Genomic DNA, 501,610 nt, shown 5'->3' with positions numbered 1-501,610 from the left:
AGGTTGAAATGTAATAATTTATTTTGGGATACTTGAGCATAATCTCAAGTGGAAATAGTTTATTAAAAATATAAACTTTAATTTTTGTCTAGGGTAATAGTTTGGCAAATGCTAGGATAACTTCTGGAAGCATTAATAGATTTCAGAATTTTAATGCCCTGTTTTCATGTCCAGAAAGGAAAAAATACCAATATGCTGTTGATAATACCTTGTCCCAGAAAAACAGTTTATGTATACATATACTGATATAGCAACTCTTTACAACTAGGATTTGAATTGACACTATATATATTGTGTTACACTGTAACTCACATAAAATCTATTCTCTTTAAACAAAAAAGTATTTTCCAGTTAAATTATGTATCACTGTTCTGCTTGCAGCTAAGTTTAGATACTTGAAGTCAACCAAGCTGGGTGACAGTCAAGTAAAATTTTTAATGAGGTTATATTAAATGCTATGTTTTTCCTCCATTTGACAGCAATCCCAGCGGTGGGGAGTGGGGATGTATGGGATGCTCTTATATTTTTTAATGTAACGTTTTGTATGATATACGTATCTTTTAAAAAATAAAAAATCTATTATATAAATCCCTTTGCATAACCATGACACTTTAAAATCTTTGTTCAATGGAAACATAATCTGCAGGGGTTTTTGTTCCCTGTATTTTAGTAAGTGCATTTCTATAGATAATGATAATATGTGTTATATGTAGCACTTTAAATATATATCATAAACTATTGGGGTTGAATTATGAAGTTTAAACTTCAGGATAACAAAGAACTGTTTTTTTTTTTTAAGCTGCCAAAAGAAAAACCCCAAGAAATTACAGATATGTCTAAATGCATCTACATGGCCTAAAATAAGTTCAGTTTCAAGAGCTGTATCAGTAATTCCCATGATGCTAACTATAGTTTTCTACTGTCCTTATATTTCTTATTAGGGCTAGCCTGAACATTAATTTGCGACTGGACTCAATAGTAATTTTTATTCAGTTCATATTTTGAGTCTCCTTTCGAAAGTACTAATTAGTGTCTACTTTGTGCCAGATACTATAGACATTATTCTAGGCATTAAAGATGCACCAAGAATTTAAAAATCCCTGCCTTCATAGAGTTCACACATACTAGAAAGTGTTAAAGGTAAGGAGGGAAAAGTAGGATAAAGGTGATCAAGAGTGCTGGGACTGCAGTTGTAATTAGGATAGTCAGGAAAGCTTCACTTAGGTTAAGCAGTACTTGAGGTGAAGGAGCAAGACTTGCAGATACCTGGGGCCCGGAGTGAGAGGAGGCAATTGGGGAAAGATACCCAGCTAAAGGATCCCTGAGGCAGGAGCCTGGTTCTTGAATCACTGTGGTCTAGAGGGGCAAAGAGAAAGACAGGAGTCTTAGGGAGGTGTGGGGGTATGGCAAGACATCCTGTGGACCCTGTCAGCCACATCTTTGGAGTGCAAATGCCTATTTATAATGCAGAGGGTTGAACTGCTATGAGGAAAGGGATGTGACAGAACCATGGTTGGACTCGGGCTCTGCCACTTACTGGCCAGGCAACCTTGAACAAGTTATCTAACCTTTCTACACGTCTCTCTTCCTCATTTGTAAAGTGGGAATGATAATACCTCATAGGTTTGTTAAGATCACAGAAAACAACTGCAACATACTATAAAGGTGGGGAACACGGAATATTTCCCAGCGTGAGCAATGCTGAATGCAACACTTCGAAAATTGGCACCAATACATTGACAGAATCATTTCTCAAAACCCCATAAAAAGAAAAAAGAAAAAAATTTCAATGGGAATTCTCTAATTTAACCATAAACATTTCTCAGACTATCTGCCTCATCTGTGAACTAGTCTGGGGCACACTACCTCAAAATTGCATAATAGTAGCCTTTTCCCAATTCTAAGGAAAATTAAATGTTCAAATCTTACTTATTCCCTATATTTAAAATGCTAATTCTAACTGTTGGCTTGTCTACCTCAAAGTGATAGCAGACAACCAAACAAGTGGCCTAGCAACAAATAAATATTAACTGAGAATCAGCTGTTCCATGTGTTGTTCAATAACTTTGTGTGTGTGGACATAGGTGTGGTGGTTTTTTGTATTCAAAAGCATTCCCTTTGCTTAGAGATAAATTTATTAAATGGATAAAATGAGCCCAAGGTAACAGGGTGAAAGTACTTGTCTTTTTAGCTCCCTACCAAATTGCAGACATAAAAACGAAATGCACAATTTGATGTTCAAAACTTTTCTTATCCTGGACAATTTCACACCAGATAGAGCAAAGATTAACAGGATGTTCTACATTTATGAGCTCCAAGCTGCTTTCTCACATTCTTTTTAGAATTAAAGAGGATATAAACAAACCAATCGCCCAAACTGGCTTAATGCCTTGCCAGCATCTCCCAGGTGTGTCTGCCGGTTCTGTCTCCTTTTAGTGTTCTTTGTCCATTTAACCAGCTTACCAAAGCAATAAGCCCTTTGCTTCAGAACCTCATCTTACCTCTGACTTGCCCCTTTTTTCCCCCATGCTAGCCCTCTTTGGAAATATTTTTTCCAGTTAGTATATTTATTGAGCACCCATTATGTGCCAAGTTCAGGCACAAGGGATGACATCCCTTTTTTCCACACTAACCCTGTGTCCTTCCATGCCTTCTTTGGCTAGATTTCTGGAGCACCGTAAGATTCCCTTGCCCCATTCCTAGGGACTGGGCTGACCAGCCCTTTCAGAGAGACTTGAGTGTGTTAAGACGGCATCTATAGGGTGGGGCCCAGGCTCATATGATGTTAGACTACATTAAGATGAACAGGTTTCAAGTCAGCATCAAAGAGCCAAGAAATCATATTTGGGAGCTAAGACCAGAAAGAAATTAAATTTGAGCATTTGTCTCCAACACCAATTTGTTGCTTTTTATTTGTTTTTGTTTTTGTTTTTTGAAGTGCCAGGGCCAGGGACTGAACCCCAGGCCTCATATGTGTAAAGCCAGCACTCAACCACTGAGCCGTATCAGCTCCCCTGAGTTGGTTTTTTCATCTATTTACTTGTTTGTATTTTTGGTTTTAGGAGGCACCAGGAACTGAACCCAGGACCTCCCATGTGGGAAGCAGGAGCTCCATCACTTGAGCTACATCCATTCTCCCCAATTTCTCTTTGAATCATGCCTTTCTGGGTGGTTGGTTTGGTTCACATGGTATAATTTATTATTATCCTGCTACAATATGTGGGTTTAATAAACATTTTATGTATAGTAGTAGTATTGAGATATGGATGCCATAATAAAATTATATTTTCTGCTGGTAAAATCGCTCCTAGTTTATATAATTTTATGCTGGAGTTAAATATGTCAGTAATTCATAGTGCCTGTAAAGGGCACCCTAGCTCCCAAGTGTTCAGTCCCCTTTACAAGTTTGAAAAGCACTGCTGAGGAAAATAGGGCAAAGGCGAAGAATAAGCTAACTGTAGAAAGATTCAAACTCAGCTCAGAAACATTATTAGTGGACACAACTTTAACTATTTTATGTCTTTGTGACTTTCTTTATAGTAGCTTAATCTTTGTCATTTTCTTATATGTATAAATGGAATGTATATTTTTGGTGACATTTCATATGTATTTTTAATTATAGTTTGTAAGTCAGAACTAAATTTGTAATTCACTCTGGTTTTATAATGTAGTTACTTTCTTTAATTATGTGAACAGAAAGATAACATTGTTAGAAACTTAAGCCCTATTCTGATGTTAATATATAAGCTTATTTAACTTTATTTTAATTCTCACTTTTATGAAATAAATCATGGCTAGAACAAGGTTTTGGAGTTTATGGAAAGAACTTACTTTCTTCACTTTTTTGTTGTTGTTTGTTCTGTTCTTCAAAATATTGTGGATGTCACTTTGTATTTAGCATCCCTGTATGTATATCCACCAATTCCAGAAGTAACTAAAAGTACTTTCATTTTTTTTTCCAATTCTAAGTGTAGATGTTGACAAGAAAGAGAGGGAATGCAAACCTAGAGAATATTTTTAATTGATTATTTCACAGAAATATTATTCTGCATTTTTGGGAAAAGTGTTACCTAGTTTAAAAATATTTTAAAGCATTTCTTTTAAACATTATCTTATTTGAATCCATGATCTTGACATATTCTCTAAAGATTTAGTACTATAAAAAAAGAGGTGATAACACCAGAGAATATATTCAAATAATTTTTCTTCAGGTTAACACATGTTTTTCTAGTAGAAATATTGATCAGATTTTATGATTTAAGTATTTATGTCTCTTACTAAGAAAAATATAAGATGCCATTTAACTCTGTTGTTGTTCAGAATACTCCCAAAATAAATTAACTCTCCTTTAATTTTCGTTTAGCTGAGCTGTATAACAAGGCATCATATGCATGCAGTTTGTGGTACCAAGAGACATTGACTATTTCCCAAGAATCTATATAATAACCAATCAAAAATTAGACATAGACATCAAACTAAGTTTTCCTATTCCAAGTTCAGTTCATTCACCTTAAACAAAAGAATATAAAAAGAATTATGGGACACTGCCTTCTGGCCTTCTGTGGCCAACTGGCTTTCCTTCCACCTCCCCAACAGTTGTGGGGGAATCAGTTAAGACTGATTCAAAAATTAATGTGAAAGTTGTATAAGAGCAAATTATGATGCCTTGAGCAGCTGTAATTGGTGAATCAGAGAAGGGATTAACTATTACACGAGATTTGTTACATCAAGTAAATTTATATTCAGTGATTTTTAAAGCCTATTACTATATTTATTGAATCAGACATGATCGACTATAAAGTACACTATTTTATATACCACTAAAAAAAACTTGTCAATTACACTACTCCATAATGCTTAAGTAGCACTTAGAAATTTTATTTTTCACTATTAGACTTTTTTTAAACATTTCTCTCTTGTACATACATTAAAAATATAAGTATTTTCTGCACATTCAGTGACTAACTTTTCTGAATCAATCATGTTTTTGCCCAAGAGTTGTGGTTTTAAAAATATGTCCATAAATTCTTTGATACTTCTCCCTTCAAGAGGTGATGGCATTTCCCCTTCCCTTGAGTGTGGACTGGCCTCAGGGGCTTGCTTCTGATGGCTAGAACAAAATATGCATGGCAGTGTCTGACTTCTGAGACCAGGTCCTGAAATGCTCTGTGCCTTCCTCTTGGTTGCTCTCTTTAGAATTATTTGCTTCATGGGAAGCTGCTACCGTGTCACAAGGAACGCTAAGGAGAGACCCATGTGGTTAGGAGCTAAGGTCTCTGGACAACAGCCACCTAGGTGAGTTTGGAAGTGGGTCTTTCAGCCAAGTGAAGTCTTCCCATGACTGCAGCCCCAGACATTTTGACTGCAACCTCAAGAGAGGCCCTGAGCCAGAAACACTCAGCTAATCCACACCCAGATTCCTGATGAACAGACACTGTATGAGATCATAAATGTTGTTGAAGCTGCTGTTTGAGGGCTAATTTGTTATACAGCAATAGATAACTAATACACCAGGAGTCACTGGTTGTCAATATCATCTGTGCCTGTTAAGAGTGTCAATGATGCAGCGTTTCTTTAAAGGATGCGCCACTATTATCTCCAGAAATTTACTCTATGCTGATGATAACCATTCTGCAAGTCGTGCTGCAGATGTAGGGGTGGGGGGAGCCTACAACAGACCTGCCTCGTGGCAGACCACCAATGTTAAGACACACCCCAATTTCAGAGATGCTAAATTATGAAAAATAAGCACCATAGAATTGATGAGATACATTTTTAAAATAATGTGTCAAAGTATATCATTCATATATGATCCATACATAAACAATAAGTATATAGTAAATGTTGTGAACTTACAAAACAAACATGTATAGCATCATGATTAGATACATTTTAAGCCATGTTTATTTCCTTTCTGCTTCCATCAACCTTCTTTCTTCTGTAAGACCTTAATCCTACCAAATGCTGGATTGTTGGCCATTTCAGGACTAACCTGCCAAGGATAACAGAAGACAACTGGATTTTACATCCTCTGCTCAACTTGGAGAGTGAGGAGCTTGAGTGGCAGTAGAAAAAGAACTGTTGTGGACTGAAAGAATACTCTGTTAACACTAACATTTCCCTGCCCAAACTGTCCTTATTCTGAGGATCACAAATGGGAGCATCCTCCTTGGAAAGGCCTCAAATTGCTGGTGGGCTTATTGGTGATGGTAGAATTTGGGCATTAAAGACACATGTTGATCCTTGAATACAGAGAGATTTGGGAATATTCTAGTTATAGGTGACATTCTATCCTGAAACAATATGAAACAATGTATTAAGAATATATATATTTAGAGAGAAAAGCAAGAATGCAAACCATGCTTAAAAAGTAGGTTTGTTTTGGGAAGTGAATGTGGTTTAAATGGTTGATCTCCTGCCTCCAACATGGGAGGTCCTAGGGTCGGGTCCCAGTGCCTCCTAAAAACAAAACAAAAAAACAACAAGCAAACAAACAAAAAAACAAATCAGGGATGCCAATGCGGCCAAATGGTTGAGCATTGGCTTGCAATGTACGAGGTCCCAGGTTCAATTTCTGGCCGCAGTACTTAAAAAAAAGGGGGGAGGGGGTGTTTAGAAACTTTAGCAGGTCACAATTGGTACACAGTTTATATAAATAGAAAAGAAAAAGGGAAATTTATTTGGCCTAACCACACTGCTCTTCTTCCCAAATCTCTCTCCACTAAATAAGATACAAAATATAAAAGGTTTTTGTACATTGTTGAGCATGAGACAAACGTAAGGTTTAATTACATCTGTGTGCTACCTCCGTGCAGGGAGTGATCACTAATCCTCAGTTAATTCCCACCCATACCTGGCTTTAAAAACTTTTCTTGGGTTTTCTCCTCATCTCTGATTTCATAGGGAGACATAACAAGAAACAGAGATAATGATGTTTTAATATGATTTAGGAGATATTTTGAAATAGTTGTGCTTATGTCCCCTACAATTAACTCCCTCTCATTTTCTTTTGATGAATTTATTTAATCTCTAAAGCTTCTTCCTCCCCTGGAACTAGAGCTCCTAAAATAAAGCTTCTTTCCTGTTCTAATCACCTCACCTGCCATTTAATCTCTTTTTACAGATTTACTTTTCCCTGTCTCCCTTATTTTTCATTGACTAGAACTCCTTGAGTCACAAAAGTCATTCTCTAGCTAGCATCTTTTTAGTGCTTGTTTTAATTCAACAAATATTTGAACAATAGTATTGCTGGAGGGCTAATGCTAGTGCTACAGGGGATTTTTTAAAATGACTTAGTTTCTAATAAGGAAAAATAGGAATACTACATAAAAATGACTGTAATGCAAAGTGGAATGGAGCTGGTATAGGAAAAGATTAGACCAAGTTCTAGGTGAGGATTTCCTTTTCTCCAGTCCAGTGGTGATCGTTGCTTGCTTTTTGTCAGTTTCCAGTTCAATTCAGTTTTCTTTCTCTAAATATTACAAAATTATTTTTTCCTGAAAATTCGTTACTTTTCTACTGCACTTCCCCTTTAACTATTAATCTCATGCTTACACTCTACAAAGAGGTTTCATTTACTTTTTATCATTATTATTCTATTGAACCTGCAGTGATAAGAAAATATAGGAACCGTTGCTTTATTTCTGCTTTGAATTACCTCATGCATGGATACTTCTGCCTGTATTCCGCATGTGTCTTCACTTGGCAGCTAACCCTTCTTGCCCCCACCCTTGTCCTCTTTACCTATCTGATGGTAGTTTCCTGTTCTATTTGTCCTTCACCCACTTGTTTCTATGTTTTGATATCTCTGGACTGGATATTAAAATACCTCAAATCACGTAGTTTTCTAGGTTTTGCTCTGCTTTTCTTTTTCTCCTTCCAGAATCTTAAGTTGACCCCAATCAAGGACTTCCCCAAGAATAAAGTTCCTTTCATGTTTAGCCCCATTAAAAAACTAATAGAGTCTTTGTAATTCATGGGAAGTATGATGAGTAAAGTTTATGTCCAATGATGTTATATGTATTAGAAGCACCTAAGATAAAAACACCACCATACCACTCTTGGTTGACTACAAATAGACATTTTTTGCCCCTCTTCCCCACTAATAGAATCCAGATTTCGTTCAGGCTCTCCTAGTGGCCATGTCTTTGACAGGAGGCTGGAGATAAATTTTGATTTGTTAGGCTAACCCAGAGTCTCCTTTCCCTTGATAAATGCAAAGTTTGGGCACGGGTATGAGATGTGATTCTGGCAAATTAGATGTGAAGGAAGCCTTGAAAGGCTTTGGGAATTTTTCTCACTCAAAAGTGGAAATGTTCACTATGTTGTCACCTCATGGGATCCTGGGAACCATGGTTGCCGATCGGCATCCATGTAGAAGAATCACTGATCCATTGTGGACTCCAGAAAAGAGTCTCAGCCTCAACTGTGAGTCACTGGATTATCCATTTCCATACACACTCAGTTCTCTTGTACCTATCTCTCTCCATCAAACTATCCTGGCAAAATCCAACCAATCATGGTTAAATCTAGCCTATGCAGCTCCAACAATGATGCAGTTGAATATGGCTGGAGAAAAACACCAAAATTCATTACAGTGAAACTCAAATGGGCCCTTACTGCTGCTCTACAAATGCACTACATTTTCTTAATTCATTCACTTTTCCTCTGTCCTGAATCACTGTTTCACACCTTCTTCTCTGATCTCAGACTTTCAATACCCCCTCCCTCGTGGTGAAAGAGAAGCAGAAGACAACCTTCAAACTCCTATCCCACATTTATCAAGCCATCAAGCTTCATGTATCTTACTCTGCTTTTCCTCATTTTATTAGGAATGAAATCTTTATGCTCATATTTTAAAATTATCTTTCTTAAAAGATACATAACACAAAATGTTACAATAAAAAATGTAAGAGGTTCCCATATACCCCACTCCCCACATCCCCCACTGCTCCTACATCAACAACTTCTTTCATTCGTGTGGTACATTCATTGCATTTGATGAGTACATTTTGAAGCATTGCTATACCATCTGGAGTATAGTTCATGCTGTAGTTTGCACTCTCTCCTAGTCCATTCAGTGGGTTATGGCAGGATATATAATGTCCTGCATCTGTCCCTGCAATATCATTCAGGACAACTCCAAGTCCCAAAAATGCCCTTATATCACATCTCTTCTTCCCTCTCCCTGCCCTCAGCAACTTCCATGGCCACTGTCTCCACATCAATGATAGAATTTCTTCCATTGCTAGAGTCACAATAATTCTGTAGTAGAATACCAGTAAGTTCACTCTAATCCACATTTTATTCCTCCACCCTGAGGACCCTGGGATGGCGATGTCCACTCCACCTCTAAATCAAGAGGGGGCTTAGACCCCACATGGCTGATGGATAGAATTCTCCTGCTTGCAGCTGTAGGCACTCTTGGTTCCCTGGTGTGGTGGTTGACTATCATCACCTCGCTGTTAGCTGACCTGAGTAAGCCCAATTAACTAGAGAGTAAGTGTTGCAATTCTGCTGAGGCTTACAGCCCAGCTGGCACATAGTCCAGAGATTCAAGTTTCCTGAGCATACTCCAACCCCAGAACCAATGACAGGTTCAGTGAAAGTGACAGAAGAGGCATGCATCGAGAGATCACTTCTGAGTCCAACTCCATCACACTCAGGAGCACAGATTCCAAAGTAGGGCCCACTGGCAAGGCATCGAACTCCAGAGCCATCTGTCATGACCATGGGCCTAGGTGTCTCCGTAGCCATCAGGAACACCACTACCTGGGTTTATATCTATTTTGGCTGTCTCTGAGATCCTGCTGAGACATGCTTTAAGCACAACCCCTCAATAACCTCCCGACTCATTTTAAAGTCTCTTAGACATGTAAACTCATTTGTCTTTACCATTTCCCCCTTTTATTCAAGGTCTTTTTCTAGTTGTGTCACCAGCTGATGTTTGGCAATAATTCCTTGGTGCCAGGGAGGCTCATCCCCAGGAGTCATGTCCCACAATGCGGGGAAGGTAATGCATTTACATACTGAATTTGACTTAGAGAGATGCCACATTTGAGCAACATGGAGGTTCTCAGGGGGTAACTCTTAGGCCCTCTGCAGCCCTAGTCTGAGTTGAAATTTCAAGCACACAGACTCAGAAGCATAGTCTTTATGCTTATATTTAAGGCTAATCCCTACTTAGGCTAGATTACATCTTCTTCTCACTACTCAAAGACAACTATTTCTTCCATCTTTCTCCTGTATCATTAACTCTTCCTTCTCTATTGAATAATTCTCATCAGAAAAAAATACACAATGATATAATTTAAAAAAAACAACAATATAACAAGCAAGAAAACAACCAAGAAAAAGAAAATTCTTTTTTTCCTGATACCTACTTCCTACTGCATTTCTCTGCACCACCTGAAAAGGTTTTTCCATACTCACTATGTTCAACTTTTCTTCTTTCATTCTCTCTTAAACTCAATCTAACCAGACTTTTGCACTTACCACTCTGTTGGCAAACCTCTTCTCAAGGTCATTATTGACCTCCTTCATATGATTAAGTCCTCTCAGAATCATTTAGCACAATTCTCCACTCTCTTTTTTCTTGGATTGAGGTACTCTCCTTTCTCTGGGTTTTCCTCTTAATCATTGGCATTGCCTGCTTAGTCTCCTCTGCTAGTTTCTCCTCAGTCTCAGAGTTTTGTCCCCAGGTGATCTTAGGTGATCTCAGTCAGTCTTACAACTTCAAAATCATCTCTATGCTAATAACTCTGAAGTTTATTTTTCTAGCTCAGCCCTCTTCCCCAAACTATAGACTATATATTGAATTGCCATTTCAATATTTCCACTTGAACATTTAGTAGACATCTTGCATTTAATATGTCCAAAGTCAATCTTCTGGTTACCTTCCTCAAATCTGTTCTTTCTATAGAGACTCTCTTATCTCAGCCCATTTCAAATCCATTCTCTACCTTGCCAGGAATGAAAACATAATTAATCCATAATTATTCCTTTTTATACATCCCATATTAAGCCACCAATAAATTCTGTTGGCTTCACCTTTAAAATCTATTCAGAATCTAACTATCGCATAACTTCTCATAAGTTCCAGTTCTAAACCTTATCTGATCTACCATCATTCCTCACCTGGATTATTGCTATAATCCTTGCTTTGCTACTATCTAGTCACAGCAAACAGAATCATCCACTGTAAAAGCTACGAGAGATTGTGTCATTCTTTTGCTTAAAACCCCCAAGTGGTTCTCATCTGTATTAAAGTACTGACTGGTTAAGAATATAGTCAAACAATATAACAGTTTTTTTCTTTCCTACACGGTAGTTCAAAGGTATGTGGGAAGTACAGGGAGGATGACTACCTCTGCTTCTTGAGTTTGTCTAGGAACCATGTTCCCTCTATCTTGTTGATCTACCATTTTCTTTTAGCACAGGTCCAGCTAAAAGTGAATTCTCTCAGCTTTTATTTCTACTTCATTTTAGAAAGATATTTTTGCCACAGTGTAATATTTAGGGTAAAGAGTCTGGGGGGAGCCAACAAACATAAAGAACAATATAGCAAGAATCTGATGTTCTTGTCATGATTTTTACACAGCTAAAGCCATCAGAATGTTGAAGGATTTTTAAATGAAATAGAACAATTTATATGAGACTCCATGAGCTCTCCCCCTAACCCCCAGGCCACCACTTGGATAAGGCATAATGACCGTGACAGGCCAGCTGTGTTCACTAAGAACAGCCCCACAGATGTTCACTCCTGCCCCAGAGCTTCCCTTGCAGCTCTGGGCTGCCGTGCATGGCTTCGCCTTCCTCCCACGGGAGCTTTGTGAGAGGAAGGGCATCTATTTCAGGTAGCATTTCACTTCTTGAGAGATCTGATGTAAACTTTTTGTATACCTATTATCGTATTTGAAGCACCAGATTTTTCTTTCATTTAATAAAAATGTGTTTCTGGTAAGTTCTGTCTTCTGGTGCTTTGCAGCATGACAGACCTTTTTCTCTGGGTCCCCGTGGGCTGAGTCTTCTAGGATGGGGTGAGCTGCCACAGCAAGTGATTTGTGCCCTCAGCAGGGGCACCACATTCCCCTCATAGAGCTTTAAGAACAGAAAGCAGGTGCATCTGTGAGAGACTTGTCCCAACTTACCAGGGCCTTAGACGTTTAAACAAAAGATGGATGTTTGGATTTATTCTCTTAAGTCATTCCATGATATGCACTCTTTCCATTTATGTGGAAGGAAATTTTCAAAATCTTGCACCAGAGCATTAAGAGTACAAAGGAGCCTCATTTTTATTAACTAGATATATGAAAACTGGATCTAAGAGACCTAAGAAAACAGAACGCAGCTCTGATCCTAGAAATATATTATTTAAAAGTTCAAGAACAGAATTCACCATAGATTGAGCATCAAGACATGAACTGTCAGGTGGACAGCAGGATCCTGCAGCTGTCTCTGTCTCTGTCCCTGGCCTGGCACCCAGCAGCTCTGCTCCTCTGCTCTTCAGATCAGCAGTTGCCTTCTAGTTAGTAGGTGTGCTGAAAGCATTTCTGTGCCTCTTTAAAGGTCATCCTTAAACATTTTTAAAAGTTGAAATTTTAAGCACACAGGCTCGTAAGTATAGTCATCAATATCAAGGGCCCATCATTGGACCACCCTTCTTCACTGGTCTTTGCCCTTGTACTTGGGGGATTGTTGCTGTTCCACTGGGGAATGTGACAGAGCTCCCCAGGATGGGAATTCATCACTCCCTCAGTTGTCGTGTGAATCTCTACCCACTATGTCAATACCCAATGAACATCCAAACATATCTATAAACCCAATACGCATGCCCTAGAAAACTCCCTCTCACCCATGCATCCCCCATCAATGACACCCCACACCAGTGTTCCTCTTCTGCCATAGTTGAACCCCTCTGTCATCCAAAACTTCTTAAAAAATGAAGCCTAATATATTGCCAAATTCAATTAAAAGGAAAATGAAATAGTAATGATAGGTTTAAAGATTAGAAATAAAATACACAATAATTTAGAAAAACTCAAATAGAGTAAAAAATAAATTGGGGTATTAAAAAAATGAAAAATATCATGAAAAAATTTTTGACATTTTGCCTTTCCTCACTGTAAGAGGTGTTCCCTTGTATGTACAGTGGCAAGGCAATCTCTTCCATTTCTTCCTCAATGTCTTACATCTTTTTATTATTATTATTATGCCTTCAAAAATGTTTTAGGTCACAGTAAAGTCATGTGTAGAATACAGGGGGCTCCCACATACCCAAAATCCTCCCCCTCCTCCTCCCTCCCCAGCAATGATCTTTTGACATGTGGTTGTTATATTTGCTACAATTAATGTCAAATATTGAAACATAGCTACCAACCATGGTTACATTATGGTTTACATTTTAGACTGTACACTTTTACATATTTTTGTTTATATTATGGTTTACATTATGCTTTACATTTTAGACCACACACCTCTACAAATTTTTGGTGATATTTAACATGGCCTGTATCCACGGGATCACGCAGAACACCTCTATTGTCCACTAGTTACCCGCTCTTTCATCTATTCTATTCCTCTCCCCACACCCCGGGGCTCACAGTAACAACCAAACTTCAATGCCTGAAGGACAAGATCCATAGATACCTGGAACAATGCTGAGGGCTTGACACACTAGTCTGTCCTCCTCCATTGGGAGTCACCCATGCTCTCGAGAGACACCCTCTGTTTGAGAACATCAGTCCGCCCCAGGATGGGGTTACAACACCTTCCTACTCATTGTATGGGTCTCAACCCACAGATACAATACACTATGACAGGATGAGCACTCACACACTCCCTAGAAGTCTGCCCCAGGTGCACCCTGTACCAGATGCCCCCTGTCAAACACCTTAAACCAATAACCCTTCCTTATTGAATTTTCTAAAGCGTTTCTCTACATTATAGTTTCAATCATGTACCTGATAGTTTCCCATGTTCACCTGCCCCCTTAAGCCTTCCCCAATTCCATGGATCATCTGACCCATCCTCCCAACCCCAGTCCCACTCAAGCCTGCAAAGCCCAACCTAATATTATCCCTATACCCCCGTCTTATCCCTTCACTGCACAACTACTTACCACCACTTTTTTATAGATTTCACTTATGTGAGCGTTAGCTCACAAACTTCCTCTCCCCCCTATTTCCTGTAAGCCTATCTTTCAGTCTCTAGCTCTCTGAGACAGCTTGATTTGCTTAACTCATATCAGAGAGGTCATATAGTATTTGTCCTTTAATGCCCGGCTTGCTTCACTCAACATAAGGGCCTCAACATTCACCCATGTTATCCCATATGTTAGTACTGTATTCCTTCTTACAGCTGAGTAGTATTCCATTGTATGTATATACCACATGTTGTAATCCATTCCTCTGTTGATGGGCATTTGGGTTGTTTCCAACTTTCGACAATAGTGAGTAATGCCACTATGAACTTTGGTGTACATATATTGGCTCGTGTCCTTGTTTTCAGTTCTTCTGGATATATACCCAGCAGTGGAATTGCTGGCTCATATGGCAAATCTATAGCTAGTTTTTTGAGGAATGGCCAAACTGTCCTCCACAATGGCTGGATCCTTCTACATTCCCACCAGCAGTGGATGAGGGCTCCCATTCCTCCACATCCTCTTCAACATTTGTAGTCATCTGATTTTTTATTACCTGCCAGTCTAATGGGTGTAAGATGATATCTCACTGTACTTTTGATTTGCATTTCCCTAATCAGCTAGTGATGGTGGGCATCTTTTAATGTGCTTTTTAGTCATTTGAATTTCTTCTTTGGAGAAGCATCTGTTCAAATTTCTTGCCCATTTTTTCAATAGGTTGTTTGTCTATTTATTTTTGAGATATAGGATTTCTTGATATATGCTGGATATTAGGCTCCTATCAGATATACGGCAACCAAATATTTTCTCTCATTGGGTTGACTGTCTTTTCAATTTATTTTTTTAATGATTATTTATTTATTTCTCTCCCCTTCCCCCCCACCCCACCCCAGTTGTCTGTTCTCTGTGTCTATTTGCTGCGTTTTCTTTGTCTGCTTCTATTGTCAGCGGCACGGGAATCTGTGTTTCTTTTTGTTGCATCATCTTGTTGTGTCAGCTCTCCGTGTGTGCGGCGCCATTCCTGGGCAGGCTGCACTTTCTTTTGTGCTTGGTGGCTCCCCTTACAGGGGTAGAAGCACACTCCTTGCACATGGGGCTCTCCTACATGGGGGATACCTCTGCGTGGTGGGGCACTCCTTGCGCACATCAGCACTGAGCATGGGCCAGCTCCACATGGGTCAAGGAGACCTGGGGTTTGAACCGCGGACCTCCCATGTGGTAGACGGACACCCTAACCACTGGGCCAAGTCTGCTGCCTCTTTTCACTTTTTTTCATAAACTCCTTTGAGATACAAAAGGTTTTAATTTTGAGGAAGTCCCATTTATCTATTTTTTTTTTCTTTCACTGGTCATGCTTTGGGTGTGAAGTTAATGAAGCCATTTCCTATTACAAGATCCTGTAGATGCTTCCCTACATCATCTTCCAAGGTCTTTATGGTCTTGGTTCTTATATTTAGGTCTTTGATCCATCTTGAGTTGATTTTTGTATAAGGTGTGAGACGGTATTTCTCTCTTATTCTTTTGCATATGGATATCCAGTTCTCCAAGCACCATTTGTTGAAGAGGCCATTCTCTCCCAGTTGTGTGGGCTTGGTGGCCTTGTTGAATATCAGATGACTGTATATGTGAGGATCTATATCAGACCTCTCATTTCAATCCATTGGTCAGTATGTCTATCCTAATGCCAATACCATGCCATTTTGACCACTATAGCCTTGTACTATGGTATAAAGTAAGGTAATGTGATTACTCCAATTTCATTTTTCTTTTTCAATATGTCTTTGACTATTCAGGGCCTCTTTTCCTTCCAAATAAATTTCATAGTTTTTCCAGTTCATTAAAAATGTTGTGTTGATTTTTATTGGGATGGCATTAAATCTGTAGATAAGTTTGGGTAGGATAGACATCTTAATGATATTTAGTCTTCCAATCTATAATCAGGGAATATTCCTCTATACCGTGTTATGTAGTTTTCTGTGTTTAAGTCTTTTACATCTTTAAATTTATTCCTAGGTATTTGATTTTTTGATTTACTATTGTAAATGGTACTTTTTTCTTGATTTCCTCCTCAGATTGCTCATTATTGGTGTACAGAAATGCTACTGATTTTTGCGCATTGATCTTATAACCTGTGACTTTACTGAACTCATTTATAAGTTATAGAAGCGTTGTTGTAGACTTCTCAGGGCATTCTATGTGTAGGATCATGTTTGAAAATAGGGAAATATTGACTTCTTCCTTTCCAATTTTGTTGCCTCTTATATCTGTTTCTTGCCTCTGTGCTCAAGCAAGTGCTTCTAATACAATGTTAAATAGGAGGGGTGATAGGGGGGCATCCTTGTCTTGTTCCTGATCCTAGAGGGAAAGACTTTAGGATTTCACCATTGTATATGATGTTAACTGTGGGTTTTCATAATATACCCTTTATCATGTTCAGAAAGTTTCCTTCTATTCCTATTGTTTACAGTGTTTTTATCAGGAAAGTGTGCTGTATTTTGTCTAATGCTTTTTCTGCATCTATAGATACGATCATGTGATTCTTTTCTATCTGTTTATATGGTGTATTATATTGATTGATTTTCTTATGTCAAACTATCCTTGCATACCAGGGATAAAACCCACTTGATCATGGTGTATAATTCATTTGATGTGTTGTTGAATATAATTAGCAAATATTTTGTTGAGGATTTTAGCATCTAGGTTCATTAACGAGATTGGTCTGTAATTTTCCTTTCTTGTATTTCTTTGTTTGGCTTTGGTATTTGGGTAATTTTGGCATCATAGAATGAGTTAGGCAATGTTCTCCTATTTCAATTTATTTGGAAGAGTTCATGCAAGATTGGTGTTAGTTCTTTTCAGAATGTTTGGTAGAATTCACCTGTGAAGCCATCTGGCCCTGGGCTCTTCTTAGTTGGGAGGTTTTTAATGACTGATGATAGAATCTATCTCTTTACTTGTGATTGGTTTGTTGAGATCATCAATTTTTTCTTTTCTCTAAATTGTCCTTCTTGTTGGCACATAGTTTTTCAAAGTATCCTCTTATGATACTCTATTTCTGTGGGGTCAGTGGTGATATCCCATTTTTCATTTCTTATTTTGTGTATTGCATCTTCTCTCTTTTTTCTTTGTTAGACTAGCTAAGTGTTTGTCGATTTTATTGATCTTCTCAAAGAGCCAGTTCTTTTATTTTTTCTATGCTTTCTTATTTTCTATTTCATTTAGTTCTGCTCTAATTTTAAGTTCTTTCTTTCTTTCTTTCTTTCTTTCTTTCTTTCTTTCTTTCTTTCTTTCTTTCTTCTTTCTTTGGGGTTAGTTTGTTGGTTTTCTTTATAATTCCTCCAAGTGTGCAGTTAGGTCTTCAATTTTAGCTCTTTCTTCTTTTTTGATGTATGAATTTATAGCTATGAATTTCCCTCTCAGTACAGCTTTTGCTGCATCCCATAAGTTTTGATATGTTGCGTTGTCATTTTCATTAGTTTCAAGGTAGTTGCTGATTTCTTTTGAGATACCCTCCTTGACCCACTGTTTGTCTAAGAGAGTGTTGCTTAACTTCCATATCTTTGTGCCTAATCTACTTCTCTGGCCCTTGAAGATTTTCAACTTCATTCCATTGAGGCCAGAGAATTTATTTAGTATGCTTTCAATCTTTCTGAATTCACTGGAACTTTCTCTGTGGCCAATCATGGGGCCTATCTTGGAGAATGATCCATGTGCACTTGAGAAGAATGTATATCCTGCTTATTTGGGTTTAGTGTTCTATATATATCTATTAGGTCCAGATCTTACATTATTCAAAGTCTGTTTTTTTATTGATTCTCTGTCAAGATGTTCTGTCTAATTGTAGTAATGGTGTATTAAAGTCTCTCTTTATAATTGTAGAGGCATCCATTTCTCCACTTAGTTTTTCCAGTGTTTGCCTCATGTATTTTGAGGTGCCCTGGTTAGGTGCATAAATGTTTATGATTGTTCTTCTTGAAAGATTACCCCTTTTACTAATATATAGTGTCCATCTTTGTCTCGCACAATAGTTTTGCATTTAAAGTCTATTTTGTTTGATATTAGTATAGCTACTCCTGCCCTTTTTTGGTTATTGTTTGCTTGTGATATTGTTTTCCAACCATTCACTTTCAACCTCCTTGAATCCCTGGGTCTAAGGTGGGTTTCTTGTAGACAGCATATAGATGGGTCATATTTCCTTATCCATTCTGTCAATCTGTGTCTCTTGACTGGTGAGTTTAATCCATTAACATTCAGTGTTATTAGTCTCAAGGAATTACTTACATTAGCCATATTTTCTTTGGATTTGTGTGTGTCATATGTTGTTTTCTTTTTGTCTTTTTAGTTGTGTTTAGATTCTCCTCTAACTCTGTCTCTTCTGATTTTTTCTTTCAACCTGCAGAATTCTCTTTAGTATTTCTTGAAGGGAAGCTTTCTTATTGACATACTCTCTTAGTTTCTGTTTCTCTGTAAATATTTTGAACTCTCCATCATTTTTGAATGCCAGCTTTGCTGGATAGAGTATTCTTGGATGGAAATTTTTTTCTTTTAGTACCTTAACTATGTCATACCACTGCCTTCTTGCCTCCATGGTTTCAGATGAGAATTCAGCACTTAATCTTATTGAGCTTCCCTTGTATGTGATGGTTCTCTTTTCTCTTCCTGCCTTCAGTATTTTCTCTTTGTCTTGAGCATTGTATAATTTGACAAGAATATGTCTTGGAGTAGACCCATTGGGATTTATACTTTTTGGGGTGCACTGTGCTTCCTGGAGATGGATGTACATGTCATGTCATATACATCCATCTCCTGTAAGAGGTTTGGGAAGTTTTCAGACATTATTTCCTCCACCACCCCTCCTGTTCCCTTTCCCTTCTCTTCTCCTTCTGGGATGCCTATAATATGTATGTTTGTGTCTTTTGTGTTGTCATTCAAATTCCTAAGTCCCTGTTGGATTTCTTCTGTCTTTTTTCTATCAATTCTGCTATCTGTTTTATTTCAGATGTACTGTCTTCCACATCAGTAATTATTTTCTCTGCTGTTTAAATCTGCTGTTATTTGCTGAGAGCATAATTTTGATTTTTTGGATTGTGCCATTCATTACCCTCTGTTATCTTTTTGTGTATGTTTGCAATTTCTTCTGTATGCTCTCCAAGTGTTTTCTTAATATCCTTAATCTCCTCCTTCATTTCATTAAGGTGGTCCATGATATTTGTTTGGACAACTTTGATTAGTTGTTCAATGTTCTGTTCTTCTCCTGCTTTTTAGTTCATTCATTGGACTGAGCCACGTTTTCCTGATGATTGGTATGGTTTTTAATTTTTGGTTGCTGTCTGGTCATCATTTTATCTTGATGGGTTTGTTCAGTTGACTAGCTTCTCCCTCTAGTCTCATGTTTTATTTAGTTACTGATTTTGTGTGTGTGTTAAGTTATCTCTTTGACACTTTTTAAAAAATCATTTAGAAAAAAATTTATTTTAACATGTGGAAGGAAAATTTAGAAGCCTCCGTAAAACAAAGCAGTCCCCTTCCTACGCAGCTGAGCAGTCCTGCAGACTCCCTGACCAGGGCCAAGGGTGGCCTGGAACCACACGCATTAGCTTAGAGCTCCAGGCGCTGCCCGAGCCGCCTGTGTCACTGTAGGCACATAGCACGCTCCTGAGAATGAGGCCAGACAAGTGGACTCTCAGAGCCCACTTCTCATGCCAGGGTCACTCCTGCCATGGGCTCCAATGCTGTGTCTCTAGAGTGGCATGTGCGAGGGCCAGGCTCATGGAACTGGCCATGGCAAAGCGTCCATGTCCCTCCACGGAGGGATGCATGTGTCCCCTGTCCTCCAGCCCATCTGGGGCATAAGGCTGTGGCCAGGCAGGAGGCGCCTGGACCGTGACGACTCAGCACCTCTGCCCCAGGACGGCTGTGCAGGTGGGTGGGCTGCAGCAGCTTCCTGCCACGGGCGGCCCTGCCAGGCCTGGCCTAGTGGATGGGCCTGAATGGAAACGTCAACCCCAAGAAGAAGGTGTGCCCAGAAGGTGTGTTCTTATTCTATTTCTTTGCTGTTGTCTAAGTTCCCTTGAAGGAAAAAGATTAGGGCCAGGTAAAGCAAAAGAGGTAAGAAAAGAAAAAACATAATAGTAATATCGACAGTAAAATTTAGCAGAAGAACTGTATAAGGCCTAGGAGAATGAATATTAAACTCATGTAAGCAGTGTAGAGTTATAGGAATAAAAAAGTGAGGAGTACCTACAATGAAATGGAAAACTGAATATGGAGAAGAATATAGTATGAATTAAAAGGCCAGTGTGATGAGGAGAAAGGGAAAGACAAAAGAAAGGAAAAGAAAGAGTTAATAAAAATAAAAGACAATATAAGTGTTAGAAATAAAAAGTCAGAAAATTCGGGGGCTAAACAAAGAGAGGTGGAATATAAGAGCAACAACAGAAGGCAGAAGATAGAATGATGTAGGAGGGAAAAGAAATAGCATTGGTAGCCAAAATCAATACACACAGAAAAGAGGAAATCAAGGAAGAGGAAACACAGCAAATAAGAAACAAAGTTGCAGCTCCTAATTAAAAAAGGGCAGGGGGGAATAAAGAGGAAGGAAAGACAAGAAAACAAAACAAAAACAGAGAAACCCACAACTAAGGTGTACTTCCCTCTTAAGCCCCTGTGGCGTTTGTCAGGCTGCCGATATTTATCAATTACCCTGCAGCTTTCTCACTGCAGATTTTGAAGTGGGTTTTAGTGAGTAAACTAAGTTAAGTTATATAACAAAAATAACGTGCTTTTTTTGTTTGTTTGTTTGTTTTAGGAAAAATAAGAGACCCAAGGGAAGCTAATACACGGATAATGTCTGTTTTTCCTGTCCTAAAGTATCAGCTAGATGTTTAATATCCCAGTGGGTCACTAGTCTAAGAGGAGCTGGGAATCGAACTACAGATCTTGTTTTCAAGGCTCAAACTCCTCCACTGAGTCAAACCTCTCCACTGGGTTGATCAGCTCTTCAATCCCGGGGTATGATTGACTCTTTGCAATTGGATAAAATGCTAATTAGGAATCTGTCCTCCTCCCACCCCCCGCCTTTTTTTTTTTTTCTAACTGCTTTCTCTCCCAGGGCAGCAGGGAGAGAAATAACCTGTGTGAGAGTTCTCTTTTGAAATTCAAATGGGACCCTGTTGACTTAATTCACCACAGAAAAAATGACTCTCATTCTCTTTAAGAGAGAGCACCCACACCTTGCCAGGAACCCTAAATATGCTCTTAGAAGCTTATTAAACACTTCCTACTGTCCCCCACCTTTAGGCGAGTTGCACAGGATTAGTTAATTGCCTAACTTCACCTTCTCCCAGGCCAGCTTTCTCTATCCTAGGGAGGTTAGGTAAATCAGGCAGTCTAAGCAGATTTTCCATTCCCCTCTTCCTGGTTTCTCCTCAAGCCAGCTGGTATGCTCCTCAATGCTCAAAAAGGGGCGTCTAGATAATAGAACCTACACCCAGGGGATCTCTCTCCACCCTTCACCAGAACCCTCCCAGTCTTGGACTTTGTCTCTTCCAGCTGACTGACCAGCAAGGGTTATGGAATGCTACGGCTTCCTGCCCTGAGGCCGTCATCCTACAGCTTCAGCTTCAAGTGCCAAACTCCCAGTTTTACCTTGAGCAATCACTCTTTTTGTTGTGCTCTCTCCAGATTGATGCTCTGAAGCCTCTGGCCTTGTGGGTTCCCCAAAGAGCTACTCAGGCAGGATTTTGCCCCACTCATCCATTTTTTGAAGGAGAGATGATGTGGGGGCATTTCCTCTGATGCCATCCTGCCCCTCCTCTGTGGGTCTGTGATTTGTTGCTGCCATGATTACCTTCAGGGAACCACAAACCTCAAATTTCTCTAGCATTATTTTGTGTTTAGCGTGGGGATGGTTTGCCAGAGAGAATTTTTCAAAGTCTGCCTCATCCTTATCTTTAGGTCTTTCCATTGTGCTGGGCCTACAAGAGTGTTTCTTCTGTGCCCTTGTCTCTCTTCCAGAAACAGATTGCTGTTACTTGATGCTTGTTAACCTGGAGTGGTCTGTTCTAATTAAGCCTCAGTCTTTGGTAGGCACTGTGTCCCTGGGTTGGGGTTAAGGGTAGAAGCTTTGCAGTAGTCCTTCTCCTGCCCCAGCTGTAGTTCTGGGCAACATATGCTGTTGTCTTTTCTCCAGCAGATTAAGGCTTGTATTCCATAGGAGGCAGCACCTTCAACATTCTGCCTGGAAATCTTAACTGAAATCCCCCCATCATTAGGTACAGTTTCCACTTTCCACATTAGTAAAGTGACAGCACTGCCAAACAATTTGCTGCTACATAGCAAGGATCTCCCTTCTTTCATTTGCCAAGGAGATTTTCCTCAGTTTTCTTTAAGTCCTTACCCACACCCACATCAAAAGTCACCGTACTTCTATAGTTTGGACAAGGCTCTTCCAGATTTTACTATCACTTTCCTAAAGTCTCTGCAGCTTCTATCTGCTCCCTCATTTTATTTTATTTTTTATGGCAGCACTCCACTTTCAGGAACCAAAATCTTCATTAGTTATCTATTGCTTCATAACAACTTACTCTAAAACCCAATAGTTTAAAACAACAAACATTTATTATCTCACAATTTCTATGGGTCAGTAATTTTGGAGCAGCATGTTTGGTAGTTCCAACTCAGGCTCATTGAGGTGGCTAGTTAAGATGTTGGCAGAGGCTGCAGTCACCTGAAGGTTTGACAGAAGCTACAGGAATCACTTCCAACATGTATTGCTTTTGGAAGGAGGACCTTTCCGTAGATTGCTTGAGTGTCCTTGCAATATGGCTGTTACATTTTCTGACAGCAAGTAATCCAAGAAAGAAAAGTAGGAAGGTATCATCTCCTTTATGACCAAGACACTGATTGTCACTTCTGTTGTATTCTACTCTAAAAAAATCACTGATTCCAGCCTATACTCAAAGAGAGGGGGATTTGGCTCTGTATTTTTTTTGTGGAAGGAAGGGGTAGGGTAGAACTGTTGCTGAATTTATGGAGGTATTTTAAAACTACCACAGGAGGGGTAGGCAAGAAGGTTCAAAGTAAGAGCCTTGTTCCCCTCCCCAGGCCTGAACAATAAGGGAGGCTTTTTCAGGATTTTTGTGAGAACCATATGATGTTTGTGAAGAAGAATCTGTGAACGGATGCAAATTCCCCTTGTATCTGAAGTCTGAAGGATCTCTATACTCTCTTGATAAACCACACTATTTATAGCCATTTGTTTAAAAAAAATTAACTGAATTTATCTAACCAGTGTCTAGTGGTGTTTACCTCAACTAATCGCATACCCATATCCTATCTCTTTGGTGGCTTCAGAATATTTTATTACCCATTGTCCTGCCACCTCAGCTTTCTGATAAATTCAAGTAAAGTTGTGAATTTGCAGATTGCCCAGCATTTTGTTGTTGTTGTAAGGGTGGGAGTGAAGTTCTTCTCAGCTTTCTATATCATAAACATAAGCTAGAAGCATAAGATTCCCTTACACATTCACAGACTGACAGTATAGGAAGTGTTCCAATCGATTGCAGTTATTTTTCTTATTTAATGTAGTAAAAGCCTCTGTAAGTTGACTGCTGAATTCTTTTTTTTTTCCCTAGTTTTCACTTTTTTCTCCTGAATTCTTTTGACACAGTGTCAGCAGTATCTGACAGCTTCTCTGCTTTCTGGTGATACAAAATATTCTAGGATAAACTTGTACTTTCTCTGCCACAGAGTTGGAAAATCAGCCTTTTCTCAAAGGGTCCTTGTTTATCTTGGTGGGAAATGGTGTTTAGAGACCAAACTCTAAGCAGTAGGGTTGTTCATTGCCATCAGGTTGCCTTTTGTTTCAAGCCCTTTTCAGTGAGTAAAGCTTAGCAATGCATATATTTTTTTTAAGATAAAAATAGGTTATGAGTTTATATTAAAACTTTAATTTCAAAATCAGGTCTAAAGATTTTTGCTTAACCTTATCTATCTTATGTCTGGTTCTCCTTTCTCCCTTGTGGAAATTCCTGGTTACTAATAATACAGTCATTTGCTTTTGTGGTAGATGCTGTCCAGAACTTACCTTTCAGGTCCGGGGTACTATTTTCCCACAACTGTTGGAAATGCTGTCTGCTGATGGCTCACAGCTGAGTCCTTCCCTAGGAAGTACCTTTACCCAAAAGGTGCTGTATTGCCCAAGGCAATGCCTACTCCCCAGGTGCAGTTCACATCCAAAGACAGGCTAATGTAAGTCTACAAAGACTTAGTTCCTTTAGCTCAATTAGAACATCCCTAAAGGGCTAAAGTTTCAGAACTTTCCATGATGAACCAAGTCTTCTGTCGCAGCTGCCTTACAATTCAACTTCTCCCTCTGCCCATTAGTCCCTAACAGGTATTTTTTCCTTCTAGTAATATAGCCTGTCCATGAATTCAAGCTTATTTAATTCTGTATCCAAGTGTGCCTAGTTTCTAGAAAGCCAATTAAGTGATATAGGCCCTAAAGGCTTTGAATACTCAGAAAGGATGTAGACTGAATGTGTATGCAAAGTTACAACCAGACAGAATGTGGGCATGTAGGCGATATGTTAATTCAAGTTTACCTGGATGTAGACTTTTAATCTCCTTTAGCTTAACTGAAAAGAGAAATGTCTCTTCTCATTCCTGTCCTCTACCATAGGAACTGGGATTGAGAATTTATACCTAACCCCATTGTCTATTGCAGTTTTTCTCTGAAGTTAACTAACAGTATAAAACAATTAAAAAATATACTGTTTCCCACCAACTTTAGGACAATGCAGCCTTTGCAGGCAACTGACCTTTTCTGCTTTTGTGGTCCAGTGTCCTCTTAGTGGGACCATATATTCTCAAAATTCTAATTAAGTTTATTTCTTCCAGAATCTGCATCTTATTAGCCATGTGAAAACTTCATCCAGCTTCACCCAGGATGCCAGATCTGTCTTCCCCCAACCAAGATAAAACAGAGTTTCACACCTTGTCAGGTAGGGCTGACTGCCCCTGACCAGCAGGAAGTAGCTACAGAAAAAAGATCGTCTCCCTTCAGCACCCCCTTTAAGATTAAAGGTGTAGATTAAAGGTGAAGATGGTCAACCACCACACCAGGGAATCAAGAGTGCCTACAACTGCAAGCAGAGGAATTGCATCCATCATCCATGTGGAATCTAAGCCCCTCTTGATCTAGAGGTGGAGAGGACATCACCATCCCAGGGCCCACAGAATGGAGGAATAAAATATGGACTAGAGTGGACTTACAGATATGCTACTGTAAAACTATTGTGATGAGGAATAGAAGAAATTTTAGCATTGAGGTGGAGAAAGGGGCCACAGTATTTGCTGAGGGCAGGGAGCGGGTAGAAGAGATGTGATGTGTGGGAATTTTTGGGATTTTGAGTTGCCTTAATGATATTGCAGGGTCAGATGCTGGATCTTATATATCCTGCCATAACCCACTGAATGTATTGGGGGAGAGTGCGAACTACAGGGTAAATGATTATCTGTGTAGTGCAGCAGTGCCCCAAAATGTGTTCACTGAGTGCAATGAGTGTGCCACAATGATCAGGGAGGTTGTTGGTGTGGGAGGAGTGGGGTGGGGGGTATACAGGAACCTCTTATATTTTTTAGTGTAACATTTTTTTGTGTGATGTATATATCTTCAAAAAAAAATACAACTTATAAAAATAATGTGGTGGGGTGGGGAGAGGGTTATATGGGGACCTCTTATGTTTCTTGTTTTTTATGTTTTTTAATGTAGCATTCCTTGTGATCTATTAACTTTAATAAAAATTTTTTTAAAAAAGATTAAAGGTGTAAGCCCTCTAAAGGTAAAATAGGACAGGCTAGTAAGATAGGAAATTGGTAGACAGATCTGGAACCTAGCAAAAATTCTCCCCAAGATTCCACCACTCAGTAAAAGACTTCCTTCAAAAGCCAAGAGCAGCCCTGGATGTTCCCAGAGACTTTATCGTTAAGCCCTCCTGAAAAAATTAATAGTTAAAATGAGCAGTCAAGATGGTGAACAGCTGAAGCTCCTCCCATGCGCTCATCATACTTCCCTGCTTCCTCCCCCAATAATAACTAGAGTATGCACTTTAATAAATAATGCAGTAAGAACACAGACATCGACCCACCCATAACTCCGAAAATAGTGATGCCAAAGCTTAGCAAACTTCAGCAAGGCATCAAAGGGGGAATATAATACAGCCTGTGCATGAATTCAAACTTATCTAATTCTGTACCCAAGTGTGCCTAGTCTTTAGAAAGCCAATTAAGTGATATAGGCCCTATAGGCTTTGAGTATTCAGAAAGGATGTGGACTGACTGTGTATTCAAAGTTACATCCAGATAGAATGTGGGCATGTGGGTGATATGTTAATTCAAGCTTACCTGGAATGTGGGCAATATATTAATTCAAGCTTACCTGGAATGTGGGTGATATGTTAATTCAAGCTTACGTGGAATGTGGGCAATACACTAATTCAAGCTTAGCTGGTATTCAAACAATTCCCTAAACCCTAAAAAAAAAAAAACTAACAAAGAAAGTCTTTTTGACCTCTAAACTCTCCTGGCTCCACCACATGTTTCTCTTGTATAAAAATAACCTGAAGCCTCTACTCTGGGCTCGGCTTTTTGGACAGGTGTCTGCCAGGCCCAGCTGGTCATAAGAAATCTTCCTTCTCAGAGAATCCTGAGTCCTAGCCTTCAGTATGCAATCACTGAATCCTCTCTGCTTTCACCACATTTCCTGGGGGCTCGCCTGGAAATGCAATGAAGGCCAGAGACAGCAGCATTTCGTTGCCCCTTTTGGATGCCTCTGAGCAAGCCAGGAGGGCCCAGGCAAATCCCCAGCCCAGGGCGCCCTTGGACCCCTTTTAATCCAGAAAGAAGTGGGTTCTAACGGAGCCCTCCCGGGGAAAAAAACAGAAGCATCAAAGGGTCTGAAAGAAATCCTGAGAATGAAAGGAAGCTCCGTATGCCAGACAGGTAAGACCCCTGGGGGCATAGTGTAAGAAAAGCCTAAGTGTGAATGTTAGAAGGGGGGCCTGATCAGCTCCCAAGAGGATCCTAGTACCCCCAAAAGCTTGGGGAGAAGCCATCTTCCCCAGGTCTGAAAAGGGAAAAAAATATAATAGCCTTATGTTTGGTTTCAGCTGACTGCAGTTGGCATCTGGTTTGCCTTCACTAAAATAGTGAATGTTTGGTTACAGTGGGAGAGACATTGATGGGTTTTTAAGTCCTACACCCTATCTCCCTTTAAGAAAGAGCCCTCCTGCCTCTTGTGCCTTTATTTTGGCTGCTCTCTCTCTCTCTTTTCGCCACCATAGGAAATGTGGCATCAGTATCCCAGAGCTTTCCACTGGGATGCATCCCGAAGAATTGGTCTAAATTTAGAAGATCTTAGTTACAGAAAAATGAATTGGTTTTTGTGATAAAGCTTATTCTGAATATGAATTGAGCAATGAAGAAGTTTAGCCAGAAATGTCTTTTAATTTTAATGCTGGATTGCAATTGAGGCTTGTTTTGTAAACAGCAAGGGCAGGCAAAGAGCCCTGTTAGAAGTTCCCTCGCTAAGGTTGCAATAATTAACTAGCTGTAACTCAGTTCCCCATGATATGCATGGAAGAAAGATAAACCCCCTCCCCCCATAGCCTATGACAGCACTTCCCAAAAGTTAAATGAAGAAACCTCCTAAAAATAAAAGTAAAAAGTAGAAAACTTGAAAACAGCCATACCGGAAAAACAAAAATTATGAGTCAAATTGATGGGCTTTGTGTTTCTGTCTGTGTCCCATGGCCCTTTAGTGTTTGTCCATTTATTCAATGCCAGTGTGTGTTTTCATGCCTCCAAATGGTGGTATTGAATTTTGTGAAATGGTGAACTTTGGTTAGGCTGGAACTCGGGGATGCCAGGTTAGTTGATTAAAAAGGTGTCCCTTCATTCTTCCTAGAATAATATGCATGGTTTGTGGCATACCTGCAGGCTCCCCATGGGAGTCTCTTCTCAAGGATGAGGACGTTCTGCCTGTGCTGGTCCACATGGCCACAGAGCAGCCTCTGTGCGAAAATCCTGAACTCCAGTTAAACCAGCATAATAAAAAAGGGGGTGGGGTGGGGAGGAGGAGATAGATCTGAGACCTAGAAACCTCATATTGTGTCTCCTGAAAAAAATGAGGAAATAAACCTCAAACTTCTCAGTTTAAACTCAGTCATGCAGTCAAGCCCTCAACATTGTTGCAAGTATCTCTGAACATGGCCCTTCAAGCAATGAAGAGTGATTGTCGCCCTGAGGGGAGGGGGAAAGAGGTATTGAATAAGTGGAATAAGTGTAACTGTGGGGCAATGGAAGTGTTCCACAAGATTATGCAAGGATGGATATAGGACATGTTAAATTACACCAAAAATGTACAGGGGCCTATAGGCTAAAATGTAAATCATAATGTAAAGCATAAGATAACTAAAAATCTAGAAAATTGTATAGTCTAAAATATAAACCACAATGTAAACCCAAGTGTAACCTTGTTTGAAAGCTATTGTCTCAATATCTGTACATCAGTTGCAGTAAATAAAGTATGAACATGTAAGAAGATTATTGCTGAGGAAGAGACAGTATCTGATGTTGAATAAGTGGGAGTATTGTATATTGTATATATGAATTACTGTGGTCTAGAACTTTTGTGAAAACAAGCTTAATAATTAGAAAAAAAAAAAAAGAAAGGACGTAAACACTTAGGAAGAAATGGACGAAGTTGCCTTGCCAATGTGCATACAGGGCAACACTTATTGCAGTGATGGAAGGCAAAACATCAAAAACAAAGCTTTTTCATTTTTAAATTTTTTGATACCCCAATTTATTTTTACTTTGATTTTTCTAAATTAGTATGTATTCTATATCTAACCTCTAAATACATCACTATATTCCATTTTACTACTAATGGAACCTGGCAATATATTGGGCTTCATTTTCAGAGAGGTTTTGGATCACAGAGGGGTTCTATAGTGGTGGGGGAGTAATACTGGTGTGGGGTGTTATTGGTGGGGGGCCCATGGTTGGGAGGGAGTTCTCCAGGGCATATGTGTGGGGTGCATAAAAATGTTTGGATATTTTCATAGTGGTTACAGTTGGGAACAAGGGCTGGAGTAGTGCTGAGTTCCTGGCCGGGAGGGCTCTGTCGCATTCCCTAATGGAACAGCAACAATCCTCCAAGTGCAATGGCTAAGACCAATAAGGAAGGATGGTCCAACAATGAGCCATTGATGCTAATGACTATGCTTGTGGGCCTGAAATAAGAACTAGGTCTAGAGCTGCAGGGTACCTAAGAGTTACCTCCTGAGAGTCTCCATGTTGCTCAAATGTGGCCAGTCTCGAAGCCAAACTCAGCATGTAAATGCATTGCCTTCCCCCCAGTGTGGGACATGACTCCTGGGGATGAGCTTCCTTGGCACTGAGGGATTACAACCAAATACCAGCTGGTGATGTGGCTGGAGAACGACCTTGAATAAAAGGGTCAACTCAGACCAGAAGAATATCTCAGCCTACATGTAATATCAGGAGTTAAAAATGCTTTTTGACCTTGAATAAAAGGGGGGAAATGGAAAGGACAAATGAGTTTATATGGCTATGAGTCTCCAAAAAAGAGTTGGGAGGTCATCATAGAGGTTGCCCTTATGCACACCTCAGCAGAGTCCCAGAGACAGTTAAAGTAGAGACAACTCCAGGTATTGGTTCTTCTGAGGGCTACAGAGACCCACAGTTTCTATGGTCATGGCAGATGGACTTCAGTGCCATGTCAGTTGGCCTTACTTTGGAGTTTGTGTTCCTGAGTGTGATGGAGTTGGACTCAGGTGTGATCTTTGTTCACAAGTCTCTCCTGTCACTTTTACCGGACCTGTGATTGGCACTGGGGTTTACAGTGTATACTCAGGAGACCTGAATCTCTGGACTGTCCATGTGATAGCCAGGCCCTGAGCCTCAAAAGACTTGCAACTCCTACCCTCTGGTTTATTGGACTTACCCCAGCCAGCGAACAGGGAGGTGAAGAAGGTCAACCACCATACCAGGGAGCCAAGAGTGCCTCCAATTGCAAACAGGAGAATTGCATCCATCATCCAAGTGGAATCTAAGTACCCTCTCGATACAGAGATAGAGTGGACATAACCATCCCAGGGTCCACAGGATGAAGGAATAGAGTATGGATTAGAGTGGACTTACTGATACTCTGTTCTGGAACTAATGTGATTAGCAATGGAAGTAAATGTAGCATTGACATGGAGAAAGTGGCCATGGTAGCTGCTGAGAGTGGGGAGTGGGAAGAAGAGATGTGATGTGGGGGCATTTTCAGGACTTGGAATTGTCCTGGGTGGTACTGCAGGGACAGTTACTGCACACTGTATGTCCTCCCATGGCCCACTGGGTGGACTGGGAGAGAGTGTAAACTATAATGTGGACCATGTGGTGCAGCAATGCTCAGAGATGTATTCACCAAGTGCAATGAATGTCCCATGATGATGGAGGAGGTTGTTGTTATGGGAGGAGTGGGGTGAGAGGGGTGGGGGGGTATATGGGGACCTCATATTTTTTTAATGTTACATTAAAAAAGAAAGAAAGAAAAAAAAATCAGATGTCATGTTTTCCCAATTTAGTGAGTGTTTATATATATACTTTCATTCATTTCTATGTCTTTAATTGATTATTTTCTTTTGTGATTGCTTAATTGTTATAGTTGTTTGATATAATCTGAAATGCATTTAATTGAATAAAACTGCTTTCATACAGCAAAATAAATAAATAAACTCAGTCATGCCTATAAAAGTGTGAATAGCGATCACAATAAAGAAACCTCATATGCCATCAATTAAGGTAAAAAAGTTCCTAGAAATGCTAAAGGTATTAAATTCTTTTATTTTAATCTGTACATAATCTTGTGTTCAACTTTGAAATCTGTGTTTAACTTTGTCAGCTTGCTTGTGCCTAGGAAATCAGATTTGGGGGTCACCTGTTACAAGTTGGATAACAGTGAAAGATAACCTAAAAGTTAATCTTTAAATGCCAATACTAGGAAGCGGAGTTGGCCCAATGGATAGGATATCTGCCTACCACATGGGAGGTCCAAGGCTAAAATCCAGGGCCTCCTGACCCATGTGGAGCTGGCCCATGTGCAGTGCTGTGGCGTGCAAGGAGTGCCGGGGCACGCAGGGGTGTCCCCCGCATAGGGGAACCCCACACGCAAGAAGTGTGCCCTGGATGGAGAGCCGCCCAGTGCGAAAAAAGTGCAGCTTGCCCAGGAGTGGCGCCGCACACATGGAGAGCTGATGCAGCAAGATGATGCAACAAAATGCGACACAGATTCTGGGTGCCACTGACAAGAAACATTTTGGAAACATTTTGGTTATAAGCAATTAATTAAGAAAGCCACAAAGAGGGGAAACTGGGAACCCCTAGTCTGGAGAAACCCACAAAGAAAAGCATTCAGGGGGCTCTTTCAAGTGTTTTACAGTTGAACTTGTTTTGTGAAAAAAGGAAAGTTTTAAGTAACTAAGTTGTGTTTCTGTGTCAAACTATCCATATCTGCCTATTTGCTCAGTGTATATTTTCATATATCAGGATAATAATATCAAATTAACAAATAATTCTTTTAAAAAACTCTATTCAAATTGTTAAAAATTAAATATGTGGTTATATATGCAATAAATATTCCTAGAACCAAATTAGCCTAAGCAGTATGAAAAGGTCATATAGAAATCTGAATATAGAAACTATTAGGAAAGGGAAGCTCTTTGACCTGCCCAGCCCCCAGGGCCTTCTCTTTGCAAGAGCTCTGAGGGAAGGCCCAGGTTTGGCAGATTTAAACTCTGTCTTCTAGGCTGGGGAATGAAGTCGGTTTTTCTTGTAGGTCCCCATTTTAAACCTTTTAACAGCCTTAAATAAGGTCAATACTAATCCTATTACCAAATTTCAGTAAGTAAAGGAAAAGTCCTTGAAAGCTATGAAAAGAGCCTTACTAAATTATAATTAAAGCAAATTAAATAATTATAATATAATCCAGAGTCTAGAAGTCAATATGCTTTTAAGATTTATTTTTTATTTATATCTCTCCCCTTCCCCCACCTCCCTGCCCCAGTTGTCTGTTCTCTGTGTCCATTTGCTGGGAGTTCTTCTTTGTCCACTTCTGTTGTTGTCAGCGGCACCGGAAATCTGTGTTTCTTTTGTTGTTGTTGCGTCATCTTGCTGTGTCAGCTCTCTGTGTGTGCGGTGTCATTCCTGGGCAGGCTGCACTTTCTTTCACACTGGGCGGCTCCCCTTACGGGGCACACTCCTTGCGTGTGGGGCTTCCCTACATGGGGGGCACCCCTGTGTGGCAGGGCACTCCTTGCGCGCATCAGCACTGCACATGGACCAGCTCCACACGGGTCAAGGAGGCCTGGGGTTTGATCCGCGGACCTCCCATGTGGTAGGCGGACGCCCTAACCACTGGGCCAAGTCTACTTCCTCAATATGCTTTTAAGATTATTCACAGTTTTAGAATTTTATCAAAGACAAGAGGTTTTATCCCCCTGTAAAGAAATGAAAAACAAAAACAAAAACGTTCTTTGTATAAACTATAACAGTTTCAATTTTTTTAGCTTGGGTGTTATCTCTTTGGTTTATAAAATACCAAGTTAATAAATTAACATTATATGTATTAAGTCTTTAATATGATAAAATTCTAAGTTCATATCTCATGAAATTGAGTTGAAGAAATTTAGATCTGCCCTCTCCTAAATGCATAAAGTAAAATCCATCAGTGCTAATTGTAATGTGAAGTAAATTAATCAGTCTATGTAGTTGTGTTTAATTATAAAAAATTTGTAAGAGCATCTTCCAAATTGAAGCATTTGAATGGTTAGTTCTAAAAAGCCGTTATTAATTAAAAACCTAAGTTAATATTAATGGCAAAAAGTAATTTCATAGCACTAAAACCTGTCTGGAAGTCACCTCAATGTGCATATTCAAGTGGTGGTAATGAAAAGTTACCTTGATTCCATTGGGAATCTTCAATTTTCATTTCTTTTTTTTTTGATCTTGCAAATATCTCTAGGGTTTTTTTTTTTAATTCATTTTTTAAAAAATATTACATTCAAAAAATATGAGGTCCCCATTCACCCCCACTGCCCCCACCCCACCACTCCCCCCATAGTAACACTCTCCCCCATCATCATGACACATCCATTGCATCTGGTGAGTACATCTCTGGGCATCGCTGCATCCCATGGCCTGTGGTCCACACCATAGCCCACACTCTCCCATGTTCCATCCAGTGGGCCATGGGAGGACAGACAATGTCCAGCAATTGTCCCTGCAGCACCACTCAGGACAACTCCAAGTCCCAAAAATGCCTCCACATCTCATCTCTTCCTCCCATACCCTGCACCCAGCAGCCACCATGGCCACTTTTTCCACACCAATGCCACGTTTTCTCGATTATTAACCACAATAGTTCATGAATAGAATATCATTAAGTCCACTCTAATCCTTACTGTATTCCTCCTGCCTGTGGACCTTGGCTTGGTTGTGTCCATTCCACATCTATGTCAAGAGGGGGCTTAGATTCCATGTGGATACTGGATGCTATCCTCCTGCTTTCAGTTGTAGGCACTCTAGGCTCCATGGTGTGGTGGTTGACATTCTTCAACTCCATGTTAGCTGAGTGGGGTAAGTCCAATAAATCAGAGTGTAGGAGCTGAAGTCTGTTGAGGCTCAGGGCCTGGCTATCATATTGTCAGTCCAGAGATTCAAATCCCCTAGATATATCTTAAACCCCAGCACCAATTACAATTCCAGTAAAGTAGCATGAAAGGCTTGTGAAAAGAGATCACATCTGAGTCCAGCTCCATCACGCAGAAACACCAGCTCCAAAGAAGGGCCAACTGACATGGCAGTGAACTCCATCTGCCATGACCATAGAACCTGTGGGTCTCTTTAGCCCTCAAAAGAACCAATACCCTAGGGTTGTATCTGCTTTATCTGTCTCTGAGACTCTGCTCAGGTGTGCATAGGGCAATCCTTCTGACAACCTCCAGACTCTTTTTTAGAGACTCATAGCCATATAAATTCATTTGTCCTTTCCATTTCCCCCTTACTTTAGGTCAAACAGCATTTTTAACTCCTTTTATTATATGTAGACAGGGATATTCTGCTGGTCCGCATTCAATTTTCATTTCAAAAGTAGAAAAAGTAGTTTTTCCTCCACTGCTAAAATAAAATACCTGTGTAATTAATGTCTTCATGGTAAAAGTGTAAAAGTAAAAAGCAAAGTACTAAAAGTTCATTTAATACATGACACATTGCAATAAAAATGTTTAAAAAGATCTATGAAAATCAAGAGGTAGACTTCAGCATTGTCAAACTCTCTCATGCATTCAAACCAGTCATCCAATACACCGCAGGGTACTTCTTATGTTATTGGCTAGGTTGGTCACTGACCCCTAAAACAATAAAAAATATCTACTACATCTCTGGTCATGCTCCTAAAGAAGATGGGAACTACTTTGCAGTTTCAAACTCCTGCAGCAGCCAATAATGGCTTGGTATAGCCAAATGTACAATGGATATTGTCTTCAGACAGGCACTGTTTCATAGTACCAAAGAGCACTATGCAACAGGCTGATAAAATACTGGAATCTACTTTCCTAGGTTCTCTCTAGGGTCAACGGTGCTGCAGCTCCTGTGAAGAACATATGAAGTGGAGCAATGAATACCAGAATACTGTAAGTAGAACCTAAACACAATTGGTGCTATAGCTTGCTCCCATGGAGAGATAACCTGTATGGTACTGCAACCCTGAAACTTAAAGCTATTAATTGCAGCTCAAGGAGAAACTTAAGCATTGAGTAGTACATCAAATAGTATTTTAAATACTGTACCTATATCCTATTCTAAATATATGTCTGATGATTATGATAATACTTCTAGTAAATCATGCAGAAGGGCACTGAACATGTTAAAAGTCCTGGTCAACTTCATTTTCTAAATAATTAATAAACATGTCTGTGAAATAAAAATTTTAAAAAGCCACTTTGCCCGAAAACAGTGGGGCCAACAGCGCTTTTAATTAAAAAAAACACCAAATCAACTTGGGGGCAATCTCTCACAATCTTTGCTCCACACCAGGTGAAAGATGTGTGTAAGCCCAGAGCCTCAGTAGCTTACAGGTAGCCAGTTAATTAATACCAGGCTCAATTACCAGAAATCCCTGAAGTGCAGACAATCCAGCCACCCTACTACTGGTAGAGAGCCCAAAGTCAGATCCTGAAGAACCCTTCTCCACTCCTGCCTTGAGACTCTTTACCAAAACTACCCAAGCAGGCCAGATCTAAAGGATGAGCCTCTTGTGAACCAAAACATTAAATGGTTCACAGATGAAAGTAGTTTTATTAAGAGAGGAATTAAAAAGGCAGGCTATGCAGTTTCTCAGTTTAAAATCATAGAGGCCAGAGCTCTTACACTGAAACTTCAGCTCTGAAAGAAGAGCTAATTGCTCTTACCCGAAGTTTAAAGCCAGCAGCTGGGAAACGGGCTAATATTTACACAGACTCTAAGTATGCTTTCCTTGTCCTTCACACTCGCTCTGCTGTGTAACAAGAACAAGCTTTGCTTACTAACAGTGGGTCAACTATTAAACACAGGCAAAAATCTTAGATTTACTTAGAAGCCGTACTGTTACCTCAGGAAATAGCAGTTATGCATTATCCAGGGCATCAGAAAACAAACACTGCTATAACAAAAAGAAATGCTCAAGCTAATGCAGCTGCTAAAGCAGCAGCACAAACCCAGGTTTCCCTCCTACCCCTTATTCCAGCACCTGGACCAGTACTTGAAGTTCCACAGGGTACCCAGGGTAAACAAACCAGGGCAGCTAGCTCGGGGTTCTGATAGGTGGTTTGTTAAAAATCCTCAAGTCTATCTGCCAGCAGTGCAGTGGAAAGTCCCTCATGAATTCACCAAGGCACTCATCTGGGGAGGGATGCCCTAACCAGCTTAGCTAATCAGCTAATCAGGTTTTCAAAAGCCTGATGAAAACAGTCAAATAAATTACGAGGAGTTGTTTAATTACAGCCAAACTATAAAAACTTTACTCTGTAGTTCTGATCATTCCCACAGCTATTAAAGCTAAAGGAATGTCCGGCTTGGTGCACTAGTCCTGCGTAAAGTCGGATGCCCAAGAATGCCAGCTGAACCTGATGGAACACACGAGCGCCAGTCAGTGGTCAGCCTGAAATACCTCTTCAAAAGACAACGCTAAGTAGTGTCTATGTCAAAATCAACTGTTTCCTTTAACTCTAGCCCAAATGCCTATTGCTAGAAAAACGGCAAACCAGACTTCCCTTTAAAAACCTTACCTCTTTTAATCTCGTTTAGCTTAACTGAAAAGAGAAATGCCTCTTCTCATTCCTCTCCTCTGCCATAGGAACTGGGATTGAGAATTTATACCTAACCCCGTTGTCTATTGCAGTTTTACTCTGAAATTAACCAACAGTATAAAATAACTAAAAAAAAATATACTGTTTCCCACCAACTTTAGGACAATGCAGCCTTTGCAGGCACCTGACCTTTTCTACTTTTGTGGTCCAGTGCCCTCTTAGTGGGACCATATATTCTCAAAATTCTAATTAAGTTTATTTCTTCCAGAATCAGCATCTTGTTAGCCATGTGAAAACTTCATCCAGCTTCACCCAGGATGCCAGATCTGTCTTCCCCCAACCAAGGTAAAATAGAGTTTCACACCTTGTCAGGTAGGGCCGACTGCCCCTGACCAGCAGGAAGTAGCTACAGAAAAAAGATCATCTCCCTTCAGCACCCCCTTTAAGATTAAAGGTGTAGATTAAAGGTGAAGATGGTCAACCACCACACCAGGGAATCAAGAGTGCCTACAACTGCAAGCAGAGGAATTGCATCCATCATCCATGTGGAATCTAAGCCCCTCTTGATCTAGAGGTGGAGAGGACATCACCATCCCAGGGCCCACAGAATGGAGGAATAAAATATGAACTAGAGTGGACTTACTGATATTCTACTATAAAATTATTGTGACAAGGAATAGAAGAAATTTTAGCATTGAGGTGGAGAAAGTGGCCACAGTAGTTGCTGAGGGCAGGGAGAGGGTAGAAGAGATGTGATGTGTGGGAATTTTTGGGATTTTGAGTTGCCTGAATGATATTGCAGGGTCAGATGCTGGATCTTATATATCCTGCCATAACCCATTGAATGTATTGGGGAAGAGTGCGAACTACAGGGTAAATGATTATCTGTGTAGTGCAGCAGTGCCCCAAAATGTGTTCACCAAGTGCAATGAGTGTGCCATAATGATGAGGGAGGTTGCTGGTGTGGGAGGAGTAGGGTGGGAGGTGGGGGGTATACAGGAACCTCTTATATTTTTTAGTGTAACATTTTTTTGTGTGATGTATATATCTTCAAAAAATACAATTTACAAAAATAATGTGGTGGGGGTGGGGAGTGGGTTATATGGGAACCTCTTATGTTTCTTGTTTTTTATGGTTTTTTTTTTAAGATTTTTATTTATTTATTTATTTCTCTCCCCTCCCCCCCACCCCAGTTGTCTGTTCTCTGTGTCTATTTGCTGCATCTTCTTTGTCCACTTCTGTTGTCAGCGGCACAGAAATCTGTGTTTCTTTTTGTGGCGTCATCTTGTGTCAGCTCTCCGTGTGTGCAGCACCATTCCTGGGCAGGCTGCACTTTCTTTCACGCTGGGCAGCTCTCCTTACAGGGTGCACTCCTTGCGTGTGGGGCTCCCTTACGTGGGGGACACCCTGCGTGTCACGGCACTCCTTGCGGGCATCAGCACTGCACATGGGCCAGTTCCACAAATGTAACATTCCTTGTGATCTATTAACTTTAACAAAAAGAACTTTAAAAAAAAGACTAAAGGTGTAAACCCTCTAAAGGTAAAATAGGACAGGCTAGTAAGATAGGAAATTGGTAGACAGATCTGGAACCTAGCAAAAAGTCTCCCCAAGATTCCACCACTCAGTAAAAGACTTCCTTCAAAAGCCAAGAGCAGCCCTGGATGTTCCCAGAGACTTTATCGTTAAGCCCTCCTGAAAAAATTAATAGTTAAAATGAGCAGTCAAGATGGTGAACAGCTGAAGCTCCTCCCATGCGCTCATCATACTTCCCTGCTTCCTCCCCCAATAATAACTAGAGTATGCACTTTAATAAATAATGCAGTAAGAACACAGACATCGACCCACCCATAACTCCGAAAATAGTGATGCCAAAGCTTAGCAAACTTCAGCAAGGCATCAAAGGGGGAATATAATACAGCCTGTGCATGAATTCAAACTTATCTAATTCTGTACCCAAGTGTGCCTAGTCTTTAGAAAGCCAATTAAGTGATATAGGCCCTATAGGCTTTGAGTATTCAGAAAGGATGTGGACTGACTGTGTATTCAAAGTTACATCCAGACAGAATGTGGGCATGTGGGTGATATGTTAATTCAAGCTTACCTGGAATGTGGGCATTTATATTAATTCAAGCTTACCTGGAATGTGGGTGATATGTTAATTCAAGCTTACGTGGAATGTGGGCAATATGCTAATTCAAGTTTAGCTGGTATTCAAACAATTCCCTAAACCCTAAAAAAAAAAAAACTAACAAAGAAATTCTTCTTGGCCCCTAAACCTCTCCTGGCTCCACCACGTGTTTCTCTTGTATAAAAATAACCTAAAGCTACTACTCTGGGCTTGGCTTTTTGGATAGGAGTCTGCCGGGCCTAGCCAGTCATAATATATCTTCCTTCTCAGAGATTCCTGAGTCCTAGCCTTCAATACGCTATCACTGAATCCTCTCTGCTTCTACTACACTAGCACTCCCTAACAAGTGACCTGCATGCAAGAATCTCAGAGTCTTTTTAGCAGGAAATCCAAGCTATGACAGCTTTATTCTGACATACACAGGTAGTCTTAGAATACTACCAACACTATTTCTAACAATATGAGAGTGATTGAAAGGTGAAACATTTTCTTGCCTGTTTTTTGTTTATTATTATTATTATTATTATGGAACTAATGAAAGTGCTCTAATAATGATTGAGGTAATAAATGTTCAACTATGTGATTATACCAAATACCATTGATTGTACACTTTGGGTTAATTGTATGCTTTATTAATAATGTATCTATAAAATTGATTTGCTAAAAAATCAATTTTTAATTATTTGTTTATATTATTTTTATTTGTTGTACCATTCTTTTTGCTCTTAGGTTGTATCAGATTAGGGAGGTACTGTCTAATTACTGTTTTAAAATCCCTTGAAATAGATTCTCTCTGTAAGGTTATGCTACTAAATATGAGGTAAGTTCATTTATTTTATTTAACTTTAAAAAATTTTTAAAGTTTAAATTGGTCTTTTAATTATGCAAAATATTTATATGATAACAAAGTCAAACACAGAAAATGAGGTTTATTTTGAGAATTCTACCTTCAATCCTTTTTCCTCATGGGTGACTATTTTTCATTTTTAAAGTTTTTGGTTTACTCTTCCATTGTGTTTTTAATACAAGCAAATATGTATATAGACTGGATGTAGGTGTGCTTGTAGACGGAGGTATAGGTGGAGGTAGAGATGTAGAGGTAGATACAGTATACCCCCCTGATGGTCTGAAACTGTGTGTATGCCAGAAAATCATGTTCATAAAATCCATTCCTGTGCATGTAAACCTATTGTAAGCAGGATTAGGTTTCTTCAGTTAAGGTGTGGCCCAGGATAGGTCTTTTATTTTGTTTTGTTTTTAAATATTTATTTTTCCAACATTCCCCTCCCACATTGTTTGGGTTCACTTTCTGCTCTCTGTGTCTGTTTGTTATGTGCTCATTCTCTTTTTAGGAGGTACCAGGAACCAAAACCTGGGACCTCCCATGTGGGAGGGAAGTGTCCAATGACTTGAACCACATCTACTCACCGAGGGTGGGTCTTAATCCTCTTACAAGAGTCCTTTATAAGAGAATGAAATTCAGGGGAAAAAAGGAGAAAGTCACAGACAGCATAAGCTGAAAGCAATGAAACCTGGAAGAGAAGGGAGAGACCAGGGGACATCACATGTGCCTTGTCATGTGACAGACGAGTCCAGGCTCACCAGCAGGTTTTTAGGGAGAAAGCACTGTCTGATGATGTCTTGATTTGGATATTTTCATGGCCTCAGAACTTGTAAGCTAGTAAATCCCCATTGTAAAAAGCCAGCCCATTTCTGGTATATTGCTTTCAGCAGCCTAGCTGACAAAAACACCCCCTTGTTTTCCTAGATGAATGGTAGCATAATAGACAAATTTTCCTTTTTCTTTCATTTTTCATTTTAAAAGTAGGAAATCATTCCACTAAGGTATACAGAGAAATTCATCATTCTTTCTTTTTCTTTTTTAGCTGCATAGTACTTCATTGTTTGGATGTTACACAGTTTATTCAATCATCATCCTGTTGCTAGGTATTTGGATTGTTTCCAATCTCTTATTCATGCAGTTAGTGCTACTATGACCGGCCATGTATGTAGATTTAAAAGAGGGATTGCTGTGTCAAAGCTGTGTATATTTTTTCTAGAAACTGACAAATTCTATAGGGTTGTATAATTTTGAATTCCCACCAGAGATATATGAGACAGCCTTTTTCCCCAGCCATGCCAAGAATATGATGTCAAACTTAAAGCTAATCAGTAAAAAAAAAAGCATTATACTCTAGTTTGATTTTGCTTTTTTCTCTTATGAGAGAGGTCTTTTCCTATGTTTAAGTTTCAATTGTATGATTGGATCTGACCTGAGCACCATGTTCCTATTCTAGCCAGCAAGATGGAAAGAAGAGAATTATTTTTAAGACTATGACACACAAGTCCCATACTTAATTTACTTTCATTTTCCATTAGTTTCAAGAGAAGCTAGGAAATGAAATTTCCAGTTGGATGATCATGAGTCCCATTAAAACTTTGAACAGGCTTGAGTATTCTATTACCAAGAGGAATGGATACTCAGTGACAGCAGTTTCTCCACACCATCTAATTTTAAGAAAATACCCTGCCATTAACATGACCCAACGAGGCCCTACATGATATGGCTCCATGTTACTTCTCTGTCCTCATCTTCTTTTCCCCCGTCCCCTTTACTAGCCTCCTTTCTGTTTCTACAAAATCAAAGCATCTTCTCTTAACAGTTTATTTGCTCCTTTCTGGGCTTGGAGCATTCTTTTCCTAGAATCCACAGCTCTCTCATTTACTCAGGTTTCTGCTCAAAAGTGAGGCCTTCCTTGAACACGAAAGCTAATTAACAGTCCCTCACTTCCCGCTTTACTGTTTCCTTTTTCCTCAGAACCTATCATAATGTGACATATGACTGTTCAGTTTCTCATATTCCCTCCCCCAACTAATAATGAATCCTTTATAATCCTTATAATGTGCCAGGCACCAATCTAAGTCTTTGTACTTTTATGTATTTAAACATAAACTATTGCAGTATAGCATCAACAATTGCCATGGTATTGCTGCATAACAAACCTCACTGAAACTATATAGTTTAAAATAATAATAATTTCTCTTTTTCATGCATCCTTCAGTTAACTCAGGATAGCCTGGTCTGGACTATATTTAGCTGGATTTGCCTTTCAGCTGCATGTTGATCTCAGGGCTGTCATTATGAAGGCTTTCTAGGAGTCTGTGTTAATTCAAAATACTGATCATGTAATTAGAAATGCTTGCCAGAGACAAAAAGAAAACTTGTTGAAACCCTGAATCTTTCTGGAAACATCCCTTTATTAATAATTACATGGATTGTTGAGGGTGACACTCTTTAAGTAACTACTAGAGGAATGGTGGAGGTTGAAGTCTTTTTATTTTGAAATGAACAATCAACAAATACTTTAAAAAGGTCCCACCTCCCCCCTCAAAATCCTGGCTACTTCAGTAGTCAAAATTTCCTTAATAGACTCAACAAAGGCCATTAATGGATCATACTTAAATAACGTTTCAGAATCACGAAGACAGTTTGTAATCTGAGCCTTTTCTCCCGTGACCAATACTCTTGGATTGAAAGATAATTAGCCCTATTTTCAGAGCACTCTGGAGTTCGTAAAGAGCGTTACGCATTCTCTTACTGGGTGTACTGACAGTCCAGCAAGTGGCAGGGTGAGGACCGGAATCTGGGTTTCGGATTCCTAGATCTCTCCTCAGCTAGCAAAGTTGCAGGGTTTGCTCTTTTCTGGTAGTCTTCGGACCACATTCAGCAAGATGGACAACAGCTCAGCTTGGGGCCGGTATGCCGGTCCCACCACCTCATCATTACTTAGCCACTGTGGACTTCGTGCCCTTGCTCATAAAATGAAGACTGACTGAAGGCAGCCCGGCCTTCCTAGGGATGGCGTGGCCTGATCCAGGTGGAGGACTTAGCTCAGAGGTCGGCACTGCCTACACCAATACGGGCTGCTAGTCTCCCCCCGCGGGAGCCTCACGAAGGCGTCCAGCCCGCGAAGGAGCCGGCAGCGAGCCCGCCGAGTGGCTCAGACTGGCCGAGGGCACCTCTTCCCGGGTCGCGACTTAGTTCGCAGAGCCCAAGGCCGCTCGGCTTCGCGGCGGTCTCGGGGCAGGTGGGCGGCGGCCGCCGGGCGCGCTCCGCCCCCAGCGGGCCCGGGGCGGGGACGCCGTCCCCCGGGAAACGGGACGCGCCGCTGGTCCCGGACCTGACCGCGGCCCTCGGGCTCGTCCTTGGCGCCAGACGCGCGGCCCCAGCAAGCAGCAGGTGGGGGCGAGGGCCCGCGCACGCCGCTTTCGCGGGGAGGAGTGTGGGGCCTCCCCGGGCCCGCGTGCAAACGCGCGTCCTCGCCCACCCCGAGCGGGCCAGGGGCGCGCGCGAGCAGCCGGCCGGGCCCGCGTCCCCTCGGGCGTGCCCGATGGCAGCCCGGGAAGCGGCCGCCGAGCCGCGGGGCCTCCGGGAAGCCGCGATCCTTCGTCTGACCTCGGGCGCCGGCCGGGAGGCGGCGGGCGCCCGGGAGCTCGAGGAAGAGGAGGAGGAGGAGGAGGAAGAGGAGGCGGCCAGGAAAGCGCGGAGTTTCGCCCAAGACCCGCGGGTACTCTTCCTCGGCGACCGCCTGGCGCAGATGCTGGCGCTCCCGGCGCAGACCTGGAGCCGGTATCTGGAGAGCGAAGGCAACAGGCAGATCCTCGGGGAGTTTCTGGAGAGCGCCAGCCCCGCCTGCCTCCTGTTCCGCGTCGCCGCCGCGGGGCGACTGGTGGCCACCCGGGAGGTAAGACGCGGCCGCGCAGCCCGCCCGGCACGGCGGACGCCCGGGCGCGGAGAGACCAGTCGCCTCCTGCGGGTCCCGCGGGGCGCTCCCCGGGCGCTTCACGAAACTTCGCCTGAAGTCCCTGCCCCGGGGTCCGCCCAGCCACACGCACGCTCCCCCCGTGCTCTGCGGTGAGCAGCGGTGGGCTAGGTTTCCAGAAGATGAACCTTTGTTATGCGGCCGAAAATCTTCCGCCCAGTCGACTAGACCCACGTAACACAAGAAAAGCAGCGCTTACTCACTTTCCTGGGCTTTAGGCTTAAGGTGTTTTCTCTATCATTACTCCCGTTCCAGTTGTTTTGGGGTTTGTACTTAAGGGATCTCCTTTTCAGTTGGACCACTTTAGAGCCAAATCTTTAAACATGTGGTGTCTGGCAGAGTCCCATGAACTTGTCAAGTATTCAGTCTGACTGCCTGGCGACCACACTTCATCGCAGGGAATCACAGGATGCTTAAAAAAGGAATACCCAGGCAGCCTGCAAACTCATGGTATTTGCCAACGCTTTGGGGGAGCTATGGTTTCCTTCCTTTCTTCTTTGCTCCTTTTCTTTCTTTCTTTTCCTTATGTTTTTTGGAATTTAACTCGCCAGCCCCCTCGAAGGTTAAAATATCAACTACAAGTACAATATTTGTATTTTGCTTTAAAAAAAAGTTTTAGAGAGGAATTTACAATCTTTAGGTAGTAAAGTGCCTCAGTGGAGAAAAGTGATATCATTATCACTAGAGGTGGTTATTATGATAGCTGGGAAATGGGATTCTAGAGAAGAAAGACTGTAAGAGGAGTTGGACACTTCAAGTTGGGGAGTTGTTTGTTGTTGTTTTTTAGTATAGGACTTAAGGGTTTGTGAAGTTTAGAATTGTTTGTTTTGCTACTCACTAATTGTAACTTATTTTAAAAGTTTGTTATCAGAGCAGATAAAGTGATAGAATGCCTAACTCTAGTATTACCTAAGATAAATGGTCGCTATCTCTAAAGAAATGTCTCAGTAATTGTAGAAATGTTCGAATATTTTGGTTAAGCATTTCTACCCTTTGGCTTCAGGATTGAAATACAAATCATTATCTTGTGCCTTGTATTTACCTTAATGTGGCTTATTTTCAAACAAGAAAAGCAAGGAAAAAATATTAAAAAAAAGAATAACCTTTACTAAGATTGTAACTTTATACATGTTCCTTATATTTGCTTTTAAGGCTGAGATTTTATGGTGTATAATGATCTGGTGTAATTGAAATGCCTTTTAAAGGTGGCATTTTCACACCAATAATGCTGTGAAATTAGCATTATAAAAGAACAAAGAAAACCTTATTTGTCAAGGTAGGAAGGATGCCAGGTTTTGTGGTTTGTTTCCCCCCCCACCCCCCATCTAACAGTCCATCTGCTAGTTGGATACAGAATATCATGTTTTTTAACATGGAAACTATAGTGAATTTGAAGAAGTAATTATCTTGCTCTTGTTGCAGATTGCAGGAGATGCAGAACATAAACTTGTTTATATTGCCAAGAAGATAACGGAAAGCACTGGAGTGAATGAATCCTCTCAAACTGTTTTGTTTGGAGAGTTACCTACATCATCTCTTGTCTATGTCACTACTTTCCTGGATGAGGTACTAGTCTGTCTTTAATGTTTGAATCTTTCTTTTCTCTCCATGGAGCTTGGAATTATTGGGGAACAACTTTGGCTAGTGAAAATAAGATAATATAGAAGCCAGTTATCTCTTTAGCCAGGTGGATGGGGAGTGATAGCATTTAGACTGTTTTCCTGAACTGAGCTGCTACTTCCTGACATTAGTATATTCAATAGGTAGGTAGTAGTTAGGAGGATAGTCTTTCTATTAAAATAACGGAAGTAAAATAACAAACCGAATGAATTCAGTAGGCACTTGTAGTTAGCTGTAGGTTTTAAACTTCAGGTTCAGAGAAGATTACACTTTGGAAAGGGGCATTATCAGTTTTTCAGATTCCTGTTAGTTTCTGAGTATCACTCATGTGTCAAATAGGGAAAGGTGATGGAAAGGAGGTGATAGAAATGGTTGTCATTAAATTCCTTTTTCTCCCCTTAAATCAGAGAAGTGCTCTTTAAGCCATTGTTACTTGTACTTTAATGTGTTTTATCACCCTGGGGGGGTTTTGGTAAAGCCAGACTGATTAGGTAGGTCTGTGGTGGGGTCTTCGATTCTGCTTTTCTAACAAGCTCCCTGATGCTGCTGCTGCTTGTTCCTGGACCAGCTTTGAGGAACAATGTACTAAATGACCAAGTTCCTTAGAACTAGAGTAGAGGTTCTCAAACTTTGCTGAATGTTGGAATCACCTGGGATGAACTTTCTTCCATACCAATGCCCTGGTCACAGCTTACACGGATTCAGTCAGAATGTCTGGGCGCCAGGCATCGGCAGCTTTTAAATTGCCCCAGGTGATTCCAGTAAAGTTTGGGAACCGCAGGCCTAGATCATCTTTCTATGAGGTTAATTCATAAGATTCCATTTCTAAGTTAAACCTTGGTAATCAATGCAGTCCTGCCAAGGATAGTATTTAAAGCAGAGATAATCACAGACATTCATTACTAATGATTTATTAATCCCCTTTCCCCACACTTGGTTTGTTTTTTTTTTAAACTTCTTGAGTCTCTTGCTGTCTGGCTTTTTTATTTCTCCCCTCCGCCTTGTTGTTTGTGCTCACTGTCTTCCCTTTGTGTCCATTTGCTATGTGCTCTTCTGTGTCTGCTTGTCTTCTCTTTAGGCAACATTGGGAACCGATCCTGGGACCTTCCGGAGTGGGAGAGAGGCGATCATTCTCTCAAGCCACCTCAGCTCCCTGGTCTGCTGTGTCCCTTATTGTCTCTCTTCTGTGTCTCTTTTTGTTGCATCACCTTGCTGCACTAGCTCTCCATGTGGGCCAGCACTATGTATGAGCCTGTACTCCTGCACAGGCCTGCATTCCACGTGGGTCAAGATTCCATGTGGGCCAGCTCCCCACTTAGGGCAGCTTGCTGTGAGGGCCAGCTTGCCTCTACCAGGAGGCTCTGGGATTTGAACCCTGGACCTCCCATATGGTAGATGGGAACCCAGTCACTTGAGCCACATTTGCTTCCCTTTTGCTGGCTTCTTAAAAGCAAGTATTTTCTTGCTTTCTTTGGGCTAGTCAGAGTCTCACACCTCCAACTTCAGTAACCTACCTGGGTTTCTCTCCCCTCCCATTGAATTTACTTGTGTTCAGTTGATTTCAGTGAGACCCCAGAGTTTCATATCTTTAGCAATTGGAATCATTTTTGGTATGAAGCAGGTGCTCAAGAAATTTCTACTGAATTGAATCTGATGAAAGATTTCACATAAAATGTGAATGACTTAAAGTCATTATTTATCTAGACTGCCATTACATGGAACATGGAAGGGCAAAGCTACAAAACATTTTTAATGTCTTCTGATCTTTCTGTAAGTTTATCTCAATACCAGGATCTGCATCTCACTTGGAAAAAGGTTTAAATGAAGGAGTGTAAACTGTTAATGAGTATATCTACAGAAGGTATAAGACCTCTAGACACTGGAGAGTGGAAGTGATTTGGAAGATTCTTGTTTAACTATGTCTGAAGAACTTTGGCCAGTGAAAACTGTTATAGGTCATATCACTTGGGTGTACTCATGGACATGAATGAGGTTCTAAACACCCTGTAGAATTTTTTAACAAATCAATTTTATTGACATATTGATAAAGCATAAATCAATCCAAAGTGTACAATCAATGGCACATGGCACAATCACATAGTTATACATTCATCACCCCATCACCATTAGAGCATTTTCATTTTTCCAATAATAATAAAATATAGACAAACCCTATTACCTCTCCATCTCTCTCTGCTTCCCTTGCCATACATAGCTGCTATTTTTTTTTGTCTCTCTAGTTTATTTGTATTTATACTTTGTAAAAATAGTCTTACATGCAGTATTACCCATATTCATATTTCATATGAGGTTTCACTGTTATACAATCCCATATTACATTTTTAGCTTTCCTTCTAGTAATATACATATCCTTAGACTTTCCCTTTCAAAAAACTGTCATACCCACATAATAGCTCTACTCATTACAAACACTATGATGTGCTTTCACCATTTCTGTTCATTTCTAAAGATTTACAAACAACTTTTTTTTTTTTTTTTTTTTTTTTTTACCAATCCTGTACATATTAATCCTCAGTATTCCATTCTCTACCTTCCTTCTATTTTCTGGTGATTTATATTCTAGTTATTAACTCCATGAATTTACACAATATATTCAGTTCATAATAGCGCAATCACACAGTATTTTTCCTTTGTGTCTTGCTTGCTTCACTCAACATTGTGTCCTCCAGGTTCATCCATGTTGTCATGCTTCACAACTTCATTACTTACCACTTCATGATTTTCCATTGCGTATATACACCACAATTTGTTTATCCTTTCATCAGTTGATGGACACCTGGGTTGTTTCCATCTTTTGGCAGTTGTGAATAACGCTGCTATAAGCGTCAGTGTGCAGATGTCTGTTCATGTCACTGCTTTCAGTTCTTCTAGGTATATACCTAGTAGTGGTATTGCTGGGTCACATGACAAGTCTGTATTTAACTTCCTTAGGAACTGCCAAACAGTCCTCCACAGTGGCTGTACCATTCTGCATTCTCACCAACAGTAAAGGAATGTTTCTGTCTCTCCACATCCTTTCCAACACCTGTAGTTTTCCAACTTTTTAATAGTGGGCATTCTAATAGGTGTGAAATGATATCTCATTGTGGTTTTGATTTACATTTTCCTAATTGGTAGTGATGCTGAACTTTTTTTTGTGTGTGTTTCACCATTTGTATTTCCTCTTTGAATAAATGTCTATCTAAGTATTTTGCCCATTTTTAAATTGGATACTTTGTCTTTTTATTGTTGAGTTGTAGGATCTCTCTTTTATAGCATGGATATTAAACCCTTATCAGACATGTGATTTCTTTTTTTTTTTTTTTTTTAATTTTTTTATTTTTTATTGACTTTGTAATAATATTACATTAAAAATATATATGTGAGGTCCCATTCAACCCCACCCCCCCTCTCCCCCCCCCCAATAACACTCGTTCCCATCATCATGACACATCCATTGGATTTGGTAAGTACATCTTTGGGCACCTCTGCACCTCATATACATTGGTTCACATCATGGCCCATACTCTCCTCTATTCCATCATGTAGGCCCTGTGAGGATTTACAATGTCCGGTGATTACCTCTGAAGCACCATCCAGGGCAGCTCCATGTCCCGAAGACGCCTCCACCTCTCATCTCTTCCTGCCTTTCCCCATACCCTTTGTCCATTATGTCCACTTTTCCCAATCCAATGCCACCTCTTCTATGTGGACACTGGATTGGTTGTGTCCATTGCACCTTTATGTCAAGAGGAGGCTCAGATTCCACCTGGATGCTGGATGCAATCCTCCCATTTTCAGTTGTAATCACTCTAGGCTCCATGGTGTGGTGGTTGTCCTTCTTCACCTCCATCTTAGCTGAGTGTGGTAAGTCCAATAAATCAGATTGTAGGTGCTGGAGTCTGTTGAGGCTCAGGATCTGGCTATCACATTGTCAGTCCAGAGATTCAAATCCCCTAAATATATCTTAAACCCCAACATTAACTGCACCTCCAGCACATTAGCATGAAAGTCTTATGAAGGGAGATCCCATCTGAGTCCAGATTCATCACACATAAACACCATTTCCAAAGAGGGGCCATCTGCCCTGGTAGTTAACCCCATCGGCCATGACCATAACTCCCATGGGTCTCTTTAGCCCTCAAAGGAACTAATATCTGGGGGTTGTATCTGCTTTATCTGTCTCTCTGACTCTGCTCAGTTGTGCATGAGGGCAAACCTTCTGCCAGCCTCCAGACTCTTTTTTAGAAACTCGTAGCCATATAAACTCATTTCTCCTTTCCATTTCCCCCTTACTTTAGGTCAAACAGCATTTTAAAGTCATGGTATTTTATGTAGACATGGATATTCTGCTGATCCGCATTGAACCTTCCGTATAAGGTCATTTTCCAGTTGCATCATCAGTTGGTAGTTGATAGTGGTCCCTCGTTGCCAGGGAGGCTCATCCCCGGGTGTCATGTCCCACGCTGGGGGGAAGGCATTGCATTTACATGCTGAGTTTGGCTTCGAGACTGGCCACATTTGAGTAACATGAAGGCTGACAGAAGGAAATTCCCAGGCACAAAGTTGCTCTAGGCCTTGTTATTATTTTGGGTTTATCAGCTCACAAGCATAGTCATTAGTATCAGGGGCTCACTGTTGAACCCTCACTCCCTCCCGGTCCCCACCACTGTACCTGGGAGACTGTCGCTGCTCCCCTAGGGACCACGACAGAGCACCACTGGCCAGGAACCCAGTACCCCCCCTACTGTGGTTTTTAATTGTTGCCACTATGAGTATATCCAAACATTACCATGCACCCTGGACATATGTTCTGTACAGCTCCCTGTCAGTCATATATCACCTGTCATTGGTATCCCATACCAGTATCCCTCCATTGCCATTGTTGAAACACTCTGTGATCCAGAACTCCCCGAAATTTGAAGCCCAATATAAAGACATGTGATTTCAAATATTTTCTCCCATTGAGTTGCCTGCCTTTTGAAACCTTTGGCAAAGTCCCTTGAAGTGCAGAAGTGTTTAATTTTGAGGAGGTCCTATTTTTTTTTTCCTCGTTTGTTGCTAATGCTTTGGGTGTAAGGCTTAAGAAACTATCACCTACCACAAGATCTTGAAGATGTTTTCCTACATTTTCTTCTAGGAATTTTATGGTTACCTCTTCTATATTTAAACTGGTAAGAACAGACAGTACACTTGATCTTAGTCAAAAGGCTGAGAAGCAATACCTCTTTTATGTTTAAGACCTTGATCCATTTTGAGTTAATTTTTGTATAAGGTGTGAGATAAGGGTCCTCTTTCTTTCTTTTGGATATGGTTATCCAATTCTCCCAGCATCATTTGTTGAATAGACTGTTCTGGCCCAACTGGGTAGGCTTGATAGCCTTGTCTTGACTGTAGATGTGAAGGTCTTTACCTAACTTCTTGACTTGGTTCTCTTGGTCAATCTGTCTTTGTGCCAGAACCATGCTGTTTTTACCACTGTGGCTAAGTAATATGCTTTAATATCAGGAAGTGAGAATCCTCCAACTTTGTTCTTTTATAAGGCGTTTTTTGCTCTTTATGGCCCCTTACCCTTCCAAATAAATTTGATAATTGGTTTTTCCATTTCTGCAAAATAGGCTGTTGGGATTTGTATTGGAATTGAGTTGAATATGTAAATCAGTTTGGGTAGAATGAACATCTTAATGATATTTACTCTTCCAGTCCATGAACATGGAATGTCCTTTGGTTTCTTTTAGTAATATTTTGTAGTTTTCTGAATACAGGTCCTTTATGTCCTTGGTTAAGTATATTACTAAAATTTTATTCTTTTACTCACTATTATAAATGGATTTTTTTCCCTGATTTCCTCAGATTGCTTTTCAGTAGTTATAGGAACACTATTGATTTTTGTGTAGTGACCTCATATCCCACCACTTTGTTGAACTCGTCTATTCTAGTAACTTTCTTGTGGCTTTTTCAGGATCTTCTAGATATAGGATCATATTATCAGAGAACAGTGCAAGTTTTACTTCTTCCATCTTATTTACATGCCTTTTATTTCTTTAACTAGCCTAATTGCTTTAGCTAAAACTTCTAGGGCAATATTGAACAACAGTGGTGACAGGGTGCATCCTTTTCTCGTTCCTGATCTCAGTGGGAAAGCTTTCAGTCTTTTACTGTTGAGTATAATGCTAGCTGTATGTTTTTCATATATGCACTTTATTATGTTGAGAAAGCTTCCTTTTATTCATATCTTTTGGAATGTTTTTTGTTAAGTATCTGTATTTTGTCAAACGCCTTTTCTGCATCAATCGTGAGGATCGTGTCATTTTTCTTCTTCAATTATTAATGTGGTTTATTACACTAATTGCTTTTCTTGTGTTGAACCACCCATGCATACCTGGAATAAAACCCTCTTGATGATGGGTTATAAATCTTTTAATGTGCTTTTGGATTCAGTTTGCCTGTATTTTGTTGAGATTTTTTCCATCTATATTCATTAGAGATATTTACCTTCATTGGCAAACCTTTCCATGGAGGTGTTTCTTTCATCCTCTGCTTTCCTGTATTTCTGGTATAGTCTGGGCTGAGATTCAAAGTGGGCTGTGCTGGCTGAATTCACTGAAGAGAAACCATCCAATACCCCCTACTTCTTCCCTTGTAACAGCTGACAGGAAGATATCTGTTCCCCTCTGTCAGCTGCAGTGAGCCAGGGGTTTGGCCCCAACTTAATGTCTTGAGAGTGGGGGAGGAGCACCCTTCCTGGCTGCTGTGGGGGTTTTGTAACTCAACGTGTATTGTTTCAGACTTTTTGTCTATCTGTAACTCAACGTGTATCGTTTCAGACTTTTTGTCTATCTGCCCCTCACCCTCCTGGTAGTTGCACAGCCCTGTCCTGGTCTGCTAACCCCCAAAGCAGTTCTGTTGCACACCTTTGGCCTTTTTTCCACTGTTTTTGTGAGAGAGTTGAGACCTGCCTGCCTACTCCAATGCTGTCTTCCTGGAACTCCCACGGGCAGTAGAGTTTTAGGTTAAAACTTTCCAAAGCTTGTCTTTGCTCAGTATACACCAAAGTTAGCATGATTGGCTGATTAACAGTGGTTTACAATTATGTTCTAAAGCACTCCCAAGCTTCTCTCTTCAGCCTGGATCTCTCCGAAACTCCAGGTAACAGGCATGAGCTTCTGATTTGCTTCCACAACCTGTGTTACCTGTGGTGTGCCCATGATGTGAATTCCAGTCTTCAAGTTGCTCAAGCCAGAAACCCTCAGATTCATCCTCGACTCCTTTTCTTGCACGTCTCGTTTTGTCAAGAAATCATACAAGTGTTAGGAATCAGTTACCCTCTCACCTCCACTGCTTCCACCCTGGTCTAAATTACTATTCTCTCTCACCTGGGTTAAGGGCAGTCACCTCTTTTTAGGTCCCCCTGTTTCTGTCATGGCTCCCATCTTGTGAAACACAGTACCTAGAGTGATTGTCATTGAAACTTAAGTCAGAACCTGTCTCTTCTCTGCTCAGTGCATTGCCTTCCCTGATACTCAGAAAATAAGGGTCAGAATGCTTACAGTGGTCTCTACTTTGCTGTGTGGCTCACTGTGGATCAGCATCATTGACATGATCTGGGAAATGCTAGAACCACAGAAGTTCAAGCAGAGCTGTTGAATCAGACGCCCCAGGTGTTCTTTTGCTTGCTAAAGGCTGAGAAGCACTAGACTAAAATCTCTGTGACCTGACTTCTCTAAACTTATTTCTTACTACTTTCTCACTTAGCTTCCTTTTCCTTAACCACCTCAGACACACTCTAGCCCCAGGGCTTTTGCCCCTGCCCCTTGGCTGTTCTTGTCAATTCCCCTACCTGGAACACTCTTCCCTAAATATCCACTCATCAAACCCCTTCATGTCCTGCTCGTCTTTTCCTCATATACCTCTTCTTTTGTTAAGCCTTCTTCCACAAGGGTAGAGATCTTTGCAGGATCAAAGATTAGGGCGAGCAAGTGAGTGACTCAGCTGGGAAGTAAAGAAAAGATCATGTTACTGGGATCGCAACTGGACTGAAAAGTGTTGAGGAGTTCCCATATGGTACTCATATAGGATAAAGAGTGGAAGGAATGAACCAAGTGTTTGAACCAAAAGTTGAAAATGTCGTTGTAGACTTCATATTTATTTTTTTTATTATTTGAATGACCTATCTGACTTCTTCATTTATATTTAATCTTGTAAAATCTTTGGAGTTTGACTAAGATATACAGTGATGAGCAGTGGTTCACAATGATGTGCTTTGGGTTCCCAAACTTCTCTTTCCAGCTTATACCTTTCTCCTGAACACCAAACTTGGACATCTACATGCCTTCCTGATGTCTCTACTTGGTGTATAATATACATCTTAAACCTGACATACTCAAAATTGAACACTCGGTCTGCCCTTCAACATTAGTGTCCCCATATATTATTATTTGTAACTATATTTTATTATGTAATCATTCTTAATGAAGTCTAGAATGAAGTCTTAATGAAGTCTAGAATTCTTAATGAAGAATAGAATGAAAGGTGATTATTTCTATAATTATGTATTATAATAAAGAAAGAATTGTGAAAGTGTTCCAAGCCAAAATGGAAGTATTATTTTGGGCCCCATCCATAAATATTCCAATGTAAGAAACCCTGTATTTTTAAAATGTTTCCCAGTAATAGCCATGTATACCCTTTGATTTTTGTAAAGAGAAAAAGTTCATTTTTTGTAAAAGGATAAGAGAATGAAGGTAAGTAAAGGATCCACAGCAAATGCATTAGGGCTCTTTTATCTGTAGTTGTATATCACCTAAGTAAACAAGTCTAAATTGTTTTGGTTTACAGAGAAAGTTTGGATTTTTCAAACCACAGAAATGAAATGAACAAAAAATATGCCCAACTAAGCAAACAAACCCCTGTTTATTAAATTACTTTGTAGGTAATTTGTTGATGAAAAATTTGTTATAATTAACAAGTACATTCCAGGTCTATTTGTTATAAATTGTGTTTATAGAGATATGCTAGTTCTTTGTCTGGATAATTGCTTTTCCAAAGCAGGTGGCTCAGAATTTCACAATAGCTTTATCTGCAATTTGTAATACAGACATTTAATTTAAAAAGGATGTTGACCTTACCACAGAATAGTAAATAAAGTCTGAAAAGTGCCCAGTAAATTCTGAGTAACCAGAATTTCCCTTGCTTCTGACTTTTTGGTAAAGCTATTATATCAGGGATTTACTATAGAAAGCCGTTTGCCAGCGGGTCAGTGCATGTTTAGCCCAGCAAGTCTGAACTCCCTCCCCTTCCTCTTCCCTTCCACTTCCTCCCACTTTTAATTTTTTTACAGATACTTAGATTACATAAATGTTACATAAAAAATATAGGGGATTCCTTTATGCCCACTCCCTCCCCCTCCCACACTTTCCCACATTAACAATGTCCTTCATCATTAGTGTGGTATATTTGTTACAATTGATGAGCACATTTGGAGCACTGCCACTGAGTGTGGATTATAGTTTACATTGTAGTTTAAACTCTTTCCTGCACAATTTTGTAAGTTATTACAAGATAAATAATGGTTTGTATCTGTCATGGCAGCATCATTCAGGACAATCCCAATGACCCCAAAATGCCCCCACACTACACCTATTTTGCCCTGCCTTTTCTTCTTAAAGATTCAAAGCAAGTAGGGCCTATTTTGATGCATCATCCCTGACACCACTCCCTGCCAGAAGCAGGTGTTTCTTCCTGTGTTTGCATGTTCTTTCCTGAACATACCTCTATGTCAGGCAAGTCTTACAAGTCTTATGTTGAGGAGGGTAATTTCTTGGTCCTATATCACTAAGCTCTTTGAGGGCAGGGACTATTTCTTATTAATATCTTTATTCTTAGCTTGACACGGAGTTGGTGCTTAGTAGCACGATGTAATGATACAGTTTGGAGAGAGCTTTTATTTTTAATTTTTTTTTTATTTTTCAAAGATTTATTTTTTATTTCTCTCCCTTCCCCCCCCCCAGTTGTCTGCTCTTTGTGTCCATTCACTGTGTGTTCTTCTGTGACTGCTTCCATCCTTATCAGCGGCACCAGGAATCTGCATTTCTTTTTGTTGCATCATCTTGCTGTGTCAGCTTTCAGTGTGCGCAGCACTATTCCTGGGCAGGCCGCACTTTGTTTCGTGCTGGGCGGCTCTCCTTACAGGGCACACTCCTTGTGCGTGGGGCTCCCCTACGCGGGGGACACCCCTGCATGGTAGGGCACTCCTTGCGTGCCATCAGCACTGCGCATGGGCCAGCTCCACACGGGTCAAGGAGGCCCGGGGTTTGAACCGCGGACCTCCCATGTGGTAGGCGAACGCTCTATCCACTGGGTCAAGTCCACTTTCGGAGAGATTTCTTTTAACTCCATTAGAAAACAAAAAAGAACTTCAGATTTGTTTAGTTAACTAGACAATTGTATTATCAAAACATTTTTAAAAAGGTGGGATAGCTAATATCTGAGCATTTTAGCTAATCAAAATTTTATAGTATAATGCATATAACCTGGACAGTTTATATCAGAAAAATGAAAAAATCTTTAAAATTACTACCTGTTGGAAAGGGTTGGGAAAGCCAGAAGAGACCAACTTTGTTAATTCAGCAAACTCTTCCTAATTGCCTAACACAGGCTCTGGGAATGCAAAGAGTAATACTTTCTGAGGTGGTTCAGTATGTAGTTTTACTGATGTCCCCCATTTGATGTTTGAGGGAGTTCTGAAAAAGATCCAGGTGGTTGAATAAACATCTGACTGTCCAAACTTTAATCCATTGGGAAGCCACCCAGGGCTTGTGAAGATTAATTCACTCCTAGTCTCCATGTGACTCAAAAGGATTATTTCATTAATATACCTCCCAATGTGCTCAGTTTGTATTAGAAAAACAGTTTACTTGATGTGATTTTGCTTATTTCATGTAGTGTTGGGTCATAAGGACCTTCTGCAAATGCTGGATAAATGAGTAAATGAGTAACAAGCAGTATAGTATTCCTACTTCAAGAGAATTACTGTCAAAGTGATTACATCTAAATGGGTCACTGACTCTGTCCTCTTTGTGGATTTGGTGTTGTAGGCAGATATTTATTAAATTAAGTGTTTTTGTTGCCGATTTAGCATGACAAGAAAATCTTTGAAGGAGCACATCATCTATAAATTAATTTAACTGCTTGTTGAAATGCTTCTCTTTCTCTAGATTTTAGTGCCAATTCTGTCTAATAGGAACAACCATAAATCCTGGTCCTGTTTTATTTCACAAGATATGGAACGTCACATAGAAGTTATGAAAAATAAAATGCATATTTTTAGGGGCAAAATGTCAGGAAGAACTCTTCTACCAATTCCTACTATTGCAGGAAAGATTGACCTGGATCAGAATTATTCAGAGAACAAGTAAGTTATGATATGGTATGTATAGGATATTAGAATGGAGAAGCCAGTAAACCCAATTAATATCACACATTTAGCAAACTATCAGCAGAAGATAGAGTTTAACTACATTGTGTTTTATTTTAAAATAAAACATGCAGAAACACATGTGTATTATTTCTTTTCAAAGCATACTTTTTAGAAGCAAACTGTACAAAAAGAAAATGGTAACAATTGCTATGATAGCAACAATATTCCTTTAGTAAAACGGTTTTAAGAATATCCATCTTAATGGGTTTTTTTGGTTTGTTTGTTTTTGTGGCACCTGGGGCCAGGGATTGAACCCAGGACCTCCTATGTGGGAAGCCAGGGCTCAACCACTGGGCCACACCAGCTTCCCTGAGTTGCTTTTATTGTTTGTTTTTTTTTCCTGTTTATTTTTTCCGGACATACCAGGAACCAAACCAGGACCTCCAGTGGGGGAGGCGGGCGTTCAACTGCTTGAGCCACATCCGCTCTCCAACAATGATTTTTTTAATGTTCGAGACATGCCAGTGAAAGAATAATATAAAATTGAGGCTATAATAATAATAATGGATAACTGATTTTAAAATATTTATATTTAAAAAATGAGTTTGTGGGTACACAAAATGCTTATTAGAATTCAAGTCCTAGCTTCATTTAGATGAAATGATTCACCTTTCAATTATTTTATTTCAATGTTTATAGGCTAGATTCAAATCAAAGGATAATACTTCATGCAGTTGAATCTGTGGTTATTAAATGGTCACATCAAATCCAAGAAATTGTAGAAAAAAATTCATTGCAGCCTGTGCTGAATGGTCTTCACCCAAATCCTCAAACTGAACTAGATTTCTGGAAGATGAGGAAAGAGAATCTATTATGCATGTATGATCAAGTAAGTAGATCTAAAAATTGCTTGTAAATTAAATTATTGAAGTTGTAGAATTCTTTCTCTAGAGTAGTGATTTTCAGTAATTTAAAGCATTTAACACGCTTTCTTTGTATGACTTAATAGTTCATTTTCTTTTCTTACTCTAAAATGGTATGCACTTTTAAAATTAATGGGGATTGAGGGTAGTTTTGCCTTTTTGAGAACATCTTTATAGCATTTGAGATAATTGGAAATACTTTGTAGCATTGGAAAAAGAGTGGTTCTCCAGGGAAACATTGAAGACTAAGATTTAATTAATCTAGTCAATTTAATGATTTGGGAAGAAGTAGGGTCTTGCTTTGTGGAGAGATGCAGCTTTAGAAGAGCTCACTTTGATTATTCTGCTGCGGGTTTGCTTACATGTTACTTAATGTTCTAAAATCGAAGATGTTCATTTGTGCATCTCTTGGAGATTTTCTGAAACAGTAAGACATTTTATATGGAAAAGTTAGTATTTTACATATATATATATAACATATATAGTAATATGTGAGCCAACTGATTTTTTTTTTAAAGAAAATTTATAATGTGAAATAAGATACAAGGTTAAGGGGAAAATACCTTTTTAAAAAAAATTTTCAACTCGAAACAAGATACACATTTGAGTGCCACATACACTATGTATTGTGCATGAGTGGAATCTAATTTAAATATTTTATTACAGGAATAATTTATTTAGTAATTGATATAGCTTATACTTATGAAAGTTATTATTTTTTAAAAAATTTAGCTCCAGGCTCCTGTTGTCCTCAAAATGGTTAAGATCCTGAAAACTAAACAAAGCATCTATTACCCAGCTTTGAAGGACATTTTCACGGCTGTGGAACACGGTAAGCCTCTTGGCTCCCTGGCCTGCCGTCACTGCCCTCCTGATCTGGCCCCTGCCTGCCTGCTCAGCCTCCTCACCTACTCTGCCACCATCAGCTGTTCATGAAGTGGTTGCTCTTGGCTCTTCTAGGGATACATTCATCTCACCCTTTGTGCTCTGGTTCTCCAGCTACACTAAACTATTCTTAATTTGTCTGGTATATAATAGGTACCTATCAAAAGTTTGGTTCCAAATTAAAGTTTTAATGAGACTATATATGTGGAGCGGTAGGCCTTTAGTGTTTAGCAACCTGGGTAGAGGCTTCCTGATCAACAATTGGGCTATGATTATATCAAAATAGTCCAGTTTTTCACCAGGAGAATCTCTGACTGTCCTTGACATCTGTCGCTCATTTAGCTTATAAGCACTCACAGCCGACATTGAAGACTTTGGTGAAAATTAAAGGTACAAAATGGAAGGTTTGTATAATTTTGAGTAGGTAATACATGTGCATTGCTGAAGAACACAAATTATAACGATGTATCCAGTGAAAAGTCTCCTTCCTTTCCTTGATCTCCAAATGCCTAGTTTCACCCACCCCTGTTTAGCCACTATCCCTAGTTTTTGATTTCTGTTCAAGATTCTTAAGCATATTTGAGCAAATAGGATATATACAATACTGATGTTTTAAATGATAAAATGGTACTGGGCAATATGAACCAACAGCTTTTTACTCTCATTTCTAGCATTGGAAAATAACTTTTTAATTATTTTTTTCCTATGTGGCATTTGGAAGGTTGGGGAATACTTAAAATCTACCTTGGAAATGCTTTGCTAGCTCTTTACACTTTTCTGCTTGAAAAGATGGCATAGATAAGGGGGACTATTTGAACGTGGGGTTCTGTTAGACCAGGATTCCTGTCCTAGTTCCACTTAACATTTTCAATTTGCTGAGCCTCTGCTTTTTCATCAGTCACATTGGCATATCAGCGCCTTCCTTGCAGAACTGTTGCAAGGATTAGAGCAGCATTTCCCAACCTTGTCATGATCGACATTTTGGGCCAGGTAGTTCTTCGTTGGGGTTGGGGAGCAGGGTTGTTCGCTACATCATTGGCTGTTTGGCAGCATCCCTGTCCTGTACCCACTAGATGCCAGTAGTGCCCTCTGAATTGTGACCCCCAAAAATGTCTCCAGACATTGCCAAATGTCCCCTGGAAGCAAATATTGCCTCTGGTTGAGATCCCCTGGATTAGAGATGTCATCTACAATTAAAAAATACTGGGCACACTGTGCCCTCAGTAAATAGAAACTGTTTGCATTTTTCTTTTAGTAAAAGATGAAATTTTCTGCAGATAAAGTTTCTACAGGACTGAATCTCAGGGGTCAGAAAAAACTCTTTCAGTAGAACAGGTGGCCCCAATCCATTGTCAGAGATAGAACCCCCATTTCAAACACATATGAGACCCTGTGAAGTCACAAGATATGTTTATCCCATTTTAGGGGGAGCTTAACTATTGGAGGCAGTTATTTGATTTTGAAATTAACATGGGTGAAAATGCACTAATTTCAAAACATGAGGACATGTTGGAGACAAAAAACCTTCTCTTTCTTCCCAGGTCTTTATTGTTAGGTAAATAGACTAATAGGTTACATGTCAAAAGGAGGAACAGGGATAGGTACCCCCTGAGTCCTGGTAAACAAACAGCCAGAAAGTTAATCAGGTTGTTTTTAAGTATATCTTAGCTAGAGCTTTGAGGTGGGGTTTGATGGATACCCATTTAGGGTACATTAAAAGGACCAGTTTTTTTTTTTTTTTTTTTTTTTTTTTTTTTTAATTTTACTGTGCTTAACACATATACATAATAAAATTTTCCATTTTAAGTTTACAATTTAGTGATACTGGTTACACTCACAGTATTATATGACCATCACTATCATTAATTACCAAAACGTTTTTATCACCCCAAACAGAAACTCTGTTCCCATTAAGCAGTAACTCCCTATGGTGGCATTGGAGTGTTATGTACCCCAGAAAACATGTTCAATCCATTTCTGTGGGTATGGACCCACTGTAAATAGACCTGTTCAAGATATTGCTTCAGTTAAGGTGTAACCCAAATGAGTCAGATTGGGCTTTAATCTGGATTATGAGAGTCCTTTATAAGCAGAGTGAAAGCCAGAGGGAGCAGCCAGAAATTGAAAACAACTGAACCTGGAAGAAAGGGGAGAAGCCAGAGAGGTCGCCATGTGTCTTGCCATGTGACAGAAGAGCTAAGGACCAAGGATCCCCAGTAGCCCCAGAATGCTCCAGTCTTCTGGGAGAAAGCATTATCTTGATGATGCTTTGATTTTGGACTTCCTCTAGCCTCAAAACCATCAGCCAATAAGTTCCCGTTGTTTAAGCCAACCCATTGCATGGCATTTGCTTCAGCAGCCAGGAAACTGAAACAGTGGGGTGCTGCCATTGTTAATACCAAAAAACAATATGTAGAAATTGCTTTGGAATTGGGGAATGGGTAGAGACTGAAAGAATTGTGAGGTGCTTGATAGATGCACTGTTGGTAAAAAGATGAATGCTAAAGGTACTTCTAATGAGGGCTTTGAAGGTAATGATGTATGTGTTATTGGAAACTGGAGGAAAGGCAATTCTTGTTTTAAAGTGGCAGAGAACTTGGTGAAGTTGAGTTCTGATATTGGAAGGAAGGCAGAACTTGAAGTGATGAACGTCGATTTTAGCTGAGATTTCCAACTAAGTGTGGAAGGTGCAGCCTGGTTTCTGCTTGCAGCTTATAGTGAAGTGTGAGAGGGTAGAGATAAGCTGAGAACTGAACTCTTAAACACAAAGAAACCAAAAATTGGTGGTTTGGAAGATTCTAAACCTATCCAGATGGTGTGCTCTGAGATAAGGGCCAGAAGCAGCTCTATTATGGATGGCTCTGAGCTTTTGGGAAGTCAGTACCCAGCAGACAGGGCTTCATGTGAGGGTTTAACTGTACAACCCTTTGCTAAAGAGAGTGTGGTTGAATATGGATCCAGTCTGCCATTTCAGTGGAAGTTAGTATTGGAGGTGCAGTTATCCAGGAAGGACCTGTGGAAAGTCCTTCTGTAGGATGATTTGGACCCCTGTGAACTGCACACAAAGCTGACAAGTTTTTTTGTAAAATGTATGCAAGTGGGAACTCTGCCAGCCTGGACTGAAAGGGACAGAGAAGGAAGAATTTCTATCTATTTCAGCCAGCCAGCTTCTCCTAGGGAATTCATTGTAAGCCTTCATCATAGTTCCCAGCTTGCGGTCTGCCATATAGAGTTTGGACTTGCCCATTCCCACAGTCACACGAGTCAATTCCTAAAGTAAATCTCATAATATTTACACTATATATGTATCTCCTGTCAGTTCTGTTTCCCTGGAGAACCCTAACTAATACACTCTTCATTCTTCCCCAGCCCATAGTAACTTCTAATCTACTTTCTGTCTCTGTGAACATGACTATTCTAGGTATTTTATGTAAATAGAATCATACAATATTTGTCCTTTTGTGTCTGGCTTATTTCTCTTAGCATACGATTCTCAAGTTTCATCCATGTCGTAGCATGTATCAGTACTTCATTCCCTTTTTATGGCTGAATAATATCACTGTATGTTTATAACACATTTTGTTTATCCATTCCTCTGTGGATGGACACTTGGGTTGTTTTAAAGAACCAGTTTTTTACATTTTTTATCAATTTTATTGAAACATTCATAAACCATACAATCCATCTAAAGTGTACAATCAGTGGGTTTTGGTATAATCACAGTTGTGTATTCATCACTGTAATCAGTATTAGAGCATTATCATTACTCCAAAAAGAAAAGCCACCTACCCCTTAGTAGTTACCTTCTAGTCCTTCTATCCTTCTCCCCATAAAAACTCTTAATCTATTTCTGTCTATAAATTTATTTATATTTACATTTTGTATAGATGGAGTCTAACAATATGTAGTAGTTTGCATCTAGCTTCTTTCACTTAGCATACATCCTTTATTTTTTTAACCATTGATAGAAGAATATTAATATATTGCTCTCCCGTACAGTCCAAGTTTGGACTGTGGGGCTGACTCTACATTGTGGCTATAGCAGACCAAGAGAGGGGAACTTCTGTGGTCATTCTTTTGGGACTGTCTGGTGGAGGTTGGATTAATCAAACTCCTGCCTAGGGCTGAGGGGAAATGTTTCCCTAAAGAACATCATCTGCTGGCAGGCCAGGAAAGTACGCACCAGGAATTCTAAAGGAAACAAAAAGAGGATTTTTGTTGTTTTACTGTCCTCCTCTCATGACCCTTGGAAACTGGTCTGCACCCCAAAACATGGTCCTGTTTTGATCAGTTAAATGTGAGCAATTTTAAATATCTAGGATAAGTTGAACCAAGAATCAAAGTAGAGCTGTAACACAAAACCAGTCAACAATAAAACCCTAGGCAATAGAGAGAAACTGACCATCACAGTAAACTTAACATCATAATCAGATTTTTGACATGACCAAAAAATCACAAGTCATACTAAGGAACAAGAAAATGTGGCCCAGTCAAAGAAATAAATTAAAATGCCAGATGAGACACAGGATTTGAAACAAGTGTTCAGTGATGTTCAGTGATGTTCAAACAAATCTCCTAAATCAGTTCACGGAATTGAAAGAAAATATGACTAGAGAGATTAAGGATACTAAGAAGACACTGGATGAGCATAAAGAAGAATTTAAAAGCTTGAACAGAAATATAACAGCTTATGGGAATGAAAGACATGATGGATGAGATAAAAAATACATTAGAGGTATAAAACTGCATTTTAACTGGAAGAAGAAACAATCAGCAAGCTAGAGGACAAGACACCTGAAATAGGAAATTCAGAAGAATAAAGAATGGAAAAAATTGAACAGGGGCTCAGGGAATTGAATGAGAGTACAAATCACACTAACATACAATCACAAGAGTTCCAGAAAGATAAGAGAAGGGAAAAGGGCAGAAAAAATATTTGAGGAATGGCTGAAAGTTTCCCAACTCTGACTAAAGACATAAAAATGCATGCCCAAGAAAAGCAACCTACTCCAAACAGAATAAATCTGAACAGCAGCCTACTCTAAGACACATACTTATCAGAAAGTCAAATTCCAAAGATAAAGAGAGAATTCTGAAAGCAGCAAGAGAAAAGCAGTCAGTCCCAGGGGATGTCCAGATACAGGGGATGTCCAGTAAAACTTAGTGCAGATTTCTCATCAGAAACCATGGAAGTGAGAAGGCAAAGGTATAATATATTTAAAACACTGAAAAAGAAAAACTGCCAGCCAAGCATTCTTTATCTGTTAGAATTGTCCTTCAAAAATGAGGGTGAGTTGAAAATATTCACAGATAAAAAAGTAATAACTATTAATAGAGTTTGTTAACAAGAGGTGAGCCCTACAAAAATACTAAGGGAAGTTCTACAGTTTGAAAGGAAAGGAGAGGAGACAGAGGCTTGCAGGAGAGAGTAGAAATGAAGATTATCAGAAAGGGTAACCAAAGGGTAAAAGGACAAAAATAAGATACGACATATGAAAGCCAAAGGACAAAATGGTTGAAATGCCTTTACAGTAATAACATTGAATATTAATGGGTTAAACTCTCCAATCAAAAGATATAGACTGGCAGAATGGATTAAAAAATATGAGCCATTTATATGCTGTCTACACAAGACTTGCCTTAGATCCAAGGACAGAAATAGGTTGAAAGTTTGGAAAATGATATTCCACACCAAAGTGAAAAAAAGAAGGTGGCTATACTAATATCAGACAAAACGACTTTAAATGCAAAACTTTATAAGAGATAAAGAAGGACGATCCACCAGGAAGAAATAATCATATATTTGTGTACCTAATCAGGTTGCCGAAAATCACATGAGGCAAACACAGGCAAAGCTGATGGGAGAAATAATTGTCTCTGCAAAAGTAGTTGGAGACTTCAGTCTGCCACTCACATCAATAGATAGAACAAGTAAAGGATCAACAAGGAAACAGAGAACTTGAATGATATGATAAACTATTATATTAACTAGCCCTAATAGCCATAATTAGAACATTGCTTTCCAGATCAGCAGCATATACATTTTTTTCAAGTGCTCATGGGTCTTTCTCCACGATTGACCATATGTTGGGTAACCAGTCAGGTCTCAATAATTTTAAAGTGATTGAGATTATACAAAGTACATTTTCTGATCATAATGGAATGAAGCTGGAAATCAATAATAGGCAGAGTGGGAAAATTCACCAATATATGGAGGCTAAACACACTCTTTTTTAAAAAAAATATTTTAAAGAAACTTTAGATTATGTAAAAGTTACATAAAAAATATAGAGAATTCCCACATGTCCCCCTCCCTCCCCCTCCCACACGTTCCCATATTAACGACATCCTCCAGTAGTGTGGTACATTTGTTACAATTGACGAACACATATTAAAGCATTGCCACTAACTGTGAATTATAGTTTACATTATAGTTAACACTCTGTCCCACACAATTTTGTAAGTTATGACAAAATATATAATGACCTGTATCTGTCATTGCAAAGTCATGCAAGACAATTCCAATGTCCCAAAAATGCCCCTATATTAAACCCGCTTTTCCCTCTCCCTCCCCTCAGAACCTTTGGTGACCATTGCCTCCATATCCATGATAAAAGTTTTTCCATTGCTAGAATAACAATAAAGTCTATAGTAGAATAATGGTAAGTGTACTATAGTCCATTGTTCATTCCCCAAGCTTGAGGATTTGGGGATGATGATGCCCACTCCACCACTGATTGAGAGGGCACTTAGATCCCATTAGGCAGATGGATGGAACTATCTTGCTTGCAGTTGGAGACACTCTCTGTTCCTTAGGGTAGGTGTTATCCATCATCATCACCTTGTTAGCTGTTCTGGGTGAGAGTAAGTGTAACACTGCTGAGATTCGGGGCTCAACTGGCACATGGATGGACCAAAGATTTAAGGCTCTTGAACATACACCTATCAAGTATAATAATGACTATAGGTTCAAATAGAAGGAGCAGAAGAGCCATGTGTAGGGAAACGACAAATGAGTCCAACTCTGTCACTTTGGGGAGCATAAATTCCAAGGTAAGGCCTACTGGCAGGGCACCAAACTCCTGAGTTGTCTCCCCTGCCTATAGTGTCTGGATGTTTCTACAGGCCTCAGGAGCCCTGCTATCTGAGGCAGTATTTACTGTGGCAGTCAGTGAGATCCTAAACAACACACCCTTAATCAGTGGGTCAAAGAAGAAATTTCAAGAAAGATCATTAAATATCTTGAGACAAGTGACAATGAGAACACAACATATTAAAACCTATGGAATGCAGGGAAGTGGACTTGGCCCAGTGGATAGGGCGTCTGCCTATCACATGGGAGGTCTGTGGTTCAAACCCGGGCCTCCTTGACCTGTATGCAGCTGGCCCACACAAGTGCTGATGTGTGCAAGGAGTGCCCTGCCACGCAGGGGTGTCCCCCGCGTAGGGGAGCCCCACGCGCAAGGAGTGCACCCCGTAAGGAGAGCCGCCCAGCATGGAAGAAAGTCCAGCCTGCCCAAGAATGATGCCACACACACAGCTGACACAACGAGATGACGCAACAAAAAGAAACAGATTCCCATGCCGCTGACAACAACAGAAGTGGACTAGAAGATGCAGCAAATAGACGCAGAGAACAGACAACCGGGACGGGGTGGGGGAGGGGAGAGAAATTTAAAAAAAAACATATGGGATGCAGTGATGGCTATGCTAAGAGTGAAATTGTAGCCCTAAATACCTGAATTAAAGCAAGAAAAGAGCTAAAATCAAAGACCTAACTGAACACCTTTGGAGGAACTAGAAAAAGAACAGCAAACAAATCCTAAATAAGGCAGAAGGAAAGAAATAACAAAGATCATGGCAGAAATAAATTGAGAACAACAAAAAAGCCACAATAGAATCAAGAAAACCAAAAGCTGCTTCTTTGAGAAGATCAGTGAAATTGGCAAACCCTTAGCTGGGCTAACAAAGAAGAAGGTGCAAATAAAATCAGAAATGGGGAAATTACTACTGAACACACAGAAATAAAGATCATAAGAGGATATCATGAAAACTGTATACCATCAAATTAGACAACCTAGATGAAATACACAAATTCTTAGAAACACATAACCAACCAACACTGATGAAGGAAGAAATACAAGACCTCAGCAAAAGGGTGGGCACAGCTGATCACTGACCATGGATTTTGATTAGGGAATCTGGAATGCTGGGGGTCAGGCTCTGAGTGCAGCTGTTGTTTCAACCCCATCTCAGAAAAAGGCAGTGGCAACCATTGTTCCAGTCCTCTTTGAACAGGGCAGAGGCTGTGGAGATTTAAAGACATGATGCTTCCTCAGGGATGTGGGGGACATTTACCTGAGGAGTTGCACATGCTGTGTAGGCCATTAGTATAAGAGTTTGATAAGGATTAAATAGCTATGTTATATAAAGAGAGCCTATACCTCAACAATTAAGGGAGAAACAGCCCAATAAGAAATGGGCAAAAGACTTAAATAGACATTGTTCCAAAGAAGAAATACAAATGACAAGAAAATACATGGAAAGATGTTCTACATCACTAGCTATTAGGGAAATGCAGATCAAAACTACAATGAGATATCATTTTATATCCAGTAGCATGGCCACTGTTAACAAAACAGAAAACTACAGGTGTTGGAAAGGATGTGGGGAAATAGGAATGCTTATTCTCTGTTGGTAGGGATGTAGAATGGAGCAGCCACTGTGGAAGATTGGCAGTTTCTAAAGATGTTAAATATATTAATAGATTTTCCCTGTCACCTGGCAATACCACTAGTAGGTATAAACTCAGAAGAACAAAGTAGGGATATGAACAAACATCTGGACACCGATGTTCATAGCAAAATTATTCACAGTTGCCAAAAGATGAAAACAACCAAAGTGCCCATCAATTGATGAGTAACAAACTGGGATATATACACACAATGGAATAATATTCAGCTATAATAAGAAATGAACTTGTGATGCATATATAACAACACGGGTGAACCTTGAGGGCATTATACTGAATGAAGGAAGCCAGACATAAAAGGACAAATATTGTACGATCTTAGTTTTATGAACTAAGTATAATGAGCGAAGTCATGGAGTTGATAGCTGGAATAAAGATCACCAGAAGATAGAATGAGGTTAGAGAATGGGGAAGTGAGACTAAATTTGTATAGAATTTTTAATAAGGTTACTTGTAATTGTTCAGAAATGGGTAGGGGTGATAGTAACACATTGTAGTGAATAATTAGCTGTGCTGATATGTGGTTGAAATTGAAAATTTAGGGTATTTAAATTTAAAGGATTTAAAGGAAGTAAATTTAAATTTAAAGGAAGTAAATTTAAAGGATGAAACATGAGACCATGTAGCATAGTGAATCCTCTTGTGGATAATGAGTGGTTAATAATAAAAATATAAGAATACTTTCCATGAATCAGAACTAATGTATGTTAATATTATAAGATGTTAGTAATAGGGTGGTACTAGGCAAAAATATACCTAAAGCAAAGTGTGAACTATAGGAAATAGTAGTAAATTAATATAGTTCCATCAATTGTAAAAAAAAAAAAAAAATTAAGTGGAAGAAATGAGACACAAAGTACTACATATTTTGGAAGATTAAGGAAGATTAAGGGTCTCCAGGACTTGTCCTTCCACCAAAACAGCTATTAAATGGGCAGGAACTGTCTGAAACAACTATTTTGAAATTCTGGAGGCCAGAAGAACACTGTACAGCATCCAGGGAAGAATGGGAGGAAGAGGCTGATAAATTATGGAAAATATATTAAATTGCCCTCTCTACATGGTGCCAACAGCACCCATCTCCACTCTTGTGGCAGGCCAGTGTGGGATCCAATCCCTGCCTGGCTTGCTGGTGAAAGAAAAGGACATAAAAATCCTTCTCCCCTAGAACAAAGGTGGGCACAGCTGATCACTGACCATGGATTTTGATTAGGGAATCTGGAATGCTGGGGGTCAGGCTCTGAGTGCAGCTGTTGTTTCAACCCCATCTCAGAAAAAGGCAGTGGCAACCATTGTTCCAGTCCTCTTTGAACAGGGCAGAGGCAGTGGAGATTTAAAGACATGATGCTTCCTCAGGGATGTGCGGGACATTTACCTGAGGAGTTGCACATGCTGTCTAGGCCAGGAAAGCTCAGCTTTGGGGAGCCATTGGAGAAGCTCTTGGTGTCTTTCCTGATCCCTAACCTATGGTACTTTGGACCCCTGGCCCTGTTTTTACCAGGAAATATTGACTTAGGAAAGTCCTCCCCAAAGTGCACCTCCTCCCAGAATTTGCTCTCCACACAAAGGCATCTTGATACAGTGAAAGGATTGTAAAAAACTATGTAGAGGTGGATGGTCTGGGACATAGACTTGCTGGCTTCAGACAACTGGGAGAGGGAGGTCTGTCTGCTGTAAAAAGCAGGGATAATCATACTTCTGTAAAGAAGGGGAATCCAAAACAAATAACAAGCAAAAGCCCAAGACAAGACAGAGGCCCAGAAATATAGGGAAAACCCTGCACATGCTTTTGCCTTGGGCATACCTTCCTGGCAGAAGCTCAATAAAATCTCTGTTTTATCACCATCTGGTTACAAAACCAAGAAGTGGACATCTCAGGGAATATGTCCTAGAGTTAACATTCTAAAATATAAAAATGTATAGTGTGCAAAAAAAGAGTACAAGACAAAGAAACAGGAAATGATGGCCCATCCAATGGAAGTGGATAAAAATATAAAAAACACCAGCAAAGAAGATAACAATGTGGATTTAGCAAACAAAGTCTTTTAAAAATGATCTTAAAATTCTTAAGGAAATCAATAAAAATGCAGAGAAAGAACTAAAGGATACAGGGAAACAATGAGCAATATGAGAATCTTAGTAAAGAAATAGAAATTTTACAAAGGAGCCAAACAGAACTGCAGTTGAAGACCACAATAAGTGAAATGAAAAATGCCCAGGAGGGTTTCAAGATTGGAGCTGGCAGGAGAAGAAGTCAGTGGACTTTAAGACAAGCCGAGGAGCAGGAAGGAAAAAGAAATATTAAAAACAATAGTAGCCTAAGATACCTCTAAGACACCATCAAGTGTACCAATATATGCATTATGTGAGTCCCAAGACGAGAAGAAAGGAAGGACAGAAGTAATATTCAAAGAAGTAATGACAGGGAACTTCCCAAACTTCACAAAAGACATGAATATGCACATGCAAGAAGTCCAGAGAAAACCAAACAGGATAAACATGAAGAAAATTACACCCTGTCTTATATTGATCACATTATCAAATGCAAATGAGAAGGCGAGAATTATAAAAGCTGCAAGAAAAAATCAACGTGTTAATACAGGGGAGTTCCAATTAGATTGAATGCTGATTTCTCATCAGAAACTATGGAGGCAAGAAGGCAGTGGGTTGGAATACTTAAAGTGCTGAAAGAAAACAACTTCCAGCCAAGGGGACAATTCAACAGAAAGATGTAACAATTATAAATATCTATGCATCTAACAGCAGAACCCCAAAATATATGAAACAAGTACTGACAAATTTGAAGGGAGAAATTGAAGGTTCTACTTAGTAGAAGAATACTTTAAAACACCACTCCCAAAAATGGATAGAACATCTCAACAAGGAAATAGAGGACATGAATGATACCCTAACCAACTACACTTAACAGATGTAGGTAGAACACCCTACCAAGCAGAGTATACATTTTTTCTAAAAAACAAACAACAACATGGAAAATCATTCTCCAGGATACACCTTATATTGGGTCATAAAACGTATCTCAATAAATTTAAAAAATATTGAAATAATATGATGTATATCCTCCAACCACAGCATAATGAAGCTAGAAATCAATAACAGAGGGAGAAAGGGAAAATTCACAAATATTTGGAAATTAAACAACATACTGTTAAATAACCAATTGGTCAAAGAGGAAATGAAGCAAAATTAGGAAATACCATGAAACTAATGAAAATGAAAATATAATATACCAAAACTTATGGGAGGCAGCAAAGGCAGTGCTAAGAGGGAAATTTATAGTTCTAAATGTTTATATTCAAAAAGAGAAGACTTCAAATCAGAGAACTAGCTTCCAAACTGGAAGAACTAGAAAAAGAATGATATACTAAAACCAAAGCGAGCAGAAAGAAGCAAATAAAAATTAGAGATAAATGAAATAGGCAACAAAAGAGAAACAATAGAATTAACAAAACCAAAAGTTGGTTTTTTGAAAAGATCAGTACTATTGAGAAGCCTTTAGCTAAAATCTTTAACAAAATATGAGTAAACCCAATCCAACAACATAATAAATGAATTATACACCTTGATCAAATGGGAATAATGCAGGTGTGGTTCAGCATTAAAAAAATAATACATTAACAGAATTAAGGGGATAAAACCACATGGTCATCTCAGTTGATGCAGAAAAGGAATTTGATAAAATCCAGCAGCCCTTCATGATAAAAACACTTGAAACACTCAGAATAGAAGGAATCTTCCTCAACATGATAAAGGGCATATATGAAAAGTCCACAGCTAGCATCCTATTTAATGGTGAAAGATTGAAAGCTTCCCCTCTCTAAGATCAGGAACAAGACAAGGATGCTCATTGTTATCACTGTTAGTCAAAATTGTAGTGAAAATTCTTGCCAGAGCAATTAGGCAAGAAACAGAAATAAAAGGCATCCAAATTGGAAAGGAAGAAGTAAAACTTACCCCATTTGCATATGATATGATCATGTATACAAAAAATCTGGAAAATTCCAAGATAGTGCTCCTAGAGCTAATAAATGAATCGAGCTAAGGGGTGTGAGATCAACACTCAGAAACCAGTAGTGTTGTTATACATAAGCAATGAACAATCAGAAGAAGAAATCAAGAAAAAATTTCCTCTCAAAACAGCATCTAAAAGAATCTGATATATGAATAAATCTATCCAAGGATATAAAAGACTTGTGTGCAGAAAACTATAAAACATTGCTAAAAGAGTTAGAGAAGACCTAAATGAATGAAAGGACATTCAGTGTTTATGGATTGAAACACTAAATGTCATTAAGATGCCAGTACTACCCAAAGCAATTAATCCCAATAAAAATTTCAACGGCCTATTTTGCAGAAATGGAAAAGTTAATCAACAACTTTATTTGAAAGGCAAGGGGCTCCAAACAGCAAAAGCCATCTTTAAAAAGAAGAATGAAGTTGGAGGACTCACGCTTCTTGAACTTAAAACTTATTACAAAGCCACAGTAATCAAAACAGCATGGCACTGGCAGAAGGACAGAAATATAGCAATGGCATAGAATTGAAAGCTCAGAAATTACCTGTCACAAGTACAGCCAACGGATTATTGACAAAGAGGCAAAGACTACTGAATTGGGAAAGAATTGTCTCTTCAACGAATAGTGCTGGGGAAACGTGCTCTCCATTTGCAGAGAAAAAGAAGCACATGGACAGTTCCTCAGAAAATTAAGCGTAGAGCTACCAAATGACCCTGCAATCCTACTGCTAGGTATATGCCCCAAAGAACTGAAAATCAGGGATTCAAATAAATATTTCCATACTGATGGTCATAGCAAGATGATTAATAATTGCCAAAAGATGGAAGCAACCCAATTGTCCATCAACCAATGAACGGATAAATAAAATGTGGTCTATCAAAAAGTAGAGTATTATTCAGCTGTTAAAAGGAATGAAGTGTTGATGCATGTGACAACATGGATGAGCCTTGAAGACATCATGCCAGACATAAGAGGAAAAATATTGCATCATCTCACAAATGAGAAAAAATTAGAATAAGCAAACTCATGGAGTCAGAATCTAGTATATAGGTTACCAGGGACCTCCCGTTCCAGGGGTGGGAATATGGAATGAGAAGTTTGCAGGTTTCTTATTTGTATTTGATGGAAATGTTTTGTTAATGAATGGTTGTGATGGAGCACAACACTGCAAATGCAATTAACAGCACTGAAACATACACCTGAATATGATTTAAAGGAGAAATGTTAGGTTGTATATATGGTAACAGAATAGAAAATAAATTAAAAAAAATACATGGAACTACACTACACAAGCAGTGAACCCTAAGTTAAAACATGGACTTTAAAATTAACAGTACAATTATAAAAATGTGTTTTCATCAATTGTTAACAAATATTCCACACCAGTACAAGGTGTGGGTTGTGGGTGGTGTATGGGAATCCTGTATTTTATGCATGTTTATTCTGTAAATGTACAATTTCTCTATTAAAGAAGAAAGTTCAGAAAAAAATATGCTTCTATCTGTCTGAGAGCAATAGATGAAGCAAATTGGGCAAACTATTAATAGGTAAATCTGGGTAAAGAATATATGGGTATCCATTTTACTATTCATACAACTTTTCTGTACCTATGAAATATTTCAAAATAAAAAGTAAAAACCATGATAACCTTTAAGTAAAGCTATATTGTTTTATATTATTCTCTTGAATTTGGAAAGTGAATTTGGAAAGTCATAACTGCATTGTATTAACTGTAGTTATCTTTTTTTCCAGCTCTGCTCGAAGCCCAAGATGTAGACCTCTATCTGAGTCCACTGAGGAGACATATTCAGCGTCTCCAGGAGACAGAATTTCCACAGACTCACATATTAATTGCCCCATTATTTCATACCATCTGTCTGATCTGGAGTCATTCCACATTTTATAATACCCCTGCTCGGGTTATAGTTTTATTACAAGAGTTTTGTAATCTCTTCATTGATCAGGTATGTAGCACAAAAATTAGGAGCCGTAAGAACCATCACTATGCAGTAGGTTCTGTTAGAGCAGCAAAGAATAAGTAATTGTGGTCCCTAGTCAGAATAGTTTTTTTTTTTTTTCTGAAAGGAAGTTTATGATAACAAAGGTGAAATGTCTTCTTTTTTCCTAAATGGAGAGAGAGCTGTAGAAATAAGTGAGACATGGTCAGAGGACAGGTTCCTGCTGGATCTTGGTTTTTTTTTTTTTTTTTTTTTAATTTTTTTATTTTTTATTGACTTTGTAATAATATTACATTAAAAATATATATGTGAGGTCCCATTCAACCCCACCCCCCCACCCCCCCTCTCCCCCCCCCAACAACACTCGTTCCCATTATCATGACACATCCATTGGATTTGGTAAGTACATCTTTGGGCACCTCTGCACCTCATATACATTGGTTCACATCATGGCCCATACTCTCCTCTATTCCATCAAGTGGGCCCTGTGAGGATTTACAATGTCCGGTGATTACCTCTGAAGCACCATCCAGGGCAGCTCCATGTCCCAAAGACGCCTCCACCTCTCATCTCTTCCTGCCTTTCCCCATACCCTTTGTCCATTATGTCCACTTTTCCCAATCCAATGCCACCTCTTCTATGTGGACATTGGATTGGTTGTGTCCATTGCACCTCTATGTCAAGAGGAGGGTCAGATTCCACCTGGATGCTGGATGCAATCCTCCCGTTTTCAGTTGTAATCACTCTAGGCTCCATGGTGTGGTGGTTGTCCTTCTTCAACTCCATCTTAGCTGAGTGTGGTAAGTCCAATAAATCAGATTGTAGGTGCTGGAGTCTGTTGAGGCTCAGGATCTGGCTATCACATTGTCAGTCCAGAGATTCAAATCCCCTAAATATATCTTAAACCCCAACATTAACTGCACCTCCAGCACATTAGCATGAAAGTCTTATGAAGGGAGATCCCATCTGAGTCCAGATTCATCACACATAAACACCATTTCCAAAGAGGGGCCATCTGCCCTGGTAGTTAACCCCATCGGCCATGACCATAACTCCCATGGGTCTCTTTAGCCCTCAAAGGAACCAATATCTGGGGGTTGTATCTGCTTTATCTGTCTCTCTGACTCTGCTCAGTTGTGCATGAGGGCTGGATCTTGGTTTTTAATAGCCTACCTTTCTTCAAGAGATTTTAAGGTGGGTTGGAGTAAAAGTCATGAATGTATCGTACCTACTTTGTAGCATTCCTTTTGGTTTCTAAAAGGAACTTGGGCTGATGGAAAACTCTAAGAAAGTAGAATTAAGAGTATTTGGTAAATATATTTATCCTAAGAAACACAAGTGGAATTGTATCAAAAGATCATCTTGAAAGAATTTTGATTCACTGTTAATCCTTACAAATGTCTCTTTTTTGGTAGTTTCTCTAGTCCATCACCTGACTTTAACTTCCAAAATGTTTAAGAGAGAGAGAGAGAGAGAGAAAGAGAAATACTGCTTATTTTGACTTTCTCTTCCTTTTTATGTGAACACCCACTCTTCTTGTATCCATAATAGAGAATATTACGTATTTTCAGAGCTAAAAGATACTTGGAGATCACATAATCTGCTGTTTGGGAGTGTGTGTCTAAACCACCCAGGGAATTTTTGTAAAACAAATGCCAGGGCCCAACTCAGACCCTCTGAATCAGCAGCTGTGTGTATGGCTTAGCCTGTATTGGTAAGAAGCTTCCCAAGGGCTGGATCTTCTTTGACTGCAACAGGTAAACCAAAATCAAACTAGGTTAACAAGCCTCCTATGCTCCTCAACAAAAGCATGTATAAATTTATGTGAACTAGAAAGTCTAAACTGCAGTGACTTGAGGAGTATGTTTTCCCAGCAGGACTCAGATCATAAATTCAAAAGCCTCCCACCTCCTCCATTCTGCTTTTTTATGGTTAGCTTCATTCTTCACGTTCTCTTCACATGTTGGGTAAGTAGGCTTTTGGTCGCCTTAGATGTACATCCTTCTAGTACAGAAACTTCACTGGAAAGAGGCTATCTTCCTTATTAATTCTGCATTAATAAACATAAACAGTGGATTACATTGCCATTCCTGAAATAGTCATTGTGACCAGGGGATGAGGGGAATTTGGACAAGCCAGAATCACTTGCTCAGAGGAGGGTGGCCAACTGTGATTGACCTAAATTACTGATCTAGTCTAAAGCTTCCCAGTGGTTTTCACATCATGACTCAACTAGAATATTAAAATAACAACAACAGCAGCAAACTGCAAAAGGGAAGTAAATTGGAGGGGATTTGTAGCCTTCAAAATCTTCTCACAGTCAAAGCTTGATCTGCCCAAGCCAAAAAGAGAATTCTGTGGGATAGACAGTTTGGGGAACTCTGCCCCAATCCAATATCTGATATTTTTTAGATGAATTAACTGAGAGTTGACAGATGGCATCTTTTACTCAATTTCCCTGAGAAGTTTGGGGGAAAGCTAGACTAGAGAACAGGTCTCGTGATTAACAATGTAGACTTTAAGAATGAGATTGGGTTGTTAGTATGTTTATTTTCTCTAGCTTCTAAAGAGGTGGAGGAGTGGTGTTTGGGAATGGTCTTCTCAGACCAACCTGGATTCTAATCTAATTGAACCACTTAGGGGAAGTTAAATTACTTCTCTGAACCGTAGTTTCCACATCTATAAGAGGGGATAATGCCTAGTCCAGGGGCTGATGTGAAGCTTAAAATAAAAACCCAAGTGAAATGCCTAGGACAGTGCCTGGCATTTAAGAGAAGTTCAGGAAAAATTAGTTTTTTATGGTTCTCTTGTCCAAGCTGTTGACTTACAGGCCTGTTGGGGATATTGCTAGGGGCTAACAATAGGTCAATTCCTTGCTATATTTTATCACCTCCTTTGGTATTATTCGCCTCCTCACTCTACCTTTCTTTCTCTGTTGTGCAAACTCAGTTTTGTTCTATTGTTGATCAAGGGCACTTTAATGGCTTGGGTCTCCACTTGAAAGACCACAGTCCCCGCCTCAGGGCTAAGGACAATAACCACCTTTCCCCCAAGCCCACTTTTAGATAACATGATCTCATTTCACTGCATAGTCCTGTAGTCATGTGTAAACCCCAGAAGTGGCCATTCTTTGGTGCCTTGTAAGTGGCTTGTAAGGAGTCCTGGTTACTTATAAGCCTGTAAGCATAGGATCCCCAGTTCCTTACTCAGTACCATGGCCAGTTTTCCAAGTTCCTGAGGAAATAATGTAGCTTTTCCTGTTACTTAGTTACTATTCTTGGCTTCTGTCCAACGGCTTCATTGACCTGACTTCCTTCATTCTCCAAGTGACAGGTCCCGGACTTCATAGTAAGTCTGCTCCAACATGTTAGGAATTGAAGGATGAATACCGAGTCAGCTTTTGAGACCTTGGTTCCTTGGAGAACTAGAGTAGGAAGGCTCCTCCCAGCCCTGCTATTGTTTGCTATTTTTTTTTCTTTGTGCCAAAAGAAAGACCTAAAAAGTCTGTTTAGGTTGGTAGGTTCAAAATTATTTATTTCCTGGAAATGTAATAGGTATTTGAAAAAAGAATACATATAATTTAAAGAGAAAACACCACAAATTACTAACGGCAAGTGTGTACCTGTCGGGTACTACACAGCTTCTCTAGCCTGGGATCAGAGTGGACGTGGCCACCTTCATTTCCTGTTCCGCACTGAGTTTTGCTGCAATACTGCCATTGCTTATCTTTCTTAAACTTTTTATTTTGAAATATTTCAAATTTACTAGATAGCTGCAAAAATAATGCAAAACCCATAGAGAACTCCAAAATATCCTCCTACTCAGACACCCAGAGCCACCAATTTTAACATTTTGCCACATTTGCTGTCTCTCTTTCTCCATCCATCCATCCATCCATCCATCCATCGATCCATCCATCCATTTTCTAAACATTTAGGAGTAGGTTCTTGTTTTAGTTTCCTAGGCTGCTTAAAGTAAATACTATAAAATGGGTCCAGTTAAACAATAGAAATTTATTCTCTCACGGTTTGGAGGCCAGGAAAATGTCTAAATCAAGGCCTTGTCAAGGCAATGTTTTCTTCCTGAAGACTGGCCATCTGCGATCCTTGGCTCCTATGTCGTAAAGACCATGGCAGAGTATGCTGGTCTCTCCCTTCTCTTCTGGGTTTCATTTGATTTAGCTTCTTGCTTCCTTGACTCTATTCTTTTATAAAGACTCCAATAGTAGGATTGAGACCCATCCTGAATGAGGTGGGTCACACCTTAACTAAAGTAGTCTCATCAAAAGGTCCTGCTTACAATGGGTTTACACCCACAGGAATGGATTAAATTTAAAAACATGTTTTTATCTGGGACACAAACAGCTTTGCACCACCACAGTTGTGTGCATCATGTTCTTTGAACCCATAGTATTTCCATGTGCATTTCCTAAGAACAAAGGCATTCACTTACGTAACCACCTTAAGTATAGTCATCCAGTTCAAGAAATTTAGCATCGATGTAAAACTTAGAATATATTTTCCAATTCAAATTTTATATGTCCCAGTAATGTCCTTTGAGCCTTTTCTCCTATATTATTAGATCCAGTCCAGGATCATGTATTATATTTAACTGTTATTGTCTCCTTAGTTGCTCTTTTTTTTTAATTGTGGGAAAATTATACAACGTACTATCCCAACTTGACCACTCGCAAGCATACCTTTCAGGGGATTAACCACATTCATAATGTACTACCTTCACCACCATTCATTACCAGAACTTCCCCATTTCCCCAACAGAAAATCTATACCCATTATGCTTTGACTCCCCATTCCCCCTCCCACCTGACCCTGATAACCTATACTCTATTTTCAATTTCTATGCATTTGCATATTCTAGAAATTTCATTTAAATGGAATCATACAATATCTGTCCCATTGTGACTGACTTATTTCCCTGAACATGATGTCTTCAGGGTTCATCCATGTTGTAGCATATATCACAACTTCATTTTTTATGACTGAGTAGTATTAATATATACATATCACTTTTTGTTTATCCATTCATCTGCTGATGGACATTTGGGCTCCTGTGAATAATGCTACTATGAACACAACCTAAATATAAGGAGTAAAGCTATAAAACTCTTAGAGGAAAACAGGGAAATATCTGCATGATCTTGTGTATATTAGGCAATGGGTTCTTACACCGATAACATGAACAACAAAATAAAAAATATGTAAGTGAAAAGACAACCAACGAATTGGGAGAAAATATTTGGATCTGTGTGTGTCGCTTCTTTCATTTCTTTTGGATATACCTGAAAGTGGGATTGCCAGGTCATATGGCCATTCTGTGTTTAATTTTTTGAGGAACTGTCAAACTGCTTCCCACAGTAGCTGCACCATTTTACAATTCCACAATGTATGAGTGTTCCTATTTCTCTGCATTTTTGCCAGCACTTATTATTTCTGTTTTTTTAAAATAGCCATTCTTGTGGGTATGAGGTGGTGTCTCAATTCTCTCATGGCTATTGATGTTGAACATCTTTTTGTGTGCTTATGGGTCATTTGTGTATCTTGTTTGGAGAAATGTCTGTTTAAGCCCTTTGCCCATTTTTAAATTGGGTTGTTTTTTGTTATTGAGTTGTATATATTCTGGATATAAAACTCTTTCAGCCATATGGTTTCCAAATATTTATCTCGTTCTGTTGGTTGTCCTTTCACTTTCTTGATAATGTTCTTAGGCATAAAAGTTTTTAATTTTGATGAAGTCCAGATTATGTATTTTTTCTTTTTATCCTTCTCACCCTTCACCTTTCTCTATTCAAAACTAGTTCATGTGACTTACCTCAGCTAGATTTTATATCTGTAATTCTGCTTAAGTCCTCAGAAAAGAAGTTTGCTAACCTGAAAGGATCTTCAATGATGTATTGACTTATACCAGCTCTTTCTCACCATTGCTTGTGACACTATCCTGTCTAATAAAGAGACCATATTTTAAAAAGCCAGAGTCTGGTAAAACCCCCTACTCGCCCCCCACCTCCAGTTAGTGTATTTCTTTCTATGAAAAAAAAGACAACTGTGCAGAATATATCCTGGAAATCATATCCATGCAAATTTGGATTGCAAAATTGCCATACCTATGGTGTTGAGCAAGAAATTAGCCACTGCTCGAATGCATAAATTCAGAAATATTAGGGCTTCCTGCAGATCATTAATAATTTTTTAAGTAGAGAAATTGTGGGTTTATAGAAAAATCATGCATAACATGCAAAGTCCCTATATATATCCCCTTGCTTTAGTGGTATAGATTTGTTACAATTGATAAAAGCACATTTTTATAATTGTACTATTCACTGTAGTCCATGGTTTAATTTGGGTTCACTGTGTTGTAGAGTTCCATAGAGTTTTAAAAGTATTTTATTCTAATAACATATATACAACCTAAAATTTCCCTGTTTAACTGCATTCAAATATATAATTCAGTGCTGTTAATTGTGTTCACACTGTTGTGTTACCATTACCACCATCCATTATCAAAACTTATCCATCATCCCAAATAGAAATTCTACATTTTAAGCATAAATTCTCTATTCCCAACCCCATGCCATCTCCTAGTAACCTATTTTCTAGATTCTGACTCTCTCAGTTTGTTTATTCTGATTATTTTATATCAGTGAGATCTTACAATATTTGTCCTCCCATATCTGGTTTACTTCACACTACATGATGTCTTCAAGGTTCATCCATATTGTCACACGTATCAGAACTTCATTTCTTTTACACTTGAATTATATTCCATTGTATGTATATACCACATTTTGTTTAGCCATTTTTTTACTTGGTGGACACTTGAGTTGCTTCCATTTTTTGGTAATTGTGAATGATACTGCTATGAACATTAGGTGCAAATATCTATTTGACACCTGGCTTTCAGTTCTTCTGGGCATATACCTACAAGTAGGACTTCCGGGTCATATTGTAATTCTAAAAACTTGCTGATGAACTGCAACTGGTTTCCATAGCAACTACACTATTTACCATTCCCATCAACAATAAATGAGTGTTCCTGTTTCTCCATATTCTTGTCAACACTTGCAAACACTTCTGTTTTTAAATAGTAGCCATTCTAGTAGGTGTGAAATGGAATAATATTCTGATATTGATTTGCATTTCCCTAATGGCTAATGATCTTGAACATCTTTTCACGTGCTTTCTGACTTTTTTTATATCTTTCTAGGAGAGATGTCTAGCCAAGTCTTCTGCCCATTTTTAAATTGGGTTGTTTATCTTTTTGTTGTTGAAGGGTTTCTTTATATATTCGGATTTTAAACCTTTATTGGATATTTTCAAATATTTTCTCTAGCTGTGTAGGTTGTCATTTTACTTTGATGATAAAGTCATTAGAGTCACAAAAGTTTGTACCATTTATATAATTTTTTGTTTGTTGCTTGTGCTCTGGATGTGAAGTCTATGAAATCATTGCTAACACAAGGTACTGAAGATGCTTCCCTACATTTACTACTAGGACTGTGATGATTTTAACTCTTTTTTTTTTCCTCCCTCCCCCTCCCCTGCCGTGTTGTTTTTGCTGTCTGTGTCCATCGCTGTGTGATCCTTTCTATTTCTTTTCGCCTTCTCTTCTTTCTCCTCTAGAAATCACTGGGATTTTATCCTAGGGACCTCTGATGTGGAGGGAGGTTCCCTGTCAATTGTGCCATCTCAGTTCCTGGTCTCTGCTATGCTTCACCTTGACTCCCCCCTTTGTCTCTCTTGTTGCATCATTATCTTGCTGTGTGACTCACTTGTGTGGGTGCTCGGCTCGCCACACGGGCGCTTGGCTCACCGCATGGGCACCTGCATGTGTAGTCGGCTCACCGCATGGGCACTCAGCTCACCACACAGGCACGCTTTCTCTTCTTTTTCACCAGGAGGCTCCGGGGATCGATCCTGGGTCCTCCCATGTGGTAGGTGGAGACCCTATCTCTTGAGTCACATCCACTTCCCTATTCTAAATCTTATTTAAATGTCTTTGAGTTGATTTTTGTATATGGTGTGCGGTAGGGGTCCTCTGTTTTTTTCCCAAATGGAGTACCAGTTTCCCACCACCGTTTTTTTTTAACTTTTATTCCTCTCCCCTCCACCCCCAAGGTGGCTCCCTCATCTGTCTGTTTGTTGTCTGCTTGTCTTTTTTAGGATGCACCAGGAACTGAACCCAGGACTCCCATGTGGAAGTCAAGAGCTCAACCAGTTGACTTCCACTCCCTGCTGGTTGTGTCATCTGCTGGTGGCTGCATCTGCTAGTTGTGGCATTGCTGGTTGTGGTGGTTGTGGCATCTGCTGGTTGTGGCAGTTACAGCCTCTGCTCATTGTGGTTGCTGGTTATGGCAGTTGTGGCATCTGCTGGCTGCAGCATCTGCTCATTGTGATGTCTGCTCGTTGTGGCAGTTGCTGATTGCAGCATTTGCTTGTTAGTGCTATTGTGGCATCCGCTGGCTGCAGTGTTTGCTTGTTGCTGCAGTTGTGGCATCTGCTGGTTGCCATGTCTACTTACTGCTCCTTTTCTTCAGGAGGCACTGGGAACTGATCCCAGGACCTCCCATGTGGGAGGCAGGTCCAATTGTCTGAGTCACATCTGCTCCCCCCACTACCATTTTTTGCAGAGACTATTCTTTCCCTATTTAGTGATTTTGGACACTTTGTCAAAAATGAGTTGGCCGTAACTGGGAGGGTTGATATCTGAGCCCTCATTTCTATTCCATTGGTCTATATGTCAGTCCTGTGCCAGTATCATGCATTTTGATTACTATGGCTTTGTAATGAGTTTTAAGACAGGAAGATAGGAAGGTGTGAGTCTTCCCAATTCATTCTTCTTTTTTCAAAATGGCTTGCAATATTCAGGGCCTGTTACCCTTCCATATAAATCTGATGATTGACTTTTCCATTTCTGCAAAGAAGGTTATTAGAATTTTAATTGGGATGCATTGAATCTATAAATTGCTTTGGGTAGTATTGACATCTTAATGATGTTTAGTCTTCTGACCCATGAACACAGATTGTCCTCCCATTTATTTAGAAACTTATTTAATTTCTTTTAATTACGCTTTGTAGTTTTCTCTGTATATGTCTTTTATATACTTGGATAGATTTATTCCTGAAATATTTGATTCCTTTAGATGCTATTGTGAATGGACTTTTTTCTCTATTTCTTCTTTTGATTGTTCATTGCTTATGTATAGCAACTCTACTGATTTTGGGGTGTTATCTTTTACTCTGCCTCCTTGCTGAATTAATTCCAATAAATAAATAATTCCAATAAATTCATTTATTAGCTGTAGGAACTTAGATATGGATTTTTCAGGATTTTCTGTATATAGGATTATATCATCTACAAATAGGGAAAGTTTTACTTCTTCCTTTCCAATTTGGATGCCTTTTATTTCTCTCTCTCTCTCTTTTTTTTTTGACTTATTCCACTGGCTAGAACTTCTGTTACTGTGTTGAATAACAGCATTGACAGTAGGCATTCTTGCCTTGTTCCTTAGTATAGAGGGAAAGCTTTCAATCTTTCATCTTAAAGTGGGATATTAGCTGTGGACTTTTCATATATACCCTTTATCATGTTGAAGACATTTCCTTCTCTTTCTAGTGTTCTAAGTATTTTTCATCATGAAGGGGTACTGAATTTTATCAAATGCCTTTTCTGCATCAATTGTGATGCTCATGTGTTTTTCCCCTTCATTTTGTTAATGCAGTGTATTGCATTAATCGATTTTCTTATGTTAAGCCACATTTGCATACCAGGGGATAAATCCCAATTGATCAAGATGTGTAATTCTTTTAATATGCTGTTGGATTCAGTTTTCTATGATTTTTTTGAGGATTTTTGCATCTATATTCATAAGAGATAGTGATCTGTAGTTTTCCTTTATTTTGGTAATTTTATTTGGCTTTGCTATGAGAATGATGTTGACCTCATAAAATGTATTAGGGAGTGTTTCCTCCTCTTCAATTTTTGGGAAGAGTTTGAACAGTGCTGGAGTTGTCTTTCTGGAATGTTTGGTTGAATTCTCCTGTGAATCCATCTGTTCCTGGGTTTTCTATGTTGGAAGGTTTTAACTATAGATTTAATCTCTCTTCTTCTTGTAATTGGTTTGTTAAGATCTTCTATTTCTTCTTGAGTCAATGTAGGTAGTTCATGTTTCCTAAGAGTGTGTCTGTTTCATCTAGGCTATCTAATTTATTGGCATACAATTGTTCATAGTATCCACTTATAGTCCTTTTTATTTCAGCAGAGTTGGTAGTAATGTTACCCTTTTCATTTATGATTTTAATGATTTATATTCTCTCCTGTAATTTAGCTAAAAGCTTATCAATTTTATTGATCTTTTGAAAAAACCAGCTTTTGGTTTTGTTGATTCTCTCAACTTTTTTTTTTTCCTGTATCATTTATCCTCACTCTAATCTTTGTTATATCCTTCCATCTGTTTGCTTTAGGTTTAGTTTGCTCTTCTTTTTTCTTGTTCTTCCAATTTTGAGGTTGGGTCTCTGATTTCAGGTCTTTTCTTTTTGAAGTATTTAGAGGTATAAATTTCCCTCTCAGCACTGCCTTTGTTGCTCCCCATAAGTTTTGGTATGTTATATTTTCATTTTCATTTGCCTCGTGATATTTCCTAATTTTGCTTCTGATTTCCTCTTTAACCCATTGGTTATTTAATAGTATGTTGTTTAATTTCCACATATTTGTGAATTTTCCCTTTCTTTCTCTTATTGATTTCTAACTTCATTCCATTGAGGTCAGAGAATATACATTGTATTATTTCAATATTTTTTAATTTTTTGAGACTTGCTTTGTAACCCAGAATAAGGTCTATCCTAGAGAATGATCGATATACACTTGAGAAGAAGGTATATTCTGTTTTTGTAGGGTGCAGTGTTCTATATATGTCTGCTAGGTCTAGTTGCTTTAGAGTATTTTTCAAGTCCTGTACTTCCTTATTGATTTTCTGACTAGATGTTCCATCCATTATTGAGAGTGGTATGTTAAAGTTGTCTACTAGTAATGTAGAACTTTTAGTGTCTCCCTTAAAATCTATCAGTATTTGCTTCATATATTTTAGGACTCTATTTTAGGTGCAGATATTTTTATAATTGTTGCATCTTCATGTTGAATTGTCCTCTTTATCAGTATTTAATGACCATATTTGTTCCTCATAACTGTTTTTGACTTAAAGTCTATTTCTCCTGATATTACTATAGCACCTCAGGTCCCTTTTGGTTACTACTTGCATTGTATATATTTTCCCATCGTTTCATTGTCAATCTACTTGTATCTTCAAATTTAAGTTAAGTCTCTTCCAGAGAGCAGATAGTTGGGTCATGCTTTTTAAAATTGATTCTGCCAATCTCTGTCTTTTGACTGGAGAGTTAAAGCATTTTCACTTAAAGTCACTACTGATGATTTTGCTATTTAGCCTTCATAAGTCTGTTTTTTGAGTTTTTGTCCAGCTAATGATATGATAGAGGTTATCTTGAATGTCAGGAACTCAAGCAAGTAAATAACCAAGCAAATCTAAGTGAAAAACACCTTTCACCATCTTTGCAAATTGGTTTTACATTGGCTGGTGCTCTCCTGCAGAGTTCAGCCCTCTTAGCTGATATGTCAGCCCAAGACCTGTGGAAAGTGCACAGACACCCTGTCCTTTCTGGGCCTGTATCTTGTCCTGGGTTTGTGCTTACTAGTGGCCTTAGGAGTTTCCCTGTTTATAGGAATTTGAATGCCTTTTCTACTTATCAGGTAACAGGCTTTCTACCTCCCCTAGGTGTTCCTATATAGGACTTAAAGCAGCTCAGCCTTGCCCCAGAAAGTCTGCTGCTATTATTTTTTACACTGCTTTCCTTGTCTCAAGCTGCTTTGCCTGCAGGGCAAATTATATGAGTGGGAGCATGCTGCAGAAGAGTTTCCCAAGTCAGTCCTTCCCATCCAGAAATAAGGTCAGGGCCCACAAGGGAGCACCAGCAGCTTCAAACTGCCCTGTGAAGAGGATGAGGGAGCATCTAGGAATGGTGCCAGGAGATTCTTCTAGGTCTCTTCAAAACAGCTTTTTCTTGACATCTGCTCTTCAACTGTCCTTTACAGCTCTGAGGGAGCACATTGTCTTGAAGCCTCCTCCTCTGCCTTTGTCTGGGGTGGTTTGGAAGGATGGCTGCTCTCAGAGCTGGGCCCTAAATGAAGTGAAGTAGCTAATAGAAACAGTGGTCATCTATCAGACTATCAGACACACCCACCATGGATGTTGGGGAGCTTGGTTTTTATGTCCCTTTCTGCCATCAGCAAGTTGCTGCATGGGTCAGATCCCACTGCTGTCTTGAGAGTTTTGGGGGTAGGTGACTCTAACCATTGTGTGGAGAGAGCAGCTCACTAGTATTTGCCACAGTTCACCCGCCTCTTCCTCCTGTCCTTCCCTGGATGCTGCACAGTTTTCTACTGGACTAGAGTTTCTAAATAGTTGATTCAGACGGTTCCTACCTGTTTAGTAGTTGCCTGGTGGAAGAACTGATTCCTGGAGCTTCCTACACCTCTGGCTTCCCACAGTTCCTTGATCATTCAGATTATTCTGTATGACATTAAAACTCAACTGTCTGAATTTCTAGAATTTTTGCTTCCTGTCTCACAATATTGCTGTCCCAATTCTAGATCATGTCATTTTAAATTAATTCATTGAAATAGTTGGTTATAGTAAAAGCTTTTAAATATGTATTTTTTATTGTTGTTTCATATCATTAAATTCTAGGCAATCGTTTACCTTTCACCTGACTACCTTTTGAAGAGAGAAATTGAAGACTCATTGGAAAAGGTGCAAGTTGCTGTTAACATCTTAAAGACTTTCAAAAATTCTTTTTTCAACTATAGAAAGAGATTGGCAAGCTATTTCATGGAAAATAAGGAGCTGAAATCATGGGATTTCCAGTCTCACTTGGTATTTTGTAGATTTGACAAGTTTCTCGACCGTTTGATCAAAATAGAGGTATTCATTTATTAATTTGTAATTTATTCATATTGTATGTGGAGTCAGACTTCCTGTAGTTTTTCACATGATTCAATGAACACTATTTTCCATTTGTTGAGAAGGCTCTGTTCTTAGTGATTCTAATACGTGATTCTAATGAGAAACCCACTAAGCCTGTATGGATAGGTTTTTTGTGTGTTTTTTTTTAATGTACCGGGATGGGGATTGAACCCAGGACCTCGTATGTGGAAAGCTGCACTCAACCACTGAGCCACATCAGCTCGCCTGAACTGGTTTTTTCATTTGTTCTGGCTTATTGTTGTTGTTATTGTTGTTTTTTAGGAGGCACCAGAAGCTGAACCCGGGACCTCCCATGTAGGGAGTAGGTGCTCAACTGCTTGAGCCACATCTGCTCCTCCATAAGGATAATTTTAAAAGCTTTAATTTTGACTTCTTTTTAAATTTAATTTTGATTCTCTTGTTATACTGAGTGTAAGTGGATCTCTAGGTTCCAGTGGCCCTTGACTGACATAAAACTTACTGAGCTCCTGAAAGACATTTGTAAATTAGGTACCTATAAACTAATCTTTCTTCCCTTATATGTTTAATGTTTGAAATTGGAATTCTTTACCTAAAAACCTATTTGATAAATATAAGATATCATACTTTCTTTTGGTTAATTTATTACCTCAATTCATGAAAATAAACTAATATGTTCTGTGTATAAATATTCCTAAAATACTTAAAAACTGGCATTGAATGAATATATACACACAATACCCACAAATTCACATGGATGTGTCCTTGGAGTTGATGGGCTGTTTTTTTCTTTTTAATTCAGACTGTTGACATTGCCTTATTTTCTTTGTAAAGGTCTTTTTTTTTTTTTTTAAGCAATCTTAGGCTTTTTCATTGATATAAGATTTGTTGAATTGCATTCAAATTAGAACTTTGTGTTTTGAAATTTTTCATTACTACTTAATGAACCTGAGTGCCTCTTAAAGTCTCTGAATTCCAAATGCTCATGAAGGGCAACTTGTATCACACTTTCATAACAATCTTTTGAGCTCCCTTTCAATAATGGAACTGATGCTATATAAAGTATAGGCAGCTAAAAAGATGAGATCTGACTTATGATTAGAAGGCTATAACATGAGGGGGTCGTGTGTCTAGATATGGTAAAGTTAGGGGTTAACTGCACTGTGATTTAATATTCAATAAATATGAAAATGGGAATATAATTTTAAAAATTTTCTGTTATTTTGTTCAAGCCATTAATATTTATTTTCTGTAATACAAATGTCCATTGACTCACAGGTTTTAGAAGTTTGAAAATGTTCTCTCTGAAACTTTGAAATATTCTTTTACTGTTCAAGTTAGTGTTACTGTCTTTCCTGTACTATGTTTTTACAAAGGATATATTTGTCACCATATTGGAATTTGAAAAGCTGGAAAGACTTGAATTTGGCGGGACCAAGGGAATGATTTTAAATGCACAAATCTATGAGATGAGTGAAGAATTTATAGAACTCTGTAAAGTTTTTAAACAGAGCACATATGACCCATCTGATTACAATAACAAGGTAAAATTGTATCTTTGTATTTTTATTTCACAGTTTTAAAGCTGGAAATGACTCTAAGTCACAGTGATGTGTAGTGCTATTCAGTCCAACCTATTTAGGACCTAAAGAATTTAAATGACTTGCTTGAAGTCTCTTATTGGCTTAGTGGTAGATGAGGGACCAGGATTTAGACCTCTGCTTTTTCAGGTTAGAACTGTTTTTAATCTAAGAGTGGGCCTCATTCTGGATTTGTTTTTGTTTATGTACATTGAAAAGAATCTTTCCATAATAACTCATTTTGATCTGATTATCTGATATACATGTAACTTGTGTGTTTGGTCTATTTGAACATTTAATTTCACCTCATTCATAACTTGTATTATTAAAGTGTATTTCGTGACTCATTTTTTAAAATTCTTAAGAGCTATTTATAATTTCATGTCTTCAACCACAGGAAGTAGGGGGAAACCTTCATATTTAAGCTGCTTCTCTGTCACTTCCAACATATTAGTAGCCAGGGAGTTTTGTGAGTACCCTTGTAGCTCTGGGATAAAAATAGCTTCATTTTAGTGATTTGCCAAGAATCATGAAACCAGGGTACAAAAAATGAAGATTTTGCTCTTGTCCTCATTATTTTATAGGAAATGTGAATTTATTTGCTATTATATTTATCTTTGGCCAAATAATCTATTCTTTCCCTCTCCCCCATCTTTAAAATATATAAGTGCAATATATTAACTTTATAAGGACATGGTTAGCAAGTGTAATACCTCTGAGTTGTAGTCAACTCCTGGGAACTGGAGTTAATGGTAAAAGGATGCTGTCAGTGCTAGTGACACCCTACTATTACAATGTCCTAAAATTTGTGGAAAAGTAAGAGGAAATTAGGACAATGGTGATGAACAGTCTGAGCTCATCTTCAGAGCTTCATAGAAGCTCTGGCATTTGACAGGAATTCAACAGATATGTGCTGACTACAATTCTTGGGGGTTCCTTAGCTCTCCTGAGTGACCTAGTGGAGGAGCAGTGTGGGACTGTCAAGACCCTCAGGTGCATTCAAGGAGCAGGAAAGTCTTCGTTTCTTCACATTCACAAAAGCTGACAGTTTTCCAGAAGCATCAGGGTTGGAGAACTTGGGCAGCTTTAGCTGGTGTTACTACATTAGCAGTGCCAAAAATCCTCATTTTTGCCTGTGTCTATTCAAAGCCTGCAAAATAGCAAACATCTAGGAATAGAAAATCTATTTACTTTTGCCATATATTTCTGCTTGGTATTTGTTTAGTGACATTTTGGATACATATTTTATTTGCAAACATGGTGGGCAAGGCTTGCCCCTGATTTCCAGGTTTGGGTTGGAGGTACCAATACCCTGCCCTTGAAGATCCCTTCATCCTATATGATTATCTTGCCTTAGTGGTATCAGAGAAGGCTAAGTAGGAACCATGACTTTCATCTCTGCTGGTCAGTAATGAGACCCCTCTGTAGGTATTCGTGGAGATCTATACTTCCACCCCCACCTATCATTAATGAGGTGCCCCCCTCTCTTGGGAGGTGCCAGAGGATGCTTAGTGGAGAGTCAGGACTTATACCATCACCAAGTAGTAGCAATGCCATCCTCTTGTGTTAGTGGAGATGATGTAGGGGACAGTAACTCACACTCTTGCCAGGCATTGATGAGGACCACCCCCATTGCTTTGGATGTCAACAGAAGCTGGACTTCTACAACCACCTTCCAATAATGTAGGAATTACTCTCTCTCTTCATGGTGGAGCAATATCAGATAAAGTCAGCTAAAACATAAGGTTTAAATAAAATCCAAATTCTCATGACATCTTACAAGACTTTCCAGATTTCAGGAGAAAATTACTTCAAGAACCAGAAAGATCTCAAACAGAATGAAAAAGTACAATAAATACATACCAACATTGAGATGACGAGATGTTAGAATTATCTGGCAAAGATTTTAATGCAGCCAGGATAAAAATGTTCATTGAGCAATTATCAACATGTTTGAAAAATCTGAAAGAAAGTTTCAGCAAAGAAATAAAAGATACAGAGATGAATCAAATGGAAGTTTTAGAACTGAAAAGTACAGTAGCCTAAATAAAAAGCAAGTGGTTGGACTCAAACTCAGAATGGAAGGACAGAGGAGAGAACCAGTGAACTGGAAGACAGAACAATAGAAACTACCCTCTGAGCAACAGAGAAAAAATAATCTGAGAAAGAAGTGGAATAGTGGGATTATAACAAAAGATCTAACATTCTTGACTTCTGAGTCCCAAAAGAAGAGGAGAACGATAGGGTGAAAATGTCTGAAAACTCCCCAAAATTTGACAAGAGACAAAACCCCACAGATTAAAGTATCTGACAGGACCAGCCCAAACTACAAACAGGATCAAGCTAAGGAAATATATGCTAGGAGACATCATAATTAAACTTCTGAAGACTGAAGATAAAGAAAAAATCTTTGAAAGCAGTGGGAGAGAAGTGATTCCTTACATATTTATGAACAATTTGAATGACATGAAATTTCTCATAAAAAACCATGGTGGTCAGAAAGAAGTGGCACAAACTTTTTCCAATGCTGAAAGAAAATAAATGTTAACAAAGAATTCTATATCCAATGAAAATAGTCTCCAAGAATGAAGGAGAAATCAAGACATAGGTGAATCAGACTAAGAGAATTTGTTGCCAGCAGGCTTACCCTGAAAGAATTTTTAAAGAGAGTCTTTAAACAGAAAGGAAATGATAAAAGAAGGTTTCAGTTATCACAAAGGAAGAAAGGACATGGTAGGCAAAAATATGTGTGAATAACAAAGATTTTCCTTTTTTCTTTACATTTCCAGATTATATTTAGTCAAAGAAAAATTTATATCATACTGTCTGATGTGGCTTTAAGTATATATAAAGGAAATAATTATATATTATAAACAGGAGATGGTAAAGGGAGGTAAGATTTTTATACTTCAAATTGGTGAAATACTGGCACATAAGATTTTGATAATTTGTGCATATATAATGTAATCCCTAAAACAACTTATTAAAGTTATACAAAGAGATACACTCAAAATCACATCAAAACAGATTTCTAAAAATTGTTCAAGGAGCCCACAGGAAGGCAGGAAAAAATTGAGAAAAAGGACAAACAGGAAACAAAAAATAAACTGGCAGATTTATGCCCTAACATATTAATAATTACATTAAATGTTAAGTGCTATAAATACAATTAATAGAGATTGGCAGAGTGGGTTAAAAAGTATAATTCAACTATATGCTGTCTATATGTAAGTCACTTCAAATGTAACCATATTGGCAGGTTGAAAGTAAAAGATGGAAAAAGACATCATGCAAACATTGATCAGAGGAAAGCAGGAGTGACTATATTAATATCAGATAAAGTTGACTTCAGAGCAAAGAAAATTACTAGAGACATGGACATTATATAATGGCATAAGAGTCAATTCACAAAGAAGACATAACAATTCTAAATGTATATGTATCAAACAGCATAGCTACAAAATATTTCAAGGAAAAGCTGATATACCTGAAAGGTGAAACAGATAAATCCACAATTAAATATGGAGACTTCATTATCCCTCTCTTAATTGATAGAACATCTAGATAGGAAATCAACAGGTATTTAGAAGGTCTCAACACCAACATCAACCAATAGGATCTCGTTGACATTTATAGACCACTCCATGGAACACCAGCTGAATACATATTCTTTTTAAGTTCCCATGGAACATAAACCATTATAGACCTTCCTTGAGCCAAAAAGCAAACTTCAATGAATTTAAAAGTATTAAAGTTATACAGAGTGTGTTTTCTGATGACAGTGGAATCAAATTAGAAATTAATAACAAAGATAAAATCTCTAAATATTGGGAAACTAAGCAAACCATTTCTAAGTAATCTGTCATCAAAGAGGAAATCTCAAGGGAAATTTAAAAAATATATGAAATGTAATGAAAGTGAAAATATATCAAAATTTATGGGGTGTAGCTAAAGCAGTGATAAAAGGATAATTTAGAACACTAAATGCATTTATTATAAAATAGGAAAATCTCAAATCAATAATCTAAGCTCCTATTCCAAGAACCTAGAAGAAGGAAGCAAAATAAACACAATGAAAGCAGGAAGAACAAAATAAAGAATAGAAATCATTGAAACTGAAAAAAGAAAAACTATAGAGAAAATCAATGAAATGAAGAGCTGGTGTTTTGAAAAAACAAAGCTCTAGCAAGATTAACAGAGAAAAAGAAGACTCAAATTTACCAATATCAGGAATAAAATTAGAGGGATAATCATTACAGACTTGACAGATATTAAAAGGGTAATATGGGAATATAATGAACCACTTTACGTATATAAATTTGACAACTTAGAGAAAATGGACCAATTTTTCAAAAAACTCAAACTACTGCAACTCATCCAATCTAAAAGAGGAAATTGAATAACCCATAACTATTAAGGAAAGTGAATTTATAATTTAATAATCTCTCAGAATAGGAATCCAGACCCAGATTTTTCACTGGAAAATTCTACCAAAATTTAAAGAAGAATATAAATACCAATCCTATACAATCTCTTCCAGAGAGCAGAAGAGGGAACACTTCCCACTTCATTTTATGAAGCTATTATTACCCTAATGCCAAAACTAGACAATGAGTACAAAAAATGCAAATGAAGACCAGTACCCCTTAAAAATTAAGCTGTAAAAATCCTTAACAAATTCTTAGCAAGTAGACTTCAACAACCTATAAGAAGAGTTATATACTATGACCACGTAGGGTTTATTTGCAGGGTTCAATATTTGAAAATCAGTGTTATCCACAACTTTAACAAATTAAAGAAAAAAAAAAACCCCATGATCCTGTCAATCATTACATAAATAAGATTGACCAAATTCAAAACTCATGTTAAAAACACTCAGGAGGAGAGAGAAGCTTCCTCATCTTGTTAAAGAACATCTATAAAAAAGTCTAGCACTAACATACTTAATGGTGAAAGACTTTCCTAAATCCTAAGTACATGGTGTATATTCAACTGCCTACATGAGTGTTATGGTGTCCACCAAAAAGATATGTTGAAGACCTAATCTCTGATGCCTGTAAATGTGACCTTATTTGGAAATAGGATCTTTGGAGATTTAATTAGAATGAGGTCATACTGTATTAGGGTGGACCCAAAATTCAATATGACCAGTATTCTCATAAGAAGACACAGGGAGATTCCTGTGTGCTGACAGAGGCAGAGAGATTGGAGCCATACATCACAAGCCAAGGAATGCTGGCAACCACTAGAAGGTAGGAGAGGGACATGGAATAGATTCTCCTTCAGAAACTCTGGAACAGGTTCTTAACCAAGGGCCCATGGACCCCCAAGGCTCTGTGGAGAGATTTCAGGGAGTCTGTGAGCTTGAATTGAAAAAAAATCAACTTATCTTTTTTTTCTCTGACCTCTGATGTTGAGTGTTATAAAACTATCTGCTGCTACATTCTGAGAAGGGGTCCATGGTTTTCACCTGAGTGGCAGAAGGGTCCATGGAGCAAAAAGGTTAAGAACCCCTGCTCTAGAAGGAACCAACCTTGCCAACAACTTGACTTTGGACTTCTAGCCTCCAGAACTCTGAGACAATAAACTTTGTCAATTTAAGCCAGCCAGTTTATTATGCTTAGTTATGGCCCTCCACTCAGAAGTATTACTTGTTTACTAAGCATTCAAATAATATTTGAGCATCGTAAGCTGTATGTTCTCTGTTACTGTACCAAGAGGAGAGATAAATTGGGCTTGTTAAAAGGTGTTTGGGAGTCGTGTTTAATTTTAAAAGTCAATGATCCCTGAATGAAGTGGCTATTTGGCTATAATTTAGGAGAAATGGAGCCTTCTTCTTGATACTGAATATAGCATTGTAGTATATGACACATGCTCTGGAACTTTGCTCTTGGTGTGTGTGTTAAATTCAGTATAAGATGGGTTCCTTCTTAGAAACAGCTTGTGGTTAGGAACATGAACTCTGGAGCCAAGTCGCTTGGCTTTAAGTTCTTACCTTCCATTTACAATGATGTAACCAGGGGTACCTTGCTTAATTTCTCTGGGTTTGTTTTTCCACCAAAAAAAAAGGAAAAAAACCCATTACCTACATGATAGTTGTGAGAAAGGTGTTGCATTTTGAACAGTAGTAAACAAATGTTAGCTCTTTTCTTAGTTTACTGGCTGCTAAAAACAAATACCGTACAGTAAGTTAGCTTAAACAATGGGAATTTAATGGCACACAGTTTTGAGGCTAGGCGAAGTCCAAAACGGAGGCATCAGCAAGGTGGTGCTTTCTTCCCGAAGACTGTGGTGGTCTGGAACCAACTGCCAGTGATTCCTTGTCCTTGACTTTTCCATGATATGACAGTGTGCATGGCAGTGTCATCTTTCTCCTCTGGGTTCCATTGACTTCCAGCTTCTAGCTGCTCCTGCAGCTTCTCCTTCTGTGTCCAGTATCCTTTGCTTATAAGGACTTCAGCTGTATTGGATTAAGGCTCCTCCCCACCCCTCCCCCCATTCAGTTTGAACACACCTTTAATATCTTCAAAGACCCTCTTTACACATGAGTTCACACACACAGGACCAGGGTTTGGTACCTTTTATGGGAGACATGATTCAAACCTTGTCAGCTGTCATTATTATTCTTACTACTTTTATTATCACTATTATTAATAGATGGAGGCATAGTTTTTGATGGTAGCATAGGACTTCATTATGTTAAATCTGTGGCATGCACTCCACTGGTGGCTTGACTGTAAAGCACCAAGATGCTTCAGAATTTCTGGGACTTCTTCACTGAAGACTGAATTGCATTGTTACAAAGATGGTAGTTATTCTTTCACTGTTTCATTCTTTCTAATTATGGGAGTGGGTGGTTATGTATTAGGAGGAAACTGGGGGTTGGTAACTGCATATTAATAAGAAACTGGGAAAATGAAAGAGTATTCTGTTTCCTGTGTTTCACTAATGATGGTATTTTAGACCGGTGGGATTTAGTTCTTATCTGAAGGCAGTGTTTCCACGTAGATTTTCTGCTCCATGGAAAACAAAGCAAAAGCCTCCCTATTTAAACTTATAGATGCATTAACATTATAATGAAGCTAGTTTTTTTTTCCTGAATTAATTTATTTTTTCATTTTTAATCAAAATGGATTGAGAGGAGGAGGGCAGACTCCTTATATGTGAATATATGAGCTGAAGCACTGATATTATGTATGGGATCTGAGCCAGCATTCAGGCTTCTGAGAATGTGAGCTGCTACTGCTAGACATTCACTGCTCCTATAAGGAGCTGCCATGTGAACAGTCAGTCCAGTATAGCTCTTTCTTGCCTCTTCCTGGGAACCTGCTGTGAAACATAAATCCATTGGGTATGGCAGGGGAGAGGGAGAGAAGTGAGAGAGAGAGAGAGAAGAAAGAAAGTTACTTCATGCAAATGTGATGGCTCTTTTCACTGTTGGATTTTCTTCCCCATAAACTACTATGTTATTTTGCATTTTACAGGAATTTGAAAGTGATTATGATGTGTTTAAGTCTAAAACTTTGGATTTTGACAGAAGGCTTGGGACCATTCTTTGTGAAGCTTTCTTTAACTGCAGTGGTTTGGAAGCTGTGTTTAAGGTTAGTTCTGAAAAAGCTATCATAATTAGGTTTACTCATGAATGCAAGGGGTGACTACATTCCTTTCTGATACAGGTGGAGTATTAAACTAGTCACATTCCCTTCAAATTCAGCTCACTGAATAATAAACTAATGAATACTGAAGTCTACTTTGGACAAGGTCATTTTTAGAACATTTGACTATTGATCCTTTCTTGCATTCACAATGTTTAGCTCTCATTACCTTTACAGCACATTTGGCCTGGCCTATGAAATATTTGTTCAATATTAAGCCATAGTATAAAGTGAAAAGTATCTGTTAATTACGAATTTATTTTCTTTACCATTGTTTACGTATGTCAGGTTCACCTGTCCTCTTTATTGAAAGAAATAGCCATTTATTTTCATCTGTATTTCATTGATTTTATACATATCATTGATTTTCATACACACTATTATTTTTGTGTATCAATAAAGATATATGTTGCCAAATAATTATGACATCAGTCGTATAACTCATTCCAATTTTAGAGATGTTAGAACATGAAGGTATGTTTTAGAGGTGATGAAATACAGTATATGTTTATTAAGAGGTATATGAAAGAAAAACACCTTGTAAGGCTCCCCAAATGGGGTAGCTTATGATGTGGGAAACAGGGACACATGAAATTTGTGTTTCAAAGGAAAGAATTGCAGATTAAGTAGTTTGTAATTTAGTGATGTCCCAAAAGAGGAACTGAAGCTTCATTTACTAAAGACACATGGCTAGATAAGCATGAGCACAATCTGTTGAAAATGGCAATACAAAACAATTTAGCAGACCCCAAATTTATAGGCGATATTTGCATGATTTTGACTTCAAATTAGAGTGGAGTGGTTGGATGCTGGGGAATGCGCTGGTGGCTCCAGCCCCAGGCAAGCCTTTTACCATGGGGAAATCACAAGGATCAAATAATTCTTTGTTTTTAAGAACTCTTTGATGAAACTTGGATTCTGTCATCCAAAATACACCGCCTATTATAAAATAAAATGATTTGTAAATCAATCTCTCAGATTACTATTAGCATTTCATGCTTTCAGTCATTTTCTTTGAGTAGATATATTCACATATTTCTCTTTGAAGTGACATCACATTGTGACCCTCTTTTGTAGTTTTTTACACTTAGCAGTGAATCATAAATACTTTTCCTGCCTTTATATCAGAATTCAACAATATTATTATTATTTTTTAAGGAGATACCAGGGATTGAACCCAGGGCATTGTACATGGGAAGCATGTACTCAACCACTGAGCTACATCCATTCCCCTCAACAATATTATTTTTAATGGCTTCATATTATTCTATCATATTCTCTTATTACTGGAACTAGTTTTCTTTCACACTTTTCTAAATATCTGGAAGAAAGAATATAGAGTGAAATCTCAAGTACAGAGCTGCTGCCTATTTAAAATTCAAGTCTGTTCTTCCATAAAGCCTTCTTTTTTTTTTTTTTTTAAAGATTTAGTTACTTATTTAATTCCCCCCCCCCTCCCCTGGTTGTCTGCTCTTGGTGTCTGTTTGCTGCGTCTTGTTTCTTTGTCCGCTTCTGATGTCGTCGGCACGGGAAGTGTGGGCGGCGCCATTCCTGGGCAGGCTGCACTTTCTTTTCACGCTGGGCGGCTTTCCTCACGGGCGCACTCCTTGCGCGTGGGGCTCCCCCACGCGGGGGACACCCTTGCGTGGCACGGCACTCCTTGCGCGCATCAGCACTGCGCATGGCCAGCTCCACACGGGTGAAGGAGGTCCGGGGTTTGAACCGCGGACCTCCCATATGGTAGACGGACGCCCTAACCACTGGGCCAAAGTCCGTTTCCCCCATAAAGCCTTCTTAAATGACCCTAAATAGCCATTAATATGCCCTCAATTATAGTACATCAGTTAATTATTTCCGAACGATTTTTACTCTTTCCTAATTGTCACATATTTGCCTTTAACTTTCCACTTATTTGTACCTTGTCTTCTGAAAAATATGAGGTCCTGTCCTCATAGCTCAGCAAGAGCAGGATATGATCCTATAGTTTCTGGTATGTTTAGATTGCCTGGCACAAAGCCTTGTGTAAAGCAGGCACTTTAAAACTACCTAAAACTACTGTTAGTGTGGGGATTGACATGACACCTTGATGAAGGTAATCCTTGGAAGAGTAGTGGCAGAGGAAATAGGATTGAGAATTTGGGGAGAACGTGATTTCAACCAGAGGCAAAGAATGAGGAACACTGACCACTTACTGTGTCCCAGGAAAGAATTATTTGTGGATCATTCTCTGAAGACCACAAAAATTCAGTGCCTACTTTTGGCAAAGACATGACCAGGAAGGAAACCATTCATAGAACCAAGTATTACCCTGCTTTCAAAACTGTAATCCTTCATAATCTAGAGTTCTGATACTCATTAAAACAAATAAAATCAAAACAAAAAGTGATGGATGGATTTCCAAACTTGGCAGTCTTTCTCCATGAAAGTAGACTGAAGTGTGTAAGGAAAAGTGTCTGGAAACATTGACAGACAATATAATTTAAAACTGTAAAATTGTGCAATGTGGTGGTTAAGGTGGCAACAGATTAAAAGATCGTCTTTGAAATGGTAAAACTTAGGAAAAATATAAGTATGTATTGTTTTAAACTGTGGCAACCCAGGTAGAAAAGCCGTATTTCATACTGAAATGGAGAAATAGAAGAAAATTCAGGTAAACCTGACAGATCTCAAATGGAATATTTAGGGAAAGAAGTCTATGGTGGGAATCAGCTTTAGCCTTTTGAGGTTGGTCTGAGGGATGGTGTCTTTACTCTTCAAAAATAGCTCTTATTGCCAATGAGGAAACAGGAGGTTCAAATGACCTTCATTCTCATCCTAGAGGGTAATTTTTATGTATCTGTGGTATTTATTGTAATGATAATGTTTACCAACTAAAAGGTTAGGCTTTCCTTACTATTATTCTTTCGGCTTTGCAGTCACTCAAAGAATGTTTTCTATATGCCTTTCCCCTTTTACACTTTGGGATTTAAGTACCACTAAGCCTAAGTGGTAGGCAAGATGAGATGTAGCCAGGAAGCTTCTGGTATTCTGTTTCAGTTGTGGTCAATGTAATAAGTTTGAAAAGTAATGTTGTGAAATAAATGTATTTCCCTACTGTTGTTGGGGTACACTTCTTTGTTCAACCTAGGAGGCAGTGTTTACTTTTGGATTTTAACATAAAGCCTAAACTCAACAAAACAGTGCTTGTGAGAAGAAAGTTAATGATTTACATTTTGCTAGGTAGCGGCTTAACCAAGTGGATTAAAAATATTTAGCAGTTTCTCCAGACGTTAGGATTGAAGTTACTACAACAAAACACATTTGTCTAAAGTGGCTGCTAAGGTATAGTTAGGCTTACATTTTAGTTTGTATAATTTTTTCATTATGTTGTTTTTTTTCCCCCAATAACTGTAGTTTATGAGAATGTCTACAAATGTTTATGAGCAAGCTGTTCTTTTAAGAAAACAAATGTTTAGGGACACCTGTTATTTCTGAAAGAGAAAGAAAAAGTGATCTCCTTGGCCACATTACGAACAAGATATAAGCCTTGTCTGTGGTTTTCTGCCACCTTGAATGTATTTAGTTATTTTAGGAGAATCTTTTACTTTACAGAAAATATCTATAGAACTGGGTACAGGTATAATATCTAAAGAATTACAAGCCTACATGGATTAAACAAAAAACAAAATTAGCATAACTTTAAATGACACTTTGGCCTTTGACTGATGAGAGTAAAGCACAGATTTGGGCCAGGTTGCCTGTTTTCAAATCCCCATTCTGCCCCTGACTGTTTGATTGTGGACAGTTTACTTCCTCCCCAGAACTCAGTTTCTTCATGTATTAGGGTTCTCTAGGGAAACAAAACCGACAGGAGATATATATTGTATATTATCTATTATATAATGAGATTTTTATATAGGCATTGACCCACATGACTGTGGAATGGGCAAGTCTGAATTCCTTAGGACAGGCCACAGCTGGGAACGCCAATGAAAGGTTTTTGCTGACCTCTCCAGGAGAAGCTGGCTGGCTGAAGTAGAGATGGAAATTTTCCCATCTGACTCCTGGAATCATCATTTCTCCTTTTAAGACCTTCAACTGATTGGATGAGCCTTCTTTCCTTGTTGAAGGCAGTGTCCTCAGTTGATTGTAGGTGTAATCAGCCATAGATGCAATCAACTTACAGATGACTTAAATCCAGGAAATACCCTCATGGTAAGAGTCAGGCCAGTGCTTGTTGATTAAAACAACTGGGCACCTTAACCTGACCAACTTGACATATGATCTTAACCTCACACCTCATATTTGAGAGCCCTTAAAATATAGTGCCTGGCACATGGTCAGCAGTATATAAGCATTTGTTATGTGAAAATAGTTTAGTTATGTTACTTACCTTGCAAGAAAAGGAAGCTATTAATATCTCAAGTTAGCACATAAAATAATCCACATGGGGCAATAAGCAAGATGGGGAGCTCTTGGGACTCCGAAGTTGGCTCCATAATAGCTAAACATCCTGGTGAAGATGAATTTAAGATCTGGAGGACTCCATGGATGGTGCAAGAGGAGTTTGTGGACTTTTATTCTGCTCTGCTGATAATGCGATGCTGTTTCAGTCCATGCATTTGTTTTGTTCTGTCCTGTTGTAGTTGGTTTTCTCTGCTTGTTAGTATTTTCTGCTCACTCAGTTTTGCTGGCATGGATTTAGCCTACCATGCCCTGACTTTGTTCATGAGAAAGAATCTGATTAGCTCAAGACATTTGCTTGAGCCAGGACCTTCAAGTCAAAGGAACTGTCTGTGTGCGTGGTAATTGTCCTTGGAATAGGTGACCGCTGCTGCTCAATCCACTGTGTTTGGGGGTGGCTGTCTGGTGTGGTATAGAATGTGGATGGGGGAGGGGTGAGGGCCATAGGCAGAGAAGTCACTGTGACTAGAACATCTAGTGGAATTATTGATGGTGCTACCTGGAGGTCCTGGGTATGGCAGCGACAGCCTTATATCTAAAGAATAGGTATGTGGGAAGGGGGAACAAATAATGAATGTATGTATCTTACACCCATGAAGCATTTTCTAATTTCCTGGCACCCAACTGGATGTGGTTATATTAGGTCTGGGCAGGGATTACTGACAAACAGTGACTCATTTCTAACCTCTTTCCCCTTGTGCTGAGGAAGGGAAATTACATTACATCTAGAATTTGGTTTATTACATGTGTACTAGAATGATGCAAAACTATGCTGTAACATTTGAGGCATTGCAGGATACTTTTGGGGTTCTAAACTTTTGCTCTATTTCTAAAGGGGGGAAACAATGAACTGAGTATGTGTATTTAAAAGAGGAGCTGAGTATGTGTATTAAAAAACCCATAGTTCTTAACCTTACTTTAACTTTGATTTTTATAGCTTTTGACCATATTTGGGAATTTTCTAGAGAAACCAGTTGTCATGGAAATTTTCAGCCCACATTACAGCACACTAGTGTACATGTTTAATGCAGAGTTGGATATGTGTAAGCGCTTGTATAATGAACACATGAAAGAGGTAAGTGGTGGATGAGGTTGAACACTTTCATGATGTTTTTGTGGGTAATGGCTGTCAATCAGAACTATAGTTAATGATATCTAAAGATTAGATAGAGACACAACTTTTATGGTTTTGTTTCATTGAATTCCTTATGGAGATGAAGAACCTGGCTTAGGAACTCTTCTGATGATCAAATTACATAGCACATATGTTTTATATATTCTGTGAGAAAACAATTGCTTATGACGATGGAAGGCTCTCTGAGTAAATGTTCTCTGTCTTCCTCTTCACCTACACATCAACTTGCAGATTGAACATGGAAAGGTAGTTCTTAACAAGAATATGCCATTTACCTCAGGAAATATTAAGTGGGCCAAGGAGGTCCTTGAACGACTTCAAGCATTTTGGTCAAACTTTGCATCTCTCCATTATCTGTAAGTAGTTAAGCTTATTTCTTGGAAAAATTATCTTCATGATGCAAGCAATTTTTATTTAAGGCAGTGAGCTGTTCATATTAGCACTTAAGGAATCATTAGTTTATTTAACTCCTTTAGTTGTTTGGGTTTATTCAAAATAATTCATCTTTATAGTTTTGGAATGTTTTTAATGTGACCCTTAGAACTTCATATGTTTCTTTTTTCATGTTCTTATTTATTTATTTTTTCTTTTCATTTTCCCTTTTCACCCACAATATGTAGGGTTTTTTGGTGGTGGTGGTGGTTGTTTTTCTTTTCTCCAGTAAATAACATTCTTTTTGCAGACCTTTGTACCCTACCCTTCTTGTAGGAATTGGTAACTTGTTGCTTTGAGCGTTTAATAAAATCTTTAGAGTTCTATTTGTTTCATAAATTCTTTTAAAACAAAGACATTTATAAGCATTTTTTGCCCTTTACTGTTACTCTTCCTGATTGTTTATGTTATATTATCATATATTTTATATGCGGTATTATTGTAATATAATTAAGCTGAAATCTATATGTAGAAAAGTAGAAACATTATATTCCTGCAGATTCTCAGAAAGTCTTGATGATGCCTTTGTATATCAGAAGTATATTGAAATGACAAATTTACTAGACCAATTTGAAAATCATGTGTATAATGAATGGAAAAGTAACGTGGATAAAATTTGTGAATTCAGTTTGAATCAACCATTGATTAAATCCAGTGTCATAAATGGACTTCTCAATGTCAACTTTGACCCAAAGGTAGGCATTTGATTTTTGAAACAGGTCTTAAATAGATGTCATTTTTATTAGTAGTATATTTCTGGTACTCGCTGTAATTTATATTCTCTTTTGATTTAATATAATTTCTATGAGGAGTTTAACTGTAAATAACTCCTAATAGGACTTTGTTTTCTAAATTCTGTTTTAATTACCCTTTATTTGTTGATCATTTTGCCTCACATTTATTTATACTCTCTTGCCTCATTAGATAATGAGCTACTTGAGGATAGGGTCCTTGTTGCTTCATCTTTGTATCTGTATTTCTGCATAGTGTCTAGTCCTTGGTAACATTTAATAAACATTAACTGAACTAAATGAATCATTAGTCTTTTTCCAGATGTTTTCTGGCTTGAGTTATTTTCACATATACCAATTTCTAGTTAATTGAAATTTCATCATGTAAGTTAAGATTTAGGGAATGAGTAGATAATATGGAATGAGAGACCTTCAGTCATGCTTTTGAATGGACATGGTAAATTTTGATATGTCATAATTTTTTTCAAGGGAAAACAAGTATATTGAATATATCGGTTAAATAGATGATAATTTTTATAGAACTGTTTTCATAAAAAACATAAAACATGGTGTTAATACTAAAAATAATATGAACAGTTAAATAACATTCAGAATGAAGAACATCTTTATTGAACAGCTTTTTTGTTATCCTATGATAAACCATGTAACAAAGGCAAATCTCATGTATTTTTTAATGTGTTTTCTCATCATTTCATTCTTACACAATAATGAAAAAATACAGAAACTTTATTAGCAATTATATATGTATGTATCGTTACATTTGCATATGTAACATAATGTGTGTACATAATAAATATGTATATGTATAATATTTTAAACTTACCTCCAAGTCTGGTAGCTTGCTGGTTAAAAGACACAAAGTAAGATTTCTTTTCTATTTTACTAATATAAGTATTTTCAAGAATTTAAGTATCTGTTTCTCAGTTTTAGGTAGATTCAACCTCTGACTGAATTTTTAAAGAGTGAAAAAATTATTGAGACTCTCTTGAGCAGTACAAATGAATACTGAGGAGGCAAGAAAGTTGGCCTCAATGAGTTTGATAGTCACAATTGGCACCTTAATTCTGATCTGTTTCCCTAAAATATGTATAATGAACAGCACTATTTTATTTGGTTTATAAAGCTCAGCACACATTCATATGACTTAGGTAATTGAGGAGTCTCTCTATCTTCTGGTTTCATAAAACCAATTAATAGAAACTAAATTTCTGAGCTGTTTTAGGGATAATTCATAGGATTCATTTAGGGATAATTCAAGACTATCAGCATGCACAATACTGTGTTCTAGTTCGCCTATGGAGCCATAACAGAAGTGAACTGTCTTACCTTTTTTTATTAAAGATTTATGTATTTTTATTTTTCTCCCTTCCCCTCCACCTGCCCTACTGTTTTGTTTTGTTTTTTTAAGATTTATTTATTTCTCCTCTCCCCTTCCCCCCCCCCCCCACCCCAGTTGTCTGCTCTCTGTGTCTATTTGCTGCGTCATCTTCTTTGTCCGTTTCTGTTTCAGTGGCACGGGAATCTGTGTGTTTTTTTGTTGCATCATCTTGTGTCAGCTCTCCGTGTGCAGCACCATTCCTGGGCAGGCTGCGCTTTCTTTCGCTCTGGCAGCTCTCCTTACGGGGCTCACTCCTTGCGCGTGGGGCTCCCTACATGGGGAACACCCCTGCGTGGCACAGCACTCCTGCGCGCATCAGCACCGCGTGTGGGCCAGCTCCATATGGGTCAAGGAGGCCCAAGGTTTGAACTGCGGACCTCCCATGTGGTAGACGGACGCCCTAACCACTGGGCCAAGTCTGCCTCCCATGCCCTACTGTTTTTGCTGTGTTGTCTTCTTTTTTTTTTTTTTTTTTAATATTTATTTATTATTATTATTATTTTTTAATTACATTAAAAAAATTATATGAGGTCCCATTCAACCCCACCGCCCCCGCCCCCCACTCCCCCCACAGCAACACTCTCTCCCATCATCGTGATACATCCATTGCACCTGGTAAGTTCATCTCTGAACATCACTGCACCCCATAGTCAATGGTCCACATCATAGCCCAGACTCTCTCACGTTCCATCCAGTGGGCCCTGGGGGGATCTACAGTGTCCCGTAATTGTCCGTGAAGCACTATCCAGGACAACTCCACGTCCCGAAAACGCCTCCACATCTCATCTCTTCCTTCCGTTCCCCACACCCAGCAGCCCCCATGGCTACCGTTCCCACACCCATTCCACATTTTCTCTGTGGACATTGGATTGGTTGTGTCCATTGCACACCTATGTCAAGTGAGGGCTTAGATTCCACATGGGTACTGGATGCACTCTTCCCGCTTCTAGTTGTAGACACTCTAGGCTCCATGTTGTGGTGGTTGACCTTCTTCAACTCCATGTTAGCTGAGTGGAGTAAGTCCAATAAGTCAGAGTGTAGGAGCTGAAGTCTGTTGAGGCTCTGGGCCTGGGTGTCATATTATCAGTCCAGAGATTCAAATCCCCTACATATATCTTAAACCCAGCACCAACTACAATTCCAATAAAGTAGCATGCAAGTCTTGTGAAAAGAGATCCCCTCTGAGTCCATTTCCATCACGCAGAAACACCAGCTCCAAAGAAGGGCCATCTGTCATGGCAGTGAACCCCTTCTGCCATGACCATAGAACCCGTGGGTCTCTTTATCCCTCAAAAGAACCAATACCTGGGGTTGTATCTACCTTATCTGTCTCTTAGACTCTGTTCAGTTGTACATAGGGGTATTCCTTCTGACAACCTCCAGACTCTTTTTTAGAGACTCACAGCCTTATAATCTCATTTCTCTTTTCCATTTCCCCCTTACATTAGGTCAAACCACTTCCCGAAGTCATGTTATTATATGTAGATAGGTATATTCTGCTGTTCCGCATTGAATCTTTAATTCAAGGTCATTTTCTAGTTGCTTCTTCAGCTGGTATGTGGTAGTGATCCCTCGGTGCCAGGGAGGCTCATCCCCGGGTGTCGTGTCCCACGCTGGGGGGAATGCATCACATCTACACGCTGAGTTTGGCTGTGAGAGTGGCCACAGTTGAGTAACATGAAGGCTGTCAGGAGGAAACCCCCAGGCACAATGCTACTCTAGGCCTTGTTCTTATTGCAGGTGCATAGGCTCAAAAGTGTAGCCATTAGTATCAAGAGCCCACTGTTGGGCCCTCCTTCCTTCCTGGTTCTTGCCGTTGCACCTGGAGGATTGCCGCTGCTCTCCCAGGGCCCACAACAGTGACCCCCCGGCCAGGAGCCCAGTACCCCCCCAGCTGTTGTTTTTAATTGTTTCCACTATGAGTATATATAGATATTACCATATACCCTGGGCATATGCCCTGTATAACTCCCTGTCAACCATATATATCCTGTCAATAACATCCCATATCAGTATTCCTCCGCTGCCATTGTTGAACCACTCTGTGATACAAAACTTCCCGTAAAGTGAATCCCAACATAATGTCAGCTTCAGAAGAGTCTTAGATCACCAAAATTCATATATACAATATACAGTATTTCCCCAGATCCACCATAAAACCTTTTCCCTTCCACAGCAATAATCTTTTAACTTATTCATATCATATTTCCTGAAACTGATGTACAGATTCCGAAACTATAGTTTTCAAACAAGGTAACATTTGTGCTTACTATGTGGTCCATACTTTAGGTTGTACAGTTTTCTAAATTTTTTAGTTATCCTATGTTTTGTCTTATGGTTTTCATTATTAGTCTGTCATCCCCTATATGTTTTTGGTGTAATATTAGCTGTTTTATATTCATCCTCGTGTACTCTCACATAACTCCTCTTTTGCCCCCTTATTTACCTTTGTTCCATCCATTGCACGTCCATTTTCCCCTCCCCTTAGGGCCCACAACGCCTGCCAATCTAATGCCCTGGGAGCCGTCCTTTCTCACGAGAGATACAGTTCTCTCTATTCGACGGCATTAGTCTTCCCCAGGATATGGGTCCACCCCACCCAATGGTAGAACCCACCTTGGCAAAATGAGCCTTCAGCTATTCCCTCCGGAGTCCTCCCGCATCAGACCATACCCCCTGAGCGTCCTAACCAGGTAACCCTCCTACTTATACTTTGATACATTTTACTCAACATTTAGTTCAATGAACTTCTGGCACTCTCCCATGTTTGTATGTTGCCCCTCCCTCCCACCTATTTCTTGGACCATATTACCCCTCTTCCCATCCCCAGCCCCCCTCAAACCCAGAAAACCCCACCCGAAGGTAACCCCTTGCCCCCATTTTGTCCCTTCTTTGTGCTCATACTTACCCCCAGCTCATCACAGATTCCACCCCTACAGACATTAACTCACATCCTTCCTCCACCCCCCGATTTCCAGTAAGCCACTTTTCCAGACTCTAGCTCTCTGAGGCAGTTAACTTATTTCATATCATTGAGGTCATATAGTATTTGTCCTTCAATGCCTGGGTTGCTTCACTCAACATAAGATTCTCAAGGTTCATCCATGTTATCACGTGCGATTGTAGTGTATTGGTTCTTACAGCTGAGTAGTATTCCATTGTGTGTATATACCACATTTTATTGATCCACTCATCTGTTGATGGACTTTTGGATTGATTCCAACTTTTGGCGATGGTGAACAATGCTGCTATGAACATTGGTGTACATATATCGGTTTGTGTCCTTGTTTTCAGATCTGATGGGTATATACCCAGCAGTGGTATTGCTGGGTCATATGGCAAATCTATGGATAATTTTTTGAGAAACTGCCAAACTGTCCTCCAGAATGGTTGGATCCTTCTGCATTCCCACCAGCAATGGATGAGTGTTCCCCTTTCTTCACATCCTCTCCAGCATTTGTATTCTACTGTTTTTTTCATGGCTGCCAATCTTATGGGAGTAAGATGGTATCTCATTGTAGTTTTGATTTGCATTTCCCTGATAGCTAGGGATTTGGAGCATTTTTTCATGTGCTTTTTAGCCATTTGTATTTCTTCTTTGGAGAAGTGTCTGTTTAAATCTTTTTCCCATTTTTTAAATGGGTTGTTTATCTTTTTGTTTTCGAGATCTATGAGTTCTTTATATATGCAAGTTATAAGTCTCTTATCAGATATATGGTTGCCAAATATTTTCTCCCATTGTGTGGGTTCCCTTTTTACTTTCTTGACAAACTCCTTTGAGGTGCAGAAGGCTTTAATTTTGAGGTAGTCCCATTTATCTATTTGTTCTTTTGCTGCTCGTGCTTTTGGTGTGATATTCATGAAGCCATTTCCTATTACAAGGTCCTGTAGATGTTTCCCTACACAGCTTTCCAAGGTCTTTATGGTCTTGGCTCTTATATTTAGGTCTTTGATCCATCTTGAGTTGATCTTGTATAAGGTGTGAGATGGTAATCCTCTTTCATTCTTCTACATATAGCTATCCAGTTCTCCAGGCACCATTTGTTGAATAGGCCATTCTCTCCCAGTTGAGAGGGTTTGGTGGCTTTATCGAATATTATATGGCTATATACATGAGGTTCTATATCTGAACTTTCAATTCGATTCCATTGGTCTGTGTGTCTCTCCTTATGCCAGTACCATGCTGTTTTCACTACTGTAGCTTTGTAGTATGTTTTGAAGTCAGGAAGTGTGATTCCTCCTATTTCGTTTTTCTTTTTCAATATGTCTTTGGCTATTCGGGGCCTCTTTTTATTCCAAATAAATTTCATAGTTAGTTTTTCTAGTTCCTTAAAGAAGGCTGTGTTGATTTTTATTGGGATTGCATTGAATGTGTAGATCAGTTTTGGTAGGATAGACATCTTAATAATATTCAGTCTTCCTATCCATGAACAGGGAATATTCTTCCATTTATTTAGGTCTTCTTTGATTTCCTTGAACAATCTTGTATAGTTCTCGATGTATAAGTTTTTTACATCTTTAGTTAAATTTATTCCTAAGTATTTGATTTTTTTATTTACTATTGTGAATGGTATTTGTTTCTTGATTTCCTCCTGATCTTGCTCATTATTGGTGTATAGAAATGCTACTGATTTTTGCGCATTGATCTTATAACCTGCGACTTTGCTAAACTCATTTATGAGTTCTAGGAGCTTTGTTGTAGATCTCTCAGGGTTTTCTATATATAGGATCATGTCATCTGCAAATAATGAAATTTTGACTTCTTCCCTTCCAATTTGAATGCCTTTTATATCTGGTTCTTGTCTCAGTGCTCGAGCCAGTACTTCCAAGACAATGTTAAATAGGAGCGGAGACAATGGGCATCCTTGTCTTGTTCCTGATTTTAGAGGGAAGGATTTCAGGATTTCGCCATTGTAAACAATGTTGGCTTTAGGTTTTTCATATATACTCTTTATCATGTTCAAAAAGTTTCCTTGTATTCCGATCTTTTGGAGTGTTTTTATCAGGAAGGGGTGCTGTATTTTGTCAAATGCCTTTTCTGCATCTATAGATATAATCATGTGGTTTTTTTCTCTCAATCTGTTTATATGGTGTATCACATTGATTGATTTTCTTATGTTGAACCATCCTTGCATACCTGGAATAAATCCCACTTGGTCATGGTGTATAATTCGTTTAATGTGTTGTTGAATACGATTAGCAAGTATTTTGTTAAGTATTTTTGCGTCTAGTTTCATTAGAGAAATTGGTCTGTAATTTTCCTTTCTTGTGGTGTCTTTGTTTGGCTTTGGTACTAGGGTAATGTTGGCATCATAGAAGGAATTAGGCAGTGTTCCTTCTGTTTCGATTTTTTGGAATAGTTTCAACAGGATTGGTGTTAGTTCTTTCCGGAATGTTTTGTAGAATTCACCTGTGAAGCCGTCTGGCCCTGGGCTCTTCTTAGTTGGGAGATTTTTAATGACTGATTCTATCTCTTTGCTTGTGATTGGTTTGTTAAGATCATCAATTTCTTCTTTTGTCAGTATGGGCTGCTTATGTATTTCTAGGAATTTGTCCATTTCCTCTAAATTGTCATTTTTGTTGGAATATAGTTTTTCAAAGTATCCTCTTATGATAGTCTTTATTTCTGTGGGGTCAGTGGTGATTTCACCTTTCTCATTTCTTATTTTGTGTATTTGCATCTTTTCTCTTTTTTTCTTTGTTAGTCTCGCTAAAGGTTTGTCAATTTTGTTGATCTTCTCAAAAAACCAGCTCTTGGTCTTGTTTATTTTTTCAAGTGCTTTCTTATTTTCTATTTCATTTAGTTCTGCTCTTATCTTTGTTATTTCCTTCCTTCTTCTTCCTGTTGGGTTACTTTGTTGTTGTTTTTCTAATTCCTTCAAATGTGCAGTTAATTCTTCAATTTCTGCTCTTTCTTCTTTTTTGATATATGAATTTATGGCTATAAATTTCCCTCTCAGTACCGCTTTTGCTGCATCCCATAAATTTTGGTATGTTGTGTTATCATTATCATTTGTTTCAAGGTAGTCATTGATTTCTTTTGAGATTTCCTCTTTGACCCACTGTTTTTCTAAGAGTGTGCTGTTTAATTTCCAAATTGTCGTGTGAAGTCTGGGTCTCTGTCCCTTGCAAATTTCCAGCTTGACTCCACTGTGGTCAGAGATATTGTTTTGTATGATTTCGATCTTTCTGAATTCATTAAGCCTTTCTTTGTGGCCTAGCATATGGTCAATCTTGGAGAATGTTCCATGTGCGCTTGAGAAAAATGTATATCCTGCTGTGTTTGGGTGTAATGATCTATATATGTCTATTAGATCCAGCTCTTCTAATATACTGTTCAAATGTTTTGTTTCTTTAGTGATTCTCTTTTGAGATGTTCTGTCCAGAGTTGATAGTGGTGTATTAAAATCCCCCACTATAATTGTAGATGCATCTATTCTTTCACTTAGTTTTTCCAGCGTTTGCCTCACATATTTAGAGGCGCCCTTGTTAGGAGCATAAATATTTATGATTGTTCGATCTTCTTGACAAATTGTCCCTTTCACTAAAATATAGTATCCTTCTTTGTCTCTCACAATTGTTTCGCATTTAAAGTCTATTTTGTCTGATATTAATATAGCTACTCCTGCCTTTTTTTGGTTGTTGTTTGCTTGTATGATTGTTTTCCAGCCATTCACTTTCAACCTCCATGAGTCTCTGGGTCTAAGATGTGTCTCTTGTAGGCAGCATATAGATGGGTCGTATTTCCTTATCCAGTGTCCCAGTCTGAATCTTTTGATAGGTGAGTTTAATCCATTGACATTCAGTGTTATTACGTTTAGAGAGTTATTTATGGTAGCCATATTTTGGTTGGATTTGTGTTTGTTATATTTTGTTTGTATTATTTTATTTTCCCCTTCTATTTTTGTCTTTCTTGTTGCTTTTACACTCTCCTCCATCTCTGACTGTCCTGTTTTTTCCTTTCTTCCTGCAGAATTCCCTTAAGAATTTCTTGAAGGGGAGGTTTCTTGTTGATATACTCTTTCAGTTTCTGTTTATCTGTGAATATTTTGAACTCTCCATCATTTTTGAATGCTAGTTTAGCTGGATAGAGTATTCTTGGTTGGAAATTTTTTTCCTTTAGTACCTTGACTATATCATACCACTGCCTTCTTGCCTCCATCGTTTCAGATGAGAAATCAGCACTTAATCTTATGGAGTTTCCCTTGTATGTGATGGTTTTCTTTTCTCTTGCTGCTTTTAGAATTTTTTCTTTGTCTTGAGCATTGGATAATTTGACAAGTATATGTCTTGGGGTGGGCCTGTTGGGGTTTATGACCAGTGGAGTGCGCTGTGCTTCTTGGATATGTACATCTGTCTATTTCAGTAGATTTGGGAAGTTTTCATTCATTATTTCCTGCAACACTCCTTCTGACCCCTTTCCCTTCTCTTCTCCTTCTGGAATGCCTATAATACGTATGTTTGAGCTTTTTGCGTTATCATTCAGGTCCCTAAGTCCTATCTGGATTTTTTCTACCTTTTTATTGACCACTTCTACTATCTGTTTGATTTCCAATGCACTGTCTTCCACATCACTGATTCTCTGCTCTGCCTCTTCTAGTCTGCTGATATTTGCTGCAAGTGTATTTTTGATTTCTTGAATTGTGGTGTTCATTTCCATCATATCTGTTATTTTTTTGCGCATGTCTGCAATTTCCCCTCCGAGTGTTGTCTTCACGCTGTTAACCTCTTTCATTACTTCATCAAATTTGTCGGTGATAAATGTTCTGAGATCTTTCATTGCTTGTGCGAAGTCCTGCCCCCCTTCCTGATTTTCAGTTTGTTGATTGGATTCAGCCATGTTTTCCTGATTACTGGTTTGGTTTGTAGATTTTTGTTCCTGTCTTGTCAACATTTTTTCTTGACGGGTTTAATCAGTTCCTTAGCTTCTTTGTCTAGTCTTGGAGATTAATTAGCTGTTGTTTTTGCGTAAGTGTTATATCTTCTCTTTGTCACTTTGTTCTTCTTATTCCAATTTCTTATTGCTAGTTAAGCTCACTTTAAAGGAAAGTATTAGTGCTGGGGAAAAGTACACCTCACCGTCCCAAGCCGGAAGTGCCTGTGACCAGGTCCTATCCCAGAATTCCACCAGCAAAGCCCTTCGGAACGGAAGTATCTGCGACTACAAGAAGCCTTGATCACCCAGAATCCACCCTGTGTTGTCTTCTGTTCTCATTTTATCTCCTCTAGAATTTCTGGGATTCAATCCTGGAGACTCCTGATGGGGAGAGAGAGGTTCTCTGTCAGTTGCGCCACCTCAGTTCCTGGTCTCTGCTGCGCTTCACCTTGACTCTCCCCTTGTCTCTCTTTTGTTGTATCATCTTGCTCCATGACTCACTTGTGTGGGCACTGGCTCACTGTGCCGGCCCTTGCGTTCACCATGCGAGTACTTGCGCTCACGGCTCATCATGTGAGCACTGGCTCGCCATGTGGGCACACTTTCTTACTTCTTTTTACTGGAAGCCCCAGGTATTGAACCCAGGTCCCCCCACATGGTAGGCGAAGCTCTATGACTTGAGCCACATCCGCTTCCCTGGCTTACCTTCTTGAGGATGTTGGGTGGTGTTTCTTTCAAAACCTGTGAGTTAGGTATACAGTCAGTTCTGTTACAGTCTGACATGTGCTTCACTAAAAATCACTGCAGTATGAAAGATTGCATAATAAAAAGCACAAGACTTGTGCAAAAAGTGGGGCTGGGGCGCAGCACTAAAAAGCTTTGTCAGTGACAACATTAAAAACAATAGGAATCTAATAAAAGCAGTAGCATTTTCTAAATGGTTTAGAAATACATGACTATTACAGTAAATATGGTGCTTTGCTTTGATGAAGACCTGAAGTTTGCTTGTGGAAGTGGGTGTTGGAAGAGTTGCAGCTTTTGAGTTATTGTGGAATGGTGGGAGGAAGGTGACCTGAAATCAGACAGAAAGTGGTCACAGCAGGTAGAGATGGGGAGGCTCATAACACACCTAACACACCAGTGAACTGAAGAATGTGGCGGTTTGAGGTGTATGAGTACATGCATTTGTATATTCCAAAGCCTTTTGATTCAGTTGGGTGCAGTTTTTGGCATTCCCCTACTGTTTCTTGCTGATGGAAAGGCAGATAAGCAAAGGTGAAATTTGCAGGATGCTCACATTTTTTTCCCAATGTATTAATCACGTTGCTAGAAATTTGTGTTTTCTAAACAAGCTTTGTAACAGAAATGACAATACTGGTCAAAGATCTATCATGGCATTCCATTCTAGGTCTTGGTGGGCGTATTGTTGCTGTCTTTTGCTCAAATTCTCTCTGACAGTGGGCCATAGTCATTGACTTATACCTTTATTATTTATGCATTGACCGCATTGTGGAATGTATGATTTTCACTTTAAAAGAACATATAAGACAAAATTATCTTTACATTGACAGTTTCAAAATAGAGTAATCATTAGGTGAAGTTTTAAGTGTTAAATTAAACTTGTGTTAAGATAGAGTAATCTTAAAATATGTAATGATCTCTAATTTTCTTTTGATAGCTAGTAGCTGTGTTGAGAGAAGTGAAATATCTTTTGATGTTGAAGAAATCAGATATACCGGATTCAGCCTTAGCCATCTTCAAAAAAAGAAACACTATTTTAAAGGTTCGTGGTTTTAGGTATCAGGGGATATTTTGAATATAAATATTTTAAATTTTGATTATTAACATATAGACGTGTGGTATTTCTGTCTCTGAGATAGGAGAAAATATCATTAATGTATCTTGTGCTTTTTTGTTGGGGATTTTCTTTGCCTCTTTCAGTACATCGGAAATCTTGAGCTTCTTGTGCAAGAGTATAATAAGCTAAAACAAACTGTTCTGGAAGTTGAATACCCGCTGGTAGAAGACGAACTGAAGGCTCTTGATGATCAACTAAAAGAAGCTGCAACTTCGGTCACGTGGCAGGACGACTGCTGGGAATATATCCAGAGGATGAAAATGGCCACTTCTGAGCTGGAGCGCAGAGTTCAGCAGACACAGTGCAATATTAAAGCAATCCAGCAAATGATGAGAACTTGGGCAGAGTGTACGCTCCTTCCTAGGAGAGATCACAGAAAGGAGACTTGCTTTACTTTGGAGGACAAAGGGGATTTGTTTACTAAAAAGTACAGATTAATCCAAGCAGATGGCTGCAAGATACACAACTTGGTAGAGGTAATGTCTTTTATGATTTCAAGTTTTATAGAAAGTCTTTTCATTTAGTTTAGAGAAGAGAAAAAAAAGGTTACCTAACTATGTAGGGCTCCTTTATCAGTTCTGGAAGGGCATCACAGGTAGTTTTGTTAACTATTTAAAATGGAGGAATTTGCCTTACTTTCCCCTAATTGCTATAGTCCTCACTACTCTCCTTTCTGATACAAGAGATGTTTTGATTAAGGGTTAGAAGTGGGCGCCTTGCCTCTGTGGTAGTTACACCCTCTTTTGGATGCTATTAATAGTTACCACTGCTTGTTGAATGGCCATTATCTGCTGGACACCTTGTTTACATCATCTTATGTAACCCTCTCAACAATCTCCTAAGCAACAATAGTTACTCTCCTTTTAACAAATATCTGAGTTCTTAAAACAGAAACAGTTGTTTAAAGAGAAAACAAAACAAAACAAAACAAAAAAACCCAGAAAGCAGGAAAGAAAACATTGAGGCTACGTTCTAGTTGAAAATAAAAAGAGAAAAATAACAAAAATATAATGTCAGTTTGTAATAAAAGCAATGGCAGAAAATAAAGCAGAGTAGGTGGGATAGGGAGTGGGGGGTTTGGTATTTTATAGGGGGTGGTCAGGAAGGCTTTTTACGAAGGCGACACCTGTGCAGACCTGAAAGAGAAAGGGAATGAGTCATGTGGCTCTCAGAAGGGTGTTCTAGGTGAGCCACATTAAAAGGCTTTGGGGTAAAAGCACACCTTACCTGTCCAAGGACCAGCTGGAGAGTCAGGGTAGCTGAAGCACAGAGATCAAGGGGAAGAATTGAAGGGGACGAAGTTGGCAAAGGACCACGGGCATATCCCTTGGGATTGGTAGGCCATTTTAAGGGCTTTGACTTTTGTGCTGGAGACTCTGTTCAAAGGTTTTCCCTGCTGAATATAAACTTCAGGGGAGCAAGGAGGTAGACAGGAAGATGATTAGGAGTTCTTTTAATAATCCAGGTGAACATGATGGCTTGGGTCAGAGTGGTAGGGATAAAAGCAGTCATTTTCTAGCTGTGTCTTGAAGATAGAGCCAGCAAAATTTACTGTAGAGAGTCTGAGAAGAGAGAAGTCAACAATAACACCAAGGTTTTTGTCTGAGCAACTGAAAGAGTAAAGTTTCCCATCACTGATATGCAGAAGACTATTTTAGAGCAGGTTTTTCAGGGAAAACCAGGACTGGTTTTGGCCATGTTAGAGTTGCCCAAGGGGAGATTTTGAGTTAAGCGGGCTGATGTGAATGTGAGTCTAGAGTTCAGGGGAGAAGTCCTGGTGAATGACATAGAATTTCGAGTTGTGAGCGTACATATGATATTGATAGCTATGGAGTTAGATGGGATATGTAGGGATTTTTTTGCAGATAGAGAATAGATCCAAGACTAGCCCTGAAGTCCTTCCTGAAGTCAGAGAGAAGAGGAAGACAGAATACAGGATACTGAAAAAGAGACTGAGCAGAGAGATTCCCTAGAACCCAAGTAAAGAAGACACTTTTGAGAAGGAGGGAGAGTTCAGCTCTGTCACATGCTGACCTGGGACCTGAAGATGAGGACTGAGATTGACAATCAGGTTTGGCAACATGGAAGTCATTGGAGGAATGGAAGCTTGATTGGCGCTAATAAGAGAATGGGAGAAACAGGCAGCCAGTAAGCTGTGGGGAGGGGGACTAAAATGGTCAGTAGCTGGATATGAATATTGGAGTTAGGGACGGCTTTATTTTTAATATTGTTTCCTATTTCATGATGTTTGAGTGTTGACTGTAATGAACTAGTAGGGAGGGAAAAAAAATTTTTTTGTAGTTTTTTTTTTCTTTTCTTTTTCTTCATTTTCTTTTAAATGTTACATTAAAAAAATATGAGTTCCCCATATACCCCCCCACCCCACCCTTCCCACATCAACAAACTCTTCCATCATTGTGTCACATCCTCTGCACCTGGCGAATACATTCTGGAGAACCACTGCAGCACATGGACAGTGGTCCACACTGTTGTCCACACTCTTCCCCAGTCCACCCAGTGGGCCACAACAGGGCACACAACGCCCAGCATCCATCCCTGCAGCACCACCTACGACAACTCCAAATCCTGAAAATGCCCCCACACCATGTCTCTTCTTCCCTCTCCCGACCATCAGCAGCCACCATGGCCACCCTTCAAGAGGGAAAAATTGTTGGAGGAAAGTCATTGAGGGAATGGAACGTAGAAAATACAAGTCGAACTGGACTTTAGCTAGGAGCATGCAGAGTCCACCTGTAGTAATGGAACGGAAGGCAGAGGATGTGAACACAGTGCTGTATGCGGGCAGTGTTGAGGTGAACATGGGAAAGTTGATTTCTCATTGTTACTGTTTTCTTCAGGAAAAAGAGAGCAATGTCAGTGACTGAAAGTGAGAATGTGGAAGGAGGTGTTAGAATTTTAAAGAGAGTCTAGAAGAGTGGAGACACGAATGGCCTAGGAGAATGAGGTAGGATTCCAGGACGGTTCTGAGGTCCCACCCCACTTGAGGTTGATGATCATGCATTTAAGGTGAGGCCAATCAGCGTGACTGCCTGCTTTACAGTGACTGAACTGAAGCTCAGTGAGGCTTAGTAAATGTTGTACATCATAAAGCTAGAGGCGTGTTGTAGGACTGGATTTGTCTCCATAGCTGTTGTTTTTTCCTATCCTGCTTTGCAGCTTTCCCCATGCCAATATTAAGCTTGATTTAGGTTTATTCAGTAAATGAGTAATATTTGGTCAAAATTTACTTTTTCAGTTGCATTTGACTCGTGTCATTTGTTTAATGCAAGTGTGTATTCACAATGCCCAAATGAGCACATTGAATGGTTCCAGCCTAGGTCCTAGGTCAATTTAAGTTTATGAGACTCTGGGGAGAGGAAGAAGAACCAGCAAAATTGCAAAGAAGGAGCAACCAACAAAGTAGGAGGAGAACAAGGGAGGCTGATATCCTGGAACCTAAGAGAAGAAAAGATTTGAAGGGTTACAAACTTCCCTCACCAAAAAGTAAAGTATGGTGTACTTGATATTATGTGGGAAGAAAAGAGAGAGAAAGAAGGAAAAGAATCAAGCAGAAAAGTAATATTGATAAGTTTCTCTGACCTCTAAGGTTGTCTGAAATTCCAAGAAAGTGTTATTTTTGCCTTAAATAGGGATTTGCTAGAACAGGACTTTGTTCTCAGCCTTCTTTGATTATTGCTTAAGTGGGTGGGTACACCAGCTTTCTAAGCTTAGGTTTTTCCCTGAAATCAGAACCACAGATGTAGTTCTGGCTAAGGGTAGCCCTGAAAGAATCTCAGGGCTGTTCTGACATGTGAAAAAGTATAAACCTGGAAATTAATTTGTTTTTCAGAAGTATCTTAACACTCATGTCATTCACTATTACTGTTTGTTTACTGGGATGCTGTGAATTATTCTGTGACTTTAGGATAACTTGAGAGCTGTTAATACATTAGAATCTGTCTCATTAAGAACAGATGATGGATGTACAATTTTTTTCTGTTACATTTGCTTGATGATAAAAAAAAAGTGTACTTCCCAAACTCTAATCTGGGTATTTAGACCAGTAAGATTTATGAATATAGATTAAAATGCATTGAAAATATTACAAATATAATACATGACTAGAAATTATTACAAAATAAGGTTTTACAGTGTTATACCAGAAAATAAGGTCAGACTAGGTTCTACTAATAAACTGTAGTCATATAGATTACACAGAGGTGAATGGTTCAACCCTGGAGGTGGGCAACACAGCATCCCTGAAAGGAGCAGTGCTTACATTTGTTAAAGGACAAGAAGCCTCTAGAACTCTCTCACCTCTGCCCTGTCTTATCAGGAACCAGACTTGAAAAAGATTTGAAATCACCATTCCTTTTTTTTTTCAATTGAATTATATCATTCACACATGAATATACCTAAACAATAAGTGTATAATAAAAGCTGTGAACTTACAAAACAAACATGCATATCATCATTCAGGACTCCCATACAGCACCCCACCACCAACACCTTACATTGTTGTGAAACATTTCTTTCAAACTATGAAAGAGCATTGTCGATCTGTTACTACTAACTATAGCTCTTTTCTTACATTTACTGTATTTTCCCCCAACCTACCTGATTATTAATATGCTGTATTAATATATATTTGTTATAGTTCATGAGGGAGCATTCTCATAGTTGTCCTGTTAGACCACAGGCCATCTTCTACCATTGATTCCCTGTTTTGTACAATATATTCAAAATATATACTCAGTGGTTCTCATTTTATCACAGAGTGGTGTTATTATTACTCCCAAAGGAAAAATCCCATTTCCCCTTTTATTCCTTTACTGTCCTTTAGAATTGATGTATCTTCATTGCCATTGCTGCAAAACTATTACGATATTACTGTTAGTTATCTTCCATAAGCTACATTAGTTGTAGTTTTCCCATGTATCACCCTATCTTTAACAGTTTGTGAAAGAACATTCTTATATTTATACTATTAACCAAAAGCTTCATCCGCAACTGAAATCACTATGTTATACAGTCCCTAGATTATTCTCTTTCAATTGAAAGCTTTCTTTCAATTGACATTTATGTCTACACATTACCCCTTTCAAGCACAATCACACTTATAAATCAGCAATGTTAGTTATACTTACTATAATGTGTTACCATCAATTCTATTCCTTACTATACTTTTACAAGAGACCTTATTAAAAGTTCTGCACACATTAAGCATCAGTTCCCATTCTCAACCCACATTCTGTATCCTAGTATTCTGTACTCTAGAGGTTACCTCCATAAGTTTACTCATATTTAGTTCATATTAGGAGACTATACAGTATGTATCCGCTGGTGTCTGGTTTATTTCACTCACCATAATAGGTTCATCCATGTTGTAATATGCATCCCAATTTCATTTCTTCTTACAGCTGAATAATATTCTATTGTATGTAAATACAACATTTTTAATCCATTCATCAGTTGATGGACGCTTGGGCTGGTTCCATATTTTAGCAATTGTGAATAACACTGCTGTGAATATCAGTGTGAAAATGTCAGTGCATGTCCTTGCTTTCAGTTCTTCTGAATATATTCCTAGTAACAGGATTGCTGGATCATACGGCAGTTCTACATTCAGCTTCTTGAGGTACTGCCAAACTGTCTTCCACAGAGGCTACACTAGTCTACATTTCCACCAACAGTGAAAGAGTATTCCTATTTCTCCACATCCTCTCCAGCACTTATAGCTTTCTGTTTTTTTTTTTGGATAATGGCAATTCTAATAGTGTGAAATGATATCTCATTGTAGTTTTGATCTGTATTTCCCTAATAGCTAGTGATGTTGAACAATTTTTTATGTGCTTTTGGGTCATTTGTATGAAATCACCATTCTTTTTTTTTTAAAAAAAGATTTATTTTTATTTATTTCTCTCCCCTTCCCCCCCCACCCCCCCCCCGCCCCAGTTGTCTGTTCTCTGTGTTCATTTGCTGTGTGTTCTTCTGTGTCGGCTTGTATTCTTGTCAGCGGCACCGGGAATCTGTGTTTCTTTTTGATGAGTCATCTTGCTGCGTCAGCTCTCTGTGTGTACGGCGCACTCCTGGGCAGGCTGCACTTTCTTTTGGGCTGGGCAGCTCTCCTTACGGGGCGTACTCCTTGCGTGTGGGGCTCCCCTACACGGGGGACACCCCTGCATGGCACGGCACTCCTTGCACGCATCAGTGCTGCACGGGGGCCAGCTCCACATGGGTCAAGGAGGCCCTGGGTTTGAATCATGGATCTCCCATGTGGTAGGCGGACGCTCTAATAGTTGAGCCAAGTCAGCTTCCCGAAATCACCATTCTTTATATGAGAAATGAGAAGAGTTTCAGACTTCAAAATAGAAATTAAATTATTTATGTTTTTATAGGTTATATCTTTTAAGTGATATTTCCTTGTGGGTTATAAGCATATGATTCTGAACCAGCTTCTCAGGTCTCCAGTGAGGAATGTGGTTTGGGGAAAAGCCATAGAAATACGGAAATTCATCCTGAATTCCTTGTGACTTATGGCATCTCAGTTTGTAGTCTGGAGTCAGACTCTAAAATGGAGAGAGAAGAGAGAGTGGGAGAATTATGGAAGATTGGGTCTAGAAATTTCCTGAGAAATCGTTTAATGTCGTAAAACTCTTTTCCCTTATTTGTTGAAAATACATCTCTTAAAAACACCACTGCAGTGGATAAATTGGATCTGTTGGTATGAGAAAGTGTAAACAGTGAGGCAATCACAGATACATCCCTGTAATGTATTGGAGATTTACTCTCAGGAGTCAGAAGGGTCATTTCTAGTCCTGACATAGCTGCTAACTTCCTACTAGTGTGGTACTAAAAGTCTCTTAAGTCTTTGTTTTCATAGATGTAAAATGAGAAGACAGGACAAGATGGTCTTTAAGGATTTTTCCAGCTTTAAGATCTATACTTCTCCTCCCTTAAGGAGCCAGGACTGCTGTGTACATTGCCCCGGATGTGCATTACACAACTCCAGGGGAGCAGGTCACATAAACTACAGATATGAATGGTTTAACCCTAGAGGTAGATAACACAGCATCCCTGAGAGGAGCAGTTCTTAAATTTGTTTGAGGCCAAGAAACCCCTAGAACTCTCTCACCTCTGACCTGCTCCAAGAGGACCTAGATTCATCTATGTAGTTCTGATGCTTGCACAAAGGATACACCATTGAGTCTTGAATCATATATCCACAAAAGGGAGTAATCAAAGAAATACAGAGAAGATAGTCTACCTTAGAACTAGCTCTCATTCCACTTTTCTATGTGTTACAGTTTCTGCCTGTGGTATCTGCTTTCAGGCCTGTATAGACCATGAACGCTTTGTCACCCAGACTCTCTCTGGAATCAACCTTGCTGCCCACCTGTAGGCCAACCTATCACATTCCCTAAACCCCATCCTGTTCCATTGACCTGCCTGGTGCTTTACCCTTGCCCTTAGGAGATGCTGTGTTAGAACCCTATATTGGTGTCTCACAAAGAGAGTCCAGTGTTTCCAGGAAGAGTTATTATTCCACAGGTTGTTCAAAGGTGGTATGCCAAAAAATATATATTCTGTGTGTTTGAATAAGGTTTGGAAACAATTAAGTTCATCTAAGTTAAGTGAACTTTAGTTTAGTGGGTGTTCTGTGATCTGGAGAATGGCATAGAGTACATAGCACTTCCCTGACTTAGGGCTCTTCAGATATCCCAAGGCATTATTCTGTGAAGAACCAGTTTGGGAAACCACTTCATTTACAGTTAAGGCCCTGGAAAGCAAAGTCTAAGATCACATACAGTTAGGGGCAGAGCAAGAACTGGAGCCCAGTTCCAATATTTCTGGAATTTGTTGGGAACGAGTGTATTTCCTGTCTGTTTTTGAAGACAGCAATCTTTTTTTAAAATATATTTTTATTTATGTTTGAAAGATACATAGATTACATAAAATGTTACATAAAAAAATTTGTAGGGCATTCTCATATGCCCCACTCCCTACACCTCCCACTTTTCCCACATTAACAACTTCTTTGATTATTGTGGTACATTCATTACAATTGATGAACACATTTTGGAGCATTTCCACACAGCATGGATTATAGTTTACGTTGTAGTTTACACTCTTTCTCACTCTATTCTGTAGGTTATAGCAGGTGTATAATGTCCTGCATCTGTCTTTGCAGTGTCAATTCAGGACAATTCCATATCCCAAAAGTGCCCCCATATTATACCTCTTTTTCCCTCTCCCTGTCTTCAGCAACTCTAGAGGCCATGAAAACAGCAATCTTCATATTGTTTTTTCCTTTATATAGTGACTTTTTAATTTATTACATAAAAAACTTAATGTTATAAAATCCTACTTAGCCTTCTAGCTTAAGGTTCTACAATATAACGCTTGAATGCTCCTGTGCTGTGCACAGAAAATACAAAAAGTCCCTTCTTTAACAAACCATTTAAATGGAAAGCTTTCATTTTTACCCTCAATTTTGTTTATATGCCTGTATTAATTCATGTCTGTTTCTAGGAAAATAGGAAGCTCTTCAAAGCCCACCCTTCGCTGGATACCTGGAAGATTTACGTAGAATTCGTTGATGACATCGTGGTAGAAGGCTTTTTTCAAGCTATAATGCATGACTTAGATTTCTTTCTGATAAATACAGAGAAACAATTGAAGCCTGCACCATTTTTTCAAGCACAAATGATCCTACTTCCCCCTGAGATTGTGTTTAAGCCTTCTTTGGAAAGAGATGCTAGTGATGGATTCTACGATTTGATAGAAGAAATGCTGTCCAACAGTTTTAGAATGTCTGCCCAGATGAAGCGAGTAGCATCACATCTGGAAATAGCAAATTATCAGGTATTTTCTGTGTAAATGGGTATTGGGCTTTTGTACTAACTATTCAAAAATAAATTGGGGGTAAGAGGGAGAACAAGGAAATAAGTTGGAGACGACAACATAATTGTTGATTTTGTTAGATGACCCTTTGATTAATTGCCTGGGGTGAGGATAACTGATAGGACAAGATTGGTTTATTAAGTGCTTGTTTTCCTCTCGTTAGAATGATATGGATAACATGTTAGGCCTGGTGGAGGCCAGGCAGGAGATAATGAACAGAGTGGTGGATGTGATCAACAAAGTCTTGGACTTCAGAAGCACTCTGGAGACCTATGCTTACCTCTGGGTGGATGACCGAGCTGAGTTTATGAAGCATTTTCTCCTGTATGGCTATACTGTATCCTCTGAGGAAATGGATGCTCATGCAAATGAAGAAATCCCTAAACAGCCACCAACTATCGAACAATTCAAAGAACAGGCAAGGAAAACCTTCATATTTGATGTAGTCATTGGCTTTAATTGAGTTTTTATAGTTATTGGAATTTTCTTTTCCAATTATAGATTGACATTTATGAGGCTTTGTATATTCAGATGAGCAGATTTGATGACTTCAGAGTATTTGATAGTTGGTTCAAGGTGGACATGAAGCCTTTCAAAGTGAGCCTGCTAAACATTATAAAGAAATGGAGCTGGGTGTTTCAGGAGCATCTTTTGAGATTTGTCATTAACAGGTAGCCCTTTGTATTCTGGTATTTGGACTTAAAACCTCTAATCTCTTATTGGCTCTCATATATTGGTATATTTTATTTTATTTTTTTTAAGATTTATTTATTTATTTAATCCCCCCCCCCCCCGGTTGTCTGTTTTCTGTGTCTATTTGCTGCGTCTTGTTTCTTTGTCCGCTTCTGTTGTCGTCAGCGGCATGGGAAGTGTGGGCGGCGCCATTCCTGGGCAGGCTGCTCTTTCTTTTCACGCTGGGCGGCTTTCCTCACGGGCCCACTCCTTGCGCGCATCAGCACTGCGCATGGGCCAGCTCCACACGGGTCAAGGAGGCCCGGGGTTTGAACCGCGGACCTCCCATATGGTAGACGGACGCCCTAACCACTGGGCCAAAGTCCGTTTCCCATATTGGTATATTTTAAAAGCTTAAATTAACCTGCCAATTTATAATAGAGATAACGAATACTGTTTAATTAGGTACATAATGAAAATAATTTCCCATCAGAAGTCTTACACTACTAAAATTTTAATTATTTTAATTTGTGTCTGTGTTTGTATACATCTGTAAAATATATATATATTTAACAGTCTGAATGAGCTACAAGAATTTATAAAGGAGACAGACGCTGGCCTTCAGAAAGAATTAAGTGAAGGTGATCACGATGGTCTGGTTGACGTCATGGGGCATCTTCTGGCTGTGAGAGGCCGTCAGAGAGCTACTGATGAACTCTTTGAACCACTAAAAGAAACCATTATGCTTTTGGAAAGCTATGGCCAGAAGATGCCCGAGCAAGTCTATATTCAGCTGGAGGTAAGTGTAGAGGTAAAGTGATAATAATTGCCATATATTGAGGATCTCCTTAAGCCATTTACTTTACCTGTACTCTCTTGTTAATTTCCGTATAATAACCTATAGAATAGACATCAATATTTTTATTCTACAAGTTAGGAATCTGAAGTTTAAAGAAATTGAATAACTTTCTCAAGATTACACAAGTAATAAAGCCAGTCAGCACTGTAATCTAGGTGTGTTTCCTGGCCAGCTACTCTTAACGCCTGTGCTCCTCTGCTTTCTTATTAGAAGGTGTTTAGATAACAGAGAGCCTCTGCATTGTTTTTCACTCCTGAAATTTATCAAAGCTCTTTTTCATTCCAAACTGTCTGCCAGTTGAGAAGTATCCTAGTCTTTGGAAACATATCATGGGCATGTGTATTAGCCAGTCAAAGGGGTGCTGATGCAAAATAGCAGAAATTGGTTGGTTTTTATAAAGGGTATTTATTTGGGGTAGGAGTTTTCAGATACCAGGCCATCAAGCATAAGTTACTTCCCTCTCCAAAGTCTATTTTCACGTGTTGGAGCAAGATGGCTGCCGACGTCTGCGAGGGTTCAGGCTTCCTGGGTTTTTCTCTCTTTCCAGGGCTCCATTTCTCTCCGGGCTCAACTGCTATGCTCGTTCCACAAGGCCGGCTGTAGGCTATTAGGCAAACGGTACTGTCTCTCTCCCTGGGGCTTCTGCCAAATCTAAGAAGCCACCTCTATTCCTGTGTTCTTCTCCTATCTGTTCACTCCGGGACTCTAGCTCAAAACTCCCAACTCTGTCCTTTGCTGTGTCTTTTCTCTGTGAGTCCCCACACACCAAAAGGCGGGGACTCAGCACCCTACTGGTGTGGCCCAATCTAAATCCTAATCGTAATTTAATCTATTAAAAGTGAGATCTCCAACAGACCAGTTTACAAACATAATCCAATAACTATTTTTAGAATTCATGAACAATGCCAAACTGCTACAGCATATTACTAGAAAAAAGCTTGAGTTGGGGGAGAAATCTCTGTGTTTCCTAAACAGGATTTCATGCCAACATCCTATTTTCATGTTCTGGAGAGATCTGGTGGCTATTATGTGCCAAATGATCAACAAAAGCTTTTCAACTATAACTGAAAAACCTGATCAAAGACCTCACCCTTAAGGCTCTTTTCCCATGCCCATACCGAGGTTCTTTAGATAGTTTTTATATCTATACACACACACACACTTTATCTGCCAGCTTCCAAGCTGTGCTTCCTCCGACCTTCCAGAAGTCATCAGTGGGCATATTAACCAGAAAATATTTATTCAATTCCAGCTCAGTGATCAGAGATGAGACTAAGACTTAGATTTGTTTTTAAATACTATATGAATCCGCTATATCCAGTTTGCCTTGGCAAGTTACTTTAACCTCTCAGAGCCGCCGCTTCCTGTTTGGTAAAATATCCTTCAACAACCCCCATCTTATTTTGTGAGAATTAAACACAACAGTGTATTTACAGGTGTTCTCTGACTCTGAGGAATGTGAGTCATTACTCACATTCTTGAAATATGAAATACTAAATTCTATATAAGTGTAAAGCTCTCCTTAGATCTGAAAATTTTGTGGACAGATAGATACATAGCAAGACCAAGAGATGAAGTAGCTACAGTAGACCCACTATCAGTACTTTTTGTTTCTAGAAAGATTTGGGTATTCTTTGAGTTGGATCTTGGATTCTACAGTAAGTCATTTAGAGACACAAATAATAACACACATAATCAAGAGGGATCTTAGCCGTGGCCTGCAGAATATGCCTTATAAAAGTTTGACTCTCTATGTCAGGGTATGATAGTATTGAAAATATTTGACCAAACTTTAGCTGTTTGTGTGTTGCTATGTTGGTGATTCAGGCTGATCAGGAAATGACATAACAGAAGCACAGAAACAAAGGTGAAGGCGAAAGCAGGAGGAAAAGTTGCTTTCACAGGCAGTGCAAGTTGCTTAGGGAAGGTGACAGTGCCTCACTTTTATTTTAATTGAAGCCACTTGAGATAATTACGATCAGTTCGCCTTCATTTGTATTAACATTTGTAATATTTTCCAAATACATGTCAGTGCTTGGTTCTATGATTAAAAAAAATACTTAGATGTGGCTGTGCCTGCTAAGAGGTTAAGTGTTATTTCCTTAACTCCATACGAATTACCACCAGCAAAATGGTCTCTTGGTGCTGTGCTTCTGCAGTCTAGCCTACTTTCCACTCCCATTTTACCCATTTTAATTCAGTTCTTGCTGCTTTTTAGCTCATCTCATTCATCTTCATACCCCTTCTGCTGTATCCTCTGAAGCTAGGTTAAATTTTCTAATCTACAGGTCTTTTCAAGTCTCTTTCCTGCTCAGAAACCTGGCCTTATCCTCCTGCATTCTGTCCAACTTCTGTATGTGTCTCATCCTTCCTGCTTGGTTGCTTTACTTACAGGAAGGATCTCACGGGACCTCTGATGGCTGCCTGTTGAAATCCAGTCATTCCTGTGAGTCTCTGGTCCGATATTACCTACTCCTAATATGAGTGGATGGATCTTACTAGTTAGACAGATTTTGGAGATAATTTGACCTTTAGGTTTTCAGTGAACACTCTTTTTTTCTCAAGTGCAAACTTATTTAGAATCTCAAACCATAAAGCAGACAACAGGAAACCTGCTGGGGTTGAAAAGGGTTAAGGGCTCTGAGCCACGATGTGACCTCTCCTTAGCTTCTCAGCCGTGCTTTGTGAACTCCATGGAATAATTAGGTTCCATGGGATGGAACTGGAAGCCCAAGGTGAGGTTCTCTGCAGGTGAGGACACAGGCTTAAAGAGATGAAGGGAAGGACAAGTGGGTTTAGGGTGTAGTTCTCTTGGTTCCTTGGCTTGGTTTGGTTTCCTGACATGACACCATGTTGTCTCCCGTGTGTTTTTTAGTCTCTAACTCATGACTTCCTTATGGAGGTTAACAAGTTCTGATATATAGACTCTCTGCCAGATAATAAACCAATTTAAGTCAAAGAATGTGTTTTACCCTGTCGCATCCCCCTTCACCATAGAGGCAATTTGTCCTTAGCATACTGTACTCTTCGTAATTGGCTGTTACTGAGTCATTCATCAAATATTTGTGGACTGTTACAAAATGGTCTTTGTAACTTTGATTTTTGCACTTCAGCTAAACAGATAGCTTCCCATCACCATGGGTGGTTTTGTATGACAAAGCAATTTCTGTGTCCCAGGAGATGATCCATAGAAACAATGCTTTGTTAGTCTGGATACAAGGAATGCTTTTTAACAGTAATTAAGCACAACTATTCTTCAAAGAAAATAGCTTTGTCCCATTTGCATTGTAGGCAGGGAGAGCAGAGTTCAGTTGCTACCTGAATTGCTTATTGCCTCTTTTATCCTATATCAAGTAGGAATAAACTTTTACTTCCCTTTGTCCCTTCTTACTTCAAAAATTCTAGTTGTCGAAAATAAAACTAACCTAACTGTTCAAACTGTCCACCCAGAAAGAGGGCACACAGAGATTTGGGTGCTACAGGAAAAACAGGAGGGTGAGATGGATTCACAGTTCAATCCCTGCCCCACCAGATTCAAAGCATTTTTTTTTTTCATTTGCTAAATTACTTTACTTAGCACACTTCCATTTCAAGTTGTTAAAGAACAGCAAAGTGTTTTCTAGAGTGCTTTAATTTTATTCTGTCAGCAGCAAACCAATTTGGGAATTTGTGATGTTTATTTTGAAAATATTTTCATCTACTCTGAGATGAGAACAACTCTGGTATTGCTTGGAAGATAGGAATCCAGAGGTACTGGTAGGTCAACCCATACTTCAGCCCTGACTGTAAGCCTTTTGATCACTTTAATCTTTTCTGAATAAACAGCTTAATTTACAGGAGAATGAAAGGACACTGTGAGTTAATGTACAGAAATTAGAATTCTTTAATCCTATGGAGTTGATTTGTTTTAGGAGTTATAGTAATTTACCACTTTGTACCTTTGTTTTTGCAGAAATTACCTGAAAGATGGGAAACTACCAAAAAAATTGCAGCAACTGTCAGACATGACGTTTCACCTCTCCATAATGCAGAAGTTGCTCTTATAAGGAAAAAATGTATTTTGTTTGATGTAAGCTAGTTACCAAGTTTTTATTTTTAAAGAAATTTTCATAAGGATAATTGAAGCTATTTATTGAGATTCACTTTCTATTTCTTTCTGCTCTGATCAGGAAAAGCAGGCAGAGTTCAGAGAGACATTCAGGCACTATGCTCCTTTTAGCTTTCATGCAGAAAATCCGTACACAGTGCTCGATAAGGTAATGTGGACCTGAAATACCTTGTGTGCTTTATAATAGCTGTTTTTAAAAATGAGCTTAGACACTGAGATATTGCTATATTTTACCTTAGTTTTGCTGTTAGTTTTAGAAATTGAGAATTAACAATTTAAAGCCCAATGATAAAAGTGCTTCCCAAGTAAATGATACTGTAGATTAAATCATATCTTCCAAAACCACCACCATCATCAAAGTAATCATACTAGTGAAAATAGCAACTACTATTACTACTAAATTTTTGAGAAACTTACCATATGTCAAGAACTTTGTTAATCATATTATGTACATGATTTCTGTGAATTCTTACCATGACCCTACAATATAACTACCACTGTTCTTCCTATTTGAGATAAACAAGCTTGTATAGGTAAGTACCTTGTTGGAGATTACATAGTAAGTGAAGAACTAGGATTCAGCTAGGAGTCAAATGTCTGAATTTTTTGTTTAATCAAGAACTTTAACCATCGTACTGCTTTCCATGTGATACTAGGCTAGTAATTTTTTTTTTTTAAGATTTATTTATTTATTTCTCCCCCCCCCGCCCCCGGTTGTCTGTTCTCTGTGTCTATTTGCTGCATCTTCTTTGTCCGCTTCTGTCGTCAGTGGCACGGGAATCTGTGTTTCTCTTTGTTGTGTCAGCTCTCCGTGTGTGCAGCACCATTCCTGGGCAGGCTGCACTTTCTTTCACGCTGGGCGGCTCTCCTTACGGGGCACGCTCCTTGAGCATGGGGCTCCCCTACACGGGGGACACCCCTGCATGGCAGGGCACTCCTTGTGTGCATCAGCACTGCGCATGGGCCAGCTCCACACAGGTCAAGGAGGCCCGGGGTTTGAACCTTGGACCTCCCAGGTGGTAGATGGACACCCTAACCACTGGGCCAAGTCCGCCGCCTAGGCTAGTAATTTTTAATCATAATAAGAGAAGTTCATATTTATCCTTAACCCTGGACATATATATTATCAAGCCTATCCTGGTCTATAATGAATAGCCTTATCATCATTAACTTTAAGAATGAATGTATTAATAGTAGGCAAATAATTCAAAACGCCAGATAATTAAAACGTTCATATGAGGCTCAAGATGTTTTAAATTTTTATTAGAAAATAGAGTCTTTGGTTCTTTTGGAATTCTTAACCTAGCAACAAAACTGAGACAATTACTTTGTGAAGGATGCATTCTGGGGCTGGGAATCTGATTTCTTCATCTAGGCCATCATGAACTTCTTCCTGCCTTTACTTCATGGTGGAAATAGTCTTTAATGGCGTAAAACATGCAAGCTGACACAACTCTTACTTCTCTAAACTTTGGCTTGAATTTAGATTTGTTGCTTTAAACCTGTATTTTAAAAAAACACAAAAATTTGTAGCATATGGTCTTCTATTTCACTTGGCTGAAGAAAATTTGTTAGTATAACTCCATAATATGTTCATTGAAAGGGAGTAGTTTAGAATATGCTAATAGAGTTTTCTTTTTTAAAAGATTATATCTAAATTGCAGGTGGTCTGAACAGATTGTGGGTGGGGAGACAGTCTTATTTGACTAAGCAATGTGCTGTGTGTAAACATTTCCTACAGCTATTTATTGAATTTTCCCCTTTTTCCCATTTTATTATAACATTTTAATTGCCTATTTAAAAGTCAGAGATGCTTATCCTTGCACCTACAGAATGTGTGGAGGGGTCTTTTGAGTATGGTAGGGATGGGCTAACTTTTTCTTGGACTCATTTTTCTGGTGTGTTTGTTCAGCAGGCATATCTGATGTTTGATTAGTTAGACTCATCCCAAGGCATGAGCCTGATTGTTCTGTCCTGGTGTGGTCAGCCTGATCCTCAGGGCACCTCATTCTAAAGACAGAAACCATCGACCTTCCAGGAACAAGGGTGGTGAATCTCTCCTTTCATTCTGAGATACCTGGAATTTACGTTATGTGCTGCTGTTTCTTCAAAGCCACAGATACAGTAACCAATTGACTAAACATAACTGGGTATAATATATTCCTAGAAATACTCGAATTAGTATGAAAAGTGATTGAATGTACATTGAAAAGATGACTGACTGTACATAAAAGGGATGTTGGCTTTAGGAGGACGGCGGACTAGATATTTTGAAAACCCTCCTTTATGAAATAGAAGTTGAATACTTGCTCACAAATATGCAATTTTATGCATTGCTGAGTTCCCAAGAAAATAAAAAAGAACTCTCTTAAGCCCAGAAAAAAAAAGAGAGAGCAACAGTAGCTGAAACCAGGAAGGATAGCAGAGGCAAACACAGATGTCTGTGTTGCTCTAGAGGCAAATGAAAATACCAGAAGTCTAGGTCTTTGTGATTAATTCTTCTGCCAAGAAATAGGAGATGCAATCTGCAGAGGGAACCTGGGAGATTGTCATTCCTTGCTAAGGCTCAGAGCAGGGAGGATAAAAGGGAAAAAAGATCCTCTGGGAATTTCTAAACATAGGTCTGTTCTCACAGGACTCTCTGTTTCAATTTTATACTACCTTGATGGTCAGGGAATCTTCAGGCCAGTAAATTAAGGTGATTACAGGTAGCTCTTCTTAGAACTAGGTAGAGGCAAATCCAGATCTTCTCTGGAAGAAAGTGCTCTCAGTCTAGTCACCTCAGGATTCCAACAGATTAAATTCAGTCTAACATGAGTCTGCAATAAAAAAGCCAGTGAACATGCAATCATGAATAAGAGTCATCAGGAAGAACAAACCGGGTATAGACCCATATAAAACCTCAGATATTAGAAGACATTAATTTAAGGGCATAAAGGTGATATTAAAAAATGAACATGTTCTCAGTTCTGAGAACGTCAAAAATGGTCAGCTGAATTTGAAAAGGGGCCTGATACTTAGAGAAATGAAAAATATAATTGTTTAAAAAAAAACACAGCAGATTGATTTGAGAGCTAGTTAAAGTTGAAGAGAGAATTAGTGAGCTTCAAAGGACATTCAAAGAAATCATTTAGAATGCAACAGATCGGTACAAGGAGACAGAAAACCTGAAAGAGTTTAAGAGATATGGAAGAAGTAGTTAGAATGACATCTAACTCTCTTCAATTCAGACTTCCTAGAAGAGAGAACAAACAGAACATTAATCAAAGAGATAATAGCTGAGATTTTTCTAGGACTGGTCAAAGCATGAAATCAGATTCTGGGAGTTCACTGAATACCAAATAGGTTAAATACGAAGAACTCAATACCTAGACATATAATAACACAGATATTAGTAAGAACTTTAAACCAACTAGATAGAAAACATAGCTTACTCCTTAGAAATGGTGATTAGATTAATTGCAGACTTCTTATCAGCAATAACGGAAGCCAGATGGTAGCAGATGATATCTTCAAAATTCTGCTAAAATTATATTTCAATAACCATAGTGAAATAAATACTAAATTTGAAAGGTGTATGTCCAAGAGACTTAAATCTTTGAGCTGTCCATGTACCAGCTGGACTTTGAAGCTCAACAGATTTGCAACACCTACTCTCCAGTTCATTGGACTCACCCAGGACAGCTAACAAAGAGATGATGATTGACAAAATCTATCTCAGGGAACAGAGAGAGTCTGCAACTGCAGGCAAGACAGTCCCATCCAGCTGCCCCATGGGTTCTAAGCCCCTTAGAGGCGGGGTGGGCATCACCATCCCAGAATCCTTAGGATTGAAGAATGAACAATGGACTAGAATAGACTTACCATTATTCTACTATAGACTTATCGTGATCCTAGCAATGGAAGAACCCTTATCATTGATGTGGAGACAGCGGCCACTGGAGGTTCTGAGGGGAGGGAGAAGGAAAAATAGGTATAATTTGGGGGCATTTTCCGGACTTGGGAATTGTCCTTAATGACATTGCAATGACAGATACAGGCCATTTTATATCTTGTAACAACTTACAAAAATGTGTGGGAGAGAATGTAAACTACAGTGTAACCTATATTCCAGACTTAGTGACAGTGCTCCAAGATGTGTTCATTAATTGTGGCAAATGTACTACACTAATGAAGGATGTTGTTGATGGGGAAAGATGTGGGAGGGCTAGGGAGAAGGACAAATGGGAATCCATTTGTTACATCTATTTTTTATGTAACATTTATGTAATCTAAACTTCTTTTTAAATTTAAAAAGTATATTTTTAAAAAAGAGGGAAATTAAGATACACTCATTGTTTTTGTTTATCTGAAGTACCACGAACAAATCATCACTAAAATAACTTTTAACAGAAGTAATTTAAGAATAGAGAGATGAACAAAGCCAAATTTGGTTCTCACAAAATACTGATTATATTGACAAATCTCTGATGGAATGACCAAGGAGGAAAAAAAGAAAAAACAAAATTAACAGACTTAGGAATAAAATAGGGAATGATAGTAGAGATAGAAGAGAAAAATTCAAAAGATAATAGGGCACAATTAACTAGAAATTTGAAAACTTAAATAAAATGAATAAATAAAAATATATGCAATTTACCAAAACTGTCTTAAGAAATAGTAAACCTGAATAGTCCTATAACCATTAAAAAGTTAAGCAGTAAAGAAAGAAAAAAAGAAAAAAATACCTCAGGACTTAAAAAAAAATTCCAACATAGAAAATATCAGGCCCTAATGGTTTCACTGGTGAGCTCTAAGAAGCTTTCAAATAATAGATCTCGTTCAAGCATTCCATAGTCAGAAGAAGAATGACACTCAAAAATTATCCTACTAAGCTTGTCTAACTTTGATTAAAGGACAGTATGAGAGAGGAAACTTACAGGAAACTTTCTTTCATATACATACAGATATATAAACATGCTAAACCAAACAATCAAATTATACTAATTTGTGGACAAGTTGGGTTCATTCCACAAAAACAAGTTTGACTTAACATTAAAATTTCAGGTAACATACTTCATTTTATCAACAAATTAAAAGAGCATATCATACCATCTCAAAAGATGCAGGGAAACTATTAGATACTCAACATTCATAATCATTATATATCATTTAGTATGCATTCGCTATAAAAACTTTTAGTATACTAGTAACAGAAGACAACATTTTTAACCCAGTAAAATAGAACAGAAACCCCACATAAAGCAATATGCATCTGTGGATATGAAAATTCACAGTATTGCCATTGCTGATGGTGAAATACTGGAAAAACCTAAATGACCATCAGAAGTAGAATAAATTAACTAGTGTATTCATAGTTATTATGAATTCATATGATGTGTATTCATATGTAGTGTATTCATATGATGTAGTACTATACAGTGGTGGAAGTGAATGAACCTCACATATATCATTATAAATATATGATGCACCTCAAAAATAATAATTGAAAAGTCACATAATATATATATGTACCATAATATTCATTAAATTAAAAAAATCTAACAATCTAGCATTTAGCAATATGCACATATGTAGTAAAAATATAATAAATACCAAAGGAATATTAAATAAAAATTTAGCTTTGGTGGTTAAATTTGTCATGGGAAGGAAAGAGATAAAATTGAGAAGGGCACTAAAAGTTATTGGTAAAATTGTATTTCCTAAGCTTGACAGTGGACACTCACATATGCATGTGTGTGTGCACACACTCATCCTTTTATGTATATGAATTCTTCATAAGAAAACAGGTAAAACTAAGTCAAATAATTGAATTTCTTGTTTATAAGATATAGTTTGTAAAAATTAAAGCAGGGTCCTAATATTCTAATTTATAAAATAGGGAATTAAGAGTGGAAAGTTGATGGGGCACGAAAGGGTTAAAAATAGATAAAGTTAAAAAATCAAAGGAACTGAAATAATTGGTAGGTATTGGAAAAGGGAGGGAAGAAAACATAAAGTGGATAAAGCTAAATCCTTCTTTTACAAAGCAGGTCCTCTATATCTAATGTGTAAACTTGATAAATCAAGACAGAATAGCCTGGGCACAGAGCTGAGAAGTAGGGCCCAGCTCCCAGAAATGCTGGAGAGTGAGGGTGGGCTTACAAGCCCTTCTATATTCCTTAAATTTTTACCGTGTAAATGCACTACTTTGTTATAAAAACTGAAATTAAGAATTGGTAAATCAAAAAAGAAAGAAGTCAGCTTATATTTGTTGTAAAATGGAGGGGACGGTTAGGTGATCCTTAGCAAAAGTTAATTCTGTGAAATATCTTAAACTGTGCTATGCTTTTAGTCCCAGTGTTTTACTTCTAATTGATTGAGTAGCATAGGTAATATCTAGAATATTTTTTAAAATCTGAATTATTTTCTTTTTAATAGGTGCTTATCAAAAAGGTTAAGTAGGATATAGATAGATGATTTAGATAGATAGATCCGCATCTTTTTCTCCCTAGCAAAGTCCCCAGTTATACAAAAATCAAGAAAATAGAATTCATAAAAATCTGCTGATATATGTGCAGATGGAGGGTATTGATAATATTTTTGCATTTACTAATAGTCTGTTAGTTTTCAAGTGGTTGTAAGTTTGTTAATATTAAGACTTCTACCTTCTACCAATAGCTGTACTGCAGATTTATTTATTTATTTATTTTTTAAAGATTTATTTATTTATTTTATTTCTCTCCCTTCCCCCCCTCCCACCCCAGTTGTTTGTTCTCTGTGTCTATTCACTGCGTGTTTTTCTTTGTCCACTTCTGTTGTTGTCAGCGGCACGGGAATCTGTGTTTCTTTTTGTTGCGTCATCTTGTTGTGTCAGCTCTCCATGTGGGCGGCGCCATTCCTGGGCAGGCTGCACTTTCTTTCGCCCTGGGCGACTCTCCTTACGGGGCGCACTCCTTGCATGTGGGGCTCCCCTATGTGGGGGACACCCATGTGTGGCAGGGCACTCCTTGTGTGCATCAGCACTGCACATGGGCCAGCTCCCCACATGTCAAGGAGGCCCGGAGTTTGAACCGCAGACCTCCCATGTGGTAGACAGACACCCTATCCATTGGGCCAAGTCTGCTTCCAAGATTTATTTTTATTTTCCTTCTAAATTATTTCTAAGTGCAGAAATATCAGAACTACATAGCTGAATCGCTTTTGTAGGTACTTTCCGTCTATGACAATTCATTCACTGTTCAGGGTGTTTGTGTTTATTCTCCTTAGGCAAATCAAGAGCTTGAGGCATTAGAAGAAGAAATGTTGCAGATGCAAGAATCTACTCGTCTTTTTGAAGTAGCTCTTCCGGAGTACAAACCAATGAAACAGTGTCGCAAAGAAGTAAAGTTGCTCAAAGGACTCTGGGATGTCATTATTTATGTTAGAGTAAGATGGGTGCTTTATGAAAGCATGCTTTCATTTTTCTTGTTGTGGTTTTTTGTATAAATATACAATTTTTCTTTGTAGGTCATTCTACTTGGATTCTGTCATCTCTTGAAATATATGAACATTAGTATTTTCCCTCAGAATTTGAGTCCATATATCTCTTTTAGTAGAAGATGCTTCTTTAAATATCAGTTATTTTTGTTTTTAGTTCAAGGCAAGGCTTTGTATAATGAGTCAACTGCCTCAAATCCTTTTTGGAGATTATACAGAATATAAGTAAAAATTAATATATAAACATATATAAATACACATGGTCACCTGCACACTCAAACAAATGTGGACAACAACGCTTATATTTGTGTGTGGTAGCATATATAAATGGGCCCTTATAAAAATAAGGCTATTTTATATGTGGGTAATTAAGTTGAAAACGTAAGTATAATACTAAGTTTTAGGAAAAAGGCATATTGCCACAAGTATTCATAATTTTTAAAAAAGATTTATTTATTTATTTATTTCTCTCTGGTCCCACCCCCCCTGCCGCCCCACCCCGGTTGTCTGTTCTGTGTCTATTTGCTGCGTCTTCTTTGTCCGCTTCTGTTGTTGTCAGTGGCATGGGAATCTGTGTTTCTTTTTGTTGCGTCATCTTGTGTTAGCTCTCCGTGTGGGTGGCACCATTCATGGGCAGGCTGCACTTTCTTTCACGCTGGGCGGCTCTCCTTATGGGGTGTACTCCTTGTGCGTGGGGCTCCCCTACGCGGGGGGACACCCCTGTGTGTCATGACACTCCTTGCACGCATCAGCACTGTGCATGGGCCAGCTCCACACGGGTCAAGTAGGCCCGGGGTTTGAACCACAGACCTCCCATGTGGTAGACGGATGCACTAACCACTGGGCAAAGTCTGTCGCCCATAATTATTTTTGAGATTAGTTGGAAGTTATATAGAAATATATTAAGATATAGACTATGGTTAAGAAATAGAGAACTTTGTTTAAAATGGATGGTAATTGTCTGTGAAGACTTATTTTATTTACATAGAACATTGTACAAATCTTATTTAATAGCAGTATACTTATCAATTTATCCAAACTAAGCAGTATTAAATGATGATGACATGAGTATGGAGTTTGACATTGCTACTAGAAATTAATATGTCATTATGTGTTTTGCCTTAAGATTGACACTTTCTGATAATGGCTTTATTTTGGTGATAGGGAAGCTTTGACAAGTGCAATTAATATTTAAATAATTGACTTCCCACTGGATGATGGAATCACTGTGTATCATCAGTTTATATATTTTGCTGTGGAGACTTGCTTTCACCAAATGTTGTTGACACTTTTATCTGCTTGTGCGGTTTCAGAGAAGCATTGATAATTGGACTAAAACCCAGTGGAGACAGATTAATGTGGAACAGATGGGTGTAGAACTCAGAAGGTTTGCCAAGGCAAGTTCCATAACTGTCTATTACAACAATTTATCTTTCTCGGCACCACCTCCTTCCATCTTCCCAGCCTCATATCTGGTGTGTTGGGTGCTTGTCCTTATTTACTCAATACAGAATGATGTGAGACAGTATTTTTTTTCACTCTCAGCCAGTTGCATTTCTAATCAAGCCTGTCTTTCTGTGATTGAGTTGATAAAAGCACATTAGGAATAATGAATTTGTGAGTAGCAGCTATAATCATGAGCTTCCCATAGCTGCCTCTAGCAACCATAAGTGTTTTGTATCTGAAAATGTACCTTTTGGTTTTGGAACTTGGGGCAACTAATAGGTGTATGACACTTCTAGAAATATATGGAATATTTTGATCTTTATGTTATTATTGATTATTCCAGTATCCCAAGAGGACTCAATATCTGCAGAACTAAGCTTTTTGAATTTAGTGCTTTGATATCTAGTCCCCATAGCCTTATAGATCGTAAAGGATCTTGAAGAACTTTTTTAAACAAAGTCAAAACATAGCAGAGAAAGGCAGTGAAAAAGTGAAAAGGCTTTTGCTTTCTTTCTAGCCCTGTATATCCTTGCCATGACCCGTTCTTCAGTTCTGTGCTCAGTTCCTATCAACTTTTGCCAGTTCTTCCTGCCTCATTTCCTAAAGACCCTAACTCAAAGGCTCCCCTCTTTTCTGGACATTATGGGGTCACTTTATACTTTCTTTCTTTGTTCATTTCTCACATATCTCCTGTACCATTCACTTATCTCACTTCACAGTAACAGCTCCTGCTCTCAGCTGAAGCTTTTTTATTTTTTAAACAACAGTTGTCATTGGCCTTTATTTGTGTTAAGACCCAACTGCTTTATTATGGGTTTTCTTATGCACAATTGCTAATCCTGTTCTATGGGCCAAGAGGCCAGCTAAGTCAAGGATCCTATTCAACAGTCTTAAAATCATGAAATATTTGAGTCCAAGGAACTAAATCCTCAAAGGGTTTAGGTATTTGAATCAGGTATGTGGAGGGGGGTCTTAATAATTCAGATAACAATCTCAATTTTTCTTTTGCTTATATTTCGACGGGAAACACTCTTCATTGCACAGGTCCTGTGAATTTTACTTCCCTACCGATGATGTCCTGTGGGTTTCCTCCTGGGACATCCAGTTAGACACATGAATAAGAAACCTGTGCATCCACCTGGCTTCCGTAGTAGACTTGCGTTACTGCATGAGTGTATGCCTTTGCAGTGCTCTGGTTGTAGTCCTTAGCTAGGGGCTTAAATGCTTTTAATCTCTTTCCTAATCCAGAAATGGAGAAATGTATATTTATTCTTTAAAATGAGGCAAAATATAAAATATATTACTGTATGTGGGGAGCTTTGATTTTCTTCTCACTTTTTTTAGGAAATCTTGTCACTAGATAAGGAAGTCCGTGTGTGGGATGCGTACACAGGCCTGGACGGTGTGGTGAAGGACATGGCAACCTCCCTAAGAGCTGTGACAGAGCTACAGAGCCCCGCCCTCAGGGACAGACATTGGTACCAGCTGATGCAGGCCATTGGGGTCAGTATTCTGGATCTCATTAATTGAATATTGTTGCGACTGTGAAATGTTATTTCTTTGTTTAGGCCATCTGGGATGTAGTGCGTTTCGTGAAAAGGTCTTTTTGGCCAAATAAGAGACATGAGAGCTCTTCGAGATAAGAACAATGGACTGGACATCTGAAGGCCCTAGTTCTGGGACCCTTTTGATCTCTTACTGGCCATGTGACCTCCAGCAAATCACTTAATCTCTCTGTTCTGATGTTTGTTTTTTACTGAATCAGCAAAATGAGAGGGATGTCATCTGTTTTTTTTTGTATATCAGAGGAATCATGTAAGGATCCAGTGAAGTAATATGCAAACATTTTACAGAGCACCAAATGACTGCAAAGAATTTTATTTATTGTGGAGAGGATCAGAGTTATAGAGGTGAATTGAGGAGAAGAGGAAATTCTGAAATTCTGATCTCTACCCCCAATTCGTGTAATAATGGTATCTCTTTTTGATGGCTTTACCTATTTATTTGATGGCCTTATATCTTATTGCAAAACCAAAAATGATTTCCCTTTGTTGTAAGGAAAGACTTTTATGATTTGAAGAAAGTGTTTGCAGAGCAGGGCAACAGGGGAAGGGGACAGTTTAGGGAGTGGGGATGGTCTTGGCTTTCTGAGTCCTACCCTAATACTTATAACTTGGATCTTGGGCATTCCTCAGTTGGCCCTTCTGTGAAATAAAAATAATGCTCCCCCTTCAGAAATGGTGAACAAGTTAGAGAAGACATATATGTTTATTTATATATATATACACACACACAGACATACCCCTATCTATATGTGTATATATATAAATATATAATATAATATTTATATAAATATAAATGGTAGACATGGCATGTAGTAAGTGCTCAAGTTATTAATATTTCTAATAGGGATCTTTTAGACTTTGGATGTTTAGACTTTGCAGTTGATTCATTTATTCATTCAGAAAATCTTTATTGTCTCCTGGTTTGTACTAGACTGTGTTTTCCACCACCATTCTCTCCCCATATTTCCTCCAAAGAGTCTCTTCTTCACCAGGGTCTCTGCTTGCCTGGTGAAACCTTTCTGTACTTTAGAAAGTGGCACCTTCTCTGGCAGACAATGCAGAAGCAGACACCTTCCTGCAGGCTGCTGCAGTCCTGAGCCCTGGGGACAGAAGAGCAGAGCTGGATTCAGCCTTCTCTTATCACCTGAGTCAAATGTCCATGTCCAGGGCACAAATTGCACAACTAATCAGGGTGGGCCTATTATGCATCACTGCCCACTCTTTCTCTAAGACAGGTCTGGGTCCTTGGCTCCTGTCAGCTCTAGAGTGAGGTCAAAAGTGATAGAGACAAGGTGACCAACTTGTCTGGTGTGCCCAGGACTTTTTTGGTTTGTGCACTAGAAGTCCCACATCTCATGTGTTTTAGTTTGCTAAAGGCTGCCATGGCAATAGGCCACAAATGGGGTGGCTTTTACAATGGGAATTTATTAGCTTGAAGGCTTCCAGTTCTGGGGTTTCATCAGGCCATGCTTTGCCACTGAAAATAGGCACATGACATCATCTGTTTCTCCTCTGGGTTTCGTTGCTTCAGCTTCTGGCTTTCTCTCTCCTGGATTCCATTGATTTCAGCTTCTGGCTCTTGTGCCTTTCTCTCTCAGCTTCTGTGGGTTCCTCTCTGAGCTCCTGGGTCTTTTCTCTCTGTTTGTCTCCCTGAACCCATCCTGTTTATAAAGGACTCCAGCAAGACCACCAAAACCCACCCTGGGTCGTGCCCCACCCAAAGCCATTCAATCAAAGGCCCTTCACTAAAGCGATCCAATCACAAGGAATGGATCAATTCAAAAACATAATTTTCTAAGGTCCATAAAAGACTCAAACTATCACACAGTCCTGGGCAAATCAGCATGTTTGGTTCCCTATGCAGAGATGGCTGGTGGTGAGGAATGTAGCAAGGTGGAGAGAGCCAGAGGAGGCTTTGACTTTTAAGAAGCAGGGATTGAATATTCTTAGTGGGAACAGAAAAGGAAATGACTTACTTGCAATAAACTGGCTGGGTCAGCTCTTCATTTGCAAGGGTCTCGGTGAGTTTGGGTACTTCGGAAGAACTGAGAAAAAGTCAATGAAATGATAAGAAAATGATTGTGAATTAATTTTTTTACATGGTAAATATGAATAATGACACTTGGGGTAAGAGTAATTTTTGAAGAGAAACTAAGATTAAATTAGTGATAAAACTAGGTTAAATCAAGGAAACAACTGAGAATTGTGTTAAGTGAATTGGGTACTTTTTAAGAAGAAAAGACAAATGAACTACTACTTGATTTCTGGGATTTCAACCAAATTATAATAAATGAACATTGTGATTCTCTTTAAAAATGGGTTTTGTGAGCTAAGAAGATAAGAAATGAGCTGACAAGGGAAGGATATGGAACAAAAGAAAGTAGGGCTTAAATCTTGCCCTTGGCTTCGTACAGATGATACCTCTGTAATTGTGAGTTAAATTGGAATATCTTTGATTGTCCATACCTTTCAGACCTGAAGTGTATTCAGAAACTCACTTGAAAAAAAAAAAAAAAAAGAAACTCACTCGAGTATGTTTTACTTATAAATCATTCCTCTGGCCATTGGGTAAAAGTAACCATTAGTATATGTGGAATTGAAATTCTACCCTTTTTTTCCCTAATCAGGTGGAGTTTTCAGTAAATGAAGCTATAGTTCTGGCTGATTTGTTAGCACTGCAGTTGCACAAAGTGGAAGATGATGTCCAAAGCATTGTGGACAAAGCGGAGAAAGAACTGGGGATTGAAAAGGTGGTGGTGCCTTGGGGCTAATTCTTTTTATATGGGGCTAATTTTGTGCGTTGACATCTAAGCAGACTTGAAAGAAAGTTCTGATGCCATGGCAGTATGGAGACATGAGTCCTGGTTTGTTCTCTGCTGCTAGCTAGGTGTGACCTAGGCAGGAAACCTCATCATTCTGAGCCACAAGAAATGTGTGGAACAAGCAGGTCGGTCCAGTTATTGGTGGTTTATGATAACAGAAAACACTTACGTGGCCTTTACTTTGCAGCAAGCATTGCTCTAAATGCTTTATTTGTTAATATAAACTCATTTAATCTCATAGGCAGGTTGTATTATTATCCCTCTTGTGTACATGAAGAAAATGAGGTACCAAGAGGCAATAAATGCATCCAGTTCACACAGGGGAGCAACTAGGTTTCACATTCAGGCACTGTGAGCACTACTATCCCATGCTGCCAAATTTATAAATAATATCTGTAAAGCCTTTAGATAGCCTTTTCAATTCCTGCCTGCCATAGTGTTCTGTTTCTGTGGCTGTAAAATTCAGGTCCAACAGATGTTCCACGTTTGTTTGATGCTTGTTGTTTGATTGTGATGGGAGTCATTTCTCTAAACCTCATTACTGTGAATTGAGAAAAAAATGAGGCATATAGTATTGTTATTCTACTTTTTTCAAAGTAGAAGAATTAATTTTAGGTACTTCCCTAGATATCCTTAATTAAACTTTGGTACATATAACTTAACTTATTCTGTTTATTACTAGGTTATTACTGAAATCAGTCGTACCTGGGCGACCATGGAGTTTTCTTATGAAGTTCACTACCGGACAGGCATTCCGTTACTAAAGTCTGATGAGCAACTTTTTGAAACTCTAGAGCACAACCAGGTAAAACTGATATTTTTATTACAGATTTTAAATTTTAAATTATGATTTTAGACTTTTCTATAAGTTCCCTTACTCAATATTACATTATTCATTCACTGAGCATCTACTTTGTACAGACTCCAGGCATGGCACTGTCAGGGTTCTAAAGGTACGAGCTCTTGTGCTGAAGGAATTTGCACTCAATTAGGGAGACAGATAGGAGGGCTCCAAGGGGTCTAAGAAAGGATAGAGAGGCTCTCTGACAGAGAGGCCGAAAGACTCAGTGGCCTTATGAGGTGATGGTGCTCCTGCTGAGCCTAGAAGGATGAGCTGGAATTCAACAAAATATGATGGGCAGAAAAGGGTGTTATAGTCAGTGGGGACAAATGTTAGCAGCATCTTGGAATGCTGAGGGCACTGCCATTCAATTGGAATAGGAGTTAACTTTCTTTGGAATATTGGTTTCCTTTATTTTCTCTGAAGGCTGGAGACACAGGCCAGAGCACAGCATGCGTGGTTTTGAATTTTGTGGTTCTGGGGCTAGCAGCTCTCCGGGTACGAGAGCTAAACAAGGTAGACGAGATAAGTTACTCAGAGGAAAAAGTAACAGTAGTGTTGTCATTGTTAGGAATGAGGCATTTCGGAAAAGAAACTGGTTTGGAGAGATGGCGTTCTATAATTTTTGATATGTGTAGAATAAGGGACATTATGTAAAAGTGGAAAGACAGAACAAGAGCCCAGCACTGAGGTTTGGTTGGAAAAGTAGATTGGGAGATCATCATCATAGGGCGGTTACTGATATCCTGAGAATTGATGAGCTCGATAATGAATGGTAAAGATGAAAAGCCGCTGAGACCAGAGCCTCGGAAAAGGCTGTCCTGGGGGAACAGGTGGAGGGAGATGCTCAGGAGGGAGAGAACTGTTAGCAACAGGGCACTGTGGGATCCTAGAAACAAGGGATGGGCTCCCCCTAACCCCCAAAAAGGGAGAGTCCAAAGTATTAAATACTTAGAGATGGAGGAGAAAGAGCAGAAAAGACCATTCTACTCTTTCTGAGGTTTCAGTGTCAAAGAATTACACAACATGCCAGCCAGTTGGCATTGGAATGAAAGGAAACCTTGGTGATAAGAGAGCCTTGAGCCTTGGTGGTAAAGAAAGGGGAGGAAAATGGAAGCTTGAAGACTTTCCTGGAGGGATATTTGTTGTTGTTGTTGTTGTTGTTTTTCAAGATAAAAAACACACTTTGGAATGATTAATAGGCAGAGCGACAAGGGGGAGAGTGAAAAAGGATGAAAGAGTAAAGCTTAATTCCTAAAGCTGCACCTAGTGCCCAAATTTTTTTCCTGGCTACAACAGAGATACATGGTCTTCTTGTAGAAGACATATTAAATGCAGTTACTTATATTTATCCTTTCTTCTTTTGTGAAAAATGTTGCTATGAATTCTTAATTCCATTAATTCATTCACTCCTTTAGCAAACACTTTTTGAATGCTTTCATAGGTATTGCATCCTGGGTCCTGGGAAACAGCAATAAACCCAATCGATACAGTCCCTGCCTCCTGAGGCTTGAGGTCTACCAAATAGCTGTTTAAATTTCTTTGCCTTTGTTTTAGGTTCAGTTGCAGACTCTTCTTCAAAGCAAATATGTGGAATATTTCATTGAGCAAGTCTTAGGCTGGCAAAATAAATTAAACATAGCAGACTCTGTCATCTTTACTTGGATGGAAGTCCAGCGAACTTGGTCTCACCTGGAAAGCATCTTCGTTTGTTCAGAAGATATTCGAATCCTGCTTGTGAAAGATGCTAGAAGATTCGATGGAATAGATGCTGAATTTAAGGTTCATAGAAGATGGGTTATATTCTATCTTAGCAGAGTTTTGAAAGGAACATGAAAGTTTTATAAAGAAATGTGATTCAGGGCATTGTATTTATAAAAACAAATGTGTGGTTTTTTTTTTTTAAGATTTATTTATTTATTTCTCTCCCCTTCTCCCCCCGCCCCAGTTGTCTGTTCTCTGTGTCTATTTGCTGCGTCTTCTTTGTCCGCTTCTGTTGTTGTTAGCGGCATGGGAACCCGTGTTTCTTTTTGTTGCGTCATCTTGCTGTGTCAGCTCTCCATGTGGGCTGCGCCATTCCTGGGCAGGCTGCACTTTCCTTCATGCTGGGCGGCTCTCCTTACGGGGAACACTCCTTGCGTGTGGGGCTCCCCTACGTGGGGACACTCCTGCAAAGCACGGCACTCCTTGCCTGCATCAGCACTGCGCGTGGGCCAGCTCCACACGGGTCAAGGAGGCTTGGAGTTTGAACCGTGGACCTCCCATGTGGTAGACGGACGCCCTAACCACTGGGCCAAGTCCGCTTCCCGTCATATGTGTTTTTGTATTTCAGTAACCAGGGGCTGGGAAAGTTTTTTGTAAAGGGCTGGATAGCAAATGTTTTTAGGCTTTATAGGTTATATGATCTCTGTCACAACCATTTAACCTGCCATTATAACACAAAAAAAGCCATAGACAATAAGTGAATAAATGGGTGTGGCTGTGCTCCAATAAAGTTTTATAGACACTGAACTTGAATTTCATATTTTCGTGTGTCAGAAAATATTGCCTTTATTTGATTTTTTTCCCAGTCATTTAAAATTATAAAAACCATTCTTAGCCTCTGGGTCATACAAAACCAGGTCACAGGCCAGATTTGTTTCAAAGGCTGTAGATTTTTTTAATGCTTTGCACTAAGGCTGGGTAGATAGATTCATTTTCATAAGGTAAGAAAGTAAGACGATCAATTGTCCCCCCCACCCCAAGATCCACGGAGAACACATGTAATTGTTCACAGAATAATGATAAATGATTTGAGAGACTTTCAGCAAAGAATATTGGCTATACCTTTTTTTTTTTTAATAGAAATGGGGATTAGGTGTTTCTTCTTTCAGGCTAAGGTAGCAGAACTTCCAGAGGAATTCTTATTTGTGTAACTTTTGAGGAAGAAAGAATAGGTTGTTTAGCACTTGTCTTATCTTCATAAATGAATGTTTGCTGGGATTTTGTGCTTCTCTCTCTCTCTCTTTTTTTGGGGGGTTGTAAAAGAAATTCTGTGTGGACCTAGGAATGGCGGTAATGCCCATCAGATGTATCTTGAGGGGGAGCAGATATGGCTGAAGCGGTTGAGTGCCTGTTTCTCACAGAAGGTCTCAGGTTTGGTTCCTGGTGCCTCCTAAAAACAAAAAACAAACAGCAAAAGCAAACAATTGAAAAAACCAACTTAAGGGAGCCATTGTGGCTCAGTGGTTGAGCACCAACTTCCCACATACAAGGTCCTGATTTCAATCCATGGCCCTGAAACCTAAAACAAACCAAACCAAAAAAAAAAAAACAAAAATAATTTATCTTAATAGATTTGTGTAATTATACTTTTTTATCTTCCTCCGACATTTTAAAAGCAAAAGTGAAAAGATTTGGTGTTAGAGATTTTTAGAAGTCTCCTTAACATTGTTTCTTCATAGTTCTTCATTTATAATCCCCCAAATAGATGGAAAATTTAGAAAATTAATTTATAATATTAAGGACTCCGTGTTGTATTTTTATACAGGAGTTAATGTTCAACACAGCTAAAATAAAAAATGTTTTAGAAGCAACGTGCAGACCTAATCTCTATGAAAAACTTAGAGATTTACAGTACAGGTAAGAATAAAGTTATAAAATGATCAATCTATTGAAATCTTAGGAAAATCCTTTCAAGGGTCTAGTAGTATTTAACACCATGTTATTGTAGGTGTAACCTCTACTAAATTATTTTACAATTTTGCTTATTATTGTCTAGTTGCCTTGCATGTATTAGGTGGTACATCTATGTTGTGAATAAATATCAACAAATACAATTTTTTTTTTCTTAAAAGGCTCTATAATAGTAAATCTAAAATATCTTATTAATAAGAGAATTAACATGATTGATTAATCACTTCATTTATCAATCCTACAAATATTTATCAAGCTTCTCTACTCCATGAATTGGAGTTGCATTCAGTTATTTTTAGCCCTTGAATTTGTATGTAGTATCATTTTATTAGAAATTGTACTTAGCATATTAACACTTTTGAAATCCTTGTTCTGATGGCCATTTGTAAAATAATATTCATATATAATTCCATAACAGCTAGTGGTCAAGAGAATATTCTGGCTTTTGATTAGAAATGGGTAGATTAGCTGCTAAAAGGAGAGGTTTGTGTAAAACTGTGATAATTCTTTATTGCAAAGTAGGACAAACATCTCTCTCTCTACATATATATATACAAGCAAAATTATAATTTTGTAAAGGTTTTCAGAGTTCAAGTTGGTCATAATTTTTAAAGGGTGAATTTCTACAGAAGTTAATTTTTTCTGTTTAGCCAGAGTTCTTTGAGAGTTTGGGGGTTCTGCCTCTGGGCCATCTCTGCTGGGCTAATAATGTTTAAGTGGAAATGATTCTGGATCTCATGACTCCTCTGAATATGAGAGCGTTGAAGTCCCTTGTACTTTACAGACATTCTGTGGGAAAAGAAAGACCTTAAGCCAGTTACACTTTAGCACTGCATGCTGTGCTTAGGTTGAGTCATGCCAAACCCCAGTCATCTCCACTGCTGATTTAGAGTGTTGTTAAAAAAAGTAGTGAGTGACGTAAGCCTAACTTTGATCTATGTTTAGCCTCAGCTGTTGGTGTATGTGTGTCTTCCTACTTGGCATTATTTGTACATTAATCATAAACAAGGTGTTGGTGTCAAAGAGAAAGGGGTAGGTGACCTGTTAAACAGTGAGCTTATAGTAATGAATGGAAAGATGAGAAGGAGGTGGGTGTTTTATTTGTTTGTTTTTGCAGTTTTGTGAAAATTGACAATGAGCAAGATATGCTTAACAAGATTTTTCATTCATATAGGCTCTCTCTTTGTGAAAAAGCTCTTACTGAATACCTGGAGACAAAGCGTGTAGCTTTTCCTCGCTTCTATTTCATCTCTTCTGCTGACTTACTTGACATTCTCTCAAAGGGAGCTCAGCCTAAACAGGTAATATATTTTTGAAAGTCTCGTACAATACCATGTTAGCTAAGGAATGTCATGTATTCTCTTTTATTGTCAAATGCCACCACCATCTCACATGTAGCAGGAACTAGAACATCTGCAGTTAAAGATTCTTAATGTAGCAATGGAGTTTATTGCTGTGCGTTAAGAATCTTTAATAATGATGTCAGAGGCTGTGCTAAATGCAATAGGAAGATTTAGCTTTCTCATCCTCAGTAAAGGGAAAGGGTATTAAATGTACGAGGCTCCTGAAAGAAGTTAGTGGGAGGAAACATTGACTCCGCAATCCCCCAGAATTCAGCACGAGGACTGCACATCCCTGGCTTAGTTAGCAGCGTATTAGGGGAGGAGGACTCACCTGTTGGAATAATGTCATGTCTGGTACCTTCTTACTACAGCCTCATATCCAGAATAACCTTCATGATTATTAAATTGAACTAGGCTTCAGTGCTGTCAGAGCTGAATTTGTACAGTTTCAGGCTCTGTGATGGTTAGGCTATTGTGTCAGCTCGGCCAGGTAATTGTGCCCAGTTGTTTGGTCGAGCAAGCACTGACCTAACTGTAATACAAGGGCATTTATGGACTTTAGTCACCATTGACTTTACTGCAGTGGTAAATCATAGATAGCTGGTTATAATTACATCAGTCAGGGAGATTGCCATCAGCAATGAGTGATGCTTAACCCAATCAGTTGAATCCCTTAAAAGGGGAAGTGATTTCAGCCCTGAGAGAGAATTTCCCAGCTAGACTTTGGATAGCCAACATCTCCCAGAACTCATCAAGAATTGTCACTGGACTTTCATCGAAGCCCCTAGTTGCAGCCTGCCTTTGGAACCTGGACTTGTGCATCCCCATGGCTGCGTGAGAGACTCTGATAAATCTTACTATTGATAGATATCCCTTGTTGATTCTGTTTCCCTAGAGAACCCTGACTAATACAGGTTCCTTCTCTGCAAAATTAATATACTACTCATTTGCCAGGCCCCATGTCAATATCTAAAATGAATGAAAGCAGCTATTGTCTTTTGTGGTCTGAGAGCACAGATCAGAGACACACTGTACCAACCCCAAAGGATCCCTTCCCACAAAGATTTTGAGGATACTGCCTTTTTCTTATACCCATTCAATTGTTCCACATTGATTTAGATCAGGGGTTCCTAACCTTTTTGGTTCCATGAACCCCTTTGCCAGTCAGGTGAAAACCACGGACCCCTTCTCAGAATGTAGCAACAGACAGTTTTATGACACTCAACATTGGCATGTCTTTAAATTAAATTTTAGGATTATTCAAAATTACGTTTTACAACTTTCCCATGATTTCAATACCTGATAACCTAACACGGTTCAACATCCGTTCAAAGGGTCATTTTCAGCAAACATTTAGAAATTCGAGTTTTCCCATGGCATCATAAAACCATCTCCCCGTCCTTACCATCCTTTTTGCAGGCAGTTACTCACTGCACTCAGAACATGGTACATCAAAATAAAAATCATACTAGGTCCACACTATACTGTATATTACTTAATATTATTTAATATCGCACCTGCACCAACACATTCCCACAAGAATAATGGTTTTTTGAATTTTCAGTTCAAGCTCACAGACCCCCTGAAATCTTAACCCCTGGTTAAGAACCCCTGATTTAGATCTTAGAGTTGTTACCATTGATTTAGGTGGTTACTCCTAGAGTTGACCATGTATAGCAGATTATTTTAAGCTAAATCGTTGATCATTATGGAGTTATCTCCATTCTTTTTTTCTAGGGAAAAATTTTTTTTCATTAGATATTTTTAGGCCATTTTCTTTGGAATATGTGTCTCTTCACACCATAGGTCCCTGAATTCTGCTGCTTTTTGGACACAATATTTATCTTGATAATTTATCTCTCATTAATCAGTTCATTTTAGACAAATTCAATTGGATGGCTCATTTTCATGTTTATCATACAAGTGTAGGCTTGTTATTGATAACAGAGTTATTGGTCAACCTTGGCAATGCTTCCAGGGTTGCCACACAGGTACTTTAAATCCCAGGTGGCTTTGTAAATAAAATCCCTCTGGTTCAATTGACTAGAAACCAGCGTATCTCTCTCACAGCTTATGTCAGTAGCACACTATTAGATGCTTTTTAAAAAACTAGTTTTAGACATAGCAGTTAGAACGATACTTGGCTTCAGGAATCCACTGAAGGTGTCCTTGGCCCAGCAGTTGCACACTTTGCCGGGCATGATTGGTTGCAGGAGGTATAGGGGGCCTTCTTTTATTCCAGGATCTTGTTCCTGAAGATCTCGCAAAGCTAATATGCCTAAAATTAAGTCCTAATTTTCAAAATGTAAATTAGAGCAGAGATGCATTAATCTGTAACTATGATAGCATTTTCTTTCTATTATGTTCTTTAAACACAATAAACACTCATGTGACTGGTTTATTGAACAGCATTAATTCCATGACTCTGTAATCCTTATCTCAAATGCGGTCTCTGGAATATCTTTCCAGTGAGTAGCAGACTCCTTTATAACATCTTGGGCAGGTATTGAAACTTCCTAGTCCCATTTTCTTATCTAAAAAATTAAAAACAAAAACCACGAAAGTAACTCAGCCCTGTCTAGTTCAAAATTCCAATCTCACATCCATGTCCAGGCCAGGTTTTCACATAATGAACTTGGAGTTGAGAGGGCGACTGATTCTTTTTTTCCTCTTCCCTACCCATTTATCATGGAGGGAGGGTAGGGGTGTGGTCTGTCGGTTTTGCACTTTCTTAATGATTGTTGCTGCATTTGTTTCTGGTCAGCAGGGACTGTCAGCCCTTACCCTCACCCTCACCAGTGGGCATCTATGCGGGTTCTCGTGTGGAACTCACGTGTGAATCCTCAGGAGATGAGGAGAATCCTGCAGGGAGATACGTGGCAGAGTCAACTCCACCTCAGCTCTTCCAGTCTTGCTCTTGGCAGTGAAACCCAGCTCCCTCCACCTCTTCCTCCTTGGGGCTTTTCTCAGCTTCTCTCACTTGACCTTAGGGTGAAGTTGGGAGAAGCACAGCCTTCACCTAACCCCACAGGGAGTCAGGGAATAGCCCTGACCTCCCCCTCTGGGCTGATCACTCATGGATATGTGGATGGCCTCTGCCTTCTCCCTTCCTCCTTCTAGTACTTTCCGTAGGACTGGGTGTATGGAAGTAGACAGGAAGCAGGGAGTTGAGAAGTGTCTTATTAAGCCCTGGAGGGAGTTTGTGTTCCTCACTGTTTCTGCTCACTTCAGAACATGCAGCTACTCAGTGCCTCCTTGTCCTGAACTTAAGTCTAAGTTGAGGTTACAACATACTCTTATCACCAGCTCTCTTCAAGTCCTTTCAAATCACGAAAAAAAAATGCCTCATGCCTTAGTCTAGCCAAACAACATGTTGGCTCACAGTTATATGCATCCTTGATATCAACTCTTTTATTCCATTATCCTTGCTTAGTTACATGATGGTTTTTTTTTGCAAACTTGAAAGTATACCCTTTCAATTTTTTTTTTTTATTTTTGCAGCATTATTTCTAGTATTTTACAGAGTGCTGTCTCCTGTATTATCAGTGTAGCATATTGTGGCCTCCTGCCATCTGCCTCATTCATGGCATTTTAATCATGAGTTCTAAATTCCTGGATTTTGGGTACACTGCTTATAGGTAGTGGTCCTACCACTAAATAATGTAGGGCATGAAAAAGATTTTAAATTATTAATGCAGATGGAGGTTAAAATAACAATATGATGATCTTGGAATCCACTCAGACGTTCTGACGAATGCCAGCAGCAGGACTATGTTCTTCATACTGAAAGAAGAGGGTGGGTATTTTTCCTTTTTTTTTTATTTTAAAAACAATTTATTGAAGTCTATCATTCAGACATAAATATACATAAATAATAAGTGTATATAGTAAAAGCTGTGAACTTACAAAACAAACATGCATAACATCATACAGGGCTCCCACGCGTCACCCCACCACCAACACCTTGCTTTCTTGTGAAATGTTTGTAACATATTTTAAAAGAACATTATCAAAAACACGAACTATAGCCACTTTCTTACATTTGGTGTATTTTTCCCCTGACCCACACTACTATTTTTTTGTTCATAAATCATATAATTTATCTAAAGTGTCCAATCAAATGGCATTTGTTATAATCACCGGGTTGTGCATTCATCACTTCAAACACTATTAGAGCATTTTCATTACTCAAAAAAGAAAAACCCTGTCATACCCACATGCTAGTGCTAGTAATTACAAATCCTATGATGATGTGCTTTTACCATTGCTATTGATTTGCAAACATTTACAAACAACTTTTTACCAGTTCTGCTCAGATTAAATCTCAGTTTTCTAATCTCTAACCGCTATCTATTTTCTGGTGATTTATATTCTAGCTATTAACTCCATTAGTTTGCTCATTATTTTTAGTTCGTAATAGTGAAATCATACAATATTTGTTCTTTTGTGCCTGGCTTGCTTCACTCAACATAATGTCCTCCAGGTTCATCCATGTTGTCATATAGTATATGACTTAATTTCTTCTTACAGCTTAATAATATTCCATTGGGTATATATACCACAGTTTGTTTATCCATTCATCAGTTAATGGACACATGGGTTATTTCCATCTTTTGGCAATTGTGAATAATTTTGCCATGAACATGGGGTGCAGATGTCTGTTCGTGTCACTGCTCTCAGTTCTTCTGGGTGTATACCTACTAAAAGTATTGCCTGGGCACATGGTAGAGCTATATCTAATTTCCTTTGGAACCATGAAACAGACTTCCACAGTGGTTGTCATTCTGCATTCCCACCAACAGTGAAAAAAGCATTCCTATCTCTCCACATCCTCTCTGTTTTGTTAATAGTGGCCATTCTAGTAGGTGTGAAATGAATCTTGTTGTAAATTTAATTTGCATTTCTCTAATAGCCAGTGATGTTGAACATTTTTTCGGTTGATTTTTCACCATTTGTATTTCTTCTTTAGAAAAATGTCTATTCCGGTTTTTTGCCCATTGTTAAATTAGGTTATTTGTTTTTTCTTGTTGAGTTGTAGGATCTTTTTATATATCATGGATATGAGACTGGTGTCAGATGTATGATTTCCAAATATTTTCTCCCATTGAGTAGGCTGCCTTTTTACCCTGGTCACAAAGTCCTTCGAGGTGCAGAAGTGTTTAATTTTGAGGAGGTGCATTTATCTACTTTTTCTTTTGTTGCTTGTGATTTGGGTTTAAGATTTAAGAGACTGCCACCTACTATAAAGTCTTGTAGATGTTTCCCTACATTATCTTCTAGGAGTTTTATCACTCTGGCTTTTATGTTTATGTCTTTGATCCACTTTGAGTTGATTCTTGTATAGGGAATGAAATAGGAGTCCTCTTTCATTCTTTTGGCTATGGATATACAGTTCTTCCAGCACCATTTGTTGAAGAGGCTGTTCTGTCCCAGCAAAGTGGACTTGGTTGGTTTATCAAAAATTAGTTGACCATAGAGGTGAGGGACTGTTTCTGAATTCTCAATTCTATTCCATTGATCAATGTGTATTTCTTTCTGCCAGTACCATGCTGTTTTGACTACTGTAGCTTTATAATACACTCCAAGGTCAGGAAGCATGAGAGGGTAGGTCTTTCTGCTTAGCAGCAAAAGTGGTCTGGTCATATGGCAAGAGTGTAAATGCAGCTCACCGTTTTTCTAGCCCTCCAACTTTGAAATGCTTAGATTTTTGATACATTTTGAAATTTTAAGAAGATTCATATTATTTATTATTTCAAAGAGTGCTTAAAATGTGCTTTTTAAACTGGATTTTATTTAGGTTCTTGACTTATGCTGCAGAAATGAATTTCAAGAGCACATCGGGTGAGTTAGGCCAGTAATTTATTCAGGTAGGGAGGGAAGAGAAATGGGAGAAAATAACGGAACAGGGGTCCCAGGCAGAGAGGAAGGGGTTGAAAAGTGATAAAGAAGTCTGATTTACAGGCTGCAATTCCCATTATAGGTTATAAATCCCCAGGTTTACTTGCGTGGCCACACGGCAGAGGAAAAATGGTGAGAGTACAGCACAGAGGGCAGAATGGATCGACAGGTGAGAAAGCGCATGAAAGAGAGCAAGCTCAGGCCTGGGGCCTGCCTTTAGAACTGTTGATTAGCCCACCCCTTTGCTAATGGCAGGGGAGGAGTTCCAGCTGTTTGCTGTTTCGATTGCTTATTTTTCCTGTCAGTCTCCCAGGAGGGCCCAATATAAAGTCCTTAGGGAATTTTGGGGCTTCTTCTGGCTTCTGGAGGAAGTCTTCTTCTGACTGGCAGAATCTCGGGGAGGGTCTTCCAGCAGCCGTCTTGGGGTTATTCATGTCCACGTGGACTTCTTGCCAGGTTCCAGATCCATCTATTAATTCCCTATCTTACTAGCCTGCTTCACTTTCATTAAGATATTTTTGTTACACCAGTTAAACTTTGAACATTTCAAAGCCACATAAAATGGTATCCCATAAAATACTAAAAAAATAAAGTTCCAATATATTTTAAAAATGCTTGGCCGCCTTTGTGGCACAAATAGGCACGTGGGAGCTCTGGGCAATTTGAGTCATCTAGAGCCACAAGCAGCTTCTTTTCCTGATGGTTCTACAGAGTCAGCACACACCCTCAAGTGTTAGTCACTTACGATGGAAGAGTTAATGCTTTGGGCAGTTATGCCAACTAGCCTGGCCTTGCTACTCTCTCCCTTACCCTGTTTTCAACATCAGAGTCTGTTTCAGACCCCCAGACACAGCTCTCCCTTTTGTGCTCACATTCCTGAATGTGTTCCCTGTAGGGTGACCAGATAACATGACAACCACAGCTTGTGGAATAACAATGCAATTTCGCCATAAAAGGCATCCTTTGTGGGCTGATAACTCTTGTTGACATTTTGTGAATGACTCGAATTCTTCAGGCCACCCCCCCTTCCACCCACCCACACTTTTAAGAGTGAGAGCTTCTGCAGTTAATTGTGGAATTTTATCAGCCTAAGAGGTGTGATATCATTACAGCTTCCATTCTGTAAAAGAGATTTCTGATATAAGATACTGAGTTGGAATGTCAGAATGATGAGATTTTTGTGTTTTGAATGCCTTCATTGATTACTATTGGTAAGCTTGATTAAGGTCAAGTTTTAAAAAGGCTTTCTGCTCCCAAAATTCATTCTGACCTCACAATGGCAAGAATTTAGCAGGCATGGATTATCTAAAGATTGTGGATATGGGTGTTGTTTAACCTTAATGGTCAAAAGTCTCTGGTAGTTGCTATGGAAATAGAAACTTAAAAGGGTATCTGCAAGATTCATTGGCAAGGTGCAGTAGTTACGTGCAATGGGTTTGAAGTTGTTATATGATTCTGTACTTAGGTTCTTTGAATTTTTTCCCCTCTGAGGCTGCAGAGCATTTGTATTTTTCATGTGAACTAGGAATGATATGACAATTTATTGCTTTGTGTACTTCCACGTTGTTACAAAATAGCTGATAGCCAAGATACTGCAAGACATTGAGTCCTAATTACCGGAAAGGTCTTTTTCTCCTAGAAGATTTGCCACATTTTTCTCTTCCCTTATCCTCTATGTGATGATTAGTGGAAGTTTCTCCAGGATGTACTAAAGAAGTACAACCTGTGTGATTAGCTATATCTGTGCTGTCTAATAGGGTAGTCATGAGCCACATGTGGCTACTGATCACTTGAAATGTGGCAACCAAGGAACTGAATTTTGAATTTTAATTAATTTATTAATTAAAATAATTGATTAATAAAATTTAATTGATTTAAATTAAAAGTGATATTTGATTCCATTTTTGGAAAACTGGTGTTTAGTATAAGGTGAGTTTGTGTGCTTTATGAGATCTAAACCTAGATCAAGTATTTTAAATGCAAAAATCCAAATTGAAATGTGCTGTAAATATAGAATATATACCAGGTTTCAAAGACTTAGTACAAAGAAAATGATGTAAGGAGATTTCATTAATAATTTTTATATTAATTACATATTGAAATGGTAATCTCTTGGATGTATTAGGTTAAATACAATGTTAAATTAATTTAACCTGTTTCTTTTTACTTGTTGTAACATTCCTACTAAGAAAGTCTCTACTATGGAAATTGAGACCACAGTGAATTTCCCAAATTACAAGATCAGGAATATATATACTTAAGAATGTTTAATTTGCTTGCATCAAGAAATGTCCTACAAGGGCATGAGCACAAATTCTACTAAGAGAAAATTTGCCAACTTGTGTTTTGAGAAATCTTCTAAATTGCAATGATGAGACAGATGGTACTAAACATATTCCTTTAATGGACATAAGACATTCAGATAGGTACTTGTGAGAAGTGGTCTTAATATTAGGTGATAAAAAGTATTGCTAGGGAAGCAAACTTGGCCCAGTGGATAGGGCGTCCATCTGCCACATGGGAGGTCCGCAGTTCAAACCCCAGGCCTCCTTACCCGTGTGGAGCTGGCCCATGCGTGGTGCTGATCACGCAAGGAGTACTGTGCCACACAGAGGTGCCCCCCGCGTAGGGGAGCCCCACTCACAAGGACTGTGCCCCGTAAGGAGAGCCGCCCAGTGCAAAAGAAATTACAGCCTGCCCAGGAATGGCGCCGCACACATGGAGAGCTGATGCAACAACAACAAAAAAGAAACACAGATTCCCGTGCTGCTGACAACAACAGAAGTGAACAAAAAGAAGAACACGCAGCAAATGGACAAGAGAACAGACAACTGGGGTGGGGGGAGGGAAGGGGAGAGAAAGAAATAAAATAAATCTTAAAAAATAAAAAAAGTATTGCTAAATCTTAAAGGGGCAAATATCCAGACCCCACATTCCCAGAAGGACAGTATGTTAATGTATAGTGCTTCCATTTAGTTAGCTTCATCATAGAGTAAAAGTGTCTCAGGAATCAGGAATTTCAGGACTCAAGCTGGTGGAACCAATAATCACGTATAGTGAACCACTCATAACCACCTTCACTGGCAAGGGGATAGTCCTCCTTAGGAGGAAAAAGGCTCCACATGCAAGTGTTTAGTTGAGGACATGCAAGAATGAATGAGTTTTCGTTTAGCTAACATCAATCAATCTCAATTTTTCTAGAGGAAGTGGAAAGCTGGACGGCTATTATATACCTAAAATTGAGGAAAGGAACCCCTGAGTTTAGGATGAGACTGGAAAAGGAATGTGAAAAAAGAAGAAAAAAGAAATACAGACAAAGAACATGGTCATGACTTTGGCCATTTTGCTATTGACTCTATTTACCTTCAACTGAGCAGGGAGGAATAGAGGCTGCTCATGGAAGAGGAGTTTGTCACAGAAACTGCCCAGTGAGAGCAGCTTTGCTTGGCATACTTTATGAGTAGTTCATATTTTAAATGATTGCCTTTCTATAAAGCAGCCTGATACCTAATGGACACACACACTCAGATGTGGACACGGAAATAATAAATCGAATTTTGTAATAAATATGGTATTTACTATATATTTATGGAGATTATTCTTTCAAAATGGTTAATATATCGTTAACCACAAATAGTATTATTGTATAAATTTTTTTTTTGCATTTTGCATTTAGAATTCTATTGTAGCTCTTTAGTTTTAATTCTTTCTGTAGCCAATTTATAAATTACATAGCATAATCAGCATTATTACAATGTGGGGTTAAAGTAAAATATCCCTGCATTGTTATAAGTGAGATACAAAAATTAAGTCATGTAAAATGTGGGTTCCTGCCAGCAGGGAGTTCTAGACCTTACTATGGGATCTAAGACTGTCACGCTCCTGGCCTTGGCTTAATGTCACCTGATAAAGGTTGTTCCACACCAGTTTAACTTCAATGGGTAGGGCTTCCAGCTATGGCCGATCAGGTTTTATCAGGATACTGTTCCTTCTGGAAACACTAGAAAACTGGATAAAATATTTAAATGCACTGGAGAACTACTAAAGAAGTCAAGACATTGGGGCCAAGAGGTTGAGCAGAAGGAAAGCACAGTTTCTCTGGCTCTGCTTTTTCCTTTGAGGTATTTGAGGAATGGGAGCTGAAGAGAATTTCTGCCAATCTCATGAAACTTCAAAGAAGGAGACAAAGAAAAGAAAAAATAAAAACTGAAGCTCAGGTTGTGCTACAGAGGGATCTCATCCAGAGATTCAAATTATCCCTTCATCTTCTCATTAAAAAAATGTCTAGCATTGAGTAAAAAATTATCAGGTATGTAAGGAGGCAAGTATTTGAGTGAAGACCAGTATTTGAGTGAAGAAAGAGGCAATAGAAACTGATCCACAGGTGCTCCAGATATTAGAGCTTTTACACGTGACTATAATGTAGTTTTGATTAATATAGTCAAAACAAGAAAGGACAAATGGAGAATTTTAGCCAGATACTTGAATGTATAAAATAATCAAATAGCAATTTTAGAACTAAAAATAAAACAGTCAAAGTAAAGAATTTAAATTAAGTTTAAAAGCAGACTAAATACAGCTGAAGGGAAGATTGAGGAATAGAATGTATAGACAAGAATAAACAAAAATAAGGATAGAAAACACAAAAAGGAAAATAAGCCTTGGTGACAATTTGAATATGTTGATGAAGACTAACATACAAGCAATGGAATCCCGAAAATAGAAAGGGGGCAGAAGAAAAATTTGAAGAGACCCTAACTTAGAATTTTCAAACTTAGTGAAGGACATCTGTCTACAGATTCAAGAAAAACTATGAGTTCCAAGAAGAGTAACTATTAAGAAAAATAAACCTAGTCAAACTAATAAAAATGCTGAAAAGTAAAAAACTGAATCTTAAAAGCAGAAGAAAGAACAGAAAGATAATTACTTTCAAAGGAGCCAAGAGTAAGACTGACAGCTTTTCACAAGCTAAAATACAATGAAGTGACATCTTCAAAATACTGAAAGAATTTGTATATATATAGTTATGTTTGTATATATATATATATGTATTATGTATCTATAGATATGTATGTGTGTGTGTATATATATGTAAATCTAAATGAATGTGGACTATAAAAACAATAAATGATTCTAAGGTCAACTGGATATAAAGTTGGGTTAAAAACAATGGGAGAGGAATCTATCACCTACCATATCTAAAAATCAATTGCAGGTAGATGTGGATCTAATAGTGAAAGGTAAAACAATGAAACTGTACATTGTATGAGAGAGAATATCTTCTTGATGTTGTGATAAGCAAAAATTTCTTAAATTGGACATAGAGTAGTATTAAGTGTCAGGGAAAGGTGGATGGAATTGACTACATTAAAATTAAAATCTGGCTTATCAAAAGATACAATTAAGAAACTAACAATGCAAGCCACAAAGTAGGGAAAGATGTTTGTAATACATTAAACAAACAGGAGACTCATATACAGATTGTGTAAAGAACTCCTCCAACCAAAAACAAAATAAAACAATCTAGTATAAAAGTGGGCAGAGAATACTGAAGTAGGCAGTTCACAAAACAAGATATGCTAGTACGAAGTAAACATGTGAGAAGTTGCTCAACGTCATAAGGCAACAGAAATGCAAATTGAAACCATAGTGAGAAATACACTTCTGCTTCTAGCCATGATGGAGTAATAGGGACAGGATTTATTCTCTTGCCTGAAACAACCAAAACACTTGACAAAAGCTATGAAACATGCTTTCCAGACGCTGGACATCAGGCAGCGGAGGGCAGCTTTTCTCGACAGGCCAGGAACACAAGATGCGAGCCCTAGGACTGCTGCTGCGTAAACCTTGGGAGAGTTTCCAGGCTGTGGCACAGGCGGGGGGCCAGGTGCGGGGGTGGGGGTGGGGGAGTCTCGGAATTGAGGACTCAGAGCTGAGAGTCCAGAGAGAGCCCAAGGTGTCTAGAAGGGATGGGACAGAATCCTGGAGAGGAAAGAGCTGCAGAGAGTGAGCCTCTAGGGAGGTCCAGACAGGCCCCTCAGTGCAGGTATACAAAGAAACTACCAGAGCCTGGAGGTTCTTTTTCTTTTTTCCCAAGTATACAGACTTTTATTTATTTTCTGTTTTAACTGTATGAAGATGAGTCCTGCAACCTAAATATATTTACTTATTAAAACTATATTAATACTTTAATAAGCTATACACAAAAGATGAGACAAGCATGTGCATTCATAGACCTGTATGCCAGTCTCATGCCAGGGCCCTGCAGAGGAACAGTGTCTAATGCACACCCGGCGCCAGGACGAGTGTGTGTTTCCTTCCCTTACAACCTTATTACCTATGGGGCGTTGGTAGAGTACTTAGAGGGTCTTGCCTCAGTGGTGGGGAATAATTGGCCCTAGAGTAGGCACTGCCCTAGTCCTACCAAACTCTACAAGCAATCATAGTCTTCCCCGTGGGCATTAAGGTTTTTGGCATGATTTCAGCTTGCACGGGCTTTCTTTTTGGATGCTACACTACTATGCAGGGCAAGGGCAGCCTGCATATCAGCTCACTAGAGGGACGCACCTAATTTACTATCAACAGGGGAGACAGCATTTCAATTTTTGTTGCTAGCATTTGGAAATCTACTTAAAATCTGATGATGCTATCAGCTCTCTTTTTTATGATTTGAAGTGTTCAAATCCTTTCTATTCCTTCAGTGAAATATAAAGAGGGGCCCATGAGGTGTTAGTTATTTTTTTACAGAAAAATATGTGGTTTAGCTGTAAAATAAGACATATTTCCAAATGGCTAACTGGAAGGGGGGATTTTTATTTTGTGTTAATGACTACAGAGAGACCTCATTAGAAATGCAGAAATCTGAGGGCAACAGGGTCCACCTCAGTTAAAAAACAGGTATCTTCCCTCAGAACATAACTGGAGTGAAGCCACCTTAGCTTCATGGTCTGCTGCATCTCTTACTGTCTGTCTTCTGTGTCTCTTTTTGTTGCATCTTGCTGCACCAGCTCTCCGAGTGGGTCAGCATTGCATGGGCCAGCTCGCCTCCATTAGAAGGCCCTGGGAATTGAGCCCTGGACCTCCTCTATGGTAGACAGGAGCCCAATTTCTTGAACCACCTCCACTTCCCAATCTTGTCAATTTTTTTTTTGGTGATAATAAACTTTAGTTTTAGAGAAGTTTTAGAGTACAGAAAAGTAACATTGAAAGTATAGGGGATTCCCATATAACCCAACCCCTCCCCCACCCACATTTTCCCCTATTAATAACATCTTACGTTAGTGTGGTACATTAGTTACAACTGATGAACCAACATTGAAGCATTGCTACTAACCAAAGTCTTTAGTTTATGTTGTGATTTACACTTTGCACTGCACAGTTTTATATGTTTTGACAAAATGTATAATGGCCTGTGTCCACCATTGCAGTATCATGTGGAACAATTCCAATGCCCTGAAAATGCTGTGTTCCTCCTCTTCATCCCTTCCCCTCCCCTCAGAACCTCTAGTAACCACTGTTTTCTTACAAGTTCTTCTGTTACCACACGCTAATAATTACAATAAGAATACATCTGCTTTGGTCCCTGGTTACACTCTCCTCTTATGTTTGTTCATTCCACAGTCTTGAGGAATTTGGGATGATATCTGCCCTGCTTCAGATTGAGAGGGGTCTTAGATCGTACAGGGTAGATGGAAGGAGCTGTTTTGTTTACTGTTGTACATACTCTTTTTGGGGATGGAACTTGTCCATCATCATCCTCATTAGTTGTCCTGGGTGAGTCCGAAGAACTGGAGAGTAGGTGTGGCTCCAACTGTGCTGGGATTCAGGGCTCAACCAGCATATGGACAAACTGAAGATTGAAGTCTCTGGGACATATATTTGATGGGTATAGTTCTAATCATAGGTTCAAATAAAAGGGGTAAAAGAATCAGGAGTAAGGAAATTATAAATGAATCTAGCTCTTATATTTGGGAAATAGATTATCATATATTCCAAAATAAGGCCCAGTTCTTGTCTAACTTTTAAAGTAACAAAGGGTCATCATAACTCACCTGTTTTAAACTCAGAATACTTCTTCCTGTGACTTTCTTTAATACTAAAACTGCAGAATAGGCTAAAATCTTCAAATATGATATCACTCTTAAGGGGTTTCTTACCAATATCAGTATTGGTCTCATCATGCAGGAAATAGAGGCAGGTTGCCATTGTTTCTGCTGGCAGTTTACTTCCTGTAGAAATGAACTGCCCTCTAGAAGCTGCTGCCCTCTAGTTATCAAGTCCAGTTACATTGCATTTAGAAACAAATGATATTGCAGGGACGGATGCTGGACATTATATATCCTGTCATAACCCACTGAATGGACTGGGGAGAGTGTAAACTACAATGTAAACTATAATCCATGTGATGCAGCAGTGCTTCAAAATGTATTCACCAAATACAATGAATGTGCCACAATGATGAAAGAGGCTGCTGATGTGGGAGGAGTGGGGGAGTGGAGTGAGGGATATGTAGGGACCTCTTATATTTTTAAATGTAACATTTTTTGTGATCCATGTATCTTTAAAAAAAAGACAATTTAATAAAAATTTAAAAATAAAATCTTTCATTAAAAACAAAAAGCACGCAAAAACTCATTACAGAGATGAAGCCTGTATGCTGGGGAATGCTGTACATCTTCAAACCACTTTCTGGTTATCAGCAGCTGTTATTTTCAGCAGTTGTAAGGAGAGAATATTTCTTCCTCTGGCCTGCTCTCTGCCCCTTTGCTCAGCCAACCCCAAGGAAGGTAGAAACCCTTACCTCATTGAGAAGGTCCGTCCTCCTCCCTCTTCTTGGGCATGAGCCTACCTACAAAAAGCACATCTTTTCCTTTATGTCCAGCAGTCTGCACTGACATGCCCAGGTGATATGTGTTGCTAATTCCGGGGTTCTGTTTGGAGACCAGTTATGCTTCATTCTCCAAACTGGCCCCTTGCAGATCAAATGCTGATATTTTGTCTTTCAATTTGTGGTTTTGTTTTATTTTTCAAATTGTCTGGAACCAAGGTAGACTTCAGTGTGTTATTTTGGGGGGTTCCTTTGGAGAAACTAACACTTTGGATATAAGTGGTTATGATACCGGAAGAATTTAAACTTTGTAGATGTGGCTTGGAATTAAAGGTTCTAAATTTAATTGCAATGCCAACTTGGAGATGTCACCTAATATTTTAGCCCCGATTTCCTTATCTTTTGTAACAGAGTTGCTGTGGCACTCCAGTAAGCTCCAGAGCAAATGTCCTGTAATATCAGACCCAAATGAAGGTTATATCTAATTTACATTTTTGTTTCAGATAGTTTAATATAGCTTTTTATAGTGTAGATTAATAATATTAGTCTGAACTTTTAAAACTTGATCACAAAATTCCCAACAGGATGAGAGTTTGCAAGAATATCTAGTGCAGAGAGAGGTTAGTGTGCCTCCCATCTTCAAGCAGAAAATTGGTCACTTTACATGGTATGTGTCCATAACCCAACTGGTAATGGTGGAACCACAGTGCATGGCCACTTCTCCATCAAGTTCATTTCAAACTCTGGAATTTTAAGAGTGATTTATTCTGAAGAAAACATTTTGAGACAACTCTGTAACTCCATAAAGGATGTTTTTACAAATTTATATAGCATCATCCCGAGATTACCAAAATGTAGCCAAGCCCTTATCTCTTCTTCTTTTGTTTTAGGTAACACATCACCTTGCCAAACTCTTTGACAGCATTGCAGATCTGCAGTTTGAGGACAATGAGCATGTTTCTGCACACACAGCAGTGGGAATGTACAGCAAGGAAAAGGAATATGTTTCATTCCAAGCCGAATGTGAATGCTTAGGCCATGTAAGATTTGATTTTTAAGGTTTTTATACTAGGGGAATATTTGCAGGATATTTTTTAAAAGGTTAACTTGAACAAGAACACATCCACTGAGGCCAAATCAGGCTCTGGGGAGTTTTGTGCTCAGAGATATGACAGAGAGCTACTCTACCCTGCCTCCCAGTTTCAGTTCATTTAGCTTCAGCACCCAGTCAGATCTCAGAGGTGCTAGGAGTTGAACTAGAGAGAAAGGACTATCACAAATTGAGCGGATCCAAGAATTAGTAACGAATGCAACCCAGTGACTGAGTACTACAAAACATATACTGTCTTCACCACTACTCTGAGAACACAGGGAAGGGTTATAGTGAAGGAGCACCTTGGAATAAAGCATGTTTTAAAGATGCTTTGTGGTTCAATGTTATGAAGCGATTGCTGTAAGCAGCTGCTCATAAATAAAGATGACTGACTCCACCAAGCCAATGTCACATGCACAGTTAAGTCAGCACAGTCTCTTCTCTCACAGCCACATACCTCAAAAATATTCTGAACGTTTATCCAAAGAAAGCTTCACTATAATTGATGAGGGAGCTTTTGGTGTGTGCTGATGATAGAGACATTGAATCATTTTATGATGCTGCTCATTTAGCTTGAGTTAATCCACGGAGTAACTAAGGTAGTAGCCTTTATCAGAGAACCCTTTGGGTGGGGACAGAGGGTTGCTTAAGTGTGCCTTGCAGGAATGTGATTGCAATCTCTTACTGGAGTTTTCTCTACTCCTCTCTGTTGGTTTTTAATATTGTTCCAGAAAAATCCTGCCAAATGAAGGGGAAGCAGATGGTGGAATACTTTGATTAAAATATATTTTTGATCTCCTGGGCTTTTTAGGATATTATTACAATGATTAGAAAAAGTCATCATAAACTATCTTGACAAAAGTATGTTGCTGTCTGCTCCCTCCCCAGCAGACTGCTGGCCGACTGGAACGGTGCCCAGAAGGAAGATATGCCATTTGACAGATGTGGTTGTCACTAGCAGGGGCCTTTGATATTGGAAGTTTTTATACTGCTCTAATTTATTCTATATAAACAACTTATGCTAGAGACTTTTAAGCATATACCACATTCACCCTTGACTTTCCTTTGTTTTGCAAAAAGATGATTTTGGTTTAGGTCCTTTTTTTAAATTTTTTGACACTTTTATGATTGGTTCCTTCTAATTTAGACCATCTGTATTTTCTTCAGTCATTGTTTATTGAATACCTACTGTGTACCAGATGCTGAGTTAGGATTTAGGGGGTCCAGAAATGAAGAAGACAGAGTGTATGTCCTTGAGGAGCTCTTAGGCTAGTTGAAGAGATGGATATAAATATAATTAGTGATAATGGAAGGTAGTAATGGCTATCATAGAGGGTTAGCTAGAAGGTTATGAAATACCATGAAGGCAGGAATGAAACACTCATCAGAGTTTAGTTCTCAGATCATAGTGCATTAAGGTGCAGTTGTTGACATACTTACGTGGAAGGGACCTGATACATCAACATACAAGCAAGTTTGATCTTCCCAAATGGAATGGAAAATCCTTGAGGACAATGGCCATGTTGAGGATGTGGATCCCATGGTATCTGGGAGATGTGCAAAAGACGACTGACTTACTGAGGGACCTCATTGCCTGGTGACAGTGAGCGTGGTACTAGGTCGCTAAAACAGAGATGCAGGATCCTATTATTAGAGACCCTGAACTCATGATTTTAAGCAAAGCACAGCTATGAACTCAGAGGCAAAGGCTCTTTTTAAAAGATATTGGAGCCATTCCCAGCATAGTGCTTCCTTTTTCTTTCAGGAGAAAAGGATGTCAGCTCACTAACGATATAGTACTCCTTCCCAGTTCTCAAGAGGAAAGGTTCTAGGAATGCTGCTGCCATCTCCATAGGAACAAGGGAAAAACTGGTCTTCAGCATCTTATGTGATCCTTGGATTGTTTATTGCAGTCATTGTTCTTTGTGGCTATGGTCAATAATTTACATATAGTATAGGCATCCTTTTATTATTATCTCATAGAAACAAATACATGGATAAACAAAACAAAGTGTATTTGAATAGGATGGAAAACTGGCTGAAATGTACTTGTGGGAGCCAAAAAAAAAAAAAAAAACCAAAAACTGGAAATGAATTTTTGATAAAGGACTAATTTTCACAAGTCAGCAGTTGTCCTATCTCTTATACTCTCCTACTGTCTAATTTCTGACAAGTGAGAAGATGAGAATCAGTAGGGAATATAATGAAGATGACTTGCTGAAGACACTGTCTTAAGACTAAGAAGTATAAAGATTTTAGGGAATACATTTTAGTAGGTTTAAAATTTATCAAAAGATATATTTAAAATAATTTCCCATTGTCCCCACAGCTTTAAAATATTTTACTTCTATAGGTGGCTGTCACGTTTGGTTTCTCAGAACACTGTTAACAGAGGGGAGATCATGATCTAGAACCCTCTTTGTCTTCAAATCCAAAAAAGAAAAAGAGTCCATACCTTCCCTGTTTACGGTGTGGAAAGTTATTAGCCACCTGCTGGTAGGTGAGATAAGATGGGCAGTGTCTCTGATAGAAGACAGGTTCATGTAGGAAAAAGACTTTATCATTCAATTGTTCAAGTTCTACCTTTGAGTTATCCCTGTTCTGATTTTCTACATGGGTTCAGAATAAATCCACCTGTGGCTTTTGTCTATATGACTTCAGAGCGGTGGGAGGATGGAATTATCCTTCTTCCATAGGTAAGCCCATGCTATAACATTTCATTTCCTTCATAAGGTGGAAACGTGGCTTCTGCAACTCGAACAGACCATGCAAGAAACAGTGCGACACTGTATCACAGAAGCTCTTATTGCCTATGAGGAAAAACCCAGGGAACTGTGGATTTTTGATTTCCCAGCTCAAATTGCATTAACTGGCTCACAAATATGGTGGACCACGGATGTGGGCATAGCCTTCAGTAGACTGGAGGAAGGCTATGAAACAGCTTTAAAGGATTTCCATAAAAAACAGGTATTATAGATTAATGATTTTGAGACTTGAAGGGACTTGAAGAGGTAAGCCAGCTTCATTCATTCATTCATTCACCCATTCATTCTTTATTTATGGAATATTTTCTGTGTGCAAGGTACTATGCTAGGAAGATTTTAACCATCAGTTGTCTAACTTTTAATATTCTACCTTTATATTAACCCTCTTCTAGTTTTCTGCATGGGTTTTAAACAATCCATCATATCCCTTATCCCCAAGAATCTAGAATATCATTCACATGTATGTGTTGTGCTTATTTTTGTGTTGTATTGTCTTCTATGTAAGACTGTCCAGGCTGATTATGTGTTTGGGAGAAAATATGTGTACATTTTCTACATTTGTATTAAGAAAGATGGAGAACTCTTCAACAAAGACAAATATTTTCATAGTGTTTTAGTTTTCTATTAATTATAAATGAGAGACGAGCAATTCTGGAAAATAAAGACTCTGTTTTGAATTCTACTTAATTCATCCCAGTTATGCTATGTCCTCCCCTTAAGCCACCATTTTAAGGTATGCTCTTAGCTGCGGAACAAGTCTCTCAGCTTATAGACTCAGAGAATATTAGGTTTGGAAAGGAGATTAAATATTTGCTTGTTTTCCCTTCTTGTTTTCTGTGGATAAAATCTGAATCCAGAGATATTAATTGACTTTCCCCATGTTGCACAATATGAAAGTGAACTGACAGGGCCAGCACCCTCTCCTAGCAATACTTTTAACTCAGTGCCTCAAAAATCAAATCAATTCAGATGATGAAGGATACTTGTAATGATAATGTATTCAAGAATTTTAAGTTTTAAAGTGTGTTAAAATATTCCTTTAAAATTTGCTCTTTTAATCTTGGAGAAGAGCCATAATTCTATTTGTGTTAGCCAAAGAAGTTTTATTACCATTTACTTTTGGAGAAAAATATATTCGCCTTGATTTTATATCCCATGGAAGAGGAGGTAATGGCTTGTATTTAAAAGGCTTGCCAGGGATAGGATTAAAGAGGTGGCTGGTTTCCCCCTAAGGGCTCTGTCTCTGCAATTCTAGTCACTGACACTTAGAGGAAGAGAATAGTTTAATTTTTTCCATGGGCATAATTAAACAAGATAATTAGTTTAATTGCAATTAATTGTATTATGCTTTTTAATAAAAATAGCATTTTAGTTAATTTACTTGTGCTTTTATTATAAAAGCTGTTTGTGCTTTTATTATAACTATTTGCATTTTACATTTAAGTAAGGATATTTTAAAATACTTAACTCTAATAAAATAACATTCTCTCAAATTTCAGGTGTTATCAATCACTGCTCAGACACTACTCTTATCAGCAAACTTATTGCACTCTAATTATTTTTCTTTCTTCAACTCTCTCTTGCCTGCCACTCATCACTTTTGATATTATATTATGTTGCTTATAACAACACGACATTCTTTTAAAAGATTTCTTTCTTTCTTTCTTTCTCTCCCCTTCCCCCCTCAACCTTGCCCACCCCCCCTCCCCGGCCCCAGTTGTTTGTTCTCTGTGTCTATTTGCTGTGTCTTCTTCTTTGCCCGCTTCTGTTGTTGTCAGCGGCATGGGAATCTGTGTTTCTTTTTGTTGCGTCATTTTTGTTGTGTCAGCTCTCCGTGTGGGTGGCACCATTCTTGGGCAGGCTGCACTTTTCTTTCGCGCTGGGCAGCTCTCATGGGGCGTACTCCTTGCGCGTGGGGCTCCCGTACGTGGGGGACACCCCTGCGTGGCACGGGCGCTCCTTGTGTGCATCAGCACTGCGCATGGGCCAGCTCCACATGCGTCAAGGAGGCTGGGGTTTGAACCGTGGACTTCCCATGTGGTAGATGGACGACATAACCACTGGGCCAAGTCCGCTTCCCAACACATGACATTTTATGGATATTTCTTATATATATAAATTTTATAAATTTAAAATTAATTTTAAAATTATATGTTTATTATTAAAAGTGAAGAGTTGAAGAAAATACAGAGTGGGGCAGATAAAAGCAAGGAAAATAATTTTTAAACAACACCCATGGATTCACACTTTCCAGTAGAGGGGCAATCTTTTGCCGTATAAACAAAAATTTTCCCACTATCTACTTTCTCCCTATCTATGTGCTTTTAGGCATCTATATTTATATATGTAAATGTGCAGCTATATGTAGCTATTTCATGTAAGTATAGCTGTTTATTTATGTAGATACATATCTATACATATAGACCTAAGTAGAAAAACATCAATTTCTTTTACTTTCCATACATTTTATTTTGTTACCTCCTATTTCTACTCAATAGATCATCTGAATCTTTCCTTCTCATAAGCATCACATCTGCACTAAAAATGACCAAATAGTATTCTTGTCAATGGATATACCAGAATTTATTTCCTTCCTTCTGCCTTCTTCATTCTATGTTCTGATGTTGTTCTAACTTATCAGGCATGGGTCTAGGTTCTATGGTTCTGGTGGTGAAATTCCTGCTCTGGCAAACTGTTGGTGTGTTATCTCCTTCTCCTCAAGGACCTTAGATTGATTTATTCTGAGCGCCGCCTCCCATTTCACATGCATGGTTTAACTTGATTTTTTAAAATCCCTCATTAGTAGTAGTAGTAGTTGTCATCGGTAAGTTTAAATCTTACATAGATTTACTAACATATTTAGGAATGACTTTGTTCAATAATTTTTTCACCGTGTTTCTTATTTTTAGATTAATTTCTCTTCTTCCTATCATGTGTCTTTTAGCAGCTTTTGTAGTGATGGAGTGTATGTGGTTCACTTTCTGGTTCTTTTTCCTTATTTTGGCTTCTTTCTTGATAGCTTACCTAAAGAATTCAAAATTGATTTATTTTCTTTCAGAATTTTAAAGAGATTTTTTGCAACATCTTGTGGCCTTTATTGTTGTTTTGTGAAAGCTTAGGTGAATCCAGTTGTCCTTCATGCGTAATGTTTTTTGGTTTTGTCTGCTTTTAAGATTTTTTTCTCTTTCTTTTTGAGTTTCTGATGTACTTTTTCTAGGTGTGTAATATCACATACTCAGTGAAATCTTTCAATCTTCAGTAACATGTCATTTTTCAATTTGGGAAAATTTTCATATGGTTTTTCTTTGAATAATAACTTCCCATTTGTGCTGTTTTCTTCATCTAGAATTTTATTAGCTGTATGTTAAAACTTCTCATTGAGTCCTCTTTACCTTTTAACCTCTATTTCATATTTTCCATCTTTTTGTGCCAGATTACTTAATTTTAAACCGTATCTTTACCATTTCTTTATTAGCTGTGTGACCTTGGGCAAGTTAATTGCTGTGTCTCAATTTCATAATCTATAAAATAGAGATCGTGTAATCTGTATAATAGTATTGTTAGACGAATTAAACTAGTTAATATATGTAAAATATCATTTAAAAGTGTGTGGAAAAATTTAAGTACTATGTGTTAGCTCTTGCTGTTAAATGTGATAATGATGACAATGACAATGACAGTGGTATCTAATGTGATGTATAATTCACTCAATGAGTTTCTTTTGGACATTTTATCATAACATTTTTTCAAACACAGAAAAATTGAGGAATTTTATAGTGATATGACTATCTACCACCTAGATTCTACAATTAACATTTTGCTTTATTTTCTTTATCACATATTTATCCTTTATCTAGCCCTCCATCCATCCATCAGTCCCTCAATTCATTTCAAAAGAAGTCGCAGACATTAGTAATCTTTATGCCTAAATACTTCAGTGTGTATATATCTACTCCATAAGTTTAATTTTTGTTTTTATGTCTCAATTTCCCAAAGTTTCTTTTGGTACTTTTAAAAATCAGCCGTATATGATGATCTATTTTTTCACTATGGTTTCTACTCTTCTTTCTATTTAATTATTCAGAGAGTTTTTGATAATATTCTTTAGATTGTTCTATTAACTCTAGCTCTTTTGAAGTCAGTTTTCTCAAATTGAGTTTATTTTTTGTATGTTCAATTTTTTTTAAGCTTACCTTTATCTAAATTTGCTTTTTTCTCTAGGAATTCTGTCTGCCTTGGGTAGAGCAAATGTCCCTGTAAGATTTTCTTAACTTGTTTCTTCTAGATCACCACAGGTTTCGTTAGTTCTAGATTAATTTTATGGTTAATTTTTCAGTTTAAGAGTCCCAGATCTCACTAGAAGGGTCAATTTTGATGCCATAGCTTCCCATTGCTTAGGCGTGAGATTTTTATTTCTTTTAAGGGTTATTTTCCTATCCAACATCCCAAGACACTTCAACCCTTCCTGTTGCCTTTCAGAGCTTGTGAGTAGGGTTTCTCTAGAACCCTTTATCAGACTGTGTAATACTTTAAGGATATCAACTTGGAACAACTCACTTACAACTCTCTGCCTTCCTCAAAGTGTTCAAGGCAGGTAACAGAAATATTCTATTCCCATGTGGTCATTTAAACCTTAGTCCCCAAATGTTTGGTTGTCTACCCAAATTCTGCATTAGCCTATGAGTCTTGTTCTTCTGCTCTAACTTTGGGATATATTCCTGGTACAAATGAAGATCTTTCTCTCCCTCTAGTTTGTTTATATACTTTGCATGTGGGTATGCTTTATTTTATTTAGAATTCTCTAGAGGAATTGTCCTGGTCAGTTTAATCTAATATATTGTAAGAATATCTGTTATTATTATTTAATAGTGACTGCTTCGCTGTTTTTCGGTTGTTGTTGTTTTTTCTATCATCAACAATACTGCAGTAAATAGCCTTGTATATACCTGCATGTCACATATATTTTTATTCTTCAGGATAAGTTCCCAAATTCCCAGATGCTCAATTGCTAGATCAAAAAGTATACCTTTCTTAGGCCATTGGAAGATAGTGCCAAATTTACCTTCCAAATGAAAACTGTCCACTCCCTCCCCTGTCATCAACACTGGGTTATATTTTTCCTTCTTACTCTTATGGCTAAAGTTTCCATGTCCAAGAGCTTTAGCTTACTTTAGCTAATTATGGGAACTTGCCTTTGTACCAGACCAACAGATGCCTTCAATACAGTATTTCAGTTTTGTGACTGGTGCTATGCTTATGAGAGAAGCTAATATTTGCATACCGGTAAAGCTGTGGTTTGGTTCATGGGAAGTGTGTGCATGTAAATTGAAACTCCTTTAATTTTTACTCTTTAAAAATACATGTAACCGTCTACTGGAGAATTTTTTTTTTTTTAAATTACTCTTGCTAATACTGTGAACAGTTTTTAAATGACCTTTAATCTTTGTAAAATAGCATAATTTAAACAAAATGAGATCAAGAGTTAGCTATAATTATTGATCTACTTAAAAAATGAGTATCTCTCCTTAGTTTTTGTTTCCAAATTATAGTGAGATAAATAAACCAAAATACTTATTTTAAACTCCATTTTTCCCCTAGACCTAATGTTACTGCATATTAGATGGTGATGGGATTAAAGAAAAAAGTCTGTGTTTTGGATATATATATATATTTGTTGTGTCAGAATCTTTGAACATCTAACAAATTTAATAAATTTTGTTTCTCCAACTTGAAGCCTCCTTGGCAAAATTATTTTATTTTTGAGGAGTGGGACCAAGTAAGAAACTGTTTGTACTCCTCCTTTGTTATTGAGCCGTGTGAAAATCATCAAGAGTCATGCAATTATTTTGGAGTTTAAAAAAATGATAACTGTTTCCTGGGACATTACCCAGAGCACTTTTGGTAAGTCTCAAGATAAGTTACGTAAAACCTTTCTCATCTGGCCACCCATCACCCCTACCACAGGATCAGAAATACTGTACATTCCGGAAGAGGTCCTCTTTTTACTGTTTAGAGCCAATTTTTGGCCTCACTTTGACTCACTGACTGAGACATTTTTTGGTAAATGAATTGGATAGAGTGTTGATAGTGTTATCTTGTCGCCTCCCTGTTACCTGCTCAGAGAGGCCTGAGTTACCCATTGTATATATAATACACAGTTTATTATGAAGGAACACCCTTCCTCTATTTTAGAAAAATTAAATGTAGTTATTTTTATAGAAAATTGGTTATTTTGAAGAAACATTTTTCATTTTCTCTACTACCCTAATGTGAACACATGTATACCCCACAGTCCTATATAATCTGTGCCTGATATTGTAAGTGGATTTTTTTTTTCTGTCCTTATAAAATATAAAAGGGGTCTGAAAACCTCATGCTTCCCAATCTAGCAGGAGCCCACAACACAAAATCCATGAGTGGAGTGCACACCCTCTCCCCCTCCTCAAATCAACAGTTAGAGAGAGATGACAAATCATATTCCTGGAAATACTGGACTAGGCATTTTGCGGAATACTTGGGATTAGAAATAAAATGAAATTGAATTGATGGGTAAATAAGAGCAGAGGCAATCACAACCCCAAAATAAAATAAAGAGGAGGCTACTGCAATTGTAAAACAGTAAAACATTTGTCCCAATGAAATTACAGAGAAATTGCAAACTCAGATTCAAAAAAAAAAGAAGGTCCCTAAGTAGTGATGAGGATAAAGTGTAGAACAGCTAGACATTTGGAACCCATTTCTTCCCCTGTACATCCTAACAGGGGTGTTTATCTTCAGGATAAAGTCCTGAGAAATGCGTAATGAACAAAACAAGCCATTTGTGGAAGGCTTCAGCCATCACCATTATGTCTTGATGCTCAGCAGAGAGATTGGACACCTTTTTTTATAAAGGATCTTATAGGAAATATGTTAGTCTTTGTGGGCCATATGGTCTCTGACGTCACAATTGCTCAGCTCTGCTGTTGTAAAGGGAAAGCAGCTATAAGCAATATGTAAATGAATGAACCTGGCTGGATTCCAATACAATTTTGCTTATAAAATCAGGTGGCAGGTTGGATTTGGATCATGGGCTGCAGTTTGTCAACCCTTGATCTAGAGAAATAAGCAGAACAGATCCTGAAATAACTCAAGAGCCCCACAGTGACAGAAGAAGGAAGTAGAAAAACGGATTTGCTGCCCATATATATATATATACCACAGGAGTCCAATCCAATCTATTAACCCAAAAATTGGTTCTTTAAACAGACTGATGACTCTGACAAATATTTGAAGTTCAGACCTAGAAAGAGGAAAAAGCAAAAGTAAAATCAAGGGGGAGGGAAACAAATTCTTACAAGATTTAAAAATGACTAGATAACACTATGTATGATTTTATGCTACTAATTAAATTGAACATCAAATTTAAATGGATATTTTCTCAGAATACTTTTTCTTAAAATCATTCAAAATGAAGTGGAAAACTTAAATAGACTAGTAACCACAGAAACAATTGAGTAGAGAATGCTTTTCTCCGTCATTGTATAATGTTCTAAGAAGAATGATGCAAAAACTAGACAGCAATAAAGATTCTGTTGGTATTTAAGCATATACTGCTTTTGCTTTCTTTCTTTCTTTCTTAATATTGTTGGGAGACAATCCTTCACCCGTGTCACATTTCTTTACATCTTACAAGTAGAGGTACTTACTGCCTTTGATCTATACTATCATTTCAAGGATGTTTATATAGTGAGCACCCTTAGAAATTAAAGGTAGTGTCTCTCCAGAGCAAAGGGCAGGCTGGTTTACTGGCCAGTGTAATAAAGACAACAGCTTCCTCTAGACAAAAGTCAGGTATGCTTTCTGTCTATTATAAGAGAATCAGATTCCTTAAACTCGGGGTTTCCCTCCAAACATAATTTACTACGTGTTCAATCATCACCTGGTCCTTTTCAGGTTATCCTTTGAAAATTGGGTTCCAGAAAACTGGTGCAAATGCAGGTACTTATGTTACTCCATGCTATTGCTGTAGCTAATGATCTATCCTTTACATGTGACCTAGGAACCTTGGTGTCTTACGTCAACATCAGTGAAACTGTGTCAGGCTAAGCTTTCAGCATGTACGTAGCATACAATCTCAGACACTTCACAGTTCTTGGCACACATATTTTTGAGACACATCTTTTTATGTATTAGTAGTTCATTCGTTTTGTTTTTTATTTGTATTCTATTGTATAAATGTACTATTAATACAATTTATATATTCATCCTGTTAATTAACACATGGTTACCAGTTTCTGGCATTATTCCTAAGGCCGCTATAGACATTCTTATACTTGTCTTTTTTTTTTTTAAAGATTTATTTAGTGATTTCTCTCCCCCCCACCCCCCACCCCGGTTGTCTGTTCTCTGTGTCTATTTGCTGCGTCTTCTTTGTCCTCCTCTGTTGTTGTCAACGGCATGGGAATCTGTGTTTCTTTTTGTTGCGTCATCTTGTTGTGTCAGCTCTCCGTGTGTGTGGTGCCATTCCTGGGCAGGCTGCACTTTCTTTCGCGCTGGGTGGCTCTCCTTACGGGGTACACTCCTTGTGTGTGGGGCTCCCCTACACAGGGGACACCCTTGTGTGTTACGGCACTCCTTGCATGCATCAGCACTGTGCGTGGGCCAGCTCCACATAGGTCAAGGAGGCCCAGGGTTTGAACTGCGGACCTCCCATGTGGTAGACGGACGCCCTAACCACTGGGCCAAGTCCGCTGCCCCTTGTACATGTCTTTTTGTAGACAAATATTTTCATTTCTCCTGGGTAAATACTAAAAATGAAATTGCTGGATCATAGGGATGATGTAAGTTTAAATATTTAAGAAATCATCAAACAGCTCTATATTGTTACATTCCTTTCAACTATATAGCAATATTTCATTTATTTCATGTACTTGCCAACATTTGATGTTGTCAGTTTTTTAAGTGTAGCTACTCTAGTCTGTATGAAATAGTATCTCATTTTTTTTTTTAATAGATTTATTTCTCTCCCCTTCCTCTGCATTGTCTGCTCTCTGTGTCCAATCACTGTGTGTTCTTCTGCATCCACTTGCATTATCAGGTGGCACTGGGAAACTGCATCTCTTTTTGTTGTGTCATCTTGCTGCATCAGTTCTCCATGTGTGGCCATGCTAGTCCTTTTTTTTTTTTCACGTAGGATGGCTTCCCCTGAGGGGTGCACTCCTTGCATGTGGGGCTCCCCTGCGTGGCACAGCACTCCTTGTGCGCAGCAGCACTGCATGTGGGCCACACAGGTCAGGAGGCCCTGGGTATCGAACCCTGGACCCGCCATGTGGAAGGTGGACGCTCTATCTGTTGAGCCACATCTGCTTCCCTCATTTTGGTTTTAATTTGCATTTCTTTAATGACATTAACCCACTTTTCAACAGTATATTGGCCATTCATTTATCTTCTTCTATGAAGTGTCCAAGTGTTTTTGCCAAGTTTTTAAACAGTAGTTTGATGTTTATTTGTTGATTGTAGGATTTATTTGTTTTGGGTACAAACCCTTTGTCAGTACAGAAATAGACCGTCTTATTTTCTTAAGGGTATATTTTATGAGCATAAAGTTTTAAAGTGGATGTAGTATAATTCATCAATTTTTTTTCTGACTAGTGTTTTTGTGTCATGTACAAGAAATCCTTGCCTATTCCAATGTTTTGGAGACGTTCTTCTGTTTCTTTCTAGGCTCTTTCTAGGTTTTATAGTTCTAGGTTATACATTAGATTTACAGTCCATACATCTTTCCTTTCTCCATTGAATTAATTTGGCACCATAGTCAGAAGTCAACTGGGTCTATTTCTTTACTCAACTGTTCCATTGTGCCATTTTTCTTTCTTTATGACAAAGTCACAATGTCTTTTTTTATTTTTAAAGATTTATTTATTTATTTTATTTCTCTCCCCTTCCCCCACCCCAGTTGTCTGTTCTCTGTGTCTATTTGCTGCGTGTTCTTTGTCCGCTTCTGTCGTCAGCGGCACGGGAATCTGTGTTTCTTTTTTTGTTGTGTCATCTTGCTGCATCAACTCTCCGTGTGGGTGGCACCATTCTTGGGTAGGCTGAACTTTCTTTCGCGCTGGGCGGCTCTCCTTACGGGGCGCATTCCTTGCACGTGGGGCTCCCCTACGCAGGGGACACCCCTGAGTGGCATGGCATTGCACATGGGCCAGCTCCACACAGGTCAAGGAGGCCCAGTGTTTGAACCGCAGACCTCCCATGTGGTAGATGGATGCCCTAACCACTGGGCCGAGTCCACTTCCCCACAATGTCTTCATTATTGTAGCAGCTTTATAATAAGCCTTGAAAACATGTTATACATGTCCTCCAAATTTTTTTTCAAAATTATTTTGTTGATTCTAGGTTATTTGAATTTCTGTATAAATCTTAGAATCACCTTATTTATTTATATATTTATTTAATATATTTTTATAAGAGAAGTTGTAAACTTACAAAACAATCATGCACATGTGTGGAGTTCACTCCACCCACACACTACATTGTTGTGGAACATTTGTTACAAATTATGAGATAATATCATCAGACTTTTACCACCAACTACAATCTATAGAGTACATTTGGTATATTTTTTCCATATCCTCCTATTATTAGCACAGTACATCTTTGCCATTGATGCAAGAATATTGCAGTATTGCTGTTGACTATAGTCCATAGGTTACATGAATTGTCTTTTCCCCATGGTTCTCCATATTCTTACCACCTGGCAATAGTGATGTACTTTTGTTTTAGTTCATAGAAGGACATTCTTTTATTTGTACTATTTACCACAATTTGCATCCACCTCTGTGTTCACCGTTACTCAGTTCCTAGACTATTCTGTGGCTTTCTTTCAATTGACATTTGGACTGCTCTTTTTAGCCACAATCCCATTTATAAAGCAGGTGCATTAGTTCTACTTACTATAATGTGTTACCATCAATTCTATCCATTTCTACACTATTACAATCAAATTAAATAAAACTTCTACATACATTAAATATCAGTACCCCTTCTCAACCCTTCTCTTATCTCCTAATAACCTATACTCTAGGTTTTAACTCCATGCATTTACTCTTCATATTTAGTTCATATTAATCAGACCATGCAATATTTGTCCTTTTGTGTCTGGCTTATTCTGGCTTATTTCACTCAGCATAATGTCTTCAAGGTTCACCCATGTTATCATATGTGTGCCAATTTCATTCTTACAACAGCATGGTATTCCTTCATATATATATGCCGCTTTTTGTTTATACATTCATCATTTGATGGACACTTGAGTTGTTTCCATCTTTTGGCAATTGTGATTATTACCACTATGAACATTGGTGTGTAAATATCTGTTCACAACACAGTTTTCAGTTCTTCTGGGTATGTTCCCAGATAGAGGAATTGCAGGATCATATGGTAGTTCTTATACTTAGCTTCCTGAGGAACTGCCAAACTGCCGTCCACAGAGGCTACAGCATTTTACATTCCCACCAATGGTGAAGTAGTGTTCCTGTTTTTCCACATCATCTCTAGCACTTACTGTTTTCTGATTTTTAAAAATAATGGCCATTCTATGTGGTGTGAAATGCAATCTCATTGTCGTTTTGATTGCATTTCCCTGATAGCTAGTGATATTGGACATATTTTCATGTGCTTTTTGGCCATTTGTATTTCCTCTTTGAAGAAATGTCTGTTTAAGTCGTTTGCCCATTTTTAAATTGGATTGCTTGTTCTTTTAATGTTGGGTTTTAGGAACTTTTTATATAGAATGGAAATCAATCCCTTATCAGATATGTGATTTCCAAATATTGTCTCCCATTGAGTGGGCTGCCTTTTTACCTTCTTGATGAAGTCCTTTGAATCGCAAAAGCATTTAACTTTCAGGAGGTCCCCATTTGCCTTTTTTTTTGTAAGATTAATTTTATTTATTTCTCTCCCCTTCCTCCCTCTCTAGTTGTCTGTTCTCTGTGTCCATTCACTATGTATTCTTCTATATCTGCTTCTATTTTTGTCAGCAGCACTGGGAATCTGTGTCTCTTTTTGTTGCATCATCTTGCTGCGTCAGCTCTCTGTGTGTGCGGCACCACTCCTGGGCAGGCTGAACTTTCTTTTGCACTGGGTGGCTATCCTTATGGGGCACACTCCTTGCGCATGGGGCTCCCCTACGTGGGGGACACCTCTGCATGGCATGGTACTCCTTGCGTGCATCAGCACTACATGTGGGTCAGCTCCACACGGATCAAGGAGGCCCTGAGTTTGAACCATGGACCTCCCATGTGGTAGGCGGACACTATCAGTTGAGCCAAGTCTGCTTCCCCACGTTTTTTTTTCATTGCTCATGTTTTCAGTGTAAGATTTAAGAGTCCACCACTACCACCAGGTCTTGAAGATGTTTCCCTCCATTTTCTTCTAGGAGTTCTGCGGTTCTATCTTTTGTATTCAGGTATGTGGCCCATTTTAAGTTAATTTTTTGTGTAGCGTTTGAGATAGGGGCCCTCTTTCTTTCTTTTGGCTATGGATATCCAGTTCTCCCTGCACAATTTATTGAATGATGTTCTGGCCCAGCTGGGTGGGTTTGACAGGCTTGTGAAAAATCACTTGACCATAGATGTAGGGTCTGTTTCTGAACCATCAGTTTGGTTCCATTGGTCTATGTGTCTTTCTTTATGTCAGTATCATGCTGTTTTTAACCACAGTAGCCAGGTAGTGTGATTTAAAGTCCAGAAGTGAGATTCTTCCAACTTTGCTCTTCCTTTTTAAGATGTTTCTGGCTATTTTGGGCCCTTTACCCTTCCAAATAGATTTGATAACTGTTTTTTCCATTTCTTTAAAAATGCTGGTAGAATTTTTATCGGGACTGCATTGACTCTGTGTGTCAATTTAAGATGAATCTGTGTATCAATCTTAATGATATTTAGTCTTCCAATCCATGAGCACAGAATGTTCTTCCATTTATTTAGGTCCTTTTGAAATTTCTTTTAGCAATGCATTGTAGTTTTCTAAATACAAGTGATTCGTGTCTTTGGTTAGGTTTATTTTTAAATAGTTGATTCTTTTAGTTGCCATTATAAATGGAATTTTTTTTCTGACTTCCTCATCAGATTGCATATTCTTAGTGTATAGAAACACTACTGATTTTTCATATTAATCTTGTATCTTGTTTATTTTAAAAAGCCTCATGCATTTTTTAGTCTTATTAATTTTTTGACTGGAATTGCACTGAATTGAAATATAAATTTAGGCAGAGTGGAGATCTCAACAATGATGGTCCTTACTAAGAACATGTTCTTTAATTTCTTTCAGTATTTTGTTTTGTTTTGTAGTTTTCAATGGAGAGGTTTTCTTGTTTCTTATTAGGTTTAATTTTAGATGATTTTGATGCTATTCAATATGGAATTAATGTTTTAATCTTAATGTTTGTGGTTGGTATATAGGAATTTTTAAAAATTCACTTTTTATATTGGGACACTGATAAATTTAGATACTAATTTTAGTAGTTTTAAAAATATATTCCATACGATTTTCTGCATAAATACATCATCTATAAATAATGACAGTTTTAATTCTCCTCTTCTAGTCTTTTTGTCCTTTATTTCCTTTTCTTACACTATTAAATTGGCTAACACCTCCAGTACAAAGTTAAATAGAGGTAGAACAGAACCCTTCCCTTATTCTTAATCTTAGGGAAGAATAACATTTCAACATTAAGAATGATGTTAGCTATAGCTTTTTTTGTAGACGCCCTTTTTCAGATAAAGGAAAATCCCTTCTATTGCTAAATACGGAGACATTTTTATCTTGAAGGATCAATTAATGCTTTCAAATCAATTGGGGTGATTGTGTGGCTTATCTCCTTTGCTGTGTTTATGTGGTAAATTATTGAATGTCAAGCCAACTTTTTATTCCTGAAATAGATTCTTCTTGGTTATGATGTATGTAGCTATTGCATTCTATTTTCTAATATTTTGTCAAAGAATAATTTGCATTTATATTCATTGGGGACATTTCTCTGTAATTTTTTCTTATAATATCTTTGCCAGGTTTTGCATTCAAATTATGCTCCTTATGTGGTGTTTGAAAGTATTCCATTCTCTTTTGTTTTCTGAAAGAGTTGATGAAGTAATGGTATTACTTAAATATTTGATAGACATCACTGAATTGATTTAATGCAATTCGTTGAATTGTTTTAGCTTCTCTGTTTTGTTTTTTCTTATTTCAGTTTTGCTAATTTGAGTTTTTCAAGGCATTCATTCATTTCAGGGGTTGGCAAATTATGGCCCACTGGCCAAATCTGCTCCAGTGCCTATTCTTATTGCTGCTTACACTCTGATGTCAAAGTTGAGTAATTGTGCATAGACTGTATGACCTGCAAAGCCTAAAATATTTTCTGTCTGGACCTTTACTGGACCAGTATCCCCAGTCAGATCTAAGGTTTCAAATTAATTGACTTAGGTTGGTCATGGTATCACAGCATTATCCTTTTAACATCTGGAGGATCTGGAGTGACGTAGACCTTTTTACTCCTGGCATTGGTAATTTGTGTTTTTCTCTAGTTCTTTATCTCTCTATCTCTAGGTATATACCAATTTAATTTATATTTTCAAACAGCTGATCTTTGACTTTGTTGATTTTCTTTATATTTTGTCTGTTTCATATTTCACTGATTCTGCTTTAATTTGATTATTTCCTTTTACTTGAGTTTAATTTGCTTTTCTTTTTTAAGTTTCTTTAAGTGAGAGCTTAGATTATTGATTTTACACCGTCTTTTCTAATATAAGCATTTGAAGGAAACTTTATAACTAGATGAATAATATCTACCAAGAAACCTGCAGAGAAAATCATGCTTAATGGAAAAACATTAGAATAATTTCCCTTAGTGTCAAGATTGAGGTAATCATGTATAAGATCCCTGACGTTCATTGTTCAACATTGTGCTGGTGGTTTTAGCAATATGATTAAAAAAGAAGTGGGAAATAAATATGGAAAGGAAAGCAATAAGTGGATTCTACAATACCATGCCACTTTCCTCTGCCCTTGCTAGTGAAAATGAAAATCTATTGTTTCTGATATTGCTGAAGTTGAAACAGTGGTTGGGTTTCAAGACTAGACGTCCTCATTGCTATTATTATGAAATAAGAGGTACATTACTTCTGTGAGTCCTGTATAGTTGGAAATGGGTCAAGGGTTGTGGTAGATGACTCCGTAAGTGCTATTGGAATTATATTGTAATGTTCACCTCAATTTGCTGAGTGGGGGACCTAGAAGCTCCAGATCTTCTTCACATTTCTACCAGGGCACCCTTTCTAGTCATTTTTGCCACCATTGCCTGGGTGACTCCAGATTGGGAAATCAGCTATGCCTGATGCTGGTCGAATTGCAGCAAGGAATTTTGTTGCAAGGAAAATGTTCTTTCTATATTGTTTTACTTGAACCTATAATACTTAGGTATACAGCTCTTTAAGTTTGCATACATGACCTCCTTAAACCATGTTGCCAAAGGAGGTAAGTCAGGACAAAATTGAGGCTCATACATAACCAAGTATCAAGATCCGCCACTTTTCTTGGACCTTGAGTTTCTTTCTTTCTATGCCTGACGCCTTCCTACATAGTGAGACCTCTGTCATCCCACTAAGCAAGTTGGCCCTGTTTGGGAACACTATAGTCTTTACTCATGTGTATCAATCATATAAAGCTTAGTGGCAGTCAAGATGCATGTCTTTTTCTTAGGCAGTTGTCCATGTTTATATAAATAAGCAGATACACATGTAGGGGATACCAAGTCACCTACCTCCACTCGCCAAAATCCTCAGATCTCAGCTCTTGCGTGGCCGAAAGACCCTGTTAATGACTATGTTATCCACAAGGGAAGATTTGGCTTCTGTCAAATATGCAGTGAAATATTTGAATCATGTACCAAATTCTGGTTCTACCATTTATAACTGTGTGATCTTGGGCAAATTACCTCCTAATCTCATATATAGAGTTGGAAGAATAATAGTACTTTCCTCATAGGGTTGTTGTGAAGATTAAATAAGATTATGTATATAAAATAGTATTTATATATTAAATATTTAATCATAAAACAATTTCTGTCCAATAGTAAATGCTAAGTGTAAGTATTGGCTGTTATCTGCTGATAATGTTGATTGTCAACAAGTGGACTGATCTGCTTGTCCATGCCCCATCCTCATGGTAGGATGGGGTGGCCGTTTTCTACCTGTGCCTGCCTCTCAGGGACTGCACTCAACTACCTCTTCTACTCTGTCTTCAGTTTCTTACTTCTGGCGCTTTCCCATCAGCAATTAAACATGCCCAAATCTCTCTCATCACTTAAAGCTAAAACAATATCCAAAACTCATTCCTTGATCCCACACCTCTTTCAATTTCCTGCCCTATCTCTGTAACTGTAATTATAATAAAGCTTTTTGAACTAAATGCCTATACCAACTCTTTCCCTTTTCTTACCTTCCATTTTCTCTACCACCTCTTTCCACCATTGACTGAGTCTGTTTCTGTTTGGTTTTTTTTTTTTTATGTTAGGAAACACCCACTCCTTCCAGTACTCTCTTCCCTTACAGTCACGTTTATTTGAATTCTGGTTTTCCACTTACTTCTTGGGCTACTCTTCAGTTTTCTTGTCTGTCCTTCCTCTTTTTGTCCCTTAACTGTTGCTATTTCCTGTGACTCTAAGAACCCTTTTCTTCTCACTACATGCAAATCCCTTACTAATCTCATTCGCTTTTATCATTGCTCAATTTCTTTTGTAATAAGCTGATGACTTTGAACTCTAGCTCAGACATCTTTCCTGAAGCACAACTAGTAGCATACTGGGCATCTCATTGGGAAGTCTCACAGGCACATCCACCCTCAAACAAACAAAATATATTCACTCTCCTTCTCAAACCTGTTTTTCCTCCAGTGTTCTCAAAAATATATATGTACCCCAACATTCTTCACCAGTTGCTCACTAGAATCCAATTTGACTCTTCTTTCACCTGCTATCTAGACAGCCACCAGATCTCTTCAGTCACCTACACGTCTCTGTGCTGTTTCTGTCCATCTGCTTTGTTAACATCCTAGTCCAGGCCTCTTTCTTCTTTCACCTAGACCTTGCTTCCTCCAGTCTTGTTTGCCTCCAGTTCATTCTCTATACTATAGCCAGAGAAATCTAAGAACACAGATCTGGTCAACCCACCTTCCAAGGCCCTTTAGCAACATTTCCTTGCCCTTAGGTAGAAGTCCAGACTCTTCATTATGCTGGCCAGGCCCTGCTGTTGGGCTCTTGTTTCCTTCTCTGGCATTGTTATACCCCTTTCCTTCCCTTCATCCCTTCTAGACTTCTCTCAGTTTCCTCACAGGGCCCCTGCTCCATTCTGGGCATCCACACAGGCTGCTTCCTGTGGCTTCAGCTCTGCCTCACCTGGGTGCCAACCCCATTCACTCTTTAGGTTTTAGTTTAAATAAACCCTTTTATCCCAAATGCCTTCTCATTCCCTAGATTAGAGAAGGCTCTACTTCTGAATGCTGTTACAGTACTCTGTGCTTTCCCTAGCAGAACAATTATTATAATTATTTTTCTGCATTTCTCACTGGGTTCTAAGCTCTAGAAATAGTAACCACATATGTCTTGTGTGAATGAGTGAATGAGAGGATAGAATGTTGTTCTGGTGTATATTGCTGCCCTCGAGCGCTTGTTCATTTGTTCCTTCATTTGTTCACGCCATCAGTATATGCAGAGCTCATGGTTTATGCTGGCCAGTAGGTGAGGTATGAGAAACTAGCTCTGAATAAGACATATAAATGCCTTAGTCCAAACTTTAGAGCTTATAATTAAGTAAGAGAGACAATAAACAAGGAAATAAATAAGTGATCAGATACTAGTAGAAAATAAAAAAGGAACATGTAGAAAATTGGGTAGAGGGTAAGAGTAAATAGGATGGCCAGGGAAGGTCAGTCTAAAGAGGGGAATTTGAACTAAGACTTGAATGAGGAGAAGAAGCCAGCCTTGCAAAAGCAGGTGAAATGTTGCTGTGACCTTGAAGCAGGCATCCAAGAAGCTAAGGGAAGGCCAGTGTGCCTGAAGGGAAGGGAGATAGAGAGCAGCAGAGACATGGAGGGCCTGTGGCCCTTGGATGGAAGAGTTCGGATTTTACTCTGTTAGTCTTTCTAGTTAAAGATGCATACTGTAATTGTGCTCTGACTAAGACCAAAGCATAACCATTGATCCACCGAAAGTGAAAGTGCTCAAGGAAAGCCGGAACTTGAGTTTCAGAGGTTGTAGAAAGCTGACATTAGGCAGAATCCTCAGTTCAGTAGAGGATAAGGTAGCACAGCTATGACCAGGTGCAAGAATAAGTGCTGGTTCCATGGCAGGGAGGGTATAATAAAAAAAGAAAAACTGCTAAGGAATGTTTTATATGTTATGGACCATAAACTTGTATATAGTTACAGTTTGACGATGTAGTAAGTATGGCTCCATCACAATATCTAAACAATAGTCATTTAATAGCTCCTGCTTATTTTTTGTGGGTACAGTTTTTTACTTACAGAAGAGCATCATCAGGGAAGGTTTAATCCTGAGAGACAGTCTAAGAGCCCAAACTATGATGCTTTACAGATAATGTTGATGAGATGTATTTTTATTCCTCTTTCATTTGACTGAACTTCGTGAAAAATGAATCATTAATGTAGCAATCACAGGTTGTGGGGTGCTCAGCAAGACAATGCATGTGAAAGTACTTGATTATTTTAAATGTTCTTACGAGGTATAAGATATTAATACTATTGCTGCAACCAGGTCATTTTAACCAAAACTATTAGCAGGGCAAGTTTTGAGACTACAAAAACTGGCTATCTTGAACTAGAAGAGAAAATATCCAACATCAAAATACCGTTTTAAAATAAACGTGTATTAATTTTCTTTAGCAACTTACATATGTACAGACTATTATTGTATGTTCATTCATGCATTCAGTGAATGCTCACTGAGTGCCTTCTATTTGACAGTTGGTTTGTCAGTGGCTCTGGGGACAAAGCACTGAATAAAAAAGCTGCAGACCTTGCTTTTGTGGACCCTAAAATCTAGGGGATGATGGACATGGGACATGCCGTACGTGAAATAATGATCACATCTGCTTTTGTGAAAATGTAATTATATTTTTGAGATGTAAGATATTAAAAAGAGATTAAATGGGGAAGTGGCTGTGGCTCAATCAGTTGGGCTCCCGTCTACCGTATGGGAGGCCCTGGGTTCGCGTCCGGGGCCTCCTTGTGAAGGCAGGCTCGCCCACATGCTGCCGAGAGCCACCTGACCTGCAGACACCACGGAGTGCTGCCCGGCCTGCAAGCACCGCAGAGAGCCGACTCAGCAAGGTGACACGACAAAAAAGGGAGACAAAAACACAGAGGAGCACACAGTGAATGGACACAGAGAGCAGACAGCAAGCAAGCTGCAAGGGGGGAGGGGAAATAAAATAAAAAAAAGATTAAATGCTTATATGTCGGTTGTATATTCTGAATATCTGAAGTAAATATATTTTTATTCCTTTGGGCCAACTTTCCATTGTGTCTGATTTTTAAGAGTCTCTCAAATGCCACGTCTTCAAATACTTGAAGGTGGTAGGTAGGTCTGATGGAGGTTGGTACCAGGAATCTATGTGGTGTGATGGGTAGGAGTTCAGGCTCTGAATTCACACTGCCTGGGGTCAAATTCCCACTCCCCTGATCAGCAAATGCTATTAAAATGTCTGTGACTCAATTCCCTCATATGCAAAATCAGTATAATAAAAAATTGTTGTTGAAGAGTGAATGAGATGATGCAGGTAATGTGTTTGTTAGGGTCTGGCACATAGTACATTCTCAAATAATGTAAATTGTGTATGCTATGGTTATTTTCCTGTCTTCCTTCTCCACTCTTACTACAATTTTGTAACTTTCTCCAATCTCCAGTCCTCAGCTGCCCAGCAATCTCAGGGAAGCCTGCAGCATTTCTTGTTTTCTGGGATGTGATAATAGTACTGTAGGGAACCTGTTTTTGACAATAGGTTGCAAAGGTTTGAAAGTGTCTGGTGATCTGTCACATTCACTTATTACCAACTCTCTTAGGCACTAACAGTTTATAATTGACCATCCTTTGAGGAGCTAAAGAGGGAAGGGGCAGTATTATTTCACAGTGTACTACCCTTTAGTAGGGCAGACATTATTATTATTATTTCTTAAGATTTATTTATTTAGTCCCCCCCACCCCCCAGGTGTCTGTTCTCTGTGTCTATTTGCTGTGTGTTCTTCTTTGTCCACTTCTGTTGTCAGCGGCACAGAAATCTGTGTTTCTTTTTGTTGTGTCATCTTGTTGTGTCAGCTCTCCATGTTTGCGGCGCCATTCCTGGACAGGCTGCACTTTCTTTCGCGCTGGGTGACTCTCCTTACGGGGCGCACTCCTTGCACGTGGGACTCCCCTACGCGAGGACACCCCTGTGTGTCAGGGCACTCCTTGTGCGCATCAGCACTGCGTGTGGGCCAGCTGCATACGGGTCAAGGAGGCCCGGGGTTTGAACCGCGGACCTCCCATGTGGTAAACGGACGCCTAACCACTGAGCCGAGTCCGCTTCCCTGGGGCAGACATTATTTTGCAAACAAATCTTGAAGTATATCAGGAATATTTTTTGGGTAAAGAAACATGTTAATAAAATAACCATCTAAGTCAATATCTTTCATACCTTTCTGACTGCAATTCAGAATAAGAAATTTTTCATATCAGATCAAGTTCATACAAGTAAGTGTGCAGTCAAAAGCCTAAAACTGAAATTAGATTGCACAAAACAATAGGTACAAGTACTACCTGTATTTCAGGCAACACTTTTCATTCCATTCTATCCTTTGTCATTCCATTCCATTTCATGCCTTTTCATTCCATTAGAAAAGATCAGCAATTTGAAAAAAAATTGACCCAAGAGATAGATGTACTTAAACAAATGGTATGAATTTGAGTAAGAAGAATGAAGCAGGATATTCTTTAGCTCTGCATTTTCAAGATTTTTGCAGTAATCATCTCCTACCAAAATAAAATCATGCTTCTTTTAGGTGAGTCCCCTCATAAAGAAAAAATACATATTACTTGGTATTTGCCTTTTACTGCATTTTAAAAGAAGTTAGCCCAATTTGAGCTTTTAGGATTTGTTGTTGTTTCGTTCTAGCTGAGTTGTGGACTAGGTCATCATTAGGGGAAAGTCAGATTAATGAGCCTGGAAACCTTCCCCTGCCCTGGTTCTTCTATCACTAGAAGGTTCACCTGCCTTCCCAGCTCCTTTATCTGTGTGAGGGGTAAGAATATTTGTCCCCTCTTCCTCCTCTCTCCCCCCACTGTTGTTTGAAGACCAGTTGAGATAACATAATTGACATTGGTTTGTAAACTTAAAAGGCTCTTCACAAATATGAAGACCATTTGTCTGTTAAGAGTCTGTATTTGTAACCATCTTGCTCTGAAAAAAATCTTTCTAGATTTCTCAGCTGAATACACTGATAGCACTTTTGCTGGGAGAACTTCCACCTGGAGAAAGGCAGAAGATTATGACCATTTGTACCATAGATGTCCATGCCAGAGATGTGGTGGCAAAACTTATTTCTCAGAAGGCAAGTCTGTTGCGTATTTTTGTGTATTCACTGTTATTTTCCTAAAATTTGGGCTCATTGTCAAAGTATTCCAAGAAATTCATTGTTTTATTTTTTAAGTTTGGTATTTTTTAATGTGGTAAAATACACATGACATAAAATTTCCCATTTTTACCACTTTCAAGCATACAATTCAGTGATATTAATTAGATACACAACATTGTGCTAACATCACCAAATATTTCTTCATCCATTACCAAACTTTTCTTCATCCATGAAGCATTGATGCCCCATTTCCCCTTGCTCTACCCCAAGTTACCTTTAATCTACTTTGTCTCTGTGAATTTGCTTATGATAGTTGTTTCATATAAGTAAATCAGACAGTATTTGTGTTTTGTGTCTGGCTTGTATCTTCAAAGTTTTTCCATGCTATCACATGTGTCAAAACTTCATACCTTTTTTACAGCTGAATAATTTTCCATTGTATTTATATATCATATTTTGTTTATCCACTCATCTGCTGATGGACACTTGGGGTGCTTCCACCTTTTGCCTTGTGAATAATGATGCTATAGCCATTGTTGTGCAAATACCTGAGTCCCTGCTTTCAGTTCTTTTGAGTATATACCTGGAAGTGGGATTACAACATCTATGTGGTAATTGTATACTTAAATTTCTGAGGTAACACCAAAACGTTTTCCATAGCAGTTGCACCATTTGCCGTTCCCACCAACAGTGTATAAAGATTCCCATTTTTCTGTGTTATCACCAGCACTTAGTTTTTCCATTTTTAAAAATAATAACCTTTCTAGTGGGCGAGAAGTGGTATTTCATTGTGATTTGAATTTCCCTAATGGATAATGATGTTGCTCATCTTTTCATGTGTTTTTTTTTTTTGCCATTTGTTATCTTCTTTGGAAAGTTATCTATTTAACTCCTTTGCCAAATTTTTAATTGGGTTGTTTTTGTGTTGAGTTTTAGGACATCTTTATATATTTTGGATATTAAACTCTTATCAGATATATGATTTGCAAATAGTCTTTCCCATTCTGTAAGTTGTGTTTTCACTTTTTAAAAAAAGATTTATTTATTTATTTATTTATTTTTCCCCCTTCATCTCCTCACACCCTGCTGTTTTTGCTGTCTGTGTCCATTCGCTGTGTGATCTTCTGTATCTATCTCTCTTTTTGTCTTCTCATGTTTTCCTCTTCCAAGATTAACTGGGATTCGATCCTAGGGGCCCCTGATGTGGAGAGAAGTTCCCTATCAATTGCGCCACCTCCGTTCCCAGTCTCTGCTATACTTCACCTTGATTCTCCCCTTTGTCTCTCTTTTAATGCGTCATCATCTTGCTGTGTGACTCACTTGTGTGGGCACTGGCTCAAGGCGTGGACACTTGGCTTGCTGCGCAGGCACTGGCTCACCAAGCAGGCACTTGCGTGTGCGCTCGGTTTGCCATGTGGGCATGTTTTCTCTTCTTCTTTTTCACCAGGAGACCCCCAGGATCGAACCTGGGTCCTCCCATATGGTAGGCAGAAGCCCTATTACTTGAGCCACATCTGCTTCCCTTCACTTTCTTGATAATGCCCTTTGCAGAAAAGTTTTTAATTTTGATGAATTACAGTTATCTATTTTTTCTTTTGCTGGTCTTGCTTTTGGTATTGTCTAAGAATTCATTGCCTAAACTAGTTTCTAAGGATATTCCTCTAAATTTTCTCTGAGTTTTATGCTTTTTGTTCTTATATTTAGGTCATTGATCCAATTTTAGTAAATTTTTTAATGATATGAGGTAGTGTTCCAAATGCATTCTTTTACATGTGGGTATCCAGTTTTCCCAGTACCATTTGTTGAAGAGACTGTTCTTTTTCCATTGAGTGGACTTGGCACCCTTATAAAATATCAATTGGCCATAGATGTGTGGGTTTATTTCTGAACGCTGAGTTCTAATCCAGTGGTCTATCTTTTGGTCCTTATGCCAGTACCACACTGTTTTGATTACTGTAGTTTTGTAATAAGTTTTGAAATTGGGAAATTGGTTATTTTTCAAGAAGATTTGGCTATTCAGGGCTCCCTGCCCTTCTATATGAATGTGATTGGATTTTCCATTTCTAAAAAAGGGCTTTTGAAATTTTGCTTAGGATTGAATTGAATCTCTAAATTGCTTTCGATAGAATTTAACATCTTAATGATATTGCATCTTCCAATATTTTTACATTTTTTAGATTTTCTTTAATTTCTTTCAGTGTTTTGTAGTTTTCTGAGTACAACTCCTTTATAAAATTTTTTAATTTTAAACTAAACTCCTTTTTAAAATTTATTCTTATATACCTTATTCTTTTCATTGTTATTTAGCTGTTATTTAAAATACCTTATTATTTTAGTTGTTATTATTGTTCATTGTTTTCTTTTTCTTCTTAAAGATTTATTTATTTATTTCTCTCCCCTTCCCCACCCACCCTGGTTGTCTGTTCTCTGTGTCTATTTGCTGCGTTGTCTTCTTTGCCAGCTTCTGTTGTTGTCAGCAGCATGGGAATCTGTGTCTCTTTTTGTTGTGTCATCTTGTGTCAGCTCTCCGTGTGGGTGGCACCATTCTTAGGCAGGTTGCACTTTCTTTCGCGCTGGGCAGCTCTCCTTACAGGGCTCACTCCTTGCGTGTGGAGCTCCCCTATAGAGGGGACAACCCTGCGTGGCAGGGCACTCCTTGTGCGCATGAGCACTGCACATGGGCCAACTCCACACGGGTCAAGGAGGCCCAGGGTTTGAACCACGGACCTCCCATGTGGTAGACGGATGCCCTAACCACTGGGCCAAGTCTGCTTCCCTGTTTTCTTGATTTCTTTTTGAATTGTTGTTTGCTGGTGTATAGAAACACCACTGATTTTTTTTCATACATACACTTTTTTATTAGAGAATTTGTGAGCTTACAAAATAATCATTCATAACATACAGGATTCCCAAACATCACCTCACCACCAACACCTTACATTGTTGTGGAACATTTGTTACAAATACTGAAAGTAACCTTGCTGAATTCATTTATTTTCTCTAGTGTTCTTTTAGATTCTTTGGGATTATCTATGTATAGAATCATGTCATCTGCAAGTAGGGAAAGCTTTACTTCTTCCTTTCCAATTTGGATACATTTTCTTTCTTTTTCTTGCCTAATTGTTTTGGCTAGCACTTTTAGTACAATATTGAATATCAAGGGTGACTGTGGACATCCTTGTCTTGTTTTTTATCCTAGGGGTAATACTTTTAATCTTTCACCTTTGAGTATAATATTAGTTGTTTTGTTTTTTCATATATACCCTTTATTATGTTGATGAAGTTCCCTTCTTTTCATTTTCTGGGTGTTTATTCAAGGATTGTTGGATTTTGTCAAATACTTTTTCTGTATCAATTGAGATGATTATATAGTTTTTGTTCATTCTATTAATGTGGTTTATAACATCAATTGATTTTCTTATGTAGCCACCCTTGCACATCTGGTATGAATCCTACTTTATTATTTTTTGTAGGGCCAGTCTAAAAGTTGGCATATTTTAATTAGCCATGAGAAGTTGTACTTATTTTGTGTAGCTTTGATTTAGGTTAGCCATTATACTATCCTGATGTGAGTTATCCCAGACAATATCCCAAAGTGTTTTGCCTAGTTAGAAACTTCACATCATCCCAAAATTATCCCAGGGTGGAAAAGCCATGGGAAGTCACAAGTTTATCAATTTGTCTTCTGGCTTCTTTACATGTATTTGTCTTGGTCCATTAGTTAATGTTTCTGACCTCTGTGGTGTACACAACCAATAGCAGTAAGTTTGCTACTGTCACTTAAACAATCTCTGCATGTTTTCAGTCCATTTACTCCTGAAGAAAGAAATGTTGGCCATAATTCTAGGTCACTTCTTAGGTCATCCCTTGTCTTTCTTTTCATGCCCAAATAATTCACTTTCCTTTAAGAAGTTATTTTTTAATCCTTTCAATGTATTAATAACTTTATTTCCATATATCTCTATAAAGCCCATGTATCTCTTAGATGCTGATGGTGCTTAACGTGAAAGGAGAATAATTTTCTAATCTTTTTAAAAAATATATTCCTACTTTTGAATGTCAAGTATACTTGTCTACCAAACAAGATTGATATATTGGGGCATATTATCCACTTCTTCCATATTCCTTTTGTTTTCTGGGGATGGTGGTTCTGAAGCTGTATAATTCTTTGTGCAATTTAAATATATTATACTATGTGAGCTATATTCTGTTTTTCTAGTTCTTTCTCAAATTATTATAATCAAGGTGAATTTTAATTCTCTCTGCACAGTATAGGCAAATGCTTCTTTGCATATGCCATTAACTTAAATATATATTCTTTAGGACTACTAGTAAACAGGGCTCACTTGCAAGACACCAGTTTCCTTGTATTCTCATTTCATTAATGAAACACTGATAGCTAATCTTTGAATATGTTCTTGTATCTTCTTATATAGTCTATTTATAATTTATTAGCCTGATGATTTACTTTCAGTAGGACAGTTTATGATAGAAATCTGTCCCTTGATGTTTTCTAAAGGAGATGATGACTTTATCTAATTCCTGTCCATTTTATATATGGGGTTGGTACTGTATAGACATCAGACAAATTAGTAGTAATAATTTAGTTAACTTCAAACAATTCCCAAGAAACCCTAGGACTACTTGTACCTTCAAAGAGATTAGGAATATTTTTTCAAACTGAAAGAGAAATGGTTAGAATTAAGTAAGATAGAAAAGAATATTAATGAAAAAAATACTAGTATTTGATTTAATGAAAAATGAAGCAGAAAATCTCTATACTAAAAACAGACTTGTTTTAGAATGAACTTTGCTGAAAGTGTAGTTTATATTGCTGGCATGCATGAATTTTGGAGTAGGTATTATTTTAATACAGAATGCACATTTTTCATCTAATTTCAGTGATATGCAATAAAGTTATTAAAATTATCTAATCCCCTGTGGTGGTTCATAAAAGAGAAAAAACATTGAACAATTGATATTGTCGTACGGTAAAAACTCTATTCATGACTTTTATTACACATGTATCTCTGATTCACTATTCGCATCTATATGCAGTTAGTTTGAAATACCATAGAAGGGATTTCCTATCTGAGAAATTTAGCAATAAAATGTGAACTGATAGAGTTGAATATATTAATGTATTATGTTTGTTGGCTCAAAAATTTCAGTATCCTATATGTCATATATGGTTGTGCCATGGTTTTAGGTTGTTAATTCTCAAGCTTTTGCTTGGCTGTCTCAACTGCGTCACCAGTGGGATGACACAAAGAAACACTGCTTTGTTAATATTTGTGATGCCCAGTTCCAGTACTTCTATGAATACTTGGGAAACAGTCCTCGACTTGTGATCACTCCACTAACTGACAGGTAATATTATAAGTTGAGTCAGGTAGGAAACTAAGCCAAAACATTCTCCAGCATGGACATGAGATTAGCAGAAAAGGAATGGAGAGAAAATGATGAACTAACTGGGAAACTCTATGAGAGCAGTAAATAACTAATTAAGGAAAATCCTGAACATTGATTTTTAGTTAGAGACAAATTAAAGATACCCAAACTAGGGAAAAATGATTATAGAAACTGTACAATAAACACATGATGAAATCAGGGGTCAATTAATATGGCTCAAGGCAGCATCTCTGATAACTGAGTCCATTCTCCCCAGTTAGCTGCTATTAGGATTCCCTGTCTTCCTGTACCCAGCTCCCCAATTCTTGCATCCTTTAATTGGAAGCAGATCACCAGGATAGTCTATGATCTAATTCATCTTTTGAAGGATTACATATAGTGAAAGGAGACGAGGAACAGCATAATAAGATTCATTAGATGATTCAACAAATAATAAGAAGCCCTGTATTAAGTGCTATTCTATGTACCTGAGTAAAAGTATTGATTTGAACCAACTGGGTTCCTGCTCTTACAGAGCTTATTTTCTAGTTGGGTGTGACAGGGAATTGGGTGGGAATGAAGAGGAACAAGAAACCAGTCAATTATTTTTTTGCTTTTTTTCCCTTTTTTTAAAAAGGAGCTTTAGATTACATAAATGTTACACTGAAAATGTAAAAGATTCCCAAATACCCCACCTCTGTCCCCCTCCCACACTTCCCCACATTAACAACATCTTTCATTAGCGTGGTAGATTTGTTACAACTGATGAACATGTATTGAAGCATTGCTACTAAGCATGGTCTATAGTTTACATTATATTTTACATTTTACACCTCACAATTTTATAGATTTTGACAAGATGAATAATGACTTGTATCCATCATTATGATATCATGCAGAACAATTCCAATGTCTCAAAAATACCCCAAGTTTCACCCATTCTTCCTGCTCCTTCCTCTCAACCTCTGGTGACCACTGTCTTTATATTAATGTTAAAAGTTCTTCCATTACTAGAATAATAATAAGTTTATTTTAGTCCATAGTTGCATCCCCCACTTATGTTTGTTCATTCCTCTATCTTGAGGATCTTGGGATAGTAATGCCTACTCTGCTTCTGATTGAGAGGGGCTTAGGTCCCAGGGGGCAGATGGATGGAACTGTCTTGTTTGAAGTTGTAAATACTCTGTGCTTCTTAGGATGGTCATTGTCCGTCATCATCCTTTTATTAGTTGTCCTGAGTGGGTCTGATGAACTGGAGAGTAGGTGTTGGCTGCATCTCTGCTGAAATTCAGGGTTCAACCAGCATATGAACAGCAGAAGATTAAAGTCTCTGGGACATACATTTAATGGGTATAGTGCTAATTATAGGTTCAAATAAAAGGGGTGGAAGAATCATGTGTAGGAAAATTATAAATGAGTCTAATTTATACACTACATTGGGGAAATAGGTTTTCATATATTCCAAGGTAAGGCCCACTGATGGGGTGCTGATTTCCTGGGGTCTGCCCTGCCTATAGTGTCAAGATGTCTCTAGAACCCCCCCAGTAGCACTCCTACTTGAGGTACTGTTCACTATAACAAATAGTGAGATTCTCCTGCATATATGAAACCTCTAGAATGCCCTCCTGACTCAATTTGAAATCTCTTAACCATAAAATCTCACTTGCATTCAATATTTTCCTCTTTTGGTCTAGGTCTTTCTCCAAATGCATCATTAGTTGGATTTTGGTATTAATCCCTCAGTGCCAGGGAGGCTTATCCCAGGGAGTCATGTCCCATGTTGGGGAGAAGGCAGAGAATTTATATGCTGAGGTTGGTTTAGAGAGAGGCCACATTTGAGCAACAAGGTGGCCCTCAGGAGGTAACTCTTAGGCAATATATATTACTAGGCCAAGTGTCAATTTCATAAGAACAAGGTACATAAGTACAAGCATCAATATCAAGGGCCTGGTGCATTGTCCCACCCTCCTTTGCTAGACACTGCCCTTGCACTCCTGAGATTCTTGCCACTCTATGAGAAAATGTGGCAGGACTTGCCATGCTAATGAAAGATGTTAATGTGGGAAAGTGTGGGAGGGGGAGAGGGGTGGGGTATTTGGGAATCTTTTATATTTTCAGTGTAACATTTATGTAATCTAATTATTCTGTGGGTCTCCACCTACTGAGATAACACCCCATGACCCATGAACACACACTCCATCCAGGCATGCCCTAAGTGCACCCTATACACTCATGTACATCCCACCACCACTGACTCCCTGGACCAGTGATCCTCCCCTGCCACAGCTGTAACCCCTCAGCAATCCAAATCTAAAAATAAAAAAAATACTTTTTAAAGTATTTTAGGTGGTAATACGTGCTCTGACAAAAATAAAACAGTGATATGTTAAAAAGATTGCCTTGAGAGGGGTGTCTATTATTGACTGAGCAAGAAGACATTTGAGCTGAGACCTAAATGATACCAGGGAGCCAGCTATGCAGAGATCTGGGGGCAGAATTATGGGCAAAGGCATGTCCAAAGTTCCAGAGGTAGAAATGAGCTCAGCCAATTCCTGGGATGAAAAGAAAGGCAGTGCAGCTCAGGTGTTTCCAGGGGACAAGAGCTTGCTATTTTTAAAAGTTCATTGCCAACTGACTCCAAGTAAATATATTTGTAAAAAAAATTTTTTTTTTACAATGGTCAGAAAGTTGTAGGGATAAGGCTCTGTCACATTGACATCAACTTAATTTAGTATTCCAACCTCTGCTGGCTTAGTTGATGGGAGGAAGCATGTTTAATCCCTGACACTCATGAGTTAGAAATGGTATATTCATGAAAGAACTTAGAAATGCCCACGATTTTACAGGATCTCCATGGCATAAAAATTTATCTGGGGATAAAAGTGTAGACAGCTTCAACTAGAAGTCTCTATAACTAAGTTGTGATGGTGGCCTTGAGAGTTGGTAGAATTCGCTCAGTAGTTTTGTGATTGTTCTTCCACATCTACCTTGGTGTGAAGGATTACAATTTGTACTTGGCAAAATCACTTGAGAATATTCAAAACTACAAACACCTAGTCTACTATATGTATACCATGGTAGGAAAGGGGGGCACAGGGGTTTGGAGAGGAAGGGGAAGAGGCCTTTTGAAGTTTACCAATAAGTGAGAACTGGTAGGTCATTAACTTTTTAATTAAAAAGTCACTGTGTGGGAAGATTAGTGACTTCTGGCCTATGAATGCTGCTCCAGTCATGAGGGCAGTGGGTGTTAAGTGGTCTGCAGCATTCACAGGTAGTTGTGATGAGTTTACCCCTCAATCCCAAACCTTTCCTGAATGGACTAACAGGAAAACCTGAGATGCTGAAACTTAAGTGGGAAATGGAATACAAGGGCTACCTGGTATCTGTAGATGACAATATGAACATGCGGCTTGCAAATATGTAAGAACACATAGATAAGGCATTTTATCCTGACAACTGGCTGAAGTAAGGTGTAATAATGACCTTTATATCAGAGGAGTTGAAGAAGGAGAAGCCGGAAATAAGAGAATAGCATCTTGCTTGGGATATATATAGAGAGAGAGAGAGAAAGAGAAAGAGAGATTGAAGTTTTGATCTTCAACTTGGCTTGTGAATTATTTATATTTATATATTTATATGGAAAGCTGAAATGTTGAAACAATTGAAAGATTACTCACAGAACTAGTGCTTTAAAAGCCATCCAGCTTCATTCCAGTTGGTTTTTTTTAATAAGACAAATATTCTCTTTTTTTCTATAGGGAAAATAATTTATATGCTTTAGAAAATTTTATGAAGGCGAATTTCAGCCCTTGTAAATATATGTTATCTGAGACCTTTCAAAAACAGCTGTTTTTTTCATGGTGTATTCACTTTTGACATGTATAAAGCTAAACCTTTTCTTGATTTATATGTACTACAATATTTTATTTCATAGCCAATAAACTATTTGTTACTTATATCAGTATAAGCTAAGTAATGCACATGTTATAACTAAAATTGAAATGGACACAAAAGACACTGTAAACTGCCACTTAAGTTTAAGGCAAATGATTTGTTCTTTTAAGAGAATTAAGTTTTCGGAATAGAACTCCTTAATATGAAATAAAAACCGGTCTCATAGTTATGCTTTAAGACCATAAACTATCAATTTTCACTTAAGTTTAAACCCTCCAAAACCCTTCAGATATTTCAAAGTTGTACATTGTTACTCTACAGTGATGCAATCTATACTATCAACTTCCCTACAGACTGGTTCAGAAAAATGAGAAGATCATTTAAGATTTCATCTTAGAAAATGGCTGTTACTACACTCTAATGATCATTCACAATATAGTTATATCAATCTATTCCCAGTCCTATAACCTTTAGAATAAGGGCCTGTTTTCCTCAAATTGCTTAGGACATATATGGTACAGGATATTGCCATTACTGAAACCAAAATCTACAAAATGTGCCTCAGACATTCTGGTAATAAAATGTCTCACTACTTCTATTCAAGTAAAATAAAAGTCACTATGTGGTTTATTTTGAAGTTACAGAGGAAGATGAATATACATTTGATAGTGGAATAGTGCTGGATAAGAACCATCTATCCATTGTGTATATTTTCTTCCTCCTCCTTTACATTAATTTACTAATTGTTTACATTAACTTAATGATGACTTTCAAATATGGTCATCACGTCTTATTTGATGGTACCCTTTGCTTTGTGAGGCAGACAGGGCAGATGGTGCCACCTTTTTCCATAGATGGGCAGGTTCAGAGACTTAAGCCAGCTTGTGACTGATGGACGTGGGCTGGAGCACAGGCATATTGGTGAGGGGGATGCAAGCAAAACCACTGTTACAGAGAGACCCCACAATCCAGTGACTGAAGTAACACAGAAGCTAATGTCTTCTGGCAGTTGTGTAGCAATTCAGAGGTGCATGGTTCAGCAGGACAGACTAAGGTGACCAACATCTTAAATGTGGCTTCTACATTCATTTCAGTCCAGGTCAAACATCTAAAAGAAGGTGTCCCAGGGTTTGCATATATCATTTCTGCAATATCCTGTTGTTGAGAGCTTGGTCACTTCACTGGTTGGAAGGAAGGTGGGAACTGTAGTCTGTGGTTGGGCCCAGGACAAACTTGGAAACTGTCTCCTCCACAGATAGTGCTCGATTCTGAGTCTAGGGGCCTTCTACTCCATATCCATGGTAGGATGGGCTTAAACATGTGATGGATATAAGGTCTCAAACACTTTCCAATTTCATGAGTAATGGCTTCTGTTTGCACAGTACTTTAAATTTCCAGGGCATTTCCTTTGGCTTTCATAGTAGATCCCCATGATAAGCCTTATTTTATGGAAGAGTAAACTGAGACATACTGATGTCAAATATCTTATTTAAGATTAACAGCTGATGATGAGCAAAGGATGCACTAGTCCCGAGGTCTTCTGTTGTCCATGTTTTTCTATCCATATCCACTAGGACAAACACAATTTATAAACCTGCAGAAATCCCAACTATAGAACACCAGTCCATGTGAGGTCCTTGCTGTTTGTTTGTCTTTTCTTTTTTTGCAAGTATTAAGTTCTGTTTTGCATGATTTTCCTCAATCTAAGAACCTGGGTCCTACAAAAATACGTATCATGGTAATCTAAATGAATGTGGTAATATATTCAAAATGAATTCCTGAAACACATTAAATATAATAAAATTTTTATAGTTGCTTTATAGAATAAAATAAGTGTATGTTATTTTTTAAACTATGTATTTACATATATGGGCCATCTAGTCATATATTCCTTAAGGGTTTAAGGAAGTCAATGCTTAATTCATTTATTATTCAAGATTGCTATTCTTCTATACACAATAGTCCAAGATGTTGGCTGCCATATTAATCATATCTTTCCCAGAAATATCAGAAATTCACTAGCACTGCAAATCAAGTGTTATTATTGCAACAAAAAATGTATAGACCAATACACAGCTCTGATTAAATGATACAAATAAAGAAATTCATTCTTCTCTATTATTTTGAAACTGTCATCCTAAAAAATAAATTTGATGTAACTATTATGCTAACTCTTACTACTTGCCATGGATGAATTAGAAGTATATCAATATTTCATGCTACTACCACAAAATCCCAGATCTTGACTTATTAAGCTTAAAAGAAACATGCTTGATTGCCCCTTGTATTTTATAGAAATCTCTTATAAGATGTATTTATTTGTGTTTTCTGTTGCTTAAGGTGTTATATTACCTTAACTCAGTCACTTCATCTGACCATGAGTGGGGCTCCAGCTGGACCTGCTGGTACAGGGAAAACAGAAACCACCAAAGATCTTGGACGTGCCCTTGGCATGATGGTTTATGTATTTAACTGTTCAGAGCAAATGGACTACAAAGTAAGTTATAAATTGCTGTTTTCTATAACTATTCCTAATTTGGAATGATTAAAAATAGTAGCTTAAAGCCCCCTTCTGTTAAACTCTTAATTAACATTAAAAATCATTTAGTCCATAGGGAATGTCTATAAGGGATTGGTGCAGACAGGAGCTTGGGGCTGCTTTGATGAGTTCAATCGAATTGCTGTGGAGGTTCTGTCGGTGGTTGCAGTACAAGTGAAAATGATACATGATGCCATCAGAAACAAGAAAAAGAGGTGAGTGGTTTGGGGTTTTTTTTCTATTGTTAAAATAGAGTAATATGGAATAATGCGCTAAACCTCAGCTTTATAGTCTATTGCTACCTGTCCTTGTGTCATGAAATGGTTTAAAAGAATTATTTTGAATAACCTCCCATTTTTATTAGTGGTTTTAAATGTGAATACAATAAAGCTGTATTATCTTACTTTAATCACTTAAAAAATAGGACACACTTTTGGTGCTTGATTCCATGGTGAGTTCTCATCTGGCACCATTTGACACAGTTCCTCCCTGCTTGACAGTCATTTTTCATGTGGGTTCCAGGACACCACACTCTCCTGGTTTTCCTCCTACGTCAGACCTGCTCCTTTACTGGTTTCCTCTCACCTATAAAATGGGGACAATAGTGTAGAGTATTGTGGTAATTAAATAGGTTTAAAAAAATACTATGTGCCCAAGTGCTTGGCACATAGTAGGCATCATGTAAGTATTAGCTGTTGTTTTTTATTGTTGTTATTTTCCGATCTTAGATATCACAGGGCTCAGACTGTGGACCTCTTCTTTCCTCTGTCTACATATGCTCTCTTGGCCATTTCATCCGATCATATGGCATTAAATGCCATCAGTATTTTGTAGACTCCCAAATTCCCAGACATCTTTCCCCCTGAAAGCTAGACTTCTGTAAACAACTGCCTGCTGGGGTATCTCAAGAGTCTACTTGGAATATTATAGGCCTCTCGTAGGTAGCATATCCAAAGTTAAAATCCTGCTCTTTCCACCAAGATCTTCTTTTCTTGTTATCCCCATCCTAGCAGATTGCACCTTCACATTCTTCCAGTGACCTAGGCCAAAATCTTTCAAAATATATCCAGACCTAGCCACTTATCAATGTGGCCAAACACACTGGCACTTAGGGTTTGATGGCCTAATTTGAGGATCTAGTATTATGGTCCTCAGTACAATTTTAGATCTCTTTGTAACACTTTTGTATACAGTGCAACCTGAAAACTGACCTACTCATCCCCCCATTTTTTAGGTATTTTGCTCAGCCGTCTTTCTTGTCCACAGGAAGATATTCAGTCTCTCCATCAGGGAAAGAGAGTCTAACCCCTTGGAGCTGTAAACCTCTTGTGAAGGTTTCCAGTTGATCAGTAGTAGATGCATCTGTTTGTTTCCACCTCTTAGAAAATCTTCAGTCCTTATACTCTCTGGGTCTGGTATACCAGTTTTCCTATGACTAGGTAGATTTCTGTTGCCTTACCTGTCTCTAGTCTAATGCCATCTTAGAAAAGTTATGTTCTTCCTTCTTTGAGCACCAGTCGTATTTTATTTAGCTTCTAATCAAAATAATATTATTTATGTAATACAGATGTCACTTGTGCCATCCTTTCTTATGGAGATTAAGGTAACTGATCTTTGCAAGTTCATGAATTCTGAAAATTCCCAGCCATACTTCTTTTCTTTCTCTAAACTATGATTATACTCAGGTTATAATCAGGTTATAAGCAGGTCATTGCAGGCCTAAAATTTGCAAACACTCAAGCACTCTGCACTAGCGCCCTGTCTTTCTTTGAACAGTCCTGCCAAGGCTTTCTGCGTAGCCTAGCCTGACATGCTGGGGGATGAAGGTTTCTCCATCCTTACTTTGACTGTACAAAATCTACCCTCCTTTCCACTCTCTTTATTTTTTCTTTTCCTGCTCTGTGATTTAGGCCCAGCTCCTTAAATAGTTTTAATCTTAGAAGATTCTTATCCCTTACTTCAGGCCTCCTCTTTCTCAAGAAGAGATCAGCCCTATACTTTGTCTCATTTACCCCCATATGAATTTTTCCTTCTACTTGTCCTTCAGGCTTCTCCCCATGCATTCTAATGATTAATTATAGTTATAGTCACAGCTAACATCTGTCGAGTATTTACCTTGTTCCAGGCATTGTACTCTTAGCCATATAGTCACATAATCTTTTTTAATCCTCCTATTACCCAAAAAAGATGGGTAATAGATCTCTATTTTTATTAGATGATGGAATTGAAGCATAGCGCAGGAATTAACATGCCTAAAGTGATAGCACTGGTCTCTGAACCCTCACTTTCTGACTCCAAAGCCACTACACTCTACTCCCTCTCAGTAGTGCTCAATAGATAATTGTTGAATGGCTGTGTGGAAGGAAGGAGGGAGAGATGGCGAATAGACTTATTAAAATAAAGACTTAACAGGGCGATGCTTTCTTCTTTTAGCATGGACATTCTCCATTTATGCAGTATCCCATTCAAGGAATTCAGCCCACATTGGAAGGCAAAAATGCCTTCACCTATCATTAAATGTTAGAGTAACCAAAACTTCATTTTAATATTCTAGCATACTATGCCTATGCTAAATGTAAAAGAATACTTCCTGTATTCATAATTCCTTTGGGAGAAGGGAGGGTATTTTTAATAAACATGCTGTAAAACATATTCAAAATATGTATGCTTATGAATTTTAAATAAAATCGCTCAGAATAAACAGCTTCCTAATAATAATTTGCATTTTGCAGTGGTTTGCATTTGTCAGTGTGCATTCATATTCAATGAACACATTTAATTGCATCAACATTCTTTTTATGGTAGATTTGTATTTCTTGGGGAAGCTATCACATTGAAGCCATCAGTTGGAATATTTATTACGATGAACCCAGGATATGCTGGTCGAACAGAATTACCAGAAAATCTCAAAGCTCTTTTCAGGCAAGTATTATGCTTGTGGCTTAGCATCTGGAGCACTCATGCCACCTAACGTTGCTGGTTTGCACTGTTAACTGATTTGTTTTTACTCTATGGAAAAACCTTTATTTCTTTGGAATCCCTTTATAGAGATCACTTTCACCATTGTAAATTAACCTTTTTAAATTATGAGATCCAGACTTGAAATCATTATTTAAAAGTTACAGGATACATTTGAATATTTAATAATAGCTCTTATAATGATTTTTCTGTAATAAATGTAATTTTCACAAATTAGAGAATGTTTAGAAAATATAGAATAGGATGAAGAAAAAGTACATCACCACCACTCAGTGTTTTTTATGAAACAATTTATGGGGTTTAGATGTTATTGTATATATGATTTTATTTAGTTCTCTTCATTTAATATGATTACATAAGCATTTTATCATATTGAAATTTCTTTGTCAGAATCTTTAATGATCAATTTTATTTCTTTAATTGATACAGGGTTATTCATATTTTCTGTTTCTTCTTGAATTAGTTTTATAATGTGCATATTTCAAGGAATTTATCTGTTGTCTAGATTGTTGAATTTTTTGACATAAATGTTTTCATATTTTTCCTTTATTATCTGTAGTGAAGTCCTCTACTTCATGGCTAAGATGGGTAACTTGTGTCATTTCTTTTTTCCTTGAAAAGCTAGAGGCTTATCAGTTCTAATGAACTCTGTTCAAAGAACAGCTTTTGGTATCATTGAATTTTCTCTATTGTGTTTTTGTTTTCTATTTCATTCATATTCTGTTCTTTATTATTTTCTTCTTTCTGCTACTTTGAGTTTAATTTGCTTTTCTCTTTCTAGTTTTTGTTTATTTTGTTTTATAATAACCTTTATTTTTAGAACAGTTTTAGATTTACAGAAACATCGAGAATATATTAAATAGTACAGAGTTCCCATATACCTTACACCCAGTTTTCTTGTTTATTAATATCTGTTATATTTGTATTGCACATTTGTTAAAATGAATGAACCAATATAAATACATGATTATTAACATTTCACTTTCTTGATAATGTCCTTTGCACAAAGTTTTTAATTCTGATGAAAACTAATTTACCTATTTTTTCATTTGTTTCTCCTGTATTTGGTGATATGTCTAAGAATCCATTGCCTGATACAAGGTCCTGAAGATGTTCCCTTGTATTTTCTTCTAGGAGTTTTGAGGTTTTAGTTCTTATATTTGGTCTTTGATCCATTTTGAGTTAATTTTTATATATGGTAAGAGTAAGAGTGCACTTTCACTCTTTCGTATGTTGATGCCCAGTTTTTCAGATACCATATGTTGAAGAGACTATTCTTTCCCCGTTGTGTGGACTTGGCTCCATTATCAAAATCAATTGGTCATAGATGTGAGGGTTTACTTCTGAATTCTCAATTCTATTCCATTGGGCTATATGTCTTTCCATATGCTAGTACCATTTTGATTTGATTGCTATAGTTTGGTAATAAGCTTTGAAATCAGGAAGTGTGAGTCTTTCCAGATATCTTCTCTTTCAAGGTGGTTTTAGCTATTTGGGGCCCCTTAATCTTACATATAAGTTTGATGATTAGCTTTTCCGTTTATGCAGAAACGTTTGAATTTTGTCTGGGATTTCATTGAATCTGTAAATTGCTTTAGGTAGAGTTAAATCTTAATATTAAGGCTTCCAATTCATGAACACAGAATGCCTTTTCATTTGTTTAGGTCATCTCTAATTTCTTTCAGCAGTGTTTTGTAGTTTTCTGCATAACCTTTACATCCTTGGTTAACTTTATTCCTAGATATTTTATTCTCGTAGTTGTTATTGAACATGGAATTATTTACTTGATTTCCTCCTCAGATTGATCATTAATCAGGTATAGAAACACCAGCAATTTTAGGATCCTGATCTTGTACCATGCCACTTTATAGAATTCATTAATTGGCTCTAGTAACTTTGTGTAGGCTTTTTGGGATCATGTCAACTGCAAATAAGGAAAGCTTTACTTCTTCCTTTCCAATTTGGATGCCTTTTGTTTCTTTTGCTTACCTAATTGCTCTGGCTAGAACTTCCAGTACAGTGTTAAATATCTGTGGTGAAAGTGGACATTCGTGTCTTGTTCCTGGTCTTAGAGGAAAACTTTCAGGCTTTGACTGCTGAATATGATATTAGCTGTGGATTTTACATATATGACATTTATCATGATGAGGAAGCTTCTTTCTATTCTTAGATTTTTGAGTGTTTTCATCGAGAAGTGGTGCTAGATTTGGTCAAATGCCTCTTCTGCATCAATTGAAATGATCATGTGCTTTTTGTTCCTCATACTATTAATGTGGACTATTACATTGATTTTCTTATGTTGAACTATCCTTGCATTCTTGGGATGAATCTCATTTGATCAGAGCACTAATGCTTTTATTGAGCTTTTGAATTCAGTTTACTATTATTTTGGGATGAACTTTTGCATCTATATTCACAAGGATATTGGCTTGCAATTTTCTTGTAATATTTTTATCTCACATTGGTATTCCAGTGATGATTGCCTCATTGAATGAGTTTGGTAGTACTCCCTCAGAAGAGTTTGAGCAGGATTGGTGTTAACTCTTCTTGGAATGTTTAGTAAAATTCACCAGTGAAGCCATCTGCTCCAGGGAGATGACTGATATCTTTTTTAGGAGATTTTTGATAACTGATTGAATCTGTTTTTGGTCTGTTAAGATCTTCTGTTTCTTCTGGTGTATGTTTAAGAATTTGTCCATTTCATCTAACCTTCTAATTTGTTGGTATACAGTTGTTCATAGTATCCTCTTATAATCCTTTTTATTTCTGTGGAGTCAGTAGTAATGCTCCTCCTGTCATTTCTGGGTTTTGATATTTGTGTCCTCTTTCTTCCTTTGTCAGAATAGCTAAAAGTTTGCCAATTGTATTGATCTTTTCAAAGAACCAAGTTCTGGTTTTGTTGCTGCTTTTTGTTATTTTTTAAAATTTCTCTATTCATTTATCTCTGCCCTAAACTTTGTTTCCTTCCTTCTTCTCACTTTGGCCTTTTTATATTATTCAGTTGTGATGGTAGGTCTATGATTTGGTATCTTCCTTTAAGGATTTAGAACTATAAATTTCTCTCTTAGCACTCTCTTTTCTGCCTCCCATTAAGTTTTGGTATGTTGTTTTACTTTTTCATTCACCTCAAGGTATTTCCTAACTTTCTTTGTGATTTTTTTTCTTTAACCCATTGGTGGTTTAGGAGTGTATTGTTTAATTTCCATGTATTTGTGAATTTTCCAGTTCTCCCTCTGTTATTGATTTCTAGATCCATTCCATTTTGATCATAGAAGGTACATTGTATAATTTCATTATTTTTGAATTTATTGAGATGAGTTTTGTGACGTAACATGTGGCTTATCCTGGAAAATTATCCGTGTACACTAGAGAAGAATGTGTGTTCTTTTTACTGTTGGTGAAGTGTTCTAAATATGTGTCTTTGGTCTAGTTTGTTTGAAGTATTGTTCAGGTCTTTATTTCTTTATTGATCTTTTGTCTAGATGTACTATCCATTATTAAAAGTGACAGATTGAGGGAAACGGACTTTGGCCCAGTGGTTAGGGCGTCCGTCTACCATATGGGAGGTCCGCGGTTCAAACCCCGGGCCTCCTTGACCCGTGTGGAGCTGGCTAGGCGCAGTGCTGATGCTCACAAGGAGTGCCGTGCCACGCAAGGGTGTCCCCCGCGTGGGGGAGCCCCACGCGCAAGGAGTGCGCCCGTGAGGAGCCGCCCAGCGTGAAAAGAAAGAGCAGCCTGCCCAGGAATGGCGCCGCCCACACTTCCCGAGCCGCTGATGACAACAGAAGCGGACAAAGAAACAAGACGCAGCAAACAGACACCAAGAACAGACAACCAGGGGAGGGGGGGAAATTAAATAAAATAAATAAATCTTAAAAAAAAAAAAAAAAAAAAAAAAAAAAAAAAAAAAAGTGACAGATTGAATTGTCCTACTACTAATGCAGAACCATCTATTTCTTCCCTTAAATCTGTAAATATTTGCTTCATATACTTTGGAGCTCTGCTTTTAAGTGCATTTATATTCATACTTGCTTTATGTTCTTGTTGAATTGACAATTTTATTAGTATATAGTGTCCTTCTTTGTACCTTGTATCAGTTTTTTTTAAAACTTAAAGTGATATCTAATATTAGTATATCTATCCCAGCTCTATTTTAACTATTTTTGCATGGAAAATTTTTTCCATCCTTACCATTTCATCATACTTGTGTCTGAATTTTGGGTGAGCCTCTCAAAAACAATAAATAGTTTAGTCATGCATTTTTACCCATTTTGCCAATATATGCCATTTTCCTGGAGAATTAAATACATTTACATTTAAAGTAACTACTGATAATGCAGAACTTTCTTCTGACATTTGTTATTTGGTCTTTGTAAGTTTTTTCAATTTTTCTGTTAATGCCTACTTTCATTTCTATTTGATTTTTTGTAGCGTACCACACTAAATCCCTTCTCATTTCTCTCTATCTTTCTCATATATTTTCTTTGTGCTTATGATAGGGCTCAAATTTAACATCCTAAATCTGTAAAAATCATGTTTATTTGATACTAACTTAACTTCGGTAGCATACACAAATACTGTTAACTATACTCCTCTGTCAAGTCACCCACTTTTTTGTTGTACCTATTACAGATTATATCTTTACATGACATAGGTCCAAAACCATACATTACACATTGCTTTTCTCCTGTAGCTTTCAGAACTTTCTCTTTGTACTTGGCATTTGACAGGTTGACAACTCTGTGTCTGGGCATAATTCTCTTTGAGTTTACTGTTAGGGGCTCATTAGGATTCTAGCATGTATATCTTCATGTCTTCTATTAAATTTGGGGAGCTTTCTGCCATTATTTCTTTGATTATTCCTTCTGCCCGTTTCTTCTGTCTTCTCTTTCTGGTACTCCCATAAGGCATGTATTGGTATAATTGATGGTATTCCACAAGTCTCTTGGGCTCTTAGGTTTGCTTTATTCCATTCTTTTTTTCTTTCTGTTTCTCAGCCTGAATCATTTCAATTGTCCTATCTTTAAGTTCACTGATTCTTTCTTCTGCCAGTTCTAATCTGCTGTTGAAACCACCTAGGGAATTTTAAAATTTTGGTTATTGTGGTCTTCAACTCTGGTCCTTTGGTTTGATTTCTTTTTAAATTTTTATCTCTTTATTGATATTCTCATATTGTTATTTTATCATTTTCATTTTTTCCTTTAATTCTTTCTCTGTTTTCCTTTATTTCTGAGCATATTGAAGATGATTTTTTAAAAGTTTTTTGTCTGATATGTCCAAAGTTTGTTCTTCTGCTTGATGGTTTATGGATTTTCACCTTTTTCCTTTGGATGGGTTATCATGTCCTGTTTCTTTGTCTTGTAATCTTTTATTCACACTGTACCCTAATATTTTAAAGTGTTAACTCTGGGGATTAGTCCCTGAGCTGCCTGTTTCTTAAGTTTGTATCTAACTAGTGATTTGACTGGGATTTTCTTGAGTTCCAAGAGCTGACAAAAACAAGCAAGCAATAAGAGGATGGCTGGGAAGGCATATTGATATTTAATGTATATAGAAATTTTAATTAACCTGACTGTAAAAGTGTGGAAATTGATAGAATTGATGGTAACACATTATAGTGAGTAGCAATTGCTTTACAAATGGGATTGTGGCTGAAAATGGTAGTCTAGGGATTTAAATGTTAAATGAAAGAAAGCTAGAGAATACTCTAGGAACTGAATAACACAGTGAACCCAGGAGGTGGATTAAAATTGTGGTTAATAGTGCTAAGGCAAGAATGTCATTATGTGAACTAGAATGGATATACATCACTATTGCAGGGTGTGGGAATGTGGAGAATCATGGAAAAAATATAATTAATGTAACCTATGGACTGTAGTTAACAGAAATACTGTCATGTTCTTGCATCAATGCCAAAGATGTACTGTGTTAATAATAGAGGGTTATGGAAAAAATATATCAAGTGTACATTATAGACCATGGTTAATAGTAATACTCTGATGATACTATCTCATAATCTGTAACAAATGTTCCACAGTGGTGTGATGTGTGTTGGTGAAGGAGTGTTGTATAGGAATTTCACACATGTGCGTGGTCATTTTGTAAGCTCACAACTTCTGTAATAAAAATATATTAAAAAAACCAATAAGCAAACCTGTAAAACACCTTTCACAGTCTTTGCAAATTGGCTCTCTCCTGGCTGGTGCTCTTCCTCAGAGTTTAACCCTCCTATCTAGAAGATCAGCCTGGGGAGAAAGTGCAAGGTCCTCTCCATTTTTCTCTGAGGCTGCATCTTGTCCTGGGCTGAGGCTTGTGACCTTGGGAATTCCCCCATTTACAGGAATTCATATGCCTTATGAAACTATGAAATCAACTCTTCCTGCCTAATCCCCCACCCCCACCACAGTTGTCTTTTATATCTCTTAAATCAGGTAATCCTTTCTCCCTGGTTGCTTTGATTTAATTGTTTCTTATAGTGGTTTGGCTCTCAGCAAGCTACTTCTGCCTGCAAGGCAAGTCTGGGGCTGGTGAGCCAGAGAAGCATGTCCAGGTTTGGTCTTTCAGTTTTCTACCTGATAAATTGGCACTGATGTACAAGCACACCAGTATGCACATAGGGGTTATTCTGCTCCTTCCAGAATAGGGTCAGGAACCCAGAATGGGAGCATAGGCTGGCCCCACACCTTGCCATGGAAGGGTGGGAGAGGGGCCAGCAAGGTGACATGAGCTTCTCCTACCATTTTCAGAGCTGTGTTTTCTTGATTTGGTGCTTGTCTAGTTACTGCAACCCTTTGATTGTTTTCTAGAGTTTTGATTAAGATGATTCTGCCAGTTTTCTAGTTCAAGGATTCTGTGGGAGAACACAACCCTGGAGCATCTTATGTTGTCATCATGTTTGTCTAGAAGTTTCCTAAACCAACTTTTTTAAATGAAAAATACTCTTTTATATTTATCCCCATATTTACCATTTCTGGTACTCTTCTTTCAACTGCAGCACTTCTTTCATCCTATGAATTTCCTTTCTTTCTTCTTTTTTTTAGTTTTTTAATTTAATTTAATTTATTTTTTATTTATTTCTCTCCCCTTCCCTGCCCCACCCCCATTTGTCTGCTCTCTGTGTCCATTTGCTGTGTGTTCTTCTTGTGTTCGCTTGTGTTCTTGTAAGTGACACCTGGAATCTGTGTTTCTTTTTGTTGCATCATCTTGCTGTATGAGCTCTCCATGTGTGCAGCACCATTCCTGGGCAGGCTGCACTGTTTTCATGCTGGGCAGTTCTCCTTATGGGGCACACTCCTTGTGTGTGGGGCTTCCCTACGCAGGGAACACCACTGCGTAGCACGACACTCATCACATGGGTCAGGAGGCCCTGGGTTTGAACCTTGGTCCTCCCATGTGGTCAGACAACCTATCCATTGGGCCAAATCCACTTCCCCCTAATGAACTTCCTTAAACATTTCTTATGTGGTAATGAAGATTCTGAAGCTTCATTTTTCTGAAATGGTCCTCATTTCACATTGACATTTGGAGGACATATCCTGGATATAGAATGCAAGATGGACAGCATTTTCTTTTTCTTTCTGCATTTAAGAGATGTCATTGTATTGTTTTCTGGCTTATGTTGTTTCTCAAGAAGTTTGAAGTCATGCTTTCCTTTGTTCCTGTTTGAATAATATGTTATTTTATTTTTGGTTGCTTGAAAAATTTTCTCTTTATGACTAGTTTTCCGCATTTTGGTTGTGATATGCCTTCATATGGTTTTCTTTTTGTTTACTTTACATGGGATTTGTTGGGATTCTTATATCTGTATTTGTTTTTCAAAAAATTCAGAAAAATTCATCTTTTTTTCTATCAATATGCTTCTGCCATCAATTACTCTCGGGAAATTTAATTACATGTATATTAAAAACAGCTTGATTTTGACCCGCAGATCACTGAGGAGCTCTTTGTCTTTTCTCTTTTTGTTTCAGTTTTTTTCCTTCTGTGTGTCTAATCTGCTATTTAGCACATTGAGTTAAATTTTTTAAAAATCAGATATTGTATTTGTTAGCTGAAAAAGATTCCATTTGGGTCTTTTTAATATCTCTTACTTTTCGTATTATGTTCATGCTTTCCTGCAAATACTTACACATATATAAATAGTGGTTTTAAAGTCCTTGTCACTACTTCTATCATCTCACTTATTTCTGTGCCTGTTTCTATTGACTCATTTTCCTTCTGGTTTGGAGCCACTTTTTCCTGATTTTTACCATGCCAGTAATTTTTCACTGGATGCTGTACATTAAGGATTTATGTTGTTGAGTGTCTGATTTCCTTGTTTTTCTTTTAACATATTGGGCTTTGTTTCAACGAGTATTTATTGCTTGTAAATTAGCTTGATCTTTCAAGGCTTGTCTTTAAGGTTTATTTGGGCTGCTCTAATTCACCCTTTATTCTAGGGCTGATTTAGTTCAACTACTAAGGTGTGACCTTTCTGGATCTCCCCTGAATGCCCATGAATGCCTCTTCTTTCTTGTTGCCTCTTGAATGTCTGCAAGCTCTGTGTATTTTTCAGTTTATAACTCCTTGGTACTTCTCTTCCTGGCCTCTTGGGGTTTCATCTATACATATAAGTCTTAGAACTTAGCAAAGACTTAATGGTATCCTTATGCACATTTCTGGAGTTCTTCCTCTTCTCTACAACTTCAAGTCACCTCAACTGCTTCCACCTCTGATCGCTGTCTCCTCAACTCAGCAAGATTGCTGTGGTTTGCTTGCATTCATCCCACCCCATGCTGTGGTCTAGGAAAATGCCCCTAGGAAGAACCCTGAATTGATCACAAAACTCACCTTATTTCTTTCCTTTCCATAAGGAAGGATCTCTCACAATCCTTTTGCTGTTATCCAAGTATAAAAATAATGGTTTCATATGTTTTGTCTGGTTTTCTAACTGTATATGCCAGCAGTTAGATACTGTTCATATCTTTAAGGATTTCTAGCATACATGGCATGGCAGATTTCTTTGTACTCTTCTTAACCAAAGTCTTCCAAACATTGGTTTTTTTCTCTCTTCATTATTTAATCAGATCAATAGTAGGTGTGCTGTGGTGGAGCCCTGTTGGAGGAAGGGGGGACAGTAGTGGCAGTCGTGGAGGTAGAGGTGGTGGTAACAGATGTGGTAGAACTGAAGTCACCTGCAATGGGATTCTGCTGCTCTTGCAGCATCACAGTTTTGGCAACCTGAGCTCTGAAAGTGGCAAGTTTATTTTCAAGAGTATTGTAGTCCTCAGTTGAGGCTCTTCTTGAGAAGGGTTTAGTAAAAGAATCTGCCTGCTTGGGGGCTTGTCAAAGAAAGGATGGTCCTCCCAAAAGAGTTGCCTTGACGTGACCTCTGTTCTTAATCTTGTTGAACACTCTCATCTTCCTTTGGCCACCCATCTAAAATTGGCAACAACAAGAGGATGCAACTGCATCCTCTCCATTCTATTGTCTGGCTAGTAAGCTGGAGCAGAACATTTGGACACAGAATCAGAGATAAATTAGTACCAATTTTCCTTGTGATACTTCAAAATTAACCATATGGCTTCCCAGACCAAAGTATTGATTGCATACTTAATCCAACTTGTTGAAGAGCCAACCTAAATGATGCTTAATCTAGCCAGGTATTTAGATGGCAAAGTCTCCCCAAATTTGCATTTTAGTACTTCAGGTGTACATAGCAGCACATGTTCCAAAAACCACACTGGGCCTATGGCAGCTGGCAACTACTTCAGCTCCTTATTTATGATTTTGGATGTAGTAGATTTTTACTACTCATATAGTGATACGTATTGTTCTAATGTGATTTATTTCAATTCTTTTAAGCTTAAAATTTCCTTGTTCATCTAGATATTTAACAAACATTTTCACTTTTATTTATAATATTACTGTAATTCATCTATTGCAGTTATTTTGGTAGGCAATATGAAATGAATATTTAGACAGAATTATTTTCTCTTAATAGTTCATCAAATTTCCTAGCATCTTTTATTGAATAAGTCTTTCTTTACTCATAAAAACAGCTTTCTCTGGCATAGCAATTTTATAAAGAGGTCTAATTTTCTTGAAAAAAAAATGTAGTGAATAACTGTCCTAAAAATAAATGTAATGAATACAGAATGTTTTTGTTTGAAAATTAAATACCTTTCCAGTAATTTTTAATGTGTATTTTAGTTTACTAGCTGCTAAAACAAATATCATACAAAAGGTTGGCCTAAACAATGGGAATTCACTGGCTTATGTTTTTGAGACGAGGAGAAATCCAAAATCAAAGTGTCAGCAAGATGATGTATTCTTCCCCAAAGACTGTGGCATTCTGGGATTGAGTGCTGGGGTTTCTTGGTCCTTGGCTTTTCTCTCACATGGCAATGCACATGACAGCATCTTCTTTCTCTTCTGGTCCAATTGACTTTCAGCTTTTAGTTGCTTCCTCTACCTTCTCTCTCCATCTTACTTTCACTCTGCTTATAAATCAGTAATCTGGATTAAAGCCCAACCTGATTCATCTGGGGCCACACTGCAATAACATCTTGAAGACATCTTACTTACAATGGGACCAATGCAGACCAAGACCAAGACCAAGAACGTGTCCAAGCTAGGGCACACAATTCAGTCTATCACAATGAACAACCTAATTTCATTTTACCCATGTTTCATTTGGCCAGTGAAATTTGCAAGTGTTTTGAGAGTTTCATAAATTTTGCTTAACTAATTAAGTGCAATATCACCTATGTTGGAGTAATAATACATGTGTCAGCAACAAGTGAAGCAAAATTTGGATGAAGAGAGAATTATTCATGAGGCTAGGCAGTATGCTAGGACCATGAGAGTATCCTGATTCGCCACTTTCTAATCACGTAGCCTAGGGTGTGCCGCTTCAGCTTCTCTGAGCCTTGGTCTGTACCTTTATAAAACAGAGATAAAAAGAGTAGCTACCTCAGAGTTGTGAGGATTAAATGAACAGAGTACAGGAAACGCTTTTGGCACCCAGTATGGCATGAAATAACTGCTTAGTAAATAGTCTTTTTTTTTTTAAGATTTATTATTATTATTTTTTATTTCTCTCCCCTCCCTCCCCTTTCCTCCATTGCCTGCTCTCTGTGTCCATTCGCTGTGTGTTCTTCTGTGTCTGCTTGCATTCTTGTCAGTGGCACCGGAAATCTGTGTCTCTTTTTGTTGTCATCTTGCTGCATTAGCTATGTGTGTGTGCGGTGCCACTTCCACTCCTGGGCAGGTGGCACTTTTTTTGCACAGGGTGGCTCTCCATGAGGCGAGCACTCCTTGCACTTGGAGCTCCCCTATGCTGGGGACACCCCTATGCTGGGGACACCCCTGCATGGCACGGCACTCCTTGCGCACATCAGCACTGCACTTGGGCCATCTCACCACACGGGTCAGGAGGCCCTGGGTTTGAACCCTGGACCTCCTATGTGGTAGGCGGATGCTCTATCAGTTGAGCCAAATCCACTTCCCTAGTAAATAGTCGTCATTAATGTAAGTTTAAAATAAGTAAATTTTCTAGTCTTTTCTCTACCCTGTTTATTCTTCATCTTTACTTCTTTTCTCATATAATGAAGGGTGGGGCCAGCTCACCTGGAAGAGCTATCACTTAGAGCCAAAGAAATTCTGGAAAGTGTTTAGGATGAAAAATAAGATGTGCACGAAGTAGATGGCAATTATATTTACAAAAGCTGGTGAGCAAATGTTATTGGGATATTTGGTCTGAAGAAGTTTGAACTAACAGGCTTATTTATTTACTTACGCTTGCTCCTTCTTTACACTGTATTTCAATTGGAGTTTTTTTGAGCACTGCTGTTAATAGCACTTTGAGGGATAATGTTTTGGAGATGGAGCAGAAATATCGTATTTGACAGCTGTGTTTTCTGAATTCTCATCCCAGAAGTCTGTTGACCCCAGGCAGTTAAGTGCTAGAAATGGCTCATAATAGCTTGTGAGAGCAAATGGTTAAATTTTTGTGAATTTTGTGAGGCAGTTGTTTTACCCACCTATTAAAAATTTAATTACAAAAGCTTTCAATTCAATAAATTATACTAAAACAAAGCTAATAAATACTCAGAACATATCACTTCCTAGTTAATTTACTATGTTTCACTATTAATTATGCTTTTGAGGTTCTGTTATGTCCTTGTATGATGGTATATTTCTGTGCGTGTTTTCACAGTTCCTCAGTCAGTGATGTCACATGGTAGTTTCAAATCAGACATGGTCGGAGTATTTACTTTTTGTAAATCAGTGAACACTATTTTCTCGAGAGCTGACAGTTAAACATTTACTAGCATACCACTGGCCTCTATCCCAAAACTCATTGTTCATTTTTCTGCAGTGACAATGGATACACTAGAAGTTTATAGACTATACCCACAGATTTTCTTTAAGCTTCCACACTAGTGCCATTTTCACACTTCCCAACTTTTCATTGTATCCAGTGACTGATTGGGCATTTCTTAGCTGAAGAGTCTTGTTAGCCGTGATTGGCAGAAGTTAATTGTGACCTGCTTGGAAATGGTTAGAATGTTGGTGCAAGCTGATCACTTCATTTCAGCAATTAGTGCTTATTAACTTATCATACTATAAAACTATATTTGCTTTTTAGACCCTGCGCCATGGTGGCCCCTGATATTGAGTTAATCTGTGAAATCATGTTAGTTGCCGAAGGTTTTGTGGACGCACGTTCATTAGCCCGAAAGTTCATTACGTTGTACACTCTCTGCAGGGAGCTCCTCTCCAAGCAGGTGAGGGGGAGTTGTGAGTTTTTCTTGCTTTTTAACATCCTGTTAAACAGCTTTTGAAATATGGATCCATGAAATTTATCTTTCAAATTACAGACATTAGTTTTATATTTTCCATAAGAATTTGAAAATCTTTTACAATTAATTTTTCTGAATTTGAGACATTTTAATTCTAATGTTTCATTTTAAATAGTACACTTTTTAAAATCATTGGGCTCTATGTGATTTTTTAAAAGCTTTATCAATGCTACAACCATAAATGGAATTATATAAAGGCTCATTTTCTGGTGAGACTCTTGCTTTCTACCCTGAGAGGGTTATGTTTGTATGAGTTAGAGGAAACGAATTTGATTTTCTGAAGAACATGTCAAGCAATGTTAATTTTTTTCTGCATTTGTTGGTAATCCTTTATTTGCAGATAGGGCTAGCATTTTTTCTTTTTCTTAGTTTTGCTCTGAAAGGGATCAAACTTGTATGCTTCCACTACCCTCTAGTCAAGTTTCTTGCAAATTCAGTGAAGTTGCTGATATGCCACGAAAATAACTATTTTTATATTCAGCTTTTTGATCACCTTTGACTTTTGACTTCTTGACCCTTCATTAATTCCTGGTGACATTATTCTGCAGCTGTTCTAGAATAAAAATATTAAAAGTTCCACAGTTCCAACAATGCAAGTTACCTGTACTGCCAGGTATGCTCACTTTAACTTGCCCATTGTTAAGGTGAGATTTAGAACCTGAGGAACAAATTCATGCTGTCATTTTAATAACTGGAAATTTACATTTTGGGGAAAACATTTATGACGGTGTAATGTGCAGAAAGCCTTATACCAAATTGTAGATGTGATCTATAATTTGCATATGTTTTATACTATATTTTATATTGTGTGCTTTATGTACATATGAGATGAGTGGAAAATATTTTGTGATTTTAAACAATTGTCTCTGGGTAGTAAGATTATGAGTATTTTTATTTTCCTCTTTATTCTTGCTTGTATTCTTTTTTTAAAAAAAACAATGAGTGCATTTAAATTTTAAAGTCAGAAGAAAAATGTCATTGAACCCCAAGAACATGAAATTGCCACCATATCAATTCCAATGGTGATATTTAAGCATATATTGAGCATCTACTTTGTCCAGGTAATGTGTTTATTGCCGACAACGAGGAAAGGGTAAAAACTGCCAGATTTTTTACTTCAAAGAACTTAAGGTATTCTGTTTCCATGAAATAAAAATGGGAAAAAAATGGAGGATGAAAAGATTACTGGGGTTGCAAGAAAGAAAGCTACTCACAGGAAGAGAAACCAGGTGTCACCATTTTAGATCTTCACAAGTCTGTGAGTTTGGTCTCATTCACCCTATTTTACAGAACAGGAAATGACGTGGAGTAACCTGCTGTGTGTCCTCGGCTAGCAAGCGGTGGAGGCAAGATTTGGATTGAGGTTTTCCAGGTCTTTTCTAGGACACCTGTAGACAATTACAAGAGGAAGGAGCTGGGAGAAGAGGGACAACAGGGAACAACGTTTTTCATCAATTCTGAGAAATGTCAAGAATGAGATAAGGGAAAGAGGCATGGCCAGGACTGATATCCGAGTTAGGAACAGGTGGCTGATACTAAACTGCAGGGATGGAGTTGAGAGAAGCAGCACTGGATATTTTGACCAAAGGATTGACATCAAGAAAATGGAGGAGATTATTTTAGCAGTAGTTTACAGTGTTTAAATGTTTGGGAAAGTCGTCAAGGTGTCTAGAATCTACGTCCAGAATTTTGCGTCCTCTCTTTTTACATCGCTGCTGCCGTGACATACCCGCCTGCCCGTCCCTGCCCTTCAGACCCTGGTTCTGCCTCCTCTCCTTCCCCACTCAAGCCCCAAACTACTTGTATATTTTAACCATGGCCTACAGGAAAAATTATATTTTCGAGATTTGGTAAACACATTCACCCACCCAAATGTACGCACAACTGAAACAAAAATTTCTTACCAAATAGTATACCATGGTATTTTTTTCATTCTATTCTGTTCTATTCCCCTTACCCCCAAAAAAGATGGTTGAGCCCCTACTAAATTGATTTCATTGTCCATTAATGGATTAAATGGCATATTTGTACGCATATGTATTATTTCACTGCCCACAATGCATTGGTACTCATAAATTCATTTTAGTCCTATAACAACCTTGTAAAATAAGTAGATACTTTTATCTACCTTTTTATAGATGATGGTACTGAGGCTTGGGGGGTTAAGTGAACTTCCCACCGGGACAGTTGAGGGAGATTTCAAAGAGCGGTTGGTACTATGTGGATTGTGGATGGAGGGGAAAGGAGAGGAGGCCAGTCACACACAATCTAATATTCTGTCAGCACCTTTCCCGAGCAGCACAGCCTCCTGTGCCATGCCCTGTGCTAGGACCTGGAAGAGAACCCTATTGAGGCGTGGACCCTGTCTCCAGCAGCTCAGAACTAGCGGGAGAAATCCTCATAAGGGATTAGGGAAAGTCTCAGAGGCACTGGGTTATAGGTGAATTTTATTAATATGGTTCTGCTCTTTAAGGACTAGCATCTGGGCAAGGACGTCTAGGTAATTAAAGGCAGAGTAATTAAAGATCTAGGGCTGGAAAATGTACAACATCAGGGTCACTGGTGGGCAAATGGGGAAATGTGCACTTGGCTGGAGATGAAACACCAAAGGAGTTGGGTTCCGAGTTAGCAGGATTATTGAGAGAGCATAGAGCCAGGGAGGAGGATGGAGCCTCGGGCGAATGCTGCAATTAAATGCTATGAAAAGAAAAGGTTTGCCTACAGAGGCAGAGAAAAGGAGAAATAAGCAGCAGGACATGGAGGGACATGGTTTTCAGAATTCCAGAGAGGGGATGGAAACAATATATTAAATTGTTAAAGTGCATCTTTATCTGAATTCCTTTCTTTTAACTCTTGCCTCTTACTTCTAGAATAAGAACCCTATTCTCTCATAAAATTTTTGAGAAAACATCTTTATGTTTTGATTTTAGGATCATTATGATTGGGGACTTCGTGCTATTAAATCTGTCTTGGTTGTAGCTGGCTCCCTGAAACGAGGAGATAAAAATAGACCGGAAGATCAGGTACTGCAATGCTAATATGATTTTGTTGAATGAGCAGTTAAATGGTTTCATACAAATGAAAATATGTACTTGGGTGGTACATCATGCATAGCACGACTTTTTTAAAAATGTAACATCTATTTTTACTGTGGGATATTTTGAGGACTGGCATTTCTTATGTCAGAACAGGTCACAAGTGCTCCTAAAAATGAGGATATGAATATAGGAAGGAAAATGTGATTTTATAAGTGCTTTTGAAAAATCAGCCCCAAAAAGTACCTTGAAGGTTTTAATCAAAATATTCAGTAATTGATGTTTGATTTCCAATGAGAAACATTTCGAAAATGTGATTGACTGAATTGGGATAATAATCCTGAAAAAGTCAGTGATGATATAATGTAATGGGGAAAAAAGTATGTACGTTTCATGGGATTTTTGTACTTTTTAAATTCAGAGCTACTAGGGGAATGTTCTATTCCTTTGGGGAAGGAATAACAGCTACATTAAGCATTTTCCTCTGTTAATACATAGAACAGGGAAACGGACTTGGCCCAGTGGTTAGGGTGTCCGTCTACCACATGGGAGGTCCGTGGTTCAAACCCCGGGCCTCCTTGACCCGTGTGGAGCTGGCCATGCGCAGTGCTGATGCGCACAAGGAGTGCCGTGCCACCCAAGGGTGTCCCCCGCGTGGGGAAGCCCCACGCGCAAGGAGTGCGCCCGTGAGGAAAGCCGCCCAGCGTGAAAAGAAAGAGCAGCCTGCCCAGGAATGGCGCCGCCCACACTTCCCGTGCCTCTGACGACAACAGAAGCGGACAAAGAAACAAGACGCAGCAAATAGACACAGAGAACAGACAACTGAGGGGAGGGGGGGAATTGAATAAATAAATCTTTAAAAAAAAAATACATAGAACACTGGATATACATCTCTATGTACATGCACTATTGCTTGAGAATTAGAAAAAAATACATCTATTCATGTGTGTTTTCTTTTTTTATTTTAAGGGATTATTATTATGTGATTTTTCTGCTTTTCCAATACTGCCCTCTCTTCCTCTTAATCACAACTTGTCATTGCCTCAAAATTGTCTCTTTATTTGTTCTCCTTTTGTATTGTTATTGTTGTTGGAATGTTCCCTCATACTCTAGAAGTCATCATGATTTTTGAGTTACTGCTTTCGAAATCTAAAGCCTTTTTTGGTTTTCAGCCAATACAGAACAAAAACGCAAACTCAACGTCAGTTCTGAGGTTCTCAAAGTACTTTGAGCAAAATGATCTAATGGGACTGGTTAGTTTATGTCCTAAAGTATTAAGTCTTACAGGATTTAAGGAGACAGTTACTGGACATTTTATGTCCTCCCATGGCCCACTGGGTGGACTGTGGGAGAATGTGGGCTATGATGTGGACCATTGACCATGAGGTGCAGTGGTGCTCAGAGATGTATTCACCAAGTGCAGTGAATGTCTCATGATGATGGAGGAGGTTGTTGTTATGGGGGGAGGAGTGGGGGGAGGGGGGTGGGGAGTATATAGGGACCTCATATTTTTTTTAATGTAACATTAAAAAACACACACGCACACACACACACTGAAAACAAAAACAAATCATTGGCAGGGCAGGGCAGGGCCCCCTTGCTGGTCCTATTCTGAAGTTGGTCTGTTGCATCAGCAGTGCCTCCTTATTGGTTAGTGTGGTAACCTTGTAAGCCCTTAGCCTCCCTGTGATAGAGTGCCATCCTAGCAGAAAACAGCATCAGTACTTCTTGCTCTAGAGAGGAGGATTCAAAGTAAAATCTTGCTGTTATGGTGTTTGTCAGACATTGTGTTATTTTTTTCACAAAGTGTTTTCTGTTCTCTTTTCTAGGTACTTATGAGGGCATTAAGGGACTTCAATATGCCTAAAATAGAGACCGATGACATCCCAGTGTTCCTGGGCTTGATCGGCGACCTGTTTCCCTCCCTGGAGGTGCCCCGGAGGCGGGCGCCACACTTTGAACAGATGGTCAGGCAGGCCACCCTGGAGCTCTGCCTGCAGCCTGAGGAGAGCTTCATCCTCAAAGTAAGAGGAACATTAGCTTCTCATGGCAGCCCTTGAGGTGTTCGGTGAAAATAACTGTCATTGAGTGATACTACATGAAAACATTACTTCCGTTATGCTGAACTTAATGCTATCTTAATATATATTTTATTTTTTTGTTTTTTTAATATATATTTTAGACATGCTACTCTGGCAGTCTTTACCACAGTAAATGTAAGCAGTTCTTTTAGTTATCTGTTCTGTGAGAAGGTGAAAACACAGATATGATTAAGTCCTGGTTTTAAATGTAAAAGTGCCTTTAATTAGTTTATGAAACTTACTGGTTCTTCTTGGTTCACTCTTCACTCCATTTCAGAGAAAATTGGGAGTGAAACCATTAGCGTTTGCTTTTAGTGGGGAGAAGTGTCAAAATATATCGGAATAACTTATGAGGATGTTTTTGGACAAATCAAAGACTTGTGCTCATGCCTGCATCAACTGGAGTTCAATGAATTCATGGACATTAAAACTATTTTAGGGCTATAAATCATTACTTAGTGGTGGATGGTATTTCCTATTTCATATGAGATTTTTGTTCAAAACTTCGTGAGGTGTCATCAACTATGTCAGTAACCCCTTCTATGAGCTCATGAAAACTATGAGCAGTACTTTACTTCACCTGCTTCAGTAATTTCTCTCCTGTGTTCTTTGTGGGGCACCCAGAAGAAACTTTACTTTCCTCCTGTCTATTTTATTTTGAAATAATGACAGATGCATAAAAAGTTGCAAATAAATATGCAGGGAAGTCCCTGCACTCTTCACCCAGCCTTCCCTAATGCACTTGTGCTCTACAGTCACTTCCTCTGAACATGAGGTTGGCTTGTAAAGGAGTAAGAACTGGACAGAATGTCTTTTTATTACCCACTGTCTGATCTGCAGGTCGTCCAGCTTGAGGAACTGTTGGCCATACGGCACTCTGTCTTCGTGGTTGGAAATGCAGGCACAGGAAAGAGTAAGGTACAGTAATGGCCTGTTTGCTCTCAGCCGTGGAAGGAACAGCTTTTTGTTGTTGTTTGGCCAATTTTCAGTGCTATAAAAGAGTTCCCCTCAGTGAAGCCTATTAGAGTTTTGGGGGAGAAGCCGAGACACTAATGTTTCTCTTGGATTGGTTGGCACTGTTTTCCCTTTGGGGGTGGAGGAGAGCAGATTGAAGAGGCTACTGCAGTCACACAGGACAATTAAACCAAGATGGGACTTGAGATATTTGACTTCCTACTTCATGCCTCTCAGTCATTTAATTGTAACTGAATTCTTTCATCCAAGGCAAACACCCCAAGAGACTGAGGAATAAGATATTATCTGACTTACAGGAGTTGACTGGCTCTACACATACCTAAGCAAAACTCTCTTTCCCAATCCATCCTAGATTCTCCTCCCCATATCATTAAGTAAAACAAACTTGAATATTTTCCTTAAATATTCCCTCAGAAATAAAGCCCTCTATGGAACCAAAAGAAAACTTGAGGGAAAAAAAAGGGAGGCAGTAGAAACCACCTTTTGGAGGCACCTACCATATGCTATGCTAGGTGTATTATGAGTGGATACTATGCTCTGGGTATTATTATCCCCATTTTTAGGTCACCTCTTGATTTTTTTGGATCTTACTGACAGTCCTGGCCACATACTTATTTTCCTGGTTGGCAGAAGGTATAAGATGAACTACATGGTTTTAGTTCAGGGTGCTTGGTTGTAAACATATTTAGTAGTCAACGACTAAAAATAATGGAGAGGGCATGAGACTTTAGAACATGGGTTTATATAGAACTTGCCAGTTTTTAGATCAGAATCCAAGCTGAAACAATTGTAAAGGGAAGCTCTATATAGGAACTTTTCTAGTGAAAATGTAATAATTGAAATATTAAAGTAGATAACTGATAGATCTATAATTATTATGTTAAAGTTAGTTTCAGATGTGGGCCATGGTTCAAGGAAGGATAATTTCTATAATTTCCAGGAGATTAATGGTTTCTAAAAATACGTTTAATATTCCTAAGGCATCCCATTTCTTTCATCCGATCGTCGCCAATTCCTTTCCATTCAACATTTACTTAAACTGATAAAGCAAAACCCTGAAGTTCAGGGCCATGTTATTTACCACCGTATTATTCCAAAGTATTTGACAATTGTTTATCAGTCCTTCAAAACCCCTGTGAGTAGGTCAGGATGATAAATTTCTAAAACAAAAGCCTTTTGGAGAAAGCTTTTCAGGAGAAAGCAAATGGGATACTTAGGGCAGATATTTGGGTTAAGGCATCAGGTAACTAAATGGACATATTTTGAATCCCTTCCATGTGAGTTCTAGCCTCATGGTTTCTTCTCCTCAGTTACCTGGATCAGGGTTTCTCAGCCATGGCCCTACTGATGTTATGGGTGAGACATATCTTTGTTGGGGGTGGGGAGGGCAGCGTCCTGTGCCTTCTTGGCTGTTTAGTGGCTTCTGGCCTTTACCCATCCCCAGTCATGACTGTCTCCATTTGAATCACTGCTGGCCAACACTGGGTCTCTAAGCCTGCACGACCAACATCTTTGGTAGCTCCTGGGAACATGTTAGAAATGCAGTTGATCAGCCCCTTTGCAGATCTACTGAGTCAGAAAATCGTGGGATGGACCCAGCAAGCTGCAGAGCAGACACAGGACTGCCTTCAAAATACCAGTTCTCTTAATGAGCCCCCCAGGTGATCCTGATGTATGCTAAATTTTGAGGAACAACTGATCTAAATACGGGCAGGTATAAACATGAGTGCAAATGCTTATTCTATAGTGTTCACTTTGAATACATGGCTAAGATCTCAGATGGTAAAGCAGCTTATTATAAGACTAAATGGTTCAAAGTTCCCAAGGGAGTGTGGGATTAAATTTTTCAAGATAGCAATGGAAATACACAGATGTAGATTCTCCCCATTTTCAATCTCAGTTCCCACGCAGAAAATCTAGGAACATACAGTAAATAAGGAAAGTCCTTCAGGGGTCTTACTTTCCCTTTGGCTTGAATTATTATTCATTTTCATAGCTTTTTCCCTTCTTTCTTTTAGATTTTGAGAACACTGAACCGAACATATGTTAACATGAAACAGAAACCTGTTTGGAATGACTTAAACCCTAAAGCTGTGACAACAGATGAACTCTTTGGTTTCATACATCATGCTACTCGGGAATGGAAAGATGGCAAGTAATATCTGCCCCTGTTGAAGTGCTAAAAATTTCTCTTTTTTTCTACCCAGAAAGCAGTTTTTCAGTGCGAGTCCATTTTAGTCATAGTCACAGATTTGCTGTTTATGTGTTGGAATCATTAGAAACTGAGCAGATCACAATAGCATTTATAACCTATAAATTAAAAATAGATTTGAGTAAGTGGTTGATTTGTATTCAGCAGATTTGTACCCAGAGCTGGGTATTTTATCCTATGCAGATTACATCAGGGCTACCTGTAAATCAGCAGAGAGGTCAACATGAATTCCTCAGGAGATATTGATAAAATCTCTAGTATCAAGTGGCAGCCCTGGTCAGGCAGGCACTATTATAGGTGTTGGGGTACAAAGGTCAATGGGGTATGTTTCCAGTCCTGAAAATATTTGCAGCCAAGCAAATTCCTTTGTTAAAATCTGTTTTTCACTTCCCATTTCAGTAAATACACGAACCTTGCCATCATCCTTGATGCTTTTCTCCTTTTCACACCCTATCTCCAACATTACAGCAAATTCTATAGGTTTACCTTTAAAATATGCATTGAATTCCAGTACCTCTCACCTTTTCCATGCTGCCACGTTAGTCTAAGCCACCATCACCTCTAGCCTATACTATACCAGTAGTCCCCTCATTGATCACCCTGCAGTATATTTCCTGCAGAGCAGATACAGGACTGCCTTCAAAATACCAATTCTCTGCTTTCAATTTTCGGTCAGTCCCCATCACTCTTAGAATCCAAACTTTTTCTGTGTCCTACAAGCTCTATGTGATTAGACTGCCTCTCTCCATCTCTCTTCTCATTTCCTGCCCTCTGCCCTTCGCTTACTATAATACATTTACTTTGGTCTTCTTGCCATGCCAAGCATCTTCCTACCGCAGGGCCTTGGCACTTGATGTTGCCTCCATCTGTAACACTCCTCCGGCCGATATCTGCATGATTTGCTCCCTTATGTTAAGCATCTGGTCAGATGTCACATCAGAGACTTCCTTGGTGACCCTGTCCAAGGTAGCACAACTCATCACTCTTCATCCTCTTACCTTGTCAACACTGTTCCCTTTATTTTTGAGACAATCAATATTAACTTTCGTAGCCTTGCTTATTATAGAAGACCATGAAGGGGGAGGAATGGTATCTGTTATGCTAAAAATCTTTAAAAGCAACTCAAATCAGTGGTCATAAAAAGTTTGCTGGCTTCCCTGTGAATCATGGTGACAGGTTCTACTATGTACTGTCACTTATTTTTGCACAGAATACTTCACAGAGGAAATGCGACCTTCCACATGCACTGAAACTGTTTTTGCTCACCATGCTACTTTACACTTTAAAAATTGGTAACTCTTCAATACACCACTGAGCACACACAATGCTTAGATATGCAGCAATGGCAAAAAGGACCTTAGAGTTAAGATATTTTTATCTATACATCTTGTTAAGTAATGGTAACTTAATATAATGACCAAGTTTCTCAAAGAGATGTATAGTGCTGCTGAATGCTTTAATTCTAGAATTATGTCCCTTGAATATTGTTATAGAAAAATGGACACTGGGGAAGATAAGCTAAATGTGGCCTAAAATAGATGCCGAACAAATGTACCTCAAAAGGTGTTTTACATACTCATACGAAAGAGGCAGCAAAATGGCTTTCATTTATGTAGTAAAAGAACTTCCAGGAGAAATAATACAAATTTATTTTAGACATAAACAGCTCTCAACTGCATGATAGAGTAGGATTGTTTATCCTAATTCATAGGTCTCTTCTCATCCATTCTGAGAGAACAAGCTAATCTTATGCACGATGGACCAAAATGGATAGTCCTGGATGGGGATATTGACCCCATGTGGATTGAATCACTAAATACTGTCATGGATGATAATAAGGTAACATTTGAATGCGAAATCTTAAATATAACTTTGTGAGTGTATTAATAGTTCCATCCACTTGTTCGTATTAATCCTAGTTTTCAATCATTAACCTGGTGTTCTTTATGTAACCACTATTTTGATAAGAGGTACTTTTCTGATAATTCCCTGAATTTCAGTGGTAAACAGTTGAAGGGAATACATTCTTCCTGTCTATAAATTTAACAACCTTTACTGAGAGTTAGATTTGTATCTAAGACTTTAGTTCATACCGATCTCACCATTTTCTGTGAGCAAGGCATACATTTTTACCTCTTACATTATCTTTGATTAAGAACGGAATATGTGGACAATAAAAGGATGGGTTTGTGCAGCGTGTTAATTGGGGGAGGTGGTTAGCTCTTGAAATAAGTAGTTCCTGTAGCTACAGATTGAGGGTGGATGCTTTCCCAAGGGTTTTTCTGTGGTTAATCCAACATTCCCTGCAAAAACAAAAGGTACAGTCCTGTGAAACTCCTGCTTAAACAAAGCATGGTCTTTTGTAGGGGTCAGGAGATGATGATAAATCAATAATGATCATCAATACAGAGAAGAATTATAACCACCTTGAATGAACAGTTTCTGAACTAAAACACTGTTTATCACAAGATACAGATTTTGGAACTTTATGCTTGTATGAGTTTCTATAGGACAGCTGATAATTGTGTTGCTTCAGATTCTAAAGGAAGTTCATTTCCTGTAGTAGTAGGGCCTTTATTGTGTAATCAACTTTTAGATTAAACGTCTCATATTTGGCTTAGTCATAATCACCACAGTTATTTAAAGATCAGCATTCATGAGTCTGTTTTGGCAAGTTTGTTCCTCAAGGGTCAGGCAGCTCCCTCAGGAAAGAATTTAAATCTTAACTCGCCCTGCATGTCTAAGTCAGGGTGGTGAACACATAGCTTTTGGCTGCCTCACCCCGGGGTTGTGTACTTCTTTGCATGATGGTGAGTGGGCAGCACGGCCCGGGCAGCCAGGTGCAGCGTGCCCCTGCTTGCTGTGTGCCTGTGCAGGTGCTGACGCTGGCTAGCAACGAGCGCGTGGCCCTCACCGCCTCCATGCGGCTTCTCTTTGAGATCCATCACTTACGGACGGCAACCCCGGCTACTGTCTCCAGAGCTGGCATTTTGTATGTGAACCCGCAAGATTTGGGCTGGAACCCGTGAGTATTTGTAAAAATGGTAAAATGTCTGGTCCTTTGAACAAGGTATTAGCAATACAATTTAAAACTTATTAATGAGGGCTAATTTAGAGGTCATCATATCAGCACCTGTATACCTTTGACATTTTCCCCTGGTCGTTACCCCTGTTCACTCACCTTGTCCACATTAGGAACTTGTTAAAGAAGTGGGTAAATGATAATACACGCTCTATAGAGCACTTAGGCGTGAACACATTATGCAGTGGGCATCTGTATGCTTGTTTGTCTATGTAATATGCAGGCAGGAAATGTGGTGATGCTTGATTTAGAGCTGGTTCATTGGGCCTACTGCTTGCTCATCAAATGCTTACCCTCTCTACACATTCTCTCCTCCAGCGTTCCCCTCCTGAACTGTCTGTACACCAGAGCTCTGCAGGTGAACCTGTGCTTGTGCTTGGCGTGCTTCCTAGGTCAGATGTCTTCTATTAGCCTCTCCAGTCTTCTCTCCACCTTCTCAGCCTGCTCTGTGCAGGAGTAGACTGTCCTGCATGCACCACATCCATGGGTCATCCCTCTGGCTTCTGGGTGGGTTTGGCCAATGACAAGCCCCGGAGGGAGATTAGAGAGCGAGAGGGCAGTGAGGTCAGGTTGCTTATTTCCCAGGTTCCCCCCAGAGTCACAGCCAATGTCTGTGTTCTCAACTGCAGGTTACAGCCCCTATAAAAGTCTCTCCCTAGGGTTCTTCCCCTCCAGGTCCCCACAGTCCTTCATTCTCTTGTCCCCGCAGGGCTCTGCTATCACCCCACGGAGGGAAGGCCCTCGTCCTTGCAGCTTTCCTAACCTTGTTATTGACCCTTCCCGTTCTCCTAATTGGAATGTGATATCTTGCTCCTGCCCAACTCCTGACTGATGCACATCTCCAACTCATTCGTTCTCTGTATACCAATTTGCTCCCTAAAAGTCCCATCCCTCAACTCTACAACAAAGAAAAGCCATTCCCAGGCCTTTGTGTGTAAGAAGGATTTATTAGATTTGGCTGGAGAAAGGAGCGATTTGTAAAAAAGTCTAAAACAGAGAATTCTTCTTGGGCTTAATGGCTCCTTTCTCCAACTGGGATTATGACTGTCTCCTGGAAAGTTTGTTTTTTGGGATCAAGCTGACAGCGCATCTCTGAGCCTCCTCATTCTTGTTCTTAGCCCTCCACTATGGTTCTTTCTCTCCATTGCAAGGAGCAGCTTTCGTTGCCTTTAGGGGACCCTCACCCCCTCACCAGGTTTGGTCTCATATCAATAGTCAACCTCACGGTTCCCAAAGCCCGTGTAATTCAACCTCAGGAACATCCTGCGGAGAGACACCAAGTGCAGTCCTAAATCCCTATTTGAAGAAATACTTTTATCCAGTAAGCCCAAGGCCATAAGTTGGTTAAAGAGACACAGATTCACTTTCCTAAGAGAATTTAACTCTGTGTTCACCATTAGATTTTATTTTTATGGAGTTTTTTTGTTTTATCTGCCATCACTGGGTAGGTTTTTAATTTTCATGTGTGTAACCAAAGGGTCCACCCAGGTTATTTCCCCAAATAATGGTAATCTGCTCTGTTTTTATCTTTTCACATCCCACTGCCAGAAACTTTCAGTAAACTTCAAATGGCTATTTCAGGTTAGGAGGTTTTGGTTTTTTTTTTCCCAATCCATATCTATTGGAACCTTTACTATGTTACTTATATTGTCATGATAATAATATGAGAGCTTTACATGTGTTGGGCTTATTTAATCCTTAATCACCTTCCAAGATCAATGAAATTATTAACCTCATTTTACAAACCAAAATCTTAAGTTTAGGTTTCCCTGATTTTTTAATATTTTAAAGTGTTTGTGTTTAAAGCTATAGAAAACCTGGAAAGGTAGTGTAATCTACAACCTTATACCTTTTTCCACATATTACCAATTGCTACCATTTTGCTTCAGTCACTCTCTCCTTTTCTACACACACACACACACACACACCCATGCACACATGTGCACTGACTTGTTTCTTTTCTTTTTGCTGAATCATTTGAAAATAAGTTGCAAACATTAAGAGACTTTGTCCCTAACTACTTCAGCATTTATCCCCTAAAAGACGGAATATTCTCCTATATGAACACAAGAAATTTATCCTTGATTCTATAATTATGCAATAAGCATCATTGTTCAAATTTACTGTTATCCCAATAATGTCCTCCTTAACTTTCCTTTTAAATACAACGTCAAAACAAGATTTATGCATTGCGTTTGCTTGTCATGTCTCTATTATCTCCTTTAATCTAGAACATCCCCCCCTGCCTTTTCTTTCATGACATTTACATTTTTGAAGAGAACAAGCTAAGTGTTTCCCAGAAGGACCCATTTGTGGTGGCAAAATGGTGTTTTCCTAATTCAATCATCTCTCTTAATTCATTAGCTGATATTTTTTTGTAATGAAAAACATTCTCTCCCTCCTTTCCTTTCCTCTTTCTTTCTTTCCTTCCTTTCTCTCTCCTTTCCTTTCCTTTCCTCTTCCCTTCCCCTCCTTCCTTCCTTCCTACTTATCTTCTTTCCTTCCTTTATCACATTCTGCTCATGGACTCAATGGATTATCATCCATTACCAGGATTTTTCTTGGGGATCCTCAAATTAACAATAATCTTGCCAATGGGAGTCCCTTCAAGCCAGCTCCTCCTATATTCTTTTTTATCTGTCCTAAATTTTTGAGCATGTTGCTCTCTGGCTTTCTAAAGAAGATGCTTCTGACTCATCTCAGACTTTCCTTACTCTAAACCTGAATAAACCATTCTCCAAGGAGTCTGGGTTCCTGTCGGTATAGGGTATGGTGCTTAGAAACTAAAATAGAGATGCCAGATGTGCTCAAAGGCATGGCAGGTGCTACTGGTATGTCATTACTTTTAGGTCTTTTCAATGAACAGAACTAGGAAATACATATATTTTTTATTTATACTGGGGGAATTGATAAGATATTGTAGGTAGAAGAGATTATTAAATACTATGCTCATAGTATCTGTGGGGTACTATTTAAGAACTAAAGATAGTGCCATTACCACTTATTCTCAAAGTATTTTTGTTAAAATTCACAGAGCTATTTTTTAAACAAATTTTATGCACACACTTTACAGGTATGGACTACGTAGGGCTAGACAACATCCTTAAAATCACATCAGCATATGATTAATTGTAGAAATCAAAAACTATTTTATTTTAATCCTGCATTCTAGGTAAGTATTTTTCACAGTAGTAGAAAACTCCTAGAGCATCTGAGTCTGTCAAGGTCTTTAGAAATAGAGAAAGAAAGAGATATTAAAATAAAATTTCTGAAGATTAAGATCATTGCTGATATTTTCTAATAAAAATGGAAATATACAGAATGCATAAAACACATAGGCAATGAATAATTTAAAAGGGGAAAAGTGAGAATAACACTGAAAATTGGATCCATCAAATTGTGTATCACTTGCCTTGACCTTGTGAATAAACGACAAGAAAAGGTGAACTATCTCTAGAATTTTATCTGATTCCCAAAGAGGTCACTGGTAGGTAACTTTGGGAGACATAGCCTTTGATTACACACTTGCCTCTAACTGCTTGAGTTTAAATTGTTCTTTTGACTGTTTAGCACTAATTCTCCCCCCTGCATTGGACAGTCTTGTTGTCTTCTATCCTTATAATCCAGGGACCACAACTGTCCCCTCATCCTTCTTTCATTTTTGGATGCTGTAGGTATTAGTTTCCTGTGGCTGCTGAAACAAGTGACCACAAACAGGGTAGCTGAAAACTAAAAGAAATTAATTCTCTCACAGTTCTGGAGACCTGAGGTCAACCCAGTACCACTGAGCCAAAGTCCAGGCGTTGGTCGTGTTAGGTTCCCTCCAGGCAATCTAGAAGAATCCATCCCTTGCCTCTTCCAGCTTCTGGAGGCTGCCAGCACTCCTTCCACTCCAGTATTTGCCCCAGCCTTCACCTCACCATCTCCTTTTCTCTCTGTGTGTGTAATTTCCCTCTACTTCCCTCTTGGAAGGATTTGATTGGATTTAGAGCCCACCCAGATAATCCAGGATAATGTCCCCATCTCAAGTTCCTTAACTCAATCACATTGCAAAGATGCTTTTCCTTATAAGATAACCTTTACAGGTTCCAAGGTTAGGACCAGATTGCTTGTAAACCTACAGATTCAGAAGTAGTCAACCTACCGTACTGATCACCATGTCCATACCTTCTGCCATTTCTTGAGGCTTCTGTGGCCAACAGAGAACCTAAAGCTTGCTGTGAGGGGTGATTGGTCAAGAAGTCTGAATTCCTGCTGGCCTATAACAGGATTCCAACCCCAGACTATCGAGCAGAGAGACTTGAAAACTTTGGCTACCCACCTGCTTTCACAAACCACACGGGTTTAGACCTTATTCAATGAATCTGTATCTCTTCTCGGGGTAAGGTGGGGGGAGGAGGACAGCATAGCTGATTATTTGGAAATAAGTTGCAAAAGCTAAAGAGCCAAAGAATCTCTGTTGGTGACCAAGATATTCACATTAAGACTTAGCCATCCTGATGAAGCTATCTCTTGAGGCAGGGAAATGATGTCGGTGACCTCCTCTGCAGGCTGGGAAGGGACCATTTTCACATGCCATCCTCAATTGTATGTCATGTGATAGCTGCATTTGGTCATGTCCAAATTAGAGCATGTTTTGAGAATGTTACTTTTTTATGAAGTGAGGTGCAAAGAACTGCAGACAAATGCAGAGCTATATCTTCAGTTTTTGCTGTTGCTGAATAGTAGCTCCTACATTTGCTGTCTTTTAGAGTTTCTTTTTATGCTGTATGGTGTGGTTGAGCCCTAGGGGCGCTCATTTGTATTTTTGGTGGGATCAGGCCTTATAGGTCCCTTGATTTGCTTGAGCTCATTTCCTGCTGGAGAAGCTCTTGCTTGTGGAGGTAATTTATGCATTCACACCGTTTGGTAGTTTTCCCCTTTGGCACTGGCTGTTGCTGATGTGGCTCAATGGCCCCCAGAGTGCAAAGCCCATGCCCTCCTGTGCACTGTGTTTAAGGCTGCTGCTCCTGGTTGTCCCTGCAAGGCCTTCTCCTCAGCAGACAGCAGGGAGACACCTTACAGGCCACTGGGGATTGAATTTGCTGTGACCTCAGAGCCCTGGCCACCAACCCTTGTCCCCAGAATCATTGCCTTTAGGAAATACCTAGAGTGGCACAGGCAGGATCTGAACCCAATTCTCCCAATTCCAACTCAGTACTAACAAGTAACATTTACTGAGAATTTATTATGTGTCAGATATTAATCTAAGCATTTAATACATGTAAGCTCATTTAATTGTCACAGCCTTGGAAAGTACTATTACCATCATCTCCATTTAAAGATAAGAAAATTGAGGCACAGAGTGGTTAAGCAACTTGCTGAAGATTACACAGTTAAAAAAATATGGTGGAACTGTGGTGCAAATCTAGGCTGTCTGACTCTGGATTTGCTCTCCCTATGTAATCTGCCCCCCCGCCCCATCTCTCTGTGTCTCTCTGTCTCTGTCTCTCTGTCTCTTTCTCTTCCACAATAAGCTGTGCATACTAAGATTTCACTTCTGGCAGCTGATGTGCATAAAATAAAGCTCTGAGAGCAAGGATGTGTCTGCACACCTTTGTGAGTGGTTACTAACACCTGCTTTCCTCCGCTGCGTGGGGCTCTGTCAGCTGCACCCAGGGACACTCTCGAGGAGCCATCGTGCAACAGGACTTGAACTGAAAACCGTTCCTCCTGGACCCGAACATGTGTTGAGAGTAGACACTTTATAAATCTAACCATAGTGCAGACATAGTTGACTATTTAGTAAAACTCTCTTGGAGCCTTTTGTTTAAAGATTTATTTCTCTTCCCCTCCCCGCCCCCCCGGTTGTCTGCTCTTGTGTCCATTCACTGTGTGTTCTTCAGTGTCTGCTTGCATTCTTGGAGGCACCAGGAAATCTGTGTCTCTCTTTGTTGCATCATTTTGCTGTGTCAACTTCCGTGTGTGCAGTGCCACTCCTGGGCAGACTGCACTTTTTTCACACTGGGCGGCTCTCCTTATGGGGCGCACTCCTTGTGTGTGGGGCTCCCCTGCACGGCAGCACCCCTGCGTGACATGGCACTCCTTGTGCGTGGCAGCACTGTGCATAGACCAAGAGGCCCTGGGTTCGAACTCTCACCTCCTATATGGTAGGTGGACTCTATCAGTTGAGCCACATCTACTTCCCTCTTGAAACCTTTTGTAAGAAAATCATCTTCCCTCCATTTCTTCCGAGATACTCAAAATATGAAACTTAATTTGCATAAAGCCAGAAATGGCCATATTGGTCTGTGGAGGCACTGCCACTTTAATGTCACTAACTTCTTACCACTGCTTCTATCTTACTGGGAATGTTTTGGACAATTATTTTTTCATCTAACATTATACAAGTTCAGCCCCGAGATTGCTGTGGATGCTACTAAATCATGCTTTTTTAATTGATAAATATTATTTTATTAATATGTTAGAAATACTTAATATACTAAAATTGATAATATTTCATATGCCTCAGATTATATATAGGTATCTAAAGAAGAGCCACTTATTTAAAACACATTACCAGCTATCCGGTTAGAATTATATAAACCCAGTGGAAAAGGAGAGACTTTGAAATAGTCCCTACAGAATTTTCACTTTTTTGTTTGTAACTGATTTCGCATTACAAAATAATTGATGTCAAGATTAATCAAGAAAAATCCCAAGCTCTTTTCATAAATAAGACCTTCTGTATGAAAATAGTTTCTGTCCTTTAGGAAATGACACACTATACTTCCTTGTAAATACTTGGTAATGGCCTCCTTATTCTCTATTATGTTTGGCTTCTAAGTGCTATCAGGAGTTTCTTCTACATTCTTTTCATTAAGGTAAAAATGACCATAAAACAAGTTTTTAAAGGGCCACTTAAAAATATTTGCGGTTTGAGAACCAGAATGAGCTCACTCAACAAGTCCCTGAAGTGTTGCATCAAGCTGTGTTGAAGGGGAAAGCTTTTGACTTGGTGAAATTCTGCTTTTCAAACCTAGCGTTCATTAAAAGCTTTTCTATGTTCTTTTTCAGGTATGTGGCCAGTTGGATAGACAGAAGGCAGCATCAATCAGAAAAGGCCAATTTAACTATTCTCTTTGATAAATATGTTCCTGCATGCTTGGAGAAGCTAAGAACAAGCTTTAGAACTATCACGTCCATTCCAGAGAATAGCCTAGTGCAGGTTTGTCTTTGGTTATGCTGTTGACATTCTAGTCTCAATGTGGCAGTATGGCTAGATGAAGATGCCAGAAAGGTTTTGCTTGCTCAAGAGGACAGGAGGATTTCTGTCACTGGTAGGTCGTCCCAAGCGGCTACCCCACCCTCCTCCACCATGTTCCCTTGTGCTTTTTACAAACCTCTTTCGCACTTCTCACACTCTGTTGTCATTCTGGGTTTGCAGTCTGTGTCTTCTTCACGATTGTGAACTAGAGGACAGAGCCATGTTTTATGTGTTTTTGTATCTCCAGAGGCTCAGAGAGTTCCTAACACATAGTAGGTGCTGAGTATGTGTTCATTGAATCATTGTGCTCCTCTCAAAAAAAGTGTTTGAACATAATTAGAAAAACAAAATTCCAACAGTCTTATTTCTTTTCTGTTTCCTAAGTAGCTTGCCCAGAGAAGGTGCTCAGTATGTCTTTTGATTTAAATAAATCAATGCAAATAAAAATGTCAGTCAGCGAATAAGAGCAACCTTCTGCATTCTACCACTTATGGTGGGAACCACCAGCCACAGACCTCCCACTCTGCTCTCCTTTTCTCTCCATTCCCCCCGCCCCAAATATATTCCTCAGGGCATGCCAATCTAGATAAAGCGAGAAAAAAATTTCCCGGGAGAAATTTTTCCTGATCCTCATTGTGAGACATATATATGTATATATGATACGTTGTCATGGAAGCAAAAGAAAATTCACAGCACACAGAAATGTAGGTTGTGATCTTTATCTCAGCAGGAAGAAAAAGTATCCCCAGCCTTTTTGAGTATAAAACTTCACAAAAGGTTTACAATTAGAAACCCTTTTTTCCCCCTATAGAAACAAAATTGGTTTCTAAGTACTTTGTTACCATTAAGTTACTGTGTTACCAAATTTGTTTGAAGCTAAATTAGACATAGTCACAAGCATAATAAGAAGAGAAAGTTCAGGTTTTTGGATAATTCACACACCAATTAAGTAAACGATAGTCTTCAACAGTAATTATCTGAGGTATAATTTATTTCTGAAAGCAGGTCTGAATTTATTCATAATGAATTAATTATGTGGTTAGCCTAATTAGACTTCCTCTGGTGTAATGCTTGCAAAAAGCATGATAGTGTTCTTTCTCAAGTTGATTTGTGTATTTGTGTGATTCTCTGTGGTGCTAACTTTTTCATTCAAGAGTAGTGTGAAATAGGTCAGTAGGAATTAATATGACTTTTGCTCTCACTTCCTCCTTTCATAGTATTTAGAAATGGTGTTTTATCTTGAGCTCCTTTGCAGTTGTTGTTTTATACAGTGGTCTTTTCTGTGGTGGCAAAAATGGGTGCCAAAGACAATAGCTTAAAATGGTCCCCTTAAGAAATTAATGCACCATATTTTCTAATAAATGAAACTTCTTTACTTTTAGTTGGGTAAGGTCGATTACATGTTAAAGTATGTTTTTATTAATTGCTGGCACAAGGAACAAAATGTTTTTCAAGTACTGTGTTTGGGAGAAAATATAATAGAAGTATCATTTGAGTCATGAGAATTTTTTACCTCAATGGAGAGCGTTGCATGGATCCCCTCAGTCTTGTTGGTTTTGATCTTAGCAGTTCCTTAGAGAGCAGGGCTTCTACTCGGAAAGAGCAGAGCCCCAGCGTTTAATGTTCTTTTTCTCAATATCAAATTGGTGAGTTAGTTTTACTAAAAATTTAATTTTAAATTGGCAAACATAGTACAAGACACAATAATAGAAGTTAAGAGAGAAGATTTAAAAATTTATCATCGAAAAATATAAAAAATATAAACAACTCTGTGAAAATTAAAAGTGTTTCAAGATTATTTCCAAGATGCGTTTTCCACATTTACCATGGGTTTTTCCTGTCTTTCACGGTTAAGAAGGAAAGGCACACACACAGTCCTGACTTGCTTTATTAGAGCTTGCGTTACTCTATGTATGAGAGAAAGAAAAGAAAATACATCTATTGTTGCATCAAAAGATTGGAGGAAGGGCACCTCGAACTTGTAGGATATAATGGCAATGCTAATTATAGTGACATGTTTTTGTGCTTTAAAGAATTAGCCAAAAAATGTGCTTATACTGGTTATTATGTGGTATGGCAAAGGCCTTTCCCGCAGACCCCGTTCCCCTCGTGGCTGGCCTGATCGCCCTGAACACTGAGGGAGTTTGTGACTAACAGAGCACTTGGCCATTCCACCCCGAGTGTAGGAAGAACAAGTTCCTGAACAGCATTTCTTCCCTGGTTAAATTTAGTTTGGAGTAGAAAATATACCACCGCAGGCTAAGGCTGCCAGTCTGACTTTCTAAATTTATGATAACAGGTGGGAAGAGTTGTAGCCAAAGCACTAATGGAAAGTGGGTTATGTAAATGAGCAACAGAAGAGAAATGGCAAAACACCTGTCCATCTGGTGAAATCTTACACATTCATTCCCAGTGAGATGGTAGAGCAACATGTATCGATACAGAAAGTATATTTTTGGATTGGAAAGTGGGTGATTGAATACTATGTATAGTTTGATTATTTATTTAAAAGTGAGAATAGCTACATAGTATTTCTGGTTTTGTTTTGTTTTTTTTTACAATGGTTATTAATTGGGAAATAAAAAACTTAGTTAATTGTTTATTTTCACCAAGAAGATCAATTTGTTAAAAGTGACAAAGGTTTTCCACTATTTACTTAGAAACTGATGGCAGTGTTGTTTTTCTCTTTGCCAATATAGCAGATCACAGAGCTGGGGAAAATTATATAATTAAAGCTAAAGTGGATTTGTGGAAAAGACCAATGAACTTATTCCACTATTTGAAACAAGTTGCCCTAAATGAATAACCATTTCTTGTTCTTTAGACTATTTGTGTTCTTTTGGAATGCTTGCTGACTCCTGAAAATGTACCTTCTGACAGCCCAAAAGACGTTTATGAAGTCTATTTTGTCTTTGCTTGTATCTGGGCGTTTGGAGGCACTCTGCTACAAGACCAGGTATGTGGAGGACAAGTTTATAGGGCGAGTTTCTTTTGGGGGTGGGGATGGGTATTACCATGTTAGACCCCATGTCTTTTTGTTTTATTCTTTTTTTTTAAAGATTTATTTATTTATTTAATTCCCCCACCCCACCCCACCCCACCCCACCCGGGTTGTCTGTTCTCTGTGTCTATTTGCTGCGTCTTGTTTCTTTGTCCGCTTCTGTTGTCGTCAGCGGCATGGGAAGTGTGGGCGGCGCCATTCCTGGGCAGGTTGCACTTTCTTTCGCGCTGGGCGGCTCCCCTTACGGGGCGCACTCCTTGCGCATGGGGCTCCCCTACGCGGGGGACACCCCTGCGTGGCAGGGCACTCCTTGCGCGCATCAGCACTGCGCATGGGCCAGCTCCACACGGGTCAAGGAGGCCCGGGGTTTGAACCGCGGACCTCCCATGTGGTAGACGGACGCCCTAACCACTGGGCCAGGTCCGTTTCCCTGTTTTATTCTTATCAATCTCTTCTATCCTTCCTATTCTCTGGTAAACCTGTAACTTTTCTAGGCCTCCTCCAGGCTGACGGATCCATCCTCGACCGACAATTGCAAACCCGGCGGCAGCAGCCTGGTCTGTCTGTCTGTCTTCTGAGCGCAGGGGTGTCTATTTCCTGCTCCCTCTGAAACATCGCCAGCAGGCCTGGCAGCAAGTCACACCCGCGCCTGAGACAGAACTGCCCCCTCGGATTTGCTCCTCCTTGTCGTTCTTTCCTGTCTTCACTGATACTCACATTCCTCTGAGTTTCTCTAGTTAAAGCCTGGGAGAGATTGCCCTACCTTAGTTCTACATGTGATCATCTTCAGATGTTTTCAGCTTCACCTCAAAAATAACCATCAAGATGGCCCCTCTTCTCCCTCCCTACGGCCTTAATTCTGAAGTGTATCACTTTCAGATAGGCCTGGACTCTCCCAGGAACCTTCAAATGGACCTCCTTGACTCCAGCCCCTCAGTCTCATCCACTGTTTTAGTTTCCTAGGCTGCCAAAGCAAATACCATGCAATCAGCCAGCTTAAATGATAGGAACTTATCAGCTCATGGTTTTGGGATTAAGAGAAACCCACATCAAGCGGTCATCAAGGTGACGCTCTCTCCCCTAAGACAGCAGCCGCACTCGATCCTTATCTCCTCTGACACACTGCAGTCCACATGGGGTCCTCTCCTGGGCTCTCCCTTCTCCTCCGTGTCAGGTGGATGTTCAGTTTCTGGCTGCTCCCCCTGTGCATTTCTCTCTCTGTGTCTGAATTTCATTTTGGTTATAAAGGACTCCAATAATAGGATTAAGAGCCGTCACGACTGAGGTGGGCCACACTTTAACCAAAGTAACCTTATCAAGGAGGTCCTAACAATGGGCTCCCAACCACAGGAATGGATTACATTTAAGAACATGTGTTGCAAGGGAACATACAGCTCCAAATCACCACACCCACTCTACCCTGGGTAAGTCACTCGCCAGTCATGGTCAAGCTCAGGCCAGTTCCCCTCCATCGGCCTCGACTTCAGCTTGAAGTCAAGCTGTCAGGCCTCCACATCGTTCCTGGCATAGCCCAGTCGTGGCCTCTGATTTATTGTGGCAAACACTGAGGCAAGGGCATGCAAACATGCACGCACGCACACATGCATGCACACACACACACCACATACACAAACTGTTACACCTGCCAAAATGCAAAGTGGGAGTGTTTCCACTTTAGAAATAGGCAGACCTAGTCTCCACCACTTAGCTCATGGCATCTTTACAATAATTCTTCCAGCTCTCATTATGCAGGCAAAGTAAATCTCAGAGAGGCAAGATAACTGACACAAGGTCGCACCGATAGCAAATGACAATGTGAGAATTTTCACCCATGGTTTTTCCCAAGGCCACACCTGCCAACGTACCTCTGTACCTCTCATGGCCCTACAGGTTCTATGGGTCTCCCTGAATTTTTGCATTAAAAGTAGATGGCATTCATATTTTTCCAGGTTTCCTGGAATGTTTCTGGATATAAACAGGGAATTTACAATGTAAGACACCACAGCTAATAGTGACCATATTTCTGTTGGTTTACTCCTGATAGATCTTAAAATAAAAGGCTGATATAATCGGTGTCCTGGTTCCACTCCTTGTCATTAGGTACCCATAGCACATATCTATAAATAAATTTGATACTCACTTGGCCTCCTAGCTTTTATTTCTATCCTTTTCAGAAGCCAAATTTCCTTCTATAATCCCCGAGTACCTTCCAAAGAATAGCAGCCTATGTTGCTTTGAGTGAGAGTCAGGTATATTGCTAGATACCTTCAAATCTATATAAAACAAATTATCAACTTTTTAAATTAGAGAATTTGTGAACCTAAAAAACAATCATGCGTAATTTTCAGAATTCCCATACATCACCCCTCCACCTACACCTTGCATTGCTGTGGAACATGTTACAGACTATGAAACATGATCAGACTATTACCACTGACTACGGTCCATAGCGTTCACTTGGTGTACTTTTTCCATACACCCCCTATTAGTAACACCACGTACTAGCATTGTCCATTGGCAGGTGTAACAGTTCATGAGAGAACACTCTCACGTTTGTACTGTTAACCACAGTCCATTTTCTACCACATCAAGGCACAACTGAAGACATGTGCATTTCTCATTCTTGAAGGCCACCTGTAGAATCCCCCACCCCACCCTTCCTCCTGTTCTCCTCGAGGTCCCTCCTCTTTCAGGACTGTACAATCAGGTAAAATTCCGCAAGAAGGATGTTGACAGCGAGCGCTTTCTGTTCCTGACTCTCCTCTCCACCTATCCTCTGGCACCTGCCCCTTGTCCAGACATGGCTCCATCCACTTCTTCAAGCCAGAAGCTGTGACATCACACTGCTCACCTTCTTCTCCTGGACCCCCTCTCCCAATTAACAGTCAATGTCCCCACCATCACCATCTTTAAACTTTTGAAAAGTTTCTAGCTGGGAAATTTTTTAAAGAGGCTATGAGATTGGAAACATGAGAAGCAGGTTCGGGAAGCATTCTTAGGAATGCCATTCATTGGTTCAACACATTTGAATACCTACTATGTCTCAGAGAGACAGAGGCTTTTCAGAGGCTGTCTCAATCTTCAGAATATATGGATAGGATAGCTATGATCATTCCTCTTTTACAAATAAGGAACTGAATTTTAGGGAGGGAAGTTAACCTGCTTAAAATTATACAACTGATGACTGAGCCAGGTTCAAGTGCATCAGACTGACATTAGGACCCATGTTCTTAACCAGGGCCATTGCCAAAATGGGCAATAAATGTGCTCCCTCTGAGCTCTGGTAATCCGCCTTCAGTTATCACTCACCTGGCTTCCGGAGTAGTCTCCTCACTGGTCTTTCTGCATCTACACTTGCTGCCATAATCCATTATCCAGTCAGCAACTTTTAAAAAAATGTGGGTTGGATCATTTGCCATACTCCAGAGTTTAGAACATGTTAATGAATTCTAATTGGAATTTATAGGATAAAATTTTAAAGTTTTAATGCAATTTAAAAAGCCCGTGGATCTGGCTCTGTTTATCTCTCTCTTCTTCCTTTGCCACTATTCCCCCAACCCCCAATTTCCAGTTTATAACTTTCCAGCTGTACTGACCAGTTTATTAAATAAACCAAGTTCACTCATACCGCAGGACCTTTGAATATGCTGGCCTCTTCCAAAACAAGTCTTCCCTAACTGGGCTTGTTCTCAAGGATGGCCGCCCTGAAGATCCAATTAAAATAGGTCACCCCTGTTACTCTTGCTTATAAAAAACTTTTCTCTTTAACTTTATTATTATTTCTGTATTTATTGGCTTAACCTTTGTCTCTACCATGTATCTTCAAGTGTCCGCCTTTGTCTTCCCTAGAAGCACTATAATGACAGAGACTGCTTTCTTCCCCACCATGGAACAATTTCATTTTATTTTATTTATTTTACTTTTTTAAAAGATTTATTTATTTCTCTCCCCTTCCCCCTTACCCCCACCCCAGTTGTCTGCTCTCTCTGTCTGTTTGCTGCGTGTTCTTTTTGTCTGCTTCTATTGTCAGTGGCATGGGAATCTGTGTCTCTTTTTGTTGCGTCATCTTGCTGCGTCAACTCTCCATGTGTGCGGCACCATTCCTGAGCAGGCTTCACTTTCTTTCGTGCTGGGCAGCTCTCCTTATGGGGCGCACTCCTTGCACATGGGGCTCCCCTATGCAGCGGACACCCCTGTGTGGCAGGGCACTCCTTGTGCGCATCAGCACTGCTCATGGGCCAGCTCTACATGGGTCAAGGAGGCCCGGGGTTTGAACCGCGGACCTCCCATGTGGTAGATAGATGCCCTAACCACTGTGCCAAGTCCGCTTCCCTGAACAAATTCATTTTAGTTGAATGAATTAATGAATGGAAATTTGTCACCAACATCATTTTGCTGATGTACTGGTTAGGTAGAGAAACTTTTTATGCAAAGTATAAGTCTACGTGTATTCTGCCTCCAGAGAATGGTGCCCCATAAATAATGTCCTCTGAAACAACTTGGTTGAAGACTAACTTTTATAAGGTTAAGAAAATGTCCTATACCACAGATCTGAAAATAATTTAAATGAGCCTAAACTCATTAACATACAATGTATGGTGTGTTGGAACATGAGCTCAACTGGTGTGGAAGTTGGTGGGGCGAGCTTTCCCCTGCAAAGCCCCCCTGTCTCTCTTTACTCAGGTGTGCAGCCCAGTCCAGTATATAGTGTGGACCATAGTCCAGAGAAGTAAGGACATCAGAGTGAAAGCAAATTTATATTCTCTGGGGGAAAATGGGAGGTAATATTTTGAATAAGTTTGAGATGGTCAAATGCAGTGGACATACATGTGATTTTTAGGGTTCACCAAAGGTCACTGGGCCAGGTCATCCTGATGATGTAGAGGGTTTTGTTAGTTGCTGTATATACTTGCCAATTATACTCCTCTTGTGCAAGCCATAAACTAGCAGCAAAGATAAGCACCTTTTTTTTTTAAGAAGGTACCGGGGGGAATACATGGGAAGCAGGCACTCAACCACTTGAGCTACATCCACTCCCGCAGCTTTAACTATTATTTAAAAAAAGCACCTTCTAGTGAACAGTCTGTTCCCTGCCACTGTATCCTCCCTGGTGGACAAGGAGTGGGGTGTTTTGGGTTAGACCACTCAGTTGTGCCCTGCTAGAAACCAAGTCCATGACTTCCCTCCCCCCTCTATTGCTCGTGGCAGTGGTTCCCAGATTGAGAATTTCAAAGATCAACAATCTTAAAAATAATTTGAGAGAATGATATAGGATTGCCAGCCACTTACTCTTCTAAGTAAGAGCACTTATAAAAATTATCCTTTACTATCAACATAATTTTATGAAAGAAAGGATATTTTAATGCCAAAAGGTAAGGCTATAAGCTTAGAGTAAAGGACTATACTTAAAGTTACCAATTTTTTAAAGCATTTCATTGTTGTTGTTTTTTTTAAGATTTGTTTATTTTTCCCCCTTCCCCTCCTCCTGTCCTGCTGTTTTTCCTCTCTGTGTTGTCTTCTCTTCTCATTTTCTCTCCTCTAGGATTCACCAGGATTTGATCCTAGGGACCTCTGATGTGGAGAGAGGTTCCCTGTCAATTGCACCATCTCAGTTCCTGGTTTCTGCTGTGCTTCATCTTGACTCTCCCCTTGTCTCTCTTTTGACATGTCATCATTTTGCACTTGTGTAGGCACTGGCTCACCACATGGGCACTGGCTCGGGCACTGGCTCACCGCACAGACACACTTTCTCTTCTTCTTTTTCACCAGAGGCCCCAGAGATTGAACCCAGGTCCTCCCATATGGTAGGCGGAAGCTCTATCACTTGAGCCACGTCCGCTTCCCTCATTGTTCTTAATTTCCTCAATTTACTACCGATTGGTAAATTGGTAGCCATCCACACCTTGTCTGATAACCATGAGCTCTGGTACCTAGAATGGTATTTTACATGATAGCTCACTGGGACTTGAATAACCAAAGGGTAATTTAAGATTCTTCTAATCCTCTCTTTCTTAATTTAATAGTCATTTAAAAGAATGCATTACCTGATGGATGTGTGGCAATTATCATTTTTATCTCTATAATAGTATCACTCATTATAGCTTAATTCTCTTTATTTTTCCCCTTGGGTTAGTTACACAATCCCATGCCACAGGTTGCATCTGTTATCATGACTCTGTACCCTAAAAACCCTAAAAACACTGTGTTAAGCAGAATTTGTATGTTTTCAAAATTACCTTCAAGTCTGCTGTAAGGCTTTCTCTTACTCTCCTTAGCTTTCTGATTATCAAATGGAGTTCAGTCGGTGGTGGCATAAAGAAATGAAAGCAGTGAAGTTTCCATCCCAGGGAACGATATTCGATTACTATTTGGACCACAAAACTAAGAAATTCTTGTCTTGGGCTGATAAAATCCCCAAGTTTACCATGAATCCAGATGTACCTCTGCAGGTAGGTATGGGGAGCCTGGCAATTTTCAAGGCATGCCTGCTGGTTCAAGTCCTTTCTTTTTAGTAGACTTACTTTTTTTTTTTTTGCTTGACAGATAAATTGTTTTGATATGCTCAGCATATAACAAATTACTGGGGGAGAAGAATTTCAGCCATAGGACCACTTAGTGAGATGGCTCTTATATTTCTGCATCTTGTTTTTTCAAAATTTAATATTAATTTTTTGGGAAATCGCTTTCTTGATATTTTCCTAGAAACTCCTTGAGTTTTGTGAGAACTGAAGTTGTATTTCTGTTATTTTACTGATTTGTACTTCTCTCCTTATTGTAAATTTCTTAATACTTTCAGATATAACTTCCTTCCTCTACCCCAGAATCTTAAAATGAATGTTCAATCGCCTTCACTCATGTTTTGAACTTATGTGACACCTGGCAAACCCAAATAAATCATTCTCTGCTTTCATAGGTTCTCTTCATAAATTATTCTTCGTTTCTCCTATGTCTGTTCTTTGACCGTTTTCTTAATTGGCCTTCATTTCTTCCTGTTCGTTCCATGGCATTCTGATTCATTTTGGAGCTGCTTCTTTGTTTCCAGAAGTGTTATGTAAGTGGTTCCTGTTGTACCAATTTGGACTTAGATAGTGTCAGATAACAGAAAGCACGCTCAACAGTAAGTACGTTTATCATTTCACAAACAAGGCCTTCTCCTGTAGGGGATTAGTTGTGTGAGCTGGTGATGTCAAGGGCCAGGCCTTCCCGTCTTTCTGCTCTGTTTAACACTAGCTTCAGGATGGCTCCAGTGGCCCAGGAGTCGCTTCAGAGGGAAAACGGGACTCTTTCCTATGTTTTTATCAAGAGTAAGGAAACCTTTCTCAGAGATCCAAAGGAGGCCTTCTTCATCGAACTGCCCAGACCCAGATGACCACCCACCTATAACCCTGCCCAGGCCAGGGGAGTGGGCTTGGCCTACTTGACTGACCATCACCGCGCTGCCGGAGCTGGGCTGAGCGTCCCCGAAGCACGTGACTGTGTGGAGAAGGGGTGGAAAGTCGAGCAAAGAGGGGCTGACAGGGAGGGGAAAGTGGAGAGATGGGTGTGGGGGGAGGCAATACAATGTCCACTACACCTACGTTATGTGTTTTAAAATCTGTATGTTTTTGTTCCATCTACTAGACTTCATATACCTACAATATTGTCTAGCTGCTTGAAAGTTGAGAACTAGCAATTAACCAAAAAAATGCTGAAGGCTAAACACTGGTATCACAAGGTTGACACACCTTGTTAATGATAACATTTATGTGGCAGGGAACCACTGAGGAGTTTGGGGTCTTCAAATGTGGTTATTTGTTTAACAACCTCTTAGCATATTGGCAGGGGACCGTAGCGAGCTAGTAATAAGAGCAAGTACTGAATATTACATTACAAAATGTCAGACCCTTTTCTAAGTGTTTTATATAGGTTGACTTTAATCCTTACCACAGCCTTCTAGGGCATGTATTGTTACTAGACCTTTTTTAACATAGGGAAAACTAAGGCAAGAAGAGATTGAGTACTTACATCAGCACTAAGTATACGATGACCAACTGCCCCACTTGCCCAGCACTGAGGGAGCTTCCAGGATGCTTGACTGTAAATTGCAAAGCCAGGAGTATCCTGGATAAATCAGGGTGAGTCCATCACCTTGTCTACTAGCAGAGCTAGGTTTGAAACCCAGGCAGCCTGGTCCAAAGATCACACTGTGAATTAGTGTTCTGTGTGGTAGGTAAGTTGGAGCGCAGGCTCTGGGCAGACTTGGTATGTATCGAAGCACCACCGCTTACTAGCTGGCTGTGTGATCTTGGGCAAGTCCTCCGTGCTCCCTAAGCCTTTCATGTCTGATACGAAAACCCTAGCAACATTTTCCTTTCCGTTTGTTCTGAGTATTGTATGACATAATGCATGCAAAGTGCTTGGCTCAGTACTGGCCATACGCTCAGCTGGAAGTCTGATATATTGTTCATTATTGATATAAACATGCGGAGAGGGGCTTATAACCAGATCAGAAGCAAATGATGGCAATTGACAGCAAGAAAGGAAAAAAATTGTGAACTGCAGCTCTAAATAAAAAATGGAAAGTCTAGGGCTGCTTCGTATAGCCCAGAACAGTCTCTGCCTTTCAGTAGGCACTAAGAGTATCACTGAGTTAAACTAGGCTCTAGAGTAGATGTTCATGATCATGAAGGTGATCCTGAGCAATCTAAAAAATATTCCATGTGTTCAGTATATGCTACCCAAGTAGTGAAGAGCTCGATCCTTTATAGAATTTATGCTTTTTAAAAAAGATGTGAACAATATGAATCCTTGCAAGTGTTTTTCTAATTTCCTCACCAGGAAATGCAGCCAAATTGTCAACTCTCTTTTAATCACTGTACAGGATTTTTAAAAATAATTAATTAAAAAAAATTTTTGAATAGCTTTAGATGACATAAATGTTACATTAAAAATATAAGGGATTCCCATATACCCCACTCCCTCTGCTTCCTACATAAACACCTCTCATTAGTGTGGTACATTTGTTATAATTGAGGAACACATATTGAAGCATTGCTACTAACCACGTATTACAGTTTATGTTATAATTTATACTCTGTCCTGCACAATTTTGTAGGTTATGACGAAATACACAATGGCCTGTATCTGTTACTGCAAGGTGATACAGGACAACTCAAATGTCCCAAAAATACCTCCATATTACACCTGTTCTTCCCTGTCCCATCCCTGAGACTCTAATGGCCACAAGTTTTGTTGTTGTTGCTATTTTTTGTTTGTTTGTTTGTTTTTAGGCACTGGGGCTGGGGATTGAACCTGGGACCTTGTAAGTGGGAAACCGGTGCTCAACCACTAAGCCACATTGGCTCCCCTGAGTGGGATCACTTGTTTGTTTGTTTTTGTTTTAAGGAGACGCCAGGAACTAAACCCAGGACCTCCCATGTGGGAAGCAGGTGCCCAACTGCTTGAGGCACATCCTCTCCCCAACTGTGCAGGATTTTATGGCCTGCATGCCTCCCTCTTGTTCTGTTATTTTATATATATATAATATATATGTATTATATAATATATATTATATAATATATATTATATATATTATATATATAATATATAATAATATGTTCTGTTATTATATATATATATATCCCCCCCCCCATTCTGGTTGTGTCATTGTCTTTTTTTTCATGCACCACTGTGCTACACAGGGGCCTGTGCCTCTCCATGCAGGTCTGGGGAGCTTTTTTCATTTTTCATCAGGAATCCCAGGGATCAAACCAGGTCCTCCATATGATAAAAGGGAGCTCAATTACTTGAGCCACAGCCACTTCCCCTGATAATATATTTTAATCTATGTTCTCCAGGTCTGATTTTTATTTGTCATCTTCATTTTTATTGCATTTCCCATAGCTAACTCAAATTCTTTGGAAACTGCTGAGGCTCAGGGCCCAGCTGGCACATAGACAGTTCAGAGATTCAAGTCTCTGAGCATACAACAACCCCAGCTTACCCAGTCAGCTAACAGGGAAGTGAGGATGGTCAACCACCACACCAGGGAACCAAGAGAGTCTACAGCTGCAAGCAGGAGAATTCCATTCATCAGCCATGTGGGATCTAAGCCCCCTCTCGATTTAGAGGTGGAGTGGACATCGCCATCCCAGGGTCCTCAGGATGGAGGAATAAAATATGGATTAGAGTGGACTTATGATTTTCTACTGTAGAGTTATTGTGACTCTACCAATGGAAGAAATTATATAATTGATGTGGAGGCAGTGGTCACAGGAGTTAGTGAAGGCAGGGAGAGGGAAAAAGAGGTGTAATATTGGGGCATTTTCAGGACTTGGAGTTGTCCTGAATGCTATTGCAGGGACAGATGCAGGACATTATATATCCTGCCATAACCCACTGAATGGACTGGGAGAGAGTGTAAACTACAATGTAAACTATAATCCATGCCGTGTAGCAGTGCTCCAAAGTGTACTCATCAAATGCAATGAATGTACCACACTAATGAAAGAAGCTGTCGATATGGAAGTAGTGGGGTTTGGGGTATATGGGGAAGCTCCTATATATTTTAATGTAACATTTTGTGTGATCTATTTATCTTTTAAAAAAAATAGTTAAAAAAAATCTTTGGAAAACAATGTGCTCTGTAAATAAATAGTCAATTTTCAAAACAGGAAACAACTTATAAAAACATTAATAAAACAATATGTGATACGTTTCAAATGTGATTTGTAGTTGTGAATACCCTGCTAAATAGCCACTGTTTCTGCCCTAAGTTGGCCTCTCTTGGTACTGAACCCCATGCATTATGCCTAATCCTTTGTTACTTTATTTTACTAAGCCAAGGAATTGCTACCGGTGTTCATTCGTGTGTGGCTTGTCTTTCCAAATGTATTGTCAGCTCTTGAAGTGTGGTGGGCAGTTTCTTAACCCTATTCCCTTCCATGTCTATTACAAGTTTGGGCAAAGACTAGGTGTTCCATGGAGTACTAGAACTGAATTGGGAATTATAAATCAGTTGCTTATGCTATGGCACTTTGACATTACCCAGTTTTTCTCCTTAAGCTATGTTGTCTGAACTCTGGCAATTCAAAATGAAAATTAATGGGTTCTCTCCTATGGGGTATTAAAGTAAGAATTCTTTCGGTCTCAATTCTTTGGTGACTGCGTTGGTTCAGATATAAAATTCTGAAATGCCTGTTTGACCGTGTCTTGCAATTTTTTTTTTCCAGACAGTTCTTGTTCACACATCAGAGACAACTCGTCTCAGATATTTCATAGATTTGTTGCTTGAAAAAGGAAAACCGCTAATGCTAATCGGAAATGCTGGGGTGGGAAAAACAGTCTTTGTAGGTGACACACTCGCAAGTCTCTCTGAGGATTACATAGTATCTCGTGTGCCTTTCAACTACTATACAACATCCGCGGCTCTGCAAAGTAAGTTTTTCTCCTGTTCGTATTCCAGAAACAAGAAATGAGAAACTGTCAAGGCTGGCACATGCAGCCCAAAGAGATTATTCCATTCTCTTAGGCTTTAGACATTCTGCTTTGGCCTCAGATGAGCCTTTACTTACCACCCTGGGTAAATATAATTTGTTTAAATATTCTTGTGGTTTTACCTTTCTGTGTCACTCATGGCTTGATTTGGGTTATTACCCTTTTGAACCATAAGAATTTACATCAGCAATGTCAATTCCTTTGCCTCTCAACTGTTTGGTTACTTTTAATTAATTAATAAAGCTCTAACAATCTAAGAGTCCACTCAAAGAGGGGTGTTCTGGTTATTTTTTCAAGTAAACAAGCATAAAAGAATAGACTGAGGAGAAATTCATTAAAACTGTATTGACAGGGAAGCGGCTGTGGCTCAATCAGTTGGGTTCCCATCTACTATGTGGGAGGCCCTGGGTTCATGTCTCGGGGCCTCCTTGTGAAGGCAGGCTCGCCCGCACGCCGCAGAGTGCTGCCAGTGCCGCAGAAAGCCGACTCAGCAAGGTGACACAACAAAAAAAGGGCAGAAGAGCATGCAGCGAATGGACACAGAGAGCAGACAGCAAAACAAGCCACAAGGGGGGAAAATAAATAAAAAATAAATACAGACAAAGAAGAACACACAGTGAATGGATACAGAGAGCAGAGAGCACACAAAAGCTGCAAGGAGAGGGGATAATAAAAATTAATTAATTTTAAAAAATGTATTGACAAAATTACAAGGCATGGGCCATCAGTAAATCTAAGCAACATGGTGAGAGTAATTTTAAATATCCAGCAAGCATTTGGAAATGTGGGTCTGCCACGTGGAAGAGGTGTTTGTTTGTTTATTGTACACTCATTTGTTTATTCCTCTATTCTCTTGTTTGTTTAATAAATACTTATTTCTAGTAGTAGTCGTCAGGGATACAGCAATGAATATGACATCATTCCTTGTTTTCAGGATACTTACTGTCTGGAGAGGCAAGTAATTAGATACTACAGCTCAGACACACACTGTTCAGGACTTTGTACACCTGATGTGCCCTCAAACATTTCAAGTCAGAGTCACCTAGGCAGATGAAGAGCTGTACTTTATTTATACAATATTATGTCCACAGTACACTGTCCTTCCGTGCTCTCCACTCTGGTGGCCCAAGAAGAGCAGTGTGGAGACTCTCCAAGCTCTTTCTAGACTCCCCCACAAGGGTGACGGGGCAGGACTAAGGAGCCCAGGCCCTGGCCGGCCTGGCCATGGGCCCTGGATTGGTGCACGTGTAGGGCAGGAAAGTGGGCAGAGCAGCAATGGAGTTGTCCCAGCTTTGATGGGGACGCGGCCAGCGTGATGTATGCCGTGTGCACTGAGGTCCAGAAAAGGAGGTGCAGTGAGACCTCCAGCAACAGGAGGTTGGTTAACAGGAGAGCAAAATGTAGAAGGAGATGGCCAGAGACACGATTCTGGTATTAACCTGCAGAGTGATGACACCTGAAACCGTGGAGAGGCTGAAGTGTACAGAAGATGGCTAAAAATAGGAAAAACGGGCTGAGGACAGAAGGTTTGCATTCTACCAGTGCTTGGTGGACAGAATTATCTGTTTGTTTTAGGAATTCTCGAGAAACCTCTGGAGAAAAAAGCTGGTCGTAACTATGGGCCAATAGGAAATAAAAAAATGGTGTATTTTATTGACGACATGAACATGCCTGAAGTGGACTTGTATGGCACTGTTCAGCCCCACACGCTCATTCGCCAGCATCTTGATTACGGGCACTGGTGAGCAGTTTTCTGTATTTTGTTCTCTACCAAAGTCTACTCATCATTCTGGACAGATGTTTTAAAATAGACTTAGCACCAGCTTCTTACTCTCCTGGGGAGCTATTTTTGTAATAACCTTGTGGGTTTACTTTTCATCATATTAAATGGGATGGCTTCCCTTTGTGTTGTTGGAAAAAGTGGATTGAAAGGCATCCTGAAAACATCCAGAAGTCATGTCCTCTTTAAGCATTAGCTCCCACGTGCTCATTTAAGCTTGCCTTATTCTGTGGGGTGTAAGGATCTGGTAACGCGTGGGCTTGGCCATCTGCCGCTCCTGGGCTGTTAATTACAGGAGCGCCCCAGACTACCCACGGAGCCCCCCAAGGGTACATGATCGTTTCTGATCAGACACCGAGTCACATGAGAATCAATAAGCAATGAAAGATTGCCTTGCTTCAGCTCCAGATCTCGATTCTGGCATCAAAGAAGCCGAGTGACTTTCTGTTTTCCAAGCTTCAGGTATTGCGTCTTTCAGATAAGGCCAACAAGGTCAGCCTCACAGGGTGATTGTAAAGATCACAGGAGACACATTATGGGGAAGCCCTTTATGTACTTGTGGACTTTATAATGTTTCACCTCAAGTTGTTGGGTTTAAGGTACGATTGTCTTTCAGGTACGATAGACAGAAGGCGATGCTGAAAGAAATCCGCAACTGCCAGTATGTGACTTGCATGAACCCCACCGTGGGCAGTTTCACGATCAATCCAAGGCTACAGGTAAGGTGTTAAGTTCTGCTCTCCCCCAAATATCCCCTAAATATAATACTCAGAAACTGGAGAGTTTGATTTGTGGAGCTCTTGAGTTTAAATTAGGGCTCCTACTGGATGTTTGGTTAAGCATGAGAGTTTTTAGTAATATCAGTGACAGAACAACAGCTGCCACCACCACTACCCCCTCTCCAGCATACAGCAGTGAGTGCCGCGTACTCTCCCAGCAGCAGTCAGCTGGGGGTCAGCTAGGCGACTGCCGGTCTTGGCTGGGCTCGTTCACATGTCTTGGTATTGTCTGTCTGTCAGCTTATCTGGGCAGGCTTTGGCTGGAGCAACTGGGACAACATGGTTTCATGAGTCTCTCACCCTTCAGCAGTCTTGCAGAATTCACGGCACAGGCATAGGCTCAAGATGCTTAAAAGACAAATGAAAATACACAAGCCTCTGACAGTGACCGGCACACTGTTGTTTCATCTCATTCTGTGGTTCAAGCAAGTCACATGTCCGAGCCCAGAGTCAGAGTGGAAGGCATTTACAAACTTAACATGGCAAAGGCGGGCGTGTGAAACTTTGGGGCCATTTTTTGCAATCTTCTGGGACCCTTTTAATCCCTATTTTATAGAACACTTATTTTGTCTTTCTTTTCAGAGACATTTCACAGTGTTTGCATTCAACTTCCCATCCTTGGAAGCCCTAAACACTATCTGTAGCCAAATCCTTGGTTTCCACTTCCAGCAACAAGCATTTGATCCATCGGTTCTCAGGAGTGGCCCCACTTTGATCCAGGCAATAATCGCATTCCATCAGATCATGACGCATCACTTTTTGCCCACTGCTATTAAATTCCACTACATCTTCAACCTGAGAGACCTGTCAAACATTTTTCAGGTACCTTGAATACTCTGTGTTATGCCTTTTGGTTAGATGAATAATTATAGTAACATTAATAGTGTTCATTTACAGAATTTAGGGTTAAATTACACTAAGAACTTAAGTTTTTTCATTTGAAAATAAAAGTCTCTAAGAGGTAAATAGAGCAGGTATATTATTTCCATTTTATCAAGTGGTTCCCCTCGGACTGTATCGTGACTTAGCAATAAGAGCCAGGGTAGAAACCTGGATTCCCTGTTTCATTTCTTCCTTAAAAAGTTTGAATGCTTTTTAATGCCAAGACAGAGGGAACTCTAGTCATGGTTTTACATAAAACATCTTTGGGTGATATGATTTTTAAAGGTCTGTCAAGAGAAATTATAATCTGTCCAATTGCTGGATCGTTTTGGTTTGATATTGATAGTTAATTTGCTTGCCTGGCGAAAGGACATTGTTGATGTGTTTGCTTTAGAAAGGAAATCCCAGAGGGAAGTTAACAATTTTTTAAATCCAACAAATGTGTTCTGCCCTATATAGTAATCTAACTGGAAGGTTAATTGTAGCTCAAAGCTTTCTTCTAAGAGATTGTGAATAGGTTAAATATGAAAACCTCGTAGGATTTATTTGTGCTTGATGTTTTTCCCCCTTTCCATTTTATGACCCTCTTTTCTAAAGGCCTCCACAATTGGCCCCAAACCATAACACAGCATCAGACACTGGCCTCTTAAGAACTAGGACCTTAGCTTTTCATCTCTGTTTTTCTAGCACCTGACATAAAGACCATGCTCCATAAAGTGTCATTAACAAGGCATTGTTTAAGTCTTAGAAGACCAGGGCAGGGAGGCTGTAGATGAATGGAATGGGAGGCCTGCCTGTGCCCACTTCCAGCCCAGTCTGGAGCATTTTGCAGCTTACTTCTCCACCACCCTCTTGGGTTCTGCTCTGAGTTCAGAGAAGCCGACTCTCTCGGCGAGGAGTGGGTCCTTGTGATTCCAGGTTATTGAAGGGTGGTGCTGGCTGGGGTTGGGAGTTCCAAGTTTTCTCCTACACCCAGATCTACCTGCAAGTATGACTTTGGACCTTTTACTTTTGGTCTCATCGTCTTCTATGAAATGAAGGAGTTAGACCAGGTGATATCAAAGGTTTGTAGAATGACAAAAAAAAATTATATGATCATGTGACTTTCATGCTAGCTGTTTGAACTTTGGTTTTGTAAACTCAATCTATTAGATGTACTAGGCACAAGTACCCAGATATGTTATTTAGTTTTGAGGTTGGCTCTTGAAAGACAGTCTTAGTAGCACTCCTAAAAATGGGCTTAATAATATTAAATTTTAAAAAATTTGCTTATCAAAGGGTAAAACTACTAATACATATGTACTACTATTTTAATTTTTATTTTAACTTAACAAAGTGCATAATTCACTTAAATAAAATGTTGAAGAAAAATTGTATCATCTTGGTATGTCATCAGCTTCTGAACTAAAAGTATTTTTCCCATTCTTGCCTTATAGGGGATTTTATTTGCTTCGCCTGAATGTTTAAAGAATCCAAATGATTTAATACGCTTGTGGCTTCATGAGTCTTCCCGTGTTTATGGAGACAAACTGATAAGTACAAAGGATTGTGATTTGTTCCAGAAAAAAATGCTGGAAACTGCTTATAAATTTTTTGAAGTAAGTATATGGATGTCAGAGGTAATTGTTTCGTCTGGCACTGATTGATATTGGGGCAGAAGTTAGATAAAGATGTGAGTGAATTGTGTGTTTGCTTTTCTAAAACAACTGTGATTCTAAAATATACTTGGTCTGTACTTAGAAACATTCCACCCACTTAATCATGGCTTGATCTGCAAGTTTTTCCCTTGATAGATCTCTCTGTCCCCAAATGAATCATTCTGGATGGTTGACTTAACCATTTTTTTCTTTTCCTCTTTCTACAGGGTGTGGACAATCAAGTGCTGCTTCAACAGCCCCTCATTTATTGCCACTTTGCTAATGGGGGGAAAGATCCACGCTATATGCCAGTGAAGGACTGGGAGGCACTGAAGATGCTTCTTACAGAAATGTTAGACAACTACAACGAGCTAAATGCTGCTATGCACCTAGTTTTATTTGAAGATGCCATGCAACATGTGTGAGTTGATGAGTTATGATGCCTTTGTCACTCTTTCTATATGGATATGTGTATGTACATATGTGTGTGTGTGTGTACACTTGCAATTTCTATATAGATATGTGTATGTACATATGTGTGTATGTGTGTGTGTGTGTGTACACACACATGCAATTTCTTGGTTTTCTGGGTCTTCTCAATTACTTTGGTAACTGTTGTTGGAATAGCTCATACTAAGCACTGTGAACTGTCACCTGTCCTGGTGTAGAGCTTCTCTGACAAGGCTCTCTCGCCTCCTGGATAGGACACCTCTGTGCAGTGCGCACAGTAGGTAACCATCCACAGCATCCTTGCCCTCAGGTGGTGTTCTAGGTGCTGGGGACCCAGCAGCCAACAAAACAGACCAGTCTCTTCTGTAATTGAGCTTCCATTTTAGTGCTGGCCAACTATAAGGAAATGAACAAATAAATGAGCAAGAAAAATATCTTAAAGTGATGTGTTATGCTGAGAAATAAAATCGTCTGAGTATTGATTTTGGGGGTCCGAATAAATTTTAGCTAGCAGATCACTTTGCAAATATGGAAACCATGAGTAATGAGGGCTGACTTATGTACATTCCCAGGAAGTGACTGCATTTCTGCCTGAAGAAGTGACACTTAAGGTGAGAGCTAAATGCGAAGCAGGAGCCAGGCAGGCAAAGATCTGGAGAAAGAACCTTCTAGCCAGAGGGCAGATTTCAGGCCCACAGGCAGAAACGAGCTTGGAAGTTTGAGGAATGGAAAGTGGCCAGAGTGGCTACAGGGTAAAGAAAAAGTGGGGCGAGCGGCATATGAGAAGGGAGAGGTAGAAACGAGCCTTACTTACAAAGGGCATTTCCTTGTAACCAGGTGAGAAGTTTGGGTTTTATTCTAAGTGTACTGAAAAGCTATGGTTGGATTTTAGGATGGGAATGACATGATCTGAGGTATAGTTTAAGCAGCTCAGCGTTGCTGCTTTCTGTCCACTACAACTGTCCTAATACCAAGTCACCATCCTCTCTCACTGGCTTTTATAATAACTGAAATTTGAACAAAGACTAAAAAGCATGAAGTCATCATTCGAAGCAAGGTAAGAAATGGACCAGTAGCCACATCTGCTGCTTTTATTTGGATGTATCTCTAAAAAAGAGTTAAAACTTAACAGGCAGAGATTTGGACAGTCATTAGCAGTCCAAGGAGCCCCTGCAGGAGCAGGGCACGGGGTTCTAAGACCCGTTGGGGCAGTGCGTCCTCCAGAGCAGATCGCCTTTGTCAACAAGCTTCCTTGGCTGCTTCATCCTTCCTGCACCTAAAGATGGCTTTTTCCTACTTTTTGTGCTCCTTAGCTTAAAAAAAAAACACCCAAATATGGAACTTTTGCTTTTAAGTAAGTACTGAATGTATTTTCTACAAAATAAGGATGGAGCAACTTTTCTGTCTTGTCAGTAAAACAAAAACAAGGGGAGGAAAAAGGAAAGAAGAATGGAAGGAAAAAAATGTAGAAATTCAATTTTAGAAGATTTAACTTTCCTAAGTGGTAAAATGTTTAGGCCAAGGGCCTAAGAGAAATTTAGGAGTCCTCTCTCTTGTCACCTGTTGTGAGCATGCTAAATATTGATTGTTTTGGGGAAGCAGACTTGGCCCAATGGATAGGGCGTCCACCTACCACATGGCAGGTCCAGGGTTCAAACCTAGGGTCTCCTGCCCCATGTGATGAGCTGGCCCATGCACAGTGCTGATACGCACAAGGAGTGCCGTGCCATGCAGGGGTGTCCCCCACGTAGGGGAGCCCCATGCGCAAGGAGTGTGCCCCCCAAGGAGATCTGACCTGTGTGAAAAAAGCGCAGCCTGCCCAGGAAGTGGTGCCATACACACGGAGAGACGACGCAGCAAGTTGATACAACAGAAAGAGAAACAGATTCCGGGTGCCACTGACAAGAATACAAGCAGACACAGAAAAACACACAGCAAATGGAAAAAGAGAGCAGACAACTGAGGGGCAGGGGCGGGGAAGGGGAGAGAAATAAATTTTTTAAAAATCTTAAAAAATATATATATATATTGATTGTTTTATTGATCCTTTTGCAGTTGTAATCTGGTCATGAAGACAGAGGAAGTTTTAAATAGAACTTTTTTTAAATTTATTTCTGTCCCCATATCCCCCTCCATTGTCTGCTCTCTGTGTCCATTTGCTGTGTGTTCTTCTGTGTCTGCTTGTATTCTTGTCAGTAGTACCAGGAATCTGTGTCTCTTTCTGTTGTGACACCCTTGCATGGCACAGCACTCCTTGCACGCATCAGCACTGTGCATGGGCCAGCTCACCATACGAGCCAGGAGGCCCTGGGTTTGAACCCTGGACCTCCCATGTGGTAAGTGGATGCTCTAGCCATTGAGCCAAATCTGCTTCCCTTAAATAGAACTTAAGACTGCAGCAGTAAATGAGTAATTAGCACCGTTTCTGATTGGACTAGTGTGTACTGATTGCATATACCCGGTATCAGGGCTCGAGTGAAACAAATTTCCCATTGACACTGAGGGAAAAGATCTTCCTGTGTGATCCTTCAGCATGGGATTCTCAGTAGCCTAAGAGGGAAGTTGTTTCTTTGATCAGGAATTATGAGCTAGAAGCTTATTGACCCAGTGTTAGAAATGATTTAAGAGCGTGTCCTTGAATATGATACAAAGGGATTTTGCCACTTAGAGAATTCTGGTGAGGTAAAAACCTCATAGCATATGTTAAAATGAAATGAAAACCTTGCTTTGCAGCTTGGGATATCACTCCTGTCAGAGTAATTTTATGTCTTTTCCAAGGTTGTTTTGTTGTGTGGTCATGTAAAATCCAGTGGGATTACTGAGCTTGTAAAAATGGCCTGACTTTTCAGTTATTGGAATTTTCAGGAAATGCCCACACATGCTAGTCCTAGGATAAGTGATCCCACTTCATTTGTTCAAAAAGCACTATTATGTCCTCCCATGGCCCCCTGGGTGGACTGTGGGAGAGTGTGGGCTATGGGGTGGACCATTGACCATGAGGTGCAGCGGTGCTCAGAGATGTATTCACCAAGTGCAATGAATGTCTCATGATGATGGAGGAGGTTGCTGTTATGGGGAGAGGAGTGGGGTGAGGGGGTGGGGGGCATATGGGAACCCCTTATTTTTAAAATATAACATTAAAAAAATAAAGAGAAAAAAAAAACAAAAAACCTCTACTTACATTAAAAGAAAAAAATGCATCTAATGGGCATTAAGGGCATAGAGTTTTAAGTTCATTTCAGAAAAGCAATCTAGAGCAAATAAGGTGGACATCCAGAGTCTTGCATTTGGATATCTGTATCCTTATATTCTATTTTCTGTTTATATTAGTATTTATAATATAATTATGACATATTGCTTCAACAGAGCTCATGTTTTGATCCTGTTATTAACACGGGAAAGTTTGTCAAGAAAATGCGTTGAGGGCAGAGTCTGAATGAAGACTAATCTAAAATCTAAATAAATCTAACTAAAATATAAATAATCCAAAGGGGCAGGGGGCATGATCCTAGGTCATTCTGGAATTCATGCTATAGTGCATGTTCCTTCTTTCACCAGGTGTCGCATCAGTCGAATCTTGAGAGCCCCCCAGGGCTATGCCCTCCTGATTGGCGTGGGGGGCAGTGGCAAGCAGAGCCTGTCTCGGCTGGCCGCTTACATTTGCAACCTTGAGGTGTTTCAGATCACTTTGATGGAAGGCTATGGAATCCAGGAACTTCGTGTGAGTAGAAATGATAGGCAATGCTTTTCACCTTTCTGTTCGGTGTAAAAAGTATAAGCTGAAAATAGGCATGTCTGCCATGACTTCTGGAATTGGCCAAGGCTTCCTGGGCCATGGGAGGAGGGAAAGCTCTTCAGAGTATTTTAAGGTTTACCTTCAGCTGTTTTGCCTTCATGCTCAAACTAGCAATCATAAATTCTGATACTTTGGCTCATAAAATATTTTACTTGTTTACACAAATGTGTTTTCACCCTGCATTAACCAAACCTAATAATCCTATATGATAGAGAGGAAAAAAAATACTTCCTTTCCAAATGCAAGTAGATTTCTTCCACTTTGCATAAAAATATAAAAATAAAATGCCTGGAAATAGCTCACTCAAGAAACTCTAATGGGTTTTTAAGTTTTTGCTTTTTAATCACAATAGTCCTTATAGTTTGTGAAAAGTGCTATTTTAAACCAAAAAACCAAACCACATGCTTTTAATATTATTAACCAAAAGAGAAATAGACAAACAAGAACTGTTTTCAATGAAACAGACAATTACTGAAATGAGCAGATGACTTCCTTTTACTGCGTTGCTTGACAAAGTCATCACTGAATTTATTTTTGCACTGTTGGAAGGGAGTTGTCATTAGCCAACAGCCTCTTTTCATTCCGGTGCTGTATTAAGCCACAAACTTGGAGCTCCTCATTATATGCCGGAAATGGAGGTGATGTACTGCTGCTCTTCTGTCCTGTAACATGGTAACTAAAAGGAAAGAATAAGTAAACAGAGAGGGAAGGCAGAACGCTGCTCTCATGGTGTCCTTACTCAGTTCTTCCCAGCAACCGCCCCACTTCCCTAACCTCACATCAGCATTTTAACAAAGCATGAATGATTGCTTCCTCTGCTTACAGGTAGATCTTGCCAATTTGTACATCAGAACTGGAGCCAAGAACATGCCCACTGTGTTCCTGCTGACAGATGCCCAGGTTCTAGATGAGAGCTTTCTGGTGCTGATTAATGACTTGCTGGCATCAGGTGATTAAAGCAACACATTTCGTGAAAGATCTTCCCCAATGACAAATTATCTGTAGTTTCAGTGAACTTTAAAGAGAGATAATTTGTCTTTGAGATGTTGGCTGGGGCAGTCTTTGGGGAGAAACCTATAAACCTAACTAACTTGAGGTGTGTTGCTTTTAGGCTGCTTATGGATGTGAAGTGCCTTAAAGCGGCCTTTACTGAAATCAGTGTTATTTCTACATGTGTGGGTTTACCGGGTGTGGTCATCGTAGCATGTCCTTGATCTGTTGTGTGTTTTGTAAATCTGGAAAGAAAAATGGCCATCCTGATTCCAGACTCCTGTTTTATCACTTAAGCTGAACTTAGTAATTAACATTTCGTGTGTTAAGAAGTCATTGTTCTTTAACTTCTATGTTTGTCAGTTTTCTAATTCGTAGAATGGTGATGAGAATTACGACTAATTCTTAGAGTTGTTCTGAATATTAAATGGACTAATATTTATAAAGCACTTGAAACAGTGTCTAGGATAAATAAATAACATTTATTGAAGACTTAAAAAAAAAGTCATAGCCAAAATTTAAATTTTGCTGGTCTTTCAGTAATTCTCATTCTTTTGGGAGCAGGAGAAATCCCAGATCTGTTCAGTACTGAAGACATGGATAGGATAAATTCTGGAATGCATAATGAAGTCCGCAGTCTGGGTATGGCTGACTCCAGAGAAAATTGTTGGAAGTTCTTTTTGGCCAGGGTACGACTACAGCTCAAAGTAAGAAACACTTGCTTTATGGAAGAAATGCTATTTAAAACCTGTGTTGGAACTATGATATGGTTCTATTTCTGCATTCGTATTATTGGTGTGGATTTCAGTCATTTATTTTGTAAGGCTAGTCATTCATTCATTTCAAAAGGACATTGACATTTGTACATGCCTTGGTCTGGAATGTGCCTTCCTGAAGTTTCCCATGGTGCTGGATTCCTGCAAAGCATTGTGCTGAGCAGTGAGAGGGAGACTCAGTTGAACTGGACTTTGTCCTTGTAGTGTTGACACTGTTGTAGGGGACAGGAGACAACCACAGATCATGACACAAGGCAAATGTAAATAGTGCCATGGGAATGGCATAAATGAAACATCAAGGGATTGCAGAGGTGTGTGACATCCTTCCTACCTGGAGTCGGTCCTCCTGCAGGGGCTAGTGGGTCTTGTGGCATGTGGCATGTGTGGGTTGGGATTCATGGGGAAGTGACAGAGTGGGGAGGAACTTTCTGCCAGAGGACATGGTGTTTCCATTAGGGTCGGGGTAAACCACACAGTACATGTTTGGAGAAACCGAGATAGCACTAAATGACTGGAACTTGGGGTGGGAAGATGAGGTCAGTAAAGCTGGGGAAGTATTGGGATGAGGCAAGGAGTTTATAAATCATTAAGTGAGCAGTGGAGCAAGTTCTGAATTAAGGAACTGTTCATTATGTCAGTACTTCAAGAAAATCAACTGGGTAGTATTGGGAATGTCTCTGATGGCAATAAGACAACATACATAGAACACAAGGTATAAGATGATAAACACTGAATTATGCCAGCAGAATTGATAAAATATAGGTAGTACTGACAGATTTGAAGATCTGGCTTGCAAGAGTATGAGGCTGAAAGCTTTTAGATTAAACTTTCAGAATGCTACTTTCTGTTTTAAAAACAAATTGGAATATGACTAAAATGAAAATTAAGCACATGAAAATTCATTGTTAATGCTTATTCTCTATTCCTTTCTTTTTGTTACCTTTTGAGAACTCCATGAATTATTTTTCTATCTAAAGAGGTTTAAAACTCATTCTTCAATTTTTTTCACCTTTGCTTACAAATCATTGTGTCTGATGATACTGTGAGTTTGAATTCATTTAAAAACATCACACAGCTGTTGGAAACATTCATCCAAAAATAATTTGAATACCTATATTCCCTTACTATTAATTTAGTGAATATTTATTGAGGAAAGAGTGTGTATCCAGTACTTATATAACATTTACTTGTATATACATTTAAATAAGATAATATGTGGGAGATTGTTATAGGCATGTTACAAGCACACATATATAAAATACATATGCAATATGCTGAAAACAATTTCCCACAAACTATCTCACTTAAATTTTACAAGAATATTATAGAAACTGAGACCTAACAATTGAAGCAACTTGCCCGAAGTCATGTAGTTGATAAGAAACCACATCAGGACTTGAACCCAGGTCTTTGGATTTTAAAGGCTTGGCAATTTCTTCTGTGATTTAAAAAAAAAAATTAATATGGTGAGGAAATCACTGATAAAAACCAAAGTTTAGTGCATTGAAATATGATTTATGTATAATTTCTAGATATTCAAATAAAGAATTTTAAATGTTTAAGATATACTATCTCTAGCTACCAGAATTTAGATTAAAGGTGACATCTTGGTTAAAGTGACTTTAATAGATCCCAGAAATGTTGCGTTACTACAACCACAATGGAAAATTCACTATGCTATAATGAAGAGGAAAAAAAAAAAAAAGAAACTTGGAGCTGGACAACATGACAACATGGGCCCAAACTCCAACTTTCCTACATGCTAGTGGGATGACACCTGCCAATCATTCCTCTGGGCACCCCTGCCAGTGCATGGTCTCTGTACCTCACAGTGTGGTTGCATGAAGAAAACTGTCTTGTGTTCAAGGGACTGTGCATCACAGTACACGTAGGAGGTATAGTTTTGATCATCATTGTTATCCTGAAAAGGATCACATGCTCTAGTAGGTTGAATGGTGCTCCCCAAAATGCATCCCCACCTGGAACCTCAGAATGTGACCTTATTTGTAAAGATATTGAGATAAAATCATCCTGGGTTTTGGGTGGACCCAAAATCCAATGACCAGTGTCCTTCAAAGAAGAGGAAAGGACATACACACACACACAGAAGGCTGTGTGCAGGGGAAGGCAGAGACTGGAGTTATGCCCTGGAGCAGGAGCACATGTGGCCAGCAGAGGCTAGAAGAGGCAGGGCAGGCTTCTTCCTGGGGTCCTCAGGAGTAGGTGTGTGGCCCTGCTGGCACCTTGTTTTCAGACTTACTGTTTCCAGAACTGTGAGAAAATAGATTTCTGTTGTTTTAAGCCACCCAGTTGTGGCACTTTGTTATGGCAGCCTGAGGGAATTAAGATGCCCCGATGACCCAACCTTAGAAATATCTTAACTGCAGTGTTATCAGGTGAGCTATAGCAAAAGCCCTTGAACAAACTGCATCAAGGAAAATTTAACAAAGACCATGTCAGATGTTTCCTTGAAATGAACTTGAGCAAGGGAGTCAAGATATCATTACTATCTCTCTTCACAACATTCAGAAAAAAAGATATGCATACATACACATACATGCATACATATATATACATGTATATACGTGTGTATGTGTATTTATCTATTATGTTATTTGTGCCACAAGTCAAGTCAATAGTATTATACTGTGAGTGGTGCAAAAAAGTTAAAATCCTTGATCTAAATAGCTTACTATCTCGTTTGGAAATACATATGAATAAATAAGTGTGAAACAATGAAAGAACTACAAATGTGGGACTATATGATCATGAACCAGGAAGAAATGGGTGTGAGCAAAAGAAGAGCTCAGTTGTGAGGTGATGGGAGAAGGCTCTGTGACTGAGGTGGGTCTTGAGGTATGTGCTAAGGGTGGTAACGTTTTGAGGTAGAAGGGAATGAGTGTGTCTGTCAGGGGCAGGACATGATCAAAAGCCTATTATGGGAAAAGTGGGGGAGGGGGCAAGATGGCGGCTGAGTGAACATCCCTGTTAGAGTCTTCTGCAGGGAATCGGCTGGGTGGCGTTGGAGACTCTTTGGGACCGGATTGTTTCGGGATTTTTGCTGGTCCGGAGGTGTCTGGACATCGATTTGGAGGGAAGGTAACAGAGAGGATTCGTCTGTGAAATATACACGGAGATCCCAGCTACCTGCAGAGGATTCCCTTCTTGGGTAGGCGGAGACGAGGCATCTAGCCCCGCTCGGTGGGGCTGAGCCAGGCCGGGCCGGGCCGCGGTAGCGTTTGGAGCCGGGCGGGGCCGGTGCAGGCCCCGGCTGCGGGCCGCGGTAGCGCTTGGAGCCGGGCGGGGCCGGTGCAGGCCCCGGCGGCGGGCCGCGGTAGCGCTTGGAGCCGGGCGGGGCCGGTGCAGGCCCCGGCGGCGGGCCGCGGTAGCGCTTGGAGCCGGGCGGGGCCGGTGCAGGCCCCGGCGGCGGGCCGCGGTAGCGCTTGGAGCCGGGCGGGGCCGGTGCAGGCCCCGGCTGCGGGCCGCGGTAGCGTTTGGAGCCGGGCGGGCCTGGGTCAGGCCGCGGCGGGTACGGAGCCGGGCAGGGCCGGTCCAGGCCGCAGTGGCGGGAGGTGGATGCCGGAGCCGGCTGGGCCGCTGTAGCGAGCGGAGCTGGGCGGAGCCAGGCCAGGCCAAGGCGGCGTGAGGAGCCGGGCAGAGCCGGTCCAAGCCTCCGCGGCGGGCGGAGCCGGGCCTGCGGAGGGGTTTCTGTTTTTTTTTGTTTTTTTTTTTGTTTGTTTGTTTTTTTAATTTTACTTAAATTTTTTTTTTTTTTTTTTTTTTTTTTTTTTGAGCATCTGCAGTACTGGGGAGTTCGTGGGCCCTGGGCGGCCTATTGGGGGTTTGTGGGAAGGGAGGTGCTTGCAGACCCATTTGGGCAGACAGACGGGGGGGTTTTAGGGCAAAGCGGGGGGAAGTTGTTGTTTTAGATAGTGTTGCAATTGTGACACGTGTGTACCTGTATCTCTCTTCTCCCTATCCGTTCCCCACCGTTTGCCCATCCTCTTTTTCTTTCTTCATTTCTTCTTGCCTTTCTTTTTTCTCTATTATAATTAGTTTGTTTTTTTTTTTTGTTTGTTTTTTTTCGGTTTTCTCTTTCCCTCTTGTCCCTCATCTTCCACTTATTTTTACTTTAATTCAAGTATACAATAGGTGCTACAGGGAACACCTCACATTTGCTGGGTTTTCCCATCCTCCACTGCCTCATTTCTGTGTGAACTGATTTAGGCTACCTACACTATCCCCCTTCCCCTGCATCTTGATATCCACTATCATCTACTGTCTCTCCTATATTCCACCCCCCACCTCCCGTTCTTTGATCCACAAAGTGTCTAACTCTTAATTTCTAATACCTTTGTTCTGTTTTCTGTCTATTATCCACTCTTGAAACTATTACCTTTCTTTTCTTTTTCCCTCTCTCATGAAAACAATAGCTGTGTAGTTCATACCATATTCCTCCCAAATTCAGTCATCAACTTCATAAAAGGTACTCTACCTACAGCTATAACTCTATACAATCTACATGAATCTAACCTCCATCCTTCCAGATCTCATATTCCTGCTTTATTAACATACATCACCAATACAACTTTACACTTTTCCCTTGCTTACACAATTGCCTTTCCCCAACACTAATACTTTCCTCTAAAGTGAACTTAACCAACAACAAGTAACTAGAATAAGAAGATAAAAGTGACAAAGAGAAGATATAACACCTGTGCAAAAATAACAACTAATTAACCTCCAAGAGCAGACAAAGAAGCTAAGGAACTGATTAAATTCGTCAAAATAAAGAGATGACCAGAAAGCAACAAAAATCTACGAACCAAACCAATAATCAGGAAAACATGGCTGAATCCAATCAACAAACCAATAATCACGAAGGGGAGCAAAACTTGGCACAAGCAATGAAAGATCTCAGAACATTTATCACCGACAAAATTGATGCAGTAATGAAAGAGGTTAACAACATGAAGACATCACTTGGAGGGGAAATTGCAGACATACGCAAAAACATAACAGATATGATGGGAATGAACACCACAGTTCAAGAAATCAAAAATACACTTGCAGCAAATATCAGCAGACTAGAAGAGACAGAGCAGAGAATTAGTGATGTGGAAGACAGTACATCAGAAATCAAACAGATAGTAGAAGGGGTCAATAAGAAGATAGAAAAAATCCAATTAGGATTTAGGGACCTGAATGACAATGCAAAACGCTCAAACATACGTATTATAGGCATTCCAGAAGGTGAAGAGAAGGGAAAGGGGTCAGAAAGAGTGTTGCAGGAAATAATGACTGAAAACTTCCCAAATCTACTGAAAGAGACAGATGTACATATCCAAGAAGCACAGCGCACTCCACAAGTCATAAACCCCAACAGGCCCACCCCAAGACATATACTTGTCAAATTATCCAATGCTCAAGACAAAGAGAAGATCCTAAAAGCAGCAAGAGAAAAGAAAACCATCACATACAAGGGAAGCTCAATTAGATTAAGTGCTGATTTTTCTTCTGAAACCATGGAGGCAAGAAGACAGTGGTATGATATAGTCAAGGTACTAAAGGAAAAAAATTTCCAACCAAGAATACTCTATCCAGCTAAACTAGCATTCAAACATGATGGAGAGTTCAAAATATTCGCAGACAAACAGAAACTGAAAGAGTATACCAACAAGAAACCTCCCCTTCAAGAAATTCTAAAGGGAGTTCTGCAGGAAGAAAGGAAAAAACAGGAAAGGCAAAGTTGGAGGAGAGTATAAGACCAACAACAACAACAAAAAAGACAAAAAAAAATATACAAACAAAATATGACAAACACAAATCCAATCAAAATATGGCTAACACAAATAATTCCTTGATAGTAATAACACTGAATGTCAATGGATTAAACTCACCTATCAAAAGATTCAGACTGGGACACTGGATAAGGAAATATGACCCATCCATATGCTGTCTACAAGAGACACATCTTAGACCCAGAGACGCATGGAGATTGAAAGTGAAAGGCTGGAAAACAATCATACAAGCTAACAATAACCAAAAAAAGGCAGGAGTAGCTATATTAATATCAGACAAAATAGACTTTAAATGTGAAACAATTGTGAGAGACAAAGAAGGATACTACATTTTAGTCAAAGGGAAAATCTGTCAAGAAGATCGAACAATCATAAATATCTATGCCCCTAACAAGGGTGCCTCTAAATACGTCAGGCAAACGCTGGAAAAACTAAGTGAAAGAATAGATACATCTACAATTATAGTGGGGGATTTTAATACACCACTATCAATTCTGGACAGAACATCTCAAAAGAGAATCACCAAAGACACAAAACATCTGAATAGTATATTAGAGGAGCTCGATCTAATAGACATATATAGATCGCTACACCCAAACACAGCAGGATATACATTTTTCTCAAGCGCACATGGATCATTCTCCAAGATAGATCATATGCTAGGCCACAAAGAAAGGCTGAACGAATTCAGAAAGATTGAAATCATACAAAACATTATCTCTGACCACAGTGGAGTCAAGCTGGAGATTTGCAAGGGAAAGAAGCCCAGATTTCACACCACGATTTGGAAATTAAACAACACACTCTTAGAAAAACAGTGGGTCAAAGAGGAAATCTCAAAAGAAATCAATGACTACCTTGAAACAAATGATAATGATAACACAACATACCAAAATTTATGGGATGCAGCAAAAGCAGTACTGAGAGGGAAGTTTATAGCCATAAATTCATATATCAAAAAAGAAGAAAGAGCAAAAATTGAAGAACTAACTGCACATTTGAAGGAATTAGAAAAACAACAACAAAGTAACCCAACAGGAAGAAGAAGGAAGGAAATAACAAAGATAAGAGCAGAACTAAATGAAATAGAAAATAAGAAAGCACTTGAACAGATAAACAAGACCAAGAGCTGGTTTTTTGAGAAGATTAACAAAATTGACAAACCTTTAGCAACACTAACAAAGAAAAAAAGAGAGAAGATGCAAATTCACAAAATAAGAAATGAGAAAGGCGATATCACCACTGACCCCACAGAAATAAAGACTATCATAAGAGGATATTTTGAAAAACTATATTCCAACAAAAATGACAATCTAGAGGAAATGGACAAATTCCTAGAAACACATAAACAGCCCATATTGACAAAAGAAGAAATTGATGATCTTAACAAACCAATCACAAGCAGAGAGATAGAATCAGTTATTAAAAATCTCCCAACTAAGAAGAGCCCAGGGCCAGATGGCTTCACAGGTGAATTCTATAAAACATTCCGGAAAGAACTGACACCAATCCTGCTGAAACTATTCCAAACCATCGAAACAGAAAGAACATTACCCAACTCCTTCTATGATGCCAACATTACCCTAGTACCAAAGCCAAACAAAGACATCACAAGAAAGGAAAATTACAGACCAATTTCTCTAATGAACCTAGACGCAAAAATACTTAACAAAATACTTGCTAATCGTATTCAACAACACATTAAACGAATTATACACCACGACCAAGTGGGATTCATCCCAGGTATGCAAGGATGGTTCAACATAAGAAAATCAATCAACGTAATACACCATATAAACAGATTGAAGGAAAAAAATCACATGATTATATCTATTGATGCAGAAAAAGCATTTGACAAAATACAGCACCCTTTCTTGATAAAAACACTCCAAATGATTGGAATACAAGGAAATTTTTTGAACATGATAAAGAGTATATATGAAAAACCTAAAGCCAATATTGTTTACAATGGAGAAATCCTAGACTCCTTCCCTCTAAACTCAGGAACAAGACAAGGATGCCCACTGTCGCCGCTCCTATTTAACATTGTCTTAGAAGTACTTGCTCGAGCACTGAGGCAAGAACCAGAAATAAAAGGCATTCAAATTGGAAAGGAAGAAGTCAAAATTTCATTATTTGCAGATGACATGATCCTATACATAGAAAACCCTGAGAGATCTACAACGAAGATTCTAGAACTCATAAATGAGTTTAGTAAAGTCGCAGGTTATAAGATCAATGCGCAAAAATCAGTAGCATTTCTGTACACCAATAATGAGCAAGATCAGGAGGAAATCAAGAAACAAATACCATTCACAATAGTAAATAAAAAAATCAAATACTTAGGAATAAATTTAACTAAAGAGGTAAAGAACTTATACACTGAGAACTATACAAGATTGTTCAAGGAAATCAAAGAAGACCTAAATAAATGGAAGACTATTCCTTGTTCATGGATAGGAAGACTGAACATTATTAAGATGTCTATCCTACCAAAATTGATCTACACATTCAATGCAATCCCAATAAAAATCAATGCAGCCTTCTTTAAGGAACTAGAAAAACTAACTATGAAATTTATTTGGAAAGGAAAGAGACCCCGAATAGCCAAAGACATACTGAAAAAGAAAAACGAAATTGGAGGAATCACACTACCTGACTTCAAAACATACTATAAAGCTACGGTGGTGAAAACAGCATGGTATTGGCATAAGGAGAGACATATAGACCAATGGAATCGAATTGAAAGCTCTGATATAGAACCTCACATATACAACCACATAATATTCGATAAAGCCACCAAACCCTCTCAACTGGGAGAGAGTGGCCTATTCAACAAATGGTGTCTGGAGAACTGGATAGCCATATGTAGAAGAATGAAAGAGGATTACCATCTCACACCTTATACAAAGATCAACTCAAGATGGATCAAAGACCTAAATATAAGAGCCAAGACCATAAAAACCTTAGAAAGCAGTGTAGGGAAACATCTACAGGACCTTGTAATAGGTAATGGATTTATGAATATCTCACCAAAAGCACGAGCAGCAAAAGAACTAATAGATAAATGGGACTTCCTCAAAATTAAAGCCTTCTGCACCTCAAAGGAGTTTGTCAAGAAAGTAAAAAGGGAGCCCACACAGTGGGAGAAAATATTTGGCAATCATATATCTGATAAGAAACTTATAACTTGCATATATAAAGAACTCCTACATCTTGAAAATAAAAAGATAAACAATCCATTTAAAAAATGGGAAAAAGACTTAAACAGACACTTCTCCGAAGAAGAAATACAAATGGCAAGAAAGCACATGAAAAAATGCTCCAAATCTCTAGCTATCAGGGAAATGCAAATCAAAACCACAATGAGATACCATCTTACACCCATAAGATTGGCAGCTATGAAAAAAACAGAAGAATACAAGTGCTGGAGAGGATGTGAAGGAAGGGGAACACTCATCCACTGCTGGTGGGAATGCAGAAGGATCCAACCATTCTGGAGAACAGTATGGCGGTTTCTCAAACAACTAGCCATAGATTTGCCATATGACCCAGCAATACCACTGCTGGGAATATACCCAGCAGAACTGAAAACAAGAACACAAACCAATATATGTACACCAATGTTCATAGCAGCATTGTTCACTATTGCCAAAAGTTGGAATCAACCCAAATGCCCATCAACAGACGAGTGGATCAATAAAATGTGGTATATACACACAATGGAATACTACTCGGCTGTAAGAACAAACACACTACAAACACATGTGATAACATGGATGAATCTTGAGAACCTTATGTTGAGTGAAGCAACCCAGACATTGAAGGACAAATACTACATGACCTCAATGATATGAAATAAACAAGCTGCCCTAGATAGCAAGAGACTGAACGATAGGCTTGCAGGAAATCGGAGGGTGGAGGAAGGATATGAGCCGATGTCTGCAGGGGTGGAATTTAAGACGAGATGGTGGTAAGTATGAACACAAAGAAGAGATAAAAGGGGGGCAAGGGGTTGCCTTTGCTTGGGGCTTTGCGGGTTTGAGGGTGGCTGGGGAGGGACGGGTGGGTAACGTTGCCCAAAAGTGGGGGGAGGGAGGGGTAGCATACGAACCAGGAGAGGGTCAGGTGTTGGTGGAGAGTAAAATGCCGAGAAAATCATATCAAAATATAATAAAGAGGGTTACCTGTTTAGAATGCTCGGAGGGGAGGGTCTGATGCAGGACGGGCTCCTGGGGAATGTCTAAATGCTCATTCTGCCAGAGTGGGTGACACCATGGGGTAGAAACCCAAGTAGTGAGAGTGGGGGTGGACCCACATCCTGGGGAGGACTAATGCCATCCAATAGAGGGAACTGTATCCCTCGAGAGAAAGGGTGGCTCCCAGGGCATTGGGGCAGTTGAGCAAGTTAGGCCCTGAACACTATTCCATCTATCTCTGGAAGTGGCTCCTCAGGAAACGGAGGTTGGCTATCACTGAGGGCACTAAGGTGGAAGGGAAAATGGACGTTAAATGTGTGGAACCAAAGTAAATGGGGGGTAAGAGAGGAGTTTCTTGAGAGTACACAAGGATGGATATAAAACATGTAATATTACACCATAACATATAGGAGATGACAGACTGATAATGTAAACCATAATGTAAAACATAGGATAACTAAAAATGTAAAGAACTGTGTATCCTAAAGTATGCACCATAATGTAAATACAGATGTCACCTTGTTAGAAAGCTAATGTCTCAGACTCTGTACATCACTTTAAGTAAATATGATATGAATAGGGCGTAAGAGTATCACTGTGGAAGGGAAAAGGTTTTCTGGTGGATGTGTGGGAGTGCTGTATATTATATATATACATTGCTGTGGTCTAGGACTCCTGTGAAGAAAAGCTGAATAATTAGGGGGGGGGGGGAAAAAAAAAAATAGGATGTGGAATTTTTTCAAGTCAACATTCTTTATCTAAGTTCTTTATCTAACTTTATCCAAGTTCTTTATCTATCCTTTAAACTCATCGCTATATGCCATTCCCTAGTAAGGGACCATGACATTATATTGGGCTTCAAATTTCGGGGAGTTCTGGATCACAGAGTGTTTCAACAATGGCAATGGAGGGATACTGGTATGGGATACCAATGACAGATGATATATGACTGACAGGGAGCTGTACAGAACATATGTCCAGGGTGCATGGTAATGTTTGGATATACTCATAGTGGCAACAATTAAAAACCACAGTAGGGGGGGTACTGGGTTCCCGGCCAGTGGTGCTCTGTCGTGGTCCCTAGGGGAGCAGCGACAGTCTCCCAGGTACAGTGGTGGGGACCGGGAGGGAGTGAGGGTTCAACAGTGAGCCCCTGATACTAATGACTATGCTTGTGAGCTGATAAACCCAAAATAATAACAAGGCCTAGAGCAACTTTGTGCCTGGGAATTCCCTTCTGTCAGCCTTCATGTTACTCAAATGTGGCCAGTCTCGAAGCCAAACTCAGCATGTAAATGCAATGCCTTCCCCCCAGCGTGGGACATGACACCCGGGGATGAGCCTCCCTGGCAACGAGGGACCACTATCAACTACCAACTGATGATGCAACTGGAAAATGACCTTATATGGAAGGTTCAATGCGGATCAGCAGAATATCCATGTCTACATAAAATACCATGACTTTAAAATGCTGTTTGACCTAAAGTAAGGGGGAAATGGAAAGGAGAAATGAGTTTATATGGCTACGAGTTTCTAAAAAAGAGTCTGGAGGCTGGCAGAAGGTTTGCCCTCATGCACAACTGAGCAGAGTCAGAGAGACAGATAAAGCAGATACAACCCCCAGATATTGGTTCCTTTGAGGGCTAAAGAGACCCATGGGAGTTATGGTCATGGCCGATGGGGTTAACTACCAGGGCAGATGGCCCCTCTTTGGAAATGGTGTTTATGTGTGATGAATCTGGACTCAGATGGGATCTCCCTTCATAAGACTTTCATGCTAATGTGCTGGAGGTGCAGTTAATGTTGGGGTTTAAGATATATTTAGGGGATTTGAATCTCTGGACTGACAATGTGATAGCCAGATCCTGAGCCTCAACAGACTCCAGCACCTACAATCTGATTTATTGGACTTACCACACTCAGCTAAGATGGAGGTGAAGAAGGACAACCACCACACCATGGAGCCTAGAGTGATTACAACTGAAAATGGGAGGATTGCATCCAGCATCCAGGTGGAATCTGAGCCTCCTCTTGACATAAAGGTGCAATGGACACAACCAATCCAGTGTCCACATAGAAGAGGTGGCATTGGATTGGGAAAAGTGGACATAATGGACAAAGGGTATGGGGAAAGGCAGGAAGAGATGAGAGGTGGAGGCGTCTTAGGGACATGGAGCTGCCCTGGATGGTGCTTCAGAGGTAATCACCGGACATTGTAAATCCTCACAGGGCCTACATGATGGAATAGAGGAGAGTATGGGCCATGATGTGAACCAATGTATATGAGGTGCAGAGGTGCCCAAAGATGTACTTACCAAATCCAATGGATGTGTCATGATGATGGGAACGAGTGTTGTTGGGGGGGGGGGAGAGGGGGGGTGGGGGGGTGGGGTTGAATGGGACCTCACATATATATTTTTAATGTAATATTATTACAAATTCAATAAAAAATAAAAAAAAATAAAAAAGCCTATTATGGTCATTCCTAGGTGATTTGGAAAAACTGTGGGGCAGACTGTTGGGAAGGATCTTGAGAGAAGGCAATAGGGGTATATTGAAAGATTTTGAGAAAGGGAGTAACAGGAGGAAGCCCCTCTAGTAAAAATATTGATGTAGCACTGGATCAGAGATGCTGTAAACTGTCGCCGTAATCCAGGCCTTTGAGTCAAGGGGTGGCGCGGGACTGAAGAGGAGTGGACAAATTCAAGAGAGATTTCAAAAGAACAAAAGTGAGATTTGGTGACAGATCAGATTTGGGAATGGAAGCACACTGGCAGTTGACTTTCTCAGAAGAGCTCCTTCATGAACTAAGAAGTGCTCCTGCATGAACTAAGCTCCTCCATGCTCTGAGCAAAGGGAACTGAATTACTCGTTAAACACTGTGGCCAAGTCGCCAAGCCAGTGGGCAGAGCTAAGGGGGTCTTCAACCTCTGTTATCTGACAGCAGCAGATAATTGAAAAAATACGCAGGTATGTAGTTATACGCTATGGGTCAGAGAAGAGAGAACTTGAATCCCTTGCCTTTGTAAAGTGACTAAATTTTCCAAGTATGCTATTTTTTTTTAAACTCTAGCCAGAATCCAATGAAGTAAAATTTTAGAGATAAAGAAGCTGAGGCATTTAGTTGTCCTGTGGCAGGACCATGACTGACACTCGTGTTCTGAAGCTTGCTTGTACAGCTGAAGCTAAGGGTCTTCCCCGTAGAGGGTTCTCTGTGTTAGTGTCATATATTGGGGTTTAATAGAAACAAACAACATCATTAAGTAAAGGTGAAGTATTATATGAAAACAAAAAAGCAAAGCCTTCAAAATCCTGGCAGGAAGCCAATTTAAGAATGCCGTTATTTAAAAATTTGGCTTTCCTAGTATAAAAATTGTTAGTAACCTAGAAGAATGATTACTTTACTCCTAATAATCCGTACCTGCCAAGTTAGTCACCAGCTCCGTACTTGATATAGTCGAAGGACGGAATGGTAGCGGGGACTACATTGGCCATGCACATGCTCTTGCTTCCAGGCTGAAGTCCATAAGGTTTTCCGATGGCATATTGTTCATATCTAGGATAGCTACTTATTTTTTTAAAAAAACCTTTTGACAATTTCAAACTTACAATAAAGTTACAAAAAAATATGGAATTAAAACTGAAAACTTAAAAATATCCCCTCAGATAACCAGATGTACAAACTTTTAATATTTTGCCACAATTGAGGCCGAAATCTTTCTGTCCGTCTTGACTGGCTGGCTGGGTGGCTTCCTTCTTTGCTAGCTTCCTTCCTCCTTCCCTTCCTCCCTTCCCACCTTCCCACCTACCCTCTTATCTTCTAAACATGTGAGAACAGGTTGCACACATCATGTTCTTTCCATATATATTTCCTAAGAACAAGGATATTCACTATGTAACCATATTAAATACAATTATCAAATTAAAGAAACAACATTGTTTTCAGGTGTACAGTTTATATGCCAATTTTTCAGTTGTCCCAATAATGTCCTTTTGGGCATTTTCTCCTCCATTATTAGATCCACTCCAGAGTCATGTGTTGCATTGAATTGTCATTGTCTCTTTAGCCCCTCTCTCTTTTTTTAAAAAAATTGTGATAACTTACATACAATCAGTAATTTCCTATCTTAACCACCCCAAACATAAAATTTAGTGAGATTTATCACATCCACAATGTTGTGATACTCTCACCACCATCCATTACCAAAATTTTGCATCACTCCAAACAGAAACCCTGTACCCAACATACATTAACTCACCATTCCCTGTTACCTGCCCCTGGTAAGCTGTACTCTACTTTCTTTCTCTATGAATTTGCATATTCTAGTTATGTCCTGTAAATTGAATCAAGCAATATCTTTGTGTCTGGTTTATTTCTATCAATGTGATATCCTCAAGATTCATCCACATTATAGCATATATCTGAACTTCAGAACTTCATTCCTTTTATGTTTGAGTAATATTCCAATGTATGTATACACCACATTTATCCATTCATCTGTTGATGGACACTTGAGTTGCTCCCACCTTTTGGTTCTTGTGATAATGCTAACATTGGTTTACAAAAATCTGTTTGAGTGCCTGCTTCAATTACTTTGGGTATATACTTAAAAGTGGGATTGCTGAATCATATGGTAGTTCTATGTTTAGCGTTCTGAGGGCTGCCAGATTTTTTATCAAAGCAGCTGCACCTTTTTATATTCCCACCAACAAGGTACAAGATTTTCTATTGCTCTACATTCTCCTCAGTATTGTTATTTTTTTTTTCAAATAATAGCTGTTCTACTGGGTGTGAGGTGGTATCACATTGTAGTTTTGATTTACATTTCCCAAATGGCTAATGATGTTGAATATTTTTTCATGTACTAATTAGCCATTTATATATCTTCTTTGGAAAGATTTCTCTTCAAGTCCTTTGTCCGTGTTTAAATTGGGTTCTTTGTCCTTTTGTTGTTGCATTGCAATTCTTCATATATTTTGGATATTAAACCCTTGTCAGATACATGTTTGCAAATATCCTTTCCTGTTCTATAGGTAGTTTTTGCACTTTCTTGATAATGTCCTTTGATGCAGAAAAGTTATTTGTTTTGGTGAATTCCAGTTTATTTTTTTTCTTTTGTTGCTCATGCTTTTGGTGTAAAGTTTGTGCATCTTTTTTGAGGTGGTTTTGATGATTCATGGTCCCTTCTCCATCCATATGTGTTTGATGATTAGCTTGTCCATTTCTACAAAGAATGTTATTGGAATTTTGATTGGATTTGAGATGAATATGGAAATTGCTTTGGGTAGTCTTGACATCTTAATGATATTAAGGGTTCCTATTCAAGAACACAAGATACTTTTGCATTTATTTAACTCTTAATTTTTTTTAGCAATGTTTTTTAGTTTTACATACAATTATATCCTTGATTAAACTTAATCCTAGATATTTTATTCTTTTAGTTACTTTTATAAATGGATTGTTTTCTTGATTTCCTTTTTGACTTGTTTGTCATTGGTGTATAGAAACACTACAGATTTTTGCATATTGATATTGGACCCCACCACTTTGCTGTTCATTTATTTGCTCTGGTAACTTTGTTGTAGATTCTCCAATCTTTTCTAAATAGAGGATCACAGCATCTGTAGTAAGAAACAGTTTTACTTCTTCCCTCCTAATTCATATGCCTTTTATTTCTTTTTCTTGCCTAATTGCTCTGGCATTGAACTTTCAGTACAATGTTGAATAGTGATGGTGAAAGTAGATGTCTTTGTCTTCTTCCTGATTTATGGGGAAAGCATTCCATCTTTTACTGTTCAATAGGCTGTTAGCTGTGGGATTTTCATATATGTCCTTTATCATGTGGAGGAAGTTTCTTCATATTTTTAGTTCTCTGAGTGTTTTGTTGTTTTTTTTCCCCCCAAGGATTTTGTCAAATGCCTATTCTGTGTCAATTGAGATGATGTGATTTTTTTTTCCCCCTTCATTCTATTAATGTAGTATATTACATTGATTTCTGTATGTTGAATCACCCTTGCATTCCTGGCCTAAATCCTACTTGGTCATGGTGTATAATCCTTTTAGTATGTTGTTGGATTTGATATGTTGGTATTTGGTTGAAGATTTTTGTATCTATATTCATGATGGATAGTGATCTGTAATTTTCTTTTCTTGTGATATTCTTTATTTGACTTTGGGTTTAGGGTGATCCTGGCTCCATAGAATGAGTTAGTACGTATTCACTCTTCTTCAATTAATTGGAAGAATTTGAGCAATATTTTTTTTATGTTTTTGGTTTGTTTGTTTTTGTTTGTTTTATGAAGGTACTGGGGACTGAACCCAGGACTTCATACATGGGAAGCAGGCACTCAACCACTGAGCTACACCCACTCCCCAGTATTGGTGTTTTATTCTTTGAAAGTTTGGTAAAATTTTCCAATGAAGCCTTCTGGTGTGGAACTTTTCTTTGTTGGGAGGATTTTGATTACTATTTCAATCACTTTACTTGTTATTGATCTGTTAAGATCTTCTATTTCTTTTTAAGTTAGTTTAGGTAATTTGTGTGTTTCTAGTAATTTGTCCATCATTTCATCTAGCTTTTCTAATTTGTTGGCATATAATCGTTCATAATATCATTTTATAATCGACTTTTTTTCTGTAGGTTCAGCTGTAATGTACCCACTTTTGTTCCTGATTTTGTTGGCCTTCAATTTTTCATAGAAATCTCATAATAATTTTATTTCTATAAGGTCAGAGTGATAACATTCCCCTTTGAGTTCTCATTTTTTTATATCTTCATTTTTCTCTGTCAATCTAGGTAAAGATTTGTCAATTGATTTTTTTCCAAAGAACCAAATTTGGTTTTGGTTTTGTTGATTCCCTCTATTGTTTTTTTTAGTTTATGCTTCATTTTTTTTCACTCTAAAATTTATTATTTCCTTCTTTCTGCTCACATTAGGTTTTTACTCTTATTTTGATAGATCTTTCAGGCATGAGGTTAAGTTACTGATTTGAGATCTTTTTTCCTTTTTTAATGTAAGCATTTACAGATGTAAATTTCCCTCTGAAAATTGCCTTTACTGTATCCCTTAAGTTCTGGTATATTGTGTTTTCATTTTCATCACCTCAGGATATTTTCTAACTTCCCTTATGATTACTTTTTTGACCTACTGTTACTTTGAGACTATATTTTTTAATTGCCCCTATTTGTGAGTTTTATTGTTCTTCATATGTCTTGATTTCTAGCTTCATTTCTTTGTGATCAGGGAAGATTCTTTGTATGATTTCAACCTTTTTACATTTATTGAGTCTTATTTTGTGACTTAATATATGGGCTATACTAGAGAATGACTCATGTAAACATCAGAAGAATGTGTATTCTATTGTTTGTTGAATGGCTATATATATATCTACTAGGTATCGTTGGTTTATAATTTCGCATAAATTCTCTATTTCCTTGTTGATTTTCTATGTAGATTATTGAAAGTGGTGTACTGATGTCTCCTAATATTACTGAAGAACTATATATTTCTCCTTTCCTGTCTGTCAGTTTGCTTCATATATTTTGAAATTTTGTTGATAGGTACTGTAGCAGTTTGATATTACTGATGAATTCCAAAAAGAAATATTGGATCATGTTTGTAAACTGGTCTTTTCCTCTGGGCATATGAGATTATATTGGATTCAGAGATTTACTTGATTACTTTTGTGTTAGTAGGACGTTGAGTCCCCGCCTCTTGGTGGGTGGTGACTCGCAGATAAAAGGCATGGTAAAAGGCAGAATTGGAGGGTTTTTGTCGTTGGAATTTTGATACTGGAGTTTGATAGTGAAGCCTTAAGCTGGAGCCCCAGGAAGTAAGCTCAGAGAGGAAACAGAAGCAAGCTCCAGGAAGAAAGGCACTCAGGAAGCCTAAACCCTGGCAGATGTCAGCAGCTATCTTGCTCCAACATGTGAAAATAGACTTTGATGAGGAAGTAACTTATGCTTGATGGCCTGGTATCTGTAAGCTCCTATCCCAAATAAATACCCTTTATAAAAACCAAGCAATTTCTGGTATTTTGCATTAGCACCCCTTTAACTGACTAATACAGGTACATATATATTTATAATTTTTATGTCTTTGGTGAATTGACCATTTTATAAACTTATCATGTCCTTCTTTGTGCTTTTCAACAGTTTTTGACTTAATATCTACTTTGCCTGATGTTAGTATAAAATAGGCACTCTGGTGCTCTTTTGGTTACTGTTTGCAAGGAATATTTTTTCATCCTTTCACTTTCAACCTATGTCTGTCTTTGGATTTAAGGGGACACTCTCGTAGCAGCAAATACTTGAATTCTACTTTTTCATCCATTCTGTCAAACTCTACCTTGTTGCTGGAGTGTTTAACTCATTTACATTTAAAATAACTACTCATATTGCAGGACTTCCTTCTGTCATTTTGCTGTTTGGTTTTTGTAAGTCTTAAACCTTTTTTGGTCCCTTAGTTCTTCCATTACTCTCTCCATTTGTAGTTAGTTCATCTTTTGTGGTGAACCTGTTTTAGTTTGCAAAAGCTGCCAGGATGCAATATATTAGAAATGGGTTGGATTTTACAGTGGGGATTTATTTACTTAAAAGTTTACAATCCAGAGGCCATGAAAATATCCAAGTCAAGGCTTCATCAGGCAATGCTTTTCTCCCTGAAGACTGGCTGTCGGGAATCCTGGGCTCCTTCCTCGCAAGGTACATGGTAGCATCTTTTGGGCTCTCCCTCCTCCTCTGGGCTTCTTTGCCTTCAGCTTCCTACTTGGTGTCTTTCTCTCTGCTTCTGTGTTCTATTGATTTCAACTTCTGGCTTCTGGGCCTTTCTATCTCAGCTTCTGAAGGTTTCTTTCTCTGTATTCATCCCATTTATAACATACTCCAGTATGAGGATTAAGACCCACCCTGAGCTGTGCTTCACCAAAGTAATCTAATCAAAATGCCCTTAACTGAATCTAATCAAAAGTCCCTACCTCTAATAGGTTAGCACACATAGGAATGGATAAATTTAAAAACATAATTTTCTGGGGTCCATAAAAGCCTCAAACTAGCACAGATCCTTTAGAATACCTTCTCATATTTTTCTATGCATATTTTTCCAAAATTTTCTTTGTGGTGTCCTACATTTAGAATCCTAAATCTATAACAATCTTATCTGATAGGATACATTAACTTCAATAACATATACAAACTATATTCATATACTCTTACATCCCCCCACTTTTTGTTTTATCTTGTCATAAATTATTGTATCTTTATATATTGTATGTCCAAAACCATTGTTTTATCATGGCTTTTTATGCATTTACATTTTAGATCCTGTAAGAAGTAAAAAGTAGAGTTACAATTCAAAAATACCTTAGTAGTGGTGTTTATATTCATGCATGTATTTACCTTTACTGGAGATCTTCATTTCTTAATGTGCATTTGATCTACTCTGTAGTGTCCTTTCTTTTTAACCTGAAGGACTCCCATTATCATTTCTTGTAAATCTGGTCTCATAGTGACAAATTCCCTTAGCTTTTGCTTATCTGGAAATGTCTTAATATGCCCCTAATTTTTGAAAGACAGTTTTACTGGATATAAGATTCTTGGTTGTCAACTTTTTTCCCCCCAGAACTTTAAATATGACATCCCTCTGCCTTCTAGCTTACATGGTTTCTGATGAGAAGTCAGCATTTAATCTTATTAAATACCCCTTGTACATGATGCATTGTTTCTCTCTTACATGTTTCAACATTCTCTCTTTATCTTTGGCATTTGTCAGTTTGATTATGGTGTGTCTCCATTCTGTTCTCTTTGAGTCCAATCTGCTGTTGAAGCTCTCTAGGGAATATTTTATATTTCAGTTACTGTTGTCTTCATCTCCAATATTTCCATTTGGTGACTTTTCAAGATTCCTAATTTTTATTGAAATTCTCTTCTATTCATTTATCATTTTTATTGATTTCTTAGTTTTTTGTCCATGCTTTCATTTAGCTCTTTGAGACCATTTTTTAAAAAGTCTTTGTCTAGTGTGTTCAAAGTACTGTATTTCACATTGGTGGTTTTGAATGTTTTACCTTGCTGCATTGCACGGACCATTGATTCCTGTTTCTTTGGCTGTCTTTTAATCTTTTCTGTATACTGGACATTTTAATACTTTACTATGTTATCTCTGGAATTTAGTCACTCTTGTGTTTGTTTCTGAGCTTGTTCCCAACTAGTGTTATGACTGAGATTTCCTTGAATGCTAAGAGATAACAGGAAAAAGAAAAAAGAAGACAAACTTTCCCATACTTTACAAATTGGCGTACCTGAGTGCTTACTTTCAGAGCTTACCAGCCATAATAATGGTTCTAAAGAAAAGCCCAAGTCAAGTGCGTAAGTTTCTCCCAGTATTTTCTGTGTATGTGTCATGTCCTGGGCATGGGTGCATGGCATTAGCGATTCTCCTGTTTATACAGATCTGAATATCCTTTTCTCCTAGGAAGCAGACTTTCTTGTCTTGGGTGCTATATTGTATGCCTTAAGACTAGTAATCCTTTGTACTAAGCAGGTGCAATTTGACTGTTTTCTTACAGTGTATTAGCTTCCTTTGAGTGTCTTCTATGTGCTAGGTACTTTTTGGTTGGTGAGCCTGCAACAAGTTTCCTAGTTTGGTACTCCAGGCTTCTAATAGACAGATATATATCCACCCTCGTGTGAATAAGGATTACTCTTGTCCCTCCAGATATGGGACCAGGAACCCACACTGGAGTATGAGCCATGAAGGGATGAGGGAAGGGCTTACAATGACATCACACGATTTTCCTACCATTTTAAAGTTGCCATTTAAAAAATTTGTCACTCACCCAGTTACTGTAACCCTTTAACTATTTTTTGGAGCTCTTAGAAAGATGGTTCTGTATGCTTTTGCTTGTTTTAAAACTGATGTTGGGTTAGAATCCTGGAGTATCTCTCTCCACCATATTGGTGACTGTTTTATCTTGCTAGGTTGCTGAAAGCAGATACCATAAAATGGTTGGCTTTAACAATGGGAATTCATTAGCATACACGCTTGCAGTTTTGAGGCTGTGAGAATGTCCATATCAAGGCATCATCAAAGTGATACTTTCTTCTCAAAGACTGGTTGCCAGCAATCCTTGCGTCCTCTGCCACATGGCAAGGCACTGGAGGTGTCTGCTTGTCTCTCCTTTCTCTTCCAGGTTTCCTGGCTTTCTTCTTCTTGCTTCCATGGCTTTCTCTCTCTCTGTCTAAATTTCATTCTTTTATGAAGGACTCCAGTAAGAGGAATAAGAGCCATGCCAACAAAAGTAACCTCATGAAAACCTTCTTACAGTAGGCTTACACTCACAGGAATGGATTAGCTTTAAAAATGTGATTTTCTGGGGTACATACAGTTTCAGATAACCACAGTGACCTCATTCCCACAGTTGATTTTTGAATATTAATTTTATAACCAACTACCATACTGCCTTGCTAATGGTTTCTAATAGTTTTTAAATATCATAATGCCTGTAGTAATGATAATTTTTGTCTTTTATAATATTATATTTATGTGTTCTTATCCTTCATTGCATTGGTAAATGCTACAGAACAAAGTTAAACAATAATGGTGGGATTTGGGAAGTGGAGTTGGTGCAATGGATAGGGCAACCGCCTACCACATGGGAGGTCCGCGGTTCAAACCCTGGGCCTCCTTGACCCGTGTGGAGCTGGCCCATGCGCAAGTGCTGATGCGCACAAGGAGTGCCCTGCCACGCAGGGGTGTCCCCTGCATAGGGGAGCCCCACACACAAGGAGTGCGCCCCGTAAGGAGATCCGCCCAGCATGAAAGAAAGTGCAGCCTGCCCAAGAATGGTGCTGCACACTCAGAGACCTGACACAAGATGAGGCAACAAAAAGAAACACAGATTTCCAGTACCACTGATAAGGATAGAAGTGGTCACAGAAGAACACAAAGTGAATGGACACAGAAAGCAGACAACTGGGGGCGGGGGAGGGGAGAGAAATAAATCTTTAAAAAAAAAAAAGAATGGTGGGATTTGGAATTTTGTTTTGATTTTTACTTTAATGAGATGCTTCCAATGTTTCACTATTATGTCTTCTGTTAACTTTTGATTCAGGAGATAAATCTTGTCAGAGAAATATATATCTATTTAATATCTTTTCTGTATCTATTGAGATAATTATATGGCTTTTCTCCTCAGACTTATTAATATTCACTTTGGACAGTCTGATGTACAGAAGTTTAATATGTTTATATTGTTAAATTTATCAGTCTTTTCCTTTATGCTATTCCTTTGAATTTATGCTTTGTCAGACCTTATTGAAACTGAGATTCAGTTCATATTCTCCTCTTTTGTTCTCTAATCCTTTTAGAGTCCTGTATTTTAGTATTTAATTCTGTATATACTGGAATTTATTTTGCATTTGGATATCGATTATTTTCCCCCATTGTCTCAGGGCTATTAACTGAATAATCTAATTCCCTTACTAAAATGAATAAGAGTTTTCTTTGAAGTACTAAGGAGGAATAAGATTTCTCCTCCAAACACTCTGATCCCTCTTGGTTTTGTCACCTAATTAGTTTAATGCATCATGAGAAGAATTAGTGGTCAGCACCATGATCCTGCTACCCTAAGAGTAAATTAATATGGCATAAAATGGGTCACCTTTTAGCTAGGAAATGACAGCTTCTTTCCCTTCAACACATATGTATTACCCCCATATTCTTGAATTTTAAAAAAAGAATTCCAATTGCTCTATATGAATTTCAAATATTTCATGTTATTTACAAGTGTGTATTACCAAGTCAGAGTTTCTGGTGAACTGATAGCTCTTTTGCATATCTTCTGAGCTGGGGAACTTGGGAAGCTTAATTGTGTTATAGGGAATGGTGAGCACACTAGACAGATCAAGCTCAATGATGTGAAGTTGCCACCCCATTACCCATGCTCAGCACCAAAGCCTGTTCCCATTTAGAATGCAAGGGCAGAGAGAACCTGTTGGCATGTACAATGTGACCTCTGAATCCCACAAGACATTTCCTGATAAGGATGATCAGATATATGACCAGCATTGCCTCAGATTAGCCAATGAATAAGTACCAAATGCCTTCACTGTTAAATGTTTGTAATGTACTGCTTCTCCGATGTGATTCCAAGAGTACAGTACTTTCATCTTCTTTCTTGCTGAACTTAATTAAGCCAGTTACCTTTCTTGTCTTCTTTCATGGCCATCTGATGCCATAGGACAAAAGAAACTGATTCTTTTCCAAGATTTTAGGTATTTATCTGTTTGTCTCTTTACCTCTCTGTCTCTTTATATATCTATATTTCCATTTCTGATAATATAAGAAATATATATATATCTTATAGTGAATTTGAAAATATAGAAACATATGAAGAAAATAGAAACTATTCTTTATCTTATTGCTCAGTGATAATCATTGATAACATTCTGGTATACTTCCTTCCAGTTTTCTTTGTGTATATAAGCACATTCAAATATATGTTCAGAACTACTTTTTTTTGGTTAAAATTTTCACTATTTTCCTTAATTACTTCCCACTTTGATCTTTGGGTTAGAAGGCTTAACAGAAAACACTCAAGTGAGAATTTGGTGGAGTGAAATATGTAACTTAAATGAGCTTTATTCTAAACAATTTGTATAAAATATTCTTTATACATTTATATCATTTGCCAAATTTCCTATTGGCTTGTCATAAATTTCTTCATATATATGAAAAGTATTCATATGTACATAATGTCCTTGTCTGTTTTACATGTTGCCCGTTTTCCTCAGTTTGTTATAATTCTTTTAACTTTGTTTATGATGATTTCTCTTTTACATTTACATGTACTAAAAGTATGTGAAATTTTTTCTTTATGGCTTTTGTGTGTTAAGACTTTGGGAAGAATTTCCTCAATCCATGATTTTAAAAGTATTATTCTGAATTTTCTTTAATTTATAATATTACAATGGTTAGCCTTGGACTTATAGTGGAAAGTACAGGGTGTAAGGTGGCATTCCTACTTTGTTCTTTTTTCCAAACTTTCCCAGCACTGTTTATTTACCACTGACTTGAAGTGTCACTTGTCTTATATTTTAAATGCTTAAACTTGTGCAATTCTATTTTTGAACTTTTGATTATGGTCCATCAATCTGTCTTTTCCTACATGAACTTCACACTGCTTTATTTACATTCTAGAATCTAATAGAGCAGGATCCCCTTCCCTTTCTGCATTCACTTAGCTGTTTGCCCCTTTATTTCCCCAAATGAACAATGAAATCAACTTGACATTTAAAAAACAAATCCTATGAGAATGTATAGACTAATTTTGGGATGGTGGATATATTTACAGTATTGAACGTTTCCATTCATTTACCTAGATTATTTTATTTATTTTAACTTAACTTTCATTCCCTGATAGGGTGATTTTTCCCCTCCATATTCTTCTTTTTCAACATGGCCTTTGCTCTTCTTACCTGTTTTTATTCTATGTAAACTTTAAAATCATTTTGTCAAGTTCCTCTAATCCTGTTGTGAAATATTAGAATTGCCTAAAATTTGTTAATGAATGTGGGAACAATTAGCATCTTCATAATAATCTCCAGGACTATGGCACATCTCTTCATTTGGTCAAAATATCTTTAGTGGCCTTCAGTAAAGCAAGTAGCCATCTTCATTTCTCATTAATTTCTTACACATTTCTCATTAATTAGTTTCTCAATATTTTACATTATTTTTTGCTATTGCCAGATTTCTAGCTGATAATTCCAGATATTTTAGAAAGTCATTGGATGAAGGTAAATCTAAATATATTTAAATATAAGTATATAGTAATTTATTTACCAGGCATTTCATTGAAAGTTCATTAATTCCGGTAGGTTCTGTGTTTTTTTCTTTAGGGTTTGCTGGGTATATTTGAATTTTCACTGCTCCTTTCTAATAATCACCTCTTTACTGTGTTTGTCTCATGATCACAAACTTTCTAAACAACATTTAAAAGTCACAATAGGGACCATTTTTGTCTTGTTTTTTCATTTTAATGAGAATGACTTTAGTTTTTCATCATTGAGTATTGGATGAAATGTGGCCTGGGGTATTTATGTAAATATTTTTCATAGGAGGAGGTGTTGCATTTCTATTGCTTCTGTTCTTATGTAAGCCCCCTTCTCACTTTAATGTTCTGCCATCATCTTTCCATCTAGCCTCTTGAGAGTACCAAGCAGGTTTTTCCCCTTTTCTTCAGATTGTTATATTAAATTAACTTCAGAGGAATGGTCTTCCTTTCATTCTTCAGGATGGTTTTTTATCTTTCCTGGTTTTGCAATACTAACACAAGAAGTTGTCTTGATATATTTTATTTTACTTTATATTATTAAATGCTCATATTTATTCATCTTTCATTTATTTTTTTTGTAAACCATAGGTTTTCTACAAATATAAAGTTAGGCACCTTCAAAGCTATCACTTCAATGAAGACACTGAATTAAACACAACATCTTTTAAACATTTTTAACAATGTATAAATATATTCACAAAATAATCTGTTGATCAAAAGATTTGAACAAAATTTGCAGTACCTACAACAGAATTTACAGATCGCTACCATAGCTTATAGATTGGTTTGGTTTACATATATTGCTTTGTTTTAAGAAATACCATTAATATAAATGCCCGATTTACAATATCCCCATAATAGAAAGAGATTCACAAAATAAAATATCTTTCAGGCATTAATTATGCCAAGTATTTAAATTATTCTCACTATGACATAAGAATAATACTCTCTTAGTGGTAAAAGGAAGATCTCATTAGGCCAAGGACTGCTGGGAAGCAACCAGGAAGTTCCAAAGAAAACTCTGGCTATCCTTTCCACATAATAAATAGAACAGCAGCTATCTCTAGGTATCGCTTAATATAAACTATGAAGATTCTGCTTACATTAATTGGGACTTAAGTACATGACCTTTTACAAATAAAAATAAAATAATTAGGTTTTTACTTGCTTGTGTGCATCTAGGATAAGATGGTTCATCATGGAGTGTGAATTGTAAAATTAATGATTATTTCTTACTCTTACTATGGAAAGAAAACTTTCTTCCAAAAATAATCCACAGAAATAATATGTAAACACACAGAGCTTTGAGATAGAGTAAGAACATCTACAAAATTTAGAGCTCGTATGCGAAGTTCTCCATTACCCATGTGTATGAACGCAAATGCTTTCATTAATTTGGGATGTATGGAGATTAAGAGACTGCGTAGAGACATATATGGAAATTACAAGACTATTTCATGATAAATATATTGTGAAATAAATTATGTCAATATTTCTAGTAACACCGTCCCTTCAAGCCTTAAGTGCTAGGAAGAAAAAACAAACTTGATGTGAAAACTATTTTTCCTTTTTTTTTTAAGTAAACTTTTTCATGGAGAAACAAACTCAACCCTTCTCTTTGCAAGATGCACTAAATTCTAAATGTTTCAGCATCAAGAATCTCTTCAGGGTGGTGGACTTGGCCCAGTGGTTAGGGCATTCATCTACCACATGGGAGGTCCGTGGTTCAAACCCCGGGCCTCCTTGACACGTGTGGAGCTGGCCCATGCGTAGTGCTGATGCATGCAAGGAGTGCTGTGCCACGCAGGGGTGTCCCCGTGTAGGGGAGCCCCACGCACAAGGAGTGCACCCTGTAAGGAGAGCCGCCCAGCGCGAAAGTAAGTGCAGCCTGCCCAGGAATGGCACCACACACACGGAGAGCTGACACAACAAGATGACTCAACAAAAAGAAACACAGATTCCTGTGCTGCTGACAACAACAGAAGCAGACAAAGAAGACACAGCAAATAGACACAGAGAACAGACAACTGGGGTGGGGGGGAAGGGGAGAGAAATAAATAAATAAATCTTTAAAAAAAAAAACTCTTCAGTTGTTCCCCAATTTAACAGAACACGTAAGTTTTGTCTCTTCAGGAAGTCTGCTCATTTTCCAGGTTTTGTCTTAAAAGCTGCTTTCCAAGATAAGAGGCCACCAAGATAAGAGGCCTGGTGAGGTACTTCCTGCTGTGCACTTCACCCCTGATGGAGCCTTACAGGTTGGCCCCTTGGAGTACCACACCCGTGACAACACTGCCAACCGCTTCACTTATACTAGTACATATGATTCCATGAACTTCACATTACCTGAACAGTGCATGTCCACTTTCACTTTTGACGCTGGATCTGATGTTTTTCTCTTTTTTCAATTCAGCATTTGTGGTGTCGTCCTTCAGTCTCCACCATTCTTGACAATTCTAGAATCTCCCCTTATGTTCACTGAATATCTCAGGAGATTTTTTTTGGTCATGCTATATTTTAGATCCTGAATAAAAAGCTCAAATACTGACTTGTTTGGTAGAAAATCAGATACAGTCAACTCTCATTACTCCCAGTAGTTCTGTTCTTTAAAGTTGCCATGAGTGATGAATTAGTGAATAACAAACTGTTGCCCTTAGGGGAAATACAGGGTTAGGTCCCTGCAGGATTCTGGTTACAACCTGTTGATTTTCATTGACTGATCAATACATTACCTTGTTTTATATGTTTTCCTGTTTAAAGACACCTTATTTAATATTTAGTGTTGATTCATTAGGATTGAGTTAATGGCCAACAGTATGGTAACTCATGTCTGAAGGAAGCGTATCTAACACACATTTTCTCCATAAGCTTTCTTGAGCTCAGGACTACCAGACAGCACTTCAACACTGTGCTTGGGGCTGTTTTAAACCGTAAAATCACCAACAAAAAGCACAAAAATGTTAAAAGCATGGTGCTAAATGTACTGTGAAAATGACACTTGTTTATAGTATGAGAGCTGAAACAAGAAGACAGAACATCACCTTGTTCGACCTCAGCTGGGAACATGCACTTCAGGCAATTTGAAATTTTCTCTGCTTTGCACATGTCTGCAAGTGACCAGGAAAGTGCCATGAGCATTGATTTTGGGGTTATAAATAAATTTTAGCATGTCGGCAAATTCACAAATATGGAATTCATGAATAATGAGGATCAGCTGTATATAGTAACTTCCCAGTTGCGTGATTGTGAAGTCAAGTCTCTGCCAACCTACGTCTGGTTGATGGGCAGAACATCTGGCTTCTTCTCATGTATGTGGATGTCTGCTTTGGATGGGCTTATCAGGGAGCGGTGTGGGGACACACTCTCTCTCTCCTGCCCTTCATTCTGACATTGTACACTGATGGAGACCATGACATACTCATAATTGCCTACCTGCCAGTCTCTACCCCACCAACTGTGTTCTGTTTGTCAAGACAACAGCTCTCTGATCACAGGTGCCCTAGCTCCTGCCTTTCATTTTCTGAAAATCTTTGACATAATTCGAATGAAAAGAACTACAGAGGGAGGCTATGGTTGTGACCTTTATGCTCTTTATCTGACATTCAGAATATTTGAAATCAAAATGGCAAAACCTCAAAAAAATTATTTCATTTTGCCCAGAAGAATATCTTTTTCAACTTCCATCCACTTACTTATTTGTTTATCTACTCAAGCGCTCATCAAGTACTTACTGGGTGCCTGTGATGTTCTCGCCCTGAGGACATGATGGCAAGAGCTGATACAGCCCCTGCCCACCTCGATCCTTCCCCCTTGTGGGAGGACAAACATCACCCGAGTAACACACAAACAAATATAAAGTTACAAGTGTGTATATGAAAGATGTGGGGAGCATAAGCTAACAAAAGACAGGATAATGAAAGTTTTGTTGAGGAAGTAATGATGAGTTAGGAAGAGTTCCTGAGAGAAGGTAAATGTGATCTCAATACTTTATTAAAGAAAATGTTAGTGCCAGAAATGAAGGATTTCACCCTAGAACCAAGGACACCTCTTGAAATTAAATAAACCTTACATTTTGAAGAGCATGTCATGCTTTTCTCATTTTGCTAACATTCAGACCTGGGGTTTGCCAGCAGAGGACGAGGCTTGCTCTGGTGCTGCCCACTGCCTGTGCATGTGGGGCCATCACGTGGTCTCAGCAGATGCGCCAACAACACCACTAGCAGAGGAGCACAGGCTGCAAATCAGAAACTTCCGCATGACATGGCTCGAGCACTGAACCTGTCCAGTGGAAAAGTAGGCATCTTATTTTCTGCAAGAAACCATTTTATGTGGTTATGGGGCTGCAGACCAGCCTCGAAAGCAGAAGGCAGGCAGTGCAGGCTCTGGCCGCAATAGGGCAGCGGAGACCAGCGCTCCTCTTATGGACTTTACTCCTCAGGAGTAGGTTTGCTTTTGGCTCTACACTGGTATCCCACGTATGATTTCCCCCATATACAGAAGAGTTTTCCTGTATTAAAAAAAAAATTCTCCAACGTAAAATATCTCTTCTTGTGAAAATTGGTAAGGACCAATATTCGCAAGCTAGAGGTCATGGCGATATTTTATTACATATTATCCAAAAAGGAATTAAGATTAAAAATGTATTGAATGACTATATATTGAAGAGGCTGTTGGATCTTGTAAAAAGAATGGGGAAGATGATACAGGAATATATGAGGATGATGATTAAGTAAGATTAAAATATGCAACGTGGGGAATATTTTTCTGCACTAAATGTCCATACCTATAAGTATTCTCTTAATAAGATTCAGATCATGTTATTCTTAAAAAATAATGTGACTTTTGGGAAAAAATGCAAATATAAGTTATGGATAAAAGCTTATGAATTAAATATGTGAGAGAGTTACTGCTGTATGAGAATTACTTCTATATGAGAATTTTAAAAAGTTAACAAATATATATAGAACCACTGTAGCAATTCAAATTTCCATTACAAGATGGAATCAACTGAGTCTTCTTAGTGATATACAAATGAATATGTGCTTTCAATGGGATCTTAACTGAAAGAAATGAAAATGTATTACAACAGGTTATGGCAAATAAGTCTTAATACCTGTGTGGGGAGAAAAGGCAAATAAATAACATAGAAAATTCCATCATATGGGTTCCGAAAGCAAGTTCTTGACATCCAGATGTTAAAGCTGCAGGAAAAATGGTGATTTCAAGGTTTGCTTTTTACTTCCGAGAATTTGCTTTCAGAAAAGAACACAGGCACTGGAGGCATTTTTACCTTAATTTTCTTAGCTAACTTTTCATCCTTCCTCACTGTTGGGAACTAACTAAAGCCAGTTTGGACATTAGCAGTTGTCAGGCATGTTTTTGGAGGACACAGAAGTTTCAGCATTTAGAGGTAGAAGGTGGGGGTGGTCAGGGGAGCGTCTCCTCCAAAATCCCCCCATTTGGAGATAGTATCAAGGAGAGGAGGTCTCCAGCTGAACTCTCTCACACACAGGATTTATGTATTAACAAGGAGGCACATATCCAAGTTTTACAATGTTTTACAATGTTCTGTAAGCGTGATGCATTCCCAGCTTTCTGCCCTTTTCAGAAATCTGACTAGCCCCTTCCTTGGATGGGTAGGTGTGGCAATATTCTCATGGAAGGGTTCAGCTGACCTTTTAATTGGAAACCCATCAACAAGCAGAATCTTTCCATAAGCTCTTTTACCACAGGAGAGGTCAAAATTCAAAGTTTAAAGAGCCACTACCAAGAATAGAGTTACTGGGATACTTTGATACCTAGATTTTCCTATTTTGTGTGTGCAATGGAGGAGGGTCATATACAGTACGTTTTCCTCAGATGTCTTGAACACTACCCATTTCATTAATGAAAAATCATGACTAACACCACGAATGCTAGCTAGCAAACCGTTTATGTTGATGAGAGAAAAAAGGTAGCGAAGAACTTTTGGTAGCTGACTCTGGAGCAGGTGTTTCCTTCAAAGTCTGTGAAATACTGGGTAACCATCCCAGGCTGTGTAGCCCCTATCAGTGGACTTCAGATGTTTTTTTTTTTGTTTTTTTTGTTTTTAAGATTTATTTATTTATTTCTCTACCCTTCCCCCCTGTCCCGGTTGTCTGTTCTCTGTGTCTATTTGCTGCATTGTCTTCTTTGTCCGCTTCTGTTGTTGTCATTGGCATGGGAATCTGTGTTTCTTTTTGTTGGGTCATCTTGCTGTGTCAGCTCTCCATGTGTGCGGCACCATTCCTGGGCAGGCTGCACTTGCTTTCGCGCTGGGCGGCTCTCTTTACAGGGCTCACTGCTTGCATGGGGCTCCCCTATGTGGGGGACAACCCTGCGTGGCAGGGCACTCCTTGCACGCATCAGTACTGCGCATGGGCCCGCTGCACACGGTTCAAGGAGGCCCGGGGTTTGAACCGTGTACCTCCCATGTGGTAGATGGACGCCCTAACCACTGGGCCAAGTCCGCTTCCCCGGACTTCAGATGTTAACTCCTGGTCCCTGAGGTTATAAAATAAAATGCATATCCACATGCTTGTTATTCTAGGCTGAAATATTTTGAAAGTAAATTATATGCTTTACACCTAACCTTTTATCAACCACCATTTGTGTTTTTATTTCTTATACATCCTTTGCTATGATAATTTCTCATGAAATTAAGGGAAATAAAGTAGAAAAATCATCTAGGATTATTCCCCACCCCACCCCCCAATGATATTCCTTGTGGCACCAGCTGAAGTTTACTGCAGGGTATCTGTAAAGTTGTGGAGACTAACAAAAGAACAGAGCATGTGGCCATCTCCAGCCTGGGCACCAGGAAGTATCTCACATGACTACTACTAAGGAAAGGTGGATGGCAGAATTCTGTGCTGTATTTCTCTCAGGAATAGAAATGACTGAGCAGTGAATTGTGTCCATGATTATACTCTACAAGGCTAATAAAATTCTGTCCTTTCCTTTCTTGGGAAGTGCTAATGAACAACTGTATTTCTATACTCGTGTCCCCAGATCTAGTTCAAATGATAGAATTTAAATGATTTACGCTGATTTGATTTATTTAAGATTCCCTAAATTTTCCATTTGCCTCTGTATATGGAGAGAGACTTAGATTCTGTAAATATTTCACCAACTGCTAAAATATTGAGCAAACAAATGCTTCATCTAAGTGTTCCCATAGAAAATTTAAAACTGTTGGGCAGGAGCAGCCGGCCCTGGTATTACCTGGAGACGGTGCTGCGCAGATTGCAGGCTTCGCCCCCAGCTTCTCATTCCCTTTGTCTGAAGTGGGTCCGAAAATTTGTATTTTAACCAATTCTCAGGCAGTGCTTTGAGAACCTCTGGTCTTTCTTCACCCTCTGGTATGACATTTTCGATGGCATTTTGTTCCTTATTTAAGCAATATTAAATAATGTAGAAAATGTCTCCTACTGTAAAATTTTGGAAAACAAAAAATTCTTCAGATGACCATTTCTAAATAGTCTTTCAATAAATAAGAAAGGCGTGTCTTTGAATCGGCTCAGGGCATTTTCTCACGACAGTAAACAGACATGGGTCAGATACGTTTGTTTTCTAATGTGTTTTTAACACCTGATGTTATGTCAATCACAAGTGCAGAAATATAAGTGCAGAAGTGATGAAAATATTCAGTCTCCCAAATAAAGTATGCTTTTTTCTCCCCTGCCTTTGCTGCAATTTGTGTAAAATAAGTTTTTTAAATTGTCACGAATGAGCGATAATATGGTGAGGAAACCAGCTTCTCAAACTGAAAGGGGAAATACCCAAGAGTGGGGAGAAAAGAAGGCTGGTGGAGAAACCTAAGAACTGAGATATAAGTGACAATTATGCTTTGTAACTGAGGCTAGTTAACTTAGCACATGCACTGTTCCAGCAATTATTCCATTTGTAACTTGTATCTTAAATGTAATGAATGTTTTAAACATGGTTAAAAACGTTTTAGATCTTAGGAACCATCTTTGAGTTGTTGGAGTTGCATATAGGATGAATGCAATAAACCACTGTTAAATGAGTTATTATGGGGATTTGTATATGCTGGAGAATTTTATAGCATGAATTTATAAAATATTCCAGGTTGAAAAAAAAATCATATCCCCTGAAAAAAAAGTCTGTGCTAATTGCTGGATCCCAAAGCATTAGAGATTTAGAGAGAGCTGTATAGTTTTGTTTTCTGTTATGGAGTCAGGGCCCATTTCTGGAGAAGAGGGAACCAACGCTTTTCTCTCACACCTTCCCTGTGTGAGAAGGCCAAACTGACTTGGGAAATAAAGCAGGGCAGGAAAAGGACATGCCCTGAACCCGTCCTTGGTGCTAGCACTTTATTTACACAGGGTGACTCGTCAGATGCGATGAGGCCTCTGAAGTACAGAGGGTCTCAGAAAGGACACTTGGTAAGGGACAGAAACGGGGTCCAAGCAGACCTGCTGATTCCTGAGGTCTGCTCCCATCGCTGGGTTTCTGTAGCGCCCTGTCAAATGCAAACCCTACTGACAAATTCTTGTGGCCTCTGAGAAAAATGTGAAAACCCATTCAGTCTTTAGATTTAAATCAGAAACTCTCATGGAAGTTTAAACTGAAGTTTTTATCCCTTAAAAATTTGAATTGAAAATTCAAGTGAAGGTATTTCATTTTAGGCGGAAACAGAAAGAAATAGTCCATATGATAAAACATTGCCGTTTTTTTTTTTTAAACAGTCTTACTCAACTTTATTGAGCCTGATGAATCACAGAACGGACGGAAACTCAGAAAGTAAAAGTAATCATTGGTATTGTTATAAAAATGTTATTTGTGTAATGAAAAAGAAGTAAATTTTCCACTAATGATAATCAAAAATGTTTAAAAGAAGTAGGACAAATTTTAAGAAAGACACACAGCAGTGTTTTACTATGTTCTATGGAACAGCCATCGTGGGCAGGTTTATGCATTTATTAGCAAGTTGGTTAATGTTGATTTCATTCTGTAATGCTTTAGAATAGTTTCATGTCTTGGTTGGCTGCTTTCCTTTCTTTCATTGTCTAAGATTGCAATGTAATTCTCTGCTCACTCATCGCCCTCCTGTTTCTGCCCTGCCCCCATGTCTCCACAGATTATTTTGTGTTTCTCTCCAGTTGGTCCCACGCTGAGAGTTAGAGCTCGGAAGTTCCCAGCCGTCGTTAACTGCACGGCTATTGACTGGTTCCATGCGTGGCCGCGGGAGGCTCTGGTCTCAGTCAGCAGGAGGTTCATTGAAGAAACCGAGGGGATTGAGGTAGGCTATGTCAGCCTCCAAATCGTGCACACACACACTCACGTACATGCGCACATGCATTAAAAGTCCACAGTAGGTGAGTAATTTCCAAAATATACTTCCTAGCAGAAAGTTGCCCTTATTTGTTTAAGGTGATTAAATCATCTTTGTGAGCTTACTATCTATGGAGCATAATGGCTGACCTTTTTTCACTAGGTGGAGATGCACACACACACACACACATACACAAACACACACACACGGGTACACGGAGCACATGAACATGTTCTCACTGACTGCACTGACCCACCAGAAGGCCAGGATCATTGCTTCCTTGAATCCTAATGAGGCTTGCTGAATATAAATTCTTTAAGTCCACAACTGAAACCCCAAACAAAAAAGCGGCCATCCATAGCCACGCAATGGTTGGGCTTAACAGAGGAAGGCAATTAATTGGGATTATTCTCACTGTAGTATTGATAGGTGAAAAATCAGTGTCCATGCATTCAGCAATCACTAAGTCAAGAAATGTATTTATTTTCTTCCATACGTTTATGGGCTATGTTTGCCATTTTTTCATGATGAAATGTGCACCTCTTATTGCATGTTAAAATAGTTGTGTGAAATGGAAGGAAAAAACCCAACTTCAAGCACTCAGGTTCAAAGAGCAAAAAAGAATTTAAATATGAAGTTATGGTTTAAACTTCCTAGAAATAAAGTTTTTGTATGTGTCTAGTACCTTTCTGACTGGCTGGTTAGGAAAGGTATTGATTATGAAAAGCATTTCCTTAGGAAGCTTGTCTCTGATTCCACTGTGTGATAAAGTAAAAAGGTACCTAGAATAGGTCAGACATGGAAAGCAAGTCTCAGAGCCAAAAGCAGAATTGGGGATCTGTAAGGAATGATATCTGATCTCAGGTGAAAGTTTATCAAGTAACAGGACAACCCCCGAAGCCTCCTTTACCCCAAAAAGCATAACTGCTGCCTTTTCACAGTAATCCTTTAACATTTTGTTGAGTATTTTATCTTTTGATGACAATAGATATCTGGGCATATTTATATATTTACTTAATTTGTATATGCAGCTAGCTTTTTTGTTCATTATGTCAGTTTTCCTTTGATTTAACTAATATACACATACACATACACACACACAAACTAGATAAGCCCACAGGCAAATATTGACTTGTGCCTAAGAATTTTTTCAGAGGGAAACCTTAAATCTTGTCTACAGATGTCTATTAATCTAATTAGTTGGTCCTGGATCTTGAGGGAAATACTGCAAGCTACACTAACTTGGAAGATAGATATATGATAGAGATTTTAAGATCTTCAAATATCTCCTTTCCTCTTTCCTCCCTCACATTTAAAATGTTTCTTAAAAAAAAGAAGGATCTCTTCTAATTCACTATTTTTTAAAAGATTTATTTTATTTTATTTCTCTCCCCTTACTCCCCCTTCCCTAACCACCCTCCCCCCCCCCCCCCCCCCCCCCCGTTTTCTGCTTTCTGTGTCCATTTGCTGTGTGTTCTTCTATGACCGCTTCTATCCTTATCAGCGGCACCGGGAATCTGTGTTTTGTTTTGTTGCGTCATCTTATTGTGTCAGCTCTCCGTGTGTGTGGCAACATTCCTGGGTAGGCTGCACTTTCTTTCGTGCTGGGCGGCTCTCCTTATGGGGTGCACTCCTTGCGTGTGGGGCTCCCTTATGCAGGGACACCCCTGCGTGGCACGGCACTCCTTGCATGCATCAGCGCTACACGTGGGCCAACTCCACATGGGTCAAGGAGGCCCAGGGTTTGAACCTGGACCTCCCATGTGGTAGGCAGGTGCCCTACCCACTGGGCCAAGTCCGCGTCCCTAATCACTATTTAATCCAGTATTCAGAAAGTTTTTTTCTCTTGCCTGTCTCTACCTGGGACTTAAAAAAAAAACAACAGAAACTGATTTTCTGGGCAGAGATTGAATAGTCTTACTGATTGGTTCTATTTTTTTTTTTTAGGGAATTTTTCACTTTTTCCTACTGATTAGGTGCAATGCACAGCAATTTTTATATCTAGGGAAATATATGTAATTTTCCTCTGTGAACAGAAGAGTAGAGTAGGAGACACAAAACTAATTTCTGAAATACTGCTTTCACCATTGCTTGTCTTCTGAAGGGTCATTCAAAGGAAGTCGATTTAATGGAGACCAGCACTATCCTTAGGTAAAGCCTGCCAGAGAAGATTTTATATTTTGAAATCTAGAAAACCATTAAATTTAACAAACAATTGTCATAATTAATACAAATTTCTTAAGCAGTTATGAGGTTCATTGCTTTACCAGAATTATGTAGTATATTATTTTGTCTTCCAGTAATTACAGGAATTTTCAAAATACTGCGAGAAAGCATCTGTGTGTATTTTTTGATAGCAAAAGTCAGTTTTATCCCATTCATTTTATCAGGCAGGTGTGGTGAGGAAGAGCCAAGGAGGAGTGTGCTTTGTTTTTTAATGTTACTTTCTTACACGCGAGGAAGCAGTGAGCTATGGCGTTGTTGATGTTAGTGTGTCGCATCAAACTTCTTTAAGTTCCTTCCTTTGCTGCTCTGGAGCAGCTTTCTCCTGGGAGGCAGGAGACACTGTGAAAAGTTACTGCTGAAGGAGCTATGCTCTTCCAGTGACCATTGACATCTACTGGATGAGGTGGGACTTGCAGCACTCGAAGTCCAGAGAGCTCCGAGGTGCTAGGCTCTGTCTGGTGGTATCAGGACGCCTCCTAAAGGACGCTGAGTGCCAAAGAGGAATTTAAAAAGCACTTTACCATTTCTATCAAGCTGACTTAGGCCTCGAAACAAATTAGCCAGATGATTTCATTTCAGTGCAAGGTGCTTATTTAACTTTCCCACCTTCCTAATTTGTTGCTCAGGAGCAATAATTATAATTCAGAGCACAGTGTGTCCATGTTCTAAACATGTGTGTTGCCTTTTCTGCAGAGGTCAAAAACAGGTTTTAAATTTTTTGAATGAGCCCTAATTTAATTGCTTTCTTAGTTTTAATTTCCACCATTAAGATGGAAAGGTATCAGCATAATTTAGGTACTTCTTAATTATTGACCTCATTTGCTGAATATAGGGTACTTAAGCAAGGTGACCCCCTTCAGCCACAGAGAAAGAAGCCATTAAAGGCAAGCGGTTTTGTGTATGTTGACATATAATTTCAGTCAGTACATTCTCGGCACCCAAGAGTGTAGGCTGGTTGCATTGAAATAAATGTTTGGGCTCTTTTTCTGTTACCTGATATTGAACTAAATGGCAGCTGACAAAAGGACCTAAACAGTTTGACACTTAAGTATCACTGGGTATTTATCTGATGACCTTGTGTCAACACATGCTTCTCCTCACAAGAGGGTTGGAAATGGAGTTGGGCGGATGCAGTGTAAGGGGCAAGAGAAGGAAAGGCCCTCTGGGTGTCCTGGAAATAGGGTTGGAGATACTCGGGATGCACAGGGGGTCCGTTACTGGGGGGAGACCTTACTGAGAGGTTCATGGTTCTAGTAAGAAACATTCAAGAAAAAAGCAGAAGAAATTGGGGTATTGACAGGCAAGCAATGTTTTTACTTTCCAAAGCAAAATGAGTAATAGATATACTTGAAAGCAGGGTGTGATAAAAGGCAAAATTACTGAATGGAATTGAAAAGATGAGGGATCTGGCCAAGGTGTAAGATTTGCAGTGGAAGGAATAGAATACAGATCTGAACAAGATGAAGGAGACTATCCTTTTAAGGCATCTTAGCCAATGCATCTATTCCCCACCCCACCAACCTTTTTAATCCATAACTGGTCACAAAATTTGGTAGCATACAAAGGGCATATTTTACTACCAGTTTCCAAACTGAAAATGAGAAGTGTCACTCAAAGAAGAAAGAAAGGTGTTCTACTTCTGCATTTAAAGATTTATTTCTTCTCTTGTCTCTAGGTTCTTTTTTAATGTAATGCCAAGCATGAAGGCTATTAAAACAATAAATGTCAGTGATAGCTACATTAGCAGAGCTTCTTTTATATTCATTATTTTAGCATGGTTCTTTCTTTGAAATACAAATAGGATTTTTGGGAAGCAGATTTGGCTCAACTGATAGAGCATGTGCCTACCACACAGGAGGTCCAGGGTTCAAACCCAGGGCCTCATGACCCGTGTGGTAAGCTGGCCCACGCAGTACTGATAATGCGCAAGGAGTGCCGTGCCACGCAGGGGTGTCCCCCACATAGGGGAGCCCCACACGCAAGGAGTGCGCCCTGCAAGCAGAGTGGCCCAGCGCAAAAGAAAGTGCAGCCTGCCTAAAAATGGTGCCACATACATGGACAGCTGTTTCAGCAAGATGACACAACAAAAAGATGCACAGATTCCCGGTGCCACTGACAAAAATGTGAGTGGACAAAGAAGAACACACAGAGAATGGACAGAGAGAGCAGACAATGGGGGGAGGAGGGGAAGGAGAGAGAAATAAATAAAAATAAATCTTGTAAAAAAAAAATCATCAAAATAGGATTTTTCAGTATGAAGCAAAAGAGCAGAAAGAAAACCTCTGTGCAATAGAAATTTTTTGAATTTGAGAGAACTATGTCTTTCATGGGAATACTGAAGTCCTTTAAAAGGTCAAGGCAAAAACAAATGCAAACAAATTTGTCTTAAATCTTTCTAAATCTCATCATGGCTTAAGTCTAGATTCAAATGAGTAAGGAAAGACCCAGGTCTTAGTCTCCTTTACACGTGCATACAAGCGCATTGTCCATCATACATTTCTTGCTCTATGTATCTTAATCAGAGTTGGAATGGAATTGCTAAAAGCCATAGGATGCATCTTTGCCGTTTTTGCAGATTTGTACACTTTGGGAATTAGCTGTGCCTCGAAAGTAGGATCCAATTTTTTACAGCTTCCCAGGAGTCTGGACACACTGTTAAGCCGAAAGGTCAACTGAATCAAATGTAGCTGTCATTCCCCTCTTGTAGTTGAATGTCCTTTCTGTAGGTACCGGCCTTACCAGAACCAGCTCCTACCATGTCCTGTCTTGTGGGCGCCCTATGAGAGGGCCACCTGGATTCCATTTACCTCTCACGCCCTCAGTCCTCCATTGCTGCTTTGTTTGCTGTTCTGCCAGAGGGCCATTGGAGCCATTTTGTTCAGTAATTAGGAACTCATCTGGAAGACTTTTGCCTTACACTATATTTGATCTTGCCTTTTGCCAGTACATGATCTCTAAAATTAAAGACAAAGACTTAAAAGTACAAGCAAGCTAATGACAAAATGCACCCAGCAGACAAAGAAAGAAAAATAAAAATAAAATACCTGTTGTTTGGTGCAACTTTGAACACTTGTTGCTGCCCTGCCAAGACCCTCAAAATCTTGCTGGTGATGCTGCGGCCACCAGCAGCAGCAGCAGAACAGCAACCCTGAATCTGCACTGATTTCCACCTCTAATCCTCCCCCACCCCGGTAAAGAGCGGAGCGCTTAGCATAGCGAGACGCTTAGGAGAAATGCTGAAATGGAATACTGCTCATTTTAGGCATTATTAAGTCTCCTTCATTTAATAAACCAACCTTACAACCACAAGTAACCAGTTAATATATTCTTTACTTTTTCCAGGCCCAAAGGGGCTACAAGTACAAATAGTAGATTTCATAGCTCAGCAGTTTAACATTCTTAAAAATTAACATAGGAATAATTTCTGAAGAAAACATTTCAAGGCACACTGTTGGTGACAAAATTGTCCAGAGATAAACTTTAAAAAGAAAATTGTAGGTTTTTTCCTCTGCGCCCTTCCCTTTTGCTTTTCCCTCCTCCCTGCCTGTAATGCACTTGAAAGTCCACATTTAAAATTATGACCAGTATCTTTGGTGGTTTGGGGAAAGTATAAAATTCCTGAATGACACTTAAGGTATTTGCTGTAGTGCTGGCCTCCAGGTGCTGATGTTCTTTTGACTCTTTGCTGTCTGGAACGCTCAACAAAGATCTCAACTTACTGGGCACTTGCTTTGTCTCTGGTGGTGGGGAGAGGGTGGCAGGAGTACTTGGTGTGGCAGCGACTGCCACTGCCTGAGAACTGTCACGCCAAGTAGCAGAGATTTGTTTGTTTTTGTGTTTGCGAGTGAGTCGACCAAGAGAGTAGAAATTAAACACTTTTTGTAATATGAGGTAAAAACCATTTCCTTTGCATGTGATTATGGACTGGATACAGCATTGTTTTCAGAAGCATCTTAGAGGGGAAACCATGAATGTATAACCATTTGATTCTGTCATTTTGCTTATTTTTATTTTTGCCTTTACCATGAGTGGTTGCTAAATGACTACAAAATGGTATCAACTGGTTTTCATGAAGGGGCCAAATGTAGCAGGAATGAAGCTCTTCTCCTGAGTCTCTAAAAGACCTCCTAGTGAAAAATACAACATTGCCTTGCAGCAGCCACCCAACCCGAACCTCCCCCCCTCCCAAAGAAAACTGGAGATAAATGAATGGCAGAATAAATAATTTATGCTAATGAAATTACTGCAATTAGTAGTTCTACAATGACCCTTTTAAAAGCCACAGCTGTTAATGTCAGGAAGTGCTGTCACTACTGACCTTATCATAAGAGAAAGTGACAAATTGAGAATGCTGGGAAGACCAGTCATCAAAGAGGTCTGTTCTGGAACGATTAGAGTTTTCTGAAAAACAGTGTGAATTACAACCAGCTGCTCCCTGGCTCCGCAAGTCTCCCATGCTGTGCCATTTTGTTAAGCCCGATAACAATAGTTATTTTGCCCCATTGAGACAAGTTGTCTCGGGCCACTTCCAGCTCTACCGGAAACCACTTCTTCCATCACTGATTTACAAATGAAACTGTTGTTAAAGAGAGCTTTTCAGGGCAGCCGAGGAGCCTCCTCATAAGGATCATGATTGGGTAGAGGCCAGTTTTTTTATTTTTTTTTTCCTCCCTGTAAGGAAGTTGCACTGGGTTGAAGTAAGTATCTATATTGTAGAAAGGTATATGCACACATTTAATTCACTTTAAATCAAGATGGGGCAAGAATGAATTTCTGCCCCTGTTCATATTGAAGGCAGGCTCTGTAAGTAAAATCCCCAAGAGGATAAGATTATATGGAGTTCATATAACTTCTTTATAAATTTTTATTTTTCAGTAAAATATTTATGTCTTGGATCTACTAGAGACAAAGAACATTTAGGAATTGGATTTTTAACTTTTGCTTCAAAATATATTTTTATATATTAGTGAGATGGGTCTTTAATATGTACTCATACATACATACATACTTTAAACCCACACAGGAATTTTTCATAATGTTGGAAAGCTACATGTTAAATATGTTGCTCAAGAGCAGTTGTTTTCCACGAACCAGCACCGGCCTGTCTCTCCTCGCACCCCTGGCTGTAATATTAATGATGCCGCTTTGAAACATTTAACTGCATCGCCAGCCACTTGTGAGCAATTTTCCCAAAGATGTCTGGGCATTATTGACAACACTTGGGTAAATTATGTGTGACTTTCCTAAGAGTTGGTGTAGCTCATTTAATTCATATTAATTGATTTTTAGGCTCCCCTTGATTAATTGAACCTGGTTCATCTTGTACAGAATGCAATAAATAATCATTAAAATGAGGGAGATGTGACTCCACAAATTAAAAAGTTAAGTACTTCAGAAGTCATAGAGGACAAAATGGAAAGAAGAATGTATTGTGGGGGTTTCTCCAGTAATCTTCAAAGGAGAATCATTCATTTGTTTTTCTTCAAGTAAGAACAGAAATGATCAAGATATTTTTATCCCAGAAGCAGTGACTCCTATACCTTACCCATCCAGTTTGTTTTTACATAAGTTCTCATAAAACTTTATTTCTCAGTTAAGACTTTTTTCGTGGCTTGCTAGGTAGTGTTTGTCTTTAGCTAAAACTTAGTTTTAAAACAATACCAAAAAATACCTGTCAGAGTGCTGTGTCTCAATTTCTCCATTTTCTCTTTCATATTCTTGGTAGAGTAAAAAAATCAATTTGTGAAAAAACCATGCTAGTATCACAAGATGACTTTTGGGTTTATATATGGGGGGGGGGGGGGTGAAAATTCTTTGTCCTATCTAGCAAGAAGATAGTAAAACTGAGTGCTTTTTGTAACCTTTCTAATCCTGTGTCTGTCTCTTCAAAACTAAGTTGTCCTAAATTCCACTATTTTTTCTGGCTCTAGAAAAAAATATTGTACTTTCTGCTGGTTTTGCTTCTTGTTTTTTATTTGTGTTTTGTTGTAACCATGAGAGCATTTCATGTGACTTGCAATGTCTTATGGTTTTAGCCACCAGACAAAGATTCCATTAGCCTTTTCATGGCCCACGTTCATACCAGTGTAAAGGAAATGAGTACCAGGTATTACCAGAACGAGAGAAGACACAACTATACCACCCCAAAGAGCTTTTTAGAACAAATATCACTGTTTAAGAACCTGTTGAAGAAGAAACAAAAAGAGGTATCCCAGAAGAAAGAGCACCTGGTGAATGGCATCCAGAAGCTAAAGACTACAGCTTCTCAGGTAGGACGGGGATGTCTTATTAGGGAATAAAATAAATCTGTGCTCTTTACATAGGAAAATATTTTTTATTTGGAAGCAGCACTTCATCTACTTCCATTAAGATGCCTAGTGCTAAAATTTGCCATTCGATGACATGGAGAACAACTGTTACTGCTTTCCTAGGTCTAGATTCAGGGCAAAGAAAATGTGGAGGTGTTGAAGGAACAGGCACAGCCGCCTCCCCTCCCTTAACTCTGATGTCTTGGTGTTCTGTCCTTACTGTCATTAATTTTTGTTATTTTCAGATTTTCATGCACTCCCCACCCCCGCCCCCAGCAAGAGCGTCATTTTGTGGCCGAGGTTTTCTCTGACCTTGGCAGTCTGGTCTGCTCCTTTTAGCCACCATCTCTTTTAGATAAAATTATCTACTGTTGCCTTTGTCCTCTGGCATAAGGCCTCTGTTACCTTGTACTTATATCTTTAACCTGCAGGAGTAAACCAGTAGAAAATTAGCATAGGATGAGACTATCAATATAGATAGGTCTGTGCACATTTCATCTAAGTTCATTGCTAAAAACAGAACAACTTTTAGAAGTGGGTTTTACCACTGCAATTTTGAATGTGAGGCATAAAGAGTTTAAGGCTAGAGAGCTGGTGCTTGGGGTTCAAACTCAGATCTATATTACTCTAAAGCCCATGCACGGTACCATGCTGCCTCTCTCTGGCAGGCCCATCCCAAGGAACAGAGAACATCTGCACCTGCAAGCAAGACAGTTCCATCCCTCTGGCCCATGGAATTTAAGCTCCCTCTCAATTAGAAGCAGAGTGGGCATCACCATCCCCAAATCGTCAAGATTGGGGAATGACCAATGGACTGAAGTAGACGTTATTAGTATATTATCGATTTATTATTATTCTAGCAATGGAAGAACTTGTATCATTGATATAAAGGCAGCGGCCACCAGAGGTTCTGAGGGGAGGGAGAGGGAAGAATAAGAGTAACATAGGGCATTTTAGGGACATTGAAATTGTCCTGTGTGACATTGCAGTGATGGATACAAACCATTATACATTCAAAACCTATAAAATCATGCAGGGCAGACTGTAAACTATAACATAAACTGTGGTCTACGGTAAGGAGCAATGCTTCACTTCAGTATGGGTTCATCAGTTGTAAAAAATGCATGACACGAATGAAGGATGTTGTTAATGTGGGAAAGTGTGGGAGGGGGAGAGGGTGAACATATGGAAATCCCCTATATTTTTGATGTAATATTTATGTCATCTAAAGCTTCTTTAAAATTAAAAAAAAAGATGAGAATGAGTGAATATGGGGTCTTTGGAGGGTAGAACAGCCTTTGCCTGAGCCAGCTGTTTCCTACAGCTGGAATAAAAAACAAAAATCGTACCTCAAGTTCAGAGAAGCCAATGGGCTTCTCAAAGTATAGTCATTAGGTCATAGTATCACATTGTTTTCGAGGATTTGGCCAGTTTTTTCCCCCAAGAGGGCTGGGTGGTATTCTGTGCCAAGAGTGGGAATGAGTCAAGACCTGGCAGGGGAACGTGAGTTGGCACCTTTCCATTCTGAAGGGTCCTCTGGCTGCATCCCTCATGCATCACTTTGCCTGTTTCCCCCTTAGTTTCATAAACCAAGAATGGTTCACTGGTGAACCACTGCGTCCCATGAGGAGCAGTGAGGTAGGTGGACCACAATTGGGAAAGAGAAGCCAGGGCTTTCCAGGACAGCTGGGATTGAGGGAAGTAAGGAAGAGTTGTTGGGAAATTCTCAAGGAGTGTATCTATATTCGTGCACCTTTTCCTTCCCTTTTAAAGAATGCCTTTCTTTACTCTTCCTTTTTATATGCCTCTTCTCTTGATCTTTTTTTCTCTTTGCTTTCTTCTATTTCCATTTTCTTCCCTCTGCCTCTTTATTGCATCTCACTTAAATCAACACCTTCTTCCTGAGTAATGATTTTTCTCGGAGTCCTGTTGTGCTAAATGAAGATAAGTGAAGGAGATCAGTTTCATAGAGCATTTATGTCCCTTTGTTAACTTCGCCCCAGGAAATGATAGTGTTGGCACCCAAACTGAGCAGTCAATACTTTTGTGGCCGCCCCTAGCCAAGAAAAAATCACCCCTGCCACACATGACAGAGCTAAATGCATGTGGATTGGCATCCCAGTTTGTTGCTGGGAGGGGCAGCATCTCAGTGCTAAGGAATAAGAAGTGGAAAGAGCCTCTGATTTCCTAATAATAATCGCAGTCATGTATTGATGAGCCAGAGGGCCAGGGGAGAGGGAGAAGGAGAGAGAGCGCCAATTCACGGTGTCTGCCAAGTGCAGGGCTGCTTGGGGTCTCCATATTCCCTGCTGGCTGGACACAAAAGGCAGAAAATCTGTGAAGAAGATATACAAGATTGAAAGACTATAGGTGATTTCTTTTCATTAGGTATCTGTACATGCATTGCCTCTGATGATATTAGAAGGGTGGTTGGAATATTTAGTAGCTACTTGAGAGTTTTAAAAGTTGATTTATTATGGAAAGAAAGCAAGACTTCCTTTGTGGGGAACTGGAAAGCCTGTAGTGTATGGTCAGGTTGTCTGGGGAGCAAATTGCCTTCATAATGGAGCTTGTGTCCTCTCAGGGTCTACCTTAAGGAATTCCAGAGTTGGATATCCATGCCTTTTGAAGATATATATCAATACCTTACTGACCTTCTTTCATTGCAGTAAAGCTGTAAACGCCTTTTATAGCTATATAAACCCTCTCCAGACATCAGGTTAGCTCATCACAGAGAGCCTTAGTGACTGACCTTCATAGATAGGTCTCATATCCTAGGTTTGAGTCGCTTTGAATATTTCAGAGCTAACAGCTTCCATAGGGCCTGAAATTAGGGATTGAAATAATATAGTTTCTTCCTAGTCCCTTGGATGACCCTTTTGATTATAGCTAAGCATATTACTGGTTTCACATGGCTAAAAAGAATTGAAGCAAATGTCACTGTCCAGGGTTACCCTGAGTTCAAAGAGAGGCTAAAAATCAGTCTTAGCTGAAACAATAATAGTCCAAGTTACAATTGTAGTAGTAATTGTGCCTGTAGGAATAGTGAAAATAAACTGTGTTGGGATAGGGTTACAAGGTTACTTGAATATAGTAGTGGGATGTTGCTCCCCAAAATGATCCACTCAAGTGCCTTGAGAAGTTGAATCAAAGCAATTGGTTGTCATTGTTTGCTGCCTTGATTTTTTAAAGAAATAATGATATTTATACTTATGGAAAGTAAAGGGACTGCCAGTTAAGTAGCATGATGTATATAAATTTGCTTTCATGTATTTTTGAGAGCTGGGCCATGTTTTTCTCTCTAGCACTTTGCTTCAGCTTTTATTTACATGATACTCAAACTTAGGAACCTAGTGGAGCCTAATAAAATCCCAACTAAGAAGTGGGCAGAGTCCTTCTTTTTAACGGATGAATGTGGTGATGCCTTAGCAAGGTTGAGTGCCCCAAGACCTGGGTGAAAGTAGTTAGTGGCAGGCTGGGCTTTTGGCCACACCGCAGCAACAGCCCACAAGTCACACGTGGCTTGCTTTTCCTGGTAGGTATTAGTTAAGTCGAACGTTTGGTTGTCTACACATCATAAGTTAAATATTGTGTGAAGTGAAAATTCAGAGCTGAAAAAAATCAAAGAGGGCCATTTCATGTTTTGTGGGAAGAGGTAGGACCTGTCTTTGGACATTTTGATCCAAATAAGAAACTGATTCATCTGCACACAGGCAAGGAGTATTTATGACACCTCCTGCTTGCCTAAAATGTCTGACAGTTTTCTGGTGGAGGGCATGAAGCTGGTTCTTCCAGCTTGTCAACAAGGAAGCCTTTACAGCTTGAGCGCTGGAGGACCAGAAAAGTGGTGGGTGGGCCTGGAGAGCCGGGGGGTCTGGTGGAGACCTTCCTGGCATTTCCCTGCCTGGACAGAATTGAGCAGAGAAGATAAACCTCTAGTTGATACTGACATGAATTAATGACATTTCCCAGAAATTCTGGCAAACATTTTTCTGTTCACTCACATGTGGGAAAAAATGGGGGTTGTACTTTTGCAAATTAAAATTTGAAGTTAAATCAGGGCAGAAACTGACGCAATATACAAATTAGTAGGGATCCCTGAATTCATTTAAGAAACAAAAGCTTTATCTGATATTTATTGTTTCCAAAGCAGGTGACTTCAAAATAGTGATTTTCCTTTAGGTGGGAGACCTAAAAGCCAGACTCGCCTCTCAAGAAGCCGAGTTACAACTGAGAAATCATGATGCTGAAGCACTGATCACCAAGGTCGGGCTTCAGACGGAGAAAGTGAGCCGGGAAAAGGCCATCGCCGACGCCGAGGAGCAGAAGGTCAGGCTAATTCCACCATTTAGAGTTGCTGAGCTATATTTAGCACAAAATAAACCTTTGTAGGTGAACAATTTTGAACAACTTGCTCTCCAGGGAGCATAAAATCTAAAGAATTATTATAGTTACACATGTAACAGCATTTCACACCATGATCACCACTTGACCTTTCTTTACATTATGCATTTTCCCAACCTTTTAGCTCTTTTAATGATATGAAAGAACAATAAATACTGAGCTCATTCAAGCATATAATGGATGTGGATCTTGAACATCAGGCCTATTTGTAATACAGTAAAGGTCATGAAGTCACCTCTGAGGCTTCTAAAGGTTTTCAGTTTTTAGGCAAATTGAACAACTCAATTGTTAACAAAGCCCATTCCGTCACTTTGCAAGATGGTTTTCAAATTTTGCATTTTAATAATACAAGTGGAGAAATTTATTATTAAATCCTAAACTAATTTCTTTTTCCAACTGATACACTGACATTCTACATTGTGTTTTATTGTTGGAAACAGCTGCCTAAGAGTATATAGATTCGGCTTTCTTTGTACTTAGTCTTTTAGCAATTTTGAAATAAATACAGCTTCCTTTGCCTTCTTCCCTTAGTAAAACTTCAACTACAAATGGAAGGTATTCTTTTGTGTTTCATCTTATTTCCCAAATCAAATAACACAGTAAACAGAGAAAATTAATTATATTTGTTAAAAGTTGAATGAATCTTTACATGTGCTAAAATTTCTTATTTTAGACAAAAGATTATATTCAGGATCTAGTTAACAAAAAATTTTTAAATTGCTGGCACTCTCATAGCCATGGAATCAGTAGCTATTATTTTTGCCCTTACGATACCCAGAGTTTTCCACTGTTTTCTTTCCATTGTTCATACATAATTGAATTTTGGTTTGTTCCTAATGTATATTGAACGTATTTGCCTTCACTTGTACAACTAAATATTTTAAAAATATATTGAAAGTCAAAACACTAAATATACAATTGAAAAAAATATGTATCTGGCAGAAGACATATTTGAAATAGAAGATAAGGCACATTTGACAAGGGCATATAATTCCTAATTCTGATAATAAATGTTTCCATTGCATTTCGGGTAAGTGGAGAATGCTCTCACATCTGTATTATTATTTTAAGCAATTAAGTATCACACATGGTGTGATAATCATAAGCTAATTCTACTCAGGAGATATTTTTCAGGCATTACGCTAATGTGTGATGTTCTGGTAATTATTATTGCATAACCCATTTCCACAGATAGCTTTTAGAGATCTTTAAAAATGTAACATGTCCTCTAGCAATACTTTTGCCTTTCTGTATGTGAATTTCTAAGGTAAACCTGTCTTCACAGAGAGAAAAAAAGGATTAGCAATTTAGAACCCATCTGCCACGTTGATTCATGTGTTCTTTAAACATGAAAACTACACTATTTTTTATGTCTAATACTGTTGTAGTTTCCTCATTCCTTAAGCAGATACCATGCAATGGGTTCGCTTAAACAACAGGAATTTATTGGCTCACGATTTTGAGGTGAGGAGAAATCCCAGTCAAGGCATCATCAAATGATGTTCTCTTCCCAAAGACTGTGGCGTCCTGGGGCTGGCTGCTGGTGACCGTTGGTCCTTGGCTTTTCTGGCCCCTGGCGATGCACTTGGCAGCCTCTCCCTTCTCTGCTGGGTTCCCTTGACTTTCACCTTCTGGATGCTCTCTCTGGCTTGTGTTTGACCTTCACTCTGCTTAAAGCCCCATCTGATTCACTTGGGCTACACCTTAACTGAAGTAACATCTTGAAGAGATTTTATTTACAGTGGGTCCACATCCACAGGAATGGATTAAATTTAAGAACTTATTTTTCTGGGGAACATAGCTCCAAGTCACCACAAATATATACCCAGAAATAAAACTAAAACAACAATTTCATGTTGTCCACAGGGCATAATTTAATTATAAATAATGGTGTGTTTTTTTCAAGATTTATTTCCTCCCCCTCCTCCCACCCTGCTGTTTTTTTGCTGTGTCCATTCACTGTGTGCTCTTCTGTGTCTATTTCTCTTTTGGTCTTCTCATTTTTTCTCCTCTAGGGTTCACCTGGATTTAATCCTGGGGACCTCTGATGTAGAAAGAGGTTCCCTGTCATTTGCGCCACCTCAGTTCCTGGTTTCTGCTGTGCTTCACCTTGACTCTCTCCTTCGTCTCTCTTTTGTTGTGTCATCATCTTGCTGTGTGACTGACTTGCGCGGGCACTGGCTTGCCATACTGGTACTCAGCTCGCCACGTGGTCACTCACATGGGCATTTGGCTTGTTGCGTGGGCACTCGGCTTGCCGCATGGGCACACAGCTCTCCACGTGGGCACTTGCATGGGCCCTCGGCTCTCCACGCAGGCAATGGCTCACCATGCAGGCACACATTCTCTTCTTTTTCACCAGGAGACCCCAGGTTCGATTTCTGGGGTGGAAGCCCTATCACTTGAGCCACATTCGCTTCCCATAAATAATGATTTTTAACAGAGCACTTACCTACCTTTTTGTCAGACTCTTGGGAATGACTCTTGTAGTTTGCATTATAACAGAAAAGACAGGCAACACAGAACAAGATCCTGTGAGTTAATGATTAGTGCTCTGAAGAAAATAAAGCAAGGAGATGTGATAATGGAAGGGACTTTTAAAGTGGTGACCATGGAAGACCTATTTGTAATTAAACTACATAGAATCAGGCAATTATTCAACATCTGAGTACATGCTATAGACTTAGGTTTACCAATGTTCAGCAATGTGCTTTAGATACCCTGGGGTTGCCAAAAGGATGTGTCTGGCGTCTTTCTGCTCCTATGTAATTGGGGTCTCAGGCTTAATGCATGCTAAACAATGAGAAAAATAATGCTTCATAGCTCACAAGGTACCTTGCCATATTTCATATGCATAACCAAACAGGTTTGGAGATTGCCTTGAAATACATGTAGAGACACAGGTTGAAACTGTTGCTTCAAATTTATAAAATAATCAAAGACCCATTCAAAGTACCAGCATTGCCATCAGTGACTCCAAACAATGCAAGCAGCATTCTACCTGTGAAAATTAGCTCTTTAATCTTTGTTTGGCTTATCAACTTCAAATTCTAAAATCTTAAGGACTATACAGTAGCTTCCAAACTGCTTTCTCCATTGAGTAGAGTATAATCCTTGTGAGTGGAAGGATATAATCTCTTCAAAACTTGGACATCTCCTTAATTTTGAACAGCCTTCAGTTTTGTTTGTTTCTTTTCTAAATGTGAGTAGGGCTGGGTTTTGGATGATTATCAGCCTTGGGACTTCTTATAGTCTGAAAGCATGTAAGAGTAGCTGTTGGGACTTTATTCTCTCCCAAGATTCCCAGTGAGTTTCATGACATCTTCAAGGATCTGTTGACTCATCCTTCAAGGATCTTGTTGACTCATAGAAGGCAGAAAAGTTCTGGGTATAAACAAGAAAGGGACTTTCTCCAATTCTCTGCTCTACCACAGAGGGCCAGAGAGAAAGCACACACTCTAAGCATGCTGTGTAGCTCTTCCTTCCCTGGGTGGAGCCTTGCTGACCGTCATCTGGCGCAGGAAAAAGCACACCGTGGTTTACCAGGTGCTGAAATAGACAGTATCTTCACCACTCTAGTATTGTTGCACCTTAGAATGAGCAGTATTGGAAATGCAAAATAAGTTGACTAACCTAGAGTATGTTCTTTTCATCTGCATTTGCGGAGTCTTATTTACTATTAAAGATAGTTGTGTTTATAAAAATTACCCCCAAAATAATAATCCATTAACAGTAAATGAATCAAAGAAGAGTAGCAACTCCCAGGCTCATAGAAGTATCACTTAAAAGAAATGCTTGTTAAGATCTCTTAAAGTTCTAAAAATCTGTGAACCCAAGTCCAGTTTAAAATGATTTTTAAAACGATGCTGTTGTAAGTTGTAACTCACAGCATGTTCAGATTCCTTATATCCTTACAGAAAATAAACCTGAAGCAATAGTACATTCATACGTTCATATTCTTGTTCTCCCTCATCTGTGACAGCATCCTGTAGCACCGAAATGTAGAATGCTTAGAATTTTCATGGTCCATTCCTGGTGGTGTCGAGGGTTGCAGTTTTGGAGTAGTTCTCAGGAAGCATGCAGTTTCCTTATTTACATTAACAGTAGCTGTGTGTGTATTGGCAGGAGACCACATGTCTACTCTGAACTAATTATGTTCATAAAAAGTGCAGTATACAGCAAAATAATGGTTAATCAGGAGAAGGGTAATTACTGCTAATAAAGCTGTAGTAGACAACATAATTTGTTGTGAGCGGTGTTTAATTTTATGGTATAGTTAAACCTGTTCATTCTAAACACATTGGAAGAAATGCACTTTTGTTCACATTTTATATTCCACAATCACCATCCCCACGGGGACCATCTCCCATGGTGACTACATCCCTGGTGCCCAGGGCCAAAGCTTTTAAACTCAAATTTCTGCTTAGGACTAAAGATTTCCTCTTCCTGACCACTCCTATTCTGTGGGAATCCAAAGAGGAGGAAGATAAAGCTTCCAAGCCTCTCATTTCGGTTTGGTTCACATTGCCCATGTATGTGTCAGGAAGCAGATGTGTCTCCCTCTTTGGCATGTGAAGATGGAGCCAGAGAACCCCCAACAAGAGTGGATAGTGGTGTCAACCCATTGCTGAAGACGGACCTGGGCTGTTGCAGCTTTAGCTTCTTACCAGGTCCTTAGAGTAACCAGTAATTAATACTTATAAATTTTTGTTTTTGGTTAACCATGCAATCCATGACCACGGAATAGAGTGGTCTATTCTAACCAGCTAACCAAAGAGCTTCTGTTTCTAAAGAACAGCTAACATAGCTTCCAGGAAAATGTTAAGGAAAAAAAAAATTTGTTTAAGATTTATTTATTTCTCTCCCCTTTCCCCCCACCCTGGTTGTCTGTTCTCTGTGTCTATTTGCTGCGTCTTCTTTGTCCGCTTCTGTTGTTGTTAGTGGCACGGGAATCTGTGTTTCTTTTTGTTGTGTCATCTTGTTGTGTCAGCTCTCCTGTGTGTAGCACCATTCCTGGGCAGGCTGCACTTTATTTCGTGCTGGGCGGCTCTCCTTATGGGGCGCGCTTCTTGCACGTGGGGCTCCCCTACGTGGGGGACACCCCTGCGTGGCAGGACACTGCTTGCGTGCATCAGCACTGCGCATGGGCCAGCTCCACACAGGTCAAGGAGGCCCGGGGTTCAACCGCGGACCTCCCATGTGGTAGGCGGACGCCCTAACCACTGGGCCAAATCCACCGCCTGTTAGGAAAAATTAGACACAGAATTCTAGCAAGAATATTTTATAGGCTAGATTACTGAGCCAGCCTGAATTTTCACTCGTGCAGGACTCTCTGAAAAACGAAATTGAAGAGTCAAGGAAACGCTTAATCTTGCCCTTATTAATTGTGGCACCTCGTAATTAAGTTAGTCAAAGCCCTTCTTGGATCATTTTCATATTTGCATCAGTTTCGGGGGTTTGTCATTGTGGATTTGGTGCATATCCAGACCTTTGTATGTATACTAGGCCTGAAGTGAAATTAGCCTTTACTACAGATTCCTCACCTGCTGGAAATATATGCAAATGAGTTATTTGAGGTTGCATCGGAGTCTGCCGCATTTTTCAATTGAGACATCTAAAATAATTTGTGCATGTGGGTTTGTGTGCTTCCCCCGCTGTTAGGTAGCGGCCATTCAGACTGAAGTGTCCCAGAAGCAGAGAGAGTGCGAGGCCGACTTAGCCAAGGCTGAACCTGCGCTGGTGGCTGCTACGGCTGCACTCGACACACTCAACAGGGTAAGGACGATGACCTGGCTTGTAGGTTTCCTCAAAGTACTATTCCAAGGGCACTAGGGTTTGAATAACAGATTAATTTACAGATTAATTAATTAACAGATTAATAACAGAGTACAGCCCCTGCAGCCAAGAGCCTTTATAAGGGAAAGAAAGACCCATAGAATATTAAAGTTGAAACCTTTGCGACCATCATTGTAGTTCAGCTTCCTTTCCCATCTGGAGTTGGCTCTACCACACCCCAGCAAGCTGCCTCATTTTGAATATTTCCAGCTATCGGTTCCATTCTTGTGAAAGGCAGTTAATTCTGTTTTGGGAAGCTGGATTTGATGTAAATCCAAGTTTTTTGAATCATGTGTTGCTTTAAGAACTAGGTGGTAAATTCTTTATTTCCTCCAGAATGTAAAAAGTACTATTAACAAGAGACCCATATGAAAAAAAAAAAGGGTTGGGAGCAAAAATACCTAGATTTTGACCCACACTATTTCTTTTAGCTTCCCATTAGTAAAACTTCATTGAGTATTGGAATCTCCTTATGAAAAAATAATCTATGTCCTTCAAAAAGGTATCGTAGGGAAAAATGAAATCATGGGCAATATTGTCAGTTACCTAAGAGCTGAGTCTTGTCCAGGGGCTGTCCCAAGCCCCTGTGGAGAATCTCTGGAATTGGCAGCCTGAGGTTCTTAAGATTCAGCTTCAAATATAAAGGGTCCAAACTCTGACTTCTCTTTAAGAGAAATGCTCAATTCCTTTTCTAAGTTTTTTTTTTTTTTTGAAGAAAATAATTTTGACACTGAACATCTACGTGGATGTTTCTTATAGAATTACTGTAAATGCAAACATTTTTAAAACATGAATATACATGACAGAAGTTTGAGTATTATGCATTTGAATGCTGGAGATTCTGTTGCGATTAAAATAATATTGTTGGATACTACTTAGCAATATGGGGAAATGTTTGTGATACATTAAGTGAGTAGAACAGATTATAAAATATGTGATATTATATGACCCTTTTTTTGGTAAGAACATGCATGTGCATAAAATAAAGATTGGAAAAAAGTAGACAGTATTACCTGTTTATTTCCAAATAATGGATTTTTATTTTCCTCTTTGTGCTTTCCTTCTGAGTAGTGGAATGCTTTTTTCTTGTGTTTCTCTAAATTTGCAAACTTTCCTCTGAATATATTATATTTAACTCAGGTAAAAATCAATTTGTCTAACTTTAAATATAAAGCCTAGTATGTTTATAAGTGATGGTGATATTTATAATTGATGAAAGCATCTTGGTTAGTGAACTCTCAATTATCATTAGCATATTTTAAGTCTTTGCTTTTGCTTCTAACTAAAACTCTTACTTTTACACTCTTTCAATTCTTTGCAATCATTTCCCAAATAAATAGGCAGTTTATGGTAATGGGGCACAACCAGGTTCACCATTTGATAAAGTTTTATAAGCAAGAGAATATTTTGTAGCACATGAAATATCACAAGAAATACCTGTGGTTTTATTTTGTTCATGTACCATAAACCTACATGCACTTTTTATAGGCACTAATTCCTGCCCAAAGAATGTGCCTTTATACTTCTATTTATCCCATTAAAAACAATTTATTGAGCTAAATCAAGATTCTGACTCTATGCAGGTTCCCTCCATTTTAGTGTTAACTGTAGTACAATGGAAGATGCTTCCCACTTGTGCATGTAAAACAGAGAAACAAAGCTAACGGATGCTGCATTAGAAATTACGTTTCTGGAAATTCCTGGTTAAAAGGTAAATATATTATGGAGGTGATATGAAATCCATAAGCCACTTAAAACCTATATGTTTATAAAATTTCCTGTCCTTGGTGAGCAGGACTCTAAAGGACTTGAGTACCAGAGGGGTCATTTTTCCTGGAAGCAAAAAACTAGTGCCTCAAAGGATCAGAAATGTGCCCAACAAGCACTGAGCCTCCTCGGGTCCCACAGTGGGGGCCCTCGGTGGCAAAGAACCTGCAAGCCAAGACTGATGAAAGGGTGGCCACGGAAGACCAGCTTGACGAGCTGACAGCCTTTGTCGGCACCACCCCTGATCCTGAGTCTGTGTGTGTGTGTGTGTGCACTTTTCTTCAGGTCAATCTCACCGAGCTGAAAGCCTTTCCCAACCCCCCGAATGCCGTTACTAATGTCACCGCAGCTGTGATGGTCCTCCTGGCTCCCCGGGGCAGAGTGCCGAAAGACCGAAGCTGGAAAGCCGCTAAAGTCTTCATGGGAAAGGTATCAGATGTGCTGGAAAGATGAAAATCCTAACAATCTCAGTGCTGTTCTCAGAATTGAGGTTACGCTTGATAGCAAAAGATGTTCAGCTCAACAGAAGGCATATTCACACCTGCTGAGGATAATCCACTGTATGTTCTCTAGACTTAAAAGATTTTGTTTGCTGAGCTGGAGGCGACTTTGGGGCTACAGGCATACCTAAGTCAACACCAGCAGCAGTTAGAAGGTTGCTAATTATTTGCAAAATTATGAAAGCTGTTAAGTGTAGGAGGGAGAAAATTACATGGATTTCTAAGGCTGGAAAAAATGTTACTAATGTACAGGAAGGTGAAGCAAAGGGGCTTTTTGGTATGTTTTTTTCCTTTTATTTTACGCCTTTCTTTTCTTCAAAATGAGAATGCCTCCTGTGCAGGGAATGCATATTTTACCCTGGGATAGAAGAGATTTAAAAAGTGTCCATTGCTAATTCTAACTCCATACTATAAAGCCTGAAAAAGCCAAACAATAGGATAAGTGCAGCTTGCCAATTTTGCCTTTGTAATGTAAGTCCTAAAAGCTGATTTTAACTTTTGATCTTGGAATTTTCTCTGCAGCCAAAATAGGTTCATTGCCATGAGTCTTTTTGCTTTACAGGTTGATGATTTTTTGCAAGCATTAATTAAATATGACAAAGAACACATTCCAGAGAACTGTCTAAAAGTGGTGAATGAGCAGTATCTGAAAGACCCTGAGTTCAATCCAAACCTAATTCGGACCAAATCATTCGCAGCAGCTGGTCTCTGTGCTTGGGTCATCAACATCATTAAATTTTACGAGGTATCAGTCTTAATCTGATCATTCACAGCATCATTCACAGAGTGCCATAAATGTATCAATTTCTAGGTCTAGAAAAAATATAAGTAATTTAATCTTTAGTTTTCTGATATTTTAAAATTTTTAGTTCTGAGATTGAGGGAGAATAGTATCCGAGTAACCAGAATTCTATATAAAAAAATATTTGAAATCATGGAAACTATACATTTTGGGGAATAGTGATTACTGCTTTAGATCAAAGAGCAGCAACTAGTTTGACTTAATTAGACGAAAACTTGTTGCATTTATTAATTATATATATTTATGTTAAAATATTCTTTTCATGTTGGCTTGAAACAACTGCAAGTCAGAATTCATGTCCATTTAAACTTAATGCCAGCTCCCAAAGCAAAAATGCATATCCTCTCTATTGCAGGCTTAGTGAGATAATGAAATAACCATTTCTTTGCTTTAGTATGTTAATGACCAATAACTCTCTTGCAAATACATGGTCTAATCTAAAATTTGCACTTTGGGTCAATATAGAGCTAGATTATTACTTCATTTAGTTATCCATTCATCAAATATTTACTGCCTGCCAACTGTGTCCCAAGCACTTTGCAGAGTGCTGGATAAGAAAAAAAGAAACAGTGAATGGCCCTTGCCTTTGAAGAACTGCCTCATTTTTGTCTTGGCCACCATCAAGGAGGTTGTATGAATATGGATTTCCTAAGTAAAAGTCAGTTATATAATAGAGGATCTATGGAAAAAATAGACCAAGTAAATGCTATGGACCACAGTTAGTGGTAATAGTCTGGTCATGTTCTTTCATAATGTGTAACAAATGTTCCACAACAATTTAAGGTGTTTGGTGGAGAGGTGATATATGGGAATTCTTCATAGTGTACATGATTGTTTTATAAGCTCACAACTTTCTTTAGTGGAAGTCGTTATATGGAGCAAGAGTTTAGACAAGTTGGAGTTGATGTGTGCCTCTCTCCACAATAAAATGCCTGGGTGCTGTGTGCTAATTTATTGTAGGTGAAAAGATGAGCGAAGAGCCAGAGCAGCTGTGTTCAAAGTTGTTCTGCTAGAAAATAGATAAAATTTAATTTCTTTTCTTTTTCGTGACCAGGGCTAAAAATCATCTACCCAAATTCTCAAACCACCTGTTCAAATAACACACTTAAGGCAGCCAGGAACTTAGAAAAAGAAGGGGAGAGTGTGGTTGATATTGTGTGATGCTATCGACCACTTTTCTTTCTGTGTTCAGAGAATTTCTCCCCATTTTCTTATTCTTTGCCTTAAAGGGTGGGTTTCATCCCAACTTTATAGTTCCTTCACACTGCAACTTCTAGAAATATGAGAATATCCAAATTTCATGCCAGATCAATTTTAGTATCTTAATGGTGCTTGACTTAGACAGCATTTTATGCAAGTATTTGTAACTCTAAAGTCCAAATTAATAAATAATAATTGAGGGCCAGAGAGACCTTGGAAAGTTATGTAGATTTTGCCCTATGTTTAGGTAGTGCCATCACTAAGAAACAGACAACACCTTGCTAAGCTAATTAGAGGTTTTATTTGTAAGGTTTCCAGCATAGGTGTGAGTGAATGATTATTGGTCTTCTCTTGGTCTTTATTAACTCATGGATTAAGCCTCACATGTCTTTTTAGGTCTACTGTGATGTAGAACCAAAACGCCAAGCATTAGCACAAGCAAACTTAGAATTGGCTGCAGCTACCGAAAAATTAGAAGCTCTCAGGAAAAAGCTTGCGGTATGTACAAATCATAATACTAAATACATTTCTAAGAGGTGCTTAAGACCTGACCCTCAAGTAGGCTACATCTGAACCCTACCAAAAGAAATGAATTCAGTCATTCATACATGTATTCATTTATATGCTCGTTCAGCATGTATTTATTATCCATTATGTATTAAGACCCTGGACTGGGAAAATGGAAACTCTCATGGTTTCTGTACTAAAGAAATTTTCAGTCTGGTAGTAGAAGGAGGATGGTAGCATGTAATGCCTAAAAGCTAGGATTCTGGACCCAGACTGCCTGGGTTTATATTGTGGCTCCCCCATTTACTCTTTGGCCCTGAGCAAGTTAATTAACCTCTCCAAAGATTTTCTTTTTAAATCCCTGAAACTATACTATATAGTGAATCCTAAGTTAAATCATGGACTTTAATTAATATTACAGTTACAAAAATGTGCTATCATCAATTGTAACAAATGTTCCACACCAGTGCAAGTTGTTAGTGGGGTAGTGTATGGGAATCTTGTATTTTATGCATGATTGTTCTGTAAACCCACACTTCTCCTATAAAGAAAGAAGTTTTAAAGGAACTTAGCATAGTACCTGACGTGTAGTAAATGCTTAGAGAATATTAGCTATAAACATTATCTATACTATTTTTACAAATATGTAAACCAGTCTTTCTGTTCCAGTGTGTGAAGTACAAAGCTGATATATACAGAGTCCATTAGGAACACTCAGAAAGTACTGAGCCTAGGGAAATTAGGGCAAGGTGTACTTGATAGAGGTTTTCAAAGCTGCTTGGGAGTCACCAGGATAACTAGGTTGGGAAAGACATTACTGGGAGAAATCAGGAAGAGAGGGAAGAAGCAGCTGGTAGACTTAAAGAATCCCAGGAGGTCAGAACGCTAAGATGTGAGTTTTAGGTAAGGTTAGGAATAGCAGCTGGTAGTTAAAGGCAAGCAAAGGTCTTCTTTGTCCTTCATGCTGCAGAGTTTAAGTTTTATCTGGTCAGTGATTTTGCGCTTTTGAAGATTTTAATAGGTTAATGACGTGATCAAACTGGCCTTTGGGCAACTGAAGGGAAGATGAGGGGAGAGAAGAGGGTGTAGGAGCAGAAAAGCATGTGTAGCAGTTTGATATGGTTATGAATTCCAAAAATAGATATTGGATTATGTTTGTAATCTGGTCTGTACCTGGGTGTGATTAAGTAATGATTAGGCCTTTGATTGGGCCATGTCATTAGGGTGTGGAGTCCCTGGCCCTTGGTGTGTGGGGACTCACAGATAAAAGGCATGGCAAAGGACAGAGTTGGGGGTTTTTGATGTTGGAGTTTTGATGTTCGAGTTTGATACTGAAGCCTTAAGCTGGAACCCCGGGAAGTCAGCTCACAGAGGAAACAGAAGCAAGACCCTGGAAGAGAGGAACCCAGGAAGCCTGAACCTCACAGATGTCGGCAGCCATCTTGCTCCAACATGTGAAAATAGACTTTGGTGAGGGAAGTAACTTATGCTTTATGGCCTGGTATCTGTTAGCTCCTACCCCAAATAAATACCCTTTATAATAGCCAACAGATTTCTGGTATTTTGCATCAGCATCCCTTTGGCTGACTAATACAGAATATGGTACCAAGGAGTGCAATTACTGAAATGCTGGAATTGTTTTATAAATGGGTCAGGGGTATTTTTTGGAGGAATTATGAGATGCTTTGAAGAAAAGACCTACAGTGCTTTGAAGAGACTGTTGATAGCAATATGGATGCTAAAGAGACTTTTTATGATGCCTTAGAAGTAAATGATGAAACCATTATTGGAAACTGGAAGAAAGGCGATCCATGTTTTAAAGTTGCAGAGAACTTAGCAAGATTAATTCCTGATTTATGGAAGGCAGAATTTGAAAATGGTGAGCCTGGGCATTTAGCTGAAGAAATTTCCAATGTAAACCCAGAGAATGCGGCTTGGTTTCTGCTTGCAGCTTATAGCAAAATGCTAGACCAGAGAGATAAACTGAGGACTGAACTGTCAGGCATAAAGAAAACAGAAACTAATTCTGGAAATCCCAAGCCTCTGGAAATCAAGCTCCCCGATGAAAGTATGCCATTGGAGTATTTAACTAAACTTGGAACTTGTACATCAGGATTGAAGATGTAGTTATCTCGGAAAGACTTGTGGAAAGTCTGACTGTCTGATGGCTTGGACCCCTGCTTCTTGCATGCTAAACCAACAAGGTTTTTGAGAGAGCTGTATGAACAAAACCATTGTCAGCTTCTACTCAAAGGGACATGGAAAGGAGAGACTGAAGGAGAAAAAGCTTTGTACCCAATATATTTCACTGAACATGATGTCTTCAAGGTTTATCCATGTTGTCTCATGTATCAGAACTTTGTTCCTTTTCACAGCTGAATAATATTCCATTGCTTGTCATCTTCACTGACATCATTGTCTTTATTGTTATTAAAGTACTCCTGCTCTGAGCCAGATGCAGGGCTGAACAGACACTGATTTGATAAGTTGGTCTTCACAAAACTCCTAGAGTTAGGTACTATCTGCAGCTCCAATTTAGTTCCTAAAAAAGCTGCCTATAGTGAAGATTAAATGAAAAAGAAAAATAAGAGAAATGGGCTGGAAGAAAGGTCTCAAACACACAGAGCCTAAGTATGGCTACAAAGAAAGTCCAAATTCAGTCCTTTTAAAGCAGTGCACCTCCAGGTATGTTTCCTGGAGCAGCAGCATCAGGGTCACATGGGAACTTGTTAGAAATACAAATTCTCAGACCTCACTCTAGCTACTGAATCAGAAACTCTATGGTAAGGTCCAGAAATCTGATTCAACAAGCTGTCCAAGTGGTTCTAATGCATGTTCAAGTTTGCAAGAAATAGCAAGAGAAGGACAGGCATTAGCTGGGATGGGAGCATGGGCAGTCTGACTCAGAGCCTACAGTCATGACTATCCCTCTATACCAGAGGTTGACAAACTTTTTCTTTAAAGAGCCAAATAGTAAATATTTTAGACTTTGTAGGCTATATCAGTGAGAGTTCTCCAGAGAAACAGAAACAATAGGGTGTGTGTAAGAGATTTGTTATAAGGAATTGGCTTCTGCAATTGTAGTGGCTCACAAGCCAGAGTCCTATAGGACAAGCTGGAGGCTGGAAATTTCAGTAAGAGTGATGCTGAAGTCTTGAGTACAAATTTCTTAGGCTGGAAACTCAGTAAAAAAAAAAAAAAAAAAAAAAGTCTAGTTTTGAGGCAGACTACCTTCTGATCCCTTGTTTTAGTTTTCTGGCTCCTAAAGCAAATACCACCCAGGGGGTTGGCTTAAAGAACAGGAATTTATTGGCTCACAGTTTTGAAGCTTGAAATCCAAAATCAAGACAGTGCTTTCACCTGAAAGACTGGCATTCTGGGGCTGCTGGCAATCCTTGGTTCTTGGCTTTTTTGTCACATGGCAATGCAAATGATGGCCTCTCCTGTCTTCTCTCTTCTGGTTTCCATTGACTTTCAGCTTCTGACTGCTCCCTCTGTGGCTTTCTCTCTATGTGTCTGAATTTCAGCTTGTATAGAGCTCAGTAATTGGATTAAAGCCCAACCGGGGAAGCAGACTTGGCCCAGTGGTTAGGGCGTCCGTCTACCACATGGGAGGTCCGCGGTTCAAACCCCGGGCCTCCTTGACCTGTGTGGAGCTGGCCCATGCGCAGTGCTGATGCGCGCAAGGAGTGCCGTGCCATGCAGGGGTGTCCCCCGCATAGGGGAGCCCCATGTGCAAGGAGTGCACCCCATAAGGAGACCCGCCCATCATGAAAGAAAGTGCAGCCTGCCCAAGAATGGTGCCGCACACATGGAGAGGTGACACAACAAGATGACACAACAAAAAGAAACACAGATTCCCAGTGCTGCTGATAAGGATAGAAGTAGTCACAGAAGAACACACAGTGAATGGACACAGGAGCAGACAACGGGGAGGAGAAGGGGAGAGAAATTTTAAAAAGCCCAACCTGATTAATTTGGGCCATACCTTAACTGAAGAAACATTTTGAATAGATTTTATTTACAGTGACTCCATATGCACAGGAATGGATTAAGTTTAAGAACATGTTTTTCTGAGGTAAATAGCTCCAAGGCACCACATGCCTGGAACCCTCAGTTCTCCTTCTTAAGATCTCCAATGAATTGGGTAAGGTTCACACACATCATGGACAATAATCTCCTTCACTTAAGGTCAAATAAGTATAGATGCTGATCCCATGTACAAAACATCTCCACAGCAGTATCTAGGTCAGTGGGCGACCAAACAACTGGACACCGTAACCTAGCCAGGTTGACACATAAAAGTAATCTTCACATGGGCCATGAGGTAATGTTCTCAACAATTTGAGCAACTGTTCTCTTGGAAAGGCTAATAGTCTTCTTCACGTTTTACATTGAAAATGTGCTGTATAAAAGCAGGTGCTATATAAAAATAGGTGGCAGTACAGACTTGGCCTGTGGGTCATCGTTAGCTGACCTTTGCTTTATGCTAACATAGAAGGCTTTTTGGGAGCAGGCGACTTCTCACCTGCTGGTTCCTCCTGGTCCTTTTAAATCTAGCTCAGGCTTTATTCTTTCTATGAGGGTTGCCTAAGCACCTGAGCTTCTGTTTTCCCAGGTACCTTGTGCCTCAGAGCTTATCTCATCCTAAGATACAAATTGTCATTTCACTGTCTGTCTTCTACACTAGCCCATGCATGCCTTCAAGTTTCTAACTTCGTATGCCTCATGCCTGATCCTCAGTAGGCATTCAAGAATTAATAATTAAATAAACAGTGACCACATCTTGATGTTTAAATTAAAACATTCTTTTGTTCTAATTGAGGAACTCACTGTTCCTTTAACAATCAAAAACATTTTAAACACTAGACTAGGCATTGGAGACAGAGGCGTGTAAAGGGATCAGTCCCTCTCTCAAAACTCTTGTGGTAGATTTCCATAAAGCCTATTGATTTAGTTAGATGCTGTCAAGGGAGTTTCATGGGCTACCCTGGAGCGTGAAGAATGGGGTGGTCACTTCTTCATGGAAGCGTGAGGGTGGGAGTGCTGGGGCAGGGGTTTGTCTTGAAAGAGCCTTCCTGGCTCTGTGACCTTAAGTAAGTTATTTTAACTCTCTGGCTCTGGTTTCCTCCTCTATAAAATGGGCAAATCCATTAGTAGGCTTACAAGACTGAGCAAATTAGTTAACACATAAAAAGTGCTTAAAATATTGCCTGGGACATGCTAAGGGATCAATAATTATTAGTTATAATTTTTACAAAACTTAGTAAACTGAGAATAAAAACAGATACATTAGTGATCCTTACCAGCTCTGTTTCAGTCAAATGATAGAGAAGAACAAAAGAAAAAAAAGAGGTGATAAGAGTAAAAATCAGATTAAAATACAGGAGCAGAAGATGAGTGGTGAGAAAGGAAAAATGGGCAAGAATAGAGTCTTCTTTTGAGGAACATTGCTCAAAAATGAGGAGGAGGAGAAATACGAGCAAATATTAAGATCCCTCAGAAAAGATTTTGGAAACCTGATCCTGTTATTCATTTTAGAGTGGAAACATCTTGAAAATTATGTTTGCTTTGGGCTCTTTTTACCCAGTACATATACAAGCATATTATACATTCATTTTTATATTTATTTGGTTCATGTTGGACAGCAGCATTCCCTTCAGACCTCTTTACACACATAAAACAGAGTCATTCTACGTAAGCTCAAGTCAACAGCTCAACATTCCTGTGAAAGAAAGTGGCCAACTTTCACCTTTCAACATGACTAGCATGTGGATAATTCTACCAAATTTAGCTGCCACTTAATCCTGGTGAAATTTGATAATGCCTGTAAGAGTTGCATGTCATAAGCCAAATTTTACCCAAACATGTATCATTAAATTGATTATATTTTTAGCTAAATGAAAAAAATTAATCGTATTCTATTTGAAATAAACTGCAGTGACACTGTGCATCAAGTTATCTTTTACTGTGTTCTTGCAGAATGCTTTGCAGTATTAATCTGCATTCACACGTGTAATTCCACAAAAACCTTATGAGGTAGGTACTGTTATTGTTAGTCCCATTTTACAGATGAGAAAATTGAAGCTCAAAGAAATTGGGTAGTTAGCCTAAATCTCCATGACCAATAAAAGGCAGTGGGACTAGAACCAAGGCATTTTAAGCCCAGAGCTGGGTGCTATTAACCATATACTCTACTGTGAGTGATCTGAGCAGGCCAGTCAGGAAGTGTTCCTCTCTCTCTCTGTCAGTTGTGACTTCTCAAATATCTGCTATTTTAAACACATTCCAGGAAATCTGTCCAGGTATGACAAGGTATGTTTTTAAATACTAGTTAGTGGAAGTGCATCAAATCACTCAACTGCTCTCTACTTCAGTTTCCTCATCTGCAAAAAGAAGACAGTAATACTTCCTTCACTAGAGTGACTCAAGTAAGATAAAACCCAGGAGAGCAATATGAGCAGCTGTTATGTCCTCCGGATGTCTAATTGTAAAGAAATTTTTAATAATAATAAAATTCCACTATTTCCCCTTTTTATTTCCAATTGCTCTCTCCAAGAAAGGAGAGTGCTAGAAAAAAAAAGGATTTTTCATTATTTTCAAAATTTCTTAGACAATTGAAAACATAGCTATTTTTCAGGAAAAAGTGACTTACAGTTTACTATATATGTTTTTTTTTAAAGATTTGTTTGTTTGTTTATTTATTTCTTGCTCCCCCACCCCCGACCCCGGTTGTCTGTTCTCTGTGTCCATTTGCTGCGTCTTCTTCGTCCGCTTCTGTTGTTGTCTGCGGCATGGGAATCTGTGTTTCTTGTGGTTGCATCATCTTGTGTCAGCTCTCCGTGTGGGCGGCACCATTCCTGGGCAGGCTGCACTTTCTTTCGCCCTGGGCGGCTCTCCTTACAGGGCGCACTCCTTGCACGTGGGGCTCCCCTACGTGGAGGGGGGGGAACACCCCTGCAAGGCAGGGCACTCCTTGCGCGCATCAGCACTATGCATGGGCCAGCTCCACACAGGTCAAGGAGGCCTGGGGTTTGAACTACGGACCTCCCATGTGGTAGACGGACGCCCTAACCACTGGGCTAAGTCTGCCGCCAGTTTACTATATATGTTTGATAATCACTTTATCTGTTAGTGGTCTGTAATATATCGTCAAATGATACCTTATAGCTATTTATTTAATTCAATAATTCTATTGCAATTATCTTGAGTATTAAAACTAACACTTATTGTGTGTTTATACCAGAAAATGTGGTCCAGGATATCCTGGGGGTTTCTGAGGTCCTTTCAGAGGGTTTCTGAGGTCAGAACTATTTTCATAATCATATGAAAGCACTATTTTCCTTCACCCTCATTTTCTAATGAGTAGAATTTTTCAGAACCTCTGTGACATGCAGCATTGCAACAGATTGATTGCAGAAGCAGGTATAAGAATCTGTCTTCAGTTAAATTAGATATTAAAGAGATTTGCAAAAATATTTTTTAAAAAGCCACTCCAATTTTTTTGTTTAGGTAATATTGCTTTTTGTAAAAATGTATTATGCTAACATTTAATGGATTTACTCTTTTTATTCATGTTTCAAAAATTTCTGTTTCAAGTTCCAATATCATAAACATTGATAGATATAGTCTGCATAAGCCAAAACCTTTTAAGGTTATCAGTAATTTTTAAGAGTGTAAAAGGGTCTGAGACCAAAAATTTTGGGGTCTGCTGGCTTGCACTATACTAGGTATGATTATGTTGATCATCAAATTTAATCCTTACAAAACCTTCTGAGCTGGGTAATATTGTTTCCATTTTTCAGTTGCCAAAACAGAGGCATAGAAAGATTAGCATAACTCGAGTTGACTTTGTGCAGTTGGAAGCAGAGTCCAAATATGAACCCAGGCATCTGCTACCAGAGTTTATATGTGCTTCCGTGTTTTATAAAGCTACAAGTACCTTTAATAACCCAAAATAGACCTTTAAATATTATTTATTTTAGTCTTATTTCTAACCAGTGATACATAATATTTCTTCCAGTTCTCATAAATTTGACCTTATTCGGCAAGTTAATCTTAAATTTGACATATATGTGTGTTAGGAGATATTGCTTTAGCAATATAAATTAAGAAATGATGAAATAACTGGGTCGTTGAGAAATATGGCAGTCTCTAACTTATGAATAGGTTCTGTTCTACAAGTTTGATTGTGAAAAGTTTCTTGGAACTTTGCATATAATCACAAAAATGATGTTATAAATCCTATTTAGGGTTGTTAGAACTTGCAGGTGGCAAGTTGCCATATTGACACTCTCCCTCTTATATGATATCTTACTCAGGGGTTTTTGGTCTGTAAGTAATAGAAACCCACTCAAAATAACATAAGCCAAAAGGAGACTAGGATAACTCACATAGTCCATGGTGTCTCTAGGGCTTTGTGACTTTTCATCTTGTTTCTCTTTCTCTTTCTCCAGGGATTCCTTTATTTTCCTGGATCCCTGGTAAATAGTTGGTCCCCCTCTGAATGAAGCTCTCCAAAATTTATACATTGTCCTGGGTCTTTTGATGCTAAAGAAAATGGAATAGTTCTGAATTCAATCCCAAATTCCCAGAAAAGAAAATCTGATTGGCCAAACTGGGGTCAGGTTGTTGAGGTCTAATTAACACTCCTCTTCATTCCCTAAGTTTGGAACCAAGTGAAAGTCACTGAGTGAAGAAACAAAAGCTCCCCTTAATCATTAATAAAGTTGGCATTGGAGAACAATGTGAGGGGAGAGTGCACCAAGGGTGTGTCTGAGTTTGCAAGGCATGCTCATTCACCCCACGCGCCGTCTCCATTGTGTCCAGTGGAGAAGAAAGGAGAGAAGCCCTACACGTGGTGAATTGTTAGTCTGTGGTGGCACTGATGCCTTTATTCTTGCTCTCCTTGTTCCCCGAAATATGCATGGTAATGGGGCAAAGGTCAAAGGGAAAGAGGTTTCTTCCGTTTGCCTTAAAGCAATAGACCTTTTAAGATGATTATGATATTTCTACTTTAAATTTTAAAAATTGCTCAAAAGTTAATTTCAACTTTTATTCAGGATCTGGATCAAAACCTGAGCAGACTCACAGCTTCATTTGAAAAAGCAACAGCTGAAAAAGTGCGGTGTCAAGAAGAGGTGAACCAAACCAACAAAACCATTGACCTTGCTAACAGACTTGTCAAGGAACTTGAGGCAAGTTAACCTTTTCTTCCAAAATTCTAACTAAAATACTCAGTCAACTTCTCTTTTGGATTTTGTCATTGTTTTCTGCTAGTAATAACTAAATAGACATAGAATCAACAAAGAAGGGGGAATATTTAATCATCACTCATGCAGGCTCTAACTTACAAGAAGAAAGGAAGAACCAATTCTTGTGTTTCTTAGAAAATAGCCATGAGTTGGATGTGACATCAGTCCAAACTCTGATTAAAACAGGAGGAAATCGTATACTTGGCCAGAATTTAGTTATTTTGTACCCACTTCAAGGCGATGGAACCTATCTGTTGTGGATGTGTTATCTACTTAAATTTTTCTTTTTCTTTCTTTTGCTTTTCTTCTTACCCCGTTGTGAATCCTTTCTAAACAAAAATAAAGCATAATTTTCTTAAGATACATTATAAAATCCATGACAGCTCCTTGATAACTGAAGTATTGAACTGTTATTTGATCATTTTTCTATATATTTATCATTGAATTCTTCTAGCAGATCAATACTTTTAAGGTAAGCCTGATTGTGTGTGTGTGTGTGTGTGTGAGAGAGAGAGAGTGAGAGATGTCTTTTTATAGGTGACTGACACTGATGCTAATAGTTACTCCATTAAATAATAAATGAGTGTGATTTGTTTTTATTCTTATTAACTTTTCCTGTTTGAACCTGTGTGGTAGAAGAGGATTCAGCCTTTGACATCAGTAGTGACAGATTTGAAGCCTTGCCCTACCATGTGGCATTAAGCCATCTTTGGCAAGTTTCTGAACCTCTTCAAGTCCTAATTTTATTGACTGTAAAATCAGGGTGAATAATGCCTCCCTCACAAGGTTATAGTGACACTCAAAAGAGATCATGTGGAAAGCAGATGTGGCTCAAGCGATTGAACTCCCATCTACCACATGGGAGGTCCAGGGTTTGATTCCTGGGGCCTTCTGGTGAAGGCAAGCTGTCCCATGTGGCAAGCTGTCCTGAGCTGAGAACTGGCCCATGCAGAGTACAGGCCCACGCAGCAAGCTGGCCAGAGTAGAGAGCTGGCACAGCAAGATGATGCAATAAAAAGTGACAGAGGAGAGACAAGGAGGGACCCAGCAGACCAGGGAGCTGAGGTGGCACAAGAGATTGAGCACCCCTCTCTCACTGTAGAAGGTCCCAGGATAGGTTCCTGGTGCCACCTAAAGAGAAGACAAGTAGACACAGAAGAACACACAGCAAATGGACATAGAGAACAGACAACAGGGTGGGGGGTGGTGGGGAGAAATAAATAAATCTTTAAAAAAAAGGAGATGATGCATGTTTAAGTGATTCCTATTAACAGTAGAAAGACAAATAACCCAATTAGAACAGAGGAAGAATATGACTAGGCATTTCTCTAAAGAAGATATACAGAGCTAATAAGTACACGAAAAGATGCTCAACACCATTAGCCGTTATGGAAATGCAAATCAAAACCACAATGAGATACCACCTCACACCCACTAGGATGGCTTTAATAAAAACATGAACAATAATGAGCGTTGGCGAGAATGTGGAGAAATTGGAACCTTCTTTAGTAGGAGTGTGAGATGTAGAAAACAGTCTATCACTTCCTCAAAAAGTTAAACATGAAGTCACCTTATGACTTAGCCATTCCACTCCTAGGAGAGATTAAAGAGGAATTAAAACCTAAGAGAATATCTAACTGAATTATACCTAAGAAAAATTAAAACATATATCCACACAAAGACTTATACACAAATGTTCAAAGCAATATTATTCATAATAGCCAAAAGTAGAAACAATCCTAATGTCCATCAACTGATTAATGGATATATAAAATGTGGTATATCCATACAATGGAATATTATTTGTCCATAAAAAGGCATGAAGTCCTGATATATCCTACATTATATTATACATCCTTAGCATTATAATCATTATGCTAAGTGAAAGAAGCTAGACACAAAAGGCCACATAGTGTATGATTCCATTTATATGAAATGTCCTGAATAGGCAAATCTATAGCAACAGAAAGTATTCTAGTGTTTTCTAGGGGCTAGGCAGGTGAAGAGAGAAAGATGAAGAGTGATTGCTAATGGGTACGGTTTCTTTTGGGAGTAGGAGAAAGTTATAAAATTAGATAGTAGTAGTGATTTCCCAACTCCCTAAATATACTTAAAACTACTGAATTGTACACTTAAAGTGTAATTTCATGGGATGTCAATAAAGCAGCTATTGAAAAAAGTGCTTCCTAAAACCATGTAACTACACTATTAGAAATACATTTAGCTATAGGTGATAGAAAACTTGATGTACAGTGGCTTAAAAAGAAGGGATTGATCTTTCATGTATTACAAAAACTTCCAGGGGGTAATCCATTATCAGTGTTGATTCACGTAATTATTGAACAGATACCCAATCTCTTTGTCCCTTTCTGCTTCCCTATACTTAGCACACAGGCATTCTTCCTTATACATTTTGCCCCATGGTCACAAGATGCCTGCAGCAGCTTCCGATTTAGGCAAGAAAGAAAGGGAACAATCCATATCAGCTTGAATTTTCTCCTTGTAAAGAAAAGCTGAAGTTTTCCTAAAAACCCCTCTGACAGACTTCCCCTTAAGTTTCTTGAACCGGAGCTAGTTGGCCCCACTGAGTTTCCAAGAAGGACGGAAAAGTGGGAGCAGGGTCATCGTGATTAACTCAGCCAGTCACACTCCATCTCCTGGGGCTGAAACACATGACCACACTATTCGAAATCAGGGTTCTCTTATCCAAAAAAGAGAAATGTGTGCTTGGATGGGGTGGGTTATAGGCTACTTTCTTAAACATATTATAGGCTTTAAAAATCTATTTTAAACTTACTACAAAGTTACACCCACATTCCCTCTGAAATTTACATTACAGTATCTGCAAAACCTACTCTCTCCATTTCATCTTAATTGCAAATCTGTTTGTCCAATTGTTCCAGCCCTTGCATTTTGCTCTCTTTTTCACAGCCTCTACCCAGTCCATCAACATGTTCAACTGGCTGTGCTTTCTGTGTTCATTCTATGTATCACTTCTCACCACCTTCACCTCTCCATGCTGGTCCAGGTAACCAGCCAGCATCTCTCCCCTGGACCTGCTATCCCAGCTTCCACCATTACCCCCAAAAGTCTCTTTCCCTCACTTTTTTTTTTTTTTTTTTTAAGATTTTACTTATTTATTTATTTCTCTCCCCTCCCCCCCATCCCCCCACCCCGGTTGTCTGTTCTCTGTGTCTATTTGCTGCGTGTTCTTCTTGTCTGCTTCTGTTGTTGTCAGTGGCATGGGAATCTGTGTTTCTTTTTGTTGCGTCATCTTGTTGTGTCAGCTCTCTGTGTGTGCGGCACCATTCCTGGGAAGGCTGCACTTTCTTTCGCACTGGGCAGCTCTCCTTATGGGGCACACTCCTTGCACGTGGGGCTCCCCTACATGGGGGACACCCCTGCGTGGCATGGCACTCCTTGCGCGCATCAGCACTGCGCATGGGCCAGCTCCACATGAGTCAAGGAGGCCCGGGGTTTGAACCGCGGACCTCCCATGTGGTAGACGATGCCCTAACCACTGGGCCAAGTCCGCTTCCCTGGGTGACTTTTGAAAAAACATAAATCTGTTTATGTCACTGCTCTGCTCATACTCCCCAGTAACAAATACTCTAACTCAAAGAAGAGTCCAAAGTTGTGCCTGGCTTCCAAACCCTACAGGATCAGGCTCCTGGACACCTCTCTGTCCCCATCTCTTCCACCTGTCCTGCTCCATCTTCACTGGCCTCCTTGATCTTCTTTGTACTGCTGGTCACCTTGTGCCCTTTGGCTTTTCTGCTTTATCTGTTTATACTTTCCCTTATAATCCACATTGCTGGCTCCATCACCTCCAAGAGGCCTCTGCTAAAAGTTCTCCTCGTTGCCTGGTTTTCTGTGACTTATCTACATAGACCCACATTTTTTGTCTGTTTTTCTCAACTAGAATATGCGTTCCTTAAGAACTGGAACTTTATCTGTTTTGTGCACGGCTTCATCCTGAGCATCTAGATTAGTCCCTGTGCAGAGTAGGAATCTGTAGATATTTGTTGAATGAGTGAGTGAATGAATCAGTAAGTTTGGGGAGCTTCCCTGTGTTTAAATAATAGTGCCTCTGGAGCCCTTCGAAAACTCACTCTTCTTAGGTCAGTTGAGAAATTCCACAACTACCAGCATTTACAACTATTCCCATGTAAAGTGGCAAGATTTAGGCAGATGTGCATTGTTTACCCTTTGTGAAGTACCCGAGGAAAAGAAAAAAAGTGCCAATTTAATTTAACTGCTTTCCTGTAACAGTTATAGAATGTCTGAAAGTTTTATGAAGGGTAAAACAGACTGTACTGTGTCTAATACCCAGCAATATCTTCCAGGGACTTTACTTACTCATGATGGTTTAGACGAGGAGAGGAAAAAAAGGATTGTATAATGTTAACTAGGAAAAGAAAACAACATATATATATATATATACATATATGTCTTAGAGGATTAATTGAAGATGTCAGACCTTTTCCTTTGAGGATAAATTCTTTCTGACTAGAAAAGGAGACAGTTAACTTCTGAAAAGCTTCAAGACTGATGATTTTGTCTATATAGCATTGACCTGGAAGCTCAACCATTCAGACTAATAAATCAGGCAATTTATATTTAATCATTAACTAACTCCTGAGCTGAACAGCTGTTCAAAATTAGAAATGGGTCACCCCAGCCAGGATGACATTACAGGCAATCTATAATGCATTAGAATAAAATTATAGTGATTTTTAACTGTCTAGAAATTTATTACAGGACCTGTTCCAACTCTTAAACCCTTGTTAGCCAGTGTCGGTAATGATTTATGTGGCATGGGTGGTATAGTGAAATTATTGACGATTTCAGTAGCCGATAGGTCTATGTTTAGTAAATCTTCAAATTTCAAAGCTGTTTTGGAGAATGAGGTGGGTGCACTTTATTGTTTATAATTTCCCAACCAAAGATAACAAAGATGAAGGTTGGGTGATGAAAGATTCATCCTGAAAATTAATGAATATGTTGTCTCTAAGGAAAGTAACAAATGAATTTCTATAAAGACAGCTAGAGAGTTAGCATTCCTTAGTGTTGAATTATATAACTAACGTGGGGTCATTTTATCAAGCAAAGCAAGGATACTTTAAAACAGCTTTGATAACAATTATTCCCATGCTAACTTCACAACCTCAGTATTCTGAGCATTATGATGGCTTATGGGGACCTGGTATTATAATCCATTCTGACCTGCATCATTTAGTGCCTCCTGCGGTCTTTCTCTCTTCTTCCTTTGGAAAGGCCAAATTCTACAGGGTTCACTTTTGCTTATACTATCAAACTGCTGATATTTTTTCAGGTCCTGTTAATTTGCATGCTTTCTGATATTGTCCTAAGTTTTGGCATGCATAGAAACAAGTGGATTAGTGAACTGTACTGCAGTTCAGTCAATCCATAGAAATTTATTGCCATTTTATTCAAATCCAATATTAAGGGCTCCTCATACTTAACCTATAAATTAGATTTTTAAATGGCTATCCAACTAGATATAAGGAGTTGAGTGCATTGAGTTTATTGTCTTCAATTCTTGTGAAAGCCTCCTGATTTCCATCTTTTCACATAGGTTAGAGCTTTCTATGCTCATTTACTGATTATATTAAGAAAAATAACCTGGGTTTAGGGGACCACCAGCACTATTATTTAATTTAATAGAATTTAGGATAGATGGCTGTTTAAGCTTTGTTTTAATTAATTTGAGTGGTGTTTGAAATGTTCCTTTTTCTGTAATCATCTCATAACCAGTATGTTTAAAAACAAAAAAATAAATAGCTTGCCTCGGCACCATTGCTGAAAAGTGGGAAGAATGGGAAGCAGCCAGGCTAACAATAAAAACATCACTCAGACTCAGCCACAGCTCTTGGTTCTCCAGGGACATGGGGAGCGACTGTCAGCTCTTCAGGAAGGACCTCAGGCAAAATTAAAGATTTAGGGCATCCAACTTGGAGGAGATGTTAAAGAGCTAATGTCATATTGTAGTAAACTCTAGTGAAGAGAGTATGAGATCTTGTTCATAATGATGGGTTTCAAACATATGAAAGATTATAATAGTCCACTAACCAGTTACTTTTTGTTCCTTCTGAAGACTGAGCAAAAGGACATAGACTTAAACTGTGCTATAAGATAATTACATTAAGCATTTGTTGCGTTGACTCTCACCCTGCAATTACATCTGAGTAATTTTATCTTTCAGTCAGAAAAGATTCGCTGGGGTCAGTCTATTAAAGCCTTTGAAGCTCAAGAGAAGACTCTCTGTGGAGATGTTCTGCTTACGGCAGCATTTGTGTCTTATGTTGGGTCCTTTACAAAACAGTATCGCCAGGAATTGGTACACTGCAAGTGGATTCCCTTTCTCCAACAGGCGGTAAGTGCTATTCCCTGATGTATCAAAATTTGGAAACATCATATTGAAACAGTATATGTGCCAAACTCTTTTGTACTATGTAATAACTGACTAGAAGTTCTGGTGTGAATGAGATGTTACTTGTATGTTGCATAGTTTTTCTTATTCTAATGATGGTTGCAACAGGGATATGAAAATACTAAAATTAATTATATAAATTGCAGAAATGTAGTTGGAAAACTGCTTTTAACAAAACTGATAGCTGATACCAGATGAAACTTTATTTTCTTACTATTATAGTGGCTACCCTTTTAAAAGACTTTTTCCAAGACTGCTTCCAATTTAGAAGTATGGTATTTTTGTAAATAAATATACAAATAACTGACCCCAAATTTGAAAATTCAAAATCTTAAGCAAAATGAAATCATAGATTTGGAGGACTTGGAACCATTCTGTTTAAGTTCCTCCTTGTACAAACAAAAACCCGAGCCACAGGAAGTTCAAATATCTTGACCATGGTCACTTAGATTGAGATATCAGACCTCCTGACTTTTAGACCAATTGTTAACTTAATTGGTTAAAGCAGATTTCTCTATCCAGCCTTCTGATGTATTCATAACGATATCCTCTCTATTTTTTAATAATGCTCTTTATTGATAATTTTGCCTCAGTTTTCATACTAGTGTATTCATGACCTGAATACATGTCAAAATGGAATTTTTGCAAATTAAATAAAATTAAGCTTGCTAGGGAAATTCATCTAAAACATCCTATAATTAAACATTTAAAAAGAAAATCCTCTTATAACTGTCATTTAATATATCTGTAGTATCAACAAATAGTTCCATGTTTTCATATTGAAGATTTCTTAAAAGAGGTTGCTTCTGTATTACTTCCTAAAAATTCAAGATTATTCTTTAAGACTCATCACAATAAAATATGCTTTTAGATAAAAGGATAAGGTAGTCTGCTAAATTTGTCCAATTCTTACTGCATTGTGAGCATCAGAAGTGTCAGATGTCTAATTCATCTTTTAACTTTTTTTCTCAGTCTCATTTTCTCCCAGCTTCAGTCCCCTCTTTGGGTGTGTTTACCTGGCTTGCCCTGGTAGCCACATGAGACGGACAATTGTTCTCTTTTGTGGTTCTCTGTGTGGCTCTCTGTGGTTCTGCCATTTATACAGTATCCTCATTCTCTCCAGAATTGTACAAAACTCCAGTTAACATCCTGATGTCAAAACTATGCAACTCTTCTTATCGTTATAGTTACTCTTAGCTGTGGAACATGTAATAGGATTGACAGTATGAGCTTAGGCTACTAGCCATTTTACAGATTTTTAATTGGAAATTTGCCTTCTCAAATTTAGTTTTAAAGTTAGTACCATCTTTAATTACTGGCATGGAATTATTTAGTAACCTGTTTCTAGAAAGTTGCATATCAATTGATTTGTTTTTTGTTTTTATTTTTCTCTCCTTCCCCTCACCCCGTTGTCTCTCTCTGTGTCCATTTGCTGTGTATGTTCTTCTGTGACCGCGTGGATTCTTGTCAGGGGCACCGGGAATCTGTGTCTCTTTTTTTTGCGTCTTCTTGCTGCATCAGTTCTCCATGTGTGTGGCACCACTTCTGGGCAGGCTGCACTTTTTTTGCATGTGGCAGCTCTCCTTACAGGGCACAGTCCTTGCACATGGGGCTCCCCTACGTGGAGACAACCCTGCGTAGCACAGCACTCCTTGCGTGCATCAGCACTGCGTGTGGGTGAGCTCACCACATGGGCCGGGAGGCCCTGGGTTTGAACCCTGGGCCTCCTATGTGGTAGGTGGATGCTCTATCAGTTGAGCCAGATCCGCTTCCCTGAATTGATTTGTATTTTCCCATTAACTTAAAATTGTAGACATGGTGTTCCATGAAAATAACTTTTGATTTTGAAAGGATAATAAAAATTAAAAAACAAACTCATGTGACTTATGCCAAATGTCTAAACATTCTTTGAACATGTAATCAAAACAAAATGATAACTTTCTGGTATTTGCTGAACTTACATTCCGTCTTCCTGTGGGCATGTGTTTTACCCTGACCCATCAAGCTCAGGGAAGTCCATGCCTGCCTTTTCACAGCAGTCTCTCCTTTCCCCCTCAAGCACATGGCCCACAGCAAACTGAAAACAGATCCTGAAATGTGGCCAGCTTACTCTCCCACTCATCTCTGGGTGTAGCTATACTAAAAGGAAGAAAATGATTCCAAATTATATAAATAGCATCCTTTGGCAGAGATGATTCTGTCTCTAAGAAACTGGCAGGAAGTGCTATGTAAAATATAACAAATGTTTGCCCTTACAGAAAAGAGGTTTCCAATTTCTAAGCTGCTTGTCTTCTATTACTTCTACATTCAGTTGTAGCAAAGTAGGAAGACAATCACACCAATATGAACATGTACCCGGGTCTGAAGAGATGCTGAAATTGCTTATTAATGTTAAGATTTTGATTAATCTTCTTTGACAGTTGTTTCCTATTAGGGCCTCACAAGAAGCGATTCTTCTTGTTTCTTCTCCTCTCAGTATAAAGTATTCCAGAAGTTACAATTGTCTGGATCTAACTGTATCCTAAGTATTCAAAAATATAGGGAGATACTTAATATGTTTAATAAATGATAATGTATAAATTCCCACAACCACATCTATCATCTTCCAACAACTATACTCAATCTCTGGCTTCATGCCTGAGGCTATAAGCTAAACAATTCACACTTTTTTCTAAGGTCAACCTTTTGGGTTGTGTACTAGTTTTCATCCCCTTTCACCTCCTCAAAGACAATTCTAGAGCAATTATCTCCCTTCTCTTTCTTCATCCAGTTTTTTCTCTGTACTAGTTTATTACTAGATCATTCCCATCGGCATTCAAACTCATTATTATTTCTCCCATTAAAAAAAAAGGTAATACCAAAAGATCCTACCTCCCACTCCAGCTACTCCTCCATTTCTCTGCTTTTATTCTCAGTAAAACTCTTCAAAAGCGTGATCTGTACCCAACTCCAAATCCTCCCTCCCATTCTCTCGGCATGTACTCCAGGAAGGCTTTTTTTCTCCACCTGCTCTACCAGAATTCCTCTTGCAGTATTTTGTCTCCAGATTGCTAGCTCCAGAAGCTTGTTATCCATTTTTACCATGCTTGACTACCAGATGCATATGATGCAATTGGCCACTCCTTTCTTCCATCAGCGCTTTCTTCACTTGCTTCTGAGATAGCACCCTCCCCCGTTCTTCCTCCTACCTCACTGCCTGGTCCTTCTCAGTCTTCTCTAATTCTTCCTCTTCGCCTCTTAATGGCTCCCAACCTCTTAATGTTGAAGGACCCAGGGCTGCAACCCTTGAGCCGCGTTTCTTTTCTCTTTACACTCTCCTTCTTTCTCATCTTAACCAGGCTCATGACTTTCCATGTCATCTGCTCACGGGTAACTCCCAAATGTATTCCTCTAGCTCAGACCATGGCTTCTTCACTCGTGTGTCTGAAAGACATCTCAAACATAGCACATGCCAACTAAAACCCTGCTCTTCCCACAGAACCTCTTCCTCTCAAGTGCTCCTGGTTTGTTTAATGGCAGGTCAAAAACCTTGGAGTTACTTTGATGCCTCTCTTTATTCTTGCATCCTTATCCAACCCACCCATACCTTTAAAATAGATTCAGAATCTGACCACTTCTTACCACCTCCACTGCTACCACCCTGGGCCCACCTGTCACCTCTCTCCTGGATCATTGCAAAAGTCTCCTGGCAGGTTTTCTTGCTTCTCCATTTGCCACTTGTCTTAATTTGCTAAGGATACTATACACACAATAGGTTGACCTAAACAATGGAGACCAGAAGTCGAAAATTAAGGTCTTGATAGGACTTGCTTTCTCCTAGAGTCTGTAGCATCCTGGTGCTGCCTTGCCACGATCCTTGGGGCTCGTTGGCTTGCATCTCTGCCTCTGTCACGGGGCTGCTGCTTCTGGCTTCTACTTCTGCTCAGTCATCTAAGTCTGTGTCTAGGTTTCCTGTTCTTATAAGGACTTCAGCTATATGGCTTAAAGCCTACCTTGATGTGATTTGGCCTCATCTAAATACGATCTTGGAGGTCCTTTTAACACTTGAGACCACACCTTAGCTAATAATAACATCTTCAAAGATCCTATGTACAAATGGGTTCACTCTCACAGGAATGAAAACTAAGCCTTGAATATGTCTTTTGAGATGGGCATGATTCAATCCCTGCTACTGATTCTTCCCCACATTTGTTCTCAGTATAGCAGCCAGTATGATCCTTTCAAAACTCAAGTCAGATTAAGTCACTTTTCTGCTAAAATCCCACTGATGGCTTCCCATTGCATGGAGAGCAAAAGACAGAAATCTGACAAAATCTTATAAAACCCTCCATGATTTGACTCCCATTAGCTTGCTTGATCTCATCATTTTCTGTTCATCTTTTTCTCATTGCTCTTCTCCAGTCACACTGGTCATCTTCCTCAAATATACCAGGCATGCTCCCACCTCAGGTCCTTTGCACTGGCTTTCCTTTGCCTTGAAGTATAATCCCCAGGGCTTCTGCCTTTCTCACTCCCGTCCATCAAGTCTTCACTCAAATAGCACAAAACTCTAAATGATGCAACTTCTAATGCTCCAGCATACCTTATCCCCTTTAGCATGCTGTGTTTTTTCCCCACAGCACTTACCATATTTTAATATATGATTTTGTTTATTCATTTATTATGATTTCTATCTGCCACCCCCACTGGAATGTAAGAGCCATGGAAGGAGGAATTTTGCATGTTTTCTTCACTACTCTATCCTAGAAGGGAGCCTGGAGCCTTATGGATGCTCAATACATATTTCAGTTTGGTCATAGTTCTATTGAGATATAATTCACATACCACACAACTCACCCATTTAAAGTGTACAGTTCAATGGCTTCCAGTCTAGTCACAGAGTTGCATAAGCATCATCATAACCTACTTTAGACATTTCAGCACCCCAAAAAGAAACCCTGTGCCCATTTGCCCACTTTTTCTCCCAAGTACACCCACCTAGTGCTAGTGCTAGGCAGCCACTAATCTATTATTCTATCTTTACAGATTTGCCTATTCTAGACATTTCATTTAAATTGAAACAAACAATATGTTGGGTTCTGTGACTGACTTTTTCACTTAGCATAATGTTTTCAAGGTTGGTCCATGTTGTAGCAAATGCTGGTACTTCATTTTCTGTGGCTGAATAACATTCTATCTATTTTGTTCTATCACATTTCATTTATCCATGCATCCATCGATGGACATTTCAGTTATTTCTTCTTTTTGGCTATTTCAAATAATGCTGCTGTGAAATTTATGTAAAAGTTTTTGCTTTTATTTTGCATATATTTTAACTTCTTTTGGGTATATACCTAGGAGTGGAATTGCTGGCTTATATGATAACTCTATTTTTTGAGGAACTGTCAGACTGTCAATACATATATTTTCAAATAAACGAGTATATGCTATAATATACACCACATATCAGTGGGTGAATTAATGGCTTGTTCCATAAATGATGGTAGAACAATGACTCACCATGTGGGGAAGAGTACAGTTAAGCCCCCTTTCATAGCTTACACAAAAGATTTTCAGGAGATTTAAATATTGGAATAGGAAATAAATAAAAATAAAACATAGATGAGCACATGTATCATTATAAAATAAAAAAATATATAGATAAACATTTACATCATTATAAATGAGATTAGAGAATTAGTAAGGGCCTATACTATAAACCACTTTCTATGCTATGAAAAGAAGTTGAAACTTTATCCTAAGCATAGAAAGGCATTGAAGGATTTTAAGCAGATCTATGACATGGTAAAATTACCCATTTGAAAGCTCACCCTGGCCGCAGAGGGAATGAACACTTGGAAAGAGAAGAGGATTGGGATGAGGCTACCTCTGGATTCCTGCAGCAGTCCAAAAGCCGAGGAACTAAACAACGTAGTGACATTGTTATGACAAGTGGAGGAATCATTCCAAAGAGGCAAGGCAGAGGACTTGATTTTTTTTAAATGCAGTGGATTGAATGAGATGTTAGTGGGAGCACATGAAGGTGTGAAGGTGTCATTCCCTGAGGCTAAAAATCGGTTTGAGAGAAAAGGTGAAGAATTTTGTTTTAAGAACATGAAACATTCAAGTGTTGTCATTCACTGGAGAGTGGGATGAGAATTCTGGGATGGAGGATCAGATTTGGAAGAACTATCAGTGTAAGATCATCTAGGAAGAAAGTTTAGAATACAGGATGCTGAGCCAGTGTTGACTGATAGGTCAATGGGGAGTGGATGAAGATGATATAGGAACAGTCAAAACTGGAGATAAAACAGGCAAGAGTGGTGTCATGGGAGGCTAGAATAATAAGATAGGAATGACCAAAAGTGCCAGAATCCTAGAGGGGAAAAGTGATAGAAGAACTGAAAGTGGTTATCAGGTTTTGGAAATGTGAAGGTCTTTTGTGACCATAGTTAAAGCTGCTTCAGAGACATAGTGAGCCCAAAACCAGATTACATGGGATTATTCAATAAGCAAGAAGTGAGGAAGTAGAGACAGAAAAGATAAAAGATTCTTTTAGGTACTTGGCTGTGAAGGGAAGGAGATACACAGCGGGATATGGAGTCAAGTAAGGAGTTTGCTCTTTCTGTGCTTCAGTAAAAGAAATGGGAATGGAAATGCTGATGATAAAGGGCAGAAGAGGGATGATCCCTCAGGACTGGGAAGTGGAAGAGCCCCAGAATGGTGGTAGAGGCAATGATCCTGCCATGGGAGAAGCAAGACCCCTTCAACTCAGGTAAGAGGAGGGGCACAAAAGCTGGGCAAAGTCACAGAAATTGATGGGAGGAAGGAAGTTGATGCAGTTGTACTCGATGTTTTCTCTTCTCTCAGAGAAGTAGAAAAATGCAGCGCCATTGACCAAAGATAAGGAGAAAGGCACTAGAGGAAAGCATTTGAGGAGTGTGGGGGAAACATAAAAAGTAGAGGAGACTAGGAGAGTAGGTGGCAAGTGTTGCCAAGCAGCTTTAAGAAACTGAGGCTGAATTTGGAAAGGATGAATTTATAGTGATAAATGGTCACAGTAAAAATGGTTTCCTCAAGCATACTCAAAATCTGTGAGTAAAAAGTGAGGAAGAGAATCTTATATCTAGCCAGGGCAAAGAGTTCACAGAAAGACGAGCCAGATGGAAAAGGAGGCCAAGAAAATGATGGGACTGGTGGAAGCACAATTAAGGAATGGAAGGTGTAGTATGGCCTGGATAGAGAAGTGAGTATAACCAGAAATTAATGATTAAAAATATGGCAGGGGGGGAGCAGACTTGGCCCAGTGGTTAGGGCATCCATCTACCACATGGGAGGTCCGCGGTTCAAACCCCAGGCCTCCTTGACCCGTGTGGAGCTGGCCCATGCGCAGTGCTGATGCGCGCAAGGAGTGCCCTGCCACCCAGGGATGCCCCCTGTGTTGGGAGCCCCACGTGCAAGGAGTGCACCCGTAAGGAGAGCCGCCCAGCACGAAAGAAAGTGCAGCCTGCCCAGGAATGGCACCGCACACAGGGAGAGTTCATGCAGCAAGATGATGCACCAAAAAGAAACACAGATTTCCATGCCGCTGACAACAACAGAAGCAGACAAAAAAAGAACACGCAGCAAATGGACACAGAGAACAGACATCTGGGGTGTGGGGGGGAAGGGGAGAGAAATAAATAAAATCTTTAAAAAAAAAATATGCAGGGGGAGCAAATGTAGCTCAGTGGTTGAGCTCCTGTCTCCCATATATGAGGTCCCAGGTTCAATCCCTGGTACTGCCTAAAAGAAAAAAAAATACGGCAGGGAAAGGATTAGATGCCTTAATGTGGTTAGTTAGTGTTAAGTGTTGTGTTTAAAGATGTGAGAGAGGTTTGGGTGATCATGGTCAAAGAATTGGGTATGAATTTTTCAATTTCAGTGATGAAATAACTTCAGATTATAGTTAAGGTCTGGGACTACATTTCTCGTCTAAGGAAGGAGCTACTATAATACCCCATCAAAGACATATCAACATCACTGGGAAGAGGAAGGGGCAGGGGATAGGTAGAGGAAGCCAGGGATGTAGATGTGTAATCTTCCCAGGTGATTCCTGCATTTCCCCCTCACTCTCCTCCTTCCCCCTGGATGCTGGAATGGAAGGGAAACAGAGCTTTGACATGAAGGAGGTCAAGGCTCCATGGACACGGAGGTTCTCTAGGATTGATAGCAAAACCTAGAAGGGCAAGAAGGAGCAATAGCTACAAACTTAATAAGATAAGAACTTACGTAGAGGATTGTATGGCTAGAATCCATGAGCCACCAAGGTGGCATTTTACTCAAGAAGGAAGCAACAGTGATCTGAAAGGAAGTAAGAAGATGCCAACTCTTATTCACACCCATTTTTCAGTAATAGGAGTTTTAAGAAAGTGAGCTGTTTCCAATTGAGGAAGCCCTCAAGTTCTTACACTGTACCTTCATGTCAAATCACATGGGAGAGAACTTTGAAAACATATCAATTCCAGTTGAATCTGAATCTCTAGAGATGAGATGCGTGGATTGGCATCTTTTGAAAGCTCCCATGTGATTCAAATATGCAGCCTGGGGTTGAGCTCCACTACCCTAGGGGAAGAGCTGGGTTTTGGTTAAGACAAGCAGGTAAAGGAAATGAGGGAGTTTGGTGCAAACAGGACAAGGATACTAGAGAAAATGTGAGAAATGTTGTTAGAAAGTCCAACAATGGGGGCAAGATTTTGGGAGTGAGAAGGAAACGATAGCACAGAGGGTGATGACTGAATAGGATAGGGTAATAGGCTTAAATTTAACTGTGATTCAAGGTCATTTCCATCCATGCTGGGCAGGCAGAAATATGGACAAGTTGAAGGCCAATTGGCATTTGTTCTCCACCATTATCCTCACCTAGCAGTATCTAGATAGAGCAAAAACATGGAGTTATTCATGGTGCTAACCTTTCTGAGCCTTAGCAACCTAAACAATAAAACAGAGATGCCTACTTTGCCGAACTCTTGTATGAGTTAAATGAAAATAATCAATGTATATGAATAAGTTTTGTAAACTTAGAAAGCTTTACATAAATAGTAGTTATCTGTTACCATCATGTTAGGAGAAACTGGGATTATTACCTCATGAAGAAGTCCCTTTTGTCTTTAGGAATATGCAGCTTGATCAGTTTTTAGAGCACTCTGATATTTATTTAGTATTAGAATCAGTTGCACTTGGCTCATGATATGTGCTTCCAACCCTCTCTTTTTTCCTCCAGTAAAGCTTCTTTTCCAAAGAGGAGAGGCTCTTTTCATTTTTGTTCCATCTTTTCGTAGCATCCTGACTCAAAACATGTCAACATCACTCAAAGCAATTAGATGATGCCATCAAGGCCACGACTTTAGAAGCTGACTTTGGACTTAAAGGGCCCCCTCTTTGCACTCGGCTTCCAAACTAATTTTCCTTTCTGCCGTCTTCTTCAATGAATTCTGAAGAGTAAATTAAAAAGAAGATACGTACAAAATGAAGTTTATATTCTTCAACCTCAACCTAGATTAGAGCGTATTGAGAAAGCCATGCCTGTATTGTAACTATGGAAAAAATACTTTGAAGAAAACAATTTTCTGTAGTTGTGCAGCTGATTAAGAAATACACTAAAAGAAAAAATCCTGGGTTTTTTTTCCAAAAAATTATCTAAAATAGTCACAATATTTATGATATTTTTGTGGGTTACCTGCTTTATTTTCCACTAGTAGATAAAACTGAACAGGAAAAAAAAAATCTCTTATCCTATTTAACCCCCAGCACTCTGCTCTGTATAGATTAGGGGCTCAAATAATTCAACAATTAAATTAGGATACAGATCTATTGGTATACCTTCTGATACTCCTTTTAGCTTCAGAAATCAGTTATTCCAAACCTTCAGTTGTTTGAAGCTGTTGATAGTAGTTAAAATATAAAAAATGAAAGCCACATATCCCCTGCTAATAGTATGATGCTTTTTCTAAAAGATATCACACTGCTTGTGTCTTTTGGGAGTCTGTATCAAGTCAGAGACCAAGATTTGTTGCTCCCATGACTAGATATCTAAGGTAATGTTGTTGAAAGAAGCAGTAGGAATGCCATGCTACTTTTCCTGTATTGATGTCAAATTGCATACCAGCTTTACCCTGGTAAGGCTGCCAGAGGTATTCTTTAGCCAAACAGCAAACCAAACTCCGACTGTTTCACAGACTTCCCTACTACAGATAGGGCACCTACTGCCCTCTCTTCTGGAGACATGCTTTCATGTTAACCCCATTATCAAGCAATAGGACTAGCTTTTTATTCATCTTGTCCTCTTTGATGTCTCTAAAATGTGTAATATTTGGTGCCTCCATTGTTTCATATATAAGAAATGCTCAGTAAATGCTTGTTAACTGACGACTGAAGGAGTTAACAAATTCCTTTCCATAATCTTGCTTATTTTTTCATAAAGTCAGTTAATATCTATAAAGAATGATATTCTTTAGAATAGGTTTGTCTTTTCTCTCTCTCTTTTTAAAGGAGGTAAACCATTGCTTTTCAATGTTACTTCCTATATTCACAAGGGAAGCAATTCCCTCTCAGAGTAAGAGTTACATTCTAAGTCCATTGGCCCAGCTGGAAAGCTATGGAGTTCCCAAAGACTGAGTTTCATGAAGTCATCCCAGAAAGAGAAGTCATCTCTTTGTGGCATTGGCATGTAGTGAAATATGAAATGTCTGAGCAGGATACTGAGTTTTAGCATTGCTTTTGAGGTACATAAGCAATTTATGTGCTCCGTAAGGAAATACATTTCTGATAGCTTGCCATTCTTCCGAGTTGCTAAACTCCTTCTGACCTCATTGGAAGGAATCTGTAGATGTATGTGTAGGGCAAAGGCCTTTTCAGTTGAAGCCAAGTAGATGAAGTTAATAAACCAGATGTTGAATACCACAAGTTGACAGAATCCTGAGAGGTAAATACAAGGCTTATCAGGGTCAAATTTTATTTCATGATGATAGCTTTATTTGGCGTCTAGGAGTCGGAAGAGATTTTGCTTTTGTTCCCCTGGAGTCGCTTGCTCTTGGTTTTGGCCTCATGTTTTCTCATTGTCATGCTGATTCTTCTTCCTCTGTAACACTACTAGTTTATTGCATTCAATTCTAATTTAAAAGGTTTGCATTCCAATAACTGAAAGCCTGGACTTGATTGCCATGTTGACGGATGATGCTACAATTGCCACCTGGAATATCGAAGGACTGCCCAGTGACAGAATGTCCACCGAAAATGCCACTATCCTAACACACTGTGAACGCTGGCCACTAATGATAGACCCCCAGCAACAGGGAATTAAATGGATCAAGAATAAGTATGGATCTGACCTTAAAGTCACACACCTGGGCCAGAAAGGGTATGTGAAAGTTAAAGGATTGGCTTTTCGTTTAGCTGCATTGAGTTGGTTCAAATTTTTATTAAGTTTTGGCATTTGTTAGCCCTCTCTAGCACTTTGAAATAACACAGAATGGTTCTACTATTTTATCTGCCGGCTTATGTTCCATATAAAGTGTCTCTCTTGAAAGGGCTTTTTTACCAGGCAGCTTCCAGTTACCTGGAGAAGAACTCAGTTTGATGTTTAGAATAAACACTGAATCTGAGAAGAAAAATATGTAGATTTTTAAGGCAAACAAGGGAAATATATGAGATTCCTTTTTTAGAGTATTTGACATATAGTAACACAAGAATTGTCAACTCCCCCATAGGCTTGATGATGTTACAGGCATATACCAAAATATTTACTGGGCCTATAATAGAATATTTTTTTTAATATACTTAGATTACATAAATGCTACATAAAAAGTGTAGGGGATTCCCATATGCCCTATTCCCTCCTCTCCCACACTTTCCCACATTAACAACATCTTTCTTTAGTGTGGTATATTTGTTACAATTGATGAACACATATTGAAGCATTACCACTAAGTGTGGATTATAGTTTAAGCTCTCTCCCCCACATTTTTGTAAGTTATGACAAGATATATAATGACCTGTATCCATCACGGCAATGTTATTCAGGACAATTCCAATGTCCTGAAAATGCCACCATATTACACCTATATTTTTAAGTTGCTTAGGTTACATAAATATTCATTAAAAATACAGTGAATTCCCATATGCTCCACTCCCCACACCTCCCACATATTCCCACATTAACAACATCCTTTATTAGTGTGGTGCATTCATTGGAATGGATGAACACATTTTGGAGCATTGCCACTAAGCATGGATTAAAGTTTACATTGTAGTTTATACTCTCTCCCACCCAATTCTGTAGGTTATGGCAAGAATCTATAATGGCCTGTATCTGTTGTTGCAATATCATTCAGGACAGTTTCCAAGCCCTAAAAATGTCCCTGCATTATACCTGTTTTTCCCTCTCCCTGCTGTCAGGACCTATAGTGGCCATTGCCTCCCCATCAGTATTATAATTTCTTCCATTGCTAGAATCACAGTAAGTCTATAGTAGAATATCAGTAAGTCTACTTTAGTCCGTAATTCATTCCCCAATCCTGAGGATTCTAGGATGGTGATGTCCACTCCACCTCTAATTGAGAAGGGGCTACAATCAGTTTGGGCCTATGGATGGGACTCTTTCACTTGTAGTTGTAGACTCTCTCTGTTCCTTGGTATGGTAGTTGTCTGTCATCACTGCCTTGTTAGTTGTCCTGGGTGAGACCAATGAACTGGAGAGTAGGTGTTGCAACTCCATTGAAATTTGAGGCCCAGCTGGCACATAGACAACCCAAAGATTTAAGTCTCCTGGACACACACCTATCAACTCTAGTACTAATTGTAGGTTCAAATAGAAGAACAGAAGAGACGTGTAGGGAAACCAGAACTGAGCCCAACTCTGTCACCCTGGGGAGCATAAATTCCAAGTAGGGCCCACTGTAAAGGCACCAAACTCCTGAGATAGGATTTTAACATGGCTACAAATAACAACACTGGTGTCTGAAGATAATTTAATTTCTTAGTCAAATTTTACAGGTCTCTTTTGAGAACTGAATCTCCTCTGAGATTTTTCTGTCACTGAGCAGACAGATGTCTTTTATGTTGCTTGTGTTCAGTTAATGTGGAATGAATTATTTTAGACCTACTCATACTTAATTTCACTCTTAGATCATCTTTTTACATGTAAAATAAAATGAATTTCTGCAGTTGTACAGATAAATATAGTCCTTGTTTTTTTGAAAAGTTGGAGAAAATTCTTTTTTGGGAGAAGGACATTTTTGGAGACAAGGAATGAAATAACATAGTTTACTATTTTATATGATTGAAGCTAAAATTAAAAAACAAAATTTGATAAAACCCAAGGCATTTTATATAATTTGAAAAATATTTTTTATTTTAAAAGGTGCCAATGAATGAATTTAAATTTGACATTTGCGTTAGTTACATTTATTTCAACCATGATTATTATAAAAAATAACCAATACAAATATGGATTCAAGCTATTGAATTTTACTTAGAAAATATGACCATAAAATTTATCTCAAAATCTGACCTTTAATTTCTTTATAATCTACTTGCAGTAGAATATTACTTTGCCAAATAGTCTTCTCTAAGTTAATATGTCCCATTTAAAATACCTACATAAAAATGAAATATAATTTAATTACATAAATAATTTTGAAAATTTTTTCTGTGCCTACTTATATTTTATTATCTTTGTTTGCACTGAATTTTAAGGTTTTTGAATGCCATTGAAACTGCTTTGGCCTTTGGAGATGTCATATTAATTGAAAACCTTGATGAAATGATAGATCCAGTCCTTGAACCACTGCTTGGCAGGAACACGATTAAGAAAGGAAAGTAAGTATTCTTAAATTTTTAACATATATTTTGTGCTAAATATGAGCTTGATCATCAGTGTCTATTTCTTAGCCTCATCATTAAGCATAATCTATTGGGAATCCTCTTATTTTCTGATTTTCCATTCCATGGCACCCATCCTCCAAGACCAAAACAACCTCAACATGATCCAGACTTTCTATTTGTCTCATGGATTTAGAATAGTTTTACCCAGTTCCTGACCTATAGAACAAAAGAATGCATTGTCATAAACCTATGAAAATAGTTACCCCCTTTATTAGTTTACACCACTGTTTCCCTAACTTCAGTAATTTTCAAAACACCTTTAGTAGTTTTGCCTTATCTGCATATCATTTGTACCATTATTTACTTAATATTTTTCTTTAAATCCAGGTAAAATCCCCTCTCTTTTTTTTTTCAACTCAGCCTCATCCCAAGTAACAGCCCACAAATCATGGATTTTGGGGCTAAGTCTATTTCTTAAATACACACACACATCTAACAATTTGAATAATAAGGGTCCATTAGTGGACTCCTAAAGTCGTCTTTTAAACCATAGTGGTAGACCACCAACAACTGGTAAATGCCCCAAGGGTAAGATAGTTATGACCCCCAAATGGCTGCCATTGCCCCCTGGTATACCATACTCTCCAGAACATTTTCCCTGAGGCATCATAGCCGTTACCAGGAAGTCATTATGTCACTTTTCTATAAATATATAAAAGAGCAGACACAGCAATTATGTCTCTAATCAAGTCTGTGCAGGCACGGGGGAAATTGAGACATTCCAAAGGCTCTTTTTTGACCCTTTACTGAAAAAAAGCATCATTTGGTAGACTTACTATTTTACTGAGTTTCCTTCTCTTTTTTTCATTGTTTTTTCTTCACAGAGATATAATCTTAGAACTTCTCCAATCCCCTTCTTTCTTGACTCCCACTCTCTGCCTCAAACATATCTGTCTTCTTTTTTTATCATCATATTATCCTTGTCAATTTTAAATGGAAATAGACTTACTTTAGGGTGACTAACTTCTATTTTAAATAGCTCTGGTTAGTATAGTATTTATTATACAACTTACCAAGTCAGTCCATTTGGAATGACTGACAACTTATAATTGTTTAATAAACTAAAATTTACCCAGACATGCATTTAGAACAATCTGATAAGCCATTTGACAAATTGCAACTCTTAAGATAAATATAATTGTAGCCATGCCTGATGTGTCAAAAATATAGTATAAAATCTTGAATGCCACTAAAGTAAAATCCTTATTATTAAGATTCTGACTCTTTTATGAAGGTTTAAATTTTTTGTCAGTGAAATACATATTCTCTAAGCTTTAACTTGGGCTTTCAAAAACATAATTTAGGTATTAAAAAAATTGGATGAGTTTCCATTATAGTTCTTTAGTTTTTTATAATCCAAAATTTCCAGAGACTGATAAATTGGAATCATGAATTTTCCCTAGTATTGATATAGTTATGTATCAGTGAGAATTACAGAGATCTTTGATTTTGGAAGCTGAAATTATTTTGCGTGGAACACCAAATTTCTACCACAGAATATTAGGCCAGAATATTAATTAATTTGTTCCAAATTAATAATACTTATTATGTACTCCCTGTTAGGTTTTTTATAAAACTGATCATATCATTCCAGCATTTTTTAAAAGGCCAAGGGAAATAAAAATGAGCTGTAAGAGTGTAACAAATGGTGTTTACTGCATGCAGTGATTACCTTAACAGCCCTTGCTCTTAAACTTTTTTGTTTGGAAACGACCACTTGTATGAGGGTAAATTTCAAATCTGCATCTCCAGTTGTTCCTACCTGCCTTTCCCATGCAGATGTTTTTAGAGTATCTTAACCAAAAGAATGTGAGACTTAGTGAAGTCCTTAAAAGTTATCCTGTCAGTCACTGAATAGCCCTGCTACATGCCAGGAACTGTGCTGGGGACAGGAGACTCAAAATGCAATAAGGTACAGTCCCTGCCCTTAAGGGAAAATCAGACTATGAACAATAAATGCAGTACAGAGTCATTAGTATAGATGGCAGGGACTAATCAAACACTGAAAAGATTTTTTGGGAAAAATTACATTTGATTCACATTTCCTTTAATGTGAGTCTTGAAAGATAAGTAGGCATTTATCAAGTAGACAGGTGGGGAAGGAGAATCCTAGACAAAGAGAACTCATACCCAAGGCAAAGATATTTGAAACAGCCCACCAGGTTTGGGGAATTGGAAATAGAATCAAATTGGTAGAGAGTCATGTCTTAGAGAGGAGAAGAGGGGAATGTGGATTGGGGGGATAAGACAGGAGAGGTAGTGAGGGCTCAGAACTTGGATGCTCTTGGATTCCCACAGATGACATGTAGATTAGTCATTTTATATAGGTCAGCATGACAGTTTGAGATTACTTTTAGATGCTAGTGGGTTGATCATGTCCCAGTGCACTTGGCAGAAGCAAAAAAAAAGTCCTCTCTGGGGCAATGTACATAAATCTAGACCTTAGAGGATGGCCAAAAATGAAATTCCATGGCACAAGTGTAAATATCACAAAACACACAGGGAAGCAAGGCACCATGAGCAAGAGCTAACACGTACAACAGATTCTAGAATCATTATCTCATTGCTGCTTTAATTTCTCTTTCTTTGATTATTAATGACGTTTGCTTCTTAGCAACTTAGTTCCTACCTAAATTGCCTATTTTTAACATGTGCTGAGTTTTCCATTAGGTTTCCCATCATTTTCTTTAATTCCTCAATTTCCCTCTTTCACCTATAATACTGCTACTTATTTTCCAACATAATTGAGTTCATTCTTTTTTAAAACATGTTTCTTTCTATCATCTCTGTAGAATTTGGGTTGGGAAGGAAGGTAAATACAATGCTCAACTCCCTATCTTGAAAACTAGCTATGTATGCATTTTCAAGAGAGGCTTTTAGGACTTTGAAGGTGGGCCATGTGCACTGGTTTATCATTGTTAGAAACTAGAATCAGGACAGATGTAGTAAGATGAGCCTTGGTTCAAATCACAGTGTACTACACTCTAGTTGCATGACCTTGGGTAAGTTTTTTTATCATGCTTTTCTGTGCTTATCTGTTCTTATCTGCTAATGGAAAATATATATAAATAGTACATATTAGGTGTTTTATATGTGTATAATTTTCCTTGACTCCTTAACAAATGAGAGGTCCAATATGTGGGTGATTAAAAGTATGAACCAGATATTAATGAGGACTCCAGAAGCAAGATATTGTCTTTTGGACATGGGAAGTATAAACACGCCCATGAATGTAACCATGAAGCTTATCAGCAGAAGAAAATTGTGTGGAAGGCATGGAGAGGAAAGGAATCAGTTATATCCATAATCGTTTGTTTTTAAAATTCATTATTTAATATTTGATACATATAAAAAGACATTATAAAGTTATAAAACATAAATTAAACCCAGATGGATCTACTCATTCTAACTCTGAACTAGAAAATTACCAATATTCTAGAGTCCACAAGTGTGCTCTTGCATTATCCATTCTGCCTCCTAAGTAATTATTCTCCTGAACTTGGTTTATCATTTCATTGTCTTTTAAAAATAGTTTGTCATATGTATGTGTATTTCTAAATATTTTGTTTGGTTTGGGGCTTTATAAATACAGGATCATAGTGTAGGTAATTTTAAGGGACTTGAGTTTTTCTAAATATTGTATTACTAAAATTGATCTATATTGTTGCTTTTAACTCTAGCTCTTTCATTTCACTATAATATTCAACTATGTGACTATTCCACAGTTTAATGTTCTTGTTAAAAGATATTTGGATTACTTTCAGATATTTTGCCAATAAAAAACATGCTGCTGTGAGTACTAATATTGACTATTAATGTATATATTTCTAGGTGCACACATGTAAGAGGTGCTTCAGAATTTATACTCTATAGTGAACTTGTTGGGTTGTAGAGAATGTACATGACACACTTTAAAAGATAATGGCCAAAGGTGCAGCTCTTGTAGAAAAGTTTGGTGGCTTCTCAAAAAGTTAATCATTGAATTACCGTATGATTTGGAAATTCCACTCCTAAGAATATATCCAGAAGAAATGAAAGCAGGGACTCAAACGATACTTCTACACCAGTGTTCACAGCTGCATTATTCACAATAACCAGAAGTTGTAAACAAACCCAAGTTTCTATCAAAGATAAATGGTTAAACAAAATGTAGTATAGCCATATAATGGAACATTATTGAACTATAAAATAGGAATGAAGTTCTGATATGCCAGAACACCATTGCTCTGTCATATTCCTCCGATGCCAGGGACAGAGGACTTTCATACTCCTGTGAGAAAGTTACATACTGTGGAAAGTTTTCAGATATTAAGTGTTTTTGTTTGTTTTAGTTCTGTTGAGTGAAATAAGTCAGACATTGAAAATATTGTATGACCCTGTTTATATGAACATCTAGAATAAGCAAATTCATAGAGACAGAAAATGGATTAGAGGTTACCAGAGGTTGGGGGGTAGAGGGAATAGGAGTTACTACTTAATGGGAATGGAGTTTCTGTTTTGAGTGACCAAAAATTCTTGTAATGAATGATGGCGACAGCAGCACAATATTGTGAACATAATTAATACCACTGATTGTTCACTTAAAAATGGTTACAATGGGAAATTTTGTGTTGTATATATGGTACCACAGTAAAAAAAAAAGAAATTTAAGGTAATGTCCATAACACCGTTATTCATAACAGCCAAAAGTATAGACAATCTAAATGTCCATCAACTGGTGGCTGGATAAAATATGGTATATCCGTAAAATGGAATTCATCCACGAAAGAATGAAGTACTGATACATGCTACAACATAGATTAATGTTGAAAACATACTTAGTGAAAGAAGTCAGACACAAAAGGCCACATATCCTGTGAAATGTTATGGCTTTAGATAGTGGTTATGGTTGCACAATTCTATAAATGTACTAAAAACCACTGAATTGTACATTTTTAAAATGGTTACTGTGTTGAATTCTGTTATGTGACTTTTATCTCAATTAAAAAAAAGAATATATATTTTTAAATAATGCCAAATTGTTTTCTAAAGTGTTTGTACAAATTTACATGGTCAGGCATAGTATGTAAGAGTTGTGGAGTCTTTCAGAAAACTGGGTCAGGGACTTTGTAATACAAAAGATTTCTGAAAGGAGCTAGTCCCACCTCCTATTTTTGAATGGAAAAATTGAGGACACTCTTAAGTCTTATGAATAGTTTGTTTATAATAGCTTGAAAATTTCCCAGAAAAAAGTATATATTTTAGTGATTGTATTGTTTCCACCTGACAAGAACTAGGTTTGACACAAAGCAAGCGCTTTTTTGTTCCTCCATTTAACTCTTTAAAAAAAAAAGAAAGAAGTATATGAAAACATTCATGCATATGCAAACTACAAGGGATTTGAAAACACAAAAATAGTTAAATTGGTAGGAATATGAATTATTTTTCTTTCTTTAATGCATAAATAAAAATTGGGAGAAAACAATGTAAAAGGAAGTTACTGGGGAAATGTTGAGGTGGCTTTGTTCAATAATTGACACCCCAATTTGTACTATTATAGCAGGAACAGAAAAACTGTTATTTTACCTTGTTAACATCCCAAATCTACTGTTTGAAAGTTTATAATGTATCTTCCTTGTTCTGATCTCCAGCAATGAGTATTTTACCTGATTTTTCTATCCCCTTCTATCTTTACATTTATATATTGCAGTAGCTATCAGATTACTCTGGTGGAATTATAGTTTTCCTTTGTATTATAAAGACTAGATACCTTGAAAAGAACTTGAAAAAAAAGAGAAGAAATACCCACAGGGATTGCACAACTGATATTATACATTTCCCTAGAACACCATTGCTCTGTCATATTCCTCCAATGCCAGAGACAGACCGCTTTCATTCTCCTGTGAGAAAGTCACACCCCCACAGAAAGTTTTCAAGTATTAATAGTGTTTTTGTTTATTTTAGTTATGTTTGTTTTGGGGGGGGCAGGGAGGCTTTTTTCAAAAACTAGTACTAGTTTGTTCATCCTGTTCGTGAATAGCTGAGAAGATACTTGTGATAGATATAGCACAGTCCAAAAGTTGAAGTTCATTAATAATTGGAATGTTGTGGAGTATGAAGTAATGAATACTAATTGCTCCTTTCATGTCTGACAGCTCCCTGTTGCCCAATACATCAGCCCAGACTTTAATTTGGTCCTAGTAATGGTTTCATCAATAGAACATTAAATCTGAGTTTGAGAAGATATACAGTTGAGCCTGACCCTCATGCTAGATACCACAGTCGTAAAATGGCTACAGGCTGACAACAACTGGGTAATTACAAATAATTAAATCCACCAAACTCCAGACAATCCTAATTTTAAAGAAAATATATCTTATCATGTCAATCGACAGAAAGCATATCTGGGAAGATTTATCAACATGTACTTTTTCAAAAGCAAATTTACTGGCTTACATATTAGAGAAGTTGCTCGTCTGTGAAGGATCTTCATAAAATTATATCTATTTAATCTTTCACATCCCTCCTAAGTATTATTGAAGTAATTTTTGACCTTTAGATCAGAGTCACCTAACTGGAAGATGTATTTCATCTTGTCTCTGAACATAAATATTTAGAAAAAATATATACACATTCATTGTGTATTTGCTTTTCATATTCTCATTCTTTTAATAATAGTTGGTACATAGCATGCCTTAGAAAGAAACTTAAAATTAAGTAAAAGAAATATTAGCTATATGATATACATTTTTTTGCTTTTATAGAAATAATAGAGTAGTGGGGAGACAGTATTTAGAGACATTTACTTTATAATGACTAGGCTTCCTGATACTTGTGTTAGGATTAATAAGAACTGTTTTCAGTTAGTAAGCTTCCAGTTCATTAAATATTGTTATGTTGCTGCTCCTGGAGTTGATGCCAAATTGATGAAAATCAATTTGAATAAAGGCTTTCTGGTATTTGGGTAGGATTTAAGATGAGACTGTGTTAAATTAAAAACCATACTTTCAAATGTAGAGCTGGGAATTTATGGTTTTAAAATAAACTCTTAATATAGTTCTCTCATTAAGTCCCTTGTGGATAAGAAGAGTTTATTTTCAAGTTAATCTCTGCCCTTGTGTAATAGTATTTAGCATCTAATCTCTCCTAATTTCTAAGTTCAAAATAAAGTTCAATTGCTGAAAAAGACCTCCAACAGTATTTCTGGTCCTAAATTCAATTAAAGTAAAAAAAAAAAAAAGGTATAGTACTCAAGGTAAGCACATAGTATACACACAAATTCACAGTCATCTCGCTAATAGTTTTTCTATGAAAATAAGTACCAAACAGGGCTGCAGATAAAGAATCTTTAGATTCTCTTCTTTTCTCCAAAAAAATCATCTTCTGAAAAAAAGACAAAAAAAAATAGATGGAATCACAATTTATTTTTAATACCATCTATAATATTTAAATATGGACTATTGAATGATATTAGATATATGTATATCAAAAAATAAATGATCTGTGGTTTTCTTTTTTAGCTTTTCTTAATGCACAGTAGTACCTGGACTCCTGCAACCTTCATCTTTTTTTTTTTTTCTTTAATTCTAATTGAAGTTTGCTTTTATATGAGAAGGACGTGTTGGTTATATTAACTGTTTGAAGCAGCAAGACAATTAACTCATTTCTATTCAGGACTTTCCTTCCTTTTCTTGAACATCTTGCCAGCTGTGCAGCTTTCAGCCAAAACCTTTCTTCAGGAAACGGGTTTGACCAACTTGCGTAGCCCTTCCTGCTGCGGTTGCTAAGTAACAACTTCCCTCTTGCCGTTTGCTACACCTGATCCTTTTGGCTGTACTTTGGTCTCAGCGGTTGGAGCTCACAAGTCCAATCTAGAAGCTTTTAATTTTAAACAGCAGGATGTGCAGTAAGGCTTTTAGATGTCCATTGAAAAGTTTTTTTTTTTTCTCCTGCGTGTGTGGTTTTGTTTGTTTTTTTTTTCTTTTTCAAATGGTGAAGCTATATTATTTACTTATATCAAAACCCACCTACTATCTCTTTGCCTTAACAGGATGGTTCTGATGAGGCCTGGAGGATGGAATCCCCTCCTATTTACCATCAAAGAGCTTCTTAGCTATCTCGAGTGAGAGCCTTCAATAGAATAATAAAGTTTCTTAGGAAATTTATCTCCCAAAAGCATCATGAGAATGGTTTTTGCAAATCTTTTGAAAAGAGTCTTACTACACCTTCTCCTAGTAAAGACTCCAATTTGCCACAGTAGTGGATCTTTATGCTAAATTGAATGTGTTGCATTTCATGTTTGGTTTTAGATAGCAATAAAAAAAAGATGATGATGTTTGTCTAGGTTCTAAGCATATCTGATCATTAGAGAAACTCATTTAGGTTTCTCTGATCCAAGACTGATGGCATTATCAACAGTCACTAAACTCAATCTTGAGAACAGATCCAACAGACCTAAAAGAGACTACCTTGGCATCCAGATATATCTACTGGAAATAAGAACTCTAAATCATAATTTCCAACTTCAGATTCTAATCTTGGGAGTATTCAGATAATGCTGCCTCTCCCAGCAAACAGATATCTGGTTTTCTGGTAACTTTGATATTTGGGAGAAATGGTTCCCCATGTCTATCACAGAAGTGCTGTGAAAATTAACCAAGAGTTTATTTCCAAATGTTTTTTACGTAATATGTATATCAATCCTCTGCAAGAATTAGGACTTGTAGAAATTTGGGATTTTTTCATACCAGGATGAAAACTTTTTGGCTGGTTTTTGTTTTGTTTTTTTAATCCCCGCCCCCCCTCCTTGCATTTTGCTTGCTGTCTGCTCTCTGTGTCCATTCTCTGCACGCTCTTCTGTGTTTTTTTTTATTTGTCTCCATTTGTTGTTGTTGTTGTTGTTGTTGTTGTTGTTGTGTCATCTTGCTGAGTCAGCTGTCTGTGGTACTTGCGGGCCAGTGGCTCTCTGCAGTGTGCGGGCAAGCCTGCCTTCACAAGGAGGCCTTGGGTCATGAACTCAGGGCCTCCCATAAGGTAGACAGGAGCCCAACTGATTGAGCCACAGCCGCTTCCCTTGGCTGGGTTTTAACTAACTTTGAAAGAATTTTTTTTTGGGGGTGCCGGGAGGCACTGGGGATTGAACCAGGAACTTGTGCATGGGAAGCAGGCACTCAACCAACTGATATACACACACTCACTGAAAGAATTTTGATATTCCCTGTGTGTCTGATTTTCATGCAACCCTGACATGTAACAAGTTGAGTTTATACTTAGTACATATTTGCAGAAGATTATCTTTATTATAAAATATCTCATTCCGCTAACTAGTGAGCATTTGGTGTACTTAAAATATTGTTTTCCTTTCTTGAAATCCAGAGGTTAGAAAATATTTCTATAATTTGAGTGGTTTATTTTAAAAACTTCATAAATTGAATAACTCATTTTCTGTATATTGAAAATTATAGCTCTTAGATTAGAGGTGGGCATTTCAATAGTCAATGCTTATTCTCCTTCATAAACAAGGACAGAGCTGCTAACCAGTGATCAGTGGGCAAGTACTCTGTGCTGTACCTTTGTATTTTTTCTCTAGTGGCCATTGATTGGTACTGAATCTACCATATTCTTTCAATACCCTCTTGTGATCAGTGGTAGGACAGGTAAACAAAGGCGTGGAGTACAGGCTGTAGCCATCAAAAAGAGAAGATTAACCTACAACATGGTACAGTGAAGTGATCTTTATGCTAGGAGTCTAGAGACCCAGATTCTAGTTCCAGCTCTGCCACTAAGCTATGTGACCTTGGACAAGTCCTAAACTCTTTGGGCCCATAAAAGGAATCAGATGATTGATCTCTATAGTCCCTTCTTGCTCTAAAATTACAACACTGTAGATGAATGTTTTTTACTCTCCCCATGGCTCAGCTAAATAAATGGTATTTGTCCTGAGAAAAAATAATTTTATATCACTCCTGAGACTGTATAAACACTTCACACCTGCGAACCAGCAGCTCTCAACCAATGAGAAGAGGAAGGAGGAGGAGTTGGCTCTCTTGGAGGATTGTGTGGAAACCCTCTGGGAGCAGTGCCACCCCAGATGCCGAGACTCTGCCTCGGTCCTCTTTGTCTCCACCTTGCTTCTCATCGTGACGCAGTGATAGTGGAGGAAGTGGGCTGGAAAACGGGTTAAGAACCACACAGCTTTAAGAAAGTAGCTGGACTGTCAAGGTTTTATGCTGCTCTTCACATTTGCTGTTGCTCCTGAATTCCAGTTTAAAGTTCAGGAGCCCATAGCTGTTTTCAGTGTTCTAGAAGTCATGAGGAACCCTCTGAATTCATGTCTTTCACAGAAACAACAAAGTGATTCTGTTTGCTTTTCCCACCCCTCTAATTAGCTCGGCTGGTTTTTGGATCCTTCAAATCCTGACAGAGTATTACCAGTCTGTTAAATTTTCCCAGATAGGAGATAAACCAAAAATTGACCTAGTGGCAATGATAAAACCCACTGAGTCGTTATGCAATTTTTGTCTTTCATAGATCATAAATGCCCCAATTGAGGATAATTTACTATCCTTGGGAAATCTAAACCTATAAAATAGTGTTTCAGAGCAAGATGTAAAACTGATTTTAGAGGCAGACATCCTACTCTTTTCCATCTAAGTAGCAGAGTCCCCTTGATTGACTCTGTTTCTTAACAAGGAAATCAGACCTGTCCCTCTAGTTCTCAAACTGGGTATGTGAACGCTTCTGTGTACTTGCAGGTGTGCATAGGAGATAGAGCCACAAAGTCAGGCAAGAGGCATCTTAAGAAGGATTGCTTTAACTCAAATATTTGGGGAAATTTAAAAAATTAACCTTAAAAGTTTTTGTCACCCATACCCAGAAGGAAAAATTATCAGACCTTCCTGCTCCATGTTGGCCAGTCTTATACGTTTTTCTTGAAAGCCTGGAGAGGAGAACATGGTTATATATACTAGCTAATTGGAAAAATTACAGCTTGCTGTTATTGGGAAATCCATAAGGATTACCCACTCTTGCTTTGAGAAGAGACTATACTGATACCACCAAACAATTCACTCCTCTAGAGCAGCAACTGGCAAACAGCCTGCTACGTTATGACCCATGAGCTAAGAGTATTGAAAGGGTTGTTCTAAAGCATTCTTTAAAAAAAGAAGAAGAATATATGAAAGATACATGTGTGGGCCTCAAAGCCTAGATTTTTCTACTCTCTGGCCCTTTGCAGAAAAAGTTTGTCAACCCCTGCTTTAGAGGGGTTTCTTACTGAGGCCTGCACACCTACTCCTTTCAAAAACAAGTTTGTCATCTCACTGGTGGCCTGTTTTTATTTTCATGTTCATATATGCACATACACCACACAAATCTCAAAATTATTTTGGTATCTTACCACATGGGATGAGTCGAATGGTGTTTCTAACCTCACTCCAGAGAGATGTCTACCTGGAACCTCAGAAAGTGGCTTTATTTGGTGTAAGGGCTTTTGCAGATGTATTTAAGGTAAGGTATCTTAGGATGAGATCATTCTGGGCTAGGGTGGATCATGAATCCAATGGTGGGTGTCTTTATAAGTGACAGAAAAGAAGACACATGGAAACTCAGGGAAGGAGGACCTGTGAAGATGGAGGCAGAGATTGGAGCTTTGCTGCCATTAGCCAAGAATCACTGGAAGCCACCAGGAGCTGGAAGAGGCAAGGAAGGGTACCTCCTAGAGCCTTTGGAAGGGTGTGGTTCTGCCAACACCTTGATTTCAGGCTTCCTGGCCCCAGTACTGTGAAAGAATTTGTTTTAAGCCACTCAGTTTGTGAGCCCTAGGAAACTAAGATTCCTCAGCTCCTGGTCCAGCCACAGCAAGCTGCCCATGAGACAACAGTAATGAAAATTGTACACTCTGTCAATTCAGTGTTCCTCATTTAAATTGACATTTTTGAAGTGTATAACTTTTCATCTGGGAACAAAGGTTAGTGGTTAGAACAAGAAGCATAAAAAGTATGCACTTTGACCCAGTGAAAATTCATAACCAAATAAGGGAAAGCACAAAATAACCTGGAATCGTTGACAATTGTGACCAACTGGGACATTCCACAAGAGAGGAATGAATTCAAGTCAAGAGGACATGGCAATCAAAAAATCATAAAATGTATACAGAAGTTTATTTCAAGTATTATTGTGAAGACACAAATGAGTATTAACTGTGGTAGCTCTTATGTGTGAGAATTCCAGGTGGTAATTACATGAAACTTTCACTCTTGAAGTTTCATAGATAATAATAGTCGGATTGGTTAGGGGAAAATACTTTTATTAGTAATATTTTGACAATGTTCTCTAATCATTAGTCAAAAAGGTTTAAAAACAATGCAAGTTATTGGTGGTAGGGTGAGATGGTTTATATGTTTTTATGATGTTTTGTTTGTTTTTTAAATCAACTATTACACATTTATTGTTTATGTCTGTTTATGTATGAGTGATATATTTCAATGAAAAAAAAAGTTTAAAAAAATAAAGCCAATCATGCAAATCTTGAAGAGCAGTTTGGGCTGCTAGTAGTATATGAGCAACTCTAGCAATGAAAGATTTTCTTGAAGGGAGAACTTCTGCTGATACCCTCCACAGATATTGTTGAATGTGTATTCAGTCAAAAAGAAGCAGATTAGCTATCAAAGGTGTTCTTATTGAATAAGACCATCCCTGACACACCTCAACATGTTCAAAAGATACACATGAACCTCTGAGAGACTACAGTTAGCATTGCACTCGCCATACTGATCGGTAAAAGCCCAAAGGTTAGTGATTTGACTTCTTGATAGAACATTGGTCTTTCTGTTTTTTTGTTTTTGTTTTCTGGTAACACCATTAGATAGAATTCACATATCATACAATTTGCCCATTTAAAATGTACAACCCAGTGGTTTTTAGTATATTCCAGAGTTGGATAGTTGTCATCACAGTCAATTTTTATTGCCCCAAAAGAAACTCTGTATCCTTTAGTAATCATCTTCAATCTCCTCATTACCCCCAACCCTACGCAACCACTAATCTACTTTTTGTCTCTATTTGCCTATTCTGGACATTGCATATAAATGGAGTCATACAATATATGGAATTTTATGTCTAGCTTCTTTCACTTAGCATGTTTTTAAAGTTTGTCTACATTGTAGTTCTTTATTCATTTTTGTAGTTGAATAATATTCTATTGTATGGTTATACCATGTTTTATCTATCCATTCATCAGTTGATAGACATTTGGACTATTTTCACTTTGGGGATATTATGAATAATGCTGCTGTGAACATTTGGGTATAGGTTTTTGTGTCAAATATATGTTCTTATTTCTCCTTGTAGTGGAATTGCTTGGTCAAATGGTAACACTATGTTTAACATTTTGAGGAACTCCCAAACTTTAAAAAAAATGGCAACACTGTTTTACATTCTCATCAGCAGTGTGTGAGATTTTGGATTTCTCCACATCCTCACCAACACTTGTTATTACCTGACTTTTTGGTTATAACCATCCTAATGGGTGTGAAGTGGCATCTCATTATGGTTTTGATTTGCATTTCCCTAGTGACTAATGATGTTGATCATCTTTTTATATATATATTTAAGGCCTTTTTTATATCTTCTTTGGAGAAACATCTATTTGGCTCCTTTGCTCATTTTTTAATTGGTCAGATCTTTGTTTTTTAAGTGCCTGTCATATAGTAGGTATTTGATGCATATTTCTTTATTGACTGAATAAAGGAAGGAATGAACTGGTGTGTAAAATTTTATACCCATAATGCCTATTATTATAGATGGAATAATACCAAGCTAGTACTAAGAGCCTACTGGTCTCAGGGATGGTTGTCTGCCCCATGCCTAGGAGATTTTCCTGACAGCCTGGCATGGTGCAGGTATTCAATAACTGTTTTCTGAGAACCACGTACACATGTGAACAGATGGTGCCAGATTCATGACCTGCAAAATAAGGGCTCAGGGCCATTGCTTATGTCAGATACACTGGTGATGGCTGCCAGGTTCACTTAAAACACTTGGCCTATGGTTCATCTCTTCATGTTCTTAGTGTTTCTTTTAAAAACAGTGATTTGAATATTCATCTTTTTAAAAAAGTGTTAAGGGGTATGTTACTATAGGTATTTGCTGACTTAGTAAGAATGGGCTTGCTAGCTAAATTGCTGTTTTCCTCCCTGGAGAAAATTTAAAAGGTAAGATATCCTGACAAAGAAAAATTAGCCAAAACTGGGTAAGGTGAATGAATTCACACCATTCAACTTAATGATAAAGTGTGTCGCCCAGAGCCATTTGTTTGGCAGATCTCTTTCAAGTTAGACACTTAACAACTGGGAAGATTTTTTTGCAAATGCAGGAGACCACAATGGAAATGAAATTTGAGAGTTGAATGAAGATGGTAAGTCATGAATCTGATCAGTCTCTTGAGATTCCTACTTCATTTTCAGGTGATTAAAGTTTTAGTGATTTAAGCAAATTATCATTTATCTTTACACTAAAAATGTGGTTGCACAAAAATTTCTCGAGTAAAATAGAGTGGCCAGTGGATCAGACGCCCTTTCTACCATATGACACAAGTGACTTAATTTCAGGTCAAGACACAATTGTAACTTTCCACTGACAGCAACCTAAAACATTGCCACATATGACATTCTGGGTAACTGTCCTCAAATTAATAAAGGAAAAAAACTGTTGCAGATATTGTGACATTTTGATAAAAAAAAAAATGTTACCTGAATGCTGAAGCTATTATACAATGTTCTTTCTCCTCAATTTACTCAATTTTCCAAAATTAATAAATTCAATGAAATAACATCTCACCCATAGGCCAGTGAGTTAGGAAATAAATGCTTTTTCTCAAGATTATTTAAAATTGTACATTTAAATTAAAAATAGTGTGGGCTTTGGATAACATTCTGTTATATTGTGATACCTCTACAATTAAAATATTTTATACTCCTAATAAGAAAGAACTCAGACTTTTCATGAGTTTTTTTTTCCCCTCTTTGCTTCCTCCCCCTGCCCCAGTTGTCTTTTCTTCTTTGTCTACTTCTGTTGTTGTCAGCAGCACAGGAATCTGTGTTTCTTTTTGTTGCGTCATCTTGTTGTGTCAGCTCTCCGTCTGTACAGTGCCATTCTTGGGCAGGCTGAACTTTCTTTCACAGTGAGCAGCTCTCCTTACGGGGCACACTCCTTGTGCATGGGGCTCCTGTGCGTGGGGACACCCCTGCGTGGCAGGGCACTCCTTGCGCGCATCAGCACTGCACATGGGCCAGCTCCACACGGGTCAAGGAGGCCCGGGGTTTGAACCGCGGACCTCCCATGTGGTAGACGGACGCCCTAACCACTGGGTCAAGTCCACTTTCCTCATGAGTTTTAAAATAGGAAACTGAGGAGACACCCTTTGCTTCAGCCATGCCCTGAGGCCTCATATGCATTTCCACTCCTCCTATGAGGTACGACGAACCTCTGTGGCAGAAGAGTCTGAGAAGTTCTAGTCCTCATGGTTCCTATCTGTCTGATGTGTGAAGAAAAATGCACCCCCCTCATTCCTTCCCCCCCCCCCCCCCCCCCCCCCCCCGCAGCCTTTATTAGATCCTCCCAGTAGGTTCCTGGCAAGAAAAAGACCTCAATTCTGTTTTTAAGTAAAATCAACACAGTGACAATTTACAGAAATAATTTACAAGGGAAAGGGGTAAGGGAGCCCACCAGAAGTGTTGAGGCACTCAAGGACTTGGAGATGGCAGGAAGCCATTACCACGTGTAGGCCTGAAGCTATTACTAGGTCTGTGAGCTGGAGCTGTGGAACCATCCTAAACAGGAAATACGGTCATAGCAGAACACAGTGTCCACCAGAACCACGGTGCTGAGGCAGGGAAGATCTACCCCACCCTCTCTCTCCTCCTCTACTTCAATCTCCTGCCAGTGCCTCCATTGGCTAGACCCATCCAGAAACCAGAGGGCAGGGAAGCCCAGGTGATTAAGTCCTTGGAAGTTAGACTCCAGGTTCTAGGTAGGTGGTGTGCACACAGAGAAAGATAAGGCACTCACCTGAGGGAGAGGCTGCAGAAACCACTTCATTCTAGCTTAAGCAATGTAGAGACTGCAGGCGGCGCCCTGCAGGTGACAAGGCGGCAGGGGTGTCGTATGGAACCTGAAGTGAGCATGCAGCCAAGGAAGACGGGACCAGGAGGCCCATAAAACACAGACAGTGCTCCCTTTGCATTACTCTCCTTTCTGAATATTTGGACAATGATTCTCCCTTAGTAAACCTAAAATACCTTTCTCTCCTACTTGTGTTTTGAGAAGTAACTTCTACACAAGTTTATAGATTCAAGTTCCAACTCTCCCTTCTCTTTGTCCCCATGCCAAATCTCAATTGGAACAGCTTGAGTGCAGCGCTCATTCCTGGCCCCATGGCCATGGAGCTGGAATACAAAACGGAGGCACAGCTGCTGAGAGCCTGGGCCTGTGCTAATGGGGCCAGTTAGAATCCCCATTGATGGACTTCACAAAGGGACCTCTCAGACCCCGTTTATGAGCCAGTGCCAAAAGTATTAGAAAGCAATTTTAAGCATCTATGTAACATATATGCATACATACATACGTATATTAACACATACATACAGACTTAATTTTATCCTTACGGAATAGCGATGTTATATATCAGTTTAATCATAGAAATTATAATAATGGCCACCAACATTTGTTTCTATTGGTCCTTTAAATGATTTATTGTATTTAATTCTTAGAACAACACTATGAAGTCAGGACTATTATTACCTTTTTATATGTGAGGAAACTCAAACACATAGAGGTTTAGGGGGGAATACAACTATTCCTCCTAAACTTTTTGAAATTTGGAGGTAACTGAAAAATCCTGAATCGCCTGGTCTTACAACCTAGATACGTTGTCAGAACACAGGAATACAATGGCACCTTAATACTGACTGTTATTGGAAATCTCCTGAATGGCTGTGTTGTGCTCCCTTTAGGTATATCAGGATTGGAGATAAAGAATGTGAATTTAACAAGAACTTTCGTCTTATCCTTCACACAAAACTGGCAAACCCTCACTATAAACCGGAATTACAAGCTCAGACAACTCTTCTCAATTTCACAGTCACAGAAGATGGTCTGGAGGCCCAGCTGCTGGCAGAAGTTGTCAGCATTGAAAGGCCAGATTTGGAGAAACTGAAGGTAAAGAATCTTAAATCACCCACAAATTCTTATTAATTGACTGTTCTGTACAAGTTATGTTGCTAGATACAGGAACATAAGATAGGATTCTTACCCTCTAGGACATTGCAATCCAGTAGAGAGAAATGACAATTTATGTGAAAAGTTAAAAAAAAAACAAAAACAACACAAAAAAATTCTTTTCTTTGGCATAATTAGGCTTATGCCAAAGAAAGGAGCTCTAAGTCTTGTTGGATGCACAAGACTAGGACAAGCCAAGAGGCATATCAGTGATGGAAAACAAAGGTACACAGGCAAATGATCATATAGTCAGTCAGAAGAATGGGAGAGGAATAGAGTAAGCTGGAAAACTTAAGTGGCTAATTGCAGGATACAACTATTACTAGTATTTAAAGGGAAGTGTTTGGCTTTAAGTACATTTATTATGAAATACTATTGAAAATTATGAAGTGCAGTATTGAACATCAGAGTAAGCCTAAAAAATGTAGAACAAAGGCAACAATAAAGGTAAATCAGAAAACAGAAATAGTAGAGAAGATTAACAAAATAGAAAGCTGATTTTGGGGGGAGGAAAACTAAGATAGTGTTTATACCTCTAGGAGGACCCATTAAAAATAAAAGATGAAAGGCACAGAAAAATAATATTAATACCAAAAAAGTATAAATTTTTGGCAGTGTAACAGGGTCTTTTCCCCAAGGGGACCCAGCCTTCCCCTCATTCAAGGGACTCTGGGTCTGTAAATGGTCTTAAGTCTGGAAATTGACTGAAGAGTCATTACTCTCTATTCTTGTGATTCAAGTTAGACTTTTGTACACTTGACCTAGAACTCTTCTGCTTATATAGATCAGCTTATAAAGTCCATAGAATTTAGGAGATTGCCCATCTATTTTACTCCATGATAAAATAGGGTGCCCCATGATCACTAGCCAATACCATAGGTCTCTGTGAGTTAGAGTGCTCTGATAACTGCTTTGAATCTGCCATCCATTACAGTGACCACGCTTCCCTTGTCTGTGGCAATTAAGTGCCACTACTTGGCTCCCCGTTGTGTTTAAGGATCCAAGTTCTGTGCCAGCAGTTCCCAATAATATCTGACTTCCAGAGAAGAACAAACACAGAGCCCTTCAGAGCTTAGGGAGTTGCTCTGCCAAATTCATCCCTCATAGTCCTGGTGAGAAGTATGTCCTCTGGACATTCCTGGGCTGGGTAAGCAGGTCTTAAATGATAAATCCACTCTAGCAGTGCAGTGTCTGTAAGTTTTTGGATCCCCTTGTCCACATTATACCAGGAAGTTCTGACATTTCCACTTTGTTTAATGTAGACTACCATGGGGTCCATGTTTCAGCCAACCACCTGAACAACTGTAAGAGCCCTTTCCAACCCCCTTGAATCCAGAAGCTCTGCTTAGTGAGCCCATGTCAATAAATTCATCCTGATCCAAATTTCTTTTCCTTATATCAGTATTCCATACCCTTCATATCCATTTTTACACATATTACTCTCAGTTCTGTCTCTATAAATTGAAAAAATCATGTAGTTCTTTCAGGATTTGGTCACCTTCTCATGGGTCACACTTTGTACCTCACCTTCAGGACTCTGGGGGCTTCAGTCTAGTAGTAGGTCTGGAAGAAAAGAGGAGTGCTATCTGGGACATGAGAGGAATTAAAGCCTCTTGCAAACCATTTACCTCAGGTCATTCCACTGCAGTTTCATCTGGTAAACAGGATTAAGCTCAGTAGATGGAAGTATGACGGTTGTTTCCTCAGGGAAGGCATTTAAAAGTTTATCAGTCAGTACAAAATTTATCTCTTCAGGTGGAGGTAGGATAGCTGATACCTCAGGGCAGATTGGAGTTTGGGTGTTTGATTCCTCAGGGCTGACAGAAGTTTATCTGGCACTGAAGACTCAACAGAATTTAGAGTTTCAATGTCCACGCCACCATCTTTATCAGCTCCTAGTTCCCATTCAGATTTTCAGGATCCCATTCCTTCCCAATTCATGCCCTCACTTTAACAGTAAACACCCTGTAAGGTTGGGGATTAAATTGTTATCATAATTCAGCCAGTCATGCAATGAGACTGTATGTAGTTTTCAGAAATCTCAAGTCTGCAGCTACAAGAAATAAGGGTTTCTTTCAGGGCACACTGAGAAACTTTCATGTCCTTCACATGGAGCATGAGCTGAGAATTTGAAGTCTTGAGCGCATTCCTTTTTGTTAACAACTTTATCCAGCATATTTAAGAACAACTAGCCAATGTCATTATACGTTTTAACTCCACAAGATTCTGTTAAGGTGCCAAATATGCTGTCACCCAGAGCCTTGCCTCTTATAAGCATTTGAGTAGCAGTATCCCAGGGTGATATTTTATTTATTTATCTCTATTGCCAGTTCATGCCATGGACATCAGTGCTCTCTTGATCATTGGATATGGAGTCATTAGTGCCTTTGGATCCAATCATATTAGAGAACTTATTCCAAAAACCCAAGAACCAATTCAGAAATCTCATCTGTAGGAACCACTCCTGGTACCAAAATCTGTACTAGTTAGGGTACTCCAGGGAAGTAGAACTGACAGGAGAAAGAGACAATAGAGACAGAGATCTAGACAGAGACAAATATACACAGAGATTTATTATAGGAGTTGGCTCATGAGACCATGGGGATTAGCAAATCCAAATTCCCTAGGGCAGACCACAATTTGGGAACTAGATGGTAACATTGAATTCCCCAGGAGAAGCTGGCTGGCTGAAGTAGAGATAGAAATTCTTCTTTACTGAAATCCTCAATTCTCCCTTTTAGGTGAAATGATTGGATAAGGAAATTCCTCTCATTGATAAAGACACTCTCCTTTGATTGTGCATGCAATCAACCATAGATGCAACCAACTGACTAATAGTTTAAATCCACAAAATATCCTTGCAGTAACAATCAGGCCAGTGCTTGGTTAACCAAAAAAACTGGATATGATAACCTAGCCAAGTTGACACATGAAATTAATCATCACACTCCCCACTCCATTTTTATCTGAAGTATCTTTTAAATAAAGGTTTTGCCATTTTATTTGGGAGTAATTTTAGGTTTATGAAAAATTTGCAAAGATATTACAGAAAGTTCCTGTATACTCCTAACCCCTAACCCAGTTGTACTTTCCCCTAATGATATCATTTTTGTTTTTTGAGATGTAAACAAATATTTACTGAAAGTGCAGTACAATACATCTATTCAGTGCTAATCATATATTGCCCTATTTTCATAATGGCTATATTGAGATATAATTCACATACCAAAAATTTCACCTTTTAAAATGTATTATTCACTGTTTTTTTTTGCGTATTCAGAGTTGAGCCACCATCACCACAATTTTCAAACAGCTTCATTACCTCAAAAGAAACCCCGTACCTACAAGTTGTCTCTCCTCATTCTTCCCTCACCCAAGGCCCTAGCAATCACTAATTTACTTTCCAGTATTTATTGCCTATTTTGGATATTTCATATAAATGGAGTCAGACAATATGTGGCCTTTTGTATCTTGTGTCTTTCCGTTGGCTGCTGTTTTCGAGGTTCATCCATCTTGTAGCATAGATCAGTTCTTCTCTTTTTATGGCTAAGTAATATCCCACTGTATGGATATACATTTTATTTATCTATTCATCTATTAATGGACCTTTGGTTTTTTTCCACTTTTTGATATGACTAATGCTGCCATGAGCATTCATATACAGATGTTTTTGTATGAACCTGTTTTCACTTTTCTTAGATACATAACTAGGAGTAGAATTCCTGGCTCATACAGTAACTATGTTTTAACACTTTGAGGAACCACTAAACTGTCTTCCACAGCAGCTGCTCCATTTTACACTCTCACCAGCAATGTATGAGGATTCCAATTTCTCTACATCCTCATCAACATTTGTTATTATGTCTTTTCGATTGTATCTTTCCTAGTGCATGTGAAATGGTATCACTTCATAGTTTTGCATTTCCCTGATTACTAATGATGTTGAACATCTTTTCATGTGCTTATTAGCTATTAGTCTATCTTCTTTGGAAAATGTTTATTAAAACTTTTTACTGTTTATTGTGGTGACATACATATAGCTCAAAATTCCCCATTTTAGCCACTTTCAGTGACATTAATTACATTCACAATATTGTACTGCCATCACTACCATCCATTCCCAAAATTTTCATCACCCCAAACAGAAACTCTGTTTCTGTAAAGCAATAGCTCCCCAATTCTGTGCCTACCCCTGGCGCCTATTCCCCTATAATCTACTTTCTGTCTCTATGAAATTGTTTATTCTAAGTTTTTCATAAAAGTGAAATCATATATTATTTGTCCTTTCTGGCTTATTTCAATCAACATGAGGCTGATTCATGTTATAATATGTATCAGTTCTTCATTTTTATGACTGAATGGTATTCCATCATAGGTATATACTATGCTTTCTTTATCCATTCATCTGTTGATGGACATTTGGGTTGCTTCAATCTTGTGACTGCTATAAATAAATGCTGATATGAACATCAGTGTTCATGTCCTTGTTTTTAATTCTTTGGAGTATATACCTAGAAGTAAAATTGTTGGGCCATATGGGAAATGTATGGTTAATTTTCTGATCAACTGCCAAGTGTTTTTCTACTGTGGCCACATCATTTAACATTCCCACCAGTGATGTTCTAGGGTTCCTATTTCTCCATATCCTAGCCAACAGGTTTTTTTTGTTTTTGTTTTTGTTTTTGTTTTTTAAAATTTATTTCTCTCCCCTTGCCCCCCACCCCAGTTGTCTGCTCTGTGTCCATTCACTGTATGTTCTTCTGTGACCACTTCTATCCTTATCAGCAGCACTGGGAATCTCTGTTTCTTTTTGTTGCGTCATCTTGTTGTGTCAGCTCTTTGTATGTGCGGTGCCATTCCTGGGCAAGCTGCACTTTCTTTCGCACTGGGTAGCTTTCCTTACGGGGTGCACTCCTTGCACTTGGGGCTCCCCTACGCAGGGGACACCCCTGTGTGGCTTGGCACTCCTTGAGCGCATCAGCGCTGCGCATGGGCCAGCTGCACACGGGTCAAGGAGGCCCAGGGTTTGAACTGTGGACCTCCCATGTGGTAGGCAGACGACCTATCCATTGGGCCAAGTCCACTTCCCAACAGTTTTTATTTTCTGTGTTTCAGTGTTGTTTTTTTTTTAATATTAGCCATCCTATTGAGTATAAACTGGTATCTTATTGTGGTTTTGATTGGCACTTCCCTAAAGGCTAATGATGTTGAACATCTTTTCATGGACTTATTGGCCATTTGTATATTTTCTTTAGAGAACGATCTATTTAAGTATTTACCCCCCCCCCTTTTTTTTTAATTGGGTTGTTTGTATTTTTGTTATTGAGTTGTAGGAATTCTTTACATATTCTGGATGCTAGAGCCTTATCAAATATATGATTTGCAAATACTTTCTCCCATTCTCTAGGTTGTCTTCTCACTTTTTAATGGTGTCCTTGGAAGTACAAACATTTTTCATTTTGATTAAGTCCAATTTAGGACTTTGTCCACTTTGAGTTAATTCTTGTGAATGGTGTGAGATAGGGGTCAAACTTCATTCTTTTGCATGTAGTTATCGAGTCGTCCCAGTTCCGTTGGTTGAAAAGACTATTCTTTCATCTTTGAATTGCCTTGACACTCATGTAAAAAATGAATTGACCTTAAGAATATAATTGCATTCTCAATTATGTTTCACTGATCTATATGTCTGTTCTTATGCCAGTCCCACATCATTTGATTACTGTAGCTTTGTAATAAGTTTGGGAATTGAGAAGTATGGGTCCTCAATTTATTCTTTATTTTCAAGATTGTCTTGGCTTTTCTGATCCCTTGAAATTCCATGTGAGTTTTAAATCAGATTGTCAATATCTGCAAAAAAGGCAAGTAGGGTTTTGATAAGGATTATATTAAATCTGTAAATCAATTTGGAGAATGTTACTGTCATAGTTCATCTGTTAAATGTATTCTTTTTGATGCGATTGTAAATAAAAATGTTTTCTTAATTTCACTTCCAAATTGTTCATTTCTAGCGTATAGAAATACATATGAATTTTGTATACAGACTTTGTATCCTTCAACCTTGTTGAATTCATTTATTAGTTTAATATTTTTTGTGAGTAATTTCATTTTATTTTGCCATGGTACATGTCAAGTCTAAGAAACTAACAGTGGCATATTATTTTTAACTAAACTTTCTCTAGAGTGTTTTAAACTAAACTTAGACTCCCAAACCTCATGTCATTTCACCTGTGAATACTTCAGAATGCATCTCTAATATCTAAGGACTTTAAAATATATATACATAAACATGTAAACCACCATTACATTATTACATTAACAAAATTCAAATAATTCCTTAAGAGCATCTATTAACCAGTCCATATTTAAATATTCCCAAGTATCTCAAAAATGTTCTTTACAGTTCGTTTGAATCAAGAATCAATGTCCTTCTATTGCAAATTGTTCTTGTCTCTTTAGTCTCCTTTATTCTATAACAGTCCTCCCTCTTTTTTTAATGCCAGTGATTTGTTAGCAAAACTGAGTCATTTGTCCAGAAGAAAGCCCTGTATTCTGAATTAGGCTAATTGCTTTCTTCTGGTGTGACTCAACAACTTGTTCTTCCACATACAGTATTTTTCTGTGGGCTGATATTTCGATCTAGGGGCTTGAGTTGACTCTGGTGATTTTTAGCTATAATTCTTCATGTGTGATGCTGTTTTCTTCCTGTTGCATTATATCTTGAGGTGTATAACATTGTGCCACTTACTGTGATGCTAAGAAAGATTACTGGGCTTGGATGTGGTCTGTTCTCACTGTATCATCTAGTCCTTTGCTGACCTGGCTCAGACATATCCTGGCTGGTTTATCTGATGTTCTTTTAAACAAATTATTCATATAGGTTTCTGATAAAATAATTATGAAAAATGTGCATACTCCAGACCCTGGAGTACAACCAGATCTTACTATGCCTTCTGAAATTTTTAAAAGAATTTTTAAAAATTACAATTAATATGGCTTTAATGTTGTATGTTTCATTATATTCAGATTCTATGAAATAGATGATTAAGGAAACTTTCTACTATAAATATCTGTTCAATCACCATTTATAACTCTTCTCTTGGTTTTTATTAGCTGGTTTTGACAAAGCACCAAAATGACTTTAAGATCGAGCTGAAGCAATTGGAGGATGACCTCCTTCTGCGCCTTTCTGCAGCAGAGGGCAGCTTTTTAGATGATACCAAACTGGTGGAGAGACTGGAGACAACAAAGGCCACTGCTGCTGAGATAGAGTGCAAGGTAAGAAAGAGCAAAGGACACCTGAAGTTCTGTGTCATTCTGCTTGAATGAAGTGCTGGAGTTGAAGTGTAATCAATTCCTCTAAGAGGTAATTCCTCTAAGAGGCCTAATTTGTTGTTGGGTTTGAGTCATTTAATAAAGTATCCTTAAAAATTGGATCATTTGAGATTCTGAATGGAGATGAAGATGATCAAACTTGTGCTTCTCCTAATTCAGCTGAGAGCCAATCATTCAAGCTATGCTTTCATTATTATTTTCTAAGTGACCAAATTTGAAGAAGATTGGGGCCTGTTGACTTATATGGTCTAAAATCTAAAAATGCTTAGTTAGCATCCATCTCTGGCAAACTGATATCCGACAGTCTCACAGTAGGTTTCCCATATGGTTGTATATTTTAGAGAAAAACTTAGAGCTGAAGTTTTGTTTACAGTCCTTCAGTGGTGAGTGACTGAGCAAGGGATGGTCTCCAGCTGTCCAAAACAGCATTATTCAACCTGGGAAACTGTTGTTTCTTAAAAATCCATAGAACTTTTCATTGAGTAGACTTCCTGCTGAATATCCAACATGTGTCCTGACATACCTTGTGCTTAGTGTGCACTTTGGACTTTTACAATTGGCTTTTAACCCTTATAGTTCTAATGATTCAATGAGAGGAACATTTCTTTATTTTCTGGAATGTCCTCATTAGTAAGTAATCTATTAATTAACCAGCAGAGGCTATGTCACCATATATTCAATGTATTTGCCTTAATTTAAGCAAGGAAATGGAATCCCAAATTACTCTCTCCTTTTAAGTAAGCAAATTCTAGGTGGTTCCTAAGATGGTAAAGATTAGAGCAATTAACAAAATTAGGTCTTAGCTTTGAAGTTGAGTAAATTCTAATTGCTTCTTAAAATGTCTCTCCCTATCTTCTTAATATATAGTCAAGTAATGATTTCCCTCCCTGCTCTAGACTTTCTTTATTTCCTTTTATACACAAATATGATGAGTCAAGTCTGTAGAAAATAAAGGAAAATGCCATCTTATGAAGTTATAGGACCAGCAGTAGTCCTAGATAAAAGAAATAGATGTCTGTGCCTTGAATAAAAATGAGTATGTTAACTGATGGTGGTGGTTTTGTTTTTTTTTCCTTTTTTAATTATCCCTCTGAAGGTACCCAGAGGCTAATACAGAAAGATAAGCTAAATGGAAATATATGAGCATATGGATGCTCTTTTGCAAAGTCAGTAGTAGATGGTCTTGAGAGTCTTACTATAAAGGCTTCTTAGTAACCATTGCTGTTGGATGTATTATTGACCTTGGCTGCTTTTGTATACCTTGTTGACCAATAAAGTTATTGGCATTGAACTGACCCAGCAGACTTTTTAAGAGCCATCCCTGGGAGGTGATTCAGCTGGGTTAGTAACCCCTGAAAGAGAGAGGGGAGGGAGAAAGGTGACATTACTCAGGAACAAATCCTGTTGAAACAAAAACAATCAGGTTTGTGTAATCTGTAAGTTATAATACAGCTAGAGAGAGATGTCTGTTTTTCACTGAAAGTTCAGTATATGAAAAAAATTATTCAAAAATTTTAATTTAATCATCTTAGAAAAGCTCAAGCACATGCTTGCCACTCATAATATCTATACTAATAATAAGAGTTTCTCATTTCAGGTATGTCCCTTCCCATCACTTGGCTACGTAGAGTTAATACGAAGAGTATGTTACTTAATTCGTGTTTCTCACAACCCAGGTGATTGAAGCCAAAGAAAATGAAACAAAAATCAACGAGGCCCGAGAATGCTACAGACCAGTGGCAGCGAGAGCAGCTCTTCTTTACTTTGTTATTAGTGATCTCAGAAAAATCAACCCCATCTATCAGTTTTCCTTGAAGGTAATGCTGCACAGGCTGAGAAAGTTTTAGAAGTTCAGGATTTTAACTTGTTTTCAGAGGAAACATTGAATTTGTTTATTTATTTTTATGAATGCTTTATTTTTTCCCCTCTCCTCCCTCCCCCACCCTGCTGTTTTTGCTGTCTGTGTACATTCGCTGTGTGATCTTCTGTACCTATTTCTCTTTTTGTCTTCTCTTCTCATTCTTGATCCTCTAGGATATACCGGGATTCAATCCTGGAGACCTCTGATGTGGAGAGAGGTTCCCTGTCAATTGCACCACCCCAGTTCCTGGTCTCTGCTATGATTCACCTTGACTCTCCCCTCCCTCTCTCTTTTGTTGCATCATCATCTTGCTGCATGACTCACTTGCGCGGGCACTGGCTCACCGCAAGGGCACTCACCTTGCTATGCAGACAGTCACATGGACACTCTGCTCACCACGTGAGCATTTGGCTCACCGTGCAGGCACTTGGCTCACCACACGGGCACTGGTTCACCACTCAGGCATGCTTTCTCTTCTTCTTTTTCAGCAGGAAGCCCCAGGGCTTCCCATGTCCTCCCATATGGTAGGTGGAGGCCTTATCACTTGAGCCATATCCGCTTCCCTGAATTTATTTTTGAGTAATCAGTGCACCCAGTAAAGAGGCATGAGCAGAAGGAAATCATGAGCAAAAGCAAAAACAAAAAGCATTCTAATTCTCTCGGGAAATTTCACTTAAAATTTTTAACAAGGCTTTAAGTTGAACTAGTGATGTGACATCAGAATACATTTGTGCATTGTACATAAACACAGTATAAAGGAGTTTATTAAATATGAGGGAATTCTCCATAAGGTGCCTATGTTTTCTTTTTGAAATTATAAATGTCTTATAAAGAGATTTCCCATATATATTTGATAAAGATGGATTAACAGTAAGAACAACCATTTATTAAGCAGCTATTACATGCAATGCACTTGTATATACTTTGACTCATTTTTATCCCTGTAGCATCCCAACAAGGTACATGATTTTATCCCCATTTTTTAAAAAGAAAATAGTCATTCTCAGAATTAAAAGAAATTAAATAAATTTCCCAGTAATACATATTTGTACTCAAAAGAGTCAGGATTTGAACCTGGGTCTGTTTTAACCTTGTAGTATTCTATCCCCAGGCAGTATTCATTCATTCTGTCAGTCACTTTTGAATCTAATATTTATTGAGATCCATTGTTGTGCCTGCTGGTGTCATTGAGTATACGGTCTTGGAAAAACTATATATCTATATATTTACAAAAGTGATAAGTACAATGAGAGAGTATAACAGGGTGGGAAGCTGCCTTAGCCTGGGGGTTCAGGGATGTCCCCGCAGAGGAAGTGACATTTTACCTGATTCCTGAAGGGTGAGTAGGATATAGATCTGTGAATTGGGATAAAGAGTATTCAAAGAAAACGGTGTGAAAGAGTTTGGAGATTCCAGGCAGTGAAGTGAATCTGTGAGGCTGGAAGTTAATGAGTGAGAAAAGTGGGCAAGTTATGAATCTAGAGAGGTGGGTGAGGACTAGATTGTGAAGGACTTTGGATTATGTTCTCCGTGTAAGAAGAAGCCATTGCCCTTGAAAGGTGTTAAAGAAAGGACTGATGTGGTAACCAAAGACTCAGAGAGAAGTGAATAGACTTAAGATGTGATGTGGATAGAATCGCCAGCCCTTAAAATGGATTGGATATGCATAGTGACAAAGAAGAGACAGTGAAGTAGGTTTCCTAGTGATGTGCATATATGCAAAAATTCTGAGAATCATAATGTGGAACTGACAGTATATATTCTGGAACTGGGACAGTACATAAGGAGAGTAATAATATAAAAATTAAATCAGTAATGGAAGGCCAATATTACCCAAATACCAAAAGCAAACTAAGACATTATAAGAAAAGAAAACTACAGAACAGAACCTTTCATGAACCTAGATGCAAAACTTCTCAATGAAAGATTGGTAAGTTGAATTCAGCCATATGTAAAAAGTATAATCATATTATTACCAAGTGGAATTTATGCTAGGAATGCGAGTTGGTCTAATCTTCAAAAATCACACAGTACATTTCACCACATTAACAGAATAAAAGAAAAATATAATCATTTCAATTAATACAAAGAACTTGACAAATTTCAATGCTGATTCATAATTACTAAAAGAAAAATGCCTCTCTGTGAACTATGAAGAGAAGGTAATGTCTCATCATGAAAAAGAGCATCTATGAAATCCTACAGCTCACATTATATTTAATGTTGAAATATTCAATGTTTTCCTTTAAGATTGAGAACAAAACAAGGATGTCTGTCCTCACCACTTCTATTCAACCTTGAACTGGAGGTAACAGACAGTACAATAAGATAATACAAGGCATAGAGATTTTCTGAAAGAAAAAAAGACTGTCTTTTTTCACAGGTTACCTAATCATATATGTATAAAAATCCTAAGAAATCTATAAAAATGTGACTAGAACTAAGAAATGAGTTTTTAACAATGTTGCAGGATATAAGGTCAGTATTCAAAGTGTATTGTATTTCTATATATGAGGTACAATCAATTGGAAAAATGAAATTACTCAGCCAAAACTATTTACAATAGCCTTCAGAAACATGAAAACACTTAAGGATAATTTTAATAAAATGCACGCAAGATCTGTACACTATAAACTACAAAACATTGTTGAGAGAGATTTTAAAAGACCTAAATAAACGAAGATACCTTGTATATGGATTGGTACACTCATTATTATTAAGATGCCAGTTCCCTCCAAAATGTTCTATTGATTCAATTCTATCTCAACCAGTATCCCAGAAGATCTTTTTTGTAGAAATGGGCAAGCTGATTCAAAAATTTATTTTGAAATGCAAAGGGCTTAAAATAGCGAAACAATTTTGAAAAAGAGCAGCAAAATTGAAAGACTTAAAATACCTGATTTCAAGGCTGCACTAATCAAGACAGAGTGGTGTTGGCCTAAAGTTAAATACATAGATCAGTGGAACAGAATAGAGAATCCAGAAATAGACCCACACTTGTATGGTCAATTGATTTTCAACAATGGTATCAAGACAATTCAATAGGGAAAAGATAGTCATTACAACAAATAGCCACATGGAATAAAATGAACCTCCACCAGTACATCACATAAAGATTAACTCAAAATGAATCAGCTAAACTATAAAATGTCTAGAAAAAAATAGAAAGACTTGGACTTTGGATTGGGCAAAGATTTCTTAGAACACAATGGGAAGGAATAAATTAATTAATTGGACCTTATCCAATTTTAAAATTTATGGTCTTCCAAATACAATGTTAAGAAAAAGAAAAGGCAAACCACAGACCAATATAAACAATATTCACAAAACATCTATCTGACAATGAACTTGTATCCAGAATATATAAAAAACTATTACAGCTCAGTAATAAGGCAGACAACTCAGATATTATATAAAAGATTTGAATAGACATGTCATATAATGAGACATCCATATTGTCCATAAGCACATTCAAAATGCTCAACAGTCATCAGAGAAATGGAAAATAACACAATGAAATATTATTATATACCCAGTAGGATAGCTAAAATTTCAGAAGGCTATCAGTATCAAATGTTGGCTTAGATTTGGAGTCACTGCACTTTCTCACATTACTGGTAGAAATGCAAACTGGTAAAACCATTTTGGAAAACAGTTTGGCAGTTTCTAATGACCTAAATAAGTGAAGATGCCTTGTTTATGGATTGGTACACTGGTACATATTTACAATATGATCCAGGAATTTTATTCTAGATGTTATTCAGGAATAACATATGTCTATACCATAACTTTTTCATAAATAATCTTAGAAACTTTATTCCTAATAACCACATTTTGGAAACAACCCACAGAAATAACAAATTGGGTATATCCATACAGTGAGATACTACTCACAATATGAAGATATGAATTACTGTTATACACAACACATGGGTGTATCACAAAGCATTATGGTGAAAAACCAGACACCCATGAGTATATACCTGGTGATCCTATTTATGATAAAGTCAAGAAAAAGCAAAACTAATCAATGGTCACAGAAGGCAGATTAGTAGTTGGCTGGGAGTGGTGGTGGGGACTGACTGCAAAGGAGTACATGGGAACTTTTTGGGGTGATAGAAATAGAAAGATTCTCTATCTTGATTGTAGTGGTGGATGTGGAATATATCCAATTGTGAAAGCTCATTGAATGGTGTACTTTTTTTTTTTAATTTTAAAAATTTATTTATTTATTCCCCCCCCCGTTGTCTGCTCTCTGTGCCCATTCGCTGTGTGTTCCTCTGTGTCCGCTTGTGGCACTGTGGACCTGTGTCTCTTTTTGTTGCATCATCTTTCTATGTCAGCTCTCCGTGTGTGCAGTGCCACTCCCAGGCAGGCTGCAGTCTTGCACGGGGCAGCTCCCTTTGCGCAGGGGCCACTCCTTGCACCCTTATGTGGGGGCATGCCTACATGGGCTGGCACTCCTTGTGCACAACAGCACTGAGTATGGGCCAGCTCACCACATGGGCCAGGAGACCCTGGGCATCAAACCCTTGGACCTCCTATATGATAGGTGGATGTTCTATCTCTTGAGCCACATCTGCTTCCCTGAATGGTACACTTAATAGGGCTTCATTTTGTTGTTTGTAAATTAATTGATTAAAAAATGTAAACCTCAAATTGGTGCTTTTAAAATTCCATCTTACCAAGAGTTTCTCTCTCTCTCCCTCTCTCTCTCTCTCTCTCTCTCTCTCTCTCTCTCTCTATATATATATATATATATATATATATATATATATATATATATATATATTTGACCTTGTAAGGGTTTTCTTTCACTCAAAATATACAGACTTCAAGGCAAATCAGTCTGTCTACCAGCCAATAAACGTGCACACATACACACGAAATCTACACAGCCCCATTATTACCAAGGTATGAAATAGAGTAATAAATATAAAGAATGATCTAAAAAAAGAGATTACCAAAGGGCAGCCCCAAATATATGGGTAGAAGGAGAGGGGATGGTACAGTTCATTTGGCCTAAGTATACCAAAGCTAGGGAGGAGATGTGGGTGGGATTTTGGGAATAAAGGTAGTACTATAATAGAAATAGCAGCTAACATTTAATGAGCACTTACCATGTGCCAGGACCTGTTCTAAGAGTTCATATAATCCTCATAAAAATCCTATCCTGTTCTCTCGTCACAGATAAACCTTAAACTGTAGCCCTGTGTATCTGGGGCTAGCTAGACCTCTGGGCACCAGTTTTGACCTTGTAACAGTCACATTGAATTTCCCAGGCTTTCAGCATGCTGTTCCACAGAGCGATCGAGCAGGCTGACAAGGTGGAGGATGTGGAGGAGCGTGTCTCCAGCCTGATAGAGAGTATCACCCACGCCGTCTTCCTCTACACCAGCCAGGCTCTGTTTGAGAAGGACAAACTCACCTTCCTGTCCCAGATGGCTTTTCAGGTGAGGAACTCAGTCCCTCAAAAGCAGACCCAGAACCACAGTTGCATACCACTGTTCCTTATGCATTTCATTTCTGCTGACGGAAAGCTTGAATGGCTTTTTTGGATGCCCTTGGTGACATGAAGAGCGCTGAGTTCCCTGCAGGGACCGCAGGCCCACGACAGCCTGTGGCTCGGGCACAGTGCACTGGAGGGGCGTGGCATGCCCTGTGTCCCCCCACAGCTGTCACCCTGAAACAGATGGATGAGACGTTCTCCTCCCCTTCTCGGGTCCCGTGAAGAACCTCCCAGGTACTCCCGGCGGGTTCTGGTAGACAGATCCGAGGGCTCTGAGTGGTCCTGGGAATTCCTCAGAGTCACTTTAGGAAACAGCAAGAGGCTAAAGAGCAGGTTTCCCAGTCCCGCTTTCCGTTAGACCTGTCTCTATATACACACTTCCACAAAGGAATTTGCTTAAATATCAGTGGCAGTGATTTTAAAAGTTGAGGACCCCTTGTCCTTTTATTAGCTCTTTTGCTGCAGAGCCCTTTATGTCAATCCAAACTTTGAAGATAGGTCTACATCTTATTTATTTTGTGCCCTCCAAAGTACCTTGCACGCAAAAGGTACTCTGTAACTATCTACTGCTAATGATAAACTACTATTTCTCTTTCAGTTTTCATGGATTCCTTTGCATTATATAAGAATATGGGTGTTGCTGTTTTGTAAAGGATGTGATAAACAGGAGCATGGCATTACAACATGAAATATTTATTTTTGTTCATATTGATATTAACAGTAAAACCATGAATTATAATGCATGATGTGTGCACACATGCATGTACAACTCTGTAAAACTCCCCTTTGGAAGTCATAGGTAAATTCTAATCTATCTCAAGTCCTGACAATCTATGTAAAGCCGAACATTCATATCTGTATACATAGTTACTTGTTTGAAATATATAAAGAAAAATTAATTATCCAGTAAAATATTATTTTGATGCATGTAATGCCAGGAAGCACCAGGAACCAAACCCGGGACCTCCCATGTGGTAGGCTGCAGCTTAATCACTTGAGCTACATCCACTTCCCTCTAGAATTTTAAAATAGCATAAAATTCAAAATTTTTACTTGTTTAATTTGGTAATATGTTACAGTTTCCATGTGGCAATAGTTAATACTTCATTTGTGCCCCCAATAATTAGAAAGTCTAAAGTTTGTTCAAGCTCATTATGTATTTTAGTTGTATGTATATAACAATAATTTCCAATTTTTCTCAATGTCATCTCACAGATAAAACAAACTGCCATATATCTAGTAGTTCATTAGATATAATTTCTATCCCAGGACTCAAATGTTTTGCTAGTTCTACCTTCTGTTTAACAATTCAGTCCATTGTTACCTGAGGCTTTCTCATTCTTTATAAAAAATTTTAAGACAAGTGTGATTTAACAGCAGAAGACTAAATATGAAAGCCTGTTTCAAATATGTGGCTAATAGGCATAGGTTTTAGAATTGGAATAAATCAACCTTTGTGATTATTTTATATTAAATTTCCATTAGTGTTTTGAGATCATCAACATAATCTAACATACCTTATTTAAGATATAGAACGATGGATAGTTACAGGAATTCTCAGCAGACTTGGTTCATCCTAGTCCATAATGTCTATTAAATGGTGACTGCCTCCTGTGAATCATGATGGGCATGTAAACTGAATGACCCTTTTCATTTTTGTGTACCTTCAAGATTTTGTTGAGAAAGAAAGAGATAGACCCCCTTGAATTGGATTTCCTGCTTCGATTCACAGTTGAACACACTTACATGAGTCCTGTTGACTTCCTAACTACTCAGTCATGGAGCGCTATTAAGGTATGTTAATAAAATGGTTTTTCAGATTCTAAATCTTTTTTTAAATCTCAGCTCTCTCAGATTTGGAAATGTAGTTTACAAAGTATGGGTGATATATCAGACACCATTTCATTGTAGAAGTATGCTATATAATAAAATGTTCTTTAAAATTAATATTTGTATTATTAAATGTCCTTACTTGGAAGAAAATAAACTTTTTCTTTTTAGATTTATTTTTTTATTTATTTCTCTCCCCATCCCCGCCACCAGTTGTCTGCTCTTTATGTCCATTCGCTGTGTGTTCTTCTTGACTGCTTCTATCCTTATCAGCAGTACCGGGAATCTGTGTTTCTTTTTGTTGCATCATCTTGTTGTGTCAGCTCTCCGTGTGTGTGGTGCCATTCATGGGCAGGCTGCACTTTCTTTCGCGCTGGGCGGCTCTCCTTACAGGGCGCACTCCTTGCGCACAGGGCTCCCCTATGCGGGGGACACCCCTGCGTGGCAGGGCACTCCTTGTGCGCATCAGCACTGCGCATGGGCCAGCTGCACACGGGTCAAGGAGGCGCGGGGTTTGAACCGTGGACCTCCCATGTGGTAGATGGACGCCCTAACCACTGGGCCAAGTCCGCTTCCCAAAAAGAAACTTTCGATGTGTGTGTGTGGGTAGGAACATCATAAATAAGTATAGTCTTTCAGGATTTTCAATAAAAGTCTAGGAATATAAATGAACATTTTCTCAGTTTACTCGAATGTGGTTTCTTTATTTTGTTTTCCTTTTAATGATATTTTTTCTGAATAGTTTTAAATTATACAATATGGTCTTTTATTCTCATTGTAAAGTATTTAAACCAAATAATGTTGTAGGAAAAAAGTGAAAGTCACTCTTCAACCCCAATTATCAATCCCCTTCTTCCATTTTTCTATCAGAAAATGCTATTGTAAACAGTTTACTTCTCAGACGCTGGGTTCCTTTAAGATGCTGAACACATGCTGAGCTTTCCTGCATTCTTCTTCTAAGGAAGAAATATTTCGGTATATTGAAATTAGCCATTATCCCTTATTTTGTTGTAAATTTAGTTTTTATTTTTTAAAAATAGAATTTTTATGAAAATATCACTTTAGAGGTATAGATTAAAGTTCAGTTGTATATAAGACAGGGTCTCAGCAGAAAACGGCCCAATCAAAGGGGTGATGAGGAGCATGTAATGAAGAGCATATTTTCATGGTATGGGCAAGGAGGGTCAGGGAATCAACCAGAGATGGTGAAGAAAGAGGAGGAAGCAGTGACGAGAATTACTGAGAGGTGAAGTTATGGGAGGGAGCCAACCTGTAGCAGCCATGGCCTTTGGTAGAGAAACATAGTCACCCCCAAACCATGTCCCAGCAGGGAAAGAGCCGGATGAAGAAATACCCCCGCCTCTCTCTCCTTCAGCCTCTCCTGTCGCTGGCAGTGTCTCTTATCGACCAAATTCACTCAGTCCAGAGAATCACGGAGCTTAGTTCAGGTATTCCTAAGCAGGGCAGAAGAGGTGCCGAGTGAAACCGAAGAGGAAAATGAAGAATATCAAGCACAGTTTATCTACACAGGATTAGATGCGTTCACAAGTCGTTATCTCAAACTATAAGTTATTGTACATGCCATTCCTATCTGTTCTCCATTTTATTACAGGCACTAGCCTTTATGGAAGAATTTCGAGGTATAGACCGAGATGTGGAAGGGTCTGCCAAGCCGTGGAAGAAGTGGGTTGAATCCGAGTGTCCAGAAAAGGAAAAGTTACCACAAGAATGGAAGAAGAAAAGTTTAATACAGAAGCTAATTATTTTGAGAGCATTGCGCCCTGACAGAATGACATATGCTCTCAGGTGAGGTAGCCAGCGTTTTTGGAAGGGTAGTTATCAGAGAGGAAACTTGGTCTCAGAGGTTAGGAATAGCTGGCGGAAGTGGAATTATTCAAGGTGTTTACAAGGTTGTATTGATGGGAAGCGATTCTGCTGAGATTTTGATGTTATAATCACTACTCTTATTAAATTTCGCTAAACACTAAACATTATGCTAGTCTTTAGGCAGACTCAGCACATCCTTCCTGAAAAGCGTAATTTCGAAATCAGTAAAGGAGACAGAGAACTGATGGAAATATTCTCAGAAGAGAGATAGGTGTCAGCAGAGTTCAAAGCCAGGAACATGCATTATCCCAGTGTAATTTCCATCGTTTTTTTTTTTTTTTCCTTTGGTGGCATTTTGGCTCTGAAGATTTTGTGTGTCAAACAAAAATGAATTCTCTTCAATATGTCCCTTGTAGTCCTATAACTTTACAACCATCACAATTTAAAAGTAGAAACTCCTGTCTACATCTTGATTCTATTGTCTTTTCTCTCTGCCTTCTTGCCTTCTATTATGCTGTTTAATTCACACAGGTCTTATTCTAATTGAATTCACTAACCAAAGGTTTCTTGATTTCCTTCACTATCATGCTCCTCTTTCTTCAGTAATATTCATGAATATTTTCCTTTGCTCTGTCACATTCAGCCAGTTTTCCCTTTGCAGAAGCCACTGCTGAACCCCTGCTTTACAAGTTAATTCTACTTAGTAGTACTTACTTTCTGCTAAATCTGATGCTGCTAGAAAATAATCTCTGCTTAATTGAGCTTTGCTGTGTTAGAAACACCCCAAAAAGCATTTGTATATTCATGAGAAGCCCAGCGGGCTGGAAAATTGCATTGTGGCAAATCTAATGAACTGTTAATAAGTAATAGGGGAATCTGGCAGGGGATTTGGGGAGACAAAGCCGTAAGCAAGCAGCTGATGGTACTCAGAGAGGGGTTCTCAGTCGCCCCCAAAATGGAATGTAGACTTCTGATCTTTTCAACTTCTAAAGGGGTGGGGCTTCATTGGTACAGTGACTGCATGAATCTACATGGATTCATATTGTCATTCAAACAAGACATTCCATGCAACAAACATGGTTTCCTTCTTTTTTGTGCCTGTGGTTTAAGTTCGTCTAAGTTACCATGCTTTTTTCAAGATTGAAACCACTCATCATATTCTTTACATTAACTCTTTTTTTGTTGTTGTTTTTTTAAAGGAATTTTGTGGAAGAGAAGCTGGGGGCAAAGTATGTAGAGGGAACCAGATTGGACTTGGGTAAAGCATTTGAAGAAAGCAGCCCGGCCACCCCAGTGTTCTTCATCCTGTCTCCAGGGGTAGATGCCCTCAAAGACCTCGAGGTCCTTGGTGAGCAGCCAGGAGGCTTCTGACCTGCCCACCCTCCTCCCCTCTCACCGCCGCCTGCCTTTCACTTCGCTGTTATCTTAGTTTCCTTTTTCACATTTGTTGGAGATTGGGTGGATGGAAAATGTAAGGATAATAACACTGTAGCCTAAAGCAATGTTCAAATGGAACATTCCGCTGGTTGGCATAATGCAAGTTTCTTTTGTACTGTTTTCTACCTTTTGACTAGATGAGGGCCAGAGGGCAATTTTCTCCATGCTCATGTAATCTTGTGCCCCCTGTGACTAAATAATGGTCATTAGAGCAAGTGTATTCGATTGTGCAAAGCACTGTCGCTTTGTGCTCTGGATTACTATTCCCCACGGCCTATGCCGAGAATACCAGGTTAATGTAGCTGTGACCTGACTGTGCTCAACTTAAACGCAGCCTCACAAGGTGAGAGGCATGTGCATTTACCCAATGAGCCAATCCCTTCAAAAAATGATGTGATATCTACCACATGTTGCTCCTTTTTATGAGGGAACTGCTCTGCTACTCCTGTAAGAGTTTATAAAGCTTAGTAACAATGCCTGCCATCTATCAAAATGTCAAAAGCTTCATTATCATAAAACCAGAGGAACTGATTTCCGCAGGCTTTTCTAATGCTTACAAAGAGGCAGCTCTTGAGAGCTCAAAATGCTGCTTATTGAAATTGCAGAGGTTTAGTTTAGATTATTCAGAAAAATGTCCTAGAAGATGGCGTCAGTGACCATGGATATAAATTGGGCCACAAGGCCCCATATTCTCCCTGCCTTGCCTCTGTTCATGCTTCTTCTCACCATGTTGTGTTATCCTCCCACAGGCAAAAAACTGGGGTTTACTATTGACTCAGGAAAATTCCACAACGTGTCTTTAGGACAAGGTCAGGAGATGGTAGCAGAAATGGCCCTGGAGAAAGCTTCCAAAGGAGGACACTGGGTGATTCTCCAAGTAAGTATTAAGTTTTCATGGGAAACATTGTGAATGAGCACAATGGATGGGCAGTACAGAGCTGCCCTACTCGACCAGAATGATCCTTTACCACAGGACATGATGATTTGAGGGGACCTGTTATTCCTGCCAGCATTAATGACATCTTCTAAGGTGGGAGGAGGCCTTGTTGAGAGGGGATGGCTATCATCTTGCGAGGCACTTTCTTTCTAACCTCTGTGCTTCGATATTAGAAATATCAGGAGGCACTGTCATTCACTCCAAAAGTGCTCAAAGACAAAGAGTACATTATAGATGGCCAACCACAATGCGATTATAATATCTCACATTTGCATGTTGCTTCAAAGGTGACAGAGCACCATATACACCCTGGCTCTGCCTCTCACTAGCTGGGTTACCTTGCGCCAATCACATTCCCTTACTAACCTTTGTTTTTTCCTCACTCGTGAATTAAGGAGATGAGAGCAGATAACCTCACTATCCCTTCTAGGGCTAATTTAAGGATCTACAATTCCGCAACCCCATGTCCTCTGGAGTACCTCCCTTGGCTGAGGATTCTGACAATAGTCCAAGAATTTAGGTCCCCCAACAAGGGGTCCAGATCAGTTCTGAGAGCTTTGCTGATGCCGTCCGTAGCAAGCCCAGCTAACTGCCTCAGCGTGTTTGGGAATGGTTTTGGATCTGCAGCACAGTGATAGAAAGGGTTCCCGTTTGTGTGCCAGAATCTCTGCTAGGCAATTCATGGGATGTATTATTTCTAATCATTACAACAAAGCTGCAAGGGTAGGTGTTGTCATCCCCATTATAAAGAGAGAGGCATAAGCCTTGGAGTAGTATGAAGAGGAGGTTTTGTCAGCAACAAGGAAGTGGAGTGATTGGGTATGACTTTCCAATTTAGATACCTAAATTAGATTTTATATTTTATGATTCTTATCCAGACCTGTCTCTGTAATTGAGTTTGAATGGTAACAAAGAAAAGCATCAGACATTTCCATCTCCGAAGACTGGTAGGTGTTTGGCAGTAGGTAGGAGTGTTGGGAGGAGATTTTGGCTTACACAGACAACCTGTGGTGAATTGAAGCATTTAATGTCTTCCGTGTTCAATTCTGTTCGTGCTTTTTTTTCTGACATGATAGTGAAGGAATATTTAATCTGGGTTTTCTGAGTTTTCAATGCATTTATGCACAGGAAAATGTTGCAATCCTATACTCAGGTAAAATACTTCAGTTTCATAGGAATCATAAACCATACTATCTTTCAGAATGTCCATTTGGTAGCCAAGTGGCTAGGAACCTTGGAGAAACTCCTTGAAAGATTCAGCCAAGGAAGCCACTGTGATTACAGGGTTTTCATGAGTGCTGAGTCTGCACCTACACCAAATGAGCACATCATCCCTGAAGGACTCCTGGAAAGTTCCATTAAAATCACTAATGAACCCCCCACAGGGATGCTGGCCAATTTGCATGCTGCCCTCTACAACTTTGATCAGGTAAGAAAACAGAAGAAGCTGGTCTGACAATGGAGCGAGGGTTTTCTCTAAGACTGTGTGTGGCACCATCAACTCACGCATCTCACACAGAGGGATGAAGTGAAATCTTCGATGTTCTTGTGTGTGTGTGCGTGCATGTGCATGTTAATCTCTTGATCATTCCAGTGACTAGAGAATATATTTAGGTTTCACATGTTTAGATAGAATGAGCCAGATACTTTTTTGAAGAACTTGCTTCTTGAAGACAAATGTGGCAGACTCTAGTATTTCTTACCACAGAAGGAAGAGAAGCCATTGATATTCTTCTTGTTTTTGACTGTATTAATGATGACAATGATAATGGCATGGGAAGAGTTTCAGTGTAATATTTTAGATATGTTTTTTTGTTTGTTTTTAATTAAAGAAGAGATTTACAGAAACATGCAGAAATCGTAATTGTCCTATACCCACCCCCATTATTAGCATTTTGCATTAGTGTTGTGCCTTTGTTACAGTCAACGAGAGAATATTAGTATAATTGTACTATTAACCACATCCACACAGATAATTAAGTGCAGTTAATTACCTTCAACATTGTACTAGCATCACTGTCATCCATTACCAAAACTTTTCTATCACTCCAAACTGAAATTCTGTACCAATTAAGCATTAACTCCCCAATCCAAACCCCCACCCTCACCCCTGGTAACTTGTATTCTAGTTTCTGTGTGTATGAGTTTGCTTATTCTAGTTGCTTCATATCAACATGATCATACAATACTTGTCCTTTTCTGTCTAGCTTATTTCACTCAACATGTCTTCAAGGTTCATCCATGTTGTTGCATGTATCAGAACTTTGTCCTTTTCATGGCTGAATAATATTCCATAGAATGTTGTTTTAGTTTGCTGAAAGCTGTTGGGAGCCATATACCAGAAATGGGTTGGCTTTTACAATGGGAACGTTTCTGGTTATAAGTTTATAGTTCTAAGGCTTTGAAAATGTCCATATCAAGGCATCATCAGAGATGCTATCTTATCAAAGGGCAGTTGCTGGCGATTCTGGACTCCTGCCATGTAACAAGGCACAGTGGCAGCTCTGCCGGAATCTGCCTTCTCTTGCAAGCTCATTTTCTCCTTGAGCTCAGCTATAGGCGATTAGGGACATGGCAGCATCCACTCATCTCTCCCCTCTCCTCTGGGCCTTGTTGTTTCAGCTTTGGGCTATTCCATCAATGGCTTTTCTCTCTCCCAGGTGTATCAACACCTGGAATCTTCTATCACTGTGGCTTTCTTCCTGTGTCTGTAGCTTTTTAGTCCTCCATTTATAAAGGACTCCAGGAAGAGGATTAAGATCTACCCTGGGTCCAGCAATGTAATCAAAGGTCCTTAACTGAAGCAATCTAAATAAAAGTGGTCTAATTAAAAGGTCCCTTACTGATTCTAGTCAAACGTTCTCATCCACAATGGGTTTACAGGCACAGGAATGGGTTCACTTTAAGAACACAATTTTCTGGAGCTTCACAAAAGACTCAGACCAGCCCAGATGCATATTCCAAATTTTGTTTATCTCTTCCTTTTTTGAAGGATACTTGGGTGCTTCCTTTTTTTTTTTTTTTTTTTTTTGGCAATTGTGAATAATGCCACTAAGAACATCAGTGTGCAAATATCTGTTTGACTCCCGGCTTTCAATTCCTTTGAGAATATACCTAAAAGTGGGATTGCTGGGTCATGGGGTAATTCTATATTTAACTTTCTGAGGAACTGCCAAACTGTTTTCCACAGTGGCTGCACCAATTTACATTCCTACCAATAGAGTATGAGAGTTCCTGTTTCTCCATATCCTTTCCAACCCTTGTTTTCTGTTGTTGTTTTTTTAATAGTAGCCATTCTAGTGTGTATGAAATGGTATCACATTGTGGTTTTGATTTTCATTTCCCTGATGGTTTATGATGTTGAGCATGTGCTTTTTGGCCATTTCATGTGCTTTTTGGTCATTTGTGTATCTTCTTTGGAGAAGTGTCTATTTAAGTCTTTTGCCCATTTTTAAATTGGGTTGTTTATCCTTTTGTTGTTGAATTATGTAGATCTGGTTTTGGTTTTCATAAATTTAATGCCCTTCTTTTCAAATTATACTCATTCTACTTTCCTACTTATAATTTCATTTCCTTTTGAAATAAAAATGGGAATTAATAATACATAGATTCATGATACTTTCTTGCTATCATTCATTACTATCTATCGTTAAACCTTTACCAAGTCTTTCAGTTTCCTTTATTGCTGTTGCCCTGAATTGCCATCTTCTCCTTTAATTTCTTGGAAAACCTTAGTAAACAGCACTCTTATTAGGAGAAGTGGAGTTAGCCCAAAAAAGGAAATACATGTGGTTTGGTGCTAAATAACCAGCTCCCTAATTAGAAAGGAATCGGTCTCTATGAAATAGGCCACATGCATAACTTTCTCTGGTACCTTCCAGGCCATTGCCCAAAACACCATTATGAGGCAGTGATAACAATTGGCCACCTAATAAAACATCAAAGAATTCAGTTAAGTAAATAATTAAGTATTTTGTAGCCTGTGTATACACAGTAGACTATAAAGACAGCTGGCACTCAAAAAATCTTGTTGAATCTATTAAATATTTGCAGTGTGCTTTATTATGAATTATGGCAACCATGCATTTGTTTTTTAAATACCCCTTAATTTTAACTTCTGGGCTTTCATGACATTTTCAAAATCTTTCCTAAAGTACATGCAAAGGGGGAGTTTGATACATTTAAATAGGATTTATTCAACTCCCTAAAACAATTGTCTTTGTAAATGAATACTGAGCATTACTTGAATAATGTGCTTCAGCCTAATTGTTCCATCAGCTTTTCTGTGTGACAACTCCTTTGAGAATCTGATAAAAATAAGGATACTCTCCTTAGGGGAATGTACATAAAAATAAAATGTTGCATATAATGATAGGGATTCACAGATACCCCAAACCCAGGATGAATTCTCCAGTGAAGAATGCCAATTCTATTCTATTAATGAAGGTATAGAATTTTCTTTACTTTTATCTAGAAAGTCACTTATGTTCATTGAAGGTTACATTTATTACAAGACTCTTAAGAACTTCAAGGGGAACTTTCACTTATCTAATAGATAGGATCTGCTGATATATTTGATCCTGAATAGCAAAAGCAAAGATAACCAAAGTGATTCACTAAATACACAGCTCATCAAGCCTATTTTAGCCAAATCCAACCAAACCAACAAAGTCTTTGAAAAAAGAAAATAAAACTAAGAAAAAAATTTTAAAGAACCTTTTATGAATGTTGACCTATTATGTTAGAAAACAAAATATGTTTTTTTTCAGATTATGTAATTCAAGGATACCTTCCTTTCGAGCTCCCTGGCTACCTGTGAATATATTTCCAGTGCCCTTTTGTCAGTCAGAATTACGGTTAGCTATTTATGAGAGAGGCATAAAACAGTGGCTTAAATGAGGTAAAAACAAATTTCAGTCCCATGAGAATTCTGGAGGCAGGCCATTCGGAAAGCATGTATGTCACCATAAAGTTGTTATCTATCTGGACTCTTTACAGTTCAACATTCCCCCATTTCTAGAATGGTTCTTGTTGTCATGTCTTACGATCTACCGTGGCTGCCAGAGTTGCAGTCTCCACAGTCATGTCCCTTACAGTAAGAAGTAAGAAGAAATAAAGAGGAGGACAACGGGAAAACCTTAGTATATAGCATCCTTATTATTTTTTAGGAAGTACTGGGGATTGAGCCCAGGACCTTGTACATGGGAAGCAGGTACTCAATCACTGAGCTACATACTCTCCCCAATGACAGCTGGTTTTGTCATTTGTTTGTTTTTTGGGGAGGTACCAGAGATCGAACCCAGGACCTCTTCCTTGGGAAGCAGGCACCCAGCCACTTGAGCTACATCCACTTCTGCCTGCTTTCTTTTTTTTTTTTTTTCAAAGATTTATTTATTTTTATTTAATTCCCCACCCTCCCCTGGTTGTCTGTTCTCTGTGTCTTTTTGCTGCGTCTTGTTTCTTTGTCCGCTTCTGTTGTCGTCAGCGGCACGGGAAGTGTGGGCGGCGCCATTCCTGGGCAGGCTGCACTTTCTTTTGTGCTGGGCGGCTCTCCTTATGGGGCACTCTCCTTGCGCGTGGGGCTCCCCTAGGTGGGGGACACCCCTGCGTGGCGCGGCACTCCTTGCGCGCATCAGCACTGCGCATGGGCCAGCTGCACACGGGTCAGGGAGGCCCGGGGTTTGAACCGCGGACCTCCCATGTGGTAGACGGACGCCCTAACCACTGGGCCAAGTCCGTTTCCCCTGCCTGCTTTCTTTTGAAGATACTTCCTACAAATTACTATATAATACTTCTTTCATCTCATTGGCCAAATTTAGTCACACTGTATTACACAGTTGCAGGAAAGGCTAGGAAAAGTAGGTTTCTCTTGGGCAGCCACATGTCTAGCTAAACTCAGGAGGAAGACATTTTAGGGTAGGCAGTTGGTGGTCTCCACTGTACACCTCCTCCTTTCCCAGTTCTCATTCCCAGCCTGGGGGTTCTGTGTGGCTGCCATGGCCCTATCTTGTTGAAGCCTGTGGTTTGGCAGGAATAGTAAATACTCTGCACTTTGGGACCCATTTGGGTTAGACAAAGGAGTCCCACTTGTTCCTGTTGCCCAGCTGTCCCACTCCATTGAGAAGCACCTAAGGGGTCTGAACAAGTAAACTGTTCTGTTTGGGTATTTTATTTTTGCATGGTTTAATTTTCAGATCAAATTTAATTTCTCTTTATAATCTTCTCCCCCAAATCAGAATTTACCTCCAGAATTTGGCATGTTTATTGAAAATAAACAAAGCTTGTTCTATAATTAGTGTTTCAGTCCCTTGAGCATTCCAGAATATTTATGTAAATCTGATAATTAAGTGACCAAGATGTAAAGAACCAATTTTTAAAAGATGCTGCTCACCTATACTTCTTTCAGCTTAATAGCATCTGCCTCTTGAAGAAGTTGTCATAAATGATTACTGCTTGGGCTCCTTTTGTACCCAGGTCACCAGATTTCTAAAAGTACGAATATAGATTCATTTTTCTGTAAAATTTGCAGACAGAAACAAGTAATTGTGCACATGTAATTGGTGGCTATGCACACACAGGCCTGTTAGGTATGTGCAGGTACCTCTTCCCTATTCCCAAGGTTGAATGTTTTCTGATATTAAGTTGCTCATCTATTGTTTTGTGACGATACAGCTGGCCTAGGATTTGCAATGGTAGGCAGATGTATAATTTTTCTTAGGAAAGTCTGATCCATATTTTCCTCCTATTGCATTAATGTTGTCAGAGCATAATGAAATTGACATTGACTTATGATTTTTCTTTTTTAGCACTGAGGATAAAATCAGTAATATGAAACATAGATTGAATTAATGTACTTAGTTATTGTACTTCCTTGAGTTTTGTGTGTTCTATCTGTAATCCAAGGAGGGTTTAAGTGAACTTGTTAGACGATAACTCCTGTGTAAAATTTTGCTACTTTCATTAGGTTTCCTAGAAATTTCTTAAATTAAAAGTTATATATTTTTGTAGACCTTAAGCTTCATTTCAATTATGTTTTTTCTTCCTTCACAAGCTTAACTTTTATTTGATGTTTAGTTATGTTCTTTTTAAGTTCTTTTTAATGATTGTATATTTCTAAACCCCATAAATGACTTAAAATGGCCCAGTGTTTTAGAATGGCTTAGATGGATCTCTACTATATGTGGCCTACCCAATTCTAAAACTATATTTGGGGTGAGCCCCAGGTACTGATGAAAGCAGAGAGAAACTAAAAATTCTACAGGAAGAAGCAGAAAGCTCTTCTGATCCTGAACCACAAAGAACAACTAGAGTCTTGAGTTAATACCAGAATTTCTCTAGGAAACCAGATCTGAATCCTACCTCAATGGGCCTCAATATATTTCATAGGTGGCCCAAGTTGTTTGATCCATTTTAAAAGTGATTGGCTAGGGAAACGGATGTGGCTCAATTGATTGGGCTCCTGCCTACCATATGAGTGGCCCTGGGTTCGCTTCCCAGGGCCTCCTTGTGAAGGCAAGCTGGCCAGCGCCCGCAGACAGCTGACAGCCCATGCCCGTGGAGAGCTGACGGCCTGCGCCCGTGGAGAGCTGGCACAGCAAGATGACGCAACAAAGGGAGACAAGCAGACACAGAAGTACGTGCAGCGAATGGACACAGAAAACAGACCACAAGCAAGTGGCAGGGAGGGGTGGGGGGGATAAATAAATAAATCTTAAAAAAAAAAAAATGTGGATTGGCTATAATATGACTATTTTGAAAGACCAGCAGGAAGGTGCAGATTTTGGCCTCTTCTGCCCCTGCTGCCCAATACCAGGTGACGCTGTAGTCCTCCACTTCCTTTCCTTGTTTGCCTTCACATAACTGCCATATTTGAGAATGGGTAAAGCACTACATCTTAAGCAATGGATGGACAGCAGTTTGCAGGGACATAACCCTATCAGAGTTTTCAATGTAGCATTCCAGGAGTCAACTTTCCCTTCGTGTTTTCAGGGAAAATCTCACAGGTCTAGTCAGGAGGGACGATGTTTCGGATCTTCCACATGCCATCCTATCATCCCACCAATGAACTTTACCTTTAGTTCATTAAAAGGAAACCACCACATATAGTGATTATTTTATAAGGGTACAGTCTAAGCTGTTGAAGCAAAGTACATAAAAAAATAGTCATTCAAACAAGATAGATGTCTGTTTCTCTCGCGTATTATAGGCAGGTCTGTTCCATGAACATGTACGTACAAGCTGGTGGGTGTCTCTGCCATACCTAAGGCTTGTGCTCCGGGATTGGCCAATCAGCCCACGAGAAGGGGAGCTTTCGCCTCACTCGTGTTCATGTTCTGTTGGCAAGAACGTGGTCATGCGGCACATCTGGCTTCAAGGGAAGCTGGGAACCGTCTTTCAACAGGTGGCTATGTGTTTGCCCAGCTAATCTCCAGTACTTTGGAACCATGGGAGAATGGAGTGCCATCGTTAACTAGCATTTGGTCACAGTGATGAAATTAAGAAGACCTTTGCCATCTAGCTTTTCCAAGGAAAAATCTTATGGGAGAAAATGCCATCAAGCAGCATTACCACACTACGCTCCTAGAAGCAGTCATAGGAATATCTGAAACAAAATACAAGGATTCCTCTAAATCACCAGACTGGCAAATGCCAAATAGGCTGTTCCCTATTATGTTTTCATAGCATAGGGAGCCATGCTTAAAACCACATGTTGGTTTTGTCCTGTATCTCCCTCAAAGTCTTCACAAGATTTCTGAAAACTGAGTCCCATGCCCTTGGAAACCGTTTAGATGGCTAATCAAAAGTTTCTTTTCTTTTCTCACAGGATACGCTTGAAATGTGCTCTAAGGAGCAGGAGTTTAAAAGCATCCTCTTTTCCCTGTGCTACTTCCATGCCTGTGTTGCTGGGAGACTAAGGTTTGGTCCCCAGGGCTGGAGCCGCAACTACCCTTTCAATCCTGGAGACCTCACCACTTGTGCCAGTGTCCTCCACAACTATTTAGAGGCAAACTCTAACGTAAGTGTAGTAGTCAGATTACCTCTTCCAATGAACATGCTAAATCTGTCCATCTTTGGGTGCTGTCAAAAAAAAACCATAATTTTTCTTTTAATGCTATTATTGAAATAGCTGACACTATAGGAACATCTTCTGTCAAGTGTGGAAAGAAACCAGATCAAAGGTTTTCCAGCAGTGGATGCTTGAACTTCATAAATAGGTCAAACCAGTTCTACATCAGTAGCTTAGTGCAAAAAAAAAAAAAAAATGTCCTTCATTATGTTAACAAAAACAGTGGTTTACATGTGCATATATGCCAGATTCATTAGGCAGGTAATGAAGCATTTGCACAAATGTAATTACATACAGCAATTCTGACAGTTCATAACACTGCATTAATAATCACTACAATTAGTTCTGATGATGGAAGCAATTTACAGCACGTCACATGTATAAATAATGGTGCATTTCCTGCATATGTCATTATTATGTATTAAGGATGCCACCTTGTTGTGACTTTCTCAGTAATGTTCCCCTTGATTTGAAGTTAAAGGTAGATGAATGATTTTATTTCATAGCTAAAATGTATTTTACCACTGGGAATGGGAATACCTCAACAAGAACTTTTGTATAAACTTTTATAAATGCAATAATTGATTTCAAATAAGGAAAAGCATTCCTTACAATTTTCTGGTTGTACCATCAGATGAACTTTTTCCATTAAGATAAATCTGTTCAAATTCAGATATGTTTTTCAAAACTATTCAAGGGTTATATTCTAGGCCATACTTTCTGTAAAGGAACTTTAAGCTACCAGTGTTCCTAAGTATAAATGGCTGTTTCGTATTCTTTTAGTTACCTACCATTTTTGCTGTCATTGTTTTCACAAGCATCAAAGTCAATTCGATTGCTACCAGAATATATAAACTTGATTTGTTTTATTCTCCCAATGAATAACTGTTGTTTAAGTTATATCTAAGATAAATGGATTTAATATGGTAGGTGATGATTGATAGTCATACGATTTTCTAAATTTATGAATATAAAGAATAAACTGGTTCACTTCAAACATATTTTGAATAGTCTAATAAATAATATTTGTGTTGATCTTAACAGACTTTGTTCAAATTACTGCATATAAAATTGATTTTTATAATAGTTCTGGGTAGAAAAAGAAATGTACCATTTAATTCTTTTATTCAATTCCTTCACAACTGTCCATGACACTGAGAGCTATTTCAGCTGAATCTTGTATATGATCAAGATACAAATGAAGGGGAGAAGGAGGGAAATTGACAGTTGTGTTTCTCTTGGTGTCTCACATCCTGAGACCTGGTCACATCAGCTGGCCAGCTGAAGCAGGCAGTGCATGCTGCTTGCCCTCCTGGTGTTCTTGGATCCACACAAGTCTTAGAGTGTGTTTTTGGATCCACACGAGCCTTAGGTGTGCAAAACACCCTCACAGCCCTCAGACATCTTGACCCGAGTCATTCACCACACAGCACAAAGCAAGTTACAAGATTTTGGAATTAAGTTAACATGTGCACACAGTTGTACAAAATGCCCTTTTCAAGAAGACACACACAGATTGGTTCAATATTGGGGGAAAGAGAATTATTGAAAAGTACAGATCCCTACCTGATTAAAATGCTGAGGGAGATATATATCCAATGCTAAAATATAGCAGGCATTAATAAAATATAATCAGAATGGGAAAAAAAAATTAAGAAGTTTTTGTTTCCCATCCACTTAGGCTCTCTCTCCTTGGAGAGGTAGAGTGAGCCTATTGCAGTCTAGTCACTTTTCTTTTATCTTTTCATTCACATCAAATGAGCTTAAAAGAAAGATATATTTGAGGTTGATTTATTCCAATTCAAATAAACTTGTAGCAAGTACATTGGAATAGCTGAAGCAATTTTACTTGTTCTATTCTGTCACATCATGCAACAAATGAAGGCTATAATTAAGTTTTTACTTGAACTGTTGGGAGGCATATACTGCCCCTGAGGGTATAAAGGTTCCTGTCTGGAAAGGCTTCATCACAAACTGGCATGTTTTGCAAACCCAGAGGAAGCTAAAGGGTAGCAAAGAGAGGCTTCAAATCCTGCTAAGCCAAATAAAGAGGAGATACAGTGATTTCTTGAATAAAACACAGTGCAGTCATTAGTTATAACCCATAGAACAGCCATTTAGGCCAGTCTTGCAAAAAACCAAACCTTCAACTCATTCTTTGGCAAGGAGGGATACATTTGCCTAGCCTTTTGCAAAGGTTAGAATACTAGATACATAAAATTCAAATTGTATGTATTTTCTTTCTTTTCCTCAATCAGAAAATAAAATCTGATAAAAAATTAAATCATAAAAACATGCATGTAAAACCTCAATGGCACTTTGAACCAACAGCCTTTCACAATTTTGGGATGATACTTTGAGTATCTAAACTTTCCATTCATAACATGTTGTAGGAATGATTCAGTTTGCTTTAAAATCTGCCTAAAAAGCTGAGTGGTAGTGAATTTTTACTGAGTATATGAAAACACATGGAACATAATTCCTCCAAGAAATTCTAAACAGAAACCTTGACAATTTCTGAACCTCTGCCAAATGCTCTGGTTAATGATGGTTAGGGAACACTGCTTTAGAGGGATGTGTGCTGGTTTGCTGCTCTAAGGCCTGGCCTGGAAGAGGACATTTGTGTGGTTTTCCCCTAGGTCCCATGGGAAGACCTCCGTTATCTCTTTGGTGAGATCATGTATGGGGGACACATCACAGATACCTGGGATCGCAAACTATGTCAAGTGTATCTGGAAGAATTCATGAATCCATCTCTGGTAAGGCTTTTTCAAATTATTTCACTGAAGAAAAATTCTGGTAAGAATTTTAAAAGTTAATTTTACTATATCGGTAACCCTTGAATGTTTTTTAGGATTCTTGGCCTTTTGTGAGTGAATTCTGGTCTGCCCTCAAGGGAGTTTGGGAATTTGTTAGAAATGCAGAATCTCAGGCCCCACCACAGACCTACTGAATCAGAATCTGTATTTTATACAAGCAGCCCCTGCTCCAAGTAATTTATATGACTGTTAGAGTGTGCTGAGTTGAAGCACCCTCACATGCATGCACTCATTTGATCTTTGTGATAACCCCATGAAGCATAGGTAATACTGTAAACACATTTTACGAAGATACTGAGGCACTGTGATTTGCTTCGGATCATTCAGCTAATATATGCAAGAGATTTAGTCAGAATGTAAATCTTTTGATTTCAGTTCCAGGGCTTATTTCACTAGAGTTTTATTTGCCTATCTCAGAAATGGGATCATCTAAATTCTGATCACTAACTCCTGCCTAAATATGTGCTCAAGAAAAATGTGATTTGTGAACTCAGTTCTTCCTTTCCTGGGAGGCAGGGTGGAGGATTGGGTTGAGTTTTTTGGAGTTAAAAGGACCAGGGACACTTTCCCCATTTTTCATCTTCAGTATTCATATCAACCTTGTGTCTGCCTACAACTAAGAAACACCAAATGGTTCATGATTGGGGCTGTGTTTTCTGGCAAAATCCTTGTTTCCCATTCATATCTATTCCCAATTGGCCAAGATGCCAACTGCACTTACAGCAATGACAGAATTTTTAAAAAACTGTTTGAACAATTATTTAATTTCCATGGAAATTTAGAAAAGTTTGGATCACCTGAGTCCATTTTGAGAAGTAATATAATCATGAATTCGAAGACATGGTATTATTTATAGTCCAGTATAGAAAACTGGGGACAGATTTTTTTTCATTATTGTTAATAATGTTGAACAATTTTGGGTCAGTGAAGAAAAAAATAGACCTTCCTGGCATGTGACCATTATTTAAGTGTTTCTTTAGATTGAATCTCATAGTCTTTCCTCAACTCTAATGAGTAGGTTTTTGCATATCAGAAAGACACTTTTAATTTAACACAATTGGAAGTAACTCCTCAGATGAGGTCTAGGAGCAGGTTATCATGGAGATGGGAAAGATAAACAGGGCTGTGTGGGTGACCTTTACAGAAGCTGATTTCTCCCAGTGATGGTGTAGGTTAAGGGTCAAAGAAGAAGCTCATACTGATGTCCTCTCCTCTGGCTCTGGACTGTGGATAGCAGGAGAAGTACTATTGCCAAACAACACTGTCCATTAACCTTCTCAAATCTGAACTCTCATTCCAATAATTATAAAATAAATATAGGTAATGGAACCTGAGGGACATCACTGGTAGGTGCAAAACCTTTAGAAATGTAGGTACCCAACCTTCCATACAGATCTGGTGAGGTTTTCAGGATTGAAAGGCTTCATCTGCATCCCCACTAGACAGAATTATCTTTTTAACTTGCCAAAGGAAATCAGCGCACTGACTGACTTAGGGTCAGATGCCACAAATCCCATTCAATTTTTCCCATGTAAATGTTTCATGTTCATGTTATTTATGTTATTAATAACTTGATCTAGCACTTCAGCATCTTCAGGATATCTTTTTGCCACATCTCACATTGGCTAACCTATTTAGAAATTAGTATCTTTGGTTTTATTGGAACATGATCAGTAAAGCAACCTATTAATAGGCATGGGTTTGAAGTTCCATGGCTCTTATCAAAAGAATTGTAATACTTTCAGTGAGACCTTGCTATCAGGAGGATGGATGAGTATGCACTCAGAGGGAATCAGTATGCCTTAGAAGATCTCTGGTAGAGTTAGGGAAAAGAACATTTTCTCATGTAAGGCTCATATTTTGCAGTGCTGAACAAGTAATACAGTGAACTACTTTTGTAAAATGAGGTATCAAGTGACATGAAAGTTGTCATATAGGGAAAACTATTTTGTTGATAGGAAATAACAATTAAGAATATGGGCTCTAAGTAAAAAACCTTGAGTTAAAATTCATCTCTTCCTTGTATTTGCTGTGTGATTTTAGACATTACTGAGTTTCTCTGAGCCTCAGTTTCATCATCTGTAAAATGAGAATGACCAGTCATAGGTTTATTATCAGGATTAAAGATAAAGCCGTTGGGTATCATGTTTAGAACATATACATAGTAGATTAGAACAAACTTTTATTATAAAGTATACATTTTCATAATATATATTTCATACCCAATTGTACTTTATTTCATCTGTGATATAACAATGGAAACCATTTCTTAAGTACCTTCTATGTGTCAGGGTCAGTGTCAGACACATCATGTGTATTATTTCTTTTCCTCATAACTCTGCAAAGTAAGTATTATTACCCCATTCAATCAAAAAGGAAACTCAGGCTCAGAGAAGTCCTTACTGGTAAGTAGCAGAACTAGGATTTGAATTCACAATCAGATGCCAAAGGCCACCATTTCTCTCAGCATCACTCTGCCTAGGTTAGAGTGCTGATCTGTTCATAGTACTTTGGGCACAAGTTGTAAAAAACTGGTCTATGTCTGTCTTGTGAATGAGATGGTAGCACAGCGGGGTATAGAGAATATCACTGGACAATCCAGGAGCCTGGAGTTCTAGTTACAATTCTGCCACTAACTTGCTGTCTAGCTTTGTGCCTGACCTCTGTGCCTTCATTTATTCGTTTGTAAAATAAAGGTACTGGCCTAGAAATTCACTAATGTGCTTTTCAACTATAAAGATGCCATGATAATGTATTTTTATATAAGAAGGACAATTTAACTGTGGTTTTTAATTTTATTTCTACTGTCTAGTGAGCACTAATAGGGAAGACCAAGCCATTGTTTGTAGAGAATAAAGTTCAGTTTGGATGAGTTGATTCTAACTTTTCAATTTTCTCACCCAGACTTTTGTTCATATATTTTTGGGAGGGGAAGTAATTTGTCTATCATAGGCTAATGATGATGAGTTTAAATCTCTTATACATTTTATTTTATCACCCTGAGTCAGGTATTTAAATTTTTATTTTTATATGTAAATATGAAATAATTTTTTTAACACTGTGAATAAATTACTAAAGCAAACCAAGGTAATGGATATTGGTGATGGGAATGGTCCAATGTGTTCATGATCTTTCCTATATTGATAGAGTAACTTGAAAATCATCTGATATAAAATAAAAATAGATTTGCTGGCTCAAATATTAAAAATTCCTTTTTGGATTTCACAGACAGCAATAGAGTGTCATGGTTGAGAAGGTTCATACTCTAGGCAACTGGAAACTGTAGGTTTGAAAGGGAAGAACACACTGCCATCACTCACAGATGACATGACTCAGGGAAATCCCTCTTAGACTGTGAGTCCCTGAAGAAGTAGGTCACAAGAAACTTTCACACTGCCAAGGCTGGGTTAGGTGTACTAGGTGATCAGGTTGAGGTGTACTAGGTGATTAGTGAATGAATTGATGAATATTCATTTTTGTCTCCTGGTGAAGTGAGGAGACAGATGGCATAACACAGTTACACAGACAAACCCACATTCAGAAGATCCTTTTGAAAATCTTGGCATTAAATAGCTACATTAGGTGACAGTAGCAAAGTAGCATTCTCCTATACATTTAAGTGCATATAGACAGAATTTGCAGCAAGAGAGACTGGGAAACTTAAACATAAATATTAACCCCTGGGATTAAAGAGCAATCAGGAAAATTAACTAGAAGATCTTAAGCACTATGTTTGTGGCTGGTCAGAGTCTCAGGCCCACTAATTCTTTTGTTAAATTTTGAAGATCTATATTCTGATTTGGTATTGATGCTCACACACAGTTTGTTCAGAACATTCTTCTCTCTGGAATGTCTCCACCCCCCCCTCCAGCTTTAAAGCAGTAGATGGACATGATAACTGTCTTGTTACTCCAGCCATTCATTCATCGGGCTGTGTGAATCAAGCACCTAACTTGTGCCAGCAACTATCCAGGGGTCTGTGGGCCGTTGAGAGGAGCAACAGCAGCTCAATGCAGAGTAGCCCAAAGTCCTGGGGAGGTGGTGCTGATTTGACTCATAGAGTATATTACCCTATAAAATATTACTCATAAACACATAAACAGTTTTCAATATAGGTACATGTAATTGTTTATAAAACTCGTATGCATCACACATAAAATGATTTGGAACAGTATTGTGGAAAGTGTGGTACACTGGAAAAATGTGGGCTGTAGCGCATACTAAAATTCAGAAATAAGATTAAAATCAAAGGTCAGCCTAGGCAAGTTACTTTAATAGTCTTGATTTCTCTGAGCAAAATGGAAATGGTTGGGGGAATTCAATGAATTGCAGCATGTTACAGAGTGAGCAACACCGAGTAGATATCTCAGCACTTGCTCATTCCCTTTGCATGCATGTATCACAGCACCCCAAGCCAAGTGCAGTCTTCTTAGGGACAGGAATCACATGTGTTCCTTGGAATCCTCCTCTGAGGCCAGCCTGGTTCCATACCTATAGCAGAATGCTTGATGATGAGTGAGTCATGGAACATTATTTAAAGAGCCAGCTACCAAAGTCCATAGATAGAGAGGACTGATGCTTGCCTAGGTTTGGAATAACCAGCTTTTCTTTTGTGGTTGAAGACTGAAGATGAACTTATGCTGGCACCAGGATTTGCATCCCCACCCAACCTAGATTATTCAGGCTACCACCAGTACATAGAGGAGATGCTTCCTCCAGAAAGCCCAGCTCTGTACGGCCTCCACCCAAACGCTGAAATAGAATTCCTGACGGTGATGTCCAACACGCTCTTCAGGACCTTGCTGGAGATGCAGCCCCGAAACACACTCAGCACTGAGGAGCTGGGGCAGTCTACAGAAGAAAAGGTGTGGGGAGGGCTCTCTTTTCTTCCTTTTCTTATGGAGGTATAATGTATATAAAGTGTTCTAATCTGAATGTACAACTCAATGAATTTTTACCTATCTATAGCACACCCATGAAACCACCACCAGATAAAAATATAGAACATTTCCAACACGCCAGATGGATAAGCACGCCCTTTAGCAGTGAATTCACATCCCCACCCCACCAATGGCAACCACTATTCTGACCTCTACCACTATGGATTAGCTTTGCCTATTTTTGAACTTCAGATAATTGGATAATACAGTATATATCCTTTTATGTCTGGCCCCTTTCATGCCACATTATATTCGTGTGCTCATCCATGTTGTCACATTTACTAATGGTTCATTGTTGTTTAGTATACATAGTATGAATATACCACTATTTATCCATTCTACTCTGGGTGAACATTTGGATTCTTTTCCAGTTTTTCACATTTATGAATAACATGGCCATACATTTTTGTAGTCTTTGGCAACAAAGGTAACTCCCAAAGATAACCACTCATAATGCTCATTTCTCTATACCCAGAAGCAGAACTGCTGGATCACAGGATATAATATGTTCAGCTTTAGTAGATACTGGGAGTTTGGGAAAAAGTTTTCCAAAGTGGTTATACACTGCATCATCAGCAGTGTAGAAGAGTTCCAGCTGCTCTACCTTCTGGCCATTTTGTTAGGAGAAATGATAACTCACTGTGGCTTTAGTTTTCCATTCTGAGTTAAGGAATAATGTTGAGCATCATTTCATATGCTTATGCCCACGTGGACATATTCTCACGTGAAGTGCCTATTTACTTGTTTGCCCCATTTTTAATTGGGTTGTCACTCTTTTCCATTTTGTAGGAACATTTTTTATATTCTGGGTGAGTGTCCCTTGTCAGATAAATGTATCATAAATATTTTCTCCAAATCTTTTATTCTCTTCATATGTTTTGCACTTTGTCTTTTATGGTGTCTTTTCTTATATTGTCTTTGGAGATTGGCAGCATGCCTTAGGATGATGGGAAGATGAAATGGAGGTCAAATGTTTTTTAACTTACCAGTTAAAATCCTGTTTCTCATTCATTTAAAACCTGAATAGTTGGTAGTCCCACCCCCAAATAAATTAGCCCTTTTCTCTCTGAAAGTAATTAAGGATTTGATTGACAAGGATTGTTTGCTGGAACCCACTGAATATCAGATCTAATTATAGTGAGGTCCAAAGAACTGTTCATATTGTTTCCTGAACATTTTCGATTACTTTTTGAAATACCACCATTTGTTGGAATACTTGTTTGTAATTTAGAAGTTTTAGAACTTGTTTTATCAGGCACTAAACTGTATACTAACACTTTCTCTTTTAAAAAGTCACATTTTGAAAAGTAAGATGGACAAAGAGAAATTAGTCCATTTGGGGGGGAAAGCTCTCACATTAATAGAAGTAGATAGGTAGATGAGGTATTTAACTAGTTTTTATGCTTCCAAGTTCCCAATAAGAAAGCTTGGTCATTAAATTAGAAAATACAGATGACATAAGGTGAAGATGCCTCAACACCCCATACGGGCACAGATTCTATTAGCCATCATTTATTGGATGCTTACTATGTTAGGTCCTATAAAAAGTGCTTTACCAGTATGTTGTCTAATGCTGAATAGCTCTGAGCAGGAGCAGAATCTCTATTTCAGAAATCTTAGGTGATTTACCAAGGCCAGACAGCTGGAAAGGGCCATTAAAAAACGTAAATTCTCGCTGATTCCAAATGCCATTCTTATACCCTTCCCTACTCTGCTATGTTTCATACTCTCTACTGGCTACTGTAAATCAGTTTAAGAATTCAGTCCCAAATGAATTACATGCCAGGTGCTAAAGCAACTTGCCAAGTGTAATTTCAGAACCATAGGCAATAATCCAAGAAATCAAGGAAAGAGGGAAAGCTGAAGACACAATACTTTTCAACCATTTGTCCCTTCTAGATACTTACTGGTTTGATCAACTCACTGAAGCTGCATAGATAGAATAAATATGCACATCTGAGAACTATGTATATATCAGATGGCATACTTTGGACCTTTCATTTCTTCAGGGCAATAATGGTAGAAGAGAGGCTTCCTTATTATTGAGAATGTTAATCTAAAATCTTAGGATGCACTAGTTGGGAGGCCAACATGAAATAGTCTTCAGAATTAGCTAATGCTTAAAGGGCTTCTTTGATTCCCGTCACTTTTTAAGTGAGCTTTTTTTTAAAATTAGAAGATTACAAAATACAAAACTCAAATGCTGAGGTTCTACTATGTCTTTACATATAAACAAAATGTAATTTATGACAGTTTTTATATTCTCAATACTAGCAGCAAATAAACAAAATAAACTGTAGTTCCGCTCTGACTTTTGATTCTAGGATCTGAATGAGGAGAGTTGGCTGGCATTAATGCAAAGGGCAAATGTAGTTGGCAGTGCCACTCTGCCACCTCCTGGGGTGGTCGGCATCTTTTAAGTGCATTAGCAGGCGCCTTTGGGAGTTGTATGATACATTCCAGGACTTCAAAATGCAGGTGGATATATATATGCTCACACACAAAGTCAGAGTGACCAAAAATGAAATAGAAAGGAGCTAAACCTCTCTGTGTTAATGATTTAAGGTTAAGAGTATTTTGGATGACATTTTGGAGAAACTTCCAGAAGAGTTCAATATGGCAGATATAATGCAAAAAAACTCAAATAGAAGCCCCTACGTTCTTGTGTGCTTCCAAGAATGTGAGAGGATGAATATTCTCCTTCGGGAAATCCGTGTGTCACTTCAACAATTAGAACTTGGTTTGAAGGTAAGTTTAAAAGTGGGACTAGAGCAGGCTTCTCCACACTGGAAGATGTTCACTATGTGGCCTTTTTCCTCCACGCAAGGGGGAGCTGATGATGTCTCCTGACATGGAAGCCCAGCAGTGTGCACTGAGTTATGACACAGTACCAGACTCTTGGGGAAAACTGGCTTATCCCTCTACTTATGGTCTGGCCCAGTGGTAAGCGACCCATATCTTCTCTGCCACCTTATTAGCCTCGGTCCTGGCGTCGTGTTCTCCAATTCTGCCTAGCAAGAACTGTGTGAAGATTGTGCTTTGGATATACTGTCAGAAAGCCAGAGAAACGGGACAGAAATACAGAGCTTGCCGAGGGCTGGTGTTATCACCACTTGTTTCTTGGCCTTAGTGGGCAATTCAGGAAGTTTCACAAGGTTCATTTTACTCCAGGCTTTTTGGTGCTGAGATTCTTTATCCTACTTTTCCTCAATCATTCTTCCATAAACCAGAAGTCTACTCTGTTTCTTAAACTAGCAAGTACCATGAAATCCCAAATTACTGCACATTGGAGCTGCCTTCCAGGCACCCAATGTGCTTGATATTGGAGACAAGTGCAAACTCAGGAGTATGAGCTACAAGATGTAAATGGCACAGACAGCAGCAAATAACCACAGCAGGAAAGAGCAAAACCTCTCACTGCATTTATCCTAATGCTATAAAATATCCAAAATCAACTTTTACATTCCCAGCCCGAGATAATTTAGGTTTACAGTTACATTTTATGGTTGTTGATAACATTGGACTTATTTCCACCACCTTATTTTGTGCTAATTTTTACGTTTTTTCTAAGCTCCTTTTTTGCCAACCTTTCATTTTCTGCTTGTTTCATAGATTTCTTCACTCCATATTTATCCCTGTACCATTCCTATTATTTTAGTGGTGATTCTTAACATTGTAATATACGAACTTTTCATTTTTCTAACGAAATGTAAAGTTAAATCAACATTTTTTCCTTAACATACTTTAACTTCCCCCTGAAAATTAGCCTCCTCCTGGTCTGGAATTATAGTTCAACCTCATTTTAAACATGTTTTGTTTTGTTTACCTTACAGTTAATACTTATTTTTCATTCTCAACATGTTCTGTAAATGTCTTTGCTTATTGTTGCTTTTTACATCTTATTCCTTCATTCCAGGCCCTCTTATTTATTTTTGCTGAAGTATAAAATACAGCTGGGCTTTTGGGCAGAGACGGGATTTATACTGTATTTTTTCTGTTCCTGAACTGTCTTCATTGTACTCTTTAAAGTTTTTATTGTGGTAACATATGCACAACTAGGAACTTCTCAATTTAACCCCTTCTGTGCATCTCTATGAATTTGCTTATTCTAGATATTTCTTATCAGTGAAATCGTACAATTTGTCTCCTTTTGTGTCTGGCTTATTTCACTCAACATACCTTCAAGGTTATTCCATATCATAGCATATATCAGAACGACATTCCTTTTTATGGCATGTGGTGGTTTGAAGCTGATTGGTCACCAGAAAACATGTTCTTACTGTTAATCCATTCTTGTGGGTATAAACCCATGAGTGAATAAACCCCCATTATTTCAGTTGAAACACTACATGGTATTTGCTTCAGCAACCTAGGAAACCAAACAAGATTTTGGTACCAGGAAAGCGGGTGCTGCTATTGCAAATACCAAAAATGTAGGAATGGCTTTGGAATTGGGTAATGGGCAGAAGTTGGAAAAATTATTAGGTTCTTGACAGAAGAAAACCTAGAGTGTTTTGAAGAGAGCACTGATAAAAATATGGATGCTAAAAGTACTTCCAATGAGGCCTTAGATAGGAATGATGAATGTGTTATTGGAAACTGGATGAAAGACAATCCTTATTTTAAAGTGGCAGAGAATTTGGCAAAATTGAGTTTTCATGTTCGATAGAACTTGATAGTGATGAACTTGGATATTTAGCTGAGATTACCAAGTGTGCAAAGTGCAGCCTGGTTTCTCCTTGCAGCTTATAGTAAAATGTGAGAGGAAAAGGATAAGCTGAGAATTGAACAGGAACCAGAAGTTGATGTTTTGGAAAATTCCGAGCTTCCAGAAAGTGAGTCCCCAGAGAATAGTGCTCCATGTGAAAGTTTAAATGATCATGGAACCAGTTGGCAATCTCTATAGGAAGTCAGGACTAGAAATGCATTACCCAGGAAGGATTTGTAGAAAGTTCTTTAGTCTCATAGTTTGGATCCTTGCGTACTATATGCAAAACTGACAAGTTTTGAACGGAACCATAGCCAGCCTGGATTAAAGGGACAGATTGAAGGAAAAATCACTTTAAGGACAAAACCATGGAAGCTGAGGTCTGGACCAAAGACATCTTCTCAGGCCAAGAAAAATAGGTGGATGTCCTCCCCATTCATTGTTCACAAAGAGAGCTGTCAAATTCCTTTAGATCTGGAGGACAAAGCATCGTACCACAGGTAACTCTCAGACCTTGAAATTTTATAGTATGCCCTGCTGCCTTTTAGAATAGCTTCAGACTGAGACTCCTGTTTTCCTTCCAGTTCTTTCTATAGGAATGGAAATATTATCCTACATTGTAAATTAGAAGCAGATAATTTGTTTTCTAGGTTTCACAGGTCCACAGACACAGGGGAATTGTGCCCCAGGACAGACCACACCCTTGACCAATTTTGATGAGACTTTCTACTAAGCATTGGCTCTGAAATGACTTAAGACTTTGGGGATATTGTGATAGAATTAATGTTTTACATGTAGAGAGAACATGTCTTTTTGAGGCCCAGAGGGTAAACTGTGGTTTGAATCTGTATGTACCACAGAAAAAGATGTTCTTAAATTTAATCCATTTAAGTATGAACCTATTTTAAATAGGACCATTTGATGAGGCCACTTCTGTTAAGGTGTGGCCCACCTCAATCAGGATCAATCTTAATCCTATTACTAGAATTCTATATAAGCAGATTGAATTCAAATGGGGGAGAGAGAAAGCCACAGGAATCAAGAAGCTGAAATGGAACCCAGGAGAGAAGGGAGAATCCAGGAGACACTGTCATGTGCCTTGCCATGTGGCAGAAGAACCAAGGATTGCTGGCTGGCAGCCACCAAAAGCCACAGTCTTCAGGGAGAAGGCATTGCCTTGATACTTTCTCAGCCTCAGAACCGTGAACAAATAAATTCCCATTGTTTAAGGAGAGCCTTTCTTGGGTATTTGCTTAGACAGCCTAGGAAACTAAACCCCCGTGGAATAATAGCCTATATAATGTGTATACCACATTTTTTAAGTTTACTCATCTGTTGATGGATACTTGTGTTGCTTCCATCTTTCGGCTACTGTGAATAACAGTGCTATGAACATTGGTATACAAGTACCTGTTTGAGTCCCTGCTTTTAATTCTTTGGGGTATACACCCAGAAGTGGAATTGCTGGGTCATATGTTAAATTCTAAGTTTAACTTTATGAGGAATTGCCAAACTTTTCCACAGTGGCTGCACCAATTTACATTCCCAACAATGATGTGTAAGGGTTTCTATTTTCACATGATCAACATCTTATTTTTCATTTTCAAGTTAACAAGCATCTTAGTGAGTCTGAAGTAGCATCTCAATAATTTGCATTTCCCTAATGGCTAATGATATCAAACATCTTTTCATATGCTCATTGGATGTTTGTATATCTTCTTTGGAAAAATATCTATTCAAGTCCTTTGCCCATTATTTCATTGGTTTGTCTTTTTGTTGTTGAGGGCATTCTTTAGATATTGTGGATATTTTAAGCCCTTACCAGCTCTCGATTTCAACTATTTCCTTCCATTTTGTAGGTTGTCTTTTCATTTAGTAATTCTTTACTTGCACAAAAGTTTTTAAATTTGGATGAAGTCCAATTTATCTATTTTTTGCTTTTGTTGCTTGTAGTTTTTGTGTAAAGTCTAAGAATCCTTTACTAAATACAAAGTCCTGAAGATTTCCCCGTGTTTTAGGAGTTTGTTTTAGCTCTTTTATTTAGATTGTTGATCCATTTTTGGTTAATCTTCATGTACGATGTGAGGTAGGGGGTTCAATTTCCTTCTTTTGCATGTGGATATAGTTGTTTCCAGCACTGTTTTCTTGAAGAAATTTTTCTTTCACCATGGCGCAGATTCAGCACCCTTGTTAAAAATCAGTTGGCCGTAGATATATTGGTTTATGTCTGATTTCTGAATTGTCATTTCTACTCCATTGGTCTGTCTTTATGCCAGTATCACACTGTTTTGACTACTATAGCTTTGTAGAATTTTTGAAAGTTGGTTAGTGTGAGTACTCCAACTCTTCTTTTTCAAAATGGTCTTGGCAATTCAGGGCCATGTGCCACTCTATGTGAATCTGATGACTTTTACATTTGTGCAAAAAAGAATGCTAGAATTTTGCCTGGAGTTGTTTCATCTATAAATTCCTTTGTGTGGATGATGTTGGCATCTTAAGTCTTCCAGTCTATGAACATGGCATGTCTTTCCATTTATTTAGGTTTTCAATTTCTTTGAACAAAGTTTTGTGGTCTTGTTAATGTATTTTTTACATCTGATTAAACTTATTTCTAGGTATTTTATTCTTTTTGTTGCTATTATAAATGGAATTGTGTTCTTGATTTCCTTTTGAATGTTCACTGCTGGAGTACAGGAACATAACTGATTTTTGTGTGTTTCTCTTGTACCCTGCAACTTTGCTGAATTACACTGTCACTCATAAATGATGGCTTACTTGGGTGTAGGATTCTGGGATGCAATGATCATTTTCCCTCAGAGCTTTGATGTTATATTGTTTTCTAGCATTTGTTGTAGCTGATAAGTCCCCGTTCCCCCCACCCCGCTCCTCCTCCCCCCCGCTCCCCCCCAATGTTCTTGGTGTTCCTTCCTAAGTAGTCTATTCTCTTGCCCTGGAAGGTTTTTGTTTGCTTTTGTTAAGGAGATACAGATTGAATCCAGGACCTTGTACATGGGAAGGAGGCACTTAACCATTGAGCTACATCCATTCAAGTTTTTAAAAATATTTCTCTTCATCTTTGATGTTCTATAATATTACCAATTTATTTGTTATGTTGTTAATGTATACTTTTGATACTCTGTGCTGTTTTAAATGAGAGCCCATGTGTTGCTTCTGAAAAACTCAAGTCATTTCTCCAAATACTGCCTTTCTTGCCACTCATGTCATTAACTGTATATTAGCACCATAATTTCTCATATTTTCAATCTGTGTGTCCCTGTTACATTCTGGTTGATTTCATTGGTTCTGAGTGATCCTCATGTCTTCAACTGTCAACAGTCTATTTCTCCCTTTGGTTTTTAAATTTAATTGTCCACTGCATTAGTCAGCCAAAACAAAATACCAGAAATTGGTTGGCATAAAGGGTATTTATTTGGGGAGAAGCTTATAGTTACCAAGCCATAAAGCTTAAGTTACTTCCCTTACCAAAGTCTTTTGCCAAGTTTTGGAACAAGATGGCTGCCAACATCTGCCTGGGTTCAGGCTTCCTGAGTTCCTGTCTTCCAGGGGCTTACTTCTCTCTGGGCTCAGGGTTCCTCTCTTCCCAGGCTTGCTACTCTCCAGGTTCAGGTTCCTCTCTTCCCACCCACCAAGGGGCAGGGACTCAACACCCTACTGATGTGGCCCAATCAAAGCTCTAACCATAATTTAATCATGCCCAGGTACAGATTAGTTTACAAACGTAAAGTATCTATTTTTGGAATTCATAAACCATATCAAACTGCTACATCCACAACTTCCACTTCTAAATTGTTTATATTTGGGGAGGAGTTGCCTGATCTAGTTTCCTGCTTTACTTTTAATGACTATTCTTTTGTATTTGAGAATTTTAAACACACTTCACATTCCTCTATTATTTCTTAGATTATAAATGCTTCTGGTTTCTTGGATTTGCTGGTGGTTTTTCATGCCATAGTCTGTCGTTTTTATACATGAATGACAGGTTTAGCTGGTTATAAAAAAATTAACACGCTTGGAGGACTTTGTGTGTCACTGTTTTCCTATTAAATGCTGCTATGGAGAAGTCTGAGGCTAGTGTATTTCTTTCCATTTATAAATGGCTTCATATTTTTGCTTGGTTGTCCAGAGGATGTAAGTAATAGCATCAAGATATTATATCTTTGTATTGAATTTGTGCCAATTTATCTTGGAACATCACATGCCCTTTCAATAGATTCAAATTTGTAACTTAGGATAATTGTCAAATTTTCTAGCTTTGTAGGAAATATTTGTTGCTTTATTTTAGCTTTATTTCATTTTAGTTGCTTTATTTCACACTAATCATTTAACTTCATTTCCATTTTATTTGCTTTTCTTAACACTGTTCTCCCTTATGCTTCAGTTGTTTTCACTTCTTGAACTGTTTTTTCTACTCCTTACCTGAAATTTTCCAGCTTAATTTCCTCTTACCTGGTTCTATTTTTAAGTCATGCTTGTATTTACTCAACCACTTCATGAGGCTTTATTTATTCATTTAAAAAATTGTTGAAAGTTAGCAGTAAAGTTTACTCACTTTGTGGCAACATCTTGAAGTTATGCTTTGTCTTTTTCTTTTCCTGCTCTGCCTTTTTTATTTTCTTCATGTCAATTCTATGCTGTTCCTTTTTATTACCCTAAAATGTTTTTTTCCTCAACCAGCTATCTGCAAGAATTTAATTGGGGCAGGGCACAAGGTCATGTTCTAAGCTAACAGGAATTTTCCTCATGATGATCAGGTTGGAATGTGTACTTTCCTTAGCCTTTCCTTCTTCCCAAGTCAGACAACTATTTCAAGCAGACCATTCCCTGCAGTGGTAGTTTGTCAGGGCGATTCCTCATTGAATCCTGCCTCCTTTGCTTCTCTGCACCAGTATGTCCCAAACTGCTTCGCTGCTAGCCCATGGGCCCCTCCCTGGAGCAGTGCTTGGCTGGGCTTTTACATAGATATACAGCTGCGGCTATCCTCAGTACTTCATTCCATATGCCTCATCGACCCTTCAGTTTTTAGCAGCCCTTAAACCTTTATTTCAGGATTCTCCGTGTCTCCTAATGTTATTGAAGTTTATTTCTCCAGAGCCTTATCAGCAAATATCAGATACTTCTTACCTTGTACAACTGTTGTGACTTTCAGAAAGAACATGCATATAAACACCAGTGTAATCAAACCACAGACATGATAGATGGGAGGTTTGTTGCTTTCCTTAATAATCTCTACTTTCCCTTCCCCCTTTTAGATAATTGTTTTATGTTGGAAAATTACTGCCATATGCTCCACAACCTCTGCATGTGTTGTTCCCTTTCCCTCAGACATGGGTGTTCTTTCCTGTACATTTCCATTGCACCCAATACAAAACCCTGTTCGCACTTATTAGCCTGAAAAATAGACTGTCATCACATATCACTAGGAGGATCTAAAGAAAATAGTTGTTGGATAAATAGAGGCTAATTTTCCACACTCCACAGTGTTTCTTAACCTCAGTGGTAATAGCTGTAAGGTCTGCAGGTATAAAATCTCCCTATGAAAATTGTAGCCCCTTAAAAGGACAATGGAGATGCTCTGCACATCATCAGGTTACAATTTTACCAATTATTAGTGGTGTACTTCTCCACTAGCCCTTCCCCAGGGTCAATTTATTCTCATAGGTAAAGTTGTGTATTACTAAAAATCAATTTTATTTCTTCCTATTGCCATTAATCAGGTTTAATGACCTCCTCTTGCGATGCCGAGAACTGGACACTTGGACCCACGACCTTACTCTTCCAGCTGTGGTGTGGATTTCCGGCTTTTTCAACCCTCAGTCCTTCTTAACTGGTAAGGACTAAGGCCGGGCAGTCTCTGATGCTGCAGAACCACACCCCTAGCCCTGTCAGCCTCTGCCTATGATTGCTTGTCCCTGCCCTGGTCACCAATCTTCATGCAGTAGCAATTAAAAAAGGGAGTCAGTGTGATGATGGCAATTACCAAGAAGACAAAATTCTGGGCAGGAGACAAGCAATACCAGAGAAGGCTCCAGGAGCAGCCACAGAGTGGGATAGTATGTGGTTGACTCTAGTGCTTAGGTCAGTAAACTTTATTTTTTGGCTTTGGGAGCCATCTGGCCTCTGCTGCAACTCCTTAATTCTGCCTTTGTCGTGTAAAAGCAACCATGGATAATATATAAACAAAAGAGTGTAGTTGTGTTCCAGTAAAACTTTACTTAAGATTGGTCCAGTTTGCCCAACCATGCTCTATGGGAGTCACATGCAATTGCCCAAGAACCTAGAACAACTAATGGAACCAAAGCTTGTGTCAGGTAGATGCTCAGCTGCTTGGCTCCAGAGAACCATATGCACTTTTTTTTGTCTTATTCCTCTTCCTTCTCTTCCCAAAGCAATCATGCAGACCATGGCTCGAAAGAATGAGTGGCCACTGGATAAAATGTGCTTGACTGTTGATGTTACAAAAAAAACTAAAGAAGACTATGGACATCCCCCAAGAGAAGGCGCATACCTTCATGGTCTGGTCATGGAAGGTAAGATGCTCATCGAGGCTTATTAAGGTATTTGTCCTTGGTTTTTTCTGTTTCTTAGCGTCTATTCATTCATACAATAATCATACACTACTGGTTATTTACCTCACCTCTTGTTCTTTCAAACTATTTCAAGGCCAGAATGTGAGTTGGACACTTTCATGGTCTCAGAACTGTAAGCTTACAAGTTAATAAATTCCCATTGTAAAAGCCAAGCCATTTCTGGTATACTGCATTCCAGCAGCCTAGCAAACTAAAATACCAGGCAAAGAAGATTTAACCATTAAAACCATCCAGCAGGAGAACCTGGTACACACTAAAGACTTAGGAAAAAAAAAAAAAAAGCCATAAATATACTCAAGGAACTAAAGGAAACAGAAAAATGATAGAACACAAAGAGAAAGATGGAAATTATAAAGGAATCAAAACAGCTGAAGTAACAGAAAATTTAAATTCCCAAGAGGGAGTGTCAACAGATTGGAGCTGACAGAAGAATCAGTGACCTTGAAAATAAGAAAACTGAAACAATCCAGTATGAAAAGCAGAAGGAAGAATGAACAAAGAAAAGTGAACAGAGCCTGAGGAACCTATGGCAACACCATAAAGCATAACCAATGTATGTTTTGTGGGAGTCCCAGAAAGAGACCAAAGAGGCAGAGAGGATAATCAAAGAAATAATGGCTAAAATTCCCCCAATTTAATAAAAGACATGACCATAACATATCCAAGGTGCTCTAAAAAACTCTAAACTAGATAACCCTAAATTGACCCAATCACAGCATATTATATAATCAAATTGTCAAATGCCAAAGTCAGCATTCTGAAAGCTGTGGGAGAGAAGCAACACGTTACCCATAAGGGAGCCCATTTCACATCAGAAACCATGGAGGCAAGACGACATTGGGGTAACACATTTAAAGTACTGAATGCAAAAAATGGCCAGCAAGAATTCTCATAAATGGCAAAACTGTATTTCAAAACCGAGAGCGGTTAAGACATTCCTAGATAAACAAAGCTGAAGGACTTTGTCACCAGTCAATCTGTTAGAGTTCTGTAGGCTGAAAGGAAAGGACAAGCGGCAACAGATCAAAGGCACATGAAGAAATAAGTTTTCCATCCAGTGAGGGCAATGGCATGGGTAAATATAAATGCCAGTACTATTGTTTTTTTGGTTTGTAACTCCACTTTTTACTTCCTACAGGATCTAAAAAGGCAGGTGCATAAAATTTAGTCAAGTCAGTGATTTGGGACTCAATGCATAAGCATGTAATTTGTGACAACTATATAAAGGTGGGGGTGCAGGGGTACAGGAACAGTTTGCATATACTATTGAACTTAATTTGGTTGTCAAAGCAAAGCAAGTTGTTTTAGATTTAGGATGTTAAATTTGAGCCCCAATATGACTACAAAGAAAATGTCGAAAAACATGCAAGGGAATAGAGACAGAAATATACAGTATAGATTGTCAGGGCCTGGGGGCTAAGGGAGGGAGGTAATGTATATAGGGTTTCTATCTGGGAAGGTGGTGAGGGTACCACAATATTGTGATGTGATTAATCCCAATGAATGGTATGTTTGGAAATGGATAAGATAAGAAAGGTTGTTATATATACATATTCACAGTTAAAAAGAGTACTAAAGGGAAAATGATAAATGCAATGCATGATCCTGGATGGATGTAGCAAGGGAGAAAGGGCTCAAAGGGACATGACTCAAACATAAGGAAAAAACTGGAACTAGAGACTGTTTTATCAATGTGAAATTTCTTGTAATTGTTAACTATACTTGAAGTGGTTACATAAGTGAATTCCTTATTGTTTTTAGGAAATATGCATGGAAATACTAAGTGTTCAAGGAGCCTGGTATATACAACCTACACTGAAGTGTTCAGAAAGGGATAGGCAGATAAATGGGATAGGTGGAAAATGGCAAATGTGTCAAAGTATTAAAATTGGATTTCGGAATGGGGAGGGGGGTGATCTGTTGGAATTCTCTTAATAGGGTATTATTTTTGTAACTGTCCTGTAAGTTTGAAAGTATTTCAAAACAGAAAGTAAAAAAAGAAAATCCTTCTCCTTTTTCAGGACTATCACTAAATTACCTCAAGCAACCTAATATTTTTACTGTAAGACTTCTCCAAGCCTTTAAAATGTCACTACACTTTGTGACTCTCTAAGAGGAGGCTAGAGTATGCAAAATATTTTCCAAATGTATATGGCATACATCCTAACAGCCTAAAAAAGTTTTAGAAATGCTGTCCTAGTCCCTGCCAACATGCTACTTTTTCACTTTAAAGCAAGTGCAATATAAATGAGTGCCTTGAACTTGGTGCAAGAAAGTAGGGTGATGGGAAGAAATGTGGTAGGCCAAATTCACTTTTTTAAAGGCAGGACCACAGGTTTGCTTTAATGTGTATGAAGTTTTATATCTCTGAATCACTGTTAAGCATAGCAGTAATAATATATATTTATTTACGGTATTTAAGTAGCATCTGAGCAGCAGGTTTATGTAAACCTCCCTTTCAAATCTCAGTCATAGGCCGGCTCAGGAAGGATGCCACCAACAAGCAATAATGTGACAAAACCAGAACGTTTATTGCCTTAAACAATTAGATCAGTACAACATGCCACAGAGAAGCAACTCTTCTGTGTTTTGCCGTAGGTGCCCAATGGGATGTCCAATCAGGAACCATTGCCGAAGCGCGCCTCAAAGAGCTGACATCTGTGATGCCGGTCATCTTTGCAAAAGCCATACCCATGGACAGACAAGAGACCAAACACACCTATGAGTGCCCTGTGTATAAAACCAAAATGAGGGGCCCCGGGTATGTCTGGACCTTCAGGTTAAAAAGCAAAGAGAAGACAGCAAAATGGGTTCTGGCGGGTGTGGCTCTGCTGCTGGAAGCATGAGGGGGAAGCGACCACCTCCAGCCAGAGCAAGCACACTGAAGACTACTCAACTGACAGTGCACTGTTCACCTGCACGTTAACTTATCTTATTTTACTGAAAGGCATAAAACATATCCCAGCTTAAGCAATTTTTATTAACATGTGCATTAACTTCTTTTTAAAAACACCATCCTTTAAAAAGTAGCAAAGGTAAAAAGAACGAAGCAAACTAGAAAAAATACTAGAAACCTATTTGGAATCTATGCTCATTGATTTTTAGCTTTCCCAAGGGCCCCATAACACAGAATAAAGTACAGTATCTCTCTTTTTTCATCAGGCTTCCATTAAACAGACACACAACCCAAGAAACAACATGCCTGGAAATCTGTCATCAAATGGGATTTTAGCTCTTAGAGATATTAACCAGCAAAATCTTTTAAATTTAAAAATTAGCCCTTACATTCTTTTAAAATGTAAACACAGAAGCAGCAGGTGAGCCTGGAACAAATAGGCAGCCGCTCCTGCTGGCTAGCAGCACTCCAAGGCCTCCAGTGCCTATAACCTGACAATCTACTTTTGTTCACTCAAGTTTTTATAAAAATAAAGGTCTATGGTTAATTGCACTTTGTAATTTAGGGGAAAGTTCGTCAATATAAACTACAAAGACCCAGAAGAGGGGTCAAACAATCAAACATGGATTGTCTGGTATGATGGTCACTGATGATAAGATGACTGAAGGGTATGTGACCCCAATAAAAACCAGGCCTAGAGCTACTGTTTGGGAAGTCAAAGATCAAAGCAACACAAATAAACAATGTCAAAGACAGGAGCTATTTATGCAATAGTTTCTCTGTAACTTACCTGAACTTTACCTGTACCCCACTTAAACTGCACTTTAATTGTAGGCAAATACTTTTAGCAATTCAACATACAAACAGGTCTGTGTACAGTTATTACAGATCCCTCTGCTTTTAAAAAATATTTTGAAACAAGGAATTTCTGCATTAAAAAAACCAACTGTAAGAAATATTAGGCACAACTGGTGTAGCATGTCTTGTTGGAGTAATCTCTGGTGAGTCGAAGCATCCTTTTTTCTCTTAATTGTCTTCTACCAGCTGCTTTTGTAAGCTGAGGAAAAGGTAAGGAGCGTTAGTGTGGTAAGCAGTTCGTCAGACAAAGGCAAATAACAAAGCAGCATTCCTGGCTGGGACCCTGGGCTTCCCACCTTGATGGGTCCTGAAGCCTTATGCCTCAATAATGAAGCATAAAGGGCAGGTCCTCAGCGATGACTCACCACCTCACTCCCACAGTCCAAAACTGGGCTTCACAATTGTTTATATAAACGGCACTTGTATACCATAACCCTGCATCCTTGTCCCTGTAACAAAACACCCCATGTTGGAAAGGTTCACATCATGTGAACCTTTTCATGCAGCTCATGAGGAAGTGGCTGCCTCTGGCTGTTCAAATTGTGCAGTTTCCCTCGGCCTTGTATCTTCTTTCCGTTTCTGTTTTATACCGCGAGAAGAAATTATGAATGGCGACAGTAGGAGAAAATTCTAGCCAAGGAGGAAGGTTCTCAACAGGGAAGGTATCAGCACGGAGTTATTCCAACGCAAAGATGGTACTCAAGGTGCGTTTATAGACAACAGCCATGAAACGAGGCAGGTAAGGCAACTACTACCTGCCTGGATGCGCCCGTGTCAGACCCTGGGATTACTACCTGCATCTTTAAGTTGCAAGAAACTCACCTCTCCAGGTATTCCTTAACATTATCATAACCATAAAATTTGGCCAAATGAATGAGGATCCCTGTGGCACAGCGGCCATCACGCTTCCGACAGTAACTGCAGTTGCAGATCCCACGGCAAGGAGGACACATCCAATCCTAGGGATGAGATGATGTTGGAAATTCCTCCCATTACCTACAGGCTCTGGCAAACATGGCATGCTGAAAAGCCTGGCTCAGCTTGACCTCTCCTCCAACCCCATGTTCTCTTTTAGTATATGCCACCTAATGAAGCCTATAGAAGATTCACAAGTGCTCTTCACAGTGAATAAAAGCATTATCTAGCTAGCATGTCTCCTTCATTTCACAGATTTCACAAAGGTGCAGAAAGGCTGATCACTCAATGCCACACATGGAAAAACACTGAAATATGTGTCTTTTAGACAGGATCAGATAGACAATATCTATTCAAAATATCTTGTTCAGAAATAGTAAGAATTTCAAGGGGACGACAGCTGAGGTTTTAAACCAAGCTCAGGACCTTCTAAGTGTGGGGCTCTGTGCAATTGTACAGGATGTATACCAATGAAGTCAATTCTGGTTTTAGGAGCACAGGGTTTTAGAAAGATCAGCAAAACCTAATGTGAATTTGGCAAGCATCAGTTTATACTTGTAACTGGGGCCTGAATAAGCAGTCAGAGGGCACTGGTTATGGAGTCAGACTGCCAGGTTCAAGGTCATCCCTGCAACTACTGTTTCATTTTGTAGTAGGAACTAGGACACAGAGGTTATAAATGAATCAACTGCGCTAACATGTCAGACAGACTGAACAAGCCAAAAAGCACTCTACACTGTGAAATAACCCACCCCACTTTGCTAGGGGGAGAGTATAGACACTAACTTGTTCAAAACCAGACAACTGTTAGAAAAGTTTGCTCTGACATTGTAAAACATATGCAAACTCTTCTATCTCTCTGGTAGTATGCATTCTTTCTAGGAAACCCTGGTCTTAAGATGCAGGAGGAAAAGGAGGGTGTGGGGGCTCCACAAAAGCCAGAGCTCTGCAGCTACAGGGCCCCCGCAGCGGCTTCAGGGAACCCATCCCCGCCTTGCTTCCCTTCACCAATACTACTGATCATGAGTGTGTGCACCATTCTTACCGGGTCCAGCAAAGCAGATCTCACGTCCTCGCCGTAGCGATTCCGTAGGCAGGGCCCGCAGAACTGTCCCCGCACTCCACCACAGCCCTGGTTTCGACACACTGTCTTGGTGTCGATGGTCTTCTGTCGACACTGATGGCAAGTGTTGCCCTGAGAGAGGAGGAAGGTGTTGACCGGGTGAATATGGGGATTTATATGGTGACGCCCACGAGGCCAAATGCTGGCATTTACATTCCCAAGTGCCTGACTAAGCACTGTCCCTCTTCTAGAATCAAGCAGGATTGCTTCTCTGCTAGAAATCGTGACCTGCTCTGCAGACTACAAACTGTTTTAGCTGTGGACCAGAGAGGCATGGAGGCAGGCGAGGATGGCGGGGCAGCCTGGGAGGCATGAAATGATCAGGGTAGACAGGAAAGACCAGAAGAAGGAATCAAGGCAGGAGTGGCAGAGTCCACAAGACAAAGGACAGGCAGGGAATTAAGCAGCAGTGAGCCTGTGAGCCCAGGACTGGGCGGCGGGAGACACACACATCACCTCAGTTCCAGCCTAGAGCTGGGGAATCTGGTTGGCTTTTTTTTTTTTTTAGTGTAAAATCTCCTGGTTTTCAAACATTAGCAAATACATTTAAAACATTTCAATACTACCTTAAGACAATGACCCATTGCTTATTCAACCAAAGATGAAGAACAAAGTGCCTCCCTCTAAATCACTACTTAAAAGAAATTTTAGCCTATTTCCTAACAAGCAAAGATATTCTGTAAAGCTTTTATTTCGAATGTTTTAGTACCAAAAACAAACACTATTTTTCTCAGTATCTAAAATGGAAAAACTAGAAATATTTAAAATATAATAAATTACATAGAATATAAAATCACATAAATAAGCTTTTCCAAATTCTACTGCTCCTTTCCCCTAAAATTATATGCATCCTCCATTAAGTCATCCTTCCTGAGAACGACTTTCCTTTCTCCATCACAACTGTAGACCTCCTGTCTGAGCCTTCGTGGGGATGGCACAACGGCAGAAGTCCTGATGCAGTTTAAAAACAATGTAGGATTTTAAACACTAATGCCCAGAATTTGCAATAGGGATCACAATCATGCAAATTATTCACAATACATAATTTACCAGAACTTTATCATAAATTTTGTCTCGAACAGTTATGGCAACATTTTCCAGGTCCTCTTCAGTAATATCCTCCACTGGCCGAAAAGAAGAAGCACGGCGACGTCGTCTATACCCCTGGCATTTCCCCTGCAAAATGAGCAAAAGAAGAATCTGGAATAAGATGTTTTGAGAAGTTTTAAAAAAAATATACTAGAAAAATGCCAATCCCTCCGAGCTCTAGTGCCACTAACATTATGCCATGTCCCTCTTCCACTTCCCTGGAACCACTCATTCATTTAGTTATCATTTACAGAGTGTCTTCCTACCAGGTAAGGCAATACAACCAGTAAGAAACTCAGGCTTGTTGATGGTCTGCTGTAAACTCTGCAAGGAGAAGTGAACCGAGGCTGAAAAGCTAAACCCACAAAGAGGCAGTGTCCAGAAGTTTCTCCTTCCAGATTGAAAGCACATTCCTAAAACAGGAAGGTGAGGTAGGACCCACATGCAAAACTCAGAGGCAACTGGAGCTGCCAGCAGGCCTTTACCGCCTCCACCGGAGATCAAGCTCCTCGGCTCGGCTCCTCCCCTCAGCTCAGCTTAACTCTGGGGCTTCCGGCTTAGACCAGTGGTCCTTCTCAGGGTAGTCACCGGACCAGCATCATCACCACCACCTGGGAATCTAGAGTCAGCCACGGCAGACTCACTGAGCCAAAAACGGCTTCAACAGGCCTTCGAGTGACTGATGCACACTCAGGGTGGAGGACCACAGCTTAGACAAATAGTAACTAGCTTATGAGTCAGAAAATACCCCACTAATTGTCTTCCTTCTTCTGAAACTGTAAAATTCTTCTGCAAACTTGGAAGCTGAGACAGTGAAGTTTTCTAGAGCAAACTTCTCAGGAGGCCGTGCACTGCGGGTTGGGTTTGTTCGCCGGGTGATCTGTCCCTCTGAGAAGGCTCGTCTCACAGTTCTCTTCTTCTGAAATTGAGAGGACAAATGCATGCAATGGGTGCTTTCTTGACTAAAAGCTCTCTGGCAATTGATTCGCATATATATACATGAATATATGTAAATTATAAGGAGTTCCACTTACGGAAGCTGAATTCGGGGTTCTTACAGGGAAGAAATCTGGCATAGAATTCAATTCCGCCAATAACTGAGCAAGCTGAAGTTCAGAACAGAAGAAAGGATCTTATATAAATATTGCCAGGTCTAATTCATTTAACACCATAAATTCTCAGTTTTGCTATCATGAGAAACCTGAATAAAGTAGCTTACCTAAGACCTCAACAGTTGTTTTACTTTTAACCTCATTCTGAGATTTTTATCTCCAGAAGATGAAGATGCCATCATTCACATAGTAAAATTTATACTATTCCTTATATGTAAGGGCAACATGACATGACAAAAACAGCCCGAGAATGGCAATGGTCTAGAGCCCAAGATTTGAATCCTGACTTGGCTAATTAATTAGCACTAATTAGCATTGTGACCTCGAACAAATCATTTTATCCAACTGAAATTTCACTGTCCTCATGTTAAAAAAGAAAAGGCTCAACTAGATTATTATGATGGATATTTAAAGCTCCAAAAACCTGGTTCTATAAATTAGTGACTTTCTTAATGGTCAATAACAATATATGAAAATATTCCCTAATAAACTCCTAATGTTAAATTATTAAATTTATATCATTTTATTTATACTAATATATACTAAATTCCTGACCAGATTAACAGGCATTAATATGTCAACCAGAGAACTTGTTAATAAGGATTCTTTTTAAGTTTTAGATTTATATAACAAATGTATGGGTGTCACTAAAAAATAACCAAAAACACAGTTATTTATAAGATACAAGACTGAGAGAGTGCAAAAAATTCCTTTAGCTAAGTACAAATGTGTATTTGGATTAAAATGACTCAAAAGTAGGCTTTATATTTTCTTAAGTATCTTATTAGATATATAAGAGTAGACATACATTATCATTACATTATGTTTTTTTTTTAAAGGAAGACATTTTAAAACCACAAAATGCTAAAAGTGGTAGAATGGTAGGTTTACAAAAAAAAAAAAAATTCTGCATATACACAATTATGGAGCAAATAATGATTCTCAACAATGATCAGATTAACAGTTATTGACCAGATATGAAAAAACCTAAGACACATAATAGATTTGCCCTTGCTTAATTATTCTAATGAAGACATTTTAAAATCAGAGCGAACTCGAACTGTACACACTTGTTTTTCTCCCTAGACCTCCTCCCTTCCTTCAGATGGTATCTTAAAGCCACAGGTGGTCATCAGAGGAGCGTGGCTCCAGGTTGAAAGCCGCCAGCCTGACCTATACATTCCAACTCCTAAGCTTAGAGAGGGTCGTTTATTTCTACTCTTTGCTTCTATCTGCTGGGAACAAGCCAGTTGTTAAGTCCCCCTCATCCCCCAAACATTATATATTTAGAATTCAACTTGACGAAACAGTAAGCAGCATTAGTTCATGGCACCAAGGGGGAGAAGAGGGGTTAAAAATGGTCCTAGGAAGTCTCTTTCTGTTCCCAAATCTGATCATGTAAAAGCTGCTTTGGGTTCTGGAAAAGAAAAGGATACACGATACCTAGAGTACATTTTCCCTGACAGAAGCCAGAAAAGCAGCAGCCGTAAAGGCAAAACAGCCTCGGCAAACTGCAGGTCAGAGCGGCCGGGCTGCGGCCGGCCACCACGCAGCCTTACCATGGCTTTGTTCTCCTTGATGTTCATGGTCCTTCTCAGCAGGGCATCCGAGTCCTCCGAGCCCCCATCCCTGCAGTCATCCTCAGACTCAGAGGCAGAATCTTCCCTTTGAGTCCCCTGTCTGCAGCTTTTCTTTCTTCCAAGAATTGTTTTTTTACTGTCCTGTAAGCACGAGCTAGAAAACGATGGCTCAGAAGAACTGTTTTTCTTATGTGATTTATTTGCCAATTTCTTGGTGGGAAATTGAAAGGCTACTCGGAGACCGATACTACCTCTTCTACGCCTGCTTCTTCTAGACACAGGCTTTTCTTCCCCATCATCATCTTCCTTTTCCTCACTCCCTAAAGATGTTTTATCATCGTCACTCAGATCTGACTCCATGAGCTAACAAAATAAAGCAAAGAACAAAGACATTGTCTGTAAAAGACCTCCCCAAAAGACATTTAAAACTACTCAGACATTATTTTAGGAGAAAAATGAATAGCTGAATCATTCCCCTTCCATATTTAGTTCCCTCTAAACTCTTCAGGTAAATGTTGAAGAAATTTGTGACAAGTAAAATCTAAAAGCAGGCCGTCTACTACTGAACTTTGCACTGGCCACACCACAGAAAGAACTGTGTTCCGTTCAGAGCATCAGGTTTTAGGTAAAACACTGAAAGGAGGGGGCAGGAGGGGTAGGAAGTCCTTCACAGTGGAACGACAAGATGGCACCTCTGGAAGTCAAGGAATATGAGGACGAAAAGGGATGACAAGAGTTATCATCGAACAAAAAAGGACTGCTAAGGAGGAAAAAAACTAACTAGACTACTCTAAATAGCAGGAGTAGGATTTATGAGTAAAAGGGACCGTAGAGCTGACTGCACCTCAGTGAAGTGGCCAAAGAGAAAGCAGATGTCCTGCCATCAGAATCACTGGGCAAGCATTCCCAAGGCCATCAGAATCAGTGGGCTAACATTCCCAAGGCCATCAGAATCAGTGGGCTAACATTCCCAAGGCCATCAGAATCAGTGGGCTAACATTCCCAAGGCCATCAGAATCAGTGGGCTAACATTCCCAAGGCCATCAGAATCAGTGGGCTAACATTCCCAAGGCTGTCAGAATCAGTGGGCTAACATTCTCAAGGCCATCAGAATCAGTGGGCTAACATTCTCAAGGCCATCAGAATCAGTGGGCTAACATTCCCAAGGCCATCAGAATCAGTGGGCTAACATTCCCAAGGCCATCAGAATCAGTGGCCTAACATTCCCAAGGCCATCAGAATCAGTGGGCTAACATTCCCAAGGCCATCAGAATCAGTGGGCTAACATTCCCAAGGCCGTCAGAATCAGTGGGCTAACATTCTCAAGGCCATCAGAATCAGTGGGCTAACATTCCCAAGGCCATCAGAATCAGTGGGCAAACATTCTCAAGGCCACCAGCATCAGTGGGCTAACATTCTCAAGGCCACCAGCATCAGTGGGCTAACTAACATTCTCAGTTAAGGGGAGCCCCCTTCCCTTTTCTGTAACCTTCAGAACCATGAGGTGAAACCAAGTCCAACAGTTCTACCAAATGTAACTGAGCACCCGTTCAGGAAAGAAATTCTCACTCCAAATTTAAAACTCCTCTTGGCATCATTCTCCAGCTTCAAAACATAACACGTGAGAACATAGTAAGAGCATTGTAATAACAGAAGGCAACAGCTGGGTGACAGCTCCCAGGTGACAATGGGGTGACATCTTACATGCGATAAGACTTGAACAATGGTACAGAGACAAGGTTAAGTAGCCCAGATCAAGGATGTCTCCTGGACATCTTTTCTTCACCATTTACTAGAAAATTGAGTCTGGGAAGCTCTGTCAGGGAATTTTGAAATTGGGGCTACACTGAGGAGAGTAGTGAGCAGTACCAGAATGGACCCAGGACTCAATTACATGACACTGCTGCTTCCTCAGTGACTCCAAACAATTCATATTTGGATTCAAATTAGAAATAAAGCAGTGAGGGAGAAAAAAAAATGCAGTTAACTGCCAAAAGCTGGTGTTTACATGACTCCATTCTAAGCCAAGGAGAGAATAACACTCTTTTTTTTTTTAATACCCTGAATTTTCCAGGTTTGTAGCTTTGATATTCAAAATGGAGAGCTGCAAAGGAATTCACTTTTAGGGGACACTGTTGGGAAAGAAGTCCAAAGGAAATATCTCCCAGATCTGCTTTATCTATCACAACCATCACATATGCTGCCTCTCTCTACAAAGAATGTGAAGCACCTTATCACAAAGGACCGAAGCAGGGAAAATGCAAACTTTAAATCCAGGTAGAGAACTAGACCTGAGGAAAAATACAAGCACGTAGATCACAAGGGGCAGCACCACTTCTGTGATGATGCTTCACATCTGGTCATCACACCAGAGGTACCAAGGTTATGGCAATGCCTCATTATCAGAAAAGACTGTTTCTGTAGTTCTCTCAAGGGTGGACAGGGGTTTGGGTTCAGAGGTAAAACACTGTTTCTCACTTTTTTTTTTTAAGCTATATATTTTTATATTTTTGTGGCAAAATATACATAGCTTAATTTACCATTTTAAACTTTTTCTATGTATAAAATTCAATGGCATTACATACATTCATAATGCTGTATAAGCATCACTATTTCCAATATTTTTTATCACCCCAAACAGAATTTCTGTAGCCATTAAGCAATAACTCCGTGTCACCCCTACCCAGCCCATTATCTATTTTACTTTGTCTCTATGAATTTACCTAATTCTAGATATCTCATATATGTGGAATCATAAAAAATGTGTCCTTTCTCACTGAATTTTAAAATAAAATTTGCAAGTAGACCTGCCCTGAGATACAAGTAATATACTAGATAACATGTCACTACTCATATTCTAAATTTATAGGGTCTGAGGAAAAAAAATAAAAGAATTTTTGAGGTAATTCACTTCCCCTCATGAAAAACACAAACTCTTTGAAATAACTAAACATTAAATAGCTAAAGAACTGAAGATATGTCACTAAGAGGAAATGGTACTCATTAGGGGTTTGGAAGGATCATAGTCTTACTGGCTAAAAAGGGGGAACTTGCTGGCTAGAACTGCCAATGAAGAGTTTCTGTAAAGAATGCCCAAGGAGAGAAGCGGACTTGGCCCAATGGATAGGGCGTCCGCCTACCACATGGGAGGTCCATGGTTCAAACCCCGGGCCTCCTTGACCCGTGTGGAGCTGGCCCACGTGCAGTGCTCATGCGCGCAAGGAGCGCCCTACCATGCAGGAGTGTCCCCCACGTAGGGGAGTCCCACGCGCAAGGAGTGCACCCCGTAAGGAGAGCCACCCAGCGTAAAAGAAACTGCAGCCTGCCCAGGAATGGCACCACACACATGGAGAGCTGATACAAGATGACCCAACAAAAAGAAACACAGATTCCCGGTGCCGCTGATAAGGTTAGAAGCAGTCACAGAAGAACACATAGCAAATAGACACAGAGAGCAGACAACGGGGGCGGGGGCGTAAATAAATCTTAAAAAAAAAAAAAGGAATGCCCAAGGAGACCTGGGGCCAAAGGCTGGCACAGCTCTATGCTTCTATTCATGGAAAGAATCATCATCTTTTCCCCTAGGAAAAAGTGAGGGACAAAATAAACCTGGTAGTAACAGCTGATTTATACTTTTACACAGGTTTTATGTCAAAATTGTTTCTTAGGAGTTTCTGAATGTGAAGAGGCTTACATTCTTGTCTTGATATTGTAATAGAAGGAAGTAGTATGTCACTTTTTGGATAAACAAAAGCTATTTTTAAGTTTTGTAGGAAACATTTTTGTGCTTAAGAAATTTAAAACTACACTGTCTACATACTAGCAGTCAGTAAACTAGCTTAAACATGAGGTAAAGGCGAGAGATCAACTATCAAGTCTCCTAATGGCTAAGTGCTGAGGCAAACTTCCCTTAGGAATTTAGGTCAACCCTGAATGTTAGCCTCCAAATCAAGAACTCACAGAGAAATTTCTAAGTGTGTATCCCAGATAAATTTTTGCCAGATTAACTTCATACCCAAGAAAAATACTTTACATGCAAGTAATTACTTTTAGGAACTTAATACTCCAAGAGAGACTGAAATGATAAAAGACATTCAAAAAAGTATGGGGTAAATTCCTTAATACTGCTATTAACAGCAAGGGAAATTGGGGACATATTCTGAAACTCCAAAGGCAGGTTGGGAAGACAACTGAATTTTCTCTAAGAGAATAATGGGCTCCTGGACTAGGGATTGGCCTTAAAGTAGCAATTTTTCTATTATATTAATTGGTTCATAAGGTACATGTATAAGAAAAAAAGTAAAATCTTTTAATCTGTGAAGTGACTTCTTACATACAAAAATACAATTCAGAAACAGGACTAAAAATATTACAACCCACATCCCTTCTGATTGATAATTATTACCATTATTTCTGGGTTACTGTTTCTATTCAGGTCACTCTGTGTAAACCCTTCAAAATCTTCAGTCTCTGAATCAGTGTCCTCTATAAAAATTCTTCTCAGCTCTTCTGTGAAATATTTGGAATGAAAACACACATCCTGTTAAAATAAAAACACATATACACACATTTTTGAAACCTTACAGAAATTTTGATCTACAAATCAGATTTAAAAATCAGAATGGCTGTAAGTTTCAATCAGCTTAAGCAACCAACAAGTTTAGATAAACTTCAGTTCCCCCAACAAAGATGGCAATCAGAAGCACCTGCTTTCACACAGAAAGAAGATGGAGAGAGAAAACCTGGCTACCACATGCTGACATTCTTTTCTAACGGCCATCAGATTTAGAGATGTCTTGTCCGAGTGAGTGAGCATGCCTTCCTCTCCCCCCCCTCCTTCCCCAGAAAGACTTTCACAAATAGTAAGTTTCTCTGTAGGAGAGAGCTGGGGATTTTCACAGCCCTCACCACCCACTGCTGAAGAGATTGGAGTTGTGTGATTACAGCAGGGGATTGATGGAAAGCTCAAGCCCTCCCTGACCCCCAGGATTTTCTCTCCTGCAGAATGTGAGAAGTGAGCAATCTCTCGAGATTCCACGGAGGTAGCAAGTGAGCGGAAGGAAAGCCGTGATGTGGCTAACTCTTAAAAAGACATCTTTCAATACTGACTTTTTTCTTTCTTTAGAAATAATAAAAAGAAGGAAACTTGGCTCTCTTAAGAGCATGCTTGAAAGAGAAAGGAGAGAACAGCAGAACAGAAGGGAGACCCACAAAACCTGCCTCCTTCAAGCTAGCAATGCCTCAAGAGTCGAGTGCTCGAGTCTGTCCCAATTCCTCTGATGTCTCTTCCTCCCACGCCAGATACAGCAATGACCCCTAGTAACACTACATTTGGTTGAGAATCTTCATCTCCCCCCTGCCTTTCCCTGACTTTAATTATATACTTCTTCAAGCCCAGATAATCTCTGGAAAAAAATAGATATAATAGATGAGTAGAAAACTTAACAGGGAGACAGAGAAAGAAATGCCTATATCCAGCATTTTTTTAAAGCTTAAAAATGTCTCCTATGAATTATTATGGGTAATTGGAGTGAGTTTCTTCAGAGCTAAATTACTTTGTTCCTTTGTTGATAGCTGTGGTGCAGCTGCTTGAATTAAAAAAAAAAAACAAAAAACACCAGACACTCACACAGAAGGGAAGTTCCTTTAAAGTAAAATTTATATTGTGTTCAAAGAAAACCAGTCCATATAGCTTCTCTAGGCTGGTTAGAAAGGATCCTGGTTAGAAAGGGTCAGGGTGGTGGGTAAGCAGAATGGCTCCTAAGGAAACCACTGTGAACCTGCTGCCTGCAAGCAGGAAACGCCTGGCTGACAGCCCCAAGTCAGCCCCTGCGGGTGGCTTTAGGGCAATAAGGTCTATGGGTAAATACCGTTCTATATCCAAAGCTACTGCCTAGGGTCAAAGGCAATAGGTCAAGGTTTAGAGCAGCAAGTTCCAACTGTCCATCTGCACCAGCAGTGATCAGCCAAGGAGAAATCAGTATCTCTGGTGACTAGTTCTGATGGAGAAAAACAACTTAGGTACAGTTCTAAACTGAAGTGCACGCTCTTACTTTCCCAATTCCAATGGTATAAACAATTTTTAATGAGGGTCTGTACAAAGCCAATCTCCACTCCGTACACACAGAGCATGCTTGGTTACAAGCACAGCAAAATCAGTGCTGGCAGTATGTCCTGTGCCTTGGCCACCTACATCTACCGTGCTGAAGACTACAAGCAATTAACTGACTGGACAAGGAGCTAAGAGGGGGGTAAATGTTCATTTTGAAGCTCATGTCACATGAAGAAATAAAGAACAGCAATGGCCTCTGAGCCAGAGTCAGACAAGCATCCCATTTCAGTTCCACCCATCCAACACCCAGTGGTGTTCATTTGGGAGAAGGGAGTGCTGGATGCTGGAAATAAGAGGGAAGGAACAAAATAAGGATAAAAAGCCATGGAAGCTAGAATGCATAAATGAAGTATGATATCCCTTTCTTTAAGGAGTTTAAAATCACCACGACCATGGCGAGGAGCAGTGTTAGAAGGAAGACAAAAACAATATGGCAGAGAGGGAAAGAAAATCCAGTAAGACTGCAGGGAAGCCGCAGCACTGAACTGGACCTCAACGAGGTAGCAGTACTTTGAACAACACTGAGAGAGCATGCAGGCAGGATGAGGAGCAGAAACCAATGTAACGAAAGAGGAGAACAGGGTATGAAAAGTAACTGCAGCTTCTGGTCCACTGCAGCACAGTGGGAGGAAAGAGCCAGTTGTGAGAGGTAAGAGGCAGAGGAGTGGTGGCCAGATGTGCCCCTGGATTTGGAACATCCCAGCTTTGCTGCTTCCTGGCAGCAGTGGGAATTCCCTGACCTTCAGTCTTATCACCTGTAAACCTAGGATAATAAAGAGCAGCCATACCTTCCCAGGTAGGAAAAGGGTTAAGGGAATCAGTATGAGAAGCACTTGGCACGTTGTCATGGGCCGGTTTGCTAGGGTCAGACTGAGGGGAATCATGAATCCATGGTCCGACTGAAGCATGGCTACCTGATAGAAGCAGTCCTTTTTGGGGACTGAATTATGCCCTCCACAAAAGGCCTGTTCAAATTCTAACCCCCAATCCTTGGGTGTGAACCCATTTGTATATAGGATCTTTGAATATGTTATTAGTTTAGGTGTGGCCCATCTGAATGATGATGGGCCTCAATCCAACACAGCTGAAGGTCTTATACGTCAAGGAAATTGGCTATGCAAGGAGAAAGCAGAGAATGACAGCAAGGAGACGGACCACCATGTGACAGAGGCAGAGAATGAGCCATCACCAGAATGCTCCTAACTCCAGGAGAAAGCAGGGCCTGCAGAGAGCTTGGTGGTATACTTCTAGCTTCCAAACCTGCGCGACAATAAATTCCTGTTGTTTAAGTCAACCAGTTTTGTAGTATTTGTCACAGTGGCAATCTAAGCCACTACGTTTTGTAATGACTCCTGCATGCGCTGCTCTAGGCTCTTTGGCAATGACACATTCAGGTAAGGGGTGATGAGAACTATGGTAGCTGAAGAGGGAAGAGAAGGGAAGGGCTGGATGTGAGGAACATAGCAGAAGTTTCACCAACTCCTAGAGTGGTTGATGAAACTAGAGTGACTAGAAGCAGGGAGATGAGAAAGCAGGAGGAGGAGTCAAGAAAGACTAAAGGCAGAGATGGAGGTGGGGACCATCAGGAGGAGGAGGGAGAATGGTAAGTTTCATATCTCTCTTGAGCAATCAAGATGAGTCCAACCGACAGTCAGAAATGCTTCTGAGTCTTGAGACAGAAGCCAGGCTAGAAATAATGAACACAGAGATCGCAGCCGAAACTGGGAAAACTGATGAGAGCACGAAGAGAAAGAGACAAAAGACTGAACACAAAATCGAGACAGAAGCCAGGCTAGAAATAATGAACCCAGAGATCGCAGCCGAAACTGGGAAAACTGATGAGAGCACGAAGAGAAAGAGACAAAAGACTGAACACAAAATCTTGGAGAACATTTGCATTTGGATACAAGAATCAGAGATGACAGTAAAGAGCAAAGGTGCAAGAGAGAAGAGACCAAGGCGGCAGAAGGGGGTCGCTGGGGGCGGGGTGGTCAAAAGCTATGGAGACATCAGAGATGAGGAAGGAAGACAGAGGCTGGAGAGGCCCTGGTTGACATTGGCACATGCCACACCAACCAAGGCCAGAACACACAGAGTCATTCAAATAAGTAAGCAGGCTCTTGATTCATACAGAATCAACAGCTCCCTTTACCATGCTTGCCCAGTTGAAGCAAGGTGGGTTTAATTTACAGCCTTTTAAACAAGGCCGTGGTCAAGGGAGAATGAGGAATTTTGAGTGCCACAATGAACGCAAAAGAAAACGCCGCTGAAGGCTAGATATTTTGATTGGCCATTCTATTGCTAAGGCATAATATAAACCTCCAGGGATCCAGCTCTCAGAAAACTGTAACTTGTGTTTGCTACAGATCAAAGTAATTAAAGAAAGAATAATGCTCTCAGCGGCAAGAGCGAGGTGCCGATAGAATCCCGCTCCAGGACCACTGAGAGGCATTTGTCTCACAGTAACCACACATTTCGCCCTGCCTGGCTGTAAACCTCGGTGTGGGCTATCGCTATGCAGGGCTGCCCCGCCCCTGCCAGCTATGTGGGCGGATTCTGAATACAACTTCACCACAGGTTACAGCCCTGAGGTAGCAAAGAAAATGGATTTGATCATGTGAGGCCCTTTTATTGAAGAAAAAAGAAAATAAAAGTTTACTGTGCATAGAAAGGATTAAAACAGCAAAAGTGAACTAGTTATGCTCACCAGTTTCTTGAAACAGAAAAGGCATAACGCTTTAATAAAATGCCTGACAGTCAAATTATCGCACCAACCTCAGACCTCGTTCAATACAAGAATATTCAAACCGAGATCCTGGCCTCCGGATGAACACACCTTGAGAGGAAGGAGCTGTACCTTTTTCCCCGACTCCAGTGAGTCAAAACTATCACAGCTCTCTTCTGATGAGAGGGTTTCCATGGGAACATCATCTCGGAAGCCGAAGAAATCTTCATCATCACTGGGGGCGTTAAAAATGTCAGCCACTTCTTTAGGTATCTGTTTAGGATTCAAAAGAAAAGACTGACTGAAGGCTGTTATAATCATCTAGGAAAATTTCCTAGAAGGAAGTAGAAATTGCCATTTCATAACATTATGAATCTGCAATGGTGTACAGATCCATTGTTGACCAGAAAGCCCCAATAACCCTGAGCAAAATGTGCTTTTGCTTGATACCTTGAGAAAGAAAGGGAGAGGGAAAGAATAGGCCTTTTCTTTTTCAGATTCTAGATATGCTCTATTTTATATATATGCTCTATTTATAGCAAATGCCAAGGTCCCACTTAGAAACCATATTTGATCTCTTGACAAAAATAAGAAAATAGGTATTGGATTCCGAGAAATCAATGATCTGATTTTTCCTGAAGCTCCTCTTTTCTTATTTTCTACCTATAGTGGTAATACACTGTTTCAGAGATGTGAAAGTTTCACACAATGAAATAAGATTTCCTTTTTCATTTTTATTTTTACGAACATACACTGCCCCTTCCCCTCTACCCTCTTCCCCCATCTCCCCAGTAACCTCTAATCTGCTTTCTATCTATGCAATTTGGTATTTCTAGTCATCTCCTTTAAGTGAAATTATACAATTTTTGTCCTTAAGTGTCTTGCTTACTTCACTGATCATGTTTTCAAGGTTATTCCATGTTGCAGCATGTCTCATAACTTCATAGTTTCTTCTGGCCAAGGAATATTCCATTGTGTGTATGTACACATTCTGTTTATCCACACATTTGTCAATGGACATTTGTGTTGTTTCCCACTTTTGGCTATTGTGACTAATGCTCCTATAAACACTAATGTACAAGTATCTGTTTGCAACCCTGTTTTCCCTCTCTTTGGGTATATACCTAGAAATAATATTGTCAGGTCAAGTGGTAATTCGATATTTAAACTTTTGAGGAAGCACCACCATATTGCCTTCCACAGAAGCTACCCCATTTTACATTCCCACCAATAATGCACTAGAGTTCCAATTTCTAAACATCTTTTTCAACACTTGCTATTTTCCATGTTTTAAAAAATAACAGCCATCTTTGTGGGTATGAAGTGGTATCTCATTGTAGTTTTTATTTGCTAATGATGCTGAACATCTTTTCATGTGTTTATTGGTCATTTATATATCTTCTTTGGAAAAATGTCTGTTCAAGTCCTTTGCCCAATTTTTAATTGGGTTGGCTTTTTATTACTGAGTTGTAGGAGTTAATATATTCTGGTTATTAAACCTTTTTTTAGATTCTGAATATTAAACCATCTAAAATATGGGTTGAATCTCTTTTCTCCCATTCTGTAGGCTGTCTATTCACTTTCTTGATAATTTCCTTTTATGAAGTGTTCAGTTTTTAAATAAATCAAATTTTAAGTAAATCAAATTTACCTCATTTTCCTTTGTTGCTCAAGCTTTTGGTGTCATATCTAAGAATCCACTGATGAAACCCAGGTCATGAAGATTTGTACCTATATGATTTTCTAAGGGTTTTATACTTTTAGACCATATAATTTAAGTCCTTGTCCATTTTGAGTTGACTTTTGTTTATGATATATGACAGGAGCCTAACTTCATTCTTCTGCATGTGGACAGTTTCCTAACACGACTAGTTGAAGAGACTCTTCTTTCCCCACTTCATATATTTAGCACCCCTGTCAAAAATCAATTGGCCATAGATGTGTGGGCCTATTTTTGTACTTTCAATTCTGTTTCACCAATCTATCTTTCTTTGTACCAGTAACACACTGTTGTGTTGATTATTGTTGCTTTGCAATACAATTTGAAACCAGTAAGTGAGACCTCCAGCCCCATTCTTTTTCATTCTTATTCTTCTATTCATGGGCCCTTGCGATTACAAAAAAATTGAGAACCAGTTTTTCCATTTTTCAAAAAAGGCTGTTGGAATTTTAATAGCAATTGCACTGTATTTGTATATTGTTTTGAATAATAGTAACATATTAACAATGTTAACTCTTCCAATCGATGAATATGGACTGTCTTATCATTTATTTAGGTCTCCTTTAATTTAATTCAGCAGCATTCTACAGTTTTCAGTAAATAAGTCTTTTATGTCCCTCATTATATTCCTAGATCTTTTATTCTTTAAATGCTATTTTAAATGGAATTTGTTTTCTTAGTTTCTTTTTTGTATTGTTCATTGCGATTGTACAGAACCACAATAGCCTTTTGTGCTAATCTTGTACCCTGCCACTTTGCTAAATTCATTTATTAGCTTTAATACTTTTCTTGTGTATTCCATTAGGTTTTCTATATACAAAATCATGTTGTCTGCTAATAGAGATGGTTTTATTTCTTCCTTTCAAATTTGGACATCTTTTATTGCTTTTTCTTATCTAATTGCTCTGGCAGACTTCTAGTATGCTATCAAACAGCAATGGTGAAAGCAGTCATCCTTGTCTAGTCCTGATCTCAGGAGGAAAGCTTTAAGTCTTACCATTAAGTATGGTATTAGTTGTGGTTATTCATAAATGGCTTTTATCACATTGAGAAAGTTCCCTCTATTCCTACTTTTCTGAGTACCTTCTTTTCTATATTCTTAATCAATTTAAGTACTTTGGGAACTAATCCCAAGAGAATTTAAATGCTATTATGGGGAATTATTCCCAGAGAGAACACATTCAGCCTAACAAATATGTATCTGCTAATGGTTCTTTTGTTTGTTGGATACCTGTTATTTTCCCAACATTTTGATAAAGTTAAAAACATACAAAGTTGAAGAACAGTATAAACACATGTATATTCTTCACCTGGAATCACCATTTGTCACCACATTTGCTTTCACTTTCTCTCAACGAATGTTAGGTTGAACTGTAGGATTTATTAACTGCTTTTTACCTAGAAAACTAGCAATTTAATTATGATACCATCTAAACCATATATACCCACACATTTGAAGTAATTCACAGACATCATACTAATTTGCCCTAAAATATTTCAGCATACATATCCCAACGATAAAGGGCATTCTCATACAGAACCACAAATCATAATACCTAAAATCGTGAATATTAATTCAATAATATCATCTACTATAAGTTCCATATTTAAACTTCTACAACTGTTCCCAAAATGTCTTTAATAACTTCTCTTTTTGAAGGAAGGGGGCATCCACTCAAGTAAGGTTCATGCATTGCATTTGGTTGCTTTTACTGACATTGCTTTTTGTTTTTCATAACACTGACTTTTTTGGAAACTCCAGGAAACCTGCCTTGTAAAGAATATCTGAATTCTGGGCTTATCTGTTTCCTCATGGTTAGATTCAGATTAAATAATTTTTGACAACAATTCTACACAGGTGGTGTACACTTCTCAGAGCATCTCTGTAGACACAATATGTCAGGTTATCCCACTATTGGTAGTGTTGAAAAAGTTTTAAATTATAAAAAATTTCAAACATCCCAAAGTAGGCAGAATAATATAATAAAGCCACATGTTGCTTTCCCATCTTCAGCAGTTATCTGTCCCTGGCTAATCTTGTTTCATCTGTTTCCCTCCCCAAGTGCCTGCCTTCCAAATTATTTTGGAGCAATTGTAGCCATTCTATCAGTTCATGGTATAGCATCATCAAATGTACTGTATGTGCTCACAGCTCTATTGCCTCAAATTTTAACTTATCATTTATTTGCATCATGATCTAAATAGACACATATACTGTCACATGTCTTTTAAATCTCTCCATCTCTCCATCTTTTACTTTTCCTTGCAACTTATTTTTAAAGAAATAGGGTCATTTGACTGTAGACTTTTCCCCAGAGTCTGGAGATTTTTTGTTGCAACCCCAAGATGTTGCCTAACATTTCCCTGTCCTTTGGATTTCCTCCATAATTCAGTAGTTGAATCTAAAAGGCTCAGTTAGATTCAAGTTTTGGTTCTTTTTGATAAGACTCCTTCACAGATAGGCTGTGTTATTCCTTCAGAAGCACATAACGTCTGCCTGTCTCTCTTTTTAGTGGTGATATTGTTTGATTTACTAGTTAAGGTGATATCTGCCAGATTTCTCCTTTGGAAAGGTACCTTTTCCTCTCTGTAACTAATAAGTAACATGTAGATTCTGTGAATACCCTTCTCCTCAATAACATTTCACACAATAGTTTCAGCATTCATTGATAATTCTTTCCTGAATCAATTATTACATGAGGGGTTGGAAAACAGTAATTTTCAAATTCTATTCCTCCTACATATATTAGTAGCTAGCATTCTTCTACGAAGATAACTTTCTCTAATGTGGATTCATGGATTATTTTTTATTCAATTTCACATCATTACTGTGATTCATTACTGTCATCATTTTTTCTAGTGTTCAAAATGTTCCAAATTTAACCAATGGGAGATCCTCCAAGCTAACTTTTGTGTCCTTTTGACATGACCCTAATAGAATTTTAGCACCTCAAGTTGCTTTCTAGCACAAGCTAAGCTCACCTTGTACTTTTCCTCTCCAGACCTCAAATCAGCCATTTCTCTAAGGAGCCCTGGTAGATTTCATTGGGAAATGGCATTTAGAAATAGAGATGTGGGAAGTAGGTATGCTCCTTGCTAGTGAAGTATCATTGCTTCTAGGCTCTTTGGACAGAGCAAGGGTCTTTTAAGCACTTTAAATACCTTAAATCACAAGCTCAAAATTACACTTTAGTTCAAATCCAACATGGCAGGATTCTTCCTCGCCCCCCCCACACACACATTTTCAAATTACTTTAGAAAATCACCCCTACCCCACATTAGTATCGTCCTCCCCACCTACCCCGAGAAAAACTGCGATTCCCAATATATTATTCTTACTCATTGGCTCTATAACACAAAATAGTTCAAACTTACAGTACAAATATACTACCAACAATAAAGTTCAAGATTACTTTGCAGTTCATTCCATACTAGGAGAACAGTCCCTATATATTAAACCTTTTCCTTGAGATAATCACATACTCCGCTTACTTCAGTATGCAAAAAATGTTTTCCGTGCATATTTCCCATTTCATCGCAGTTTAAAAAGGTCCCCAAGGGTCAAAATTTAACCAAATAACTTCCCATAAAGACATTCTTAGGTGAAACTGGCATTTTCTTTTTAATTATGAGTGGGAGATGGCAAAGAATAGAAAGTATGGCTTCATGCCTTGAGTCATGCTAAAGGCCAGCAGATTAACCTGCTATACTTTTGTGTCAATGGTGCAAATACCATTACAATGAAAAAGGGAATATCTTATTATTAATATCACAGTTTTGCCATAGTGGAGCCCTGAAAGAGTTTTAGGGTTCCCCAAGAGTTCAAGAGCACCCTATGGCTGCTGAACTATTTCTTACACAGTTCTATATTCAAACGTTACTTAAATTATTTTTTCTGTATATTAAGTTAATTTTACATCTAGTAAGGTTCATTTGAGAAACTAATCCCTCATCTACTTTCTTTTATCATGATTTTAATAATTTTTTTTTTTTTTTTTAAAACAAAAGTTTTGTTAAGGCTTCACTCAAGGAAGCCTTAACAGACTTTGGATTTTGGAGAACATAAATACAGAAACTGAATACTTTAAGTTGAATCGTGTTAGATATATACAACCACTTTCCCACCATCTAACAAATCATCTCAAAAGACAAACAGACTGGAAGTGGACTTGGCCGAATGGATAGGGTGTCTGCCTACCACATGGGAGGTCCAGGGTTCAAACCCCGGGCCTCCTTGACCCATGTGGAGCTGGCCCATGCGCAGTGCTCTTGAGCACAAGGAGTGCACTACCACGCAGGGGTGTTCCCCGTGTAGGGGAGCGCTGCGCGCAAGGAGTGTGCCCCGTAAGGAGAGCTGCCCAGCGTGAAATAAAGTGCAGCCTGCCCCTGAATGGCACCACACACACGGAGAGTTGACACAGCAAGATGACGATACAAAAAGAGACATAGACTCCCATGCTGCTGACAACAATAGAAGCGGACAAAAAACAAGAACATGCAGCAAATGGACACAGAAAACAGACAACTGGGCGGGTGGGGAGAGGAGAGAAATAAACAAAAAATAAATCTTAAAAAAAAAAAAAGACAGAATGACACAGAATTGAGGTTCCACAAGCAAGAGAAATAAATGACACACGGAGGCTGAGAAGATGCTCCTAGGCAAAGCTTAAACTTTGAGGTAGAAAAATTTAACTCTTCACAGGAGGTGAAGTTTAAGCACCAGTTGTGGAATGAATTGTGTCTCCCAAAAAGATACGACGAACTCCTAATTCCCGGTACCTGTGAATGTGACCTTCTTTGGAATAGAGTCTTTGCAGATGGAATCAGGTTAGGATGGAGTTGTACTGGACTAGGGTGGGCCCTAATCCAATGACTGGTGTCCTTATAAAGAAAAGGGAAAGTTGGAGATAGATTCACAGAGGGAAAATGGCCATGTGAATATGGAGGCAGAAATCAGAGTGACGGCAACCACCCGCAACCAGGAAGCGGCAAGGACGGATCCTCCCCTACAGCTCTTTCAGAGAGAGGGTGATTTCAGACTTCTAGCCTCCAGAACTGTCAGACAAAAAATTTCTGTTGTTTTGAGCCATGCAAGTTTGGGGTAATTTGTTTTATAGCAGCCCCAGGAAACTAACACAGCACCCTTATCTTTTCAGAGCTGGCTTTTCTGGTTGTTTAGCCATCAGAATCAACACTCCAAGAAAACACATGTCTATAGAAAACACAGACACTCTGTACGAAGGTGTGAGTGAGTGTGTTACGCTTTACATCTTGGCCACTTAGGGGCCATTCTATAAATTAGAGACACCCACTGGACCCAAAGTTTGTTTTAACATTAAGGGTTAAAAAGGGAAGAGCACCCATTTAATGATTTAATGGAAGCACACGTAAGGAATGGAGAGGCTCAGGGATATGAATAAATTGCTTCCAGCGTCAACCACATTAGCCCCTGCACTACTGTGCTGCACTGCTGCGCCGCCGGGGCACACTAACTAAATTCTCCTTCTTCATCTATTACTTCTGCATCTGCACCAGAGGTGCCATTACGAGGATGTAATTACTGATTAGGAACAAAAGGAAAGAACGCACTTTCAAAAAAGAAAAAAAAGCAGTATGTATTAGTGGGGTACACAGGGCTCTGATGCTTTTTGCAGACCTTCAAAAGGCATTAAAGGCAAGTTCCAGACACTGCTGAGCCCCAGGATTTATCAACAAACAGCAACAACTGCTTAATTTAACAGACACAGCAAAGGTAGCAAGATGTTGTAAGAGAGTCCCAATAAAAGGATGCACTGAGATACCCCAACTGATGTCTGACCAGCTGAACAAGACATCAAAGTATTAGGTCATTTTCCTGATTTGTCAACAGAGATTTCGCTGGGTACCTGCAGAATGCAGACACAAAACTCAATATACTTTACTCCCCCAGATTTGTGTTGTTTCATTACAAAAATGCAAATCATAAGATATGCCACCCCAAAAAATTAAAGAACTGAAAAAGAGAATATAAAATATTCCCAACTATTTATACTAGTCAAACTTAAACAAAGAGTAGGAAAACTACAATCTTGCTAACCAAAAAAGAATCAAGAAAACTCCTGTCTGAAACTGAAGAGATCCTTTTGCATCATTTTTTAAATCCACAGACCCAATGCATCTATTCCAAGCCTGCACATACACTGTTTATATTTTTATTTGTTCACTCTGTCCTTGTTAGAAAAACGATGTGAACAGAACCAAAGTAGGAGACACCAAGTTTCAATATCGTGACAAGCACACAGGCACTAGAAGGTGTCACCAGCATAAAGCAGGGCATCAATAAATACCTGCAGCAGTCATTTACATGTATCTGGCCTTGTAGTCTATTTTCTAGAAAACGTGTACTGGGTCAGAAGGTCCACTCTGTAACATGCCTTATGCATGAAGAATTGAGGATTTTCAACCAGAATACGAGGGTATCTACATACAAAGTAGTCCTTATTCACAGCTTCTCCCTAGGAAAGGACTGCAGATGTCTTTCAAAAGCCATACAAATTACTTTAGAAAATCAACTCTGGAACCAGAAACCACAGCTCCAAAAGGCTTGGGGGCCAAGCAGGTGGGCAGTGAGGGAAGCAGGTCAGGGTCGGACAAGAGGGGCTGACAAGTAAGCTAGAGACACATGCCCAGAAAGGGCAGCAGCTCCTCACCGCCAGCTGACTGCTGCCTTGCAGGAAAATGGCCCCAGTGTACCCAACCTTCACTTGCTTCAGAGGCCAGAAATGAGGATCTGGGTGAGAAATCTTCCAGTTTTAAAATGTCAGCCTCTGACATATAGACCAAACATCTAGAGACTGAAGAAGAAATGAAATCAGGATGCATATGACAACATGAATGACCCTTGAGGGTATTATGATGAGTGAAATAAGCCAGATACAAAAGGACAAATGCTGTATGGTCTCACTAATACGAATTAATAAGACGAGGAAATTCATGGAGGCAAAGTCTAGATAATAGGTTACTAAGAGATATAATGTGGGTTGAGAATGGGAACTGATGCTTAATGTAGAAATTTTAATAGTAAGTTTTACTGTAAAAGTGTAGAAATGAATAGAGTTGATGGCAACACATTATAGTGAGTAAAACTAACACTGCTGATCTACAAACACGACTGTAGCTGAAAGGGACAGTTTACGGATGTAAACGTCAATTGAAAGGAAGCTAGAGAATAATCTAGGCACTATGTAACAATGATTTTGGTGATGGATGAAGATTGTGTTAATAGTATAAATATTAGAATGTTCTTTTATAAAGTGTTAAGAACATGGTGATACACAGGAAAATTACAACTAATGTAACTTACAGATGGTAGTTAACAGTAATATTGTAATATTTTTGCAGCAATGGCAAAAATGATATTCTACCAGTTCCAAGGGAAAACAAATGAGGGATATAAGGGGATACGGGATTTTTCCTTTCAGAGTAAGGAAAATGTTCTAAAATTGCTGAGGTGATAAGAGCACAACTCTGATGAAAATGAGAGCCACTTAGTGTACACTTTGAATGGACTGTACAAAGCATGGGACTGTATAACACAGGGAACTCAGTGGTGGAAGATGGACTATGGTTAACAGAATATGAGAATATTCTCTCATGAACTATAATAAGTATATCATACTAATATAGGGTATTAATAATCGGGTGGGTTTGGAGAAAAATACACTAAATATAATATGGACCATAGTTAGTCGTAATAGTTTGACAATGCTCTTTTATGGTTTGTAATAAATTTTTCACAACAATGCAAGGTGTTGATGGAGTGATGTATGGAGCTCTGTAAGAACGCATGTTTGTTTTGTAAGTTCACAATTTTTACTAGACTTATTGTTTTTGTATGTGCATGTATGAATGATATACTTGAATAAAAAATTTTTTAATGGAAAAAAAAAAAAGAAACATCTACAGCCAGGATCTCAAATTAGTTCAGGTAAGTGAACAATGGAATTCACGGTGCTTTGTGGAACACCAAGGAAATGAAAAATGTCAGAACTTCAAATGTTACCAGCGGTAAATCCATTAGAGTCTAGCAGTATTACCAGGCACCGAGGTATTAAAGTTCAGTGAAAAGAAAAATTTCAAACTCAAAGTTTCCATTCCTTCCAAAGATACATAAATGGCCAAGAAGCACAAGAAAAGATGCTCAATATTATTAGCTATCAGAGAAATGCAAATCAAAACCACAATGAGATACCATTTCACACCCACGAGAATGGTGCCTCGTTAAAAAGCTGAAAATTACAAATGTTAGAAAGGATGTGGAGAAACACAGAACACTCATTCATTGCTGGTGTGAATATAAAACTTGTAGTCACTGTGGAAGAGTTTTCCATTCCTCAGAAAGCTAAGTATAGAACCACCATGTGATCCAACAATATGACTACTAGATATATACCCAAAAGAACTGAAAACAGGAATTTGAACAGATATTTGCACACCAATGTTCACAGCGGCATTATTCACAACTGCAAAAACAGGAAAGTAACCCAAGTGCCCACCAACCAATGAACGGATAAACAAAATGTCGTGTAGTATATATACATACCACACACACAATGAATATTATTCAGCCGTAAAGGAAATGAAGTTCTGATACATGCAACAACATGGATGAGCCTTGAAGAATCATGAATAAAATAATCCAGACACAAAAGGACAAATATCTCACTGATATGAAACTAATAGAATAAACAAACTCAGAGTCAGAATTTAGAATACAGGTTTAGGGGATAAGGTGAGGATAGGAAATGGGAAGTTAAGGCTAAAAGTATAGAGTTCCTACTTGGAACAATGGAATATTTTTGGTAATGGATGGTGGTGATTGTACCACAATATTGTGAATGTAATTAACAGCAATGAAATATATACCTGAATGTGGCTAACAGGGGAAATGTTAGGCTGCATACATGGTAAGAGAATAAAATAAAAAATATATATCCATGGAACTGCAATATACAACAGTGACACCTATGACCATCAGTGATAACAAATGTACCACATCAATGCAAGATGTTAATAATGGGGCAGTATATAGGAATTCTGTATTTTGTGAATGACTGTTCTGTAAATTAACAACTTCTCTAATTAAAAAAAAAAATCCGTTCCTTAAATGAACGGCAACCCTTTCCCAATTCACATAACAAGTCTCCTAGTACTCATCCTACCAGGACTTGAGAGGCATATGCTTTTAAAACCCAACCCCTTCATAAGAAAGATTCAGATATATCATCACCTTGTGAGCTAAAAATTCAGCATCAGTGGCTGGAAGAGTCATACCTCAAACCCAGGAACGTGGCTCCTAAGCGCACAAATTAACTGAAAGTTCTAAGGACAGAGCTATTTGCAGAACCACACTTGGCTCAAGTCAGGCTTCTGTTCTATCCCAACTAAACTATACTGATAAAAATAAATCTTGCCAAAAACACTGGCCAAACTGAAGGGAGAAATAGATATCTCTACAATAATAGTTGAAGACTTTAACACACCACTCTCAGCATTGGCTAGAACACCTGAGCAGAGGATCAATAAAAAAACAGAGAGCTTGAATAATATGACTAAACCTGACAGACATATATAGAACAATGCACCCCCAAACAGCAGGATATACATTACTTTCAAGTGCTCATGGATTTTTCTCCAAGACAGACCATATGTCACAAAGCAGATCTCCATAAATTCAGCAAGATCAAAATTATACAAAGCACTTTCTCTGATCATAGAGAAATAAAGTTGGAATCAACAAGAGGTAGAAAAAGGAAAAATTCATACACATCTGGAGATTAAAAAAACCTCTGAAACAGTGAATCAAAGAAGAAATTTCAAGAGAAATCAATAAATATCTCGAGACAAATGAAAACAAGAACAAAACATATCAGAACCTAGGGGATGTAGTGAAGACAGTGCTGAAATTCATAGCCCTTGATGCTTACAATAAAAAAGAAGAGCTAAAACCAATGACCTAACTACACAGCTGGAGGAACTAGAAAAAGAACAGCAAACTAATCCCAAAGCAAGTAGAAGGAATGAAATAACAAAGATCAGAGTAGAAATAAATGAAATTGAGAACAAAAAAAATAGAATTAACCAAAAGTTGGTTCTTCAAGATTAACAAAATCAACAAACCTTTAGCTAGACTGACAAAGAAAAGAAAGAGAAGATGCAAATAAAGGAAATAAAAAATGAAAATGGGGCTATTACTACAGACCCCACAGAAATAAAAGAGACAAGAGAATGCCATGAAAACTGTACCTCAAAAAAGCTAGACAATGTAGACAAAATGGAAAAATTCCTAGGAACATACGGACAGCCTACACTTACCCTAGAAGAAATAGAAGACCTCAACAAATAAATCATAAGAGACTGAAATAGTCATCAAACAACTCCTCAAAATGAAAAACCCAGGACCAGATGGTTTCACAGGTGAGTTCTACCAAGCATTCAAAGACGATTTATACCAATCTTTTACTCAAATTCCAAAAAACTGAAGAAGGAATGCTACCAAATTCATGCTGTGAAGCCAATATCACCCTAATACCAAAGCCAAATAAAAATATTACAAAAAAAGAAAATTACAGACTCATTTCTCTAATGAATATGGATGCAAAAATCCTCAAAAAAATATTTGCTAATCAAATCCAGCAACACATTAAAAGAATTATTCATCGTGATCGAGTGGGTTTTATACCAGACATACAGAGTGGGTCAATACAAGAAAATCAGTGTAATACACCACATTAATAAATCAAAGAAGAAAAATCATATGATTCAATCAATTGACACAGAAAAAGCATGTGACAAAATATAGCATCCTTTCTTCATTAAAAAAAGATAGTGATTGAAGGAAACTTTCTCTAAATGATAAAGGCCATATATAAAAAACCCACAGCTAACATTGTCCTCAATGGTGAAAGACTGAAAGCTTTCCCACTGAGATCAAGAACAAGACAAGGATGCTGACAGCCACCACTGTTTTTAAATACAGCACTAGAAGTTCTAGCTAGAGCCATCAGGCAAAAAAATAAGAAGAAATAAAAGGCATCCAAATCAGAAAGGAAGAAGTAAAACTTTCACTATTCACAGATGATCCTGTATCTACAAAGTCCCAAAAAATCTACAACAAAGCTGCTAGAGCTAATAAACAATTACAGTAAAGTGTCAGGATACAAGATCAATACACGAAATTCAATGGTGTTTCTATACAATTGTAATGCACAATCTGAGGAGGAAGTCAAGAAAATAATTCCATTTACAATAGCAACTAAAAGAATCAAATACTTATGAATAAACTTAAGCAGGGTTGTAAAAGCACTTGTATTCAGAAAACTACAATGCATTGTTAAAAGAAATTTTAAAAGACCTAAATAATTGGAAGAAAGTTTCATGCTCATAGACTGGAAGACTAAATATCAGTAAGATGTCAATTCCACCCAAATTGATATATAGATTCAATGCATCCCAATAAAAATTCCACTACCATCTTTTTAAAAGAAGTGAAAACACAATTATCAAATTTATTTGGAAGGGTAATGGGCCCCAAATAGTCAGAAACAACTTAAGAAAAAGCAAAGTTGGAGGACTCTCATGTAAGAATGAAGTATTTAGTTCATATATGAACATTAATAAACAATAAGTGTATAGTTAAAATTGTGAACTTATAAAACAAACATGCATAACATCATGTACGGATCCCATACATCAACTCACTACCAAATTCTTGCATTGTTGTAAGACATTTGTTAAAAATTATGAAAGAATATTATCAAAATCTTACTAACTATAGTCAATAATCTTACATTTGATGTATTCTTCCCCAAACCCACCTTATTATTTTTTTAGATATATTTTTATTACAGAAGTTGTGAACTTACAAAACAATCATGCACATGTGTAGAATTCCCATGCAACACTCCTTCACCAACACACTACACTGTGGTAGAACATTTGGTACAGGTTATGAGATACTATCATCAGGCTATTACCACCAACCATGGTCCACAGTGTATATTTGGCACACTTTTCCCATACTCCCCCATTATCAAACCAGTGCATCTTTGGCATAGATGCATGAATATTACCATATTGCTGTTAACCACAGTCCACAGGCCACACCAATTATATTTTTTCCATGTTTTTCCACATTAACATCCTGCACTAGTTAGATACATCTGCTCTAGATCACAGAAGGACACTCCTGAAATCTGCACCATCAACCACAATTCTCATCTACCTCTGGGTTCACTGTTATTCAGTCCCTAGGTCATTCTCTAGCTTTATTTCAATTGACATTTACATCCCTAGACTACCCTTTCCAGCCGTACATCCATTTATAAACCAGCTGCTACTCACTATCATGTGTTACCATCAACTCTATACATTTCCACAGAGGGTGATTTTAATAAAGCATCAGGGAATGTTTCTTACTACAATACTAAGTGTATATTTCACCTGGAAATGAGCTCCATTTTAAGCCCTAAGGAACAATACAAAATAAATTCATGTATACTGTTGCATTTTCCTAATTGTTTTGAAAGCAATTGTGATGGCAATGATGGCAGAATATGCAGTGTCGTAGTATCTTGCATCTATGAAAAGAGATCTTTTACTCAGAGCAAAGCATCCTTTGCTTTCCCTTCAACCCACCAGAAAAAGGGAGTTCTGCATCATTTTCTACCATAAAGATAATCATTTCTTTAAATTCTTTATGATTAAATCACCTGGTTAAAAAGAAATATAGGTACCTCAAATGATCCATAAATACTAACTCAAAACAGATCCCAGATCTAAACCTAAAACTAGAACAGTCCTAGAAGAAAACAGGAGAGAATCTTTGTGAACTTGAATCAAGTGAAGAATTCTTAGAGAGGACATCAGAAGCATAATACGCATTTTTTAAATTGATAAAACTGGGGAAGCTAACATGGCTCAACTGACAGAGCGTCCACCTACCACATGGGAGGTCCAGGGTTCAAACCCAGGGCCTCCTGGCCCGTGTGGTGAGCTGGCCTACACTCAGTGCTCCCGCATGCAAGGAGTGCCCTGCCATGCACAGGTGTCCCCGCGTAGGGGAGCCCCACGTGCAAAGAGTGTGCCCCACACTGAGCCACCCCATGCAAGAAAAGTGCAGTCTGCCAGGAGTGGCACCGACACAGAGAACTGATGCATCAAGATGACGCTTACAAAAAAGAAACAGATTCCTGGTGCCACCAAGAATACAGGTGGACACAGAAGAACACACAGCGAATGGACACAGAGAGTAGATGGGGGGGGGGGGGGAAGGGGAGAGAAATAAAATAAACCTTTAAAAAATAAATAAAATTGATAAAACTGGATACTCAAAAGGTCTGTATATAAATTATACCTTAATCAAAAAAAAAGTGGCGGCAGCCTTGGCCCAGTGGTTAGGGCGTCCATCTACCACATGGGAGGTCCACGGTTCAAACCCCAGGCCTCCTTGACCCGTGTGCAGCTGGCCCATGTGCAGTGCTCATGCGTGCAAGGAGTGCCGTGCCATGCAGGGGTGTCCCCCGCATAGGGGAGCCCCACACGCAAGGAGTGCGCCCTGTAAGGAGAACCGCCCTGCGCAAAAGAAAGTACAGCCTGCCCAGGAATGGTGCCGCACACACGGAGAGCTGACACAACAAGATGACGCAACAAAAAGAAACACATATTCCCGTGCCACTGACAACAACAGAAGCGGACCTGGGAAACGGACTTTGGCCCAGTGGTTAGGGCATCCGTCTACCACATGGGAGGCCCGCAGTTCAAGCCCCGGGCCTCCTTGACCTGTGTGGAGCTGGCCCACGCGCAGTGCTGATGCGCGCAAGGAGTGCCGTGCTACACAGGGGTGTCCCCCGCGTAGGGGAGCCCCACGCGCAAGGAGTGCACCCATAAGGAGAGCCGCCCAGCGCGAAGGAGGGAGCAGCCTGCCGAGGAATGGCGCCGCCCACACTTCCCGTGCCGCTGATAACAAAAGAAGCGGACAAAGGAACAAGACGCAGCAAAAAGACACAGAAAACAGACAACCGGGGGAGGGGAGGGGAATTAAATAAATAAAAATAAATCTTTAAAAAAAAAAAAGCAGACAAAGACGACGCAGCAAATAGACAAAGAGAACAGACAACAGAGAACAGACAACCAGGGTGGCGGGGGGAAAGGGGAGAGAAATAAATGAATGAATCTTAAAAAAAAAAAAAGTATATAGAAAGTGTGGAATAAAAATTGCCTAGAAATGAGCCCTAATACTTATAAGATAGAAAACATCACAGATCAGTGGGGAGGGGATGGTGGTGTCAATAAATCATGTTGGCCAAACTGGCTATTTTAAGAGGAAGAAAACAGTCAACTGTGCTTCACCTGATTCTAAAAATCAGATGGCCAAAGAGTTAAAAGATAAACCACAAGGAGAATATAATTAATGTGATTATGCATCCTCCTCTGAATGGGGAGGAATTTAAACATCAGTGCAATGGAGATCCAAAAGGAACAGGTTAATTTTACTGACAAAATTAAAACCTTAAACTTCTCACTTGGAAAAAAGAAAGAAGATAAAACCATGGGTAAAAGATCTGCCGCACATGACATTATTAATTTTACTAATAATTTCAGACAAAATGAAATACAAGAATCACACAGACAAAATGGATGTGGTACTATGAGGATTTTATGGACCCCAGAAAAGATCAAGTCCTTAGGGCTAACCCACTGTAGCTGGGGCCTTTGATTAGATTACTTCAGTAAGAAGTGAGCCACCTTAGGTCTTTTTTTTTTTAAAAGATTTATTTATTTTCCTCCCTTCCCCTCCTCCCACCCTACTGTTTTTGCTGTCTGTGTCGTCTTCTCTTCTCATTTTCTCTCCTCTACGATTCACTGGGACGTGATCCTGGAGACTCCTGATACAGAGAGAGGTTCCCTGTCAATTGCGCCACCTCAGTTCCTGGTTTCTGCTGCTCTTCACCTTGACTCTCCCCTTTTCTCTTTTGATGAGTCATCATCTTGCTGTGTGACTCACTTGCACGGGCACTGGCTCACCACGCAGACACTCGCCTGGGCACTGGCTTGCTTCATGGGCATGCTTTCTCTTCTTTTTTTTCCACCAGGAGGCCCCAGGGATCAAACCCAGGTCCTCCCACATGGTAGGCAGAAGCTCTATCACTTGAGCCACATTCACTTCCCCCAGGTGAGGTCTTAATCCTCTCACTGGAGGCCTTCACAAATGCGATAAATACAGAGAGAAGCAGCATACAGGAGCTCAGAGAGAGGAACCCACAGAAGCTGAGACAAAGCCACAGATGGAGCAGCCAGAAGCTGAAAGCAACGCAGCCAGGAAGAGAAGGCAAAGATTGGCAGATGCCTCCACGTGCCTTCCCACGTGACAGGATTCCAGGATCGCAGCAGTCGTCTTCTGGGAGGGAGCGCCACCTGATGCTGCCTCGATTTGGACACTTCTCTCAACCTCAGAACTGCAAGCTTGCAAGCCAATAAACCCCCAATGTAAAAGCCAACCCAGTTCTGTTATATTGCTTTTGGCAGCTTTTAGCAAACTGAAACAACGGGCAAAAAGAAAACTCACTAGTCGGTAACAAAAGAAGCTAAAAACATTTTTAAAGTCGTCAACTGCCCTAGTAGTAAAAAGAATACAAATTAAACAAGATGACCTTCTGTCATGGTTAATTCTGTCATGATGACTTGGTCCATCTGTTTGTCAAACACCAGCTGCGGCTGTGGTGGCATTTCAGAAGTGATTAACATACACAATCAAGTGACTTTACATAAGGGAGATTACATTCGATAAATGTGGGTGGGACTCATTTAATCACCTGAAGGCCTTAAGAGCAAAGAAGCCAGGGTTTCAAGAAGAACAATTCTACCTCAAAACTACACCCTCTACTCCAAGTCTCTAGCCTGCCGCCTTCCCTAACGGACTGAAGACTTCAACATCAACTCTTACCGGAGTTTCCAGCCTACCAGCCGCCCTGCAGAATTCAAACCAGCTGGCCCCCACAGTCACGTGGGCCGATTCCTTAAGACAAATCTCTTAATATCTTGCTGGTTCTGTTTCTCTGGAGAACCTTGAAGAATATACTTTCTCATCCATCAACTTAGCAATGTTTTGTTTGTCGGTTTTTTAAGGACACACTCAACAACGGGGAAAGTGTGACAAGATAAACACCCTTATACAGAACTGGTGGGAGGACAAATGGGTTTGAACTTTTAAGAAAAGAAACTTGGTCATATACATCTAAAATAGGACGGTTAATTTTAAAAAGAAAATGTAGCTACAGTAAAATTTAAAGATTGCCAGGGAAATCCGGTTAAACTTTCTGGGTGATAGGTTATACTGATTATTAATGGTTAAGGAATAAGAGAATCAAAGTCACACAATGTCGGACTGTAGAGAGATGGCTTCCATCATTTCATCTCATTTCAAGGAGAGGCAAATCCCAGACTAGACTTACTCAAGGTCACACGGTTTGTTAATACCCCTACAAAAATTGTCCTCAAATGTCAAAATGGGAGAGGAGTTTATTTTTCAATAAAAGAATCATATATTAATATTTAGCATTTAATTAGATCAAAAACTTTAAACTCATTATAGTAATTAAAAGCCTCACCATTATCCCAATATGTATTCAAATTTGCTTATAATTATGTAAAGGTGAGCAAGTGATTTCCTAAATACTGCAAATCAAAGAAGACCACAGCCCCTTGCCAAGGTGACAAGGCTGTCTTGTCAGCACTGAGCACAGTGCTGGGTGCACAGTAAAGCACCCAATAAAAGCTTCCTCACCTGCTTCTCCAGAGCTCCTTCTAAAGGCCTTTCTCCACATAGCAGCTGGCTTCCCATCACAGGGCAGAGTAAACCTAAGTTCCTGCCTTGCCTAGGACGCCATACCCAGCTGGCCCCAGTCCACCCTTAGGATCTCACTCCTTTCCCCTCTTTGCCCGCTCAATGCTCTCCAAACACAACAGTTCCCTTACTATTGCTTAAAGAGACCAAACACATTTCTGCCGTGGGGCCTTCGCCTGCCCCATAGATGGACAAATAGTAGTCTCCTGATTTCCTAGTCTCACTGCTCAAATGTCTCCTCAGCAAGGTTTGCCACTCCTTAAGTAGCACCTCTTCACTACTTATTCTAGCCCTTTATCCTGCATTAGTTTTCTTCCATCCACTTTTTATTACCTGACATAGACATTTTATAAATACTATTCTGCATTTTCTATCTGCCTCACACTGAAATTAAGCTATGAGAGAAGGGGCTTTTGGTTTGCTTATCACTATACTCCCAGAGCCTTAAAACACTGGCTAGCATAGAGTAGGAACTCATATTTGCCTAATGAATAGAATGCATATATTTGTTGAATGGATAAAAAAGGTATTGTCATGCAAAGGTATTAAAGAATAGAAAAAACCGTAAGACTACATATGCTAATATGAACAATGATTACTTCTGAATAGAGGGCTTAAGAAAGTTAGCAGAGTTGTAAAGAGTATTTGAAAGTCTGATTACCTTATTTCTAATCATGACTCCACTCAGAAGCTGAGTGACCTTGGCCACATCTCCCTATTTGTGAATGGAGAGAACAACTGCAGTTATCATGAGGATTAAATAAGATAATACATAGAAAGTACTCAGTAAAGCATCTGGCACACAGAGCACTCAATACACATTCATAATGATCAGTGTTAATTTTTGTCTTTGTATTTTTCTGGCTTTTTCAAACTCTCAATTTATTAAAAAAAAAAACTCAATGTTATTTTTAAAGGAGAAAATACATGTGGGGAGAAATTCACAAGCATGGACAAGCATGTATTTGTATAGGTCTTAGAAATCTACTAAGCAGGTGAGTAGCTGATCAACTAGAATATTGGCAAGAGCCTGGGAGTGGTGAGAAAACCCACTAGGGAAATGTTGGCTAATCTGCTATTCCAGGGAAGTCAACAGACAGAAAATGTGAAACCAATGTTAAGATTTCACTGGCCTCTAAAAGACTGATTATCGAATTGGACAAGCCTACTCTCAGTGCTTTTCAAAAGGCACTACTGGAATTTTACAAAGAGCAACTGCTTCATCCTGTGGGCCTCTCCTGCCTGCCACCAAGTCCATAACAGCCCTGAACTCTGAAGCAGGCACATTCCCCCTCCCCTTACCACTCTAGCAATCAAATTCTTACTACCACACCACCCTAGTTCACACAGAGGAGACCCAGAGTGAATCCAAAACTTTAAATGATAACCTTTAGTGTCTGTCAAGACAGAACAGATTATATGCAGTAACAAACACCACCAAACCCAGCAGCATCAAACAACAAAGCCGTTTCTTGTTCATGTGACATGTCCACTGGGGGCCAGCTAGAGGATCCACGGTGTACTGTCTTCATTCCAGGACCCAGGCCTATGGAGCTGTCAGTGTCTAGGACATTACCAGGTGCAGTGGCAAAAAATATATGAAATAACATATGATTTTTAAGGACTTTGACGTGGAAGTGACAGAGCACATGCTCATGGCCAAAGCAAGTCAAATAGCTTTGCCAATAGGTGTAATCTGGGGGCATTTTCAGGATTTGGGAATTGTCCTGAATAACACTGCAATGACAGATAGAGGACAGTATATATTTTGTAATAACTTACAAAAATGTGTGGAAGAGAGTGTAACTACAATGTAAACGATAATCCACACTTAGTGGAAAAGCTCCAAAATGTGTTTGTTAATTGTAACAAAGGTACCACACTAACGAACGATGTTAATGTGGGGAAAAGTGGGAGGGCTAGGTAGCAGGGCATATGGGAATCCCCAGTATGTTTTATATAACATTTATGTCATCTAAGCATCTTTTTTTTTTTTTAATTAAGAAGAATATATATTTTTTTTAAAAACACAACTTTGCCAATTTCAAGAACCTAAAGAAGTAAAAACCTCCCTTTGTCCAAGGAAAAGAACCAGAACATTCATACTGATCCCTAATGACTTCCAACTATGACTGGAAAGCATTCTACAAAGACGGTATTATATAAATGTGAGCTATTAAAAGAGAGTAACAGGACTTTTGTTCAACCAAGATGGAGGCATAAGACGCTCTATAGTGCCGTTCCCCACATCATCTTTCAACAATTAGCAAAAACTGGCAGACCCATCTTGCGCACAACTCCAGAAAACAGTTAAAGTGCTGGGGTAAGTGAGCGAGTGCCAAATCAACAAAACACAGCTTCACAAATGGGAGAAGCTCATAGCACCCTGGCTGAACCCTCCCCAACACCTCCCTGATGTGGTGTGAGTTAAGACGGATCCCATTGTAGGTCCCCAGTTCTGTTCTAGAGGTAGCAGTGTAACCCCTCAGCACATAATGGCGCAAATATACGTGGGTGCCAATCATCTGGGTGGCAGCATGAACGACTGAGTCAGCAAAGTAATTTCTGGCTTGCTTTCCCAGAACCTCCCCTGTAGGAAGCAAGAGCTTGCTGACAGCTAAAGGAGTGTAAGAAACAACAAAGACAAAGCAAACTGGAGCAAAGGATTACCCACTGTGGTGGTCTGAATTTGTATGTACCCCAGAAAAACATGGTCTTAAATCTAATCCATCCCTGTGGATATGAACCCATTGGAAGGAGGACCCTTTGAGAAGTTACTTCAGATAAGGCATGGTCCAGCCCAATCAGGATGGGTCTTAATTCTATTACTGGAGTCCTTTATAAGCAAATGAAATTCAGATAGAGAAAGCAAGCCACAGGAAGCAGCCAGAGCTGAAAAACTGGAAGAGGCCAGTTCTCTTCAGAGAGGCCAGGAGAGGACATCATGTGTACTGCCACGTAAGAGAGGCGCTAAGGACCATGGATCACTGGCAGCCAGCCTTAATGCTACAGTCTTTGGGGAGAAAGCATTGCCTTGATGATACCTTCATTTGGACATCGTCCTGGCCTCAAAAGGTGAGTTAATAAATTCCCATTGTTTAAGTCAGCCCATTTCAGGGTATTTGCTTGAGCAGCCTAGGAAACTAAAACACAGCACTTTAACACATACAATAGAGCACCCTGCGGATAGGGGGATTCTATTTCATAGGTAAAGTGGGTGTGCAGGGGCAGGTATTGAAATTCTTGTAAGCAGGGGCATTACTATGGGCAAGATTGCAAACCCAGGACAAGAAATAGGCTCAGGAAGGCCTCTACACTGCACTTTCAACTCAGGCTGATCTTAATAGGGGGGCTAACAATTGAAAGAGAGCACCAGCTAACACAGAGCCAATTTGCAAAGACTGAAAAAGGTCTTTTTGGCATTGATTTGATTGAGTTTTTAGGTCCTGGCACTCAAGGAATCCTATTTAACATCTCAAGGTGAAAATAAGCAGAAGGAATAGACAGATTAGGAACTAAATCCCAAAGTTTACACATTAAAATAGTGAAATACACAGTGCAAAAAAACAACAAAAACACAGAAAATGATGGCCCATCCAAAGGAACAAGATAAAAATTGAGAAACCATCAAAAAAGAATACCAGACTTTAGATATTCCTAAGGCATTAAAAAAAAAAGGGAGAGAGAGAGAACAAGGAGAAAGAAATAAAAGCTAACAAGAAAAGGAAGAATGATGAACAACATGAGGCTCTCAATAAAGAAACAGACACTCTTAAAAAGAACCAAATACTGGCATTGAACACCCCACTAACTGAAATGAAAATATCCTTAGGGATTTTCAACAGCAGACTGGAGCTGGCAGAAGGAAGAATCAGTGAACTAGAAGGCAAGTAAAAATGAATGAAAAAAGCTGACAGGGCCTAAGTGGAACACTATTAAACGTATCAGTATATGTTTTACGAGAGATCCAGAAGGAAAAGAAAGAAAGGGGCAGAAGAAATTTCAAAGAAATAATAAAAAAACTTGCCAAACTTAATGAAAGATGTGAATATACACATTCAAGAAGCTAAACAAACCACATATCGGACAAATTTGAAGAGAACCATGCCCAGACACATAGTCATCAAACTGCCAAATGCCAAGGCAAGAAGAGAGTTCTGAAAGGTGAAACTGAAAAGCAGTATGTTATGCACAAGGGAGCCCCAAGAATATTAAGTGCCAATTTCTAATCAGAAACCATGGTGGCAAGAAAGCAGTGGGATGAAATATTTAAAGTGCTTAAAGAAAACAATTGCCAACCAAGAACTTTATATCCAAAGAGGCTTACTTTCAAAAATGAGGAAGAGATGAAGACATTCCCAGATAAAAGCTGAGGGAGTTCATCACCACTAGAGTTGACTTACAAAGTAGTCAAAGAAATAAAGACTACTGAAGTAGCAAAAGAAATAAAGATCTCCAGTTAAAGGTTACCACATGGGTAATTATCAATGCCAGTATCACTGTATTGTATTTGTTAGTATGAAACTCTTTTTACTCTCCCTATAGGTTCTAAAATACAAATTCATAAATGTAATTATAAATCTATGATTTTGGACATATACTATATTAAGGTAAAATTTGCAACAAGTAAAACAAAAAGGTAGGGGAACACAGAGGTACAAGAACAGTGTCTGGAGAAGCAGATGTGACTCAAGCAGCTGGGCTCCCATCTACCATATAGGAGGTCCAGGGTTTGATGCTCAGGGCCTCCTAGTGAAGGCAAGCTAGTTCATGTAGCAAGCTGGCCCATGTGGCAAACTGGCCCACGCAGAGTGCTGGCCTGTGCAAGAGTGTTGGCTCACATGGAGAATTGGTGCAGCAAGATGATGCACCAATAAGACACACAGAGGAGAGATAATAAGAGACATAGGAGATCAGGGAACTGAGGCAGCACAAGAGAATGATCATCTCTCTCCCACTCCGGAAGGTCCCACAATTGGTTCTCGGAGCCGCCTAATGAGAATACAAACAGACAGAGAAGAACAGAGAATGGACATGGGGAGCAGACACCGGGGGGGGGGGGGGGGGGGGGATAAATACATCTTTTAAAAAAAAGAATAGTGTTTCTGTGTGCTCATTCAGTTGCTATCAAATCAAACATGAGTACTACACATTTAGGATGCTGAATTTAAGCCCCATGGAAACCACAAAACACCTGAAAAATATAGACAAAAGGATGAGAAGGAACTCAAAGTAGCACACTACCAAAAAATCAAATAAATATGAAAGTAGGCATTAATGAAAGACTTGAGGATAAAAGAAGGTGCACGACTAACAAGGACAAAATAGAAAAATGGCAGAAAAAAGTCCTGCATTATCAGTAGTTATTTTAAGTGTAAATGGATTAAACCCTCCACTTAAAAGGCAAAGACTGAAAGAATGGGTTAAAAAAAAGGAGGGACAGCTATATATGCTGTTTAAAAGAGAATCACTTTAAATTCAAACACACAAGTAGGCTGAAAATGAAAGGACTGGAAATATATTTATAAACCATGCAAGTACTAGCCAAAAGAGAGCTGGGCTGTACCAATATTGGACAATATGTGCTTTAAGTAAAAATTGTTACGAGGCACAAAGAAAGTCTCTGTACCCTGATAAAAGGGGTAAATTCAACAAGAAGACATAATAAATGTGCTCCTAAATATATGAAGCAAATATTGACAGACTTGAAGAGAGAAACTGACATTCTACATTAATAGATTTCGATACACCTCTTTCAAAAATGGATCGAATATCTAGACAAAAGAGCAATATGGAAATGTTAAGCCTTGAACAATATGCGGAACCAGCCAGATCTAACAGACAAATATAGAAAACTTCACCCAACAGCAGGAGAATTCACATTTTTCACTCTCCAGGACAGACCTTTTCTTAGGTCACAAAACAAGTCTCAAATTCAGAAATATCGAAATCATACAATGCATCTTTTCAAGGCACTATGGACTCAAACTAAAAACCAACAAGGGAGGGAGAAATGGAAAATGCACAAATATGTGGAAATTAAACAACACATTTTTTTTTTCCAAAGATTTTATTTTTTTTATTTACTCCCCGCCCCCCCAGTTGTCTGCTCTCTGTGTCCATTCACTGCGTGTTCGTCTGTGTCCTCTTTTTTTTTTTTTTTTATTGACTTTGTAATAATATTACATTAAAAATATATATGTGAGGTCCCATTCAACCCCACCCCCCCACCCCCCCCTCTCCCCCCCCAACAACACTCGTTCCCATCATCATGACACATCCATTGGATTTGGTAAGTACATCTTTGGGCACCTCTGCACCTCATAGACAATGGTCCACATCATGGCCCATACTCTCCTCCATTCCATCCAGTGGGCCCTGTGAGGATTTACAATGTCCGGTGATTACCTCTGAGGCACCATCCAGGGCAGCTCCATGACCCAAAGACGCCTCCACCTCTCATCTCTTCCTGCCTTTCCCCATACCCATCGTCCACCATGTCCACTTTTCCCAATCCAATGCCACCTCTTCTATGTGGACATTGGATTGTAAACAACACATTTTTGAACAACCTATTGGACAAATAAATCACAGGGGAAATTAGGAAATATTTTGAGGCAAATGAAAATATAACATACCAGAACTTATGGGATGCAGCACAGCCAGTGCTGAGAAGGGAATTTATAGCTCTAAAAGCTTACATTAAAAAAAGAAGTTCTCAAATCAGAGACCTAACCTCAAAACCGGAGGATCTATTTTAAAAAAAGCCAAGTAAACAGAAGAGCCAACACAAGCAGAAGAAAGGAAATAAAGATAATAGGAGACATAAATACATAAATGAAATAGAGAGTAAGAAAGCAACAGAGAGAATCAACAAAACTAGAAGTATTTAAGTTTTTTGAAAGTATCAATAAAATCAACAAACCTTTAGCTGGACAGACAAGGGGGAAAAAAGAGGATAAATATAATTAAATCGGAAATGAAAAGGTAGGCATTTTCACCAACCCCACAGAAATAAAAGGATCATAAGAGGATACTATAAACTGTACGCCTACAAAGTAGATAACCTAGATGAAATTAACAAATTCCTAGCAACACACAAACTTCCAACACCTGATCAAAAGAAAGAGAAGATCTCACAAACCAGTAACTATTAAAGAAATGGAATCAGTAATCAACACCTCACACCAAAGAAAAGCCCAGGACCAAATGACATCATAGGAGGATTTTACCAATCATTCTTAAGAACAAGTAACACCAAATCTGCTCAAACTCTTCCAAAAATTTAGTAAAGAACACTCCACAACTTATTCCATGAGTCCAATATCCCCCTCACATCAAATCCAAACAAAGATAACACAAGAAAATTACAGAATATCCTTTATGAACACAGATGAAAAAATTATCAACAAAATACCAGCAAACCAAATTCAAGAGCACATTTTAAAAATTAGACAACATGGTCAAATGGAATTTATCTCAGGTATGCAAGGGTGGTTCAACACGAGAAAATCAATTAATGTAATATACATTAATAAACTGAAGAAAGAAAACATCTCAACTGATACCGAAAAGGCATTTGACAAATCCAGCACCCCTTACTGCAAATATACTTCAAAAACTAGGAGTAAAAGGAAATTTCCTCAACATGATTAAGAACATATATGAAAATTCCACAACTAACATTATATTGAATGGTGAAAGCTTTCTCTCTAAGATCTGGAACAAGACAAGGATGCCCACTGGCACCACAGTTATTCAACATTGTTCTGCAAGTTCTAGCCACAGCAGTGAGGTAAGAAAAAGAAAAAAGGCATCCAAGCTGGAAAAGAGGAAGTAAAACTTTCACTTTTTGCAGATGAAATGATCCTATATTAAAAAAATCCTGAAAAATCCACAACAAAGCTACTAGAACTCATACACAAATTCAGCAATGTGGCAGGGTACAAGACCAACACACAAAAATCAGAAATGTTTCTATACACTAGAAATGAACAATCTGACAAAGAAATCAATAAAAAATAAAAAAGTAAAAGAATCAAATATCTAGGAATAAATCTAACCAGGGATGTAAAAAACTTGTATGCAAAAAATGTTGTTAAAAGAAATCCAAGAAGGAAGCAGATGTGGCTCAACTGATAGAGCACCTGTCTACCATATGGAGAGTCCAGGATTTAATCCCCAGGGCCTCCTGACCCATGTGGTGAGCTGACCCACATGCAGTGCTGCCGCATGCAAGGAGTGCCATGCCATGCAGGGGCACCCCCACATAGGGTGCCCCACGTGCAAGGAGTACACCCCAGAGGAGAGCCACCCCACATGAAAGCAGCACAGCCTGCCCAGGAGTGGTGCCACACACAGAGAGCTGACACAGCAAGATGACGCAACAAAAAAAGAGATGAAGTTTCCTAGTGCCACCAGATAATGCAAGTGGACGCAGAACAACACACAGCAAAATGGACATAGAGAGCAGACAATGGGAGGGAAGCGGAGAGAAAATTAAAAAAATAAATAAATCTTAAAAAAAAAAAGAAGGGAAACGGACTTTGGCCCAGTGGTTAGGGCATCCGTCTACCACATGGGAGGCCCGCGGTTCAAGCCCCGGGCCTCCTCGACCCGTGTGGAGCTGGCCCATGCACAGTGCTGATGCGGGCAAGGAGTGCCGCCCCACGCAGGGGTGTCCCCCGCGTAGGGGAGCCCCACGCGCAAGGAGTGCACCCGTAAGGAGAGCCACCCAGCGCGAAGGAGGGAACAGCCTGCTGAGGAATGGCGCCGCCCACACTTTCCTTGCCGCTGACCACAACAGAAGCGGACAAAGAAACAAGACGCAGCAAAAAGACACAGAAAACAGACAACTGGGGGAGGGGAGGGGAATTAAATAAAAAATAAATCTTTAAAAAAAAAAAAAAGAAAGAAATCCAAGAAGACCTAAGTAAATGTAAATGGAAGGACATTCCATGTTCATTGAATTGGAAAACTAAATATTAAGATACCAGGTCTACCAAAGGCAATTTATAGATACAAGTCTGATGAATTTTTTTTGCAGGAATGGAAAAGTCAACCATCAAATGTATATGGAAGCGGAAGAGGCCCCAAAAAGTCAAAGCCATCCTGAAAAAGAACAAAGTTGGAGGACTCACACTTCAAAATCTTTAAAACCGAAATGAAACAACTAAAAAAAAAAACAAAAAAACCTATAACAACAACAACAACAAATTAAATCTACCACAAAGTCACAATAATCAAAACAGCAGGTCCTCAGACAAACACAGACATACAGATCAATGGAATTGAAATGAGACTTTCACATTTATGGCCAACTGATTTTTTTTTTTTTTTTTTTTTTAAAGATTTATTTATTTATTTAATTTCCCCCCCTCCCCTGGTTGTCTGTTCTTGGTGTCTATTTGCTGCGTCTTGTTTCTTTTGTCCGCTTCTGTTGTCGTCAGCGGCACGGGAAGTGTGGGCGGCGCCATTCCTGGGCAGGCTGCTCTTTCTTTTCACGCTGGGCGGCTCTCCTCACAGGCGCACTCCTTGCGCGTGGGGCTCCCCCACACGGGGGACGCGTGGCACGGCACTCCTTGCGTGCATCAGCGCTGCGCATGGCCAGCTCCACACGGGTCAAGGAGGCCCGGGGTTTGAACCGCGGACCTCCCATATGGTAGACGGACGCCCTAACCACTGGGCCAAAGTCCGTTTTCCGTATGGCCAACTGATTTTTGACAAGGGTACCACGACGGCTCAATTGAGAAAGTAGAGTCTCTTCAACAAATCGTGCTGGGATAACTGAATGTTCATATGCTAAAGAATGAAGGTGGATCCCTACTTTATATCATATACAAAAATTAACTCAAAATGGGTCAAAAACTTAAAAATAAGAATCAAAACTATGAAACACCTTGAAGAAAATTTAGGGAAGCATCTTCAGGACTTTGTGTTAGGCACTGATTTCTTAAACTTTACAATCAAAGTATAAGCAACAAAAGAAAAAAATGGAAAAATGGGACCTCATCAAAATTTAAAAACTTGTGTGCATCAAAGGACTTTACCATGAAAGTAAAAACACAACCTAAACAGTGAGAGAAAATATTTGGAAATCACATCTCCAATAAGGGTTTAATATCCAGAATATATAAAGAAATCCTACAATTCAACAACAAAAAGACAATTTAAAAATGGGCGAAAGACTTGAATAGACATTTCTCCAAAGAGGGTATACAAAGGGCAAAAAGGAACATAAAAAAGATCCTTAACATCATTAGCTATTAGGGAAATGAAATTCAAAACCACAATAAGAATACAGCTTCACAGTCACTAGAATGGCTACTATTAAAAAAACAGAAAGTTGCAAGTGTTGGACAGGATGGGGAAAAACTGAAACACTCCCACTGTTGGTGGGAATGTAAAATGGTTTAGCCACTGTGGGGTCAATTGAGCGGTTCCTCAGAAAGTTAAATACAAAATTACCCTATGACCTGGCATTCCCTCTCCTAGATATGTATCCTCAAGAATTGAAAGCAGGGACTTGAACAGATATTTGCACTCCAATGTTTACAGCAGCATTATACACAATTGCCAAAAAATGAAAGCAACCCATATGCCCACTAACTGATGAATGGATAAATAAAATGTGGTTCCATACAATGGAATATTATTCAGCCTGTATTAGGTAGGGTTCAGGAACAGAAACAGAAACAGAACCAACAGATTATAACGTAAATATTATGAGATCATAGGAACTGGTTCATGTACAAGCCCAAATTCAATAGAGCAGATTGTAGGCTGGGAACTCCAATGAAGAGGTCAATGATTTCCCCAGAAGAATCTGGCTAGAGACAGAAATTCTTTCTGATGGCTAAAAAAAAAAGCATCAGTTCTCTCTTTAAGGCCTTCAACTGTTGATTGTAGATATAATCAGTCATACTGCAGTCAACTCACTGATGATATAAATCCATGAAATATCCTCACAGTTATAATCAGGCTTGTGCTTGTTTGAACAAACTGAACACTATAAGCCAGCCAACTTGTCATACGAACTTAACCACTACACGGCCTTACAAAGGAATGAAGTTCTGACACGTGTTCATCTTCAGGTTGAAACCTGAAGATATCATGTTATGTGAAAAAAGACACAAAAGGACAAATATTACATGATACCCATGATATAATTAGAATAAGCAAATTCATACTCAGAAACACACTCAGTTAGGGTTTGAGGTGGGAGCAGGGAATGGGGAATTAATGCTTAATTTGCAGAGTTTTCTGTTTGGGGTGATAAACCAGTTTTGGTAATGGATAGTAGTGAAGGTAGCACCACATAGTAGTGAAAGTAACACCAATGACATATATTTGAATGTACTAAAAGGAGAAATCTTAGGTTGTGTATATATTACTAGAAAAAAAAATTAAACCATAGGAGTGTACAAGCAGTGAACCTAATGTAAACTATGGGCTATAGGTAATAGTATAGTTGCTGTTAAATGGTTTCATGAATTGTAACAAAGGTACCATACTAATGCAAAGGGTTAATATTAGGGAAAACTGGTGGGGGTGGGGGGAGGGTTGTCATCAAGAATTCTAGGTGTGCACACAGCTGCAGGACGGTGTCTGCCTGGAGAAGAATTTGCAATACACCTGGCAGGCAAAGCATGCAGAGAACTGCGAGGCAGGAGGTGCCTTTCTCCCTGGAGAGGCAAATGTCCCTGTAGTCACTCCAGAGGCGTATTTAAACAGATCTTCAAACTGATGGGGACAGAGGGGTGAGGAAGGGGATTAGCCACCTCCGACCAGCCTGCCCTGGAAGCCTTTATACAGGGATTGTCTGGACACACTTCTGACCTGCTGACTGCCACCGTGGAAAACTCACCCTAACAACCTCTGGAATGCAGGTCCTTGCCGGTTTGCTGTAGCCACTTGGCTCTTGGCTTTGTGCCACAGTGAATATGCACTCACTAAGACTGCATCCTTTTCGGGTTCCTAATTACACCCAGAAGAGGATACCACTTAGTACAATGAAGGTCAAGAGGACACCCAAACACTCTTTTCAGTGAGTTTTTTTGAAGCTGGTAGTGTAGGAAAACAGATTGAATTTTTTTTAAAGTCAGGAAAGGCAAGCCTTATTAAGAGGCCACATGTGGGTGTGGGAAAGGCTGGATGAGATCCCACTGGCTTTAGTTTTATTTTAAAATCTCCTCAAATAAAAAATGCTTATGACCAATTGTCAGGGAAGAATTAAAAATAAACAATGGTATCATACATACTTTGATTTTTCTTAACTTTCCATTTTAAAGCAAGGCTAAAGGAGAACAAAATAAAGACACTGGGGCTATTGACATTTCACATGAGAAATATTCTCAAGGACTTCGACATCAACCACTTTGATGTTTTTCTCCCCACTTAACTGCTCTTCTCAGTCACTGAGCTTTAAATAAAAGGATATTACAATGGTGGTAAGAAGAGTGAGATGGCAACGGAGATGTCTCTCTCATATTTCAGGATTTATTACATGTACGAGTTCTAAATTTTACCATGCTTATCAAACTGGGGAGCTCAGTTATGGCCAGAGGACATCAGGGCCAGCAGTGGGAAAGGGTACGGGAATTTTTTTCCCACAAAGAAATTTTAAATATTACTGTTGCATTAAAATAAAAATCCATCATTGAATAGAATGCAAAATAGGCACAGCTTTTAAAGATAAAACTGGAGATTTGGAAGAAAATCTTGTCAGGCAGCTTGGGGCTACTACACCTCTATGCCTAGGAGCAGGCAGTAACTGGCATCTGCCTTTTGTGCAACTGAAAAATGTGAGAAGCCCTATTACAGGATATTCCAGGGTGCCATTTTAATTCAACAAATATTTACAAGTCCTACATCCCAGGCCCTTCCACTTTTCCACTTCTGCCGGATCATCATCATTTTCACCTGATGTGCCACAGGGTTCCCAGCCATTACCCTGAGGCCCTCATTACCGAGGAGGAGGTCTGCCATCAGGCAGTTGAGGGGTGTCAGGCTCCAGGCAAAAGACCTAGACTGCCAGCCCTGGCTGCTATGAGGAGCACAGGCCCCTCCTGGAGCAGAGGTTAAAAGATGGGGGCTGCCCAAAAACTGGGGTGTCAGCACAAGAATCTATGGGAAGGGAAGCCCCCTGGCTTGGCACCACTAGTATAACCCGGGGGACGGTGGGGGGGGGGGGTGCGGCTCAAGACTCCTGCCCACCTGGTTGCCTGGGCTGGAGGGAAATGGAGACTTTAGAACTCAAACTTAGGGATGCGATATACTGGGGTTTTTGTTGTTTTGTTGAGGTACTGGGGCCAGGGATACACCCGAGACCTTCTCTGTGAGAAGCCAGGGCTCAATCACTGAGTCACACAGGCTCTCCAGAGGTGGCTTTTCCATTTATTCATTTGTTTTTGTTTTTAGGAGGTCCTAGGGATCCAACCTTGGACCTCCTATATGGGAAGCAGGCGGTCAACCACTTGAAATACATCTGCTTCCCCGTTACACTGTTTTTAAGCCTTTTATTGAAGTGCAACATACAAACACAAAAGTGCATATATATCTTGGTGACGTTTTACACCCTGTCCCCAGCCACCGTAATCACCACCCTGATTCAAAAGGAAATTTTTTTTAGCTTAGAAACTACTTTTCCACCTTTAGACATCCAACTCTCAATAAAAAAATGTGTTTTCAGAAATGCTACCTACAAGACTATTTGGAGTTGAAATAAGCAAGAAAAGAAAATGCAACATTTTTTTAAAAAGTTAATCACTACCAGATGTGAGAGGAGCTCAGTGCAGGAAAACAACGGGACCAACTTGCAGGCATGCCCACACAGCCCTGGGCCTCGCCTCTTCAGCAAGCCGCCTCAGCTCGTCCTGGGTTTCCTCAGTCTTCCGGGCAGACCAGATGGTGGTGAAGAACACACTTACAGCACTGCTGTCCACTTTCCTCCCAACTAAAGCACTCTACTGGGTGCATCAAATTCAAGGAGGCAACAATCCTGTTTCAGTCCGGTTTTCAAGAACACTGGTTCTAAACGGAGCAAAACTGGTTCTCTCGGCTAATACAGCACAGCAAAAGGAGAAATGCCCCAGGAAAAACAATGTGTCAGTGGTGCCCATCTATTGAAAACCCAGGCACATTCCTTCTGCCAGATATTAAATACATTATACACAAACAGTAGTCTAACAATGGTGTGGGCCCCACACAAGGCATAAGTTACATACCCCTTTGCCAAGACATTTATTGCAAAGTTTCTTCAAAAAGGAATATTTTTCCAACAGGAACTTGATACATAAAATATGCATCCACTCAAAGAAATACTACACAGCCATTAAAAGGGAAAACTGCAAAGACTTGTAAGCTATTCAGAAAAATAGTAATTATGGAAGTAAAAGAAAGCAGAATTCAAACAGCAATCATAAAAGTTGTGCAAAATGACTGAACACAGAAAATGGAATATGCAGAAAATGAAGCATTGAGAGTAGGTAGGGGTTTCAGAGCAGCAGTTCAATTATTTTTTCATTTCATTAACAATGTTATTTGCAAAAAATTCCAAGCTTTATGGATCTTATCCATACTCCTCAGCTGACTTCTACAGACGGTATCCAAGGAATCCTGTCCAAAGCATAATCTGGCACATTCCTAAAAAAGAACCAGATGAGCTATTGTAACACTCCCACCCTGCTAAGGGGAGAAGGTATCATGAGAAAAGTCCAAAGTTGTGACACCTCTATATTTAAATAGTGTTTATACTTGGCATGTCCTTGATCATCTCAATGGCGCTATAAGTTGGGCAAATATTTCTAGCCTCATAAAACTATCTCAGTGAAAGTTCTGTCACCTGCCAAGGCCCCTAATTCCAGTGACAAGCGCCAGGCAGTGGATCTAGAGACAGACCAGAATCTGGCTGAGCCGCTTCCTTGCTGGATTGCCAGAGAATATTAAAGCAATCTAGGCTTCACTTTAAAATGTAGATGTTACTACATATGTCACAGAATTACAGTGAAGATTAAATCTGATAATGTCAAGCACTTGGCCCAATAAGACTCTCATTAAAAAGTATCAGAGCATGTGATAATTCCTTGGGGGGTGGGGTGTCTTGAGCTCTTCTTTCTTTCTCAGAACCCAAGGGGCACCAAGCTGTGCAAAAGCAGAATGATCAGGGAATTCCAGAGTGATCTAATCAAGACAAGGGTTCTTAACAAGGGGTCCATGAGCTTGAAATGAAATTTTAAAAAACATTCTTGTGGGGACATGTTGGTGCAGGTGTGATATATTTATTAAATAATATACACTATAGGGCAGACTTAGTAAGGGATCAGTGGTTTTCACCTGATTGGCAAAAGGTTCCATGGAACAAAAAAGGTTAAGAACCCCTGAATTAGGGGTTTGGGGTACTTAGAGTAGGAACAGTGTTACCTGGGCCTTTGAATCTTCTACAGCAATCAGCATAGTGCCTGGCACACAGCAGGTGCACAGTAAACACCTCATAAATGGACTAACCCAATCATGGATCCTCTGCCATCCAGCTTATGCTTGTGAAGGCAGGAAGGGTCAACTATTTATCTGCACTGAAACTTTGTGGGAATTCATGACAAATTTTTGTATGACCCACAGGGCATCAGCATTTATTACTATGTGGAATGGTTTGCAGCTGTATGTACCCAGAAAAACAAGTTCTTAATGTTAATCCATTCCTGTGGGTATGAACCCACAGTAAGTAGGAGTTTTGATGAGGATACTTTAGTTAAGGCATGACCCGCCTCATTCAGGATGGGTCAAAATCCTATTACTTGGAGTCCTTTATAAAAGAACGAAATTCAGACAGAGAGCCAAGGAAGCAAGAAGTTGAAAGCAACGAAACCCAGAGAAGGGAGAGACCAGCCAAAGCCACAATGTGCCCTGCCATGTGGCAAAGGAGCCAGGATCGCCAGCAGTCGGTCTTTGAGGAGAAAGCATTGCCCTGATGATGCCTTGGTTCGGACATTCTCACAGCCTCCAACTGTAAGCTAATAAATCCCACTGTTTAAGCCAACCCATGTCATGGTATCTGCTTTCAGCAGCCTAGGAAACTAAAACACTACAGAAGACGACTGTCTGCATGTTAACTTCAGCTATGCTTACTATATATGCCTCTGATGGTCCTATTTTACCACACTCAGAAACCCCCATTTCTCATCAACTAAAAGAAAACGGTACCACCAATATTTTATCACTAGCCCACTTCCAAGAAGCCAGTATCAATTTGACAAACAAAGCTGTTAAGTCTTTTTAAAATAAAACTATATCTTGGAAATAAAAATTCAAAAATGTAGCTCAAAGAGAGTGCTAATGGCTGAGGAACACCAGTTTAAAATTAATGGGCTGGACAATTCTACTTAAATGGCTTTACTGATTTTTGTCCTTAATTTGCCCTACCATTCATTATGATTTAATATGCATAATTATCTCAAGGTTTTGTCCCATGCACCTGACCAGATCAGAATTGCTTTGATTTCTGAGGTTTGCAACTCATCACTGGGAATTCAGCGCTACTATGGATATGGCTGTCAGTAGAGTAAAACAGACAAATGGTTTTTAAAATATAGGCTCTTAAAAAATAAATAAATATATATATACACATATATATGGGACTATTAAAGTGGCAAAATCACGGTGACATTCTTCCAGGAAATCACACACGACCCCCTCAGTGACCAGCTTCAGGGCCTGTAGCCACACATTTTCAGCCACAGGGCTGGAATCAGATGGATATCTTTCGTAGCAAGGTGGTCAATACCAGACAAATTCCCCTTTAGCCCTTCAGCAGCGAGCTCCACGCATATTCACGAGAACATTTAGTATCATGTCCTTCTCAGAGTCCAAGCTGCACTCGAGCAAGAAGTAAAAGGTCCACACTGGCCTTCAGGACCTACCAGTGTCTCTGCTGGGCAGCTGACACAGCCTTCCTCCAACATCTGGGAGTCGTGTTGGTGAGAGCTCTTGGGAAGGGCCTGCCTTGCCTTTCCTGAGTATGATTTCTGTCCTTCTGTCACCCCAACAAGGACTAGAGCCCATGGGAAGCATAATCGCCATCGGAGGATCTCAAATCCTACACACTGGGGATCCCAGAAAAGGAGAGGCTAGAAAGTTATTCAGAGTTTAAGTGAGATTCTCCATCCCCTTGGTTCCCTCCTACTCATGACATTAAGCCTAAGCGACTTTGCCATAACCCCTTTCTAACTCTGTGCCTTCTAAGGGATGGAAATTATATTTACTGTTTTTGTGGAATTAAAACCCACTGCACACTGAGGCGAACCATGTGAGCCGTGTTCCAAGTGCAGGAATGCAGCTTCAGGCGTTTCATCACACTGCTTTATTCATAAGGCTAGGTGGGGTAAGGGATTGAACCACATGAATTTAACATCTTGCTGTGCCTGAAATGTTCATTAAGTGCTCTTATCTGCAGTCACCTGCCCACCCCATAGAATCACTCTCCACTAATTTAAATTAAAGAGACTATAATCAGCTCACATTTAAATGATGATGAACAGGAACATTTCCACTGGAAAAAATCATCACACATCTTAATTTGTGCTGCCAATTAAGAGGTCTTAAGAAAAAAAAAACCTGATCATCTTACATATAGTAATTTGCCCTAATTGGTGCATAATGGGTTGGACATAATTTGTGGACCACCCCCACAAGATAAACAGATTATTTAACATTTTAAAACTACCAAAAATTAGCCTCGTTATTTGACGGTATAATTTTCACTTCCCACTACACATCCTGGGACACTCAATCTCCTAAGCATGAACCTCATGGAAAAATATGAACAGGACCAAGTTAAAAGCTATATCCAGTAGGACAACGGGTCTCAGGAGTGATGCATTGTCAAACCAGATTTTCTGGTGAAAATCACAGGGGCCTCAAACGTCCTTTCAAAAGTTTTTTGCTTTTTTTGCAATTTTTTGTTTTTGTTTTAAAGTCCTGGAGAAGCCAAAGCTCCCAGAATCACAGGACACTCTCAGAAGCATTATGGTAAAAGTTGGTCGCAAAAAAAAAAAAGAAAAAAAGAAATTCTGATCCTGTCTCTGTCTCTAGGCGTGCGTTACGTTTTCCTGTTTTTAATACCGCCCCTCACTGCAGAAAGTTTTGAAATAATACTCCTTTTCACAAACATCCACAACAGATTTTTCTCAAATGCATTTTAGGAAGCCTTTCACAAATGGTCAAAGAGACAGTCAGTGGCTTGGACTCAAATTTGCCCTCGGGTCCGGGCCGTGTAGAGCGGCCCGAGCTTGGGCACCACTGGCAGGCCGGGGCAGCGGGGCTGCCCAGAGCAGAAGGCGGGCGCTCCACGTCCTCAACGCCGGGACCCCGCCTCCCCTTCTCCGGGACTCCGCACCCAGGTGTAGAAAAAGAGGTAAACAACACTCGAAGGTATGCAGGAAGCAGTGAACCAGAAACTCTTCAAAAAAACAAAAACAAAAACACCTCGTACAAAGCATCTTTTGGGCTCCCCTTCCTTCCCTTTCTAAAAGTTTTATTTTTAGGTCGTTTGAAAAAAAAGTTTTTACTGCTTACCTCTAAACATAAAATGTACGTTCACTGTTAGAAAATAAGAATCCTTTAAAAAGATAAAATGAAAAAAGGAAACTAAAGTCACGTTCACAATCCCACCACCCATTGAACATTTGAGGAACTAACTCTTAAGTGTTTTCAAAACCTAGTTGAGACTAATGCGTAACTGGTCCGTACTATGCACGCGGCTTGAGATCTGCGAGGGGGGTGCGTGTGTTTTTAAACTTCGACTTCAGGCGTTGCCGTTTCCCCATGTAGTTAGAAATTCCTTGAAAACATTTATAAAAGTTCTGGAACAAACCCCAGTATTCAGGCTGGACTGGTCTGACTACCGACTGTATTTTCTTAAACTTCCTTATCTCTGTGCCAATTCCCGGAGGAAGTGGGGGCGCGCACCAAAAAAAAGGCCCCTGGGCCCCAAGAGCACCGCAAACGTGGCCGCCGCGCTTCGGCGGCCTCCCAGTGTGCATCCCCATTGCAGCGCATCCTCACCTGAGGCCCGCGGCCATAGCGACTGGCCTGCGACCCCGGGACACCCCCCGGGCGGAGGCGGGGCGCTCCGGTCCCGGTGGCACAGACGTGACCTGCGGCGCACACCTGCGGGGCGCGCCCACTGCGCCGTTCGCGGGACGGAGCACGCCTCATCCACAGCGCAGCGGCCAAGGGCCACGTTTCCAGCCCCCAGCGGGGAGGAGGGCCCGGGCGCAAAGGCAGGCAGGCCGGGGATGCGTCCCGACTGCGGCGGGCGGCCGGACCCTCACCTGGGAGCGAGTCGCCAACTCCATTCTTCCTAACGGGGCTCCAGCCTCCTCCCAGCACGCGGCCTCGGGAGCCTGGCTCGCCACGGGCCGGGCGCACCGAGAACGCCCCGCGGCCGTACAGCCTGCGCGCTCCGCCCGGACTCGGGCGGGCCAGGGGAGGGGCGCACTTGGCGCCCGGGACAGGGGGAGCGCGTCGCGCCGCCGCCTCGGCTCCGCCTCGCCGGACCCCGAGGCTCGGAACACTGATCCAACTTGGCTACCAGAGAATTTCACTTCGCTGGCGGCGGAAGAAGTGGGCTGCATCTGGGCGCGGCTGGAGGCGGCTACCAGTTTGGGGGCGCCGGGCTCCCCCCTGCAGCTGAGAGAGGGAGTGGAGCGGTCCTGCCGGGTTCGCGCGGGAGAAATGCGAGGGGGCTGTTCCGGCACTGTCTCCAGCTGGCCCGCCCGGCTGCGCTGCTGCTGGCTGCTCGGAGGGCATATTCCAGGTTGTGCCCCTGCAGTGTGAGGATCTGCTGCTGCACTTGTACCTCTGATCCGGGAAGGGATTTTAGGACACTTCAGGGCTTACTTTGTTTTGTTGTTGTAAAGGGGCGGGTTTCTGACGACTCCCAAAACTTTGTTGCAGGGTTCACTTTGCGAAATAGGAAACCAAAGTTTCTTTACAAAGGACCAGGGTGCGGGCCCTGTAAAACCCCTGGAACTTCAGAGAATCTTTATTAGCCCATTGTACAAGCGGATCTTAACTCATTAAACAGAGTTCCTAGAGGGCAAGAGTGCCGGTTAATTTAACGAATACTGACTGAGCGCTTAAAAGTACCACGCGCTGTGCTAGGCGAGGGAACACTATGATGAATCACAAAATTAGGCCCCTGCTTCCATGAACTTAAAGTCTAGGAGCCAGCCACCAGCGCTACCAAATACTGACGCTAATAGCGCCTAGATGGAAATGAGGAGAAGGTGGGTGGTATTGAGGGACACAACTGGGGGGGGGGGCGGTGAGCAGGCTGCACAGGGAAGACTTCTTAGAGCTCAAATGTGAAGAGTGAAAACTTACGTGGGTTGAGATTGTGCAAGGCTTGAATTAGGTATTGGGGAGCCTAGTAGGTGGAACTGTCCTGAAATCATAGGTTTGCAGGGCAGTATTGAGGCCTATTGAGATCAGGGGTTCATAGTGGAACTGCTGCTCCGCCTGAGACCTTCTGTGACGCCTCTTGGCTGCTTGGAATCTGACATTTATCTTTTGTTTGATAAAGAAGTGAATGAAGCTGGCCAAACATGTACTCAAGTTTGAGGAGAAAACATTTGGGAACTGCCTGCTTTTCTTCCTTCATTGGCTCAGCAAACATTTGTTCTTTGCTTTCTCTGTTCCAGATCCTCTGATTTAGTAAGACCAATAAAACATTGTCTAACTTAAGAAAAGGTTTTGTTTTCTTTTAATTGAATAGTGCAAGCTATTGATTATAACTGCTTTCACTTTTGTTATGCTTCAGAGTTTCCTTCACTACTGTAGCTCCTTGAATCCTTCCAAGTTCTTACAGATTCTTATTGTCCTTACTTTTAAAATAAGGACATGGAATTGAAAAAGATACATTAAGAGAGAGACCCCTGACACCCTGCTACTAAGTGACAGCAGAAGACTACCAAACTGGAAATAGTTTCTTATGCCTCCAAACCCAATGTTCTTTCCATTATTCTTTACTTCTTCCCTTTGGCTGCCAGGAAGCTCAGAGTTAAAATTATTTTATCAGAGCTCTTTCTTTTTTTATAATTATTTCCCCATAAATCAATGATCTTATTTGCATTTATTTCTTTTTATTGTAGGTTGCATAAAATCCCTTTTGGAAAGGGAATTTAAATTTTAGAAATGGTCAGATTTTACAAAGCACTTAAAGCTTTGTAAAATACTAGGAATTACTTGGAAACTTGGAAGCTACTGAGTTTTCCTGCCTTGGATATTTGCCTTAACCAGCCCTAAGTCTTCATATGGCAAACTGGAAACTTTCTTCTTTTGCCTGCAAAACCTATGCATTTAGATGGTATTTTGTATTACATCTATGCTATGTTCCATTGTCAGATTTTGGTTCCATTATTGCTCTAGAAGTCTTTTGGGAAATCCCCAAGGAACTAGGGGATTTTTAACATCACCCTGTGATAATACTTCCTACTCACGGGTATTGATGGGATTAAAAACCTGTGAGCCTTGGGTTTTAGCGCAGTACTGCAAGAATGCGTGTCCCTTCCCAGAAGCAATAATATACATGTTGCAGTAGAGGAAACGAAAAGGTAATGTTTGCAAAATTCCTTTTAGACATCTCCATCTATGCTTGCTTGCTTTCTTGCTTACAAATGTCTCTGTAAGAGAATAAAAAAACTTGTTCCATAGTACCTGAACAAGGTAAGAAATTTGTGATTAGGTGCCATCATTGAACCTGATTTAAATGAGATGAGAGAGTTTTGATTGGATATCAGCCCTGGCCCACAATTTTTTGCTCTATAAAAGGAATCAAAAGTCAAAATACCTCACTCTTCCTCTGAAGGAGTAGCCTGTCCTCAGAGCTTAGCTTTGGGCAAACTTCTCTGTCAATCCTTTAGAACAGAGGATCATGCCAGTCTGGTGGTGTGGAAAACTCAACAAAGAATCCACTTTTGGGCAAGAACTGGAAGCAATGTGAATACTATTTGAATATTGCTTAGCATTATATTTGATCATAAATAAAAAAAGGAAGAGTTAAACAAGATAATCCCCCTAGTTGTTCTCAATCTCTTGGTGTCTTGAAATAACCATCTCATTATGGTTAGATAAGACTTAGCCTAGAAGGAAGAGGCATCCCTAAATCAGAAAAACAATCAGAGATAAAATGTCCAAGCTGTTGCAGAATAAAAGTTCTAGAATTGAGTCTCTTTTAACAAAGTCACCATTTAACATTGACTGGGTGCCTTTCTTTCATTACAACCCGGGTATTCCATCTTCCTGAATTGACATACCAAGATAATACTGTCAGCCTCACGATTTAAGGACATTCTGATGAAAACCACCTGAATAGCTTTAGAGAACAGGATCTGGACAAGCAATCGGATGCCTTCATATATTGGGTGCAGAAATATATACTTTATGATGAAAATTAAATGTCAACATAGACATTGTTTACACTTTAATGTGGCAAAATTTGTTCCAGATGATAACTTGCTTTTTGTAACCCGATAATATACATATGCTAATATGTGTATTATATATTAGTATAGTATACTAATACTGTTCCTGTTACAAGTTAACAGTGGTAGCAATAATAACTAACTTCTTGAGCACTCAGTGCAGTAAGCCCTATGCTGTTACTTTTGTGTGCATGCTCATTTACTCCTTCAACTGTGACAGTTCCCCATCTGTTCCCCAGAAAGTGTAGTGACAGTCAGTGAGGCAATATTTTCAAAACATTTGGAATTTCTTCTATTAGAGATGTTATGTAAATTCCAAATACGATTAATGCAATATTGTATACATTTTTACAAAATGGAAAGTGCGTAATTCATAATTTAATCTGTGAACTTAAAAATTATTTTAGGCACTGACAATAAAAGGCTAAAAGTCAAAACAGATTAAATCAGTAACTCTTACCTTTCCAAGAATTTATATGTTATAAATGAAAATGGTAATGATCCACTTCTAATTTGTGATACCAACAGATGTCCCTGTGGTACATAGTTTTAGAGAGCTAAGTCTTCTCAAAATGAATTATATAGGTAGCATTTTTAAAAGTAATTTAAAAAATAATATAGAGTTCAGAATAAATTTGTTTATAAAATAAATTTCATAAATGACAAGTCATAAAACATTTTGTTAGTTCAATAAAAAATGCAGAATATTTATTTTTTATTTATTTCTCTCTCCTTCCCTGCCCTCCCCTGCAGTTCTCTGCTCTCTCTGTCCATTCGCTTTATGTTCTTCTGTGTCCACTTGTATTCTTGCCAGCAGCACCCGGAATCTGTGTCTCTTTTTGTTGCGTCATCATGCTGTGTCAGTTCTGCATGTATGCAGCGCCATTCCTGGGTAGGCTGCACTTTCTTTCGTGCTGGGCAGCTCTCCTTAAGGGGCACACTCCTTGCACATGGGGCTCCCCTACACGAGGGACACCCCTGCTTGGCACAGCACTCCATGTGCGCATCAGCACTGTGTGTGGGCGAGCTTATCACACAGGTCAGGAAGCCCTGGGTTTGAACCCTGGACCTCCTATATGGTAGGCAGATGCTCTATCCGTTGAGCCAAATCCACTTCCCATATTTTTAAAAGCAGGGTTTTAATTTCTATTTTGTCAAAGCTGAAATAACTAGTATTTCAAAAAAGAATTTCAAAGGGTGAATATTACAGTATTAAGGAATCTATTGCTTCAGCTGTGGTCAGTCATCTTAATTGTTTGCTAACCTTCTCTCAGTATTTGGCAAACAATAACAGAAAATCTGGGATACAAAATGGAAAAGTCAGGATAAAAAACGTACAACTTCTCTAACTACTTGAATATACAAATGTTTTGTTAGAGATACTGTTGGGGGGGGCGGGGATAGAGGGTAGACACCAGGGATTGAACCCCGGGACCTTCTACATGGGAATCGGATGCTCAACCACTGAGCTATTCTAGCTCCCCTAGAAGTACTGTTTTGTTTCTTTTTGAAGAAGGAACTTTCCAGGTTTTACAGAATTTCCAAAGTTGTTACTGACAAGCCCTTTTTCACTTGGAATGATCATGTATTTTTATGCCTGTGATAAAATTAAATCTGTGATAGCAGAAAATCTATGGATTTGAGGCATTTGTGGATTCTTTTCATCTTTTAAGCTTTCCGGTAATTCTAATATGCAAGTAAGCTAAGGAGCTATTACTTGAGCCTAGCTTGGTGGTGTGCAAAGTGTGGGCCTCAGACCAGCAGCATTGACATCACCTGGGCTCTGCTTAGAAATTCAGATTCTTGGGCTCCACCCCAGACCTTCTGAATAAAAAAACTGGGAGTGGAGCCCAGCCATTTGAGTTTTAATCATCATTCAGGTGATTTTGATGCCCACGGGGGTGTGAGAATCATTGAACTTAATTTTCCCCATCTGTAAACTGGGGATACACATACCTGCCCAACTCATCTCACAATATTCTTGCCAAAATGGAACAACAGCAGCCAAAGTGATTGCATTTTCGGAAAGAGAGTATGGCAGACACTTGTAAAGTAGGAATAATAGTAGTAATCCCTCCATTTATTGAGGACTAACCATGTTCCAGGAACTGTTCACACGTGATTTCACCCAGCCATCACCACAGACAGGTGATATATATATAATAATACTACCCTCATTTTTCAGACAAGAAAACTGAGGCTTTGAGGATTTGAGAAACCTACCCAAACTGACCCAGGCAAGCTAAGTTAGAACCCAGATCTGCCAAACTACAAAAGCTGTACTCTTTCCCTTTTGCCTTTATTCAGGTAGTTTGAGGAGGATGGGAAAATGGGAACTAGATTCTTCATGTATTACCAACCCATTATTTACTGTGACTGGGATTCTTATACCTTCCCTCTCCATGGGTTTCTGAAAGTGTTATTTCTCCATTTATATGTCACTTTTAGCAGGTGTTTCTGAATTCTTTTCAAGGGTCCTCCCCCTTCACAAATGTCTCTCTTTTCAAAAATCTATAGGTGGTCTAGTCTTTAATGTGGCTAAATTTGTCCCAGATAGTCACTCATTTCTGGTAATCTGATCACCATGTCTGTAACAGCTTTCAGCTCTGACCTACTTATCGTGTCTGGGTTATTTTATAGTTTTGGGGTCCAAAAGCCTCCCAGACCTTGCACACTATGGCCCAGCACTGGAAAATTTCTGACAGTGTAAAATACAAGGCCTAGTCTTAAAACTATTTAATGAAACCAATAACCATAAATCCCAATTTGGGCTAAGGAAACAGAACAGCAGGACATGGGCATTTCTGGCCATTACTTCCAAAGCGAATCATAATAGTATATGAAATAAATGTAAGAAGTCATTTACTCTGAAAACGTGTTAAATATGGCTTATTACAGAATGCCATTATGCAATCACAGACTTGCTATACTGCCCTTGTAAATAGGAGGTTGCCTGTTGCAATCAGACATTGACCACATAAATTAAAATTTAGTGATGCTATAGTTTGTTTTTTTTTTGTTGTTGTTGTTTTTAAGAAAAGCAACATTACACCAGCCCCCCTTGCCTCTTTCTCATAGTTGGCTCATTCTCCATCACTCCTCCCCACTTTCCTCTCCAAACACTCTAAAACTGCCAAGCTTTAGTTCCCCATAAGGCTCAGGAAAGGATAAGATTTCTTATGTAAGGAGGTAAAGTTTGCTTACCCTTAGATTTGGGATATGTGATTCAGACAGGACCTATTTTACCTGAAACATGCTTCCCCAAAGTCTGAATGAAAAGCAAAATCAAATAGAGACCAAGGCAGTAATAATAGTAATAATAAATGGAGTTCTACTTTTTTAGAAACTTCATGTGGTCTCTAACCTCTAAGTGTCTGGGATACTCATAGCCTAAAAAACATGTTTTGAGATAAAGTAAGTCAATGTCTACATTATTCCCAAAAAGTGGATTGAGTCACAAGTTTGAAAGCTAAAAACAACAGCAACAACAACAAAAATACAAAGCACACAAACTATTTATGAATATATCTTTTGCTTTCCATCCCTTCTAAAAAAATAGCTGCATGTATTTAACCTGGGCAAAGTCACAGGATAAAATCAACAGTTTACAAAGTTTATTAACTTTTGGGCAAAACTGTCACTGCTTGATAGTGTTTTAGGTTTCTTTAATTCTCATGAAATCTTACAACTAAAACCCAAAAGATGAACATATACATTTGTGCTCCTATCTTCTGCTTCAGTATCATAATTACTTCCAGCAACATGACGGTTGTACAGCCTTGTTGTTTCACATGGCAGCTGGCATTTGATAATCATTGTGGATCTCTAAACTGTAGAAACTCCAGCTATGGTAAATAGCTGATCTCTTATCTTTAAGTCAATTGCTTCTTTTGTCCTTTCTGGGGACAGAAATGAAGGTTGAAATACACTCTAAAAGTATAATTTTTAAATTGAAATATTGAGATAATTGTAGATTCACATGTAGTTGTAATAATGAACATAAAGAGATTCTGTGTACACTTTGCCCAGTTTTCCCGATGGGAACCTTTTGTGAAACTATAATACAATATCCCATTCAGGATACTTGACATGAATACAAGACTTATGTAGATTTTCCCAGTTTTACTCATACTCTTTTCTGCATGGTATTTCTTTCTATTCAGTTTTATCATGTGTGTAGGTTCATGTATCACCAGGAAGGTCAAGAACTGAACCGTCCCAGCAGCACAAGGATCCTTCCTTGTGATGGGTACTTTTATTTGCCAACTTGGTAAGGCTATCGGACTCATTTATTCTATCAAACACAAGTCTCGGTGTTCCTGTGAAGGTATTTTATAGATGCGGTTAATATCTACAATCAGTTGACATTAAGTAAAGGAGTTTAGCCTCAATGTGGGTGGGCTCATCCAATCACTTAAAAGACCTTAAGAGCAAAACTGAGTTTTCCCTGAGGAAGAAGGAATTCTGCTTCAAGACTGCAGCATCAAGCTCCTGCCCAGCAGTGGCCAGCCTGCCAGCCTGCCCTACAGATGTCAGACTTGCCAGCCCCAACAATTGCATGAGCCAATTCCCTGAATTAAATCTATCATCCATCTGTCTGTCTATTTGTCTGTCTGTCTATCATGTCCTAAGGCTGGCACATGCACACTATTCAGAATGTGAGCCAGGGAGCAGCAGGTGTGGTCATGATAAAGGACACTTTTCACTGTGTTTAATAAGCAAGCACTTTATATTTTTTCAGTGGCTGGGGCAGCTGCACACTGACACTTTTTTATTGGATGTGTGCCCGTGACACTCTGGGGGCTTCTCAGACCACATTTTGAAAAACACTAACTTGGAGAGTTGAGGCTAACTTACAATTCTTACCAGATAGAAGGGGAAAAATGTCATTAAAGTATACCTTTGAAAAGACTTACCTTGGTGGAAGTTAAGTACTATCACTTTTAAGCCTAAATCATGCATAGGAAGTTCTCAAATTAAAATTTTAAGTATACTAAACCCATGAAATTTTAACCTCTAATGCCCCCCTTCTTGGTGCTTTTAATCCCTCATGTTGATGATAAAGTTGACCCTGCATCACTGTCTTCCTCTTTGCTCTTATCCCTAATGTTATTCTTGGTGACTTCAATATGCATGTGTTGTTTCTTGACATGCTCACACCCTGCTTCAATCATTAGACGTAATCAATCTTTCCAACGTGTTTGATAAATGATAACCAAAAGGAAGCTAGTATGCCAATTTTAATAATAGACAAAAAGCACTATCAGAGATTGAGAGACTATATATAGTAATAAATAAATGGAACAATCCATCAAGAATTTATAATAAGTGTGCTTTTGTGTATCTAGCAAAATGATCTGAAATGTACATAAAGAAAAATTTAAAGAATTACAAAGAGAAACTGACAAATCCTCCATGCTAGTATGGGAGATTTTAAACACATCTATCTCTGAAATTTTTTGATCAAGCTGACTAGATATTAGGAATGATAAAGAATGCACATATTCACAGATACTTATATCTTACAATTTTTTAAAAAATTGACTACGATTAGGCCATCAGGAAAGTATCAGTTACTTGCAAAGAATCAAAAATCATACCATGTTCTCTGAATTCAAGGCAACAAAATTAGAAATCAACAACAAAAAGATAAAATAAGATGGTGGAGTAGAGAGTGGCAGGGTGTACTCATCCTCTAGAAACAGCAAGATGACAGACTTACCAGGTACAGGGCAAGTGGCATGGAGTGGCACGAACGGCCCATGCGGTAGCCCCACCAACTGCCGGGAAAGGGAGGGGGAGCTGCAGGGAAGTGGCATGGGAAGCCCGTGAGCGAAGTCTTGCCAGGCATAGGCAAGTGCAGGTGGGCAAAGGGGGAAGCCAGAAGGTGCTGGTTAGAATCCAGAGGACAAGGTAATATGGTACAACATCAAGAAGGAGCTAGATGGGGAGATAAAGAGAGGCCACTGCAGAAGAACTGGCTCTATGGAACTGTTCTGTGCCTCCTTTATGAGTCCCTGGCCTGGTTTCAATCAGTTAGAAACAGGCAAGTCTAAAGAATTAGAATATACTGAAACAAGTGTCAAAGAAGATAATTATCACAAAACCAAACAACAATAAAACCCTAGATAAGAGAGAGAAACTGACCACCAGAGTAAACTCATCAAGATAAGCAGATGCCTGGACATCAGCAGAAAATTAATAAGTTGGAGGACACAAAGAATTTGGAACAACTAATCAAAGATATCCATACAAATATCCTAAATAAATTCAAGGAGATGAGGGAAGAGATAAAGGATATTAATATACTGGGTGGGCATAGAGAAGAAATATAAAATATACACAGAAAAATAATAGATCTCATGGTAATGAAAGGCACAGTAGGAGAAATTAAAAATACACTGGAATAGGATAGAACCAGCAAAATGGCAGTGGAGTAAGAAGCTCTTAGAGTCAGCCCATGCTACAGGGCAGTTAGTAAACACCCAGAGCTCTCTGGAGCTAGCTGAAGCACCTGTTTGGGGGCTCCAGGAGGCCAGAGAAGCATCCTGCAACAACCTTGAAGGAATGGAAGGAAGAGACTGCCCACTTGCGGAGAAGACCCATAAGTAGATTGCTCCACACCCAGAGGCCCAATGCCCATCCTCCACTGGAGGCACAAGCTGCCTCTGGAGCTGTCCTGTGGCTGGAATTGAAAGCTCCACTTCCCAAAAATGGGGGAGGAAGAGATCCTTGGGCACTAACTTCAGCTACTGATGAGTAAATTCAGTGGGATAAAGTATAATCCTGAGAACAGCTTAAGTTTGAGCCTGTCAAAGTCAGAAAGAGGCCAGTAGCCACCATCTAAACTCCACGCCTGGCATGAGTGGAAGCGAGGCGGACTGAAAATCACAGTGCTGGTGGGGACTGGCTTCTTTCCATCCAGGTCAGATTGGAGCTCTAGCTTGGGCCCCAGTACCACCTCCAGCAGGAAGGAAGCTGCAAGGACCTGCGCCAGCCTCTCCGGGAAATTACCGGCCAAGCCACAGAGGTTGGTGATTATCCTATTCTGGCAGCACAAACCACCCCAGGAGCTATTCTGTGGCTGGAATTGGAAGCTCCATTTCTCAAAAACAGGGGAGGAGGAGATGGTTGGATGCTGATTTTGGCTACTGATTGGTGAACTCAGCTGGTTAAGATATAACCCCGGGAACAGCAGGGTGTGAATCTGCCCAAGTCAGAAAGAGGCCAGTGGCCACCATTTTGATTCTGCCCTCAGCCTGAGGGGAAGCCTGGCTGACTGAAAATCACAGTGCTGGTAGGAACTGGCTTCTTTCACCCACGTCAGCCTGCAGCCCTAGCCTAGGCTTCAACCTGGCAGGGAGGAAGCTGGTGGCCCCTGCACCAGCCTATCCAGGTAACTGTAGGTATCTTTGGCTGCCACAGACTGAAAATTGGAACTCTACTGGGGCAATTGCGGTCATCTTGGACCCGCACTGCATAGATTGTTGCCCACACCTGCAGCTCTATCCCCGCCCCAGGCAGGGGAGAAAGGGGCATGAAGGAAACTTCAGTCTCTCTGGGAAACTACAGTCTAGGCCTGCATGACTTGGATTATTCCACACAGCTGTGACTCTGTCCCTACCCCTGGCAAAGGAGAAAGTTGGGAGAAGCTTCACTGGTCCCTGGTGCAATGAGGGCAGCTTGAGCCTCCAAGCTTATAAAACCAATTACACCCTTGGCTCCTACTGTGAAACCAGCAATAGAGAAAGGGCAGGAAGCCCTAAACAAATGAGAAAAACTGCACCCAGAATAAATATTCTAGTAAGCCAGGTGCCAAGATACCAGCAAAAATTACAATCCACATCAAGAAACAGGAAGCTATGGCCCAGTTAAAAGAACAAGATAAGCCCCCAGATGACATAAAGGAGTTGAGACAACTAATCACAGATGTTCAAACAAATCTCCTTAATAAATTCAATGAGATGGCTAAAGAGATTAAGGATATTAAGAAGATAATGGATGAGCACAAAGAAGAATTTGAAAGCATATGCAGAAAAATAGTAGATCTTATGGGAATGAAGGTGCAATAAATGAAATTTTTAAAAAAAATTGGAATCATATAACAGTAAATTTGAGGAGGCAGAAGCAAGGATTGGTGAGTTTGAAGAAATGGCCTCTGAAAGTGAACATACGAAAGAACAGATGAGGAGGCGGCAAACTTGGCCCAGTGGTTGCGGTGTCCGTCTACCATGTGGGAGGTCCGCGGTTCAAATGCTGGGCCTCCCTGACCCATGTGGAGCTGGCCCATGTGCAGTGCTCATGCATGCAAGGAGTGCTGTGCCACGCAGGGGTGTCCCCCATGTAGGAGAGCCCCATGCGCAAGGAATACGCCCCATAAGGAGAGCCGCCCAGCATGAAAAGAAAGTGCAGCCTGCCCAGGAATGGCACCACACACACATAGAGCTGACATAACAAGATAACACAACAAAAAGAAACACAAATACCAGTGCCGCTGACAACAACAGAAGGAGACGAAGAAGCAGCAAATAGACACAGAGAACAGACAACCGGGGTCGGGGGGGGGGGAGGCGGGAGGGGAGAGAAATAAAGAAAGAAATCTTTAAAAAAAAAAAAAAAGAACAGATGAAAAATGGAATGAAAAAAATTGAACAAGGTCTCAGGGAACTAAGTGACAGCAAAAGGCACGCAAACATATGGGTCATGAGAGTCCCAGAAGGAGAAGAGAAGGGAAAAGGGGCAGAAGGAGTGTTTGAAGAAATAATGGTAGAAAATTTCCCAACCCTACTGAAGGACATAGATATCCATGTCCAAGAAGCACAACGTACTCTTATCAAAAAAAATCTGTATAGACTAACTCTAAGACATATACTCAACAGAATGTCAAATGCCAAAGGCAAAGAGAGAATTCTGAGAGCAGCAAAAGAAAAGCAATGCATAACATATAAGGGATATCCAATAAGATTAAGTGCTGATTTCTCACCAGAAACCAAGGAGGCAAGAAGACAGTGGTCTGATATATTTAAGATACTATAAGAGAAAAACTTCCAGCCAAGAATCTTATATCCAGGAAGACTGTCTTTCAAAAATGAGGGCGCGATTAGAATATTCACAGATAAACAGAAACTGAGAGAATTTCTAAGCAAGAGACCAGATTTTCAGGAAATAATAAAAGGTGTGCTAGAACCAGAAAAGAAAAGACAGGAGAGAGAGGCCAGGAAGATAGTCTAGAAATGAAGATTATATCAATAAAAGTAACTAAAAGTGTCAAAAGAGTGGTGAAAATAAAATATGACAGATAAAACTCAAACAGGAATAAACTTAACCAATGATGTAAAGCACTTGTATTTAGAAAACTGCAACTAATGTTAAAAGAAATTTAAAAAGTCCTAAATAATTGGAAGAACATTCCATGCTCATGGATTGGAAGACTAAATATCATTAAGATGTCATGTCTACTGAAATTGATATATAAATTCAATGCAATCCTGATAAAAATTCCACCGGCATTAAAAAAAATTTGGAAACATGATCATCAAATTTATTTGGAAGGGTAATGGGTCATGAATAGCCAGAAACATCATAAAAAGGAAAAGCAAACCCTCATCCCTAGATTTTAAATCATATTACCTAGCTATAGCGGTAAAAGCAGCATGGTACTGGCATAAAGATAGACTCATAGACCCATGGAACCAAATTGATGGTTCAGAAACAGACCCTCACATGTATAGTCAAGTGATTTTTGACTAGCCTGTCAAACCCACACAGCTCGAACAGAACAATCCTTTCAACAAAATGAGGCGTCTGCCTACCACATGGGAGGTCTGTGGTTCAAACCCCGGGTATCCTTGACCTGTGTGGAGCTGGCCCATGTGCAGTGCTGATGCGCACAAGGAGTGCCGTGCCATGCAGGGGTGTCCCCCATGTAGGGGAGCCCTATGCGCAAGGAATGTGCCCTGTAAGGAGAGCCACCCAGCATGAAAGAAAGTGCAGCCTGCCCAGGAATGGTGCCGCCCACACGGAGAGCTGGCACAGCAAGATGATGCAAAAAAAAGAGACACAGATTCCCGGTGCCGCTGATAAGGATAGAAGCAGTCACAGAAGAACACACAGTGAATGGACACAGAGCAGACAACTGGGGCGGGGGGGGGGGGGGGGGGGGGAGAGAGAAACAAACAAACAAATAAATAAATAAATAAAATTGTGCTAAAAAATTGTATATCCATAGCCGAAAGAAAGAAAGAGGACCCCTATCTCACACTTTATCCAAAAATTAACTCAAAATGGATCAAACACCTAAAAATAAAAGCAAGAACCATGAAACTTCTAGAAGAAATTTTAGGAAAATATCTTCAAGACCTAGTGGTAGGTGGTGGATTCTTAAAGGAGATAAGAGGAGGACTGAGATGAACTACTGATGTTTAATGTATGTAGAAGTTTTAATTAGCTTTACTGTAAAAGTGTGGAAATGTATAGAGTGGATGGTAACACATAATGAATGACAGCTAGTTTATAAATGGGGATGTGGCTGAAAATGGTAGTCAATGCCAATTGACAGAATGCCAGAGATTAATCTAGGAATTGAATAGCACAGTAAACCAAGAGGTGGATGAGAATTTTGGTTGATGATACAGATGCAAGAGTATCCTTTGTGAGGTAGAGCAAAAGTACATCACTACTGCAGGGTGTTGGGAATGCGGAGAAACATGGGAAAAATATAGCTGGAGTGACTTATGGACTGTGGTTAGCAGTAATAATATAATATTACATCTATGCAAAAGATGTACTGTGTTGATAATAAGGCAGTATGGAAAATGTGAGCCAAATGTACACTGTGGACATGGTAACAATCAGATGATATTATCTTATCTGTAGCAAATGTTCCACCACAGTGTGGTGTGTTGATGGAGGGGTATTGTTTGGGAATTCTGCACATGTGCATGATTGTTCTATAAGTATACAACCTCTGTCATAAAACATATATTTAAAAAATAATAATAGGGTGGGTCGGGGGAAAAACACACCAAATTTAAGATAAGGACTATGATTGGTAGTAAGATTTTGACAATATGCTTTCATAATTTGTAACAAACGTCTCACAACAATGCAAGGTGTTGGTGGAGGGTTGATGTATGGGACCCCTGTATGATGTAATGCAGGTTTGCTTTGTAAGCTCACAACTTTTACTATACACTTAATTGTTCATGCATATTTGTATTTCAATGATATAAAGATAATAGGGTGGATTGGGAAAAAATACTTTGGTTAGTAGTAATATTTTGACAATGCTCTTTAATTATTAGTTAAAAAAGATTTAACAACAATGCAAGTTACTGGTGGTAGGGTGAGTTATGAGAGTCCTGTATGATGTTACATATGTTTGTTTTATAATTTCACAACTATTATAATACCCTTATCATTTATGTATGTTTATGTATGAGTGATATACTTCAATAAATTAATTTTAAAAACTACACTAGAATCACACAATGGTAGAGAGAATTAGTTAAGTAGAAGATGCATCATTTAAAATTGCACAGATAGAACAGATACAGAAAAAAAATGGAAAAAATTGAGCAGGGTCTCAGGGAATTGAATGACAGTATGAAGTATATAAACATATGCATTATGGGTATCCCAGGGGGAGACAAGAAGGGTAAAGGGGCAGAAGAAGTGTTTGAGGAAATAATGACTGAAAATTTCCCAACTCTTATGAGGGACATGGATGTAATGTCCAGGAAGAACAGCACACTCAAAGAGAATAAATCCTAATACAAATACTCTGAGACACATACTAATCAGATTGTCAAATGCCAAAGATAAAGAGAGAATCCTGACAGTACCAAGAGAAAAGCAATCCATCACATACAAGGGAAGCTTGATAAGATTAAGTGCTGAATTCTCATCAGAAACCTTGTAGGTGAGAATAGTAGTATGACTTATTTAAAGTACTGAAAGAGAAAAACTACCAGCTAAGAATACTGTATTCCTCAAAAATAAGAGAGACATTAAAATATTCAAAAATAAAGAGACACAGAGAGAATGTGTATGCAAGAATCCTGCCCTACAAGAAATATTAAAGGGAGTTCTGCAGGACGAAAGGAAAAGACAGGTAAGAGCATATGATCCATCTCTATGCTGTCTATAGGAGAATCACCTTCAACCCAAAGACACAAATAGGTTTAAAGTGAAAATTTGGAAAACACTATTCCATGCAAATAGTAACCAAAAAAGAGCTGGGGTAGTGAGGCAATTTGAGATTATTTTATGAATCCCAAAAAGAGAAAGATTATGTTTGATTGCATTAAATTCAATTGAGGGAACTTTGATTAGATTTTTTAAGATCTCTTTAGGGCTTTGGATAGGACTACGTCATGAGGCATGACTAGGCTGAGTTTCCACCTAATTGCTGGGTCTGATATAAACAGACAGACACAGAAAAAAAAGGGAGTCACCATGTTTGATGCTGCCATGTGAGAGAGGTTTTGCACAGAGCTGAGGTGCAAGGAGGGAAGCCCCTGAGAGGCTCAAGGAGCTGAGGCCCAAAGAAAGAGAGAGAGGAGGTTTGCTAAGAGACAGTGCTATGACAGCTTTGCCTCCAGTTGCAGAAAGGCAGAAATCTCGGCAGAGATCGGCAGCCATTTTGCTTTGCCATGTGCCTGGACAACAGGATCAACAGTAGCTGACTTTGGTGAGAAAGCATTTCTGATGGTGCCTTGTTTGGACTTTTCATGGCCATGGAACTGTAAGCTTTTGCCCCAAATAAAATCTGTTTATAAAAGCCAACCCATGTTGTTATGGGAAGAGTGGGGTGAAGGGGGTTGGAGGGTATATGGGGACCTCATATTTTTTTAATGTAACATTAAAAAAATGAATAAAGACAAAGAAATTTTTTTTAAAAAAGCCAACCTATTTCTGGTACTTTGCATCAGCAACCTTTTGGTAAAACAAAACAGGTAGTTATACTAATATTGAACAAAATAGACTTTAAATGCAAAATGGATATAAGAGATAAGGACACTATATATTAATAAAAGGGGCAATCTACCAAGAAGAAAGAACAATCATAAATATTTATGCACCTAAGGTACCCCAAAATACATGATACAAACACTGGTAAAACTGATGGGAGAAATAGATATCTTTACAATAATAGTGGGGGACTTCAATACATCACATTCAGCAATAGACAGAACTAGACAGAAGGTCACTAAAAAAACATATCTTAAATAATATGATAAAGGAACTAAAGCTACAGACATACAGAATATTGCACACCAAAAGAACAGGATATATATTCTTCTTGAGTATTCATGGATTATTCTCCAGGATAGACCATATGTCAATTCATTGAACAAGTCTCAAAGAATTTAGAAAAACTAAAATTTTACTAAGCACCTTTGCTGACCACAAAAGAATGAAGCTGGAAATCAATAAAGGGCAGAGAAACTAGAAAATTCACAAATATATGGAAATTAAACAACACATTCCTAAACAATCAGTGAGTCAGAGAAATTGCAAGAGAAATCAGTAAATAGCTTGAGGCAAATGAAAATGAGAACGCAACATATCTAAATTTATGAGATGCAGCAAAGGCAGTGCTGAGGGGGGAATTTATAGCCCTAAATGTCTACATTAAAAAATAAAAAAGAGCCAAAATCAAAGACCTAATGGCACATCTGGAGAAACTAGAAAAAGAACAGCAAACTAATCTCAAAGCAAGCAGAATGAAAGAAATAATGAAGATTAGAGCAGGAAAAAAATGAAATTAAAAATAGAGTTAACAAAACCAAAAGTTGGTTCTTTGAGAAGATTAATAAAATTGACAAACCCTTTGCTAGTTAACAAAGAAAAAAGAAAAAGAAGATGCAAATGAACAAAATCAGAAATGAGAAAGGGGGCTTCACCAATGACCCCAGATAAATAAAAAGGATCATAAGAAGATACTATGAACAATTGTATGCCAACAAATTAGACTACTTAGATGAAATGAATATTTTACTAGAAACACAAGAACAACCTACACTGACTCTGCAAAAAATAGAAGACCTCAATAGATCAATCATAAGTAAAGAGAATGAACTGGTTATCAAAGACCTCCTAACAAAGAAGAGCCCAGGACCAGATACCTTCACAGATGAATTCTACCAAGCATTCCACAAAGAACTAATACCATCCTGCTCAAACTCTTCCAAAAAATTGAGAAGGAGGGAAGATCACCTAACTTATTCCATGAAACCAACATTGCCCTAATAACAAAGCCAGAAAAGATGCTACAAGAAAAGAAAATTACAGACCAATCTCTCCAATGAATTTGGATGCAAAAATCCTCAACAAAATACTGGAAAAAAGAATCCAACAACACATTAAAGGAATTATATACCATAATCAGATGTGTTTTATCCAGGTATGCAAGGGTGATTCAAGACAAGAAAATCAATAATGTAATTCATCACATTAACAAAGTGAAGAAAAATCACGATTATCTCTTAATAAAGAAAAGGCATTTGATAAAATGTAGCATTCTTTCTTGATAAAAAGCACTTCAAAAGATAGGAATAGAGGAAACGTCCTCAGTACAATAAAGGGCATATATGAAAAACCCACAGCTAACATCATAATGGTGAAAGACAAAGATTTCCTTCTCAGATCCAGAAAATAACAAGGATGCCCATTGTCACCACTGTTATTCAACACTGTGTTAGATGTTCTCGCTAGAGCAGGTAAGCAAGAAAAAGAAATAAAAGGCATCCAAATTGGAAAGGAAGATGTAAAACTTTCACCATTTGCAGATGACATGATCCTATAAATAGAGTCTCAAAAAACCTACAACAAAGCTACTAGAGCTAATGAATGAGTTCAGCAAAGTGATGGGATATAAGATCAACATACACAAAAATTAGTAGCATTTCTATATACCAGTAATGAGCAAGCTGAGGAGGAAATCAAGAAAAAAAATTCTATTTACAATAGCAACTAAAGGAATCAAATATCTAGGAATAAATATAACTAAAGATGCAAAGGACTTAAACAGAGAAAACTACGCAACATTGCTAAAAGAAATCAAAGTAGACCTAAATAAATGGAAGGACATTCCATGCTCATGGATTGGAAGATGAAATATTGTTAAGCCAACAATTCTATCCAAGTTGATTTTCCAGATTCAATAGAATCCCAATAAAAATTCTATCAGCATTTTTTGTAGAAATGGAAAAGCCAAATATTAAATTTATTTGGAAGTATAAAGGGCCCTGAATAGCTAAAAACATCTTAAAAAGAAAAACAAAGTTAGAGGACTCATACATATGACTTTAAAGCATATTACATGGGCAGCAGACTTGGCACAGTGGTTAGGGCATCCGTCTACCACACAGGAGGTCTGCAGTTCAAACCCCGGGCCTCCTTGACCCGTGTGGAGCTGGTCCATGCGCAGTGCTGGTGTGTGCAAGGAGTGCCCTGCCACGCAGGGGTGACCCCTGTGTAGGGGAGCCCCACGTGCAAGGATTGCACCCTGTAAGGAGAGCCACCCAGCGCAAAAGAAAGTTCAGCCTGCCTAAGAATGATGCTGTCCACACGGAGAGCTGACACAACAAGATGACGCAACAAAAAGAAACACAGATTTCCGTGCCGCTGACAACAACAGAAGAAGACAAAGAAGATGCAGCAAATAGACACAGAGAACAGACAACCGGGGTGCTGGGGGAAGGGGAGAGAAATAAATAAATAAATAATCTTTAAAAAAAATAAAGCATATTACAAAGCAAGAGTGGTCAAAAGAGCATGGTTCTGGCACAAAGACATAATGACCAATGGAATTGAATTGAGAGTTCAGAAATAGACCCACACATCTATAGTCAACTGATCCTTGACAAAGCTGTCAAGTCCACTTAACTGGGACAGAATAGTCTCTTTGAAGAATGGTGCTGGGAGAACTGGACATCATACCCAAAAGAATGAAAGAAGATCTATATCTTAAACCCTGAACATAAAAGACCCCAAAAAAAGAACCAAGACCATAAAACTCCTAGGAGAAAATGTAGGGAAGTATTTTTGAGATCTTGTGGTAGGCAATGGTTTCATAAACTTTACACAAAAAACCCAAGCAACAAAAGAAAAATTAGAGAAATGGGACTTCCTCAAAATTAAAAACTTTTGTTCTTCAAAGGAGTTTGCCAAGACAGTAAAAAGGCAGACCACTCAAAGGGAGAAAATATTTGGAAACCATATAACTGAAAAAAGTCTACTATCCAGCATACATAAAGAGATTCTACAATTCAACAATAAAAAGACAACCCAATTTTTAAAATGGCAAATGATTTGAATAGCCATTTTTCCAAAAGAGGAAATATCAGTAGCTAAAAAGCACATGGAAAGATGTTCAACAGCAATAGCTGTTAGGAAAATGCAAATCAAAACCACTGATGAGATATCATTTCATACCTACTAGAATGATCACTTCTTTAAAAAACAGAAAATTACAAGTGTTGGAGAGGATGTAAAGAAATAGGTACACTCATTCACTGCTAGTGGGAATGTAGCCACTGTGGAAGACAATGTGTTGGTGCCTCAGGAAGCTAAATATAGAATTGCCATTTGAACCAGCAATTCCACTACTAGGTATATACCCAGAAGAACTGAAAGCAGGGACACGAACAGATACATGCACACCAGTGTTCATAGCATCACTACTCACCATTGCTAAAAGATGGAAGCAACCCAAATGCCCATCAACATATGAATGGATAAGCAAAATGTGGTATATACTCACAATGGGATATTACTCAGCTGTAAGAAGGAATGAAATACTGATGCATGAGACAAAGTGGACGGACCTTGAGGATCTTATGGTGAGTGGGATAAGTCAAGCACAAATATTTTATGATCCCACTAATATGAACTTATTATAATACGAAAACTCAAAGTGGTAAATCTAGAAGATAGGTTACCAGGAGACAGAATGGGGGTAGAGAATGGGGAGTTGATGTTTAATAGTTAGGTTGACTGTAGTGGTTTGGAGGTGGACAGAGGTGATAGTATTGTGATATTGTGGGTGTAGATGGCAGCACTGAGGTATGTGTATGAGTGTGATTGAAGGCGGAGGTTTGGAGTCGGATATATTACTAGAAGGAAAGCTAGAGGTTAGAACATGGGATTGCATAACACAGTGAACTCTCTGGTGAGAGAGGAATGGGGTTAATAATATAAATATAAGAATGTTCTTTCAATATCTAAAACAAAAGTATGTCACTAGTCTAGGGTATTAATAACAGGGTGATATATGAGGAATAAATGCACCTAAAGCAAAATATAGACCATAGTTAACAATAATATTTTAACATTCTTACATCAAATGTAATAGAGGTGCCACACCAATTATAAATGGCAGCAATCGGAGGGGATTGGGAAGGTTGCATATTTTATTATTAGAAAAACGTTATATGTCACAGAAACAACTAAATTTCCCTGTAAGTTATACGGTTTTACACCTTTAGTATCTGGACAGACAGGATATTTTAAACAGCTTGAACATTATATAGCTACATACTTTCAGATATGAATGTAGCCTTGTTGACATATGTTTTCTGGATAGATAAAGGCCACTCAGAGGTTAACAAAATATTAAAATCCCCCTGGGGAAGTCCTACTACTTTCTCAAATAAGATGGCCAGAAGCTAAGGCACATATAAGGAAAACAGGCTGGTAAGCCAAGACCTTGATCTTAATGATTGCACTTATGACCCTTACCCCTGTAATAAAGAACAAGCCTAATTATAAGGAATGCCTAGGAGTTGCCTCCTGAAAACCTCCTTGTTACTCAAATGTGGCCTCTCTCTAAGCCGAACACTGTAAATAAACTCCCTACCTTCCCCCTGACATGGGACATGACTCCCAGGGATGAGCATTAATCAGTGATGCATTTGAAGACCTTGATCAAAAGGGGGAAATACTAAATAAAATAGTTTTTATGGTAAAGAGAGTTCAAACTGAGTCAGGAGGTCATTCTGGAGGTTACGCTTATGCAGGTCTCAGCCAGACTTCACAAAATGCCACCGTAAACACAGCCTCAAACAAAAGAGCTCTGAGGGCCCGAGGGACATACAGACACCGTAGGCAGCCACACGGCCACAGGAAATCAACATCCCCTCAGCGGGCTCTATCTGGGAATACAGGAAAAGCTATTTCCTCAATATAACATAGGTATAAATCCCCTAACCATGATTCATCTACTTCTTTTATCGGAACCTATAGTTTTCGATTTATTTGTTAAGTATATTTCTCAGAGACTTAAAGCCTTGGGATTGTTCCTAAACTGGTGGAACCCTGAAACTCAGCAGGTATCTCCAACTCCTGCTCTCCAGTCCTTCAGGTCTGCTCTGAACAACTTAACAAAATGATGGTGAAAGACCAGCCCCAGCCCAAAAGGAAGGCGTCTCGTCAACTGCAAGCAAAACAATTCCATTCCTCTGCCCCCAATATCTATGTCCCTTCTCCGCCTGAAGGGACTCAGTCAGAGTGGACATCATCCAAAATCCCTTAAGATTTAGAAATGAACAAAAATAAGGGGGGAGTGTAACAGCTGACTGAAGTAGATTTGTTGTTATTATAGTTGCTATCTTGTGTTAACTGAATAACATGTCACATTGATATAAAAAATTAATTACAAAAAGATAAAGTAATGAAACCAAAAGACGTTTAGAATAAGCAGTTTACTTCTGATTAATTTTTGGCTTCAAAGGAAGTAAAATCAAAATACGAAATAGTAACTGGAAAATATTGAAATCACTGCAAATGAAAACTTGGGAGATATAGTTAAAGAGGAATTATTAGGGAAATGTATAGCCTTCAAATCCATTTGTTAGAATACAACACATATTAAAATAAATAAACTAAGTATTCAGTTAAAGGCTCAAGAAAAGAGAAACAGAATAAACCCAGAGAAAACAGAATGAAAGGGGGAAGAAAGATGATAGAACAACAATCAATGAAATAAAGAAAATAATAAAAGCAATATAGAAAAACTTTGCTGGTTCTCTGAACTTGGGTGAGCCTCTGGCAAGACTGATAAAATAAAAATGAGAGTAAAGGCACCAATAAAGAACCCCTGGATACAAAATGGGTAAAACAGGGAAATAGATTTTCTTGAGCCCTAGGAAGCTGAAGAAGGTAGAGATGCTGATTAGTAATATCCTGGGCACTGACTACTTTTTGCCCACAAGTGACAATAAAGTCACCTGATACTCAGCTTGGTTTAACAAATAGGAAAGCCTAATATTTAAAAATATTTCCTTAAATAGAAACATAAAGTACAAAGTTTGGGTAACTTCTTCCTAAAGTGTAATGTGAAAAGTTCAGCAGTATATCACAAAATTAGGCTGCTCAGTGGCCACAGGCCCCTCATGGGTTGTCAGTGTCATTGGTTGCTGTACATCTCTTCTAATGGATTTTGAGGATCAGGGGAATGGCACTGAAATGAACTATATCTGCTCCTGCCCTGGGTCCTTGGATTGTGCCCACTAAGCCCTGCCCCAAGCTTAATTAAAGCCACTGGAACTGAGGTCAGGGTGACTCCAGAAGTGACTCTGGTTTCTCAGAACCAAATGGCCAAGGCGGTCTGGGTAACCAAGAGTCCCCAAAGTGAGGGGAGACCTAAAGTTTGGGTCATGGACCAGGAGTCTGGAATGAACATCAATATCTGACACTTGGGGCAAAATTATTAGGAAAGGTTGAGAGACTGAGGGCTCCTCAGTCTCCCCTTAGATCACTGATTGGAGGCTTCCCGGAAGAAACTGGATAACTGCTGAAGTTTTTGAAGTAGGAGGGGAGCAAGGGTGGGCCTGAGAAATGTCTTAATTGACTTGACACTACTTGCATGAGTGATTTAAAAAGGAGAGTAGAATTGCTAAGAAAAATTAAAGTGTTAGTGAGTATAGCATTATCTTTTAAGAAATTTAATCAAACACAAAATAATACACAAATCCTTCTTATGAAATGTTCAAATTATATAGACACTTAGAGAGTACAGCCTTAAAATTCGTCTTTGCCTCAGTCCCCCCTCCTCAACACATAGAGGTAACTCAGTGTTTGGGTATCCCAGTTGCTATGACAAATCCCACACAGTGGGTTGGCTTAATGGCAAGAATTCATTGACTCACAGCTTAGGAAGCTAAAAGGCTGGCTTCCTCCCAGGGTCTGTAGCATTTTGGCAGCTACCTCTGGGTTCCTAGGCTTTTCCATCTCCCAGCAGTGTCCCCTCGTTCGTCTTCTAGCCTCTGGGCCCCCCCTCTGTTTTTCTCTTCATAAGGCCTCTGTATTAGGATTAAGCCCTGTTCTGATTCAGTTGGTCATGCCCTAGTCCAAAATAACATCTTCAAAAGGTTTTATTTATAATGAGTTCACACACATAGGAATGTGGGTGAAGATTGAAAACAAGCTTTTTTCCTGGGGTACATAACATTCTGCCACACTTGAGTAAACGGTGGGTGTCTGCTACTTTTTGTTTTTATGCTTTTACATATATGCTACTTTTTATTTTTAAGTAGAGTTTCTGTTTTAATGTTTGTCAGCCAGTCTTTTTGTTCTTTTCAGATTAGAACCTCTACTTTAAGAATAAAATAGTGGAGCCCTTGGAATTCTATGACTTGGTGGGGCTAACAAGCTTTAGAAACAGGATTCAGAGGACAGGATCTCAGAAACACTTCTATTTGGAAGACATGCTTGCTTTCTGGGGGGAAAGTTAAAAATTGTGAACTATTTTTGCAACTTCATATGCGCCTATAATTATTTTTTTAAAAATTAGTTAAAAAAAAAACAGTATGTGGTTCACCACATTTCTTTTCTCTAATCCTACAATTCTCAAAGAAAGTGCTAAGGTGGAACCTCTGTCAGCCTGGGTCCCAGGGTGGCTGTGATGAGCAGACTCCCCTTACCCACCTGCAACAGGCATGTAGCAGTTGAGGGAAGTGAATTTTGTTGTGTTAATAACAAATTATAAACCCAACTCAAACCAATGGGATGAAAGACTATGGCCTCCATCTTGAGCTTCTCTCTCTTGGATTACTTGCTCTGGGGAAGCCGGCAGCCATGGACACTTGGGCAACTTATAGAAAGGCACATTGATTAGGAACAGAAGTACTTGACTACCAGCCAGTGAGGAACTGAAGCTGGCCAGCGACCACATGAGTGGACTTATAAGCAGATCCTCCTCCAGGAGAGCCTTCAGACGTCTGCAGTCCTGGAAGACAGCTCGACTGCAACCTCGGCAGAGTCCCTGAGCCAGAGCAACCCCAGCTAAGCCATTTCTGCCTTCCTGACCCACAGAATTTGCATGAGATAATAAATGCTTGCTGTTTAAAGCTACTAAATTTGGATAATTTGCTACACAGCAAAAAACAAAACAAAATGAAAAAACCAACAACCCTAATATAACCTGGTAGTACCACATGGTGACTTTTGTGGGCCCTAGGCACTTTTGCTTTCATAAGTGCCTTCCTCCATATATAAATTTTAAAACTGTATTTTAAGTCCATGTTGGTATAAGGACTAATTTTTATTTCTCACTCGCCCCCTCCCACCCCCCCTTTTTCGCTCTCTGTGTCCATTTGCTGTGCGTTCTTCTGTGTCTGCTTATATTCTCATTAGGCAGCTCTGGGAACCCATCCTAGGACCTTCTGGAGTGGGAGAGAGGCGATCATTATCTTGTGTCACCTCAGCTCCCTAGTTCATTGCATCTCATATTGACTCTTCTCTGTGTCTCTTTTTGTTGTGTCACCTTGCTGCATCAGCTTTCTGTATGGGTGGCACCATTCCTGGATGTGCTGCACTCCTACGCGGGGTGGCTCCCTTGTACAAGGGGCACTCCTTGCATGGGGGGCACTCCTTGGGCATGGCAGCACTGCACGTGGGTCAGCTCATCACATGGGCCAGGAGACCCTGGGTATTGAACCCTGGACGTCCTATATGGTAGGTGGATGCTCTATCCATTGAGCCATATCCGCTTCCTAAGACTAATTTTATATATTCCTTTTTTTCTCTCTCATTGTAAAAAAATTAAAGTTAAAACATTTTCATGAGTCCTAACATATCATGGGCCTTAGGTGTTGTGCCTTCTCTGCCTAATGGATAAGCTAGCCCTGCACATGGGGCCTGCATGATGGGCAAGCAGTCAAGAATAAATTACTAGCCCTGACCTGGCCCAAATTTAAGCAAGAAGTTTATCATCTGGTAAGATACTGAGGATTTTGGCAAAATCCCATACAAATCTTATTAAGTTCTATCCCATGAGGAAGAAGTCTGACTGGTAGGGACCAAACACAAGCCACTCTAAGTTATTTCTAAAAAGCAATGGCAGGGGGATATATGGGGAGCTCATATTTTTAAAATGTAACATTAAAAATTAATTAATTAATCAATTAATTAATTAAAAACAAATAAAAAGCAATGGCATTCACTTCCATTGGGGTCCAAACCACACCCAGGGGCCTATGAAACTCGGTGTGTTGGTTACGACTATTCAGGTGACAGGGCACAGTCTGTGCTGGTTTCTGGAGGTAATGTTTCCCTGAAACTGATATCTAGTATTCACCTTTAAATTAAGTCTCGTGGCAAAGTATTCTGAGTCACAGACCTAGCTAGGAGCTACCTGGCTTGGGCTTAAATCCTACCTTTGATATTTTCTGGCTGTGTTACCTTTGGTAAGTTTCTTAAACTCTCTGTGCCTCAATTTTATGATCTGTAAAGTAGTTATAATGATGGTATTTCATTGAGTAGTTGTGAGGTTTAACAGAACTGGCATAGAGTCTTCCCTCATGATGAATATCATCATTTTTGTCATTGAGTTTTATTTGTGCTTATCATAACTTCTGATGAACATTAGATTACTCTTCTCATAGAGTTTGCAATTACATCAGGGTCTGCTGTGCCCTCATGCAAACCAAGACCTCTTCGGATTTGGAATTTTTATTTCCTTTCTCAAAGGCCTTAGTAGCTTGAACTATTCAGGGGCAAAATCTTCATCAACTAGGACCTCAGATCTAAAGTTTGCCATCTGTAGTACCTGTTCCATCTGCCAATAATATAAAACATGGTCCCCCAAAATGGCAAGTTGTTATAATACCTACCCTATCCTCAGAATCAAAGGAGCCATTAGAAAATAGAAATGTGTTATTAAATGGCTCCACTGATGAAACCATTATGAATCTATGAAGTCTAAGGAACAAATTATAATAAGTTATTGAAGAATATAAAAGAATATTGGAATAATGCGATAGATATACTATGTTGATGGATGAGAACTTAATATCATACAGATGCCAACTCTATGTAATTTAATATATAAGTAGAAAGTAATCATAGTCAAAAGGCCAAAAAAATTTTTTGTGCAATCTGACAAACTTCAATGTCTAAATTTATCTGGAAGAAGAGGCTTCAAGAATAGCCAAGATAAAATCTGTAAAAGAAGAACAAAGAGGAGACACACCCTATTAGATATCAAAAGATACTATGAAGATAGAATAATTATTGTGGTTTTGGTATAGGAAAATAATAAAATAGCAAGTGGGGGAAGAGACTCATGAACAGATGGGACTTTAGTGTATGATAAGAGAGATATTTAAAGTTAATAGGGAGGGAAGTGGATGTGGTTCAAGTGATTGGGCTCCCATCTACCATATAGGAGGTCCCAGATTTGGTTCCTGGGGCCCCCTGGTGAAGGCAAGCTGGCTTGTGTGGAGAGCTAGCCCATATGGAGAGCTGACACAACAAGACGACACAACAAAAAAGAGACACAGAGGAAAAGATAATGACAGACACCACAAGCCAGGGAGCTGAGGTGGCTCTAGCAGTTGTGGGCCTCTCTCCTGTGTCGGAAGGCCCTAGGAGACACAGAAGGACACGTAGGGAATGGACACAGGGAGCAGACAGCGATTGCAAGCAGCAAGCGGGAGGGATAAATAAATAAAATAAATCTTTAAAAAAATAAGTTAATAGGGAAAAGAAAGATTATCAATAAATATTGTTGGGATCACTGGTGAACCATTTGGGGAAACTTTTGCATTAAATTGATGTTTACATAAAAATTTTAAAAATTCTACTTAATAAATCACCATAAGCAGAATTAAAAGACAAGAAAACTTTCAGTTAAAGATTGACCCTTTTTTCCTTTTTTCCTCCTCAAATTTCCACTCAAGTTATTGTGATGTTATAAACAAATGTATAATCTCCATAAAGATAAGAATGGAAGAGAAGATATCAATTGATAAACAATTTTCATTCAATTTTGGAAGGACAGGAAATGGATTACTGACAACTGGTTTAGCACAAGGAAAACATTTGTAGCCAAAATTCAATGGAAGAAAAGGGTTCTAAATTCCCTAAGCAACTTGGAGAGGCTCAGAACTTGGAGGTGCCAAGTACGCAGTGGGCAGGTGAGGCAGGGCTCCAGTGGGATTCATTCAAACCCTGTAAAGAATGTGGCTGGGTTTCTAGACCTCTACCCTTCCTCCTTGTACAGCATGTCATTAGCCTGTAATCTAACCCACAGGCAGGAAATCAGTAGTTGCTGCTTCAGAGAAACCGGCAGCCTAGGAGAAAACCCCCCTACATACTGACATCAAGAGGTTTGTCCCCAAGTGAAATGTTCAGTGTTCTGTCCAATGTCCAAAACAAAGCCCACTGGTCAACAAGTCAGGCTTTTGTACTAGAGCTCCCAATCAGTATTGTAAAGGTTCTTCTTGAATATAAGCAGACGTTTTAGGGAAAGCCCCAACACAAAAGATTTAAATAAGCCAGTGGGAAAAACAAGTACACACACACACACACACACACACAAAGATGATTCACTGACTAAGAGAAACATTTTAAAAAATATCTTTTTGTATTCTCAGAGAGATACTAGAGCGATAATTTAACAAGAAGGCATTCTTAGAAATTTATAATATCATAGTCGAAATTAAAATTACAACGAAAGGTTTTGAGGATAATATCCAGGAAATCTCCCAAAAAGTAAAAGAGGAAGAAAAAGAGCTAGAAAGAATCAGAGAAAAAAAGAGCAAAGGAATATACAGAAGTAATGCAGGAGTTCCCATATCTGACTAATATGAGTTTCAGAATGAGAGGAGAGAAAACAGAGTGGGAAAAATAATTAAATAAATAATATGAGAAAAATGTACCAGGAATGAAGGTACGAGTGACCAGACTGAAGGGATCCACTGAGCAGCTGACATAAATGATACTATGTGCTCCTCCTCATGAAACTCCAAATCATTGTGACATTTCAAAACACCAGGTGTCCAAAGACGATCTTGAAAATTTAGAAAAAGAGAAGAACAAATCACAAGTATCAGAATAACATCAGGTTTCTCAGCAGCTGGTCTGGGTTAGGAAAAAATGGGGCAATAATTCCAAAATGATTTTTAACAACAATTTAATATTCAGCCAAACTGACAGTTCAGCGTGAACGTAAACTTCATTTACTTTGCAGATATGAGTAGATGAACTCCAGCTAAATAAGGAAGTACAAGTAGAGGAGGATCTGGGAGATAATGGATCCACTCGGGATAGTGCCAACAGAAGTCCTGAACAATAGCTAGTAAGCAGACTGGGGAACAGTAACTCGGGCTGGAGCGGGGCCAAGGGCCCTCAATGGAGGATCACTAGGGATGAAGGGAGAATTTAAATACAAATTGATTAGACGGAGCATTTGGGGAAAATAGAGGATAGCAGATAATACAAAGAAATACTAGGAAAGAAATGAGGAGCTTGAAATTCCAGCAAAATGCAAAGCTGTACCACAAAGGAACTTTAATTATGGTGTAAGTCTTGGCTCTGTGGTGTATGATATTTGTAGAATTATAATAACAATACAGATTATTTATTTGACTTGAAATAGTGATAAAGGTATATAGAGAAGATGAAGGAGGGGAAGCAAAAATAATGCTAAGGGGATTACATTTTCAACTATTTAAGAAGTCATTAGTTAATGTCTAAAATAGAATAAATCAAGACATAGCAACATACTCATATTATTTAGTATGAAAATTACTAACAGAATGACAGGTAAAAAAAGCAAAATAGGGAAAGAAGAAGGGTAGTAGAGGGGACTTTTGGTTTTTATTATAAGCTTTTGAATATTACTAGGGGAAGATCTAGGAAAGTGGTACCTGAACTCCATATAATATGGGTTAGTGTCCTCTTCAAGCAAAAGAACAGAAAATTATAAACTTAAAAATTACAAAAGTGCATACAAATTTAGGATTAAAAAAATCACAAAATTGCAAATTTTAAAAGTATGCAAGTACCACAAACATAAAAAAATACAGAAAAAAATTTTTATTAACTGCCTGACATCTCTATAATACATTTTCTGACATTTTTGGGTAAATATTCTTTGATAGTTTCTTCATTTTCTTCACAGGAAACAAAAAGATAGCTCAGTCTTTTTTTTTTTTTTTTGCATACTTGATTGAAATTGTTCTTTGCTATTGACAGTTTAGTACAGTTTCTTTAAGCTTTATGGCATGACATGGATAATGTCATTTAAATTATTAGAATTTATGTCAAATTTAGAAAAAGCTATTTACTTTCTTTCATAAGTGGGCAGTAAAATTTCAGAGCATATAAAAATGTCTTGTCAGTGACTAACCTTAAATGTTCCTGGAATTGAAGATACTCAGAACAATTTGTTGTCTCCATTCTCCTTATGCCGATGCATTATATATTAATGTGGGTATTCCTTATGGTAGATGAGAACTTGCATTTTGACTAGGCATGGGTGAGAACTGAATCATCTGTTGACAATTTTATACATCTGATAGCCGGAAGATTTTCCATAGACTAGTTTCTGGCCCTGTATATTTCAAATCTTGTTTTTCCTCTCTTACTCACATACTACCAATGCTGGAAAAATAGAGCACATTTATATTGCACTATGACCTCTGGCCCCAAAACCTTGTGTCCTGATGCTAGGTTAATAGGCACAAGTAGTGAAGAATTCCTAAAAGCCACTCCTCCAAGGGATGGCCAAAAATAATTTTATTATACATGGAAGTGACTTGGACCCACATAAATATATCCCACTAAACCCAAACAAAATACTTCCCAGATTCAACATCTCCATAGTGAGATCCCAATAATGACAGTGGCTGCTCTAACACCACGGAACATAAAGTAAAGTGGGACTGGAAAGAGGCAGTGGTCTCAAGAGATTGTTGCTAAAATATCTTGCTTTTGCAAGTTTTATGCAAACACGATTATGGGAATATGTTGCCAGGGTCTTTCCCTGTGCTTTAGAAGGAACCCCGACAAGTGAAGGCCCTGAAGTCTAAGCTTCGTTAGCTTAAAAGGAAATCTGGATATGAATTTATTATTTTTAACTATGTACATATATTATCTTGATAAAGACAGAGAAAGGAAAGAAAAGATGTTAAACAAAACGCAACTGGAAAATATTTGGATCATATATGACGGATAAAGGATTAACATCCAGAATATCTTTTTAAAATCTTATATACATCTATTAGAAAAAGACAACAGGCCAATATAAAAATGGGCAAATAGTAACGACAGTCATGTCAGAATAAAAGGGATATGCAAATGACCAAAAAATAAATAAATAAAAGAAAGGATGTTTTCAATATCCAGAGAAAGGCAAATTAACATATGAGAAACAGTAACTGGGATATTTCTACAATCGCCATTTATGGGAACCTGCACAATATAAATAACAGGCTTAGGGGGGACAAGAGGGGTTACAGGCATGCCATTAGACGTCTGTAAAGTCTCAAGATTAAAACACTAAATTAAAAAATAGTAATTAAAATAAAACAGACTATGGTAGATTAACTCACCTATCCTAGTTTAGACAGGGTCTCAGTCTTACTCCGCATCCCTGGGGGTGTGAACCTACTGTAGATAGGACCTCGTGAAGATGTTCTGTTTAGTTAAGGTGTGGTTCAGCTGAATGAGGGTGGGTCTTAATCCTGATTCCTGGAGGCCTCATAAAGAGCCAGAAGCTGGAAGTCAGTGAGAAAACGGAAGAGCAGAAGAAAGGAGAAGACATCACCAAGTCGAGGAAAGGCAAGAATCACCAGCAGACAGCACCAGAACACGAGTCTTCAGGGAGAAATCAAGCCTCACTGATGTCCTGATGCTGAACTTCTGGCTTCTGAAACCTTGAGCCAATAAAGGCTTGTTGTTAAAGCCGCTCACTGTGTGGTATTTGTGATAGCAGCTCAGGCAAACAAAGACACAAACTGACCCAATGAAAATGTTACTGAAGTTTTAAATATCTTAAACCCCTATTAAATAAGAGTAAATATAGAGGTTTGCATTGATAAAAGACAGCGTTTGCTTGGTGAAAGTGGATGTGGGGAGGTGTAGCTTCATAAGAATGGAGAAAGAGAGGCAATGAATGGGGTCATCATTTGAAGTTAAATGATGTGACATGAGGGATAGGTGGCTGTGGCTCATCGTCCTATTTTTTTTACTTCTATTCTTGATGAAAAAAAGAAATTCAACTTTTGCTGTTGTTTTTCAGTTTCCTCTTTTTATAAAGAAAGCAGATTAGATAGCTCCAAATAAGATCAGATTCCACAAAGTGCTGACCTGCTGCGGTTGACATTATTTTCAATCCTCTGGGAGTACTTTCAACCCCACTGAAAGCAGTGAAAACTGTGATATGTTAAGCTCTCCTTTCTTGGAGGTTTGCAGCGTTGTCTCTGAAGGTATTTTGCAATGTCATTCTTTTAGGCCTGTGGCTCTTGTGCTACACATTTATTATCTATCATTTCTTTTAAAATCTTTTATTATTTCAATAGTCTCCTCAATCATTTATATTAATTACTTAAAACCAGTATACTTACTATGTCTGGGATTCTGTATTAAATATTTTTACAATCTTTTTAATCTTGAAATAATTGTAGACTCACAAGAAGTTATAAAAACAGCTCAGAGAGATCACCTTCACGCAGCTTCCCTCAGTGGTAACATGTTACACAACTCTTGTACATTAGCACAAGGAATTGACAGTGCCTTATATATTAAAAACTTTTATCAAGAAAATTACACAAACTTAGGATAGCAATATTATATAACTACAGAGATGGTAAACAGGTATAAAAAATAAGTAGAGGGATGGGTGAGTTGTGTGTGTTTTTGTGTGCATTTGTTCCTCCATGGGTCACTATGTTTAGCTAGGTAATATTTTTGTATAGTGACACGAGTAAAAAGTAAAGCCACTTCCTTTTCTCCTCTACCTCATGACATAGAGAACAAGGCAGGCCCATTTCTAGGAGACCTATGAATCTTCTATCAGGTGACTTTGGTTAGAAGACTCCCAAATGGCTTTGCCAAACTCTCAGGCTTGCACCTCAATCTAGGATACTTCCACCCTAACTTCCTTCCTTCCTTCCCTCTCTCCTTTACTCAGAATTTGATCTGCTTTTGGATCTGATGGGTCTCCCAGACTCTCCAGGCTCTGTCACCATTTTCTGTCACAGATGTTTCTACTAATAAATTTCTTGAATGTTGTAGCAGTTTGATATGGCTTATGAATTCCAAAAACAGATATTGGATTATGTTTGTAAACTGATCTGTCCCTCCGGGCATATTAGAGTGTATTGGATTCAGAGGTTTTGCTTTTACTTGATTAAATAATGATTAAGGCTTTGA

The 501,610-nt window shown here is 38.9% G+C and overlaps 2 protein-coding genes and 1 pseudogene across 3 annotated transcripts; 1 reads left to right on the top strand and 2 right to left on the bottom strand.

The window, feature by feature from the left end:
• The first annotated feature begins 43,039 nt into the window (after positions 1 to 43,039).
• Positions 43,040 to 415,730, top strand: DNAH11 (dynein axonemal heavy chain 11). The gene is made up of 82 exons (XM_071215123.1): positions 43,040 to 43,431; positions 44,932 to 45,075; positions 56,346 to 56,542; positions 57,248 to 57,437; positions 58,204 to 58,303; positions 72,898 to 73,109; positions 85,879 to 86,112; positions 87,510 to 87,677; positions 95,198 to 95,314; positions 100,749 to 100,886; positions 101,178 to 101,302; positions 101,878 to 102,073; positions 113,063 to 113,167; positions 113,326 to 113,718; positions 121,775 to 122,107; positions 122,310 to 122,564; positions 122,648 to 122,817; positions 123,395 to 123,617; positions 127,630 to 127,746; positions 127,847 to 127,933; positions 135,034 to 135,192; positions 136,557 to 136,640; positions 138,034 to 138,192; positions 140,882 to 141,004; positions 141,759 to 141,881; positions 143,475 to 143,699; positions 145,447 to 145,538; positions 146,767 to 146,893; positions 162,551 to 162,700; positions 165,487 to 165,720; positions 187,017 to 187,148; positions 192,382 to 192,542; positions 198,798 to 198,954; positions 199,066 to 199,211; positions 201,802 to 201,918; positions 214,604 to 214,742; positions 217,748 to 217,840; positions 219,682 to 219,876; positions 220,774 to 220,851; positions 222,927 to 223,059; positions 224,832 to 224,959; positions 225,997 to 226,145; positions 233,259 to 233,409; positions 236,273 to 236,404; positions 242,725 to 242,898; positions 247,660 to 247,864; positions 249,500 to 249,665; positions 250,321 to 250,423; positions 251,066 to 251,305; positions 252,802 to 252,963; positions 253,230 to 253,423; positions 257,011 to 257,173; positions 258,074 to 258,197; positions 258,803 to 258,945; positions 292,969 to 293,130; positions 301,425 to 301,658; positions 305,880 to 306,026; positions 311,763 to 311,876; positions 313,989 to 314,132; positions 314,766 to 314,948; positions 316,602 to 316,703; positions 325,775 to 325,909; positions 332,193 to 332,363; positions 343,562 to 343,797; positions 346,134 to 346,256; positions 363,314 to 363,518; positions 370,689 to 370,853; positions 372,587 to 372,727; positions 378,054 to 378,224; positions 379,952 to 380,074; positions 381,723 to 381,916; positions 383,137 to 383,285; positions 384,124 to 384,251; positions 385,513 to 385,740; positions 393,136 to 393,327; positions 396,018 to 396,137; positions 400,820 to 401,062; positions 403,703 to 403,885; positions 403,965 to 404,080; positions 411,581 to 411,693; positions 412,253 to 412,393; positions 415,052 to 415,730. Exons 1-82 carry the CDS (start codon positions 43,078 to 43,080, stop codon positions 415,297 to 415,299), a joined length of 13,530 nt encoding a protein of 4,509 aa, XP_071071224.1. The 5' UTR covers positions 43,040 to 43,077; the 3' UTR covers positions 415,300 to 415,730.
• LOC139438952 (mitochondrial fission regulator 1 pseudogene) lies at positions 210,918 to 214,404 on the bottom strand (annotated as a pseudogene).
• CDCA7L (cell division cycle associated 7 like) lies at positions 414,961 to 469,121 on the bottom strand. 2 transcript variants are annotated; one of them, XM_004461327.4, is made up of 10 exons: positions 468,794 to 469,121; positions 430,996 to 431,136; positions 426,432 to 426,566; positions 422,006 to 422,389; positions 420,369 to 420,440; positions 420,083 to 420,253; positions 419,296 to 419,421; positions 418,168 to 418,317; positions 417,030 to 417,166; positions 414,961 to 416,406 (listed from the first exon to the last, which is right to left on the bottom strand). In XM_004461327.4, the coding sequence occupies exons 1-10, from the start codon at positions 469,094 to 469,096 to the stop codon at positions 416,376 to 416,378; spliced, it is 1,650 nt and encodes a 549-aa protein (XP_004461384.2). In that variant the 5' UTR covers positions 469,097 to 469,121; the 3' UTR covers positions 414,961 to 416,375. The 2 variants fall into 2 exon arrangements, with proteins under 2 accessions (XP_004461384.2, XP_004461383.2); XM_004461326.4 differs by having other exon boundaries at positions 430,975 to 431,136; positions 468,794 to 469,111.
• Between the last annotated feature and the right edge of the window lie 32,489 nt (positions 469,122 to 501,610).

Source organism: Dasypus novemcinctus, chromosome 5 (assembly GCF_030445035.2).
Source record: "Dasypus novemcinctus isolate mDasNov1 chromosome 5, mDasNov1.1.hap2, whole genome shotgun sequence".
In the NCBI taxonomy this organism is placed as follows: Eukaryota; Metazoa; Chordata; class Mammalia; order Cingulata; family Dasypodidae; genus Dasypus; species Dasypus novemcinctus.
This window is presented reverse-complemented; position numbering and strand designations above follow the sequence as displayed.

Excerpts from the sequence above, each read along its gene's own strand:
- DNAH11 (XM_071215123.1), top strand. The coding sequence starts at position 43,078 with ATGGCAGCCCGGGAAGCGGCCGCCGAGCCGCGGGGCCTCCGGGAAGCC. Across the intron at positions 135,193-136,556 it reads ATGTCATTATTTATGTTAGA|AGAAGCATTGATAATTGGAC; the intron begins GTAAGATGGGTG and ends GTGCGGTTTCAG. Across the intron at positions 384,252-385,512 it reads GACACTGGGTGATTCTCCAA|AATGTCCATTTGGTAGCCAA; the intron begins GTAAGTATTAAG and ends ACTATCTTTCAG.
- CDCA7L (XM_004461326.4), bottom strand. The coding sequence starts at position 469,096 with ATGCAGCCCACTTCTTCCGCCGCCAGCGAAGTGAAATTCTCTGGTAGC. Across the intron at positions 422,390-426,431 it reads ACAGTAACCCAGAAATAATG|CTCATGGAGTCAGATCTGAG; the intron begins GTAATAATTATC and ends TTATTTTGTTAG. Across the intron at positions 420,441-422,005 it reads TCAAGGAGAACAAAGCCATG|CTTGCTCAGTTATTGGCGGA; the intron begins GTAAGGCTGCGT and ends TCTGAACTTCAG.